We start from the raw sequence: 576716 nt of genomic DNA on the forward strand, positions 1-576716 counted from the left end.
TCTAGTTTACGGTATAGGATTGATGATTATTTTCACAAAAGAAAAGTAGCTACAGAGCTTCTTATAATGGCCAACTTATCAGTTAATGTAGCAGAAACTGATTCTAGATACACAGAAAAAGTATTCTCTCAGAAAGAACCTATGCAGAGGAAGCTGTTTCTAACAGTCAATTCTGTGTATGTGAGAAAAGAGGACGACTGAGTGATGGTGATGCATTCTCAACTGAGAAAAAAAACATTCAACTTCTTTCTCTCTCTCCATCTCTCTCCTTCTTACATTCTCTTTTTTCACACTTTAAAAGGGGGAACAATTTATCATAGCGGTGCAATCCCGACAGCTTCCTGTTTATAATGCCAGACCGTTCCTGCAGCTACCCCTTAAACAACATAGAGACTGGAATCTAAAATAATGCAACAAACATGAATAACAAAGTGCAACATACATGAACATATAATTAAATCGGAAGAAATATAACTTTTTAGATAATATACAGAAATTCATTTGCAGGGATTTCTGAATGCACTTTAATGCTTACTTATTTTTTTATTTTCATTTATGAAAAGAAAAAGGCACAGTATGTAAGTTTTGCCGCTCTATGTCACTTTTTCAAAACAAAGGCGTAGCTTGATGACACAGGGAATGAACGTGGAATTATTGTTTTAAGTTGTAATCATGACTCTTCACCTTCACAGCCGATGGAAAGGAATTGGACAGACTCAGGCAGAAATCATGTTCATGAATGAGCGAATGTAAATTTTACTAATTTGTTAAGAAGCAGTAACACTAAACTCTTGGAGCTTTTATTATGCGTATGCTGTAGTCAGCTGCTTCCGCAGCCGCTATTTTATTGCCGGGGTAATGTAGTGCTTTTACATGGTTTAAACAATCATACTGAACATATGAGTGTGTTGAAAGTTATAACCGTACTCTGTGCGTTCACTTGGTAGCTGGTATGAGAGACTTGTTGCACTTTGCAGTAATCTATATGGATATTAGAATATCATATTAAAGGTGCATTTTGTAAAAAATAAATCAGTAAAATATCCAAAAATCACCAGGCCAGTATTATTAATTTTATTCTGTTGAGTACTTACAATATAAAATAAAATTAAAAAAACTAAAAACCAGGCCATTTTAATTCATAAAATAATACATTTCAACCACTTGGTGTAATTAGCAGATGTTCCATTCGGCATCAAGCATTGTGATCGCGAGTAAAAACATTCACGAGTATAAATACGCAGCTATAATGCATGTAGGTCATTTTGAATCGATATTTCATGTCGATATGCAATGGTTAGACACTTAAAACTGATCATAGTGTTTATATCTTTGTAAGACTGGCCAATCTATAGAACAATGGCAAGGAAAATTAACTTTATTGCACTCTGAGAGCCCCCGCGTGGTCAGGAGAATTACCGTTGTGTTGTGGTGATTCCGTTGTGTTGTGGCTCGTTTCCGTTCTGTTGTGCTTTGTTTCCATTGTGTTGTGGCGATTTTGTTGTGTTGTGGTTTGATTTAGTACAGCTGCACTACTGGGCCACTGTACTAAAGACTGCAGCCAGTACGCATGCGGGATGGGCTCGCACTCACAGCGCTCAACTCGCAGCTGCAGGCGTTTCAAATGCTCAAATGAGTTTCTATGAAAGTTAAGCTTCCAAAGGTATGAACTGAAAATGAATGTATGCTGCGGACGCCTCAGCTCTCATCACGAGAGCTCATTCAGCTCATTCATCACGAAGAATGTAATCTGACTCCTGCTGTGTTTGTGCCATGACACTCGCTCGGCGACTCACTCATTATATTGAACAGACACGTTCAGTATTTAATTGTACTGTCTGTTCTCCAACTAAACTGATTTTATGGAAATGAATGCGGTGGGAAAGTGACAGTTTAACGGTGGCTTTGGGAGTGGCCTCACAGGGCAACGAAGCAAGCGCATTCTGGGAGTTGTCTTTCATCCCCACGAGACAAAAATACATTTTCTGTCCTTTCTCAGTCTAGAAGGCACCAAATTCAAAAATAATTTCACATTCCTACTACATTAATGACCCAGTTTAAGTATAGATTCATCTTCCCAGCGCTGAAGTACCCCATTTAACAATTTTTCTTTTCTCTTTTATAAGTGTGCTTTTAGATCACATCCATAAATGAAAGAAAAAGGCAAAAAAATCATAAACATTCCCATATTATATTTTCATATTAAAACTGTAAAAAAAAAAAAATCATCCCTTTAAAGAAAATTTATTTATTTAATTTTTTTGGTCTTTTTTGTTGTTGTTGACAAAATGTCACCCTTCTTCACTTTTTTTTTTAATTCTTTTAATTTGTTTAATTAAAGGCATAAAGGAATGTTTACGAGTCTAATTCATCTCTTCAATTTTGTGGACTGAAGACATGTTTTGTTTAATTTCCAAACACTAACCCCGCCCTTACGTGCTAGTCATCACGCATGGCCCCGCCCATCCGCGTATGCATCATCGATTCAAACTGGTATCGAAAGCAGAGTGGAGCTTGTGTGGAGTCAGAGCGCAGACTGCACGAAGACAGGAGCTAGACACTGTACAGCACGGCCTTTTTATATTCCGTATGAGCACAACATCTTTATTTGTGAAGATGTGGACGGCTATAGGGAAACTGCTGCTTTTACATATCTTACTCGCTGGGTTTCTGCTGGTGAATGGTAAGTGTCTGTTCCACGCTGACAGTCCGCTGTTATGAATGTAAATGATGCTGTAGAAACACCGGCGCAGCCGCGTGCATCTACTTTCTATGACGAGACATTATTTCATTATAAGTCATGTAAATCAATTTATACAGCTCGTATTTTAAAGAAACGACAGTCTGTTCGAGTGCATGTTGTTCATGTCCTGTCATGTTCGTTTTGGGGTCTGTAAAAAGGAAGCATTTTGTGTATAAAATGCAATTATCGTACTCCATACTTCTAAGTCTAGTAACTTACACAGTTGAAAGTAACGCATACACATTAGCGCAACTTTTTTTCTCATTGAATGTGTCTACAGACAGACTTGGATATATCAATATTGTTTTATGCACACGTTTCTTTTTTTTCGTAGGTCATATATAGTTTGCGATATATTTAACGTTACTGCAACCTGTCATACACGAGCACATCGAGTTTTACTGACAGTATTGTCTGACAGTTGTTAACTGAACTTAGCATAACGCGATTTATGCAAAGACATGTAAAAAAGTCAACTATTGCTACGATATGGCCCCTGTCTTAACTTTTTTGAAGTTTAAAGTTTTCGAAGATTGAGCTGTTTAATCATCCTTTTGTGATATATTACAATATTAAAATTATATATACGTACACATGCAGTCCCCAACATTTTTTTTGACATCCTTGATGTTGGATGGGTTAAAGTCAAGATGTTAATTGGGTGGCAAAAGAAAAACTAAACTGGTTTAACAGTGTCAGTGTTGATCAAAAACGTGATCTCTCTCAAAATTTGCACCCTGCATTTACACACAACTTCTTAATATGACAGGAACTAAACCAGACTGTGAAAGCGGTCAGTTTCAGTGCAGAAATGGCAGATGTATCCCGACTCCATGGAGATGTGATGATGATGATGACTGCTCAGATAACAGCGACGAGGAGAACTGCCGTGAGTAATTTGATCCTCTTTTAAACAGGTGTCTTATATAGCCATGATGCAGGTGTCATCTTTGTTCTTTCTTCAACTGAGGTTTCAAATAAACAGTTTATGATGGCAGTCTGACTACTTGCTCACTAGGTTTTGAAGCCATCGGCATAAACTTGGTGCACTGTTTCTTTGGAAGGACTCCAACTTGTCATGAGTTGTGGCTTTAGGTTCCTCAACACAGGAATTTTTACTTTCCTATGTTATGCTTTGTAAAGTATGACATTACACTGACTGTATACATGAGTGTAGATTACAGAGTTTGTTTTACTGTATCAGTAATAGACAATGCACTTAATGTTTATCTTTTTAAGCTTCTTGTAATCGCACATTATTTTTGTAATTAGTAATAGTTTCATGTGATATTTATAAAATGGACATTTTAACTGGGCATATTTTGAGCATATTAGACACATATATCCAGTTATAAGCTGTAAATGTAAGTAGGACTTTGCAGGAAGGTTGACACAGGCAAGATTGATTTTTTGCAGGACTTGCTAATGAAAGACAAACATAAAAATCGTAATCAGCAAGTCGAATGACTTAATTGAGCTGTAGGCTACAGCAGAGGAGAGAAAGGCGCAACTACCACAAAATGTAATTATTCCAATGTATTGGTCACAGTATTAATTGCAAGTGCAGTAATTATCCTGGTTAGTTGATTTCTATGGTAAGTGGTAGTGGTAAAATGGAGTGTTCTGAGGCGCAGTGAAGAGAATGCCTTTCTGTAGAGTAAAGTGAAAATCGCACAAATCTGCACTGCATTCTGAGAATGTTGATCAAATACAGCAAAACAGTGTTTTAGTCATGTAGGATGTAGGATTATAAAGGTCATACTTCTGTTGCTCTTGTTCCGTATTTATCAGTGGTGCTATGTGCCGCCTGCTAAGCTTTCTCAGCTGTACACAAACTAGTATGTGGGGCAGGAATGGTTGGTTGCATTTATCAAGAAGGAGAAAGAGACGCCGCCACCTTGTTCCCAAAAAGCGTGAGTTTACACAAACAGGGAATCACTTTCTGCACGGGCTCTGCATAGCACACAAAAAAAACGTTTTTTTTATTTTATTTATTAATTTGTTATATAAAACCACCTGATCTGACTTATGTTATTTTAATTTGTTCTAGTTTGATTTAAGAGAAATAATGGAATTATTATGCTCATATTTTTTTGTGACATTGCCTACTATCATTCCCCCAGGTTTAGGTTTGTCACATGCACCTGATGATTTCTTGGCTTTGGTTATGCTTGTTTAAATGGATTCATGCAAAGTTGCCCTATTTCATGTGGTATCTCCAGCAGACAGGGTATCTGTGGGGTTTCTCCCCAGGTAGAAGCGTTCTCTTGGGCTGTCAGCAGTCTGAATGGTCCCCTCTCTCTTCTGGATGTTTTCCCGTGGACTTGGACAGACATTGAATTAGAATAATACCTTAAGGATTGTGCTTTACACTCCCCTCCCAGACACAACCTACTCACGGAATTGGCAGGATTCCTCTTTAGTTGCCCATGGAGACGGTAATAGCAACACTTCACAACACATACTGCTCCCTCTCCTTTTCTTTCTGTGTCTCTTTTTTTCCGTACCAAACTCTAATCACAGAGCTTTGTGTCTGAAGATGAAGTGGGCTCTTCGGTAGAGACTGGCTTAGTGGCTAGAGACTATTTATGCGTCTCAGGATGGCCTCCAGTCTTAGATGAACGTCACATGGACATTTATTTATTACGACATGAATCAATGTTGACGAAATGTTTTGAGTACATTTTATAGCAGTAACTACAAAAATTTTAGCAGGGTAAAAAAACAGACAAGTAATTGAAATTAGTCAAATACAAAACAATTTGGATTTGATAACGATAATAGCCCAAAATGAGTGACTGATGATTGTAACTTGCAAATTTGGAGGTAAAAGATTCTTTGGAGTTTGCTTCTACACAGCAGATTTTTAATTTTATATATATATATATATATATATATATATATATATATATATATATATATATATATATATATATTTATATTTATTTATTTATTTATATATATATATATATATATATATATATATATATATATATATATATATATATATATATATATATATATTTATATATATTTATATATTTATATATTTACTTGCCAATCTATAGAACAATATATTGCCATCAAGGCTGCATTTTAATCAGAAATACTGTAAAAACAGAAATATTGTGAAATATTAAATATTTAAACTTTTTATTTATTCTTGTGACAGCGCAGCACAGAATTTTCTGCAGACATTGATCCAATATTCAGTGTCACGTGAACCTTAATGTGCTGTTTTGGTGTTCAAGAATTATTTATAATAATCAGTGTTTTTAAACCGGGATCGTTTTATTTGGATTCATTGGATTATTTGGATAATAAAAAAATCAATAGAACAAAGCCTTGAAAGTCTTACTTGTATAAAAAACGAGGAAAAAATATTTTGAGAGAGTTGTTTTTCACAATTTTTGATTGTAGATTTAATTTCTTGATGAATTGATTAACTGGAAGACAATTGACATAGGTGACAAAGGTGTTTATTTTCCTTTTACTTTTTGACTTCTACACGTATTGCGTTGGAGTTGCCACTCTAAAACATCACAACAGATTTCATGGCTGTTTTTAAGTAACCTTGTGTTTCGCACCACATACCTTCACGACAAATATAATGAGGGGCAGCTCCATATTTCTCTTGCACATACACAAGCTCACAAAATAATTTATTTTTTCCCAGTCTCTTAAAAAGAGGTCAAATAGGATATTTCGTAGAAGGCCACAGGTCAGAGAAATAATCAGGTATCCCGTCTACCGTGGAATGTTTATTGAATCTGTTGAGATAATGAGCCTAACCGCCTGTATCACATGGCATAGCGTATTTCAGAGACACAAGAGATGCCTGTGGGAGTAATGTCTTATTTTATATTAAATGACCATGCAGGGTTACAACTAACATGGCTTGTCTGTGTTAGTAGGGTTATGTATTACGTGTAGCTATTAGACTGCGATCTTGTATTATGTGTCTGAGTGCACTCCTTTCTTATTCAACACACACACGCACACACACACAAAGTAAAGCAGAGCTAAATGTTTAAGCAAACACTTTCACGTTTCTAGTACAATCATTTCCTGGTGCTGCTATATAAGCATTGCAGCACCTTGAGAGGAGGATCTCATTTGTTTACTTTAGGGTAGGAAGTATTCCTCATGGATATGTAAATGAGCTTTATTGGGAAATATGCCGGTAACAGTCCTCCTATTAACTGTAAGAAAGGAGATTTTCAGCCAGGAATCCATATTTTTATGATGTGTAGTCATGCTGAGTGATTCACTGTGTTCAGACTTGTGTAATTATGGGGCAGATGTCACTGTGCTGCACCCTCCCCCTCACTTTGAGTTTATTTTATTACCTACATTAATGTTTTGCATTTGATTTTACATCCCTTTTCTTGTGAAATGTTCACAGAGTTATTTCTGGGAAAGAGACTACAAACTAAAGTTGTCAATCAACAGGTTTACACTTTTTGAATTTCCACATAAAAAACAACAACAACAACTAAACTAAACAGCTAAAAATTATAATGAACATTCTGTCATCATTTATTTACTCTCATCTCATTCCACGACTTTCTTTCATTGAAAACAGAATGAGAAATTTTGATGATTTTAAATTGGTCAGTCTTTTTCACACACAATGATTACTGCAGCTTCCAGGCTTCAAAACAGATGCAAAAGCATCATCATTATAAAATATCATATATATTTTTTAAAGCAATATGATTTATTTGACTGATAAACAGACCGTTTGTGTGATGAATAATTCATTCTTCACTGATCCTCTCCTATGCTCTGTTAATTGGATCAGTTCAATTCCAGAAGAAATCATTGATTGATTGATTGATTGATTTAAAAAGACAAAGAATGATTCATTCTCGAATTGGGCATTGCTACTTTTCTCATGGACTCTTGAATGCTCCAAGGAGACCTAGTGGGGATGTCAAGTTTTTTTAAGCCAATTACAATTTTTTGTTTGTTCGTCTCACCAAGCTATTGTGGGATGACTTCACAAGACCTTGACAACCAAGTTCTCAGGATATTCTTTATAACTATTTGTGCTCCACAAACAAAAGAGAAACATAGTCATACAGGTTCAGAATGACATAAGGTAGAGTAAATGTCAGAATTTACATTTTTGGGAGACATTTTCTTGAGATCTGTCACAATGCTCCTTCAAATCATGCTGGCAGAGAAATCTTGGTACGGCTTGAAACCATTTACTGCTGTAGTAATCATTGCTTTTTTTATAGCCTGTGGTCTTTTTTGTTTCATCAGAAAACATGCATTGGTGCTTTTGTGAGATGGTTGTGTATGTGACGGTGGGAGGGAAGTTATTGTGAAACAAAGACCCAGGTGACCATGAACGGTGTATGTGCATAATATAAATCCAATTAGTGTCTCTCCGTGTGCTGTGTGTGTGTGTGTGTGTGTGAGAGAGAGAGAGAGAGAGGATATGCCAGATCAGTGGGGTTATTTGAGTTCAAGGGCAAGAAGGTCCTGTTTGTAACACCCCCCCCCCCCCCCCCCCCCGAAAAAAACACTTCAATTTACTAAACAGAGACTTGTTTTTATCCAAGTAGCACTTATGCCAAAATGATGATGTCTTGTTTGAATGTGCGAACATTCATTAGCATGAAGCTTTCCATCTGTGTCCTCTCAAAACTGTCACACTTTCATTTCTCTCATGCATACATACACATTTCTGAAGCTTTAGAGAGCATATATGGGACCTTGTTGACTTTCATTTCCTCTGCAATGCTGAAATATTGTGAATTTATTCATTAGGGAAGTGTAATAGAGCTAAGGAGAGCGATAGAGAATGAAACAACGAGAGACAATGTATGGGTTTTCATCTTCATAATGTGGATTTTGCCTGGATATTGTGGATAAGCTTTTAGGGTGCGTTTCATGAGCTACTTACTGATATGAAATCTTGGGTCTTGGGTTTTTTCTCAGTAAGTGGGGGTGGGGAATGTGACAGACATATAAGGAGAGAAAGAAACCGAATAAAGGGAGAGGTGAACAAAGACACTGCCTCCAGCACACTCAGTAGCCGTTGGTGAAGGGCAGCTGAAGTGGTAATAACACGCTTTTTGTTTCATTTATCTATTTTTTCCCTCACATTGTATTCTTGTTTTAGATGGGTTCCAGGTGGTCTCTGCTTATCAAGGTGTGCGGTGCAATCAGCCACAGGCCAGTGATTTGTTTGGCAGGCCTGTAAAAAGAAGAGAGGGCGTAGAAAGAGGATGCTTCTCACACGAGACTAATGTCGGATTTTGATTTTGTGTATCCTACATGATTGTGGTTTTGCAGTGGACAGAAGCACTGTAGAGAATAGAGTCGTGCAGCGATGATACATTTTTGCAGGTGAACCCAGAAGTTAAAAACCCAATAGGATTTATTATTTTGGATTATTTCGGATTATTGTAGAAAAGCTCTCTGAACATAGTCTCAAAAAGGATGCGTTAAAAACAACACAACTTGTTATTTTCTAGTTAAGGACAACACATACAGTGTGTTATTCTTCTTTTTTTTAAACACAGACAATGTGTTAAAATATTTAACACACTTATGTGTCATAAACCACACATGTTTGTGTCAGATGTGCTTTAATCAGTTTAACAGAATGAATGCAATACAACGCATTTGATTTATTTATTAGGACTTACATTTACATAGACATTTTACATTTACATTTTCATAGACATTTTAAGCATATTTATATCTTTAACTGAAAATCCTGTACCAGTAAGTATGAGATGTCCCTGTTACCTACCTTGAAACATTACCAGAAAGCGGAAGTCTTTTTGTTTTGTCACATTATAATTACTAGCTTGTTTATATATGTATGTGCATATGTATGCATGTATGTGCATATGTATGTATGTATATATATATATATATATATATATATATATATATATATATATATATATATATATATATATATATATATATATATATATATATATATCTACACATATATATATATATATATATATATATACACATATATATACACATATATATACATATGCACATACATGCATACATATGCACATATGTATATATAATATTGTTTGGCATGGTACTGCAAACCACCAAAATCCCAGTTATTATTTGATCAGTCCGTGTGCCTAAGAACATCTAATCCCTGCCAAGATTAGTGGAATATTTCAACATGACTCAGCTTTATTTACATTTATGTTATTCATGCTCTCGTTCGCTTGTCACCTTCCCAATTTTGGCCTGGAATACAATCTGAAGAATATTTCAATACCTATTTTTTTATGAATAAATCATTTGGCTAATACCCATCTGTGCACTGACAGACATTCTCCCAATGTGTGTAAAGTAAACCGGTATCAGTGTTTTGTTTTTGTGTGTGCTTGTGCGTGTGTTGTTCTATGTCTCACAGCTTCAAAGATTATAATTCTGTTGAGTTTGTCTACAACTTGGCTAGAGTTTTCTCATTCTCATTTATTCACACAGGTCCTTAGCTTTCTCCTCAATGTTTTCTGTACTGTGTGTGGAAATTGAGCTGAAACCACAGCAGTGCAGCAGGGAGTGCTATCTGCTCTAAGTAGCTATGATCCTTTGAGATGAGGTTGTTAAACGACTCCCACAGATATGGAGAGTTGGTATATTTTATGGTGCTCTCCTTGCTGAAGTATAGAAAAATATGTTTGAAGATTAGGTATTTTTCTGTGTTTTTATGCTCTTTGAGAGAGAAGGAGAGCGATAACTCTCTTGACCTTACTTAATCTTTCAGTGGTGCTTTGGAACATTCACTAGATTGATTATTACACTCTCACACACATGATCAGATCCTTTTTTTTATCAGGTTGCTTAGACTGTTTGCGATTAGGGCTGCTACAGGGTTTGAAATGCTGACCGAGATCAATGATTCAGTAGTTTTTATCGGCCAGGAACAATTCTATGCTATTTTTAATAAAATACTAAAAACGAAAATACATTTTTGCTACAAGTAAATTTGGGCATCATCTTCAAAATGTACAGTATGGATATTTTTAGATTTCAAAAAGATTTAAGTTTTATTGTTAATTTTTTTAAAGATTAATTTTAAACATTTAAAATAGGGAAAATGAGGATTAACAATGAAATATGCAATATCGAAAATAAAGAAAGAAATAAAGTACGTATAAACATTTCTTTGATAATAATAACCAATATGGCACTGATATATTGTGATGTTGTGCACCCCTATTTGTGATCTGTCAGTGGCTTTAAGTTTTGGGAGGATGTTGTGCATTTCACCAGTCGTTTTTAAATTTCTATGCGCCTACTGAGATTTGTTTGTGTGTGCATGCATGCGTTATATTCAGCCTTGTGTGGCACAGCGTGGCATCTTCTTTAATGTGTTTCCTGATTGTCATTTAGTCGAAGGGGAGCAATTCAACTTCCTCACACGCAAACCACCTAGTTAGAAAACGTGGAACTTGCAGTGGTTTGAATGAGATAAGATGGTGAACTGAGAAACTTGTGAAGAAAATGAAAGATTTTGAGATGCAGAGGAGAAAAGGGGTGGTGAACAATAAAAGGAGGATGTAGAGGTTTTTACTCTTATTTTTTCAAAATTTTAAGTTAAGAATATCAAACAAATCTTTGGATCAGATTTTAATAATTTCCCAGTCAAACAAACTGACTCACAAAAAGGAACCTTATTGTTTTTTTCTTGGAAAAAAAAAATACAAACAAATTTTTTTTTAAATCTTTGCAACATTCACAATGTTGGTTAATTTTATATCACTAGAAAAATAGTAAATATATCATGAGTATTCACAATAACACCTAGCCCCAATGTTTAGCCATTCAGCTTTTGAGGAAGAGAAAGGCCTCATAATACTGTTCAAAGCTTTACCCATCCACCCATTTTCAAAGCCCTCAGTAGCTCCTCAATGTCTCTTTATCTCTTTGACTCTCCAGCACTTCCAGGAGTCTGTGCTCCTATGCTCTCTCTCTCTCTCTCTCTCTCTCTCTCTCTCTCTCTCTCTCTCTCTCTCTCTCTCTCTCTCTCTCTCTCTCTCTCTCTCTCTCTCTCTCTCTCTCTCTCTCTCTCTCTCTCTCTCTCTCTCTCTCTCTCTCTCTCTCTCTTCTTGCCAGCATAGTCTGTGGGACCCATCACCTCCTCTGCTTTTTCTTTATTTTCATTTCTGTGCAAGCGTTCCTCCTGTTTGCAAGCACCCTGACACTTCCCCAATAGCCCTGTCTTCATGCAAGATTAGTGTGAGGCCCCAAGTCTCCAGCACAGGCCACACCAGTAATAATGCGATTTAGAGAGAGAGAGAGTGTGTGAGAGAGTGTGTGAGAGAGTGTGTGAGAGAGTGTGTGAGAGAGCGTGCGGGAGAGCGTGCGGGTGAGTGTAAGTGTGAGTGTGAGTGTGAGTGTGAGTGTGATTGTGAGAGGTAGAGAAGTAGAGAGTTAGTGAGAGAGTGAGTGTGAGAGAGGTAGAGAGTGTGAGTGAGAGAGTGTGAGTGTGAGGTAGAGAGTTAGTGAGAGAGTGAAAAGGTGTGAGAGTGAGAGAGTGTGTGTGTGTGTGTGTGTGTGGGGGGGGTGTGTGTGTGTGTGTGTGTGTGTGTGTGTGTGTGTGTGTGTGAGGCCCCGAGTCTCCAGCACTGGCCACACCAGTAATAATGCGATTTAAAGAGAGCGAGAGAGAATTTGTGTGTGTGTGAGCGAGAGAGTTATTGAGATTGAGAGTGTGTGTGTTTGAATGCATAACAGAGTTTATACTAAAAAAGTTTTGTTTAGTCTTGAATAACACCTGCAAAGAGCATGGTGAAATATGCTTTCAAAAATTAAAGACTAGTTGTTGATCTTGCTAAACTGCAAAGCATGTCCTTTCCTTAAGGTTCTTAAGCTAAGCATACTTCTACAGCTTTACACAAGGATTTCAAACCGAAAAAGTAGGGCTAAACGATATATTGATTGTTCACAGTATATTTGTAATAATTTTATTTGCACCAAAATAAACCTAAGCAACATGGCCATTAAGTTTCCTAAAAACTTAGATTTATAATATAATCTATAACATTGTTCAATATATTGCACAGCTTTCATCATTTGAACAATAGGAAGTAGTTGATTAGTGAATACATTTGTTTGGGCATTACATACTTAAAATTGACAACAGTAGTTATATTAAGAAATGTTTTTTTGTTTGTTTGTTTGTTTGTTTCATTTTGATACACTATCTTTAGATCATTTGATATAAGTGTTTTGTGTATATGTGGACTCTGTCTTTGTTGATATGAGCCTGTACTCATTTATTAGCATCACTTAATCAGCTCAGCTTTGGTTGTGTGTCCCTATTCATTTCTATGATATTTAATGACGTATTGACATTTATGATGTTTTACAAAATAACACATACTAACAACATAAAGGTAAATGATGACAGATTTTTAATTTCTGATTGAACTAGTCCTTTCTAATGAGCTTTGAAAGCAGAGGCCAGGTGGTGCTTAGCTGCTTTAATGAGTGCAGAGCAGTTCTGTCCACTCCAGCCGGACCTTTCAGCACGACAGCAGAACAAACTTCAGAGCTACAGCTAGTAGTGTAGGCTGCCCTGTTTCAGTAATTAGATTACCCTGTCTGATCTTTGCTGAGGTGAGAGCACACTCATATGGCTGCCATGTGGGTTTAAACCAAGCGGCAACCTCCCCCAGTTTCTCTTGAAGCTAATACGGAAGTGACTTAAACTACAATTCATCGACTGGCAGCTTGGGACAGGCTCCAGAAGTGAGCAGAATCTTATTGAGCCCCATGTTAAAATACCCAATTTTACAGCAGGAAAAGACATGTTTACAGCTACACATTGTGGTTTTGGTCTATACGGCTAATTTTGCCCTTTATGACAACTGTGAAGGTGGTGATTTATTTTTTTTATAAATCATTTGTTTAAATTATTAAAGTTCTGCATAATTAAGGGCGTGGTCACTTGAGTGATAGGTTGATAGCTGCTGTTGTCAATACTAGCCGTTTGTCTGCTGTCTGTTAGCTCCACCCACTCCACTTGTTAGCTCCTCTTATCCCATTTTCAGTTATCCTAGAGTTATGCGCGGTGACGTGCTGCCAAGATGGCAACAGCCACACTTTAAGCTTTATAAACGCTCTTCAGAAACCTATGGGTGACTTCACGGACACTGTGTCCATTTTTTTTTTTTTTTTTTTTGCAGTCCATGGTTTAAACTATAGAGAATAGACGAAGGCTGTCAACTGATGAAAATTTATATGGTATAATAATTAATTTATTAAAATATTCACAATGAATCACAAATATCAATATGTGCTGAGAAAAGACCCCAAATGCTTAAAATGCAAAGATTTTTTCTCTATTCAAAGGTCTATTCAAACATATGATAATTCTGTGTATGTTTCAATGTTTTTCACTCACACAAATTGTTTTTAAGATGCTTTCAAATTAAAAGTAGTTAAGTCTTTCCCCACTTTTATACAGTTTTTCCAGTAATCCATGCTTTCACTGTTGTATTATGGGGGTTAGTGTTACAGGTCTTCTGAAATGGTAATGCAACAGCATATAAATCAAAACTCCCTTACGTTACCCACGAAGAGGTATACTTTAGGGATGTCACGGTGAGAATTTTCACACTGGTTTATAAACCTGCAGCAACACTGGTATTGGCAATAACACAGAGTGGCAAGCATTTGAATGCGCGCTCTTTTCACTTTCGCTTTTGAATTTGGAATCACGTGTATTTTGTGTATAGGTCTATCTTTTGTGGGCATCAGGGAGTCGTTATCTATATGCAGGGTATTGAAATCGCCTTTGAATCCACGCTTGGTTTTCACTTCAAATTCACAATCGCATGATGTGTCCAAACCCTATAAAGTCTTTCAAAAAAATAAAACAAAAATAATTTTTATAAATCAAACTACACTGTAAAAAATTTGTGGTGGTTTTTGTTGGTTTAACTTAAAAAAGTAAGTAACCTGGTTGCCTTAAAATTTTGAGTTTACTAAAATTTAAAATTTGAGTTGATACAATGAAGGAAATTAGTTTAATAAATAGAAACTCAAAATATTTTTGTATCTGAACCACATAAAAAATGTGATAAATCATGAAAATAGCACAATTTGGCATGTTTCACTGCGTCATCAGAAATAACACACACATAATTACCCAAAATGCTTACAAAATCGTTTAATAATATTTTAATAAAGGCTGTCGAATCTCATAAAATATTCATTGTATTAACTCAAAATTTTAATTTCAATGAACTCAAAATTTTAAGGCAAGCAGGTAACTTTTTTTCTAAATATTTTTTTACAATATATATATATATATATATATATATATATATATATATATATATATATATATATATATATATATATATATATATATATATAGTTAAATTGATGGTTTTAATATTAACAAATAAAAGCAGGTAGTGAGCGGCCTCAGTATTAATATTTTTTCCATGTTTCATATGCTGCATACCAGAATGCATAACCTCATCTTTCAGCACTTATTTCAGAGCCTGCAGCGGTGTGAATGTTAACAGTGGGGGTTAAATGCTGAGGTCTTAAATAATTGTTCTTTTATTCACCATTTACCATTTGGTTCTTCCGTTTGGCAGAGATATGGACTTAGCAAACGAGCAAGAGATTCTGCTGTAATTAACATTCATCTCTGTTACCCTGATTAACTATTTTCACTTTCTCTGGCACTCATAAATATTAATGATTGCTCAATATCTTCCTGTCAGATACCGAACTGTCTAAGAATTGGGAATTCACTTTGCAAGGACCTATGTTATTCTTCCTCCTTGATTTGTAAGTTGCTAGTAACTTTACCTAGAACTTGTATTGCCCTTTTGGCAGTTCTACTCTGCTACATCATTTTCACAAATAATATCTCTTACTTTATAGTTTCATCAGAAATGAGGAGGAGAAAAAGAAAAGAGCTGTAAGCTTAGGGCATTAAAAAAGAGCCAGCAGACATGGATGGTGTTTGGAAAGCAAATGAAATGGACAGAGGCAAGGCCTTCATCTCCCTGCCGAAATGTGCAGAATGTCTCTTCAGCCTTCTTTGGAAAGTAACACTAATGTTAGAAAATGAGCTTAACAACCCTCCTAAAAGATTCTCTTTCATCTGTCCAGCAGAGGAGACTATAATTGCAGGTTTATCAACCAGATTGATTCACTTCGGCCCCAAGTGAATTTAGTACTCGTTTGGAGGTTGATGAAGCATATGACAGATGAAATTGGCTTCAAATTGGAGCAAACTAAGTAAATACAGATAGGTGATCCTGAAACGGTGTCATTGACAAACAATTTGTATGTGTAATTGGGAAGTTAGTGGACTGGATTGGATAGAAGCCTGATTATATGTAGGAAAAAAAAGAAGGTAATTGTGAGATTTAAATATGAAATAGTCACGTTTTGAGATTTAACTTCATGAGAAATAAAGTTAGAATTGTCACATTATGTAATATAAAGTAGCAATTTCAAGAAAAAGTTGCAGTTGTACAAAATAAAGTTGCATTGCAAGGTATAAAGTCACATCAAGAGAGAAAGCAGTAATTAAAACAAAATCTTGTCACATTGCGCAATTTAAAGAACAAATTGACATCCTTTTGATTTTACCTTTTTTTTGGACATCTAAACACATGAGCCTGTAGATTTAACCAGATGTTTTACTGTGATTTATTGTTGTATCGACCTACTGCTCAGTACTGTCATTGTAGTCAAGGATTAGCACCCTCTGCATCATAAAGAGATGCAGTGGACCCAAAGCGATGCCTGATGGTTAATCCTTTCTTCCTGCAAAACAGGACCAGAAATATAAAGAGACAAAGTTGGCTAATTGAATTAAATGAATGCGGGGTCTTACAAACCATTTATTGAATTACTTACCAGGGAAGCCGTTCTCTTGATGGCTGCTCTGCAATCTCTTTCGTCAATGCTTTCTAATGAGATTGATCCCATTTACTATCTCCACCCAGATGGTAAATACTGAGACTGAGACGTTCGGGTGTTTGCGTTTATGTGAATGCGTGCATGTACATCCGTCAGAGCAAATATAGGATGACTGTGAAGTGTTTTTAAATAGAACAAGAAATGGTTATGAAGACAAATGATGATCTAGCATATAAGTGCCACCACTGATCAGCTGATTTTCAGCATTCAAATAATTTATTTTTACCCAAAAATGAAAATTCTGTCATCCATAACTTACTCTTTCATATCTTCAGTTCTGTTCTAAAGATTAATGATATTCTTATGGGTTTGGGAACACAAGTAATTCAGTAGTAAGTAATTCTGACAGAATTAAACATTTTGGGGTAATCTAGCCCTTAAAATTGTTGCATTCTTAAACCAGTAAGATCACTGTTCACTTTTTGTACCATGAAAAAGAAGAGTGAGAGGGAGGATGGAGAAAGGTAACATTTGTGGGAATGACATTTTCAGGACACGAGAGCTTGAATGAATTTGCTTTGTGAAATCGTGGTCGCGGGTCGGGTCGACTCCTTCTTCTGACATATATTAAACTATCAAAATGTGCCTTTGGGTGGGTGCTTGTGCATCTGTGTGTGATAAATTTGTGCATGTGATTTAACAACCGAAGTGTGAGTCAATTCTTCAGAGAAGAAAAGCCTAAAGTGTTCGAGGGCGAGATAAAGCACATCAGCGACAGTAGCCATGAGACAAAAGTAAATTAGTGAACAGCCCTTTAAGAGAACAATACGATTTGGTTAACAACTTTCCAATTGTTCTCAATGCTGTTCTTAAATGCAGTGACCTTATGGGCAGGAATCCAGACAGCCCTTTATTTCACTACACTGCTTCAATACATCATTGATTGCAGACTGTTGAGAATCAGTCCGTACGGGCCGTGATTGAGAATGTCGCATATAGACTGGCACGAAGCATGGCGGACGGGATGTCCTGTTCATTATCTCACACCTCCTGCCGTGTGTAAACTCAATACATCCCCATTTTGAGCTAGTAGCTAAAGGGTCTTTGGCTGTGGGGAATGGGGAGTATCACACAGAAGTAGTGATGGGTGGTGTGATGGTACAAGGTGTTAATGGTAGAAGTCAACAAACCATTCCTGGAGTCTGCAGGAGAGGTTTGAAAACCCGTTCTGGACTGTGTGTACCTCAGTGTATCCATTGCATGATTTGATAAAAAAACTATTTAAATAAAAATTGTGTTGCATTCGAGAGACCGTTCAGAGAGTTCCTGTCTATGCAGAGCTTTTAAATTCAGTCACCTACAAGTAGAGCTGCTTGATTTAATAATTTAAACCAGAGGCGGACAGAGTACAGTAAAAATACAGATACACCATGCTAAATTTTACTCAAGTACAAATAAAAGTACTACAGTCAGATCTACTTAAGTAAAAGTACTGAAGTACTTATTTTTAAAAGTACTACGAGATCAAGAGTACAAGACTACATTTTCTAAATATTGCATTACTACTGCCACAGTGCTTGCATTTCTGTACAGAAACTTCCTTCATGGAGTTATGAAAATTTTTAATGTTAATACCTTGGATAATTTAAAAGGTAAAAAGATGAAAATAACTTGATTTTACTTTCAATTCCAAGTTGCTTTATTTAACATTTCTCACTTGCCCACAAGGCAATAATAGCACAATGGCAACGCTCTGATCAACCTCTGCTAGAGTTTTTTTTGCACCCACATTTGACTGTGTTAAACCCACCGCATACTCAAGAACGTCACGGGTTGGCACATTCCCGGGATGTACCTGCTGCATCTTCATCCATTGTTTTGTCCATGGTTTCGTCTCTTATCTAAATCGGACCATGGAGTTGACTTTGGCGGAAATCTGAATGTGATTGCTGATAGGCTGTCCCAATCAGTGGCTCCTGCACAGTCCATAACGTTTGAGAGGAAAACAACAAAATAAGGGTTTCTGAGAATCTCTTCCCCCCATCCCCCCCCCCCCCCTTTTTTTTTTTTAGTTTTTTTTTTTAAGAAGAAGAAGTAACGGGTACTTACGGTTATGGATAGAAATATAACGGAGTAAAGGGTACAATATTTGCCTCTCAAATGTACTTGAAAAGTCATGAGTAAAATGATACTCAAGTAAATATACTTCGCAACTGACCATCTCTTATTAAAACATTGCAATCTTGATTCAAACACCCATGCGATCTTATTCTTAAATGACTACGATTCAGCTATGTCTAAGTATGAGCACAATGAACATTCAGATATGCGTTGACACTGCTGCTAGTCAGAGTGAGCAATCATCATGAATATGTTTGGAAAAGCTTTATAAACCACACCGTATCATTATTTTTGTTACAATAATTAAAATGATCACACAAGTAATTTATTACAGAAAACAGTACAGAAAACGTTTATTGTTTGGAAATAAACTGATGTTTACGGTATAGCCTTTTGGGATGTACTCACACTAGGCATGGCTGTCTTTAAACCTATATTTACTTGAGTACATTTAAAGGGGTGATGAATTGAGAAATCAACTTTCCCTTGAGCTTTTGAAATATAAAAGGTCATGATAATATAAGAATATCCTGTAAGTTTCAGAGCTGAAAACATCCTTTTTAGTCAAAGAAAAGCTTTTATAGACACCAGGCCCAGAAAACAATCGCGAGCTTCATCCTTACGTCATCGTGCAACGAAACACACCTCTACAGCACATCTAATCCAGTAGACTCATGTAGCCCACCGACTCATGGAGCTGATCGGCTCGCTAGCCAGCAGTAATAACAATGTTGAAGAAGCAAGATATTGTGGAAGAACACAGTCGCTGCATAAGCTTGCTTCGGATCATAATATTAGGAATGTGTGATACTTCATTTAATTTTAATGAAGTTCCAGCTCACGTGGGGAAGACTTAGCTTCATTTCACTGTGGAATCGTTTGTAAACAAGTCTCATGTGCTGGATTTGCAGACACAATGTTGTGCCTTCTATATTGGATCCAACAGAAATGGTGCCACAAACTTATGTGAGTAAAACGTCTTTTTTATATGTAATAGTAATAGTCCCAGGGCTGTAACAGACGGACTACAAAAAAAACATACGCCTGTCGGCAGAAATTCTTTCTTGATCTGGGTTTGCGCTTATATCGACTGATCGTGCGGGTGCAGGCCATGTAATACAATCGCTGGTGGATGAGAAATAAATCATTGTGTTTGTTTTATAAAGACAAATTGTAATTGTCGCTTTCAAAATAATCTCTCCCTCATGTGAACTGACACTGGGGCTAGATATGACAGCGGAGCTGAAGCTCATTAAATATGCAAATATTCTCCAATCCTAGCCCGTGGGCTTTTCTCTAGTCTCTAGTGCGGCACGCCCTTAAAAACCCAGCGTTCAGGAGACAGCCTCAAAACCAGTGTAGAAAATAGCCTATTACTTATTAGTTATGATGTTTTTTTAATGTAAAAACCACATGAACGTCATTAGTTGAACTCAGACAACAGTATAAAAAGCGTATCGGTGATCACACTAGTCAAATTAACCAAACTTTGGAGGTCAAACGCACCTGGGCACAGTTCAGCTTGCCTAGTGTGACTACAGCACTTCAGAACAACGATTGTATCGAGTACATCATTATTCCACTATGTGGCAAAGGTTAATAATAATAATTTGTCATTTATTTGTCACTGAATCATTAATTCAAGAGATTCATTTAAAAACACTGATTCGTCCAATAATGAATCAAGTGAAGTCTTTGAATAATTCATCCAAACTGATTTGTATTCAAATTATTTATATATTTTTAAATAGACTAAAGCAATTAACATTTGTCAGAACCTCTCTTGTCAGAATTGTGATCGCTAATAAAAAAAAAAAGAACGAAAGAAGATTCTCAATTTATCCAGAATCATGCAGCTTTACCTACAAGATAAGATACTATATATGTTTGATGATATACAAGTTTCTACTCAACTGCAGTATCCAACTACTTCATGCAGTGCATGAACTGTGCTACATTAGGAGTTGCTGTATTGCATTGCTGGCCATTTGCTTAAAGTCTAACTGTGCTCAGTGGTTTCCACCGCTCAAATCAGATGTCTCAGATCACCAACTCTCATTGGAAAGAAATGACTTTAGTTGCTTTGTCTGCAGGTAGCTGTCAGTTGCAATTTTATTAACTTAATGCAGTTATTTTAAATAAGCATAATTATTGTGCACTTCAAATTCCATATATATAAGGTAATTCTAGGTGAATATAAAAATAACATGTTTTTTAGTCTTTTTTACATCAAAAATCCTGTATTTCTGTGTAAGAGTGCATGTTCATGCATGTGTACTGTATATTGCGTGTGTGTTTGTCTGCTGTAAAACTATATTTATACTGTAAACTGTTAATAAGTCCTCTGAGACACTCGCACTAGGGATAGATGGACCGAGGAAGAGATTAGAGAGGCTGTTAAAACACGAGTCTTAAATGGAAGAGTAATGCAAAGATAATTTGATTCACTTTGCTGCACAGTAGTGTCAATATTCAAAGTATGAATATTATAGTGATATTCTGAGCTTGCTCTTTTTCTCTACATTTTGTCTCTTATTCTCGTTGGTTTCCCACAGACAAATCAGTGGCGTTAAACAAATGAGAGAGACGGGGGAAAAAAAAGAACAGAGTGTTAAAGGAGCAAATGTGCAGGAGGAGGGTTGAGAGTGAAAATACATCAGGGTCGCTCGTGGGAGGTGCAGGTGCGTTTTTTGAGGGGAATGTTTTAAGTGTGCTTGTGTTTTCCAGTCAGAGCTATTTTAAACATAGAGAGCTCTCAGGGCGTGTATGATGCTTACTCACGCATCAACATAACACACCTGCTACAGGCAGAGATGAAAGGAGAGGGATGTGAGGAGAGAAGCGTGAAAGGAAGTGACAAGCTGAGGAAGATATGTCTTCTTGGTTATACCTTGCCGTGTTTTTCCTGCCTAATTCCCGCACGAGTTCCTTTTCTTTTCTTCTCTCTTCATCACTTCCTCCCACTCCACCTGGCGTGCATGTCTTTGGTAACCGCTTACGCTGCATTCTGGGGGTAAGGGGCCAAAATTCCAATGCTCCCATCAAGAAAGGGAGCATGTGAGAAAAAAAACAGATTAAATAACGAGAGGAAAAAAGAAAAAGAACTCTTTTCTCTTTGCTGGTGGCGGACTTGGAATGCATGGCTTCTAGTGACCCAGATACACTCTCCCCATCCCACTGTCCACCTGCCAAAGACTGCAAGCTTTAGCCAGTCAAAGCAGAGGAAAAGAGAGGATTTGAGTACTAAAACCAATAGGGTAAACAAGTAAGGGGCATTTTATGGGAAATTTTGTAGTTGATTATTCTAACATCTCTAGAAATAGAAATTAAATGACTAATTAACGTGAATTAATACATGTTAAAAAATAATATGACGCGTGCATTACTGTTCAAAAGTTTAGGTTTAGTACATTTTTTCAAACATTGTCTCATGCTCACCGTGCTGCATTTATTTTATCAAAAGTCTTTGTCAATGATCCTTCAGAAATCAATGTTGAAAAGAGTCGTGCTGCTTAATATTTTTGTTGAAATTTTGTTAAAGGGGGGGTGAAATGCTGTTTCATGCATACTGATCTTTTTACACTGTTAAAGACTTGGAATCCCATACTAAACATAGACAAAGTTTCAAAAGTTAAGGTGGACGTTTGATGGGAGTATTTCTTTGTCAAAAATACTACTTCCGGTTAGTCATAAGTTTCGGCAAGTTTTTTGAGATCATGCGTCCCCTTTGACGTTAATGGGGGCGGAATTTCCTTGTATGGGCCTTACGGACAATTCTACCGGAAGCGCGTGAGAGAGAGAGAGGGAGAGAGCGAAAGTAACAGGCTACGCCCATCAAAGCGCTGGCTTGTAGGATGCTGGACAGGTGATGTGCACAATTACAATGTCACCAAAAAAGTGCGTTTTTGGTTGCCAGACCAAGACAGTCCTGCACAGATTCCCCCAAAACCCTGCGTTAAGGCAACAGTGGATGTAATTTGCTTTTCCGGATCAGCAACTGAGTTGCGCGAATGTTTATATCTGTTCGCTGCATTTCGGTGCCGACTGTTTCATAAACAAGGCCCAGCTTGACGCCGGATTTTCCCGATCGCCTAATGCTGAATGATGGAGCAGTCCCAACGTTAGAACCGCAGGCGGTGAGTGAGACTGCTTCAAATGTCTTTGTTTTTGCCTATACTCATCAAGTAGCCCAAACATGATCACGTATAGTTAATTGATCAATGGAGCATGCGATGTGTAGTGCGTGTACATTTGTTTAGCTGGCCACTATACGTGTAACTTTATGTTTGTGTATTGTAAAAGCACTCCAAACAACAATACACAAAGAGGGGGGAAATATGTTGAACTAAATAAGCACGCTTCTTCATTCAAATGCGCTACTATTCCGTGTCTTTCTATGTAAACACTTAGCCTGCCGTGCAAAACCATGTCTACACAAACCACGCGTAAACACACAAACTCACGTGCACAACTGCACTTCCCACATGTACACCTTCAAAGACAAAAATACGACGATGTAATTCAATTATAAATATGTAAATAACACAAGCCGCTAAGCATATTATATAGTTAGTGTATAACTTGTACCACATACAGACGTCCTGCTCTAGTCGTTTTTGCTGCTGCTCCTGTTCAACTGCAGCCTCTGGGTCTGATTCCGGATCATAGATGTATGGCTGTATCTGATTAAAAGCCATATTTTTATTTTGAATAAAGTTTTTTTCCCGCTGTTAGGGATGACAGCTTTACGACGCACTCGACTCAACACAATAGCAGCAGCGAGCACACGTCATTATTTAGCTCCGCTCACACGACACGCCCCCACCCGCTCGGCTTTTTTCGGAAAGACTCGGAACAGCGCATCTTTCTTATATAATTATAAAAAAAATAAAGACTTTTCGGAGATATGCAGGATGCAATGCTACTCTATAGGTACTCAAGATTGACATGACACTGACTGAAACTGAGTGTTTCACCCCCCCTTTAATTTGTTTGAAGACTTTTTGATGAAAGTTTAAAAGAACAGCATTTATTTAAAATATTTGTACAACAGTGTAGAATAATTTACTCATGATCAGATTAAAGCATCCTCATTCCTTACTTAAATTCAAGCATTTATTTCTTTATTAATTTCTTTCAAAATGCTCAAAGAAACTCATACTTACTCCAAACTTTTGAGCATTTTTTATGTAATATGTATACTGTTACATTTCATTGCCAACAAGCTTCATTGTTTTTTTTTTTTTTAACTATGCATTAATAATAATAATAATAATAATAATAATAATAATAATAAAAAAACAAGGTTTAAATGTCTCACATGTTCTGATTTAGGAAAAAAAGTGGCAAAAGTTTTAACCTGTTAGCAGTGCTGTTGAGAAAATGCACTCTGCCAGCACTTCGGTTGCAGGAACAAAGATAGTGGTTTTTTGCAGCGCTTCAGATTTTCTTTCCACAATAAAAAGTCTCATCTTGGTGGGATTTATGATTCTAACAACAATGAATAAATCAGCAAGTCAAAATGGCTGCATGTGCAAGCATCTCCCATCTCCTTAATATTACACATTCACAGCGCTGCCCGATGAATTTATTTCAGAGATCAATGTGGAAAGCCTTTAGTAGGCAAGGTTTGCGAAGGAAAATCATTTTGCAATGTTTTCCTAATCGCCTAATTAGTTGCAGAATGAGTACTTCTCAATTACTCCTGCATTTCCCTAGTGCATACCCTTGTGAGAAGCTATGGGCCAGACCAGAGAATATAATTTTTTTGTACTTTCTTGTTTGTGTGTTTTCAAATGCCTGGAACATGGAAAAGCCTACTCTCATCTGAACCTTCTGTCTTTCCATCTGTTTGATTTCTGGTGTGTGTGTGTATGTGTGTGCTGTAACCAACATTTCATATTTTACTTCTTTCAGTTAATTATATACAGTTTTAGACATTGATTCCAATTAATTGTGATATCATTGATTATATATGTTTGCTGATTTATAGTGTACTTATTCAGGAGTATTATTTGAATGCCTTTTACCTGAAGTGAGAATAAAAGTTGTTGTTATAGTTTTTATTATTATTATTTTTTATTATTACAGTGCCAACCCCTTTTTATACGTATATATTTTGTATACTTATTTCACTTGATTATATACAATTCAACACATATCTCTTCCCCCGTGGTTCTTCGGCCCTTCTGCTGTTTTATTCCAAGCCCTAAGTCCATTTAAATAAGTGTTTGCTAAATGTAAAAATAAAATGTCAGTATTAATGATAGTGAGCTTTACAGGAAGACTGCTAACTACTAAATGTGGAAATAACCTTTGTCGTTTATTCTTATTTTTTCCCAATATAATTCTCTTGTTTTGTTTTTTTAATGTATTAACTAAGAAACCGACAACTAAATTAAATAATAAAATTGAGTTGAGAAATTGGCCGCATAGTGTGTTTTTGGCCAACTATACTGAGACTTTTTCTCATGCACTGCCCACACAATCACTGCTTCCTTCTTTCCTCACTTGCCCATCTGTCATACTGTGAAGAAGAGACAGAAACATTTAGATTCAGCACACAGTTGGTTTAATCAGCTATTTCCCCACCTCAAGAGACTTGTGTGTGGCATCCTGGGTGATTGGAAAGCTAAGAGTTGTACTCTCATTCATCTCAGGCCTTATTGCCTGCTGCTTTCAGTTGAGAGGCGATGCACTGCCGACCATAGCAAACAAAATGTTGCATAGAATTGCTATTCAGACTCATGCTGTGGGTTTTAAAAGCAAATTATATAAGCATCAGTATAGTTAAAGAACAAGAAATGGAAAAATTAGAGCTGTGCAAGTATATCAATACAGCGCACTACAGTGATTTTTTTTTCTTTATTTTTTGTTTCTTTTCATGATTGTATATCCATATTCCAACCTCTACTATCAAAATATATATATATATATATATATATATATATATATATATATATATATATATATATATATATTTTAAAAGGATTTAAATGCTAACTGCTGTCTACGAAGCTAACAGTTGCCCGTCGAGACACCACACAGATGAAATCGTGGCACTGGAACCTTAGCCAAAACCTGTTGATTCAAGGCAAACCACACTGGATAATACAACAACAAGTTTCCGTCTACCTCAGCTTGTGCAAAGAAGTTAACGGAATTGGTGGTGAATTTCATTTATGTGATCCAAACTTGCAGATGAGATGTCAAAATATCAAATGTCAAAAAATTGTTTACAACATAGTAGAGCTTAGTCAAGACAAGCCACCTTTATTTATATAATGCTTTTTACAAAACAGATTGCTTCAAAGCTTTACAGTTATAACAGAAAAAATAATGCAGCAAATTAGGTTTTGTCTGTACAGCAGCTCTAGAAGAAAATAGGGTAATTCTCCAGCTTAAGTAAGTTCAGTGTTGATTCATTTCAGTTGTTAAAATCATTAGTTATTAATTTAGTTAATTTATCTATTCAGCAGCTCTGGAGAAACAGTGATGTCATCATCCAGCTCAGTTCAGTTATCATGCAGTGGTGTCAATGCAGTCAGATCAAAATATTGTTGAATATTAGCACACGATCTAGTATACAGTTTGCACTTATTTTTTTATTTATAATATACTGACTATTTCAGTTGTTTAAATATTTTGTATGTTTTGTCTACAATCCCCAGCCCTAGTAATACTAGTCTTGAGTTCTTGACAGTCATCCCATAGTTATCAGCGATGCAGGTATACAAACACTGCAAATGTGTAATCTCCTTTGTGTATTTCTGTATTCATATCCATACACACATGCAAAGGCGTGTGTCCAACATGTAATGCCCAGTAATCCCGGTTTTATTGTGATTAGTGGCCAATTACCCATTCATACTCTTGTCTTGTCTTTCTCGGAGGATAGAGAGTATTAGCCGATCATTTGGCTGCTGTTCCTGCTCTGGGTGGAGTCTGTAGACAAGTTAAAGGACAAGACTCTGGGTAGCTGCCCAGTGTTTAATTATTCATAAAAATGAGAAAAATGCAAATAATTAGGCTTCATTCCAGTATAACAGAGTCAGACATCCACTGACATTGATAGGTCAATAACTTGACTCTAATTTGTTGTCCTGTTAATTTATTTAAAAGTAAAATAACAATCATAACAACACCCCCTGCTATAAGCACAAAAGGAACAAAAGGTCACTTTTTATTAATATTTTAAAAGCAGCTAAATGAAAGTAATGTGGGTTGTATGGCTATGTTGTTGAAATGTCATTAGGTTTGCACTTGTCTGCCAGAAGAAGTTGCTTTAATTTTTCCCACTAAAAATTTTCCCCCCACATTTACAAATTTCAGTCTTATTACCAGATCAGTTCCGATGGGTGTCTGTCCAGTTTACATGCATACTCGAGTGGTCTCTACCTACTCCTCACTGGCTCTCTCACTCTTTCACTATGCACACAAACAGAAACTCTCAGACACTCACTGTATGTACTAGGACAGTACTTTCGCATGACAGACAGATACAAGGAACAGCAGATAGAAAAAGCAGACAAACACCAGAGACGGTAGAGAACAAATGGTACATAGACAGACACAGAGAATGTACAAACTAACAACGTTCTGACAGAGTAAACTAACAAAGGGAACAGACAGACATACAGATATAGATAGACAGACATAAACAGATATGCATCATTCCAGCACTTGGCTGATGTATGTGTGAATACTGCCAGACAAAGCGGAGGCTGAACCTGTGGCATCCCCGCTTAGAAGATTGTGTTTGACTCATCCGTGCATGTCACCATAACCAGACACGACAAATAGCCAACCTCCTAAACCACCTCGCCTGTTATCCTCCTTGCTCTGATTTTTTTCTTCCCTCTTTGTCTCTCTCGGTTTGATCACTCACTCATTACGTCGTAATCTTGCAGAGGCTCCTTTGTGCCATCCTTGCCTCATTGTGTTGGATCGATGTCTCACGAACGACTTTATTATGTCTCCTCAGACCCCATGTCATCAACTGAATGAATCTTGAGTTAATGAACGTCCTTACTCCTTAAGGTTCATTTATGTATGCTTTGTGTTTGCATGTGATCAGTGTGACATTGCCAATTTAAAACTAAACTTAAACCCCCTTAAACCCTGACTTTTTTTCAACCTGTCTTCATTATTTCTGTCTTTTGCTCTCTTTGTTCTATATTACCTTCTTGTTCGTTTGACCCATTGCTAATTCTGTCAGTCTGTCTTTTTGTTTCACCAGTCTGTCTTTTTGTCTTTTTTCCTGTTCATGTTATTTTGGCTGCCTGTCGTTTATTTATTCTGTCTGTCTGCCTTGTTTGTTCATCCGATTGTTCACTCTTTCTGTCTCTCTCTCTTGTAAGATGTTTGTGTGTCGTTCATTTATTTTGTCTGCCTTTCATTTGTTTCATTCATTCTTTTTATCCATTGTTTGTTCAGTCTGTCGTTCTGTCTGTGTGTTAGACTGACGTTTGTTTGTTCTGTCTGTCTGCCGTTTATTTGTTTAGTCTATCTGTTTATGTCCATCTATATATCTGTATGTCTGTCTGTTCCCTTTGTTAGTTTGCTCTATCAGAACATTGTTAGTTTGTTCATTCTCTATGTCTGTCTATTTACCATTTGTCCTCTCCGTCTCTGGCGTTTGTCTGCTTTGTCTCTCTGCCGTTCATTGTATCTGTCTGTCATGCAAAAGTACTGTGTCATAGTACATACAGTAAGTGTGTGAGAGTTTCTGTTTGTGTGCATAGTGAAACATCAGCTGAGGAGAGCTGGAATAATTAATTGAGCTTTGCTCGATGAGCGCAGTTAAACACAGTCTTGAAAGCAGGCAGTGGGATGTTGGATGTGTTTTTGACACCAAGATGCTGAGTAGGAAGGGAAGTTGATATTGTGTTCCCCCTCTAGTCCCATTTCTGACAAACCTGTCCTTTGAGACATGTACTGCACAACCCCCCAAATTCCCAAAGTCAGGATGTCCTCATTCATAATGGATGCTCAATGACTCTCTCTGCGTTGGTTGCTGCCGTTGAGGTTCAAGCCTCTGGCTGCAAGTTTGTCGCAGATCATTAGCAGACATTAATAAACTCCATGCCTTCAGCTTGAGCGAAGAAGTGTTAGCACGGTTAGCAAAGCACAGTTTGATGCCAGTTGGGATAGAACCGCTTTTTAGTACCGTTTAGTCCTCACCATTTACTCCCGAGGGCAGCGACTTTCAATTTCATGTTCAGTTATGGCACATTAATAAAGGATAGCTGCTCTGGCATATTTATTTTGCATGACTAAGCAGAGAAAGGATAATGATAATGAAAAAAAAAACTAATGATAGACTAGAGGATGACTTGAGGGTGAGGAATAATTTTCGTACCGTTTTCACTAGGACGTCTATACTGAAATCCACTTATTTGCAGAGCGGTGAATCTGTAGAGGCATTATGGACTATAAGCTTTAATTCTACATATTTTGTAGGGGTGTGACGGGACGGGACACAAGATTGGGTTCATGAGACGAGATGAGATTTTTACATAGTATTCTTTTTTTAAAATCTTTAATGAAATACATGATTAGAAAAATTGTTTGCAGGTGCATTTGAAATGCTTTAACTTGTGTTCTAATTTCTGAGTATGAATTATCATATGCAATAAAAGGCAACAAGTCAAGCACTGCAAAGGTTTTGCCACAAACTTAACTGACTGGCTTCTTTCCTGTATGATTGTCTCTTCAGACCTTAGAACTGCACAGCTTCTTTTGACCTTCTAACTGAACTCCTTTTCACAGATTGATCATAGATATTATGTGCAAACAATAACCATAATCAAAGTACTCAATATTCAAAGTGCAAAAAGAGACCACATTTTTTTTCAAGCATGAGACCGAGCTAAGAGATGGTTAAAACTGGATAGCTTTCATTAGGGGTGTAACGATAAACCTGACTCCTATATTGGTCAGCTAAACAAATTTATTTAAACACACACCATACATTGCATGCTCCATTGATAAATTAACTATACACGATCGTGTTGCTTCCTGATGTTTACTTACGCGACGATATCCAACAACACAGACATTTGAAGCAGTTTTACCCACCGCCTGCTTCCAGAGCAGGACCGTGAACCTTTATCGCTGGGACCGCTCCGTCAAAAACACACTTCTTGTTGATTTCGTAAAGTCCTGACAGCAGTGACCGTGGAGATCCACTTTTGCGACACGACTGAAGCGATGTTGTGACGCTTCCCGTCATTTCTGCGTTCAAATCGGTTCAAATGCAGCGCTGCCTTCCCAGAATGCTCTGCGGGTGCGTTAAAGTCGCTTGGCGTCACCCAAAGGAATAAAGTGGAGTGCGACACAACCGAAGTGTTGCACTTACGAGTGGATCTGCACCTTAAGAGTAGTATTTATGGGCGTGCATTTGCTCTCTCGCTCCCTTCCAGGAGAAGAGCCCGTACGGCCCATACAAGGACCTTCCGCTCTGTCGACGTCAAGCGGACCCATACTCGAAAAAAACTCTCTGAAACTTGTAAAAAACCGGAAGGAGTATTTTGACACAGAAATACTCCATCAAATGTCCAACATTAATTTTTGAAACTTTGTCTATGTTTAGGATGGGAGTCTTTAACAGTGTAAAAAGCTCAGTATGCATGAAACAGCATTTCACCCCCCCTTTAACAAACACATAAATTGTATAAATATGACCAATACTGATGAATAAATAGGCCTTTATAAGTTAAAGCTATTAAATTAAAGTTTTTTTTTCCCACAAAGTAGCCACAACACTCGTTTAAAAAGGAACAAAATAACATAGTGGCATTTTGGGGTTATGGAAACAACAGTTACAATGGAAATACACAATACATCATAAACTGTAAAAGAAAAATTAAAACCGCTCCTGATGAACAGAATGAACATTATACCTGCATGCCTTCCCAGCTAACACACGTTGAACCAGTTACATGATTTATTGGTACTTTACTTTTATTTCATGACTGACAAAATTGATACGCAAAGTTGCTCTTAGTTTCTCTCTGAAGAGAATGCGCTACGTGCGCAGTATAACTGCTGACAGGAGGTTTTCTGAGGTGAGAGAGATTTTATTTAAAACAATTTCGCAACGAGCTACGAAAATGATGATGTTGCTCTAGGGACTTCAAGGTTGCATTTATCTAACCTGGCTAAATGGGGAAACTGGCTTTATTTGTCGGTCGTTATTAGAGGTCGACCGATTCATTGCCAATTAATTTACACCGATAGCTGATTGGTGGAACAATCGGTTATCGGCAAAAATCCATTCCATACCGATAGTGTTTCCGGGTTGCGTCCTTTGCTGGAGCAGCTGAGAATGTGCTGTCATTACACAGTACGAGCGTTGAGAAGGGTCTGCTGGCAACATATAGCACGAGAGCGTAAATAACAACTATCACTGAAGCCGCGTGTTGTTTTTATTAACACGTGAGTCTGCACGCTGACACATCAGATGTTTGTTTAAAACACAGACAGCCAAACGGTATGAATACAGAACACATCAGTACATGTTGCCAAATCATTATAAAGTAATTAATTTGTTGACGAGATGCTACATTAGCAGGGAAAGAACAGCAATGTAACAACTAGTGATGTGAGAAAGCAAACAGTATCGTCATGCAGCCCAAAGAAATATAAATAAATCAGAAACTCATTCGATTTCAATACATATTTTGCTATTTTGATAATAGTCATGTTCTAAAAAAGCAGACTGTTTGGATTTAAATGAAATAATAACACTTTACAATAGTATTCCATTTGTAACATTAAAGCTGCACTGTAATTTTTCGGTCCACTAGAGGGCGCCTATTCAAAACAAAGGCGTAGTTTGATGACGCAAAGTTTGAGTGCAGCATCTCGGGACATGTGGTCTTCACCTTACAGTCATTGTATTGCTCATATTAATACATGCTGTAAAATGTATATTGCATAATGTTTTTAGTTTGTGTGAGCTAGCTAAAAAAGCTAATGCATGCTTGTTAACAAATTGGACTTGTAGTCTGTTACCTATGATATTTACATGCATGTTTCTATGTTATAGATAAAGAAACATTTATGTATAATATTTTAATATTTAAAATATTTTCAATAGAATTTTTTTTCTGTTATAATTTCTCATTTTAATATATTCATATTACTTTCAATTTAGCACATTTTCATGGTTCAGTACAGTTGTTTTTTTAATTTCTTGTAATGAAGTTCAGCACTGTTTTACTTAGTGTTAAGTTTTTTTTTTTTTTTTTTATCCAGTATCCATTTTAAAAACTATCGGTCAATTAATCGGTTATCGGCAAGCACGGTCCAACCTTGGTATCAGTAAAATCCACTATTGTTCGACCTCTAGTGCTGAACGTAAATTTTTAAATATAAGACAATTTTCTGATGCCTCTGTGGCACAACAAATCCTTTCCCAAGGTCCACTGTATGTCACGTGTACGTCTCGAACAGCTCGTTTTGGATGAGCTGATGTAATTAAAGCGACTGTTATCCACATGAATTAAATTGTTTTTATTTCTATAAAAGCAAAACTCTTCACACCCCTAATATTTTTTTTTATATAATTTGAACGAAGTTGAGATGACAAAATTGTGCTTTCTAATGTGTAATTTAGGTCAATTATAAACATTCCTTTTTGTTTCTATGTTTAAAATATGAAGCAGAATGCCAGAATATAACTAAGACTGGTAGCTTTTTGTTCACTACAAACCCATTTAAGTGGTCTGAAGACGTTTGAACAGAAAAGTGAGATTAGTCTTGTCTAAATTATGATCTAATTATTTTTAGTGAATCAAAAAAATTGATGAATTTGGAATCGTGTACTATTCTTACCATTTCTGCCATATTAAAGCCATTCCGTAGTTTGTTTCATGAACTGATGACTGTGATATGAACTGATATGTTTATAATGCTGATAAAACATTAATGATAGATTAAGCTTTGGTAAAAAAAATAAATAATAATAGTATCCTGGTTATATTAGCTTTATTACAATGTAACCCCCCTTTAATCATTGGAAGCAATTACTGAGAAACTGAAACTGTTGTGTTGTCTGCAAACAGTAAATTGACTTCAATTTATGTCCAGTGAGGATCACTTAAATGGGGGTTCTGATGTGTAATATGCTTGGTTCTCTATCTGTGTATCGCCCACTGGGTTTCCATTGTTGTGCCACTGCACTCCAATTTCGCCTGTGAAACCCCAGATTTATGGCCAGGCTTTCTCATTATAGATAACTTATATCTGTAGCTTTGGGTGCTTGTAGAAAAAGGTCACAATCATTTTAGCCAGTTCAACTATAATGTGAAGCTACAACCATCTTATAAATTAGCAGGCTTTGTGCAATTCAGTTCTTTGTGAAACCTAAATAAAAACCTTTTACTTCCTCCTTTAAAAAGCATTTTCTACTGGAAGTGCTTGTGACCAAGATTTCAGGTTTCTGAGTGTCAGATAAATACCTGCCAATGACTCCAGCTAAGCAGGCTTTATTGAGCCACTGCATATTCTGTCCTTATCCTTTGACAATGTATCTATTCACATTGCCCCGGTGTCTTAGAAGTCTTGTGGTTTTTGATGAGGCCTATTTGTTTTTCCAGAAGAGCTACAGCCTTTTGTCACTTGACAGAGGGTGATTATTCAAAGACCGAACCGAAGCAGTGCAGTTCCTACTGCATCCTAATACACACACACACACACACACACACACACACACACACACACACACACACACACACCACCATTAGGTCTTATTAGCTGTGGGCCACAGGACTGCAAAATTATTTGAATCTGTGAAGAATGAGTTACGAAGGAGAGACAGTGTTATTTCAGCGAGCTCTTTGGTACTTATGGTTAGTGTATATATGGGAATGCCAAAGGAAGAAGGACAAGGAAATAACTGCAGATCTACACTGACCAACAGAGTGGATCTTTTAATTAAGTCTGAATCATGTTTGTAGATGCCTCTTCATTAACGGTTTAACGTTTCTCTTTATTAAAGGGCTTGCACAAAGAAACAGCAAAGAAAAAGCAGCTCTAGAGCCTTTTACCTTTGTTGCTAATTTACATGCCAGTGTACACATGGTCAAGTGGAGGCCTTTATACACATTTGGCTAAAGTTCTCTGAGATTCGTACCGTAATCCTGGAAAATGGGGTGCCTTTTTAAGGGTAGTTTGGTTAAACCTATTCACCTCTATTTGAATTTTGACGTTAACAATGCACTCTTAGTAGAAAAGGGGTCAGTAGGGGTCTTTGTAACCAGGAAAAGGGTTCTATATGGAACCTTTTAGGGGTTCCTTCATTATCAATTGTTTTGTTCTTTCAGGATTAAATATTTCATATTATTGACAAACATTTCACTGCATTATTCAGTGTACTCATTGCATTTATGAATGCATGTGAATGATCACACAATTCAATATATGGGGGTTAGAAAATTTATATAATTTTATGTAGTTAATCAATATCACACGAAGAGTGCCATTCCAGTTTTTCTCCTCCAAAATCCAGCATGATTAAAATGTGATATTAAGCTACTACAACAGTTTTTAATACACAATAATTTAATTAAAACTACAAAATGTTGCAGAATAATGTAATATATGAATGAATGATAGCCTAAAGAACCTTTGTGACAAAAATGGTTCTTTCTTTTCACTATAGAACCTTTTTAGCATAAAATGTTCTTTTGAGTTGAGTAAAGAACCGTATGTTTCTATATAGAACCCAAATGAACCCTTTGTTCTTAGAGTGTGCATTTCATTACAGTTTCATATTGAACTGCTTTAAATGAGTTGGTTCACAGCATTTGAGCAAGTCTTTCTGTCCCAGCTTGAACATTATTTTCAACTTTTCAAATTGGTCAAAATGTACATCTTGGTCCTGCTGTAGAATCCAGCAGCGCTATGGGTCATGTATTAGGTTGGCAAACTTTTCTCTAGGGTCATATTGTGTGCTGAGCAGCTTGTTGCAAGTGAATGAGGTTGGCAGCCTGTCAGCTTCCTATGTGCCCCCCAAGCTTCCTTGTGACCTCAGCATCTCCCTTTCCATGGTGTCGCTTCTGTCAAGATTGTATCAGATATGTGGGGGTGTCTAGAGATGGATGGAGAGGCGAAGAGTTTGTTGGATGAGTAGACATCCATTACGGCATGTGGGACTCACAGGAACAGGCTGGAGTGACATTCATGTCACTGTGGAAATGTCATTACATGGGACTTCACCAGCTGTCTCCGTTAGACCCCCCCCAACCAACCGACAGCCAACTGCAGCTGGCATACAACTGTCATTAGAAATATCCAACATCCAATACAGATTAAAAAAAGTAATACACATTATGTTTCTCTTTCAGTTGTGTTTAATGGATTCAATCAAGAATTATCAATGTGTTCCTTGCTTTTGTGACAGTTGCCTGTGTTGTAACTGTAATGTTACTGAACTGTTGTAACCCAGTGACTCTTCCATGATTGGGGTCTTGACAATGCTGTTTTGGTGGAAGCACTGTGTTTTTCAGCTTTAAAATGTATAAATGAACCCCAGAGCTAACTGGACATCCAGCTGGTGAGTTAACATGCTCCAAAGGACACATTATAGGTACAGCAACCTTCTTTCAATGTGCCACCTTAACTGGCAGCTCAGGATCTGTAATGATCTCATCTACAAGCCCTGAATAGATCCATAATGAAAGCTATGCAGATTCTGATGGTATGAGGGAAATACAAAGCAGGTCAAATGAAGTGTCAAACCCATATTCCTTCTCTTTCTGCTCCAATTATGGAAGCGCAGACTGCCGTAATGAGTTATTGCCTATGAAGTGAGGGAAAAGGGAAGGTGGGGGAGGGCTGAGGTGGTGAAGTGTGAATGAAATGTGTTGTTGAACCCCCTCCTTCGCACCATCATATTTGCTTTCTGTTAGATATTTGAAGTGAACCACATACCAAAAGGAAAGGCGAAATGCCGACACGTGACAGATGTTTGTCTGTCGCTCCAGTTCAACAGACAGCTTGCGCAGATAATGCTGGTTTCCCTGATCTGATCCGAAAGCTTACTGCCTGGCTGCATTGGCCAATCCTATTTGCCTTACTTTTCTTGGCCCACAGGTCCTGAAGCCCATCTTCAAGATGTGATCTTCTTAGCTGTCTCAGCTGAGCCCAATACGCCAGCTTTGTCCTTCTGATCCGTGCTCAGGCACATGTTAAACAGGCTTTCCAATCCGTGGTGTGCATCCTTAATGATTGTTGATCTGGATTTTGTTGGAAGCAGACAACCTGAGCCAGATTCCACAGCCACAGCATATTGTATTTAACTCAAGAGCCGCAAAACACAGACTGGTGTTTAATTGATATATAGGAAGTTTATTTTGTGTATACTGCACAACTGTACAATAGTTTATTTAAGAATTCAAATTTTTGTGCTTTCAGTTATAAAGGTCGCTCGTCATTTGTGTTTAATGCATCATCAGGGGCACATGGGCTAGGTAGCTCTTTAGTTTTATCATAATTGGATGAGGGAGAATTAATCAATGTGAATGCTTTGCTTTGTCTTTAGAGTTACTGAGATAAGCAGACTGGTAGCAGATGCCATGCTACCACAAAGCTCTTGAGTTTTAGGGTGGTTACATGACAGCGATATGCTTAAAACAGAGACATTTTTCTTTTGAGTGTTCCGCCTACAGACTAGAGATTGACCAATATGTTTTTTTCTATTGTCAATGTTTCGAGGTCAGGGTCAGCCGGGTGTCGATGTTTAGAGATCAAGGTTAGCCGATGGCCGATATGTGCTGCCGATTTTTAGGGCTGATATCTTGAAGTGTTCCCCTTCATCATTGAACACTGACTTCTTCTTACTGAACCATCTCTCAAATCTTAATTTTTTGCACTGCACGGCAGAATAATTAAATGAGAAACATAGCTATAAATACCATTCCCATTGTATGCAATGCATCTATACACTGTTTAATTTGCATAGTGATGTGTTTTTGGGACAATATGTAATGTAAAAAGACTGAACTAATAAAACTGAATATTTTCATAAGAATCTCATATTTTATAAGAATATTCAATCTGTGTTTGTTGTCAGAGAAATTCACTAAAATATAATGTCCTCTACAGAGGTAAAACCTCTATTCTGGGTCTCAGGAAGATATTTCTGTCTCGTGCAGTGCGTACTTTCTCGTGCGTATTTAGATATCACTTCCGAAACTTAGGGGCTTGCAGTTGGCCGTCGGTTCTTTTAGCAGCATGAAAATCATTAGTTTTATTCAAAGGATTTTATAGATTGAATAGACTCGAGTTACGCATTTGATCGCGTTTAAAGGGCTGATGAATTGAGAAATCAACTTTCTCTTGAGCTTTTGATATATAAAAGTTCATGGTAATGTAAGAATATCCTTTAAGTTTCAGAGCTGAAAACTTCCTCCTTAGTCAAAGAAAAGCTTTTATAGACACCAGGCTCAGCAAACGTGGATTTGCAGGGAATTGCAGCATGACTCCAGTGCGTCACGCACACCATAACCCAGCGTTTTGGAGAGAGCCTCAAAACCAGTGTAGAAAATAGCCTATTACTTATTGGTTGTGATGTTTTTGAATGTAAAAACCACACGAACATCATTAGTTGACCTCGGACAGCAGTATAGAAAAAATAAAACAAGCCAGTTCATGACGCCTTTACGTGATCACAACTATATCTGTGATTGAATACATCACACATTGCTGCAAAACCACGTTGTAAATAGATGCATTTGGCGCTAGAGCTGTGCAATCTATTTCTCCATTTCATTATTACAGTATCAGCTGAGGGTACTTTGGCTTGTGTTTGAGGGTGCTTAGCTCTGTGTCTCCGAGCACGGTGCTGTTTTTGAGCAGGTTAGAGTAGTGTAGCCTTTATTCACACTACAGTGTTTGTGAGAGCTTCTGCCTTCTCCACCCCACGCACAGAGTGAATTTCTCTCTTTTCAGGAAAAATGAAACAAAACTTCTAACATTGGGACTAATATGTTAGCAAGAAAGCTGCTGCTATAGATTTTTACTATAGTCAAACCATATATGCTAACATATAGACTGTATACAGTCCTTAAAGTTAATTGCAAGTAAGCAAACCTTCAACCAGCTGTTCTAGCATTATGCCAGTTCCCAACAGTTCTATGCTATTCGTTTTTTCTTTCACTAAGTGAAGAAACACGTTTACAATATATGATCATAGGACTTTTAAATATCTGAATTTAAGCCTCCATGACTGCTGTTGAGTCTTCCAAAAGTTTTGGTTCGGGGTCCTTAAAATGCGGCAGCAGCACGTTCCATAACATCCATTACATGGGGCTGCCCGCGGATATGCCTGACTTTATTTTGGCGCTACTAAACACTAGAGCTGTCAAAATTGCTCAAAAATGACGTTCGAATATTCCCTTTAAAACAAACACGAATAGTCGAAACTATTCAAACATCGCGTGCGCATTTTTTCAATGACGTGCATTACGTCAATAACAGGACAAATTAATACAAAGAGACCCAACTACTTGAATAGGTTGTCTATTTAAGTTTAAACATATTTGACAACGTATTATTTACACAAGAACAAGTAAATGAATTAATGGCCAAGACCGCAGAGCAGACCTTACTCACTCTCTCTCTCTCTCGCCCTCACCCTCTCTGCGCATAACGGTTTAAATGAACAAACTTTGAGTGCTGATCAAGAGTTTTGTGCAAGCAATTTAAGGTCGCGAGACTCACAGCTCTTGTCCCAAATATAGCAGGCTTCATTCAATGATTTAAACAAATATTATTAATATTAATTGAAGTGTTACAGCATGCTCCGAGCGAGCTGTGCTGTGCTAAACATGGAACTTTTCTTTGACACGAAACAGTAAATAATCAAACCAGTGGAAGCAGTGCATGTATCCTTTATTCATGCAATATCTCTTCAGTCAGTACAGTAGCCTACACTTTAATGTTTCTATTTAACATTAAATCAAATGAGGCATGCTATGCTAACTGTATCTTGCATAGCTTGCATATAACTATCTCGCGACTCAACAATTTTACCTCCTACAAACCAAAATCCAGAGTACTTCCAGACATGGCTTTTTAGATTTTGAAAAAAAAAGAAAAAAAAGTTGGGCGCTGCACTTTCTGCCATTTTCCATGCAAGACGCGTTTACTTTCAGCAGCGACTCCTGTGACCTGTCCCTGAACCCCATACGCGCGCTCACTTTCAAAGCAGAGAGCCACGCCTCTACTACCTCTACTTTTTCCCCGCTTTTTTATTTATTTATTCGAATATTAATTTTCACCTTCAAAATTCGTTTTTTTAAAACTATTCGAATATATATTCGAATTTAGAATATTCTTTGACAGCCCTACTAAACACGGATATCAGCCGGCCGATATGTTGGTCAACCTCTACTACACACAACACCTTTGCCAAAATGATCCCCATTCACACGTTTCCATGTAAATGTCTAAAAACAGCTGTTTTCTGCTGCTAGGCTATTAGATGGCTTTGCAATGCTATAATAATGTGCATGAAGTCATTATTTTCATAGATTAGCTTTTTTGTCTGAATGGATTTGACAATGATTTGCTTCTATTTTGTCAATGTCTAGAGTTTTTGTCAGTTTCTAAAGTTAACCTGTTATCCTGTTAAAAAATAATAACATAACATGCTTATGTTCTAACCTTTAACAGTATTCTTCTTTAATCGAAAAAAGGGGGAGATTAAGTTATGTTTTATTTACTGCGCATGTGTGAAGATCACCTTTCAGGGTGCATCACCTTGCATCCTATGAGAGGCGAGGCAACAGTGTTGAATGTGATGGAGCAATAAAGAGTTATTATTGCCAACAAGAGTTGTTGTTATTGAGTCAAAAGTTTACACAGAGACTTGCACTTTGCATGCATTTTAAAAGTTTGTTTTCAGGCTCCCAAAATGCTGTTGTCATGAAAATCAATGCCCAACACAAAAGTTGAAAACAGTGTCACGTAAATAGCCACTTAGTTTGAAGGGTTAATCATTTATTTTAAATGTAGTTTAGTCATTTCCCAGTTTGTAAGAAAAGTGATAGTTATTGTTTTTGCTTTTATTATGTCTTATTATTAGTCTTATATGGTTTGTTTATGATTAGCCTTAAGTTTAGCTGTTGCAGACAGTTAAATGCACCATGCTATATATATTTTTTTAAACTGTGATAAACAATAATAATAAGTAATGTTTCTTGATCACCAAATCAGCATATTTAAATGATGTCTGAAGGATCATGTGACACTGAAGACTAGAGTAATATCTTTGCCATCACAGGGATATATTACATTTTAAAATATATTAAAGGTGCCCTAGAATGATTTGAACCAATATTTTAAATTGTTCTCTGATATCTAAATAGAAGGTATGTGGCTTATTTAAGGTCAAAAAATGTCCAGATACGGTTTTACAGGTCCATTTACAACCCTAGAAATTGTCCCTAGGATGTCATGCTCTGTTTTTGCCTCATTTGGAAGGGTCGTGAATATTAATGCAGAGTTCTGCTCTGATTGGCTGTTTCACTGCACTGCTACTCAATGACAGCTAACACATCTATACCACCTGTCATGGCAATGATTTTTACAATGATAGCTTCTTAACTTTGAATCACAAACTGGGTAGCGTGTAAATATGTTGTTTACAGTAAATTTATTTAGCCAAACAAAGTAATGTAGAACAGAAGCCACTCAAAATAGTCAGTGTCATGTTTACCACTTTTATGTGTGCTACTTGGAGTTTCCAATACTAGCATCTTGCGTTAGATCTAGACAACACAGTGGATATTACCGTAATGTTGTCTTACTAAGAAACTTTAAATTTAATCAGAAACAGTTTGACAGTCAAGAAGTGGATAAAATCACTATTTACTGCTTGCAGGAATATGATTGGAATCGGCCCTTTCTTCAGTTTTAGACGCTGAGCGAATCCTGCTATATTGCCCCAAGTTAGAAAAACTCTCCGTGGTGAAATGGGCCGAGCAAATGACAAACTTTGAATTAAATTGTTGCGGTATCCGATTGTAAATAAACATCAACCATGACTGTTGACATTTTTTTTATCTGTGGGAAGGCTATGAAAAGTCCTCACATCCCCTGCACAGCCTGGATCATAACATTCATTTCCATGATCTGCCGTTTTCGCTATCCTTGCGTGACGCTTGTTTATCTGCTGAACTCCCGACGGCTGTGCACTGTGCAGTTACGCCTGACAATGAACATTGGCTGACATGCAAATGTTGGGGGTGTACATATTAAGGGTCCCCGCGATTGCGTCACATGTGGCGTTATGTTGAAAATAGCCTGTTTTTCTGTGGTGTTTTTTACAAACAAGATTTACATTTGAAGGAGGAGGCAATAGTGTTTGAGACTCACTGTATTTGATGTCCATGTAATGAACTCTTATTATTTCACTATGGCAAGGTTAATAAAAAAAATTCATTCTAGGGCACCTTTAAAATAGCTATTTCAAATTGTAATAATATTTCACAGTGTTACTCATTGTTCCCTTTTTCTTTCTTGCTGAGCAAAACTTTTATCTTTTGGGAGGTCAGCTGGCCATCTGAGCAAAAACACTTAACTTTTTATTAAACAATTTTCATATTACATATTTTTTACATTTAATTTTTTTTATTGAAACGATGGTAAATACTGGTAAAATATACCAACAGTCACATTTAAAAATAAACATTATTTTATATGACATACCATGACAATAAGATGTAGTTCTCCTTTCCATTTCCATTCTCATTTTACAATTTACAATCTGATCCAGGGGATATCAATGTTTTTTCCTTAGGCCCATCACATAGAGCTGAAAAGACAGCAGTTTCTCCCTGAAGTCGGAAGGGCAAGCGCTGGGCAAAACTGGCTGATGCTAATCCATTATGCTTCATCATTTTTATGTTGCATCAAAGCAACTGCTTCGAAAGAAACTAACAGGCAAGTCTGTCAGCACGCAGCTGAAACGAAAAATCAGGGCCTTGCTAGTGACTATGTTCAGCTTTTTGGCAATCTCCAGATAGAAAAAAAAAACATGTCTTATGTCCAGAACAATATGGCAATCACAGCTGTTTAAATCCAGATTTCAGTTAATAAACGATTATCGTGAAGATATTTTAAATATTTATTTATCTGGATTGTGGAGACCCCAAGCGCTGACTTGGGGGGCCCAAAGCACAACCACACTACTTGTAGAAACACTGCCTGCAAGGCTAGTGGCTCCGACAGTTAGAAGTTATTTAAATAAATTTTATATTTATAATATAAATTTCTTTGTTTATGATTTATACAAGGCATATTTGTTGAGGTAAGACACCCCACATGAATAGGGGAAAAAAACCTATAGATATTACCATGCTTTCCCAGTTTTTTCATTACATTAAGAATCATTATGAGAATTATTAGAAACTTTTCTTAAAATGTGTATTTACATACGCAAATGTGGAATTATCTAATTAAATATGCACTAATATGCAGAATGTTTCAGAACAGAAATCTGAACAATGGATAAAGCCAGGTTCAAAACATTTTATTTCATTTTGTTGACATATTGTAGTTAAAGGGTTTTACAAAGGGGATTTTGGATCTCTTTTTGTCACTCCATAAATCTGCCAATAGTACTGCCAAAATCACCTTTTTTTTGGAATAAAATTTATAAAATCCAACGAATCAAATGAACAAACCCCTCTGTAAAAACCTTCAGAGTATGTAAATGCTGAAGTGGAGATTTCTCAGTGTAGGAGAAAAAATTCATTTTAAGAAAACGGCCTTTAAAGATATTTATTGTAATTGAATTCTACATACGCAAATAGATAAAGTGCAATAAAAGCAACACATGGAAATGTATTTTGGATGTTTTCTTTCTACTAGTTTGAAACAATACTTTATGAAAAGCTCAAATTTGACAGATGCACGAAAAAAGTGTTTTTGCCTGTAGTGTCTCACCTTAAAGGATAACTGCGAAGAAAACAGGATTACATTTTATATACATTTTACATGACATCTTCATGTTATTTTTAGAACCTCCAGTTAAAGCACTTTCAGTTTTATTACAATACAAAAAAGATACAAATAATTTTGAGAGTTACAGATTCAGATAATGGCTCTGCAACACAACCCTATAAATATCTTTGGTAATTATATATTTTTTAAACATCTTATTTTCCGTTAAATCAACCAATGTGACAGAAACATGCAAACATTTTTGTGGATTTCTCTTATTGAGAGAAGAGAAGTGTAGAAATAAAGTGATATAACAATCAAAGAGTCAGTGAAAAACATGCCTCTGCTGTTGTAATCTCCGCTTCACGTGGAATGAGGTGACTGTAGAAAATTACAGTTCTATCGCTCCATTATATTGAAGGATTAGGTTACAAAGTTAGGTGAGCTTGAGCTGCTTACCAGCATAATGTAATCACACACAAACATATCATTTTTTACGTCATTAAATCTGGCCAGATGGCATTTCTGTTCTAGTTTCCGTGGTGCACATATGATTGCACAATTTATATACTTTGCTTGCTACAGCACATTGTTTTTAAAAAAAAATAATTCAATCAAACAGGAACTGCAGTTATTTAAGTGGGGTTTTAACTTATCTTGATTTTATAAAAAATATAAGTACTTGCCTCTTTTATATCTTTGTGCCAACACTGTGCCCTCCAGCTAACACTTTCCATGGTCCTGGGGAGGTTTTAAAAGGTGTAATGATGAGCTTAACTTTTGGGGTTTCTTGGTTCACTTCATCATATCCTTTACTCACTGCATTACTGTGGCTTTAACTTGCTCTTTTTTCCACCTTTTGCTGGCTTTTCTGCTTGTTTTTTGGTCTGTTTACTAGTGGTTGACCTATTTATTTATTTATTTATTTTTTGGCCAATTCGGATCGGGGTGTGCAATACCGTCCTCAATAATACCAGTATACATTTTTACATGATAATAAAAAGTGTAATATCGCATCTCAGCGATGTAGCGTTGCCATGACGTATGGCACATTTACATTTCCCTAGAGCGCACAACAACAACTGTCTGAGAGTAAGAGCAGCATGTCAGCCTCCAATGAGGATTTAGTACCAAAAAATGGAGCTACTTGGTTTCAAGAGGATAGACCTCTTGACAACTGACAAACCATTGACAACTTAAAGCTGTTATTAATGTTATTAATATAATGCAGTGCAATATTTTACCGGAAGGGTAAATTTGACGGTTGTTTTCAGTCAGTTACGGCTTGTTAGATCCAGCATTCTAACTACCTGCTTTGAATCAGACACAGAGATAAAGTAGTGTGTAAGATTACATTTATTTAAATGAATGATCCATAGCATATTTTTGAATTAATTAATTATATATAAATATAATATATATATACATACATGTATAGATATACAGTTCTGTGCAAAAGTCTTAGGCACGTTAGTATTTTCACCCCCCAAACAATATTTTTAAGTCAGTTATTTATATATTTTGCAATAGTGTATCAGTAGGTAATATCAGTTTACATTTTCAAACATTTATTTTGCCATTAATATAGTTATAATCCATTCCAGTGAGATTTTTGTATGCAGAAGGAGTGTCTGACAACAGTTGTTTGATCCACACAGAGATATAATGTCATCGAGTCTGTCTGTGATTACATTAAGAAACTGAAAAAACGAAGACAAAATCCACAAGAACTGCAAAAACATCTCCAAGACGCTTGACTTTTTTTTTTCATTGTCCAATCGAATGAATGGAGAGGCGGTCCTTCCGTTGTGGTGACGGTTACCTTGACTGACAGCACAGCTGATTCTGGGGTTAAAAAAAGCAGCACAGTGCTCTTTTCAAAATTAAAAAAACCTTATCTGAAAAAATGCCAGTGTTTTCAAACCTGAAAAAAATGTGTTCTGTCTGATTGGGTCTTAGACAGAACACGTTTTTGCAGTGAGAGGCGCCTTTTTTAAATAGTGTTCTTTTGGCAGTAAGCGTTATGTGTGCAGTTTATGTTTTAACGTTTATGTTTGCCTAACGTTTTTGTAGGTGGGCTCTGAGTGCATGAAGCTGAAAAAATCTTAAGCTGCTGCTTCCACCTTATGACAACAGATTTACAAATTGAATTAAGTATTCGTGTAATGATAGTAGTTAATTGGAAAAGATTGGAAAATGCTCTTCATTTAGTTTGCACTAATAAATGATGCTTCCTTCCAGCTGCAATCACCAATAAAACTTTGTTCCATATACTTTTTTATCGTAAGAAATGTAATTATCGCAAATATTCTTGAAATATCGTGATATAATTTTAACGCTTTATCGGCCACCCCTGATTTGGATACCTTCATCAATTTGGCTGATGGCTGATATAAAGGCATGCTATTATATTATTTAATTTAAAGATAGTAAAACACATGCATAACATCTGCTAAAATGAATTTAGATTTTATATAATTCTCTGGGCTTCTAAAATAAACATCCTGCTTCACATTGGTCAAATAAAACCTTAAATTAATTTATCAGCCGATGCAAATCATTTAAAAATTGCCAACTATCGGCCAATATATTGGTTTTGGTGATAAAAATTGTCAGACCACAAATTTTTACTGATTCATGCCATACACACTTCCACTCCAAATGTCTCATTGTAACTTGTACTGAACTCACAATATTAATTAAATCTTGAAAAATAGAGAATGTGTTCCATAAACAATGCAGTGGCTGTATTCTCCATAACGTCCTTGAAGCCAAATAACAACTGCTGGTGACATAAATGTAAACGACCAGCGTGGCTCAGTGGGTAGTCTTTGCTGTCAGTCGCAAGAAAATTGATTTCTGTGAGCAACCTGTCAACAGCAGTCCATAGTGTGAAGTTGCAGATGTGCCATTCTGTTCTTTGTTTCTCGGGAACCAATCTTCTTAAAAGAAAATAGGAAGTATGCCTGAAGATTATAATTTAAATGATTTGAATCTGTTTTGACTATCTCATGCCCATTGTAGTTAAGTGCCAAGGGCTGCCTCTTGTCATTTGTCAGTTTCTCTATTGGCAGCAATGTGGAGAATGAGCAACACCTTTAAACCATTCTGCACTTCCACATTTCTGGTTTTTGAGATAGCTGGGAAAAGTATGGCTGTCTGTGAACTCTAGATCTGTGTATGTATTTGAGTGAAGTTGCATAATCGGGTGATATTTGCATGTAGAGATGTACTGTAATGCTGTGAAGGCCTGCTGATTGCAGATTCACTGTTGTTCTCTAACACTCTGATGGCACTCTGGTTTTTACTTTGCTAGTGAGAGCTTTTGTTTGTCAATGTGAAGGGTTTTATTTTTGGTAAATGGCCTAGAGAGGTTTTTTTATTTTAGTTGGAGTGGTGAGTATAAGGTTGACTCTGTGAAGTTCTGTCAAGACATCAGTGCACTTCCTCTTTGCCTCCTGCTATCAAATGTTTGGCGTCTCTCTAAGGTTTCCAGACTACAGTGATGAAAGTTTGCTTTTAAGTTGGCTGCTGTGTGTGAGTGCGTGTGCGTGTTATACGAGATGCATGAGAGTGTACATGTATGAAGATAGGTATTAATGTATTTATTTAGTTATTCCTTTATAAAAATGTAACATGGGTGTATCATGTACTTTAATTCACCTTAATCAAAACTTAAACTACTACATAATTGTGGGAATGATATTGTGTATTTGGGTGATTTTGCAACAGAGAAAACGTATTTTAAAAATGTATGAAAGGTAGAGGTAGAGCACCAATTGATCGGCCAGGGATCGGAATTGGCCGATTTTCTGCATGAATGGCTGATCAGTCTCCCGTGTCTCCGATTTGGAGCCGATCCGTGTTCATGCATGCAAACATGTCATTGGCATGGAAGTTTTTTACTCTGAGCAAAGAAGACACTATTTATGCCATTTGTAAAACTTGACAAACCTAATTAGACCCTTAACTCTATCACTCCATCAGAACATACCCAGTTTGAAGAAGGTAGTAAAGGTAAAATGGCTAAAGCTGGCCAGAGCTCAGAGCCAGCCACAGGTCAGCAGCCTCTCCTATCTTTCCTTGATATAAGCAGCAAAAAGTCCAAAGCATTTGCGAAGAAAATGATGGAATTCATGCCGCTGGGTGACCATCCGAATGCATAAACCATTACTTCATGAGAATTTACCGTTTCATTTGAGAAAACTGTCATTATGAACACAGACACAAGGTATTCACAGCGTCAAAATAAAAGTTTGTTTAAAAAAAAATGAAATTAACAGAATATATTAGGCTAGATTACCTTAGCTATGTCTTTATGTAATAATAATACGTCTCTACTACTACTACTAATAATAATGCCTAGATGGTTGATTATTTTTCACTGGATCTTTTTATAAACAATGTTTACTTTTAAACAGCATACAGCATTTACATGTTATGTATTATTTACTTATAATGATTATCATCATAAATAATACATGTAATACATTTTTTAAATGGTTAAATAAAAAATATATTTAAAAAAAAAGCATTTAGCTGTGGTAATGAAATTGGTACAGACTACCGTAACATTTTTATGGTATTGGTATCGACTACGACTGGAATTTTGGTACCGCGACTTCCCTAGTTGGCAACATTTATTACCCAATTACTGAACTATTATTTGGAGGAGTATTGTACACTTCAGTTTTGTTCATTCATAGGATCTTTTGACTTTTGTAAGGCAAGTAAAAAAGAGAAAAAGGTTGATCTAAATTGTTTTGTTTCATAAAGCAACAGTTTTTTAGTTATTCTTTCCTTGCACAGAAAACTTTTTTTTTTTTGAGAGTGGGAGTGGGAGAAGATCCTGTTGTAATGTTTAATAATTTATTTTATAATAAAAAATAAAATTGTGCTTTGAAGAAAAAGTGGATTTTTGTTTGTATATGCTTTCAATTATTGTTCTTAGAAAGAAAATCGTAATCGGCAAAAATCGGTATCGACCGATCGCACTAACAAAAAATCGGAAATCGGAATCGGACACAAATTGCAATCGGTGCATCTCCAATGAAAGGCTGACAACTATCACATCAAGGATTTCATGTATTATTGGACAGACAGACTACTAACTAATACAGTACGTAATTGTGTGAATTGCATCATAAAGAGTGTGTATAACACTTGGACAATTTTGCAACACAGAAAATGTAAAATGCTGACAACCATTATGTCAAGGATTTCATAATTGGTCAGAAGAATGATTGATTAAATTAGACTCATTGGAAAAATAGAGTTTAGATTAAATTAATTAAAAAATGTAGATTTCGAAAAGTGCTTGATGGGGTGGCAGTCAGGGATGGCTTATCTATCTGCATGTCTACATGAAAAATTGGTACTTGTTATGAAATTATTATATAGAAGCAGTACTCGAATAAACTCAACTTGGGACTACTTAATGCTTTATTGACATGAATTATTGTTGAGAGAAGTCCCGTCCTACATGGAATGTGTAATGAGGAAATTGTATATATATCATGTTAGCAATCCCAGAAAATGCATCAAATATATTGGAAGATCAGTTTCGCTCATATTATTTCAGTTGTTATGTTGAAATTTCTTTTAACAAGCAACAGAAATATTTTTTTTGTTTTAAGTCCAATAGAAAGTGAAGGCTTTGTATTGCAATTCTAAGCGCCACAAGGGAGGTTACACATATTTAAAGAGTAACGTCGTCTGGAGCATTCCATAATTAATATCAGTTATTTGAGGAGCTGCAGGACTAAGGAGACAAATTCTGAACTTGCAATGAAATTAAAATACAAGACCCACCTGATCACACTCTTTCTTTCCGACTGACACAAACTCGGCACACGTTACTGCCTCTTCATATCTCTGTATGGTGTAATAACTTTAAAAGGCCTTGGCAGATTATGTTTTTCTATTTCATGTCTGTCAGAAAGACAGAAAGACCATTTGCACATTTTTCATTTCATCTTACTATAGATAAGCAGCATTAAAGTGATTCACTCACTGTGGAAACATAGGAGTTCCAGCTTGGGTTAAGCAGGAAATTTTGACCCTTGTGACCTTCTGTGCCGTCAGACTTGCTTGGAGAGAAATGCTTGGATAAACAAGATGACTTTCCTTTGCCAGAAGGCTCCTGAGCTGAACAGCCTGGCTGGGCCTCTCGGCACCCTGCATTTGTGTTTGCAGTCCTGACATGGCACATGTGGCCGGGCAGAAGGCATGCTGCTATAGCCAGGAGTGTGAGGAGGCCAGCAGGAGCAAGTGCCAGACTTGTGTGAAGCTTGCAGTTCTCTATGAAGCTGTGACGCAAGTTAGTTTCAACAAATCTGAGAAATCTTAAATCCGTACAGACAAACCATTGCAAAATTGTACACTAAAGTGCAGAATGCTGCTTGGGCAAATTGGAAAAGAAAAAGAAAACAGAAAATTCCTGAAGACAGTTGCGGAGTTCCCAAGTGTTGAAAGGAGGATAATGGATGGAATCTTTTCCATTTCCTGTCATTTGTATCATGTGCTGTGGCTTTATCCTTCATCAAATCCTTGCCATTTTCCTGCAACTTTCAATTAGCACCACATGACTTTGACTGCGTTTAATGGATCCCAGTGGTTTTGAACCCTTCCACCGGACCACCAACCATGTGCTCCCAAAGTCTGTCTCCTCAAAGAGCAGCTCAGTCATTGTTGCTTAGTTACTTTGGCTTAACTACTGGATCCAGGCTGGTTTAAATAAATTACCCACTATTCATACATCAGAGGCAGGGGGATTAACACCCCACTGGAATACAGAAGCTTAGTGGGGGCATAGCAATCCTCAAATATGGACAATCAGAGAGTGTCATGGGTGCAGATTAATGTCAGTTTAAACCAGATGGAAAATATTCTCTGATCTGAAACGTGTTGACGGTCCATCAGGTGCTCATTAGCGATAATGTAGGTTTTGTGAAAGTATGATTATAGTAATTCTGATATCACTATTATTGTACGTTTGTGAAATAGTAGAACCTGTCTGTCTATCTGTATATCCTTCTACCTTTTTTGTGTATATTCTATTGTTGTATTATGTCTATTGTTACATTATATTTATAATTCCACTTTCTATTTATTTTCCTATCTTATATAATTCTATCTATTGTTCTGTCTATCTCAGTTGTTCTACAAATCATTTGGCGTATTTTTTTGCTGTTGTTATTGATGTTAGTTTATTGTAATCTGTCCTTCAAGCGAAATATAATCCTTGATATAGAACATGCATTGCCCCATTTTTGACATTAGTTTCTCTACGTTGTTGCCAGAGATGTCCACCTGCTAAGTACCAGGGGAGATGAAAGGAGACGGGCGGGCTCGTGGGTAGTCTTCATTCCACCGGTGTCACGTTTTTTTTTTGGCAGTGCAGAGATTTGTGCACAGATTGTTCTCCCCCCACCCTCCCCCACCAATGTAATCAGTGAGCAAATGGTAGACACCAGGAATCCCACTCTTGCGGGGCACGCCTCGCCCACCTTTGCCACAAATATGGAGAGAAATAAAATGTGTGCACAAGCAATTTGTTATTGGATGGAGAAACTTGATAACATCTTGCCTGTTCATTTCCTCCTACCTCCCATAGCTGCAGTATGACGCTTATTGTGCGGGCTTTACATTCATGGAACGACTCTGGGTGTTATCATGCATGCGACACTCATCTGCTAAATTAATAAATGTAAATTTGTGTTGAAGCACTATTGTCAAAGACCAAAAATGTATAAGAACTTTCTGCAGATGAGTGCTACGGCTTTTGTTCAGCAAGGCAGCATGCATAAATATCCTCATTAAAAAAGAGAAATTAATTACTTTAGAGTGTTTTTGATATGCGTCTTAATGAGATGACTAAAATGGTGGCAGACACCATTTTTTCTGGTGAAAATGCCACAGATATTTAAAATATAGAGGCATACAATTATTTTTAGCTATATTTATGTTTAATGTTAATTTGGCTAATTGTTCAAATTGAGACTTTATTGCAAATAATAAATGAAGAATTTTAGAATGGACAACACAGTGTTGTTTATATGGACAGCAAGTGCCTCATTTTATTTATTTATTTATTTATTTATTTATTTATTCATAATAAATAAATGACTGAATCAGTGTGGTTATATAAATAGAGCTTTTTTACTTTTTCGTATACAATTTACAAATGTATTAATTTATTAAAAATTAATTATGATTAATATATTATGTATATGTACCTTTTATTAAGATAATTTTTTGCTTTTCCTTCCATTAATAAAATCAAGCAAATATCCCCCCTTAATTAAAAAAAAAAAAAAAAAAAACTGACAATGATCCATTGTGCATGGGGCCAGATATTTCAAAATAGATGACAACACCAGTGAGCTCACAAGAGAAGGTAAAACAATGGCATAGAAGAAGCAATTACAAAGACCATTTCATTGCCATTAATAATACGAATGAGCTGTGTTAAAATGAAATCCACTGACAAGAGACTTGGTAAATCAACTCACCGCCACAAATGGCTTTCTGTCAATATGATTTTTGCCTGCCGGGCGATACAGTTCTGATGATGTAATGAGCAATTATCTTTGAGTAATTGTGCCAGTTATTTCACCATCCAATTTAGCGAAGTAGTTTTGTGTTAGCAGCACTACGGGACAGAGAAGTTGAAACCCATTCATCTACAGTACTTGCTGCTGATAATGCTGCTAGAGTTCATATTTGCGCTATAAGTTCTGACTAATATGCTTAGGAAGCACCCTTGATGTATGTTCTTTTAAGAGGAAAGGAGCAAAAATGGATGCAATAACTGGATTGCTTTTTGATGCTGACATTTAAGTCTCTTTCTAACCTCTCTAGTCTGACTTTGCTGTTGGAAAAAAAATCTACTTTGAACAACCCAGACATTAAAGTGAGTACCATTTTTGTCTGGTTCCTTAAAAGCTCTCAAAGTAATCCCAAAATACGGGTGTTTAAAGCAGTTTAAGGAGCCATATTGATCGACATCCTACAAAATGGACTGGAAGGAACAACTGTGTCTGCAGAAGTCCAGCTTGCCTGATCTCCGCTGAGCGTCTGGGTTTACACAGCCTTGCTTTGGGTGAAATGCTCCAGATCAATAAACCATTAGCACCCAAATGAGCTGGCCTGGGAAACTTGAACCCAGTGTAGTGTGACCTTAGCCCTCTGTGTCATTTGTTAACGTTCTTATCTCCCCGCCTTTTGACGTCCACATGGACAACCTGCATGCGTCTCAAAAGCCGTACCTCTCCCTGGGATGCACCATTGCCTCGAGCTTTGCAAACACGGCAGTGAGTCGTGAAATGAGATTTCAGCACTATCATTGTCTGACTGCTCGGCCTAAAGAACGGCATCTTTCCCCGGTCTTCACATACCGTTTCTAACATCAGAGGGACGGATCAATGAGGTAGAGCCGGGAGTGTCGTAAGGCACCGAAACAGGAGAAATGATGCAATTAAAACGTGCCTCTGAAGGCATGAAACGGGCGATGATTTAACTAAGTGACGCGAAGCACGATTAGCTCAGCTAAACTGTGTTTACATACGTTTGCAGCAAAGCCTTTGATCTGAAGTGCTCTGAAGTAGAACAACCCATAGGAATGATTTAATTTTTACCCCATGGTAAGGGCCTCCGAGGTGGTCTGGGTCAATTGAACTTCCTTTGATTTGACAGTGCAGGCAAATCTTTATCTGAGTTACAAGGATCAGTTTTAGTCCTTGAGCGTTGATTACACTGAATATAAAGGACAGTACTTTAATGTCTGGAATTGGTTCCATTTGTTTGTGATTTTAAATTAATTCATTATTTTCTTTGATTTCTTTATGAGCAAGTAATTTAAAAGCATTTTATGTTTAAATATTCAAACTTGAGGTTACATTTGAGGTACTAATTGGAGCTATAAAGGCATGCTTCATTTTAAAATTGTATTGTGGCAAAAATTGTGATGGTCAAATTTTACTGTGCTGTTTGATTTGATTCATATTTATCTGAAAAAAATAAATAATTAAAAAATATATACATATACACATGAACTATTTGGTTTGGTTTTTGTCGCGGTTTTAGGTTCATGGTTTTGGGACACTTCGGTATTTGCAATGTTCAGGGAAAAATGACTACTGTCAAATAAAAATAAAGAACATAAGAACAAATAATGGAAATATAATACAGAATACAACAGAGCAACGATACTACTAAAATTAACAGCGCTTTTTAGGTTTTCAGGTAGGTTTAACTTTAGTTTTCAGGTACATAAATTGAATAAAGTAATGAAATGTAAAATAACATTGCATATTTATTTAACTGCATAAATTAAAGATTAATCTTTATTAAATTTACAAAAGCTATCCAATCAAGAGCAGTGATTTTTCCATGTCTTTTGCTGTTTAAATAACATTAAAGGGGCCATGAACTGAGAAATCAACTTTCCCTTGAGCTTTTGAAATATAAAAGGTCATGATTATATAAGAATATCTTATAAGTCTCACAGCTGAAAACGTCCTTGTTAGTCAAAGAAAAGCTTTTATAGACACCAGGCCCAGCAAACGCTTGATCTCGTGATGTTCCAACACTTGATGTCAGAATGTGATGAAACACTGCCTCTTCAGAAGAAGATCATAACCTATTTCATCACTGCTTGGTTAGCCCCACCTACCGATTCATGCATTTAACAGGCCTAGTCAAGCTACCAAGCATTAAACATGCCATTGAGGATTACAAAATATTGTGTGGTGCTTGGGCTCAACAGTAATGCAACATGTAGGTAACTGTTCATTTTAATGCCTGATCTGAAATGCAATGATTCATGTTGTCAGATGTTCTTTGTCTATGTGTCAGTAATCAGACCAGTGACTAAAACATCAACTTGCTTTGTTTCTCTAAGGATGAAAATAATCTGTTATTTAACAGTGATTAAATTATATAAAGAAAACGATCGAAGAAATCTTCTTTTGCAATTGTTGGAGCAGCTGAAGCTGTCAATCAAACAGGGAGAGTTTATCATTGACTCTCGTTTTATTCACCGAATCTCTTAACTATATCACGTTTGCACTGTTAGTGAAGATGAAAGCATCGTTAGTGTACAGAAACTGAATTGCGATGATGAGATCCTGTTTTAATGTGCTCAACGTGTGTGATCAGTAACAGTGATCATCATCACTGCAACTAGGGCTGTAGCGATACGCTAATCTCACGATACGATATGATACACGGTATTCAGCTCACGGTACGATACGATTCAATATGTTTCGATATAATTCGATACACTTTCATCATTTTCTGCAAGATTTAAAGGGGGCAGGGTGATTTTGGTGACATCTTGTGAGTGTTCCATTTATTTGGATTGAATTAGTTGAACTGAAAACTAAAAACATCAATTACACAATTATTTCTCAGACTGGACAGAAAAGTCTACAGCTTGCAAATGCTGGATTAAATTAATCAAAGATGTGTTGAGAAAAGTAGTTTAATTTATTGAAACAGTGCAAACTGTAGCTTACAAGCCTTTAAAAATTAAATAAAGTGCAATATTGCAATTAACAATAGAGTTTTGAAAAGTAAAAAAAAAAAATTCTAATGAGTTTTTGTAACTTTTCTAATGTGTCAGGAGTTATGAATATGAAAACCGGTCGTCGGTACCTTTTGATTGTATTTGATTGTAGACTCGCGACAAAACAACATCCCTCAGAGCTTTTAGTTCAAAAGTGTGCAGATGTGGAGAAATATTGATAGATTCTCATATGTTTGAGTTAAATTTCTATACAGATAACTATTATTAATTCAATCTTTATCCAAAATCCGTGGATGCATCATTATTAGCGCTGCATACTGATGTGCTGTGTTTGGAATTCATACTGGCAGTCTGAGGGCGCCCTGTGCACATTCAATCCATATATGACACTCATGAAGAAGAAGAGACAAACCATGTGACATTGAACTCCCGGACATAAACAAAATTAGCTTCCAGAGATCGCTAAGATGCAGAGAGACACGTTTGAAGACAATAAACACACAATTGCGACAATATATGGTTTGTCTGTGTTCTTTATGCCATAGGTGTTTTCTTTTATAATTCAATGCTATTTGACAAAGCTGTTATCATTGTGTATTTTCTGTCAGATTGTTTGGCCCCGAAGTCACATGAGATCACAGAAGGTTATATAAAACACGTGACTTATGAAGTATAAAGTGATATATATAGTAAGTTTGGAATAAAACATGATTTTAACCCTATGGGGTAAACACGGGATTTGAATGGGACTTATCGATTTATAATATATAACATAACATAGTCCTGCTGAAATGTAACTGGAAGCGTAGATTTGAGTGCCCTTTGATCAATGTACCATGTTTCATCAGAAAAGTCTATATATATATTTAAAAAAAAAACGTGATAAGTCAAATGTTTTACAAATACTTAGTCATGTTTTTGATCTTTTTTTTTCCATGTAATTGTCAGACAGCACTGGATAGCAAGTGTTCAACTATGTTTTGGACTCATGTTTTGTGGCCTTTTAGAAAAGATTTGTGTGTTTACAACTGTTACCTCTAATTCCCATTGGACATTTCAGTACTTTAGGTCTTGCTTCAAACATGTAGCTTTTTCCTTCCCCACTGTTTGTCCTTGCCTTGCTGCCACAGTGAATCAGTATCATGTATTTAGAGAGCACCAGTGAGAGAGCAGTGTCCTGTTGCTTTTGTGGGGCTTAGATGCAGGTTGCCGGATCTGCCACCCTGCTGTTTGTCTCACCCAGCTGCCCCTTCACTGCTCCCATCTCCAGAACGATGATAATGAGACTCATGGAGATAACGGCGCATAATCACACTCAGATTCTGGCAGAATTATGTTCTTGCATATTTATGTTTTAAAGGGTTACGGCTAAACTCCCATTAACACAGAAGAACAACATTTTGTGGATAATCTGCATGTTTAAATATGCTTGACACATAGCAGCTTTTTGAGGCGGTCTAGTGACCCATATTAAATGTGCTTTTCATGCTGCAAATCTTTTGCACTTGTGTCCAGGGGTAGAATTTATTCATTCTTGTACATTTCCATTGCATTTCATAAAATTAAGGGGATGGTTTATCCAGAAATAACATCATGATTATTTACTCTCCAAATCCTCATTCTGTATGATGTTGTTTTGTCTATTCGAAATACAAAAAGAACATTTACATTGGTCTTTTCCACATAACGGTATTCACTGTGACCAATGTTCATTTTCTCCAAAAAATATTATTTATAAAATTGTAAAATGTACCTGTGCAAATTATTTTATGATATATTATATGAAGATATTATATAAATCATTTTTAAAGAGTGTGTTCATTTCTAAAGCTGTGTACATTTTTTCTATGTTTGGAAATATGTGCTGAAATCGGGACAAAACGTCATTAGTATATTATTATTATTCTGCATCATTATCATTCTGCATCTACAGATTTTTTTTTAAATCATTATGTACATTTTTGTTGTTTTAACATTTCTTGAGATCAGGCTTATATCAATTTCTTTAGTTTTATTAACATACATACTTTATATATGTGTGAGAAGCAGACTGAAATTTAAGTCTTAAAATAACAATTTGTCCTAATATCAGACTGACTCAAGTTCTCGTTGAGTCAATGACTCTGTCAAAGTGTATCTTGAGTTAACTTACAAGAGTATTTTTTAAATGATGTAATGTCATTATATATGGCATGTGTGTAATACAATTTGTATAATATGTTTGATCCTCTAACAGTTATCATATTGATTCGGAATACATGAATAGAGCGTGAGTCAAGTTACCCATTTTATATATATTTTTATTTTATGGTGCAATATTTTCTTTCTTGGAACTCACATGGACACTATAAACATCTTGTGCATAGAAACTAACTGCACTTTGTTTATAGCAGAAAAAAGAAGTCAAACGGCTTTGGAACGGCGAGTGATTAAATGACATGAACTATTTCTTTCACTTTAAAGCTGCTTGTACTTGTTAAATCAGTTCACCATCAAAATAAATTTGCCGCTTTGATTCCCTGATTTCCCCCCATCTATTCTCTTTGAAAGTGGGTTCTCTTCATACCTGGCAAGTGTGAATAAGTCCATATGGACCAATCCATGGAGTAAACCATTTTAGCCTCAAGGAGAGCTTGCTAATGAGAGAAGAGATTGGCGAACCGTCAATAAATATTAATACTACCGTGAACAAGCTTTGTGCATCATCAAACACTCACTCCAAAGACAAAAACCGGACTGGCATGAATTATACAATAAAAACACCTCTTGAGTTTTTCTAAGAATAACATCTTCAAACGCATTCCCCTTGGGCTATTGTCTCTTTCATATGGGAGATGCTTCGAGGGTGAATGTATATTTTTTGGTTCATGTTTACTTTTGACAATCGCTAAAGATCAAAGAACTTTTGTTTTAGGTTGTAATTGTTAAAGCGAAACTGATCAGAATTTGGAGGTTATAGTATGTAAATAGTTATTCTGTTAAGGTTTGTGAAGAAAGTTCAGCTCATCAGATTCATCTAAGCAGTTTATATAATATTGTCAATGACACTGGTAAGATGCTTTTGTGTAGTGTGTGGAGAAACAGTGACATTGATATCTTCTGAATGAATTTGGGGTGAGAGTGATGCAAGTCAGTGTCACTTGGCCAGGAAAATATTGTGTCCTTGGGCAACCAGCAGTCTGCTTCTTCGTTCCTCAGGTCATTGGATCTCCGCTGGTATTCCCCGAGATAAAGAGCCTTCACTAAACCCAACCAACCCCATCTGGCGCCTACAATCTGCGTCTACAATAATCTCCAAGTGCCTGCATAAGTTCAGAAACAATGAATTTTCTGGGAGCCTTTCGTCTGAGTTTGTTGTCATCTCAAAACTTGCATAGCATTGTTATAATGAGCTTTACATTCAGGATAATTGCATAGAGATGTTTCAGTAATGATAATCTACAAGGAAAGGAGTGTTCCCTTGGGGACTAGGGAGCCAATCATTGCTTGGTGTCTTCTCAGCAGACACATTTGTTTGCATATAATAGGCATTTCACAGGCTTATTGAAAGATAATGAGACAATTTGTCTTGTGGTACAAGAAAAACCTCTCTTTACTGGCCTTACCACCCTATCATTGAGCGAGGACTGCATTGTCATTAATACTTTTCAAAAGAGCCTACCATCAGTTTGTAAACTCTCTATAGGTAGAAATATTAGTTTGTGTGTTGTGCTCAGAAAGTGAACTAGACAGAGAAATTGGATTCAAATTGGAATTTATTTATTTTTTCTTTTTCTTTTTTTTATACACACAGTTTCTGCTCATCTCATGTTAATCTTGAGTACCTTGTGTACCCAAGACCTACTCTTGTGTAGAGTAGTATTGCATCCTTTATATCTCCGAAGAGTCTTTAGGTTTATCATATTTATAAAAGACAGATACACTACCCTTTCTTTCTGAAAACACTCAAGCTCGTGCAGGCGCTCAGTGTGCGGAGCTAAGGAGTTACACACACACACACACACACACACACACACACACACACACACACACACACACACCATGTACATCATGTACATCATGGCACAATCCCTGAATATCACATTATCCCTGGATCACTATACGTTTGTGTTCTTTACATTATATGCACTTGAGCGCCGATTGCCAACAAAACACAGACATTTAATGCAGTTTCACTCACCGCCAGCTGTTTTGATTCCATGACCAGGAACAAACAAATACACTTACAGAACTCCATTGCTGCTACGGGAAAAAAAAAAAAAAACTTTAAAAAGAAAGTGGTTTAAAAAGAAAATGACAGTGCTGCTGATGGCTTCTGTAACCTGAACGAAGTTCATTGATGGACTTATGGGTCCTGCACACTGTGCGATTTTTCAAAATCCTTTGCGAATGTCCCTTGTCAGACTGTACGAACATGATCGCCATGTCACACTGTAAGATCTCAGTTGTCATTAATGTCAGACTGCACGATAGTTAAGGCGCGCTAAAAACGGACGCGCACAAGAAAACTCAGCCGGAGTTTTATATCATCAATGAATGACCCGTTCGGTGACAGTAAGCTGCATTACACGCGGGACTGAAATGCTGGCTACAAAGAAATCTCTAGTACTCGTTTTGGTCATAGTTTGTCTTGAAAAACGGAGATATTTGACTGTCGTCGTAGGAGAAGTCACACTGCAGGATTGTGTGCCAAATCTTCTGACACTGCCAGAATTTCGTCTGAGGTAAAATTTGATCGCAGAGCTCATTAATCGGCTGCCGGTGAACATGTCAAACTGACGACCAAAGACGTCAGATTTTGGCCTAGGATCAGAGGAATCTTTTAGGAATTGCTAAATTTGTCCCAGACGGCCAAATCGCGGCCAAAATCGCACAGTGTGCACCCGGCTTTACTCTAGTTGATTTATGTAAGCACTCATTCGGGAGAAGTGCCCATACAAGGAATTAGGAATCGAATGCTGAAGGAGTGTATTCATTAGTTTTTCGTTTTTTATTTAGCCATATGTTTAGCTTTAGATTCAAACACTTATTTAACAGTGTAAATAAGTCAAAATGCATGAAAAAGTTATCTAACTTAAACAGTTTGGGGTTGTAAGATTCTTTTAAATAATTCTGTTATGCTGTTTTGGAGCTTATTATAAATGTTGAAAACTCTTGTGCTGCTTAATTTGTTCTGTGTAAACAGTGGTGCAGTTTTATTTTTTATTCTTTCTTTCAAAAGAAACGCATTTATTTGACCTCAAACGATTAAAAAGTAGAGTATATTTAAAATGCCTTTAAAATATTATAATACATTATGTGTCTAATAACTTTATTTAAAGTATTATTTAGAAGTGCACTAATCTAAAGGATTATTAGGAACACCATACTAATACTGTGTTCGACCCCCTTTCGCCTTCAGGACTGCCTTAATTCTACATTGCATTGATTCATCAAGGTGCTGAAAGCATTCTTTAGAAATGTTGGGCCATATTGATAGGATAGCATCTTGCAGTTGATGGAGATTTGTGGGTTGCACATCCAGGGCACGAAGCTCCCGTTCCACCACATCCTAAAGATGCTCTATTTGGTTGAGATCTGGTGACTGTGGGGGCCATTTTAGTACAGTAAACTCAATTTGAAATGATTTGAGTTTTGTGACATGGTGCATTATCCTGCTGGAAGTAGCTATCAGAGGATGGGTACATGGGGGTCATAAAGGGATGGACATTGTCAGAAATAATGGTAAGAAACAATGCTCAGGTAGGCCGTGGCATTTAAACGATGCCCAACTGTCACTAAGGGGTCTAAAGTGTGCCAAGAAAACATACACCACCAGCCTTCACAGTGATAATAAGGCATGATGGATCCATGCTCTCATTCTGTTTACGCTAAATTCTGACTCTACCATCTGAATGTCTCAACAGAAATCGAGACTCATCAGACAGGGCAACATTCTTCCATTCTTCAACTGTCCAATTTTGGTGAGCTTGTGCAAATTGTAGCCTCTTTTTCCTATTTGTAGTGGAGATGAGTGGTACCCGGTGGGGTCTTCTGCTGTTGTAGCCCATCCGTCTCAAGGTTGTGTGTGTTGTGGCTTCACAAATGCTTTGCTGCATACCTCGGTTGTAACTGTAACGAGTGGTTATTTCAGTCAAAGTTGCTCTTCTATCAGCTTGAATCAGTCGGCCCATTCTCCTCTGATCTCTAGCATCAACAAGGCATTTTCACCCACAGGTCTGCTGCATACTGGATGTTTTCCCCTTTTCACACCATTCTTTGTAAACCCCAGAAAAGGTTGTGTGTGAAAATCCCAGTAACTGAGCAGATTGTGAAATACTCAGACCTTTCTTTCCCATTCTGACATTCAGTTTGGAGTTCAGGAGACTGTCTTGACCAGGACCACACCCCTAAATGCATTGACGCAACTGCCATGTGATCGGTTGATTAGGTAATTGCATTAATGAGAAATTGAACAGGTGTTCCTAATAATCCTTTAGATGAGTGCATTTTATTAACTTAAACAACAGTTTTGTCGACTTTTGATAGAAATTCACAGGTAAACTAATGACATATACAATGGTAAAAGCTTCACTACTCTGCTGTTGACTTTTCCTGTGTACTCATCACCAGAGGCACTGTGACCAGACTCTGAGTGCTGAATGGGGTTATTGCCTTTAGCACATTGGTGGAATTACCCGTAGCCTGAGTAATGATGTGACGGGCACTGTGAATGCCATGCCAAAGACAAGAGAGGGAGGGAAGGCTGTTAGTTAAGTGAAGGGGAGGTCTTTATGGAGTGTGGGTTTGGTATTTAGACACTGGGAAGCATTAATCTTAGTTTTTGAGCCTATAGTTGTCACCTCTTTCCCTAAAGAGGCCAAAGGAGTCTTACACAATGGTCCCTTGCACAATGTGACTGTGTTTCAATAGGGTGAGCAAGTTCAGAATTGAGCCATGGCTTGTTAATGATAGAGTTTACTTTTATCCAGCAAGCTATATTCCTTTTGAAGTTTCAGTTTATTTGTTTTGTCTGTTCACTTTCTCCTTGCTATCACCTTATCCTTAAACACCATTGGAATTTCCCTTATCTGATTTCTATTTTCTTACTTTACAGCTCTTCCGCTCAACTTTTTCTCAAATATTTACTGATGATGTTTCTACTTTAATGTTTAATGTAGTGCTTTTTAACTATGATTCAAATTCATTTAAGTACATTTATTATTGCGTCATATAAAAACGAATATGACTAAAAGCAGTTTACTAAGGTCAAAAAGTTGTATGTACAGTAAGTCAGGTCTTAATTTAGTAACCAACTTCATTGAGGTCATTAATTAAAGGGTTTAATAGACTGACAACTTGTAAGTTCATGAGTCTTTTAAATAATTAAAAAAGCTCAAAAGAATCAATTCAGACAGCAAGTTCACATAATAAAATGATTTCTTTTTCTGTAATGTTGTAAATGTGACCGTCTGTTTTCTGCACTTCTCAAGTAGTTAGGTTTTCAATCACAGACTCAGAACTTCAAGATAATTCTAGATACTTCTATCTGCTAAAACTCTTCAGGATCTTCAGCCATTCTTGAGTTTTACTCTCCAGTGGTAGAGAAAAACATTCATGGGCTTAACCGATCATGGTCTGATTCTCTAAGCGCAGAAATTCTTCAAGAAAATTAGAGAAAGGGAACATTGTGTCCAGTGCAGGCTTTTAACTTTGGCCGGCATTGGTTGTAAATGTCTCTGTAGTAGAAACTGCCACCACTTCTGTGATCTAGACTTTTCACCGCATTCAGAATTTTTTGTGTATGTTTAATGATTAGAAACTGCTATGCTGGTTAGTTAAACACATTTGTCTCTTAAACTCTTTTATCTGCTCTTTTGTCATTCATTTGCACATTTAAAAAAAAAAAATCATATTGCAGTCACTAGAATGATTTTATTTTATGATTAAACCAATCAAATTATATCAATACACAGGTAGTCAGAAACACCAGGCATGGACTGCACCTAGTTATTGTCTTTTTTCATCTTTTTGCTTTTCATCTTCCGTTTCCTCCCTGCTTTCCCCTCTCCTTCATAACTGACCCTTTCCCTCGCTCCTCTCTGTGTAACAGGCGTGATCCTCTTAGCCACGCACTGGCATAATGTTCACTCTTAAAGCGAATTATCTCCAGAGAGCTTTGGGATTACTCTCTTTCATTAAATCAAAATTCCATTTTTATTCTGCTTTCCCACCCCTCCTCTACACTCCCTCCATACGGATGAGGGTAATACAATTAAGATCCATAAGTTTCAGCCCCAAATAAGGGTCTAGAAAGGAAGGAATTGCTCCACACCTCCCCAAGGGAGGAAAAGCCGTCTGCTCTTTGTTCCAAAGTGGACATTGGGGAGAAAAGCCAATGTTCCCAGCCCCCTCGCCATTCTCCAGTCAGCTCTTTATGTCTGGGTGCAGTTGGGAAGAAAAGAGTGGCCACTTAAGGCCGCCACCTGTTATTACTGCAGTAGTCTGAGTGTTTAACTGCAGTGCACATTACTTTAAGTGAATCTTAATATTCTTTCCTTGGTAGCCAACTGGATATTAATGAATAGGTTCAAAACCTTTGTGTTGTTGTTGTTGTTTGTTTGAAATGCAGGCCTTATTGCTATCCATTTAGTTGACACAATGAGCTTCCCTGGCTGTGATAGCAGCATGAGGCATGCACATACTGGAGCTCAAAGAACACAGTGCACATTTGAGCCATTAGACAGCAGAGGTTTGTGTAATTGAAAAGAAATTAGGCTACTGTGAAGCCCAGTTCATGAGACAGAGAGCGAGAGAAAGACAAAGACGGAGAGTGTTGCTTATATGGAGACCCTCAAAGCACCTGCCTCTTTTGCATTGTAGCTCATTTTAAGGTCAGCAGAAACATGCCCCGACTGCACTGCACTATTTCCACTGAGAAAAAGAATGATGAATCATAATAGCTTTAATCTTATACCACTGTAACCAAAGTCTAGACTGAATGTTTTTTTTCACCTACTAAAAATTTGAATTAAATGAGAGTGAAAGTGAAAATAAAAATGAAAAAAGAAGTGTAGTGTAGATGTTTTTTTGGCTGATCGGTGTATAACAGTCGAAAAATAACAGTTTTGCTTAACTCTATAAATCTTAACTCATCCATCCGATAGCCTATAAAAGTATGAAGGCCCCAACAATGCAAAAAATCAATTTGAGAAGTGCATACAATATTTTTGCACAAGGTTTAGTCTTGGTTTCAGAGAATGAATTTTGAATTTGCTAATATTGTTTTAAGCATAAAACTCATAATCAGTTTATTTAAAAAAAGTAATGCAAGATAAATTATCAAAAACCAAGTCTTGTTTTATTCAGCTAATCTGACGTTACTTTCTTACTAGAATATTTTACTTGAAAGTAATAACTAAATACTGATTACCTTAATTATTTATATATTTGCCATACGATAACAAATACATGACTCATTATTTGATAACTCTTTTAAAATAATTTCACTGGTCTATCACATTTTTGAAATTTGCTTTCTATATAGTTTAAACTCTGTCAATTTATTTGTTATAAATATAAATGTTTCACTCATTCCCTCTCTTGTTCTCTCCAATGTTTATTTTAAAGATAATGTCCCCATGTGCTCATTTCCTTCTATTATCCATGCAATCTTTTATTTCTTACCATTTTGAGTTATACATTTAAATGTCTTTTTTAAAGTCCCTCCCTAACAGATAGGCCTTCCTCAGTGTAACTCAGAATAATTGTTTTTCAGTGACATCCTTTTTCCATTGCAAATTAGTGAGTAGTTTATTTGGCCAGGTACAAAATTCATAGATTAAAATAAATTTGCCTAATATCAGCTCAAAACAGGCCTTTCTCATCATAAAGAACATTCATAATTGGTGTGTTTATTAGGGACACAAAACCTTCTGGATTTGTGGACATGTAAAAATAAAACTGAACCGGATCAAGGTATATTTGTAGGTGCCTTCTATTTGGATGCATTATCAATCGGTTAAGAAAAAGAAAACTTGTGATACAACGGGTGAACATTTAGCAAATGTGCCATTAACATCTTGCTCCACAATCCTTGTTCTTATTCACACCGTGTTGGAGCCAAGCACAGACGCATTGTGTTCCCATCTAGAGGCTGGGAATGAGGCCCAGACTGACAGCATTGTTCAAGAGGGGTCTGCTCGTCTCTGCTGTCTAATTCTCTCCTCTTCCCTTTAATTTTCTCCTTTTCTTCCATAGAGCTTCTCAGTTCCTCTTAATTTCCCTTTTGGTACCTGTTGTTATCGCTCAGTGGGACAGCACTAACTGCTCGGATTATTTACCTCCAAAAAGGGAGATTAATGCAGCTTTAACACAACATTCAATTTACTCTGATCACATTCTTTACAAAGTTTCTGATCATTGCTTTTTTACCTCTAAATATCTTGTAGGTTTAAAGACAAAATACTATGGAAAATGCTAATTTTAATGAAGCAGTTAGTGGTACACATTCATATCACAAGTGGCCTTTTTCCCTCTTCTGAATGCCTCCCCTTTTCTGCACTAACCTTGCTCTGTAAGGCCCACAGAGGGGAAACGGAATTACCTCAAAGGAATACTAATGTTACCATATATAAGAATTCCACATTAAACATTAAAAAGAAGAGTTTGCTATTCTGAATGTTGATGCTGCTGCATGTGCTGGGATACTACAGGACATAGATTAGCATAGGAACCTTGATTAGTGGGTTTTAAAATGGCACAGCTCTCAGTGTTCACCTAAATGTGAAATATGCCTAATGTCAACCTTAAATGCAAAAAATAATGGCCAAATAGTGTGTTTACATGTACAGCAAAACAATGATAGTCAAAAATCAGCTCACGTTTTGGCTGAAACGTTTTTTGATGCAAATCGATAACCAAAGCAATAACTTTTTTTTTCTTAGCTGCCGTTTTCTCAGCCATGTTTGGATTACACCGCTTATTACCTTTCCTTTATAATAGAACATGACCTTATGCAAAGATTTATTGTGCACAAACAGTTTACTGGTGATTGACAGAATTGATCTTTTGATCTCTCACACACACTGTACCATTCAGATGTTTGTAGTTAAGATTTTTCATCTCTTATGCTCACCAAGGTTGCATTTATTTGATTGACATATCAATTTAAAAGCATTATAATAACATTATAATTGTCTTCACTGTCACTTTTGAATTAATCTAATGCATCCTTGCAGAATAAAAGTATTAATTTATTTAAGAACATGCTAATCCCGACTTTTGAACTATAGTAAACATACACCTACCTGGTTGGGTCAAGATGTGTAGGTGGGTAATCATTGTTTTAGATACCAGCTTGGTTACGCTTTATTTCGATAGTCCACTTCTACTATCATTCTACTAACTTTTAAGTAACTTTGCAACTACATGTCAACTAACTGTCATTAGAGTATTAGTAGACTGTCAGTAGACTGGTAGATTATGGTTAGGTGTTAGGGTTCGGGTTAGTAGAATAAGTTGAATTATAGTTGCCAAGTTGCTTATAGTCAGTAGAATGTCTGTAGCGGGACCAACAAAATAAAGTTTTAGTAAATATTAATCAGTTAGTTGACATCAGATATGTATAAAGTACTAGACTTGAGTCACATTTAAAGACTTGAGTAGAAGTTGAAGTCCTCTTTAAGCACCACACTTAAGTAGAAGCACAAAAGTATTGCAACTAGTTTATTTAAAAATGTACTACTCAAGTACTGAAAGTAAAAGTACAAGTATTGTGTTATATAGTTATTAAAGAAAGTAGTAAAACGTTTGAACATCATATTTCATTACCAAAAAGTTTATTTTGACTAATAGTCAAATTTTCTACCATAATTTAATACAATTAACAGCTAGCTAACAACAACTTGCTTTGCACTTTTTCTGTTTTCACCTCACTCCAGTCTAAACTTATTTTTTTAGGTAATTTTTCTACACATTGTCATATAAATAACCAGAAAATACTGTAGTTCATTAAGATTTAATCTTGCTAACCACTCTTACTAAAAACAAATATACCGGTAAGCTTATATTCTTATTTCAAGAGGTGTTCTGAGTAAATTAATTGCTTGTAACGCTTTACAATATGGTTTGATAAGTTAACATTACATTAGGTAATAAATAAGACTAATAACTAGCATGAACTAACCATGATCAATACATTTGCTACTTTATTTATTAATCTTTGTTAATCTTAGTTAATAAAAATACAGCTGTTTATTTTTTTGTATATGTTACTTCACAGTGCGCATTAACTATGTAATAATAATAATAATAATAATAATAATAATAATAATAATAATAATAATAATAATAATATATTTTATTTGTAAAGCCCTTTTCATAGTTAAAAACAATCCCAAAGTGCTACACATGAAACAAATAAAACAAAATTAAAAACCGGAAAGAACACTTAAAAAGTTAGCAAAAAGTAAAAAAATGCTTGTTTAAAAAGAAAGGTTTTTAGTTATTTCTTAAAAGAGTCTATGGCTATGTAAACAAATAGAGAGCAATTTGAGAGCAAGACAGCGCTCGTGTTGTTAGACGGTGAATGCGTGCGCTGTGCGTGAGGCCGAAACGTGCTCTCTCTCGCATATGCGCCCTGACAAGCGCAGCAGTTATTCTATTTTACATCACTCACCGAACAAATTTGGCTTTGGTGGCTAAAAAAAGGCAGAACGGGAGCACGCACAGTCTTCTTGAACCGCTTGAATCGCTCGATGATGTCAGCTTCATCAATCCTGCCGTCTACCGTTCTGGCAGTGGTAATGTGGGTTTGTAATGGAATGATTCATTGCATTTTTATAATTGTAAAAGTAACTATGCAGCACATAATGAAGATATCAGAGTAAAAGTATTAAACTCATCGAAAATATGTACTGAAGTAAAAGTGGAAGTAGGAGAAAAAATAACACAGTAAAGTACAGATACCGCCTTTTAGTACTTAAGTACAGTAGTGAAGTAGTTCTACTTCGTTACTATACATCTCTGGTTGACATGTAATTACTTATAGTTAGTAGAATGTCTAAAGTGGACAAAATTAAAATAAAGTGTTACCAAAAGCTTAAAAAATCTGTTTAGGAATTTTATCTAATCAGACAATTCATATCTGTACTCTGCAGGTAGCTCTATTAACCCTGACTGCGATAGATTGCGTGCAGTCAGCGGGTTATTGGATTGCGGCAAAGTCTGGTCTCTGTTAAGCCCTCTCAGAAGAGCTGTGAGTCCTAGACAGTTGAAATATTAAAGATGGCTCACCAGCTAGGGGCAGCTATTGATCAGAGAGGTTCCCTCCCTATGCTGGACCTTTGATAAATCCTCAGTCCAATTGGGCAGGACTCATGCTGGTCTACAACATCAAAACACCCTTATACTCACTGCCAGAAGATCAAAAGCCTGTGAGGTTGTGGACGCGAATTAATAAGGTTTTACGTGGTTGTGTTCGCATGTGTGCATGAATGTCAGTGCCCTTCAGATTTCTTTGAAGTTATTGTGTTTTTAGCTTGAGAAAATGTGAGATCTCTAAGCAAACGTACTTTGCCCTTATTCATTGGTGTTCAGCCATGAAAACTCTCCACACAATTCCGAAGTCTATGAAGAGATGTCTTTTGTCCCTGTCAAACCCCAGCCTCCACCCTCACCCCACCGTTGGGCTGCGTCCTGCTCCCTGCTCCAGTCATGTCAAAAGGGTTTCCCGCAGCTCACGCTTTCATAGCTCCCTACAGAATAAAACAGGGCAGAACACGTCTCCCTCTGTTCCCTCAGAAAACCGCACACATGGGCCTTTAGAACCTCGGCCCATCAGGAGTTCTCTCACACCACTGCAGACCAGCACCATGTTTACCCCCATGTCAGTCGTCGTGAAACCAAATGAAGGAGAAGTCAGTGGGTGTAGGGAGGTGGGTGACATTGTGACAACCGCGGCGGTCGGGCAGTGGATTCATTTATATTCTAATGGGGGAGTAGCCCTGGATACGCTTAGGTGACTGGAAAACATTCAACGAGAGGAAGTGAGCGGTCTTGGATTTGGTGAGTGCGCTTGTATAACTACGCGGATTGAAATCGCTCTCACAATTGAAGGTAACTCTCGGTTATCCCCGCGGACAAGAGGGGCTGGACTTTTCAAAAAGCAAACATGTATATTTCCCATGGACTTTCTAAGTCTTTGCTTTGTAGACTGGAATGAATTTGCTCACAGGCTCAATGGAAAGCGAGTATGTGCTCTGTGTGAGACGTGCAACAACAGGAAACATGACAGACCTCACATATGTCAATATATTCAATTTAGTTAAATTAAGATTTTTTTCTTTAGCTTTTTGCGATATATTGTTTCAAAGCAGCTTGATTCATAGTTACAATTTACAGAGTATTTTGCTCTTAGCCAGAGATAAGTGTATCAAAGTAATGTCCATATGGCAGTAATATTCATCTATAATAAAGTACATATTATGTGATTAAGTTAACTTCATGTATTCCGTTAAACAGACACACGTGTTAGGGAGTAATTACAACTAATCCTCGTAATTATTAAAATATAAGGATAATAATATTACAATATTAGGATAATATTTGAAATTGTTCATCATCTAAATTTTAAACATTTCCCTTTTCAGCTAATCACTGAAGTAACCCTTTAAATATCAGCATCAGCCGATAAGTACTTTTGTTTGGCCGATGTGATAGCACTGAGAAAGCTGGCTCTGAGAATGGCAGCGCCTGAGCACAGCGCTCTCATTCTCCATCTTCATTAGTTATGGTCTCTGTTTGTCTACATTACTAGATGGAACTGTTAAACAGAGAAAGTAAACTGAAATATATAAATATAAATTAATAATAATAATAGATTTTATAATGCACTTTTCATTCTGAAGAATCTCAAAGTGCAACAAGGGGGGGGGGGAACATTTGCTTTTATATTATTAGTAACAGAAAGGCAAACACTATAATTCTTTCTCATTTACTGTCAGCATTCAGCAAGTACGCATTAATATAATTTAAACAAATCTTAGAACATCTAATGAACATTTCATTTTACAAACCTGGCAGACTTCCAGCTGTTAGATTTTCTGAACTGCGCATTTGTAGCCTACATGATAGCATGTTACTCTGTGCCTGGCGGTCAGTTCAGTTTTACCGGAGAGACACGATCGGCAAGCTTTAAATCCTTGTTTTCAAACTATGCTCCTCTATATTCTGTTGCCCACTGTCATATTCATGTCATTTTCACTGTGCTGTATGTAAAATTAGTCTTTTATATATATTTTCCCAGTGTGCACAAACTTACCAGATTACTAAGTGCCCTGTTGGTTACAGTGTTTACTTCCTTTTATTCAATTTTTTTTATTATTTGTGAAAAATACTGTAATATGATTAAAGAATCAAGAATCAATTAATTGAGAGATTTTAACTATAATAAATATAAAGTGTAGATATACATGTATATCGGCCATAGGCCATAATGCTCTCTAAGATTCCGGCATCAGCCATCAAAAAGTATCGGTCAACCACTACTAAAGAGATGAGTCTTTACTATAGATTTAACAACAGACCAAAATAGTATCAGGAAGGCTATTTAGAGTTTATGGTTTGAAAAAGCTCTACCTTTAGTAGACTTCGATATCATTTTTGGTACTAAGCGCCAGAGTTTTTTCCAGAGATATATCCAGCCATACCGCATGTATGTAATAGATCAGAGCTGTTTATGATACACTGCACATCAAAAAGTGGCTGCTGGGATTACTCTGCTGAAAATAATAAGAGTGTTATATTGAAATGTGAGGTTCACTAGCTCCTATTTCTATTTTCTCTGGAGATTTTGTTTTTCAATAATTTATAAAGATTAAAGTCCTTTTGAGATGTTTAACATTAGATTTACATATTATTTCAGGTTTTAAATCTCATCAATATATTACTATCTTAATGTTGTAGTAAAATGAGTTCAGTATTTAAAAAAATGTTTCCTAGAGCAATTATTTGACAGTATTTCTTACCATATTACATTTTCATAAATGTACAAATATATATTTTTTTAAATGAGTTATGAATACAAATCACATAAACTGAAATGGTCAATTCCCTTGTTCCATTAAGATTTATACAAAATGTTTTATTATGCTCTAGTTTTTTTTTTTTTTTTCTAGGATTCTTTATTCATATGTATAATATATGATTATTTAATTCAGTTTGATGGATTTATACTGTACAATAAAAAGGGCTTAATTTTTGAGTGTATATATTTCAATATTTATAGTAGTTAATATGAATAATAAATAGTGTATATATGTGTGTTACGGCTGTTCAAACGTTTAGATATAGGTGTCGCTGCAGTGGATGTTCAGTGAATCTGGAAAGTATTCACAGCGCTTACTATTTTCACCCTCTCAATTATACAAAAATGCCACACCCCCCCCCCCCCCCCCCCCCAAAAAAAAATCACATGTAAATGTATTTACAGCCTTTGCTCAATTGAAGCACCTTTGGCACCAATTACAGCCTCAGATCGTTTTGAGTATGAAAATGAGTACAATATGAGTACAATCTTGGCACATATTTTTGGGCAGTTTCTCCCATTCTTCTTTGCAGGACCTCTCAAGCTCCATCAGGTTGGATAGGATTTGTTGGTGCACAGCCATTTTCAGATCTCTCTAGAGTTCAGGTTGAAGTCTGGGCTCTGGCTGGGCCACTTAAGGACATTCACAAAGTTGTACATTGCTGCATTCATCTTTCCCATTATCCTGACAAGTTGCCCAGTTCCTGCTGCTGAAAAACCTCTCCACAGCATGATGCTGCCACCACCATACTTCACTATAGGATGTATTGGCCAGGTAATGAGCGGTGCCTGGTTTCCTCCATACATGACAAACAAATCTTTGTTTTATCAGACCAGAATTTTGTTTCTCATGGTCTGAGAGTCCTTAAGCTTTTTGGCACACTCTAGACGGGCTGTCATGTGCCCTCTGACCAGGCCTGAATGTTAGAGTTCTGCAGAGATTGTTGTTCTTCTGGAAGTTCTCCTCTCCCCACAGAGAAACGCTGGAGCTCTGTCAAAGTGACCATCGGTTCTTGGTCACCTCCCTGACTAAGGCCCTTCTCCCCCGATCGCTCGGGAGAGTCCTGGTGGTTCCATACTTCTTCCATTTACGGATGATGAAGGCCACTGTGCTTATTGGGACCTTCAATGCTGCCTAAATTTATCTGCCTCGATATACAATCCTGTTTCGGAAGTCTACAGACAATTCCTTGGACTTGGTTTGTGATCTGATTTGCACTGTTAACTGTGGGACCTTATAAAACAGGTGTTTGCCTTTCCAAATCATGTCCAGTACACTGGACTCCAATCAAGTTGCAGAAACATTTCAAGTATGATCAGTGGGAACAGGATGCATCCAAGCTCAATTTTAAGTCTCATTGAAAAGGCTGTGAATACTCATATATTGTATATGTAATGTTTTTTTTGTTTTTTTAAGAAATACATTTTCAAATATTTCAAACAAACTTATTCCTTTTTTTCATTGTATTGTTTGTAGAATTGAGGAAAAATAATAATGATTTTAATCAGTTTTGGAATATCTATAAGAAAATGTGGAAAAGTGAAGCTCTGTGAATACATTACGTATGCACTGTAGTTCACCTCATTGAAAATTGCTTAAATAAATATAATTCTTTTTTATATTTTAATTCATATTTATCTGGCATCAAAAGTGTGGCAATTACTCTGGATAAAATGTGGCAAAATATCTCATAGATAGACTTATATTGAAGAGGGATCCTATCCTTATTGGGCCAGATTATCAGAGACTTGGGGGTGGATTTTTGGATTTAGGCCAAATCAACAACATAGAAACCAAGAACATCTTAGCAACCACATAGCAACATGCTAATAGCCACACAAAACACCTTAGCAACTGCATAATAATGCCCTGGCGACAACCCAAGCATTGTGTCTGCAGATGTTGGATGTGCAGTCACCACTTGTCTAAATCTCATTTTGAAGGTGCTCAATGTAGGTTGATATTCGACTGATGATCCTAATCCTGATTATAAAGTCATAGTGTTCAAATATTGCAATGTGTTTGGACGTTGTACAGTGTGTTTGAGTGCTTTTAAAGACCTGTCAGTGTGAGATGTGCATGTCATTTTTCACCTTCAGATGTTGATGCATCACACCGATGATTCATGTGATTCAGAGGCATCAACAAAAAGCCATGTCAACCTTGCTTTCTCTCCCCCAACCAATCAAGCAGATTTGTAGCACAACAGAGGAGCTTAGTCATTGTGCATGTCCCTGCCACACAGAGTAATGATTTTCATCAGAGCATGAGAGTTAAAGAGAAATGATTATTGTGGTGGTCGAAAGATCTGTGAAAATCTATACATGTAAAGTCAGAATTCACTAGCAAGGATGCTGAGGAAGGATCTGTCATATATATCTTATGCGTTGTGAATGCTAATGAGTGAAGACAGATGTAGAATTTGAGGAGTGGTTGACTGGAGCACTTACTGTACGTACGCCTGTGTGATTCATTAAAGCCCAGTCCATTAACCCCCTTTGCTATGATGCTGCAGCCATATGCTGCTAATTAGAGCTCTAATGTGAGACTAAATGTCAGTCTGGAGCACTAGTGAGGAGATGATACTTGTGCTTGTCAGATTTGAGTCAGTATTGTTTAGAACAATGAACAGAATAACATTGACCTATGCTGTGGTTGATTAGGTTTTTTTTATAAATGTGATGACTGTGGACTGTATATATTAGGGTTGTCAATTTGTTTTAGGAATTTCCATAATCAATTTTAATTTAAATCAACTTGATGAAAAAAAGATTAACCTAAATGTTACATCTCCAAAACGCATGTGCAGGAATCAGAATACTGCACCATGTGACTAAAAAAATAAGTATTTTGCTCTGTAAAGAAATGTTTTGTGTGCCGTGTTTCAGTTCTTCATTTAGTTCCATTTGTGACTCAATAATAAGGATGGACTGTTGCCCTTTTAGGCTTGTGTGTTGTTACAACATGTTGCATTGGTTGATTTGTATGTTTTTATGCCTTGCAAACTCGTCTTCACTTTTTGCATTTTCTGTGATGTAATAAACATCATGAGCAACACAGTACGTTTTGTGAACTTTAACATTACATTTTTTGGTGTATTGAACAGTGTTTTTGCAAAATATGGTGTATTAAACATCATGTAAAACACATTTCATTAATAATTATTATTATAAAAATAAAAAAATCTTGATCGCACCACTGATGTTGCTAGAATCAAAATCTAAAACAACCAAGCTCAATACATCGAACTTAAAATCTGATTTTGAAAAAAGCCATAAATCACATACATGATCAACATATTGGCCCTCATTTATCAAAAGTGCGTACACCAAATTTCCAGCGTACACCTTGCGTACACCCAAACCCACGGTGACTTTGAGATTTATCAATATGGACGTTGGCGTACGGCACGCTCAAATCCTACGCCAGCTCAGGAAGTGGTGTACGCACGTTTGAGTTAGTGGGAAAATGCGCAGAAAAACAATTCCTAACACAAAACGCACTGACAAGATATGCTATATGACCCACTGTTAAAAACCACAACAACAACATTTAGTGTTTATTTTTGTGCAACATGAACGTCAATGTTTAATTTGTGTGACTTTACCAAAGTGTTTTATTTGTAGGCATATGTATTCCTCCAGTCGCGAGCCTGTGCGCTTTATCTGACGTTTCAGGCCCGTCTGGCCCGGCAGCTGCGCACGGACTGGGACTAAAATAATTCAGAATGACAAAATAATAAAAATGACCTTCTTCTTTTAAATAATAATAAAATCAATAAAAACGACAAATCAACAAGCGTCATTAATAATAATAAAAATAATAATAATAAGAAGAAGAAGAAGAAGAAGAAGAAGAAAAAGAAGAATCTTACAAATTGTCATGTAATTATTAATGTGAATGAATACTCCACATCACATCATCATCACTGTCGTACACCCCAATACATGCCGTGATACGAAATCAAATGCTAATTGTTTCAAAACGTGCTGTAAAATAATGCATTGGGATGGTAATTTCTTATCCAAACAGCTTTAAACTGCTGGGGTGCGCTTCTCAACCCCCACACTATTAACAGCTCGTAATGTTATAACGTATTTCAAACTACTCATATTATTACTCATATGAGCTCGTATTTCAGCTCGTAATTACTCGTAATTTGGGTCCATATTTTGTTTTTGTGGGTGCCTTTATTCCCACTCTTTATACTCTTAAATAAAACAATTTCGTTTTTTTTTTCCACTTCCCTGGTGATCTCGATGGGTGCGTCTCAATCATCTCAATAGTTCAGTAGTCAGAGCACTGATCAGGGAGTCAGCCCATTGACTTATGTCCTAATCAGTGCCCTGACTAGTGGACTAGTGAGATGATAGAGCGCGCCCGATCTCCACGTCGGAGAAGTTTCGCTTCTTTGCCGTCTTCCGTGTGTCCATGGCGTAAAATGAGGGCGTGCGGGAGGCGGAGACTTGAATATATAGGGGCGTGTTATTCTAATGACGATCGTTTTCAGCCGCCGCATTTATCAAGGGCAAGTATTGCGTACACCTGAATTGCAGAGGTGCGCACAGTTTCATAAATCAGGCGGTGAGAAGAGTGTAAGCATAATCTTACGCCAACATATACGCCCGTTTCTACGCAAGATTGATAAATGAGGGCCATTGTGTGCATAAGATGCATAACATGCTGTTACACTTACATACAATCAAAGTACTTCAGGTCCGCTTCAGTTTTTTTTTTTTTTTTTGGGGTGGGGGGGGGGGGGGGTAAATACAGACATGACGTATCAGTCACTGTTTATTTAACAGACTGTCAATGAAATTTTAGTGTATGTTGTCGTTCATAATCCAATGGTGCCTCACCTACATCGAGCCCGCTACATTTTCTTTTCTTTCAAGTCAAGGGTGCACACATCATAGCTATGGCACACATGAATGCATGTCATTGTGAAGTGGATGCTGGTAATCCATTGTTTTCCTGCTGCATTTGCCCTGACATTGGTCAATAGTCGATAAGCTTAATCCCTTAAATTATTAACAACACTTAATTTCTTATTGATTGCGCATTTACATGCTTTGTGTGTGTGCGTGTGTGTGTGTGTGTGTGTGTAGATAGAGGGATGAATAGATGGATTGGTGGGTGATTGGATGTTTCTGGTTAATATAATGAATGAAAAGCATCCACAATCACTACATTCACAGCAGGGACCAGCTCTCCCCCAAAACAAACATCAACACACACACACACTGGCCGGCAATGAGCGATGGTGGGGTCCACCACAATATTGCTGTCGCTGCAGAAAAGCAAGGCTGAGACACAAAGACAAAGGAATGAGAGCGAGAGAGAGAGCGAGAGAGAGAGCGAGAGAGAGAGCGAGAGAGAGAGCGAGAGAGAGAGAGAGAGAGAGAGAGAGAGAGAGAGAGAGAGAGAGAGAGAGAGAGAGCGCTATTATGACACCAGAACCCTCAGATACTGATCATATTAGACCAATTAGTCATAATTTTGTTTGATTTTTAAATTAGTGATTTAGATGTTTTTTTCTTCCATCAAAGAACATGTTTAATTATGATTTTTATATTCATATATTCATGCACCCCCAGTTTAATGATGGAAAACAAAGTTTTGTGTTTTGGGAGGAACAAAGGTTGGATTTTCATTGCATCATGCTCTGTGAATAATCTGTTGTGACGGTAAACCCTCTGTCACAAAGGAAATAGTGTCACAGCATCATTATCACGATCTCTAAGCAAATCAAAGCAGCAGGTTGCTGTTTTTGTGTCTCATTCGCTTGATGTACTGCACCCTCCTTCCTTTCCAACACTCCATTTGGTGGAGGGCTGTTGCGTTTCATCTTTGCCGAGCAGTGGAGGAAATTTGTAATTGAAATGAATTCTTCCATGTCAGCAGGGCAGATTTGCCTACATCTTTTGTCTCAGGGCTTGTCGCTCCCCCACCGGTCCACTAAAGGCGCCCAGACATACATACATACATACATTTGTTTTAATAAAGCAAGAGACAGTCATTGGTTGAGCACACACTGTGATGATAGGGGCACTAAAGCAGATGAAGCAGTGCAGAACTCACACACATCAGAACAAACATGCAAAGGCTTCACACTGAGATCGGATGTAGTTTATCAGCATGTCGTCTCAAGTATTGTATTATAGCTGCCATGTAAACCCCCGTTGAGTGCATCAATCACAAGAAGTTTATAATCATCGTATAAACTTGCGTGTTGTTATTCAACACCCCCCCCCCCCCCACACACACACACACACACACACACATTTTGTCTGAATTTTTTGTTATAAGCTCCATTAAATCAAAATTGAAGTTTTGTGGCCAGTGTGTAGTAGCTTTGAAACTGTATGTATGAGTCTGTAAGGTAGCGTAGTCCTAAAAGTTAAAACTGTTAGCATTAGCAGTACAATTAGCAGGGGTCCGTTTTATATATATATATATATATATATATATATATATATATATATATATATATATATATATATATATATATATATATATATATATATATATATATATATATATATATATATATATATATATATATATATATATATATATATATATATATATAAAATACTGACCCCTGCTAAATGCCTTAAATTGCTCAAAAGTGACAGTATTTCTATTTCAAATATAGGTTGTTATTTGGAAGATATTTAAAAAGGTATTTTTAAAATGTGTTTTTTTTTCTTTCTGTATTTTGATCAAATAAATGCAGGCTTGTTGAGAATTAAGAGATTGTTTCGAGCGAGTATAGATGTGTATGTATGTATATGTATGTATATTTTCATTTATTGTTATTGTGTTTTTTATTTAATATTTTATTTTATTTTTTATTCTATTTTTTGCTTGAAATAAACTTCAATGAAATCAAGAGTGGGAAAAAAATTAAATCTTACCAGACTCAAACTTTGCATATACATTTGGAAAGTTGCATATACATTTACAGCCTTTTTTTCTAGAAATGCCTATGATGTAATGAAAGATAATTACTTATTTTGAAAAGAAACAAGCTACTTGATATGTCTCATCCTAAACTTCATGTTGTATGCTATTCACATGGATATTCATCAATATTTAAGCTATGTGCTGCAGTGCTTGTGTGCCTGACTACTGTACCTGCTTATGTGTCTGATATTACTGTCATAAGCTTCACTTTAGAGTAATGTTTATGACTGTAGAGCAGACCAAAAAAAATTGGTAGAACCAGCACCACCAAAATACTCTGTCCTCGTGTCAAAGATCGTTTGAGCTAGACACTTTAATTGCCACTTTCCCTGTCTACAAAGACAGTACAATCTTTTTGCCTTGGTCTGTTTTTAAATAGGACCCTATGATTTCCGTGATGTTGAAACACATTGATGGAATCAGGTCATTAAAATAATTTTTTTTGCAAGTTTTGGAATAATAAATAAAAAGTAGGGACATGCTAATCAAATCAAAGGGGAATTGGAAGTTTTATTAATTAATTTGTTTACACGATTTTTGATGATAAATTTGTTTAAAATCTTAAAATACAGAATATTAGTCTGACAAGCCAGACCCACATGCAGATGTTGAGTCTGGAAACACCGTGGCAGGGCTTAATCTGAGGGGTGGGATAAACGGTTCTTTCAAATTACATCCTATCGGCAAAACTCAGAATCTTCCTTTTTTAAGAATACTTCAGTACCGTTCGTTGTTCTTTTCTCAAAGAAAAAGCCAATTTGAAAGACCTTGTTTTCAAGTAGCACGCAGAATCGTCTTTTATGTTAATTATAAATGACAAAATGACGAGGAGAAGCGCGTCGGTCAGTGAAGGAGCTCGAATCACAAGTAAGTGTTTTTGAAATACTGTGTATTTGCTGTATTGCTTAGTGTATTAATTACTAGAAGGAAGATACATTTCGATGTTGCAGTTATTTGTTCTATTCATAATTTTATTACGTGAGCTATTTGCAATTGCACTTTAACCACGGCAGTTTGAAGCACTGGCATTTTGTGCTGTACGCAATTGCCAGCTGTTTCGATTTAAGTCATTAGCAGCCTGTTGCGCCGATTAATCTTTGGGATAATAGTAAGGGCGGACTGTATATTTAAAGCCAAGCCGATTAGTTGGTCATTGGGAGAAGCGCGTCGGTCAGTGAAGGAGCTCGAATCGCAAGTAAGTGTTTTAGAAATAAACGAAAAAATAAAAAGAAACCTTCTGAGAGTACTTCGACTCGGCGCAGTAAAAAGTCCTGGCTGAAAAATCCTTCCTCACATCTCCCCCTCCCTCTCTCATTTCTGTCAATAGGGGGGAGGGGGAGGATGTTTCAGCCGGGACTTTAATGTGAGGGAGGATGTTTTAGCCAGGACTTTTTCGAAGTACTCTCAGAAGTGCTATTACGTTCGTTTAACTATTCGTGTAACTGTATTTAAATAGGGTAAACGTGGAGGTATTTGGTCGCTTCTAACTTGATCTCTGTTTGGTACCATAGTGAATAAACTGGGCTTAGTGGGCTAAGCTAAATGCTATCAGAATGTCACTGCACGTCAGAGCGATTAAGTGCACGCACACTGAGATGAGAGACGTATGTATCAACTCGTTTTAGTTAAGGGAATAACAGTAAGAAAATCTATGTTATTTAACTATGTTATTTATGTCTCTTTAATATGAAAAAGCGGTGAAGTATTCCTTTAAGACAACTGTGTGTTGAACTTCAGGATGCGACTCTGAACATTTTGGGGCAGTTTGCGAGATACGAGCAACTCGAAATCGTGAGGCTACCAGCATGAATGGAGTTTGCACATGCATCCCCGTCATTGTGATGTGAATGTGAAGCATTTAATGGGACTTAATATACACTTGATATCTCCAAAAAAGCTAAGTGGAACACATAGCAGAACAAGCTGTAATTTTAGTTTGTGCGTGATACGTAGCGCTCCTGCTTTTAGAGGGCGAGTGGATGGTTTGTTTTTAACAGTGGATTCGGGTGACGTAAGAGCTGACCCACGCTTCTCTATGTACTCTTGTTCTTGTTCCAAGTTACCTTCCTGTCCACTAATGTTTGCCTGAGCTGCAGGCTGAATCTTGAAAATTAAGCCACATAATATTTTTAGGCCTTATTATTATTTGTCTTAGTGTCATTTTGATTTATATTTTGTAGGTTTTGTTTTAAGTTGTACTGTTTACTTTTTTGGAAGTAATTGAAATTTTTTGTACAAATATTTCTATTAATATTTTTTTTTTTTTATTTAGGCATGTGTATTTGTATTTGCATTTTGAATGCAAAATGGCAATTGAATGCACTAAATAGTTTCACAGATGCATGCAATTTCAGCAACAAAAAAAAATTCTAAAAAGGAAACCAATGAGTTGTTCATTTTAAGAGACCTGTCTTATTTTATCTTGTATATTTAGTATTGCTCTTTTAATAAAGGAAAAGCACTTCTTATCCGATTACACAATTAATCGATGGAATAAATGGTAGAACACGCGATTGCTAAAATAATCGATAGCTGCATAATCCTAATTTAATTTCTAAAAGTCACAATTTAGATACTGAAGAGATATTAAGGTTGATGTTAGGTTGTTTGGTCTCACAATTCAGTTGTCGTATAAACTGTGAGGACGAGATCTGCAAGCTAAGAGAGACAAACTGGGACAGAAAGACAAGGTGAATAAAATAGAAGGCTAACTTATTTTGAGTGACTGCTGGAGGTCTAGTGATTTAAATGGAGAAAAGGAATGAGAGGTAGAAGGAGCTAGAGAGGTTGATTGATGTGATTAGAACATTGACCCATCAAGGAGACTGAGACTCTGTGGGTGGGTAGCAAATGTGTTTATATGTTTGTGTGAGGAAAGACATTCACGAAGAGAAAAAGGGAGGAAGGACATCACTGCTCTGGGATGTCCCTCAGCTCTGTGTGTGCATGTAGTCTCTAATAAGGGTGTATGGCCTGTAATTGTTTTTCATTTTAATAAATGACGTTCCACACACCTGCTCCATTACGTGCTTAAACACCTGTTTGGCAGTTTGATCTCACATGTTTAACAGACTTGTGCTGCATCAGTATGTTTCACTGCCAAAACATGGCCACATTATGTCAGGAAAAAGTGACCATCCTTTAAAACTAATTATGCATTTAAAGCCTTTAAAGACACTCATATTTCATGAGTCATACTCATATTTGTGCTAATATGAAATCTGGGGAATTCTGTTTCGAGGATTTAAATGATACACATAAAATGTGTATTACAGAATTTTTGAGCACTATAGCTGGCAGAACAGATTTAGGTAAAATGCTAACTGAACAAGTATTTTCTTCTCAAACCAGTTAAGCACAAACCCTGTGGGGTCGGTCGGTCGGTCTCTCTCTCTCTCTCTCTCTCTCTCTCTCTCTCTCTCTCTCTCTCTCTCTCTCTCTCTCTCTCTCTCTCTCTGCGAGTGCATGCTGGGAGTGAGTGTGGAAGGAGCCGGTTGGCGTGAGTGAAAGTTTTCTCAGTGAGATTTTTGACTTTTCTTTTCAATATTTATTTCTTTTAGTTAGAGAGTATTTGGCTTAGTTTAGTTGTTAGTTGTTCCTGACTACGGTCAGTGAGCGGGGAGAATGGGGTCGGAAGCAGGAGATTTTTCACAGTTAACACTCAAACATGGGTGTAAATGTATGCCTGAGGCCGCGGTGACGGTGGAAGATTGTTTGATAGCCGTGAGCGCGGCGATCGGTGGTGCGAACATTAGATCTGCCTCCCGGATGAACAAAGCCATTGTGTTCTTTCTCAGTGAACGGCAAATGGCAGACGAATTGATTGAAACTGGTTTGGTAATCAAAAACATTTTTGTGCCCGTATTGCCTTTGTCAAGCCCAGCCAAGAAGGTTATTTTATCAAACGTACCGCCGTTCGTTTCAAATGAAAAACTAGAACACATACTCCAGAGGTATGGAAAGATAGTAAGTACTATAAAAATGATTCCTCTTGGTTGTAAAAACCCCGAGATTAAACATGTAATGTCTTTTCGTCGTCAGGTTTTTATGATTCTAAACTCGCAGAGTGATCCGTTAAATCTGTCAGCGAAACTAAGCATCGATGGCAAAGATTACACTGTTTTTATTAGTTCAGAATCAATGAGATGTTTTATTTGTGGTGATTTTGGACACGTCAGGCAAACCTGCCCGAGGCGAGACAGGCCGGCGGGCCTTATCGCGGCTGCAGATGCGGAGAACGCTGCGACGGCTGTGGCGTCAGAACCCCAGCCGAGCGGAGAGATCTCGGCGATAGGTGACATGCCCGAAGGGAGACCGGGGCTGGAGGCCTCTGGAGGTGGCCTGGTGGAGGCTGCTGAGGAGGCGGCCGACCCGAGTCAGGTCCCCGCTGTACCGCAGGCAGAGACGAGCCCGGGTCAGGTGCGCTTGGAGTCCGTGTCTGAAACGGAAATGATTTTCGAGGCAAAACAAACGCAGCCTGATAAAATTGATAACGAGACTGATGATTCATTTAATCAGAGTCAAGATGCCAGTTTTTCTCAAGAACCTGAGGATTTAATGGATGACTCTGACATTGAGCAAGAAGATGCTGAGATAATGGGGAATGACGCGGTGGATTCGGAGCTTGTCTCTGGAGGTAAGACCAAACTTTATTCAGTTCAGCAGATTAACCATTTTCTTGATACTACTAAGGGCCATCGAAAACCTAAAATCGAGTTACATTTTCCGGATGTAAGATTGTTTCTGTTATCTGGTACGATGGCAATGAAAAAAGCTTCCTTGGATGAGCTTGACAAACCCAAACGCTACCGTCTTAAGAAGCTGCTTAGTAATGTTAGAAGTTCTTTGAATTTACAAGTTAAAAAATGAGTATGGCTGGGTTACTTAATAAGTCTTGTGGATTAGTTTTATCTTGTGTTTATCTTATTTCTTTTTTCATGGCACCTTTGAGACTTAGTTCGCTGAACGTTAATGGGTGTCGTGATGCTGTGAAAAGGGCCAGTTTGTTTGATTATATTATGATGAAGAGTGCTGGTGTGGTTTTTCTCCAGGAAACGCACACAGATGAGAATAATCAGATTCAATGGTTGAGTGAATGGAAGGGCCAGGCTATATTGAGTCATGGCTCTAATGTTAGTGCAGGGGTGGCTATACTGCTGACACCTGAATGTAAGGAGCAGCCTGTCAGTGTTGTTGAAGTGATTTCTGGTCGTTTGATGAGAGTTGATGTAACTATTCAGGGTAATCATTTTTCTCTTTTCAATGTATATGCACCCAATATTGGGATGGATCGCGTTGGGTTTTTTGAAAAACTTAAAATTGCTCTAAGTGATGTGTCTCATGATAGGACCATTGTTCTGGCTGGGGATTTTAACTGCACTTTAAATCATACTTTGGACAGAAATCATGAAGAGCCCCATAGTCAATCGGCGGATGTGCTTAGGTTTTTAGTTGTTTACCACAATTTGGTAGATGTTTGGAGAGAAGCATTTCCTCAGGTTAGACAATATACCTGGGTGAAAATAAACTCCAATATGGTATCTGGGGCTAGGCTGGACAGGATATATGTACAAAAAAGCAAGAGAGATCATTTTTATAATAGCTGTATATTTCCTACTGCTCTGTCTGATCACCATTTTCTATCTATTGATGTCACTACTGCAGAGAGCACGTGTAATAAATCTTTTTGGAAATTTAATAATAGATTATTACTAGATCAAAACTTTGTGCACTCTTTCACTTATTTCTGGGAGATCTGGAGAGAGAGGAAAACACAGTTTAAGTCATTGAGCCAGTGGTGGGACATCGGAAAAACTCAAATTAAATTGTTTTGCCAGAGCTATTCTGCTTACAATAAAAGCTTTTTGGAAAAAAAGATGGCACAGCTTGAACAGGAAATACTTCTACTTGACATTGAAGGGGATGTTGTCGATACCACTGAGTCATTGAAACGCAATAAATTTATTTTGCGGAATCTACTGGAGGAAAGAGCCCAGGCGACGCTGATCCGTGCAAGATTTTCTTCTTTCAATAGCATGGATGCTCCTACAACTTTCTTTTTTAACCTTGAGAAGAAGACTGTGGATAAGAAGATTTTAGGCTGTTTGAGGCTTCCAGAGGGGAGAAAAGTTACTGATGGTCATGGGATTATTTCTTACGCACTGTCTTTTTATGAGGATCTTTACAGAGCTGAAACTTGCGATGAGGAGATGGCTGAACTTCTCTTTCAGGATTTACCTCAGCTTTCGGAGGGGGAGAAATCCAAGCTTGATGAACTATTGACTTTTGATGAACTATCGGTTGCTGTTAAAGAACTGTCTTCTGGTAAAACTCCGGGATTGGATGGACTTAATGCAGAATTTTATAAACATCTATGGCCAGTCATTGGAAAGGATTTGTTTGCTGTTTTCAGGGAGAGTTTTGAGAGAGGTACACTTCCACTGAGTCTAAGAAGAGCTGTGGTCACCCTATTACCTAAAAAGGGTGATCTTGAAGACATTAGATGTTGGCGTCCAGTCTCTTTACTTGGAGTTGACTATAAGATACTTTCAAAATCTTTAACCAACAGAATCAAACTCTACATTTCCTCTGTGATTCATCCTGATCAGTCATACTGCATTCCAGGAAGGACTATTTTTGATAATCTTTCTTTGATTCGAGACTTAATTTCTTTTTCTAAGGTGCATAATTTTAACATTGGTTTTGTGTCTTTGGATCAGGAGAAAGCCTTCGATCGGGTTGATCATGGTTTCCTGGTTAAGTGCCTTGAGGCTTTTGGTTTTGGTCCATCGATTATTGCTTATATCAAACTGTTGTATACTGACATATACAGTATGCTGAAAATTAATGGCACTCTTACAAGACCATTCAGTGTAAGCAGAGGCATAAGGCAGGGGTGTGGTCTCTCAGGAATCCTGTATGCCATTGCAATTGAACCACTTTTAGTTGATCTGAGGATCAAGCTGGGTGGCATATCAACAGTGTGTCCGTCAACCTCAGAACTGATAACTGCTAAACTTAGTGCCTATGCTGATGATGTCACTGTTTTTATTAGATCTGCTCAGGATGTTATGAATTTGAGAGAATCTTTGGACATTTATCAGAAAGCATCTTCATCTCGAATTAATTGGCAAAAGTGTGCTTCCTTTCTACTGGGTGAATGGGATAATGTGGGCCCTCCAGTACTTCCTCAGAACTGTTCCTGGAGTCGAGAGGGGTTTAAAGTGCTGGGTGTTTTCCTTGGTTCTGATCAGTTTATTCAGAAAAACTGGGATGGTATTTTTGAAAAAGTTTCTGGACGCTTACAAAGATGGCAATGGATATTGCCTCAACTGTCATATAGGGGAAGAGTGCTCATCATTAACAACTTGGCAGCTTCCATGATGTGGCATCGTCTGAATGTGCTTGATCCACCAAAAGATTTGTTGCAACGCTTGCAGAAGACTTTCGTTGAGTTTTTCTGGGGTGGTTATCATTGGCTTCCCCCTGCAATTCTCTATTTGCCAGTCAATGAAGGGGGCCAAGGATTGATTAATTTGGTAGCTAAGGTTAAGGCATTGAGGTTAAAAACGGTTCAAAACTTGCTCTACCCTGAGGATTTTAAGCCGTGGGTGTCGTTTGGTCTGGCGTTGCTCAGAACTTTTGGGGGATTCGGTCTTGATAGGCATTTGTTTTTAATGTCATCTCTTGATGGAAAATTTTCATCTGATGTAAAATTTTATGCTTCTGTGTTAAACTCCTGGACAGGTTTTAAACTGATTAGGCATGAAGACAATCATTTTGGTCTCGAAGAACCACTGTTTTATAACTCCTTTTTGGGTGATAGTGGTACATCCAATACAGTTGTTAAAAACCTTTTGAAAAAAGGTTTGACAAAAGTTTCAGATGTGATCAATACCTCGTCTAGAAAATGGAGGTCAATGATAGACATTGGGAATCAGCCGGGGTTAGATCAGTAAGGACGATAGAGCGGCTCATAGGTGGGTTGAAAGCAGCCTTTCCCTCCACACTCCGCCTGTTTGCTAACTGCTTTATGTCGGGAGGTCCTTCTAGAGTTTTGTTTCCTAAGGTTTTGGTGTCTCCCAAAGTTGGTTTTGAAAATGATTATGAAGTGAAGCTGCTGAAATTTGATAAATTACAGGAGCTTGATTTCAGGTGGTTGGAAAAAAAGATCTGTACCAGTTGTGTGTCAAAGTAGATCATTTTGAGCAAATTAAGGATAGAGGTGATACAAAATGGAGAGATTTTTTTAACCGTGCCTGTTGCACTTTCTCCTTCTTGGAGGCTTTTTTATAAGGGTCCTCTACCTAAACGGTCTGGAGACCTACAGTGGAGGTTATTACATTGTGTGTTGCCCACCAATTCTCATGTCGCTAAATTTAACTTTGATGTTTCATCATCTTGTATTTTCTGTTCTTTACCAGAATCTGTTTTTCATGTTTTTACTGAATGTTCTAGATTGGTTCCATTATATATGTGTCTAGAAAGAATACTTGGGAATTTGGGTTTTGTTTTTAACAAGACACTGTTTATCTATGGTTGCAAGTATTCTAGAGGGCACAGACAGCAGTGTACTGTAGCAAATTTCGTCATTGGACAAGCCAAATTAGCCATTTGGAAGTCTTGCAGATTAGCTGCTGAAGGGCGAAATATAAATGTGGTTCAGCTATTTACTGCTTTGGTGGAATCCAGAATAAGAGTGGAGCATAGATTTTGTCAAATGACAAAAAACATGCCTGAGTTTGAGTTTAAATGGTGTATAAATGGAGCTTTACTGTCACTTTGTGAGGATGGAGAAGTAATGTTTAATTGGTGAGGTATTTATAGTGGTCATTCTGACTGTGTTTTAATTTAATTAAGTTATCTGTTTTTTGTTTTGGTTTGTTGGTTTGTTTGTTTTTTGTGTTTTGTTTTTTCTCTTTTGAACATTTGCAATGTGATTATGTGTGAGGCATAATGAATGTTCGTTTTTTTTAGACTGTTTTAATAAAGTGTGTAAAAGTCAAAAAGTCTCTCTCTCTCTCTCTCTCTCTCTCTCTCTCTCTCTCTCTCTCTCTCTCTCTCTCTCTCTCTCTCTCTCTCTCTCTCTCTCTCTCTCTCTCTCTCTCTCACTCACTCACTCACTCACTCACTCACTCACTCACTCACTCACTCACTCACTCACTCACTCACTCACTCACTCACTCTCTCTCTCTCTCTCTCTCTCTCTCTCTCTCTCTCTCTCTCTCTCTCTCTCTCTCTCTCTCTCTCACTCTCTCTCTCTCTCTCTCTCTCTCTTTCAAACTTTATAATCATTCAAGATAACATATACAGCAATAATAAAGCAAAACTCACTTTGGCGTGCATATGCGCTGTTTTTCACGCATATGCATACCCCACCCCACCACCCTAATCCTACCCAAAAGTGTGTCATATACACGGCATAAAGTGTGTATCATATGCAGTGCACGCCAAAATGAGTTTTGACGTATGCATTCCACGACATTGCACACTCGTACTATTTATACGCATTTACATATGATCGGGTTGAATCTGTGCTTCATACAGCTCTACACTATTGAAAACTCTACACTAATGTGACCACACCTGAAACCTCTGGTCCAATTGAATTTGTGCCGCTCCATAATATCCCTCTCATACCGCCCACCACTATGTTGTTTCCTCGCATGCATTCTCACCAAAATGTCTTTGTTTCCCATCTAATTACTGAGAGCCCTCAACTGTAATATGGGTTTGCTTTGACAGACCCTGACATGATCTGTTTGATTATATTCAGCTTGCCTCAACGGCAAAAACAACAATGCTCTGTATTTGCAACCATGTGCCTTCGGGCAGTGGAACTGAGGATGACATTGATTATGTTGTTGCCACCGCAACCATCTTTAATCATCGATCAATTACTTTGATTCGATCATAGAAAAATATGAATGTTTGATGACAGAGGGAAATGAAAGGTTGAGAGCAGGAGAAAAATAAGGAAATTATTTTGGGAGTAAAGGAACCAATCTATTGGCCAGTGTAAATATTTTTGTACTAATGGTTACTATGATTATGCTTGATATGCTTCTGTTTGTTTGAGGAGAAGCATGAACAGTTCAGAAATCAATGGAGATAAACAGTGTGGGAGAGAAGAAAAGGCTAGCCGGAGAGAAAAACAAACAAACATAAAACAAGCTAATAGGAACTGCTTCCTTCGTCACCCCTTAATCCCTTTGCATTTTCCATCAATGGGCCTCTTTCTGTTCCTCAGGTCATTAACAGTTGCGATCCATCCTTTGATGGGAATCTAAAAGATTTGACTAATTCTGGTTCTAGCTCTGGTACATTTAAAGACTAAATGTTTGAAAAAAAGATAAGAAATGTCAGAAATGTTGTTCCCAAATGATCAGTTCTCATTTCAGTAGAGCTGGTATTACTAATCAGATTTTTTTTACACATACTTTTAATGTTACACAGATTAAATTCACAAAACACATTTCCCCCTAACTTTAATTAGGTAAAAACAAACTGTAATTAATAAGAAATGAATAGAAGATCATGTTACACAGAAGACTGGAGTATTGACTGCATTAAAAACATTAAAAACCCTAACAATTATTGAGTAAAAAATTGTTTATTGTTGTCAAATATGTGATTGACTGATTCATAAGTGTTTTTATTCAATACAGTTTGTAGATTTAGTTGTGCACAATACTATTTTAGGACTTTAATATTCTGTATACACTGGCGTAAATATACACATCCGAGAGCCAATAACAGACGGAAAGTCAGGAAAATAATTTGGTACAGAAATTGATGTTTTTAAAACTGCGACGGTTCTAAAGTTCAACCCTTTCTTGGTTCCCAACCTTGCTCCAGCATTATATAATGACTATGACATTCTGAACTGCAGCTAAGGACCTTAGTCCAGGTTTGCATAATTCTGCATGGATTAGCTGCATTTAAGAAGTTGGTCCTGGATCAGCAGTTCAGGAAAACTTTTATATCCAGCCAAGTTGCTGACAGCAGCAGTAGCACTACATCTTAGCTCCAACTCCCTAATGCTCTATTCAGTGGGATGCCCCTGCGTCACTTGGTCTTTCAAATGGACCTAGTTTCACACTGCATTTATCTTTTCTCCTCTTTAAGAAGGTAATGTGTGTTTCCAGAACAAACTTCAACCAGACAAAATGCTCAATTTAAGCTCTTCACGTGTGAGAGTTTATTGACTCAGGAGTGTTTAGGTGCGCATGCATTCAAAACTGCCTCCCTCCGTCTTGCCTCTTTCACAGAGATACTCAAATTCCTTGAAGTGTTAAATAAAAAGGCGAGAGAGGTGTCTGATGAAGGCGCTTTCACACGATCTGCATACACGAGCAGCGAAGGCAGATTAGTGTGTGGTATTGAGCTGTGAAGCGTCAGTGTAAAGCTGTGCTCACAGGGCTTTATCTGCTCACTTCCTCAAAGGAGTTCAATTGTGCTCTTTGAAATCCACCTGGGTTTCAGGCTTAATCTTGTTGTTACCTTTGCAGGCTGTTTGCTTATTATTTCTAATTTTATTCCAGCTTCTCTGTTTTCTTTTTTCATCTTTGCACTCCCACAGTAGCAGATACCACAGTTTCTATGTGCAAACACTAGAGGTAGATGGAAAAACTTATAATATTTACATTTTTTTGGGGGGGGGGGGGATTGGTCACCACTCATAGTATGTAAGAAGATGAAATGTACTGTGACATTAGATTGCTAGTCTCGTTAGACATTTGACTCATGGCAAAAAGTCTTGGTATGGTTGCACCAGCTGTTCATAAGTTCAAACTTAAATGGGAGTTTAAAGTCCACACTACAGGCTTAGTAGCTATTAGCTATATTGTAACTGTTTCTGTTTCTTTTTTGGACAAAAAGTGCTGTTGAATGTTTTTAAATGGACGCTTGTAATAGACATTTTACCCTAAGTGTAATGGATTGGATTCATCTCGCAATCACTATTTAAAGGGGTGGTTTACAAACACGATTTCACTTTTCTAACTTTAGCTAGTGTGTAATGTTGTTGTTTGAGCATAAACAACATCTGCAAAGTTACAACGTTTAAAGCAAAGGGAGATATTTGCTTTTAAAGAAATACATTTCTAAGGACTACAGCAAACAGTCAGTAGGGAACTACAGCCTTTTCCTCCAGACTCGCTGACATCAGCAGCTACAATATTTACATAAACCCCTCCTTCGAGAATATTAAATAAGGAGGGCGAGGTCATTTTGCAATGCCGACGAAACGCTGTTATTTTCATCCGGATTGTAGGTCCACTTTGTTCAGCCTTCTTAGGGGAGAGTTAAGGATCAATGGTAAAAATTTAAATCTCACTCTCTGTGCTGCACATTTTCATGGAGGAAATCTCACAGTCATTGCAAGTTCAATGCAGGATTCGCACAATGGCTTAAGTTGTCCTGAAAGATGGAGCAGTTGCAACTTTAAAAACAGAAGCTGTTTATGGGCCATAACCTGTAAGTATGATTTATTTTTCGTCAATGTGTTTTCCTGTAATAGTTTGTATTGTAAATTGTACGTTCTGGCAAGGATGTAAACATATGACAACGCGGTTGGCTCTGCTAACCAGTTTGCTAACCCTTTGACACACGCGATCACATTGAGCCAGAGGTCAAGTACAGTGCACCTCAAGAGGTTATGGCAGAAAGAAGCTATTAGGTTATAAGCTCTTCGTAAAGTATGTCTATATCTATAATATTACATTTACCTTCAATGATCTAATAGCAGCCTTTAAATTTGTGGAATTTGAGTTAAAAAGTTACATTTCATTGTTGTTGTTTTACTTATAAAAAAAAAAAAGTGAATTTCACACAAAATTCTGAAAAAAAACATAAAAAATAAGTTTATATTTGAAATACAATACTTAATTAACAATATGTAATATCAAAATAACTTTCAGTGTTTTAAATTAATCAGGAGAAATAAATACAAATGCAAAGACTTAAGGAATAGACTTAAGTAATTTATTTCATTGATATGCACTGAGCGATACACAGAGCTGTTCTATTTAGATCTGGTTCGTGTTGAAGAGTGGCTTACTAGTTATTTATTCACATAATGTTCTAGCTTTTAAAATGTTAATGAGTGTGAATGTTAACATCATCATATATGTCTAAAGGATTTAAATTGGTCTGGTAAACATGAGCTTGTTGATGCAATACAATCAATCTGCTGTTTTATTCCGATTGTTATGCCTGGTCAGAGACTTCTGTAAATATTTAGTTTATTATTAATCATGTTTTTAGTGTAATGGTGAAAAATATTTAGCGGTGTGTCAAGCCCCCCCCCCCCCCCCCCCCCCCCCCAAAAAAAAAAGACTGACAGACAGACCGACAGACCTAATATTGTATCACCAGGTCATCACTGTTTCACCTAACACAAAATTTAGGATGTAGTCTGTGGCCATCACTTTCCCTTGTGTTTCCTGATATGCCGGTTGCCACTTGATGTTTTATTCTGTGTGTGTGTGTGTTTGAAAGGCATTTTCTCTTTATGCTCTTGTCTCGGTCTTCTCACATCTGCACTCTTTGTTAGTTCATTGACAGCATGTGTACTGACCAATATTACATGCAACCAGCCATCTTTACATAGTACCATATGGAGTGGTGTTTTCCCAATACCCCATTTCCCATATTTCTCTAACACTGTACTTTTTCAATAGATTCCCTTGACACTTTTTCAATAGATTCCCTTGACACTTTATGTTGTTCTCTTTCTCCCTTACCCATGCTCATGTGTAGGAATATAACTGGTCTCAGCATGCAAGAAACCTTCACAATGCTTTTCACCTTTCACAGTTTGTGCCTGCTACATAAGTATAGGCTACTAAACAAGTAGAGTCTCAAACAGTACTGTGACTTCAGTACAACTTACAGAACCAGGCAAACTGTAGTGGGAGGAATTTTACTAGTGTGTCAGTTTTACATTGTTGTGTGTATATTTGTCTTTCTCTTGGCCCTATTTTAACGATCAAAGCGCATGGTCTAAAGTACCCAGTGCAAGTGCACTCAGGCCACATCCGAGTCCACTTTTGCTAGTAAAGCGACTGTTCAAAAAATGTTGGGCATGGCTGGTGCATGATCTAAAAGGGTTGTCCCTAGCCTCTTGCAGTCATTGGGGTGTTTTGGGCTTAACGTGCAATAAACCAATCAGTCTCATCTCCCATTACCTTTAAATGCCAGTTGTGCTTGTATAGTGGCAGATTGCTATTTACATGGCAGAATGACGGAATTTTAATATTTAAATGTGTTTGTGTGCGCTATTGTACTGCGCTATTGACTTTAGACCAGGTTTTTGTTGGCCAATGGCATAGTCATCTAGCCTGACGTAGTCATACTCAATTATAGTCAGAATATGAGTCTGAAACTGCTCCATTGGGCTGTGATTATGGGGCGTTTCAACCAAACCAGGAAAGACCTCAATTGGATAGAGCTAACCAATCAGAGCAACGAAGCGACGCATTGTCAAATGTCAACTTAGTTCAACTGCACTGCGTTGCCAAGTCCGCGTTTTTACTGCAGGTTGTTTTCTATGTCCGCGGGTTGAAGCGACTATTATGTGATATATAGATCCATGAGTGCGAATTTTAGCAGGCAACCTTGCAATAATAACACACATTTTACCCCCCAAACGCCATTTTTCCCACGGAGAACCCCCGAGAAGCTATTGTTTAGGGCTAGTAGTTGACGGGTTTTATTGTAAAAACTTGGCAACCCTGTCTGCACGCACGCTGAAATCAGGCTGGAATACACGATCTTTCCCAGTGTTGAAAAAAATATATATAATTTAATGATCCACAGAGTACTTACCCAACATGATCCTCATTTCTGAGAGAAATTGTGAAGGTGAATGCATACACAAGCAAGCTCTCCGTTTAGGATTGAACAAATATAATCTAAGCCCCTTTGATGACGTGCATGATTACGTTACTGTTGATCATCTGTCCGTCATCGTCTAAAGCCCGTCCTGATGATTTCATTGGTCCGAACAGTTTCTGTTCGGGGATAATTACTCCTCTATGGAGCAAGGCCAGACCGAACTGCCCGACCTAAACATTTTGTGGACAGGGCTAAGTTCGGCTGGCATCCAGGCTAATAGTCATCTTCAGTTGTCTCAAAATAGCAACACGCCAACATTGCGCCTGAGCACACCTCGTTTTCAGACCAGTACAGCCATGGGCAAACAGATGGGCGCGAGTGCTTTTGCTATTTAAACAACATGGCGCAGGACATGAAAATGATAACTGCATTAGGCCAAAAACACTTGCATCGCGTCTGGCGCAACATTGTGGCGAGTGTATGATAGGGCCCTCTGTGTGAAAATAGAGAGGAATGGACAGTCCATACTAGCATAGTATTTTGACACTTAACCCTTTGACACGTACGATCAAACCCGTATGATCATTCTGTGCTGGTCCCTGGTGCGTACGATCATACCGGTGCGATTAGAACGCTCAGTGACCAACTGCCGAATTCAAAATTTAAAATCTGTTTTAGCGCGCTGACTGGCGCTGAGCCAAAGACTGAGTGAATGAAAGACTGACTTCGCTCGGTGTCTTTTAATGTTTATTTTAGGTTTCATACACTTCAAATTATATTACACAACCACAAAAATATCAGCAAACACTAAATATAGTTTGTAACTGCATACTACTATATATAACAGCAAGATATCAGTGTTATAAATGGCCCGTGATAATATTACCGATCAAATAACAATCATTTTCTACCCTTTGACGTGAACGATCAGTCTAGGCTGTTCCCTTACGTAATGTCACATATATCAGGAGAAGTGGGTGATCTTGTGTTATAAATCCAGCTAGCTTAGCCTCCCTGGCACTGTTGTAAACACATAATCGCGGCACAAATGCCCATAACGTTAGCCCGCTATAACATTACATATCAACTAACACAATCATTTACTACCATTTCATGTGTACGATCAGTCTAGGGCTGTTCCCTCATGTAATGTCACATATAATCAGGAGAAGTGGGTGATCTTGTGTCGCAAATCCAGCTGACTGCCTCCCTGGTACTGTTGTAAACACATGACGGCGCCACACCCACAGCTAGTGATAAATTACAGAACATCTATTCTAACTTATATATTTTTAATAAGTACATAAACCATAAGGAGTTAACTTGCATCCATTTAAATTTAGTTAACAAGTTTGAAAATATTTTAATGAAAAATAATAAAATAAAACCTTTCCTGTAGCTCAAACAGTAGAGCATAGTGCTAGCAACGCCAAGGTCATGGGTTCGATTCCCAGGGAAAGCAAAAACTGACAAAAATGTAAAATGTGTACCTTAAAATGCAATTTAAGTCGCTTTGGATAAAAGCGTCTGCCAAATGCATAAATTTAAATGTAAAACATGCATTGCAAGCATTTTTTCCTGCTGACAAGTTATGTCACTGTTACCTCACGCTCACGTTGGTACCCACTGCAGACACAATTTTAATACAATTTACCAGTTTTTAACTACTTCAGAGAAAAAGCAAGACAATTTTTTCAAAAGAAGACAACTGACAAGTGAGGAAATAGAGGAGTTTTTTTTAATTCTGATGAGGAGAATTTTGACAGTGAGGCAGAGAGTGACAGTGATGAAGACCTTCCCCCGAACCTTCAAGCTCGGGATTACTGGAGCACAGACCCCATGCTCTTGACACCATTTTTCGGGTCTTTGTTTTCACAGGACCGATTCCTTCTGCTCCTCTGCTGTCTTCACTGTTCAAACAATGCAACAGCAGTTTTAAATGACCCTCTGAAAAAAATCAGAAATATTTTTACTGCTCTCACCTCCTCCTTTCATCGCATTTTTGTGCCATACCGGGATCTGTGTGTTGATGAATCTCTGATGAAGTGGAAAGGCAGGCTGGCATTTCGTCAGTTCATTCCATCTAAACGGCACAGATTTGGGGTCAAGTTTTTTGTTTTGTGTGATGTGCTCACTGGTTATGTGCAGGACATGATCATTTACTCCAGATCTACCAGTGCCATAAAACACCACCAAGGACTTGGGATTTCTGGGTCTGTTGTAATGACACTACTAGGACCTTACCTCAGAAAGGGTCATGTCCTTTATGTGGATAACTGGTACAGTAGTCCCACACTTTTCCAGAACCTTGTCTCTTGGCACTGGAGCTTGTGGGACTGTGTGTGCAAACCGCAAAGGGATGCCAACATTCGCCTGTAGAATGACAAAGGGTAATGTGGAACTCAAGGAAAATGGATCACAGTTGGCAGTCAAATAGCATGATAAGAGAGACGTCCATGTCCTTACCACTGTCCACCCAACTGGTATGGCAGCCACAGGGAAGCTGGATCACATCACTGGGCAAGCCAAGATGAAGCCAGTCTGTGTGCTGGTGTACAACAAAAAGATGGGAGCAGTTGACAAAGCGGACATGATGACTGGTTTTCTTGAATGCACCAGAAAGTCTACCAAGTGGTACAAAAATATCTTCTTTCACCTACTTGACACAGTTTTACTGAACAGCCACATTGTCTACCGGCAAATTACTGGTAAGATATTTCTATAAATCAAAGAATATAAACAAGATAAAAAAAATTGATCACATTTTCAATTAATGTAAACAAAAGTGTTATAAAGGGTATGCATGGATGTCACTTTCCTGAGTGAGTGGCAAAAGAGCTGCTGCGTGACTGGATTTAATAGGGGAACCGGTGTAAACAACGAGTAAACAAGTTTCAGTTTAAACTAAAGCTTAGACTTGATATAGTGGTGCTTAAAACTTACCAAAGATCCAGTGATCCATGGATATTGACAAGAACATTTCCTGGCATTTTTACATGCCTGATTTTGAAACCAGTAAAATACATAAATCAAATTTGCCTGTGAATGCTTTAAATAAATACAATATACTAAGGGTGTAATGGTAAACATAACTGACGGTTTGGTATGCACCTCGGTTCTGAAGTCACGGTTCGGTACAGCAGGGGAGAGAAAACTAAATATAAAATAGTTTTTTTTTTTTTTTTTTTTTTTTAAACAGTGGTTTACTGAACAGATTGTGTCATTCCATAAATTAATTTAATTATAACTAAAATATTTTAATTCAATTATAACTAAATAAAGAATTAATTAAATTATAACAGGTTTTTTTTAAATCTCTCTTCTAATAGTTTTTATTATTTGCTAATAAGTTATACCACACTCATATAGGCATACATCATGCATGTTACTGGCCATTGTTTAAATCTGCTAGCAATTCAAAATACATCTTTATGGCTGTACAAGATATTATTCAGCACCCTGATGAACATCGCAATGCCGGGTTGGCCTACGTTGTCGTCACGTTCTCTCCATCTGGATGAAGATAAGGAGCAGAGACTGCACAGCGGGTTGTGTTGACAGTGTTTAGTGATTTGGAGAAGAGAAAACTTCAGAATAATGTCACAGAGTTCATTCATGAAGTTGTGTGAACAACGCACAGCATCCGTATATGTCCGCGCACATGCACTTTGGTCAGAGGCAATATTGCGATTAAGGTATAAGATATAAGGTGTTTACATGCCAGCTGACGGTGAGGTCACATGCATACCCTCTATAAACAAATGTACAATAATAAACAGATCACACTGTCACATACTATTCTATCCTCTTCCTTACGCCCTATGGATTTGTTCTACTGTGAGTAGGAAAGGAAATCACTTCCCTGCAATTCAAGACGAACCTGATGAGAGGGCTGCTGGAGAACAGTATATTTATTGTTTTGTTTATAATACTATTTTGATTGTTGTTCATTGCAATTATATTTATAATTTGTTTTGTAATTTTATTAGAAAGTGTATATATGTATAATAGTCTAAACAAAAAAACATTTAGCTTAAATTGAGGAGATTTAATAAAACATGAATGAAATGTGTACATTTTGCAATTTCTTTTTAACAAAAGACATACGTTTTAATTATGCTAAACTTATACAACACATTCTGACTAGCAAAGCAGAGAAAAGGTCATCATGTATGCATTTGACATCATGTAACTTAAACTATATGCAAGCTAATAGTCAGTGAGGCGTGACCATATAGCTTTTCTCTGCTTTGCTAGTGAAATATGAAACTCAGTAACAATATAAACACTAAAACAAATAATATATTCATGTTACGTATCAAGCCAACTGAACCCTAATAACTTTACCGAATGCACGGAGCATATTTGCAATGTGCAAAATGACAAACATGACATTTGAACGTCCACATTTTTGAGTACTGTTCGTTTTACAAGAGAATTTTTTAAATATCTTTATTCATATTTATTGCATGTTTGTAAATAATTATATGTGCTCCAAAATAGGAGGAAAAAAACTAAAATATACTCACCATTTGACACGCGGATGTTGTGAGGGAGATGCAAAATGCCGTGTGCAAGCGAAATTCAAAGCAGTGGGGAAAAAATAGCAACATAAACATGTCAACCATAGTGTGTACACGCTAACAAATAATGTGAAAGGTTTTGAATTAAAAAAATAAAGCAAAACATTCATAGAGCGCTCACCTGCACGCGGTCATCCACCACGAGCGCCATTGTGACTGCGTCACTGCAAAAACTCACGTGTCAAGGTTGATGTGTGTTACCATGGAAATTAGAACGCATGTCATTGCATAATAACGGTCGCAATAAAAAAACTCACGCCAGGCTGCCAGTCTTATTTTTAAGAACGTAGGTGCGAAAGGGTTAAAGGGTAAATTCAGCGATTTAGCATATGGCTTTGTATCAGTAGAAACCCGGGAGTATTTTCAAATGAGTGAATGAAACCATACCAGACTGAACACGCGCTGTGAATGTATGCCGCGGCCGCGTGATGAATGTAATCTGACTCCTGCTGCTTTTGTGTCGTGACTCGTTCAGCTCACACACACGTTATTGAACAGACTGGGTTCAGTTTTTAATTTTAGTGTCTGTTATCTAACTGAACTGATTTTATGAAAATGAACATGGTGGGCAAAATGATCCAGTAATCCAGCGGTGGCTTTGGGAGTGGCCTCGTAGGGCAGCGAAGCAAGTGCATTCTGGGAGTTGTTTTCTTTCATCCCCATGAGAAAATACATTTTCTGTCTCAGTCTAGAATGCACCAAATTCAAAAATAATTTCACATTTCTACTACATTAATGACCCAGTTTAAATACAAAGCTTAATGCTAAATCACTGAAGTAACCCTTTAATATAAAGCTTATAGACTTTAGGAGCAGAGCTGTTTATATTACAAACAAAATCATCAGAGATATATTCCAGATTTTCAATATATTGCTCAGTCTGCATACAAGTGTTGTGCTTGAAGTTACAAGATTTCATCTGTTATGAGAGAGAGAGAGACTGAAACAGACAAGTAAAGAAAGAAATGGAACCCACCAGAAAAAAGGTGATCCACTGAGGCTCCTCTCTTCACAGACTCCATTTACAGTTATGACCTGTCCATGTTTATAGCCCTGCTCAAGATGGCACTGCGATTGCCTGATCCTATAATAGGTGGGCTCTCTTATCTCAAACAAGTACTCAGAACCACATAAACCACAGCCAGTCAATCACGGCACCTTTCAAAATAGCACGCTGCAGAGCTCTAATCTAGTATAACAGATTTATTTCTTTTAGCTGCTTAGACTATTGAATTTTACATCAGAATTAACAAGCATTAGACCAGCGGAGAGAGCGACTAGAACCTTAACGACTACCGCTTCAAAAAAAAACTGTTAAAGTGTTAACCACCTTCAGGCTTTGTTGTGTTACCTCAACGTAAGCAAATAAAGCAATAAAGCGCGTAGCTCATAGTGTTTAAGTAGCTCTTTAGACCATTTGAAGAGATTGAATAACAGTTTCCCATCTGCTCCATTGCTTTTTAAAATTGCTTTGGTTATTCGTCAGTTATCAGAAAACCAATGGTGTCAAGCATTCTGCAAGACTGCAGTCTAACATTCTCTGTGAAGTGTTGGAGGAAATGGTTTGTGAAAATTGAGGGACGCTCACCTTGAGCCGCAGTTGCGTCCTGTGCAGTGCTTGCAGCAGACACAAAGAGGTCACCTACCGCTAACCATCACAGATCAGCAGTCCGTCAGTAATCAGTGTGGTCTCTCGAGCATGGGACCTTGGGAATGTCATGGCTTTGCATGCCTGCGTAGTAAACTCACACACGCATCTCTTTGTTTCTACACACTAATGCGCAGGGGACTTCCTGGAATCGAGTGTGTATTAAAGCACCTGCAGGGAAATAGAGAAAAATAGCATTTGCACAGTGGCAGGCCTGATGTGTATGTATGCGATGTGTAATGATTGTTTTATGTCAGAGATTGTGTGCTAATTGTTTGCGCATCCCTGTGTGAATTATTATTTTATTCTTTTTTTGTATGGCTCACAAATCATGGGATGAATGTACATTCAATCTTTGATTATGTATGTGTGCCTAGTGTGAGAATCTGCATAATGAAGTATTTGCTGCTTATAATACATACCATCTTTTAATCAGCATATCCCATGAGTGGGTGCTTGAAGCTCCCTTCCTGCATTGGCAGTCCTGCAGTAAAATTAGTAAAACCAACTCTTGAGCTTGCCAGAATGCAACATGCCCCCGACCCCAAGTCACACATCAGCTTCCTTCCACCCTCCAAGTCGGCAACATCTGGCAGTTTTGCTGCTGTGGATCATTTTAAGCATATTACAGCGAAGCAATCTATATTGACTGGAAGCAATGGCCTTGAAGTGTGGTATTTCTGAAGTGTGGTATGTATAGTGTATAGCACTAAATGGAACTGCAAAAATAATGTTTTGTGATTTTTAAACATTCCAGCTGCTGCTGTTTTGACAAGTAATATTTAAAAAAAATACTTCATTTATTTCGATTTCTATGAAAGATTTCTCTTCTTAAGAAAATAAATGCATATTTTTATAAGAATGACAAAGCCTGTAAGATTTTTCTTTTGACTTTTATAGGAAGTTAGTTGTAGGAATTTATAGTTTATTTATTTCATTGATTCTCAGAAGGCCTATATTTTGAAAATGTTTTCTACAGTAAAACTAATATAATGTTGTATAATAAACATATTTTGGGTCCCTGTGATTTCAGATGAAAATGTGGAAATCGTGGAATTCATAAAAACGTAATTTACTGTATAATCTGAAATGTCACATAATTTGGCAAAATTTGGATGAATAATCCAGAAGTATAGGACTGTACTTGGAAAATCATGGAATAGTGACCTTTTGAGTTTGATTATTAAATATTTGGTTTGGTTTACCTTAAAATTATGAAAATTATTACTATTGTACAGTGCTCCTCAAAGTAATAATAATAATAATACAGTTTATTAATACATGATTTTTATTAAATGTTACACTTTTTCATGCATGTTTTAATTTAAATAGTAACTTATAGCCTGGGTCTTGCGCAGTAGTGAGTGCGAAGTATACTCCCACTTAATCAAAAAGGTATTTTGTGAAATAAAAAAGTATGCAAATACATGGATTAAAGTTAAAGCTCCAATCTCCTCCTGAAGTTCCCGAAAAATGTCTGTTAGAGTCTCAGTGACTTCATCTCTTAGCTCTGTCAGTCTCAGTTTTCAATCATTACATCACATCCCTGTTTTATAGCATCAAATAACTAACTAAAACTAAACTTATTTAAAGAACGAACACTTGAACTAACATCAGCATGATAAAAACAGCCTTTAATTTGAATATGTCCAATTAGAATGCATGGAGAGAGCAGGCTTTATGACCTATAATGCTTCCAGTCTCCTGGAGCGATCGAGACGCGTCAACTTCAGTTTTCAGGACTCGATGCAGGCTTCATATATATTGGTTCTTGGTATTAGCCAAAATCTCCTCACCTTCAAAAAAAGTTATATTGTAATATTGTATTCAGTCTGAAGGGAATGAAGGGTGTGACAAGGTCAAGCATTGTCCTTGAGATAAGGCTAGCGAAGGATCTTTGGTAATTAAGTGCTGCTCATGGCTCACTAACCACCTCTCTCTGTAGTATTTCGGAGGTGTTTAACCTTTAACATAGTGGCTCTGGTTCCAGAGGAAGATAAGAGGCTGGGGAACATGGCCCCTATGATGTGCCAGTTGGTAAATCTCTTTGCTTGTTTCAGTGCAAGGTAGCTTGGCTGGGGAGATAGGGGGGACTTAGATGAAATCCTCTTGTTCTGATGGGAGGCAAGGGTCTGGGATTTGATTACCGTTGCGGAGAAGAATTTCACATCTCTTTCTTTCTGATCTGCTGCAACTCAGTGACTGTTGGACAATTTTCTGCTCTCTTTTGGTTGGATATAAAATCCAAAGTATATAAAATAAGTATATAAAAATATATACTTTTTGTTATTTTAGTATTTATATATTATTTATTAATATATTGAATTGGCTTCTTTTCAGTTTTTTTTAGTCATTTTTCTATAGTGCTTTTATTTTCTATTTAGCTTTATTTTTTAGTTTTAGCAATCTTTTTTTAAAATAAAAATCATTTGTTTAATTAAACAATTACAAAGCTGTTTTATATTAGATTTTGATGGGTTAATGTACACTATTTAGCTTGTTTTGTAGGTTTGTTTGTATGTTAACATTTGAAAACTTAAGGGAATATGGCCATACTTACGTTGTCAATCACTTTCTTGGCCCAGCTGTGATTTGGTGCACATTTTTCACATTTTTATCAGGATGAAATAACTTGCTCAGCCTCTGAAACAACTTTCATCTCTCATTTTTATCTGATAACACACACATACCACTTTTTCACACATGCCGCTCCTTTCTATTTGTAACCTCCATTTTCTGTGGTCCAATTGGTTGTCCATGGTTTATGGACATTTAGTAAGTATGATGGTCCAGGTGATTGATTTACTGTAGGCATATTGATTGCAAGGGGAAAAAACAGAACCAATATCTGGCATACAAGAATAGTACACCCGCCGAAACCAGACATTATATGTGTTCAATTGATGCACATGATAAAAGCCGAACATGTGTTAAATCATTGTGTCCTCTCTGACTGATAAAGCTCTTATTGGTTTCTCTCCCAGAGAGCTGACAAAACATCATCAATCGCTCTTCCTTCAGGCTTTTTTACCCCTGTTACAAATGTACTGGACTTGAAGCAAAGCAGTCTTTATCCTCATACATAAACAAACGAAAGTAAGGGTTCATAAATTCACAGTGATGTGTACCTGGGCCTTTGTAATTGCTCCCGATGGAGCTGTGTTCAGTTCATTCAAACTCTCTTCCCAATTAAACTATAAACGTGGCAAGAAGAAATGACAGAGACACACAATGTACTTAGCCTCATAGTGTTTGTTGTTTGTTGTTTGAACCAAAAGCATGAGTCTTTTACTGCTCAAGACTTTCTTTATTTTTATTTCTGAACCAGAACGGTTTAATCAGGTGCAAGTCTACAATTGTTTCTCAAGTGATCCAGTTTTGTATTGGTGTCTCCTGCAGACTAGATTTAGTAGTGTGATGGTTTGTTTTATTGTTGTTGAAAAAAAAAAGTAATTTCACCTTCCACATGAAAATGCAGGTGCATCTGAACTGAACTTTAAATTTTGTTTGCACCAAAACCTCTAGTGTCAGTGTATTTGCCCCTGTACTTACTTTCCTCTCTTTTCTTGAACAGCAAAAAAGACATGTGCTACGACAGACTTCGCATGTAAGAATGGGCAGTGTGTCCCGGCTCGATGGAGGTGTGATGGAGAACCAGAGTGTCCAGATGGATCGGATGAAGCAGACTCCACCTGCAGTGAGTACAGGGAGTGTATATGTGTTTGTGCGTGTGTTTAAGATGTTGATTCTAATTATTTTTATCCAAAAATATAAGTATGTGTATACCTATAGGGGAATTTTGATTTGAACGTCAGCATCAACATACTGCTATAATAATTTCAATGCCATAGAAAAAAAAGTATAAAGGAAAAGGTCAGTATGATAAAAAAAAAAGAAAAAAAAGATTTTTATCCAGTTAGGATGCATTCAGTTGATCAAATGTAACATAAAAAATGTCAAATAATGCTTTTCAACTTTCTATTTGTCTATTTCTTTTTACTCAAAATATTAGGCAGCACAACTGTTTTCAACATTGATAATAATAATAATAATAAATGTTTCTTGAGCACCAAATCAGCATACTAGAATTATTGGATCATGTGACACTGAAGCCTGGAGTAATTGCTGCTGAAATTTCTTCCAAAAACATTAAAAATATATATTATTGCGGAACTTTTGAACAGTAGTCTAAGTATAAATATTAACTAATAAATTAGAGCTGTGTTTTGCAGCCTTGAATTATTTCTTAATTTAGCCAGCATTACTTCAATGTTTTCAAGTAATTATTCAAGTAAATACTTAGTAATTACAAACAAAAGAATAAATAAAGAGCATTAAATTGTTTTATTTCCTTGTTAATATTGTTGTTTGATTAATTTCAACAACATAATGGATTAGGGTGGGTCTATTATGGTGCATTTGAACTGCAAGAACCAGTGCATATATCGGATTTTTTTGACACTTTATTTTAAATCAAAATGTTATCTTGATAAAGTAACAGGAAAAGCCACTCTTAAAGTAGTGGCAAATAATTATTCTGCATGCGTTTTAATTTGGAATTCACCCTATAGGTTTCTTCTTTGAAAGAAGGTTTAAATACTCAAATTACTGCATATATCTTTATAATTAGACAGTCTTCTTTGTTGTTGTAAACCTATTTGTCATGCACATAAACCAAAATTATGCTAGTGGAGTTCTGACTTTTATTTGCATACATCCATTTCTTTGTGGAAAACAAAGAAATGGATGTATGCAAAAACAAACTTGTTTTTCTACCAAGGATAGCCTGTGGCTGTTTGGCAATCTTAATAATTGTTATTTTAAGCTGTGGACCGAGCCTTTCTCTCTGGCCATGTGATGTGCCATTGCTGTTGGCTGAATTAGGCTCCAACTTCTGATGGGCAGCAGTAATGCTCATGCCCGTCGGCATATTCACTTACTTGTGTACTAGTATTGATATTGTCCACCCAGATCACGAGCAAATCACATTTTCACACATATTCCTTGTGCTCTGATTCAGTTGTTTGCTCATTACTGAGTCAGGGGGAGTTTCTGGCTCACTTTCCTTTCTTTGCCGATATCCGAAGGAAAGCGGAGCTTCCAGTTCAATGACCGCGAGATCAGATCGAAAACTTGATCTACTCTGATTTACTCTGTGTTTTTTTCTTCTGGCTACAGTATCTTGGCTAGGAGGGGGAGGAGGGAGACAAAGGCTATGTTTGGAATACTTCCGTGCTATATTATATGCTCAAACTGTACAGTAATTACATTTTTTATATGCGTAGAATAGTCAAGTCAACTTTATTCATATAGCGCTTTTTACAATGCCTATTGTGTCAAAGCAGCTTCACAGTGTTAACAGGAAAATAATGCAACATTTAGCTGTATAGCCCTTCTGTTGAAACCGGTGATGTAATCTAGCCCATTTCAAATATTAGTTTTTTAGTTTATATAGTTAATTTAGTTTAGTAATTAAATTTATTTGGATATTTAGATGAAATTTTGAGCAAACTGAGCAAGCCAAGCCAAAGGCGACAGTGGCAAGGAACCAAAACTCCATCAAGTGCATAATGGAGAAAAATAAAACTTGGGAGAAACCAGGCTCAGTCAGGGTGCCAGTTCTCCTCTGGCCAATTAACAAACAGTGTATAATTATTATTCTGGCAACATTCAAATACCTTCAGAACATTACCCCATTGCCAAAATGTTCAGTATGCAACAGTGCAAACTGCGCTCAATTTGTATCCCACAATCTGATGCATTTACTTTGAATTTCCTTTGTGAATTTTATAACCTTTTTAGTTTTTTCAGATTCCCTTAATTTACCTATGACTCTTAAAGGAACTGTATGTAAGAAATGTATTTGAATTAATCATATAATGGCCCTGATAAGTCACTAGACATTGAGAAATCATGTTAATTTCCAAATACTTATATCACTGACAACAGTAGTCCGGCCAGGATATTGTCATTTAAAAGTTGTTGTTGCAGCCCTCAACTGATGTTGATGTTGTCATGTTGTGTTTTGGCCTGAAGCTCCACCCTCCACCTATCTACCAATCACAAAGTCAGCATCTGGGTTGCCAGCTCTGCTCTAGTTACCACAGCTGTAGCTACAAAAATTCCTCAAGCGGCAACCTCCCGCGATTTCTCTTGAAGCCAATACGGAAGTAATGTAAACTGCAATTCCTTAACTGGCCGCTAGAGGCAGGCTCCAGAAGGGAGCAGAATCTCATTGAGCCCCATGTTAAAATTCTCAACTTTACAGCAGAATAAAACATGTTTACAGCCTGGTACAAATTGTGGTTTTTGCCTATACGGCTAATTTTGATCTTAATGACAACTGTGTGGGGGGGGTGAATTTTTTTATAACTCATTTGTTTAACGTTATATAAAGCCTTTAAATTCAGCATAATTAAGGGCGTGGTTACGAGTGGATAGCCATTTATCTGCGTCTATAGTTATTGCGTCACCTCAGCTCCGCGCACATCCCACCTTTTTGCCTTTTTTCTGTTATCTGGGAGTGACACGCGATGACTCGCTCACAAGATGGCAACGCCCAGCTCAACTCTACTTTAAGCTTCAAAACGGCTTATCGAAATCCTATGGGTGACGTCACGGACACTACGTCCATTTTTTTTTTTTTTACAGTCTATGATATTCCTGCTGGATTCTGCAGCCAATCTGGCAACCTCGAGTCAGGTGGGGAGGGGGAGAGCTCTACTCTAATATGAAAGTGACTGCAGTACCAGTTTTGGCCACAATCTTACATTGTCACAATCAAACCACTGCACTTTATACTTTATTATATACTTTTTTGCAATTTGAATAAAAAATAAATAAAAAAAACATTTATTTTTTATATTTTAATATATTTATATGATTATATAATTTTAATATCACCAGACATTTATTAGTTGTTGACCATGACATAATAATAATTATCAACCTTTTAGTATTGGCCAAATTAATCCCTGTCACTTGCATGAAGTGCATGGTCATTTTAGGACCATTGTATAAAACAATGCAACAAATTATTTTAGCATATATTCATTATATTGTTACATCCTTCTGCCTCTGTACTTCAGTATGTTCATATTCTGGATCTCTAAAAATGACGTGGAATGATAATGACAACTGTGCCATAAGGAGATGCAGGTTGTGCTAGTTTCAAAGCTCCCACCCACAGAGACCGTCACCATATGATGGACAGGTATGAAATTCTGTGCATTCCATGACATTTATCTCAAGTATGATGTGGATTCCACCACCAAATTATTTTTTGCAGAAGCTATTTTTGCTTGGTAATGTCCATCCAAATCAGCCTACATGAATGTCTAAATGCTAATCAAATGCATTGAGGTAAAGGAAATCATATAGTTTTGAGACATACACACAAATACATAGATGTATTCCCACTAGTCCAAGGTCGAAGCTTGCAGCTGTATCCAGACACATTTCCCAAATTCCCTTGACTGTATTAGATTGCTTTTCACAATTGCTCCTAGCTTTTTTTTGTGGCCTCTACAGAGGTTCTCCATCTATCAGAGCAAAGTCACACGGAGTCACATGGATCATATAGTTCTTCAGAGCTTCTTTACACAAACCCCTCTTTGTGCCTCGAATAGGTCTAGATTCCCCAACATTAGCCTCTCTCTGGTAATGCAGAGTATAAGTACTGTCATGCCATTACAGCAGACTATCATGTTGTGCTCAACCTGCTAATATTGAGGGAGTAATACTGAAAACGACCTGGGCTCTGTGGTTTCTCAGTATGGGATATCTTGATCAATGGGAACAGCGGGGCGGTCATTATGGTTACATTAAAAAGTAATAAACAGGAGCGTGTGGACATGAGTCAGGTGCTTGTACAAAACTGAATCTGGGATCATATGCTGGCATGATTATGAAAAATGAGATGGGTACCTTACCTTGATTGTGTGGTAATTAATCAGCTTGATGAAGTGTGTGTTGGTGTGTATTCCAAAGGCACATTTACATTGGTGTGTGTGTGTGTGTGTGTGTGTGTGTGTGTGTGTGTGTGTGTGTGTGTGTGTGTGTGTGTGTGTGTGTGTGTGTGTGTGTGTGTGTGTGTGTGTGTGTGTGTGTGTGTGTGTGTGTGTGTGTGTGTGTGTGTGTGTGTGTGCGTGAGAGAGAGAGAAAATTAGGGTTGGATGAAGGGTCATTTCTTGGCCCCTCCAGCTGTTGCAGGACGGATTTGCATATACTGTAGGTCTCTGGTCAAACTGTTTGCCTTTTATTGTTAAACCTTTTTTGTATAGACCTAGACACGGAACATTGTTATAGTGAATTATAAGGCACTTAATTAGGGGTGCTTGCTAAATGTTTTTATTTTATTTTTTATTATTATTAATATTTTTTTATTTAAAGACTACCATTTTAGGCACGGTATGTACAGTAAAATGTATATAACAATGTTTTTGAAAGAAGCCTTTTTGCTCATGAAGGCTTCATTTATATGATGAATTACATTAAAAGCACTTCTATATATTAAAATAATTTATTCCTGGGATAATAAAGCTGAATTTTCAGCAGTCATTACTCCAGTCCTCAGTGTCACATGATACTTAAAAAATCATTCTATGCTGATTTGGACCTCAAGAATCATTACTTACATAGATATTACACATCTCTCTCTCTCTCTCTCTCTCTCTCTCTCTCTCTCGATAATTAATTAATTCAAATAAATGCTTAAATTCATCCATTCAAATTTCTGTGTCTTATTCAAAGCTGGGAGAATGCTAGATCTAACAAGCTGTACCTCACTAAAATAACCATCAGTTTTACCCTTCCGGTCAAAATGTGTGCTGCAAACATCAATAACAGCTCTTTGCCAGAATTTACCACTTAAAGCTAAGGATATAAGCAGAATAATCCAAGGCTAGCTGTGCATTAAACAATTTTAATGCATGACGCGGAGGCAAAGAACCGACCAGCACTCTGCAAAGGTATTGATGTTTGTAGCGAAATTATAGTTATAGATGTCCATTATCCCTTACATATTCAAAACAATTTAATTTCACATTCTGTACTGGATTGTTTGAACCTTTCAGCATTGTTTGAATCCAGAGTAACAAAAACACACCGTCTTAGGCATTAATGATAATAATAATAATAATAATAATAATAATAATAATAATAATAATAATAATAATAATAATAATAATAGATTTTATTTATAACGCACTTTTCATTCCGAAGAATCTCAAAGTGCAACAAAGGGAAAAAATAACAATAAAAATGAATAACAAGCAAAAATATAGAATAATACAAACAATCTACCAACAAATAACAGTTAAAAGCTTTTTTGAACAGAAAACAGAGCTGATGGTGGAAGTCTCTTTTTCTTTTCTTTTTTGCATTGGCACTAAAGTGTAATTGGCCTCCAAGTAAAAAATTAAAATATATATTTAAAGCCCTCTTTTCCAAAAAAGGCACAAGTATAGAAACCGTTTAATGCTTGAAGACCTCTGCTTCTGTCACAATCTCCTCAAGCAAGGTCAGACGATGGCAATATTCTTTCTTTAGTTGCACTCAAAGATGTAATCATGTGTCGCTGTGAATGTGATGTAACCTCCTGTCCTCCATCAGTCTCACATTCTGTATTGACTAATTCAACTAACTTTTTAACCATTACATTGCTATCTTAAAACGTGTCCCTCTCCAGGACTGATCTGAAAAGTTCATAAATCTGATTGTTATTAATTCTTCCCTAGAAATTTGTTGTCCCCCCCCCCAAAAAAAACTGTTGGATTTAAACCAAGGAAAATGAGGTTGACATTGCATTGTGTGCAAGAAAGAGAAACTACAAAAGTGTCTGCATGTAAGCTTCTTAATATCATACATTAGGAAATCCCTAAACATACATAATTTACACATCTTTTGGTTCAGCATAATTCATTTCTAATGTGAATTCTTATAAAACAAGTAATTACTGCATCAGCCATTTAAATTAATGAATGATTGTGTGAAAATGTCTTATGCAGTCACCTAACAAATGCAAAATTAGACTAGTAGCCATCAAAACATTTGTTAAAGGAAGTGTATGTAAGATTGTGGCCAAAACTGGTACTGCAATCACTCTCCCTCCCCCCTGACTCAATAGACTTCAGGATCCAGCAGTAATGTTTGTAGCTGCAGCTGTGGTAACTAGAATAGATCCTGCAACCCGGATGCAGAAACACTACTGACTTTGTGATTGGTAGATAGGTGGAGGGCGGAGCTTCAGGACAAAACACAACATGACAACATCAACATCAGTTGAGGGCTGCAACAACAACTTTTAAATGACAATATCTTGGCCGGACTACTGTTGAGAGTGATATAAGTATTTGAAATTAACATGATTTCTTAATGTCTAGTGACATATCAGTGCCATTTTATGATTAATTGAAATACATTTCTTAGATACAGTTCCTATAATGTACAATATAAAGCTCAGGACTATTAAAAGTTTAGTTCACCAAAAATGAAAATGTGATGTTTATCTGCTAACCCCCAGTGTCTTTGTTTCTTCAGTAGAACACAAATGAAGATTTTTAACTCCAACTGTTGCTGTGTGTAGCTCATATAATAATGTGAATGGGTAACGTTCTATGAGAGCAAAAAAAAAATGCTTAGACAACATGCACAAAGAGCGCTGTGGCTCATGGCGATACACTGATATCTTAAGAAATCGAGCTGTATTTATATCACGCTCTGGATAAGGAATATACGAGCCAGAGTGTGTATTTTAACCTCACCGGAAGTGAAGCACGTTCCAGGCTGTTGGATACTTGAGGTAAAAAAATATATAAATACGGCTCGATTTCTCACACAAACTGATCATTTTGTGTCTTAAGATATCAGTGTGTCGTCATGAACCACAGGGCTCTTTGTGCATGTTGTCTAAGCATGTTTTTTTTTGTTGTTGCTCTCATAGAACGTTACCCATTCACATTATATGACCTACACACAGCAAAGTTTGGAGTTAAAAATCTTCATTTGTGTTCTACTGAAGAAACAAAGACACCTACATGTTGGATGCAATGGGGGTAAGCAGATAAACATCACATTTTCATTTTTGGGTGAACTATCCCTTTAAACTATGCAAAAGATTCTGATTCTTTCAGTTTTAAAGTTTTTTTCTTATCCATTTTTTACTTGTTCTTGATGATTGAATTGGTTTAATCATAGACATCTTTATGATATGACAGAGGTCATTGCTTTTAGCTTTTCAGATTACCTTAATAAATGTAACAACAAATTTCACATTATTAATTAGTCACTTGACTTTGTTGGCCAAAACGCAGCGGTATTCCCATTAAAACCTTGAATGCATATATATATATATATATATATATATATATATATATATATATATATATATATATATATATATATATATATATATATATATATATGCATCAGCAAATTCTACAATGTGTTTATATACTGAGAATTAACTCACTTTATATACGTTTATTTCTGTTATGCGTTAAAAAAAAGTTCTTAGTGGCAGTCTTAGGTTTTTGTCAGTCTTCACTGTTATGTTCGTAATTTGCAAGACTCTATCGGTGTAGCTTTTATATTGATAGGTGAAAACTGACAAGTTTAGCCAGGAGACGACAGGCCTGGGCCTATTATAACCTTGCACAGGAGTTTTCCTACATAATTATTTTAAATATTATGGAGGGATCCAGTCAGATGCACCGGATGGGTTCAATTTCATGCTTCAGGCAGCGGTTCCCTGAAGTAATTTCCCATGTGGCCACACTCCAGGAGCACCACTGCAGCCCAAGAGCAAGCCCTAGTCTCCCGGCCACACGCTCCTTTCCCGGCTGCCAGAGCGAAGGCATCAGCGCAGCCCGATTGCTTCTTAGTCACGCAGTTTGTGCTGGCATTTTAATTTAGCGCCCATCAGTGCTGATTTTTCTCACTATCAGACTGAGCTCAAGCACCAGGAATCAACTGCTGACTACAAAAGGTAAAGCTGTTGAGCCAAGGTTTTTTTTTATTATTATTTTATTATTTTTGTTTATTGAGGACAGGAAACAGTCAGAAAAGGTGAGGCTGGGATCAGAAAGCAGGGGCCAGAATCAGCACTTTTTAATTATGTATTTTAATACGTAAATTATATATGTAGGTTATCAAAATTTAAAAAAAACAGCTTTTAGTTTTGTAAATCGTTTATAATTATACATACAGAAATAATTTTAAAAAATTACTTTTTGATTTTTTTTCGACTGACCAAATGTAGACAAATGTGAATGGGTTTTTACTGACATTTTATATTAACAACTTTTTATTTCACATTTCACAATATGTATGGATCTTATTTAAATATATATATACAAATTATGTATAAAAAATAAAAAATAAATAAAGCTGAATTTAAAATGCACTTTGCTCAGAAATGTGACAGGACAAGTGCCAATTTGGATAGGCTTCAAATATAGTGGAATAAACCAATTTAGCAAACAATTTAGAAAATCGCTTTTTTCTAAAAACAAAGACACAATTACATAATTAGAATAGCTCTTTGAACTCTCTTATATCTTATAATTAACTATCAGCATTGCTATTGTTTGTTTCCCCAGACTGTCAGGCTAATTAGTGTTGAGCAAAACCTAACAAATATTGATGCGTCTCATGAGAGCAGGCCATGTCAAAGTGACATCAACTGGCTAAGAAGCACTCTGAGACTTTAAAGTGTGCTGCTCACACTGTGCAAAGGACTTTTTGGATTGGGTCAAGAAGCTTCACTCCCTGCAAGCACATTTAATTGGCCAACGGCATGGAAACATGGATATTGGGGGTCTAGTACTAATTGCATGGACAGTGCTCAGTGTGCAGGCTTAAGTGCATTTGTGGGTTTAAATGTCTTTGTATGTGTGAATCTTGTAGGGAAAGATCATAAATAATTAAACATGTCACATTTACAAGTTTACAAAAACCAACAGAGGTCAGAAGGAACAGAAGGCTGTCAACAGCCCTTGTAATCTCAAGAGAATAAACATCTGCAGTGTTTGCGTGTTGGACGACATCAGTCTCCACTGGATTGACCAGCATGATGGATGGATAGCGTGTTAAATTGTGCCCCACTGGACACAATCTGCAGAAAACGATCAGTCTTAGACATCTGCTTTAGTAAAAAAAGGCGTTTTGAACATCCTTTGTGTGATTCCATCAATTTTTATTTTTACTCGTAATTAGTGACCCTTGATCTCACCAATTCCCTATTGATCCTCCATCAGGGCCTTCAGCCTAGGTCCAGATCACCATTTCAAGTGTCTTTAGGTCTTAATGACTGTATTACACAGAGTTTTCAATTGAATCAGCACTATGGTGTGGTGTCTGTATTATGTATTGTATGTGCTGGGCCTGAATTCCCCTTTTTTTTATTTGAGAGGGGAGTTGGGGGGGCAACTTTTTTTTAATTACATTGATTTCACCAAAATTTTTGCTTACTCATATTTGTGTAAACGCAAGAGTCTAGTATCGACCCCTGTAGTGATTGTGGCAAGCAGGGCTTTATTTTGAGAGTAAAGTTGTTGAACATTCTCCGGTTCCTCCCTCCTCCTTTCCTGAACAACATACCTTCATACAGTGATGTTAAGCGCATTTTGAGAGTTTTAAAATTACTTTTTTTATAATCTTATTTTATAATTACTTATTTAAATAATATGTTATAGTCTGTGTGGATTAATTTACTCACAACCTACATGTTAATGTAAATAAATGTTTGCTGGAATTTACAGCAATTAAAGTGCGAGACCTACAGGAATGATTATGCGCAATACCTGCATTCCTGCGCCAAAATTCAAGACCTGATGTGGCTAGATTTCGTTGAAAATCTTATACAGAAACTGCTAGGTGGTCTGGAATAATGATGGTGCTGTTTAATAATGACGTAACATTTTTGTTGAATTAATAATCTATGAATACAGTGAGATAAATAAGCATTTGAACACCCTGCTATTTTGCAAGTTCTCCCACTTGAAAATCATGGAGAGGTCTGAATTTGTCATTGTGCATGTCCACTGTGAGAAACATAATCTTTTTATAAAAAAAATCACAATATATGATTTTTAAACGATTTATTTGCATGATACAGCTGCAAATAAGTATTTGAACACATGTCTATCAGCTAGAATTCTTACCCTCAAAGACCTTTTAGTCTGCCTTTAGCCAAAGAGCTGTCCAAAGAGACTAGAGACAAAATTGTATACCTCCACAAGACTGGAAAGGGCTACAGGGAAATTGCCATGCAGCTTGGTGAAAAAAGGTCAACTTTTGGAGCAATCATTAGAAAATTGAAGAAGCTAAACAGGACTGTCAATTCCCTCGGACTGGGGCTCCATGCAAGATTTCACCTCGTGGGGTCTCAGTGATCCTAGTGAGAACTACATGGGAGGAGCTGGTCAATGGCCTGAAAATAGCTGGGACCACCATTTCCAAGGTCACTGTTGGTAATACACTAAGGCCCCGATCACACAGAACGCGTTTTTAAGGTTCGAAAACGCGAGGCGCACTACACTACCTTTTTTGGTAAGCGTTTTTTAATTCAGAAAAGAGCAGTGCGCTGCAGGTTTTTTTTAATGTTTCTAGGCAACCACCGAATCACCTGTACTGTCAGTCAAATCAATGTAACAGTCAACACAACAGAAGGCCCACCTCTCCATTCATTCGATTGGACAAAAGAAAATAAACGCGATGACGTCTGGCGCTTATCCGCTCAGAGTTTACTTTTTTTCAACTTCATGCGCTTTGAGCGCTCCTTCAAAAACACGAGGCGCAGCAAGCGGTTAAAACGCGAGGCGCCCAGGGCGCATAAGCAGCGTGCATAACGCTCTCTGCCAACCGAAATCCATTCAAAAAAGGCGCCTCTCGCTGCAAAAATGCGTTCTGTGTGATCAGGGCCTAAGACGTCATGGTTTGAAATCATGCATGGCATGGAAGGTTTCCCTGCCTAAACCAGCACATTTCCAGACCCGTCTTAAGTTTGCCAATGACCATTCGAATGATCCAGAGGAGTCATGGGAGAAAGTCATGTGGTCAAATGAGACCAAAATAGAACTTTTTGGTCATAATTACACTAAATGTGTTTGGAGGAAGAAGAATGATGAGTACCATCCCAAGAACACCGTCCCTACTGTGAAGCATGGAGGTGGTAGCATCATGATTTGGGGGTGTTTTTCTGCACATGGGACAGGGCGACTGCACTGTGTTAAGAAGAGGATGACCGGGGCCATGTATTTTGGGGAACAACCTCCTTTGCTCAGTTAGAGCATTGAAGATGGGTCTGGGTCTTCCAACATGACAATGACCCGAAGCGCACAGCCAGGATAACCAAGAAGTGGCTCTGTAAGAAGAACTATATATAGGTTCTGGCGTGGCCTACCCAGTCTCAAGACCTAAACCCAATAGAGAATCTTTAGAGGGAGCTCAAACACTGTGTTTCTCAGCGACAGCCTATTTTTTTAGATGATATCTCTCACAGTGGACATGCACCTACGGTGACAATTTCAGACCACTCCATGATTTCTAAGTGTGAGAACTTGCAAAATAGCAGGGTGTTCAAATACTTATTTTCCTCACTGTGTGTGTTTATATATATATGTGTGTATATATATATATATATATATACAGTCCCTGACAAAAGTCTTGTCGCTTGTGTACAAATTGACCTAAAGTGCAGCTGAAATATATTTCTAATCAAGATTTTTTTTTTACAAGAAATGCCTCATTTTAATCCCACCAGCTTTTGTGATAATGTTTCAGTAAAAAACTAAACTTTCAAAAAGTTTTCTAATATTCACAGCTTGGTAAAGCCCATTGAGTCAATTTTTGCAAAGACATAAGTGTTGTCACCTTGTCATATGAGCTTCACCTGTGACTAATAATGGATCAATTAGGTCTCAAGTGTGTATAAAAAGAACCCCAGTACACTAGACCTTCACATCAACTGCAACTAGACCTCTGCAAACATGCCTAAGATTCACCCTGAGCCTAAAGTTTTGATTATCAAGAGGCTGAAGACCAGATCCACTGCTGATGTGGCAGACACCTTCAATGTGTCTCAGCGTCAAGTACAGAGGATAAAAAAAAGATTTGAAGAGACTGGAGACATTTTTGACAAGCCCAGGTCAGGCAGACCCCGCAAGACAACTGCTCGAGAGGACCGTTTGTTGGCTCGAAAATCCAAGGCCAGCCCATTTTCCACTGCAGCAGAGCTCCACGAGACCTGGTCACCTGAAGTCCCTGTGTCAACCAGAACAGTTTGTCGGATTCTGTCTCGAAATGGCCTCCATGGTCGAATCAGTGCCCAGAAGCCAGCACTAAACAAAAGACAATTGAAAAACCGTGTGGCATTTGCCAAGGCCCACAGCCTGCTAAAAGGATGGACGCTGGAAAAGTGGCAGAAGGTGGATTTTTCAGATGAATCTTCTGTTGAATTACACCACAGTCGCCGCAAATATTACAGGAGACCTACTGGAGCCAGAATGGATCCGAGATTCACCCAGAAAACAGTGAAGTTTGGTGGCAGAAAAATCATGGTCTGGGGTTACATCCAGTATGGGGGTGTGCGAGAGATCTGCAGGGTGGAAGGCAACATCAATAGTCTAAAATACCAAGAAATCTTAGCTACCTCTTATTTCCAACCATAAAAGAGGCCAAATTCTGCAGCTGGACGGTACTCCATCGCATAATTCCATCTCCACATCAAAGTTCCTCAAGGCGAAGAAGATCAAGATGCTCCAGGATTGGCCAGCCCAGTCACCAGACATGAACATCATTGAGCATATGTGGGGTAGGATGAAAGAGGACGCATGGAAGACGAAACCAAAGAATATTGATGATCTCTGGGAGGCATGCAAGACTGCTTTCTTAGCTATTCCTGATGACTTCATCAATAAATTGTATGAATCCTTGCCAAACCGCATGGATGCAGTCCTTCAAGCTCATGGAAGTCATACAAGATATTAAATTTGGATCTCACAGCACCACAACTTAATTTGCTGACATATTTTTGTATTTGCAGTAAATTTGTTCAATTTCTGTATAGGCGACAAAACTTTTGTCTTGCCAAAATTTGACCTTTCTGTCTTGATTAAATGATACATATTTTTTCTATGAAAATTATTTATTTCAGTGCATTAAACATCATTTGGGAGGGTTTTAGCTTTTCATATGAGCTATTTCTAACACCAATGAATTAATTAAAAGTCAGGTTAATATCAGGTATTTCTAGAAAATAGATAAGCGACAAGACTTTTGTCAGGGACTGTATATATATATATTATATATATATATATATATATATATATATATATATATATATATATATATATATATATATATATATATATATATATATATATATATATATATATATATATAATTACGTTGTGAGCTCTTGTAAAATTTAATCTTAAAATGAGCTTATAGAAAATTAAAAAGGGAAAATTCTCCTTTTGTGCACCAAAAAGAGAGAAGGGCATATAACATTAGAACAACACCAGGGTGAGTAAATTGAGACTTAATTTTCATTTTGGGTGAACTATGCTAAATGATAGAATCCTATTGACTCCAGTACACACACACACACACACACACAAACACACACACACACACACACATGCAAACACATTTAATATTATTACAAACAACAGCACATTTTTTGAAGACAAGTGAAAAAAATTAACTGAGGACAAGAATAATGTGCTCATCCTTCTTCTCTCCCCCTTGTCTATCTTTTTTTCTTTCTCATTCTTCATCCTTGTCTGTGAAAAAGCAGCAGTGTTGCAGGCAAATTAAAGTGATCAGCCTTTCATAAGAAGCCACTACCTTAATTTATAGTGTACGTCAGTATCAGTGTTGCAGAAGATCCTTCAAGCTGGATGGCTCACCTGAGCTGATAAATGTTCCATAACATATGTAGCAAATTAAAGCTCTTAAAGAAGCAGTCCCTTTAATTACCTCAGCCTTTCTTATGTGTTGAGTCATCCTCTGAGGGTTTAAAAAAGACTGGAAGGAAGTTTAAATTTACCTTTTATTAAGATAACTATAAAATGTGACTATATGTAATTGTGTGTAAACACACTTTTGTCATGTGAGTCACAACCTTATTTATAACTAATAATTAACTGCGTAAGTTAAGATGAAGTGTGTAATTTTCTTTTATATGAAAATACTTTCTCTTCCATTTTTATGTGTATTGTCCTTGAAGAGTATTACAATTGTGGCTCTCTAATAAAACAAATATTGATTAATTGCTAATTAATTCTTTGGTAAAACAAAGATTTGCTCATCTCATGATTTGCCCATCTCATGCTCCACTGTCTACATCCGCGGATCTGCACATCCTAAATCCAAATCCATTGGCGATGCCCCAAATTAGGAATCCTATTTACATGCCCTCTGGCAAAAGACAACAGGGTTCATTTGCTGTGAATTCAATAGCTGTGAATCTTCTATGTGTGGCTCGGGTCATAAAATGCTTTGATGCACGCTGGCCGTCAGAGAGCGAACTGCAGCGTTTGACCTGAACATACAGCCAGAAGTGACACTGACTACAAATATATAGATTGGGGAACTGTCCAGTGGTTATAAAGCCAAGTTGAGCACCAAACATTTGAAGTAAAGCCATTTGACTTTTGAAACTGGCCTGCCACATTAATGATTCATGGGAGTGTAGTATAAATCTCGTGACTGCAAAAGAGAAGAGATTGACTGGTTTTTCATGCATGTGGCTTGAAATCTAGTGCTGCTACATCACAATCAAAAGGTTTTCTTCAAAAATGTCTTTTTCAGTTTGTAAAGCACAAACAATGTGCAACAACAGTTTCACAAGCAGACATTCATTATCATTAAAAGTTGATTGTTGAATGTTTCCTTTTAAATCCAAACATATTTTTGATCTCTCGTATCATTTAAAGTAAAATATTTGAAAATTCTCAAAGAAAAACATTATTTTGGAAAACCCAATTTCAATTTGCATTCAGAAATCCTTTATTTGCTTGTAAGACTGTATTAAATAGTGTTTTTGTCCTCTTGAAGCAATATTTAGTCATGAATTATTGAGCACATCCATAGGGCCCTGTGCTCTTTCCTTTGCTAATTTTCCTCCAGTTTTTTTCCCCTGCTATTTTGATTTCTAATTTCATTTAAATGTGTCGTTTAAATGTCAGCTTGTTCAGAAATGTCCCCCCAGTGCAATAATCCACTGTATTTCCCCTCTCATTGTTAGGATTACCTCCAGTGGGCCAAATCTGTAGAGACCCACTTGAGAGCCAGAGAATGTGTAATTAAAGCAAGACCGAGACCATCGATTTACAGCTTATAGGATTCCTGTCATGTGTTTGCCCTAGACATCAATTTAGGATGTGCTTGTGTGTGCACACAGACAAAGGTGGCCGATCACAACGCGCTGTTTTGTTATATCACTGGCCAGTGTGTGTTAGTAACCTCCAAGTCTGTCCCAGGCACACGCTTTGTTTATATTTTGATATTATTGATATTATTGATATTATTTGATATTATTTACAGATCATTTACAATATACATTTCTTTCTTCTGATGAACACAAAGAAAATATTTTGAAGAATGTCCACCGCATTTCTTTTCCATACTATGGAATTCAAAGGCACCCATTTTTTTGGGTTACCCATATTCTTAAAAATATCTTCTTTTGTGTTCAGCAAAAGAAAGAAATTCATACAAGTTTGGAACAACTTGAGGGTGAGTAAATGAGGACTGAATTTAAATTTTAGGGTGAACTATCCCTTTAAGTGTCTCACCACGGACTAATGAAGCTGTAAATGTGGTTCTGCCTGTGCATGTGTTTTAGCCTGCCATTTGTGCCGGATCAGCACGTCTGCTAACAGCACAGGCGTTATTAGTGGCATGTGACGCACTTCATTTGTCTTGACGCACTCCTGCCCATCCGCCCTGCCCATCCGCTTTCTTTGTTTTTCTGACACATTTTTTTATATAAAGTGCCACGGTTGTACAATGGTACAGTGATGGCATCAGATGGTAATTAGATATGCACTGTAGAAGATTCTTAGGATACTGCTTTTTTGCTGGAGGAGCATCACAATGCTCTCCCAAACGTTAAAGTTAAAACACATTGAGGCAACATCCATTTCAAACTTATATTTTCACCAATGCCAGTACATAAGTCATTTCTACATTGCATTCACTGTACTTGTTTATAGCCCTTCAATATCAACATTGTTGTACATCAACATTGTTTTAGGACATCATTGGGCAGGATGTAAAAAAAAATAATTATTATTATTTAAAAATAAATATATATAATTCAAATAGAAAAACATAGAAAATACCGGGATATATACCCTGTATCGCCATTCAACCAAAAAATACCAAGATATGATTTTTTTTGGCCATAGCCCTGCAATGAACATAAACAACTTAAAAAGCACTAACATGTACCACTTGACTGCTGCAGATTAATTTCAATGCTGATAGTGTTGCCATTGAAAAGCATTAATTCGAGTCACAAGCTGCTCTGAGTATAATGTTTCCATTTCCATCTCTTCCAAAATTACAGTAGTTATGGCGTGAATAGAGTATAAGCTTGTTTTGATTGTTATAATATACAAAGAAACTTTCAACCAGCATAACAAAAAACAATTCTGGAACAAATCACCTACCTTGCCTTTAATATTTTTAGCTTACACTTAAAAAAAAATTGTGAGTGATAATAGTCTTTCTTATTTATTTCAGTGATAAAGTACAATCCAATCATTTCCACCTCTTAGTGAGATATGTGTAGTGTAATATAGTTTCTGATACATTGCTGATTGTATTATATAGCCATCAAAATGTATAAAACCTTCCAGCCAGCTGATTTTCGTGCTGTCATGAGTTTTCTTGTGTTGTCTTCATTTCCATCCCTTCATTCTCCCATATTTCTTCATCTTCCCCCAACGCTCTGTTGATCTCTGTCCGTTTCTATCCATCTCATTCTGATTTGTATCAGATTTATTCCCTTATGGGTTGAGTGGTGAAGTGAAGTGGAGACACAGGGGAGTTTTATAGATATAAATGCCAGCTCTCTCCTTGTGCTGTACAGAGTAGCCGTCTCTTACTGCGGAATATGAAACACTCGCAAAGTCAATTTGCCTTCCATTTTAATCTTTCCCTGCCTGAATGAATGTAGTTGTTGTAATTTTCTATCTCTCATCAATTTATAACTTGTATGTCATTCCAGGTATAATTGATGAGTAATTTAATCATCTGCTCATCTTATCACTTTAGGTTAAAAAAATTAATAATCATAAACTGTTTAGTCAAGTAAAATCGCACACTAATAATTTAAAGCTGTGCAATATACTTGTGTATTAGTATCAGTATTTTTTTAACCAGTTACACTAAGGATCACTGCGCATGACATCGCAAGTCTTTTTCCCCGCACCTAAATTGTATTGAGTGTATTGATTTGGTGTTATTAGCTTAATTGGTGCAAAGCACCATGGAGACATATTACTAGCTTAGCTGTGAGTCCAGACCAGTTTTCAGCATGTTTTAATTATTTTCTGTCATATTGCTCAAATCGTGTTTATAGATTTCTTTCAGTCTGCCACATATATTTCTTTATGTCCATAAGCATGACATGAAATGGTATGCTTTAGGAATGTGTGTTATGGATTGCAGCTCAATATGTGCTAAAATTAGTTTCTTTATTTGTTTTTAGGCTATTTCAATATTAATTTACTGAGTTTTTAATTACAGTATAGGTGCATGATTGTTTGATTATGAATTGATGCATGAAATTTGAAATCCTTATGTTTTATTAATCTTTTTTCATGCTATAAAGTACACTTTAAAAACATTTTGATGTGTTGACTAGCATGACTAACATACGCACATGTCCAGTACTTAATTATAATTTTAACAATTGTGATATTTAATGCTACTAAATTGCAACTTCATCATAACACATATATTTATATACATGACATACAAGTTTGAGAAATAAATTAAGAACAACATTAAGAAATTACATTTAAGTATATTTTAGTTTACCATACATGCGTGTAAACCTCAAAATGTAATAAATACATTGGGCAGTACTCTTTAACCATATTTCAATGACAATATAAATGTTTATTTAAAAAAATACATATAAAGATGTACTTAAGTCCTACTTAAAGTAAGTAAATGTGATGTAATTGCAGTTAACATCCAAGTAAGTGTCAAAAACATTATTCAGTTCACACATTATTCAAGGCACAAGCGAAATTAAAGAACAAACTGATGTGGCGTAATTTCTGAGAAAAATCAGGCCAAAACAAACCTCGTTTGGAGTTCGTTTTGGAAGTTCAAAACAACTTGTCAAAGTGACTTTTCTGAAAAAAGTCCAGTTTGATACGGCTGGTAAACACCTTTGTACTACCATTGGTCCGTGGCGATTACGTAATAAGTAGGTGTGCGTAGTCTTTTTTTTTACTTGCACTATAAAAAAATATTGTTGGTTTAACTTTAAAAAAGTAAGTAACTGTGTTGTCTTAACATTTTGAGTTTACTGAAATTAAAAATTTAAGTGTATACAATGAAGGAAATTGGTTTAATAAATATAAACTCAAACTATTATTGTATCTGAACCACATAAAAAAATTTAATAAATCATGAAAATAGCACAGTTTCACAGTTGCACAAATAGCACGTTTCACTGCATCATCACAAATAAAACACACACACAATTACCAAAATGACAAAAAAATAATAATTTGTTAAACTTAAAAATTTTAAGGCAACCAGGTAACTTATTTTTTAAATAATTTTTTACAGTGTGGAAATCTTTTCCAGTTAATTTCTTCTCGTTAATCTGTCGAATTCAGACACCCGTGAGTAAAAAAAAACAAGAACGAACTGGAGAGCCGCTTTGATGAAAATGAAGTTCTGATAAAGCGAGACACCGACACTTTTAATACAGTAAAGCTGCTTGATTTTAAACAAACTATTGTATAAAGTGCTATATAAATAAATGTGACGTGACTTTACAAGAGTGCCAAATTGCAGAGCTCATGCAAACACGTTGATGCTTTTCTTATGCTTTATTAAAAATGTGTAAATGACGTTCTCAGTAGAGATGTTCGCTAACAGTATATCCCTAGTCAGGTGTTATCAAACTTCGTTTTAGCCCTAAGTGAAGAACGAAAAAGAGTCTTTAACAGGCTTTATTCTTTTGAAGTACATTATTTTCTTTACATTTTTTTTTTTTTTTTTTTTTTAATATGCTCTTTTTCACAAGAATTGCAGTGAATGCCGGGAATATCGACAGTTTGTATGCAACATAAGTGTAGCACCTCCCCTTAGCTCTGTTGAGTCCCTCTTCAAATGTTAAAGAGTCACCAGACAAATTGATTTGCATAGCAATTTCCTGTCAGGTTAGCGCATCAGAATTAATCAGGCTTTCTAATACCATACAAAGCTAAATATGACTGGGAGGTTTCACCATGATAAACTCTTAAGTTTATCCCCCCCTCCTCACCTCTCAGTGAAGGGGCATTAGCAAGGCAGTTAATCAAAATCACATTAGCATATAGTACAGGCACCCTTAGATTAGTAGCCCATCCCCATAGGAGCAACGTGGACAGAATTCAGAAGAGATCCCAGCTTTCCTACTAATGGGATCAACACGTTTGGGTTGTAGATGAATGCAGGTCGAAACTGAGCCAAGCATTATACCCACATAACCACACGCACATTTAATCATCTGCGTCAAGTTGTTAAAGTGCATTTTTGTAGCATAAATCAGAATGGTGCTTCCTTGTTCAGTGGCAAATGTGTCAATAAAGTGGAGAAGTGAATCAATGGAGTAAGACAGTTAAGACCATCCCGATTCCCCACTGTGATTGGTTATTCAGGCTTTGTGTGGATTGAGAGGTTTTACTGACCTCTGTTTAGCCTACCTCTCTGTGTTCTGGTGGCAACTAGCTGTCAATATCAGCATTGACAACACTGATTGTTCTTAGTGGTGTTAAAGGGTTAGTTCACCCAAAAATGTGAAAATTTGTGTCATTAATGACTTACCCTAATGTCGTTCCACACCCGTAAGACCTCCGTTCATCATCAGAACACAGTTTAAGAGATTTTATATTTAGTCTGAGAGCTTATCCAAGTGTATGCACACTTTACTGCCCATGTCCAGAAAGGGAATAAAAACATCATCGAAGTAGTCCATATGTGACATCAGTTAGTTAGTTAGAATCTCTTGAAGCATCAAAAATACATTTTGGTCCAAAAATAACAAAAACTACAACTTTATTCAGCATTGTCTTCTCTTCCTTGTTTGTGTTCAATCCTCATATAAAGATTCAAACGGTTGTGAATTAGCAGATTGATTCATGATTCGGATCGCGTGCCAAACTGCTGAAATCACGAGACACTGGCGATCCGAATTATTGATCGATTCACTGATTCATAACCATTTGAATCTTTATTTGAGGATTGAACACAAACAAGGAAGAGAAGACAATGCTGAATAAAGTTGTAGTTTTTGTTATTTTTGAAACAAATTGTATTTTTGATGCTTCAAGAGATTTTAATGAACTAACTGATGACACATTTGGACTACTTTGATGATGTTTTTATTCCCTTTCTGGACATGGAGAGTAAAGTGTGCCTACACTTAGATAAGCTCTCGGACTAAATATAAAATCTCTTAAACTGTGATCCGAAGATGAACGGAGGTCTTACAGGTGTGGAACGACATTAGGGTGAGTCATTAATTACATAAATTTCATTTTTGGGTGAACTAACCCTTTAAAGGGATAGTTTGCCCAAACATTAAAACATTTTCATTATTTACTCACCCTCATGTTGTTCCAAACCCATTGGACTTTCATTAATATCTAAAACACAAATTAAGATATTATTAATAAAACCCGTAAAAAGAATCCATATGAATCGAGAGGTTTAACGAAGTCGGATAGATAAGCTTTATATGATGAACCGATTTAATTTAGGCACACATATGTACGTTTATATGTGGATGAAATTCTAAATTAGATCTGTTAATTGAAAAATGTTATCTCTTCATAAGACTTGGATTAAACCATTAATATGCATTTGTTTTATGAAGCCTTTATGGCTTTATGTTTTGGTTACCTGGACTTTCAATGGAGGCACAGGAACCTCTCAGGTTTAATTAAAAATATCTTAACCAAAATGGAATGACACGAGAGTGAGTAATTGATGACAGAATTCACATTTCTGGCTGAACTTTTCCGATTTCTAAAAAATATATATATTGTGATTATTTGGTGCTTATTGAAACTGAAGCTGTAGTCCGTAAATTTACATTCCTTTGTATGGTGAAATATAATTCAATTGAAATAAAAACAATAAAAAAGTGATGAGAAAATGCTGGGATTTTGGTTCTCATTGAAACTGAAGCTGTAGTCCCTAAATTGGCATTCCTTTGTATGATGAAATATAATTCAATTGAAATAAAAACACTAAAAAATGAGAAAATGCTGAGATTGTAGTGCATTTTGCTGCTGGCCCTGGCTGTACTGGACAGAGCTATGTCTATGGATCAAAAGGGTTCTCCAGAAAGCTGTCGATAAGCACATCGATAGAGCTGCCTCTGCTTGTTGTTCAGCATGTGAGTGTGCAGCCGTCAGCATTTGTGATAAAGATATATCCATCAAATGTCCTGGAGGCTCATACTCTGATTAAGAATGTCCTTTCCAAGGACTAATAAAACTTCACTTTTTTTTTTATAATGAAATTTCCCAAACTCTTCCCCACCAGCCACAGTATTGATGCAGTGAAGAGAAGTTCAGGCACTGATGTATATGACTGACAGTGTTTGTTAAGTATTTGGCTGACAGTCAGCATTCTGATTCATCCCAAAAGTGTTTAACATAGTTCAGGTAAGCAGGGTTGTTCGCCATTCAGAAGTGGATTTAGATACAAGAACTGAATTTGAATTGATGTTTTTGCAAGTAGGATTCCAAATTGCAAATGTAAGTGGAATTAAAAATTAATTGAAATACACAGAAATTCACAAAGTCATTCAAAAGATTAGGGTCAGTAAGATTCTCTTATGCTCACCACGGCTCATAGATTTTATGCATCCTTGCTGATTATTAGTTTCTTTCTTTCTTTAAAAAAAACACATTCTGACCCCAAAACTTCTAAACGGAATATGTGACTCATCACGGAAACCAGTGACACAAGTCGGCAGCTCTACTTTTGAGCAAAATGAAAAAGAAGTTTTTATATATATATATATATATATATATATATATATATATATATATATATATATATATATATGATTTTCGCTTTTTTTGCAGAATCTGTTGAAATGAGAAGCCTCTCCGTGTTTGAGATAGCAGTATTGCTATATTTAAAAGCGTACATTTTGAGGTTGAAATTGCCTTGTTTTTTCTCTTTGTATTTGCATACTGGATTTTGTTATTGACCTGCCTTCCAAGGGACGCGTGGCTAATTATTTATTCAGCGCTTTGCCCGGCTCTAGAGACGATCTGAACGACGATGAAAGCGGCATAATAAGACTGAATAATATCCCTAATCTACAACTGAGCAAAGATGGAGAAGAGGAAGAATGTATCGGACTGGCGTCAGACGAGTTGGACCATAAGATATCAGAGGCTATATCGATACTAACATTTGATGGGGATAAAGACAGAGAAATGGCTAAAATCCATAAACGTGGCTATAGTGTAGGCGCTAGGCGCATGTCATCAAGTTTTGATGCAAAACGATCGGTGGTTCAAATCCGGCTTTTGCTAAACTCTCTCTACTCCCTTTTCCCATCACATATCAGATCGGAAAGACATTTAATTTCTATAAGAATTAAGAAAATATTAGAAAAGTGTAAATAAAGCATCTAACGTGTTTAATTATATGTGTTTCTCAGTTAGAGAGTTTGGCAAAAAAGCGAACCTCTGATTGATTTGCATCCAAACTTGATGACATGTGCCTTACCCCTACACTATAGCCACGGTTACGGATTTTACCCATTTCTCTGTCTTTAACCCCATCAAACAGATGCACAGTACATCCACAAAGAAGACCCAGACAAACAGAAAGTTGGCCCGAACTACTTTTTTCTTTGGAGGCAACGAGATCTGCAAGAATATTTTCTGTTTCTCATGGGCTGAGTTTCCATAAACACCATAGTTTGTCATTTTGTGTTCATTCTAAGAACACATGCACGTTATCTCATGTTTAAACCTTCCAATATCTACCTATTGTTATTAATTTTAATTTTAATTGTTAGCATCGTATCACTTGCCATAAACCTCCATTGCTATAATGGGCTTTTAGATGGTAATGTTAGCATCTGCTATCCTTTATTATTATAGTATGCAGTCCGATTTTTCCCATTGCATCTGTCCTTATTAGAAGCCATGCAGCTTTACAGGGGGAGCTATACGGGGGTATGGCTTATCTAAATGAGATGTAAAAGAGCCTTATTGTCACTCCCAGCAGGTGTGAACAGGTGAGAAATGCACAATCTTTAGAGGCTGTTTTCTCTCATTTAAACTTTTCTAAATGCCTACATTCAAATGGCCACAACTTCTCCAAATATAATCAGATTCCCATGTGTTACACATCGTTGAAAAGCGTGGAGACTACACTTTCCGAATCTGCGAATAACTCAAAATGCCCCAACCGACTTGTGTCCCCCATGATTGGTCACATATATTGAATATCTCTAATATATTTACCTTGAATGTTGGCTTGAAAGAGTACAATTTGGAAAATAGTTTTAAAAAATTGATATTTATGAACAGAAAGATCTATAGAAAAATAAAATGTTAGACTGAGAGAGAGACGTCACACTTGTTTTTATAACCTTGTTAGTTATGGATGTATCTGGAATAGATAAACCTGTTATTTGGGGGTGTATCCAATTATTTTAAGCCATATAGGCTTATGCAAACGTCTGATGCAGTTAGGTAAATGAGAAAGAAGTAATGGAAGACATTTCAGTGCCCACTTAGACACACATATTATTCTCACCACTCACAGAAACGGCTGAATTTAGTTGACTGTGAAACTCATCACTCGGACGTTATTGACTGAAACTGCCTCCCTAATAATATAATGTGGTTTGTGCAAAGCTAATGATTATTTCTTTGAGCGTACTGATGCGCATCTGAGAAATTTCATTTAGCCAGCTTAGATTAACAATGTTACACCCGAACCAAGAAAATGATTTACATTATTAGGTAAATATGTTAATGTAATCTCATCCGATCCCTGTGGTTCTTCCATAACTTCATTTTCCCAGGAGAAATTGCATTGCCGTCAGGATGAGTTTAACTGTTCACAGAGTACAAGCTTTTTCTTATTTTGTCTTTATAAAGAAATAAACACATTAATTAGTTTTCTGAGACCTCAGCTTTGCTCAGCAAATGAAGCTTGGCGTTAGCTTTATGCATCTCTGCTTTGTTATTGTAGTTTTCCCACTATCAGTCAGCTTACTGTTATTCTTTAAGTTTAGGGCCACAGGCATTGCGCGGTTGTGTGAGAGCGTCTCTATTCGTCAGGGAATGCATCAGTCTGGATTCATCATCTTTTGAGTCTGAGCTGACCTCTGTCTCGTACTGCCTGAGAGGATGTTGAGTTCATCATGGTCTTTCTTACAGATACTTACGGTTTCATCTGCTGACCATTCATGTAACAGAGCAGTGTGGGTGTTGTTCCAATGGCTCATTGAATTAAAGAACAATCAGAGCAAGGTCTTAAGGTAGTTTGTTTGCTGGTGGCAATTATTTTTTATAATTGTATAATTTATGCTGCCAGTGTGCTAAAACTCTTTAAAGATGCCAATCTTCAATCTTTCAGAAATCATTCAAATATGCTGATTTATTGCTCAAGAAACATTTATGTATTATTATCAACAATGTTGAGAACAATTGTTCTGCTTACTATTTTTGAGGAAAGCGTGATACTTTGAATCAAATGCTTTAAAAAAACAGAATTTATTAAAATTATGCATTATAAATGTCACTTTAGATCATTTTAATGCATCCTTGATAAATACAAGTATTTAGAGTTAGACCGTCAGAGTGAGGACAAAGAGAATAAAATGTCCTCAAAAATTATGCCATTTTGGCTAGTCCTCACTTTCTGAGGGCCATATTTTAATGATCTAAGCGCATGGTCTATAGCACACAGTGTAAGTGCACTTTTGCTAGTTTAACGATGGGAAAAATGGTCGGCACGCCTGGCTCATAGTCTAAAAGGGTTGTCCCTAGTTTCTTAATGTGGATGTATTTTAGGCATAACATTCAATAAACCAATCAGTCTCATCTACAATTCTTTTTAAAAACCAGTTGCGCTTGCACTTGGTGGAATATAGACACTCATATACTCACACAATTTTTTTTTTTTTTTACTAAAGTTTATATTAGAGATGCTGTTAAAACAGCTCTGTCTGTCTTAATGCTGTCATAAAGAAGGGCCATAAAACTAGCATAATGACGGTCTTTAGGAAATGTAATGAGCACATTAAAGGGAATTAAAATAATTGCGGTATTCCCAGTATTGCTTTATTTTACATTGGTTTGGTGCCATTACAAAACTGTGAGTATTTGGCTGTGTGAACAAGCGGGAACCTGGGCATCATGTGCAGTGAATGAAAAGTCCTGTGGGCACAGTAGTCTTCGGGGTTAGGGAGGAGAGAGAGGAGATAAGACAGACTGCGTTTCCCAGGAGGCTATGCTATCTCTAGCAGTCAGCCAGACAGTTAGAATGGGTCATTCAGTTTATTCAGACACATGCTGACAAAGCCAAAAACATACACGTTCACACACTCACATAAAAACGCTGTTCAAACAAACCCGCTCTGTTACATACATTTCCCTAGTCGCACACCAACAAGCCTTGCAGTGTTGGGTTAAGTGATCCCTAAATAGGACTTTTTTTTTCTCTGTTAGTCTCAGATCCAATGTGGCTCCCATAGATGAGGACTGGGCCTCAATTTGCAGAGCCACAATGGCCGTGCGCTGATGAAGAGATATCTCAAATGAGATTCACAGCTGTCTTTTTTCCCATTTCTTCAGAGAAGGCTATACAATAGCAGAATCCAGCAAGAGTCATGTCATTCACTCTTATGATTATAGATAGCGTTCAGGCAACAATGGGCTGCAGAAAGATTTGAGGTGTCAGAGAAGGTGAGAAGGTCTTCATAAATCTTCTTTTATACACTGAAAATTACTCAAAAGACTGTGAAGAATGGGAATGAGAGGCTACCAGAATCAGTCTGGCTACTATTGATTGTAGTTGGGTTCCCAGACATGTAGAGATGTATAATTTATGGGAATGCTATGTGAAACCTGATTTTCAGTGGGCTTCGTTTTGGTTAACAATATGGCCAGTGGAAATAAAGGAACAAGAAATTCCATGTAGAAGACATTGGTTTAATTATATATATATATATATATATATATATATATATATATATATATATATATATATATAGCAATATATATATTTTTTTTTAAGTCACGGCTCAAGTAATTTTCAGGATCAGCAAAAAAAGCATTATTAAAGTGAACAGTCATATAACAGACAATAGTTGCAAATGAAGTAATAGTAGTATTCAGGTACAGAAATGTAATTATTAATGTATATAACACTATAGTGTCCACTGTATAAATTAAATACAGATAATTTTTTTTGTTAAAACTGTGTTTGTTGTTTGATTAACATAAATGACAGACAGCAGCTGTCACTTTAAGCAGTCACTTTAAGACCTAATGCACAGGTCCAATATAATGATAAACATCTGATTTCTTTCTAATAAACAGTTTTTGCATACATCTGTGCATGCAGATAACCGTGTGCAAATACCAAACAGAATTCTCTTTCACCTTTTCTTGTGCTTGAATTGTTTAAAATAATAGGTCAAATAAATGTAAATTAAATGTGTAATTGGCAAGACAAAACTTGTGCAAATAAAACTCACTCTATAGTTGTTAAACTACTCAGCAATTAATCCGCAAATTACATGCAAACTGAATTGCGGGGCCTTGTCCGTACGGATCATGGCTCAACTATGATCCGTTACAGACCGATCAGCATCCAGAAGCTAAATTGCTTTTTAACATTTCTTCATATTTCATCAACATTTCTCTCTGTTGCTTCCCCTTATAGGTCGGCAGACGTGTCCACCAGAGAAGTTTGACTGTGGTGGCTCGACAAGCAAGTGTGTGTCGCTGTCATGGCGCTGCGATGGTGAAAGAGACTGTGAAAATGGAGCAGATGAGGAGCAGTGTGCTGCAGGTAGGTCCAGGGAGGCAGAGAGAAATAAAAAGGAAACTGCTAAAAATAGCTCCTGTATGGATAATGCATAGTCAGACTTCAGTGGGCTATGTGTGTGAACTTAATGGAGTGGAGTGTAGATAGTGATGTGTGAGTGAACTACAGAAACACACAGATGTTTGATGTTATCGTAGGTGACAATCTTTTTATTATGTCTTCTTGATATTATAGAATGGATCTTAAAAAAAAGTTTTTTAGTTACAGACCCCCCGACAGTTGGCTCTTGCATTGATAGATTATCACAGTGGGTGGGAGTGAGTGCTGTATGTGTTAGGACTATAAATAAAAAAGCAAAATAGCAATTCTGCTTACACACACACTTTCTCTTTCTTCCTCCTTCTCTCTACACACGCACACACACACACACACACACACACACACACACGCGCGCACACACGCACGCACACAGTTACTAATCTTGCTGCCAAATATATCATGCCAGGTATATCAATTTAATATTAGATTATAAACAAATATTGATTTTGCTTTGCTCTTTGACATGCAACCTATGCAAACATTGATTCTCCAACTACCTCTTTTATCAAGAGATTATGTTTTATACCTTTGACCTTTTAAAGCCCTTCAGGATCTTTATAATTATAACAAACTACTGATGTAGTGTGCTGCAGACTAAATCACATGTTTATTATTATTAGTAGTAGTAGTAGTAGTATAATATTGTCTATATTACTGTCTGTTTTTGCATTACTTCCGCCATGTGATTCTTGTGATATTTGTGATTTGATACTTGTGATTGTTTATGCGTGGTGACTGGCGAGCAGAGTGTGTAGTGCATTCATTATATTAATTGCAACTGAATGTGCTATAATCCTAAAGAGAATATTCTTGAAGATTGTGCATCTCTAAATTAGTTAGACATTAGAGGCTGTCCATATGTTGTTGTTTTATTGTCAGTTCTAATATAAATGTGCCACATCGTAAACCTAAATGTACTGATGAGATCACACTGGTTGAGCATAAAGAGGATGCAAAGAGATTATTGTGTTTTCTGCATTGACCATAATCCATTAATGTCTACAAAATACATTTCACAATTTAATTGCCTTGTTGTGTTCATAATATGTAATTATCCCGCCTTTTATCCAGCCTAGATGCGTGTGCTTTTTATATCTCCAAACAGCTGAGCAATGTCTGTTGTCTTTGTGTCTCTAGGCTTAGGCTTTCTCTTATACTTAATCATGCAATAATGAAATACAGAACACGTCTTTCAACTCTAGCTCGATCTTTTATGGTTTTCCATTTTCGGACTATTAGCACTATGATTAGCACCGTGGCAGCATTTGTTTATCTCTGTGGATTTATAGCTGTGATTTGCGTGTCACATGGCCTTGCGCTGAACTGGAAAATAAGAGCATTAACATCACTGTAATATTTCACTGTCCTGCTGATTATAATTGATTTCCTGCTTGATGTCTGGTCCTGAGACTTCAATTTTTTATTATAGAATAACCTGCAGGACGGCTCCTTTTGATTTATAATTGAAGGTATTGAGACACGGTCTATGAATACATATTACTCTTAATGCTGTACAGCCTATAACTTCTGAAGAATCATGTTCCCACAAAAGTCACATTTCAAATCCTTTTCAAATCAGTCACCTCCACATGAACGAGGAACTTATCAGTGAGGTGTGGCAGACAAGGATTGATTGTAGCATTTTGTGGGTTTTGCTCATTTATTAGAAAACGTGTAGCCTAAACCTAAACCTATATAAAAAAAGTGTATATATATATATATATATATATATATATATATATATATATATATATATATATATATATATATATATATATATATATATATATATATATATATATATATATATATATATATATATATATATATATATATACAGTCTAACCAAAAAATCTTCAGACCAGACACCAGATTTTTACCAGACATTTCTACTAGTGCGTTATAGTTAATTTATGCCAGTGAGGATAGCAAAATAAAGTAAACGGACATATTATACACTCACCCAAAGGAAACATTAGGAACACCTGTTCAATTTCCAATTAATGCAATTATCTTATCAACCAATCACATGACAGTTGCTTCAGGTCCTGGTCAAGACAATCTCCTGAACTCCAAACTGAATGTCAGAATTGGAAAGAAAGGTGATTTAAGCAATTTTGAGCGTGGCATGGTTGTTGGTGCCAGATGGGCCAGTCTGAGTATTTCCCAATCTGCTCAGTTACTGGGATTTTTGAGCACAACCATTTCTAGGGTTTACAAAGAATAGTGTGAAAAAGGAAAAACATCCAGTATGCAGCAGTCCTGTGGGTGAAAATGCCTTGTTGATGCTAGAGGTCAGAGGAGAATGGGCCGACTGATTCAAGATGATAGAAGAGCAACTTTGACTGAAATAACCACTCGTTATAACCGAGGTATGCAGCAAAGCATTTGTGAAGCCACAACACGCACAACCTTACGGCGGATGGGCTACAACAGCAGAAGACCCCACCGGGTACCACTCATCTCCACTACAAATAGGAAAAAGAGGCTACAATTTGCATGAGCAAGAAATGGCCTGGTCTGATGAGTCTCGATTTCTATTGAGACATTCAGATGATAGAGTCAGAATTTGGCGTAAAAATGAGAGCATGGATCCATAATGCATCAGGCTACTTCCAGCAGGATAATGCACCATGTCACAAAGCTCAAATCATTTTCAAATTGGTTTCTTGAACATGAAAAGTTCACTGTACTAAAATGGCCCCCATCACCAGATTACAACCCAATAGAGCATCTTTAGGTTGTGGTGGAACGGGAGCTTCGTGCCCTGGATGTGCATCCCACAAATCTCCATCAACTGCAAGATGCTATCTTATCAATATGGGCCAACATTTCTAAAGCATGCTTTCAGCACGTTGTTGAATCAATGCAATGTAGAATTAAAGCAGTTCTGAAGGCGAAAGGGGGACGAACACAGTATTAGTATGGTATTCCTAATAATCCTTTAGGTGAGGGTATATATTATATAAATTTGCCACTGTGACATCACATATCCTGCAATATCCAAACAAGCTGTTTTTGGAGTTTGATAAAATAAATGGTTTGTATTATAATTTAATATGTATTGATATTATAATTACTATGTATTTATTAATATGTTATAATAATTTTATAATAATGTTAATAATAATTTGTATTATAATTTAATATGTATTGAGAACATTTTAAGCTATGAAACTTGGAGCATGTTTTAATGGTTTAAAGATCTCTTATGTCAAAAGATCAAGGCAAGTTTGATTTCTTGTGACATTTTAAATCTGTACTGTCATGTAATCAATTTAATAGATCTTTGCTGAATAAAAGTTCTATAATAAAAATTCTTACTGACCCTGAGCTTTTGAACTGTAGTGTAAATACAAATATTAAAGTTTAATTAAATAATTTAATTTAATTAATACAGTTTTACGTGATTTATTGTAAATAAATTTATGATTCTAAAACCAAACATTTTTACTATATTTTTAATATCATTGTTACAATGTTATAATAATTCCTGTTCCCTTTCAGTCGGGTGACCATGGTTACATACGTAACCGAGACGTTTAACTTGTTTTTAAAGGAATTGTTGGAAAAAAAGTCCAGACAACATCATGGCATTATGATAATTAATAATTATCGTCTGTATAACAATGTGTAATGGTGAGAATCAACAATTATTAATAGTGTAATGGTGAGAATCAACAATTATTATTATTATCTATTATTATGTACCACTGCACAACAAAAACAACATAATAGATAAAATAGTCAGCAAACAGCAAAACACTTACAGCATAATTTAGTATTGCTGCAGTTGCATGCTGGAAGGTCAGAAATCAGCAGCTTTACACAGAGTTTGTTCAGAAGCATGTATTAGGTTAGTTGGAACAACATTTGGGGAACAGCATTGACGTTTTATAGATTCAAAGTTCTTCGCAGCCCTGTGGGCTGGATAAAATGCAATAGCCTTTTACAGAGTATTATAGTATAATGCTAAAAACATAATACTGTTTTAGTGCTTTCATTTGTTGAAAGGGTCAGCATTGCCCTTTTAATGGCTTTACCACACGCTACACACATGTAAAGCCTTCTGCACCAACAAAGCCCTTTTTCAGTGTGCAAAAGGTTGGAAGATTTACATAAAACATATCTTGGAGTCACAGACATGAATAATATACCTCCTAACATCATATTCCCATTTCTGGAGAAGAAAGGTGGTATTTGCCCTCAAAATCAGCAGGGTTTTTTTTCTCTCTCTCCCTTTCCCCTCTATTACCTTAATCTCCAGATACACTGCGAAGGGAGCTTTTAAGTATAAATTATTGTCAGTAACCTGCATTAAAAATGCACAATCAAAGTACCCTTTGCTCTTGCGGAAGCCATATGAAGAAAGTTTGAAAGGTTTTAATTTCCGAAACTGCATTTAGGCAGAGATGGGCGTCTGCTGAGGGAGAGCTGTGGCGTTTAGCTCATTATGCGGGTGGAGTTCTATGACGCAAAGGGAACAAATTCCTCAAAGCCTCAAGCGTGTGAAGTTAAATTGCTAGTTGCTGAGGTTCTTAATAATAAATGTCCATGTTTGTGTTTATAAGGTACAGCACCGTGTAAACTCAAACGTGTACTCTTTTAGTTTTTACTTTAAATTATACATCCCCAGTTTTGATCTCCAGATTTCAGATTTCCACTTTCAGTTTTCCTTGACCAAACTAACAGCTTGATTGTAGAAGGGACATTTCCATGTGTATGGATTCCTGTAAGTCCATTAGTAAAAATGTACTGATTATGTAATAAAAATAGCTCAAGCTAAAAACAAGAAAAATACACAGCTCTATGCCAGTATAAATTAATGCAGCACAAGTTTCTATCATCAATTTCACAAATTAATGGTTTGACTGAACTGCTATGTTTAAGGTTATTGTTAAAGCACAGGGCTGGGAACGACTATAGTGGAGAGGGACAATCTGGTGTTTAACATGCATCAATTAATTCAAGTCACATCCCTCTTCTTTGATTTGTTAGCTTTGCATCTAAGAGAGGCAGATATATCAAATGAGCTGTCAGTTTCCAAAAGTGCCACTAAATGTTCAGTTCGGTCCTGAACACCAAGTGAAGGATCACCGGATGTGCTTGTCACTCTTGTGAATAGCAGAACTGTGTGCGGACAGAACAAGATTAAGCTCTCAAACAGAACAGTGTCAACGAAATTTATCTGCTGTGTGTACATGGCAATTAAAAATGTATGACTTCCAGTCACTGCAAATGTGTGAAGGTGTCTTTAAGGATTGTCTTTTTTTCTTTTGTTTGTAAGAATAAATAATTTTTATTGGTGACTCTCAGCTCTTTTAATGTCTATTAAATGCTTGAGTGTTTATGTTTTATGATGTAATATGTAATATAATTTGATTGTAATTATCACAGTTAGATTTGTGTCGTGCTGTGGGTGATATTACCCTTGAGAACTTGTGATTCTCTCTTTATCATTCTGTGTTCCCCACCTCTGCCTCTCATTGTACATCCATAGAGATTAATGTACTGCACAGACACCCACTTGATTCCTGCAGACACATCAAAAACTAATGAGGAGAGATACAAAAACAAGCTAATGCAATAAAAAAGAGATTACAATATGGCATTTGTGAAACTCTAGAGTATATAGACTTCTGCTTTGGAAATTTAGCCGTTACTAGAATGAATGTATTTTTTTCTAAATCGATTTTACACATTTCTCCAAATTAAGTTCAATGGTCTCCAAATGATTACAAATTGCCATCCAAATAAATATTTTAATTCATATTGAAGTTGTGGAATTTCTTCATGTCCTAAACTATTTCTCAAGATTTGGACTTAACGAAAGAACGGACGTAAAATGTTGAATCCGCACCTGGAGCTCACTTGACTTGAATATCTCTGCAGGCCCTTTATTGGTTGGAGAAGAGTTACTTTCTTTATCAAAGCTTGTGGTCGAACACTTCTCATCTACAGGAATAAATCCAGAATTGAATGTAGAAATGGATTCCTATTGCCCCTCCTCTTCCTCTACCCAGTGCACACCTTTTCTTTGTCGTCTTACTCTTTTCACCTGGGTCCTCATTATTTTTTCCCCCTGAATATTTACTCATGACCTCTTTTATGAAGAGCAAAATCATGATAGTTCTGTGTGTCATTTGCATTACTTGTGCAGTGTGTATCACTAACCCATTAGATATAAATTGTATTCTTTTTGACAAGATGCTCTATTTGAGTCTATGGTCTGTTGGATCAGTATTTGGAGAAACTTTGTGGGTGGTATTTGGAGAAAATTACAGTACATATTTGAATGCCATCAAGAAAAATGCACATTCTATTTAGGTCATTTATTTCAGTGGTTCCCAAACATCTTGTAGCACGCACCCCTTTCTAATGTTTGATACCTGTCAAGCACCCCCACCACCTTATTTCGGTTAAACATCACATTTTTTAATAGCAATAACTAAATACAAATATTCTCTGTATATAAAAAAAAAATCAACATTTCAGTTGTAATATAATATATATACAGCATAGAGTTAGGGGTTCGGGGCATGCTCCCCTGATACATTTTTTGAATTTTCTGATCTACATATGAGCATTCTAAGATGATATTTGAAAGCCAAAAAAATTATGAGAAATAGCTTTAAAACTAAGTCAGTGGGCAGTAAATTATTTGTCAATTCCTGCTCTCTCCTCATCTCCAACACAACTTATTTTGCCCTGTCTCTTCCCCTCCCAAAGCATTCAACAAAACGTATAAATTGATAAATTTATAGGGGGTTTTTTTATCTGAAGAAAACATATTCATTAATGTTTCTTGTCCTCTCACATTGACAGTATAGTTAATTATCACATTAAATCACATTATAAATTAAACAAAGGTTTATTAGTTTGCCTGATTATTTTTATCGGTAGTTTAACATTTTAATCCTAAAACAGCTGCCAAATATGAAATGCTTAGTTTAGCTACCACACCATACCTGGAGGAGGTCCATATTCCATGAGTAGGAATATAGTTTGGGCCCTTTAAAATATGTGCGTTCCCCTTTGAACTGCCGGTATTTTGTGTGTGTGTGTAGAACTGTGCCGCGATTCACGTAAACAGTGAGAAAAACACGGACTCGAGAGCGCTGTTGTTCAGAAAAGTAACCTGTGTATTAGTTTTAGCCGATTGTAATGTATTTAGTTCAATAAAACACATGTACTGTAAGTGGGGATGGTGTTAATTATTTACCTGAGTGAAAGTGAGCTTGCAGTGAATTGCGCTCGGACTGCAGAGAATGTGAAAAAAACACACTTTTCTTTCGACCTAAAATGAAAAGGCCAGGGCTTTGATGCAGATGTGCTTGTAAAATGAAATGAAAATATGATTTACTATAATTTACTACAGCTTATAATGTGAAATTTGTATTTATCAATAATACTCGGAAATGTGAATTTTATCCAAGTTAGATACGTAAAAGAAAAAAGAAAAAAAGAGACAATATTCTGCCATTACAAACATTCTCTCGCGCACCCCCGGTGGTCAGTCTGCGGACCCCATTTATTATCCATTTATTAGCCTGATGTGGTCATACTCAATTCAAGTCAGAATATGAGTCTGAAACTGCTCCATTGGGCTGTGATTATGGGGCGTTTCAACAGAACCAGGAAAGACCTCAATTGGATAGAGCTACAACCAATCAGAGCAACGATGCGCCGCATTGTCAAATGTCAACAGAGCTCAACTGCACTGTGTTGCCAAGTCCACGTATTTTTCCGCGGGTGGATTTCTATGTCCGCGGGTTGAAGCGACTATTATGTGATATATAGACCCATGAGTGCGAATTTGAGCAGGCAACCTTGCCAAAATAACACATTTTACCCCCCCAAACGTCATTTTTTCCACAGAGAACCCCCCGAGAAGCTATTGATTAGGGCTAGTAGTTGGCGGGTTTTGTTGTAAAAACTTGACAACCCTGTCTGCACGCGTGCTGAAATCAGGCTGGAATATATAATGATACACAGAGTACTTACCCAACATGATCATCATTTCTGAGAGAAATTATGAACGTGAATGCATATACAAACAAGCTCTCCATTTAGAATTTGAGTAAATATAATCAAAGCCCCTTTAATGACGTGCATGATTACGTTACTGTTGATCATCTGTTTGTCATCGTCTAAAGCCCGTCCTGATGTTTTCATTGGTCCGAACAGTTTCTGTTCGGAGATAATTACTCCTCTATGAATCAAGGCCAGACCGAACTGCCCGACCTAAACATTTTGTGGGCGGGGCTAAGTTCGACTGGCATCCAGGCTATCCATTTATAGCATCTCAAAGTATGTTGAGATACTCTGCCATTCAAAATGTTGGGGTCAGTTTTTTGAAAGAAAATAATACTTAAAACTAAATTGATCAAAAGTGACAATAAAGTCGTTTTTTTAACAAAATATATATTTCAAATAAATGCTGTCCTTTTAAACATATTTAAAGTTTTGCTTAATATATGCTTTGCATAAATGTTTCTTGAGCGCCGAATCAACAATAATGATTTCCGAAGGATCATGTGACACTGAAGACTGGAGCAATGATGCTGAAAATTCAGCTTTGCCATCACATAAACTAATTACATTTTAAAATATATTTAAATAGAAAAGAGATGTTTTAAAATGTAATAGGCATATTATTTCACAATATGTTTTGCTGTATCCTACCAAACCCAAAGCAGTGAACACTGTAACAACAACTATTTGACATGCATTTGAAATATATAACTGATTCAGTCATGAAAATCAAACATAAATGTGAAGTTGCATTTGCAACTCACTCAGGGTCAGATAAAGGTCATGTTTGCTGTGTGTAACGCAAGCATGTTTACTATGACAGGTACTCAACTGTAAACTCATTCTCATGTAACTACCTTGGCCACACACCAGAGCATATTCAATGAATTAAGATCGAATGGAAATTGCAGTCAAGCATTAAGGCGTGTAATGTCGATCATTGCCTTGAGATGACTAGGAGAACAGATAAGAGATTCAAGAGGAGCTAGTGAGACCCAGAAGATCTTAATATGTGGGTGGATGGTGGATTTGAATTGCACAGATACAGATAAAAATACTGAGATCTGAGATGGAAGGTAGAAATATATTAAACACCAGAAAAGACAAGCACGTGAAAGAGTCTCTTAGTTTGTGGAGAAAGAGGTTATGTGTGGGAGTATATATACACAGTTTTTTTAGTTTATGTGAATGCTATATCTTTGCTTTTCTTGGTAAGGCTACAAGCAAACAGTATTATGTGTGTCCTCTTTAATATAAAACAGTGTGGGTGTAATAAATTGATTCTCTTTCTTCCAAAACCTAGTGAGCTGTCCTATGTAGGCACCTATGTAGGCAGCATCCCAACAAGGGACTTATTCGGGGTCTTCTATAGCCTGTTTGTGTGCATGCATGCATGTGTGTGTGTTAGGCAATCAAATATTTAGGGTCCGTGAGTAAAAAAAAGTTTTTAAAAGAAGTCTCTTACATTTTCCAGACACTGTTACATTTATTTGTTCCAAATACAGTAAAAATAATACAATTGTGAAAATATGATAATAATTTAAAAAGTCAGTTATCATAACGCGTAATGCGTGATGCTTTCAATCTTGATTCATTATCAATTTATTTGTAGTATATACTGTTGTACATAATAAGGAAAAAATTGTCAAACGTTTCTTGGGTAAAATTATGTGCTCGCATTTATTAATATTCACTTGTATGTGAATATATAAGTATTATTATTCATTAAAAATATTAGGATGCAAGTTATTAACGTATTAAAATGTAATATTTAAAGAAATCTAGTGTTTGATCATATCTAAATATTTATTAGAATGCAAAGACTGCAATACGTTTTTGACCAACTAGATTAGATACATGTATATTTATTAAAGAGCCATAAGTCACCTACTGGGTAATGGCATTACAAATAAACATTATTATTATTTTTCCACAAAATTACTCTAATTTTCCTCTTTGAATTAGAATTCTCTGTTTTAACCTTAATTACTACACTAATTGTAATATAAATAATACAAATATTAGAAGAAAAATATTTTAAAGGGATAGTTCACTTGAAAATTCTGTCATCCTTTACTCAACCTCAAGTTGTTTCAAACCTGTATGAATTTCTTTCTTTAGCTGAACACAAGGGAAGATTTTTTGAAGAATGTCAGTAACCAAACAGTTAACTGGAGCCATTGACTTCCATAGTAGGAAAAACAAATACTCTTGGAAAAAAAGTCAGTGTCTCCAGATAACTGTTTGGTTACTGACATTCTTCAAATATCTTCCCTTGTGTTCAGCTGAAGAAAGAAATTCATACAGGTTTGAAACCTGAGGTTGAGTAAAGGATGACAGAATTTCATTTTAAAGTGAACTATCCCTTTAAGTGGTCATTAATTGACAATAAAATATAATGATAATAATACATTTTATTTATAATCCACTTTATATTTAACAAAATCTCAATGTGCTAAAAATTATTGCACAAATAGTATTTAGTACCAAAAGATCTCCTCAAAATATTCAATGAATATTGAACTAAAATATAGAACATTTATTTAATTGAAAAATAGTTACGATGTATGGTCACATTTGACCATACATTAGTAAGGAATACCTGAGGACTAAATACAAGAATAACATTGTTACAATGTTGCATCTCTATCACTCTCCATTATAAAACAATCCTGTGAATATGGTTGACTTAATAATTAATGCACACTAACTCTATGCTTTACTGTTCACCAAAACTTGCTGCAAACATCTGTATAGTGAAGCTGTTGTGTATCCGCTTAAGTCATTCAAATGCATTGAAACAGCGCTAGAAGTATTGAGCGCTCCATGAGGCATGTGACTGCGCGCCGCCGGGAGACGAGAGCATGTCCAACTCTGCTTTTCAACGCCTCTGGCTTCAACATTATGTCACATTAGCGCCAAAACGATATTTATGTTTGAATTTCACATTAAGCTTAAATAAAATAAAAGCTTAGCTTTGTTTAATATCAAAAGCAGGTTTGGCAATTTGACGTGAGATTAAGTAGGGCGGAGTGAGAGCGTGACACAGAGCCTGAAAGCGTGTCTCACGCCAAATGCATGAGAGTTGGCAACCCTGGTGAGGTATTGTTTTGAAACTTGTGAGAAAACGCCAACTGGAATGATTCGCCCACAGGGCTCGCAAAATATTTTTATCAAACAATCACGCTGATTTATCTCCTATCCACCCACAATTAATTAACTGTGAACCATGCATCACTAACACACACGCACGTGATCAATGCACATCAAGAAAGGAACGTTATTTGACTATGCCCGTTGGCAGCCTGGTAATACGTTTTTGTTAGCCTGTCTGGAAAACACATATCCAAAGGCTGTTGGGATTTTGCGAGCCCTGGCCCATACATGTCCAAGTCTGACCACGAAACACAGCATAATGAACCAACAACACCACAAATAAAAGATTCTCCAGCATGTGACAGTGTGCTAAGTTAAGTTCAGTTAGACACGTACACATAATCAATAGGTATCAAACGATCTGTAACAATGCAATGCTATCACATATAAAACATTTTTAACTCACATTAGTGTGTTGCTTCATTCATTATTTTAATATCATCCTGCCGCAAATCCAGTTTCTTGTTTACAAACGAATCTGTGTTGAAATTAAGGAACGTGAATATGAAGGAGCTGGATATTCATTAAAAATAAAGTTCATCCATGAAACTTATGCGACATGTTTATTGCTTGGAAGTTCGATCGGGTTTAGCTCCACCTATGTTATTTATCTATGACATGCCATACAATAATCGGTAGTGGGACCACATAATCAGGCGTTCATCTTCTTCGCTTAAGGCTGTTTTTCACCACACTCTGACGTCACATGAAGGCACATTCCCAGATCAAGTTTGCTGAGCCAGCTGTCAATAAAAGCTTTTCTTTGACTAATAAGGAAGCTTTCAGCTCTGAAACTTGCAGGATATTCTTATTTTAGCATTACCTTTAATATATCAAAAGCTCAAGGGAAGGTCTATTTCTCAATGTATAACCCCTTTAAATGCAATTTATTCCTCTGATGGCAATGCTGCATGATTAGTTATTACAGTGTCACATGATCCTTCAGAAAACATTCTAATATGCTGATTTGCTGCTCTTTTATTATCAATGTTGAAAACAGTTGTGATGCCTAATAGTTTTTTTCAGGCATCTTTGATGAATATGTAGTTCTAAGAAACTTTATTTAACAATTGAACAACGCTACTGTGACTTTTGATCAATTTAATGCAATCTTAATTTCTTTAAAATCTTACTGACCTCAAACTTTTGAACTGTATTATAAATTCTTTCGCTAAGAAATTTGAACTATTCTATTTAAAACTATCTTTGCATTTTATAATGTATTACTATATTATTGTTGTTATATTATCATTATTTTGTACTCTTAAATATATAATTTAATACATTTTGGACAATTTTCCCCAGAAGCTTGTTGCAGAGCATTTTGGTGTTGCCATGTCTATTTTAGGATGTCTGTGTAGGCAGATTTGCAATAGAGCTTTCTTGCCCCCCTTTTCCCCCTTTTCACCCAGAGAAGGCTTTAGCACTATTTGGGTGCTGTGAAAATTCTCATCACTGCAAAACACAACCTACAACACTGCTGCTGCTGTACCACTGATGAGGGCTTGACTGTAATAATGAAGTATTAAAGTATCTGCTGAAGCATTTCCTCAAGGGAGATTCAGAGGGGCTAGATGCGACACAACTAGAATATCGATTAATCGGATTATGTCAGTATCTTCAGGATTATTAACGGCAGTTCATGTGATTACAGTAAATAATAAATCTGTTTTCATGCATCCATGTAAAATTATAATTATAGCACTGGTGGAAAGTATAAGCTGCACTTTGTTTTAGATATCTTTTTTGTGATGTTGTTCTTGGTGTTATTTTTATTTCCTGGGCGACATCAAAGATAATGAATTCTGAAATTTGCTGTCTGATTCTGTTTATTTCCTGGGTGACATCGAAGATAATGAATTCTGAAATTTGCTGTCTGATTCTGTTTATGTTAGTCTGATACTCTATGATTTCTAGTGACATTTATTAATAAATTGCTTTTTGATAATACAAGAATGAACGTTTGTTCATTTCAAATCTAGGCGCTAATCATTATTACCACAATATGATGGGTTTTATTATGTTATGGAATATTTTATGTGCACAATTGTCTATACAGGGAAGTTTTTGCCCTTTTAGGCTTTATGTGGGTGGGAATATTGGCTGTACTCAGCACACAGTTGCATAGGTCGAGGTGTTTGCACCCGTGTAATTCCAGACATTTTGCTGAACCTTTTCTATCCCCTGACAATAGCCTGATATTTCTCTTTCATCTGCACTGCCATTTGGTAATCCACCCAGAGGTAATGCCCCCCTACCCCTGGTCAACATATAGCCGCAATCCAGAAATTGTGAAAATGTCTTTCCTTTCACCGTAAACACCTGAAGGCTTGGTGCAGAGAGGTTTGTACAGAGCTCTGTGCTCTAAATGAATTTGTAGCACAGAGGGGTCAATCATTTCCAAACTGTATAATAGTTTAGACCATTTCAGCTGCTCTCTCAGTCATTTCTACACTGTAAAAAGGAACTTGCACTTGAGGAGCTATTTCTCTCATGAGTCACATTGGGTTATCTAGCAGATAAAATGACCTTCATTGGTGTCAACCAAATCAGGTTTGATTGAGTCATATTAATTAATTTCTTTGTGTTGAATAAAACTAGTTGATTTAAGGTTAACTCTTAAAGTTTGTAAAAAAAAAAAAAAAAAATGTGTGTGTGTGTGTGATGTTGATTTTGTTTAGTTTTTTTTGCTTTTAGATCATGTACAGACCCACTTAGAAAAAGGTTGGGACACTGTAAAAGGAATTCAATAATTTACTAGATGGTAATAGAATATAGATAACATATCAAATGTTGAAAATGAGACATTTTGGATTAGCATGGCAAATATTGGCTTCTTTTGGATTTCATGAGAGCTACACATTGCAAAAAAGTTGGGACAGGTAGCAATAAGAGGCCTGAAAAGTTAAATCTGCATATAAGGAACAGCTGGAGGACAAATTTGCAACTTATTAGGTCAATTGGCAACATGATTGGGTATAAAAAGAGCCTCTCAGAGTGGAAGTGGCTCTCAGACGTCAAGATGGGCAGAGGATCACCAATTCCTCCAATGCTCCGGCGAACAGTAGTCATCGTCTGCATAATATTATCCAAAGATTCATAGAATCTGGAAAAATCTCTTGCGTAAGGGTCAAGGCCAGAAAACCATACTTGATGCATGTGATCTTCAGGCCCTTAGACGGTACTGCATCACATAATGGAATGCTACTCTAATGGAAATAGCAACATGGGCTCAGGAATACAGAAAACAGTTAGGGAACACAATCCACCGTGCCATTCGCTGTTGCCAGCTAAAACTCTATAGGTCATAAAAGGTCACTCACCCTTGTGAAATAACTGTCCTGAAGAGGCGACTGAATATTAACTTCACGGGTGCTAGTTTTTTTTTAATTATTCTATAAAGTTCTTGGAAAGGTTTTGATTGTAGTAACACTATGAGCTGCACATATTGCTGGCAAAACCCACCCAATCAGCACGAGGACATTAAACTTAAATCTATTAATTCCCTCTATTAAATACCCTTTTGACATTTCCACTTTTTTTTCTAAATAAGTGCCTCTCCAAGATTAAATATTATGGGACAAGGAAGAATGAGTTTTCCCTCACACAAGAAGAGTCCTATTCCAGATTTGCCAAACAAAAGGTTGTATTCCTTCTAACTTGTGGCTGACTAATGAACCACACTAAAAAACTCACAGAATGACTGGCCTGAACTAATTCCCTGTCCTCTTCAATTTCTCCTTTTTGCAAGTATATCCTCTTTCCTTTACACTGTGCCTGCAGGCGCACGCTGTTGTCAGCACTAGGAAAAGCTTCATGAGGGGGATCAAGTCCAAAGCATCACAGTCTTTAGCTGCTTCAGTATGTTTGTGGCATCTCATCCCTTCAGCTCAGTGCATCATGGTTACAGTCTCTCTCTCCCGATGGAGGGTATTCTGTCTCTCTGATACTGCTATAATATCAGAGAGATACTATAGTATTATGGGCTGATGGAGGACAGTGGTGAACGCACCATTAACTCTGTGCTGACTTAGTGCCTCAAGCCATTTGCTGAGCGTAGCAGGAGCCTCAGTGCTAAAGATGCCCCTGGTGGCTTGTTCTCATAGAAATGGGGTGGCCATTTAAATTGAAATATCTCTGGTGAGACTGTTTTGTTCTTCTAGTCTTCTTACGCATTACTTTAAAAGGTGACGTGTGTGATGTTTTATATGAAAATGATTTTTCCTATTCCAGTTTGATGTACAGAGACAAATATAGAGTAAATTATGAGCATTCTTGAGGAGTGTTCACTGAAGTAATTCATTTCCAGTGAGGTTTTAAGATATAGCACAATTGCAAGTGTTACATTGCTTTTATACAACAGTTCAATAAATAATAAGTTACTATTTAGAAATTTAGCTGTATTGCCAGTTGTCTATTTTGTCTATTTCCAAACAAATCTATAACAGAATCAACCATCCTAGTTACATGGGTATTTTGGTTGGCGCTTCTCAGCAACACTCAGTAGTGAATCGGAATAGATCAAGCTTTTTGAACAGATTGATTGAATGAATGATCCTGTGACTCACTTATAAAGAGTTACTTTTTTGTCTCCTGAATTATTCAGTGTTTTTCGACACACTGTGGGAGGATGACTCAATGATTAACTCAAAGATAGTCAACTACTGGTGCATTAATTTAGCCTATAGAAAGAGTCATTCAAAAACCGTGAAATGCTTTTGGAAGTTGGAATGTCCTGCAGTGTGGTGTGCATCAAGTTATTGAAGAGGAATTTAGCTAATTATTTTATAATTGTATATATTTGTTACTGTACAACAGTTAGTTCCTGGTCAAAAAGAGCTATATGTATTTCACATGCACTTTTGCTATATTTATTTCCACTCTGTGTTGTTTGTCTGTGTGTGGTTCAAGGTCACAGAGATCTTGCTAATGTAAAGCCCTATCTACTACCTGTCTGTTGTTGGCCCGGGGAATGCGTATTTGACGCTGGTCGGTGGAATTCAATTGACCTGCTTTGAGCTTTTCGTTTCCCTCTTATAAAATCCATTCACTGTTGTGCATGACCTCTAAAAGAGATAGCATCAAAAATCCACACAGCAGACTTATCAGCAGCCTTTGAATGACGATGTCAGCCTGGCTCAGAGCTGTGTGTGTTTAGGATCCAGAGTATACTCTTCTATGTCTCTGAAACGTTGGGAAAGGTGTATATATATATATATATATATATATATATATATATATATATATATATATATATATATATATACACCTTTCCCAATGTTTCAGAGACATATATGAGTATATTCTGGATCGTAATATATATAATATCTGGATCGTAATATATATATATATATATATATTAGTGGTGGGCCGTTATCGGCGTTAACGTGCTGCGTTAACATGAGACTCTTATTGGGCGATTAAAAAAATAACACCGTTAATCTATTCTCAAAGTTGGTTTGGGACATACCAACGTTGTCTATACCAGTGTTTCCCAACCGGGATGCTGTCTAATGGAAGCAGGCTAAAAGGTGTAAAAGGTGCCGACAGGCACTTGCACCGCGGTTCATCTCACATCTGATGAAGCATCTTTAATATCGGTTGAAACTTGAAAATAATGCTTTATGTATGTTTCTGTCGATGGATACACATGCTGGCTTCTCAGTGATACACTACAACAACAGCGAGAATAAAATAAAAAAAAGTGGGCAAAATGGTCTCTCTTTGTAAACTGTTCAGTGCATGCGAGTGCTGCCGTATGACCGAATATGACCAGTCATTTCGCCGTCATCACCCACTTGGAGAGCTAGAAGGTGCGAGTGAGAGAAGATTTATCTCTGTCCACTCATCCGAGAGCAAATGAGCAAATGTCTCACAGCGCGCAAATATTGAGTAATCTTTCAAGTCTTGCGCTTGAACGGACAAACTCACACAAAAAGTATGTCAACATGTCCATCTTGTATCCAAGCAGACATACTCTGAATATACCTGAACAACCTGAATCTTTTGCTCAATAGTATTTATTTGTGCTGCTGCTGCTAGTATTTAAGTTATTTGTTCTTATTTTCTTTATTTTTATTTGGCAGTAGTCCTTTTTTCCCTGAACATAGTAAATACAGAACCGTACTGAAACCGTGAACCTAAAACCGTGATACAAACCGAATTGTGAGCAATCTGTACCGTTACACCTCTAGTGTAACGTATGTGAGAGGATAGCGCACACATTCTGAAAGCCTTCGGCAGAATTCAGATGAGCCATTTTAATCTAGATTTCAAAAATTTCAAAATGAATCTAGATTAATCTAGATTTAAAAAATATTTTATGCCCACCTCTAATGTATATACAGTTTTACATTTTTGGACAAAAAAGAATTAGTGGTTCTCGCTAGAGGTTGACGGATAGTGGATTTTACAGATTCGATAACTAGCTTGGGCTGTATTTGCCTATAACCGATTAATCAACCGATCGTTTTTAAAATGGTTACTGGATAAAAACAAACATAACACTACAAGGAAAACAGTCCTGAACTTTATTACAAAACAAAAGTACTGAATCATGAAAATGTCCTAAATGAAATAAATATTTAAATAAAAATAAAAATAAAATGAGTTCTACAGAACAAATTGTAAAATCATTTCACCATTAAAATATTACAGGTCAAATGTGTGTTTCTTTTAGACTTGGTAAACTCAACCTGATCTGCTGGCGATTTGATTTCGCCCTCAGTCTGGAAACCTGTACATTCATTTCTACTGCTTCTGTTACACTTTTGCTGGAACCAATCACATACTGGCTTATCCACCTGATGGGTTTAACACAATGACTGATAGAGAAGCAATGGGTCGTTGCCCATTGATCACGCCTCTTGTGGTCTGATTGGTTGAAGGACTATCTTATTGCTTACAGAGTCATTTGAATTATGCTTCTTTATCACTCCTCTTGTGCAGTAGAAAATACAGAGCAGACTTCTCCAACCAATGTTCAATCTTAAATTGAGCTTGGTCTGGAGATAGGTAACACTTTGTAAGTTTTTGGTGTTTTTAGCACCTTAGATACAGTTGTAGGATAATGGTTTGGTGCTGTTTTCATGCCTAAACAACTCTTTATTCTACAAATGGATTGGACACCTTATCAGTGTAGTACTTAGCAAGCATGGCTAATTTATGTTTAGCATAGGTTTGATTATTGTGTGATTTTATACATTCAGTTTACATCTCCTGCAAGTGTATAGAGCCGGATGATTTCATTTTCATTCCAGCTTGCATGTGACAGTACTGTCTGAGATCACTGATGTATGAAAAGCTGTCCATGTTTGTTCTGCTGCTCTTTGAGATGATGTTGTTTCAGGCTGGTGTCTACATCACAGGCTGAGCCCCGTTTTCATTTTCACTCCTGCCCTTCTTCTCCCTTAAGAGAAGAGCAGGGTCAGCCAATCCAATCTCCCACTCCTTAGAGCAAACACAACCTTCCATCCCATGCTCTGTATGTATACACAAGAAAGACTCAATCACTCCCCTTTCTTTTAACAACATGCTAAGTTTTTGTGTCTGTCGTGACCTTGACGTCAGAGAATTGTAGTTGCTAGATAATATCTACATATTTCACTCCTGTGTCAAATTTATAATTCAAGAAGATTTTATTCCAATCCTTAACCTCAGCTATTCGATACTCATTGAAGTCCTTTGAGTATGCAACAGCAGATGCAGAGGTTGCTTTCCTAATGGACTTTGTTGATTCTGTGTGTTTTTTTTTTAGCCAATTAGATGCTTGTTGGCTAATTAGCTTGGCAAAAACACAATTAGTAGCATATCTCATTGAGCATTATTGTAATTGGCTTCAAAAGCAACCAGCGTAGGTGGTGAAATATTATATACGAATCAGTTGAAGTGCAATGAACAACAAGAATGACCTTTCCGTGAGCAGCACAAATAGCATTGATTTCGAGTCCGGCAATACAATTTTGATAATGTCACCATTTTGACGGTGAAAGTGTTTTATGAGCCCCAGCTGCTCTTTGCAGATGGTTTGCATATTTACAGGTTTATCGACGCGAAGTCACAAACAGTCAGGATCGATTGCTCTCCCAATCCCAATTCTCTCAAACACGCTCACACCCGATCACATCCTCATAAGCCTTTTCAAATCCTTTTATAAAACTAGCCTCCGTGAATGTAATACCCATTCACCTTAGAGGTCTTCAGGACGTTATTCCAGTGGGGTGGGTGACCCCATTAAAGAATGGACAGGCGTTTACTACAGCACAGTTAAGCCCATTTAGTGTCTGTCGCCAATGTGGGGCTGAAGTGTGAACCTCAGGTCATCTGCAGCACAGTTGAATCAGTGAGGTCATGGAGCTCATATCAGCACAGAATAGCTCTGAGCTCATGCTCCATTTGCCATACATTTCCAGTGAGCATTACTGTACAATTCAGTCATTTTACTGTAGTGGTACTTCATTGGTTTGGTCACATGGCAGTGTTAAATAGAAATCTCTTTTTTGTCCCATCACTGAATCACAATGAAACGGGTTCCCTTTTTTCAGTTTTGAAATTGAGAATGGCGTAACATGGTATCACAGTTTAAATTGACATTATACGTTCAAGAAACTATAAGGGACTTTTTGGAAAGAAAATAAGATGATGATATTTGTACAACTTCCTGTTTGAATCAGAGCTTTTCTGTTAAAAGAACCTGTATTCTATCCGGTGTCTACTTTGCAATCTGACAACTATGAGCAAGTTCAAGTTCTCTCTCGCTTACGGGTGATCTGAAAACACCAATAAACATAAATAAATAAGCTACATTTCAGCATCTCCATTTGAGATTTTCTGCTTAAATTGTCATTCAGGTGGTCTGTGTTCTGTCAGGACTCATGACTCACGCCGTTTGTGCTGTTTGCGATTGTTTGGCTCATTTCTGTAGCTCACGCAGAAGTGCAGTTATTCAGCAATCATAGCAGAGCTCAACATTATTATTCATGACTATTACAAATAAGGTAATAACAACTCATTTAATTCTAGGGACAAATCCTAAGCATGTAAATTTACATGTAAAACCGTATCTGGAGATTTTTTGCCCTTACTTAAGCCCCATACCTTCTGTGTAGATATCAGAGAGCAATTTAAAATATTGTATCAATGCATTCGATGGCATCTTCAAAGTAATTGTTTTTAAATTCTGTTTAGTATGTATTTGAGATACTTTTTAAGACTTTGTCCTAATATAAAGTACTCTCTTCTTTTTTCCAGATGCCAAGGCTTGCCCTGCTAAAGAGTTCCAGTGCCGTAACCGTCTGTGCGTGGCTCCCACGTTCGTCTGTGATGGAGATGATGACTGTGGCGATGGCAGTGATGAGGAGAAGTGCACAGCGGCCACCGCCAGTACCTGCGGGCCGCACGAGTTCCGCTGCAACGACTCTGAGTGCATCCCGGCGCCGTGGAGCTGCGATGGAGACCCCGACTGCAGAGACAAATCAGACGAATCTATGGAGCGGTGCAGTCGCAGGACGGAGCCTCAAAAGCCCCATTGCCCTGCGGGGGAGTTTCGGTGCAGGAGCGGAGAGTGCATTCACCTTAACTGGAAATGCGACGGGGATGTAGACTGCAAGGACAAGTCTGACGAGGCCAACTGTCGTAAGTGTACAAGAAAATTAAATGTCTTTAATATACTGATCACTCTTATCATTCTCAAGCACATTTTTCCTTAGTTATTTACATTAGAGCGGGTTGCTGCGTGGTGAATGAGTTAATTAATTTAATTAATCAATTTTACCACTTGGCAGCATTACATGACTCCTTAATGTTGCACGCATGCTGTTCTTGCCATTATTTTCATTTTAAATTACTACCACGTCTTAGTAAAGCAGTAAAGCACTTGGTGTACTGTTGTTCATTTAGAATCAGTCCCCTTTTGTCTGTTCATTCTAATCTGTTAACAAACATGCATTGCATGTATACCAACATAAATTAATTTGGTTTGTTGGTTTTTAGCCTTACATTGTCAGTGTACTGATTTTGCTTAAAGGGTAGATAACACAGTTTCTGCCAATCTCATGTTAATTTTGACTAACTATAGAGTAGTTTAGCATCCGTCATATCTCCAAAGACAGATACGCTGTACTGATTCTTTCCGAAAACAGCCAAACTCGTAGAGGCTTTTGCAGAGCTAAAGAGTCACAAAAACACACAATACATCATGACATTATCCCTGGATAACTTTCGACTCATAATACATTCATGTTGTTGATGTTCTATGCGCTTACGCGCCGATTGCCAATAAAACAAAGACATTTGATGCAGTTTCAATCATGACCAGGAACAAACAAACACACTTGCAGAACAAAAAAACAAACAGCATCCTCTGTTGCCTTAATGCTAGGTTCTTTGGGAGGCTGAACAAGGTTATCTTTCCCTCACAACCAAACACACACTTCTTTAGTGACATTATTGATTTCGTGGTCTAAAAGCAAAATGATGGCTTCCGTAACCTGAACGAAGCTCGTTGAGTGACATGCTCTTACTCTCACTGTATTTGATGTGCGCACGCGGCGCACACTCATCCGGGAGAAGTGCCCATACAAAAAAATTCACCTTTTATTAAGTCATACTCAAAAAATCTTTTTAAACTTGTTTGAAACCTGAGTGTGAATAATTTTTTTTGGGTCATATTTAGCATATTTAACAGTGTAAATAAGTCAGAATGCATGAATTAGCATTTATACATTTTTATAAACAATTATAAGAATAATATAATAATGATAATAATAATACAATACCATTTTTCTCTTAATCCTAGCAATTTGATGTAGTATCAACAATGCATTAGAAATTGAAATTATTTGATTTATATCTGTTAAAGGATATTATAATTATAACATTTTAACATATTGACAATTTTAGTACAATGTAATGTTTTAAAAAATAGTCTTAAAAGAGTAACACTGTTTGAACATGCTGCACTGTGTCTATTATATTGAGTCCCAAAGCCTCTTATTGTAATACCTATCCAATGCTTTGCCACAATAATTAAATGTCTTTGAAAAATGTTTGTTAATACATGCAAATAAGCTGTAATTAATTAGCATATCATGTAATTTATCATATTTTTAATTGATGTATAATACAATCGAATCAGAGTCAGTCAGTGCGAATGCTCCTTAATATTATATTTCAAAGATGTGTTTCTCCATGAGGCACCGGGAAACAATCATGTGTTTGTTTGAGCACATGTAATCCTGAACACACAAAACCAACCACTGAAAATTGTTTGTTTTCATGTGCATGCTAATGCAGAGTATGTGCCCAGAGATGTGCACAGTTTGTTCTAGCATGTATTCGTGTGTTTGAGATAATGATGTTCTTTGTCCATGGGTTTATGCCATGTAAGCTACTGTGGTAGCAGCATCGTAATGTGCCCAAGTCTTGTTGGTTGCTAGGCAACAAGTGTGTTTTGAGGTATGGCAGAGTGCTCTTGAGTAAGCACTGCATGCATGTTGCCTCGCTGTAGGATTCCTGTAGAGAATTGTGTGCCCTCCCCCAAATAATTTTTGTTCAGAATGCAGAGCAAACTCAGCAAAGTCATACTTTGGTAATTTTGTATTGCAGGTAATATTACAGATGCATTCATATAGAATTTAACTGATTAACAGTATTGAACTAATATTTTGTGTCTCACTCAAATCCATTTAGTTTTAAGGATGGTTAGATATTTTTACAGAAAAACAGGGCAAACTGTACCCCAAAAGTATTTTTATGTTGTGTATTGTGTTTTTTAAGAATATAACAGCTCAGACTAGTAAGTACGACACAGTGTGCCTTTTTTGGGGGGGTTTTAAACGCACGTAACTGCTCACAACAACATGCACGACAATGTGCTCTCCTGAAATTAATCACAGTGTGGTTCTTTTTCCACAGCCCCTCTATAAAGTACACTGTATGTATATATAAAGGGATTTTAATCTGAAAAATGAAGAACTTTCTTTGCCAAAGAGCACATTTGTCATTCTTTAGTGTGTTCCCTTATGCCCCAAAGTAAGTGACTGATTGTTTTTAATGCTCAGAGCTTTTTTCTTAGGAAACTCTCTTGCAAATATGCTGTTACTTTGAGATCTGACAGGAGGTTAAAGCCAAAACTGTTTGCTCTTTTACCACTAAAGCTCACACACATGCATGTGGGATGGGTGATTTATTATTAAAGTGTGATGGTGAGTGCTTTAGTATGCATGTTTTTATCAGACAACTCATCTCATGGTTTTCCCTTAGTCCTTTACTTTTAAATGTATTTATTTGGCAGATACTTTTAGCCAAAGAGACTTTATTGCTTTACTCCCAAAAAAAGTACTTTTTAATGGAAAGTTATTAAATTACATTTTTCTTTACTTACTTTTACTTTAATCTTTTTTTACTTTTTGTCATCTTGGCTAGGCTTGCATATTTAGTTTTTTTAATAATGTTCTTTAAAAAAAAAAAAGTAAGGACCCTTTCCCACCAAAAGTGAAATGAATAAGCCTCAGGCTGAAGGAAATACAAATTCACTCCTGTACAATAAAGGGAATGATATTCCTAATATTTATTTTGTCTTATAGCTGTGCTGACCTGCCGTCCTGATGAGTTTCAGTGTGGCGATGGCTCCTGCATTCACGGCACTAAACAGTGTAACAAAGTGCACGACTGTCCAGATTTCAGCGACGAGGCTGGCTGCATCAACAAAAGTGAGTATCTTCAACAATCTCCCTTTCACCCTCTCTCTTTTGATTAGCCTCTTCCGGCAACAGCAGTGAAGATGAAAGAGTAGAGTGCACACAATCATGTAGCCCCAATCAAGTTCACATTCACACAAAGCACTACAAGGCCAAACAGATGTACTCCTGACATGATTCCGAGATTTCATGGCACACTTCCCATTGGGGCATCTTCAATCAAATTCACCTCAAAAGATTAATTAATGCCATGGCTATATAGAGTATCTGGTTAGTGATGCATAACATGATTTAAGTAGGACACAGGATCAATCCTTCGCTGAAACAATATTTCTGTCAACTAATCAGTGCCCTGTGATTAGGTTTAGGTATAGGATTAGGCCTAACCTAAGGTTTGTTGGTAGGAAGTTTCTTCCAAGACCAGCAAACTATGTTTATCCAGAAACCTTTCCTGTCTTGATAAGTCATGTTTCAAAGTTCACGCAAAAATGTAAAGTCTTTTATTTCTTTACCCTCATGTCATTCCAAATTGCTTACTTTTTTCTCTAAAACAAAAAGTTATTTAAAGGTGCACTATGTAACTTTTCTGGTGCACTAGGTTGCCTATTCCAAACAAAGGTGTAGTTTGATGATGCCAAGTTTGAGCACAGATTTTTGGCACGTGGTCTTCACCTCATAGCCGGTGGAAAAGAATCAGGATAGGACTCGGCAGAAATCAAGTTCATGGATGCAGTTATGAACGTTACTGTAGTATGAAACAGAGCAGGGCCGAGTGTTGTGGGAGCTGAGCAAGGCCGCTGGAGCGATTGTTAATAAGATGAACACGACACGCCTCGACAGTCATGAGTATGAGACAACATGGGTTTTGAGGTTTTGTTTATCTTATTAGACACATTTGAGTGTGTTGAAAACTTTTATGGTGCTACTCTGTAACTTCACTCAGCTGCTGTGCAACACCTCTGTGAATTCACTCAGCTGCTGTGCAACACTTGTTGCACACTGCAGTAAGCGTAAAGGAAACTGAGGGTAACACAGATATGACGCAGTTAACAATTTTAATCAATTTAATGCTGGGGTTTCTTGGTTAAAATAGCAATTTTCTCACAATTTACAAATAGTTGGAAACATTTAGGATATAGTAAGTACTCAACTAAACAAAATATAACACTGGCTTAGTGATTTTTGGATATTTTACTTAAAAATATTTCATAGTGCACCTTTAACAAAATGTGCTCTGAGCTCTTTCCCATACACTGCTGTACTTTTTTTCAACACGGGTGCATTAAATTAATCAAAATTCCAATTAAGACATTTATAATGTTACACAAGATTTAAGAATAATAAAAATAATAATAAAAAATCATGATTTCCACAAAAATATTTAAAAAAAAACTGCAACTGTTTTTAACACTGATTATAATAAATTATAAAGTAAAAATGATACTTGAGCATATTAGAATTATTTCTCGGGATCATGTGAGACTGAAGACAGTAATGGCTGCTGAATATTCAGCTTTGCCATTTTAGGACTACATACATATTTTAAATACAGTATGTTTAAATATAAAATGTATATTTGTGTATTCCTTTTTCACAATTACAGCTTTATGGTATTTTTGATCAAATAAATGCAGTCTTGAGAACTTAAGAGACTTAAGGACTTAAGATCCAATAAGGACACAAAAGTACTAAATAAGTAGTCCTTGTATGATGTTCTATTATGTTGTTAATTATGGATAACTTTATGGTGCTTTTATGTACTTGTTTTGAGCCTGACAGCCGTTTTGTCACTGCCTATTATCAGTGCATGGAGAGCAATATAAGCATTAATGAGTGTAATTTGAAGAAGTGTTTTGTGTAACTGTGTTCCCATACATCACTGTGTCCTTCACAGCCACCAAATGTGAAGGTCCGCTGAAGTTCATGTGTAAGAGCGGGGAGTGTGTTGATAGCAGCAAAGTGTGCGACAGTATCAAGGACTGCAAGGACTGGTCTGATGAGCCTGTGAAGGAGTGCGGTGAGTTGAGGCACTTTTTAATGAAAACGTTTTTTTTTTTTTTTTTTTTTACTTGTAATATTTCTCAGTTCCAGATTTTGGGACTTTTTTATATGACTTTTATGTAAGTTATGTGATTATATATTGTTTTATTGTGGGAAGACAAAAATGAAATCATAAAATGAAAATGTATGGATATTTCAGAGAAGAAAACATTGCACCCCATATGTGTGTGGCAATGGAAATTGCCAGCAGCCAGGGATCTAGGGCTCGCCTTTTCTTTCCAAGTAGTAACATTGATTTGTATAAGGAAAACTGATCCTAGACCTGCTTGTAGCAGACAGTACGGGCTTATTAGGGGCTTCACTTGATCAAGGGCCAACAATCCACAGAGGGATCATTATGATCAAAGTGTGAGTCTTCCCTCGGGCGCAATCATACATGGAGAACGTGCCTAGCATGCTCTCATACTCTCCAAAGAGAATGCAGGTTCCCATAAATCTCTTTTTCTCTTTTCCTATCTATCATCATCACACTGGGGAAGTGGACTTTTTCTTCAATGATAAGTTGGAGCTGAAAATGCTGTATTGAAGGGAGTGTGTTCTTTTGTAAAAATGCATTCTTCTTTAAAAGAGAGAGTGATTAATAGTAAGAAGTAATAGTGTTGATTTGAAGCATGTGCCTATTTGCAGAAGTAATGGCAGATGGAAACTGCTGTATAATGTTCATTACAACTGCATGCAGCTATTTGTATTTATTTTTATATTTAGCTTTAAAGGTGCCCTAGAACGAGTTGAAACAATATGTTAAATTGTTCTCTGATATCTACATAGAGGGTATGTGGCTTATTTAAGGGCAAAAATTGTCCGGATACAGTTTTACAGGTCCATTTACAACCCTATAAATTGTCCCTAGGATGTAATGCTCTGTTTTTGCCTTATTTGAAAGGGTCATGAATATTAATGTTGAGCTCCGCTCTGATTGGCTTATTTCAGCCGCTCACACAAGTTCAGTTGTTCAGTGAAGCGTCTCATGAGTCCTGACCGTCCTGACAGAACACAGACCGACTAAACGACACTTTAAGCAGAACATCTCAAATGGAGATTGATAAAATGCAGCCTACTTGTTTATTGGTGCTTTCAGATCATCCGCGCCACGCGAGAGACCTTGCGTGCATATGGTTGCCAGATTGTACATGTTTGGGTAAAACACCGGATAGTGTATGTGTTCTTTTCACAGAAAAGCTCTGATTGGGGGATTTAAGCACAAATGCTCTTTCCCTCCGACAAAACCAAAACCAATATACTATCCGGTATTTTAGTTATACATGGTATACATGGAGTTTCCTGTTGTTACTGTACTAGACAATGCGTTCTCTCTAAGAAACTTTCAATTTACTCAGAAATTGTTTAAACAGCTAGTCAATAAGTGTATAAATCACAACTTACCGCTTGCAGGAATATAGTTGCCCCTTTCTCTAGTTTAAGACGCTGAGCGAAGCTTGCTTGAAATGGGCCGAACAAGCAAGAGATTCTGTTGTTTGATTAAATTGATTAAATTGTTGCGGTATCCGATTATAATAAACATCAACCAAGACTGTTGACATTTTTTGTCTGTGGGAAGGGTATGAAAAGTCCTCATATCCCCTGCACAGCCTGGAACATGGCATTTGTGTCCATGAGAGCTGCCGTTTTCGCTATCCTCACGTGACACTTCAGTCCCGATGATTCGGCTCCGTCAGTTCCGCCTGTTTGGACATATGCAAATGTTGGGGGCGTACATATGCATGATCTCCAGTAATTGCGTCACATTTGCCGTTATGTTGAGAAACACTTATTTTTCCGTGGTTTTTTTTTATGCATGAGATTTACATAAGAAGTAGGAGGCAATGGTGTTTGAGACTCACTGTATGTGATGTCCATTTACTGAACTCTTATTATTTCACTATGGCAAGGTTAATTCAATTTTTCATTCTAGGTCACCTTTAATTGTCAAGCAGTGTTATTTTAGTATTTATATAAAATTATAGTTTTGATTAATATTTTAACTTTTGAATGGCTTTTATTATTATTTTTTGAATATTTAATTTTAATTTTAATAAAACATTTATTTCTTACTCTTATTTAAGGTTTAGTATTTTATTTATTTACAGATAGTATTTTTAGAGCTTAAACTTCAAATTTCAGTCAAGGCAATATTTCTAAATTTCATTCAGTTTCCATCTAATATTTGCATTTGATCTTTATTTGAACTGTAATAACCCTGTTACATACATTCTGAAGCATTTATAGTAATACATTTGCCTGGAAGACAATAAAATAAGTGAACAAATCCAAAGACTAAAGGTCTGTTTAGTCCAAGATGAATATCTGGTGTGAAAATTTGGTGCGATAAGCATTTTAATATGAATGAACTGCCATTTAATGCTTTGTTCAAACTGGCAATGTGACAGAATTTTTTTTACGGAGAGTTGTTCTAATATTTTTTCCATCACCCTGCAAAGAAAACAGGCCAACCAAGAGCCGCTGCGCTTATATAAACCGTTCCGTGGTGACGCTCACAAACAGTATTCTGCTGTGCAACAGGCTTAGACAAAAGGCATTTAGCGACAAGAATATCTCTCTTGTGCGTTGTCACCTAGCAACCACCCAGAACACACTAGCAACCACTTAGCAACTACTAAAAATAGTTGTCTGTTTAGCAATGCCCTAACAACCACCCACAATAAACTGTAAAATAGTGGCAGTGAGGTGTACGAGTTAAAACCACCCACATTTGTTTTTCAAAAAATGTAAAAATCGAGTTATTTTGGCAGTTCGGTTTGGTATTGCTAGTGACGTACATATTGCACACTTCACCTTTACAAGAAAATATCTTACTAACTAAAAGTTTCGTTTTTTAACATTTTGCACCTGTATGTTAATGTGATCGATATAGTATTTAGAAAATGCTAGCTTCTTGCTCAACTCTCACCCCCTACCCCTCTCTCTCTCTCTCTCTCTCTCTCTCTATATATATATATATATATATATATATATATATATATATATATATATATATATATATATATATATATATATATATATATATCACCCTGGTTATGTTCACTCTTGTATCCTTCTTTAATGTAAAATACATCTTCTCACAGTGGCTCTTCAGGATGATGTTGATTTCCGTGTGGGTCCCTCCACTCAGATGAGATTAGTCCAGGCACCTGACGCACGACAGACGCCCCCACTTTTGCACACTGGAACGGCTCCAAGTGGGCCACTGCCGTTATGCATGCTAAATCACTAGGACTGGTGCCAGGGATTACGCTCATACCACATTCAATAGTGCATCCTTTACTTGTTATACATGATTCATATATGGCCTGGAGAAAATACTGTTCCTTGCTTGTCGGAGAGAGCGTCGTTTTTTTGAGTGTGTGCTTCTCTTGCTCACTATCCAGGTCTCTGTCCTACCTCCTCTCTCAACCTGTCTCCTTTCATTCTACTTTGTCTTTTCTTTCCCCTTTTTCACTTGAACTTCCTGTGGTGTTCCTGTCCTCCGTCTATCTCCTTCTGTCAGCTGTACCTCAGCATTAGCATCAGCCATTCTGGTCTTTCTCTTCTTTTTTTTCACCTCTCTACCTTTTTTATTCTGTCAGCCTGGTTTATGTGTCTCTTGTGTTATACATGCACACAAGTCACATTAATATCCACAAATAGAATGAATGAATATATTTATTTAGCTAGAAAAAAAATATTATTATTTTTGGCTTTTTAAATTATAGTAAATATTTAATACAAACATTAATAATAGGTTATAATAATAGTTTAAATCAGTGGTTCTCAACCTTTTTTGCCCCATTTGTCCAACCCATTATTCGAAGCCCCCATTTAAGCTATTGTATTTCTGACATTATTATAATAGTGTTTTTATGAACAGAAACTGGGGGTACTATATTAATTAACCATGGTCCATTTTGTGATTCCAGAACGTTCAATACCTGTATAATCTTTAATAAAAACAATAGTTATTGAGAGAGAGAACAAATGTGATTGCGGTATTTTTACAGTACTGTAGTTTAAAGCTGCTATAAAACTTTTTTTGTCTCCAAGATTTACAAAAATTATATAATGAGAATGTACAACATTAATCCATTTTCCAAACCGTGTTTTTGTCTTACCCTGAATAATTATGGTACACTTATAATAAGTGTTTATATCAGGACTATTTCATGCCAGACTGGTAGGTACTTCTGCCGAGGAGGACAGTCTCTGTATGACTCGCCATAGACATAAACAGAGAGAAGTAGCTCCGGCTGCAACTTTCTTTCGCAGTTCATGCAGTTGTTTATTAACCGCTAGAGCGAAAAATGTTGCGAACTGCAGCTTTAATTTAAATACTGTATGTCATCCTGCAGCCCCCTTGGAAGTTGAGAACCACTGGTTTAAATAAACCAATTTTTTGTTTTGTCGCTGTTTATTTTTTAAATAATTAAACACTGTGCTGTCAAGGTTGATTTAATGGCTTTATATACAGTCAGATATTTGCATGTCTCATTATATGTAATTTTACCAAACTCAAGCTCAAATGGAGTTAGAAGGTTTTTGACCAGCAAATTTTGGAGAATTTTGGGCATACAGTATGTCTTGTTCATCATTGGAACGGCCGCATCTGAGGCAGTAAGTGCATTATGTTTTGCATGCAGGAATGTGTTTTTCATAAGTAAGTGCAGTACATCGCATTATGTTTTCATCAACTTACAGATTATAAAGTTTACTGTAGCTATGTGGATGCTTTTTTTGTGTTTTATGGCCAAAATTGTATGTTAGTTGTTAAAAAAAAAAGTGCTACACACAGGCTACTTAAGACCGTATTAGCTATGACTCAATGATAAATGCTAGATTAAGACTCTTCTATGCTCCATAAGTACATAAAACGTTAGCCTTTATATATAGTGTTCCTTGAGTAAAGAAAATTTCTTGATTTTTTTTTTTTTTTTTTCAAAGAACCAGTTCTCTATTACCTTGCAATGCAAACTTAGCCTCACATGGTCATACTCACTTCTAGTCAGAATATGAGTCTGAAACTGCTCCATTGGGCTGTGATTATGGGGCGTGTTTCAACCGAACCAGGAAAGACCTCAACTGGATAGACCTACAACCAATCAGAGCAACGAAGCGACGCATTGTCAAATGTCAACAGAGCTCAACTGCACTGTGTTGCCCACGGTGTTGCCAAGTCCGCGTTTTTTCCGCCGGTTGTTTTCTATGTCCGCGGGTTGAAGCGACTATTATGTGATATATAGACCTATGAGTGCGAATTTTAGCAGGCAACCTTGCCAAAATAACACACATTTTACCCCCCAAATGTCATTTTTCCCCTGGAGAACCCCCCGACAAGCTATTGTTTAGGGCTAGTAGTTGGCGGGTTTTGTTGTAAAAACTTGCGCTGAAATGAAATCAGGCTGGAATACACGATCTTTGCCGGTGTTGTAAAAAAATAACATAATTTAATGATACACAGAGTACTTACCCAACGTGATCATCATTTCTGAGAGAAATTGTGAAGGTGAATACAAGCTCTCCGTTTAGCCCCTTTGATGATGTGCATGATTACGTTACTGTTGCTCAACTGTCCATCATCGTCTAAAGCCCTTCCTGATGATTTCATTGGTCCGAACAGTTTCTGTTCTGGGATTATTACTCCTCTATGGAGCAAGGCCAGACCAAACTGCCTGACCTAAAAATGTTGTGGGCAAGGCTGAGTTCGGCTGGCATCCAGGCTAATGCAATCTAGCAAAGACAATCCAAATTGTGCGCAGCACTTCACGATGGAGGGGGGTGGAGTTATGAGGTTCTACCAAGCGGCAACCTCCCGCGATCTCTCTGGAGCAGAAGTAATGTAAACTGCAATTCCTCAACCGGCTCCAGAAGAGAGCAGAATCTCATTGAGCCCCATGTTAAAATTCCCAACTTTACAGCAGAATAAAACAGCCTGGTACAAAGGCTTTACAGCCTGGTACAAATCGTGGTTTTGGTCTTTACAGCTAATTTTGCCCTTTATGACAGCTGTGAGGGGGGTGAATTTTTCGTTTACATTACATAAAGCCTTAAAGTTCTGCATAATTAAGGGCATGGTTACTTTAAGTGACAGATGGATAGCCTTTTATCCGCCGTTTATAGTCATTGCATCACCGAAGCTCTGCCCACATCCCGCCTCTTTGCCCATTTTCCTTCATGCTGGAGTGACGCGATGACTCGCTGACAAGATTGCAACGGCCAGCTCGTCTCTACTTTGTGCTTCAGAACGGCTTATCGGAATCCTATCGGTGACGTCACGGACACTACGTCCATATTTATTTACAGTCTATGGGTTTTACCAACAGTTTGACGATCTAGTGGAGATATAAAGTTTAGTCAAAGCTCTTTTTTATACTTTTTTATTGGTTAAATATATATATTTTTAATTATATTTGTTGCATTATTGCATTATTATTATTTGCTTGTTTGCTAAATATTTGTTTATTCAGCTTTATTATCATCATTTTTCTACGAGAGATCTGTCAACTGTAATAAATATAAATAAAAACCTGATGTTTAAATGACATTTGTGGACAATTTTTTTAAGTTTCAAGATGAAAAAATTAAGTTAATGTGCAGTAAATCTGGTTGAGTCTTAAACGGGTTAATAAAACAACAGTTAAACTTTCTCGTGGTAATTGTGATCATATTTTGTTGTTTTTATTGGTTCAGTAAGAGCAGACATACTGTAGAGATTAAAAAAAGTGATAAATGTGCATTCTCTCTGTCATCTGTAATGGGAGCCATCACCCAATTCCCAAATGTGTTTGTTGCTCAGAGAAGAGTTATTGACTGTAATAATGGCAAGACCTTTGCCATATTACTCTGTCATTCTTTCGGTTAGATTGCACTTACCTTTATCACTTTCTCATGAAGTCTTCACACAAACCTGATGCTCAACCTAGACAATTAGAAAGAAGAATTCCACCATTAGCTGTTGTCAATGTTGCCATGCATACTTTCAGTCAATTTCTTGCTAGGCATGCTGACCTTTGACACCACCTATATTGTTTTTTTTCTGTCATAGGTCTGAATGAATGTGCCATTAGTAATGGCGGCTGCTCTCACATATGTAAGGACCGTCAGATTGGCTATGAGTGTGAATGCCCCCCGGGCTACAAGCTCCTGGACAAAAAGACTTGTGGAGGTAACATAAATGATATCTTGGATACCAACATTTTGATGCTGTGCAAGACTACATTTTACCCATTTTCCCAAGAGCCCTCTGTTGTGCCTGCATTGTGAACATCTATGATTTGTTTACTATCAGCGTCATCACTTTGAAATTGATAGTAGAGAAATCCCCAGATGGTGTTTGAAAGCATCATTTATCTTGTCTGTGGACACTGCACTACAAAAGCCTCTGTTCTCAGTGTATCTCTGCTCTGTTACTAATGCTTTTCTGATGGTCCTCTCCAGACATAGACGAATGCGAGAACCCAGAAGCCTGCAGTCAAATATGTATCAACCTCAAAGGCGACTACAAATGTGAATGCTACGACGGTTACGAGATGGACCCAGTTACAAAGACATGTAAAGCAGTGGGTAAGACACAAAAGCATCTCCATCCATCACTATTCTGGACCAGAATCCAAAATTAACTTCTTTTTTCCCCGCATACTAATGGTAGGAGAAATTTGACCTACCATCATTTTTTTGTTTATCACATATGAAACAATATTTTGCATTATTTGTTGTGGAATTATTTAAAAGTTGTGAATAATTTGATAATTTCTTCATTTAACTATATTATACCACAACAGTAAATTACTTTCTTTATTGAAATTTTTGAATAATTTTAGGTTTTATATATATATATATATATATATATATATATATATATATATATATATATATATATATATATATATATATATATATATATATATATAAACCTAAAATTATTCAAAAATTTCAATATTTAGAATATGTTTTTATTTAGAATAAAATGGTCTTTTCATTTTAAATGGACAGCAATAAATTTAATCTTATCCTTTCAAAATGGGGAAATAACTTAAAAACATCCAGATTTTTCTTTTGATTACTTCTAAATTGTGTTATTAATAAGTCTCTAAGTCACAACTACTGACAAAACCAATTAAACAAAGCTTGATAATCATTTATTTACAGATGTTCTCAAAGTTATCTTTAATCAGATCTAAGTTTTAGGTTGATGCAGACAGGAAAGAGTAGACTGGACACATGGCTGTTACATAACGTGTGACATACTTAATGTTATTTGGCGCAATAAGCAAAGTAGTCAAACGCACAATATTCCTGCTTCTGTCCGTGTGTTTACTGTTAATCAAACAACAAAAGACAGAGAAAATCACTCACTTCTCATAACTACTCTTAATTTACTTTAATAAGAATAAGTGTATATTTAATTCATACATTAGAATCTATGCATCTATGTTTTATTTTTTACATTTGATTATTGAATTTATGTTAAACAAATCTAATGTAGTTTTACACTTTTTATGTAATACTACAGTAAGAACACTGCTATTCACTTTTTAGAAGAGTTAGAGATGCTTTCTTCTCACAAAAAGAATGTGAAACATGTATGTTGGTTATATAATTTTCAGTTTTTAAATATAATTTAAATGTATTTTACATACTTAAAGCATTATCATAATGAATATATTTGTTATTTAACAAGTTATTGCATATCATATTTTTCTTCAATATTGGTGTGCCAATGCATGCTATGTAATTGTGAGGGTTTTGTGAACGTAATGAAGCGTGCCTTTATTGTCCTTCATTTGCCTGACCAGCCTGTGTAAAACTTCAGTGGATTTCCAGCACTCCCAATAGACTAGATGACAGCTGGAGGAACACTGTCATTAAATGCAATGTGTAAAGCTGGCTTAAAAAACATTCCCTCGGGCTAAACAGTGCACTGAAAACTTAGTGAAGTGATTTCACTCTTCAGAAATTGCATTCTGTTGTTGTGTTCAGGTCAGTTATATCCGTTTAGGTTACAGAACTTACTGATCTTAGTATAAAAATACACAATGCAACATATATATATATATATTGCTGGGGTTTTTCTCTCTCTTATGTGGTTCATGACACTAAAAACAAAAGAATATGATCTTTAGCTGTAATGTGTGTGAGATTTTTTGTCATGATTCGTTTAGACTTTTGTTTGTTCCGTGATATGAAGTGGAAATATTTTGTTCAAGATTACAGATGTAGATTTAAAATAAGAGAATATTTTTCAGTCATACGCTTCAATGATCTGTGTGTTTTAAATCACACTTCACGCTTGGTCTTCATCCTTTTTGGTGTACCCAGAAAAGCTATTAAATAATTTGAATAGCTTGATGTTTTGCCACGGGTATATCTTTCAAAATGTAAAATAACTCTTTTTTTTCTTTTTTTTCTCTTTCTATTTTTCTAACCGCCTGCTCCCTTTCATAAACATATCAGGCAGAGGCACATTAAAGATAAGGGGGAGGTGTGCTTTTATGAGCCGTGTTCCCAGACTTTATTTTTCTGGGTATGACAGACATTTTTTAGACACAATAGGAACTGCAAATATGACCTTTGCGTGGCAATATGGGCTATAATGACTTGTGATATGAATAGAGAGTGCAGAGTGCGTTGAGTGACCCTGTTAGTAGAACGCAAAATGGCCAGACCAATTTCACAGACTTCACATTCAGGTTTTTTATTCTTTTAACTGCAGCCAAAAGCAAACAGAACAAAACAGACAGTGCCTTTCATATGTGATACTGAAGAAATGAGCATCATCGCACTATACTGCATGCAGTATTTTAATTCAATATTCTGTTACATCTGAATTAACATAATCAGTTTGTTTAGATTTGAGGAGACAAATATTATAAATGGAAGGCAAATTCAATGAATTTGCATTAGTCACTCATTATTTGTGTACATATGAGCCACACCAGCAAATGGAGTGCAAATCCCCTTAAAAGGATAATTACCATCACCAAAACATTCTGTCATTTATTATTTATAAATCATTTACTTTCATATTTTCTATATGCGACACTGGATCACAAAACCAGTCATGAGTTTTATATATCATCTGAATAAATAATGCTGGGTACACAACAAAAGATTTTTTACATCTTATGCCTGGCTCACACTACAGGAGTTTTAAAATCCTATCCGATTGTAAAATCTGGTTGCAGCACACACTTCACAAGAATGATTGCAGATTTTCTTCCCTCAAATCTTAAACATGCTCACACTACAAGATTTGAAAATCGAGGAGCATCACACACTACAAAATATTATTACGATTATCGTGCCAGAGGAAGTGCGTCACGTGATCTACGTAGCAGATCTACGAAGCGGGAAAACAAAATGGATAGGCCTACTGTAACATGAAAACTTGCTGTATCAATAATGATAATTTGTTGTGAGAAAAACCAAAAGCGTAAGAATAAACCAGTGTGGATTAGACAAAGGTTGCGGAGACGGGCTCAACATGGATTGTCAGTTCTTCAACGAGAAATGGAAGTAATCATTTTATTGACCTTATTTGATCCTTTTTTGACCTTATTTGATATGTTTGTGACAGAGAATAAAGTGAAGGAAAGTTCAGACGACTGTCGTTTATTGTTTTCTTATTTCTAAGTATTTTAGGCGAACCCTGGAAGAGTGCTAGGTCACACTAGTGCGCTAGAATGTTTACCGTTATAATATTGGCTGCGTTCAAAAGCGATATTGTCACCTGTTACAGTAGATTTGTGCTGTAAAATGAAAAGCAATTGGCGCTATTATGAAGAATTTCTGATACTCCATTTAAACGACAGAAGTCATGGAGATTCTTTGTTCAAAAAAGTGTGAGATTTTGTACAAGAACCCTATTATAAAGCTATATTATATATTATATTGTGTTGTGTTCTGTCACATACTGTCATTATGGGTGTGAGGCCACTCATCTGTTGAGAGTAAATCTGAGACACATTTGACCTTAATGTAAGACTCATTACCCATGTGACATATGACTAAAGGGGTTTTCTGAAATGACTGGCACTTTTTCATGTCTTTTTCCACTCTAGGTGTTTTTCATGTCTCTTTCCAGTCTAGGTCAGTCTAGGTGTTACTCTTGCACATAGCTCATTTTAATACCTTCATGCTTTCACTCCCACCTGTTTTCTGTCACCCCACTTCCTATATATGACTCCAGAAATTGTGGAAACTATGTCACGCTGTGTCTGCTCTGCACACTGGGTGTCAGCCAATAGGATGATGGCTGTCTGCGTTGTGGAACAGCTTATGGAGGAAATCAAATACGTGTTTGGACTGTTGTGTTGTCTCCAGGACTGATGATTTTGTGAGCTGCCGTTGAAAGCAGCTGAGGTGTATTGGATGAAATGGTAGCAAACGTGATACACAATGGAGACATTAAGAGGGAGTCTCAAAGATCCCGCCCACTGGTCCAGAGTTGATGATGTCTGAGAAACAAAGCTCCGTGTGTGAAGCTATGCATCAAAAGCATAAATGATATGATGGCACACCATAAGAGGATGACGGTGGATCCCCAACAACTGTGAAGCAGAAACTAGAGAGTCTTCATCTTATTCTTACGCCCTATGGCTTTGAAAAAAGCTTTAGATTTTTGTAAGGTGATTGGTGTTAAGATTTGTTTTTTTATGTTATAATGCTTTTTTATTTATCCTCCAAAATACTAACATGACAGCAAACTCCTTGCTTAGAACCTCAAGTAGCTACTAACTGATATTAAGAATGGATTATTATTATTTACTTTGTCTACATTTTGACAAAATAATAAAAACAGTACACTACAAAAAATATTGTTATTTAATTTTATTAGCTGTATGCATTAAGAATGTTTGTTTAAATAATAAAAATAATATATTTTATATAATACTATTATTAACAAAAGTATGCATAATGCAAAATCAGCTTTTGCTTGCATACATTATTACATTACAAAAAGTAGGAATTTTGTGGGGCAAAATTATATTATTATTCCTTGATGTATTATTATTCCCATGCTTGCTTGCTAGTTGCTATCCCCTACTTTCTTATTCTCATAAGAGGTCATCATACTATAAAAATATCATGCAAGTTTCAGAAACGTCAATGAAACTCAAACCTTTTATTGAAACCAAGCCCAGAGAATGACTCTTTTGGGAATGTGCCTACTCGTAGATGAAAGACCGACTCTGCAGAAGGTGATCAATACCTACTTCTGCATCAGTACCACTGAAGCCCCGCCCACTGATTCACGCATGACAAGTAGTAGGTAAATAACATGTGATGCTAACACTAGATCAACCAACTAAGCTGTAAACTGGGATTTGAAGAGTGCAAAATATGTTTTGTAAGCTTTGGAAAAATATATGTGCTTATTTGCAGAGATACTAAAAATTAAAAACAATGCCGTTCCTTCTATATTGGATCCAACAGAAACAATGCAACACACTTTTGCACAAAACATTTTACTATGTGTCACTGTTGCTTTGTTACAGATTGTTTTATATGTACTGATTATGTGTACTTGTCTAACCAAAATCCCCAGTAACCAGTGATTTCTGATATGTATTGATTAATGCACAGTCAGATGTTTTTTGTCTAAAAATTGTTTATCACTGTGTCAGTACATCAAACCAGTGACTAAATGTTCAACTTTACATAATTCGTTACCAGTTCTCCAGTGAAAATCACGTTCTGGATGGGTAAAATATTTTTTGCAGGGTTCCCTGCTAAAATTCACATTCCTGGGGCTAAATATCACATAACTGGGCTCGCATCAACCCAAAGACATGAAAAATAACCCGCGGCAACAGTTTTAAAGTAGACCAATTCCGTGAGAAAACCGCGGATTTAACAACACTGAGAGTTCCACATGTAATACTTAGCTAGTTCATATGCAAAGATGTTAGGCAATCGCAGCAGTTGGTGTTTACACTGGAGTCTCACGCCCCTAAAATAGATTGTTCAAACCAGAGAGCTCAAATAATGCTAGGAAGAATGCCCTTTATCTCTAAATTATGACACTTTTCGATGTAAAAATCATACTAACATAAGTGGCACCCAAGGAAACAAAACAATTTTATAATTCAGTCCATGACCCTTTTAATTTAATTGGATAAAAATGGTAAATGTTGTAATTTACATACTTAGTTCACAGCATGTAGTTTATCCTTTGTTTCAAGTATTAGAATAAGTCCTTTGTAATACATGATCAAGGTAGTTGAAGAGTTCATGCCCTTTAGCTTAAAAACCCTTTAGTCAGCAGTGTATCACCTTTAGAGTGAAGAGGCGTAAAGCATATACAGTATGGCCATGTGAGAAAGTGCTGATTTATCAGTTTCTCTAAAGAAGCTGTCATGACACCAAAGATGGTCAGCATGCTGCTTTATGTAAATGTGATGCAGCTCTGCTAAAGCTGAAAGGGGCATTGCTCTCTTTCTCTCTTCTCTTACTCACATTCTCTCTTTCTGAGCTTGATCATTCCTGCAGATGGGTAAGAATGATTGAATCCTGATTCTTGTTGAAAATGAAAATATTTGCTGATGATACAGTGGTCCATTATGGCTTTCTGAAGAGCAGCAGGAAAGGTTCTCTTTGAGAATAAAAACACAACCTGGACAGGCTTTCCATCCACCTGTCCAACTCACAAGCACCGCTCAGCTCCTCAGAAAAAACTGTATTTGGTTCAGACTAGATTTGGTATGAAAGAGTGAGTGATAGGGTGGTAAAGGAATGAGAGAGGAGGAAAATAACAGAGACAAGCGATCTCATCCATCAGCTCCATCATCCATCTGACCACACAGCACCTGCTGCACATTATGCTCACTCACTTTCTCTCTTTTTGTCTATTTCATGCCCTGTTATTCCCTGTTTTTACACTCTTTCTGTCTTTCTTTTATCTGTAAAACTTGACCAAAAGGCATCCCTGGATCATACAGTCCTGTGAAAGAAAATTGTTTGCTGATAGTACAGTAAAAAAAAAATCTCTGTGACTATCCCAAACCTGAAAAGTATTTTCAAGCTGTAAACAGAGATAAACAATCTAATCTAATCTAATGTCGGCATATTATTTAATCTACTGAGATGTAACACTGAAGACTGGAACATTTATAAAATGTAATATTTTACAATATTACTATTTTTACTGCATTTTTTTATTAAATAAATTCAGCCTTGGTAAGCATAAGGGAATTTAAAAAACAAAAATAAAATTACAGATCCTAAACAGTGATTATTATATTATTATTTTATTATTTTAAAGTACTTTTTTGGGGGGGATTTTGGTCTTTTAGAATGTAGATATTCTTAATTGAACTCTTTTTTTTAACTACCATTGACAGTTACTGTTTAAAAAAAAATCACAATTAATATTAAATAACTTTTAATTAAAAAAAATAAGAATTAAAAGACTAGACTAAACAAACTTAAAGAGTTTAAGAATCGTGAGAAAAAATGCGTTATATCCTCTACAGTAATACTGATCGTGAGATGTCTGGATGCGTTGAGCTTATTAGAGATGAAAAGCTGAATGAAAGTATAATAGAGGGCACAGGAAGGGTACAATGAGGTTTAGGAGAACATATTTTTCCTCAGGAACTCTTTTGAGACGTGAGCGTTGACAGGATGAAAATGAATTACATCCATATCAAGGAAGGTGGAGGGGATCATGTGACTCAAAAAAGGGAGGGTGCCCTTGCTGCTACATAGAGGATAAACGAATAGGGTCAGTGATATTCTGTGTCGGCATGACTGAGCACCAAACTACAGTGACTAAGCTGCCCAGCAGTACACACACGTGCTCAATCGGCATACACACCACAGTGCAGGTAATTACCTGGAAACGCTCACAACCTCTTCCACCACATCAATAACCCAGAAACCTGAATCACATGGTCTGCAGGTGCACTGCAAATTAACACACATCATTCATGGGTAGATTACATTTTAGCGCAAGTCTACTCTGCAAATGAGCATTAAAAATTCAAATCAATTCTTTTACACATGGGCGCAGTTATGAGAGTCATGTGGTTGTATTTTTGCTGTCCATAAGTTTGTTTCTAATTAATTGACCGTATGAGTGCAAATAACACGTATAGAGGTCAGGAAGAGACTCTGAAAGTTTATACTGTTTGGACCCACTTTATATTAGGTGGCCTTAACTACTGTGTACTAACATTGTAATTGATAATTTGATACAATGCACTTATTGTGTACATACATGTTTTCACATTGTACTTACGTTTAAAAAAATACCTGCATGTAATTACATATGTAATTCATTTCTGTAGTTACATTCGTAACTACACAGTTGCACTTCCCTTATACCCAACCCTACCCTTAAACTGACCCACACCACCACACCTGTCCCTAACTCTACCCGTATCCCACCTCAATATCAGCAAAGGTGTTTTGCAATACAATTTGAACACAGTGAGTACATTGTACTTATTTTTTAATGTAAGTACGTAGTACTTAAGGCCACCTAATATAAAGTGGGGCTTACTGTATTTTAAATAAGTCAGGAATGCTTTTTATATTTTATTTTTTTCACTTGTTGAATGTTGTGGAAAGTATTCTGTGTGTGAATGCGTAGGTTTATGTGTACTTTGGTTTTGCTATGTTTATGAAAAAAATCTTGTGAAAAAAAAAAAAGTTTGAGTTCTATTGAAATCTCTCGACCTTGCAGAATTTGGTGTCTTAAATCTATCATATGGGGGATGTGTGAAGTTTGTGACTTATGATCTCTTCTCAAACTCTAGTGGAGACACTAGTAAAAGTCTGTTTTTCTAGGTCAATTGAAACATGAGATCCCGTTTGTGACTTCTGTTTGCCTTTTTCTATTTGCTGTTGTTTATATTCTCAAAATAGCCTATCTATGTTTGGTTTATCAGCTCAATCATCTGTTAGGATGATCCCAAGATAACAAATGAGCTGATGAAACTTTTTCTGTTTTGCTCATAGGTAAGAGCCCATGTCTTATGTTTACTAACCGGCATGAGATCCGGCGCATAGACCTGGTGAAGAAGGACTATACACAGGTAGTGCCGACCCTAAAGAACGCTGTGGCCCTAGATGTGGACGTTACCACCAACAAGATGTACTGGTGTGACCTCTACCATCGCAAGATCTTCAGGTATGCCCAATGTTACACGCCTATACAATGTTTAGTGCACATCATGTTTCCTCCTCCTAACTTGGCAGCTGTTTAATCTTCATTCAAAAAGGATAATTTGCAATTAGTGTTCAGTGCTCAGGTAGGAGGAGATGGTGCAGTGCTGAAGCCCTCTTTTGAGAACCTCTTCCCGCCTCCTCTCAGCTGGCTGATATTTAAATACATGAGAACAGATGCCATAGACTTGCTGGAGATTTTCTCACAGTTACCAGCATCATGGATTGAAAGATGTGCAGGAAATTGCTTGCATGCTTATTTTAATGCAGACTTTTTCTTGGGTTTCATTGGTCTTGTGCTGAAAATGTAAGGACACATAGCATCAATGTGCCCCAATAATTCGGGGGCGGGTTGCTTGAATTGTGGGTTCATTAGCCTATTATTCTTCTGTGATCATATTGTCTGCCAGCTGTTTGCTCTCGTGATGAATGAAATCTGACTCCTGCTGCGTTTGTGCTGTGACTCTTATTCAGCTCATGCTGTATTAGTCAGACATGTTCAGTTTTTTATTGTTTTCTAACTGAACTAAATTATTATGAAAATAAAAATGGTGGGGTCGGTACCACGGTGCACAAGTGATTTAACTGGTGGGAGTGGCCTCGTAGGGCAGTGAAGCAAGTGCATTCTGGGAGTTGTTGTCTTTCATCTATATGAGCTAAAAATACATTTTCTGTCTTTTCTTAGTCTAGAAGGCACCAACTTCTAAAATAATTTCACATTTCTACTACATAAATGAACCAATTTATATACATTCATATTTCCAGCAATGAAGTATCCCTTTAACCGTTTAAATAAGTCAGAAGGCATGAAATAGACCCCGCCTTGGTGAGCAGAAGAGACTTTCAAAAATATTACAGACTTGTATATTGTATCACATCCATAACAAAACACTCTCAAGCATTTCTGTCCTGATGGAAGGATATTCTAATTCCTTATGGGAGGTCTTAAATAAGCTCTACCAACCATTTAACAAAGTCATCTTATCAGTCAGACAGCAGCCTGTCACACAGCCTGCCTGTGCTACAAGAGCAGCTGAAAAAAATTACCAGCGTTTGTCCTTTTCTGTCCCAGTGTGCATGCTGGCCTGTCATGCTTGAATCTACGCCTCACTTTCTGAAACACTCTGAGTCACATCAGCCTTTAGGACCATCTCTAAATCATTTCAACCGCACCATATGCTTCCCATAATTTACCTCCCACAATAAGGTGTCCCATTACTCATCCCCTTTCCCCTCAGGAGGGCTTGTGTTAGGACGGCGTAAGACAGTTCATTATCACTTTATAAACCTCTCAGAAGAGCACTCAGATGAATGGAAATACTTCCGCTTGTCTGCAAGGAGTTTAATTTATGTCCCTGGTGGAGAGTTGCATGAATTTGTGCTTAATGTAGATACAACAGTGTAGATGTCAGTTGACAGCTGAAACCTCAAATGAAGCATATACTTCTTAAGGGTCATTGTTGCAATCCACGGTAAATATTATTTGATACCAACATCTATCTGTTTTGAAGGTTGTGTGGTTATTGAGCTCACCACTATTGTCGGTAGAGAGTTAAATAATGAGTCTTGGTTCACCTGCATGAGAGCTCAAAAAGACTCTTTTTATGATTCAGCTTAAAGGTTGGTAGACTAATGTTTTTATTGCTTCGATTAACTCCAACTAACATCTTTGGGTTAATGATGCAAGACTTGTACTGTAATTAAGATGTCAGAGGGAACCCAAAACCAGCTAATTAAACAGACAGATTGTTTCTCTTGTTGATCGAGAACATCATTGTTTTATCCTTGCATGAAAACAAAAACACCCTGTGGGTTGCACTTTGATAGATGGTTTGACTCTCTGTCACTTATTACTGAGTATGATCAACAAGACATTTTGTTGATATTTTGGTTATTGCTGTTAGTTAGTGTTTGTTGAGTATTACATGACTTACATTGAAATATTACAAAAATCTGAATGGCTGTGATTGTGACAGCATTCTTTTTACATACATTTCTGTAGAAGTTTTGTGTTGTAGTCTGTTATAGTACTTTTCATAATGTTGCTGTTGAATTTGGTCCATAGCTGAGCGTAATTGTGTGTGTGTGTGTGTGTGTGTGTGTGTGTGTGTGTGTGTGTGTGTGTGTGTGTGTGTGTGTGTGTGTGTGTGTGTGTGTGTGTGTGTGTGTGTGTGTGTGTGTGTGTGTGTGTGTGTGTGTGTGTGTGTGTGTGTGTGTGTGTGTGTGTGTGTGTGTGTGTGTGTGTGTGTGTATATATATATATATTTATATATATATATAAACACAGATACCATTTAAAAGCTGATAAACTCTTGGGTTTAGGGGCAGAGGCAGTGTAAGGGGATAGAAAATACAGTTGTACAGTATAAAAACCATTACGCCTATGGAATGTCCCCATATGTCACAAAAAACAAACGTGTGTGTATATGTGTGTATATATATATATATATATATATATATATATATATATATATATATATATATATATATATATATATATATATATATATATATATATATATATATATATATAAACACAGATGGCATTTAAAAGCTCATAAATATACAGCGTTCCACATCACTTTGGTGTCACCTGGGTCATTTGAATATACACTGTAAAAAATTATATGTTCAATAAGTTATGACAACATATGTTTTTACATTGTTTTAACTCATCAAAATAAGTTATACAAGATGTAACTAATTTTTTAAAGTCAGTTTAACATAATTTAAGTTGAAATAACTTAAACATTCAAGTCTATTGTACTGCAAAAGTTAAAAATTTGCCTTTTTTTTACAGTGTAGTGTATATGAGCTTTCAAATGACCCAGGTGACACCAAAGTGATGCGGAATGCTTTCTCAAGAGTGCTGCATCATATCAGATCAGTCACATCACATTTCACCATGCTTCAAAGGGCAATCATATCTAGTTCACTGTAAATCACTGTAGCTCCCATATACAGGAAAAAGATCACAAGAGTCAGCCATTTTGTCCTACAATTGTTCTTTGAGAAACATGCAGATGTTGCTTCACTTTGCTGCCTGTGTGTATGTAAACAACAGCTGTGAGCGCAAGCTATTTGTGTTGTGCTTATTCACCATGAATCTGTTGGAATGCGTTGGAATACCTTGTAAATGTTTGTGAATAGACAGATACATAACATCTGCTTAAAATGCTGTGAATGTAGATTAACAGTGTGTTTGTTCATCTTCAGCGCATATATCAACAAAGCCAGCGACACTTCTCAACAGATCACGCTCATAGACACTGCGCTACATTCCCCAGAGGGCTTAGCAATGGACTGGGTTCATAAGAACATCTACTGGACCGACTCTGGACACAAAACTATCTCTGTCGCGACCGCCGATGGCAAGAAGAGGAAGGTGTTGATCGACACAGATCTTGGTGAACCACGCGCCGTCGCCGTTGATCCAAGACAAGGGTAACAATATAATGTTTATTATGTAAAAAAAACATCATAAATTTGGAACTCGAAAATGTGAATGACATCAGGCATCAGACTTTTCAAACCCTCTGTTGCATTAAATAATCATTATGTATAATGAATAATGTAGTGTGTGCATGATCTTTGTCAACACCCCAAGATTTTCTTTAAGCCTTGCCAAAGGTTTCTTCACTTCGTATGTATAATTTTTTCTTTTCCTGCCGTTCATCATGATGAATCTTTTCCCTCAGGGCTCTTTTCACCGTATTACAGAAGTAGAAAAGCATGAAAAACATGCAAATGAGTCTCATGCTGGTCAGCATACCAACTAATTGTTGCCTGTGGGTAAAGTGCCCACTTCACTCTTATAGGGCCGGAGCTATATACAGACTCTTTTTAATGAGCATACACTCATCTCTTCATCCTGATTTTTGACAGATGATGAGCCATCGGAGCTCCCTAATTTTACACTCAACTATCTTTTTTGTTTGATAACATGAAGCTTTTGTGGCTCCAATCCAGGAAATGCGTTAGAAAGCTCCTCTGTTATTTCTTTTATTTTTTTTGTAGAATTGTAAAGCCGTTATTCACAAAATTTCACATATCCCCTGGTCTTTTGGCATATTGAAATACTTTCACTTTCCAATAAGAATGGTAAACCACTGTTTTACACATTTTAATGTTTCAATTCTTTCTGCAGTATTCCACAGATTTCCCTCTAGCTCTGAAAGTGTGGGGAAAATTGCTTTTTCAAACTTCAAAATAAAGCCTTAAAATGTTATAAATTGCACAAAATTGGTATTGAAATTAGACTAATTAGAAATGTAAAAAAAAAAAAAAAAATCAACTTTTGATTTAATCTTGAAAAACCTGGATATAGTTGCTTCTTCCCAAATGAAGCCATACTATGATGAAAGGTTTTAATAAAGATGCTCCCTATGCTCAAGGAGTACACATTTCAGACATGGAGGTTGGAAGCCAGTCTTATAGATTAGGTAGCCTAATTTTATGTATTTAAATTAATAAAATCTTATAACTCCATGGGCATTTATAATTTTTCTGGTTTCAAAAATATTTGATTATGTAGAAGTTAGCTTAATAAATCATTATCCTTAATACTTATCCAGTAAATCACACACAAATGGAAGTCATGGGGCCTTTGAATAATGTTGGTTTTGAATATTGTCGACTAATGAGTGTCACTGGATTCGCAAGGGTTAAGAACCACTTGTCTAGATCTAGCCGTAATTGTGATATTTTTGTTTTGACACCTCCCCAGGTTCATGTACTGGTCGGATTGGGGAGCACAGGCCAAAATCGAGAAAGCTGGAATGAACGGGGTCGATCGACAGGTTTTGGTTTCAGAGAGGATCGAGTGGCCCAATGGGATTGCGCTCGGTAAAACCTTTTGAAAGTTTTGCAATTCAGTTCCTCCATTCAAAACAAATGTATTCTTCAAATATAGTCAAAGTAGACAAATACACACTAGAGAATAGCAGGAAAGACAACACAACATAAAAGAGAAACAGCAGAAAGCTAAACAAAGCATACCATACCAAAAAGCAAGACATGAGAGAGCTGCGTTTGCCATCACTACAAAACATCAGCCAAAATACCAGAGGACAAGGAGAAAAACATTAGAATTGAAAAAGACCAAACAAACACAGAGGTAGAAGGCAGAAGGAGAAGAAAGAGTGTTAATAATGAAGAGCAGCCTCCTGTGGCCAACAGGGCTTTAAATCATTCACCTTCATTGTTTCTCATAAATCACCCGTCAGTTTGGGAAAAACTAAATGGAATTGCTCAAGCAACGATGTCAATACCGCCATCATTTTCCTGACTCGCCTAACATAAAAGCCATTTGAAAAAGCAGTTATGGATAGAAAAAAAATATTGATAAAAAAGGTTGAATTGAGAATTGCTATGTCTGTATTGAAACAAAATACCTATTTAATGGGAAAAGAGCAAGTAACCAAAACTGTAAGATTTTTTTTTTATTAATTGTGCTTTCAATTGTGTCTTTTATTTCTTTTCAGACTGGCTTTAGGAATATGAAATATGAAAGGAATATGAACTGAAATATGACTTATCCCATCGCATACTATTACCTACTAGTCTGTTTCATTTGACCACTAAAGGTCACAGTACACTACTGTAGTGTACATACACAGTACACTACTTATAAAAGTTTTTTCATCTTCCAGATCTATCTAGTAGACGACTCTACTGGGTAGATTCCAAGCTTCATCTGATTTCCAGTGTGGACCTGAATGGAGACAACCGTAGAGTTTTGCTGTCCTCCATGGATCATCTGGGACATCCCTTCGCCCTGACTCTTTTTGAGGCAAGCAAATTTGTCAAATAGTCCTGACTTACTCATTCATGAAGGCACAGATGGAGCTGCATTGACAAAAACAGGCCTTGAGATGTTTCTAAGCTCAGTTTGGCTTCACATAAACAAATGTTTTAAACAAGATTGGAGAACAAGGGTCTCACTGTGAGACAGCACTGGCCAAGAGATGTATGGCTGTGGATGACTGGCGCTAGCCAAAGACACAAACCAAGTTAAAAAGCCTTAAGCACCTGAAGGCAGGACCCGGCCCAAGTAATAGATAGCCTAATGTCCTTCATCAGGCCAGTCAATGAGCCTGCTCAAATAAGAGGGCAACCCGAGGCCAACCACTAGAAAAGGGAAACAATGTATTGTTGTTTTCTTCATTCTTTTATTTTTGTTTAGGGCACATGAGAAATAACCGCTATGTTACTGCAATAACCTTGAGGCTGATCCTGAAGTTCTCCACTTGGCTCTCGAAGTTGCAAAACAGTAATTGACAACTGTAGCCAATAACTTCCCCCTTACTTTTTGGGCTTCTTGTAGATGTACTAAAGGAGTTTGGGGATCTTTCTGTATGAAACAGTCATGCAGTCTTCAGTGCAGGAATCATTTCCAATAAGCTCATTCTTCTGGTTCATTATTTTTAATTGTATAATTTCTCATTCCTCCCAGCTCAAATTACTAAAATTTATTTTCTACACATTTCCTTTTGGTAGTTGAAAGCTTAAAAAAAGTAATCACAAAGCATTAAATGGATAGTTCACCCAAAAATGTTCCAAACCTATATGATTTTTTTTTCTTCTGCTTATCACAAAAGAAGATATTTTGAAGAATGTCTGTTACCAAATAGTTGATGGGCATTGTATTTTTTTCCCTACTATGGAAGTCAACGGGGTCCATCAACTGTCTGGTTACTGACATTCTTTAAAATGTCCTTTGTGTTCAGCAGAAGAGAGAAATGCATACAAGGGGTGAGTAAATGATGATAGATTTTTTCATTTTGGTCTAACTATCCCTTTAAGTAATGAAAATTGAAATGACTAAATGTTGGATTTTTCGCCAGGATTTCCTTTTTTACCATTTACTCACTTTCATATGTTTCAAACCCATATGGCATTCAATATTCAGAGAAACACTCACTACAACTTGTGCCCTATTTTCCACATCTTCAGGGGACATATATAGCTTTGTGTGAGAAATAATAAGAAACAGAACATTAATAAAAAATAATAACATTAATAATATTATAATATATTTCAATAATATTATTTATTTAATATTACTTTATTTTATTATAATAAATATACAAAACCATTTAAAAGTTGTGGCCAGTAAGACTTTAAAGACTTAAAATACTACTTTCAAAAACATAACATCTTGCAAATGCTAAACTTGAACAGTAGTGTGTTTATTTATTTGGCATGTATTTATTTAAATAATATTTATATAATAGCAAATGAAAGTGAGAGTGTGATTTGAGAAGACAGTTCTGAACATCACATGTTGACTTCCAACACAGCAGACATCAAATTGCAAATGCACATAAGAAATTTACTCCATTTTCCAGTCACCTTTTCAGGCGATGTGTGACCTTTATATTGCCCTGTCTCATAAAATAGACCAATATCTCTACACCAGGTTTCACATTATTTCATTGGTTAGTGGGCAGCACTGAAAATGTCAAGACCAATCCTATCCCACAGGGATAGTTGCTTCTTCCCAAATGAAGTAATACTATGATGAAAGGTTTTAATAAAGATGCTCCCTATGCTCAAGGAGTACAAATTTCAGACATGGAGGTTGGAAGCCAGCCTTATAGATTAAAGCTGTTATCTAGATCAGATATGGTGGCCTTGTGGCCCAAGCATTAGATGAAGGCTGCAATGCGGCAGAATTTGAATGCTGTCTAGTGCAGGTTAAGGAGTCCTACTGATCAGCTGCCACCAGCAGAAGCACCTGACGGAGCTCCACTGGGATCCAGCAGTCTGACCTTTCCAAAAAAGCACGGCTCTGTAAACATCCTCTAATACTCAGAGCCAGCCGCTCGCTTGGACATGCTCAGTCCGCTCGGTCTTCTTTTTTGCGTCCTCCCCTCATTTTCTTTTGTCACCCCAAGAACACTCTGTCCCGCACTTCCTCATCCATTTCCGCATCCTTTTGTAAAGGAGATGAATCTCGGGTTGTCATAGTAACAGCCCATCTCACCATGCACATTCACAATATTTCTGTAGCAGCTGATAAGGACTGATCAGTGGAGGGAGGCAGACGGAGAAGCGGGGAGAACGTTGAAAGTGGTATTGTCAGAGTCGAGCGTGTGCTTTCCGTCTCCATGTAGGTTTAGATACAAAGGTGAGATAGAGCTGCGAGCTTTAATTAGTCTGATGAAAAGACACAGGAGCCTTCATTGTCATCTTCCTCCCTTTCTCTCCTTTTTGGTGTATTGCATACGTGAATACATGAACTACCAAATAACACACCTGCTTTTGATTTATTCGATCCAAGTGTCTTTTGTGATATAAGTAATTAATATTCACTCTAAGAAAAATACTGTTTTCTCCCAAAATGCTATTGATTTTCGATGAATCACAGGTGTCAATCATAATTTAATACTTTTAAATAAAAAAATTATAGTCTGCAAACTTGCTGCACTAGGTGAGATGTGACAAAGGAGAATAATACATTTTTAAATACTTCATACATTTCAGTGTTTGGGGTCAGTAAGACCTTTTTTTTTTTAACTCAACTTTTATTCAGCAAGGATGCACAACATTTACCACTACAATAAAATCAAATACAAATGACATTAAAATGTATATAAAAGTAAATGCTGTTCTTTTGAATTGTATATATTCGTTAAAGAATCCTGAATAAAATGTTCTCGGTTTCCAAAAATATTAAGCGGTACAATTGTTTTCAAAATTGATGGTAATAGGAACTTTTTCTTTTGCACCAAATCAGAATATTAAACATTTCTGAAGCATCATGTGACACTAAGTAATGGCTGCTAAAATTCAGCCTTGCCATCAGGAATAAATTACATTTAAAAAAATATTCAAAGAGAAAAAGTTATTTTAAATAGTAATAATATTTCTAAACATTACAATTTTATTTAAAGAAAGAAATGTCTTGATTGGCATTAGAGACTTCTTTCAAAAACATTACAAAATGTTACTGGACCCCAAACTAACATGCCACTTTTGCATTTATTCTTCTGGCCACACTTTTATCCTAAGCAACTTGTATTCAAGATATACATATTATCATTTCAAGGATTCTTTTGGAATCAAACCCATGACCTTGTCATTGCTAGTCTGAACTAGAGTTTGAACTAGTGAACTGCAATAGCCCCTGCTTGTGCGGAATTCATATTCTGTATGTTTCTACAGGACCGGGTTTACTGGACGGATTTGGAGGATGAGGCCATCTATAGTGTGAATCGACTGACAGGGCATGATGTGGCAATGCTGGCTCAGCATCTCAACAACCCGCTGGATGTGGTGGTTTTCCATGAGCTCCGGCAGCCTAAAGGTGAGAAATAAGTGTAATGCAGGTAGTTGCCAACTGACTTTACATCAGCATGTGTGTAGACTGAACAGTGGTGGATGTAGCTGTTAACTTAAATAGCTTAGTTTTTCTAATTAAAAAAACGTTTTCTGTTCTATTTATATCTAACAGTTAGTGGTTCATTTCATGAGCGTCGGAAGCAAAAAAAAAATGTGTGTGGGTCCAAAAAAAAAGATTTTTTTTACTGAAGTAGTTTTACATTTACATTAAGTACAAATATACTTCGTTGTTTACTAAACATCTGGTTGGGCCATCGGGAAGGCATTTATTTTCAATAAAAATTGAAAAGTGGGAAAAAGTGGATTTTTCATGCTACTACCTTAAATTACATATAGTTTGATATTGACTATTATTTATTTATTATTATTATTGACTATTAACTGTTAATATGATTATTATGGTAACACTTTATTATGGGGAACACATTCACTATTAACTATGCCTTTTGCGTCAATAAACTCCTAATTTACTGCCTATTAATAGTTAGTAAGGTAGTTTTTATAGCATTTAAGTTTAGGTATTGGGTAGGATTAAGGGATGTAGAATAAGGTCATGCAGAATAAGGCAATAATATGTGCTTTATAAGTACTAATAAATAGCCAATATCCTAGTAATATGCATGCTAATAAGCAACTAGTTAATAGTTAATAACTGAACTTTAAAATAAAATGCTACCATTATTATTTATAATTCATATTTTAGTATAGGGAATAATAGGCACAGATACACCGCCATCAAAAAACAACAAAAAAATGTATATATATATATATATATATATATATATATATATATATATATATATATATATATATATATATATATATATATATATATATATATATATATATATATATATATATATATATATATATTGAATTTCTCTGATGAATAGAAAGTACAAAAGAAACGCATTTGTTTAATATTTGAAATATTTGATAACAATGTAAAAATGTCTTTACTGTCACTTGAATGCTTCCTAGCTTTAATACAAGTATTATTTTCTTTAAAAAAAAATCTTACTGACCCTAAACTTTCAAACAGTATTTTATCTTTTAGTCTGTTTTATCTATTGAGCTCAATAGTCAGTGATAGATGTTTTAATGCATTAAAGGACTCACTCATATCATAAGGACTCAAATTGTTCTTGATCTTTTGAGATAAAAGACTTGAAACACTGAAAACTTAACTTTCTCCCCCAAAAAAATAAAAGATTAAACTAAGCTGCAAAAACTCAGTGTTGTTGCTCATTTCACATGTGAGGAGGCCATTTCAGGTACAGTTGCAAAAAACGCTGCTTAATTCTGCTAATGCCTCTCAGAAGCTAATATAAATAATGCTTGAGCTGTATTATTTTCACAGTGTCACCTTTTTAGCATTGTTATAATGATGAGAGGCAAATCTTTGCCGACTCCGTTGTTTCCCCCAGTAATAGTGGTCCTATCGTTGAATAGCATATTTATGGTGAATTGTTATTCTAGAGACAGGCAGAGAAAATGAAAGAGGCTGTGTGAGTGTTTGTGTGTGCAGTTTTGGATTCTTTGTTTTCATCCTTTTATCACAAACAGACCACATGCAGCATGCCAGCAGAAGAACCAATTTACAGCCTTCTCACATTAATAAATGAGAAGTGCTATTTAAATCTAAATCAAGGAATTAAACGTGTTGCTCTGAAAATGCAAACCAAAGCAGGAAAACACTTATGCTGAACGAGAAATGATGAGAATGGAATCCAACTGCTTTTTGTATCTCTAGTGCCTCTAAGTGAAATATTAATCAGCTATGCATCCCTGCAAAACATGATTTTGTCTCTTTCTTAAGGAAGCAATAGACATGAAATATTATTGAATAAAAGAGCTTTCTGAGCAGTGTTTCTAGAGATAAACAAACTTTCATATGGATGCGGTGTTTATTTGCTTTTTTTTATGTTTTTGAGTCTCTTATGTTCATCAAGACTGCATTTATTTGATATTTTTTTTTTAATTATATATATAATTCCTTCAGTTAGGTGCGTTCACGCCATGTCATAATTTTGAGATTATGATTTGTAAGTGTTCACGTCTTCATAAAACTCGTATTTACAACTTGTAGAGAGCTCTGACTTATACCACATGACCGCTATACCACCTGACTGCTGCAGATTCATATTGGCATTCATAGTGTTACATTATTAACGCATTATTATGAGTATGTGATCTGCTCAAAGTAGAATCATCTCATAATTATAGTAATTACGACATGGCGTGAACAATAAGCAATTCTAACATGCTTATTTGATTTGGTCACATTGTTTATTATCATCAATGTTGACAACTTATTTTTACATAACAATGTTGATTGTTATATATATAAAATGACTTTCAGTGTTTTGTCACTGTCAATGTGTATGAATCTTAATGGTTCTAATGCTCGTATTTTAATCTCTGTGCTAATATATACTACTATTCAACCATTACTGAGGTTAAAACATCAGAATATAAAATAAAATGTCCCTCTGTAGCTCCAGACACATGCAACATGGGGAGTTTGCCCAATGGAGGCTGTGAGTACCTGTGCCTCAGAGCTCCTCAGATCACAGATCACTCGCCCAAGTACACGTGTGCCTGTCCCGACAGCATGGAACTGGGCCCGGACATGCGTCGCTGTGTGACAGGTAACAAAATACAGAGTCATAGGTCAAATGTACACTATTTATACTGTTATCACATCATCTGATTCATGATTGTGAATATATTTTGAGAGTTGAATGTTGTGATTTAGACAGACTGAAGAGATTACAGAAAGTTTAATCACTCTGACTCTTCCATCACATCTATTTCGTTTGGTGTAGTCAAACCCAAAACAACAACTGCTGCAAGTACAACCACTACAACAACAGTACCAGAACCTTCTACTACGGTGACTTCTACAACCACCGCTCCAACTACAAGCAGCAGTACACCTACAACCATCAGTACAATCTCTACAACTACACCTATAACTACAGTAACAAGTACATCCACCACCAGCCCCAGCACATCCGCTCATTCCAGGACACATCGTTCGACCACCACACACTCCACGGACACTTCAACAACTGTGACCACTCAGCCCAGCACTACAGCGCCATGGAAACAGCCTAGCTCCACTCAGACGACAGCAGATCACAGACAGACATCTACAACCATTGCCCACGGCAACAGCATACAAGGGGCCAATGCCAATCTCTCTCATCGAGGTGAGTTTGAGCTTCTGTTTTCTTTTATGAGTCAGTGACATGATGCTCTTTTTGTCTGTATCCATTATTTTATTCAAAATTACAAATAACCTAACCTCTACAATGATGAGCATGCTTCTCATTTGTATGCATAAAATGTGAAATTACATCGTAGAGAGAAACCTTTTGAAACATTAGCATAAATGTCATTGACCCTATACTGTTGTATAAAACAAATATCACATGAACATGTTGTTGTATTGAATTTCAGCACTGTTGATATTCAGCTGAAGACATGAGGTGTATATTAATGCTCTCATACAGTACTTGTATAGTAATCCTCAGAGTCTGTGAAAGTTAATGTCTGGTGAAATTTGCTTGCCGGGCATCGCTGGGCCACTTGAGGGTGATAGATGTGGCAGCAGGGTCCCAGTGTGTGTCTGCGCTGAATTAGAGCAGCCAGTGAAGAGAGAGGAGCAGCCAGCCCTGACTGATGAACATTGCCCTCAGCCTTGTTCCTCTCCACAGTCAGTGTTTCACTCTCAGCTCCCACAGTCACTGGGCTACGTGTGGGGACGCTCAGGTACACGGCCACCTGGACGCAGCAGGGAAAAAGCATTAGTGACTTCAGTAATAGGATCTACATCCATGAAAACCCTTCAAGTTTGTTGTCTGTCAAGCCAAGAAATATAGAAAAACAACCATTTTAGTTGCCTTTTCACCCCCAGCCCACAGTCAAAGAACAGAAGTGGCCATTCTTGATGGTGACCATAAATTTGGGTTCTTGAATATTTTATGACTACCAGCATATTAGACGGCAGAAGTGGTGAAACTATCCATTAGATAAAACCTGTAAATTGCTACACTGAGGATAGTGATGAATTATGCCAGCACTCTTTCTGCCTTTTATGGCTGCTTGCTTTTAGAGACAAAGGATCCGATTTTAGCGATCTGGGCGCATGGTCTGAAGCGCAGGTGCACTTAAGGCGTGTCCGAATTCACTTTGGCTAGTTTAACTATGGAAAAAATGGTTGGCATGCCAGGCGCATGGTCCAAAAGGGTTGTACCTAGTCTCTTAATCACTCATGGGTGTGTTTTGGGTGCAACGTACAATAAACCAGAGTCTCATCTCCAATTCCCTTCAAAAGCCAGTTGCACTTGCATCATAGAGGAAATCTTTTAATTTTCAAAGTTTAGAAATATTTGTGTGCTGCTGCGCATCACTCTGTGTGTAATAAGCAGAGTGTACGCTTGTTATACATCCACCTAAAGGTGCATATTACTACGGTGCACTTTAAATAGCACAACAAACACTGCGCTATTGACTTTAGACCTGGTTTATGGTGGTCAGTGGTGCAGTCGTTTTGTATAACGCCCATGGCCAAACAGATGGGGGGGTGCTTTGACTATTTAAACAACATGGCGCTGGACATGAAAATGATAACTGCGTCGGGCTGAAACTAGCAAAAACACTTGCGTCGCACCTGCCGTCGCATTGCGCTGGTTGTATGATAGGGCCCAAAGATTTACCTGTAGATATAGAGAGAATTCTCCAAATAGGACAAAAAAATGCTTACACTTCTACGTCAACAAGAGGTCTTTTTTAAAGAAGAAATAACACTTTTATTCAGCAAGCATGCATTAATTTATAAAAAATTAAGACATTTCCACATTTCAATATTAAGCAGAATAACCATTTTCAACATTGATTACATTATATTTTTACATTTTCCTGAGCACCAAATCATTTTTTAATGAGTCTCAAAATTCAGCTTTGCCATCATATAAATATATTACTTTTTAAAATATATTAAAATAGAAATACCATTTTTATTGTGTTTTTGTTCAAATAAATGCAGCTTTGGTGAGCTTAAGAGATTTTAAAAACATTAGTTTTTTTATCTTACCAACCCCAAACTTATGAACAGCTGTGAATGTAGCTGCAAACATTAATTTAAGTGGCAAACACACCCGCTGAATGTACCTGTCATAAATTTGTGAAATACATCACATCTTGTGCAAAATGATCATCAAACCACGGGTTGTAAATGTGTGACATGTGTTAGCAGTATTCACTGCTCATAATGGAGTTTGTCAGGATCAGCTGTTACAGGTGAGTTGCTTATACTAAAAGCATTTCCACATTAATGAGCTTGTCTGTGGGTTTGGAGACACTGCCTCATCTTTTCAAAGACATAGAGCTTTGAATAATCCTTGTGTGGATTTGATTAATTGTTTAGTATGAAGGTAAATTCGATGCTCTTTTAATGGAAACACAAAAAAATCCACTTAAACAGGAGCAATACACAACACAGAAGCAGATGATTCAAATGAAGTGTTGCCATAGAAACCCAGATGTCATCGGTATCACATAAATATCATGCTCACTGTAGCTTTAAGAGGATCCCATTACTAACCATATGTTTTCTTCATTACCTTTCCCTTTATTTGCAATCATTACTGTATACACTGCATTTCTTTTGTTTTGTCCCCTTTTTTACCCCTCAGGCTGTGTTGTCTGTATCTGTATGCCAGTGATGAACCATCTAGTCCTCTTAATCTCTCGGCTCAGACTCCATTATCAGACACTAATTATGCTGTAGCTAATGGAGGGGCATGTGCTAATAGTGAGACCGAGGTGGGATTTATTTGGTGGAAACCTTAGGAGGGGAAGCAACTGCGTGAAGCAAAGTGGTATATTAATTGCCTTTCTTCATATTTCTCTTTCTTTCTGCTTTCTCTCTCTATTATAGCTGGCAGTGAAAATGACCACTTCCTCCTTGGTAGCAATATAACTGTTGCGGTTCTGGGTATTGTCATTCCAATAGGTGAGTTTTGAAGTGAACCAAGCATTTTATCCTGCATTTTGAATTAAGCCTTGTTCGCCCAGTAGATGAACAGCTTTTGCCCTTCAGCTTTATGTGCACTACTTGCTTTAGAGACACTTATGGTGGTCTTAACTAGCCATTTATAAACATTTAACTTCATTTTCTAGGTTAAATACAACTTAAGTGCTATCGGCAGCACAACAATTACTCTAGAAAATAATTTATACTCACTGGAGTTTGTTAAAACAAAGAAAAATGTGTACAGTATAGCTCTTAAAAAAGTTACTTGATGTTACAGCAGCGTGACAACACCATTTTTTTCACTTTGCAAGCACATGAATCATGAATCATCAATAAAACAAAACTTTTATCTTAATAATAAATACTTATTCTAAGACTACTTGGAATAAACTAGTAAAAGCTTTTTATGGTCACATTACAACAAAGTGGTCATTTTAGTCTGTCGATTCTTATTCTGGCATGGTAAACCATGTAGAAGAGACAAATTGTTAGCCTGGGAAAACCCAGACAACTTCCGGCAAATTTATATTCAGTTACGACTGAGAATGGTCTGCTTTTGACCAGGCTAACGTTGCTCTTGAAACTACTCTTAGCAAGTTTAGACCTTTAGATATTAATTATTTGTATGAATTTGAATAGCTTTTTATTGATTGAATTAAATGACAGTGGAATATATTTTATGAAACCTTTTTCTTTGTTACTTTTAACATTTTAAAATGTTTGATGCAGTAAAAAAAAGACAGTCACTTGGTGTCATTACAAATATTTAAATAAATAAATAATCTTTTTCAACTTTCCTAAAAAGGATCCACCTGAATATTAAACAAAAATATTTTTTTAGTAATCAAGTCCATTTTATGCAAGGAAAGTGAACTTTTCAAACATTGCTTTCATATTATTTAGATATTATCTGAAATACATTGGTGGCCAAAATTAACAGAACACCTGACAGATCGGAAAATCTTGACAATTGTTTTCCTCCAAAACATGATTTCATTTCATAATGTTGCCTTCTGCAACTAAAGCCAAAGGCTTTCGTTTGAATGTACAATAGATCTGTCTTTTGTAGAACTCATCCTAAATGTGCTCGATTGGGTTGAGCTGCTAAATGAGATGCTAAGTGTTCTAATAATTTTGTCTACTACTTTATAAAGTCTAAATTGTCCTTTTGAGTTGATGAGGACTAATTTGATTCTGGTTCTGTGTTTCTGGTTAAGTGCTGTATAAATAATTGTCACATGCGTACAATAATTTTGCACATGTGAGGCTGATAAATGCTTCACACTAGTCCTAAATGTGGTTATATTTCTGCAATACTGTGACAGTTCCATATCACAGTGCTTTACATATTCACCCCACAGACTTTTTGTAAGAGCCTTACTGTACATTATTCCATCCACAAATGTAAAGCTTAGATTGTATTTAAAATGAATGGGTTTATTTAATAACAGCAACAGCGTGTTTTAACAAAATATTGTGCATATTATGAAATTAGTGCTTTATAAATGGTTATTTTTGCTCCTACAAAGAAAAGTGTCACTCATGCATTTTGATTTTGAGATCATTTTCTCAGTTAGTTTCTATACATCGTCCTTTTGACTGTTTGAATGAACAAAACAGTATATGTGTATATAAAGTACAGTATATATCAAATCTCCGTCAAAAGGACCTGATGGGCTTCATTGATTGTCTGAGCTGTGTCTGACGAGTGGCTTAGTGGGATTGAAATGACCTTGTCTGTGCTCTCATATTCAACTGAAAGACGCTAAGTGAAATACCTTTCCTCTAAAAACCATTTTACTAGATCGTTGTAATTACGGTCCCTCTATGTCCACCCCTCTTATCTTAAAATTGTAACGTCTTTCTAAATGCTTTCTTGTAGTTTGAAAAAGAAAATCAATGTAATTCATAGACAGAATGCAATCTAAGTGTTTATAGCCAGACAATAGAACCTTAGTGATGGAGGAAAACACATCATGAGGAGGTCTCTGCGGCCGCCCAGACAAAAGAACAATTAGGGAGAACTTCCAGGGGACCAGAGCAACCACGGCTGATCTTTTAAATTAGGGAAGGGTTAGCCAGCAGTAAAGCCACACATGGTTATCAATTCACCCTGAATAGCAATGCGCTCCCCCCAACTATTCGCATGTAAGCGTGTGTGCGCATACACACAGTCCAATTCGATTTCTCCTGGTCCCCTTAGACCTCTGCTTTCTTAATGAGCAGCATGTGAGAAACCCCTTCACATATTCCACTAAGCCACTGTGTGTGTGTGTGTGTGTGTGTGTGTGTGTGTGTGTGTGTGTGTGTGTGTGTGTGTGTGTGTGTGTGTGTGTGTGTGTGTGTGTGTGTGTGTGTGTGTGTGTGTGTGTGTGTGTGTGTGTGTGTGTGTGTGTGTGTGTGTGTGTGTGTGTGTGTGTGTGTGTGTGTGTGTGTGTGTGTGTGTGTGTGTGAGTGAGTGAGTGAGTGAGTGAGTGAGTGAGTGAGTGAGTGAGTGAGTGAGTGAGTGAGTGAGTGAGTGAGTGAGTGAGTGAGTGAGTGAGTGAGTGAGTGAGTGAGTGAGTGAGTGAGTGAGTGAGTGAGTGAGTGAGTGAGTGAGTGAGTGAGTGAGTGAGTGAGTGAGTGAGTGAGTGAGTGAGTGAGTGAGTGAGTGAGTGAGTGAGTGAGTGAGTGAGTGAGTGAGTGAGTGAGTGGGAAAGGTAAATCTTTGGCAGCCTTAGTTCAAATATACATATCTCCTATTTTTAAAGTAGCTTTTTAAGTACTTATTTTAGTAGTGATGTGATCAGGCTTCTTAAATTATGCATACTATAACTAATCCTGGCTCAATCTAAGCCTTTTCTCTTAAACTGGAACAATAATGCTGGAAACTATATGTTTTTTAAAGGAACCTGTGATAGAACATTCAAAATAATATAATTTACTTGAAATAGAAAGCTTTTTTAACAGTATAAATGTCTTATGTCACCTTATTGATACCACACATTGTTTGCAATTTTTTTAATCGTACAGTATGTGAAACCGTATGCATTCTTAAAGGGGGGGTGAAACACTCAGTTTCAGTCAATCTCATGTCAATCTTGAGTACCTATAGAGTAGTGTTGCATCCTTCATATCTCCTAAAAGTCTTTAGTTTTATTATATTTATAAAAGAAATATGGGCTGTACCGAGTCTTTCCGGAAAAAAATGAGCGCCTGGAGGCGTATCGTGTGGGCGGAGCTAAAGAGTGACGAGCGCGCAAAGCGATGACGTCCTCAAGTGTGGAGGAACCCCATAGCTATCGAGCTCAGCTAATAGAGATAATGATCCAGGCTGAAATAAATTGAACAGAATAAACAGCAGAAGCAGGACGTCCATCTCTGTGGTATGTAATGTATTTAGTGGCCTGTCAACATTTGTGTGTGTTTACTCGCAGTTTATGAGGACATGATGCAGTTTATGGACTATTGTATGCGACTAAACCTTAGCAGTAGCAAGCAAAATGGTTTTGCACGTCAGACTAGTGTAATGTTATACAAACAATGGAGTCCGTTAGCGCATTTGAATGACGAAGCACGCGGTTGTGTCGTTTACTGATGTTTACTCACGCGACAACAGCATAGACATTTGAAGCAGTTTTACTCACCGGCTGCTTCCAAAGCAGGACCGAACCTTTATCGCTGGGACCGCCCCGTCAAAAACACACTTCTTTGGTACGATTTGGTGAAGTCCTGACAGCAGTGACTTGCTGTGCTGAAGCGTTGAAGTCGCTTGATGTCACAGATAGGAATAAAGCGGAGCGCGGCGGGAGGGTATGGGCGTGCATTTCCTCTCTCGCTCTAGTCACGCGTTCCGTACGGGCTCTTCCGCGCACCCTACCCGGAGAAGAGCCCGTACGGCCCATACAAGGACCTTCCGCTCAAGTAACGTCAAGCCGAGCCATACTCGAAAAAAACTCTCCGAAACTTGTGAGAAACCGGAAGAAGTATGTTTGACACAGAAATACTTCATCAAATGTCCAACATTAGTTTTTGAAACTTTGTCTATGTTTAGGATGGGAATCCAAGTCTTTAACCGTGTAAAAAGCTCAGTATGCCTGAAACAGCATTTCACCCCCCCCCCCCCCCCCCCCCTTTAATTATTGCCACATAACCTCATTGCATTGGGTTTATTCAGTTATTATAGAAAATAAAATAACAACTCAATTTAATTGATTTAGTTTATAGTAATACAAAATTTTTACAAAAAGTTACAAAAACAGCAAACCCCATCGAAAACGAACAAATTCAGCTTGACTTTTTGAGATGAAGCACACCAACTCTTTCTTCACTGTCTATTTATTTAAAAAAAATAAAAATAGAGTTTAATAAGAGTATAAGAGTTTCGGTGTATTTTAATAAATCCATTTGAACCTGGTCTGCCATGATGCACCTTAAAGGGATAGTTCACCCAAAAATGAAATTTTGACGTTGATCTGCTTTACACCCAGGGCATTTAAGATTTTGAACTCCAACTGTTTCTCATATAATGCATGTCAATGGCTCTAATTAGACCCCATTGACATGCACTATAAGAGCAACAGTTGGAGTTAAAAATCTTAATTTGTGTACTACTGAAGAAACAAACACACCTACATCTTGGATGCCCTGGGGGTAAGCAGATGAACATCAAAATTTCATTTTGGGGTGAACTATCCCTTTAAGGTTCGAGTGTGTGAGCTTGTGTATATATGTGTGTGTCATTATGCGCTGCTCTGTGTCCCTTGGCTGTGTTAACGCCCCCGCCATATGTGTTGGCTGTGTGTTAAACGCATGCAGTTCCTATCCTTGCCACAGTGGTCATCGGCCTGATGTGTACCGGAGGCTACCTGGTGTGGCGCAACTGGAGGAGGCGGAACACCAAGAGCATGAACTTCGATAACCCCGTTTACCGCAAGACTACGGAGGACGATGACGACGAAATCCACATCGGCCGCAGCGAACAGATCGGCCACGTCTACCCACCAGTGAGTGGCAGTGCCAGACAGCCATACCTAGCACTGCCACTGGGGGGCGGTATCCCAGACCCGGCAGCTCATTGGTACTCAGGGGCACCTATGCTGTCCAGTGCAAAGTGAAGAAAGGGAGGAAGGCAATAGTGATAAAAACGACAAGACAGAAATCCCTAAGAGAGGGCATTATGCTGACTCGTTCCTCAATCATATTTATACTCATAATTCACCACACATTTTCATTCAAGTATATGTTTAATTAATTAGTGTAGGCTGCGTTCTAAATCACATGCTCTCCACGAAGGCATTCTACTACACTTTTTTTTAAATAAGTAATGACTTCATGACCATTAAAAATACCTTTTGTATAATATGAATGTGTGTATTATGAATTTAATCTGGACATACTACATTCACCATGTTGTCATTAGTACGTGACCTACCAGCGTCAGTTGCTTTGCTTCACTGCCATTCACAAATCCTCTCGCATGGCCTTTTGATGCACAGCATCTCTAAGGAAGTATAAGGTCATCTAGGAACTTTTCGCTACCGTTTTATGAATACTGCAATTTCGGGCATACTACTTTTTCATATACTGTTTTTTGCCTGCTGTATAGTAGGGAAGTATGCGATTTCGGATGCAGCCATAGTCTTGGGTTTTTTCGTGTTGTGTTTGTGTGTGTAAAGCTTTAAATGCTTTCCATGTTCGAAAAGCTTTGAAATTGTGCTCTCCCATTATCCCATATATATTTTTTTTTATTAATTCAGTATATCTGTTTTTGGGATGAGCAATGAGCACCTTAAATGACTGGACAATCGTTTTAATATTTTATTATTTATTTGTTTAGGTGGATTGCTGTATATTTATTTGGGTGATGAACTGATTTATTCATATATTCACGTAATTGTCAGCCTGGGCTGAAGTAGTAAACAGTTAGTCAGATGGAGGGATTATAATGTGTTTTGAGCTTCCTGTGCTACAGTCGGCATGTCAAGCACAAGCAGAGATAAAGACATCAGTCGTGCGGCGGCATTGAGGCGGGTCGCCCCAGTGGCATAACAGGATTCTCTCCAGCGCCCCACACGTCACACTCTTCACAGTGTGTGTGTGGGGGGATCTACATATCAGATGTTTCTCCTGCTCCATGGGCCTTCTCATTGTTTTCTATGTATTTATTTCTCTCCCTCTTTCCCTCAAAACGTGTAACTGTTTTTTATCTGCTCTCTGCAGCGCGTGGCGCTCAGTCCTGACGATGACGGATTCCCCTGAGGGCGATTCTCGCTCTTGCTCTCCCCTTCTTCATCCCCGAATCCATGCGCCCTTTAGTCCTCCATCTCTCCTTCCATCGAGGAGACCGCACGAGACAACGCAGCGAGGCGCAAAGAGCCAAAAGGACACAAGAGCACTTGCTCTCCACAGCCGAGAGCTACAAACTGGGTTTGTCTTCTCATAGTGTCTTTTTCAGCCCATAAACCCTCAGTCGGGCAATAATCACTAGTTCTACAATTAAACTACTACCATCATTCCTGCTCTTTGTCCGTAGTAGTAGGCAATGCTGTTTAATGATGACTAACCTCATAGCTCATCATGTCAGTAGTCGCTAACACACTGTGGCTCTCCTGCTGCGCTCGTGCTGTAGATTTATTTTATTTAGAAATAGTTGTATTACTGGTTAAACTAAACTGTGGCCATCACAGGGCAAAACCCATTGGAGAGAACTGTGGACAATACAACTTGTCAGCATGGGGGATGTATAGAAGTCAAATATGAAATAGGATGGAGATGGGATGAGGAAAATTCCTATTTGCAGACATTTTAAACAAAAAATCCGCTATGCAGCTGTTATGCATTCACGTAATCTTGCAAACAAGTAAAATGTCCTGTCCTCCTAATACTTCCAATGCCATGACTGCTGTTCGTTCACGTCTTCCATGGTCACTCGAAATTCAGATTGGACCCTTCCGAAAGATCCGCAACCACTATCTGGAGATGAACTTTGAGAGGCAATATACATTTCCATACTTATTTCACCAGCACTGGGTCTTCCTTGTTTTTTTTTTTTTTTTTTTAAGTTTTTAAGACCAACTAAAATCTTCCTGCCCAGGCACATTTATATCCCCCAAAAATTCAGCTCAGGACATCAGTTTTTCTAAAAGATTACCATCTATTTCTACAATCTGTGTGGTTTATCACAAACACATTAATAGATACGGTAGGCAGGGTTTGATAATGGCTAAAATGCTGTTTGTTCATATCTACAGTCTAGATCTCTCCCTCTCAGACATGCAAAAACACGCACGCACACTCTTTCTCCCGAACACAACGTGTCTTTTCCGCCCCTACATTCGTCACGCCTCGGGTAAAACTCTTTAGCATTTAGCATGCTGACAACAAGACACCGCCTGCCATATTGGGTGGCTTAATGCTGTGATAGATTAGAGTCGTAGATCAAAGCTTTGCTCCTCCGAACAGTCATCTGTTCAGCGCATGGCACAGGAAATGAGGAGTGCCTGAATATAGGCTTCCTGTACAAACGCTCTCCATGTGATGAATGAGCGTTTGGTTATTTCTGTATCACTGTCAGAGGGACACTGACTGATTGGACAGATATTTAGAAAGAACAGGTTTTGATCCACCTGAATATGGCTGGTGATATAAACTTCAAACCAGCCACAGTGTTTTCAGCTGGTTCTAGGTAGGCTAGTCAATTTTAAATGTTAAATGTAAAGGGGATTGAAGGATTTAGAGCATTAGTTATTCACCTTTTTCACTCCAAGGCCCTCTAATATAGACTGCAGAAAATGTCAGTTTAATGTTGTTATTTTTTTTAGCATTTTAATTAAGAACTTTAATAAATTTAAATTTGAGCCATTTTAAGGCTTAAATTAGGGCCCCACTGGAAGTTTGCACACTTGTGGGCCCCCTGACCCCTGGTTAAGAACCACAGTTTTAGAGAAACCATCAAGGCCAGCTAAAAACCTTAGGCTGGATTATGGCTTGGCATATGACAGTGTGTCTGTATGACGTTACATCACATCATTTTAAAGAATTAGTCATGTGAGTTGCCCTTAATTGGAGTCCCGTTGGGTACGTTGGGTATTTTTGCTGTGGGTGGTCTTGCATCTGGAGTGGTTCTTTGTTCCTGCCACCTTTGCTCCTCTCTGCTGTGATGAGGCATCTTATGTGCAGCACTTGTAAAACATCCCTCCGCATTTCAAAGAATCCTCCATTAAGTCACTGTTGTTTTTCCATTAGGAATAGAGAGAGTGTGGGAGTTTCGTTGCTCAGGCTTTTGTCTGTGAGGATTAAAGAACTGCAGTTTCTTGTTCGTTCTCTGAATGCAGCGGACTGTCAGATTGGCTTGAGATGTCTTTATTAAAGACGCGATTTGGAGATAACAGGCCTGATATCAATATTATAGTTCATTTGATGAATCTTCATTCATCAGTTATCATATCAAACAGAAGGGTTTTGATACAGTATGTTATGACTAATAAATAGATTTTATAGATTTAAGTGATAACATTTTTGATTACTTTGAAATACATCAGTTCTGAAAATGTGGAACTTTAGTTTTTGATTCTAAAATCTCAGACTAGCAATACAGGGTAAACAAACTGCTTCATGTGCTTTTTCAGACTGTCTTGTCATAAATTATTGTTTGATCATTATCAGTTTGGTCTCTTCGGATGCACCGTGCTAAAAAACGAAAAGCTTAAACCAGCCTAATCTAGTTTGCTGGTCTTATTAGCTCTGGATGGCTTGCTGGTTTTAGAGGCACTTACCACATGGTTTAGACTGGAAGACAAGCTTGTCGATCAGATGAACTAACTGGACACCAGGCTAGGGGTATGAGGAATGACAGCATTAACTGGTTTTAGATGGATTTTGGACCTTTATCAGTTAAGACTGGAAGACAAGCTTAATGTCGACAAACTGGACATCAGGATGGGAGACCAATATAGACCAGGAAAAACAGCCTAAATTGGTTTTATATGGGTTGTGAGCACATTTCAGCTGGTAAGGTTAAGAGACCAACTGAAACCAGTAAAAAAAAAAAAAAAAAAAGGGGTTTAAAGGGTTTTTGGCACTTATCAGTTGATCAGACTGGGAGACCAGCTTGCTGACCAGCTAAACCAACTGAAAACCAGCATGGCCAGACTGGAAGAACAGTTAAGACTAGCAAATAAGCTAAGACCGCTTTAAATCGTTTTTTTTTTTTTCTGATGGGGCATCATGCTTGTTTCTTTTTCCCGACCCCAACGCCATCGTTGTATCAGGTGCTGCTCTAGAGATAGCTCAAAAAAAAAGAAGTTTATTTTGTTTGTTTTTTTAATGAGAAACTTTGTTACATTCGAGCTCTCTAGCTTTCAAGGTTTCTACAAAGTGATCTCTTAGCGTTTTATAATTTCGAATGTGTGGGACACATTTTCGAAACATACATGCACGGCGTGGTCACAGAAGGTTCTAGAACAGGCTTTTAGACCCTTTGGATTTTCTGCCTCTTTGTAGATAACAAGCAGTACTTTGTGAACGTTGTCCATCTTTCTTACTCTATGCATACGTAACGGCGAGTCCTGCCTTCCTATAGCACTGCAGGGGCTCGCCACGCTGCTCCTTCACCCCACTCCACTGTGACTAACATTCGTGATGTCTGTAACTCCTCTTCATCGCCGTCTACCTGTCATTCCCATCAGCCCAACAAGTAGGACATTGCTTTCGAAAGGGCTACCATTCTTTTCCAATGGACAATACACTGGGAACCTCTCCTGGAACAGTGCTCTTTAGTTTGGTGGACTTGTAGAGCTGAACCGCCGACTCTAAATGGACGAATCGGGTCCTGCACACACCCATGGTAACATTCCTGTCTGTTCTCTTTGTAACCTGTAAAAAAAATTACCTCCATTTTGGTTTCCCCCTATGAGATCATGTTGACATGATGTATATTACTTGAAGAACTGTTCCTTTTTTTTTTTTTTGCAAGGTTTGTAGGTGTTACATTTCAGGAGAGGGGGAAGGAGGGCCTGTTATTACTGTCATTTGAGGAAACGTGTGTCCCGGTCATTCCATAGCTGTTTGGAGACATTTTGTACGCTGTTTGTTGCACAAACTTTTTCAAGAAGCCTTCTGCACTGTGTAAATGGTTACATAGGATGGGGGAAGGGTGACCGTTGCAGTCCAATGAGTCTGAATCATGATTTGTAAATATGTTTTCATACAGCGAAACTTTTGATAAGGTTTTAAACATTTCTTGTAAAAAGATGTGTATATTAGTCTCCTGGACGAAGAAGAGTGTAGACCATACATGGATTTATTTGTACACAAGAGCACTGGATTTCTTTACTACTTGATTGTAACTAAAACTTAATAATCTGCCAAAGTGTTTTCATTTTTTTTTTTTTCTTCGTTTTTTCTTCTTGGTCTGATTTTTATTTTTGCTTTTTAACCGTAAACATTGCAGAAATAGTGTTTAATTTGTGTTTGTACATTTATTTAATAGATAAATTAAATTGTAATTCTATTTAATAGGTTACACTGAGTGGTGAAAGAGAAGGTTAGTTTAATTTATTGGTGCCTTGTTTTTGTTCATGTATATTTTCCAATAATGTCTTGTTTTGTTTGCTTTTCTCGTGTTTGTGTCAGTGGGTTGGAGGCGGTGGGAGTAGAGCGGGGGTTTTAACGTTAGCAAAACTATACTTACATGGAATATCTGTACTGTATGCCAAAATGGTCTCACTCACGTTTCTATGAAATTCAAGTTGTTGATAAATATCTATATATTGATATATTAAATTGTTAAAAATCTTTTGTCGCTCTTTGTCTCCTTGCCATTCTTCAGCATTTTTAATTTGCTACATTAAAACAGCTCTCAGTTGTTTGTGGTATTGATCAAATGGTTTAGAGTTTTGTTCCCTGCTTAAATTCCCCCTTTCCTCATGATTCTTGTCAGTATGTCGACATGCCTGGCTCCCCAGAGGAGGTGGTGGCTCTGTGCCTGGTAATGGAAAGAGGAACTCCCCCCGCCAGGTGTCACACTGTGATTTTGCTAATGTCTGCGGTGAGTATTAGCCTCCAGGGAGACTTCAATAAAATGGGGAAACTGCCTGAACTCCCAGTGGCTGCCCCTGACAGTGGGCACATTTAATAGATGGAATTTTTGCACAGTTGTCATGATGTTAAACAAATAGTCATCCAAAAAATATTTTAAAGAATGCTACACAAAATAGTTTAAAGGGTTAGTTAACCCAAAAATGAAAATTCTGTCAATAATTACTCGTTCGACATCCGTAAGACCTCCGTTCATCTTCGGAACACAGTTTAAGATATTTTATATTTAGTCCGAGAACGTATCTAAGTATATGCACACTATACTCTCCATGTCCAGAAAGGGAATAAAAACATCATCAAAGTAGTCCATATGTGACATCAGTTAGTTAGTTAGAATCTCTTGAAGCATCGAAAATACATTTTGGTTCAAAAATAACAAAAACTGTCTTTATTCAGCATTGTCTTCTTTTCCGCATTTGTTTTCAAACCGCAAACAAAGATTTGAACGGTTATGAATCAGCGTATTGATTCATGATTCGGATTGCCTGTCAAACTGCTGAAATCACGTGACATTGACGATCCGAATCATGAATCAATACGCTGATTCATAACCGTTCAAATCTTTGTTTGCGGATAAAAATAAAAATAGACATACTGTGAGCTCTGATGCACATTATTTTTTAAATAATTTTTAAGAGTAGAATTCCTGAAGAAAACTACCGTAGCCTACCCAGAAGTGTGTGTGCGTGCTTGCGCTTTGATCTCCAAAATGTATTCAGACAACTTCAACATTTTCTCACATTTATCACAGTTTATTCACTATAGTTTACAAAATTAAATTGAGTTAAATGGTGTCAGAACAAATTCATCTTGATAATGTCAGATTATTCTGATAGAAAGGTATGTAATGGATTACAATCAACCAATTTAAGTACACAATTCAAATAATACCTATTTACGTCAGCCAATGACCAAGCAGTGCTTCATTTTGTTTAGTCTGTGGCGTAAAAGGTCACATTAGCAAAAGAATGTGGGTTATGTTGATGGAAGTTAGCCTATTTTAACTAAGTAATATCAATTGCGCCGCTGCACCCATGGTACGGCAGCAAATTACGCAGGAATGAGAGTATAGTTATTGAAACTCTTTGGTCCTTTTTGAGCGAGATACTAACGGTCTAATCACATTCAATGATCTATGATAAGCTATGCTAAGCGCTACCGTCAGACTCAGAGATCGGCTGAATTGATTTGAAAAGGGTAAAACTCAATTGTTTAAACTCTAGGGGAGTTGGAAAATTATCCTATTTTCAAAAAAGTGCAGTGTTCCTTTAAGCAAAACATACTCAGGTCAAAGGTCCCAAAATTGTATAAATTTACTGGTTGTCCACTGTATGAAGAATTTTTGTGTATAATCACAGTAAATAAAGTTCAATCATATCATTCACAATGCTTCATTGCAGTTCTTTCCCTAGTAAAGCAGTTAAATACCTTATAATATCTTGTGCCTTTTGTCTTTTTTTTTTTGGTCCAGTTTTCAAATAAGAGTTTATAATGTATAATCACCTCATAGCTGTTGGTTTGGCTCATGGCTTTAAATTTTAAAATCCCTATGGGAAAAATGAATGGCAAAAATACTTTCGGAAAGCAAGGCTGCTGAAAAAGTGGACAGGTACCTGTGTAAGACCTGATGATATTGAGGAATGCGGCTGTTTTAAGCAGTTGCAGTTATTAGCGGCAGCTAACAATGGTTTGCGCAATGAAAATAATCTCATCTATCCAAGCAATTATTCATATAGGGGCCCAACAGTTGTGTGAGCACCCTGGTTCATCTCTATTTAACTAAACGTATTTATCATTCTCTTTGTTTGTTCGGTTACTTTGCCCATTGTAGCGGGCTCCAAAAACAGTCCTCAAAGAGAATTGAATCTTGTTGTGAAATATGCATTTCTTTAATCCCGAATCGCTGCTGTCCCTCAAGAAATGAAAAGGATATTTTCACAAGTACAGTTATTTCTCTTTTTTCACAGCTTTATTTTAGCACGGCGGATGACATTTAGCACTCCCTCCTACTGTGCAAACATCCAATTATTATGCAGCCGGTCCAACTGAGGCAAAGGGAGCCGAGTCTGTCTGGGTGAAAGAGGGGACAGAGTATTCGCTAAAAGCTATTAAGCCTTAATTACTGCTAAAAATTAATTCTTGTACCAGGGAGTGCATTGTTCAGAAATAAACAAGGATCTGGAGAAAGGGCATGGAAAGCATGGAGGTAATACTGATTAGGATGGGGAAATGAGTAGTTGATTTTGGGATTAAACCCAATATGCTGCTGTTCCTGGTTCCCTCCTTCCTGCTCTTTTGTTAAAGGGATAGTGCACCCAAAAAAAATGAACTTACCTCTGTCATTCCGAACCTGCATGATTTACTTCAGCGAACACAAAAGGAATAAAAATGTTATATGAATGCATGGGGCTTTCAAGATTTAAACCTGACTTAATTTGGACAGACATTTAAAGTTGGCATATAATGAAAATGTATCGGTTTATTTTAAAAATGCATGTTAAAGATTTAAGAGCAAGATCACCAGCAGCAATATCAACCTGTAAACCAAGACTGGTTTCTCACTGAAGCTAAGCAAGACTGAGCCTGGTCAGTACCTGGATGGGGGACCGGGAAAACCAGGCTGCTTTTGGAAGAGGTTTTAGTGAGGCCAGTAGGGGGTGCTCACCCTGTGGTCTGTTTGGGTCCTAACACCCCAGTATAGTGATGGGGATCTTGGCCAAACATGCCTGTTGTCCTCTGTCCATCATCATGGCCTCCTTATAATTCCCATATTAATTGGCTTCATCACTCTGTCTCCTCTTCACCAATAAGCTAGTGTGTGTGGTGGGCGTTCTGGCACAATATTGCTGTCACATCATCCAGATGGATGCTGCACACGTGGTGGTGGTGGTTATGGAGATCTCTCCCCTCTCCCGATCTTCAAATTTGTTCCTCGTGGGAATTGCATTCAAAACCCATACTTTCATGTTGTTGTTTTTATTTTTAGTATTATTATTTGATGAAAAGTTAAAGCTAATGTTCCCATCCTTTATGCCTGTATAGTAAAATATTCATATTTTCAGTTCAAAAAAAGGGTAGCCTAATGATAAAAGAATTTTCATCTACTCCTTTATTTGATTTTGCCTTTTCAGCTCATCATTATGCAGGTGTAATAAATAAATCAGTATACTTTAGCTGTAGGCTACTTCTCTAATTTAAAGAGCATAACTTTTCTCATCTCATCGTCTATTGTCTCGAAATGCTTCCGCTGTCGATGCTTCGCGTCTCATCTTTTAGAAGTGTGGCGGCTCTTCTGTTTTCTTGTTCCAGTGCGAAGGAACCAGCAGCTGAGGGATCTCCAACAATGTTCCCCAGAGAGTCTCAACCAGACACGTCTGAGCAAAGCTGCAATGTTTTTTGTGAAGCCAAACGGTAAACTGTGTTTAGTATTCCAGGAACATTATCGGTCTAGTCATGCACTTATGCGCGCTTATGCTCAGCCTCTGTTCTGCTCGATTGATGGAGGCCGAGGCCTTCTTCAACCGCACAACTTGACATCATTGGTTTCCTCATGTGGCTCGCTCGAGACGACAAAAAAAAAACAGGTGAATGGGAAAAAAAAGGGGGGGGGGGGATAAATGAAAACAATTTAATCTAGAATGCAAGTCTACTCTAAAATAAAATAAAAAATTAAATACATTTTTTAAAAACGTTTTTGGAGGACATCTGAATGTCTTAATCGTTTGTTATTCCCCTTTGGAACAATATGAGGCGAGTAAAATATTATTACCTATTTATTTTTCATATCTTATGATGGTAATGGTTGCATGGTCTTTTATTTTGTTTCCAGTTATAAGAGCAACACTGACACCTGCTGTACAGTCGTGTGAGAATACAGTCAAACAAAAGGCCCACCTTACATGACTGTATTCTCATATGAGGTGTCAGCCTGACCAAATCAAACGTTTACAGTTTTTTTTTTTTTTTTTTTGATTCCTTACGTACTAAAATTAAAAGTAGTACGTTATTAGCAAAACCTTACACTCAAGAAGCAAAACATCAGCCCATATTTTCACAACTATAAGCACATTGTCAACCTCGTAAAACTCTACACAGTGATTTGCAAAACACTAAACACTTAAAATACATTACGCACAAAAATCTATCATGAAGTCACTTCCTTGCAATACCAGCACCATCCAACCAGTTGGTTCAACACAGTCATCAGGTGCGCAAACACAGGTTTGCTTAATTGTAGACACACCAATCAGGTGTATAAGCACTATAAAAAGCAGCAGGTGAGTTCATCAGTCTTCAAGCACAATGGAAAGAGTCAGAGAAAGAGTAAGACGAGGTGGAACTGTGAGCAGATGGAGGTCAAGCCGTTTCTTTCTAAGGTGTCTTGATAATGACAAAATTGCCTGCGCTGTGGATAAAAATCTCTGGCCAGATCCAGCTAGGCGAAGAGACGAGGTCTTTTTTTTTTGTACAGTAAACTTGCAGTACAATACATAGTGACATTTTGTTACAGTATTATGAATGTCCATGTCAACATTTTGGGTGTGTTGAGAAATAAATGAGTTTCTTCAGTCTGCAACATTGGTCTTGTGTAAAGTTCGGTGGATTTACATTATATGTGTACTTTGTTAATTGTAGCCTACTCTAATCATAGGGAAGTAGAAGTGATAAAAGTGTTTTAGGTTTATCGCAGCAGTGTAACTCATGCAAACAGAGTATAGTAATGTAAAATGTGTGTTTCATATGGTAACAAAGTGTTTTTTAAACAGAAGTGTATAGTTTTCACAAGTGTTTAATTATGCAAAGGATCTGTATTGTTTTGCTAATTACGTGTAGCGTTTTGAAAATGGGCCCTGTTTTGAAAATCGGGTAAAATAAATTGTAAAAGAACATTTATGTGCTGGTGTAAACATAGTTAGACCTTATGAAAGAAACAAGAAAATATGGAAACTACTTAAAGCTATGAATGAGTTTTTAGTTTAAATTCAGCATACACTCCACTCAGGTAAAATGTGGGAAGGCAATGAGGTGACAAAATCAGATTCACTTCAGTAATCACACAAGACAACATGGATTTGGGTAAATAGTCTGAGTTTAATGAATGAGTGGTTCACTAATTGAAACTGACAACTATTTGACACACCCTATAATGTTTCTGTACTTAGTTTCCTGAGCTATGCAGACACAGATGACAACCAATTTATGCAAACTGTAGATTCCATTTTCCTTTACCATTTTTGACAGGACTAATCAAGGTCCTAGAAAAAAAATGTTATCATAAGGATGGGTTGACATTCTCACAGTGAGAAAATGAATAAATAGCACCATTCATTTCTGCCCTGCCTTTTGGATTCAACGCTACTTAATCCAGCCTATACAAATATACTCTGTATACTGGTCTCATGCATCACCAATATCTAATTAAAAAAAATAAATAGCTATCAAATACAAAAATAAGACAATATTTCATATAAAGAGGAAATATCTTCTGAAAATGCTTTTTTAAGACCAGCATCAACTATTTGGTCAAATAGGAAATTCAGAAATGAAAAGAATGGAATGTTACAGTTGGATTATTCAAAATGTCCCAAATACAAAATGTGTATTTCATAATTTTAGATTTGGAATATTTACAGTTGTTCTTCATATAAAAGCAAGAGGGCTTCTCCAGTGTGCATTTAAAGCTAGAACAATGTTATGCACACCAAAAGACAGAAGTTTCACAATAAAATACAGTCAGCTGTCAGACATTTCTTTTAAACAACCTGGCGCAAGCATGAGAACATTGATAATCTATATTAATAAATAGTGCTACAGAGTTGACGGTGGTAGAGTGACGGTCTGATATGACAGTCAACCATGTGTGTTTATATGAACTGAGCTCAGCGGCAGTAATAAGAGGACATAAATGTGCTTCATTTGCATCCCTGAAATTCACACACACACATTCCGGCTACCTTCATACTAAAAACAGAGTCTGTGTCCCTGCATCAAGCCCCCATCTGAGGTCAGGAGTTCTGTGCCTACAGTTCAGTCTTTCTTTTCTGGGCTTTTGCTGGCGATTCAGACGGTGTCTGCTTCATTGTGGGGCTCTGTGTCAGTCCTAAACCTTTTCAGAGGTCGTTCAGAGCGTTCATCTTCCTCCTGTTTGACTGTGATCTCCATGATTTGTGTGCTTGGGCTGCTGGTGTCAGGGTTAGAGTGGGATGGTGTGTTTGCAGTGGAAATATCTGGACACATGACAGAGCCGTTTGTCTGAAATGTCTCATCTCTGACGCAGAGAAGGTCCTTGTAGGAATGGTTCCCTACACCTGTGAAATCAAAAAGGCATTTCATATTATTAAATACAAATAGGCTAATTATTTTGGCTGTACTGCTCAGTCGCACAAAACCAATGCATAGATGGTCCCCCAAGCATACTAAGAGCAGAACAAACAAACAATGAGATATGAGATTTTATTTATATACTTATGTAAGGGCTGTCATTTTTTTGAAAAATCTAATTCAAACAGATATCAAATATCAAGCAATGTATTTGAATATCTACGAGCAACACTAATCTATCAACTTGATCTGGATCAAGTGCGGCTCTTTTATTGACAATAGCCACGTTTACATACGCATTTTTGTCATTCTGATTAAAATCATTCCGATTGAATGATTCAGTGGACTGTTTACAGGAGCTGACTTTCAAACAAAATCATCACAGTTTGTCTGCCACATGTCGACGCTGTCCTCTCCAGCAGCTGGAATGTGTTCACTGTTGCCAGAGCCACTCTCAACGACCACCAGGACTTATACAGTTTTATAAAAGCTATTTATATGTTGTAAAGTGTAATAATCATCTCAGAAAAATAAATTCTTCTGTCAGGCGCAGCTGAAGTAAAAAGTTCCTGGGACAAACGCTTTCAAGATTAGATGAAGATAATGTTGGAATAATGACAGACTAACTTCTTACTAAATAAAAAGTTTACCCCTCAGAAAAATGTACCTTCTTCTCGATAACATTATAGCCTGTTGTGAGCACGGCGCGCGCTGTATATCAGGGGCCTATTGCACAAAACTAGGATAAGGGATTAAGCCGGGATATCTTTGTGATCCTGGCTCAATTTATCCTCTAATATACAGTTACCTTTCGTTATCGTTATCGTTCTAGGTGTGAGTGTGGCTTCAAGGTATGTTTACATGACAGCGGTGTACTACATTTTGCATACACATGACAAGATCACCAAGGTATCCCGGCTTAATCCCTTATCCTTGTTTTGTGCAATAGGCCCCAGGTCACATAAGTTATGCACACTCAAAAGTAATCAGGTCAGGTCGTTTACATTGTGAATTTTTTTTTTTTTTGGTTTGGGCATTTTTTCCCGATTGTGGTGTTTATATGGAGCATTTTCATTCGGATTGGACTTTTAAACCGAGCACAGTGCTTCATGTAAACACACCTGATGTTCCCCGCGGTGAAGAACACTCATTCTGAGCCCACACACGTGCCTGGCAAACTACCTTATTTTTAATGGGTACTTTACCATCTACGGTGTAGAACTCAAAATGTTTCCTGACACTACTTTTAAGATGGTTTGGGGTCGTAATTGTCCGCTCAGTCTGGCTGTTCTAAGAGTTATCTTCCATTTTCAAAACAGACTGGCTATTATATGCTTGATTTGGTCATGGACCTACACTACAATACATTTAGAGCGCCCTCTATTGGATGAGATGGCACACAATAAAATAAAAAACAAACGGTCTAATCATCAACTGTAAAAATGAGCTACATGGCAGTTTTAGTCATTACATGTTGCATGTACTTACTAAAGTAGTAGAACTGTAAATTACAAGCAACTATACCTAAACCAAACGCTAACCATAGTAAGTACATGTTGTTAATTAATATTACTTAGTACAATTACACTTTTACAAGGGTACCTTAAAATGAATTACAAACTGGAGGGGGAAAAAATGACATTTTTAACATTGACAATAGTAAGAAAAGTTATACAAGTAACCAAAATTTAGCAAATTGGAATGATTTCTGAATGATCATGTGACACTGAAAAGTCTGGTGAGCCTGACCGTTTTGAGCGTTGGAGTCACTCTCTGGCTCTGATGGGTGTTTGCTGTCATCTGAAGTGGTGGGAGGTGGAAACGAAGATCCACTGGACTCAGAGCTCTCCCTCTCATCCAAAATACGCTCCATATAATCCCTGTAATGCCAAACAAACACCAGGCAGGATATGACCTTACACAGCATCTGATTCTATGCACACAGAGTTTAATTAGAGGACTTGTGACCTTTAATGTGTCATGGTACTGACGACTGACTTACAAGACACCCGGACGAAGGCTGTATTTTCTTTTCCCAAGCTTGGTTTGCTGTGCAAAGAAATCATAACGCTCAGATTTCTTCCACATGTAATAAAAGGCCACACATTCCCCTACAGATCTAGTTCTCACCTGGAAAATTTTAATTAAGTAACAATCACCTATGTGAACAATAAAAACAAAACAAACAAAAAAAATCACTAAATTATTTACTAATTGAACAGTAAAAACTGTAGAACAGTAGTCATTTTCCATCCATGAAAATAGAAAAGAGGTGAGGATGTGACTAAACACTAACCTTATTTGCTTGTACTGAGCTGAAATCTTTCCCGTAAGCTTTCAGTCCTTGTTCAAAACCTCGGCACTCCTCTTCTGTCCAAACTGACATTTCCTCTGAGGGAGAGAGATATTTGAGTTCAGGTGACACATTCAGGGACTGTTGACTTGTTACCACTGTTATAAGAAAACAATTCAAGCGATCGCGCTGGAGCCTCACATGCACACAGATAAATGATCAGTTCTAGCGTTGCTAGATTATGATAATTAGGGATGCTCTTTTTTATGGACAAGATAAGGGATATTAGGTCAAATATATCTTCCTCCTCTTATTCTTATGATCCATTTGAACCTGTAACGATGCCTGCTTTACAAGATATTGTAGGCCAGTTTAAACCTTTTGGATTCCGATAAAATTCCGATTCAACCTTCAGATTTTTTAAACAAATTTTTGAGGTCATTGGACCTACTGTTCAAAAGATTATGAACAACTGCCTTGAAATGGCAACGGTACCAGATGACATGAAGCTTGCCATGGTCCACACACTTCTCAAAAAGACAAAATTAGAACAGACAGTTCTGTCAAATTTTAGGCCAGTCTCAAATTTTTCTTTTAGGTCAAAAACGAGCATTCTGAAGATTTTTTTTGTTTTGTTTTTTGAAGTTTTGCAATCAGGTTTTATTAAATACCATTTCACAGAAACAGCTCTGGTAAAAGTTTCCCCTCAAGCTTCTATTTTATTCTGTTCTTTGAACAGGTGATCCTTGTTTTTATCTCAAGTTTTGACTATTATAATTCCCTATATACACAGTATTAACCAAGCATCTCTGAATACAGCTGCTAGGCTCCTCACTGGTGTGCATAAAGGTGAGCACATTACTCCAGTTCTGAAATTGGAATCTGCATTGGCTCCGAATTCACTATAGAATAGATTTTAATGTATTGTTGCTGGTTTTTAAATCCTTAAATGGATCAGCTCTGTAATATATTTCCAATATATTATCCATTCACAATAGGTCATCCAACTAGAGACTGTAATATATATATATATATATATATATATATATATATATATATATATATATATATATAGTTAGTTAGTTAGTTGCACACACAAATACTCACCTTTAGCAGGTTTCACATTAAATTTCAATCTTCTTAAAGCTTCTTCTGCATCAAAGTTGCATTTAAACAATTCATAAAGAGCCTGAAATATGATCAAATAAATTGCTGTCATGTTACAATATGATGTCAAAAGGCATAAGCAATATGATTTAAGGGAATATGTGCCTGGATGGTGACCTGCCTGTTCATTGTCTTTGACGTGAGATCCTTCAGGAATGGCATGGACACCAGCCTCTTCTCCGCTTCGTTTAGAGGCCTCGGCTAAAAACTCTACAACCTTATCCTCTGGAAGTAACTCTGGATTCCACAAAAGCTGATCGTCATTCTCATAAACTAAAATAGAATTTAGGAGACAAGAAATTATATATATATATTATATATATAATATTATATCATATTCATATTATATATCATATTATATATATACATCATACTATATATATATATATATATATATATATATATATATATATATATATATATATATATATTAAACGTATACACAGAACATCTAAATCAGTATATCCTTCAGTTCTGTTACCTTTTTCATTGTCCTCATATTCACACAGGCCAACGGGAGTCTCAGCTTGATACATTGAACCAACCATTATCTCCTATGAATGACAGAGGGGAAAAAGACAAATGTCTAAAATCCATTTAAACAAGAAAAAAAGTTGAGAGAAAATCATCTAGACTCTACCTTTTTCCAATCTTCAGATAGAATATAATCGTCATCTTCAGATTCTTCCTCATAGCCTATAAATAACAAAGTGAATCAACAGGATCTAGTTAGACCACGAGTCCAATCCTTCTCCAGTAGGGCCACTGTCCTGCAAAGTTCAGCTCCAACCCCAATTAAACACACCTGGACAGCTAATCAGGGTCTTACTGGGCATACTAGGAACCTCCAGGCAGGTGTGTTGAGGCAAGTCTGAGCAAAACTCTGCAGAACAGTGTGGTCAGACTGATTTAGACTCTGAATCTGTAACACCACCTGCTGGTTCTATGAAGAACAAGTGAATAAATAACTGTGTATGTGTACATTTCTTACATTTTAAATAATTTATAACGAACAATACATGATACTTGGTTTTCATCCATTACCTTACTGATTCTTCAACAATCATTCTAATATGATTTATTGCTTTGTGAACATTTCTGATATTTAATGTTGAAAACAGTTGTTAAATAGTTTTGTGGAACCATTGATACATTTTTGTAATACTATCCGCTGGTTTCAAAGACAAGACTTAAGCTAGTCCCAGACTAAAATGCATGTTTGAGCAGTTTTATCAAAAAACAACTTCCCCTTAAAACATGTCAGCACTATTGTTTTGCACCAGTAATTTTAAAAAAGCGAATTCAATGTCCTAATTCAACTAAAGCCCTATTTGCACAGGATTAGTATTATCTAGGGACCTCTGGTGATTTGTAATAATTGCAGAGAATGTCTGTGATCTTTATGCAAATTGGCCATGTCTGTAATTTGTAAAGTAAAAATTCCCCTGCAAATTACCTACCATATTTCGCCAAACACAGAGGTACTGTGATGATAGTAGTCTCGCACGAATCGGCATCTCTGTGATTTGGCCAGGATTAGGTGGATCGTATATCATTTTTGCACGTATTTTTTAACTTCCTGTCCGCATTTCTATCTTTATCTTTGATGAAGAATGGAGGAGGCATTTATAATGCACACCGTTATAAGTTCCCATGCAGGCACATGGATTATACTTTCACTTCTGAAGTACCAATACCAATTTGGGAGCAAATTGCTTGAATGGTGTGTTTAATATTAACATTAATACTAATCTTAACGAAAAACATAACAGAACAGTACAATGACAAGCTCATTTAAATGGGCGCTTTGACATTTAGCTTTGAAACTGAATCAGCTTGTTTAACTGATGTAAAGGCCTGGGTGTCCCTACATTTTCTTCACCTCAATGAAGGCAAAAGTGAGATTATAGTAGTGAATCATATTGTCAGCTTCTCACTCGTGATAAATAAAATCTGACTCCTGCCGCTGGTCTGTGCTCAGTTCAGTTTTTAATTGTAGCGTCTGTTCACTAACTGAACAAAATTATGTTTATTAATATGAAATAATCAAAACGATATCGATGACTCTTTATGATTTCATATAGCTATATCTATAATGAAAAAACACTTACAAGTCTTGACATCATATCCGGGAGAAGTCAAGAAATTCGAGTAAAATTTGCTTATCCCGTGCAAATGTGCCACACAAAACTCATATGTGGGGGGTCCCTAGATCAGTGGTTCTCAAACCTCTCCTGGAGTACCACCAGCCCTGCACATTTTGTATGTCTCCCAATATCTGACACACCTATTTAAGGTCTTGCAGTCTCTACTAATGAGCTCATGAGTTGAATCAGGTGTGTTAGATGAGGGAGACATACAAACTGTGCAGGGCTGGTGGTACTCCAGTGCTGCGTTCCACTCCACTTTAAGACACGCACTTGCAAACTTCCCAAAGCACTTCCCCTTGGGGGAATCCCTGCCGCCATTTTGAAGTGCGTTCCACTTCGTCAGGGCCGGCTCTAGCTCTTTGGTTGCCCTAGGCGAAAGGGAGTTTTACGCCCCCCACCCCTCCCCACTCACTTTTATCGTCTCTATTCTAATTCAGCACGTCTGTTTTCCTAGGCCTACCCCTAACCGAGAAGCACTTATTACACGTTCGACACTTTATTTCCACTTTTCAAACATTTTCTCACTTTTTATTGAAAATAAATGCCTTTCCGATCTGGTATGGGATGGGAAAAGGTAATAGAGCGAGTGTGGCAAAAGCCAGGATCGAACCTCTGAGCGATCTGCATCAAATCTTGATGCCATGCGTCTTACCACTACACTACAGCCACTGTAAAGAATTTGGTGAACACAACATATTTGGGTTTAATGTAAATAATATGACATCTATCGTTAGTCTCTCCAGTAAAAAAAAATAAATGAGAGGCTGTATTTATTTCCTTCCGACGCCCACGTAGAGATGAGCGTTTGTACTTTTCATTAATAACATGCATACGTTATCCATATTCAACTGGACTTTTGATATTTAAATGACATCCATGTAGGTTATTGTAGATAATTGTCAGTGAAGTTATGTTTGCAATACATATAGTAATTATGTAGAAAACTAGCAAGTGATAGCTTAGTGACAATATTAATAATATTTATAAAATAAATATTAGTTGATAAGATTGATACTAAGTAATTTTATTTTGTTTGACAACTTATTGGCTGAGATAAGAAGACTAACCTCTATACTGGGCTTTCTTTCGATTTTCTTCTTTTCTTTTTTTCCGTCCCTGTGCTGTGCATCCGCGGGTTTAGACGCCTCATTTTTGATGAACGAGCAAGATGAGCACTTGCCTGACCTAACGCCTGAACTAATAATCAATAATCACCATCAATTCAATCTAATAATCAGGTTGATAAGTAATTAAACGTGTGGCTGAGGGATCGCCCTATGATGATCATGTTTAATGAACATTATGTTGTATTTCGCTTGTTCCGATTATATGCTTAATGGGAAGTAATGGGCGGCACTAGAGCGCGCTCGCGCCCCTAACACAATTGTCGCCCTAGGCAACCGCCTAGCTCGCCTATAGCAAACGCCGGCCCTGCACTTCGTGAAGTGGACAAGGGAAGTTTGTATGGACAGACCCTTGCTCCCTCGATTTTGACCGAGTGAGCGAGTCTACTTCATATGTACACTTCAGGCAGCTTCATATACCACAATGCAACGCGATTGTGACGTCACCACATATCACGTTTAATTTACCCCACCACAAACAACTATAACTATTTTTAAAAACATTTAAAACAACCCAAACACATCCATATACATATAGAATGCTGCATTAAACAATTTCATAAAGGTAAAAAATAAATAATATATCAACTCCATAGTGGATTCCAAGTGATCAAGGGCTTAGGGCGTTCCAGTTCAGTCCATTTGCAAAGTTTCCGCCAGTAGTGAGCACTCATGCAACGTAGGCATGACGCACATCCGAGTGAACGAGACGGAGGGAAGTTTGCGAGTGAAGGGCATGATAAAAACGAACTGGAACGCAGCACAGGACAGGTTTGAGAACCACTGCCCTAGATAATACTAATCCTGTGCAAATAGGGCTTAAGACTTAATCTAAATGCTGTCTGTGAAACCAGGCCTATAAATGTCTCTAAACGGTCACAAATCCACAGTGAGAAACTTTATGGTAGTGTGTGTATGTATGGCAAACCCTAATGATATTTACTTGTATGATACATTTCTTTTTAGAAATTATTAATTTTATATTTTAGAAAACTGAATAGGGGCAATAGTCTGGAAACATGCTTTTGTTCCATACTCCTTTTTTTCGCCATACTTATCCAGACCTGGAAATATCAAATTCCATAGTTTTTCGAACGGCATAGGAACCCTGTTTGTACTATCTATATCTAAAACCTCTCTACAAAAATGTATAACACGACAGCTTATACTTCAGCATGCTATTTCATTTATTGTATAAAATGAGCTTTTTATATGCAATATAATGTGTAATATTTTTATAATCATACCTGCAAAGTAATTGGATCGCCGAGGGTAAAGAAGTTGAGCTGTCCTGTGAGACACACTGCTAGAGGGAGGGTCATCACTGGACAACTGCACATCCTCATCCTCTTGATCAGAAAGCTCCCGTCTCTCTTCCTCCTGACATCCATAGCAATGAATAAATTTACATTTATTCACACACAAAAAAAACATACTGACTACATTAGCTGTTTTTCAGATAGATCTTTACTTTAAGTTTACTGTGGCTGCTGCTGCAAGTATTATCTGAAGAATCCTCCTGTTGAACATCTTCGTCTGGAGACCCACCAGTGCTGTAGCCATATAATTTCAGAAGCTCCTCAATGGGCATCTCACCCTCCTACAAAACCATGGTTAAATTATGAATTGAGACCTATGAAGGTCCTATGATGGTTATTTTAGTATGGAAATATATAACAGGCGGCCCATACTCGGGTTAGGTCATCAATTTCAGAACTGAAGTTGGTCTCTTCCTCCAGCTTTTCCTCCTCTTCCAGCGTCCGCTCATCATCAAAGTCATGTACGAGCATGTCTGCTGAAGGATCAAAGTCCCTGTCCTCATCCTGCACCACTGGATCTGCTCCTGTTTTAATCACAGACATTTGTTTTATTAATTAATATATGCTTATCTATTATATATTAATACAATATATGTATGCGCTATACTACAAACTATATAATGTATATAATAATACATAAATTCACTATATCAAAAGTATACATATTGATATTATATAATATTACACATTAATATTAACGTGGGCTGTGATGCAGCCTATATGAATTTTATTATTGCTAGTAAAAAATAAAACAATGAAATCTTTACCTTCCGAAACAGAACCACTTAGGGAGGGCTAAAAAAAGAGAATACGATAACAATACTTTAATATATTTAGTAAACCTTTAAGGAAGAAAAAAAAACATAAGAGAACAAATGGTATGCCCTCATTATGAAATATTCTCTACGGCCAGAAGCAAAGCTGCTAAATCACATATTTTACTTGTGTAAAAGAAGCGGAGTCAAAAGAACAGGGTATACTTTGTTATAAGTGATTAATTAGTGTTCGTTTTCCTTAATAAAACCACAGAGGGAAAAAACTGGACGTGAGTTTTGGCGCACAGGCAACAAGTTAGCGGCTAGCTGCTAACACATTCAAATTGGGCGCCTTAACATGTTTGCTAACTATTCAGGGCTACATGTTACATTAAAAAAAAACCTGTCATTGTTGAAACGTTTAAAATTTTAAAATAAAGTTACATTTATTAAAAGGTTGTGTGGCCTGCTTAGGTGCGTTATTTAATATAATTTGATATAATGTTTCTCCTACCTCCGCCATAGTTGTTGTTGGGTCTGTGAAGTGTGAAGCCAGCAATAGTAAATGTCAACACGAAAGTGAGCAGAGCTCCACTATTGTTAAGTGTACAAAATAAAAGTCCTGTCACGAGCCAGACATTGCGCACAGTTGACAAGCAGCATAGGAATGGGTAGGCTGAGAGGATAGGATATGAGAATACTCTTCTTTCTTTTACTTTATATGAGAATACTATGTATCAGCTTACTAAATTAACTTATTTTGTTATTCAAACATAGCCCTAAAATAAAATAGTTCCTAATGTAATATATATATATATATATATATATATATATATATATATATATATATATATATATATATATATATATATATATATATATATATATATATATATATATATATATATAAAATCAAGTACTAGCTTTTGAGAATCCGCATATTAGAGCTGTAGCTACTTTCAACTTTTAAAGATGTGGTCAGATTATTTTTCCTCATGAAAAAAAATGTTTCACCCTTAAAATAAGTCATTTTTGAGGGGAAATAGGTTCAAAAGTATGTATTCTTTGTTTTTTATGTTTTAATATTTGCTTATGTTTTACCACTGAAATATTTTATTTTACATGGAGGGGCCTGTACCATGATGGTAGTTTAACAAACTCAGGGTTACAGTTTCAAGTTGACAAAACCAAACCAATCTATTCAGGCTTTGTTGGTACCATGATGCTGATCATAAGCTTTCTCTGTCAACTCAGGCTTTGATCCTGAGTTTAGAAGTTTAGTTGTGACATCAGTAGTGAACAGCCAATCAGACTGTGGATCAGTGGAACTGAGATTCACTTCTCAGGAGAGAAGCAGTGATATTCATTTCTCTCTTCTGCAGATTATTACATGATTGAGAATATTAAGAATTTAAACAAAGTTACACAGAAAAAAGAAAAGAGCTGTCTATGAAAAAGGACAATTTAAAGAAAAAATCATATTATACGTCAATGTAAATAAAAGAACATAACCTGCCCCAGAACAGGTATAGCTGTGGAGCGTAAGTTACTATGGCAATGAACAGCTAAAAGACAACCCACTTTAATGGTACCTTAAACCCAGGATTGGCACAAACTAAGTTTAAACAAATCTGGCAAGCCAGCTAAACCACCTACATGGTACAGGCCCCAGGTCATATTGTGGGTGTTTCTTTCTTGAAATCCCATAAGAAGCCAGTTTGAAGAATGAAAAACTGGAAGACAATTGGCATTTTCAAACCATTGGCTCGCTTATGAATTTATGTTTTTAGAACAGCAGGTTTTAAATCATCAGTTGGAGATAATAGGCTTTCTTTAAAATAAATTACTCTTACCTCAGCCATGAGTCCTCACCCCCACCCATATCTGAAGCGGTTTTATTAGTATTTATTAGACAATTCATGTGATTTTATGTAATAAAGTAATTTAACTGTATGGAAAATATTACAATTTATTGCAAAATTCAATGAGAATTTACAATTGAAAAAAGCATGAGGACAAATTCTTTGAGTTGAGGTTTAATTTTAAATGTTATACACTTCCCATTTCTCATTGATACATTCACTGAGAATTTTCAAACATGAATTTGACAGGAGTTTCTTGAACAAAACTGTATAAAACCATGGAAAGAAATGATTGATGAAAAGAGCACAAAGTTGAACACAAAATATATCTACAGCAACAATATCTTTCAAGACATCGTTGGATAAAAATAAAGTGCAAAAATGCACTTTATCCATAAATTTTGTATCTCAAAGCATGGACAAACAAGGTATGCAAAAAGTGGATACATGATTGAGAATAGACATTCATCCAGTAACCACAGAATACATTAGGTTTTCAAGATGTATAGCACAAAATAAACTGTTGAAAACCTTATCAGATGGTCAAAAATGCCAACACGATGTATGAGAAATTCTTAACAGATCAAAATACTGAAATGTAACTTGTATTACAATGTTCTTGCAAAAACTAATACACATTTTAAATCACTGACAACTGAGAAAAGCTGTAAACTGTTAAAGTGCAATTACTACACCATTTGCCTTTATAAACAACCATGATTCCATCAGTATACAGCTAATGGAATTACTGCATCCCATTCCCAAATACAAAAAAATACAAAAGCAGTTATAAGAATTTCTCCAGTTAAACACTATAACACAGACAATGCTTAGCAAAATATTTCTCTTCTTTAAAGCTTATCAAGAGACTCTGAAGTTGCACACATGTTCCTTATTTTACACACTCTAACACCTGAATTTTTCATGTATCATTCAGGTTTTGAAGGAAAATCGTTTTTGAAGGTTTAGAAAACTCGACAGGGTACCAGAAACATCAAATAACTACTTAAACAACATAAAATAACTCCCTTTTCACAGGATAATATTTTACTCAATAATAAAACCCAATTTAGAATCCTAACAATAAAACAATGTCATAAAAATAAATAGCCTAAAACACATCTTTACAAGTACTCTTCAATAGGCAATACAACAGGTGTTTCAACAATAAGTACAGTAATCATTCCCATTGTATGGCAAGTGTCCAACATGTCAGGGAAAGCAGTTTATTCTATTAATTTGAAATAGTCAACACTTCTTCACAGAAGTGAAGATTAGCAGGCAAATATTAACGCTGGAACAATATTCTAGTATGTTTGAAGCTCTTTTATTTGAGACAATGTCCTGCCTGCACCTGCTGTAGCTTTTACAGTCAATATATTCTTTATATCACACAAAAACAAATCGTAGGAGTGACTTCTGCCTACTTGCTCTTGCAGGAAATACAAAAACTTACAGACACATCTTTGCACATCATAAATGAGCGTTCAACCACTGGTCATACAGCCACTTTCCCTTTGACTTCTAGTTTGTTTGCATTTTCGTTCTGTTTGGTGCTCTGCTCTTCTGTGAAGGTAATATAGGAATACACCAGACTGCCAGCAATACTGAAAAGACAAGTACAGATCATTAGCGTCACAATAAATCCATGCATCCCATCGGTTTCCTTTTGGGAAATGCTCACTTCATACCTGATGTTTAGACCAATAAAGTTAGTCCATGAGAAAATGTAATCCCCACCAAACACCATTCCAATATACGTCACTAATATATTCTGCAGAGATAGAAAAGTCATAATATAGTGACAGCAGGACAAACGGTCTTGGTATGTTTAAGAAACATTCTTACCTTTAGGCAGCCGACAATGGTAGTAGTTAGCGCAGAATTATACTGAGTGCAAAGTACGGTCGAGTACATTAAAATGAACCTGCAAATGAAGAAACAAGATAGAATGAATGAATGTTGTTGAATAATGAATGCCTAAAATCATTAACCTAAAGGTGCAGTCACGCTGGCAAAATGTTGCTGTCAAAAAGGTCAATTGTCAGTAGCATAGCGATATATAAAACACAGCAAATGCTTTCAAAGCAGTTTTGTTGATCAGTGCATGAATTGTGTGACTAACTTGAACATGAGCTGAATGTGCGTGGGAAACTTTGTTTTCACAGGAAACCAGAAACGTGCAAATTTCCATTGAAATGACCAACACATTTTTTTAAAACAATTGTAAATGTGGCCGCACCTTAGTTCTTAATTTTATTATGCAAGAATAAACTATGCACACAAAAAACATCAACATGTCTAAGCTTATTTTGAATTTATTGTTTGTCAATCTATTAAAATATAAACTATATTGCTAAAAGTATTGGGACACTCTTCCAAATCATTGAATTCAGGTGTTCCAATCAAGCACCTACGCATCTCTCAGGAGCGCAGTACATTTAAGCAAGGTACAGTGATAGGTTGCCACCTGTGCAAGCAATATGTCCCGTCGTGAACTTTCCTCACTACTAAATATTCCACGTTCAGCTTAGAGGTATTATAACAAAGTGAAAGCAATTGGGATCAACAGCAACTCCCAGCCACATTATATCACAGAGAATCAGGGTCAATGCTGCTGAGACCAGTGCACAGAAGTCCAAACTTCATGTGGGCTTCAGATTAGCTCAAGGACAGTGCGTAGAGAGCTTCATAGTATGGGTTTCCATGGCCAAGCAGTTGCATTCAAGCCTTACATTACGTTGGATGCAGTGGTGTAAAGCACGCCCCCAATGGACTCAGAGGAGAGCAGAGTGCTTCTCTGTCTGGCAATCCGATGGATGAGTCTGGGTTTGGCGGTTGCCAGAATAACACTACTTGCCTGACTGCATTGTGCCAAGGGAAAAGTTTGGTGGAGGGGGATTATGGTTTGGGGTTGTTTTTTAGGGGTTGGGCTTGGCTAGTCTGGTCTTACCAGACTATTGTACATTTCATTTGTACATAGAGTTTGGCCACTCTCCATTGACAAGGGTTTATTTCCACGAAGGCGGGCACTCTGTTAAGGTTTAACACTATTGGTTCTGCCCTGAGCCACTCTGGATCTGCCATAACCAATCACTAACGTTTGGTTGTGACGTATGTCATGCACCCTTCGCCTGTTTCACACAAATCTGACAACATAAATGTGCACTTGTGCATGCCACCTCAGTGATAAAATCATGGGATAAAACCTAAAACTCGTGCATTCGGATTGTGATTTAGTCACGCCACGGTGGAGGGGAGAGTTTTGTGATCGGGAACGCGCCACTCACGTGGTCCGTAACATGATTATATGCTGTAAATAAAATGTCATATGCTTGGTATTATAATAAATGCTGCTATAAATAACAGACCAATTCAAGGTGACCCACAGCATCATGGCCACCAACAAACCCCAGCAAAGATTGTTATTGCTCCGGCTGTAACTTCTGGATATTCGGCAGCGGTGCCACAACGGAATGAATGGTTTCGTACACATCTTTTTCCGCTGCCATTACTGAACTACAACTCAAACTTGAGCATGACATCAACGTCATCGTTCTCAGCCACTCCCTCTGTTCACTCATTGGACCGGTAAAAATTTGTTCGGAGAAAACCTAAGAAAACACAGCAGTCCCAGACGTAGTACTGAAGGAAAATGAAAATTCAGCAGAAGTACGTAGGAGGGCAGAGCCAGGCTAGGGCTTGGCCCCTTAATTCCAGTGAAATGAACTCTTAATGCTTGAGCATACCAAGACATTTTGGACAATTTCATTCTCCCAACATTGTGGGAACATTTTGGGGATGGCCCCTTCCTGTTCCATCATGACTGCACACCAGTGCACAAAGAAAGGTCCATAAAGAGATGGATGAGCGAGTTTGGTGTGGAGGAACTTTACTCGCCCTATGGATTAAAAATGGGATGTCATTAAATTTCATGTCATGTAAAGGGAGAAGAAAATAAACTTTTGGCAATATAGTGTATATAATCAGGGGGCTCTAATTACTTCTGAAATTAATAAAATAGTTTTCCTCAGCACTTCATCAACAAACTTACATCTGTGTAAAGACAGCCACCTGTTGCCCACTGGTGTTTGCATTTCTATAAATGATGGGGTTTCATTTTTTGCCGATTTTTCATTTGCTGAATTGTGTTGAAAATTACTGACAATCATTTTTCTTTAGCAATTACAGAATTGAATTAGAGTTATGTCAAACTGAATAAACAGCATTGAACATATTTAAATAAAATGCATTAAAGCATTAACTTTGACAGCCCCAGAATTAACCAAATACAAAGTTATTTCAACTTACCCCATTATACAAGAAAGAATAAATTGACCTATGAAAAGCGCATCTGACCAGCCTTCATAATCAAAAGCCTAAGGCGGAAAAAAAAAGACATTTAGTGATACATGAAAGAATGTCACACTATAAAAACAAACAGAGTAAAGTACCTTAGTTAATCATTGCATTTCACAGAAACGTTTGTAAGGAAATATGTAGGTCAAGATCTTGTATGGTAAAATGCCACACATACAACAAAGACAACTTTCTACATTAACCACATTTTTGTATTCAGATGGTGGGTGAAAAACAACAAATCTACTCAACCCATCTAAAAACAAGTGAAGAACTCACCTAAAAACAATATACCTAAAGAATAACTTCATAAGCTACTACATTCAATCTGATAGTTACGCTGACCGGTATAATGGCGGCTTTGTGCATGAGACACACTGCCTCCTGTCCTCTCTCCTTCCTGAAGCAGTGCCTGCCAAATAAACTTGGGCCTCCCTGTTAACAAACTGAGCTAAATAAAATGAGGCATTCATGGAGCAGGGCCCTGTCATCCTAACCTCCCAAACAACTGAGCCTTGTGCTCACACTGCTTATTCAAAAAGCACACTTTTTGACTCACACTTTAAGAAACTGCAGTTATTTCTTCAGCATACAGACAGGAACAGACATGCTGAAATTTATCGCAGTCAGCTATGATTTCAAAATAATTTATGACAACCATGCACAGCCATTCCAAACGGCTAATGGTGTGTGTTCCATGGCAATGTGAGCTCACTGCAGCTGAGCAGATGGTGTGTTTTTGGTTGCCAGATCATCTACGGTTATGAGGTCTTGTTGAGAGATGGAGTTTTAGGAGAGACTAGAGTCCTGGGGTTATTTAAGATCTGGTATGTAGAAACAATATATATAACTTAGCATGACCAAACTACCTATGTGTGCAACTTAGAAACATTTCATTAATGGGCCATTATCCATGAAACCTATCGTTAGAGAAACTTACATATGGTAAAAAAAATGTTTTAAAAGTGAATGGAAGGAAGGAGCAGAATAGCCAAACATTTCAAAGACAAACATAAAACACACAGCAAAAAACTAAAAGAGATAAATGATAAGTACATTATTAAAATTAAAATGCTGCCTTAAATTTTAGTGCACGTCTTTAGTTTAGTGTAGACTAGTGATACATGGATCGTGGTTATATCGGAGGCCAAGTAATAAAAACAAAAATAACTTTGCAATTTATTGCAAGTGGGTCATGGGAGGATGAGATAAATTGTTAATGCGTTGATTTTAAAAAGGCACCTAACTCAATTTACGTAAAACAATTTTTAAAAAAGAGCCGTAGTTTTCAACTACAACAGGGAATTCCAATCAAGGAAAAATATGCCTAGAGCAGCTTGTAGTGGTCATTATATAAAACACAAATAAAATAAAAAAACTACATGAGATATTGCTTAAAGGTGCACTATGTAACTTTTCCGTCCGCTAGAGGTCGCCTAATCGAAAACAAAGGCGTAAGTGGTGACACCGAGACTGAGCCTTCACCTCACAGCCGATGAAAAAGAACTGCGAAAGGACTCGGACAGAAATCAAGTTCATGGTTGCGGTTATTAACATGTACTGTAGTGTGAAGCAGAGCAGGACTGAGTGTTGTGGGGGCTGAGCAAGGTCGCTGGAGCGATTGTTATAAGTTAAAATAAGTTATACATTTTTATTGTAGATTGTAGATAGATTGATATAAATAAATTGAACACAACAAATTGAGTGTGTTGAAAATGATGTTATGACGTTACTTTGAGTGTTTGCTCAGCATAAAACCAGAAACTAAGGGTAACGCATCTGACGCAATTGACAGGCAACTCCCGCACACATCCCGGTTCATTGGTTAAAATATACATATTCTCGTGATTTACTAATAGTTGGAAACATTCGGAAACATTTTTTTTTTACATGCACCTTTAACTTAACAGCTTAAACTAGAAATGAGCACAAGCTATGATAAAAGTGTTTTCCAACATAATGATGGAAACATTAACACGGTCATTTTCCTGGACCGTTCCCACCTGGTGGAATGACCTGCCGATCTCAATTCGTGCTGCCGAGTCTGTAGCCATTTTTAAAAAACATCTTAAGACACATCTTTTCCAATTGCACTTGACCAATACAGAATAGCACTTACTGATCATCACAGCAACGACCAAAAAGCGCACACTCCTGGATCATATCTACGTCTCTCATCCGGATTTGTGCCTTCAGGCGGGTATGTTACATAGCTATCAAAATCCAGTGTTCTGTATTTTGCGTACGTGAGTTTTTGTTGTAGATGGCTATTACTGCGCGTTTAGCTAGAATGCCATACAAAACCAACCCATTGGGCCACTGAATCTGCATTAACGACAACAGTTGGGGCAACAGCCTTAGTCCTAATGGGTTTTGTTATCATCGCTATCAAAATCCAGTGTTTTTTGTATTTTGCGTACGTAAACGAGTTTCTACAACAAGTTTTTGTTGTAGAAAAAAAAAAAAAATGTGTAGTGTTAATTAATTGAGACTTCTTACAGCTATTATAGGTTGTTGGCCTTGTTTGTTTCGTTGCTTTTATTGCTCTCCCCTTTTTTGTAAGTCGCTTTGGATAAAAGCGTCTGCTAAATGATTAAATGTAATGTAAACATGTTTAAAGCTTATTTTTTTGGTGAGGCACTAATGTTCAGGCTCTCATTAAGTTGTGGGATCCATTTGTTTAAAGGGATAGTTCACCAAAAAATAAAAATATTTTAATTAATCATTTGCCTACATGTCATTCATCTTCTGAATACAAACGAGCGACATGAGAATAATTAATGAAAGAACTTTCATGTTTGGGTGAACTAACCCTTTAAGTACCAATGGAGGCAAAACAGATCAGAGAGAAATTTCAAAAAGAGAATTAAAAACAAAACAGAAGGAAGGAAAGAAAGAAAGAAAAAATACTGTGTGGGAGTGTTTTAGTTAAATAATTAACCAGAACCAATCAATTGCTGGGTATGTGAAATGTTACAGCTGTGAAGCGCTGTATATAATAATAAACTAATAAATAAAGCTTATATCCAGCCTTTGCTTGGGCTGAACACATTTATTTCTTGTGTGCGTGTTCAGGGGACTTACCATGTCTATATCTCCTGTGACATGAGCTAAAAGTAGAGTTGGAAGTATCATAAATAAAGCATTGTAATAGAGCAGGCCATACTTCCCCAGCTCCTATAAAACAGAAAGACAACAAGAAAAAAACAAGAGATAGGCAAATCAAGCACAGCAATGTCATGTCACGATTCCCTCTTCTCTCGCACACTATACTCTATCTGCTCTTTTGCCCAAAGAGAACCAAGATGGTATGCAATTTGCTGTAGAGAGCCACAGGTCTCTTTTTAGGAACTGAGCATAAGCTTTAACAGGTTGTAAAATCTGGACTTCTTGTTCAACTTCTCAGTGCTCTAGATAAATCTTACTATGTAGTCCACATTCTTCAACGAAAACTTTAACAGTCATAAAGCTACTAGCTGTTTATGTGGAGGCCTCAAATAGAAGACACATGACTTCTTTTTTCAGTTCAGTCAGTCAGTGGGGTAATGCAATAAACACCACTCAGGTTGCCAAGCACTCTGTTTCCAGAAATTCAAGCATAGACATAGTCTGTGCTTGAAACGCTTAGAACATGCATGTGTGAACTTTTGCTCGGATTGGGCACTGCAAAAAAATGAAGATGAGAAAACACTGAAAAAACAATGAAGTAAAACAATAATTCTCTACAGGTTTAAAACTCCAAATGGGTTGCTGGTCTTTTCCAATAGAATTGCAATTAGGACAGCAAGATAAATGGGTTTATTAACTCTTAAAAGGAGGACAAAATGCTTCTTTATTCCTGTGTTACATGGAGGACATCAAATTAGGCAGATGCCGGGACGTACCCTTATCAAGTAATTATTTCATGACATTAAAAACATAATTGGCAACTCAGAAAATGTAGGGAGTAAAATCAAGATCATTCAGATATCGCAATGTTTGCGGAGTTGCTTAATTTTGTGCAAGCACAACGAAGCAATATTTCTCAATTGACGACTACACAGAACAGCTGCTGCTTAAGGGAGCACTCGAGGTCTGAGAAATCTTGATCATGAATGTGCCTTTCTTACCTTAGAGTCAAGTTTCTGTTTCACAAAAGCTCCATTGGCAGCAGTTAAGACATCGTTCATTAAAATGAACATGTACCCTTGCAGGTCAAAAGCCAGGTCAGCACTGCACAAAAAAAATAAAAGCACTCAAAGACTTGGAAAAAAGAGAGATATTATTAAATGTGCACAGACTTGGTTGCAGTCCTTCCCTTAATACTTGATAATAGTAATGTATAATTAACTTCTGTGTTGTGACGGTTTTTGCAAACATTAACTTCCCTCTGTAAAGCAGTAAATAATAGGCATGTACGTATAGGGAAAAGGAACCAAGATAAGGCTGAATTTTATTGGTTAAACAATGCATCACTGTGGAAAGAAAAATAAAAAAAGTTACCTTGCAGCTACAAAGGCCCCGAGAATCATAGAAAATACTGTCAGCTGAACTGGCCGAGAGAATTTCTTCCTGTAATAAGGGACATAATTAGTGATATTTTGATCATTAAAATGAATGTTAATTAATTAGATGTAAGCTATCAGAAACATTTCCATAGTAAATAGAGAACTTTTACTTACTTTAACAAGAAACCCTCCGCCAGCATTGTAAAGAGAATAGAAAACCTCCTCAATACAGTAAACATTGGGAGACTGAAGGAAGAAAAAAATAATTCATTATGTATAACACACAAAAACATTATGTTATATTTATGTAATATTTAAAGCTGTATCATACTTAAGCCTTTTTGTTCCAAAGAGTCCCGTTATTTGATTTCCTACATATAGAAGAGGTAGCGGAAACGTCTGCAATTACAAGAAGCTAGATATTGAACAAACATACCAAAAGCAAGATGTGAACAGCACTTATAAAGCAGCACCGTCTTGCAGTCCCGTGTGGGGGATCTTGTCCCAGACTTGCACAGTTGTCCTAGAATAAACACGTGTTCTTTGCAACAAGCAGAAGTTTAATGATCTAGCACTCCTCACCCTTTTTGGTATAGTACCATCAAATTCAGGGAAAGTGATCACCCGGAGGGCCTTTCCCACTCGTAACACAACAACTGTTGTCAGCATCTGCAAAGTAAAGTCACACTGTGTAAATGCCGCACTGCTCTGTTAATGTGGCAAGTGAGAAAAACTTTAATCTGAAAAAGGGAAACTCACCTGCCCAATGCCAACACATATTGAAGAGGGGAACCTGTTCGGAAAGACAGCTTTTTTAGCAAACGCTGAATGAACAGAGGTTTGCATTTTTGAAATGCAAAAGTAACATTACTACTAACTGATTGCTATTATAAAAATTAAACGTCATATGCAATGTAGCTGTGAACTATTTGTTGTGACATTCTCCACCAATGACTTACTTTAGTTCTTAACAATTCTTTATCGATTACATGCTTATTCTACAATTTATATAATTTCTACACCTTCTTTCAACTTAAATTAAACAAAAAAACACAGACAAAATCTGTAAAAATCAACCTTATAAATTGTTCTAACAAAATGTCGTGATTAAAGCATGATTTCATCAAGTACATGTTCTTGAATCAACATTTTGGTTGCTCAACATTCCAATCAACAAATTAGATTTGAGTGACAAGTTTAAAATGTCAAGTTTATGTCCTGGGTCTTCCAGCTTTAAGTGCTAACGTACATCAGTCTTATCATTTCTCTCTGATATTCTGGTAAAGTTACAGGGGTAGGGATAGGGTTTTCGATCAGGAATGTTGTACAAAGATAAACAAATTAGGAATGTTGAACAAAGATGAACAAATTAGGAATGTTGTACAAAGATAAACAAATTATGTTGATCCAGGAACATGTCTTACTTGGCAAAATCACAGCGAATGTACTTAATACTAAGGGATTCTATTAAGTTACATGTCTAAAATAACGGTATTAACTCGATGTCCCTAAAGGAATAGCAATAACGTTGCACTTTTTGTGCAAAAACCCTTGTCTCACACTGGATGTTCAAATAAGAAAACTGCGTCCTTCCATATCAGACTGCAGAAAAAAAACTCAGTAGCCAACTATCCCAAGAATTCTGCATCTACAATAGTCAAGCACTTTGAGTATAACTATTAAAGTCCTCTTACCTGTAATTAGTCAGGACGCTCTTGTTCACTACAACTATAAGGAAAGAGCTGATTCCATAAAAAACCGCGGCTGAAAGTTTGAAGAGTACCGTTAACGTTTGGTCCGCCATCCCTGCCGCTTCATTCCTTAACTCACATTGCTTCATTCTGAACGCAGCGCCTTTCTTCCTCCCCACGTTGACGAATCTGAATTTCCGCCATGTTTACAGAGATACGTATGCTGTGACGACATATCTAATTTACATTTTAAAGAGGGGTGCTCTCTGTCGCCACCCTGCGGCAGATGACTGACTGCAAGCTATTTACAGAATATGTGGATTATGGACGATGAACATGATAGTGAATTAGAATTTTAGAGAGATTTGCTATGTGGGATAAATTTATCTTAAATTCTTTGACATGTTTCTTATTCAGCAATTCAACACAGACCATTAACACAACAAAATAGATGTATTTTTTTGCATAAGCACAAAATGTATTCAGACTTTAGGCCTATAATAACATAACATAACTGCTGTTTAACCACATACTACTATCAAACTAATATTAAAAAAATAAACATTGTGTTTTAAATAATTTGGCAATTTCTAGCACAAAATAACCTGTCTGAAGCTGTTTTTCATACAAAAGACATTCCGATAAAATTAAAGTAAAAAAAAGTCTTGGGATTGGCACCACAATAAATAAAAGAACCCAGTGGTCAAGTTTATTGTCTACCACAATCTACAACCATTAATTGTTCAATGTAGGAATTGTACTTTGTTATAAGCTATGGCTTAGCGTGCATTATGTTTTTAACATTTAGCCTATCCAGAGACAATTTTTTATTTAATTTTATTTATTTATTACATGCATCCAAAAAAGATGTCTAAAACAATAATATATGCAGTATAGACCATGTTGCTCTCTGGATTGTTGGCCTTTCGGTTTTGACCTTCTGCCTGTTATTTGGATTATAATTTTGGATTTCCATTATGAAGCTGTGTTTGGATCCTCAGCATTGTGTCTTGAAGTAGTAACACCCACATCCTGTTAAATGACTTTTATTTATTTATGTGGCCCAGATCTGGATAGCACTCTGAAAACTGTGACTGTTTTATGTGGCCCAGGTCTGGCCCAGCCATTTTAAAACAGATCTGGCTGAAAGTCGGCTTGGTCCACGGACCAGATACGGCTCAGAAACTTGCAGTTCAACCAATTATTTAGGGGGGTTATTATTAAATTAGCAAAAAAACTTTAATATAAACATTTATTAACAACACACTTTTTAAATCACACAATAACAAGTGATTTACTGTATAATAAAAGAAAAAACATGCAGTCAGCTAGTGGGTCGGCTATACCGACTCTCTAATATCTGAATGTACTCCTTACGAACTTTGTTAATAAAACTTAATGTTAAGTTGCAATTAATTATTTAACACTTTATACAAATTAGCTTTACAGTTCTCATCAGGAAAATAATGATCAGCAATCTAAACAAAGTTCAATTCTGCTGTTAAGCGCTAAAAAGACAATAGTGTTTTTATTCAGTGCAGTCAGATCAATAATATTGCTGAATATTAAGTGTCCCCTAAGCAAGCCAGAGGCGAAAGTGGCAAGGAACCCAAACATGTGCAGATGACTTGACTATTCGCATGGTCTTTACTGAGGGTCTGGGCCGATGGCTGTCATATTGATGAGGTCTTCATATGCGGTTTGTCTAGATGTCACTCAGGGCTGTTGTGGTTGTCTTAGGGTGTGGGTCCATCTTTTGGTCTGGATACGGACCAGATCTGGCTTACTACAGTAGCCTTGAGATAAGAATGAGACAGACAGACTAAAATTAGAATAGTAACAAGTACATTGGGTGTTATGGAAAGTGTTTCTGGTTCCAGTTGATCTTTGTATGCAGCCTAACAATCCTTTAAGGGATTTAAATTATACAAATATTATAGAGCCACCTCTCCATGGTCCACTCAACCTCCATTTCAACATCATTATTTAGCCAAATAAATGAATAGATATTGTAAGGTCATTATTAAATCTTAAGCATTACATGTTTTGAAGTTTGGTGTCAGATTACAAAGGTGATATTGATCATATTGTATGGTGCTTTCAATTTTCATTTCCTTTATATTGTCCGGAATATCATTCCATATTATGACCTCAGAAATGAACAACTTTAAAACATTTCTGCAAAGAAGAGGGGAAATATTCATAAATCAAGATGTGTCTGATAGACTCCTATCCAAACTAAGTGCTGTAATAACATCAATGGGTTTATGGGGTTTCAACTAAGTCAGGGGTGTGCACACTTATGCAGTTAGCGAGCAAACATTCTGATAATTTATCTTTGTTGCAAATTATGTTCAAAAGATCATCTTAACTAACTTCATTTGTTTTTAATGGACTAACACCCATTTCACAAACCAACACAAAGAATGCTCATTATTAGATGTGCTGACAAGGCAAACAACAAAAAAAGATGCAGTTGAAATGTCATTGTGCTGAAGCTTAACGACGACCAGGGGCGTAGTTTGGTTTTTTTTTATATCCAAATCCATCAAATTACAAATCCCCCCCCCACCCCCCTCCCTAAAATAAAAATAAAAATAAAATAAATAAATAAAAATATTTCAACGTGTAAATCACAGTAGATCAAAAGAAAAATGTGTATAATTCATTTGATTGAAACGATAATTTTGTTCCTAATCAAATATGAGTGTGTCATAATAAATCGGACAAAAAACAAAAAAAAACTCCCCCTCCATTGAACCGATTGGTAACGCCCAATGAGTCGCACTTTCACCAAAACAAGGCGAGTGGTGTTTAATTGGGAGAGCAAACGTTAGCGTCAAGAAAGAAGAGAAGTGCTGCACAGCGGACTATATTTAATTGCTGGTGGGATGCAAAAATAAATAAAGCATCTACTGAGAATGATGAGGTATGAGAATATTGTGTAATATACGTTAAGTACACATCACATATAGCTAGCTAATCCATCGCAATTTATTTAGCTATAACTATATCAGTATAACAAGTTACCAAAGCAGCCGTCTGTTTTGCTAGTTCATTTTTCAATAGTGTCTGTAATTATCAATGACAAAAGTATTCACATCGGTGTTTGTTTTCTTCCTAAATTAATCTGACTTTTGAAGGAATTGGATGAATGAACGATTTAACATTACGTGGCTCACTCATTTAAAAAGTGAATCGCTGCCGCCTACTGGCGGTTTCACTTAATTTCTTTCTTTTTATAATCTCTACTATGTTAGAATTTTATGAATAATTATACACAAATTTCATAACATTATCAGGTGTATAATCTCATAACATGTTTTTAACACGTTTTTGTAACAGATAACTTTGTAAAGTTAGGCTGGATAGATAGATAGATAGATAGATAGATAGATAGATAGATAGATAGATAGATAGATAGATAGATAGAAAGATAGATAGATAGATAGATAGATAGATAGATAGATAGATAGATATAATAACAATACACATAAAAAATATAGATGATAGAATTGATAAAAGATAAAAAGAGCAACTTTGACTGAAAACCACTCGTTACAACTGAGGTATGCAGCAAAACCTTTGTGAAGCCACAACACACACAACCTTGAGGCGGATGGGCTACAACAGCAGAAGACCCCACTGGGTACCACTCATCTCAATAGGAAAAAGAGGCTACAATTTGCACAAGCTCACCAAAATTGTACAGTTGAAGACTGAAAAATGTTGCCTGGTCTGATGAGTCTCGATTTCTGTTGAGACATTCAGATAAAAATAAAATAACAGGCAGCATACCAACGTTCAAACCCCCCAATGTTCAAACCAAATCTGTGCCCTTGCGATCAACATTTATTGATATCATTTATTAAGTAGACCATCTCATTGTCTAGACTGAGGATCAGAATAAGACACTTTCTAACAATGTGGAGCAACATTCACCTGCTTGTAACTTCAGAAAATACCTCCTTTTACCTTTTCAGTCATTTCATTTCTAAAAACTCTGGAAAGTTTTTTGTTTTTGTTGTGATATATGTTTTTTGGTAATCTGTATGGTGAAGTAGATGATGCAGGAATATCTCCATCCATTCCTCTTCCATCCCGCTCTTAAGGGGTTCCTGTTACCAAAACCAGACCTGTCTGTGATTGGCTATAATGATCAACGCAACAAAAACATATTGGAAGTAGTAACTTTAAATGTAATTGGAGTAAATATAAAAATAATACTATTATAAACACTTTTAGTTTAGACTTATTTTAGGTTTTGCATACCCTGCCGTGGATTTGACCACTACATATTAACAAAAAAAAAAAAAAATGAAAGGCACAATTTCATTAAATTCAGTAATTAACAGCCCACATTAAGATCACCAATGAGATATTTTAAACAGGTCAAAGTTAGTTATCTAGATGTTAACCGTTTAAAGAAGAAGTTGCTGACTATTTTTCTGAAAAACAAATCAAGGTCAAATAACCACATGTTGCGCACGCTTGATGTTTTTGATACAAAATGAGGACAGATATATGATAAAGTTGCTTTTTAAAATCTTTCTCGACTTCTTCACTTTATTATTAATTTGAATGTGATCTTTGATAAATCATCCATCTATTAATGTGCATATTATATGAATCTTTCTCAAAAAGATCTTAAAGTATAACAGAGGGCCTTTAAAAAGAGATGACTCTTGAGATAAAAATCATTACATAGGTCAGCAATTGGCCAATCAAATGCTTTGATGTGACGAAGGTTATGAGTAATTGTTGCGAATGGCTCTTGTTGCCAAATCTCTGAGTAACACAAACAAGAATGCCTCCTCTCTTTTTATGCATCACTCTTTGTTATTTAGGTAAATTTAAGTTTAACATACAACATAATTAGTTATCTTAATATTTATTCATTTCCATTCTCCTTTTTTATTTATTTAAGACTTGTGGTCTCTCTTTTCTTGTGGTTATATGTGCTAGTTTCACACAAACTGTAATTGTGGTCTGGCACTAACCTCATTGTTTTCTTTTGTTCATTTTTTATTTTCCACAGTTAACAGCATGGCAGTCGTTCCCCACTGTTATGAAGAGTTTAATATATTTATTGTTTATTATTATAAGCACCTCCTCTTTTATTTAATCTGCTGTTATTTAGTGCATTCTTTGAATTACTCTGTATCTCAAATTCTCCTTATCTGTGTCATTGGGTTTTCCCCTGAAACACTTTGAAGACGAAGATGGAAACTTAAGTGTGAAGAGATCAAAAATCTGGGCCAGGCAGGAAGGCTGTTCTGTGGTGTCGTTTTCACACGCTAAGCACATGTAAAAGGGAACGTGTGAGGACGACATGGGTTAGTCTGTCTTGTTTCGATGTTTCAGAGCCTCGTATGTCTGTCTTTAGTACGTCCAGGTTTTTGATATCAACAGAGCTAGTTTGTGTGTAAAATTCAAGTTTAAAGACCATAGGTTTTTGTGAAAAGTATTACTGAATTAATTTGTATTGTTTTCACTTTCCATATGTGACTTGATGTTATGTGAAGCTGCCAGCCCTTTTGAGCAAATTAATATATATGATGGCAACCGCAGAGGAGCCCAAATGTAGGAGATATCACTGTTCTGCGTGCACTAGGAAAGGTTAGTCTTTTTCTACATTACGACAAATGACATATCTTTTGCCTTTATATCATATCTTTCTTTGATGTGTTTTTCCCCTTTAATGCATGACTTTAAAGGTATGGTTACTGTAATATCAGCCTATTTTAGTTTATGTTTAAACTAAATTTAGATAGCAGTTAATGATCAGTGCTGACTAAAAATGTGGCTTAATAAGCGGGACGCCTAACTGTTGAAACATGCTCAGAGTTTCAGAACAGGCATAAATACCACAAATCTAGGTCATTGGCCCAAAAAGTCTGAGAAAACAAGGTTGACATACAAAAGATTAGGCTTGTAACATTAAGTATCGCTGATGAGAAGAGAACGCTGACTATTTTGCAAGCGTATCAATGGTAACCTTCTAATTTGGTGGTTTTTTTTACGCCTTTGATATTTACATGTGTGCATTATGACCTCTTTTATGTGACATCTGAGGGTATGCAAGGTAACCTATTTTTTCTGATTATATGCTGGTGTGCTTCAGAGAAGGCAGGAGAAGAAACGTAAGGACTAGGCATGGAGTGTAGGAAAAAATATTTGACTCAATATTCACTGATAATCACAGAGACCCAGAAAGGCAGCGAATGGATTTTTTCATCAGAGTCTGGCAGGTGGTCTTTTTACTCCTCCTCAGTGGAAAATTCTGTGGTGAGTTAAGTTATTGCGATTGTTATTCATTTGAAGCTGCTTTTCAAGTTCCATGATCAAGCTTAATACTGTTTTCTCTCTCTCTCTGCTTAGATTGCTACAGAATCAGATGTGTTGGAAAGTTAATAGTAGACTCAGATGTCATTCACATGGGCTCCAACTTGACTGTAGTATGCCAGTCAGACACTGAGCACTGTGGCAGGCACTTTGCCATAGACTACAATGGACAGACCATTTTCGAAGCAGTTAATTGCTCTGTAATAAAAACACAAATAGTCATCAATCAGCCCAAATCTTCACTACTCTGCAAGATGAAGGAGGGAGACAAATGGCATAGTGTTTGCGGCATAGATCTCAAAGCTGGCTGTAAGTTCATGTTCGTTTGTATTCACACACCAATTATTATTACATTAATATGTCCATTAACTAATTTCATTTAATATGACTGAATCAACCCTACTAAATGATAGTACATCAATGCAAATTATTTTTAAGGGTTTATGAATCAAAGTTTGGGCATGTCTAATTAATTGAATATGCATTAATAGAGTATATTAATGTAATAATTTGTTTTTGGTTTTAGTTTATTTGCACAAGTATAAAATATACACAATAAAAACAAACAAAATACAACCCACATAACTGTGCAGGGAGAGGCAAAAAACCCAAAGGGCATTAAAGCCTCTACCTAAACAACAAAATTAAAACTAAATTATAAATACATAATTATATATATTATATATAACAAGTTAATTACAGCATAATAATAATATACAAAAAAGTACAAAAAATATCAATAAACAAAGACACAATTAAAACAAAAAACAATTACAAAACAGCAATAAAATGCTTCTTTATAGATTTTTTGAAACATTTTAAAGAACATTTTTCTGCTAGATAAGAGAAACCATTCCATAATTTAATACCCCTATATCGTATAGAAGTGAGAATTTTAGGAAGATGAAAATCTGACCATTGACGAGTTAAATGACTGTGAACCACTTGAATATATCTTATAAATAAAAACACAAATTTGAGAAATGTTGATATCATAAACAGTAAGAATCTGAAGTTTCTGAAATAGAGAAACAGATGAAGTATATGTTTATATTTGGTCTGCTTGCAATCCTAACCAAACGTTTTTGAAGGATATACATTTTTTGAAGAGTAATAGGAAAAGTACTCGCCCAAACTATATTGCAATATGAAAGATACGGATAAATTAAACTATAGTAAAGAGTAAGAAGACACTCTGCAGTAACAAGATGTCTATTCCTCCTTATTATACCAGTAGATTTATGTATTTTTCTGCTTATGTAGTCAGCTTGTTCCCTCCAACTCAGATTCTCAACAACAAAAACTCCCACCATTTTTGCACTTGAGACACCTCAGTAGACTCAAATATCATCTTTTTTCGAAATTCCTTTGGGTATATTTTTTTACCACTAATTTTTTTTTTAAATTTAAAGATAATTTATTTAAATCAAACCAATTAGCATAAGCGATTAGACCATCATTTGCAATCTTTATCAATAAATTAAAATTTGAGTGAGAGAGAACTAAGGTTGTGTCATCTGCAAACATTACTGGAGTAAGAATATTTGAAACATTTGATAAATCATTTATATAAATAAGAAATAATAAGGGTCCAAGGATGGACCCCTGAGGATAATAATATAACCACATAATAGTCTTGCTGTACTAGAATAGCAACCCTTAAAACAAACTGTCTTCTATTTGAGATGTAATTGTTCAACCATTTATGTGTAGTATCATGAAAACCATATTTTCCAATAAAATATAATGATTAACTGTATCAAAAGCTTTTGACAAGTCTAAAAAAAAAAATACAAGTAAATTCATGATTTTCAAGTGCAAGAGTAACATTGTCAATCAGGTGAAGCAAAGCCATATAAGTAGAGTGGTCTTTGCAAAATCCATGCTGATGTTTATAAAGAACAGAATTATAATCTAAATGAAAGAGAATTTGTTTATATAACATTTTTTCAACATTTTTTGAAAAACATGGCAAAGTAGATATCGGTCTATAATTGCTAATAGATTGAGGATCATCTGCTTTAAACAGAGGAATAACTTTGTCTTATATCTTCTGGTGCAATCTGTTTTCAAAGAAAGAGAAAAAATATAAAGAAGTGGCTGTAATATTGAACATTTCACCAGTTTGACAAGATATACAGAAATATTATTATGACCAGCTGAAGATATTTTTAATCGATCAATAATTTAAATTATTTCGTCCATCTCAGGTGGCTTAAAAAAAATAGGGAAATTTCCTGATATATAATCCAAGGGTTCACCATTACTAATATGAATATTAGTTGCTAATGAATGACCAACATTAACACACAAAAAAAAATCATAACATTTTTGAGCTATGTCAAATGGATAAAATAACACCATCCACAAAAAGGTAGCTTTGAAGTAATCTTCTCTTTTTGCAGCAAATGATTTATTACTTTCCATGTGGTTTAAAGATCATTTGAACACCTCTTAAATTTTTTACTAAAGTATTGCTTTTTTACAGATCTAATAGAATGATTTGATAGAATGATAATAGAATGATAATACTGTTATATTGCTAATTGTATCTACCCTACTTGTTTTTCTTAGGTTCAAAATTATAGATTTATAGGTTTGTTGTGACAATTTCCCAGTTTTTGATTGCAAATATAATACATTTTCTGCTTTAGACCCTCCAGGCAAACCGAAATTCAGCTGTGTCACACACCAACATTCAGAGTTTGTTAACTGCTCTTTGACGGTCACAACTGAGACATATTTATTTACAAACTTCAGTGTGACATTTCAGTAAGTATGTCTATAACATCGAGACTCATATTAGTCTTATTAGAGACTCATATTTATCAAACATATTAGCCTTTCTTCTGCTTTATCTTTTTTTATCTTTCTCCCATGCATAGCAACAGTACATCTAAGTTTCGCCAGTATGAGATGGACAAGGACCATCATCTATCTATTCCACGGTCTCTGTTTGATGAGCGCTTAACATACACAGTCCATGTAAGAGGCCAAAATGCATTAGGAGAGTCTCACTATAATTTCCCTTTCTCGATTTGGGACTTTGGTAAGAGACAAAACTACACACACTTACTCATTTCTGAAACACTTTTTGATCATATCATGATACACCCATATATCATGATATATCATACCAAATGTGCATGGATTTGTCTAGCCTAAATCATGTTGATTTTATGACATTGTTTTTGCTCAGTGATTCCAAGCACTCCAGAGATAACACAAGCCGTGTTTGAAAATGGTGTTCTTTCTCCTACAATATACTGGAATGGCTCAGAAGATGTACTGAAACCAAGTCTGAGGTTCAGAAGGGCGCATAATAACCAGGACTGGGTGAGAGAGGCTGACCCCTTAAAAAGGATTTGAGAAAATGTGTACTGGTTTAAAGCATGTTGAAAAATGTTGCTCTTGTGTTTGATCAGGCCCTGGGAAGAGTAACGGAGCTCCTAGCTGGATGCATTTTGATGCAGGAAACCTTAAAACCACTGATGCCCTATCAGTTTGAGCTGAGAGTGTGTGTTAACAGCTCAACAAACTGCAGCATGTGGAGTCATCCCTTCAATATAACCAGTCCTGGAAAAGGTATTGCCTTAACATTTTTTGAGCATGAAGAGCAAGCGCAAATCCTGGCAACAGCAGGTCGCAGCGCCACTTCCGGTGGCATCAGCAGCTGTCACGGATTTCTTCTGGCAGATGCCAGAGTTTGTGGCAGGTGCCATGGTCTTTCTCGGAGTTTGTCGCTGTTTGTCAGCTGCCAATGGCAATAGTAATACGCATGCGCGCAAAACACAGTTAATAACTATTTGCTTGTATATGACTATATTAGCTGTTTATTAGAACTCATATAGCACATAATGCCTTATTTTGAGTGATCATATTCTACATCTTAACCTATGCCTGAACAGTAATTAGAAGTTTGAGGCAGAAGTCAATAGTTAATAGTGAGAATTAGACCCAAAACTAAAGTGATACACAAACACATTTATAGGCCTACATTCTATAAATAAGTATTATATACATATACATATAGCCTACTATATATATTACCATTCAAAAGTTTGGGGTTAGTAAGAATTTTTAATGTTTTAAAAGAAGTATCTTCCAATCACCAAGCCTGCATTGATTTAATTAAAAATACAAACAAAAGCAGTAATATTGTGAAATATTATTCCAATTTAAAACAGCTGTTTTCTATGTCAATATACAGTAAATTGTAATGTATTCCTGTGATCAAAGCTCAATTTTTTAGCATCATTACTTCACTCTTGAGTGTCACATGATCTTTCAGAAATCAAAGAAGTCTAATCAAGTTAGGGTTTTTTTTGTTTGTATTTTTATACTATTCCAGATTGAAGGTGCACTATGTAGTATTTTTGCAGTAAAATATCCAAAAACCACTAGGCCAGTCTTATATATTTTGTTCATTTGAGTACCTACAATATCCCAAACTGTTTCCAACTATTTGTAAATTGTGAAAAAAATTGCTATTTTAACTAAGAACCGGGACGTTTCAGCATAGCATCTGAGGAAGTCGCCTGTCAATTTAGTCATATCTGCGCTACCCTCAGTTTTATTCTCTTAGCAGTGTGAACAAGTCACAGCAGCGCCGAGCGAACGCACAAAGTAACGTCATAACATAATTTTAAACACACTTAAATGTATCTAATATGATAAACAAAGCTGCTTTACCTTAATCATAACCGGAAACGCGGAAATACTGCAGGCGCCTGGCGACTGTGTCCCGTCATAATAAAAGTCCCGGTGCTCGCGAGCCGTGTGTGTGTAACAATCGCTCCAGCGGTCTTGCTCAGCTCCTCAACACTCGGTCCTGCTCTGCTTCATACTACAGTAACGTTAATAACCGCATGCATGAACGTGATTTCTGCCTGAGTCCTATTTTCCACCGGCTGTGAGGTCTTCACCACATGTCCCAAGATGCTGCGCTCAAATTAGGCGTCATCAAACTATGCCTTTGTTTTGAATAGGCGCCCTCCAGTGGACGGAAAGTTGCATAGTGCACCTTTAATAACAAAAGGCAGAAAAAATAGAAACAATATACTGTTCTTTTTAACTTTACCAGCGGGTGTCGCTGTTGGACAAAGTTACTTTATGAAAACCATTGTGACTTAAATGTTTCAATAAAAATGTCTATTGATATATTTTAACTCTAGAATTATGCTTTATATATATATGTATTAATATTTCACAATATTACTGTTTTTGTTTGTATTTTTAATCAAATAAATGTAGGTTTGGTGAGCGGATTACTTCTTTTAAAACATAAAAAAAAACGTACTGACCCCAAACTTTTGAACGTGTGTGTGTGTGTGTGTGTGTGTGTGTGTGTGTATTTTTTTTTTTGCAGTCTATGGTTTTGATACATTTTTTTTTGTCCTAGCACCCTCACACAAACTTGATGTGTGGCGAGTCATCAACAGGGCCAGTACGCATGGACTTCAGCATGTCACAGTGTTGTGGAAGGTAACAGCACCACCTACTGGACAGAGAAATCATAACTTTAAATTATTACGGTTGTTAACATCAAAGGAAAATGGACAACATACTATTGTTCAACAGTGTGGGTTTAGTTCGAAAAGTTTTTAATGGTCACCAAGGCTGCATTTATGTGATCAAAATACAGTAAAATCACTAATATTGTAAAGTATTATTACAATTTAAAATAACAATTTTCTATTTTTCAATTTTAATATATTTAAAATGTAATTTAATTATGTGAATGTAAAGCTGTGTTTTTGCATCATTTCTCCAATCTTCAGGGTCACATAATCCTTCATAAATCATTCTAATATGCTTATTTGCTGCTCATGAGACATTTCTTATTATTTTCAGAAAAACAATATTGAAAATGTTTGTGATGCTTTATATATATATATATATATATACACCTTGATATTTGTTCATGATTCTTTGAAGAATAGAAAGAACAACATTTATTTAATGCATGCTTCATTTCTTTAAAGAAAAATATTACTGACCCCAAACTTTTGAATGATAGTGTACAATAAAGCAACTTAAATATTAACCATCTTATGAAAATTTGACCTTACGTACAAATGAGTTTTCATGGTCATTGTCACATATTTTTTTTTTAGAGATTAGTAACCTAGAAATCTTAATTTTAATCTTAATTAAAAAATGATAATAATCAGATTCCTGAAATGGAGTTTATTTTCATTCTAAAGTATATTTTGTATCCCAGGTTTGCAATGTGGTCTCAGAGGTTTAGCATCCACTGTATATTCTGTAATGAAAATAATTTGCAGATTATTCACAGATGCCATTCTCAGAAGTAGCTTTCATCTAAATAATCTTTTAAATATATATTCTTTGAAGAGCTGAATAGATTGTTGACATTACAAAGGTCATTAAAATATTGTATTGTTTCAGCGAGCAGTCTGGTTTGATCTAACTAGCGATTAGTTGATCTAACCTTCTCTACATTCTTTATTAAACTATTTAGTCTTTTGGCATTTCCTACCATTAACAGCGTCAAAGATGACTTCAGCCAGTGCATTTTCTCTAAAAAAGTCCTGTATATGTATAGTGATCTTTCACTGTTCAACTCTTATCAAATCAAATCATGTGGAACTATTTTTATATAATTCTAAATAATCAACTCCTGCTCATCAATAAATATGTGATCCTCTCAAAAATTACACAGCTAAAAACCTCCAATAACCACAATCCCATCGACACATCAGTGTCGGCTTTCCATTTCAAAGCAGTGAAGTGTAGCTATTAGCATAGATGTTAGAGTTAACTTAGAATTGGTCAAATTACCTTATGAACACACCTCTGGGTCTATTGGAAAAACAATTCCATTAATTTGGGACTGTAAACTGTTGCATATTCTATACCACATCTAAAGCAAAGGGGTGAAATAAAGACCAGAGAACTTTGAACAAACATTCAATTACTGTTACTGGAAGAATGTTTGCTTATAACTTTAAAAGAACCTAAACAGAATGTTCCCTGTTAGCTGAGTATTATTAGTCTTTACACTGTATTCCAGGACTTCTGAAGACATGCAAAACCTTTATGTGAGGAAAAGACTAAAGTTTCGATTTTCTGTCCCACTTGAGAATGGCTGCAGTCAGTGAGTTTATGAAACAGATCAGTCCAGTTTATGAATGAATCATAAAGTCCAATTTGTGAACCACATCAGAAAGTTCATTGAAAGAACTGACTAAAAAAATTATCTGTAATTTCATAGATAAAAATGTCACAGGTCTTTGCCCTCAACATGAACTCACTTGCTGACTATTTATTTCTCCTGCATCTTCCAGCACTACAAACCAGAAAATTACAGTGGAGATTTGTTATATTACAAGTTATCTTATATAGAAGAAGGCAAAATCCATGAACTGAACTGCTCAGCTCATGTCACCCATCAGACACTTCAGCTGAGCGTGACAGAAGTTAACATCAGTGCTGTGACATCAGCTGGGTCCTCTCCACCCACACCTGTGAGTTTGATACGCACAGGTGAGAAACAGATTATTTATTTATTGAAACTTGTAGGACACAGAAAGTGTTAGCACCCTTAACCTCATCTTAATGAGAGTCATCCATTTGCGAGATGTCTACGGAATCTTTGTTTGCATGAAAGTCTACATTATTCTTTTGTGTGTGTGTGTGTCACAGGTAAACCAGCTCCCATGATAAGATATTTAGTTCCAGCAGCAGGGGGCAGTGTGCTTCTGTCATGGGACTTGTCTCATTACACTGAGGAAGTGGAGGACATTCTGGGTTTTGTTATACAGTGGCAACAAAGCCTAGTGCACTTAGAATGGAAGAATGAATGGAAGAGATTAGGAAAAGACTATAATTTTACATGGCTTCATGGTAAGAAAGATGTTTTCATACAATCCAGTTCTATTGATCTTAATAATACCTAAGGGTTGAAATCATTTAAAAGGGTTTGAAAATAAAACAGTATGATATTTTATGTAGATTGATGTAGTTCATATAATGATGTCCATCATCTACGTTTCATTATAAATGTTGAACTTGCAGGTCTGGAAGCCGGTGTCTTGTATAACATCTCATTATATGCCGAAGAAGCTATTGGAGTTTCAGATCCTGCATTTGTTCAGGTTTATGCAAGGGAAGAGAGTAAGTTCATGATTACTTGCATATTTGCAATTTATCTTAATTACAATTTAAAATAACTGTTTTCTATTTTTAATATATGTGTTGTTTTTAGACCCAAACTTGCTTTGGTAGCCAGGCTCAAAAAGTTCCTTTGAAAATCCAGACATTAATTACTCACCCTCATGACGTCCCAAACTCGTAAAACCTTCATTCATCTTCAGAACACAACTTAATATATGTTTGATAAAATCCGAGAGCTCTCTGACCCTAGGCTAATTTGATGAAACTACCACTTTAATGTCCCAGAAAGGAAGGAAAGTGATCGTTAAAATAATCCATGTCATGTGACTCAAGTGTTTCAATCTTAATTTTATGAAGCGACAAGAAATAAAAATAACATCTTTATTCAACCATCTCTTCTCATTTGTTCCAGTCTACTACTACGCTATTGACGTAGTAAATAATGCACTTTCGAAGAGTTACTTTTTTTTGGCGCCGAAAATGTATTCTTGTTGCTTCATAAAATTAAGGTTGAAACACTAGAGTCATATGGACTATTTTAAAAATGTCTTTCCTACCTTTCTGTGACTTGAAAGTGGTGATTATATTGCTGTGTATGGTGGGGTGGGGTGAATATCTTAATTTGTGTTACGAAGATGAACGAAGGTCTTATGGAACGACATGTCGTATTTACAAAAAAATATTTTGGGGTGATCTCACCCTTTAAACTTGAGCTACAGTTTTGTTTTGTTCTTTGGTGAATAGAAAATTCAAAATAATTGCTTGTAACATTTGACATTTGTCACTTACTGCATCCTTGTTGAATAAAATTATGAATTTCTTTCTTTTTTCCCCTCTTTTTTTTTAAACAGACCCCAAACTTTTGAACGGTAGTGCACATAAAACATTTACATTACTGTTCATGTTACACTTCATAGGATATAAGTGTGGATAGGGTGTAGATTTAAAAAATATTACACATTTGATTAACAATATTACAATTATTTATAGTAATAGGCCTATAGTAATATAAGTACTACTTACTAATATTTTTCAAAACGTTCGTCTAAACATTTTCTTACAAAAAACAAGAAAAAGGAAAAAACAAAAAGGATAACAATAATCTCTTCTTTCACTAAATTGCCACAAGAGGGCAGTGACAGAGAGTTTATCAAAAGTCTTTTCATAAAGTTTTTGGGGCGGGTTGTGAATAAAGATATTTAAAGAGTTTATATTAATTGTTTAACATTTTCCTACTCAGTGATTGAAGAGCCAATATATCCTCTTCTGTTTCTTTTTCAGAGCCTCTAGCCGGTCCAGATTTATCAGTTACCACTGTAGGGGAAAGGCAGATTTTGATACAATGGGACGAGCTCGACCAAGAAAAACAAAGGGGATTTATCACAAACTACACCATTTACTTCCAGAGACATGGAGACAAGAGATTTATTCAGAACCGTAAGTAAAACAGTTTTTGTGAGTGTGTTGGGTTGTGGTTTATGCCTGTAAGTGCTTGATGGGAGGAGTCACATGGTTTGTACACAGAGAATCTTTAGTTTTTTTCTTTAACATAAAAACAATGTTTTTCCCCCCACAACACTTTAGGTGTCTTTAACCTCACCCCACAAGTGATGCAGTGCACCTTCATGCATTTAGTACAGTGGAAAGACTCTACCTGTCTTTGGTTTGAGACTCATCACAATCACACCCACAGTTTGACATCAGGGTTTTCCACCATTTACTGAAAATATTCACATCCTCTTCCAGTAACCCCACTCCCCTACACTTGTACATTGCAAGTCTAAAACAAATGTGGTTCGCAGAGTGTATTCTCAGCTAGTACCGCAAAACATTTAGTGTAAATAAGTGTAAAATGGAGTTTGGAAGCAACTAACATGGTAACCACTTTTAAAAGGTTTCAGTTTTTTGCTGATCTACTAGCCTTACCAGCTAAAAAAATGTCCGTTCTAAAACCAACTAAGAGACCAGCTGGACCAGGCCGGTTTAAGCTGTTTTTTTTCAACAGGGATATTATTTACTGATTTTAAATCATACACTGACTCAACAAAATATGAAGCTGAAGACCAGCTGGCTGGCTGACAAGCATAAACCAGCTAAAACCATTTTAAATCAGCTAAGAACAGCAAACCAGCTTAGACTGATGTAAGTAGTTTTTTTCTGCAGGATATGCACTACTTTTAAAAAATTTGGAGTCATAATATTTGTTTTATTCTCTAATGCTCACCAAGGCTGCATTTATTTGTTCAGAAATACAGGAAAAAATGTATTGTATTATATTTTAATATGATTATATATATATTATATATCATATCATATTAAGCAGATGGCAAAGTTGAATTTTCAGCATCATTACTTCTTCAGTGTGATGATCCTTTAGAAATCATTTTAATATGATACATTTTTCAGGATTATTTAATGACTAGAACGTTTAAAAGAACAGCATTTATTTGAAATAGACTTTTAAATAAAATCTTACTGACCCAAACTTATAACACTAAACTCTATGGTGGGTTAAAAGCAACCCAAGTTGGGCTGAAAAGGGACACACCCAGGTTGTTTTAACCCAGCTGTTGGGTTAAATGTTTCCTTAAAACTACTCAATCGCTGGGTTTAAAGCGACCGGATCCAGATGACTTAGACTTGATCCACAGCAGTTTGTTGTTATCTATAGTAGTGTTGAGTTAATATTTTAGTTTTGCAAGAGAAAAGAAAATGTATAGGTGATGGAAAAAAGTTGTCATTCTCAAAGGGACAGGCCCATATGTCAGATTTAACTGAAACTGAAAACTATTAATTGATTGGCCTTACATGCTTAGGACTGTGGCAGATATTCAGTTTCTAAATGTATATATATGTAAAAATAAAATACTTGTGGTGAACAAAATTATTAGAGAGTAAATTGCGGTTTAGGCTTTCATTCCTGCTGCGGATCACTGTTGATACATATTGACTAGAGTCACTAGAGTCTTCTATGTCATTTGTGTGTCTTTTTAGAGCTACAGCTCTGGCTAGTGCGAATGAGAACTAGTAGCTATTCTTAACATGTGGCTTTTGACATGACAGGAAGTAGAGACAACAGCGGAAAGCATGTGGCTATGTGCAAATGTTTCTGTCTTCAGTTTAAGCTTTTCTAACCAATCTGTTAAACAGACATCAGTATCTAAAACATGTCTGTTATGATCCTGTGGTGTAACTATGATGTCAAAAAATGCAGAAAAGATAAAAATGTGAATAACGGCTTCCTCTCAGTGTTAAATATCTCCACCCTGATGAACAGTTACAGGAGCATTCTAACTTTCATGTTTCATTCTACAGATTTACTCTTAGACCCTTTGACCTGGAAATTATGAAACCTGGTTCAAAGAGAAACTGTCTGTCAGCTGTCAGTCTGAACAGAGAGTGATGCAAATGATTGTTTAATATTATTTTCTCCTTTTCATCTCCTCATGTTTTGTGTGTTGCTCTGCTTGCAGAAAATGTGCCTTACGTATTTCCTAGACGTTTGAGTTGGGAGCTGCAGGGCCCACATGAATGTTTCGATATTCTGGTCTCTGCCTGGAATTCTGCGGGTGAAGGGCCCAAAGGAAAACCTGCCACCTGTTGTTGTCCCAGCAAACTATCATATCAACCCAGTTCAGACAAGGCAACAGGTGCATTCTCTTATGAAATAGATGAGAAAGGTCAAGGATCTTTAAAACCAAGCATTGTACTTTAGTTAACTTAGCACCTTTGCTAACATTCTGGCAATGTTCTCTCAAAGTGACAAACAAAAGCTTTCACCTTAAATCACATTAGTTTGACCACAATCAATTATAAACTTTATAAACCAGAGGCGATTTTTAAATACAGTATTTGACGAAAAGATGTAAAGAGATGATATTGCTATATTGAAATATTAAAAGGCTGTCATCATTATTTACTCATATTCATGTCGTTTTCCGGGGTGGCTTTCTTTTGTCTGTGGGAAAAAAACGTTTTTAAGAAATATTTTGTTTAAAGATATTTTATTTTTGTCTAGTCAAAGTTACTGAGATCCAAATCAACACCCATTGACTTTCTTTGGATGAACAAAAAACCCTAAAACATTCTGCAAAACTTTTTTTGTTTTCGAAAAGAAAGCCATACTATTGCTTTAAGAGAATCAGCATGAGGTTCTGTGCATGTTTTGACTACAGTATTACTCATTGTGTAGGGTATGGGTAAGGGCGCCATATCGTGCAGACACTGAATAATACTGATAATACTGATCCATATACACAAAGTATGCACTTATAACATGATTTCAAAGATATTCGAAAAGTTAATGCAGAGTTGTTCCAACAAAACCATTTCATGTTATTGTGTACTTTCCAGGTGGAATGATAGCTGGATTTTGTTTGGCTGCTGGTGTTCCTATAGTGATCCTGGCCAACTTGATGTACCTGAAATGTGTGCGGCAAAGGTGACTTGCTGAACTGGGGGGTTTCGATGTTACTAAGCATCTGTACTTTCATTTGTGCAAGTAGTTTCACAATGTGGCTCTTGCTTGCAGTCTTTCATAAAGTTATAGTCATAGTCAAGTGTGAGTGTAATGACATTGTATAAGTGGAGACTTCAGAGCAAATTGTTGTGATGTGAAAATGATGGCCATTTTATTTAAAATAAGCTATAATGTATTGAATGATGCATTGAATGTTGATGATATGGAGAAGTTAGGTGTGTGTGCGTGCGTGCATGCGTTTTTTTTGTGTATAACTGTTATTTTTATTTCTCAAAAAATCTCTTTACAGAATGATGAAAATGTGCATGTCCATGGGAGTCTCTTGGATTTTTGAAAATTTACCGAAATTCGATAACAGCAATGCTATAAAACTACTAAAGGTAATAATGTTTATTTATACAATGTCATTTTAGTTAAATGCTACAATCAACATGCAGTAGTAGGGGTTTGGAGGCATTGGGCCTCATTCATGAAACACGAGCAGAACGTATTTGTGTGTAAATCGTTCGGAAAGCCGCTCTGACGTTAATTTTCGGATTTATGAAATGTTCGTAATTTCAAAATGTTAGGTTGTACAAAAGAAATTTACACCTGCTCCCTACCACGTGTAAATGGTGCGTAAAACATTTGAACATTCTGTGTTCTAATTTAGGCAAACTGATGACATTGCATTTTGACTAATGCACTATGTAGGGGAGGCCTACCATAATAATATTTCAAGAGTTGATTTGCCCCATCTTTTGTTTGTACTGTTTAAAGGAAGTGTATGTAAGATTGTGGCCAAAACTGGTACTGCGATCACTATCCCCTCTCCCCCTTCTCCCTGACTCGAGGTTGCCAGATAGGCTGCAGGATCCAGCATAAACGTTTGTAGCTGCAGCTGTGGTAACTAGAGCAGAGCTGGCAACCCGGATGCTGAAACACTACTGACTTCATGATTGGTCGATAGGTGGAGGGTGGCGCTTCAGGCCAAAACACAACATGTCAACATCAGTTGAGGGCTGCAACAACAACTTTTAAATGACAATATCCTGGCCGACTACTGTTGTCAGTGATATAAGTATTTGAAATTAACGTGATTTCTCAATGTCTAGTGACATATCAGGGCCATTTTATGACTAATTGAAATACATTTCTTACATACTGTTCCTTTAACGTTGGGCAATAGGCCGCAAATTAAACAAATTTTTTGGTCTTCTGATGGTGTCATTCATCTCAAAGAGAAAAAAATACATCAGGTCACTGAACCTTAACATACAGCTAAAAATCCATAGGCATTGATTTTATTGGCAAAAAACAGCATTCACAAATCAATTGGATGATCATGATGAGAAGGGAACTAGTTTGGCATAAGGCAGATGATCTATGGCAGGTGAACTATTATGCCCATTTTTACAAATTGTAAATTAAGTCTCAGTTGTCCCCAAAAGGTGTCTGTGAAGTTTCAGCTTAAAATACCTCAGATCATTTATAAATCCATGTTTTAAATACCCATTTCTGACTACAGTCAAGAACAGGCTATTTTCGTGTGTGTGCCTTTAAATGCAAATGAGCTGCTGCAACACCCCTCTCCACACAGTTCCTGCTTCAATTGGATTCTCTGCCAAATACTAATAAGACATCTGCTTGGTTTTGTTTATATTATATCGTGATCTCTCTCACAGATAGCAGTTCTTTTTTCATCATTAAAGTTTATTTTTCCACGAGTTTTAAAGCTATATTAGTTTAAACTTATAATGGATCGTTTTCTGAGCGCACTTATTGATGGACAACTGGTTGTCAGATGTCAAGTCTTGTGAGTAACTTATCGTTTAAACTGTCAAATACACACAACTGTCTTGCTCACCATTGTCGCTTACAAAAACAAAATAGCTGCGGTGTGGGTCGAAATGTCCAAGAGGCGGAAATATTATAATAAGATAAACTTCCTACATCAGAAGGGGAGAGAAATCTGAGTGGCTAGTTTTTTTAAGTGCTTGCAGAGAATTTTTGCACCTCTGTTTTTGTGTTTATTTAAAATAAGACAAATCTGATATTATTTTAATCTTATATCTAATATTTATCATTTGAGATCGTTCTTTACTGATTCAACCTGCAGAAGGAACGAGTCCCGGTTAATATCCCAGTTGCACAGGTGGGGTATGTTGTAACACTGCGTTACAATGAGCCCCTATTAGGAATATGCTATTATATTCTATACTTTTATGAATTGAGAAACCATGAGAAAAGGGTGAATAATGACATTGTCAATGTTCAGAAATGAATAATTATGTATTATGTTATGCTGTATGGCTGTATTTAGCGATATGTTTGTTGTCAAACTCAAAAAATTTGTATTATTATTAAAAAAGGCCATTATTTTATTTTTAAAAGTTCATAATTGTATTTTACTGACAAAATTTTAAGCTGTCATCTGGTCATGTTACAATGGGGCATGTTGTCACATTTCACTTCTATTCTTTCTGGGTTAATCAAGAAAAAGTATACACTGTATTAATGAAAAATATCAACATAATTGTACTAGATGTGTGTTGAAATGATTATGATTGTGGGAAAAATGTACAGGAAATATATACTCTGAGCCCCAAGTGGATTTACACAAATTGAGGCAAAGCCTTAGGTTGTGCCCCGCTCTCCTAGCCTGACAAGCCAGACCCACATCAAGATGTTTGGTCTGGAAACTCACCATAGACAGGGCTCAATCCGAGGGGCGGGATAAACGGTTGTCTTTCAGACTCCCTCTGCACGCGATAGGATAGCGCTACACCAACCAGAGCAACGAAGGTGAAACAGAGCTTGTTGATAGATTAAACATTCACCGTATCCGGTCGGCTAAACTCCGAACACATCTTTTTAAGAATGACTTCAGTGCCGTTCTTTGTTCTTTTCTCAGAGAAAAGCTTAACTCCAAGTCTTCGAGAGTCGCGGTCAAAGCTGATTCGAAAGACCGCCGCCGTTCGCCCGTTTCTGTGTTTACTAGAAGCACGCAAACACAACTCGGCCGTCGTCATTATGGCCCCGCCTGCCGACTCTATACACGACGTGATTGGCCCGTCCAGATTGTGAGGAATACAGCTCAGAAGGGTATTGAGAGTTCCTAGACGACACTTGCAAAAATGATTACTGTCCATCATTGACTGGGAGGAGCGGTCGTGCGCAGTCCTACATCACCGGACTAATTTGCCTAATCTTTACGGTACTTTAGACCATGGTGGAAACAGGTCTAATGGAAAAAAAAGTTCCTGGTACAAATTGTTCTGGCTAATTTCAGTGGAAGCGGAACTTAAAACTATCATTGACATGATGCACTTTTGTAAAGGTAAACATTGGAATACCTCTTACAAAGCCCCTGCATTAGTTCAGGCAGGCCACATAGTCAAGCTCCACCATCAGCTGATTGGAAAAATTCCAACCCCACCCATATCAGCTGAACCAATTCCCATATCCTCAATTGGCAACTCTCAAACTCTCAAACTCCCACCTCCTCCCCAGCTCCTACTTAACTGTTGCTGCGTCCCAATTCGCCTACTTATACTACGTCCTAAAAGTATGTACTCTTTTTGTGAAGAAAAAGTATATACTTTTGAGTGTGTAGCAGAAAAGTATGCAAGCTTCGGGACATACTACGCCATCTTTAACAGACTCTGTTGCTTAGTTACGTGCATCCCGTCACCGTTTAACTGCCCTGTCAATCATCGTCAGATTCGTCACAGTTCAAATCCTCCACATTCAGTTTAATCTCCTACCGTATCGGAGAGAAATGTAGCCGCACGTTGATCTGCCATGTGTGGGTCTTTAATGCAGAGACTCTCCTCTATCGCGATGAGTTGTGGGCAATATCAGCCGTTAGAGTGCACATCGATCCATACTTTGAATTCTGACCGGAAATACTAACCATCCGGGTATCTTTGGAATACTTTTTTCAGCATACTACGATTTGGGACATACTAATTCTATTTTTGAATACTATTTAGTATGGATAGTATGCGAATTGGGACGTAGGGTGTGTTTAACTTAATCAATGTCAATTGTGTCATTGATGCATGCTCTGTTCTAAATGGGGGATTTATGATGCCTTCCTAGTTTGGAAATTTGGGAGGTTGTCCAGAAGCTGCTGTTCCCTGTCTTGGCTTTTCATGGAGCTCACGAAAAGGATGGGGAATTTAGAAAAGAGCCATATCGCCAAATGTAAATTTATGCAAAACACGCAATAAAAAGTTAACTTAAAGTTTGTCTATGGTGTTTTTGACTCAAGTGGACCTGTCTAAAACTTGATTATACTCAATAAAGTGCATTACAATTATGATACGAAATTGCACATGTTAAAATGTTATTGGACAGTGTCTTCTTCATACTGCAACTCCATACTTACCAATACCTTTTATTTCTTCTTAGGATGACAGCTATGGCCCTTGGGGACCTCTTCCTGGAGACAGCGATCCTCCATTAACTCCCATTGAGGAAGTCAATCCGTCTTGGGAGAGGCAAGACTCCTATCCAACAGTTCTTCACGCCACAGAAACGCCCACGACAGACCTGTTTTGCATTGATTCTCCTTATAAACCTCAGTTAATGATCGCTTCACAAAGAAATGAAGAAGTCTTTGAGACTACAGAGGAAGAGTTAAAGGAAGAGGACCAGTTCCCTTTGTTGGTGTCTCCATCACATCATGACTTCAGTTGGGATTTAACCTGTATTCCCGTTAAACATGGGCATCTTAATAGCTTCTTAGCCATGGATGGAGCACTCGGATCCTTGGGCATTCTTGAAGGCCTCCTCTCTCCCCCTAAGATAGCTTTCAATAAGGATGGTAGGGAGGAAGAGAATGAGAGGACTGTGGAAACAGGAGATGTAGAGCAGTGCACCTTCATAAGTCCAACTGTACTACCAAATGACCTGGAGAGCTGCTTCAGAGGGCCTCAAGGGCTTTGCCATAGTTTTTTCATTCCAGAAGAGGTTTAGACAATCTTGTGAGCATGTTTTTAAGAAATATCTTGCGGGCAAAAGTACCTCTGAACTGAATATCCAGCGTGGATGTAATTCTACGGTAATCACAAGCATATTCAAGCACTTGTATGAGACAAATCTTGTACATAAAGCATTACGTTTTTTAAAAATTATTTTACAGAGATGATACTCTATTTTCTGTATATTGTTTGCATTTCATCAAATGTGTGGCTTTAGTTAAATGCATATGAATCATTTTGTGAATGCACACACTCTGATCATATCAATTTAATCATAAAGTAACTTCTCCTTGAATACTGTTTTGATTCAAATGAAAAGACACACAGCTGTCAAATTGCACTTTTTTTGCCTATATGTTCTCTTCTTTTTTATTCTGAATGTCACTTATGGTCAAAACATCAAGAAACCCTTTGAAAAAAAAGTATTTTTTAAAAGACACTGTACTTGCAGATAAATAAAATATTGAAATAAAGCCACTCTAGTGTACATAAAAAGGGTAAACTATCATGATTATGTTTTTAGTGCACATGATTAAGTGCACTTTGTAATAATGTCAGGTTAAAAGTTTGATATACTTAAAGCAGGGGTCCCCAATCTCGGTCCTGGAGGGCCACTGTCCTGCAGAGTTTAGCTCTAACCCCAATCGTTTTCAGGTGTGTTTGATTGGGGTTGGAGCTAAACTGTGCAGGACAGTGGCCCTCCAGGACCGAGATTGGGGACCCCTGACTTAAAGAGATAGTGATAGTGTTTTGTCATCATTTACTCGCCCTCAAGTTGTTCCAAACCGGCATGACTTTATTCTGTTGAAAACAAAAGAAGATATTTAAAGAATGTCTGTAAAAAAATAAAAATAACAAAAAGTAGGGAAAAAATGCTATGGAAGTCAATGGCTACTGTCAACTGTCATTATTGGGTGAACTATAATATATTTCTGATAGTTCACCCAAAAATGAGGGGGGTTAATAAAGGCCTTCTGAAGCAAAGTGATGGGTTTGTGTAAGAAAAATATCCATGTTTAAAACTTTATACAGAAAAAATATCGTTATTCAATTTGCAAAGAAAGTTACATATTTGGTATATGGATATTTTTCAAAAAAAAAAAAAAAAAAAAAAAAAACGATTCACTTCAGAAGGCCTTTATTAACCCCTTTATTAACTGCTGCCATGTGGATTACTTTTATAATGGGTGCACTTTTTTATAACTCTGATTGTATTCGTCTGAAAGAAGAATGTCATATAGGATGGCTTGAGGGAGTAAATAATGGGCTAATTTTCATATTTGGGTGAACTATCCCTTTAAGTCCTACTTAAGTGGGCCAAAGAAGCACTCTTAAGTTCAGCTACTGCATTAGATTAAGTATGAATTGAAATAGTAATACATTTTCTGGTAACAATTTACAATAAGGTCTTATTTGTTAACATGAACTAACAATGACCAATATACATTTGCTGCAGTATTTATTAATCGTCATCAATGTTAGTTAATAAAAAACTGTTCATTTTTTGTTCATGTTAGTTCACAGTGCATTAACTGATGTTAACAAATACGTATTTAAATAATTTATTAATAAATGTTAAAACTAACATTAAGATGAATAAATGCTGTAGATGTGCGGTTCATTATTCGTTCATGTTAACTACGGTAAATGCAACTAGCATGTAATTAAGTGTCCAGAAATATTACATTCAGTTCACACTTAATACTATTTTACAGTAAATAATTTCAATAATAAGATTATTAAAAGTATGTTAAATGTTTACTTTATTTAAGGGAAGTTTAGATGAAAGGCAAGTGATTCGTTCAATACATTTGTGAAAACGTGAAAGGAAAATGTAATCGTCTATAAGGCGAACGAAAGGATGAGAGACTAGCAACCATTGCATTCACAAGATAAGCTGTCTCCAAAATGTTATGGTGTTAAGATGTTTTTTGTATGTGGCATTCAGCTCATGTTGAGCTCACAAAGGACTATCTGATTCTCGGTTGGCCGTCTAATAGTTTTTAGTAGAAAAGCATGCATGACATACTAAAGGAACTAATGAAATTAATGTAGGCTACCACAACTGCAGGTGTTTCAAAGCTCATTGAGCAGGAACCGCACCTTTATATTTCTGTGCTAGTTTACTGGAATGATGTTAAGTTTGAAGTTTACACTTCAATCTGTACTCCAGAGATGTTTGTTCTTCTTTTTTTTTACAACTTGAAAAATATATATAGGCTATATATATGCAGTTAACGTCCAGCGGAATTACACGATTCAAATTTATATTCTGGTGGAAATGTAACTTCTACTTCTTATAATCTTTATCACAATCATATATAGCTAATAGGCTAGATAGAAAGTATGCAGCGTTTGACATATATAACCTTGTTAACCTGATATGTTATTTATACCATTAGCCAGTGGGTCTCAAGAGGTTCATTTTGGTTACAAGTTACACTAGGCTACTAACCAGAGACACCTGCACCACAAAGCTGTTTTTGAAACTTTGTGAGAAAGTTCTCGTGCCACCCTTTAGAATACAGTTCAACATCTCACACGTGAGGAGACGTCATCAGCTCATGCGCAGCACATCTTTGCACGAACATTCCACTACTGTAAAACTGTACGACACCTTTCAAGATGATGTATGGGAACTTTTAAGGGGTGGGCAGTCTGGACTTTACAAAAGCACCTATTTTGTCCCTTATGATTCATTGATTTTATGAATTATTGTTCTCCTTAGTTTAGTTTATGTTATTGTATTGTTTTCGGTATGCAATATTTGGTTTGGCTGGTCTGTTGATCAAGCCGTTTGAATCTGACCTGGGCTGCGTTTCCCAAAAGCTATTCGTAGATCACCACCACCAACTTGGCTTACGATGCTTTTGGGAAAATGTTGCGATACGATAATGTTATTTGCAAATGTTGATGTTAAATCCACTATTGTTTTTGAATTGTTCTTTATCTAACGCAATTACATCAATTACATTGATATAGAGCTAAATGAGATACACACACTACATTTACATATGCACACACAGGATTCATAAATCCATGCACAGATAAATGAAGAGTTATCCCTTACATTACATTTTCAAAGGGAAAAGGGATTAAATTACAGTAATACATTTATATGCTTTACACCCAACACTTAAGCTTTGAAGCAATGGGAGTCCAAATACCTGGTTTGTGTATTATAGATTGCAAGACTTTGTTTTTAAGTCATTCCTGTTGTGCAGGAACACGTCCCCATTATATGCCCTGCTAATAGATAGAATATTAAACTTACCATTTTTAAATATATGGAAATCTCCTTAGATTTCTATGTTTTTTATTTCACAATTAAAGGGTTAGTTCACCCAAAAATGAAATTTATGTCATTAATGACTCACCCTAATGTTGTTCCACACCCGTAAGAGCTTTATATTTAGTCTGAGAGCGTATCATGTATGCACACTTCCATGTCCAGAAAGGAAATAAATACATCATCAAAGTAGTCCATATGTGACATCAGTTAGTTCATTAGAATCTCTTAAAGCATTGAAAATACATCCTGGTCCAAAAATAACAAAAACTATGTCTTCTCTTCTGCGTTTGTTTTCAAACCTCAAATAAAGATTCAAACGGTCATGAATCAGCATTATTGATTCATGATTTGGATCGCCAATGTAATGTGATTTCAGCAGTTTGGCAGTTTGACACGTGATCCACTGTGTTCCAAAGATGAACCGAGGCGTGGAACAACATTAGGGTGAGTCATTAATGACATAAATTTTATTTTTGGGTGAACTAACCCTTTAAGTGAACATGGGGAAACTGTAAAAAATTTAACAACTTGTAGTTCTTGTTGGTACAAACAACTGGCATATTATTTTCTTCAGTTTTCTTCCTCTAATTGACATGTTTGGTAACACTTTATTTTGCAGTGTCCTCGTTACATATGTTACATTTTCTAACCATAGTAATAACAGTAAATTATGCAAAATTACATGCAACTAACCCTCAACCCAACCCGAATCCTACCCTAACCCTACACTATTTTTGTTTGTAACTTTCACTGTTGTTAGCTGCACTCAAATCATCCTTGTTCACATTTTTTTAAACTTAAATTTAGTGAGTTGTTTCTACTAAAATGAGTATTGACAGCTTAATAAGTGTTTGTTCAGTCAACTTAATATTTCTAAGTGAAACTATCAAACTAGACAGTGGATCTTTCCGGCATGATTTGCAAGGGACTGCATTAGGAGAGTAAATTTAGGAATTAAAGTGTTATTTTATCTTTTTAGTAAAGGGAAATATCTTGTTAGTTTATGTTAGTGTTTAATGTTCAGTTATGAACAACCAATGTTGATATTGCAAATAACAAAAACAAACACAACCTGCCTTAGCACTCCTGGAGTTCTCTCCAGCGCTGTAGAGCTACTTATTTTGAATAATGATGTGCACTGAGCGATCTCTTCTCCCCATCATTAGTAGACACACCCCTTACTGGTGATTGGCTTCAAGTTTGTTTCGGTACCCGGCCCAAGACACTTTTAGAAGCATTTTTGAAATAACACTTACCCCAGATTTAATAGTTTTCCACTTGCACTTGTAAATAGTTAAAGGTGGGGTAAGTGCTTTCTGGTAACCGTTGTTGATATTTTAAATCACCAAAACAAACACGCCCTTACCCCCAAAAGGGTCTCTGCCCTATTTTGATAGCTCCACCCCACACATACGTGACCCAGGCAACGACAATGGCAGAATCTGTGCGTTACTTATCCAGGTCGAATATTCTGAAAAAGTCACCCCTTCCATCACAAAAACACAAAGTGTTCTCAGGAACAACTTGAGCACAACAGTAAAACTAACGACATATTACAATTATGACCAGATTAGAGTTATATCGATCACAAAAACACAAACTGTTCTAATGACAACTCGATAGTAGCTACAAGAGGAGGACAGTCCAGCTAATTACAGTTATGACCGGATTAGGGTTATATAGATCATGAAAAGAGGAAACAAACATATATTAGGAGTATAATATCTTACTTGTCTGACACATATTGTGAGCTGACGCTTGAAACAGACAGTGAGGAGATTTAGATGCTCTATACGGTGTGGAAATGAACGGGTCTTTATCATCGCTGAAGTGAGCCACAATATGATCACAAATGGACAAACAAGCGAATATGCTAGCTGCCAGGTCGTTCTGAAAAACGAAATCTTCATCTCCATAAAGCTTTTCAGCAGATGGAAGCATGAAGTGCTCCAAAATCTCCTGATAGCTAGCTGCATTGACCCTGCCCTTGATAAAACACAGTGGACCAACACCAGCAGCTGACATGGCACCCCAGACCATCACTGACTGTGGGTACTTGACACTGGACTTCAGGCATTTTGGCATTTCCTTCTCCCCAGTCTTCCTCCAGACTCTGGCATCTTGATTTCCGAATGGCATGCAAAATTTGAGCAGCAGTCCAGTTCTGCTTCTCTGTAGCCCAGGTCAGGCACTTCTGCCACTGTTTCTGGTTCAAAAGTGGCCCATTTCCTGCACACGCCTGTGCACGGTGGCTCTGGATGTTTCTACTCCAGACTCAGTCCACTGCTTCTGCAGGTTCCCCAAGGTCTGGGGTCGGTCCTTCTCCACTATCTTCCTCAAGGTCCGGTCACCTCTTCTCTTTGTGCAGCGTTTTTTGCCACACTTGATACAGCACTCTATTGAACAGCCTATTCGTTCATGAATGTCTTTCTGTGTCTTACCCTCTCACATGAGGGTGTCAATGATGGCCTTCTGGACAGGATCGGGTCGACAGTCTTACCCATGATTGCGGTTTTGAGTAATGAACCAGGCTGGGAGTTTTTAAAAGCCTCAGGAATCTTTTGCAGGTGTTTAGAGTTAATTAGTTGATTCAGATGATTAGGTTAATAGCTCATATAGAGAACCTTTTCATGATATGCTAATTTTTTTTAGATAGGATTTTTGGGTTTTCATGAGCTGTATGCCAAAATCATCAGTATTAAAACAATAAAAGACCTGAAATATTTCAGTTGGTGTGCAATGAATCTAAAATATATGATGGTTTAATTTTTATCAATACATTATGGGAAATAATGAACTCTTATCACAATATGCTATTTTTTTTAGAAGGACCTGTATAGTTTTTAAAGATCACAAAATGCACTAAGCTTATTATAGCCTAACATATCGTTATGTTTACAGTATCATTTTTACTTTAAATGACATACATGACTAAAAACATTCATGACTAATATATACTAACCTAATCCTAAAGTATAAGATTGCAGGAGGTTATTGATGTCACGAGCGCTCTACTCATTCGAGCACACGCAAATCAAACAAGACATGCAGCGCGCGCATGTTCTCAGTTCTTCAAGAGGAGAGAGAGAGAGGAGATGCGCTTGATGGCTCTACCGCCACATTAAAAAGCCACAATCAGCACAAATGACCAAACCGAACATTTTTTTCCCCCATGGGTTGGGGTAAGTATACAGTCATGTTATATACCACCAAATCTTTAAAAGCATTCTGGTCTTCAGCTTTTAAAAATTACGCGAAATTGACACGACGCGACAAACGCTCTGCCATTATAATTAATAGGCGTAGGCTACTACGCCATACACTGCTAAACTTTAGATATCGCCGTTTGTTGTAGTACTTTTCCACATGTCTAAATGGTTCAAGATTGAGTTGAATTTCTTAATAAGGAAGTAAAATGGAAAGGCAACGCTTAAACTTTCGTGAATGGTTGTCAACAGAGGGTCTTGTGAGTTTGTGTGATCTTCAGCACTGAGCTCGATGTCGTCTGAATGTACGTGGTCGCTCCTCGTCATGTTGTGCTTCGTCCTGGCTGCAGGTGCACATGGAGGTATGACATAAATATTTATTTATTTATTTTATGCACCAGGATTTGATTTCTATCCAAACTAACTTTTCTTCGTTATTTTAAGGTCTTTGAAACTTTTTAAAGCCCTGTCATTTATTTTTTGCTACTTTTCAAAAAGCATGAAAACTTTTAACAGGCCTATTTAATATACGATTAGCCACAGCAAGACTAAACCATTTTATTGCAAAATTGCTAGGCCTATTTCTACCATAAAATGCTGTTAAAATAGAAGTAGCCTACATCATTTGATGATGTGTTGAAAACGATCATGACTTTCAGAGGAAGTTGACAAAATTCTGTGGTACTGCATGACTGTTGGATATTGTTAACAGTTCACATGCAGGGCCAAAAATGCTTTTAAACAAAAAGTAGCCTACATAATTTGATGATGTGGTGGAAATGTTTATGACTTTTAGAGGAAATTAGCAGAATGCATGTGTATTGACTGTTGGATATTGTTATTAGTGCATAGGGCCAAAACTGCCTATAGTTTAAAAACACCCATACATCATATTATATTTGATTTAAATTTCAAAATGTAATATTTAGAACTACTGAATTAAAATGTATAGTTACTTTTTCATAGTTTTATTAGTAACACTTTACAATAAGGTCTCATTTGTTAATGCTAGTTAATAAAAATCCAAAAATCGAATTTCTTGTTTTGAAAATCGATTGTTCATGTTAGTTCATAGTGCATTAACTGATGTTAACAAATACAACATTGGCTTTGAATAATATATTAAATCATTTTAATAAAAGTTAATTTAAGTTTATTAAATGCTGTAGAAGTATTGTTCATAGTTTATATTAAACTAAAGTTGTTAACTAATGAAACATATTGTAAAGTGTAACTGTGTTATTTTCTATTAGTATTCCTTATTTTGAATTATTTTGTATCTTATTTTCAGTAATTGTTCTGTGACAATATTAAAACCTAAGGACAGAGGCGGACAGTAGTGAAGTATTTTTTTACTTTCTCTCAAGTACATGTACTTTATCGCTGTTTTTCTTTGAAAAACCTTTACTTCATATCATTCCAAAGCATAATATTGTACTTTTTGCTGCACTATGTTTCAAACTGAATATAATTTAATTCTAATTACATAAAAAATTTAGTAGGCTACTTTCTTACTTTCACTCAAGTAAAAACTTGTATATGTGAAACGTGGAGAAAAAAGTACGACATTATGCTTTGGAATGTAGTGAAGTAAACGTTTTCCAAAGGAAAACAGTGATAAAGTATATACTTGAAAAATGTACTTGAGAACGTAAAAATTCTTCACTATTGTCCGCTACTGCCTGAGGATAATCACTAGAATTATGGTGGGAAAAATCTTACAATTAAAGAATTAACTATCAATAAACCCATAACTAATCTGAATATTGATTGGTAAGGATGAATATCTGGTTATGACCCTGGTTACAAACATTATCCTGTGCTATTCTGTGATGATCATTTTTTGTTGTAACCTTTGTTTTTCTGCATCTTACAGGAACTGTGTGCACTGTAAGGTCAAGCATAGGCAAAGAAGTCCTCTTAGGTTCCAATTTCACAATCTCCTGCATCTTCAACAAGAAATGCACCAAACAAATTTTTCAGGATAATGAACAAATTACAATAAGGGATAAACAATTCCCCAATTCAAGTGAGGTATCTGTGTATGTCCAGAATTTAACAAAGTTTACTATCTTCGCCTGCAAGTGTAAGGATAACCCAGAGCCATGTGGAATTGACATCACTCCAGGATGTAAGCTTTTACCTTTCTTTATTTATATACTGTAAAGTCTTTTTTTCAGGGTTCCCACACACATGAACAGTCTAGATGCATTTTCCAAGTTACTCTGAGCTCTGAAATCATCTAGAAACTGCTCTTTGTGAAACCAATCTTTAAGAATTTTATCCTAATCTCAAAAATCTGGGAGGTTCATTTGTTCAGAAGTGTTACGTTATAACACACAATAAAAACACTTGAGTTGTTTTACCTAATCTTAATGAATTATGGCCAAAGAGATAAACAAATGCTTGTGAAGAGTTCAAATGAATAACTGAAACACAATTAGTGTAGAATAGAAATGTGCAGTATTTCATACTTGGAAGTGAAATCTCATGCAATGACACAGTCATGTGCTTCTTTTTCAGACCCTCCAGATATTCCACAAAACCTGACCTGCATTCAAAAAATGAAATTTGGCAATGTCAGTTGCACTTGGACAACAGGAAGGGATACCAAAACCCTGACCACATGCCAGTTACGGTTAGTAAAGAGTCGAATCATCTTTTCAAGAAAGATCTTTGAGTGTATAGCTCATATGACATACTCAAAGCAGAAACACAAGTAAAAGTCTAATTATTATTATTATTATCATTATTTATGTCATGATGTTTTCTCTGTCACTTTTCAGGGTTCGAGGTGACCCGCAACTCGGCTATAAGAGTGTTATGAACTCAACAGGATTTTGTTGGGCCACATTCCCTATCAAAGACTCAAAAATGTCACAGCTTATCGTGTCACTCAATGTCTCTAATAGCCTGGGTTCAAAAACCTCAGGTCCCCACACCTTCACCCTCAGCAATATAGGTAAGGAAATTCCCAAACTCATAACTTTAATGATTAAAACAGTGAAGCAGCTTAAATGCTTTTAGGATGCGTTATGCTTTATATATATGACCGAATTGATCATTTAGTCATTGTTGCATACAAGAGTGCAGTCTGTTTACTTTTCATTTCAATGTAACCTGCATTTTTTCATCCTTAAAAATCATACGACAAGCAGTTTTTCTGTCCACAATGAAAGCATAAATACTACGTGATCCAAAAAGTCAAAGCTAGTCAGTACAGTGTGTGGATTTCTGTTTGCGTGCTTACAACACATTAACAATTTCCCAACCATTTTCGTTGTTCACAATTTCTACCTGATAAAATATTTTAGAACTTGGTATAACTATAAAATTCATATTAATGTAAAATGTTTAAAAATGCTCATGTTATTATGATTTTATTAATGTGGATTAATTTTTAAATCTAGATCACACTTTTAAAATTATTCTCCTTTGTATCATCCAAGTTTGGAAATGGCTGAGGGGTTGAAATAAAATAAAAAATTAGCTGATTAATTTAAAAAAAAAATCAAAGACATCTTGAGACCCCCTTGGAAATTTGCTGAGGTTCCCGTGTGGGCTGACAACAACTGCACTAAAGAATGTAAAACTGGAACAAATACTTGTATATTCATGATTTCTGTGAAGCTTCTCCAGACTTTTCATTATTTTACTTGTAACATTTACATCACATAATATCAGATGTTTCTCCATGAAAAAAAAACTAAGGACAGGTAAATTACTAGCTATTTATGAATTTAAACTCATATTAACGTGGAAGACATTTAATTGTATTGCTTGTCATTTTATGATGTTGTGGGTTGGGGGATTCCAAAGAATCAAAAAATTGGGTCAGTTTTACAGAGTTGGCTGTTTTTACACCAACCGACTAGTTGACGTCATTATTACAGACAAATACAGCAAAAGATCTTATCATGAATTTTATTTAAAAACATAAATAATTGTTTTGCATTTCAGTTGTAGAATACTGTAAACTGAAAAAGATGCATTGCTTCTGTTTATGTACAGTAAAACCCTCAGTGCCTAAGATCAGCCATGTGGCCTGCTCCTCCCGATGGTGCCAGCTACACACAGACAATCACAGCATGGACTTGGTTGAAGTCCAATATATAGCAGTTAATGGGACCTGGAAAACACTCCAGGTAAAACGTCTGATTCTAAAATATTTTCTTGTTCAAAATCTTTGGTTATGATCAAACCAGAGTGGTATTCAGAATCAAGCCACTTCTTGCAAGCCACTTCTGCTCTTCTGTCTTGGTAAAGCTGATAAAGAAAAATGCAGAGTTGCAAAGAGTTGATTGATGAGACAGACAAAACCCACAAAACCTCACAAATAGTTTGGTCGCCAAAACCACAAGCCCTCTATGATGACTCAAAACTGGAATAAGAAATGTCAAAAAAAAAAAAAAAATCAATCCTTATCATTAGGAAACTGAACCACTGACGGTTGCTCTTCCCACAGTGTTTGCCTTTATGTATCTTTACTCTATTAAATGTTTCATTAGTATTAAATGTACAGTACAGCCAGTGTGGAAAGAATACAAAATATTTTCCTTATAATGAAGAAAAATATATCCTTGGTGCTCCAGAGATGGACTGGTTGATTCTAAACCTAAAGATGCTTCCCACAAGTAAAAGTGCTTCTGGCATTTGAGTGCTTAAATGTATAGTTCAAACAAAACAAAAAAATGTCATCCCCATCATAATCCCCCCTCCACCAAACTTAACACTTGACACAATGCAGTCAGGGAAAGTACTGTTTACCTGGTAACTGCCAAATCCAGACAGAATCTTCTCCAGTGTGCTTTATACCATTGAATTTTACGATTTGAATTGCACTTGGTAATATAAGGCTTGGATGCAGCTGCATGGCCAAGGAAACCCATACCATGAAGAGCTCTACACACTGTTCTTGAGCTAATCTGAAGGCCACACAAAGTTATGAGGTCTCTCTATAACTACTAACTCTGCAGAAAGTGGCGACTTCTGCACACTGCCTTAGCATGCGCTGACCCCACTCTGTGAATTTACGTGGCTGTTGTTGTTGCCTTGTTACTTGATTTTATACACCTATACACTCAGATGCTTTATTAGATTGAGATCTGGGAAATTTGGAGGTCAAGTCAACACCTTAAACTCATTATTGTGCTCCTCTAACCATTCCATTCCAACCGAACCATTTTTGCTTTGTGGCAGGGCGCATTATCCTGCTGAAAGAGGCCACAGCCACCAGGGAATACCGTTTACATGAAAAGGTGTAGATGGTAACCAACAATGCTTAGGTAGGTGGTACGTGTCAAAGTAACATCCACATGGATGGCAGGACCCAAGGTTTCCCAGCAGAACATTGCCCAAAGCACCACAATGCCTCTGCCGACTTGCCTTCTTTCCATAGTGCATCCTGGTGCCATGTGTTCCCCAGATAAGTGACACACACGCACCCGACCATCCATGTGATGTAAAAGAAAATGTGATTCATCAGACCAGGCTGCTTTCTTTCATTGCACCGTGGCCCAGCTCTGATGCTCACTTTTGTTGGTAGACAGGGGTCAGCATGGCCTCTCTGACTGGTCTATGGCTATGTAGCACCATACGCAACAAACTGTGATGCGTTGTGTATTCTGACAACTTTCTATCAGAACCAGCATTAACTTCTTGAGCAATCTGAGCTACAGTAGCTCGTCTGATTGATCTGACCACATGGCCAGCCTTCACTACCCATATGCATCAGTGAGCCTTGGCCACCCACGACCCTGTCACAGTTAACCACTGTTCCTTCCTTGGACCGCTTTTGAAAGATACTGACCTCTGCAGACCGAGAATAACCCATAAGAGCTGCAGTTTTAGAGATGCTTCAACCCAGATGTCTAGTCATCACAATTTGGCCCTTATTAAACTCCTTCAAATCCTTACACTTGCCCATTTTTCCTGCTCCTAACACATCCATTTTGAGGACAAAATGTTCACTTGCTGCCTAATATATCCCACCCACTAACAGGTGCCATGATGAAGAGATAATCAGTGTTATTCATTTCACTTGTCAGTGGTCATAATGTTATGTCTGATCGGTGTATATATATATATATATATATATATATATATATATATATATATATATATATATATATATATATATATATATATATATATATATATATATATATATATATATATATATATATATATATATATATGTAACCCCTCCTGTTCGAACCGCCCGCTCCAAGCAGGACTCATACCCGGGTCTGCGGCATGAGAGTTGGACAACCTCTCTGCAACCTGTTGCATCAGTCGCTAGAGTGTCTCTTGTGGTCAGAGGGGTAAAGGTTTACTCGCACAGTGACAACTAGCTGGCCTCTGTTACATATATTAAGGCTGTCAAAATTAACACGTTAACGCAAATTACTTTTAATGACACTCATTTTATTAAGGCGCAATTAACACAGCATGCATTTTCAGCTTGATCCGTGGCCTAGCCCGTATTTGGAGAAATTGAGATAAGCAATAGAAGTAAAGGATACAGCAGCTAACATTAATAGGGAAAGAAAAGGGTTAACATTAACATTACTATTCTGTAACAAGTGCAGTTATAGCTTACATAAGCTACCATATTTTCTGTTTAACTTTTATTAGACTCCAGGTTGAAAGAAAAGTGTGTTTTTACACTGAGCACATTCTCTACAGTCCGAGCGCAATGCGCGAATACACTTCAAGCTCAGGCTCGCTCATATCTGTCTAATAGATCACAATATTTTAAAAAAATTCTGTATTTTTGATCAAATAAATGCAGGCTTGATGAGCAGAAGAAACTTCTTTCAAAAACATTACAAATAGAATTGTAATGTGGCCTGTACTATATATATATAATACTCACCTAAAGGATTATTAGGAACACCTGTTCAATTTCTCATTAATGCAATTATCTATTCATCCATTCACATGGAACTTGCTTCAAGGCATTTACGGGTGTGGTCCTGGTCAAGACAATCTCCTTAACTCCAAACTGAATGTCAGAATGGGAAAGAAAGGTGATTTAAGAAATTTTGAGCGTGGCATGGTTGTTGGTGCCAGACAGGCCGGTCTGAGTATTTCCCGCTCTGCTCAGTTACTGGGATTTTAACGCAAAAACCATTTCAAGGGATTACAAAGAATGGTGTGAAAAGGGAAAAACATCCAGTATGCGGCAGTCCTGTGGGTGAAAATGCCTTGTTGATGCTAGAGGTCAGAGGAGAATGGGCCAACTGATAGAAATAGAAACTACAAATAGAAAAAAGAGGCTACAATTTGCACAAGCTCACCAAAATTGGACAGTTGAAGACAGGAAAAATGTTGCCTGGTGTGATGAGTCTCGATTACTGTTGAGACATTCAGATGATAGAGTCAGAATTTGGCGTAAACAGAATGAGAACATGGATTCATCATGCCCTGTTACCACTGTGCAGGCTGGTGGTGGTGGTGTAATGGTGTGGGGGATGTTTTCTTGGCACACTTTAGGCCCCTTAGTGACAATTGGGCATCGTTTAAATGCCACAGCCTACCTGAGCATTGTTTCTGATCATGTCCATCCCTTTATGACCACCATGTACCCATCCTCTGAAGGCTACTTCCAGCAGGATAATGCACCACAAAGCTTGAATCATTTCAAATTGGTTTCTTGAACATCGTGATGACTTCACTGTACTAAAATGGCCCCCACAGTCACCAGATCTCAACCCAATAGAGCATCTTTGGGATGTGATGGAACGGGAGCTTCGTGCCCTGGATGTACATCCCACAAATCTCCATCAACTGCAAGATGCTATCCTATCAATATGGGCCAACATTTCTAAAGAATGCTTTCAGCACCTTGATGAATCAAATTAATGCCACGTAGAATTAAGGCTGTTCTCAAGGCAAAAGGGGGTCAAACACAGTATTAGCATGGTGTTCCTAATAATCCTTTAGGTGAGTGCATAATATATATAATAAAATTAAGCAGCACAATTGCTTCAAAACTGTACTTTAGTTTTTATGGAAAACAAAAGCTATTTTTTTTTATCTCCTTTTGTGTTTCACAAAAGTAGGTCATATATAAATTATGACAATGTTTTGGGAAGAGCATTTCATTTAAATACAATCTACATAGGAATGGCAAAGAAGCATTTAAACATTCTTAGCCAAATTCAAACCTATTGAAAAGTAAACAAGAGAGATCTTCACTGTTACAACTGGTGAGATAAGAAAACATCATATTGTGCTGTTTCCGCAGATTAATGCCAAGAGGATTTTAAACATATCTGAACTGCAGCCTGCTATCATGTACAAGTTCCATATCAGGAGGAAAATAAACCTTACAGTAGGTTTGTGGAGTGACTGGAGTAAAGAAATGGAAGAAAAAACCAAAGAGGAAGGTATTAATTACATTTCTAGTTATTGTGTATTATCTTGTGAAGTATTGTGTAATTATCTCTTAAAGTCGACGGAAAGTGTAAGACGGATTAAATGAATGTAGGTTGTTACGTGTTTTCAGAAAGAGTGCTTGATGGTGTTAGATAAGTTTACTATACTGACATAGGATAGTCACACCTCTATGTCAGCACGCCTTGGGCCTCATTTATAAAACGTGTGAATGCACAGGTTTGATCTTAGAGTGTGCATACACTGAAATCCACGGCAAAGTTCAGTTCATATTAAAAAAAAGAAGGTCTTTTATGTGGAAAACTGCTTACCACCATGTCAGGGTCTGAGCAGATGTACACACTTTTCCCTGTGGCGGGGTTTCCCTGAGTCGGAATACTGCGGGTATTTGGAAATCTAAAAGCAGCAGCAATAATAATTATAGTATAATAATAATAATTATTATTATTATCCTGATAATAGTTAGTGTCCCTAATAATAGTTATTTATCCTGACAGATAAATCTACTCTAATTAAATTCTCTGCATTTATTTGATCCAAAATATAGTAAACGCTGTATTATTGTGAAATAATTTTAAACCATTTAATTTACAATTTAACTGTTTTCTATTTGAATATATGTTAAAATGTAATTTATTTCTGTGATGTAAAGCTGAAATTTATGTATCATTACTCTAGTCTTCAGTGTCACGTGATCCTTCAGAAATCATTCTAAAATGATGATTTGATGCTCAACAAGCATTTATTATTATCAATGTTGAAAACAGTGTAAAAAAATGTCATGATTATTTAATTAATAGGAAGTTCAAAAGACCATATCTGAAATATAAAGCATTAAATGTCTATATCACTTGATCAATTTAATGAATGTACAATGTTGCAAAAGCTTTATATTTCAGATAAATACTGTTCTTTTGAACTTTCTAGTCATCAAAGATTCCTAAAAAATAAATAAATGCAGCCTAGATGAGAAGATGCTTCATTAAAAATATAACAAAAAGCTTACTGTCCAAAAACATATATATATATATATATATATATATATATATATATATATATATATATATATATATATATATATATATATATATATATATATATATATATATATATATATATATATATTAACACATTAACAAAAACGGAAAAAATTATAGGCTTTTTATTGTGACTGTATACAAATAAAAATAAACCAGCAGTTTCTCTTTTTTCTTAACTCAGTTTTGACTGATATTTAGCATACCTTAACCATGCCACAATTAAAAAAAATATATATATATTAATAATAATAATAATAATAATAATTTAAAAAAAACTGTACAAATTAATACATTCAAAGAATACCTTATAGGCTATTTGTTCAAAATAAAACATATAACCTATTAGCATAATTATACAGCATCAAAGTTCAATTATTTAGCAGGACCCCTTTTGCGAAAGAGTGTTTTTTTGTGTGTGGAAATGTTCATTTTTCTGAATCACATGTACATACATTTAAAAAATTATCTTACATCAAATAGGACAGTTTCTACGAAACATTTTATAAATGAGGTCCCAGGTGTTTAAAATAATGGGGGGAAAAACAGATGAAGCAAACTTGAGTGGTGTCAAATTGAAGTAACTTTTGATACCCTTTGAGTGTTACTGGATGTATAGGAGAAGTGATTACAGAAAATACTTTCAATTTTAATGGGAAGTACTGACTTCTGGTGAAACTTAAAAAACAATAAATGTCATAGTATTTTAATCTTCAACAGTTAACTCAATTTGCATGCCTGTAAAAAAAACACACGACATATTTTAACAACTCTCTCTCTCTCTCTCTCTCTCTCTCTCTCTCTCTCTCTCTCTCTCTCTCTCTCTCTCTCTCTCTCTCTCTCTCTCTCTCTCTCTCTCTCTCTCTCTCTCTCTCTCTCTCTCTCTCTCTCTCTCTCTCTCCTCTCTCTCTCTCTCTCTCTCTCTCTCTCTCTCTCTCTCTCTCTCTCTCTCTCTCTCTCTCTCTCTCTCTCTCTCTCTCTAGCTCCTGACAAGATGCTTGACGTCTGGTACCTCCAAGAACCAGAACGCTCACAATCTGAAAACAAATGTTTCCGCATATTTTGGAAGGTACGTTACCTTCACCAACCAGATTTAGTCTTTTTTTTGTTTTTTGTTTTTAGGGGTGCATAATCTATGGACAGGTCATTACACAACCCCCTCCCCCTGCCTATTTTTTACACAGGCCCTTAAAGGTCAAACCACCACAAACAAGTGATCGCTTGCTTAGTGTGAATTGCATCTTCCCAAACACACTGTTACTCTGAAACCAAAAGTTAGCTGACAGTCAGTTTCAGTTTACAAAAAAATGAGTAGAAGCTTAGAGGAAATGATGGATTTGAGAATTCTCAGTAATGTTCGTGCCTCACCTATGATGGCTGACTTAGTCACATGTTTTTTTGTTAGAACAATGCATTTAGAAATATTAAACTGCATAGGAAAAACATGTCTTATGTATTTACATTTTCATTATATTTTAGGAACTGAATATATCAGATGCTAAGGGGAAGATTCAGAGGTATGATATAAGCATCGTGACAAAGAGGAACTCAATCGTATATCCACCCAGCAGAAATATGAGCATTTGCTGCTCTCACTGTTCTGTGTCAGTGTCTGCAGTTAACTCAATGGGTCAATCTCCTCACAAAATTATTAATCTGCGTTCTCCAGGTAAGCCTTTTTTAACAAAGTTAATGTGAGAAACTGTGGTTTTGCAAATAACTCTTTACTCTGCCTGATGAGGAAAAGATGCTAAACATGTAGTCAATATAACAGAGTTAAGCCATGTTTATTGTGTTCACAGTCCATTCAGGTTTCCTGCAACAGCCACAACTATCGAATAATCATAGCGTTGACCTCTCCTGGCAGAAACCTGATATTGCAGACCATACAAGTGAGTATGTGGTACATTGGTACCCAGTTGGAGACATTGAGGGGATTCAGTGGATTCGAGTGCAGGGTACCACAGCTAAAATTACAGGCAAGTTTCATTGGATTTTCTTCAATTTTCTTTTTTCAAGAGAAAGAAAAACATTTTATCTCATCACTTTTTATTCTGCTGTCTGTCCAGGTCTCCAGCCCCTTAAATGCTATTATAGTGCAGTTACCGTCCTGAGCTCACCTGATCTCATTATGTCATCCATTAGAAGAATCGCCACATCGGAGTCAGGTTGGTGGATTAATGCTCATTCTGCAATCCATAAATCTCCATCAATGAGGATTAAATCCATAAGATACGTAGATAGATAGATAGATACATACATGCATACATACTCTCCTGATCATAATTCACAGCTCCAGACCAGGGTCCAGCTCCTGAACCAGTCTGGAAGAAGACTGAGAGCATGCAGGTGAAATGGTCTGAAATCCCTGAAAAGAATATAAGAGGCTGTTTGAAAAATTACACCATCTACTTAATCGACAAGTTGAAGGGACATATTAAGAATTACAGTAAGGCACAGATTACCTTACGTTTAATTTACCAGATATTTACTGTTGGCTCTCAGATGCTTATTTTTACATTTATTTTATTAACCCTCTAGTCCTCTTTGTTTAGGGGTCACACTTGGCTACCTTGCAGTCAAAAGTGACTGAAGCCTTGAAAAGTAATTTTACCCCCTGGAATACCAATGTAATACATTTTTGTTAAAGTCCCAGTGAATCGGAAGTTGCAAGTGAGTTTTTTTCAGTGCTGTGATGTATTTCTAAGTGAAAGGGAACACTGAATAGAGGACAGGGTTTGACTTCAGCTCGCCTCCTCTCCATCTCGCGCTCATAGCAGACTAACGGTTGAAGGGGTTAAGCATTTTCAAACCTAAGCTTTCAAACTGCCGTCATCTGAGAAGGAACGCCGTTTCCAGACTGGAAGCTACTTTTCAGATTTTGATTAAAGATTACCGCGACAAACTATTTTTTTCTCTGTATTAACTTGCACTGATTAATTGTTCACCCTAAGACCTTTAATATCTGCTAACAAAATAAGTAGGGTAAATTTTTATTTCATGAGGACTTTCATTAATATATCGCAACAGCTATAAAATATTGATTAGCTATTTTCCCCATAGAAAAGAAAATGCAGTATTCCATGTTAAATATATATATTGTGGGGGGAGGTGTGGATGTGCCTATTTTGCACTTGTGACATTCTACAGTATCATCCCTTCATTGTTGTGGAATTTTATTCTGCACAGTGGCTGAATCTGAGTTTTCCTATTTATTTATTTTCAATTTCTCATTCATTTCCTGTCTGTCAGTTTTGACTGCAAAGTTGCCAAGTGTGATTTTTTTTTTCCCCCTCTCGACCCTTTAACATATCCAAATCATGTCCATGTTTTTTTGTTCACATAGCTAATGTGACACAAATCATATGAAAAAAAAAATGTTTGTTATTTTTTACCAAAGGGGACGAGGGACTGCTAATTGCTTGAGATGTTCAGCAATATTAGTGCTTTTTAATGGGAGCTTTCTGATGCCTAAATTTGATTGTAGGTGTGGACTATCCAAAGAGACAGTTTATTATAAGTAAGCTGTCACCAGGACAGTGTTACAATCTGTGGGTTACTGCCTGGACAGATGCCGGGGAGGGACCCAGAGGAAGTGATCTCCCATTCTGCACACCATCAGACAGTATGTATTTGTGCAGATCAGAACACTGAAAACCTATATACACTAAATGAAAGCACTAAAAATGGAAAACTCAACAATCTTTCTTTTAAATTGCTTTTGTGGAAAAAAATATGTCTTTCAGTTATTTGATAAGTGACCTGTGTCATCCTCTTGCAGTTGAGAACCTACTGTCCATTGTAATCTTGGCTGGTGGAGCAGTTCTTTTGGCCTGCCTATTCCTCCTGTGCATCTGTCAGTTCTCCACTGTACAGAAAAGGTAAGAAACAGCACAATGTTCTAAATCCATACAGAAAAGACTTAATACAATTATTATTTAAAACACTGCCATGTCTGTTCTGCTTGATAGATTCTTAAATTGTTGCCAGTGTCTGCTGCCTGCGGTTATTCCAGATCCAGCAAACAGTAAATGTGCAAAGACGTATACTGATGACCAGGTAAATGTATGTAGATGCCGACACATGCTGTATTTTCAAAACTAGAGCACTACTTAATGGGACAGCATTTATGGGCATGTTTTAACAACCAAGTCAAATGTATTTCACCTAAAACATTTAAATGATCAAAATCATTATATGAGTAAATGATCATTAATGATTTAAAGGTGTTCCCCAACATTTCTGTCAGTCAAACCCCTTTTAAGTTAATATTTTAATAATTTAACCCATTTGCATGTTCATGATTCTCTAATGTTGGTTAATGGTCACATGACATGCAAGTAAACATAAAATATAATTTTTGTTTTTTGTAAGAATTGCTTAGTAATCATGTCATCTTTGTCAGAACTTTATGAGTTGTTGTCTTCAGCTCTACAGCCAATTGAAAAGAATCTGACGGGACTCAGGCAGAAATCATATTCATGGATGCGCTAATGTATTCAAGAATTATTAATGTTACTGTAGTATGAAGCAGGGTGGGGCTGAAAGCCACTGGAGCGGAACGAGGCAGCTGGAGCGATTGCTAATGATAGACAATTGTGACACACGGCTCGAGAGCAGTGGAGCTTTTATATTACATATGTGTGCCTAAATTAAATCGGTTCATGATGTTATGTTATCAAGCCATAGACCACTTCTGCTTTTTCTGCTCATGTGTATGTGGGGTAAACATAGACTGTAAAAAAATAAGGACGTAGTGTCCGTGACGTCACCCACAGGATTCCGATAAGCCGCTCTGAAGCTTAAAGTAGGGGAGAGCTGGGCGTTGCCATCTTGCGAGCGAGTCATCGCGTGTCACTCCCGTATAACAGAAAATGGGCAAAAAGGCGGGATGTGCGCAGAGCTTAGGTGACGCAATGACTATAGACGGCGGATAAATGGCTATACACCTGTAACCACGCCCTTAATTATGCAGAACTTTAAGGCTTTATATAATGTAAACAAATGAGTTATAAAAAAAATTCACCCCCTCACAGTTGTCATGTAGGTCAAAATTAGCTTATAGGCCAAAACCACAATTTGTACCAGGCTGTAAACATGTTTTTTTTCTGCTGTAAAGTTGAGAATTTTAACATGGGGCTCAATGAGATTCTACTCCCTTCTTGAGCCTGTCCCTAGTGGCCAGTTGAGGAGTTGCAGTTTACATTACTTCCGTATTGGCTTCAAGAGATCGAGAGGTTGCCGCTTGGGGGTAACACAGTGCTGTTTTATCATATTAGATACATTTGAGTATTGAAAGTTATAATGCTACTAGGTGGCTACTATGAGACACCTGTTGCACACTGGATTAAGCTAGATCAATATTAGGCATGGCAAAACATGGTACTCGATGTAAATCAAGAAAACGAGATTTAAACAAGGACTAACCTTATTGAGCTATATAACAATGATTAGTTTCTATCAATGAATGTATCAAAACCAGTTGCTCACCTGTCTAATAAAACGCATAATTAAAGCGTCGTTGGTGTTTCCATGGTTTCAACAAAATATAACCGGATATCGAAGTATGATATCATTGATAGGCGGTGCATGGACACAATCTGCATGCTGGTTAAAATTGCTTATTTATCTGGATTTAAACAATCTTGGTAAACAATTGAGATAATCTAAGTACACAAACAAAACATTGGGTGAATTCAGGGTGATTGGGACACTTTTTTCAATTTATCTCAATGGCAAAAAGGGTCCCAATCACCCTGAAGTCACCCAATAACATGTTCTAGTGTCTTTTTGGAGATTATTTTAATACAAAAATCTTTCACATTGTGCCTTTTTTGAGTCTGCGCACATGCTCATACAGTATGATTTGTTTACTGCTATTGTTTAATTTACTACTTTTGTGGCTTTAGATCTGAATAGTCCTGGGTCACTATAGGATTTTTGTATGGAAAAGCATTCTCATTTTGTGTCCCAGAGAAGAAAGCTTTGAATGACTTAAAGATGAATGAATTATAATTATTCTTCCAAACATAGAAAAAAAAAAGTTATGCTTAAATATGGAATTGTTGAATGATGTAAACCTACAAAAGTAATGAATTAATCAATCCCCACCTGTTCCTCTTCCTGTCTCCACATAGGGTGAAATGACATTCTATATTCACAAATTTGACTCCAGCATGAGTGAGGAGCCTGAAAATGTAGTGGTGGAGGAAGTTCCAGCTTATCCCAGCTTCAACTGCACCTACATCAAAAGCTTATCTCAGGAGTCCAGTGCCTCTGACTCCACCCAGATCACCAGGACCACAGACTACACAGAGGACTACATCTCCACTCACGGTGCAATAAGTGGAGGAGAGGAGGAAGAGGACGAGGAAGAAGGGACGGGTTTGGATGAATTTGAATTCTTCCCAAGCACTCACAGCCCTTTCCTGGAACCGCTGGTTTTACCTGGAGGAAAGTTGACACTGGATGTAGTAAAAATAGACTGCAGTGAATTTCTGGATTGCACGTGATCCTCTACAGGCATTAAAATTTGACCAGACTGTGACTGTGTACTATGGATAACTTTTATCTTTAAATGTTATTATGAATCCCAGCCACACTCGTGAGCAGCTCACGCTTATGCTGTAATGGAAGTAGCAACAGTTCTTCTTTACATCCATATTGTGACACAGCCGAGTGAAAAAAGATGGACCGGGACTTAGTTATATCTCTCTGTTGTTCATTGGATGGAGGCAGATCTGAAAGCGGGCGTACAGTCGAAGCGGAACAAAAGATTGGAATAGTCTGGCATACAAGAGAGAGATTTGGTGTTTTTGCCGGAAGATCAGTGTTATATTCTAATAAAAAACAAAAAGAAAATGGATGAGTAGTTCACAATAAGATCAATAACATGCATTTTGAGAATAGATTTTCATTTGTATTTCACTTGGATGGTTGTGTTCAAGAAATGTGGCAGTGTAGGCCTCATGGAATGTGACAGAAGGTTGACACAAAAGCGATGTTGACTTCATATTCTCCTCAGCACACATGCTCTGCCTTAGGTGAAATGCAGATGACTGATAACAGCCTATCGAGAGTATGAATTCTTAATGAATGTAAGTTGGAAAGGTTTTAGGACATATCCTACACTCATTCTTTCCACTAAAACACTCAGCAGCTGTTCAACACTAACCATTTACTTTAACTTTTCAACTGTTTCACAAAACAGTAACCAAGAAAATATTGCACACGCATCAATGTCGCAGACAGTACTAATATTTACAACTTTACTCTAATGCAATGTTTGTCCAGTTACACAAATTCATTTGTAGTCATCACATCAGTTTTTCTGTCCTCATGCAATGTTTTTAATTACATGTAAACCTTTTAATGTCAAAGCATCAAAGACAAATAAATGTCCTTTTTTTTTTTAAATAAACCTGTGTGGTTGTCATGTTACTGTCACGTTAACTATAACATGACATGGCAAATATGTTTGTGGAGAGACAGACTTGAAAACAGGATTTTGGTGTAAAGACAAGACCTTTCACCAGTTCCTGTGTACTGCAAAACTATACATGACCTAGATTTCTACCTTTTCTAAAGTTGAACTTGGCCATAATAGCAAATCTCCACAAGCTAAACAATGGGAGCGTTAGCCTGAGCAATAGAATATTACTTGCCTAATGCTTTTGACTAAACAAACCAATAAATCTGCCTGCAATACAGGAGGCTGCAGCTGCATATTAGGACCATAGACATAATATACGTAGACTCCCCATAGACTTACGCTGGAGCGGAGGTATCAGCGCGGCGCCATCTTGGATGGGCCCCCAATGCGCCGCCCCCCGCATGTTTATTTCTACTGAGGAAGATTGTATTCTCAACTACAATGATCATAACTCCCCGAGTTTTTGGCGGATTTTCACACAGTTTGGTTTGTTACAAACTGCAGAGACTTAGTTATGATACAGGACGCTGTCACACATTAACGAGCTTTAAATAAGACATATGGTAGACTATGACATATTGATAAATGTATAAATGAATGAATTATATATTTTAATAAAGAAACAAGTTTGATTGTTCATTTGAATTTCTCTCTCTCTCACACACACACACACACACACACACACACACACACACACACACACACACACACACACACACACACACACACACACACACACACACACACACACACACACACACACACACACACACACACACACACACACACACACACACACACACACACACACACACACACACACACACACACACACACACACACACACACACACACACACACTTTTACTTAAACCATTTTTTAAAGGCCTAAAGTAAACGTTATAATTCCAGGTCATTCCAGCATCTTACATTACCCTGTCAGGCTTGCAACTGGGACTGGGGAGCTAAAATCCTTTAAAAAGAACCGTTTTGCACAGCTTCTTGCGTGTCTGCTTGCACTCTGTAACTCCAGGGTAGTTAATTTTGCGATGTGGTGCAGCCTTACTTTGTGAAATACAGACACCTGACACAAGCATGAAATGATAATGATGTATAAATTGAACAATAACCTAAATTATTGTTCAATCTTACTTGTGAAATGTAATCCCATGCGATCTGGTATCAATATTGCGTTATTGCAACCGTAAACTGCACAAAATACGGGCATAATTGCTCGCTCTCCGTTGACTCTATGCTAGCGTTGAGTGGAGAGACCCAACCAATATGGCGGCGACGCTGGATCACGCTGCAGCACGTCATGAGGCGTCTACGTATATTATGTCTATGATTAGGACCGCCGCAGTTTCAAGACTGAATTTCTAGGATCTTGTTTTTTTTGGGAGTGTGACAGCGCCATCTAGACAACTGTAGTCTGTACTCAAACAGAGGAAACCTGATTCAACTGTTTACACTTTATTTTCAACATAGCAAGTACGGCCATTTTAAACTTATTATCTTTAAATTTGTTTAAATATTTCAACAGTGTTATCAACGGGAAGGTTTAGGCTAGGGGTTGGTTAGGACAATACAAATAACTAAATCATTGCTATAGGATCCAAGAACTGCAGTCCTGAAAATGCAGCCTCCAGGTTTGCAGGCAGAAGCTGTGAACATTTGCAAAGTTAAAACCAACTCCTAAAGAAAATTAACCAAGAAAAGGAAACACCAAGCATCTGATTTTTAGACCTCAGTCATTGACCTTATTGTTCATTTTTATTCATACATTAATATGTGAACAAACAATACATTATCTACATAAATAAATCTACATTATTTATTTCAACATTTACTAAGAATTTAAAAAAAATCTTTCATCAGTACATCATGTACTAATGTAAGTAAACATCAAACAATTGCATGTTTAACTACCAATAAAACAAATAAATGCTGTAAAATAGAAATTGCCGTTAGTCCATGTTAGCTAATTAACAGACACACTTTATATTAGGTGGCCTTAACTAGGCCTATATACTTACATTTAAATTAGATACATGCATACATGTTTTAACACTGTATTTACGTTTTGAAAAATACAGTAATACGTTACATACACTCACCTAAAGGATTATTAGGAACACCTGTTCAATTTCTCATTAATGCAATTAGCTAATCAACCAATCACATGGAAGTTGCTTCAATGCATTTAGGGATGTGGTCCTGGTAAAGACAATATCTTGAACTCCAAATTTAATGTCAGAATGGGAAAGAAAGGTGATTTGAGAAATTTTGAGCATGGCATGGTTGTTGGTGCCAGACGGGCCGGTCTGAGTATTTCCCAATCTGCTCAGTTACTGGGATTTTCACGCACAACAATTTCAAGGGTTTACAAAGAATGGTGTGAAAAGGGAAATACATCTATTATGCAGCAGTCCTGTGGGCGAAAATGCCTTGTTGATGCTAGAGGTCAGAGGAGAATGGGCCAACTGATTCAAGCTGATAGAAGAACAACTTCAACTGAAATAACCACTCGTCACAACCGAGGTATGTAGCAAAGCATTTGTGAAGCCACAACACACACAACCTTAAGGCGGATGGGCTACAACAGCAAAAGACCCCACCGGGTACCACTCATCTCCACTACAAATAGGAAAAAGAGGCTACAATTTGCACAAGCTCACCAAAATTGGACAGTTGAAGACTGGAAAAATGTTGCCTGGTCTGATGAGTCTCAATTTCTGTTGAGACATTCAGATGATAGAGTCAGAATTTAGCATAAACAGAATGAGAACATGGATCCAGCATGCCTTGTTACCACTGTACAGGCTGGTGGTGGTGGTGTAATGGTGTGGGGGATGTTTTCTTGCCACACTTTAGTCCCCTTAGTGCCAATTGGGCATTGTTTAAATGCCACAGCGTACCTGAGCATTGTTTCTGACCATGTCCATCCCTTTATGACCACCATGTACCCATCCTCTGATGGCTACTTCCAGCAGGATAATGCACCATGTCACAAATTAAGAATTTGAATTCTTTTAATTTGGTTTCTTGAACATGACAATGAGTTCACTGTACTAAAATGACCCCACAGTCACCAGATTTCAACCCAATAGAGCATTGCTGGGATGTGGTGGAACGGGAGCTTCGTGCCCTGGGTGTCCATTCCACAAATCTCCATCAACTGCATGATGCTATCCTATCAATATGGGCCAACATTTCTAAACAATGTTTTCAGCACCTTGTTGAATCAATGTCATGTAGAATTAAGGCAGTTCTGAAGGCGAAAGGGGGTCAAACACATTATTAGTATGGTGTTCCTAATAAGCCTTTTAGTGTAAAGAATAAGGTCTTGTCTTTACACTAGGTTGTGACATTAGGTTGACACTTCCCTTACACCTAACCCTACCCTTAAACTTACCCATACCACACACCGGTCCCTAACTTTACACGCATCTCATCTCAAAATCAGCCGAAGTGTACAGCAATACAATATGAACACAAGTACATTGTACTTTTTTTTATAAGTACACAGTAGTTGTATTAGCATTATTAGGCCACCTAATATAAATTGGGACTGCAATAATGAATGTTAATAGAACATTTTATAAGGTTTTACTATATTTCAATGCAAAATTCAATCTGAAACCACTTCAACAAACACGATAGCATTGAAGATGCTTATTCATATTAAAATACAGCTAATAACAGGACCAGCAGTTTTTTCCTTTTCTTTTTTAGAACTACATTTGTAAACTTAAATAGGGAGACCGTTCTGCATAAACGAACAAACATATCAGACAACACATCAGAATCAATTTCATCTTTAAAGGTAAAGGCCACACAACAACAATGTATGAATCGACCATCTTTTAATTATTGACAGAGGTCTAATAGCAGGGTTGGAATTCACACATAGCACTCAGCTGTTCCAGACTGAACAGGATGGTGTTTCTTTCAGACCAATTATGCAGTAGAGCTGTTGTAAAGCAATGGGGCAGAGAAAAAGTCATTTCTAAAAGGATTTATCCATAACCTGGCTCACATTTTTCAGTAAACAGGAGTGGGGTGCATAAACTTGCTTGTTGTATTTACACTAGAACTTTGCGTAATGAGTATGAGACTATCCTGAGTTACCAGTCAATGGTATCAAAAGACACCATTTCAAACTTTACAGTGGTCATTCAATAAAGACACTTTTTGTGGAGAGTGCAATTGAATCATCTGAATTACATCTTAACATTAAAGTATCAATCATAAATTGTACATTTAATCGAAATGATTGCAGATGCTGTTTAAGGCCCGCTTTCAGGGAATTGAGGTGTTAATTAACATAATGACCAGAACCACAATGCACTTTAACTTCCCACAGAAATGCAGGAACCTTTAAAAAATTAAGACTAACTTGTAGATCTTATCTCTGAAAAGGGCCGACCTGTTTTCGAGGCATTTGTGTGTAAAAAGCAAGCAAGCTACGGGACACCTTACGATAAATTGGTGGGCTCTTCACACCTATTTTTGGAAATGCATATTTTCAAGCAGCAGTACAAAAAGTATCCATGAACAACGCATAATTGCTGAAAAAAACTAACAAAAAATAAAAGAAATACTGTATGAAAACATCCCTGCTACCTTATTTCTAAATACAAAACCTCAACCAATAATTTGCTTCAGAATAGCAAGAAGTCCGTCCTTTGTTTTTTTGTGTTTTTTTGTGTTTTTTATTTTCAATTTTTTTTTTCTAAAAGGGTAAAATTCAGTCCTCAGGGGTGAATGGCATGGATGACAGTCTTCCATCATTTCATCTGCTGAAGGATCCATTTGCATGCAAGCCTCGTAGACAAGGAGCTGTGTTCCTCCTGGGCGAGCCGGGCGGCATCTGGGCAGCTTAAGCCAGGGCTGGGAAAGCCTCTGGGTCGTCCACATTAGGGACAGACACTCCACCAGCCTAAAATAAGCAGAAACAGGAAAAACAGGCCATTTGAGTACAAATTCAGGTTATGGGTAATCTCTGAGGTCATTTAAAAATACATAGATTTTACATGGTAATGTTTTGCAACTCTAATGAACATCTGTTTTATCAGATAAAAAAAATCTGTTTTGTCAGATTGGTCCTTTATTTTTATTCGCTGTACCTTGTCGGGCCTGCGTTCACGAGGTGGTCTGGTAGCAGGGGCTCCACGGCCTCCTCTGCCACCTCGTGGTCCTCCACGACCACGCCCTGGGCGGCCTAGATCTCCAAAGTTAATCTCCAGCTGGGATGTAATGTCATTAGCTGGCCTGCGGAAGTGGTGATCCCCAGCGGCATCATCAGCAGAGGCCTGCAGGATAGAAAGTAAACATGTACACTAAATAAAACAGCCCTTTTCCATGAATCTAAGATTATAGGCCAACATACAACAAACTATTCATAGTCATTTGTCAAATGGGATATAAAAAAGAAAAAGAAACAAAGACATTGAATGTGATAAAATGGTGTCTCAATAAAACAGCCTGAACACACACACCAGTAATCTATAAGTGGACTGCACGCAGCCACGTGAAGTTATTTTTTTGTGGATTATTGTGCCTAAAAGTCAATTACACACAGCGTGTCTTGGTGGGTATTTGGGCAAACAGTCAGTTTTAGAACATAAATAGTTGAGAAAGAAAACGCATGTTGTGTAACAGTTCTTCTCAAGCCTGTCCTGGGGACATCCCACCAATGCACATTTTGAATGTTTCCATCAAACACACTTAATTCAAGTCTTGTATTTCTATTAATAGGCTAATGAGTTGAAGCAGGTGTGTTAGATGAAGGACACATACAAAATATACAGTGTGTGTTGGGGGTGGTGGTAATTTTAGTTTGAGAAGAATTAATCTGCATTTCATTTTTACATTGAAGACTATCCAGTACAATTTTCATTTAATTTCTGTAGTATTCCTTACCCAAATAATACTTTTAGAACCGACCTGAAAACCTTAAAGGGACCCATTACTCCCCTTTTCACAAGATATAATACAAGTCTCTAGTACCCCCAAAAGGGTGTCTGTAAAGTTTCAGCTGAAAATTTCCCACAGATTATTTATTATAGCTTGTCAAATTTGCCCTATTTGGGTGTGAGCAAAGACACACCGTCCTTGTGTCCGTTTAAATGAGGTGTCCTCAGTGACTCAAATGCCGAGAGCCTATGGAGACAAACATGGGCGGGGCTTCGCCCCTACTCTTACTATAGGGTTACGCTTGCGTAAGAGTAGGGGGAAATCTGGAACCGCTCATTTGGAGAGACTGTTGATTTATGGTGATAGTAAAAATCCAACCCACTTTCTTTTTTTTATAGTTAAAGGCTTGTTGCTTACACACCTGTTCAAACACCTTATACAAGTTCATTTTACATAAGAGGTTATGGCTAGGGGTGTGCAATATATATCGTCTGCAATAACATCGTAATTGTTGTTTTAACAATGTGCGATCTGACATTATCGAGTATATCCCTCACACACACACTCAATGTGTGTGTGCGTACACTACGTGATGTCTTGAAGATTAGACTAGAGCGGGTGCACGCTTTCACTGCATGTATTAATAAATATCACCGGCAGAATCCAGATATCAGCATGATAATAAATGTGATATTGATTTTATATAAGTGACTTACATTTTTGAGACCATATTGCCCATCTTTACTCTATTTCGCCAACGAGAATAGTACAAAACAAAGTCACAGCACTGTAATCAGGTCTCTGAGCAACACGACATGTTTTCTTTACTGAATGAATCAGCTTTTTGAACAAATCATTTGAATCAGTGATTCAGTGAATACGGTTAATAGTCAAAAGATTTGTTCCTGAATGAATCGGTTGAATATAAATGACTCGCTCATTAACAGTGACTTACTGCCGCCTAGTGGCGGTTTTAGTTTCACATTTACCCTAAACCCTCACGATCTTCCTGAGTCCGCACTTTCACAACAATGCTGCTTTGACTGCCGGGAAGAAGTCCGCTGTGTAACCCGCACCGGTGCGGGCTCGGCAGAAGTGCGCATCGAGGGCGCATTACGGCCGCAAAGGGGGCGCTCACGAGCACCCTTCTGAGAACTAAAATGACAAATGTGACAACCTGCAGTCTCATGGACTTGACGGACATGCACACGCAGCGACCATTGTAAGTCCACAAGACCGAAAGTGAACATGAAGTGTGCCTTTTGGGACAGGGCCCTAATCTACAGCCATGTTTATTTTATTTGTCGTTTTAGTCTATTGTATTTGTGCTATCGTTTGCAATTTGTTTAAACTTAAATTCAGCACGAAACAAACAAGAACAGACACTATTTATTCTATTCTAAACATTTAGATCAAACGGTGTTGTTTTACTTACATCCTCAGCCTTGGACTTGTGCAGAACGTATCCTTTCTTCCAATCGGTTCCCTCATTGGCTTTACGAATGTTGAATTCCACTTTGGCTCTCTCTTTATCCTGTTGGGCTTTCCATTCATCCAGAGTCATTTCCTTAGGGCCTTCTTCTTTAACCTCCTCAGCCTCATTCTCCCTGTAAAAACATCACAACCAAATTTGAGCTAAATATTTTGTATTCAATTAGTCTATTAACCAAATGAGAAGTACATTGCCCTTTTAGTAACGGTTAACATGTTATGGTTTAAAAGTATACCACTTTTTGTTTAATTATAGGCAGCAACATAGTTGCAAATGGTGCCAGCAGCAAATATAAGGTAACGACTCAGCGATGCACTCTAATTCAGAGCTGAAGTGTTCTGAGTGTTCTACACACTTGTTCTCTGAGTCAGCAGGTGGATGCTCCTCTCCTTCAGGGGTGTCCTCGGTAACATTTGATTGGTCAAGCTCACTGTAAAGGGAAACAGAAATGTATCCAATTTCACAAGTCTAATATAATGAGCCAAAACACCCTCACTGACCAGTCTGTGAATCAAATTCATCTGCGTTTTCAAGATCTTGGCAGATAAAGCGTCTGTTGCTCCACTGACCTCAACTCATCCTTAACAGTGCCCCAGTTATGAGATCCACTCCCTCCACGTTTTTCCTCTGCTCTCAGGCTGCTGAAACAAAAATTAACACTTAGCTTTGATATGTCACACACGGGCTGCATTACCATCGGAGCCAGTGTGTGGATGCAAATGACTTACGATCGGTCGCTGCCGCTGTGTCTGTCAAACTCCCGTTTGCCGCGCGAGTCAAAGCCGTCAGTCCTGCCAACACCTCTGCCCCGGCCCCCACGCCCTCCTCTGGCACCTCCACGACCCCGGAACGGCCTGTCACTGACAGACCTGAGGATTAGAGATAATGTAGCGGTTAGATGTCATCTGCTAAATTGATTACATTTTTTGGATTCTAGTACACAATTAATGAATCAGTAGGGCGGAGACTTTGTTCTATGCATTGATTGTTAATTAGATGTTGAGATGTAGGCATTGCACACAAAAGCTTGCAGGGGTAGAGTTTAAACAGACTAAAGGATTGGAGAAGTCCTGTATACATCATCAGAACGTCCTGTGTACTTCACAGAAATACAGGGGTTACATTTTGTTTAAAGATTAGTTAAAAATAATATATATTAAAAATAGATTTGTTGACAACAAGATCTATAATATGCATTTAAAAATGCATTAAATCATGCTGACTTTATCAGAGATAAAAAAAGAAAAAAATACAAATGTGCATTAAGGATCAACTATGTATTACCCCATCAAAAAAGGTCAATTGACTCACTTGTCCACCGAGAACTCTCCACCCTCAGCAGGTTTTTCATCTGCGGGTTTGTCAAAACGTCGTTCACGTGGTGGCCTCCTCTCAGGCCTTCTGTCAGCTGGTGGACGACCCTCCCCCTGACCTCCCTGCTGCTGCTGCTGGGGTCCTGATCCTGGCTGACCCGGCTGCTCCGGTCGCCGGCCCATTTTTCTCATGCCTTCAAAATAGAAAAACATTCAACCAAACACCACCAACAAATTTCACAAAAAACAATGGTGAAACTGGAATAAAGAGGGGAAAAGGTGATCCTTTTAATGTGAATCATTAAGTTACACTTCCTTTTAAGGTGTCTGTTACAATGTAATTATATATTTAAGTACTGAGTAATATTAACTGGTTAGGGTAGGATTAGGGTTTGGTTGAGGGTTAGTTGCATGCAATTATGCATAATATACTGTTATTACTATGCTAAGTACATGTAGCAAGGACACTGTAAAATAAAAAGCTACCTCATTTTAAAACGTGCCTTAATGTGTACACTAAAAATAACACTTAAAGGAATATATCCCCTCAAAGGTCATAATTTAATTTACCTACCCCTTCCTTGTTTGAGACTAGTTTTACTCATCTTTAGAGTAACTCAAAAAGTACTAATTTTGCTTTTCAAGAAAAATAAAAAGATTGCTATGTAAATAATAACTGCAACGTTTGGCTGAACTCTTCAAATAATTATGGCCAATAGCAAAATAGACTGAAAAAACGTAAATTAAATATTTCTTAAATTCAATTTAAATTAAAATGTTAATTTTTAGGAAGTCTGTTTTTCAATACTTCGTGTTTAAACAGTTTTTCTTCCAAATCAGTCAGTCATCAAAATAATGGTTTGCGCCTCTTGTGATTGACTGATCCCACCCTCCACCTACCGAAATAGACGCTCAGCTCAACAGCTGATCACGCGCCCGCCGTCCCGCCCGCGCACGCACCTGTTCACGAGCCCGCTGCCTCCTCATCCAGATCAAACAAGGCCACTGACACCCGAAAAAAAACCTTTGACAACCCTACCTTTAAAACCGCTCAACCTGCCGCAAGTTTAAAGCACGTAACGAAGGTTTAAAGAACGACTTTAGGCAAATAACAATGGGAGGGTTTTCAATGGGAGTGTCATTTCGGAGAGGACGGACTCTGTTGCCTCAAACACGAGGTTTGAGCTGCAACGCTCGAGCGCTGATAAAATGCCATGTGATAACGGACTGTGCATTCGGAAACTTTAAATAGGCAATTATTTAGTACTGAATGTGAGAGGTGTAACGTTATGTGGAGTCAAATGCACAAATATAGCAGACATTAAATAAACAGACTGATGGTTATCTTTAGGCCTGAACCTCATGAAGGATCTTGAAGGATAGAAAATAATTAAGTAGCAACAGGTTCTACTAACGTTACATGCGTTACTTAGAAAGTGCTAAAAAGGATTTTCGCTGAAAGAGCTGGAAGTTTTTGAGGTGTCGGTCAGTTCATAAACAATGGAGTTGTGCGCGACCTCATGGGCTTAGTAGCGCCTTTTGCAGACTGCTCACTTAGGAAATGTAACCAAATAACGACTTTAATACAAGCGATATTTACCTTCTTTCTTGAGAGGAACAGGAGCTTGTGTCTCTTCCTTCTTATCGGGAATCGGGACTTTTCTGGCTTTCTGTGTCTCCTTTTTGAGCTGCTTTGCAGCCTGCGCGGCGGTCTTGGCGGCACCAGGAGTGGTCGCGTCCTTCTTCTTTTCTGCCTGCTTTAAGACCTCAAACGGATCGTCTTCATCATCAAATAGCTGGTCGAACCGATTGGTTACGACACAGCCGAAACCTTCTTGCAAATGTCCGGGCATGATGGCCCCCTTTCAGCAGGATTCTCCTCCGATTCTACGGGGCTTGTGCGAGCGCTTCGCTGCTAGATGCCACAAGATGGCTGGAAAAGACTCATGCTTCTCTTCCGGCGCGAAAGACATCCGGGACTCTTACCGCACAGCACTATGGGACATGTAGTCTCATAACTTACCAAGAACAAAAACAACATGGGAGCCAACAAGATAATTGCTACATTAAATAAGTGATTTTTGTATTGTCATTATACCAAAACCAAGAGAAACAATCTGGTAATTATTCGTATTGTATTATGTTAACAATGCATTTTTCTAACCATTAGGCTAAGGATAGCCTATACAACTTTATGGTTTCACAAACAAAGCATAACCTCCTGGGTGCCACTGTCCACACACTGTTCACGTTATATTTTAGTGAATTTCTCTGACACTATACATGTCACACTTTTAAGTCTAGATGTCCCGTAAAGAGCACATTCAGGGCTTTTCAAAGTTACCATTTGTTTTGAGGTTTCATCAGGGCAACAACTTCTCAATGATCAAATTTAGCATATGATAATATTTTGTAATTATCATTTAAATCTGACAAATTTTCCAATTGTTTGTCATTAATCAACATCTTGAAAAAATGTTATGGGGTTTAATCAAGACTTTCTGTCACAAAACAATCGTTGATTTCATCTTCCATAGAGGAATGTTTATCAGGCTTTAAAATAAATTAAATCAAAATATTAAAAATCTAAAATATTAAATATATAAAAATGTTGCAACTATTATTACTCATTATTTTACTTTCATTACATGTTGCTCCAAGAACACATTAATATGCAAATAGTTATAGTGTACATTGCATTGGATAGGAAAACCCATGTATGCTGTACCCAGATATTGCATTAAGTAAAATGGTATATCAATTCATTCCGTTATATCTTTCATAGTTGAGAATCATCTTTAAACAAAGTTTGGTAAAATGTATTTCATGTATTTCTTTTATACAGTTGTTTTATACAACTAAATCCATGGTGTCCACTTATGAGGACATAGCATAACAATAAAATATATTTTTTTCCCCCAGAAAAATTTATTAAAATGAAAATTCAAAAAAACTTTTTCCCTGAGCCCCAGGCTAAGCTGCTTGGAGGATCAGTTGCGCACAGTCCTACATCACCGGACTAATTTGCCTAATCTTCACGGTACTTTAGTCCACGGTGGAAATGCAGACAGTAGCAGGTCTGGGAGGAAAAAGGTTCCTGTAAAAAAGTTCCTGGTACAAATTGTTCCGGGTAATTTTGCTGGAAATGGGGCTTAACATGCATGTTTGAGCTGATTTAACTGAAAGCAACTTGCACTGCACTTAAAATATTTTGCAATCGTTTTGTGCTAACCAGTAATGTTTTATTTCTAATGCGTGTTTATAAAAGCTACTTTAGATGTCCTTTAATAAAACCAGGGCCAAATCCTGGCTTAATCTAAGTGCTGTCTGTGAAACCAGACCAAGTGTATAAATCTGATGAGAAACATTTTCCAATTCCATTGTTTCACAAATACATTTTACACAATAACCTATATATTGTTCCAAAACAGCTTTGTACATTTGTCTTTTTTATTTCTTACTGTCAAAACTATGCCTGACAATAAATTGTATCGGAAAACATTTTTACACTGTTATTCAGTTTTACACAGAACCCCTTCCCCCATGTGACTGAGGTAGGTCATGACCCATGACTGGAGAACAAGTCTTCTAAACAGTTCGAAATAGTTTTGGACTACTGGAGTAAACCCATCAAAGTAACCATTCAGCAGTCTTTGTGACAAAGTGACATGTCACAAGGTAATTATTATCTCTGGCAGTTTATTTATAGACTTAGAATAATGGGTGAATAATTTAGGATAGTTGGAGAGGTCATTGATTTGTTTAGGTGTATTTATATTAGAAGGTCCTGTGATTTTATTGTTTATTTCAAATTACAGGCTATACATTTTATTGTCCCAGACTTTTAATCTTAAAGAATAAAAAATTATTCAGTCACTTATGTCCTTCCAAAACTGACAAGCTTTTTACACAAGTCATATAGGTTGAGTAAATGAGGACCCGGTGAACTAAACTATGAAAGTACATTAGAAAAATTGTGAAAATATATGTTTTTTCAATTGAGGCATCATTTCCACAAGACCCTTTTCACATTTCCAGGTTTCTCAGAAGCAGAAGTCGCCATTGTTGGATAAATAAGAGACTACATTAAATATAATTTGTGTGTGTGTGTTCCCATTTTCTTAATAGCAAAAGAAAAACTCTTAAAAAAAGAAAAAAATAGAGAAAGATGTCAACAGTGTCAACTAGTTTCCTGTAATTTGACTGAAAGGTAATAATTAAATGTATAATGCTATAAATGTAGGCCTACACAGTAAAAAATAAATATCATCATAGTCTGTGAAAAAGCATCAGCGCCTGATGTGTAAGGGAAAAAAAATCAAGGTGAAAGTATTTATGAGTAGAATGCTTTCTAGTGCAGCATTTCAACCGAACTGTGTGCATTTACTTACTTTAGCTATCAAACTATAGCAAGACAAATAAAGAATCAGTGATTCAAATAAATACAAAAAAATGACCAAAAATGTCTAATACAATCACCATATTTATTTCTACAATAGGCCTACATTAATTGAGCCTAAAATAGCAATCTCTTCTGGGCTGGCAGTGATGTCTTATAGGCATTGTATAAATGAAATACTACTGAAAAGTGTGTTTTTCATCTTTTTAATTGGTTCCACAGGACCAAACGAGTCCCATTTCGTTAAAATGAATAATGGAAATATGCCATCTGGTCCCATTAAAACATGTAATTTTAAAGAATATATTGATAAAGAAATCTTTGTTGCAAAGTGCTAAACACTGCATGTATTGTCACAATAAGGCAGATGCAGAGTGATGCCTATAAGAGCGCAGGTACACTGATTCATGGACATTCGGCTAAATCACATCACCTCTAAGTTTGTTACCATTCTTCCGCGCACAACAAGGATGACGGATGTGGTGACGGAGGCGATTATCGAGTCTTATGCGCTCATGTTTTTGGTGATGTCAGCGTTTTTTCTGTACTTTTGTGGCATGGTCTGGGCATTCTGCAACCCTAAACTCAGTGGTTTCGCTGAAGAAACAGAGTGCGACACGAGCAGTTTTTCACAAGTCCCTCTGCAACAAATATTCGCAGCTCCCGAGGATGTGGAAACAATACATTCAACACACGTCATCTGACCAGCTCTGAATGTCTGGATCATTCGAGTTACATCGCTTCGTGCTTTATTGTGGATACGTATTCTTAAGTTTAAAGAAAACCACAACCTTTGCTCCAGTCTCATAAGTTTTTTCTTTTTCCATTTACCTGAACATGCACGCGTACTATGCCAGAGAACTTCAGCTTCAACATAGAGGTAAGATTGACGAGCCAGTTTCGTATTAACAGTTTGTGATAATAATAATATCTAAACCTAATATTTGCAAAAACACATCAATTTGGTTATAGCATGATTGTTTCTTTATTAACACAGGGAAGTGCTTCTCTGATCTTCGTCTCCATGGCAACCCATCAATACCTGCACCCTTTCACCTAGAGAATTACAATCATTACTTTCTGATGTAGGTTTATTTAATGATGTGTAGTTAAATAAATAGTTTCAAGTGCACTTCAACTATTACTTTGTTGTATTTGCGTTGTTGCACTTAAGAGTGTGAACAAACAAAAAAATGTTGTATAAAAAAGGCTTAGTTGGAAATATCAGTGTATAGGCTGAATGACATGAACCCAGGGAATCAAATCTCTAACAGTGTCAGAGTAAAGTTAAACTGACATATGAAGATACACTAAACAGTTAATATTTTGCCAGGCAAATTATTATACATAAAAATGTACACATATAGTTCCACACATACACAATTATTCACTAGAAATAGATGACAGAAACTATAATTTTATACTAAATATATATATATATATATATATATATATATATATATATATATATATATATATATATATATATATATATATATATATATATATATATATATATATATATATATATGTATATTCTCTTATTAAAACATTTTGGAAGAAGGAGTCAGAGATAGCCAACTGTCCACAGTATTTACAATGGTAAAAACCATGAATACACTGCAACAAACCTAATGCAAATAGCACAATAACTATTCATAATTAGTAGCTCAAAAAGTAAAGCATGGTGCTATAGCAACCCCAAAATCATAGGTTTGATTCCCAAGGAAAGCAATAACTGATAAAATGTGTATCTTGAATGTCACTTTTTGGATATAAGCATTTGCCAAATGTATTAATGTAAGTACTTGTTTGTAAGTACAATAAAAAAGTGAAAAATGCTAGACTTCCACAATCATTTCATTCAGAGTTTTGATCTTCATGAAATACAAATATTTAAAAAGTAATTGTCCATAGAGATTTAAATTTTGTGGGGATATAATGCATGAGGGTTTTTTTTCTCCATATTTTACATTCAGATTTTTGCTTTGATATCTAGATCCTCATCTCTCAGTTTCTTCCGCACTGTATCCTCAAGTTCCAATAACTTCACATAGAGGGCTTCTGAAATATTTTCATCAATATCCATCTAAAAATAAAAGAAAAACTACTGACATTACAGTTGGATTATGTAGGACGGTATGAGCAATGAATGTACATAAAAGTCCAACTATTTCTTAGCAGAACCAACCAAATCACATAAAGAATATAAACCAAATAAGACTATAATTTTCTATATAAAACTACATTTTAAAAGAATTACAATTCTGTGACTAAAATAGGCATAAAAATAGATGAGTGAGGAGGAAACCCGACTGTCAGGTCTGACCTTGTGTGGCTGGGTGTAATTGTTTCCAAGCCCAGAGGTCAAACTGTGGTATTTGGCCATTGGGTCCAGTGACTCAGGTTTCTGCATGAACAGCCAAAACTGTGTAATAAAAAACAATAGATGAAATCTGAGACCAGGAGGAATCTGAGGGCAAGTCATTTCTCCAACTGAGAGAATATATATATTTTTTCCATTCCAAGTACTATGGAACATTTATTGTTAATTTATTGTTTATTTATTGAATTCAGTAGTTCTATAAAGTAATGCAATATACACTCACCGGCCACTATATTAAGTACACCTTGCTAGTACCAGGTTGGACTACCTTTTGCCTTCAGAACTGCCTTAATTCTTCATGTATTAGATTTTAAACTGTGCCAAGAAAATAACCCCCACATCCTTACACCACCAGCAGTCTGGGGCCATTGATACAAGGCAGGATGGATTCATGCTTTCATGATGTTTATGCCAAATTCTGACCCTACCATCTGAACGCAGTAGAAATCAAGACCAGGCAACATTTTCCAATTTTCTATTGTTCAGTTTTTGTGAGCCTGTGTGAATTGTAGCCTCAGTTTCCTGCTCTTAGCTGACAGGAGTGTCACCTGGTATGTTCTTCTGCTGCTGTACCCATCAGCTTCAAGATTTGATATGTGGTGTGATATGTGTAATCCTTGGTTGTAACGAGTGGTTATTTGAGTTACTGTTGCCTTTCTATCAGCTCGAACCAGTCTGGCCATTCTCTTCTGGCATCAACAAGGCATTTTCGCCCACAGCAAGACGCTCACTGGATATTTTCTGTAAACCGTAGAGATGGTAAAGCATGAAATCCCAGTAGATCAGCAGTTTCTGAAATACTCAGACCAGCTTGTCTGGCACCAACAACCATACCATGTCAAAGTCAACTTTCTTCCCCATTCTGATGCTCAGCTTGAACTTCAGCAAATAATCTTGACCATGTCTAAATGCATTGAGTTTCTGCCATATGATTGGCAGATTAGATATTTACATTATTGAGCATTTGAACAGGTGTACCAATTAAAGTGGCCAGTGAGTGTATTAATTATTCAGTGTTTAACTTGATGATGCTTGAACCATTTCAAAATATTTCAAAAAACATACCAAAGCTTCTGCTCCATTGTAAGGTGAGAGGGTAAATGTGTTGGTGAATATTCTTATCTGATAAGACAGGTCAAGACATCACATTGTTAAATTTGTGAATGACTTTCCTATTATCGAGTTAATATACAAGAATTAAAGTAAATTGGGGACCTACAAGCCACATTATTGGCATGATGAGGGTCCAGAAGAATGATGGTAGAATGCCATAGGTGAGGTTAGTCATGACCAGACCAGGACAGATCACTGATGAGTACAAACCCTGAGAACAGAGTAGTATTATTAATAATTCACAACTAATACAATAATAAATGATTATGGTATATTTTGATAATGGTACTGTATTTAATGGCATGCAAATGTTTGCAAGTTTTGGAGTGTGGCTATCAAGTTCTGCAGGGAATTAGAAACTTACACGGCTATTGTAGCGGCGGTTTAGGGCAAAGCTAAGTAGATCAGATGCATATTTCGAGGAGCTGTAAGGCTCATGGCCTTTCTGATGCTGCATGTCATCTAGGCTAAAAGCCGATCGCTGAGCATTACTGGAAGATGTCCAGATCACTAGAGAATTGTGGTCCATCTGACACAATAAGGTCTCCAGTTCCCTCACCTATCACAGGAGGAAAAAATACAGCTGGATCAGGGAATGTCATTTCTGCTTCAGTTCTGCATGCTAAACACATAATTATAAAAACACTGATTGTTTCTGTCTTCCATTGAATGGCCATACTGGTAATGCTGCACCACACTATCACTATTAGGCGAGCCAAAAGTTGACAAGCAAAACGAGTGTAGTCACTTAACACAGTCAAGTCACCTTTATTTATATGTCGTTTTTACAATGCCAATTATTTTAAAGCAGCTTCACAGCAACACAAACACACCCTTAGAACAAAATGGCTGACAAATGAAACATGATTATATTAATAAATGTATTTTATGTCATGGTATTTTGTAATGTTTTTGAAAAAAAGAGTCTCCTATAGTTACCACGGCTGCTTTTAATTCATCCAAAAATACAGTAAACAATAATATGAAATATAATTTCAATTGTATTGTTGAATTGTACTGTATACTGTATATTTTAGTTTTTGTTTTGTTTATGCATTTCTTATTTAACCATTTATACTAATATATATATGCCAAAAGTTTGGACACATTACTATTTGTAATGTTTTTGAAAGAAGTTTCTTCTGCTGATCAAGCTCGCATTTATTTAATCAAAAATAAAGATTTTTTTTAAAAAATATTGTGATATATTATTACAATTTAAAATACTTGGTTTTCAATTTATAATATTTTAAATTATCATTTTTTTCTGTAATGCAAAGCTGAATTTTCAGGATCCTAACTCCAGTCTTCAGTGTCACGTGTGACATCCAGTCTATCACATGAACGTTCAGAAATCATTCTAATATTCTGATTTATTATGAGTGTTGGAAATAGTTCTGCTGCCTTATATATTTAATGAATAAGAGCTTCAAAATAACTGCCTTTATTCAAAATAAAAACATTTTCAAATAATATAAATCTCTTTTTCTATCCATTTCTATCAATTTAACACATCCTTGATGAATACAATTATTGATTTATTTCAAAAAAAGAAAGAAAAAAACTACTGACCCCAAATTACTGACCAGTAGTGTATATTGTTGTCACAAAAGATTTCTATTTTTAAAATATTTATAATCAAAGTATTATAAAAAAAAGTATCACAGGTTATGAAAAGATATTAAGCAGCAGAACTGTTTCCCACTTTGAAAATGAAACATCGTATTAGAATGAGTTCTGAAGGATCATGTGACTGAAGACTGGAGATATGATACTAAAAATTCAGCTTTGCATCACAGAAATAAATTATACTTTAAAGTATAATAAATTGAAAACCAATTATTTTAAATTGTAATAATATATCACAATATTACATTTTTTTCCTGTATTTTTGATCAAATAAATGCAGGCTTGATGAGTAGAAGAAACTTCTTTCAAAAACATTACAAATAGTAATGTGTTTAAACTTTTGGCCTGTACTGTATATATATATATATATATATATATATATATATATATATATATATATATATATATATATATATATATATATATATATATATATATATATATATATATATATATATATATATATATATATATATATATATACACACACATACATATTATTTTGATTTTAATAATTAAAAAGAGAATGTGTGTATGTGAGAGAGAAGCAGAGGGCAACTTGACTAGAAACACAAGCCTCATTTGATCCCCCTCACTCTGTGCTGTCCCAGCAGAAAATCGATACGTCTTGTCTAGCCTTCGAGGACACGGAGTGCCATATCTACTGCAACTTTAATGTCTGAGCTACTTGAGCCACAATAACTCCACTGTATAGAGAAATCATGGGGAGTGAACGCTGCTGCTCTGACTTCCAGTGCTGATGACCAGATGCCTTAGTTCAAATGAATGAGCTCTTCAATTTACATCAGCAACAATTCACAAGAAAGCAAAGGGCTGCAATTTGAAGACTCAAAATAACTTCATCTCTAGAGACGTTCGGATGAATTATTGATAAGGCAGCTGCCAGGAAACAGGTTGTTGACAAGAGTGAAATAAATGCTGTGGCATCCATTGATGATCTTTTTGAGGCAGATGATTTGTTTGAAAGAAACACTGTTCTACCACAGCCACATTTTTTGGCTCGTTTGTCTCCGTTTGTTTTTGTGTGTGGTCACTGAAATACCCCCTCTAGTTCTTATCCATCAACTTACCAGAAGGAAATGACCAAAAAGATTAGTGGCAAACACCTCCTGCAAACCAATGGGTGTGACCTTATCTTCCTGGGTCAGAATACCTTCGGCCGTGGCAAACATGTGAACCACATTTCTGATGGGTAGATAAAAGCAATTATAATCAAAGACTTCTGCTATAGTCAACGTAATATACTGTAATAAAACACAGCACACTGTCTATGAAATCACCATATACTATAACCTATACTATAGAATACAGTACTAACTATGTATCAATTAATGTTTTAAAATGTATAATACTGAATCAATGATAGAGGCATTACATTACAAGCAATTGTTTGGCTAATCTAGAATTACATGCATAAAATATTTGCATAGCACATTTGCATAGTATGCACAGTTTGTATACTGTGTTGTATTCTTTTCAAGTGTAGTAAATTATATGATTAGGGGTGTAATGTTGGGGTAAAAACATTTTAAAATGATATAAAAAACTATACACAACTGTTCAAAAGTTGGTAACATTTTTTAAAAAATTATTCAAAGGGCTGTATTTATTTGATAAAAAATACAGCAAAACAGTTATATTGTGAAACATTATTATTACATATTAATAATAACTTTTTTTAAGTAAATATAAAATTGCTGAAGTAACATTTCTTAATATTGTCAGTGACAGTTGTGCTGCTTTGATTATTATTTTTGTGGAAACGGTGATACTTTCCCCCCCAGGATTTTCTCTAATGAATAGAAAGTTCAAAAGAACAGCATTTATTTGAAAAGTCTTTATTGTGACTTTTGATTTACTTTAATTGATTCCATCTTTGCTGAATACAAGTATTCATTTCTTTCTGAGCTCAAACCATTGAACAGTTTATATAGAAAGAAATACTGTACCTAGAAAACAGGCCTTTATAAAAGGCTTTGTGATCTACCCTGGGATTAGGCATGATTCCGGCATTGAGATACAGATAGTCCAATCTGTTGTACCTGTATAAAAAAAAAAAAAAAAAAAAGTTAAATAATGTTTTACTATAAGTTTATCAAACTGGGGTTTTAAATGCACTTTACTGGTCATATCATAGTATAAATTTGTGCAATGGCTCAAAGGGGTTTGAAAAGAACTGTTCATTACATATGAATGCATTTTATTAAGTCTGGCATGGATAGTAGAGTATTGAAAGTTGTATAATAACACACAAAAATGTGATTTGTACATCATTCATGGAACATTTAAAAAAAGAAGAAAGAACATGTTCATAACATAATAAGCTGAGTTCATGCTTACTGACTGTTGCAAATTAGATTTAAAGGAACAGTTCAGCCAAAAATGAAAATTCTGTCATCATTTCCTCACCCTCATGTTGTTCCAAAGCCAACACAAAAGAAGATATTCTGAACAATGTCGATAACCAAACAGTTGATGGACCCCATTGACCTCTATTGACTATTTATTTTCCCTACTATGGAAGTCAGTGGGGTTTATCAACTGTTTAATTCCCCATATTTTTCTAAATATCTTATTTTGTGTTCAGCAGAATTCATATAAGTTTGGAACAACTTGAGAGTGAGTAAATTTCACTCTTGAGAGTTAGAATTTGTGGGTAAACTATCCATTTAAAGGGTTAATTCACCAAAAATGAAAATTCTGCCATTAATTACTTACCCTCATGTCGTTCGACACTCGTAAGACCTTTATCGGAACACAAATTAAGATATTTTTGTTGAAATCTGATGGCTCAGAAAGGCCTCAATTGGCAGCAATGACATTTCCTCTCTCAAGACCCATAAAAGGCACTAAAGACGTCGTCAAAAAGTCCATTTCACTACAGCAATTCTACAAAAATGTTATGAAGCGACGAGAATAGTTTTGGTGCGCAAAAAAAACAACTAAATAACAACTTAGTGATGGGCCGATTTCAAAACACCGTTTCGTAAAGCTTTCGGAGCTTAATAAAACAGTGTATCTATCGAATCAGCGGTTCAGATCACCAAAGTCTTCGATGCTTCAGGAAGCGGTGTTTTGAAATTGGCCCATCGCTATACAAGTCGTTATTTAGTTGTTGTTTTTTTGCGCACAAAAACTATTCTCTTTGCTTCATAAAATTATTGTAGAACCACTGTAGTGAGATGGGCTTTGTAACGATGTCTTTAGGGCCTTTTACGGGTCTTGAAAGAGGAAATGTCATTACTGCCAATGGAGGCCTTTCTAAGCCATCGGATTTTAACAAAAATATCTTAATTTGTGTTCCGAAGATGAACGGAGGTCTTACGGGTGTTGAATGAAATAAGGGCAAGTAATTAATGACAGAATTTTGGGTGAACTAACCCTTTAAGAGGTCAGACTAAAATTGTAGTCTGTTCCTCATACAAAACCAAATAGCAATAAAAGACTTGGAATATAGCGGATGAGCCATACAGATTCCTTTTATGATGCTTTTAAGAGCTTGACAGCCCCGGTCACTATGCTTAAAAGCATACCATATAAGCATAACAGCATGACGTCCATCTCAATTAGAGTGTATTTTGGTAAACCAGGACTGGGATTTCTTACTTTTGCTTGAACTCCTCAGCAGCCCTGACCACTGAGCGCATGTCGCCCACATCTAAGTGCAGCAGAGAAACTTGAGCTTGAGGGTGAGATACTAGAAGAGCCTTTCGGGCCGCTTCAGCTCTCTGCATGTTCCTGCAGGCCAGACAGAGCTGCAGCTGGGCATCCTGGCTTAGTAGACGCTCACACAGGGCAAGGCCAATGCCACTGGACACATGCACGCAAACAGGGTTATATATGCAGTGCACATTGACTGACTTACAGAGTAAACTAGAGATGCATTGTGCAATATGTTTCTCAACTACTTGCTATATGAGCACACATAATTATGCAGAAAAATACATTTTAATCAAATTAATCCTGGAGTATAAAGTATTAATCAAGGTATTGGCTAGTAAGCTAAGCCAATACCTAAAGTACATTATTTATCCTTGAGTATGTCTTTTGACAAAAACATAATTGAAAAATAACCAAAAGTTTACATCACTACAATGACAACAGAATAATGTTTAAAGCAGCGTTTTCTAACTATTATAAGGTACAACAGTGATGTAAAACTACAAAGAAAACAATAAAATACACCGAGTTTCGTTACCTGTTCGCACCGGTTACCAATACTACTTTCTTCATCCTACCTTTACATTCATACAATATATGATGTGTGATACTGTACTATCCCCTCTCCGTTTCTAACGTGGTATTTCGCCGGGGTCTGTGTACGGATGGAGTTTGCACCGTTTGCACAGCCGCCATGGTGTGATTGGCGGTCACAGTTTGATCGGCCAATCAACTGTTTCCTTTCCGTGACGTGACATCAACTCTGACCAATCAAGCCCTAGCCACTGTCAGACCAGGCTATCGTCGGAAAACAAAAGTTAGGTGATACCAGAACATTGTTAGAATTGGTGTAAAATTAAATTTATTTAATAAAAAGAACGTTTTAAAAGCAGACAATGAGTACACAACCGTCAAATTCACATTTAATCACTGTGAAAGTATGACATATCTGTGCTTTTATAATTACAACATGTTTAGAGATTCATCAATTTATATCTTATGTACAATTTTCTAACACAGGCCTACATGTAAATAGGTTATTAGTGGGAGGAAAAAAGACTGCTATTAAAAGAATACAGCACAAAGCTTAGAGATACAAATAGGGCATCAAATTATTAAAGCATTATAGAAAGAATATGCAGGACAACAAATAATCCAGTTTCCCATGTGATAAGATATTACCAATGTATGGAATATATATTTAAATTTTCTCCTCACAAAGACGAGTTTATAAAGTGGAATGTTGAATATTTTCCAGGTTTCTGTAAACAAACTCAAAGTCTCAAAAAAGCCTAAAGTGTTTTATGTTTACAGTATGAAGAAAGAAAGTTGCTGAGAAAAGAATTGAATTGAAAAGAATTGAGTGCAGAATTAAAGCATATCTATAATGCAACTTCATCAGTCATGTCAAGAATGTTCAAATTAATCTATACACGCAGATAGAATTTCAAAACCACAACCGAAACACTTGACCCAAAAAGGTGCACATTTTCAATATTATAGTCATACACAATGACCATACAAAAATGATTTACAAGTATACAAGTTAATTACAAAGCAGATTTCTGAGTGTCCCATTTGCACTTTTCACATGCGAAAACATATCACAACTTACTGTAAACCATCATAGTGCATCGGTTCAATACAAATCCAGTATTTATCCAACAGTTTAGCAATTCAGCACCACCTAGAATATACTCTAACATTAAAGAAAGACAAACAGCTTTAAAATAAGCTTATTTTCACCTTTTCTACAGATGAACAAACTGGTGGTGATAATAAATGTACTTACTGCCCCATTTGGCCAACTTTGATAATAGATTAACACATAGGACAAATATAGCTAAAGAAAAAAAAATGTAATTAGTATTAAGTAATTTTACTATATCAGATTTCATCCAACTTCATGCAAATATTTTAACAGATTTCTGTAAAATGATTATGGCTATTTAGCTCATTTTGCTCTAATTTCTGTTTCTTGATACAAAAGTTGTTTTGAGCAAAGAAAAAAAAATGAAATGGGCTTAAATAATCACCATTATCACCATAACAAGCAAAACACTTATGTAAAGCACTACACTTAAATATAAACATATATAGGTAGTCGTGGATAACTATAAATTGTACATTAACATACATTTTAATCAAATTTTTCTGATTTTAAATCGTAAATTCTATGACAACCAGATAAACTTTTTGTTACTCCACTTGGTTGAAAGTGGCCTTTGCAGTTTACTACAGAGAAAAAAATAAAATGTAAAATAACAAAATACTTTAGCATTTTCAATAAATGAGATGAACATGTACACAAATGTCAAGCGACATCAAGATAAAACCAAAGTTGAATCTGAATGTCAATTAATTAATCTTATTTACATTCAAGCTGTCTTCGGCTTCAAAATACTGAAAACAACATTAAATTGGAAATAATAAAAGGGCCGCTAATAGCCAATACCTTGTTTTAATTCATTGCCTCTTTCTATTCAGAAATAGATATTTTACAGATATTTCAGTTATAATAAAGTTATTTGGAAAAAAATAAACAGTGTGTAAAATCCAATTCTTCTAAAATTAAAGGTGCCTAAATTCATTGCTACATTTTCTTTGGCCTAGTGCTGCCCAGGTATTGTTTGCCAACTTAGTTAAGGGGCGTAAAGTTCAATCGTACAATATCAGTTTGCCTTTGCACACTCACAGTGAACATAGCTACAGAAAAATGATAAACTTTCTGATCGAACTTCCTATATATGGGAATGTATAAGTGCGTATTGCGGTGTATAGTTGGCTGGAGTCCTGTGGGCGAACTGAAATGTCTCTGGGAGTGCCGAGTTTGGCATTTAAGTGGACACTACGGCTTGCACTCCAGTAGTGTGTGATGAATCTCCTGGAAAGATGGACGTTCTTTGGTATTCCTGTGCCAGCAGCTCAACATGAGCTTGTAGACAGGGTCTGGACACATTAGCGGCTGGGGCAGGTATATCTGAGGATTAAAAAAAACCTCAGAACTATTAGACGTGGCATGGATTAACAGGATCAATTTAATCAGATATCACCTCTTCATTATAGCAAATTAAAGTCTTAGTTCACCCAATAATAAATATTCTGTAATCATTTATCCACCCTCGTCCTTCAAACTCATAAGACTTTGGTTACTCTTTAAATTACAAATGAGGATATTTTTAATAAATCCAGTGAGGTTTCTGTCCCTCGACTCCCTCCACTGTAAGGTAGATAACCAAAAGTCAGGCCTTGTAAAGCAAATTAATTTGAATTGAGTGGTTAAATTCCACTCTTGGCTTGTAAAGAGATATGATCGTGTATGTCACAGTTCATATCTCTTGACAAGACTTGGATTAAACTTCTGAATCATATGGATTAATTTTACAATAGCTTTATGACCTTTTTGGATCTTCTAAGATTTGGTTATTTGAGAGGGACAGGAACATCTCAGGTTTTATTAAAAATATCATACTTTTTTTTAAACTTGTTTTGAAGCTTAACCAAAGTCTTATGTGTTTTGAACTAGGCCTGTCACAATCATAATAATTTATTGTCATAAAAATAATTGTAATCAATCTGTGTGCCTTTGGCCTAATCCACACATTACGCAGGTAGTTTTTCCTCCTCTGCTAAAATATTTTTGCCCCCATGAAAATGCAAAAACAAGCTATAAAGCGCTGTCAGGACAGGAGCATGCCAAACCAACAGGTGGCAATATAACCAACCACAAAGCCATGTTGGCCAATCAGATCAGAAGCCCGAAAAAAAGGTTATTGCCGGTTCCGATTTTATATATAAAATCGGAACCGATATATCGGTTCCGATAACCGATAAATCGGAACTCCAATATATATATATTGTAAAATGTAAAAAAAAAAAATATATATATATATATCGATCAGGCTACTAATCAGTAATCGCAGCAGGCCTATTTGGAATGACATGAAGATGAGTAAATGACAGAATTTTTTATTTTTGTAAGAACTGTCCCTTGAAGCATCCTTGTACCTGTCTCCTCTGATCCCGAAAGAACTCCCCTGTGTTTTCGATGACCTGCTCGTCTGAAAGCTGTGAGTAGGGTTGCTCTTTGCAGAAGGTAAGCATCTCCCAAAGGGTCACGCCAAAAGCCCACACATCACTGGATGTGGTGAACTTCCCCTGTAAACGACAAAAATGTGTCACTTCTATAGACATATAATCTGTTTTTACCTATATGAAAAAAGTCACTAGAAATGTATTTGCAGCCAGAAGATACAATATTTATTTCTTTTGTCAAGGTTGTGCGTGTGTGTCTGACCAGAAGAATGCTCTCCCAGGACATCCAGCGGATGGGCAGTACCGCTCTGCCCTGGATACGGTAGTAGTCTCCACTATACAGGTTCCTACTCATTCCGAAGTCTGCAATCTTGATGGTGTAGTTCTTCCCTACTAGACAGTTGCGGGTGGCCAAGTCCCGATGTACAAAGTTGAGTGAAGATAGGTACTTCATTCCTGAAGCTATCTGTGTGGCCATGTGGTGTAGGTTACTGTAGCTGAGACAGTTAAAACAGCAATCCTTTACCGTGTGTTTCAGAACACTGCCAGTTTCTTTAGCAACCAGTGTCATGACAAATCCTGTCCCACTGTGAAATCATGTATGCTTAGGACCCCAGAGCGATTCTATTTGCTGAAATAACTTTTCATGGGTAATCTGTTCAGAGCCTGATTACAAACCTTACAAAATCACATTTAGATTTTTGTTGTTTAAATTGTGTTTAAATAGTCTTTTATGTCTTGCAAACTATGTTTCATATACTAGTAGTATATAACTGAAGCTATAAGTTATGAAATCAAGCATATCTCGTTCTTAATGTTTTTTTTTTTAGTTCACGTACGTTCTAGAATAGCATACAGCTACCTGATTAGCTTAGTTTATACATCACAGTTAGATTTACCCTAAACAGCTTTTGATTGCGCTAACAGCTTTTGATCAGGCATTTAAAACAGTTATCACGTTTGGTCCTATAAGCAGACACGATTTCACAGGGGGACAGGATTTATCATGACAGCGGAGCAACAGCTGCAGTGACACGATAACTTTACTAATCAACGATTGGATCTTTCATTTAGAAGGTGGGATAATGTGTTCATTTTTCATTAGGATTTAAAGTCACAGTACTACTTCCAATTGCCATTTCTATATTTAATTTGAAAAAATGTGGTATCAACCTGACTGTTGGAGCGTTGCTGAGGAGAGCGATCATGCCCTCAGGCTCATGGCGAGACAGGAACTGATTAAGGTCTCCGTTCTCCATGTATTCGGTGATCATACACAGAGGGTCAGAGCTCATACACACTGCCAGCAGCCTGATGATGTTGGGGTCTTTCAATCGTGACATGATCTTTATCTCCTTCAAGAAATCATTCCTGTAAGGTATTGGGAAAAAGCGCTATTGTAATCTGGCAGAGGAATAAAAAATAATCTCTCATAAAACTAACAACAGAATATGGATTTGAAACAACATGACAGCATTGTCATTTTTGTGTGCTATTTTTTTTATATTTTGCTCATGATATTGAAGGTTGTTTAAGCACTGTTATGGCTTTGGTAATTTGTTTTTCATAAGCATTCGATGTTCATTAGGATGCAGTGTCAGTGTTTTGCTTTAATTTATGAAAGTCATGATTGTGACATTTGGGCATGCAAACCTTGCGTTTTTATTTGCATCCGCTCGAAGCATCTTAACAGCAACAAGAACTGTTTGGTTTTCAATGACATCGAAGGAGAAGTCCTCATCCATGAAATCTGGCATGCCTTCTGCTTCACACAAATGCACCTGGGAACACAACAGCAAAAACCAACCGTTTAGTTTATTTAGATATCATGATTTTGTAATTTTGTATGATTCAAAAAAAAGAAGAAACTTTTATATAACAAGCACACGTTAAAATAAGCAGCGGTGACAGTAAAGACATTATTTTACAGAATGTCTCTATTTCAAATAAATACTTTTGAACTTTATATTCATCAAATAATCTTGAAAATAAAACAAAATAAAAATAATATACATAAAAATCTAGATCACCAAAACGGCCTATTAGAATGATTTCTATAGGATCATGTGAGACTGAAGACTGCTGAAAATTCAGCTTTGCCATCGCAGGAATTCATTGCATTTAAAAACTTTAGAACAATAATGTACCATAAAATCACATGATAAAGAATAGAACATGAAGTTATTTCATAAATTGAGCTGTAAAATCAAAAAATAATATAAAATTAGCATTATCTTTCATACATTCTTTCACAAATATACAGAACTGACCTCTCCAAACTGCCCCTCTCCCAGCTTTTCTTTAAAGGTAAGCAGTTTGCGAGGAAATTCCTCCACAGCGACATCCTTCCCTGACAGCAGGTCCATGGTGAGGGCGGGCACGGCGTAGGTGTTTCCTCCAGTCACACCCTGCAGGTTGACTATGTCTGCCTCAGCATAATGTGGGACACCCTCTTGCACACTGACTGGAGGAGACTTGGAAGCTGTACTCGTTGAGGCTGCAGAAAAATACATATGTATATATGCTATTGCCCCCTCTTATATATTCCAAACCTCCCTTCTGGAACTCACCGGTATCCTCAGATGTTTGCGAAAACTCTGGCAGTTTACGGACCAGACGGGAGGGCTCTTGGTAGTCGGGTCCCAGAGGAAAGATGCGCTCATAGGTGGAGTTGGACTCCTGCTCGCTGGGCACTGAGGAGGGGCTGTTGTTGTTGTTATAGGTGAACGTCTCACTCTGTATTGACAGACTAGCAGTTAGTTCATCATCCAGCATCCTCCGAGACACCTGGAACGAAGAATGTTTAGTGATGAATGCTAAAAAAAGTTATTGACTAGTTTAAAGTATTATGCATCTATGAAATCACATTCACAATCCAATGACGCATACCGTTTTTTATTCATATAAACACTGCAAAAGAGCATCACATTGTTTCAAGGACCAAGTTAAAATGACAGTTTTTCATAATCATCATCCTTGTTTAATGCATTAAAGTCTGGTGTAGAATGGGAGTGTGTATGCCAGAAGTTCACGTGGAAAAATTCTGAGACAAAAGACATCATTTCAAATGTATTGTACACGTAATAATTATAATTATTCAATTATAATATTAATCATAATATTAATACTGCTCAAACGTTTGGGCTCTGTAATGTTTTTTTAAAGGTCTTTTTTGCTCACCAAGGCTACATTTATTTGATCAAAAATACAGTAAAGCAATAATATTGTGAAATATCACAATTTCCCCATAGACCACTTTTCTATTTTAATATATATTTTTTAGTGTGATGGCAAAGGTACATTTTCAGCGGCCATTCTGTGTCACATGAGCCTTCAGAAATCTTAATATGCTGGTACTAAAAAAATATATTTATAATAATTGTTTTAAGTTTTTTGAAAGTTTTCAGGATTCTTTGATGAATAGAAAGCTTAAAATAACATTTATGTGAAATATCAATATTTAGTATTCAATGTAATGTGTCCTTGCTGAATAAAAGCACTGATTTCTGAAAAAAATCTTAAATGACTACAAACTTTTAAAAGGTAGCATAGGTCATTTTAGTCTATTTAAATCACAAAGGTATGTAAGCTTCTGCCTGTGACAAATTCTGAATACATAAATCAATCTACATGGTTTAAATATGAAATAATATGTTTCAATTCTATCTCACCTTCTCAAGCATCTTTTGCCACACTTGTCTCCATAGTATAATGACAATAATGGCCACTAGGATGAAGATGATGGCGACCAAGCAGCCAATCAGGATTCGAGTGTTGCTGTCATCTAATTTGTGGGTGGGGTTGTCCTCTAAGAAAGAGGCACAGAGAAATATAACCTGTAAAGTGTAAACCTATAAAGTGTCATTGAGCTATGGAAAGTGTCTATATGAATTAAACTTATATTATTATTGATGACAAGATGAATGAAGTTTATTAAAGTGGCACAGAAACCAGGGACATGCATGTAGGGGGTGGCCCAGTGGCTAGAGTCACTTTCCTTCTGCCCTCATCAGCTGAGGTGCCTCTCTAGGCCAGATGCACCTAGCCTGGCTCCACCCTGGGTACTCCAGTACTCCGTCTGGGAATGCAGCATATTTTCTGTTTTTCTCCAGTCAAATTTTAACCGTACCAATTATCGAACAGAGGTAGTGGCTGAGAACGATGATGTCGATGTCGTGCGCTAGTTTGAGATGACATAGGTCACGACCAAACCGTAGCGATTGGCTATGGCAGATCCAGAGTGGCTCTAGGCAGATCCAATAGTTTTAAACTTCAACAGAGTACCTGCCTTCAAGGAAGTTAATGCTTGTCATTGGAGAGTGGCCAGGCTCTCTTTACAAATGAAATGTATGAGAGTCTAGTAGGACCAGGCTAAGATGCACCCCAATCACCAGCTAAACATGATTTTGTCCGAGCGATCTCCCCTCAGTGCCCTTTTTTTGTTTGGGCCACCGCCCCTCAAAATGGCTGTGCATGTCCGTGAGAGAAACTGCTGGTTCTCAACATATGACTGAATCAGGAGCAGTGGGGAATCTGACCTGGATCTTTGGTGGTGGGGGGACCGGGCTTGGGGGGAGCAAGAGTTGTGTTGTACATGGCTGTATCTGAAATCAGGGTATTAAAACAGTCATTTACACAATAACTGCCATTATGAAACTATTTTGAACAGGGCCGATGTCTTTGCATTATCATTTACTAACCTGACTGAAAGGTGATTTCACTGAACATCATCCAGATGTCAGAAAAGTAGTACTGGCACTTAATAGCACTGGCCATGTGATTGTAGAGCGAGACGGTGACGAAGCGGGAACTGGGGTTGACATCATCCATCACAGGGCTGAATGATATAGGTGTGGCCTCCCAGTCCGACTCTGAGCGGAAGTAACACACCACCTTCTGAAAGGTCTTTACCCTTCGGGAGAACATGTTGTTGCAGTGCACCTGAATCAATTGGGATTAAAAGGAAGAGAGAAGGAATACAAAAGCATTATAATGGGTATAATTTAGGAAGAGTTGGGTAATTTAAACCTTTAATCCTTACAATAATCTTAATTATATTTAAGTTTCAGCAATTACATAGTTTGCACATTTAACAACACCCTTGTATGCTTGCTTTCCTAGAAAGTTCTAGAATGAGTGGTGTAGGACATAAAAGACTTTTTACCTTCATGGTGGTGAAGTTGCGTGTGCGGTCAAACTCAAACATGATCTCAACATAACCATTGGGAAAGCTCTCATTGGTCCAGCCGACATAGTCATAACCAGGCCATACGTTGTACACGTGACTGTGTGTGAAGTCATCGAGACCACACATGCCATCCGTCAGTTGTCCAAGTCCTTCTGTCATACTACAAGGGAGAAAAAGAACTCAAATACTAAACAATGAAAGTGCAAAAATGACATGATATTGTAATGCATGTATAATAATAGTAATACACATACTATAACTGCACATATTATGATCTGCACATTTTCTATAGCATTTAAAAAAGGTACAAAACACAACTGCCAGTTGATGAGGATGAGGTATCATGGGATGAGGAAGATGAGGTCTTAGTGACAATCCGGGAGGGAGAGAGTGAGGGTGAGATTGAAGATGGAGATGAGGATGAAGATGGATGAAGATGTTTAATAAATATGTTTTTTTTTTTCTACATGAAACGTCAAATGTTTCAATGTGTCCATTGTGGTACAACAAACTTTAAAAAAAAGGAAAAACACCAGACATATTTTTTTCCTCATTGCGTACCTCATTGCGTTTTTCCTCATTGCCTGTGTGTGTGTGTGTGTGTGTGTGTGTATATATATACACACACGCACTCACACACACAGACACAGACACAGACACAGACACACAGACACACACACACACACACACACACACACACACACACACACACACACACACACACACACACACACACACACACACACACACACACACACACACACACACACACACACACACACACACACACACACACACACACACACACACATACACACACACACACACACACACACACACACACACACACACACACACACACACACAATTTCTCAGTTTGGAGTCAGTAAATCAATAAAAAAAAATTCAGCAGGGATGCATTTAACTTTATCAAATTTTAATTTTGTCATCAAATGAATAAAATTACATTTTAAAATAGCCTATATTAAAATATGTAAGTATATGTTGCTACTTTTTTGTTGCATTAATTAAATATATAGCTAATAATTAATAAAATGAATAATAGAAAATTATAATTACTAATTGGGGATGACTCATTATTATGCATTTTATTGCCCTAAAAATAAAATTGTGTTTCAGTATATTATGCGCTGTTTAGGCAAGGCAACTGAAAGTGCTTTACATAAGAAATAAGAATACCATGTGTAAGAATTAAAAATAGCAACAAGGATAATTAAAACAGTTGTAGAGATATATATAAAAAAAAAAAAAATGGTGATAAATAGATCCCTATTTGACTGATTCTCTAAATTCGGGTACCCCTATCTGAGATGGAAGAGAGGTTCGCAATGTCTTCTGGACCTTACAAGTCGGTCCAATCAGGGTCCAAAACAGGCTCCTGTAGGGGACGTTACCTTTGCCCTTTCTTGAGTCCGCTTCTTTGCACTCTCTGCTACCGTTTTATCATTACCAAGCAGGTTTATATGATTTCACCACTAGATGGCGGCATTATTATTAACCTTAAACTTAATTTTTCCCAACAATGAATGGCACTTGTCGCTCCTATGATAGTTTAATGACTCAGAATGTGTGGATTTCTACTTTGCAGTTTCCTGCCAGCTCTACACACAGACACACACACACACACACACACACACACACACACACACACACACACACACACACACACACACACACACACACACACACACACACACACACACACACACACACACACACACACACAGTCATGGAAGGTATTGTTCAGGGAGCAATGAGTCAATTTCTCCTGTGAACATTGTGAAACCACTGTGACTCTCTCTGGTCCTGGCGCCTTGTCGTCATAGCAACCAAGCAATAACAGACCGGCTGTCCTTATTATGTAATTGATTTGGGATAAAAAATTTCTTCAGGTACAGTTCAAACCATACTGACTCTGAATCAGTCTTCAGCAAAGATATATTGGCATTTAGTCATAGTAGGTTTAACTTTGTATAGCATATATTGTACATAAATATTGTATGTCAAAGCTAAACTTTACTATACACATTTGGTGTATGCTGTATCTTCCTCATTTATCATCAAGCTTATGAAAAGTCTACTGACCTGTAACTCATGGCTCCATCGTACACAGAGTCATTGAGATAAATATACTGTCCATTGAGAGTCATCTGCTGGCCAAGTGGAGAATTATATGAAACCAAGCCATCTAGAAACAGCCACAGGAGAACATAGTCAACTCCTTTTTTTTCCTTTTTTTTTGTCAGGTTCCCATAATAGAAATGTTCAAGGAGGTTCTGTGCTATCTGTGACAATATAACTTGAAGTCAACAGCTACAGTCAACCATTTAATTACCAACATTCTTTAAAATATATATTTTTGTGTTCAACAGAAGAAAGAAACTCATACAGGTTTGGAAACACTTGAGGGCGAGTAAGTTGACAACATTTTTAGGTGAACTATCCCTTTAAATTCAACACTAGTCAGACTTACCCAGCCACTCACAGCCATACAGTTCCACACGCATGCAAACGTTCATTGAGTGATCGATGACGGGCATGAAGCGGACAAAACGTGCAATGATGGGTGGCTCCAAGTCCTTCAGCACAATGTCATATGCATTCCTGTTCCCCTCAATCACCTTCACAACAACAACAAAAAACTTACATTTTAGATTTTCCAGTTACATTCTATAGTGACAAACATCAACACATGGCCAAGATGTAAATGGATTTGTTGTTTTATTAACATAATTTTAGAGGTGAACTGCCCCTTTAAGGACAAGTGTTCACGACCTGCTCGCATCTCATATAGAGACACACGCAGATTTTACTTTCACTTTAGACATAACTGACTGTGTTTAACCATGTGTGTATTTAACAGTACTAGCGCAGTAAGACTACTTAATCCAGTAATCGCGTGTGTTTGACAGGCTTTTATTTTCACGTGCTCAGCTCATGGAAAACAGTGCATAAGCACGCAAATTAAATGTTTAACTGGCAAGGCTTTAAAGCGCATGCAAATAATAAACTTTCGTGATTGTGAATAACTATGTTCCGTGAGTATAATTTTCTGACATCAGCATTTCAAGCGTGGCTAAACACCCCCTAACTTTAGTGTATATGATTGGATATTTTCTCATATCAGCGCGTAGACTCACAGGCACATTCAAACAGAGCCGAAATTAACTGAGAGAAATATTTCACACAGAGAGAAATAAAATTAATAAATTAAATGCAAAACCGATGCAATTCACAAGCGTGTATTGAACCGTGAATGCCGTACAGAATGGTTCAAAATTATATTGAGAATTGTGGCATCCCTATTGTTTAACATTTAATGAAATAATTATGAGCATTAATAGATAGCTGGTCCTCTCCAACAGTTGCACTTCTGGGACAGCTTTGCTCTCATTCAGACACAAATGTAGCCTATCAGTGAGGTCAGGCACAAATGTTAGGCGACAGGGCCTGGCTCGCAGCTGACACTCCAATTAATCCCAGAAGTGTTACATTTGGTTCAGGTCTCTGCACTAGATCCAGAAAACCTTTTCTTAATGGGCTTCGCTGTTTAAAGTGGCACTGGAATAGGAAAGTTATATCCCATCCTAAAAAAAAGTTGTCTACGGAGATTGCATGGGTGTACAGTATGCTTGAATTTATGCACCTGTTAGTGTAGCAGAAAACATCAATCATGTTGAGTGGTGCCCACATACTTTTGGCCATGTACAGTGCATCTGGAAAGTATTTACAGTGCTTCAATTTTTCCACATTTGATGTTACAGCCTTCATACACCAGAATTCCTTTCTTTATTTTTAATTCTACAAATTATGACAATGTTAAAAGAAATGTCTTTGAAATCTTAGCAAATGTATTTATTTTTAAAAGAAGAAAAAAAGAGAAAGAAATCACGTAAGTATTCACAGCCTTTGCTTGTTGAAGCACCTTTGGCACCAATTACAGCCTCAAGTCTTTTAAGTGTGATGCTACATGCTTGGCACACATATTTTTGGCCAGTTTCTCCTATTCTTCTTTGCAGGTTGGATGGGGAGCGTCAGTGCACAGCCATTTTCAGATCTCTCCAGAGATGTTCAATCAGGTTTAAGTCTGGACTCTGCCTGGGCCACTCAAGGACATTCACAGAGTTGTCTCATAGCCAGTCCTTTATCATCTTGGCTGTGTGTTTAGGGTCATTGTCCTGTTGGAAGATGAACCTTCGCCCCAGTCTAAGGTCCAGATTGCTCTGGAGCATGTGTTAATTAAGGATGTCTCTATACATTGCTGTATTTATCTTTTTCTGATCTTGACTAGTCTCCCTGTTCCTACCGCTGAAAAACATCCCCACAGCATGATGCTGCCACCACCATTCTTTTGTAGGGATGTATTGGCCAAGTGATGAGCGGTGCCTGATTTCCACCAGGCATGATGCTTGCCATTCAGGCCAAAGAGTTCAATCCTTTTTTTTTATCAGACCAGAATATTTTGTTTCTCATGGTCTGAGAGTCCTTCAGGTGCCTTTTGGCAAACTTCTGGTGGTCTGTCATGTGCCTTTTACTGAGGAGTGGCCACTTTACCATACAGGCCTGATTGGTGGAGTGCTGCAGAGATGGTTGTTTTTCTGCAAAGTTCTCCTCTCTCCACAGAGAAACGGAGCTCTATCAGAGTGACCATCAGTTTCTTGGTCACCTCCCCGCAGAGCCGGCCCAGCCACTAAGCGACCCTTGCAATTGCAAAGGGCCCCGTGGCCTGCAGAGGGCCCCCTAGAGAGCGCACGCACCTCGCCTCATCTGTTTGGGGAGGTGTTTATTATACTCGAAGCGCAGACTGGGTGCAGGCGTGATGAGACGTCATGCTCGGCCAGATTCGCCTCGAGCTTCTTCGGTTGCGGAGCCGCACGCAAAGTTACAAAAATTGACGTGCACACCGCCAAGCGAAATTGGGTCTCGCGCACTCCTCGTTGACGCAATTTTTGCCGCGCTCGTGCGGACGCGTCAAGTATAAACAAGGCTTAAAGCTACACTGAAGTTGGCCGTTTGATAAATGCAAGTTAATTCTTCAGTTCAATATTTGTGTCTAAAAAAGGCACATAAGTTCCTGTAGAGATAGCAATACACATTCTCCTTCTTTTTTTTTTGCCAAATAAATGAAAGCATGTCATCAATGTCTTTCTCTTGCTGTATCAAAATCTCACCTAGCTTTCCTCAGACATGGTCAAGTTCAGTTTGTGCATGATTACATGATATAACAATTGTGTTAATACTGTATCCTGAATTGTGGATAAGTAAGCTATATATCATATTATGCTGAAGTAAATTTCTGGAGTGTTAACAAGTAAAAGCAAAAACAACAACAACAACCGTACAGAACTTAAAAACCGTGACCCTAAAGCCGTGATACGAACCGAACCGTGGCTTTTGTGAACCGTGCCACCCCTAATGTGAACCTAAAGCAGTTTTCATCAATTTTATTTATTGCTTTTGGTATTTATTCAAGTGTATTTATTTGTTAACAGACTGAGAGTCCATTGCTTTTCTTGTTTTTTGGTTGTTTTGTTAATTTATTGTGGATATTTAAAATGTTTTCCGTATCAGAGTCTTTAGAGATAAAAGTTTATTGATCTTTAAAAAAGGTGTACCTGCATTATTATGCCATTATCATTATTTTAGATGAAAATGGGTTTAGAACGAAAAATCGTATCATTTATCGCAATAATTTCTTGACCAATTTCTTGTCCAGCAAAATTTGTTATGGTGTGCTGTTTTTGCCTTTTAAACTCTGGTGTCAATTAAAAATGTTTCTTTGATGGTCAGTGAAAATCACTTTATCAGTCTTTTTATTCAGCAAGTTCATCCGTGTGTGTTCATTGCACTGCACTGCCATTCAGCTCAGTGGTATCATAATTTTCCTGTTAGACATCAAACATGGAACTCAACTCAAGAACTCAAGGTCTTTTATTGACGTTCTGTACATGCTACCACATACAAACGAAATACGTACTCAGGACCAGCAGCGTAAAAAAAAGATAATTATCATACAGTAGGCTACATAGAATAATTAAAACATAATTTAATAGACTACAAAATTTTAAAGTAACATAGTTATATGTACAGTATAGTTAATAGTATTGCTTTTCTTTAGGCCTTACTTAAAACGGTCAAGGGCCTCCAACCAAATTTTGCTTAGGGCCCCCAAAGGTCTAGGGCCGGCTCTGCCTCCCCGACTAAGGCCCTTCTCCCTCAATCGCTTCGTTTGGCCAGGCAGCCAGCTCTAGGAAGAGTCATGGCGGTTCCAAACTCTTCATTTATGGATGATTGAGGCCGCTGTGCTCATTGGGACCTTTTTTCTGTACCCTTTCCCAGATCTGCGCCTGATATAATCATGTCTCGGAGATCTACAGATAATTCCTTGGACTTCATGGCTTGGTTTGTGCTCTGACATGCACTGTTAAATGTGGGACCTTATAAATTTGCAAATATTTCAAACAAACTTCTTACAAGTTGTCATTATGGAGTAATGTTTGAACAATTGAGTAAAAAAAATATGAATTTAATAAATTTTGGAATAACTCTTAACATAAAAAAATGTGGAAAAAATGAAGCTTTGCGGATGCACTGTAGTTTTTGACCACTACATCAAAATTACTGATATATTTTGAGAGTCCTTCAGGTACTCTACATTACATTCTGCTGTGACTTGCTTATTATGCATCCATTCAGCTTACAAAATAAATGTACCTGAATAAAATAGCATAAATAACAATCACAATAATTATTAATAATAAGATATTCATAACATTAATAATATAATATATTTAACATTAATATAAATAATATTACTCCAGTCTTCAGTGTCACATGATCCTTAACAAATCACAAGAAACTTTATTTTTTATTTTTTTTTATCAATGATAAAAAATCTTTTTTTGTGCAGATTTTTGCAGAGCCATGACATATATTTCAGGATTCTTGCAAATAACAGAAAATTCAAAACAAAAGCATTTATTAGAAATGTTAACAATATATTTTGTAACATTATGATGCCTAGTGAGTATAATATAGTATTATTATAAATATAATATAATATTATAATATTAAATTATAAATAAAAAATATAATATAATATTATTATATTATTATAATTAGAAATGTGTGATAGTGTTGAAATAAAACTATAATTAATAAATTAATGAAATAATATATGCATTCAAATTAAATAATAAAATGAAAATAATAAAATGAATGAATTAAAAAAAAAAAAAACATTACAATATTCCTAAATGTTGTTAGTTACAAAATTGGTCAATTTCAATATTCTTCTTGTAGGCGTTTCCTTCTATTGAAAATATCAAATTAATAGCAATATGTAATCAGTTGAGTAAGATGATGCATGTGAAGCAGGATGTTAAGTTCTTTATTATAGCACAGAGAACAGTATATCAGTACGTACCTCTTTGCCCTGCCTGTTGCGCCAGGAGATCCAGCGGCTGCCATCGCGGCTATATTTGATCTTGTATGTCTGGGCAAACTCATTACCCATTCCCCCTGCGTGACGTCCCTGAGTGCCCACCAGAGTAATGAAGTGCAGAGAACGGAGGTCAATCTGCAGGAACTCGTTCATATTATCAGGTTCTCCTGCTATCTCAGGGCACCACGCACCATCTCCTTCCTCACAGTCCAGCCTAAGACACAAAGAAAAATACACTTAAACATCTGTTTCTGTAACAGCAATCTCTTTGGGTGGACTGCATAATAAATTAGTCTAAAATGGATTGTGTTGGGAACACTTAAAATCAGTGAAAATGCTGAAGCAATATATGGAGAAAGCATAATTACATCATTTTAGTGAGGCTAAGAGGAGGCCACCCACAGTTCCCCAGATGTGGTTTGCTAGATAACCTGAACTATAACTCATGGAAAACGTGTGTGTGTGTGTGTTCATACCTGCCATACTTTGCTGCTGTGGAGTCAGACCACTGACTGGAAGCTGAGATGTCTTCATCTAAGATCTGGCCTCTAGACATTCCCAACGGGGACCGACACACACCTGTAAAAATGTAGTTAGTGTTTATATGCCCACCGACGTTTATATGCAAATAACACCATAAAGTCCCACCCATCTTGCAGATATGAATCTACATGACTCATAAGCATGCAGATAATACTTAATATTCACACATAACTTATATACATCATTTTTTTATTCCTATTTCAGTGGCTTCCCTTTAGAGATCACTAAAATGTAAACATTTTTAGCAGCTTATTTTTCTTTGTGTTCACAAACAGCAAGTAAAACATCGAAATTATCTTATTTTATTTTGAATCTACAATATTTGGTAACTGGATGATTGGTGATTGGAAAAAAAATACCACTAAAAAATTGGACAAACAAGGTTGTAATTTGTAAACATGCTTAACAAAATGTACTGATTTATTGGTCAGTTTGCCATGTGAGAAGGTATGGGTCTTTAAGAACCCCTGTGTAAAGAGAAAAATGTAGGGCTTTAGACCACCACCCACTGATGAATGGTACAATTTATTAGAAACATTATTATATATTTTGATTGCAAAATCACATAATCCTGTCAGGGCAAGAGAGGATACATAAACTCTCTTAATCTCTCATAATATCTCTCTCTTTGAGTGTCTGTGTGAATATCCGGACATGCAAAAAAAAAAAAAAAAAAGTGTATAAAGGACACTCCTATTCCAAGTGGCCCCTCCATCTCAACAAAATAGGCTTTGTGATCATGCCAGCAAAAGCAAGGATAGTGGTAAAGGACTTTTTGTTTCTCTTTTCATTTTTTTTTCTCTTTCTCTCTCTCCTCCAAGTGTTTGTTTAAAAGTCAAGATGGGGGAAACCTCAGAGGCTTGGTTTTGGCAATGACAAGCTGATATAATCCAAAACGAGCCGAATCCCCCAACAAAAAGCTCTTCCAGATGTAACAGAAAGGCATCCTCCTCCCCCATCACATCTCTCTCTCTCTCTCTCTCTCTCTCTCTCTCTCTCTCTCTCTCTCTCTCTCTCTCTCTCTCTCTCTCTCTCTCTCTCTCTCTCTCTCTCTCTCTCGTTAACACACAGGCAAATACTTGGGCAATATAGAGAATACTATTAAAACATTCACAATGATTTTTCAGAGAATATCAAATTATCAATATTTCATATGACAATGTCAATTTTACAATAAATTATATTTAATATTTTATGTATATATGTTACTTAGCAACAGTGAAAGATGCTTTAAACCCTCTGATTAGGAAAAATAATTTTTTATTGAACTTAATCAAAAATAAATCTAAAAATACATTTATAAATATATTTATATAAATAAATGTTATTTTTTATTTTAATATATATTTATAATATACAGTAAATTGAAATATATATATATATATATATATATATATATATATATATATATATATATATATATATATATATATATATATATATATATATATATATGTATATATATATATATATATATATATATATATATTTACTTTTATTTGTAATTTTTTTTCCAAATTTCATAAATCAAATCACACGCACGCACGCACGCACGCACGCACACACACTTTTTTTAATTATTGTTTTATTGATATTACAACATGTATAATAGAAATAATATTTATTTAATAAATAAATAATTTTAGCTGTATCATTCAGCTCAAACATTCAAACACAAAAAAGAGAAAGTGCTTTTGTAGAGTTTTCATAGCTTTGTGAACGCAGGCAAAGCAGTGCTAGACAACTGACACGAGAGTGCCACATAGATAAAATGTCTTTCAAATGCAGTACTGTTCGGCTGCAGACTCGGGGTTTAATATATATATGCACACACACATATAAATATATACATATATATATATATATACACACATTATATATATATATATATATATATATATATATATATATATATATATATATACACACACACACACACACACACACACACACACACACACACACACACACACACACACACACACACACACACACACACACACACACACACACACACACACACACACACACATATATATATATATATATATACATAAGACGGTGTATTCTTAAGGATGAAATCAACAAATTTATTGTGATTTATAACAATTAATAGCTTTTTTAAAGAATTTGCAAGGAGAGTTTGTTCAGTTCATACATTCACCGCACTGTGTATACTATTTACTCTCCGTTTTTCTACTCTCCAAGAGTGGATGGTTATAGCCTCAGTATCAGATGAAGTAAACATTCAGTTACTGAGTCTAAAAATATTCCTCACTTCAGAAAGGTGGAAAAATACTATGTTGTGTGAAGAAAATGTGGCTTTTGGTGTTTCCTCTCTCTCTTTCTCTTATGGGCCACTCTGGACATGTGCAGTAATTCATTGGTCCGAGTGGCGCTTATTTCCCCCTCTTGCCAACTGTTTTTTCCATCTTTAATCCTCGTGAATGGCACATTTGTTCCACCATGTTTGCTGTCTAACTGCAGGGTCCAAAACTTTGCGCGCACACACACACGCACACACACACACACACACACACACACACACACACACACACACACACACACACACACACACACACACACACACACACACACACACACACACACACTCACTCACTCACTCACTCACTCACTCACTCACTCACTCACTCACTCACTCACTCACACGCTTAATCACGTGTAAACTACTAGAGGAGGTACTTACATTTTTCCTTTTCTTTCTTTTTTACAGTAGAAAAAAGTAAGAGTCTATAACTCAAAGTGGAAAAAAAGCAGAGAGTAGGATGGTATAACTACAGTCTTTGGGAATTTTAAACAGAGGAAAGTTGGCAAAGGAGATCTGATACTGTAGCTACTGAGCTACACACTTTTCCAGAAGTAGGAAAAAATGCGGCTTTATTTCCAGCGGAAATATGAAGGAGCAAAACTGATATTTAAAGAGGTTACAGCATCTCTCTCCTGGAAAGTACGGAAATTCACCACCTTTGTGGAAAGCAACAATTTGTCTGAAACACTGTCATTAACTTCTGTCACTAACACTAAGGTCAACTAGCTGAATACCAAAACCATCATCAAACTGTAAATGTGAGAGAGACTGCCGCCGGGATTTATGAGCTGCAGAAACAAATATCTGAAAAACACACAGAGCCTTGGAGCAAAAACAGAAAAAAGAAAAAGTAAGAAATAGAAGCTGTTTCAATATACTTTCCTGTTGTCAAAATGTCTGGTATGTACAAGCCACAGACTCCAGTCTGATTGTTGAATCCATTGTAAACAATCATGCTTGCGCTCCTGCTACATTCAATAATAAACTCAAAGCAAGGTCACATCCTCACACAGAGCTCACACGTAGTTCAATGAGGTTTGAGTGATGGACTCTATCCCGTTATATTTCACCACTCCTTTAGCATGGCGTTCTTTCCTTTCTAACCACCAGCCTGTAAAAAAACCTAAACAGAAGATTTTTTAAGTGTCTGTGATGAGAAGTAATAATATTAAGCAGCAGTTACGGGATACCAAGATATATCACTACGGCAGTGTTTCAAGGTACTGTAGTGTATTGATCCAAACTGTAAAGCACAGAATAAAAAAAAGAGAACACAAAAAAAAAAAACATTTTAAATCTGTATTTTCAATATGAAGGGCACAGGAGGACCATTTACACAAAAACTTTTCATGCATCTAATGAGACTTTCTTGAGTCTAATATCTCAAGATCACGGGTGCGTGTCACTTCTTATTGGTGCATCTTTGTTTCCTTCCCTCGCGTCTCAGCTCCACCTCCATATGATCCAACAAAAGGATATGCCTTCATGCTCATGAGGCTTCCTTGCTCTTCATTCCTTGCCTCCTCGTGGTGCAATTAGAGAAAAGAGGGTATGCACTGACGTCACTTTCCCACAGGAACACGCCACCTCAGCCGGACTGAGTAGTAATAAGAGCTGCTGCATAACTGGATTTAACGGGGAAAACTGCCAAAACGCGAGTAAAACAAACGCTTTTCGGTTTAAACTAAAGTTTGGATTCCATATAGTGTTCCTTACAACCTACCTAACATCCAGTGATCCAGGGATATTGAAATGCAGCTAGGAATACATTGAGAAAAGTTGCCTGTGGCTGTGAATGCTTTCTATAAATACAATATATAGGTCTAAATCAGGGTGATCACTTAAATCAATGGTATATATATATATATTTCCCTCGCGCGGATGAGCTGAAAACACCAAAAAACAAGTAGGCTGCATTTTAGCTATCTCCATTTGAGATGTTCTGCTTAAAGTGTCATTCAGTTCGTATGTGTTCTGTCAGGACGGTCAGGACTCACAAGTCGCTTTGCTGAACAACTGAACTAGCCTAGAAATCTAGACGCACACCCTAGCGGCAGCAAATCTAATCTGCCCGCGAGTGTCGTTTAGCAACTCTCAATTCATTCTGAGCTGTAAACGCCAAACTCACGAGTTGCGAGTGCGCGTGCTTCTAGTAAACACAGAAACTGGCCAATGGCGGTCTTTCTAATCAGCTTTGACCACGACTCTGGAAGACTTGGAGTTAAGCTTTTCTCTGAGAAAAGAACGGCACTGAAGTCATTCTTAAGAAGGGAAGAGGTGTTCGGAGTTTTGCCGACCGGATATGTCGAAAGTTTAATCTGTCAACAAGCTCTGCTTCACCTTCGTTGCCCTGGTTGGTTGTAGCGATGTCCAATTGCGTGCAGAGGGAGTTTGAAAGACAACCGTTTATCCCGCCCCTCGGATTGAGCCCTGTCAATGGTGAGTTTCTAGACCAAACATCTTGATGTGGGTCTGGCTTGTCAGGCTATAGCTGAACTGCTGTGAGCTGCTGAAATAAGCCAACCAGAGCAGAGCTCAACATTAATATTCATGACTCTTCCAAATGCAAAAACAGAGCATTACATCCTAGGGACAATTTATAGGGTTGTAAATGGACCTGTAAAACTGTATCTGGACAATATTTGCCCTTAAATAAGCCACATACCCTCTATGTAGATGTCGGAGAACAATTTAACATATTAAATTGTTATAAAAACATCCAATCCTGCAGAATATAAGATGGTAAGTATTTAAAGGTGTCAGGAACTACTTTTTTTATGCTGTTGTCTGAGGTCAACTAATGATGTTTGTTTGGTTTTTACATTCAAAAACTAATAAGTAATAGGCTACACTGGTTTTGAGGCTCTCTCTTGAACGCTGGGTTTTGGATTTGAACGCCCACGGCTAGGATTGGAGAAGATTTGCATATTTACTAAGCTCTCTTTTCAGTTCACATGAGGGTTTTGAAAGTGGCCGAAATAATTCTCTGACGGGGCTCAGTCTCAACTTATTTATTAAACAAACACAATGATTTATCTCTCATCCATCCGTGATTGATTCATTTTTTTATTACTTGGCCCACCCGATCGGTGGATAAGCGCGAACCACACACACACTCTTCAAACACAACAGAGATCAAGAGATCACTATTTAAGATTCAACGACCTGGGAGTCTGATCTTGTAATGGACTGTTCTGTTAGACAAGTCACATACTCATAAACAATACGATCTGTAACAATGCAATAACTACTATCGCATATAAAAAAACATGTTTTACTCACATAAGTGTGATGCACATTCCTGTCATATCCAATATAGAAGGCACAGCATTGTGTTTTAATCTCAATATGTCTGAAAATCCAGTGTCGACCTGTCTTGTTTACAAATGAATATCGAAAATCTTCGGCGTGTTTATTGCTCGGTAACGCAATCAGTTTAGCTCCATGAGTTGGTGGGTTTCACCCTTCTAATACATTAATTTGATTAGTCATTGATTTGAGAGCCTCGTTTTCTGGGCCTGGTGTCTATAAAAGCTTTTCTTTTTCTTAACAAGGAAGTTTTCAGCTCTAAAACTTACAGGATAATCTAAATTCAGATGTGTTTTGTGTGTTTTTCGTGGCATTCGCAAAATGCTGCCACTCAGTCTTTTTGCCACTCAGTGGATGTATCCACAGTCCCTCGAGCCGACGGTGATGTCACGTGCATACCCATTATTAAGATGTCCGGGTCAGGACTCATGGGGTGGGTCTCAATCAGCTGATCAGGGAATCAGTCAGTGTGCTGCCTGATCAGTGCCCTGACTACTGATAGGGAGTTGATTGAGACGCACCCACAGGCTTGAGGACATAGGAGAGAGGAAATGAGGAAGTATCAATTTGAGAATCAATATGTCAATAGGCAACGCAGGACCAATAAGTTCAAACCTAATAGCCTATTATAAACAGATTTCCTTAAACAAAAGTTAGTCCACATAAGTCTGCACGTTAAGGTATTGTTGTTCGGTACCACAGCAACCATTTGCGTTTCCAGGTTTGAGTGCACTTCTTGTATATGAAAAGTAGGTATCTTTATTCATGATGGGTGGCAAAATCGCAAGAAAAGCTTGATGTGTACTGACAACTATACATTATTTAACCGTATTTTCTTATGGTTAGTATGTTGATATAGCAACTGTTCTGGTGTAAAGTGAATTTCCTTTATAATGTGTCTCCATTAATCCAATATAAAATGTCATACTGTTTTGAATAATGTTCCTCATAACCGGTGGAATAATAAGCCTAAGCAAGCTTAATTGCTATACTAGTTTGACATGACAGAAGAAAACGTGTAATTTTTCAAATCCTCCCTCACCTTGCTCATCTTTGAGTGGACATTGAACCCGCTGTGAGCGCCACAGAGAAAACCAACGCATACAAAACCTGAAAGTAAAATTAAATTATTTTGTTTGGCTGCAGATATACACTTTTCAAAATAATATATTAATTTCAAGAGAGAACGAAAGGAAGGAATGCAGGAAAGATGGGCGTAAGGAATGAATGAATGAATGAATGAATGAATGAATGAATGAATGAATGAATGAATGAATGAATGAATGAATAATCAAGAAAATTATATAGCAACTATAATGCATTGCATACAATTGTTGTACTCGTGTATTGTTTTATTATTCTCAATGAAGTATTCTCAATGATTCTTCTTCTTAATACATTTATGTCTTATGTATAAATGCTTAAATAATGTATGTAAATGATTTAAATATTGTAAAGGGTTTTTTCACATTATATGAGAATAAGATTTATTTTTTACCTTAATTGTCATGTAAATAATGTCACAAATTAAAATTTTAGGCCTGGATTCCTAGACAGGGCTTAAATGAAGCCAGGATTAGGCATTAGTTCAATTAGGGCATTTAAGTGGCTTTTATAAACCTGCGTTAGAAAAAACAAAAAACGAACAACATCACTGGTGTGCTTCTTGGGACAAAACAATGATACTAGCATATGTTAAGATATGTCAGCTCAAAAATGTATTTAAGTCTGGGATAAGCTTAAGCCTTGTCTGTAAAACAGGGGGTTAATGTATCCAATAAGCATATTTTTCCTTATGCAAATTTTTTTCCTCCAAAATTCTGGGATGAAAATACTTGGCAGAGCCACTCATGGCTCCTTCACCCACTTCTGATACTTTCAACCCGGAAAGTAACAATCCAGAGCATTCGGTTAGCAACAGAACAGCTGAGTGTAATTCTGTTATTTTTACTTGTACCACAAGCCAACGCTTTTAAACAATTCAGACTCCATTTACATAGACCACACGGAAGGATTTTTAACAAAGCATTTTACATATTCTATGCTTACTTTGAAACAAGCCAAACATTACTTTGTAGTTTAAACAAGCAAAGCGACAATTAAACAATGCACAATATGGCTTTAAAATAAACCAGAACTTTATGCATTTCTTGCCTTTTTAATTGGCATGCTACTGAACCAAGAACTACACAAATGTATGTTTTAAAACACAATGCATTTTCAATGTTACGCTTTAATGTCATGTCTGCATTCATTTTTTTCCCCCAAATATGGAACTGCAACAGACACAGGATCAGAGGAAGGAAGCAATGTTACCTTAGGTAACAAACTCATCTGCTTAATAAAGAAACACATCCAAATATAGTACTAAAGCACAATGTGGTTTAAATCCTGGGGGGATCCCAGAAGAAACTGTCTCTAGCCATGGTGGTATTAGCTGCTTTCCAGACTTATGCTTTAGTCTCTACTGTACGGCTGCTCACCATGAGCTGGCTTCTGGTTTCCTTGTAAAATATAATTGAGCCTCACATTGACATCACACTTTCCTCCCCACAAACCACCCATGCTAGAAAGAAAAAGCAAAAGTTGAAAGACGCAGACAAAAGAGAAGAAGCCATGAGAACCAGAATGGAATCTGGGCATCTTCCAGACCTTATTCAAACCTCAATATTAGACCGAACAACAACTACAACTAACAGTGCAAGGCTGCAAGTTTCAAACCTAGTCAAAAATAGCATTACAATTTCAGCAAACTGATTTCAGAACATCTTAAATTCAAGATTTTGACCACATGCTGTTAGTGGTACCACAACAACTGATTTCCATAGCTAAATTTCAAATAAGTTTATGTTAACCAATGTCTACACTACTGTAGCTGTTTAATTAATATAATATTGTAGACTAGTAGTTAAAATTTGGGCTTGAGTTCCTACAAACTCTAAAATGTATAAGTTATCATCATTTTACTGTTGAGTAAGTCGCTTTGGATAAAATGATCAGCTAAATGACTAAAGCCAGGTTTCCAGGGAAATTACCTGGAACAATTTGTCCCAAGAACTTTTTTCCCAGGAACTTTTATCCTCCAGACCGTTTTCTGTCTGCATTTCTATCACGCTCTAAAGTCCCGTGAAGATTAAGCGAATTAGTCTAGTGACGCAGGACTGCACGTGACTTTCCAGTTCCCGTTGGATTTTGTCCGCCTGAGCCTCGTCGCCAGTCCATCGGTCGTATTTTTTTTAACTCCACTGTTGATTTCGAATAGCAAACATCTCTTACTGCATGGACCACAACAGACTTATTACCAGAATCTAAAATGGTGTTTGAAATGAAATGATGTGTGGAGTCAACCAATCAAAATTGATGTGTGAAATCAATCAGCATGTTCAGTGCCCAGGTTCCATCTCTGAAAGTTCCTGAACTTCCTGGAACTTCATTTAGACACTCCTCCCTGCGGTCGAAACACACCGAGTACCACACCAAAAATCTCTAGTTTCTAGGGAAAGTTCCGGTGTTGGAAACGTGGCTTAAATCATACATTTTACATCTTTTAATCTCATTTTATACAATGAAAAAACATAACTACCTGGATTTACTTGAGACTTGACAGCTCCTGATAGGTAAAGGAGAATAAGGAGCGGAAAGAGCATCTTCCAAAGTTGCTTCATCTCAGGCGGAGATGGGACTATCATTCCTGGAGAATGAGACACACGGTTAGAAAAAACTCATGACTTCATTTCACCACAGACATCCAGGAACTGCTCTAACATGGTTTCTCTTGAATAAAACTCAACTAAGAGAGGAATCTAATGTACCTTAACAGCCATTGAGCAAATTTCACCCTCATGAAAGCATTTGTTTTTGATATTCCAAACTGGTATGACTTTCTTTCTTCGGTGTAACACAAAAGAAGATATTATGAAAAAAACAACACGTTTTATGTCTTTTTTTATGCATACATTAAGAAGCCAAAGCCAAAACATTCTTCAGATATTCTTCATATCTTCCTTAGTGTTACACTGAAGAAAGAAAGTCATTCAAGTTTGAAATGGCAATATAGTGCTTTTCAACAGCATGATTATGCTGCCCAAATGCTCATGTCAGTGGCTGGTTTTTATACTTTCATTCAGTTTTTATTCTCCCAATTACAAAAAGGCACTGAGCCATGACACAAGTTTAATGTGGAAACAGGTTGTTGTTATTTTGAGGCAATGGTTTTTAATTTGGTCAATAAAGATGCAATAATTGCCTGCAGAGCATAATGGAATTTCCATATATTCATTATACTGATGTGAGAACAGAAAGAACTGTTGGGAAAACTTCACAAGGCATTGTGGCTAGAGTTTAAAAAAAATTACAAAGAGAAAATACTTGCTCTCTGGGTTTACTTCAAGTACTGACCATCAAAACTTTTATGAAGGTCTGCTTTGTACATATAATTTTGAGCAAACACAGACACACAATAAAACTAGCCAGCACATCTTAACATTCATAGTTACACAAATTCAGTATGCAGCTGCTTCTGTTTAAAGCATGCTAAAACAAAAACAGAAGATTGCAAAATCTTCTTATTTTGTTTCTTTGTCTTGTAAAAACGTTGCAAAACTGCAAGGTATACTTGATATATGTATGTTCAGATATTAATAATAAATATGTAAAGTATAAGGTCAAATCAGAGTTGATTATCTTTTTGAAAAATAAATGAATGTGCACTTGTGATGCACTTTTTGGATTTTTTTTTCTGGATTTTTATGAGGAAATTATAAAAAAATGACATACGTTTATTTAAGTGGAATTAAAGTTTGGGTAATTTAATTTAATTTAAATCTAATTCAATAATACATTGAAATGTAATTGAATTGTAACGGAACACATTTCATGTAATAACAATTGCATGCAATTCATGCAATGCCCAAAAACATTACATTCAGTTTGTAATTAAAGGAATAGTTCACCCAAAAATAACAATTCTGTCCTTTATCCTCATGTCATTCCTGAATAAAAGCCTAAATTCAGTGTTCATCTTTTAAAGCACTCGAGTTTCTTCAGAAAATGTAGACCAAACTGCTCAATGCATATGGATTAGTTTTACGATCTCTTTATGAAACATCAATGTGCATATGCTGTCAATGGAGAGACAGGAAGCAGTCTCATTTTATTAAAAAGATCTTCATTTGTGTTCCAAAGTCTTAAGGGTTTGAAAAGACATGAGGGTAAATAATTAATGACAGAATTTTGATTTTTGCGTGAACTAACACTTTAAGTATATTCTTTTAAAATATATTTTTTTATTTCTTTTTAAATTCTATTTATTTAAAAGTACTCTTTTTTACAAATATGCTAAAGTGTACTTCTTTTTCACAAAGGAGCTTCTAATAGTTAAAAAAGCAACTACTAATAGTACATATTTATGTATTTGTTACAGGTTGCTATGTAGATGGTCTACAGAGATGCACAGTGTTACCAACTCTTGTGAGACAAATAAGCAACTGTGGATTCAAAAACAAGCCCAAAACAAGTCCATTATTATTATTATTATTTATTATCATCAATATCATTTATGAATAAATTATAAATAAATGAGCATGCAATATATTAAACTAAAAACTCTTGGAGTTTGACAAGCAAAAACAGATTTGATTTTCCAAAAATCTTCAAATTGCAATAAAGGCCACACAATATCCTCCGATCAGCTGTGAATAGAATAGGTTTGGAGATGGAAAAAGAGAAAAAGGGACGTGATGGTAACCCATAGCCAATTATGGTAACCCATAGTCGGAGTTGCACATATTGAGCAGTCGTGAACACACTGCAAACTGTGAAAAAGATAAGCCCTGCAATCTCAATGTGCATTCTGCCCTAACAAGTATTCAAAATTATTAATATCACATACTATTCAGGATTAATAATAAGCACTTTTTTACAGTCTATGATTGGGACTATACAGTAAATTGGGACACAGGCAAGAACTAAGGGAGTGCTGCAATATAGCCACATATTTATAATAAAATAAATTCAAAACTATACTGTTATTATTAGTATACTTGTACTTGTATACTTTTTACAATAGCCTGTAATTATAGTTATACATTAGGAAAATATTTTTGAAATTAAATGAGGTGCCTCTTTTCCCTGTTTCCTCTCCATCTCTGTACATCTCTACTAACTATCATTTCGTGCATTTCTAACATCACATGCCTGCACGTTGAACGTGATTTTTCTTCAGTGAGGGGGAGAAGGAGGCGGGATGCATGAGGACGAATTACTACAGCATGTTGCATTGAATGGATTAGCTGTGAGAAGAAAAAGTATCAGGCAATGTATTGGACAAACCAGTGACCATAAATGTAAAGAAACGAAGTTGCTTATCATATTTTCCTAACAATCAACCACATTTTTTAAAAATACCCCAAAAAACGCGGCATTTTTTAACACAACTTGCCAAAAAAAGAAGCCCAAAGTCGCGTGTTATACGCAGACAAGTTCAAGTTCAAGAGTTTTATTTGTCACATACACAGTTATACAGAATACAACCGGCAGTGAAATGTAAACAGGTCCGCTCCATGGACAGCAAATAACAATTAACAAAAAAAGCACAATAAATTATAAAATAGGAATAGGATAAAATAGGAATAGGATAAGGTGCTATATATATTCATATGTAGAATTATGAATAAATCAAGTAAAAGAAATAAGAGATGTGGAATAAAATAAGTGAGATAGTAAACTGGAGACTATAAAAATAAATACGTGGATAACAGAAGTGCAGGAGTGTAATGTGCAAACAGCATTATAATGAGTAGTTACATGGAACACAAGAATAAAGTGCAGTGCAATATCAGTATGTGAGTTTGTTAATACTGAGTGAGGTGAAGTCACATGTAGTTAAGTGACAGCGTTCAGGAGTCTGATGGCCTGTGGGAAGAAACTCCTCCTGAGTCTCTCAGTTTTGGCCATCAGGCTACGGAAGCGCTTACCAGAAGGCAGCCGGGTGAAGTGGGGGTTGGCCGGGTGATTAATGTCCTTGATGATTTTTGTAGCTCTGCCTCTGCATCGTTTGATGTAGATGTCCTGCAGAGACGGGAGAGCTGACCCTGAGATGCGCTCGGACAAGCGCACCACTCTTTGCAGGGCTTTGCAGTCGTGACTGGTGCTGTTACCATACCACGCTGTGATGCACTGAGTCAGTAAACTTTCTATTGCCCCTGAATAGAAAGTTTTCAGGATAGCTGGTGAGACCCGGAATTTCCTCAGCTGGCGCAGGTGGTACAGTCTTTGCCTGGCCTTTTTCACCTGAGACTGGATATGTGCAGTCCAGGTCAGGTCCTCGGAGATGTTCACACCCAGGTATTTGAAGCTGCTCATATACTCCCTTTATAAAGACTTGGGAACTATGTGCACAATGCTGGGAGACAATTAAAAATATGCCTAAAGAACAACAGGAACATAAACTCTACGCATGACACATAATGTTAACACCGGACAAGGAACTAAAAAAAAACTCAAGGATTAGTTCACTTCAAAATGAAAATTTCCTGAAAATGTATTTACCCCCATTTCATGTTAATGTCTTTCTTTCTTCAGTCGAAAAGAAATTACGTGTTTTCAGGAAATCATTCCTGGATTTTTCTCCATATAATGTACTTCCATGGCAACCAACGGGTTAAAGGTCTAAATCAGTTCAGTTTCAAAAGGGTTTTAAAGGGCTTCAGAGGCTCTGCACGATCCTAGTTGAAGAATAGGGTTTTATCTAGTGAAACCTGTCATTGAAAATATATTTTTAAAATGTATATACTTTAAATGCACAACTTCTGTGTTGTTCTTCCTCACGGCGTATAACGGCATCACATTGGAAATGTCACGGCCATGACATACGTTGAAGTAGAGACACAGCACCGAAAAACTCCATCTCATGTTCTCCCCTAACTTTAAAATTGTCCGACGTCGTTGTCTTACCTTTATTTTTATAAAGGGAGTTTGATTTAGTCATGTTCGTATTAACACTGGCTTGGTACTTCCATGTCTAGTGCGTGACCTTTTTCCGGTGTGATGACACCATACGCCGTGAAGAAAAACAGCACAAAGTTGCGCATTTGAGGATAAAAAGTACATAAATGTTTTTTTTTTTTTTTATGGCCAATGGTTTCACTAGATAAGACCCTATTTCCCGGCTGTGATCATGCAGAGCCCTCTGAAGCCAATCAAAGCCCTTTGAAACTGCATTGATTGCAGTTTGTAAATTGTAAATTTGCATTGTAAATTTTCTTTTTTGAAGTGAACTAATCCTTTAAATGCACGAGGAAGATAATCAACAGAACAGGGAACAGGCGTGTAACTCAATTAGAAAACTAGAACACACCAAACTTAGGGTATGTTTGTCAAGTCACAGACAAAGGAAAATGGTGCGAGGACTCATGTGCAGGAGAATGATTATTTATTTACAAAAACAAAACATAAACTCAAAACAACAACCCACGAGGGGGAAAAACACATAATAGAATAATAAAAATACAAACTTAAACAAACCAACAGAGATCACGGGGAACCAGGAGACGGAGACAATACATACAAGGATCCAACACAGACTGACAAACACAAGGAGCTTATAAGGGGAAGAAATCAAGAGGGAACAGGTGGGAGAAATCAACACTAATCAGATAACAAGGGGGAGGGATCAGACAATGACAGGAGCACATGCTAGACATGACAAAACCCACATGGGCACACAAGACAGGACAGGCATGTGACAATGTTTACATGACAACAATATACTAGAAACAGAAAGGTTTTAGCTTCGCGTTTTCCGCATACAGGCCACAACACAGTACCTGTTCACACGAATCCACAAAAATGACTGAAAACGCTGTATTATGCTGCCAGGCCAGTAGTTGGCGATGTCACAAAAGAAAAACTATGTTACCCTTGTTTGCATTTTTGTAGTTTACACAGAGACAATAATGGTATTCTTTTAAAAACCTTGCACTTTTAAACCAGTTTTCAAAAATGTGCATTTTCAGACGAATGTCCAAAACACATAAAAGGTTTTCCAGTTTTTGTTAAAAAAATGACATGTAAACAGCTCCTAAAACCAAACATAACCCTTACAGTATTTTATATTTACAAATATAACATGCCATAGCATAAATTAACCAATACTTAGCATATAGCATAAATAGCTAGTTTCTGTAAGGCTGCTGCCAAGAGGTCTGGACTGAGAAACAAAGAACTCTCCTAAGAATTAACATTTAAACACTCTCCTGCGACACCATACCGATACACTCACCTCACCCTCACACTCTGCATATTACCACCTGTATTTGCCTTTTTCCTCCTCTAGAAAGACAAAAGACTATATATCATTTACTTCAATATTTTAATTAATCATTTGATACAATGCACTTATGCACTTACATTAATGTTTTTACATTGTACTTACATTTTAAAAAATACCTGTATGTAATTACATCTGTAACTAATTTCTGTAGTTATATTTGTTATTACACAGTTGCCACTTCCCTTACACCTAACCCTACCCTTAAACTTACCCACCCCACCACACCTGTCCCCGCTATCACTTTCCCACCTCAATATCAGCAAAAGTTTTTTGCAATAGAATTTGAACGCAATAAGTACATTGTACTTATTTTTAAATGTAAGTACATAGTTGTTAAAGGTGGGGTAAGTGCTATCTGGTAACCGTTGTTGGTATTTCAAATCACCAAAACAAACACGCCCCTACCCCCAAAAGGGTCTCGCCCCTATTTTGATAGCTCCACCCCACACATACATAAACACAGAGGCATCAACGGCTATGGCAGAATCTCTGTGTATCTAATCCAGGTCGAATATTCAATGAAAAAGTCATCCTTTCTATCACAAAAACACAAACCGTTCTTGTGAACAACTCGATAGTACACGAGCAAGACAGTCCAACTAACGAACATATTACAATTATGACAAGATTAGAGGTACAGCAATCACAAAAACACACACAAACCGTTCTCATGAACAACTCGATAGTACACAAGCACACAGTCCAGCTAATGACACATTACAATTATGACAAGATTAGAGTCATAGCGATCACAAAATCACAAACTGTTCTCATGAACAACTCTATAGCACAAGTTGACAGTCCAACTAATGACATATTACAATTATGACAAGATTAGAGATAGCGATCAAACTGTTCTCATGAACAACTCTATAGAACACAAGCACAACAGTCCAGCTAACAACATATTACAATTATGACTGGATAAGGGTTATATAGATCATGAAAAGAGGAAACAAACATATATTAGGAGTATAGTATCTTATTTGTCGGAGACATTGTGTGAGCTGATGCTTGAAGCACACAGTGAGGGGATTTAGATGCTCCATATGGCGTGGAAATAAACGGGTCTTTATCATCGCTGAAGTGAGCGACAATATGATCGCAAATGGACTAACAAGCGAACATGACACACGAGCATGGTCAAGCAGCATATATTAGGCTTGTTCTCGGCTAATGTGTCCGTCATGTGTGACTCGTGTGTTTTGAATAATGACGTGCACAGAGCGAGAGTGAGCGCTCTTCTCACCATCAATAGTGCTGCTGATTGGCTGCAAGTTTGTTATTCCACTCGGCCCGTGTCCTTTTTCTAAAACGATTTTGAAATAAGACTTACCCCACCTTTAAGGCCATCTAATATAAAGGGCCACTATATGTGTTTACTATCATTTGAAATGTCTCAGTGTGTCTGGTAAAGTGGTCTCATTCTCCCAGCTATAATACAACCCTCCAAGAAGTTTTAATAAGTTAAGAAAATATTGTGTGCCACTAAGAAGGTGACCTCCCACAGATCTATAATACAGGATGCTTTCTGTATGTAAATGTATGCCCCCCTTCACAGATGTTGAGAACCCATTCAAACACAAAATCGGATTGATCTAATTATAATCACAGTAACCGCATTTGGTTTAACCGATTGAATTATCTAGGTATTTAAAGGAATGTTGCAAGAGATAAGGGCTTGATACTGTATTCAGGTCAGCCCATAATGCTGGATGTCTTAACCCATGCAGTATTATGTAAGTCAGGTATATATTTCATTCTTTACTTCAGAGTATTTGATGTTATTACCTTTGAATTGATTATGTAATTGCCATTATATATTTACCTAACTGTTAATAAATTGTTACACTTTGATTGATTCTGACTTGTTCTGGAATTATTCAGGTTGTGAATGGGTATAATTTCAATAAAGGGTTAAACAGAATAATTGAATGTGTGATTAAACTATTAAATATGAATAACCAATTGGCATTCTAACCTAAATCCGAAATTATGATTAAATAGAGTCAGATAAAGAATATTTGGAATTAAATCCTTTATGCCCAACTGAAAACATAGAATGCGCAGCGACCTTCACCCGCCATCGTTAGCCTCCATTGGGACATTTAGTAGGGCTTACATTTCTCTAAGAAAAGCTTTCAGCTTATTTGAGCAAATCGAGAACTCCTGCATGGTATGTTAAACAGGATAGTGCATTTGCAATGCATTGGCTGAGCATTAATGCCTGCATGTGTCTACTTGCAGAGTATGTTTCTGGCCTTGCCATCACAAGAAAACAAAAAACTGACCAGGGGATGTGGACTGTCTGACTGTGGGTCAGACGTTACCTCAGAGAGCATGTTAGTGCCAGTATGAATGACCAGTTTAGTCAAAATGTCACTTTCCCCTTAACTGATCTATGAAATAAAACTGGATGATTATTACACAACATGTATGTTCTCAAACACCAGGGAACAACATAACTGCTTATGACAAATGATTAAGGGAATATGTCAAGATTCAGCAAAACTCAATATTACAAGTCAATCAACTATATTTAGTTTTATAAAGACTAAAACTAAGCTTGCGTTAATTATAATGGAGAAATGCTGGATTGTAAACAAGCGCAGGATTACTCACTGGTTTTGACTGGTCATGACTGTCCTTGTTCTATGAAAGTCTCAACACATGATTCCTATTGGGTTATGTAACATGAAGAGACACAAAGACAATCATCATAAACTTTCCCTCATTTACATCCCCCACCCCAAAAAAGTTACTTTTCATATAATTACAAAGAATAGTAACACATATTTTTTATATTTCAAATAACTAACTAAAAAAGCTGGTTCATATGACTTTATTCCTCATAGCGTCCAATAGTTGTCTTCGGCTCCCTCTCTCAAAGATGAAAATAAATGTGCCCAGGAAGTCATTACTTAGAGCAGCAGCAACTGTGGCTGAATGGTCCGATTTGCATAGTTTTTAGCACAGTTTACACACAGATTGGTAATGTTGCTTGCGTTGGTGCTGTTGCAGCCCTTTAAAATCAATCTTGTAAAACCATAACATGCTAAATTGTAAAAGCAAAAACTAGAAAACCATATTTTTTTTCAGTAACTATATCTCGTTGTGTCTCTAGAAACTAAACATACATTTTGTTATTGAAAAAGCAATATGCATATTTATCAAAGTTATATACGGTAAGTTCAGCTTAAATTTTAAGGCTGGAACAAAAGTGACTTTGGATCTCTGCTGGATTGCTTCAGAAGCCAAGAAAAGTCTTCATCATCAGCCAAACAAAACTCTACTCACAGGATTGGAGTAGGAGTGCCCTATATACGATCATGTGTGATAAGGCATTTCTGCCTCATTTAAAGTTGAGCATTTCAAAACTAGTTTTAAAAGATCGCCAAAAGGCCTCATAGACTCAACATACAAAATAACCTGTTGTCTGAGGTCAACTAATGACATTTGTGTGTTTTTTACATTCAGAAACATCATAACTAATAAGTAATAGGCTATTTTCTACACTGGTTTTGAGGCTCTCTCTTGAACGCTGGGTTTTGATGGGCGTGACGCACTGGAGACTTGGAAGTAAACGCCCACAGCTAGGATTGGATAAGATTTGCATATTTAATGAGCTTCAGCTCCTGTCATATCTATGCCCCTGTCAGTTCCGTTCACATGAAGGAGGGATTGTTTTGAAAGCAGCAATCGGAATGATTCAAGTACGCCTTTATTAAAAAAAAACAAAGATTTATTTCTCATCCACCCGCATTTGATTGGACTATTATTTTTGTATAACTTGGCCCGCACGATCGTTCGATATAAGCGCGAACCGTGCTTACGTGCTGAAACTTACAGGGTATTCTTATATTACCATGAACTTTTATATATCAAAAGCTCAAGGGAAAGTTGATTTCTCAATTCATCACCCCTTTAAAGGGTTACTTCAGCGATTAGCATATGGCTTTGTATCAGTAGAAACCCTGGAGTATATCCAAATAAATGTGCTTTCCCCCCTCATATCCTCATAGACAAGAGATTTAAGCATTTTATTTCTGGAAAAATTCCTCCTATGATGCAAATTGACGATATTTGCCTCATAGTAGGAATGTTTGGCCAAAGGCTAAAGACTACAGCCAGCAGAGGGAGCCATTTCTGCATGTTTTGAACCTGCGCATGGGGGATGGGAGATTACACTCAGAGCTCAGCTCACAGCTACAGGCATTCATTTAAACGGAGTGGTGAGCAATGTAAGTCTTTAAACTTCTCAAATTAATTTCTATGAAAGTTAAGCTTGCAAAGGCATGAACTGAAACGCGCCAGACTGGACTCACTCATTATATTGAACAGACACGTTCAGTTTTTAATTGTAGTGTCTTCTCTAACTCAGTCACAGTAATGAAGTTGGTGGTGTTGGGAATGGCCTCACAGGGCAGCGAAGCATTCTGGGAATTGTAGTCTTTCAACCCCATGAGACAAAAATACATTTTTCGGTCTTTTCTCAGTCTAGAAGACACCAAATTCAAAAATAATTTCACATTTCTACAACATTGATATACAGATTCATCTTCCCAGCGCTGAAGTACCCCTTTAAATATTCACTAAGAAGAGGAACTCTGTAAGAGTATGATAAAGTTTAATGTGACTTTAGCATGATGACTAAGGCAATTAGTTTTGCCCTTTATGTAAATTACAGAGTGGCTTTAAAGTATTTGGACACATCTGCCACACTAGAATGCATGCATTTAATTGCATTTCATTAAAGGGTTAGTTCACCCCAAAATTCCGTCAATAATTACATACCCTAATGTCGTTCGACACCTGTAAGACCTCTCCGTTCATCTTCAAAACACAAATCAAGATTTCTCAAAAAGGCTTTTATTGACACCAATGTAATTTCCTCTCACAGGACCCATAAAAGGTACTAAAGAAGTCGTCAAAAAGTCAGAGTGGCTCTACAATAATTTTATGAAGCAACGAAAATAGTTTTTTGCGCCAAAAAACAACAACAACTAAATAACGGCATATATAGTGATGGGCCGATTTCAAAACAAAGATTCAAGCGGTTATGAATCAGTGTATTGATTTAGAATTCACCGCCTTACGTATAGAACTTACAAAGAAAGTGTAACGCCTCTTGCAGTTCAAAATGCTTACACTACATCCTACTTTCTATGTCCTATACTTTGTGTTAGTTACGCTTTTCCGTAAGTTAAATATGGAAAGGCGGTCAGGAGGATGCTAGATATTTTACTTTACAATGTTTTAAATAGGGATGTTTTTTCAGTATATACAGTCATATCCAATGGCTTGAGGGTGAGTAAATTAAAAAGTAATTTTCACTTTTGGGTGAACTATACCTTTAAGGCATATTTACACAAAGGACGATAACTATAATGATAAATATATAGATATAAAAATGTAAAAGAATAGCAGAGTCCACACCACAACTATAATGATAAAGGCACAAACACACAATTTAACGTTTTTTTTTAGCTGATAAATGACAATAAAAACATTGATAGCCGGCCAATCAGTATCCATTCTGCTCAAGCTCGAGCATTTTAAGTGGTAGGCGACATAGCTATTTTAGTTATCATTCTTGGTGTGAACGGGCCTTTACTGTGTTGCTGAGTATTTATGTTGATTTGCAAGCATTCTGATAAATGTTGCTTAATAACCACATTGCTTGGTGGAAAAATTATTATTTGGTAATAAACTAAATTATTGCAATTTTGGTGTGTATTTTATGAAATACTGTTGCCATCATAGATATGGTGTCTGCACAATATCTATTGTATTATGTATTTAGATGTTACTCTAAAAGCGTGGTTTAAATCAGTGTTATTTGCACTGCTATTAATTCATTGCAAAGGAAACTTCAAATAAGTAGAAATTAGATTTTACTGGCCAATTTATTTTCTTTTAACTTGAGTTTGCTTAATTGCTTAATCCATTTGTGTAAAAAGTGTAGAAAGTGTAGAAAAAAGTGTAAGGCCTCTCACAGTTCAAAACGCTTACACTACATCTTACTTCCTACGTCCTATACTTTGCGCCAGTTACGCTTTTCCGTTTTAAGTTGAATATGGAATATGAAAGGTGGTCAGGCAGAAGCTAGATATTTTACTTTATAATGTGTTAAATATGGAATGCGTGGTTAATTTCAGTGTTAGAGTAAAAAGTATTGCAAAGTAAATTTCAAATAAGGAGAAATGACCTTTTACAGGTCAAGTTATTTTCTTTGTTCATTTTACTTGAGTTTGGTTACTTCCATATGTTAAATTTACTTTAAAAATCTGCATGCAAACTTTTTAAAATTACATTTGTCTTTTTTTCCCTCAGTGTATAACAACTTAAACCATATAGTTTACAGCGTGTTCACTTTACACCCATACTTTTTGGGGTTTCTGCTTTAATCAAACAAAATATCTAGTGGCTTAAAAACAAAACAAAACAACAAAAGAACTGCATAACAATCAATGACGAATGAATCAATGACTGGATTGTTGTTGCGAGGCTTCGAGAGCTCAATAATGAGAAACAACTTCCTCAGTTCTTCCTTTTTAATGGTGTCTCTTATAAATGTGCTTGGTCTCCCCAGGGACAACCCTATTTGGTTAACACGTGTGACTCTGCAAACCTCTCTCTGAACTCCCAAGCAGAGTGGATACCACACAGGGGAAAGCACAGTCATGACCTGGGTTACAAGGACCCTCAATTACTCGCTGCAGTGCATACCGGGGTTACGGCGCAGTGGGGAGAGGATTCTTTGGTGTGTTATCCTGCCAGCATTTCCCAAAGTCACATTCCCAAGTTCAAAATACTTTTAACAGTTCATTAACAGTCAATTGAATACATATCTTTTAAGGTAGTAAGTTAATGCAAGTGCAAATACAATTTTATATTCTTTAGGTATATTGTATTCAGGTAAACATTTGAAAATGGATGACACGGATGGATGATAAAGGTGTTATTTGTATCAAAATGCAGTATTACGTAATGGTCTGTGAACAGAAAATCTTTCACGGTTTATTACTCTGAGAAGTACTTCAAAGGGTATTCCAGTAGTAAAACATGCAGTAGCTTAGGTGAGGTCTCCTGGTTTATGAACTTCATGCTAAAACAGCCTATTTCAGGCAGAGTGTGAACAGAGCAGGCGATCTAGGTCACAGTGAGACTGTAGTAAACATATGGAATTACTGGACCGTTGCCTCTGAAGCATTCATATGTGCTCCACACATTTACAGCATAATATATGATTAAAGGAACTGTGGTGTTTGAAATTGGTACCAGCCCTATGAGGCCATTCCTCAAATGTTTCATGGTGTTCACAACGAGGGATTCTGCAAGGAGGCAGATGAGAGTAATAGAAGGGAACACGGGCAGACAGAGCTCAACGGGGGAAGTAATAAGAGATTTGTCTCAAAAACCAGTCAGCTAGTGGTGTACTGCATTATGAAGCTGTCATGACCTAATCACATAAATTGAGAAGACAAAGTAGGCGACCACTTCAGAATATGGATGGTTTTTAAAATTTCAGACATTGCAGACTTTCAGACAGACTCTGGCACATTATATTTAGCAACTGTTAAAGTTTCTCATTTGTGGCATCCAAGAATATTGGAATGTTTAAAATCATTTTACCAGCGACTCTAAGGAATTATAAAAGAAAGCTCATGCTGCAGCTTTCTAAATCACCTGCCATGCTTCATACTTCCTGCTTCAAAGAAAACATTATTACTTTTATAGTTCGCATTAAAAGTATAGTCACTTTAACCACATCACGCATACTGTTCAAAGGTTTGGAGTACAGAACAACTTATATCTATATCTAAATATTATATATATATATATATATATATATATATATATATATATATATATATATATATATATATATATATATATATATATATATATATATATATATATATATATAAACCTTTTTTTTCTTTTTTTTTACGGAGCCTGAAAAAAATATCAAGCTTTCCACAAAAACATTAAGCAGTACAGTTGTTTTCAACGAAATGTTTATTGAGCACCAAATCTGCATAATTGGAAGGACCATGTGACACTGAAGACTTGAGTAATGGCTGCTGAAAATACAGCTTTGCCATTCAAGGAATAAAGGGTATTAGAAGGATAACCTTTATATTTATATTTAATTTATATTATTTTTTAATATATTAAAATAGAAAATATTAATTTTTTTATTGTGTTTAAATGGTATACTATTTACCTTTAATTATTGTATTTAATCAAGTAAATTCAGGGGTCAGCATAATCTTTTTTTTTTTTTTTTTAACATTGATAAGTCTTACTGATGCCAAACCTTTGAATGGTAGTGTGCTCTCACTGAAGGGGTTTGGACCAATAACTGCTAGCCCTGAATTTCAGCCCCTGTGCCTTAGAAACAAAAGCATTGGAAAAGGGAAATGGAATCAAAACACAACATTGGGTTTGTGTCTCCCACGCATGAGCCTCTGTCTCTCTGTGAAAGCACATCTGCCACACCAAAATAAAGAAGATACATCATTATTTGTTCCCTTTCATATTTATTTTGGTGTTTTAATGCGAGGAATATTCCACATTGCAACATGGAATTTTGGAGAAAAAAAAAACACTTTTGCCATCCTACATAAACTGATGATACTAACTCTCATAGCAAAGGGAGATTAGTGTTAAAGGAACTTTTACGTTCTGTTTGCTTCAGACTAAGATGCTGGCATAAAATGTATTAATCTCTATAAGCTTATATTTATAACTTTAGGATTAGAATAAATCAAATAGACATATTTCTGCTGGTAAACATTTTACAATAAGGTCTCATTTAGCATGACAATGAGCAATACATTTGTTACATTATTAATCTTTGTTGACATTTGTTAATAAAAAATACAGTTGTTAATTGTTTGTTCATACTAGTTTAAAGTGCATTAACTACTAGTAAACAAACATTTGATTTTAATATGACATTTGATTTTAATAATGTATTAATAAATGTTAACAATAACAAAGATTAATAAATGCTGTAGAAGTTTTGTTCAATCTTAGTTCATGGTAACAAAATTAGTTAATTAATGTTAACAAACAAAACCTTATTGTGATTACAATAAATGTTACCCATATGGCAATTGAACTGTTGGAATAGCATGGTGCCCTGAAATGACAAGGTCAAATATTTATTGCCAGGTTGCAATAAAGTGTCTGCCATATGAATAAGTGTAAATGAATAATAGTCGTCCTAAATATCATCAGAATTTTCACTATGCTGGAACAGGAAAAAATATTGCAGCATAAAATATCAAATTTTTGAAAAAGAAAACCACATTAAAATGCTTTAAATAACTAAAGTATTTAAAGTACAAGAGTATTTGAGTAGTAGTTGAGCATTTGAATAGTTTCACAGAACGTTGCAATATAACAAGATTATTAATTACCTATAGAGATAAATAATTAAACGTTTTAATGAACAAATTTGATGGGCTCAAATTTGCAAAGAGCAGCAAGTATTGTCATTATAAATATTTATTTCAAATATGATTAAAGGTACGTTCACACCAAAACAATAGCTATAAAGATAACCATAACGATAACTATATTAACGTCCACAACTTTTAAGATCGTAAGTTAATTCAACTGCAACAATTTTATATTTTATAATATATTGTATTTAAATAGAATTGTATATCGTTCAATCCAGTAAAGCAGGTAAACATTTGATAATGGTAACACTCTGTTTATTCTAAGCATGCGCAACAGGTTGTCTGCTGCTTTAAATGCTTGAGCTCTTTAATCAATCCTGATTGGCTGTCAATTGGCTGTTTTTATGCTTTGTTCTAGCCTGACAAGCCAGACCCACATCAAGATGGTCTGGAAACTCACCATTGACAGGGCTCAATCCGAGGGGCGGATAAACGGTTGTCTTTCAAACTCCCTCTGCACGCGATAGGATAGCGCTACAACCAACCAGAGCAACGAAGGTGAAGCGGAGCTCATTGATAGAGTAAACATTCACCGTATCCGGTTGGCAAAACTCTGAACACATCTTCCCTTTTTAAGAATAACATCAGTGCCGTTCTTTGTTCTTTTCTCAGAGAAAAGCTTAACTCCAAGTCTTCCAAAGTTGCGGCCAAAGCTGATTCGAAAGACCGCCGTTTGCCAGTTTTGTTAAGCCCCGCCCACCGTCTCTATACACGATGTGATTGGCCCGACCAGAGTTTGCCGTTTACAGCTCAGAAATGTATTGAGAGTTGTGGCAGATTAGATTTGCTGCAGCTATGGTGCTTCTAGGCTAGCTTTGTTCATCAGCTGGAAAAAATCTTTCTAAAAGCACGTTTACACCAACAACACCAAGAAGTGGCGTGCGGTGTTGTTTTAAAATAATGAGGCAAAGTCCTATAAATACATCAAGTTAGTATACATTTATTCCAAAATAATAACTAAAGGCAGTAACAATTTAAACAATATATATTATTTGAGAACTATGTTTACCTTTTCTTTTTAATAGCCAACTTATTTTCGGACCTTTTATTTCTCCAGACTGATTGCTCACTAAAAACCCTCAAAGTCGTCATGTTTTCAGGCCATTAGATGTTGAGGTGCCATGAAGCAGTGATATTAGTGTGGCTGAGTTGTATACTTTTTAAATAGTCTTCCCATTAAAGCCATCATTGTCTTCAAAATATTATTGTATCTGAACCACATAAAAAACTTGATAAATCATGATAATAGTACAATTTGGCATGTTTCACTGCGTGATCACAAATAAAACACACACAATTACCCAATATGATTACGAAACCTTTTAATGAATAAAGGATGTCGATTATCAGATTTTCATTGTATTAACATTTTTTTATTTTTATTTCAATGAACTAAATTGTAAGGCAACCAGGTAACTCGTTTTTAAATAATTTTTTACAGTGCAGTGGATTATATCGTTCTGTTTATTCTAAGCTTGTTGCGGTTGTTATCGTCCGCTGGATTGTGATTGGCTGTCAGCGTGTTTATCATTCATCAGCTGGAATATTTTTTTCTAAAAGTTATTCCAATAATGATGTTTCTCTGTGCCATTATCATCCAAGTTGTAGGTTGATTCTGCTATTCTTTTATATTTCAAATTTTTAGAACTATTTTTATCTTTATCGTTATCATTATAGTTATTATAGTTGATGTGAAACGGGCCTTAATTGTAAAGATTATTGTGCTAAACTTCTCTGAAATATTGCTCTATCATTATAGTTAAAAAGTAAAGTATTTTAAACATTTTAGAATATGTAAATTTTGTCCCAAAGAGCAACAATCCCAGACATTGATAAACTGACTTTCAGAAACTACTGATGAGAAAATGTAATTCCAGAAAAATCACACTAAACACCTTTTATATGATAACAGTATTTAAAGAAAAAGCATCAGTGATTTGAAGGAATTTATTAAACATAACACCTCAGCACAGAGCGCCAATAGTGCACAAAAAGGCCGTGCCCCTCGTGAGACCTCTTAGTGTAAATATAGTAGGGATTTAGCTGATTCCAAACCACAATACTGGCTCTTCAGTGCAACCTGGCAAACCGAGTCAATTACACATCACACATGGTCTTCTAAGCACTTTAGTCAACATGATTCACATGCAATAGATCGCTTCTAAAGTAAAACGTAGCCTCGCACAGAGCCTGGTTACCTCATAAACAGCATGAGGCCCATATCAGGAAAAAGGAAATGGAAGTCAAAAATAGTGTCAGTGATTTTGCAATGAGGACACAGTGTGCTCTTTGAATATAAATGCATAGTGGGGCTCACATCAACGTATTGCAACAAATAAGCAAAAACTAGTACATTTTTACAGCTACATTTTACAGGTAAATATTTTCTTAATGTGCTCTGAAACCCCCAGCAATGAAGAGTAAATCGCATTAACTTTATGCACTTTTTCTCCTGTGCCACATCAAGGATACTAAAGTCATGAATAGTAATAATGTTTAAAGAAGGAGTCTTTTTCAGGTTAGGGACTTTTTGGTGGACAGAGACTAGTAGAAATGTAAGATATCGGCCTCCAAATCGGTATCAGCTATATTGGGACACTCCTCCAAATCATTGAATTTAGGTGTTCCAATCACTTCCATGACCACAGGTGTATAAAATCAAGCACCTAGGCATGCAGACGGTTTCTACAAACATTTGAGAAAGAATGGGTCACTCTCTGGAGCTCAGTGAATTCATTCACTTAAAGTGATAGGTTAGGCCACCTGTGCAATAAGTCCATTCATGAAATTTCCTCACTTCTAAATATTCCACAGTCAACTGTTAGTGGTATTATAACCAAATGGAAGAAATTGGGGACAACAACAACTCAACCATGAATGGTTGGCCACATAAATTCACGAGCATGCTGAGGGGCACAAGTGCACAGAAGTATACTTCTGCAGAGTCAATAGCTACAGAACTCCAAACTTTGTGTGGCCTTCAGATTAGTTCAAGAACAGTGCATAGAGAGCTTCATGGAATTGGTTTACATGGCAGAGCAGCTGCATCCAAGCCTTACATCACCAAGTGTAATGCAAAGTGTCGGATGCAGTGGTGTAAAGCACACCGCCACTGGATTCTAGAGCAGTGGAGACATGTTCTCTGGAGTGACAAATTACACTTCTCTGTCTGGCAATCCGATGGACGAATCTGGGTTTGGCGGTTTCCAGGAAAACAGTACTTGCCTGACTGCATTGTACCAAGTGTAAAGTTTGGTGGATGGGGGATTATGGTATTGAGTTGTTTTTCAGAGGGTTGGGCTTGGCCCCTTATTCCAGTGAAAGAAACTCTTAAAGCTTCAGCATACCAAGACATTTTGGATAGTTTTATGCTCCCAACTTTATGGGAACAGTGTGGGGATGGTCCTTTCCACATGATTGTGCACCAGTACACAAAGGAAGGTCCAGAAAGACATGGATGAGCGAGTTTGATGTCAAGGAACTTGACTGGCCTACACAGAGGCCTTCTTGTCCAACATCAGTGCCTGACCTCACAAGTGAGCTTCTAGACAAATGGTCAGAAATTCCCATAAACACACTCCTAAACCTTGTGGAAAACCTTCCCAGAAGAGTTGAAGCTGCAATGGGTGGGCCAACTCCATATTAAACCCTACGAATGGGATTGGGATTGTCATTAAAGTTTGTGTGCATGTAAAGGCAGACGTCCTAAAATTTTTGGCAATATAGTGTATATTTATTTTGAATGTTATCGTTATCAGTCTGATTAGAAAATGTGGATTTATATTGGTTACGGACTTTCCAATATAAAGAATTATCGGTTATTATCAGTATCAGCCAAAATATTAATATCGGTGCAGCGCTAACAGAGACTGAAAAGGACGAATATAGAGTAGTATCATATAACGTAATTACACAGTTTATATGATACTTGCATTAAATTGTCTTAAAAATAATTATATTAATAATATAATAGTTTATAGGTTTAATAGTCTCCATGTAAGCTTTGTTCTTGACATAAACAAATCCTAGCTCTAACTTTAACCAGTTTTTCATTATAAAATATAGCAGATAAGCTAATGACAGCCTCATATAGATTGGAAGACAGATAGGTCATATATTATCTAAAGGCCTCAATTAAATATATCATCACACATCAGTGTCGAAATCTGGTTTCAATTTGTGGCCCTTTAAACGAGAGCTTTCCCAGATCTGGGATTGGTACTTAACCAACCAAATAACCAGAAAATGACAGTGAAGGGCTTTTGAAACGGCACCTATGAAGACGAGTATATACACTTTCGGTTACGCTTTAGAGCCTCCCTTCGCTGCTCACTGTAAATAACTGTCAAGATTTTAATAATATACTTAAAAATAATGGTAGTGGAAATTTCCTGCAGCGATGTAAGCATTCATACCACTTTAGAGCATTCATTCCAAACATTTTTATAATAGTTTATGTCTTTGTCATATAGTGTCTCTGTAATTCAGCTCTCAAATTAGCACAGCAACATTTTATTTGGCATTGAGAATACTGTTGGAGTAAATGGATCTCATTTGCAGACTGATATTCACACGCCTGTGAATTAAGGTATGAAGAGAGAGAGCATGTGTTTTTCATTTAAAACCTCTTTCATTCCTCCCTAAAGCAATGGTCATAGCATTGCAGATATTTCACCTTAATGGAAATGCATAAATCCAAATCAAATGGCAGTTCCAGCTAAATTAGAGCCAAGTGATGGCAAAAACAGATGCAAGTGCAACAACACAAGTTTCAGAATCATGAGGTTTTGTGATGAGTAAATGTTTTTATCTAACCCAAAGCACAGGTGACTGAAAACGTAATTTTGACAAAACTGTAACTGCATAGTGACGCTATTAGATAATTAAAAGGATCAAAGGTCACTAATAGTACAAAACAAAATCTGCTAAAATTAGATTGTAATTTTTTATTTAATATTTAAGAATATTTGTTATGGAAAAAACAAACATCAAAAACATTTGTAAAGGGTCTTTGTGAGACAGAGCTCTGCGGCTTCGCACAATAATATATGCAATTTAAAATGAATGAAAATGAAATAAGCAGTTAGAATTCTTAAGTTAAAGTTGAAAAATTATGATCAGATTTTAAAGTGCTTTTTACCATGTAAAGCTATAGTCCAATAATTTGAATGAAGCTGTTTTCTGGTGAACTTCATTTGTGCACCTGCACAAAACACACTGGAATGTAACATACACTCTCCTGAGCTTTCAGACTTAAATTACACCTAACAATGCCAGTGGAAAAGGAAACTTTTTGAAAGGCAACAGTCAGTATATGAAGTGTTACATGAATCATACATGACTCAAAGCAAGCAGTAGGCGCTATCTTACTGAAACTTCAAAGTACATATGTTTCCAAAAGAGCGATTTGCATATTACACACTCTCATCCAGAACATAACTGCTAATCAAGTTTTAAATTTAAATACTGCAGACAAAATAAATAATAACGTACTCGGTTACTTTCGTAACCTCGGTTCCCTGAGAGAGAGGAACGAGTATTACGTATGGGAAAAACTCCTTTTCTCGAGAATGTGAAGCAAAACTTTTAATAAAGGTATCTATGTAAAGCGCAGTGAGCTGCACGGCCATAGCCCAGCGCGAGGAGCGCTCTGATTGGCCGGGCTGCGGCAACTGCAGGAACCTATGGTGAGGCGGCTGAGAGGAACGAACCAATGGGGGGCGTTCCAGAAGCCCGCCGAAAAAGGTGCTTATATTTGCATACAGGAGGCTATATAAGACCCTAATTCGCCATAGGTGTCAGGTTTTAAGATCGACTGAAGCGATACCTGAGAAGCAAAAACACGGCACGGAACGTAATACTCGTTCCTCTCTCTCAGGGAACCGAGGTTACGAAAGTAACCGAGTACGTTCCCTTTCGAGAGAGGTTCCTCGTATTACGTATGGGAACACAATGTAAAGCGCCGTGTGTGCTGACTGACCCAGTATACCCAAAGCACATGTTATAAACCCCCGAGACACCGACAGAGGCGGCTTATAAGGGGAATGAAGAACCGGAAGAGTCGGTTCGTTTGAACAGCTGATCGGACATAGTCGGATCTTATGATGAATGAATAGTGCTTAAGGACTAATGTGTACAGGCCAAAATGTAAGGCAATCTGTTTGCCAGGGTCAAGATAGAGCCTAGATGGAGAGAAGCCCTGCTTGTAGAGCTGGAACCTCCAACTTGTAGAATCTGATAAAAGTGGACGGAGAGGCCCAGCCTGCCGCCGCACAGATATCTTCCAAAGAAATGTCACACGACCAAGCCCAAGATGAGGCCATGCCTCTAGAGGAGTGGGCTTAAATGCCTGTAGGACAGGTTAGGTCCTGGACCTATATGCTAGTGGGACTGCATCCACTATCCAGTGTGAGAGACTGTTTCATGACAGCACAAACTTTAGTGCGGCCAACGAAGCAATGAAGAGCTGATCCGACTGCCTGAAGGGGGCGGAGCGCTCTAGATACAATCTCAATGCTCTGACTGGGCAGAATAGGTTTGCGTCTTATTCTCTCTGAGACGCGGGTTAAGCAGTGCAAAGACCTGCATACTGAAGGGGTTGATAGCACTTTCAGCATAAAACCATGCCTCGGTTTGAGCACAACCTTGAAGTTGCTGGACCCAAACTCAAGACAGGAAGGGCTCACGGAGAGTGCAGGTAAGCCACCCACTCGGTTAACCGAGGCCACAGCCAGCAGAAAAACGGTTTTGAGTGATATGTGCTTCAAGCTCGTGTTCTGAAGTGGTTAGGAGGGGGAACCCTTCACGGCCTCCAAAACCATGGCGAGGTCCCAAATAGGGACCGAGGTAGGGGCAAGGCGAGCTGAATCTCCTGGCCCCTTTAAGAAAACACACAATAAGATCACTTTTCCCTAGTGAATGTGCCGCGATAGGAGCGTGGCTAGCTGCTATGGCGGAGACACACACCCCGAGTATGGAGGGGGGACGACCCGCATCCATTAGCTCTTAGAGAAAGCGAGCGGTTCCGCCAGTTCGCATGAGTGTGCGTCGATGTTTCGCGTAGCACATTGGTTAGAAAACCACTGACCACTTCAAGCAGAGCTGCCAGATAGCAGGGGCTCTAGCTTCCGAAATAGTGTTCATAACTTGTCAGAGAGGTTCCGGGATACCGTTGATGGGCCATACGTGGAGGGCCCACAGCTCGGGATTGGGATGCCAGACCTTCCCTTTCATTGGCAGAATAGGCATGGGGCTGTGTCTGACAGCTGAAACAGTATGGAGAACCATGTGCGGTTCTTCCAAAGTGGGGCTATTAAAAAGCACAGGCTGCAGCTGGATCGCGATCGGAGGGAACATATAGAGGGAGTCTGGGCCAACATGGGCCAGGGCATCCCTGCGTTTGCAGAAAAAATATTGGGCAGCGTGTGCTGTGCAAGCTGAATTGTTTGCGGGTAAAGGGACCATCCCCCTGGGGACATGGGTCCTCTGGATAACATGTCCGGACCCTGATTCAGAATACCTGGCACGTAAGCCGCCCTTAGGGAGCTCAGATTGTGCTCTGCCCATAAAAGGAGATGCTTAGCCATGCAGTGAACAGAGTCTGATCTCGGCTGCCCTAGCGATTTTATGTACATTATCAAGACGTGGTGGTTCTTATGCCGTAAGTCTTGAGTCTATGACAATGACTGTACTGATAAGCCTGCCCCTCGAAGGCGAATCTCAAGAATGGCCTGTAGTGGGGGTGGGGGGTTATCGTAACGTGAAGTATGCGTTTTTCAGATCTATTGAGAAAACCCAATCCCCGGGGCGAATGTGCGCGAGGATTTGTTTCACCGTCAGCACCTTGAAACGAGCGTGTCATAAGTGCTTTGTTCAGATGCCTGGAAAATGGGCCTGAGACCGCCACCCATTTTCGGCATGAGGAATTAGCGACAGTAAAAACCTGACTCGCTAGCGTCGGGTGTACTGTTTTCGCCGCTCTCTCCTTTAACAGTCTCAATGCCTCAGCGAGAAGCACGTGACTGACACTGCTTCTTACAGAGGGCTCGACCACGGCTTGAATCGCGGGGTCTGCGAGCAAAACTGTAGCGAGAACCTCATTTTATATGTTCAACACCCAATATTATATACCAGGAATGGCCTGCCAGGCCTGGGCTCGTAAAGCCAGGGGTTGAATTAGATTCGGGGGCTGGCCGCTTAGTAATAGGGGCCTGTTAGCCGGGTTGCTTGTGCTGTAACACTGCTTGTAACACTGTGGGGATAGTGTTAGTTTTGGCGGTGCAGGCTTTGCAGTGGGCGCACGCCTCACATTTATATTGTGTGTGCGAGAGTGAACTTTGTGAAAAGTGCTTGGGTGCAGGAGTGCAGACTGTAAAGTGGGCACATTTCCTACATAGAAAGCTCTTTTGTATGTAGTGTAAACCATGTGCAGTGGCGCACAACCTACGTAGAATACCCACGGTGCAAACCAGTGAGCAAATCCACAGGGGTAAACGCACACAGCATTAGTGTGCAGACGAGCGTGTTTAACACAGGCTAGTTGACTGCAATATTTCATCTCCAGTCACTTAACTTAAGGGAACTGGGAGAATGTAAGTGCGGGTGGTATGTGAGCCATTCCACAATGCCGTTATGCTCTAGTCTAGACTGAAAGCGCGCATGCAGACAAGCGTGTTTGACCACAGGCTAGTTGACTTTATATGGTGTAATCCGGCCGCGGCGGGATTTATTTGTGATTTTGTGAGGCTGAATTAACAGTGCTTATGTAGGGGTGCACACTGTGTAGTGGACACTTTGTCTACAGTGTAAAAACCTTTCCAGCCGCCTGAATAAAGGGGACTGGAAGTGATAGAGTGAAAAAAGGGCTTAGCTTGGCAGGCATTTTCCGACGCCCTTATGCTCTGACAGTGAGCGCGTGCTATGACGTAAGCCGCGCTCTAGTCAGCAACGCGCTGTGGAAGGGGCGCGCGCTATCATGACAAGGCAGCCATTACAACTTCCTTGGCAGTAAGCGCGCGCTGCAGCGACATTGTTCTTGACATACCCAACAGCCCGAGCTCGCTCGTCTAACTTACTCTAGTATTCTCTGTCCGCAGCGCTTCAGCACGGCGGCGGTAGAATGAGCACGGCGAGAGCTTCGGCTCGAGTTTGTTTATTCACTCTATTATTCTCTGTCCGCGGCGATAGAGCGACAGGACGAGAGAATTGGAAGCGTGAGGAAAAACTCTGTCCGCGGCGCTTCTAGCACGGCGAGAGCTTCGGCTCGAGTTAGTTTATTCACTCTATTATTCTCTGTCCGCGGCGATAGAGCGACAGGACGAGAGAATTGGAAGCGTGAGGAAAAACTCTGTCCGCGGCCCTTCTAGCACGGCGAGAGCTTCGGCTCGAGTTTGTTTATTCACTCTAGTATTCTCTGTCCGCGGCGATAGAGCGACAGGACGAGAGAATTGGAAGCGTGAGGTAAAACTGTCCGCGGCGCTTCTAGCACGGCGAGAGCTTCGGCTCGAGTTTGTTTATTCACTCTAGTATTCTCTGTCCGCGGCGATAGAGCGACAGGACGAGAGAATTGGAAGCGTGAGGTAAAACTCTGTCCGCGGCGCTTCTAGCACGGCGAGAGCTTCGGCTCGAGTTTGTTTATTCACTCTAGTATTCTCTGTCCGCGGCGATAGAGCGACAGGACGAGAGAATTGGAAGCGTGAGGTAAAACTCTGTCCGCGGCGCTTCTAGCACGGCGAGAGCTTCAGCTCGAGTTTGTTTATTCACTCTAGCATTCTCCGTCCGCGGCGATAGAGCGACAGGACGAGAGAATTGGAAGCGTGAGGTAAAACTCTGTCCGCGGCGCTTCTAGCACGGCGAGAGCTTCGGCTCGAGTTTGTTTATTCACTCTATTATTCTCTGTCCGCGGCGATAGAGCGACAGGACGAGAGAATTGGAAGCGTGAGGTAAAACTCTGTCCGCGGCGCTTCTAGCACGGCGAGAGCTTCGGCTCGAGTTTGTTTATTCACTCTATTATTCTCTGTCCGCGGCGATAGAGCGACAGGACGAGAGAATTGGAAGCGTGAGGTAAAACTCTGTCCGCGGCGCTTCTAGCACGGCGAGAGCTTCGGCTCGAGTTTGTTTATTCACTCTAGTATTCTCTGTCCGCGGCGATAGAGCGACAGGACGAGAGAATTGGAAGCGTGAGGTAAAACTCTGTCCGCGGGGCTTCTAGCACGGCGAGAGCTTCGGCTCGAGTTTGTTTATTCACTCTAGTATTCTCTGTCCGCGGCGATAGAGCGACAGGACGAGAGAATTGGAAGCGTGAGGTAAAACTCTGTCCGCGGCGCTTCTAGCACGGCGAGAGCTTCGGCTCGAGTTCGCCTATTCACTCTAGTATTCTCTGTCCGCGGCTGTAGCGCGACGGAATGAGAGAAGAGTGGGAACAACTCTGTGGCAGCGGCGGAAGAAGAGCCGCGGCGGCGGCAGAGTGAAGAGAGCTTCGGCTTGAGTGTGCTCATGTCCTCTAACATTCTCTCTTTCCGCGGCGCTATTCAGCGCGACGGGACGAGAGCAGAGGGAGAGTGAGAAGAGCTCCGTCTTTCCGCGGCGCTTAACGACGCGGCGGAACGAGAGAGTCCTCGAGTAGAACAAGCCTGTAAGCTCTAGAAGTGGCGTTGCAGCGGCAACACAAACACATATAACACTCAACATAGACACAGTTTAAAGGATATATAACGCCGGATGGCGTAGCTGGAACGGCAGAGAAGGCGGAGAGGGAGTCCGTCGTCCTCAGCTGCAGGTTCCGCTGGTGCCTTTTCAACGGCGGTGCTTCTTCCGGAGACCAGCGAAGGTATCGCTGAAGGAGATAAAATCTGACACCTATGGCGAATTAGGGTCTTATATAGCCTCCTGTATGCAAATATAAGCACCTTTTTCGGCGGGCTTCTGGAACGCCCCCCATTGGTTCGTTCCTCTCAGCCGCCTCACCATAGGTTCCTGCAGTTGCCGCAGCCCGGCCAATCAGAGCGCTCCTCGCGCTGGGCTATGGCCGTGCAGCTCACTGCGCTTTACATAGATACCTTTATTAAAAGTTTTGCTTCACATTCTCGAGAAAAGGAGTTTTTCCCATACGTAATACGAGGAACCTCTCTCGAAAGGGAACTATACACACACACGCACAATATTGCCAAAAGTATTGGGACATCCCTCCAGATCATTGAATTCAGATGTTAAAGTCAAGCACCTAGGCATTCTTCTACAAACATTTGTGAAAGAATGGGTCGCTCTCAGGAACTCAGTGAATTGAATTCAAGTGTGGTACTGTGATAGGTTTCCTCACTGTTAAATATTCCACAATCAACTGTTAGTGGTATTATAACAAAGAGGAAGCAATTGCGAACAACAACAACTTAACCCAAAGTGGTGGGCCATGTAAAATCACAGAGTGGGGACAACGCATGCTGAGGTGCACAGTACAAAGAAGTCACTAACTTTCTGCAGAGTCAATAGCTGCAGACCTCTAAACTTTGTGTAGTCTTCAGTTTAGCTCAAGAATGGTGTGTAGAGAGCTTCATGGAATTGGTTTACATGGCCGACCAGCTACATCCAAGCCTTACATCACCAAGTGCAATGCAAAGCATCAGATGCAGTAGTGTAAAGCACACCACCACTGGACTCCTTGTGGAAAGCCTCCCAGAAGAGTTGAAACTGTTAATAACTGCAAAGGGTGGACCAACTCCATATTAAATCCTACAGATTAAGAATGTGATGTCATTAAAGTTCATGTGCTGGTAAAGGCAGGTGTATCAAAACTTTTGACAGTATAGTATATATATATATATATATATATATATATATATACACACACACACACACACACACACACACACACACACACACACACACACACACACACACACACACACACACACACACACACACACACACACACCTAAAGGATTATTAGGAACACAATTCACATTAATGCAATTATCCAATCAACCAATCACATGGCAGTTGCTTCAATATATTTAGGGGTGTGGTCCTGGTCAAGACAATCTCCTGAACTCCAAACTGAATGTCAGAATTGGAAAGAAAGGTGATTTAAGCAATTTTGAGCGTGGCATGGTTGCTGGTGCCAGATGGGCTGGTCTGAGTATTTCACAATCAGCTCAGTTACTGGGATTTTCTCACGCACAACCATTTCTAGGGTTTGTAAAGAATGTTGTGAAAAGGGAAAAACATCCAGTATGCGGCAGTCCTGTGGGCGAAAATGCCTTGTTGATGCTAGAGGTCAGAGGAGAATGGGCCTACTGATTCAAGATGATAGAAGAACAACTTTGACTGAAATAACCACTCGTTACAACCGAAGTATGCAGCAAAGCATTTGTGAAGCCACAACACGCACAACCTTACGGCGGATGGGCTACAACAGCAGAAGACCCCACCGGGTACCACTCATCTCTACTACAAATAGGAAAAAGAGGCTACAATTTGAAGACTGGAAAAATGTTAGTGTAAACAGAATAAGAACATGCATCCATCATGCCTTGTTACCACTGTGCAGGCTGGTGGTGGTGGTGTAATGGTGTGGGGGATGTTTTCTTGGCACACTTTAGGCCCCTTAGTGCCAACTGGGCATTGTTTAAATGCCACGGCCTACCTGAGCATTGTTTCTGACCATGTCCATCCCTTTATGACCACCATGTACACATCCTCTGATGGCTACTTCCAGTATGATAATGCACCATGTCACAAAGCTTGAATCATTTAAAATAGGTTTCTTGAACATGACAATGAGTTCACTGTACTAAAATGGCCCCCACAGTCACCAGATCTTAACCCAATAGAGCATCCTTAGGATGTGATGGAACGGGAGCTTCGTGCCCTGGATGTGCATCCCACAAATCTCCATCAACTGTAAGATGCTATCCTATCAATATGGGCCAACATTTCTAAAGAAAGCTTTCAGCACCTTGTTGAATCAATGCCACGTAGAATTAATAGAATTAAGGCAGTTCTGAAGGCGAAAGGGGGTCAAACACAGTATTAGTATGGTGTTCCTAATAATCCTTTAGGTGAGTATAAGGTGTATTGTGATTGGTTGATTGGATAATTGCGAGTATAAGGTGCCATGTGATTGGTTGATTGGATAATTGCATTAATGTGAAATTGGATAATTGCATTAATGTGAATTGTGTTCCTAATAATCCTTTAGGTGTGTGTGTGTGTGTGTGTGTGTGTGTGTGTGTGTGTATATATATATATATATATATATATATATATATATATATATATATATATATATATATATATGCTACAGATTACAAGTCACCCTTTTTAAAATGTGACAAGTAGTGTAAATATTTCAATTACTTTATTACAGTAATGTAACTGATTATATTTGATTACTTTTAAAAATTAACAAAATAACATTTTCAAACACACAATTCTAGTTCATTATACTGTAGTAAAATATGTTTTTTTTCTTACTGATATACAAAAAATACCACTATGTGTATTTAAAGGGAAAACATTATACCATATAAGACCTAATATTGTTTTCTCTCTAACAGAAGCAAGAATAGATTCTAGTTTCATGCTCACTAAAAATCCAAACCCCAAATCCCTCGGTGTAGCTCTCATGATGTCATAACATGGTATGGTATTGTTTTTTTTTTTAAGTAAATAAATAAAGTTATAATCCACTATATTCTGACTCAATATGTCTGACCAATTGTTATGTAGTTAAATAGCTCTATTTTGCATTGTATAGTATTTTAATAGTTAGCAAACATATTTTGCACTGATCTGTTATATTTGCGCCCTTTTACAATTTTTGGATGAAGCAATTTTTTTCCAGCACTGGAACTTTCGGGTGTAGACTGAAACTTTTTTCTGGAATGTTGATTGATGTGATTTGTAGAAGTGACAACTGCCTTGTTGTCCAGGACAAATATCTAAACATTCTTAAAACTCTTACATTTACTTAAGAATGAAAATTACTCAATATCTTAATGATAAAAAAAGAAAAAATATCTAACAGTGGGATCAGAAAAAAAACCTAATTCAAAGGCAAAACAAGATTATTTATCTTACTCCATTGACATGTTTTTGTTTTAAGCATAAACTCACTTAATTTGGATAGGATACATTTGCATAATACTTTTTTTGCAGTGTACCTAGACTGAGATGTAATGATGTTTTTTTTAAAAGCACAAACGAAATAATACATTACTCCAGCTCCAGCAAAATGTAAAGTTAAGCTGAACTTCAGCTAATGGTTTCATTGTTCTAAAGTAAAATAGTAAAATTTGATATACAAGTACATGACTTAAGAATTATTATGATAGCTTCACAATGCAAGCATCACAACAAAATGACTACAGGCCTGGCTTAAATGTTGCATATTTGCATAAATGTTAGTGTTATAAAATAGGTACCAGCGCGTCTCTCTGGGCAGTCTCCTTATCCACTAAGGAAGACCCTATGTCATGAAGGGTTTCTATTACTCATTACCCTGATCTGAAGCACTGAGATAAATTGCACATAAACAATCATAATGGCTTGGAAATCTTTTCCCACCCTTTAATTAGGCTATTGGTAGAAATGTAAATGTATTAAAGCAATATTATTTCAAATGTTTAACTGTAATAAGTGCACTGTCAGAAAAAAAAGGTACAGTGCTGTCACTGGGGCAGTACCCTAAAGTACAAAATGAAAAGGTACATCTTTGTACCTTACCCATAAATGTAACATATTAGTACCTCAAAGGTACATATCAGTACTTTAAATGTGCAAAATAGTACCTTAAAGGTACATAGTAGTACTTTAAAGGTAGGCTACATAGTAACTTTTCAGTTTTGTACCTTAGGGTACTGCCCCAGTGACAGCAATGTACCTTTTTTTCTTACTGTGTGTACTGTATATTCTGACACATCTACCAGCCTCATTAAAGCCTTTTTGTTATCAGAACAAAACATTAAAAATATAGCACACAACAGCTTTGACTGCAAATAAAGCTCCAGCGTCTTTGTACATAACAGAAATTTAGCTGACCATTCGCAGTTCAGATGAATCATATGTTGAGGTCTTGGAAAGGTCATAATTGTGTAATGCCGGTAGTGATTTCATGTATCACGACCTACGCAAACAAGGTTAATTTGCAAAGTGGGAGAATATGCAGTGACCCAAAAGTGTTTGGAAACTTAAATCACAATTAAAAATGTCAAAACAAAGGATCCTTTCTCACCAAGTTGTCTCAAGGTATTTTTTTTAGAGGATGACGTTAAATCAATTTCCCTCAATTTCACTCAGGTGTCTTAGCAAAGTAACCACGGGTGAAATTCATAATATGATGATTATACTAATACTATTAAACTGCATGTTTTATCATTTAAAAACATACTTTTTTTTGCGGACCATTTAGCTTGAAGGGTGTGCTTATTAAAATATCAAAAACTATTAATAAAAGTGTTGAAGTGTTTAGCCTACTGTCCAGTCTACATACGTTTTAGGGCCACTGCACTTTATTCATACCTCACGTAAACTTAAAGAGTTTTTATAATACAAATATTGCATTCTTAATATGACAAGACTACAAACAAACTTATTTATACAAGGCTGTATACAAGGAAAGAAAAGAAAGTCATGAGGGACAACAATAATTTCCAAGCAGAATCAAATATTTTGAGTAGGCTACACTTATGTGAAATTTAACAAGCAACATGAGCATAAACATGTATAATGGCTACCTTGTTTAAAGAAAAAAAGAAAGAAAGCAAATTCAGAACAGCTGGTTTGCAAAAGTTCACTAGATCAAGTTGCTCTGCTATCCGCTATTTTAGTCTGCCATGCAAACAGTGGCTGTCCGATGCAAGCTTTAACACAAAGACAACGGTAGCCTACTGATAGACATCAAAACATCTAAAAACCACCACAATCAATCATATACGCTCTCTCATATTATTATTATTAGCGAATTACCGAAATTATTTACATTAAATAATAAAAGAAAAAAGAGAAAAATACAGACATAATGCAAACTTACTGCTGAGGATTCTTTTTTTCAAACCATTTGTCCCGGGCTTTCCTAATTCCAAGTAGCCTAATAGATAGAAACAAGTATTTTTCTTTCTCTCCGAAGTTCTCTTCAGGTCTCACATTCAGGCACAGTAAGCTGATGTAAGACACTGCTGTGAGGGAGAGAGAGAGAGAGAGAGAGAGAGAGAGAGAGAGAGAGAGAGAGAGAGAGAGAGAGAGAGAGAGAGAGAGAGAGAGAGAGAGAGCGCGTCAAAAACCTAACATTCTGAGGATTCTTGGATAAATGCCAAAGTCCCAGAATTCTGCCATAAAGAAGGATTCAATTTAGTCAGATTCCCTTGACCAATCATAGAATATTTTCTTGAATATTATTTATAGGCTAGGCTATTAGGCAAAAGACAAAAAACAATTAACAGAATTCGGGTGAAGTGACGAGAACATCGAGTAGGCTAGATTATAACGCCTTTCAAAGCGTTTTGAGTTTATGTTCATATATGATCACTTTCCACTGCCATGTCTCATTTAAATGTATTAATTTAAATGTATTGAAAAAGAGCAAATGTTTCTTTCTCCATGTTTTGTTTGCATTTATTTTCCTGTAGGCCTATAAAAACAATTCATTAATGAATGGAGAAGTATGGGTATACTAGTTGTAACTCTGAAAGTATTTATCAATTGAACGTCACATAGTAAGATATTGTAAATACCCATATCTTTTTTTTTCTTTTTTTTCAACTATAAAAAAATAAGGGGTGGGGTGGGGCGCGCGAGTGGCTTGTGAATTTAGTTAGCCTTCCCCTTTAAATTTCTCTTCCACCTCTATAGAGGAAAATCAATCTGCAAGATAATGAGAAAAGCAGTACCATTTTTTCTTTCTTTTTTTCACCATTAGCTTTGGCTAGGGACAGGTTATTCAATAATAATTTATAGATGGAAAACTGATACAGAACTACTGTTATAAAAGAAAATGTGTGCAATAAGAATTCAAAGCGTCACTGATCTAAAGAGAAACAATTCTTTTTACTGACGTGGCCTTGTTTGATTACAAAAGAAAATATTTACCACAAGAAAAAATCTAAAATGGCCAGAGTTACTTGCCATTATCCAACGACAGCACTAACCTTTTTACTAGGTAGATGTTCTTCCTCAAGGGCAGGAAAGTGACAGGATACGAAGAGGATCCAATTTAAGTCACATATTTTATCCCAAACAAAGTTTGTACGAGCGGACTAGATGTATACCCAATAGGCCTTTCGTTTCAAACGTCCTCTTGATTTAAACACGGCACCTTAGCAGGAAATCATTCTCTAATTTTCCAGTCTCAAGCTTTGCTGGATGCTTATAATGGATTGAGAACGATGCATCTAGGTCAAGGCATTTTTCTAATCATTTTTTTAACCGAGAGATTAAGTACATATTTTCATTTCTCTATTGGGAAAACAATGAGATTTAACACATCCTTCAAAAGACAAATATGCCTATTTATACTAATCACAGCTTAAATCAAGGATGCATTTGTCTCGAAAGTTGCAGCAATATGGGCATTTCCATTTTCTCAAATTACATGCAATGCTACGCTCCAATTTTCATGCATCTTGTAAACCAAGATTAATGAGAAATAAAGACAACAAACAAATGCATCTTTTATCATGAAAAAATATTTTATACATGGACGTGCACAAACTATAGATGGTGCAGATTAAGGCTAATCTGAAAATGAGAGAAGTGCTAAAGATTGCAAGTGAGATATACAGACTGTAAAATAAAAGAGAGAGAAGAGTAGGCGTCTCAGTGCACCCTTTCTAAAGTACTCTCAGTAGCTGCAAGATACTAATCAGAACATCTACCATAAACCCTGTACTGGAAAGTCTGATGCAATGTCACATTCTCACTCACTTTTTCTGCTCAAAAAAACATACCTGTAAAAAAAAACAGACATCTATTGTTTTGTGTAGTTTTTACATACATCTATATTTTGTAAAATAAAAAAATAATAATAATCTTAGCAGGGTTCATTAATAAAGCCTATAGTATATACCATTCTGTATCATTTGATGTAATGTTTTACATCCATTTATAAATTAAACAGCTAAATTCATAAGTTCCAATTCAAGACAAAAGCACTACACATTTATATAAAAAATAAGTCTTGGCAAAATAAATAATTTGATCATAAAATGGTTTGATTGTGATTATCCTTCTTTTTCCCTGTTTCTTCAATTCATTAAACAAAAATTTCACAGTTTCCTCCACCCTGGCAGGAAGTGAGATGAACATAATAAAGATAGTCTTCATTTTGGTTTCAAGTGCAGCAGCCGGCTTTATGTTCACAGGCCGTTCTTCACGAGTTCATGGACGCCACTCTCATCGATGACCAGATTGGGCTGGAAAGCTTGTCCGTTCACAAGATGCTCCAACCCCTTGGAATCAAGAGACTATTAATAAGCAAGTAGAGTCAATGGGCTAAAACAAAATTCCCCTTTCAACTATACCATATATTAGGTAACGTTACTTAAAACTCAGACTAGATCTTTATGACTCTTACCTCACCACCATATGACACAAGAGGAGAGATCTCACATTTGATTGGCAGGTCTGTTCCATCCTTCAGGCTGTAGGCAGAGCACCAAAATCTGTTAGCGATTTTTATCTGTATGATCATGCCAGATTATACATTAATCATGTCACATATGATATTAAATGATTGTAGATAATCAGACATTTCATATCAATAAAAAAAAAAAAAAACTTCCCATTAAAAAAAGATTCACCCATTAATAAGTTTAGACGACCACAATCACTTTTTCCTAAACGCAACCATTTTTAATATATTTAAATATTCATACTACAAACTCTGCCATTTTCTATGATTGTGCAGAAAAAGAAAACTTGATTATAAGCACCTACACCAGATTATTTGTTATTATGTTCAGCATGCCTGATGCTCATTTCCCAGCATGCATATTATTCTGCCCATTAGTAGCTGCCTTTTGGGTCAGAGCCAATTCAAAGATGCCAACCTTTTTTACTACAGCCTGCCTGGGATTGGACATCATCTCCCACTGAGCTCTAACAGCTACACGGAATCTACTAAGAGCGAAGCCCCATCACCATGCATTACATACGACAGTGAGAATAGTTACTTCTGGCTGACTTCAGGAGTGACTGTCCCTGCTGGTCCATGTCTAGAAATGTTACACAGGAAATATAGTGTGGTTACACTATAACTGAAGATCAATGGGAGTGAAACTGAACACAGGTAGGAAGGAAATGTATGCAAAAATAAAAGATTGGAGACAATCTAGGTTTAAGTAAAATATAAAAAATAATCCATAGGCCTGCATCCATACGGATAAGAGCATTGTGAGGATTCTTCAGAAATTCTCATTTTGTGTTCCATGGGGGAAAAAATGACAACATAGAGGTTTAGAACAACACTGAGGTGGGAAAACAGTGAACACTGATAGAATTTTCATTCCTGAGTGTTTGTCTCACCTGGGTATAGCGGGTATACGGGTTCCATTCTCATCAACGAAATGCCCTCCTGCATTTAATATCCAGCGGTGATGTAGGGACATGAGGGAGTGACGGGCTGTAGTGGGGTTGTCCTTCCCATCCTGACTGTCAGCGTTCTTCAACGGCGAAAACTCATCTTCTCTCAGAACTTCATATACCACAAACTTTCTGCCATACACAAAAAAAGTTTCAAGTTGTAACTTACTGACCATGCCAGATGCAATACATATTGTACACATTTTGTTTACATTCTTTTTTAAAGATATTAACAATTTCCAATCATTTACAGCTTTCATGTGACATCGCATCCTTACAGGAAGGCCCATCTGGAGTGACTTGCCTCCAGAGTGGTGCAGGGATGACATTGAAACCTGGAAAATTCGCTAAGGGTTCCCTAGAGATTTTTCTATGAGGTTTTTCTATTTAGGAGTAAAATAAAGCATGTAGTAAACATAACTTAATGACACTTTGACGTTTTGATCTACAATATAAACGGCACACACTCAAACCCCAAAATGTCGTGATCTATTCACTAAAGTAACTTAAATTAGCATTTTCAATATGACTGTGTGTAGCCTAATTTATGTTGTAGAACAAAACAAAATATCGTCAAGTTAAGATTTTCACAGTCTTTATTTTTCACATTAAAAAAAATAAATAAATCATAAAACCCCACAGGAAAATCACTGCATATTAGTCTTCTGGGTTTTGAAGTAATTCCTCCACCACTCTATTTTAAAGGTGTATCTAAGGTATAGAGGTTTATAAAAATAAAAAAAAGGTCAATTTTTATTTTATATACATATATATACATATATATACATATATATATATATACATATATATATATATATATATATATATATATATATATACACACACACATTTGAAAATTAAGCTAGTTCACTAGATATCATTTTAACTGCTGCAGCATGCCAAAAAGATGCAATAAAAAATCTTTTTTATATGATTAGCTTAATTATAGTCTTTACGAGATTTTTGAGGCTCTCTGGAACTTCAGATCTCATAATAGAGTCAGAGCAGCGGTGTCACTGAAAAGAGTTGCTTTGACATTTTGATAGCTACTTTCGTGTTTTAAAGGAAAATCAAAAACAACGGACAGCACACTGTCAACACAGATATTCAATACGTTTTACATAAAATGCACAATCAATTTATTTGACTTAGCCATTTTACTGAAACGTGGATAAAAAGGACCATTTCAGCCAATAGCACAGAGGAATGGACAAAGTCCTGGCACTAACTTGGCAAACTGGAATATGTCGAAGACAAATTTTTCCATCTTAATTCCATTGGGTTTGTCAGGTTTGATTAGCTGTCCTTGTGTGTTCACGTAGGGAATTTTTTTCTGTGCCACATGGTGCTGCAAATGTGGCTCATGAGTCCTAAAAGAAAAATATAGAGATATAAAGATAGAGGGATGGGCGGGCAGATAATAACAGAAAAGTGAAGCATGTTCTTTCAGTTAAAATTTCATAAAAATGACAATAAGAGAACACGTCTGGCAAAGTCATCTGTGTTTAAAACACCAGACACTCAAAAACTGCAGATGTTCCTCCTTTCTGACTTTACCTCATTCTCTGTGCACATTAAAGTCAGATCCATCCTGCCTAGTATTTACAAGATGGCAAAGCTCATTGGAAATAGCTCATAGAAATAGCTCTACTGTTTAATGTGTTTCGGAGATCATTGCCTAGCGACAAAATATCATCAAACGGCTCCAAAATATGTGATTCATAAATGAATAATCAAAAATTGACCAACATACTTTGCCAAAAAAAAAAAAAAAAAAGATTTAAAAATTACAGTGACATTGACTAACCTCACAATCTCTTTGAGGAATGTGAGAGTGAAGAAGTGATTAGCTATGTTGGCGGCATTAAACATAAGTCTGCCATCGGTGCTTCGCTTCTCTGCCGTTGCCAAGGTAATCTCGCTGTACTCCACAACTTGATACTGCCCATTCACCTTACAGACCACGCCCACCGCCTCTGTTGGATTGGTCTTCTCCACAACCTGCCAATCAGAAGTAGACGGATATGTGACTTCAGCACAACATTGACGCATTTCATGTTTTCAATATCAGTGTATTTAATAATGTCCTACACGTGTAATTCACGCATTTTTTTATTTTACAATTAGATCATCTAGCACTCACATAAAGTACATCTTTAGAAACTAATTATTGAATTACTGTTAAATGCAATTTAAATGCACATTTTAAAAATAAATATCCATTTTTCATAGTTTCTTGGTGCTGCTTACATTTTTAGTGTTTTTAATTTTGTAATAGAAATAAAAAGTTTACAATTTTAATATCAGCCATTTATCAGCAATAACATGAATATATAAAGGACCTACACTAATGTTCAAAAGCTTGGGGTAAGTAAGATTTCTTTAAAAAAAAACTTTCATTCAGCAAGGATGTATTCAATTGAACAAAGTTGACAGTCATTTTTTTTCCATTGTAACAATTTTTATTTTATTTTAAATAAATGCGGTTCTCCTGAACTTTCTATAAATCAAAGAATACTGAAAAAAGTATTATGGTTTTTACAAAAATATTATCTCATGTTTTTTAACTGTTAGAAATAATAATAGGATATGATTTATACATGATCAAATATGAACTTTTGAAACGTAATGTACATTATAATGCCTAAATTCAAATTTTTAATATTGTCCGTTCATCATATAATTTATCATCGTTTATACCGGCCCTATATGACAAAAGTTAAATCACTTTAGAGCGAATACACAAGAGAACAAAAAAATTCACTGCAACAAACTCTTGTTAAATGTTTACTTTTGATTTTGTTTGCATTTCTCAGCTGTCATAAAGATTGTTAACTGATAACAATTTGTCATAATTTAAGTAATAAAACCAAGTCTAAAACAACTGGTTAAAGATGTCTTTTTTACATTTAAATGAAGTTGAAAATATTAAGTTGAAAAGTTTAAATTAATTCAAATGAATAAATGAATGAAGCTGAAAAGGCAAATTTATCAATACTGAAATGTCAAGTACTAAACTAGCGGCAGTGTTTGAATGGCCCACACACTCCTGTGTGCTGTGTTTGCCTGAGGTCTGTGTTAAATTACAGAAAACGCAAAAGCAGAAAACCCTTTCCATTCATCGGAGTAACAAATTACAAACTTCTCAGTTGATGAAGGGTTAGCATTCGGGGGAGGCTTCAAGCTAAAGCCACTTTAAGTGCATGCTTCAGAAATTATGAGGGGTGGGTGGGTCCAATTTTTCTTACCATCGTCCCTCTGTCACGCAGGAACAGTTTAATTACTAGCAGCTTCGGAAAGCTCAGTATTCAAAACCAGCTGTTGAGTATTTATGTCTGAACCAAATATCACATGCAGATACTTTCACGAATCGCATGTTGTAATCTAATTATTCAGTTTGAGGCAGAATCAAATGGCGCTTTCAAGGCATTTTGTTCACATGGTGAAATACAAAACTGAAACAAAAAAATATGTTCAGACATAAAACAAGCACTTTAATGAAAATTAGACATTACATGACTAACTGGTCACACAAGTAAAACTTGGCAAGTTTCATTCTTGTGTTAAAGGATACTCCTCATGAACACACCTACTGTGAAGTCTCAGTCCTTTCATATGTAACGGAGTTGAATGATTATTAAAAAAATGTTTATTCCTGATAATGTAAATGGAAAGTGTATAAACACTAAACCTGTATGATAAAAATGCCTGCTAGGTTCAGCTTAGCTATTTTGGTTTCCATAGCATCATAACCGCTACAATACGTCAAAGACTGTGGTTACACTGAGAATAATTAATTGGTATTCTGCATCACCAAGCTGGTTATATAAGAGTTTTAAAGGCAATTTAGCTCCTGACTGGAGACCATTTAAAATGTCCAGAATAACCACTGTTACTTGTAAAAGTATGTTCCCCTTCTTGATGTTGTGTACGAAGATTGCGAAAGCACATGAGAACATGTTACCTGAAACTACATTATAAGGAAACACACTTCATTGCTATAGAATGTGCGGCTAAGCCCAGGGCCCCATCAAAACATTCCTAACATATAAACATCATTAAACAACAAGGTAAACAATTAGATGATAATAGTTTGCTACTTAAAGGTGCCATAGATTTGAAAAAAATATTTTAAACTGTTCTCTGATATCTAAATAGAGGGTATGTGGGTTATTTAAGGTCAAAAAATGTCCAGATACGGTTTTACAGGTCCATTTACAACCCAAGAAATTGTCCCTAGGATGTCATGCTCTGTTTTTGCCTCATTTGGAAGGGTTGTGAATATTAATGCAGAGTTCTGCTCTGATTGGCTGTTTCACTGCACTGCTACTCGATGACAGCTAACACATCTATACCACCCGTCATGGCAATGATAGCTTCTTAACTTTCGATCACGAACTGAACTGGGTAGCGTGTAAATGTTGTTTACAGTCAATTTATTTAGCCAAACAAAGTAATGTAGAACAGAAGCCACTCAAAATAGTCAGTGTCATGTTTACCACTCACCCGCTGCAAAATAATAATACCTCAGTTCTTAAAAATGTATGTTTATTTAACAAATTGACTAAGCCTTGTCAAATGACTATTGTTTAAAGAAGGTGACGTTAGTTACACAGATCGAGTGAGCAATCTGTAAGCAACTAAACAGTAGTAGTAAACATAGTTATCTTTTGAGTTGTGTTAATGATGAAATATAGGCTAATTTAGATTTCAATCCGTCAAAAGGGATCAATATGCGTATCTACTGTTGTATTTTATGACAACACTTGCAGGAAATAATATTAACCTTTGTCATTTGACAAACTTTTATGTGTGCTACTTGAAGTTTCCAATTGTTATTTTACTAGCATCTTGCGTTGAATCTAGACAACATAGGGTATATTATTGATCGTAATGTTGTCTTACTAATAAACTTTCAATTTAATCAGAAATGAGTTTGACAGCCAAGAAGTGGATAAAATCACTACTTCCTGCTTGCAGGAATATGGTTGGAATCGGCCCTTTCTTCAGTTTTAGACGCTGAGTGAATCCTGCTATATTGCCCCAGGTTAGAAAAACTCTCCGTGGTGAAATGGGCCAAGCAAATGACAAACTTTGAATTAAATTGTTATGGTATCCGATTGTAAATAAACATCAACAATGACTGTTGACATTTTTTATCTGTGGGAAGGCTATGAAAAGTCCTCACATCCTCTGCACAGCCTGGATCATAACATTCATTTCCATGATCTGCCGTTTTCGCTCTCCTTGCGTGACGCTTGTTTGTCTGCTGAACTCCTGACAGCTGTGCACTGTGCAGTTACGCCTGACAATGAACATTCGCTGACATGCAAATGCTGGGGGCGTACATATTAAGGATCCAAAAAATTGCGTTACATGTGACGTTATGTTGAAAATAGCCTGTTTTTCTGTGGTGTTTTTACAAACAAGATTTACATATGAAGGAGGAGGCAATAGTGTTTGAGACTCACTGTATTTGATGTCCATGTACTGAACTCTTATTATTTCACTATGGCAAGGTTAATTAAATGTTAATTCTAGGGCACCTTTAAAATGCAATTTCATACAATGCAATTTCATGACTTTCACTACTACTTTGTCCAAAAAGTCCCTCAAAAAAACAAAAAAACTGATGTTTAGATAAAGATTACTAATAACTGTACTAAACTAAGCAAAGTCATTCCAATGTGTAATACATTTTTTTTTTTTTTTAAACTGCACATAAACTAACGTTAAAAGGTTTGGGGTGTGTACAAAATGTTAAAGTTTGTAATTATTTATTAGATTCAAAATATAGAAAAACAAACAAACAAAACAGTAATTTTATGAAATATTACTACAAGATACAAAACAAAAGTTACAGCCATTACTCCAGTCTTCAGTGTCCCGTGATCTTTCAGAAATCATTCAATTATGCTGATTTGGTTCTCAAGAAATGTTATGTATTTATGCCAAACAGTTATTTTGCATTTTTTAATAATCATGAGAAATTTTTGATAAACAGAAAGTTCAAAAGAGCATTTATTATATTATATTATATATATATATAAAAGTATTATATAAGTATAATAATATTAGTGTAAAATCCCTGTATTTGCTGTTTTTTCTAAGCAGATGTGCCATCTAGTGGACTAGCAAAATAACGTGTCATTGCACTTTATAATTGGGGGTGGGGGTGGGGGGTTGTGGAGAAGCAGATAAAGCAATATATTCCCAATATATACACAAATAAAGATAAAAACTAAATAATAACACACCAAGTATAATACAAATTTGTATTAGTATCGTATGTGCATAATGTTTTCTACATTACGCATAGAAGAGAAAATACTTATTAAGGGCAGGGCTAGGTATGTTACTTACCTTTGCACCACAGTCTGCTCCTTTAAGTGTACAGAAACCAATGAAAGCAGGATCAGCCACTTTAACAAGAATGTTGTCTACGCAGTAGACGTGGATGTAGGAGATTCCTCTTGTCTCCATGTCCTTCACAATGTTCTGAGTCCCCAGAGCTCTGTACAGCCCCCCGTTCCCATCTGAATATGGGGATTCAGAGAAAACATACAAGTGCTGAACATTCACAGTATTTCTAATTTTTCTGAGACTAAGCAAGCCAAGCTGTTTGATCATGATTTCACTTTGTAAGATCACTGTAACGCTAATTAACATGGAGTTTGTTTGGGAAATTTCTAATAGTTTCATTTCTAATTGTTTTTTGATTTATGAGCAAAATAAGGTTAAAGAATCTTTACTATTTACAGACATACCTCATATGTAAATAAAGTTGCTTTAAAGATGCAGTGTGTAGTATTTATGAGTATTTATTTCAAGTGTGTTAAAAGTTATAATCTGTGTCATTATAATAAGAATGTTATAATCACAGTCATAATCTGTGCGTTCGCTCAGTGGCTACTATGAGACACTTGTTGCACACTGCAGTAAGCTAAATTGATATTAGGCATGGTAAAACATGTTACTCGTGGAAAATCATGAAAACAAGATTTAGAAAACAAGACTAACTGTGTTGAGTTATAGAACAATGATTAGTTTTCTGTTGATAAATGCATCCAAAGGATTTGGATAATGTAAGTACACAAGTCAACAAAATATATAACACTGTTCAAGTGGTTTTTGGATATTTAAAAAAAATACATATTGTGCCTTTAAGTTGTCAACAAGAGTTGCTAATCTTGCTTTTAAAAACGTACCTGGTGCCATGGCCAATTTGCTTTTGCCCTCTAGAATAATTTTCCCATTAAAGTCTACAGCGGGAAGCATGCCTTGCTGAAAGAAAAACACATTCTCTTCCTTCAGGCCGAAGTAGTTGTGCTGTATGAAGAAGTTTTTGGTCATGTCCATTGTTCTGCCACTTGTCATAATGTACCTGATGTATCAAAACATTGACCATGTCATTGCTTAAAGTATAAACACACCACTGTACATAACAAAAGTTTGTTTTTGAAAGAAGTCTCTTATGCTCACCAAGTCTGCATTTATTTGATTAAAAATAAAAAAGCATAGTAAAATACAGTAAAAAGAAGTAACAAAATAGACATTTAAGATAATAAAAGTAAGAATTAAAGAGTTCTCAATGTGCTGTGTTTCCGTGACTGTCCAAAGCACACAAATGTGAGTTTTTGAATAGTGGTCTGTTGTTAAGTGGCTAGCTGTTGCTTACTGTACAAGTTTGGCACCACAATTTGGGGGGTGGGGGGTTTGTGCAACGTTTTTTTTCTTGTTGCATTTTTCAAGTACAGGCAACACCATTGTCAAAAAGATCCCAGTTCACACAGATACATGAAAACGACTAAAAAAACTAATGCACGCCAGGCCAGTAATTGCCGATTGAAAGAACACGTGATGATTTTATGAGCTAATTTTTCCTGTCTAAAATTAAAGCATGATGTTAGTTAATTGCATGATTTATATTTTCTTTAACAGTAGATTTCTGAATACTTGGTCACAGTCACCTCTAAATCATAATGTATAAAGTTAAACACGACTTTTCTCTAAAGCTGCTTCGAAATAATATTTATTGTGAAAAGCAATAAATACAATACAAGCTATACAAACAAATGTGAATTGAATAGTTACAAAAGATCTGCACTCTTAAACATTTAAGCTCAAGCAGGAGACAATGCAAATGTTTCAGAGACATAGGTCTTCTTAGCACCTAATTAGCTAGGAGAGCGTGTTGAGTACTTTGATTGGAAAAAAGATATCTATGAACCTTGTGGTTGTGGTATTTTTTAATTTTTTAAAGTATGATGGCATAAGCATGTTTTTAATTAAATATGGTACATTTTGGATACTAAAATAATGGTAATACTGAGGTGTTCTTTAAAGTATATCGGAATATAATTATGGCGATCATACAGTGATAAAGTATTTTAATCTGGCTATAAATAATGAGCTAAAATTAGAGCTGATCATTAGGCCATTATGCATATATGTGTTGTGTCAGAGGTCAATTCTGCTGGTTAGAGACTGGCTCTAAAATTCTTTTTCTTTTGAAGTCTGACCTAGTTCCTCAGGAAGACATGCTGGTCTCATGTCAGACCAATTTCACACTGACTAAACCATGCAATTGCATTCATAGCGGGGAGGTCACTTGCATTACGGTAAAAGGGCAGAAACGTTCTCAAGAAAGATCAAAACAAGTCTACTATTCCAAGTAATTAGATTCAACAATTGTTAACTCAAATGACTTCCCTGTGAAGTAGATTTTTTAATTATCCACACCTTTTCCTGTAAGTGCACTGTACCTGAATAAGCTTTATTGTATAATCTCACCATGGAATGCAGCACTTCCTTGTGTGTTGCTTTTCAGCAAGCTGTTCCAGTCTTTGGATGCGTTCCGCCTGGATCTGAAAGAGGGTTTTGTGGGAAGGGAGGCCAACATCATACATGCCTTTTGGATATGATACACCCAACCGTGTCCCTTGACCTCCAGCCAACAGAAGAACCGCAACTTTGTTCTCCGATATACAGCGCAGGCCTGTGTGGAATGATGGGAGGTTCAGTCACTTCTTTAGAAAATAGTTGTTATATTATGTCATACTATTCATGTATAAAGTTCCTGTTGCCATCACATATAAAATATGATGCATTAATGACTTATACAAATTAAAATAACCAAACTATGGCGAGAATAGAGATGGATGTTTATGTAGATGACAGATATATAAAAAGTCTGGCTTCTTGAGCAATAGTTTGCTTTTCATTATTTGTAGATAACAGGGGTGATTATCCTAGACTTTTATGAGGCCCACTTTATCTTACATAAATTACTTTTATGCTTGATGTTACTTCACCCACACACAGCCTTGAATATGCTAAAATATGGATTTCATGTGAATTAAAAACATAATTAATAAAAACTATTTTTATTGAATTAAATGTATGTATGTGTATATGCAACAATACAGTTAGTCCACGGTTCAATACATACCTAGGTTTTTAGGTTCGTTTTTTTTAGTATTCTATTTTTAGGCGACAGGAACAGAAAAGGGTTAAGGAGAAAATGTTTTTATTGCAATACTTTCTTTATTGCACTTAAAAGACTTAAAACCCCTTACTTTAAACTTTACTTAAAAAACCCGTGTACACATTCCCAGTGTATTGTATAAGATAAAATAAATATATATAAAGATTTACAGTGGCAGCTCAGAGATGTACAGTAGCATTTAAGTATGAATTTGAATGAATAAATGTAGGCTAAAATTAAAACTACATATCCTTCAATATACAACATTGATTAAAAGCTACTGTATTAAAGTTTTTTTTTTTAATTAAAATAATTTTAGAGGTGAACTGTCCCTTTAAGGACAGCGTGTTCACTATAGGCTGCTCTGCTGTCAATTGAAGACCTGCTCACATCTCATAGAGGCACGCAATTTTACTTTCACTTTAGACATAACCGACTATAAACTGTGTTTATATGTTAATCTTGTGTGTATTTGACAGTGTTAGTGCAGTAAGACTGTCGAGTAATCACGTGTGTTTGACAGACGTTTAGTGGGCGGGCTCAATGCAAAACAGTGCGCAAGCGAATGAAATGTTTAACCGGCAAGGTTTTAAAAGGCTAACACCCCCTACCTTTAGTGCATATGATTGGATATTTGCTCATATCAGTGCGTAGACTCACAGGCACAAGCAGAGCCGAAATAAACTGAGAGAAATAACGTAGAGAAATGAAAATAATTAATTAAATGCGAAACCGAAAAAAATGCAAATCACAATATTGAACTGTGAATACCGTACCGAATATATATATATATATATATATATATATATATATATATATATATATATATATATATATATATATATATATATATATATATACACACACACACATTATAATATGTGCCTAATATTATTAGGGATGCCACAATACTCAATATAATATTGAACCGTTTTTTTTTTTTTTTTTTTTATGTGAATAGGACAAAAAAGATGTGGAACAAAAAAGGTGCTTGGGTGTCATATTATGTGGTCTGATTAAAGAGGTGATTCTGAATGAGCTCAACACGACTTCAGCAAAGACATTACGTCAGTTCTAACCAGAACCAGATGTTTTAACCCATTTTGGAGCATCCTCCCAAAAATTAAGTACTGGGACAAAATGTTTATTATTCAAACTTCTTGTTACAGATGGGCTTGACACTGACAGAAATCGCCCATCTCTCAATGGTCATGATTTCTCTGGGGTCCAAATGTTTGGGGAGGACATTGCATCAGTCCTTGTGTTTTGTTGTGCAATATTTCTTAGCAACATTTGTTTCTGCTCAACAAAGACTAACAAAAAATCCTATCACATTTGGATTATATTAAATAAAAACATAACCTGCTTTGATCTCGTAAGTGTTTAAAAAGGCCTCCTGTACAAATTCTGATGGAAAAAATGGTGTATGCTCTCCAGGCCTGACAAAGCTAGAATGTTGTGCTCAGGTTTGGGGAATTTGTCATCTGTCCAGGCTGGAAAACTAACTGGCAAAATATCTGAACTCACCCTTTTCTTCCCATTCTTTAAGACATTCATGATCCCGTGTTACACTCCCCAAATCTTCCCGGGGCACCGGTTCCATCCTGGTGTCCACTTTCTCCTGAGAGCTCTGTCCAGATGTTTTCATGGCAGTTTTAAAGAAGCTATTTATCTCCATGAAGTTCATGCTCTCCAGATCAACTCTCATCTCAGCTTGATCCTCAGGGCTCAGCTGATCCCAAAACTGGAGGACATGAGACTGTCCGGCTTCAACAAGTTTCTCAGCTATTTTGCTGGTGTCCATGGTCTCTCCGTTAGATCTGGACGAGTCAGTGATGGAACAGAGGCAGAAGCAAAGTGACACTGATTATCTAAGAATCTCTAAACATCCTGGCAGATCCACCCATTTATCACACCCATAAATTGATAACCACTCTGTGTACGTGCCCAACCAAATAAACTCAAGATAGGCTAAGCCTAAGGTCAGGTGTGATCTTTACCTTTACTCAAAGATCAACATAATATTTGATTGGCAGAAACACAAGTAATAACATTTTTGTTCATCTGAAAGGCTACTGAACATATTTAAGTCTGATAAAACACTGACATCACCCTGATTAACACACCTTTAACACATTAATAGTTTACATTTAACGATTTAACACCTGCTCCAAAAATTCATAATCCAATTTTTGTTTACATACAACAAGGTATCAATTTGTCATAGCCATTTATCAAAAGAAAGATATAGTATTCAGATGCAACAGACTGTAATAATTATCTGCCCCATGTTTGCCCTCAATCACAAATCAAAGAGTTGCGTGGAATGCCACAAATATAGCCTGCACCGCCTCCTTGACAACACAGCTCTCTGCCGAGCCAAACCTTGCGAAATGTTTTACGATGGTAAATTTAACATCATACTATTCTTACCTTTGGAGCAGAAGCTGGTCATTCAATACTTCCTTCTCAGTTTAGTAGTATGACTAAAGACAGGGCAACATCTGAGCACCGCCTTCCTTCACTGCCTGGGATGAGATCCTCCTCCGATATCCGTCAGACTGACGTGGCAGGACACACACGGAAACACCAGTCAAATGAAACGCGCTATTTTTCCCCCACCCATACTCCTGTCTCTATACAGCCTGTGAATGGACAGGCGAGTTGTCAATCATAGTTGTATCCAATAGTGAGACAAAGATTCGGGTCAAGGGCGGGACTTACAATGCAACTGATTTTTTTTTTTTTTTTTTTTTTTTTTTTTTTATCGTTTATTTGATCGTTTTATCAACTTTATTAATTTAATCTATTTATATCGGTTCATATATTTGCCAAAAGCCCTAGCGGTAATAATTAATTAACCTACGTTTTTAGTTAAGAATTATCATTTTGGAAAGCCACATTTAACAATAATAAATTATGTATTTATTTAAATGGATTTAATATCATAGAAACATTCAAACTTTAACTAAGATAATTAGAGGGATTTTATTTTTTTAAGTAAAAATATCCATAACAATAGTTTTTGTTTAATTTTTTACTTAATTATTTTTGTTTCAGTTTCGTTTTTTTAAATTGCTTTAAATCACATAAATTACATTATAAAATAATAGATTGTATTAATAAAGAGATAAACTCTTTAATAAACTAGAAAAAGCACTTGGGTGCGTTTTGTAGATATATTTAAATATATGGCTTTAAATTTACATTTGCGCGAATGCAGTGGCGAAACAGAGTCGTCATTTCCGGTATCATGGCCACCAAAACATTGGCAAGATTTTCTCAGTCCAAAACTAGGTTTCATGGATCCGCTGAATCTTTGAGGCGTCACCTCGGCTTTTCAGATCTTTAAGGTCTGACTATGGTGCGGCAGATCGCACCAATTTGTGCGTTTGCGTTATAATATGGCATTTAAGTCCTTGTTCGTCACCAGTTGGTAGTTAGCTGTAAACTTTGGCTTGCGGACAAGCACTATGCAAAGATAATTTTAGGGGGAATAGTTTCTGTGAAGGGCAACTAATGAAGCAAACACTACTTATTATGAACCTGATAGTATCTAACTCATATTATCATTGATATTACTCATGGCTAGCAGTTCTGGCTCCAAAGCAAAAATGTCCAGTCCAAATGTCAGCACACCGGCGATGACGGTGAGTCCGGGGGCCGTGGATCAGAAGACGTGCCCGGTGTTTTTTGAGATTTACGGAAAGGTCTGGAACGTGCAGGCTCGTCTGGGTCAGGGCGTCTCGGCCTCGGTGTACCGGGTGAGCTCCGGCAGGGCGAGTTCCGCGGTGAAGGAGTTTCAGGCGGACGCGCAGGGTGGTGATTACGGGTACCTCAAGGAAAGCTCTGTGCTGGAGAAGATTCAGGGACATAAAAATATAGGTAACCACGTATAGGGATCAAGACTAGTTAAAAAAACTAAACAGATTTAAACCAGTGGTTATCAACCAGGGGGGGCAGCTTTACAATTACTTACATTGCTATTATTATTAACACAATCTTAAGAAGAAAAAAAAAAACATAAAACTGATATCATATTTTATTTTATTGCAACAGCAGTACCAGAAGTACATAATCAGCTTAAAGGGATATTTCGGTAAAAAAAAAAAAAAAAAAAAAAAAATTCTTCATTGACTGACTCACCCTCAAGTTGTTCCAAACCTACTGAAATTTTCTTGGTTATAAACATTCTTCCTATTTTCCTTTGTGTTCAGTAGAATAAAGACATGTATACAGGCAATTCAAATTTTGGGGTGAACTATCCCTTTAAATATGAATCCTTCCAAATATTGTCATGGACAAAGGGTAAAGTGGAGTCAAAAGGTTGGGAACCACTGATTTAAACAGCTGTGTTTACCACTATATTGGTATTAATTATGCTCTATGATAATTTTCCCTTATGTTCAGTTATTTGTAGAAAACTACTGTGTTATTCCCCTCCATTATACAAAAGTAAAAACTTGAAGTAACATTACAGTATTTGAGCCCTTTTAAAACCATGATTGTTTTACACATTGTAGTATTGACTTCATTAAAACATTTTTATTTATACATTTTACATTCGTATTTTTACATTTTACACACATACACATTTTATTTGTCTGTGTTTGCTAGAACATTGACCATAGTGATCATGACTCCTGGAGATCCAAATGTTATTTTACAGCATAAATCCTAACATTAACACTGGTATTTTCTCTGTCGTCTCTCTAGTGACGCTGTTTGGAATGTTCACTAATAACAGCCCATTCGGTGTGGCCACTCACTGCCTGTTGTTGGAGCTTTTGGATGCGAGTGTGTCAGAATTGCTGGTCAGGGCGAGTAATCAGGGACACTCCATGTGGTTGATTCAGCACTGTGCCCGTGATGTTTTGGAGGCACTTAGTTTCCTGCACAGAGAAGGCTATGTACATGCTGACCTCAAGCCCCGCAATATCCTCTGGAGTGCTGATGACGAGTGCTTTAAGCTCATTGACTTCGGGCTTAGCTTTAAAGAGGGACACCAGGTGAGGAGTTGAAATGGTTGGCATGAGACACCTCATCATTTACTGTCAGAATACATTCACATGCACAAGCAAACACTAATGTTCAAACGTTTGGTGTCTGTAAGATTTTTGTAATATTTAAAAAAAAAAGTCTTCTTAAAAAAAAAATCTTATGCTCACTAAGGCTGCATTTATTTGATCACGAATACAGTAAAGCAGTAATACTGTGAAAGATTATTACAATTTAAAATAACTTTGTAAATGTTTGTCTCTCTGGAGATGTGTATTTTAATGACAATATACTGTCGCTTTAGAATTTCAACTCTTATTAAGTCAAAGCTGAATTTTCAGCTGCCATTACTCCAGTCTTTAGTGTCACATGACATGATCCTTCAGAATAATATTCTGATTCGGTGCTCAATTAAAACATGTTAAAAATGGCATGGTGCCTAATATTTTTTTGGAAACTGCTAAAAAAAATTTTTTTGCAGAGTCTGCAAATTGCCACGAGATACGACGTTAAATTACTTCATGTCTCAAAGCAAATAACATTACAGTACTAATGCATGTAAAAAACTTACAGAGCTCTGACCTGTACCTCCTGACTGCTGAAGATTCATTTTGCCATTGATAGTGTTGCCATAGGAACATAAATCTGAAGTCTGAAGATGTGAACAGCTCTCGGTAGAAGGTCACAGGTTGCCATCTCATAATTATGGATGTGACATAGCAACTGAATGCAATGATTGGGCAAACATTTTTTGGTCCTGAGACTTCCACATCATATATATTACAACGTGTGTATATATATATATATATATATATATATATATATATATATATATATATATATATATATATATATATATATATATATATATATATATATATAATTTCAATTCTATGCAAGCATTAAAAAAACAAGATCTAGCCACAATCATAAGATGTATATATATACATTGTGTATATATATATATATATATATATATATATATATATATATATATATATATATATATATATATATATATATATGATAAGACTTAATAAAAAATAAAAAAGTCAATGAATAATATGACAAAAAAAACTGACCATTTATGAAAGTATATACCGTGTAGTACATCTCAAGATTTCAACTTTTGTGATAATCTCAATAAGTTCCAACCAAAATTGTATTGTCCTTCTGGTTGCATCTGTGGTATAAATGGGCAATTTCCAGCAAATAGGACACGAGGATTAATTTCTTTAAAAAAAGAACAACATCTTACTGACTACAATTTTTTGAATGGTAGCTTAGTATTAATGTGCCTTATTATTAGATATAGGTTGGGAATGAGCCTCAGGGTTTTTTGTCTGTTCCTTACAGGATGTGAAGTACATCCAGACGGATGGATACCGGGCACCTGAAGCCGAGCTGCAGAACTCACTGGCCCAGGCAGGTCTGGAGAGCGACTCTGGTTGCACAGCTGCTGTGGACATGTGGAGTCTGGGCATCGTTCTTCTGGAGATGTTCTCAGGAATCAAACTGAAAGAAACTGTGAAGTCTCAGGAATGGAAGGTCAGCAGATACGCGAGCAGCTGGACTCTACCTTGAATGTTTGCTTTCAACATTTTCTCTCCGTATACTGTGCCTCGTGTTATTTGACCTGCTGTTCTTGCTAAGATGGGATTTTGTTGTGTCTCTACAGGATAACAGTTCTGCAATAGTAGACCATATCTTTTCAAGCAATGCTTTGGTTTACCCGGCTATCCCAGTCTATCATTTGAGGGATCTGATCAAAAGGTAGGAAGTAAACTAAGCAGTTTAATAGTGTGTTCTTTAAACATTACTAAAGTAAGTACGATGTGTCTTTACATTCCCAGTATGCTTTACAATGATCCGAAACTCAGAAGCACAGCTGAGGCAGCACTGATCAACCCTTTCTTCAGCATTCCCTTTGGTTTGTATCACTCAGCATCTACAAGCATTGTCTACATTGGGTGGTGTTTGTGTGAATGAGAGACTGCTTTGGGTTTCAGCACCTCATATCGAAGATTTGGTTCTTCTGCCTACACCTGTCCTGAGACTACTAAATGTTATAGATGACAGTCACCTGTTTAATGAGGATGAGTATGAGGGTAAGTCTTTGTCTCTACATTTTCTTTATTTTATATATATATATATATATATATATATATATATATATATATATATATATATATATATATATATATATATATATATATATATATATATATATATTTATATATATTTATATATATATATATATATATATATATATATATATTTTTTTTTATCAGATCTGAGTCACATTTAATTCTTGGCTTTCTTAGATATAATAGAGGACATGAAAGAAGAATGTCAGAAGTATGGCACAGTTGTATCCTTATTGATCCCAAAGGAAAATCCTGGAAAGGGACAGGTGAGGAAATATCAAAAGGGGATATACATAATTGTAGATATTTTCTTTTACTAATAAATTAATTGTATAGACACTATTTACAGTAGTGGGCAAAAGTGATGTCCAGAGGTGGTATTTATTAACACTTGTTGTTTTATTTGAGAAAATTGTTTAGCAAAAAAAAAATTAAAAAGTCAAACTACAGCTACAGGTTTATTTCACTAAGCAAAAAACACATATTAAAGCATGTATTGACTACAACATAATTGGTTATTAATATTTAGTTGGTTCTCTCGTGTTTTTGCTTGTTCATAATTTCTTTGTATGACAGCCTGTCCAAAAATTATATCCACACAATTTGACGTTTCATTGCGTTATCAGAAATGAATCATTTGACTTGGAAAAAAGAAAACTACGGAATATGATTACAAAATATTTTATGTATTTTTTATAATATTTTAACAAAGTGTGAAGATGTAAATTTTCCTGGGCATCACCTTTGACCACTACTATGTACTGTGTGTAAGTATGTGCAATAGAATGACTTTGTTTTTTATTATTTTGCACCACTCAATTATATATAATTCTAAATATATTAATATCATTCAATAAAAACAAATCTGAAATGTATCATATTACTATAATTTTGCTGTGATAAAAAATAATTTTGCTGCACATTTTAGAGTGGCTTTTTATTGTGACCAGCCTAAAGCACACCTGTGCAATAATCGTGCTGTCTAATCAGCATCGTGATATGCCACACCTGTGAGGTGGATGGATTATCTTGGCAAAGGAGAAGTGCTCACTAACACAGTTTTGACAGATTTGTAAACAATATCTGAGAAAATAGGCCTTTTGTGTATTTAGAAATAGTCTTAGATATTTGTGTTCAGAATTTGAAGTAGGAAGATGTACATCCTATTACAATAATGATGTTAGCAAATAAATCATAAAATGCACTGGCAACCGAGGCAAGACCGAGTAGTAAACATTTGGTTGAGACAAGACCAAGACCTTCAAAAAATTAAGACCGGTCTGGAGTACAACAGAAGTATAGTGTGCTAGATGACGTCCAGTTTTGAAGAGTCATCTTTCATCTTGTCTTGGCAGGTGTTTGTGGAGTATGCAAATGCTGGAGACTCCAAAGAAGCCCAAAGACTGCTGACAGGCCGTACGTTTGATGGCAAGTTTGTGGTCGCTACGTTTTATCCACTGAGTGCCTATAAGAGAGGTTACTTATACCAAACTGTGCAGTAAAGCTGCACAAACATCTCCACACAAAACGTGTAAAATACCTTACAGTCGTGACTGCATTTAAGCTCATGTTGTGTGTGTCAATATATTGTGCTATCTTTAATATTTAATTGTGTCACTAAGATCAAAATTGTGAATACAGGCACACATGCAATTATCTTGGGGAAAACAAGGAGAAACGTTTTAGTGCCTGCTTCCTACTTTTTTACAAAATCACACCATAATAAGGCAATTGTATTTACTGTGTGGTAGCTGGTTGCCAGACATTCAATAATTATGCTTCCATACATTGTCTTTTTTATTACTTACGATTTATTTGCAGTGGCATTGATGCTCTGCTTTGGTTTACACTGCCTTCTAAACAGATCACTTTAGAGACTAGGTTTACATGCTCTTTGAATGTCTACAATTCCAAAATGTGCAGATTGTGTGGCCTGTTTTCTTCCGTTGTTAGTTTTAGTGGTGATATGTTGGTATTTCCAGTAATTATGCACATATTTATAAACTACTGGCAAAATACACTGGCCTGCATGCACTGTGCCGTGGTTAACAGTTATGTTCGACTTGACCATGAAAGCTGTTTAACCGCATTTAAACCGAAGATAGAAATCCATCAGCATCTGCCGAGAGAGCACAAAAAAACGACTTTTGCTGTAGATCATTCTTAAGTGACTTTTCTTTGCTTATTCAGGGTTGACTGGAATGAGACTCCATGTCTAACACAAAAGCCACAATCTGTGTCTCTTCCAAAATGTTTGTCAAAACCTCTCTGGAGATGTTTATTGAACCATATACTGTTGTTTTAGAAGGTCAAACTTGAACTTCCGTTGAAAATATCCATGTTAAAATGAGTGATATGATATATTAAACAAAAAATACCTTCAGAGCACACATTTGAGAATATTCAGGAGCAAAACTTATCTACTCTACCTTCCTTAAGATGGACTGCCCTAACACATGGATGAATTATGCTGTTATTTTAACACTCAAAAGCCACAGCTGTTAAAACTTACTATCTAATACACAGTAACACAAATTGTGTAGCACACCATTAAATAGTAGTTTGGAAAGACTCTTGTTAATGTTGAAATGCTTTATACAAACATGTTAAAGTCAATTGTTTCAGCTATTTGACTACAACGATAGTGAGTGATTTTGAAGTCATTATTTAACAAACATTTATTTCAAGTTTTCCGGTTGTGATAGGTATAGTGTTCCTGGTGTCATTGTACTTTTCAGTCAGTTAGTCTGTGGTTGCATGATATGTGAAGTCATTAATATTACAATAGAGCTTTCGGACACATGAGAAGTTGTAAGTTAGATGTTCCTCATTTACTATTTACATTTAATATTGTCTAAAAGGTTTTTTTTCTTCTTTTTTTTCTTTGATGTTTCTTGATATTCAAACTGCAATACTACGGAGCCCTGCAAATGACAAGTGAAAAAAAAAAGTATATCGTGGCCACAAATTAACAATTCATTCACATGACTTACTAATACATCAGCACATACACTATAATCTATAGTTCCTTCATTTTACTAAATCTTGATTATGTTGTAATAATTCATTCCCTTTTAGGTAAAGGGTTAGTTCACCCAAAAACTCGCCCTCGTGTCGTTCCCAACCTGTAAGACCTTCGTTCATCTTCGGAAACACAAATTAAGATATTTTTGATAAAATCCGAAAGCTCCATAGACAGCAATTTAATTAACACTTTCAAGGCTCAGAAAGGTAGGAAAGACGTCATTAAAATAGTACATGTGACTCCAGTGGTTGACCTTCATTTTATGACGCGACAAGAATACTTTATTTTACATTTAACAGTCTTTTCTCTGTAACTCTCTTACGCTATTCACTTTGTTTGGCTATTAGCAAAGTACAACGCTAACTAGAGTTGTGGTGCTTGAGTGAACCGTATAGAGTAGCGGTTTTCAAACCTCACTGCACATTTTGTGTGTCTTCCTCATCTAACACATCTGATTCAACTCATAAGCTCATTATTAGAGGCTGCAAGACCTAAAGTGGCTGTGTCAGACATGGGAGACATACAAAATGTGCAGGGCTGGGGCTGGTATAGAGACTGGCACAGAGGAGAAGAGATATATAAAATATATTTAATAATTAAATAAAGTCGTTATTTTTGCGTGCAAAGAGTATTCTCGTTGCTTTATAAAATTAAGGTTGAACCACTGGAGTCACATGGACTATTTTAACGATGTCTTTACAACATTTCTGGGCCTTGAACGTTGCAGTAATCTTGCAGTCTATGGAGGGGTCAGAAAGCTGTCAGATTTAATCAAAAATATCTAAATTTGTGTTTTGAAGATGAACGAAGGTCTTACGGGTTGGGAACAACATGAAGGTAATTCATGTGAGAATTGTCATTTTTGGATGAAATAACCCTTAAATCAAAACAAGGGAACTAATTAGTTCATCATGGCCATAATTTACTAAAAGGAGGCTACTAATATAAATAAGTTGTGGATAATATGTGAGCTCTAATAGTTTACGTGCACAAGACAATGTGAGGAAAGAACAAGGCTGATTTTCAATTTGCTGATGTTAAAAAGAATTTAAGGGGTAAACGTAAAACATTATCCATATATATATTTTTTACTTTCTAGGTAGGTTGTAGATTAAATGGCAGTGTGGCCAATAGTTATTCTTTTTATTAATTTAATTTTCCTTTTTTTGATGGGAATGTTTAAACATTAATGTAGGGAAAGTGCGCTTTGGTTGAACTGAGATGCATGAGTGTGTCATTCCAGATCTGTGCAGTTTACTGAAATTCTGATTCTGAGCTTTGAAGAAATTGTGAGTGATCTCTATTTTATACACTTCTATACATCTCTCTCTCTCTCTGACTTTGATGGTGATGACATTTGAGAGAGTAATAGAGATGGTGAGCTGGAGATCTTTAGTATTCTGCTCATATGAATCTGAATTTCTGCCACTGGAAATTCAAACTGGCTCTTGTTTAGAAAGATTGAGTTAGTAAAACATTTGAGCTTTTCTGTGTTGAAATTCTTAGGCATTGGGATACAAATTATACGCGTTACATGTCTGGATAAACCTCCCAAATACAAAGAGAGACAGTATATATGAGCTGAATGAAGTAGACGTGGCTGATTTACAATAAAAAGACTATTTCCTCGTTTTATTCCTCTTCCTGTTTGAGCCAGAGTACACAGTGAGCAAATAATTGACTTTTAGAGGTTTAATAATTCTTTCTAGTCTTTGTTGCTAAGTTACTCAAAATCAAGAATTGATTATACTAATTACAATGGCAAATTTATATTATGATGAAAAAGTTGGTTATGATGAAACAGATTGGAAGTTATTATTTTTGTTTTGTGTATATGAGGTCTAATGTGAGTCTAGAAAACTTGCTCATGCTTCAAAACATTATTGAGAAAGTGACTCTTATTTTAATAGATGAGAAATGTAAGTTTGAAAAGAAAGATTCCAGTTTAAATGTGAATTCTTAAAAGGGTGATAAAAGATTAATATCAAATTTATAGATTAGTGAACTTTAGATGCGAGAATAGCAATAGTCAGTTAAGTATATCTTATGCTTATGAGCCATCCAAACTTTGGACGATCCAAAATAAAAGTTGATATCAGGATGAAGGCCTACTTTTTTCTAAGCAATATCATCAAAGCTACTCAAATAGAGCCCCGAGGCCCCTTCTAACACTTTTTAGAAAGCAGAGAGATTTCTTTCCATTACTAACTTATGTATAGAAGAGATGAGTGTGTGTCAGGGATCATTTCATGCTGCCTTATTTTTTTGTGTGTGCTGTAATAATGTCAGAGTAAGTGAACGCTAGACTGTGAGGAAAGTGCCAAAATTGTTCCGAAGCCTTTTTTTCCATCCCACCAGCAGTCCTGGAGAAATACTTAACACTGCAGGGAAGCCATATGTTGAAATGCACGCAAATGCCTTTAGATGTGTCCAGAAACATTCAAATGTGTTCCAGTTGGATACCAGAGATCATATGAATAGTAAAGCACAGTGCTGAAGTTTGCCTGCTTTTGTTTGTGTAGTGAGTAATGGGCCTCCCCAAGAGAAAACACTGCAGGGTGTAACCACAGATAGACGTGGGAGTCAAACGCTCTTTAGGTCTTAATAACTGGAGGTTGGAGCTCTAAATGGTCACTTGGAATTGTGAGAGATATTTTTGAGTTTGTTACAAGAATGGAGATACTGAAATGCTGATCAGGAAGGGAGAAAATGCTTGCCAAACGTCCTTGTCATCTACCTTCATATTTATGAAGATAACTTCCTTTGTAACCCTCTTTAAAAATATATTGGCTGAATCTGCTGCTTTATTGGTTTCAACATTGCAATAAAGAAGTCATATATATCACACGTATCTCATGCACATGACCTTTGAGGGAAAAGACCAAGATCTTACCTTACAGTAAAGTCATTTAATGAGTGTGAACTTTAAGAGCAGCGTAGGTTGACATGAATCATGTGTAGATATTAAGATATATGGGTTATAGTTCAGAGACTGAATATGAACAAGATTGGGCAGCTTTTTTGTGCTGCATTGGGCTTTGTTACAGGATCAGAGGTATATAGATGATGCTTGAAATCATTTGTTAATCCAAAAGCTGAGTAAACAGGCAACTGAACTAAGTTTTGTGTGGAATCTACTGTGTGTAGTGAAGTCATGCTTAATTGGAAACGGAGTGTACTTGCGTATAGTATGGTCAAAATGTTTGCAGAAACAGTGTTTACAGTCCATTTGTAGTACATTATAGAGGGAAAAGTGCAGGGTTTATAGCACTAAAGCAAGCAGTGAGGATAATTATGTCTCTGAATGTTATATGCAGATTCTATGCACAATGCTTTTCTTTAAAATGTACTTTTCATATTGAAGCTTTGCCAATGATTTCTTTGTTACTGAAAATATGGATTTTCAACAGCTAAAATTCCTTCCAAATTATTCAAAAGTTGAATATTCTTTGATAAATGAAATGCAGATACATAATAATTGAATTATAAATCAGAGGTGTGGTAGCCTGCATTACCATTATTGTTCTCCATGTAAGACAATCATGTGTTCCTGTATAAACGTCCTCATTTCCCTAGTCGTCTTATGCCCGGGGCAGAGATGTGATTGGACTGAACTTAAGATCATTCTTTGTGAAGCTCTGCCTTAAAGTCCACTTAATATGTAGCAGGGGAAATAAACCTAAACTTGAATTTGAACGCTACAAAAGAAAAAGAAAAATGATCTTGAATCTAGCATTGAGTGCAAGGATGAGTGTTTTATGTATTTGAGAAGAAAGATGTTGATGTTTTTTGTAAAATGTAATTTGATTAGACGATCGTGCACTGAGAATCATGGGAGACTGGTTGAAGAGCTCTGGAGGGAATGAATCATTTTCATGTTTCTCTCAATAAAATGTTAATATCTGTCTCATTGTCTGGTGTCTTTATTCCAATGGCTTTTGTGTGATCCAACTTCATGATGGCTGCTTCTTGATTGAATTGTTGTTTTTTATTCAAATCAAATGCTCTACTAATTGAATGAAAATTGTATTAGGAAGCTCACATACACCCTTGAAGAAAGTGTTCCTGACCATTAGATGGCAGCACTACCTTTCAGACTGTTAAAGTGTTTTGCAGCTTTTACTGTGTAGGGCCAGATACCATTACTGTGGTGTTAGAAAGTTGGGTAACACTTTATTTTACAGTGTCCTTGTTACACGTACATGTACTTAGTATAGTAATAATAGTAAATTATGTATAATTACATGCAATCCTAACTCTAAGTACATGTTATTAATTCATATTATTCAGTACTTAAATATATAATTTCAATGTAATAATGACACCTTAAAGTAAAGTGTAAAGTGAAAGTTTGCTTTTGGATTTTTGCACATCATACCTGTAAAAAAAGTATAATGAACAGTATTGAATTTTAATATCAGCCATGGCTATATAAAGAATCTACACTAATGTTCAAAAGTCTGGTGCAAGTAAGATTTAATTTGTGTGTGTGTGTGTGTAATATATATATATATATATATATATATATATATATATATATATATATATATATATATATATATATATGCAATAACTTGAACAAAGGTGACAGTAAGTTCTTGGTACAAATTATATTTTAAATAAATGCTGTAATTTTTTACATTCTATTTATCAAAGAATCCTGGGGGGAAAAGTATCACAGTTTCCACTAAAATATTATGTGGCACAACTGGTTTCAACATTGATAATATTTAAACATTTCTGCAGCACCAAATCACCATATTAGAATGATTTATAGATAGAAATCCAATTATACAATAGATTTCAAAGACCCCCACTGTACATCTGTATTGTCAGTTTCCCGCGGCTCTCTATAGCTCCACGTCCCTGCCAGTTTAAAGGTTCAGCGATTTACTGCAGTTTAATAAAAGAGGCCTTGAACAGGGCTCTCATTGAGGTAGGCAGTTTCCCAACATTGTCAACTGAATGAATTACAAAAGGGGAGCTGTTTTAATGAGGGGGTATTAATTAGTGCAGGAGAGCTTGTTCACATTCAGGCAAAGTGAAAGATATGTGGTGTTGAAAAACAATGTTTACCTGCGCTGCAGTCTTTTCCACTTGAATTTGCGGCATATCCATGCATGGCTGCACAATCCTGTTTCAGAATATGTATGGCAGAATGACAGAGGAGTCCGGAGGATGTTGTGGTTTAGAATCGCTGCCTTCCCCAGTGTTTATCCCCATACTGAAGATATGCACATGCTTCTACAAAGCACCTGCGATGTTTCGCACAATTAGCATGTTCCCTTGAGTTCTGCACTAGAACACAAGCAAACATGCTTACGCCAACACACTAAATTATAGCCTGTTTCCTGACAACATGCTTTGCTTGAAACACAGCAGGGAAAAAGCTGTACAACACTTGGCTGTATTTCTCTGAGTGGATGGATTTATGTTATTTTAAAAGAAGGAATATCCAATTTAAAAATCCTACCATAGTGCAGAATTTCTCAATCCTGCTCTTGAAGTCCAAGCCTATACATTTTTTGTGGTATTTGCTAAGGCAAGTATCAATATTTTATAGTTATGGTTTAAGATTTCAATAAACTCCTAGCCTTTGTTGTATTTTCTGCACACTCATATTGCACTGTGATTGCACCATATACATATACTGGTGCAAAATGAGTGTGCATATATAGGTCCTTCTCAAAAAATTAGATATGTGATAAAAGTTCATTATTTTCCATAATGTAATTATAAAAATTAAACTTTCATATATTTTAGATTCATTGCACACCAACTGAAATATTTCAGGTCTTTTATTGTTTTAATACTGAAGATTTTGGCATACAGCTCATGAAAACCAAAAATTCCTATCTCAAAAAATTAGCATATTTCATCTGACCAAGAAAAGAAAAGTGGAACAAGTGGTTTTGGCACTGTGAGCAGGTGCCAGGTCGTGCTGAAAAACGAAATCTTCATCTCGATAAAGCTTTTCAGCAGATGGAAGCATGAAGTGCTCCAAAATCTCTTGATAGCTATAGCTGCATTGACCCTGCCCTTGATAAAACACAGTGGACCAACACCAGCAGCTGACATGGCACCCCAGACCATCACTGACTGTGGGTACTTGACACTGGACTTCAGGCATTTTGGCATTTCCTTCTCCCCAGTCTTCCTCCAGAATCTGGCACCATGATTTCCGAATGACATGCAAAATTTGCTTTCATCTGAAAAAAGTACTTTGCACCACTGAGCAACAGTTCAGTTCTGCTTCTCTGTAGCCCAAAGTGGCTTGACCTGGGGAATGCAGCACCTGTAGCCCATTTCCTGCACACGCCTGTGCACGGTGACTCTGGATGTTTCGACTCCAGACTCAGTCCACTGCTTCCGCAGGTCCCCCAAGGTCTGGAATCGGCCCTTCTCCACAATCTTCCTCAGGGTCCGGTCACCTCTTCTCGTTGTGCAGCGTTTGTTGCCACACTTTTTCCTTCCCACAGACTTCCCGCTGATGTGCCTTGATACAGCACTCTGGGAACAGCCTATTCATTCAGAAATTTCTTTCTGTGTCTTACCCTCTCGCTTGAGGGTGTCAATGATGGCCTTCTGGACAGCAGTCAGGTCGGCAGTCTTACCCATGACTGCGGTTTTGAGTAATGAACCAGGCTGGGAGTTTTTAAAAGCCTCAGGAATCTTTTGCAGGTGTTTAGAGTTAATTAGTTGATTCAGATGATTAGGTTAATAGCTTGTTTAGAGAACCTTTTCATGATATGCTAATTTTTTGAGATAGGAATTTTGGGTTTTAATGAGCTGTATGCCAAAATCATCAGTATTAAAACAATAAAACTCTTGAAGTATTTTAGTTGGCGTGCAATGAATCTAAAATATATAAAAGTTTAATTTTTATCATTAGATTATGGAAAATAATGAACTTTTATCACATATGCTAATTTTTTGAGAAGGACCTGTATATGGTGCGATATGAGTGTGCAGAAGATCATACATCAATCAGGCATAACATTATGACCTAATATTGAGTTGGTCCCCCAGCCTTGACCCATCAAGGCATGGACTCCACTAGACCCTTGACGATGTGCTGTGGTATCTGGCACCAAGATGTCAGCAGATCCCTGAAGTCCTGTAAGTTGCTAGGTGGGGCCTCCACTGATCAGACTTGGAATGTTCAGCTCCTCCCACAGATGGTCGATTGGATTGACATCTGGGGAGCCAAGTTAACGCCACAAACTCGTGCTCCTCAAACCTTTCCTGAACCATTTTTGCTTTGTGGCAGGGTGCATTATCCTGCTGAAAGAGGCCACAGCCACAATGGAAATACCGTTTCCATGAAAATGTTTACATGGTCTGCAACAAGGTGGTAGGGAGTGTGTGTCAAAGTAACATCCACATGGATGACAGGACCCAAGGTTTCGCAGCAGAATATTACCCAAAAGCATCACATTGCCTCTGCCGGCTTGCCTTCTTCCCATATTGCATCCTGGGGCCCCATGTAAGCGACACACAAGCACCCGACCATCCATGTGATGTAAAAGAAAACGATTCATTAGACCAGGCCACCTTCTACTATTGCCCCGTTGTCCAGTTCTGATGCTCAAATGCTCACAGGTGTCAACATGGGCACCCTGTGATTGGTCATCGGCTATGCAGCCTCATACGCAACAAATTGTGATGCACTGTCTATCAGACACCTTTCTATCAGAACCAGCATTAGGGGACACTCAGTTTCAGTCAATCTCACGTCAATCTTGAGTACCTATAGAGTAGTATTGCATCCTTCATATCTCCGAAAAGTTTTTAGTTTTAGTATATTTATAAAAGAAAGATAGGCTGTACCGAGTCTTTCTGGGGGAAAAAACGAGCGGCTGGAGGCGTATCGTGTGGGCGGAGCTAAAGAATGATGAGCGCCCAGGTACAGCACGAGAGATTCTGAAAGCTGTGACATCGTCATGTGTGGAAAAGAAAACGTTACCCTAAATAAACCATGGCTATCAATCAGATTCAACTAATACATATATGATCCAGAATCAGATCCAGAGGATGAAATAAATTGAACAGGAGAAACAGCAGCAGCAGGACGTCCGTCTCCATAGTATGGACTGTATTTAGTGGCTTGTCAACATTTGTGTGCGTTTACTCGTGGTATATGATGACATGATTTGGTTTATGGACTATTGTATGCGACTAAACATTAGCAGTAGCAAGCAAAACAGTTTTGCACGTCAGATAGTGTATAAAAAAAACAATGGAGTAACGTTAGCGCATTTGAATGACGAAGTGTGCTTTGTGAGAATGTCCCCTAGCCTAGTTTTATGTTTGAGTGGTTTTACAATAAACAAACTGACACCTATATTGGTCAGATAAACAAATGTATTTAAACACACACCATAGCTTGCATGCTCCATTGATAAATTAACTATACACGATCGTGTTGCTTCCTGATGTTTACTTACACGATGATATCCAACAACACAGACATTTGAAGCATTTTACTCACCGCCTGCTTCCAAAGCACGTCCGTGAACCTTTAACGCTGGGACCGCTCTGTCAAAAACACACTTCTTGTTGATTTCGTGAAGTTCTGTGACAGCAGAGACCGTGGAGATGCACTTTTGCGCCGCGACTGAAGTGTGATGTTGTGACGCTTCCTGTCATTTCTGCGTTCATATCGATTCAAATGCAGCGTTGTCTTCCCGGAATGCTGTGCGGGCGCATTTAAGTCGCTTGATGACACCCATGGGAATAAAGTGGTGCGTGGCGCAAAAGAAGTGTTGCAGGGATGAGTGGATCTGCACCTGAGAGCAGTGTTTATGGGCGTGCATTTGCTCTCTTGCCTTAGTCACGCGCGCACGCACCCTTCTGGGAGAAGAGCCCGTACGGCCCATACAAGGACCTTCCGCTCTGTCGACGTCAAGCCAACCCATACTCTGAAAAAACTCTCCGAAACTTGTGAGAAACCGGAAGGAGTATTTTTGACACAGAAACGTCCAACTTAGTGTTTGAAACTTTGTCCATGTTCAGGATGGGAATCCAAGTCTTTAACAGTGTAAAAAGCTCAGTATGCATGAAACAGCATTTCACCCCCCCTTTAACTTCTTGAGCAATTTGAGCTACAGTAGCTCATCTGTTTGATCGGACCACACAGTCAGCCTTCGCTCCCCGCATGCATCAATGAGCCTTGGCCACCCATGACCCTGTCGTCGCTTAACCACTGTTCCTTGCTTGGACCATTTTTGATAGATACTGACCACTGCAGGCCGAGAACACCACACAAGAGCTGCAGTTTTAGAGATGCTCTGACCTAGTCGTCTAGTCATCACAACTTGGCCTTTAGCAAACTCGTTCAAATCCTTACACTTGCCCATTTTTCCTGCTTCTAACACATGAACTTTGAGAACAAAATGTTCACTTGCTGCCTAATATATCCCACCCACTAACAGGTACCGTGATGAAGAGATAATCAGTGTTATTCACTCATAATGTTTTGCCTGTATATGTACACCTTTTCTTTGTCATTTTGCCACAGTTTTGCATAGTTTTATATTATACAATTCAGAAAGACAAAGAGTACAGAAGAAAATGTGTATTAAATGTTAGGTAACACTTTATTTTAAGGTTCAGTTATTAACTATATGAACTAGTTGCTTATTAGCTTATTAGTACTAATAAAGCACATATTAATGCCTTATTCTGCATAACCTTATTCTACATCCCTTAATCCGACCCAATGCCTAAACTTAAATGCTACAAAAACTACCTTATCTTACTATTAATAAGCGAATTAGGAGTTTATTGAGGCAAAAGTCGTAGTTAATAGTGGATGTGTTTCCCATACTAAAGTGTTACCAATGTTATTATACATTTAAAGAAAACTGTACAGAACAAACTAATTTCAGTGTCATAGTGACAAACCAATGTCATAGTGCTTTTTTGTTTTTAGTACCACTTGTACTACCTACCCTGAGAGACCTATGGCCTATCTTACAATTTAGAACTGGACCCAAGCCTGAATGAAATATTGGGGCTTCATGCTTTACCACACTTGACTGAACAGCAAAAATGTAAAACATTGCCTCTGGTTATTGTGTATGGAATTGTAAACTGCTGGGACTACAGAGCACAGGTTTGAGGCAGCCAGAAGAACAGATTACTTTGCTGTTGTATTACCTTGGGCATTTCTTACTAATGCCTGCTATTTTCACTGTGTTGACAACTTTGAATAGGTTAAAAATAGAGCAGACACCCTCTTTCTCTTCCTTTGACTCTCTCACCTTCTCACTCAGACGTTGCCTGACCATACAAACCCTGAGGAATTCTATATTCCCCAAGAGATAAAAACAGGAACCTACTGGGGGAAAAGCTTTTTACTGAAAATACTGCTCCTTATCTGAAACAAACATACACACATATGCTGTGTGACGATCTGTAAGTCAGATAAATGATAACTCAGTGGACTGAAGCTGACTCATGCAGTCTCATTGTGTTCTCTTCTTCCACTCGGAGGTCAGGATATCACTGATGGGAATCTATGTGAGACCCACACATCAATGATTGTTGTGATTATAGGCCACAGGAAAAGATTGCCATACCCACATGGTCAGGAGTCTTATGCATTATAGTACACTGCATTCAATAATGGCTGATTGTTATCAACATCGCTGTCTCCAGATCTCAGGTACATTTATCAAACTGTCCATCAGTTCCCAGTCCTGACATTCTTCCCTATTTCTAGCAAGAAGTTCCAGTCAGTGATCTGAACTGTGCATCTTAAGTTTAAAGGGATACCGTACAAATAGTGAATATTGTCATTCTGTCATTTACCCATCCTCATGTTGTTCCCGCATGACTTTCTTTCTGCACACAGTAATGTATTGGTCATTTTTTCATATAGTCACAACAAATTGGGACTGTAGTTTCTCAAAATGGGTTTCCTCATTTTTTACGATACCTTAAAAAATTGAGGAAACCTTTTGCCTTAAAACAATTAGGCCTAAGTAAATAAACTTCATGCCTTTAAACTAAATAAGTTATGTGGAATTGTCAAGTTATAAATCACTTTTTATAGTGTACTTTTAATGTGCTTTTTCATGCTTTTTGGATCTTAAAAGCTTTTCAGTTGTGTACAACAACAACAAACCCCCCAAAGAATTCTTCTAAATTTCTCCTTAGGCTTCGTTATTGAGGTTTATTGTTCACTGGATGATTCATGCCGCAAGAAACATTTATTTTCACATTGCTTTTTATGCAAGTGGTAATTTTTGATTTTCAAAAAGGCTTTTGCTCAGGATGGCTGCAGAAAGGCACAGCAGTGACTTCCTGTCACCATAGTAACACAATAACAAACTGAACTCTGTTCTTCATTATTGTGCCTGCAGAGTCTCTTTACACAAACAGCATTCTGGGTCTTCTCTTGGCAAACAGATGAACGGGAGCTGGAATGTAAACAGGAGACAGATTTGTGAAAACACAGCGTGTCATCTTTATTTAGCACCCTACCGGTGACATGATTATTTTTCTACATTGCACAGTAATAACCCTCCTGGTTACAAACTGGGCATCTAGCTGAGTATTGTTATTGAATAAAGAGTCATGCAGGCTGAAGGCTCCGAAGGACATCTGGGGAAATGAACCAGGGGTACAACAAATACTACAGTGGGATTGGAGGTACTTTGGAGTTTCTAGTTTAAAAAAAACAAATGTTGATAATGTTTTGGACATACTTGGGGGCCAGACAGTATAGTTACTATGGTATGGATTTATGGTAATTAATCTATAAAACATTTAGTATAAATACAAATTAACAAAACTGCTAGCTAACAAACAAAATGTCTGTAATTTGGCCGATATTTCATTACTCCATGTCTACATTAATAATATAATACAATTGTATCCAATATTTATGCCACAATACCATGGTTACAGTTAGTGTCAATCATAATGAGAGATACAACATCTTTTAATCTGAATTCTTTTTTTCTTTTTTCTTTTTACTTTTGATTTATTATTTATTTTATTATTTCAGTAGGTTATTTTAGGATTTACTTGGCAGTTGTAGTATACATGTGCTTGAACATGGATACCATGTTGAGTACTGCTTTTGGCTATTTTTAACAACTGCTATTATTTGGTAACTAATAGGGTTCTTTGGGCACCTGCATAGCTTTTCAAGCTGATGTCTGCTGTTTTTTTTAAATTAATATTATTATTTATGAAATGTTCTAGTAAATGCAACTATGGACAAACCCAACCTTTGGTTTAACTTTTCTTTTTTTATTACAGTTTTAAACCCAACGGTTGGGTTTGGCCATTTGACCCAAACATGAAACAAGCCAGCATTTATTAGAGTATTTCAAATCAAAATCTATTCCTAATTGTATATTCTTAGAAGCAAGCCGAGATAGCATGTAGTAATTGGCTTGAGCTTGGCAGCCCCACAGCGCCTGCGGCTCAGACTCGCCATCAGCATGTATCCTAATAATGATGTTTTATTAACAAAGGTAGGGAGCGGCACGTTCAAAAGATCTATCCAAACAATTCATCATCAGCAATTACCACATCTTTCCTATCAGCATGAGAGGAAGCCGACACACAGTCGACACACTGACATTCCTTGTCAGTTTTCAGCATCCCTCCACCACCCCCGACTCCTCACTCCTCACTGGCTTGTTCCTATACAGGGGGAGTATTCTGGGTTCGGGCCAAACAGAGCTCGGAGCCCTCTCCTCAGACAGCACGCCAAATATGCATACAGTTTATTTTATCAGACTTATTTGTAAGTATAAACCCTTCAGCCCGCAGCTCGCTCTTGCACATGTATCTTTGTTACAACAGTAAAGCATTGGGCCAATGCATGTTCAAGATAATAGGTTACTGGGATGCTCTGTGTTATAAACATCATTCATAAATGATGAAAATACTTTACCTTCAGCATGAGAATGAAAACCATCTTATATAGAAAAGACTGATCTTTACATGATGTTTAAGGAGGTTTAGATAGAAACTTCACAGTCTGTGAGTATATTCATTCACTCCTGATAGACTCTATAGCAGTAGAATGCTCATTAATAAGCACCAACTTTTAAGTACCAAGTAAAAGTATGAGCAGATATACTCAAATTATTCATCTTTGGGGTCACTTTTAGAAAACCGGGTCTGTTGTACATCAGCCTCATAATTCATCATTTCGCTGTTCTAAATGCTCCCTATCAATAGATGTTGCTAAGCTTTAATGAACAAGAAAAACAAAACAGTATTTTATATTTGCCTGTGCATTATCTTGTATTTGCTCTGGCTAAGAGAGAGGGACGCAGTAGAGAAATTTACATGATCAAATACAGTAAGTATTCATTGCTCATGTCTGTGGGCATGTGAAATTGAGTTAGGTTAAGGTTATGACACACTACCTCTGTTTTTAGAATGAAATTGAGAATAGAGAAGATTTTAAACCAGTTTCTGTTTTTTTGTAAATATTATTATCGCAAACTTGCAGACTTAAAGTTGTACCCAAAAACTTTCATAATGCACTCAGCCATGTGTTGTTTTTAAGCGTTTTATTTTATTCCACACAACATGTTGGGAATGTTAGGGTTTAAACAACATTGATTATCAGTGAAGAAAACAAAAACAAACCAAAAAACCAAAAAACAAAAAAACATTTAAAATACTTGTGTTCCAAAAAAATGCATTTTTGTGTAAACTGTCCCATTAAAGATTTTTAGTCTTTAAATGTGAATTTGGCTAAAGACATATGGTGCACGGTTGGAAGATGGTCCCAAGGTTTAGGTAAAGAAAGGGAAAGCAAAAAAGCCATTAAGGCCACACTTTATATTAGGTGGCCTTAACTACTATGTACTTACATTAAAAAACAAGTACAATGTACTTATTGTGTTCATATTGTATTGCAGAACACTTTTGCTGATATTGAGGTGGGATATGGGTAGCGTTAGGCACATGTGTGGTGGTGTGGGTAAGTTTAAGTGTAGGGTCAGGTGTAAGGGATGTGTCAAAAGTGTAATTACAAATGTAACTACTAGGGGTGAATCCCCGAATAGTCGAAGATTCGATGCATCGATATGCGGTGCTGAATCCGACCTCCGATCTCACGGTCGAATCTTCGCAGGTGTTAAGCAGGCGCGGCGCAGAGCTTCATGTCCGGTGGGCAACCCCTTTAAGGGCGCTGGGCCGCACCTTTAAAATGTGAACACATTCAATGAGTGTGCACACCCTTTCACCCTGTGCTACAAGATCGAGCAGCTCTTCTGTCAGAAGTTGATTCAAAATCGAGCTTGCGCGTATATAATGTGCGCGTCTGGTGTGCGATCCTGAGACACGGCGCTGATCTTCGTGTGCGGTTTGCCTTTAGGCACAGTCGGCTTTGGAACATTCGACTATCGGTCGACCATAGAAAGATTTGACAAATCTGATTCGAATGTGTAAATCCTTAGTCGAGGATACCCCTAGTAACTACATTAAATTAATTACAGATGTAATTAAATGCAGGTATTTTTAAAAATGTAAGTACAATGCAAAAATATTTACGTACACAATAAGTGCATTGTATCAAATGATTAATTACAATGTTAGTACGGAGTAGTTAAGGCCACCTAATATAAAGTGGGTCCGCTGTTAATGTATCTAACATGGTAATGTAATAGTGTAAAGAAAGGGAGCTGCAGCAGGTTATACTGTATATACACACACTAAACAAATAAATATACAGGGTAGAATAGAATAAAAATATTGCTTCTGGGGTTGTCTGAGAATATTGGACTGATTTCATATTTTCTGGATTTGGTGGTTGATGTCTGGTACTGCATTTTGAACAAGCTACAGCTTATTTATGGAAATACTGGGGCATCCGGCCAAAAGTACATTACAATAATCAAGTCTTGAACTTTTCTGCATCTCAAATAGAAAGATTATTTATATTTATGAGGTGAGGAAAATGCTGTTATGAATTAGAAAGATTAGAAGGGGAAAATTATCTCAAATATAAAATAATAATTGTCAAATGAAGAAGAAGCAGAGGTTATCCTCATGTAAATGAAATGTCCTTTGTTAACAATATTCATTGATTCATCCATGCTCGTATGCATTCAACTGTGTAAATGATTTTGGGTCACAGATTTCATTTTGAATTAATATTCAACACTATTAAGAATAAATCATTCATCCATTGCAATTAGTAAGTTATGCTTATCAAAGTAGGCCAACATGAGATTTTAGGCCACCTTATCAGGAAGGTCATTGTCATGTAAATTCAGAACGGTCATATTAGCATACGCAGACTGCAGACTATTGCTTCAGAGTCACCATGAAATCAAACTGGACAATTCTTATCTGATGAAATATTGGAGTGTTTATAATAAACAATTTATCCGTGCACATCATTCATTTTATTTTTTATTCATGTGCCTTTAATCTTTAATCAAAATAGCTTCCCCTCTTGCAGTAAAATTTCTTCGCTTCTCTGATGATGTTTTTGGTGCGAGGGCAGGACCAATCTGTCACTCAAATGAGATAACAGCACTAGCTAACCACAACCATCCAATCAATTCCCACTGGACAAAATGAAGTCCCGCCTTACATTTTTTCTTGTTGGAGAAGCTGCTTCACTCAGATATGTTTGAATCATTATTACATATTTGGGTCTTTAGCGACCCGGATCTATATCTAACACATATGGCTCTCTACCTGTCACGATAATATAAAACTCTCCTGATGTTAGAGTAGCAATTACAGAAGAATAAAATAAGAGCAAATTTTTTTTATTTTTTGGAGCTTGAAGGTGTTCAGTCTGAGCAGATGTTATATATCACCATCATCATTGTCCTTGTCAGAGCTCATTTCCCAGCATCTGGCTCATATTCACAATCTCAACCATATTCTCAAAACTATAATTTTCAACTTCTTCAACATTTTGATATTTAGCAATATTTTGATTGCTGACAGCTTCTTCGCCAGATCCACCGCTTTAAAGCATACTTTCTAAGTACATATTATAACTTATTATGATTTGATTATATACTTATACTCTGTATTATGTATAGAAATGGGGGATGTTGAACAGACGGTTTGTTTCAGACAGTTTTATATAAAACTTTTAAAAAAGTCCAGTACAAACATTACTGCCACTCATCAATGGCAACTGTCACAGTTGCTAGGCGACAAGAACATTTCTCTGTAGGCTAGACCGTCCCAATTACCAACGCTCGTTCCGACCTTAGTGGCCCTCGAAGGTGTGGCCTTGAAGTCTACGTCCTTTGAAGGATCAAGTCTCTGAATTGGGACGCAGCTTTCGTCACAATAGGATAGAAAAGGGTAAAAAACATCTATGCTAGTTATACACTGTGCCTGCAGTTTTTTCTGTTTCTTCTGATGCGGACCTGTATGTTCCAAGATGCAATGATACAAGAATTTGTTTCATCATCAAGAATCTGATATGCTTGTTAGAAGACAAACAGAGATGGAATCTGTTCTCTGTATTGCCAAAAGCAAGTGTGGTAAGTGTGCAACAGGAAGCACTCGATTTGGATGTAAAGATGGAAGCGGAACAATGCCGGCAGAACTGCCAGAAGCTCCAGGTGAGGGATATATTCATTCCTGATCGGAGTTTCGCTGTTGGAAAACTTTTTTCTCACCTAACAAAATCTTCTCTTTTAGCCAACATAGCAATTAATTGTGGTCATTTTGACTCCTTTTTTTGTATCCCATTTACAATAACATGAAATACAAAACTTTCTTAGTCAAAAAAATATACAAAAGGAACTGTTATTATGCACATAAAGATAGTTTCACAACATCTCAACCACCTCGTTGGATTTTTTATTTCTTTAATGAGGAACAAATGACAAAATATTCAAGTATTGTTTATCATAAACTAACTATCTATACTGGAATAATAATACAATGGGAGAAAACACCCCCCACTCTACCCCAGTAAAATATTAGAAGCTTAGTAGCAATTTATAAACATTGTATAAGGGATCCTACAAGCCTGTTTAACGGGAGAATGTTTTAGGATACAGAGAGTGAAATACTCAAGGGTAAACAGGACTGTAAAAGAGCAGAGAAATGTGCAAGGACACCAAATGTATTCTGACAATGCATGCTTCACATCCTTAAAGAAATCCAGCACTAAATTAAAGCATCCCTTCTTCCTCCTCCTGCCACATGATACATCCAATCTGAAAAATGTCTCAATTGATCTAAATCTCAACATCAGCAATTCTTTGTAGTGAGAGTTTTTCTGAAATAACTTTATATACACAACTGTTCAAAAGTTTGGGGTTGATAAGTTTTTTTTTTAAAGACATCTCTTACTCAACAAGGCTACAAACATTTATAGTCCTTCTCAAAAAAATAGCATATTGTGATAAAGTTGATTATTTTCCATAATGTAATGATAAAAATTTAACTTTCATATATTTTAGATTCATTGCACACCAACTGAAATATTTCAGGTCTTTTATTGTTTCAATACTGATGATTTTGGCATACAGCTCATGAAAACCCAAAATTCCTATCTAAAAAAAATAGCATATTTCATCCAGCAATAAAAGTGTTTTTAATACAAAAAAAGTCAACCTTCAAATAATTATGTTCAGTTATGCACTCAATACTTGGTCGGGAATCCTTTTGCAGAAATGACTGCTTCAGTGCGGCGTGGCATGGAGGCGATCAGCCTGTGGCACTGCTGAGGTGTTATGGAGGCCCCAGGATGCTTCGATAGCGGCCTTAAGCTCATCCAGAGTGTTGGGTCTTGTGTCTCTCCACTTTCTCTTCACAATATCCCACAGATTCCTCAATGGGGTTCAGCTCAGGAGAGTTGGCAGGCCAAATGAGCACAGCAATACCATGGTCAGTAAACCATTTACCAGTGGTTTTGGCCCTTTGAGCAGGTGCCAGGTCGTGTTGAAAAATGAAATCTTCATCTCCATAAAGCTTTTCAGCAGATGGAAGCATGAAGTGCTCCAAAATCTCCAGATAGCTAGCAGCATTGACCCTGACCTTGATAAAACACAGTGGACCAACACCAGCAGCTGACATGGCACCCCAGACCACCACTGACTGTGGGTACTTGACACTGGACTTAAGGCATTTTGGCATTTCCTTCTCCCCAGTCTTCCTCCAGACTCTGGCACCTTGATTTCCGAATGACATGCAAAATTTACTTTCATCCAAAAAAAGTACTTTGGACCACTGAGCAACAGTCCAGTGCTACTTCTCTGTAGCCCAAAGTGGCTTAACGTGGGGAATGCGGCACCTGTAGCCCATTTCCTGCACACGCCTGTGCACGGTGACTCTGGATGTTTCTACTCCAGACTCAGTCCACTGCCTCCGCAGGTCCCCCAAGGTCTGGAATCGGTCCTTCTCCACAATCTTCCTCAGGGTCCGGTCACCTCTTCTCGTTGTGCAGTGTTTTTTGCCACACTTTTTTCTTCCCACAGACTTCCCACTGAGGTGCCTTGATATAGAACTCTGGGAACAGCCTATTCGTTCAGAAATTTCTTTCTGTGTCTTACCCTCTCGCTTGAGGGTGTCAATGATGGCTTTCTGGACAGGGTCGGTTCGGCAGTCTTACCCATGATCGGCAGTCTTACCCATGGTTTCCAGGCTGGGAGTTTTTAAAGGCCTCAGGAATCTTTTGCAGGTGTTTAGAGTTAATTAGTTGATTCAGATGATTAGGTTAATAACTCGTTTAGAGAACCTTTTCATGATATGCTAATTTTTTGAGATGGGTTTTCATGAGCTGTATGCCAAAATCATCAGTAAAAGACCTGAAATATTTAAGTTGGTGTGCAATGAATCCAAAATATATGAAAGTTTAATTTTTATCATTACATTATGGAAAATAATGAACTTTTATCACAATAAGCTAATTTTTTTGAGAAGGACCTATATATAATGTACACTGTAAAAAAATATTCAGGTCTCCAATTGAAAATGTTCTAATGACCTAGAACTAGATGTTCTAATGGGATCTAATGATCACATCAAAATTTTTAATTTAGCCGAATTGACTTTCTTTAAATTAAATTGCATCAATTCACAGAATTTAAATTCAGTCAACTGAAATATTTAGATATAATCAGCCACTAGAAAATTTTCAATTGAAGCAATTTATTTATTTATTTTTACAGTGTAAGGCTGAATAAATCAAATGCAATATAATGCCTTTTGCCTGAATTACATTTCATTGTGCACTGAATCATAAGCACATTTAGGTAAAAGTAACATCAGTAACAATCACGATGACGAACAGAACTGCACGGAAGTCTTTGGAGCAAAGCAAAGTATCTGGGCTGATGTAACAACCATGGGATTAATTCTAACTCCACACCAAACCCCAAAAATATATACTGACAAATAATTCAATTCCAAAACTGATTTCAGTTCCCCAGTGCCATCCCACATGGCAAGACCCTTTATTCAGTGTAGTAGCTGCCTTCATGCTTAAAGCAGTCAGTCTAAACCGGATGTGGCAGGGCAGTGATCAATATGGACACAAGGTTATGCTTAAAGAAAATAAACAGTGAAACACATATGACTACAATAGAAAGTGAAACTAGATATATAATACTCATGGGTTACTCTTAGATCAACTAGAACATTACACTTCTACTATTCAGGGACAGGCATTAATGTGGTTTAGATACCAATCAGGCTGTTGCCATTTTGTCTATTTGAATGGGGAAAAATCTAAGATAACATCAGTACATGGAGTGCCTCAAAGATCTGTGTTAGTCCCTCTGTTATTTTCAATATAGATGCTGGCACTTGGTAATTAAAAGAAAATATGGAATTAGTTCTCATGGTTATGCCAAAGGTATTACTTATTAGACCAAAAATCTGTACACAGAATCTCTTAGTATACATTTTACATCTAAAAAAGATGTACTTTACTGCATTTACTGTACTTTACTGTTATATTAGACAGCAACTTGACTTTTTGAAAATGATACAAAAACAGTCTTCTTCCACCTCAGAAACATGTTAGTTTGGTTACAGTAATGCATTACTAGCTGGTTGTCCTGCATCGTCAATAACTTCAGTTGGTACAAAATGCAGCAGCTAAAGTTCTTATTATTGCAGCAGTTTTACTTTTAAGCTCTGTATTGATTACAAGATATTGATACTGACCCCTAAATGGTTCAGCTCTTGTGTAATTTACTGATCTTCTATCGCCCTACTATCCATCACGCTCTTTAAGGTCACAAAACTCTGGACTTTTAGTAGTACCTAAATGCACTAAAGAAGGGAGAGTCTAAACTCTGGAATAACCTCCGTGATGATATTCAGGCTCAGACTCACTCTCTCCATTTAAATCTAGATTAAAGGCACCTAAAGATCTCCTTAGCCAAGCATTCATATATAGCATATTAATAGCATGAATAGCATATTCATAACCTTGTACTCCAGTCTTTAGATCAAATGCACATGATTATCTTTGCTTGAAACATTATGAACAGCATATGCGCTAATTATTTTCCCTCCGCTTTTGTGTTTGTATTGTCTGACGCAACACATGTGAAGAGATGACGCCAACCGCTGCGAGGACTTCAAATGACGCCAACTCTGATTAGACACCACTGCCAAGTTTTCTATATACAGTATTGTAATCATTATGTTCACAACTTTGTCAACTCCTTAATTGAACACATGATGTTAGCTAACTGAATGATTTGTATCATCTTAGAACTGGACATATGGACATTACTTGCACACAGTCACCTCTTACAGTTTTTTTTTTTTTTTACAATTGGTATGACAATTTTGTCAATACTCTTAACGCACTAACACACCTACAACACACAATTGGCAAAATGTTTAATTTTATGCTCAAAATCACACATTTTAAACTAAACTCCAACATTAATTTTCAAAATACAATAATACACTAGCACAATACACTGTCTACCAAAACACTGCAAACGTGTTTCAAAATCAAATATCTTTTCAAAACACTAACATGTTCTCTTCCAACAGCGACATTTAATCAATCATAACACAATGTCATAAAAAACACTAACATCAGATGGAATTACAGAAACTGTAAAACTGCATTATTGAAAAGCAATCACCATGTTGACTCTGTTCTGCATTTAGGAGCTTTCCTTTGCCTCCTGATGAGGTAGATATTGAATCTTTAGATAGACAAAATACAGTTACATATTAGAGTCCAGAGGCATAAAGTCACTGTAATACATGGTAAAAGTAGTTACACTTTGCAGTTAGAGAAGCCCTTAAACAATATCCTACCTTTTGGTTTCTGTAAAATTCTGGATAATGGATGCCACTGTGTCCCCGGCTGAGATCTGGCTGTACTCGTTCACCAGCCTCTCTGTATGATAGCCTATGGTTTATGACATGGTCTATGACAGTAGCTCTTATTTCATCAGTTACCCTAATTCTGACCCTTCTTTGAGCACCACCATGCATTCTAACTCCTCAATCTCTACCTTGTCCTCGTCCCAATCCTTTCTTTTGTCATTGTACTCATCTTCCTCTCCGTCATGCAGGCATTTTTCTTACTTTCTTTGTGTTCACGCCTGTGTTTACTATGGTAATGTGAATGAAAGAACATCAACACCTGAACAATTCCTTGAAGAAAATCAGCTTTGATTCACATATTTGCAAACCTTCAATCAGCTGTTTCTCAGTAACAATTGGATAAAATACAAGGGATATATTTGTGTTTCAATTCACAATATTAACAGCTGTCTATCTTAACTTTAGCCTATAAGGTTAGGTTTAGAACAAGGTGTTATCTGTTCTGACATAAAGTGTTAAAGCATTGGTAAATTTAGCAGTAAAAATCCATTGTTTTGGTCTTGGTTGAGCTTGTTTGTAAAAGAAGTTCAAGCATTTTATATTTGGGTTAACCATATGCATTTTGTGTCAAAGCAACAATAAATGTGTTATTTGTATAGCCCACACAGACAGATGTTGTGCTAACTGTGTTAAGAGTTTAGGAAATTTGTTAAAGGTATTGACAAAATTGTCAAAGGAATTGTAAAAAAAAAAAAAACTGTAAAACAGATCACTCAAAATTGTAATGTAGAAACATGTTTTTTTTTAAAAGCTGCTTTAAAATTATATGTATTGTGAAAAGAAATATACAAATAAATGTCAGTTGAGATTGTCAGTTTCTGTTAATCCCACATAGACTGGGTAAACCCAGCCAGATCTGCCGGCGATTCGATTTCTTCCAGGAGCTCAGGCTGGAAACCTGTACATACTTTTATCCTGCTTCTGTTCCATATTTGTGTAGCCTGACGTGGTCATACTCAATTCTAGTCAGAATATGAGTCTGAAACTGCTCCATTGGGCTGTGATTATGGGGCGTGTTTCAACCCAACCAGGAAAGACCTCAATTGGATGGACCTACAACCAATTAGAGCAATGAAGCTTTTTTCCACGGGTTGTTTTCCATGTCTGCTTGTTGAAGCGACTATTATGTGATATATAGACCCACGAATGCCAACACACATTTTACCCCCCAAACGGCATTTTTTTTCCGGAGAAGCCCCACGAGAAGCTATTGTTTTGGGCTAGTAGTTGGCAGGTTTTGTTGTATAAACTTGGCAACCCTGTCTGCATGCGCGCTGGAATAAACAATCTTTGCCGGTGTTGTAAAAAAAAGAAAGAATTTAATGATACGCAGAGTACTTACCCAACATGATCATCATTTCAGAGAGAAATAGTGCAGGTGAATGCATATACAAACAAGCTCTCCGTTTAGGATTTGAACAAATATAATCCAAGCCCCTTTGATGATGTACATGATTACATTACTGTTGATCATCTGTCCGTTATCGTCTAAAGCCCGCCCTGATGATTTCATTGGTCTGAACAGTTTCTGTTTGGGCATAATCACTCCTCTATTGATCGAGTCCAGACCGAACTGCCCGAGCTCAAATGTTGTGGGCGGGACGGAGTTCGGCTGGCATCCAGGCTAATATTTGCGGGAACTAATCACAAACTGGCTTATCCATCTGGTGCGCTGGCAAGAAATGATGGGTCGTTGGTCTGATTGGTTGAAGGGCTATTCAGTTGGGTACAGTCATTTGAACTTTGCCCGTTGATCACGCCTCTTGTGCAGTAAAAAAATACAGAGCAGACTCTCCAGACCAATGTTCATTCTTAAAAGATTGAGCTTGGTCTGGTGATAGCCAGACAAATCCCATCCACAATAAGGACGAACTATTAAGGGTATTTACTACGATAATGATGTACTAAAAACCTTTTTTTTCCTTTGTGTTTTTCACATAATATGTGCATGATGTCACCGTTTTCACAAAGGCAGCGATAGTAGCATATTTTCTTAGCTATAAATGCTTTTTACACTAAGTGCAAATATCTGTAGATGCGCTATCTACTAAGTGAAATAGCATACCAAGTGAAAATAGTGATATATTCTATTAACACCATGTAAAAGTAGCAGTTCTTTACAATATGTGTAATTAGCCTCTATTTATACTTTATTTTTTATTTTACATACTATTTGCACCTTAGTAATGTTGTACATTAACAGGGTGCAATAATAACATAGAAATGTAAATAATTATTAAAATTATTAAATGGATGCCGAAAGCCCTCCCTACATCTACCCCTACCCAATAAATACTTGTATTATTATTAAACATTTCGTTAGGCAATTTATTTCCACTTTTAGGACATTTTCTTAATTTGTACTGAACGTAAATGCCTTTCCAATGTGATATGTGATAGAAAAAGGGAGAAGGGCGAGCTCAGCAAAAAGCGGATTCGAACCTGGGCCAATCGCGTCAAAAACTTGGACCTCAATCCTTACACTCTACTGACTACACCACTGGGGATGTTGAAATACTTGCATCAATTTCTAAATATTGTTTGGCCCAACCAGGCATTTTTAGGCTAAGCTAGTGCAAATAGCACTTGTAAACAAGACACACTATTTGCACTTGATGTGAATAGACACTCCTTTTCAAGCATACACCTTTTTTGTAGTTTACACATAGACAATAAAGGTATTACTTTAAAAAACTTGCACTTTGAAACCCATTTAAAACAAAAACAAAAAACTTTTCATTCCCCTAAAACACCTTTGTCGATGAAAAGTCAAAAAACACAAAAAGGTTTCCCTTTTTAATTGCAAACAGTGTTGTGTAAACGCCCCCCAAGATTTGAACAAGAGTTCAATTTAAAAAAGTCAAAGCAAATATCAATAAAATGATACTAAATTACTGCTGCAAGAAACAAAGTCTGTAGCAATGAATCCAATTGATTTCTTTTTGAAGTCCTGTCACCATACTAATATTGCAGGAGGACAAGTTAAATTTTTTTCATTGTTTATATAGTACCCCCCCCCCCTATCAAAACATTAAATTATATCATTTTTATACTGTCATAGAGGAATAGCCCTTTTTTGCGTTTTGTCAGTTGTTATTTGCCGTTTTTAAACATTTTTGTTGGTAATTTGGAGTCCTGTTTTCATACTCAACGCTTGAATATTTCTGGCCGTGCACCTGGTCGGCAGGGTGGATTGAAATGTATGGTTTTGTCTGGATTTAGGGTGATGGTAGCCTCATGGTTGAGAATCAGCGCTGATAAACAAAAGCTTGCTGGTTTAGTCTCATCATGTATCAGTCAGTGCAGTCATCACAGTCCTGCTTTATTGCAGTTACATTTATTACAAACCCTGTAAATTCTCTCCTATAAATTGCCTTGAATGAAAAATAACCCATTTCCTGAAAACAACGGCACCCAAACCCCATGAATAGACAGTTTGTATAATGGGAAATCACTTTAATATACCCAGCTTCTCAAAATACATTTCAGTGCATTCATAAACCCTTCATATACATGCGTTTTTCCTTCAACATTCTTTTTTCTTCATTCAAACAAACCGTGACAATGATGCGACCATTTTGATTTAAAATTAAAATACAAAAATCACCACAGAAAAATTAGTAATAACATTCCCGCCATGTTAAAGAATCTTCTCAACTCTAAACAACGTTTAAAAAGCTAAAACAATAAGATAAATATACTTTTATTTCATTCATTGATTCAGCTGTTGTTTTGCCAGCACTTATACACAGAAGTTATAAAGGCATTTCATAAAATACTTTGACTTCATATCTGATGATCCAGTAACACAGTACAAGTGGTCCATATTAATTCAACTCATCACCTGCAAATTAACTTGCTAAGTTTTCATTTTAGTGTTTAAACTTTTATGAGTCATTACGCATGATTGCTACACTCTAAAAAATGCTGGGTTAAAAACAACCCAAGTTGGGTTGAAAATGCACCGACCCAACAATTGGGTTGTTTTAACCCAATGGTTGAGTTGTTCTTACCCAGCAATTGGGTTGTCTTAAGCAACATTTAACCCAACCACTGGGTTAAAACAACTCAACCACTGGGTTAAAACAACTCAACCACTGGGTTAAAACAACTCAACCATTGGGTTAAAACAACTCAATTGTTGGGTCGGTGCATTTTCAACCCAACTTGGGTTGTTTTTAACCCAGCATTTTTTAGAGTGTAGCCTGACAAGCCAGACCCACATCAAGAAGTTTGGTCTGGAAACTCACCATTGACAGGGCTCAATCCGAGGGGTGGGATAAACGGTTGTCTTTCAACCTCCCTCTGCACGCGATAGGATAGCGCTACACCAACCAGAGCAACGACGGTGAAGCGGAGCTCGTTGATAGATTAAACATTCGCCGTATCCAGTCGGCAAAACTCCGAACTTATCTTCCCTTTTTAAGAATGACTTCAGTGCCGTTCTTTTCTCAGAGAAAAGCTTAACTCCAAGTCTTCCAGAGTCACAGTCAGAGCTGATTCGAAAGACCGCCGTTCGCCAGTTTCTGTGTTTACTAGAAGCACGCAAACACAACTCGGCCCTGTCGTCATTATGGTCCTGCCCACCGACTCTAAACACGATGTGATTGGCCCGGCAAGAGTTTGCCGTTTACAGCAAGAGAGTATTGAGAGTTGCTAGACGACACTCGCGGGCAGATTAGATTTGCTGCCGCTAGGGTGCGTCTAGATTTCTAGGCTACATGATTGCACATATGGTATGACAATAGTGTAACCAAAACATGGTACGGAAAGACATTCATAAAGCGCATGGAGATTAATGAGGATACATGACAACTTGAAACTTTAGCATAACAGCTATTTTATGCCAAGATGTCGACATCTCAGTACATCTGTACATACATGCAGGCTGACAGTGTATCTCTATAAATAACAGGAGCGTAAATAGCGCCATTGTTAGGAACGGAACAGCCCAAAATCTCTCCAGAGGAGCAATTGTGTGGGATAAAGAACAGGCCTGAGAGAATGTCATGGGAGTCGGGCTGTCTACACAAACAAGACGACGAGGATCGAGATTAGTGTTGAGTTATGGCATTCCAGGGAATTTCAGAAGCCTTCTGCATACCTTCATGTTGACTGAGCCTCATTACCGACATTCCTAGAGCCATCAGCACCTTGACGATTAACGCTATGATGCTGTTTACAAAGGTAGGATTCCTAGACTTTCTCTAGACGTTGCAAATTCAGATCTAGAGGTCACATAGTGTCAAAAATATGCTAATGTTCATAATGCTTTACAGATTGACCCAAGGTCATGTGATTATGACATTGATCACAGAGATGTGGTCATAAAACACAACACTGGCATCTATAAAGCCAAGCTTATAAAATTTATACGAAGCAAAAAAACAAACAAACAAAAAAAACATATATAAGACTTGAAATGCTGCCCACTTAGAAAACGGCAAAGACAGCTTTGGAGGTATTACAGTAACACTGCAAAAAATGATATTCTTGAGTATTTTTATATTAGTAATAGTATTTTTCCAGTAAAAATATCTAAAAATCCTTCAAAGAAGATTAATGTACATACTTTTTTTTTGACAAAACACTGCATAAGACTTAAGAATGGACATGGACTTTGAACTTAAGAATGGATTTTTTTTAACGAAGTCTCTCTGCTCATCATGGCTGCATTTATTGAACAAAAACAGAGAAACAAACAGTAATATTGTTAATCTTAACATATTTTAAAAACGTGATTTAATTATGTGATGGCAAAGCTATAGATTCAGCATCAGTCTTCAGTGTCACATGATCCTTCAGAAATAATTCTAATATGCTGATTTTGTGCTCAAGAAACATTTAGTATTTTCAATGTAGAAAACAGCTGCTTAAAATATTTAAATATTTACTTAAATTATAATTTTTTAATTCTTTGAAGTTCAAAAGGACAGCATTTATATGAAATAGAAATACATTGTAACATTATAAATGTTTTGTTTATACTGAACAAATCAGCCATGTGCCGTAAGAAATACAACATAAACTAATATTCAAGATATAAAAAGTCGTCTTAATATCTTATGCAGTGTTACTTTTCAAGTAAGTTCATCTGTAAAATCTACTGGAATATTTGACTGGAAAAAAAATCAAGGAATATTTTTTTGCAGTGTAGTATTGACTTTGGTTTCTGTTAATTGATTCATCATGTTTTTTTGATTACAGGTTCACAAACACTTTAAAATGCAATCTCTCAAAGAATTATGGCGCTATGATTTAAAAAAACAATAATGATTTTCATCATTTGAATAATTTCATCTAAGTACAATCAGTGGTACTTTGCTATAAAGGCAAAATATGAAATGCAGAATGAAAGCAGTCTAAATGACTGACTCAAGCCCCTTTGTCCTCTCTTTTATCATTGTGGAAGCCTGAAGAATCAATGATCTTGAGGGGCAAAAGCCTGTTATTCAAACGACAGCAGGTCAGGGTGGGATTCTTCGTTCTCCAAGTTGAGGGATCGGTAATCCACAGTGCCGTTCCCCAACGACTCCCCCTCAGTGACGCTGATACGGCAGCCTCCTTTCCCTGGACACGGGGTGGAAGCCATTCTAGTTTCCGAGTTGGCCAGTTTCTTTGGGTCCAGATTGTCCTTGTGAATGAGATCTGGAACAGAAAGCAGCAGCTGTGACTGATCGACATCCTCCGAATTTTTCTCATCCGTCACCACAGCTGTGGGCTCGTTTTTCAGTTCTAATCCGGGCTTCTCCTCCATCTGGCTGTCGACGCAGTCGCCAGGTTCTGAAGGTTTCTCGAGGCCGGGCTCTTCGAGGCTCGGTTCAGGCTGAGGCTCGGCTTTATCTTTGGAGATCTTGTCAGGTGAGGAGACGAAGGAGGATTCCGGGGAGGCTACCACGGGGTCAGAGGATATCATCATGTCCTGGGTGGTCTTCAGGGCACGTGGGAGACGCTTTTTACTGGTGGGAGGTGGGGGATCTAGCCGAGGGAAGGAGTCCAGGGAAATGTGACTGTGAGAGAAATAAAAAGCAAAGACAATGTGATCATGAGAATGACAATGAAAGATCAGAGCAAATATGCGGCGAGTTCTCTCACATGGTGGTCTGAAATGATACTACCAAAAAACAGATTTGTAAGACTATATCCTCTCCCTCTGTAATACAAGAGTACACTTCATTTGAATGAATCTTATTAAAGGTACATTTAATAGCACATATCAAGCCTACAGGGGTAAGGAGGAAAGCACGCAGCAATACGGTCTTACTGATGAATTCAGATCAGAAGATCATTTTTGGGAAGGATAAAAAGATGAGAAGACAGCTGGACAACTCATGCTTTGCCGCCTTTACTTAGAATACTTTTGGGAAGTTGACAGCTGACGTTATACTCCATGTAAAACAATTAAGCATTTTTGTTTGCATATTTTGCAAGATATTTTTTTTTGTTGCAGTTTTGCAAAATTGCATTTTGCTCATTCTTTTATAATAATTATACAAGATGTTTTAATAAAATGTATTAAAAATAGAAGGCAAAAAACTGACAAAATTTACACGTACATTGTTTTTAATGTTCCATAATATAGACACTACGAATTAAAAGTATTGGGTCAGCAAGATTTATTTTGTCTGAAAGAAACAACACTTTTCAATAATGCATTACATTAATCAAAAAGTGACTTAGACTTACACGGTTACAAAAATTATATTTCAAATAAATCCAAACTGTACAAGCAGTTAAGCAGTACAAGCATACAATCTGTTTTCAGCATTGATAATAAGAAATGTTTATGGATTAATGATGCTGAAAATTCTGCTTTGCCATCACAGGAATAAATTACACTTTAAAATATATTCAAATAAAAAAAAATTAATTTTAATCATAATAGTATTTCGTTTTTACTGTATTTTTCCGATTATTTGGGGAGCAGATGTTCTTTCAAAGAACAAAAACAACATGTACTCTTTTATAAAGAACTTTTATAAACTTTTAAATTATATAAAATATATTTGTTGATATATTATAACATGATGTTTACCAAAAAAGCTCCATGGACAAGAACATTAGATGCAATGATGTCATGGTCTCCTCACATTCATTTAGTTAAATTATTGCCTATGTAAATGTGAACTGTGTTGAAAAAAAAAATATCATAGAAGAAAATGAATTCTAATCATTATGCATGTTTTTCTGTTTGCTATGCCTGACTACGCTCTGCTATGCTCTGTTAAAATCTACAGAGGGAGGCACATTGACCAGCACTCAGGACCTTAGAGGTCACCGTCCACCTAAATGTGGGTTTCATGGCCCCAGAGGTCAGGGTACATCTAATTTTGAGGGTCCAAGTATCAAAATGAAAGACCCATGGGGTATGTGTGGAAAATGACAGGAGGAGTGCAGAGATGCTGACCTTGGAAAGGCTTTAAAAGGGAACTCAATAGTTTAGTCTGCAGTTATCACACTGCAGACATTCAGGATGGCTGTATGACAGTGACTCTATTCTTGCAAGAAAATAAATCTTTATAAAGACAATTGGCAAAGGTTTGTCACTTATTCAGTGATGCAACAGAGTTAATTTTTGCCACAACAGAACTCATTGTATATCTCCCATGATAACTGCACAATTCCCTCAATATTGGCATATCTATGCAATAATAACCTTACTAGAGATAAGAAGTTGGTTTTCTTGTAAATGCATCCTTTCATTTATTATTTTATGACAGTGAAATTTGAACTTGGTCTGTCGAAGATATGAAGATATGATTGTTGATGAGAATCAAAGTCCGTTTTAACATACAAGTTATGTCTGTAGCATGAACGGTGAAGAATGGCTAACATTAAAAGTAGGCGCTGCGTAATATCATTAAGCCGCTGCACCCATGGTACGGCAGCAAAGTTCCCTGATTATTACGCAGGAATGAGAATATAGTTCCTAGCCATATCGGTTTCGAAAAATCACAATTTACATTTTCCATCAGTCTTAGTACACAATGTGCCTATACACACCACAACATGTAAAATGGAAAATGTTTGTGTTATTTTGTCACTTATTTAGCAGTAGGCTAGATGAAGCTGTTTACCTCCAGTCTTTGTGCTAAGCGAGGCTAGCGATAAGTGCATCTGCGTCAGAGAGAGTAATGGCACACACAGAGATAAAAAAAAATGGTATGTATGGACTTAACTAACTCAGGGGGATACGGTGAATCAGCTAAAGTTCCAAAAATCGCTATTTTCCTTTAAAACACTAACTCCAAGTATGAGAACTAGTAATGTTTTTCAACCATTGTCTTAGAAAGCACTACAATTAAGAACATAAATGCACTATTTCCATAAAAGGTACAAGCAGGTATAATAAAAAAAAGCTGGAAGGAACTAGATGTTACACAACTGGTAAGATTTCAGCCAATTAAACCAAACCCTTGACACAAGTCAAAGTTTGCCTGATGCAACACACAGACATGCACCACATAGACACATGCACATTCCCTTGAAGGCTGCTGATAATAATGGTGGATACAGTTGCTGTGCATGAAAAGCCTTTTATTTTCCTCAAAGTGATGTCAAATCTCAACATTAGCATAATGTTCTCATAATATGAGTGTTCAAAAACATTTCTCCTGTATTCACATTTACTGCTGAGTGATATGTGAACTGCCATAGAAAATTATTATCGGCCATCTGCCACAATGAATGATGATATCGATAAATATATTAGTGCCATCAATCAATTGAAGAAAAAATAAAAATAAAAATTAAATCATATTTTTCTCTATTATAATTTTTTCCCCTCAATTTCTGGGATAAATTTGCAAGTCGGCCACTCTTGGATGCTGCATTAAATATTTTAATGCGTTAAACAGAACATAATCACAGATTAATGCTTATTTTTGTCAGCCCTAATATGTACTTTATATGTGTATGTTTAGGGGTGTAATGTAAACAATAATATTCTGATTAAGATGTGCGATATAGAGTTAGTTTTAGGATTTATAAAGTATAAATAACCCAAAAATGTAAATTCTGTGATCATGTGGCTTAAAATGTCACGATAGTATCATATCATGAGATCTGATCAGTATTGCGATATGTATCAAAACACGGCATAAGTGTATCATTACACAACCCTAATATAAATATGCAATAGGTGCGAGAGGCTGTGCTGTAATGGCTTCACCAATGAAGGTCCCTATTTTAGCCATCTGAGCGCATGGTTTGAAGCGCATGGTGCAGGTCCGAATCCACTTTTGCTAGTTTAACGACGAAAGAAATGGCATGCCAGGTGCATGGTCTAAAAGGGTTGTACCTAGTCTCATAATGAGTCATGTGTGTGTTTTTGTAACCTGGAATTAACCAATCTCACCAGTCTCATATACCATTCCCTGTAAAAGCCAGTTGCGCTTGCACCATGGAGATTTCACTAGTTGCAAGGAGGAATTTGCAGCGGAAAGACTGAACGCATCTCCAGAGGAATCCTTTTATTTTTAATATTTAAAAACGCTGCCGTGTCCCTGTAATAAGCAGAGTGTACCTGATTGTGGACCTGCCCATATGAGCATATTACTAACGCACACTTTAAATAACACTCATTCCTAATATTAGGATCAGAAGGAAGCTTATGCAGCGACTGTGTTCTTCCACCACCAGGAATAGCGCAATATCTTAATCTTCCTCGGCATGTTTATTGTTGTCGTCTGTGGGTGAGGCTACTGGATTAGACGTGCTGCAGAGGCGTTGTTTCGTAGCGCCATGACGTAAGAATGAAGCACAGGACCGTTTGCTGAGTCTGGTGTCTATAAAAGCTTTTCTTTGACTAAGAAGGAAGTTTTCAGCTCTGAAACTTACAGGATATTCTTACATTACCATGAACTTTTATATATCAAAAGCTCAAAAGAAAGTTGATTTCTCAATTCATAACCCCTTTAAACAACGTGGCACCGGACGTGAAAATAACTGCGCCAGGCTGGAAGCAGCAAAAAAAACCTTCCGTCGTATTCCGTGGGTGTATGATAGGGCCTGAAGGGCACATTAATAATTTAACAATGCAGATTCCTAGCAATTTTAATCTAACTATGAAGTCAATTGAATTTAAATGTATTGTGGTCATTGCTGTTTTCAGCTGTGAGTGTGATCTTTACCTGTTTTTTGCTGTATTGTGGCCAATCTCAGTTAGGCTGGACCACACTGGCTCCACGTTCTTATTCACCTCTGTGACTCCAATGTCTCCGAAGCTGTTGGGATCTTTTCGGCGGAGCAAGTCGTTTACCTTCGCACCCATGGCTTTGCCCAAGTTCAGGGCGTTTTTTAGGTGCTGGCTGCCACCTGTCTTTGATCCTGCCAGGGCAGATGTGTCTGTGGAGCCTGTTGGACTGACAGCGCTGCTTCCTGGACGAAAGTTCAGCTTCGGCTGTTCCGCAGCATTGCAGTTCTCAAACATGCTTTGGTCCACTGAATAAAAAAATAAAATAAAATAAATGTTTTCAGACAAAGTGAGGCACTGGGGACTTTTACTGTATTTAAATGAAAATTTAAAGGTGAGCTTTATCTCAGGAGCTGTTGTACAGACTTAAATGCATGACACATTTTCACACACATTCTAAATGCTACAAGGGGAGGTTTTGAGGTTTCTCATTTTGAGGTTTGCAAAAAATTACAGTGTTATTCAATTATGAGCATTAGGTGATAGCAAATGTAAATGTTAAAACATGCACAATATCAGGTACATCACCAATAGCAACAGATACAAATAATAATAATAATAATAATAATAATAATAATAATAAAAACTTTAAACAATATGATACCAATATATTGTGCATTTCTTCTTTCATGCAGTGGTGATTAAGCATTCTATACATCAAATGTTGAACAATGTACAAAAATTCATGCAAAAATAAGTAAATAATGACCAAAATGACACCTACATAGGCATAAAATGCTCATCAGGGAAATAAAAGTATTTATCAGGTAACAACAGGTCATTTCTTACCTCAGAACCATTATTTCATGTTTGCATTCAAAGTGACAAAGAAAGCATTATTTATGATTTGCATCTACACAGATATTCTTTAAAAAAACTGTGTATTATTGCTCAAACACTTTAAAACACTAAAAAACATTCACATCACAATATAAAAAAATAAACTTTTACCTTTTAAAAGGTGACCGAAGAGAGGTAGACCGACAGTGATAAAGATGGAATGACAGAAACAGCAATTTGCCAACAAGAGTGGCCCTGACTATTCCATTTCAAATTCAGCTTCAATTTAGGCCATTCAAAGCAGTTTACAATAAAAGCTGTACATTCGGCTGGCTCTAATCAAATGTGATTTCAAGAAACTCTTGATGGCATTTGATGTGGCATAGTTATTTCCAGCTTGTTAATCTCAAACAGTTTCAACACTTGCTCATGGAGTACGAATTCTCATTAGCTGGTGACAGTCTCTCGTTGACGACAAACACGGGCCACATACGAGACTAGAGAGGCTTTGAGACACAAATATTTGACAAAGGGAAGTTATTTTGATGCTGACAATGTCTTGGCTCTGTAGGCAAGGCAAACAGATGAATGAGGGAAATGTGTGTGCCAAAAACAGCATGTTGTTGTCATGGTAATCAGGAAAAAAAATTGAAAACAAAAAAAGTGCACAACTTGCCATTTGTGAAGGGTCTGCCTTCCTTTTCCAGGCAAGCCGCTGGGTAGCAAGATAAGTTTAAATAACTCACAGGATTGACTTTTCAAAACGTCATCTGCATTAAAGGCATCATGAACTGGCTTTTTTATTTTTGGCTTTTTTATGTTTGAGAACAACTTATGACATTTGCATGGTTTTTACATTCAAAACATGTATAAACTAATATAACATGTATAAAACATTTATAACATATCAAAACATCATAACTAATAAGTAATAGGCTATGTTCTACACTGTTTTTGAGGCTCTCTCTTGAACGCTGGGTTTTGATGGGCGCGCCGCACTGGAGACTTGGAAGTAAACGCCCACAGCCAGGATTGGAGACGATTTGCATATTTAAAGAGCTTCAACTCACTTCAGTTCACATGAAGGAGGGATTGTTTTGAAAGCGGCAACTGGAATAATTCCCTGACAGGGGTCAGTCTCAAAATATATTTATCAAACAAACACAATGATTTATATCTCATCCACCCGTGATTGATTTATTTTTGTTATTACTTGGCCCGCCCGATTGGTGGATATAAGAGTGAACCGCACGCACGCACGCACGCACGCACGCACGCACGCACGGACTTCAAACACAACGCAGAACAAGAAATGAATGTTATTTCACTATTTAAGATCCACTGGCCTCCTGACATGCTTACATTTGGTAGCCTGTCTAGAAAACACAGCCCCGGGGACGTTGGGCTTTTGGAGTCTGATCCTGAATCACAATGAACCAACAAATAAGGGATTCTCCAGCCTGTGACAGCATGCTAAGGTATGTTCTTTTAGGCACGTACACAATCCATACGATCTATAACAATGCAATATTGGAACCAATACTATCACACAAATAAAAAAATAAAATAAGTTTTACTCACATAAGTGTGTTGCACCATTCCTGTCATATCCAATATATAAGGGACAGCATTGTGTTTTAATCTCAAAATGTCTGCAAATCCAGTGTTGACCTGTGTGTTGTTTACAAACGATTATCTTGCTATCTTCGGCGTGTTTATTGCTAGTTTAGCTCCATGAGTCGGTGGGTGGGGCTACAGAAGCAGGCGTACACATTTATCTGTAGAGGTGGTGTTTCTCCCTTCTAATACGTCATTGATTTGAGAGCCTCGTTTTCTGGGCCTGGTGTCTATAAAAGCTTTTCTTTTACTAACAACAACGTTTTCAGCTCTGAAACTTACAGGGTATTCTTATATTACCATGACCTGTTATATACCAAAGGCTCAAGGAAAAGTTGATTTCTCAATTCATCACCCCTTTAAAGGGTGTTCACCCAAAAACTGTCATTAATTACTCACCCTCATGTCGTTCCAAACCCGTAAGACCTTCGTTTATCTTCGGAAGACAAATTAAGATATTTTTAATGAAATCCGAGAGCTCTCCGACCCCTCCATAGACAGCAATTTAATTAACACTTTCAAGGTCCAGAAAGTTAGGAAAGACTTTGTTAAAATAGTACGTGAGACGAATAAGCAGTTTACATTGCAAAAACAGTGCAGCTCCGACATCACATGCACGAGTTGTGGTGCTCACGTAAACAGCATAGTAGACCGGCACAGGCTAGAATCAAAGTGTTGAATAAAGTCGTTATTTTTGTTTGTTTTTGCACACAAAAAGAACACTTATTGCTTCATAAATTTAAGGTTGAACCACTGAAGTCACATGGACTGTTTTAACAATGTCTTTCCTATCTTTCTGGGCCTTGAAAATGGTGATATTGCTGTCTATGGAAAGGTCAGAGAGCTCTCAGATTTCATCAAAAATATCTTAATTTGTCTTCCAAAGATGAACAAAGGTCATACAGGGTTGGAACGACACAAGGGCGAGTAATTAATGACTAATTGGGTGAACTAACCCTTTAATTTTACTCTGTGGCTTAAATAAGCACAACATGCTGCTATAATGAGCTCTGGAGAGAAATAGGCAGGAGAAAAGTAGCCACTTGTCTGTGGTATCATGTGATTGTATTATTGCACATATTGATCTGCAGTAGCCATCCAACATCTGAAGGAGATCGTTTACAATGCACTTCAATCACCGACATGTTATTTCAACTGGTTATGTTACAATACCCAGACTAGTTCTACTATGCTTGTGTAGGAGCAGCCTCAGGCGGCCCACAGTTCCTTCGCTGACAGCCTCATGCATATTGCACAAAAAACTGCAACACATATGAAAATCGATTCGATTTTCTGATTGCAAAGCAACTCTAAAGAAGCAAAATCATGTTTAAAAAGTCTTTTTTTGTGCCATATCATCTGGTATCATCCATTTCAATATAATCTATCCCTATGAAGCACATAAAACAAAGCAATCTGTTAGAGCTGAAGGTCTTACCTCTCTGGTAGGTCCTACAGGGTGTCATGGAGAGGTGAAGTGTCTAAGTCTTATAATCTAGCTACTGGGGTTCCCCAGGGCTCAGTCCTTGGACCACTTCTCTTCTCCATCTACATGTCATCATTAGGTTCTGTCATTCAGAAACACGGCTTCTCCTATCACTGCTATGCAGATGACACTCAACTCTACTTCTCATTTCAACCAGATGATCCTACAGTCAGTGTTCGTATCGCTGCCTGTCTGACAGACATTTCTGACTGGATGAAAGAGCATCATCTTAAACTCAATCTTGCAAAGACAGAATTACTTGTTTTCTCAACCAACCCAGCACTTCATCAAAATTTCTCCATTCAGCTTGGTTCATCGACCATAACTCCATCAAGGACAGCAAGAAACCTTGGAGTTGTGATTGATGACCAGTTAAACTTCACTGACCACATTACTGCAACAGCCCGGTCCTGCAGATTTGCTTTATACAACATTAGAAAGATTAGACCCTTCCTATCAGAACAGGCTGCACAACTCCTGGTTCAAGCTCTTGTTCTCTCCAGACTGGATTATTGTAATGCTCTTCTGGCTGGGCTTCCAGCATGCACTATCAAACCCTTGCAGCTGATCCAGAATGCAGCGGCGAGAGTGGTCTTTAATGAGCCGAAGAGAGCGCATGTTACGCCTCTCTTCATCAAACTGCACTGGTTGCCAATGGCTGCTCGCATCAAATTCAAGGCACTAGTTATCGCCTACAAAACAACCTCTGGCTCGGCACCAATATACCTAAATTCACTTGCTCAGACTTACACACCCTCCAGAAGCTTGCGTTCTGCGAACGAGCGGCGCCTCGTGGTTCCATCCCAAAGAGGCATGAAATCGCTCTCACGGACATTTTCCTGGACCGTTCCTACCTGGTGGAATGACCTGCCGATCTCAATTCGTGCTGCCGAGTCTGTAGCCATTCTTAAAAAACATCTTAAGACACATCTTTTCCATTTGCACTTGACCAATACAGAATAGCACTTACTGATCACCACAGCAACGACCAAAAGCGTACACTCCGGGATCATATCTACGTCTCTCATCCGGATTTGCGCCTTCAGGCGGGTATGTTACATAGTAATCATAACTATCAGAATCCAGTGTTCTGTATATTGCGTACGTGAGTTTTTGTTGTAGATGGCTATTGCTGCGCGTTTAGCTAGAATACAAAACCAACCCATTGGGCCACTGAATCTGCATTAACGACAACAGCTGGGGCAACAGCCTTAGTCCTAATGGGTTGTAGCTATCTTAGCTATCAAAATCCAGTGTTCGGCACTGTGCGGACGTGAGTTTTTGTTGTAGATGTCTGTCTTTAAAAAAAAAAAAAAAAAAAAAAAAAAAAAAAAAATTGTGTATTGTGCTAATTAATTGAGATTTCTTACAGCTCTTACAGGTTTTTGGCCTTGTCTGTTCCGTTGCTTCTATTACTCTCCCCTTTTTTGTAAGTCGCTTTGGATAAAAGCGTCTGCTAAATGATTAAATGTAAATGTAAATGTAGCTGTTCGATTAATCGTATTTGATTTTGGCTTTCAATGATTACAAAAACAAGATAATTCACGTAAAACAATTATTGTGCCGCATTCCTCCCTGAAAACCCATGCGCATTCTGCCCCATCTTGGTAGCCTGGATGCCAGCCGAATTTAGCCCCGCCCAAAATTTTATTATCGGGCAGTTTGGTCTGGCCTCGCTCCATAGAGGAGTAATTATCCCCGAACAGAAATTTTTCGGACCAATGAAATCATCAGGGCGGGCTTTAGACGATGACGGACAGATGATCAACAGTAACGTAATCATGCACGTCATGAAAGGGGCTTAGATTATATTTGTTTGAATCCTAAACGGAGAGCTTGCTTGTGTATGCATTCACCATCACAATTTCTCTCAGAAATGATGATCATGTTGGGTAAGTACTCTGTGTGTCATTAAATTATTGTATTTTTTTACAACACCGGCAAAGATCGTGTATTCCAGCCTGATTCCAGCACGCATGCAAACAGGGTTGCCAAGTTTTTACAACATGGCAACATGGGAAAAATGCCGTTTGGGGGGTAAAATGTGTGTTATTTTGGCATGGTTGCCTGCTAAAATTCGCACTCACATAATAGTCGCTTCAACTCGCGGACATAGAAAACAACCCGGGGAGAAAACGCGGACTTGGCAACAATGCCCTTGAACTCTGTTGACATTTGACAATGCGTCGCTTCGTTGATCTGATTGGTTGTAGGTCCATCCAATTGAGGTCTTTCCTGGTTCAGTTGAAACACGCCCCATAATCACAGCCCAATGGAGCAGTTTCAGACTCATATTCTGACTAGAATTGAGTGTGACCACGTCAGGCTACCATCTTGGAGCAAGCACACATGAAGCAAAGTATACTCTGGGCTTCAGATACTCCTCTAAACGGTCAAATATGTCAACTTGCCGTTTTGGCAAGTATCTTCTTAAACAAAGCCGGTTATGTCTTAAGTAATTGTAAACACTGAGAAAGAGCCCGCGTGTTACTATATTGGGTCTGTGCGTTAGCTCTTAAAGTGACAGCAGCCCAATAAATCTGCTGCATTCATTACTGTTAATCAAACAACAAAAGAAAGATAAAATCACTAACTGCTCTTAATAAAGTATAGATTATTCTATATTTAATGTATACAGCAGTGTTATTTTACATTTGATTACGTTATTCAATTTTTGTTGTAGAATATTAATTATCTGAATACCACTGTTAGTACATCTTTCTGAAAAACCTAAGGCACTATTTATTTATTTTTTGCATTTTTGCTCTGTTTTTTTTGTGGTATTGTTTGTAATTAGTTTCTTTGTTCTTATTCTATAGCTGACAGTTGTCTTCTGTGACTGTTTTGAGGACTTTTACTACATGAATTAACCTAGTATTGGTTTATGCTGAAGTATTGATAATTATGCTTCAGACATTTATAATGACTTATATCATGTAATAATATCACCCACCAATAATAAATTAAGTAAGAGTTAAATAAGCAATTTCAATATTGAGCAAAACAATCATATGATTTTTACCATAACTGAGTAGCCCTACAATCTGTGGTTTTCTCATCCTAAATGTGTAATTCTTGGCCAGAATAAGTGCAAACTGGATAAAACTTTATAACGTAAATCAAAAGTACAGGTCTGTGAAACTAGATTATGAGTGAGAAAGACGTATAACAAATAATCAGCTTTCGAGATTTACAGTGATCATCGGATTTGAACCTTCTCCACAGGACTGGGAATTCTCTGTAGCTCGAGGCAGCAGTTTAAAATTCCTCAGTGAGACTTCACCACAGCAGCAATTGCTAGGAGGGTGTCTGACACACTGCTATTTTGGGCTGGTTTACGAGCCCCTGATGTGTCCCAGCAGGAAACCTCTGGACCAAAGGGTGTCCAGCCCACACATACACACGTTGCATGGTACAGCGTTCCCACTCTGTTTGAACAATGAATTTCAATTATATATCCAATTGTTCCAAGTTTAGTGCATAGTGATTTCAAAAATTATTTTACCACAAGGACTGCATTTACGTTTATACATATATACATATATATATATATATATATATATATATATATATACACATATATATACATATATATATATATATATACATATATACACATATACTGTATCTAAATTTGCAGGATATATTTCATATACATTATTCATTTTATTGAGTTGTTTAAAATTTATTTATTATTTATTATTAGTTACATTTAAAAATATATATATTTTCCAGGCCTGAAGACATATTCATAGGTTTTCCCCTATAGGAGGGACCACTGATGATCAAGACCCCTAATATTTATGAACCGTACAAAATTAACCAAACTGAAAAGAGACTTTATGATGCACTACATCATTTAATAAAGAATCAAAAATGAACTGATGAACAAAAATCAAATATAGACCCTAAGCCGAAACACTACCATCCCCAACACAACTGGACAATAACAATGAATAAATAAAGAATTTTAACCCATTATCTCCAACTTGTTTGACCTAGCAGATGTTCAGGTCAGCAGAAGATGGGTCAAACATTAATATTTAATTTGAACCCCCATTCTATCATGAATCTTTAAACACATGGGCATGGGGGGATGGAAAAAAACAGTTAGCCCTAGGTAACACATGATGAGAGGGTCATGGTGGAGTAACTCGGAATGCATTTGCAACATTTGACTCCCGGTTATCAAATCCATCATTAACACAAACGAGGTGGAGAACTATAATGGCACAGCGGTCCAGAATAAAAGCATTAATCTCAGGACTCCTAAATGGAAAAGGGCAGAGAACTCCACAAGTAAACTGCACTGTTAGGACTATCCATTACCTTTATCTCTGTTGAACAGCACTGCTGGCTGACTAGTCTCCTTGGTACTGTAGATATACTGTAGCGCATATAAAGCTAGAAAGGAAATAAATGAATAAAACCTCAAAAGAGCAACAAAAAGATGGCATGGAAACCCTCCTGGTCAATAGCCATTTGTATGTTAAGTAGTGTGCTGCAGGCTACACCAGCAATTTCAAAAAATACATCGGCAAAAAATAGATTAAAAAAAACAAAACAATAAATATCAAACTATGTCAGAACTTGGTTTAAATTAAGGGGGAGACCAAAAACAGCACTGAACACATAAAAAATAGATGTTAGGACGCTATTATTGCCATGTTCTAATACTGGAGACAAAAACATAACTCCCAACATAATGGGAGACAATGCCCCAATTTTCGTTCGACTTCAAGATCTCAGATCAATAATTAATCAAAGGCTCTGCGCCACATCAGTGTCAAGCAGGAACATGAATGCAATGCCACTGTCTGCAAGTTTATCACCGTTGAAGATATCCGAGATAATGATAGCTCATCCAACTTGATCGATGCTCATGTGTCTTTGAATAAATCACTGGAACCAGATTGAACTAAAGGAGCGTAACTGTGAGCGTAACTGTGCATTCTGGGAAATAGAGCTAATTAGTTTTTTTTAAAGGGCAATTTTAATTTCATGGTGTGTCACCTTTCTGGGGCACAACGGAGTTCAAATTAACTGCACTGGAGTTCACTTTATAACATGAAGGATTTTTTCTCTCTCTAGTCAAGTACAACGACATCCAAAACAGATCAGTGACCTGGACTTCACAATTCACATCTCATTGAGTATCCTTATTGGTCTTAATATCTAATTTTGTGATCCAGAAAGGAACCGAAAGAGTTTACAGTCTCTACAATAGATGGAGCTGAACACTTTAAACTAAAGTACCTTGCCAACTACAGAGCGAGCATGCTGGCGCAGGCTTGAGCTTCTAATTCAGAGGCACCGGAGTTTCAAACAGCTTCTCTCAGAAGCAGCAGCTGTACTAAAATGAGATGTGATATTGTTATGCAATTTCAATTACGCCGCAGGGAGAGAGATCAATCCGACAGCCGCCCGTTTCCCCGAGCGTGCAAAGATGAGACAGCAACGCTCCAGAGCATCCGTTAAATTACACAGCGATTCAGGTGCTGTTTCTCGCCCTCGCTGGTTGTGTGAGCTCTACACGTTTTAGTGGTTATTTCTATTTCTTGAAGCAGCTGTGCTTGCATATGGCATCGGAAGTGGGTGAGTGCCAGCGATTCTTGGAGTCGCAGGATTGAACCTCAGCTTAACTAGGAAAGTCAATCAACTGTAATATTCATCATGGATATAGGCCTGTGTGTAACAAAGTGTGCACTTAGAGATTGCTGTTAAAGTGTTGCCAATTTGTGTAGCCATCTTTAAAAGCTAAAGAAACACCTTGATCCAATAATTCAACTTGATGCACGTCACTGAAAATTCACTGACAATGACTCTCACACTGAATGAACAGTCACGCAGCGGCACTGCAAAGCTCTTAGAAATGACAGAACTCATAAATGGCTTTAAAATGAGTCATATACTTTGAAAACCTGCAGTAAGCTACAGGAAGGACAAGTGACAGTTTATTATTCGTGACACCAAAGGCTGTTTAGCGTGGAATAATTATTGGCATTTTCCCCCCTTAAGATTAACAGTGGCTAGGATTCAAGGACAACATCAACGGCAAAATAAATCATTTTAAATAATTAGCAATGTTTCCTCAGGCACCAGCATCAAATAAAAAGATTAAGAATGCTTGTGTAAAAGCACTGCCAAAATGTTCATCTTTTGAGTTGTTTTTCACAGCGGTTCTATGGAGTTGCTAGGGCTTTGTGGGCAGTTCTAAGCAAATTACTTTTGAAATCAAAAGAACTCATGGCCAAGGTTCTATAAATGTACTTGCACAAACTTCAAAGTGAACGCATTCCCCCGTTTTCCTTTATCAAGGCCATAAACTGATCGACACTAGATTTTTGCAGTTTTCCCTTAATTTCTCCCGGCATATAAACACATGCCTTATTACTTTACCGATGCTATATTTAACCATATGGAATACTAGAAATCAGATACAGAAATGCTCAGGTTTTGACCTCACTACTGGAAAATAGCTTGATTTATTAATAAAGTCTCATAAACAGAGCTTACTTGTGATGCAGGGCTATCTGTTTACACACTCTTAGAAAAAAGGGTTCATTGGGGTTCTATATAGAACCATAGGGTTCTTTACTCAACTCCAAAGAACCTTTTATGCTAAAGAGGTTCTATAAAGACAAGAACCCTTTTTGTCACAAATGTTCTTTAGGCTATTATTCATTCATTCATTCATTCATTCATTCATTCATTCATTCATTCATTCATATATTACACTATTCTGCAACATTTTGTAGTTGTAATTAAATTATTGTTTATTAAAAAACTGTTGTAGTAACTTAATATAACATTTTAATCATGCTGATTTTTGGAGGACAAAAACTGGAATGGCACTCTTCGTGTGATATTGATTAACTACATAAAATTAGATAAATATATACATTTTCTAACCCCCATATCTTGAATTTTGTGATCATTCACATGCATTCATAAATGCATTTGAGTACACTGAATAATACAGTGAAATGTTTGTGAAAAAATATGAAATATTTAAAGGTCCACTGAAATCAAAATTTAAGTTTTTTTTTAGCTTTTAGTATGACTGTGTTAGCCTTAAAGTTATGAATAAGCTGGTATGTTCCAAAACTATGACAAAATTTGCATTTAGGAGATATAAGCATTCAAAATGTACAGTCTCCCACTTCCGTTAAAACGAATCTCAGATTTTGGTGACATCATTGCGGACTTCACTTACTCGTCAAATCTTCTGTCCAATCAAAATGCTCTCTAGAATCTAAAGCCCGCCCCCTACACTGCCGAAGCTAAGGCTGAAATCGGTCAGTTGGTCACACATTTACAAATTTCTACATGGTGAAAGGCACATAGCACACTATATATGTGATAGGAAACGATTCAGTGTAAATATGCTTTCATTTGAGGCGAATAAAGTCTGTTTTCACTTTAGTTTCACGCACCGCAGCCGCGCACACACCTCAACGGCTCAGGTCTAAATTTACACTACAGACATGAGAGCGCAGCTCAGATCATAATGCGCGAGTCGGCACAGAGAACAAACATATCGACCCATTTGAATTCTGCACAGAATGCTGCATTTCAAAGCGATATGGAGGAGATTATGATGGTAAACAGTTAGAGAAAACTGGCTTTACCAAACAGAGAAAGGTCCGCTCTTGCGCTCTAGTCAAACTGAATATTAAAGAAACGCTATTGGCTGTTTCAAAAAAGGGGAGGAGCTGCTAACAGCTGAAGCCGTTTCAGGGGAAATTACGTCAACACATTGAATAATGCGACGCGTTTCAAGGCACTTCAGTGGGCCTTTAATCCGGAAAGGACAAAACAAATGATAATGAATAAACCCCTAAAAGGTTCCAAATAGAACCTTTTCCTGGTTACTATCAAGAACCTTTTAGGGATTTCAAATACATAATGCTGATAGAACATTTTAAGTTTCTATATAGAACCTTTTCTTTCTAAGAGTGCATGTAAACCGGGACAACTGGTTATTTCAAGAACCTGATCTTTGGGAGTTTTCAATGAAACCGAAGTAGCGCCATATTTCATATTGTGACATACATTTTTAGAACATAGTATTGAAAAAAACTAGGGTGGGAATTAAAAATCAGTTCTATCATATGATTTAATGATTTAATGGAGGAAGATCAGCTGAATATGCACTTGCAGTCAATTGTAAAAAAAAAAAGTTTAAGTGGTCTAAATGATTGGAAGTTATGACTAAGTGTGCCATACAAGTCCTGAAAAGTGAAGCCAAAACATTTTGATCTCCCCTAGGTGGCTAGATGTAGTATAGGTCATAAACCCTGCCCACTCCAGGTAATCTAACAAGCGAGACAAGCGTTAAATCAAAGATGGTATCTGTCATTTTAGGTAGTTTTCTCCTCAAAAAGCTGCTTGATTGGAGTTCTCAATCATGCCTGTAACAAAAACTTTGGGATGAATTATGCACGAAACAATACTTATTTTGACTAGCTCAAATCCCTGCATATAGCAGTAACAGTGATGCTTGAGCCGTAAGCAAACACCACTAAAACAAATGTACTGTGTCCTTGAATGAGGGGAAAAAATCTGAAAAAAAAAAAACAACAACAACACAAAGTGTCTTTTCAGACAATGACACGTTTCCCTGTGGAGGATTTAGACCACAGCTCACAGCTGGGTCTTGGCTTCCAGACCTGCTGCAAGACAACACGACTGGTCATGAATCCCTCATTAGAGATGCAGCGAACAATCTGTGGGAAGATTTTGTTACAAGCCTAAGGGAGACTTAAAGATGATAAATATGTAATTTTAGTTTTGTGTAAAGAAAAAAAAATGTCTTTAGTATAAATGAAAGGGGAAAAAAACAGACATTTAAGACTAACCAACAACAGAAATGCTTACAAAGTCCTGTATGTGTGGGAAGACTTGCTTACCACCCTATTATTACCAAGCTAATCGTGTGCACTTGTCTGGCTCTAAATGACACTGGGCACACAGAGAGAAACAGAGAGGGAGAGAGAGAGAGAAAGAGATAAAGAGAGGGAAAACACAAGAAAATATAAACAGAGAGGTTAAAGTGGCGAGTAGTTTATCAGAGAGGTACAGGTAAGACATTGAAATAACACTTTTTAAAAGCACAGAAGAAACCGAATGCAAGAAAGCAAAACGTACAAAAATTCATATGTGAAGCAGTCAGACACGACAAGCTCTTCTGAGTATGAAAATAATGTAGGTGGGTTGTGAAAATTCTGACACACTAATTGGGGTTCTTGTTGGTAAAGATCTGACCGGTTTAGACGCCTCGTTACCCTTAGGGTATAATTAGCTTAGTGTCCTCAGTCCACAGTCATTCAATTAAGAGTCTGTTCTGTCGTGCATGCTAAAACAGATGTTGCTGGGTAATTGTCTTCATTCTGAGCACTTCTGATGAAAGGTAATCTAAGTGGCATACATGCCTAATACAGCCCAGAAACAAACCTGCAACTGTACAACTGATGTTATAGATACAACAATCACAGGCTAATGTATATAGTTGGCTTTAAATTTCATTTCATATAGATGTACAGTATCTTGTAGAAAACAATTACTTATTTGTGAACAACAAGCAATTGCTTTGTGGACTCTAAAGGAGCGTTAACACAGCGGCTTGCAACGACAAGTGCTGGGAATGGAAAGTGGGTGTGTTCAGGGATGCAACAATGTTTATAGCTTTATGCAAATGAGTATCAATGTGATGTGCAGCTACTAATAAAAGGGAAAATGTTTGACATGATCCCCCTCCTGTGAGCGATTGAATTTTACATGTATTTAAATATAAAACATTTAAATAGTATTCTTTATTTATATGAATTGTTAATTGCTAATACATGACATTAATGTTGAAATGTTAAACATTTATATTAATAAAATACGGTGGATTAAACCATATAAATTAAACCACAACAAAACGAAATCACCACAACACAACGGAATTAAACTACAACACAAAGAATTTGCCACAACACAGCGGAAATGCTGCTGACCACGAGGGGGCTCTCGGAGTGCAATAAAGTTAGTTTTCCTTGCCATTGTTCTATAGATTGGCCAGTTTTACAAAGATATAAACACTACAACCCGTTAAGTGTGTAACCATTGTATATCAACATGAAATATCAATTCAAAATCCACTATGAAGTGGTCAAAATCATGTCTGACCCCACTCCATGTCTTCAGACATATTGCACATCTTATGATACGGTAGCTATCTTATCCTGCTTACTTTTCATAGTAAATGTATGAAATAAAAAATATATATTATAGGCTAATATTTAAACCTTTGAAATAAAATTTTCACTCTATTATGTAATTAGGTAATTATGTATTAACCCTCTCGGTCCGACGAAGGCGCGGGCTGATTATTTTGCATTCACCCTACTCCAAACGCTTCATTAAAAAAAAGAAGAAAAAATAAAGTTTATTAAATGCTTTTAAAAGGATTTCTAAATTCGGTTCATATTTCCAACAAACGAAATTCCAAGCCAAAATAATGTAAAAACAAACAAAAAACATGCAAATTCAAACATTTCACACTTAGCAGTGGCTACCTACAACCCAGGGGCACGGTAATTAATTAAATGTTATAAATAAATATGTACACGGCCTAATAATAATAATGATAATAATAAACATACACACAATTTATAATAAATAAACTCAAATATTCTACCACACTATACCATAAATGAAGGAGTAGGCTATTTTAAGTTGTTACGCTGCTATAGGTCTACGGGGAAAATCCAAATTTCACAGTCTATTCATCATCAAACTGAAAATACAATCAAAAAAACAGAAAAAGTTATTTGGCTAAAGTTATACTGTTTCGTTTCGTTTTAGGCTGGCCTAATTTGTTTAGGTTTCACAATAAAAATAGTTTGAAGGCTAATGAATGGCATAATTTATGTTTGTTTTACAACTATATTTTTTATTCTTGTTGTGAATTTCGTTACATTTTAAGGACTTGTTGTGGAAACAGCCTAAAATAGCTACATGTTGCTAATGTTTGCAAACATTTAGATTTTACCAGTATTTTTAATAAAATGGGAATGACAGTGCGATTTACCTGGGTTTATTTGTCTTACCCAGCGCATATACTCGGGTGCAACTCAGTGTTAAAAAGGCACATATGCTTTATAAATTCTCTAATGTGATAAAATGCATATTTTGTACACATCATACAACACGTCCTTATTAGGAGAAATGTCGTTTTAACGAGAAAATGTTTTCACGACATTATTGAGTGAAAAAAATATGTATTACCTTGCGGTTTAGGGCTTCCGTAATAATGCATGTAGGTGGGTTTGAATTGATATTTCATGTCGATATACAATGGTTACACACTTAAAACTGATCGTAGTGTTTATATATTTGTAAGACTGGCCAATCTATAGAACAATGGCAAGGAAAACGAACTTTATTGCACTCAGAGAGCCTCCTCGTGGTCGGGAGCATTTCCGTTGTGTTGTGGCTTGTTTTCGTTGTGTTGTGGCTTGTTTTTGTTGTGTTGTGGCTTGTTTTCGTTGTGTTGTGGCTTGTTTTCGTTGTGTTGTGGTGATTCCGTTGTGTTGTGGCTTGTTTTCGTTGTGTTGTGGCTTGTTTTCGTTGTGTTGTGGCTTGTTTTCGTTGTGTTGTGGCTTGTTTTCGTTGTGTTGTGGCTTGTTTTCGTTGTGTTGTGGCCAGTGATGCCAGTAACGCGTTACATAGTAACGCGTTACTCTAATCTGACTACTTTTTTCCAGTAACGAGTAATCTAACGCGTTACTATTTCCAAACCAGTAATCAGATTAAAGTTACTTTTCCAAGTCACTGTGAGTTACTATTTTAGTAATTTTCCTTAGTAAAAACCGACAGCTTATCAAAATTCTCAGCCCGAGTCCGGCTGGAGCCAGTGTTTTCTATTTATTTTATTTTTTTACATTGTTGCAGCCATTAAAATAATTCAGTTTTGTTTTTAATGTCAAAGTAGTTATTTTTCGTTTCGTTTTTTTATTAACCTAATTAAGAAAAATGTTCAGAGCAATTTTTTGTTTGTTAAATTAAAGTTTATATAGGCAAGACAATTCAAGAGTTGGTTTGAGAGACTAGGCTATATGCGGTTAACTCACTGGGTTGTCACATAAAAAAATTTAAACTTTAATTTAACAAACAAAAAATTGCTCTAAACATTTTTCGAAAAGAACTTAATAAAGAAACGAAACGAAATATAACTACTTTGACATTAAAAACAAAGTAGGCTAGTTATTATACCACCACAAAGGCATTTTTGACGAGCTGAGGCAGGCTGATAGATTAGCCTACTGCTCGCAACGGCGCTCAAAAAAAACGAAACGGGCTACACAATCTAAAGAAAAACAAAAAAGTACATGCAGGTTGTCTTATAGCCTACCTTACACTTCAGCAAAATTAATATAAATCCGATCTTCAATTCCCACGGTATGCTCATTTAACGGAGTTCACATTAAAGCAAAAGATTCCAGCATTTTATTCAGCAACCCATTTCAAATTCAAAGATCGCAATATGAGAGAGAGAGTGACCTAAGCACTGGTAAGATCATTAGTCTCATTAATTTATATTGAAGATGATTGTGTTTTGTGTGACTTATTTTAAAGTTTCATTTACGGCCATATGCGTTGGCTTGCTTTACTCATCTGCAGCGATGTTTCAGTATAGCACCGTCATATCTATCTGACTACAACATAACACGCTCTCACACATTTATTTTTTAATTATTTGCCAGGAGTAAAATTTACACATGTGGTTTAAACAACCAATACATTTACATTTGTCCGGTTTAGTTTGAAATGCTTTCATGCACCTTCTGAATTGGTTTGTTTGAGTGATCGGAATTAAATACGTCTCGAAAGACTCTCGGAAGGCATTAAGCCTACTCCTGGTCATTTCGCAATCAGATAGATACCTGGTCAGAGAAAATGAACGAAGGAACCAGTTGTAAAAAGGCCATAACTCGAGCAGCTGCACTGAAGAAACGGACTCTTTAACCGTGCGCGAGCCATATCTTGACAGTGGCGCAAGCTATCATGGTCTCATGTTGTTTCCACCAGCACATCTCATTGTTCATTTTAATTATTAAAATAAATATAAAACGAAGCAGAAGCCTGAAAAAAGGGGCGTAAAAAAGTCGGGGCCGTCAGGCTCGGGCATAAATGCAATAAAGTGTGTTGCCAAAAACGGTTGTCATTTCTATTTTGAGGCGGCAGGGGTGTTGTCGGCAACTGCTGAATGTAACTAATAAAGTAACTTGTAATCTAACTTAGTTACTTTTAAAATCAAGTAATCTGTAAAGTAACTAAGTTACTTTTTAAAGGAGTAATCAGTAATCAGATTACTTTTTCAAAGTAACTGTGGCAACACTGGTTGTGGCTTGTTTTCGTTGTGTTGTGGCTTGTTTTCGTTGTGTTGTGGCGATTCCGTTGTGTTGTGGCTTGTTTTCGTTGTGTTGTGGCTTGTTTTCGTTGTGTTGTGGCTTGTTTTTGTTGTGTTGTGGCTTGTTTTCGTTGTGTTGTGGCTTGTTTTCGTTGTGTTGTGGCGTGTTTTCGTTGTGTTGTGGCGATTCAGTTGTGTTGTGGCTTGTTTTCGTTGTGTTGTGGCGTGTTTTCGTTGTGTTGTGGCGTGTTTTCGTTGTGTTGTGGCTTGTTTTTCGTTGTGTTGTGTTTTCGTTGTGTTGTGGCGTGTTTTCGTTGTGTTGTGGTGATTTCGTTGAGTTGTGGCGTGTTTTCGTTGTGTTGTGGTGATTTTGTTGTGTTGTGGCGATTCCGTTGTGTTGTGGCTTGTTTTCGTTGTGTTGTGGCTTGTTTCGTTGTGTTGTGGTGATTTCGTTGAGTTGTGGTGATTCCGTTGTGTTGTGGCTTGTTTCGTTGTGTTGTGGTGATTCCGTTGTGTTGTGGCTTGTTTTCGTTGTGTTGTGGCTTGTTTTCGTTGTGTTGTGGTGATTCCGTTGTGTTGTGGCTTGTTTTCGTTGTGTTGTGGTGATTTCGTTGTGTTGTGGCTTGTTTTCGTTGTGTTGTGGTGATTCCGTTGTGTTGTGGCTTGTTTTCGTTGTGTTGTGGCGATTCCGTTGTGTTGTGGTGATTCCGTTGTGTTGTGGCTTGTTTTCGTTGTGTTGTGGTGATTTCGTTGTGTTGTGGCTTGTTTTCGTTGTGTTGTGGCTTGTTTTCGTTGTGTTGTGGCTTGTTTTCGTTGTGTTGTGGCGATTCCGTTGTGTTGTGGCTTGTTTTCGTTGTGTTGTGGCTTGTTTTCATTGTGTTGTGGCTTGTTTTCGTTGTGTTGTGGCTTGTTTTCGTTGTGTTGTGGCTTGTTTTCGTTGTGTTGTGGCGTGTTTTCGTTGTGTTGTGGCGATTCAGTTGTGTTGTGGCTTGATTTCGTTGAGTTGTGGTGATTCCGTTGTGTTGTGGCTTGTTTCGTTGTGTTGTGGTGATTTTGTTGTGTTGTGGCTTGTTTTCGTTGTGTTGTGGTGATTCCGTTGTGTTGTGGCTTGTTTTCGTTGTGTTGTGGTGATTTCGTTGTGTTGTGGCTTGTTTTCGTTGTGTTGTGGTGATTCCGTTGTGTTGTGGCTTGTTTTCGTTGTGTTGTGGTGATTTCGTTGTGTTGTGGCTTGTTTTCGTTGTGTTGTGGCTTGTTTTCGTTGTGTTGTGGCTTGTTTTCGTTGTGTTGTGGCTTGTTTTCGTTGTGTTGTGGCGATTCCGTTGTGTTGTGGCTTGTTTTCGTTGTGTTGTGGCTTGTTTTCGTTGTGTTGTGGCTTGTTTTCGTTGTGTTGTGGCTTGTTTTTGTTGTGTTGTGGCTTGTTTTCGTTGTGTTGTGGCTTGTTTTCGTTGTGTTGTGGCGTGTTTTCGTTGTGTTGTGGCGATTCAGTTGTGTTGTGGCTTGTTTTCGTTGTGTTGTGGCGTGTTTTCGTTGTGTTGTGGCGTGTTTTCGTTGTGTTGTGGCTTGTTTTCGTTGTGTTGTGGCTTGTTTTTCGTTGTGTTGTGGCGTGTTTTCGTTGTGTTGTGGCGTGTTTTCGTTGTGTTGTGGTGATTTCGTTGAGTTGTGGCGTGTTTTCGTTGTGTTGTGGTGATTTTGTTGTGTTGTGGCGATTCCGTTGTGTTGTGGCTTGTTTTCGTTGTGTTGTGGCTTGTTTCGTTGTGTTGTGGTGATTTCGTTGTGTTGTGGCTTGATTTCGTTGAGTTGTGGTGATTCCGTTGTGTTGTGGCTTGTTTCGTTGTGTTGTGGTGATTTCGTTGTGTTGTGGCTTGTTTTCGTTGTGTTGTGGTGATTCCGTTGTGTTGTGGCTTGTTTTCGTTGTGTTGTGGTGATTTCGTTGTGTTGTGGCTTGTTTTCGTTGTGTTGTGGTGATTCCGTTGTGTTGTGGCTTGTTTTCGTTGTGTTGTGGCGATTCCGTTGTGTTGTGGTGATTCCGTTGTGTTGTGGCTTGTTTTCGTTGTGTTGTGGTGATTTCGTTGTGTTGTGGCTTGTTTTCGTTGTGTTGTGGTGATTCCGTTGTGTTGTGGCTTGTTTTTCGTTGTGTTGTGGCGATTCCGTTGTGTTGTGGCGATTCCGTTGTGTTGTGGCGATTCCGTTGTGTTGTGGCTTGATTTCGTTGAGTTGTGGTGATTTCGTTGAGTTGTGGCGATTCCGTTGTGTTGTGGCTTGTTTTCGTTGTGTTGTGGCGATTCCTTTGTGTTGTGGTGATTCCGTTGTGTTGTGGCGATTCCGTTGTGTTGTGGCGATTCCGTTGTGTTGTGGCGATTCCGTTGAGTTGTGGTGATTTCGTTGAGTTATGGCGATTCCGTTGTGTTGTGGCTTGTTTTCGTTGTGTTGTGGCGATTCCTTTGTGTTGTGGTGATTCCGTTGTGTTGTGGCGATTCCGTTGTGTTGTGGCGATTCCGTTGAGTTGTGGTGATTTCGTTGAGTTATGGCGATTCCGTTGTGTTGTGGCTTGTTTTCGTTGTGTTGTGGCGATTCCTTTGTGTTGTGGTGATTCCGTTGTGTTGTGGCAATTCCGTTGTGTTGTGGCTTGTTTTCGTTGTGTTGTGGCGATTTCGTTTGTGTTGTGGTGATTTTGTTGTGTTGTGGCGATTTCATTGTGTTGTGGCTTGTTTCCGTTGTGTTGTGGCGATTTCGTTGTATTGTGGTTTAATTTAGTACGGCTGCACAACTGAGCCACCGTATAATAATGCTGAAAATAATGATGCTTAATGAATTAATGTTATTACTCGGCTCTTTGGAATACTTGATTCTGATTATCGCAGAATAAACCCCTTCAGGTTAATGTAAGACCCCTGCACTTTGTGTCGGCTTCCTGGTCACTCAGTCAGGGTTTAATCTGTGATAACAACCAGCTGGATGTACACAGAATGTCACCTTATAGTGACAGTCAAATTAGAGTGAATCTTAAATTCCCCAGCCAGCAATACATCCCACTTGTGATCAAAAGTTATGATCAGTTGCACCAGCAATACTGACGTCTTCGGAAGTAGGGGCGGCCATTATGACCAACAATACTGCCACCAGAATTGCTGATTGTGTGAACGTCCTATTAGAGATACAGGAATCTGACATCTAATATGTGTCCCTAAACTTCAAAATGGAGACAACAGCATTTGCTACGCTTTGGAACAGTTTCCTTTTCAATATATTACATAAAAGGTAACAAACAAAACAGCCACCAAATGGTTAAAGTCACCCTGGTCTCCCAGAATTTTCAGCAGTACAAACAGCAGTAGATGGTTTAACAATTCTGACATTGATCGACTTGAACCGTTTAAGCAGAGCATCAAGCAGTGTTTTTTAAGCTGTGTGCACAAAATCACATTAAACAGCAATTTCGTCCTCCAAGCAGTCAGAGGGGCAGTGTTTGTTAAGCACATTGAGCAGACGCAGGGAGCTCTCGTCCTGCTGTCCCCAGCTTTCATCGCTTTCATCTGTATTTGACTCGTACTCGGAAGCAATTCCCGACTCGCGGAACTTTAGCAGCTCAAGGCTACCCAGAAGCTCGTCCCGTGATGTGGGCGAGACACCTTGGGATGACGTGTCGGGGCTCTCCTCCTGTTGGGGTGGTCCAGGGAGAAAGCGGAAACACTCAAACTTGATCAAGCACTGGTCCCTACCTATTGGACTGCCCAGCGGCAAGGAGAGCGGTGTCCCATCGTTGAGTGGAGGAAGGATGCCGTCCTCTGGTCTCGGCGTGGTAGGGTCGCATAGGACTGGGGGTACGTTCGCACGGAAGGTGATTTCAAGGAGACTGTCTTGAGATCCCACTGTTGAGAGAAAGGAAGAAATTGAAGGCATTTTCATCCTGAGAGCAGTTCACATGAATTTTAAAATAATGCTCCAAAATAACTTTAAAGCAAACAGAAATGTATAAAAGCAAAAAGATGATAATACATACAATTCATAAATACAAAAATAAAGCAAAATACTACTTTTGAAAAGATTGGTGGCAGTAGGTATTCAGAAAGTACACATTCAATTGATCAAAAGTATCAGTTTTTTTTTTTTTAAATAAATGGCATTCTTTTGAACTTTCTATTAATTAAAAGACAATATATGTTTAATACTACAGTACAACTGTTTTCGACTGTGATAAGATATTATTTACATTACATTTACATTTAATCATTTAGCAGACGCTTTTATCCAAAGCGACTTACAAAAAAGGGGAGAGTAATAGAAGCAACGAAACAGACAAGGCCAACAACCTGTAAGAGCTGTAAGAAATCTCAATTAATTAGCACAGTACACTTTTTTTTTTAGACATCTACAACAAAAACTCACGTACGCAAAATGCCGAACACTGGATTTTGATATTATATAATACTTGAGCAGCAAATCAGCCTAAACAGCATATTAGAGTGATTGCTGAAGGATCACGTGACACTGAAGCCTGGAGTAATGATAGTAAATTTAGCTCTGCCACCACAGGAATAAATTACATTTGAAAATAAATTAAAATAGAAAGCAATATTGCTTAATATATTTTTTATCAAATAGAGGCAGCTTTGGTGATCATAAGAGATTTTGGTAACACTTTACAATAAGGCCTTATTTGTTAGCTTATGTATTAACGAACATGAACTAACCCTGACCAAGCCATTTGTTACAGTATTATTCTTTTTTGTTAACGTTAGTTCATAAAGAACGTGTTTATTATTTGTTCATGTTAGTTCACAGTATATTGACTAATGTTAACAAATACAACATTTGATTTTAATAATGGATTAGTAAATGTTGACAAAGAAGATTCATAAATGCTGTAGAAGTGCAGTTCATGTCAACCAAACTAATGTTAACTATTGTAATGTTATTGTAAAGCATTACCAATCTTACCGACCCCAGACCGGTGGGCTGCTTGAACCCTGTCTAGTTGACCAATTAAAGGGGTCATATAATGGTACTTTTACAAGTTGATTGTATGGAAATGTGTACTGGCAGTGCCTGTATACAACCATCCTATAATGCTAAAAATCCATCCAAAAGTGTTTTTTTTAATCTCCTTTTATGTTTCCCCGTCTCAAATCGAGCCGTTCGGCCGTGTGATGTCACACGCTGGAGCAGAATGGCGTCTAAGCGATTGTGGTGTTCTGTTCTTGGGTGTAATAATGAACACAGCAGTCATTCTGATATTCCTAAATCCAAACCGCTGAAGGCGCAGTGGCTGAGTTTTGTTTTCGTCGATGCTTTTATGTTTGCGCGAACCGTGAAGCATTTCTCACCAGACTGCTTTATAATCGAGGGTCAGTATGAAGCAGGCTTTGCTAAGAAGCTGCTCCTGTATAAATGATTCAGATCTGTACAAGCTCTTCCGGTTCCTGCTAAATCTCCAGAAGAAGTGAGTGTAGTTTGAGACGCTTGCACGCTTCACAATGAATGCAGCTAAAGTTTACAGGGTAAGTTAAATTACGGCATGCTTTCTATGTATGACGTTCTCAATATAATTCATAATCCTACGCTATAATGAACAACACGTTATGGTTGTGTTATTACAAACTGTGTACGCTGGTTTTAAAGTTAACGTGGATGTGGTAAGTAAACCCTAAGCTTAATTATGTAGATGGTTTAAAACGGTGTCTGTTACTGTAAAAAAATGTGTTTTTTGTTGTTACAATGCATAGATAACGTTAAGCATCACTGACAAACCAACATTAACAGATTTTTTTTAAAATTGGCATTAGGTGTAACATTAATCAGTAAACACATAGCATTTGCGCTAACATTACCCTGCCAGTACATAAAGATAGATCAAAGTGACATTACAATAACCAACCATTAAGAAACGTCCTGTTTAGCCTTAAATGTTGAATTTTGTTGAAAGCTGTCGTCTTGTCCCGGGTCCGACTCCGGTTCAAATGAATTGAGTTGACAGATCATTTTTACGGTCCGTGATCTGTCCTCAGAGATTCACGTTTCGCCTGTACTGTTGTCAAGGGCAACACCTCCTGCCGCCCCACAGAACAGAGGGGCGGGCTCATTTATCATTTAAAGCCATACACACTGAAATGGCTTGGTGAAAACAGAGCTGTTTTTGACCAGGTAAAATACTAATACTAATTGGAATTTTTAATTAAAGTATATTACAAAGTTTTCATTTAGACACAAAAGAATCATATTACCTTGTATGAATGACACATTCTTGCATTCCAACAGATTGGGCTTAAACATAGCTGACAGTAAGTGGCTTACTGACCAACTAGATAACCAATCAATATGACATTCTTATGGTTAAAAATGTTAATGAACTACTTCAGAGTTGCTTATACCTTTTCAAGCTACTTTTTCATAACGGTTCTATTTTAGTTCCCTAAAACTGATGTTCAATCATTTCATTATTTCCTCTCTGTCAAAGTCATGCCTTCCCTCATTTTAAATAACGCTTTATAATTCCAGTTCTAGTCCACTTTTTCTTACTTCTGCTCCAGCAGGTTAATAATAACAGTGCTCTTACCCATGCAACACATCCTCACTTGCCCTCTCTGAATATATCTAATATGTTTCAGCAGCTTTCTTTCACTCTCGTTGTCTTTTCCCCCAGACCCTCCACTTTGCCTTTTAACTTCTCTCCCATCATTGTACACGCATTCCCCACAGGGGTTAATTTCAGGCTTATTTTAAAGAAGTTTGTCCGAGGACACTCACATAGACCAGCACCACCTCAAGACGTGCTGTCTTTAATATTAGCTTGCATGATAAAGAGCTCCCATCCTTGACTGTGCCAACTTTCACGCTGTAGGAGACGGCTGTAAACGACTGTCAAATCTCTTCTCACATCATCTTTAATGATGACACCATATACTGCTCTGAAGTGAAGGTTAGAAGCTAACAGTCTCATTCACCGGGTGTTTTAGTTCTCTTTAAAATAATAATAATAGTGATAATTTTGTGTGTGTGTGCAAATAAAGAGGTCTGTAGATATTGCATTGTTATTTAAAGTCCTCATGAAAGCAAAATCGATCTTATTTACTTTGTTAGTACATATTACAGGTCTTAGGGTGAAAAAAAAATCAGTGTAAGTAAATACACAGAAAAAAATTGCATTGCCGTGGTAATCTTTAATCAAAATCTGAAAAGTTACTTCCGGTCTGGAAACGGTGTTCCTTCTCGGCTGATGTCAGTTTGACGGCTTGCGGTTTAAAATGCGTAACCACTCCCCTCTACCGTTCGTCTGCTATGAGCGCGAGACGGAGAGGAGGAGCGCTGAGGTAAAACTCTGCCCTCTGTTCAATATTCCGTTTCACTTGGAAATACGTCACAGCACTGAAGAAAACTCACTCGCTACTTTCAGTTCACTGGGACTTTAATATAACATTTCAAATGTATGGACTAATTTAAAATACATGATTTATGGTCTTCATTAAAACAAACTCAAAAAACATCTTTCAGTATTTAGCATGAGACCACCTAGTAGTGCAGCATGACGGTAAAATGTAATGCCGGATAAAGGTCATGACTTTTGGGAGTTGGGATAGCGTGTATAATTTATTTTTAATTTCTAATTTATGTACCATGTTTTTGGCAATAGTCTATATTCCACACACCTATTTATTTGCAGGTGTGCTGGGTGTCACTGGGGGGTTAAATTTAAGTTATGTAACGAAGACTAAGGTATCAGGAAACTTTAACCCCCTCGGTGCACCAGCGCGATCAACTCACTTTTTTTCTTATCAGTGCCAAAGAAACTCAAATAACTGCATTTTTTAATTATTCAGGCAAGTGTTATACATCATTATAATCTGTTAAGTTTCTTTTTGTGTGTGTGTGTACAGTCACAATAAAAACAAATTGTGCTTTTTGTAATAAATCCAACAGGGAATTTGGGAGAACACAACCACATTAAGTGGCTATTTACTCAAAACTAAAACTTCAGTTTAAACTAAAAATGTTACATCTTTTATCCGTTTTGGCCGTTCATTTACATGATAACGGGTGCCTGAATATGCAAATGGATTTCAAAGTGCAAGTTTTTGAAAAACAGTCTCCATGTAAACAACATAAATGCAAATCTGTGAAAACGAGGACGTCATGCGCATGTGAACTACATGTTCAGTCTATAGTGTTTCATCGCCATCTAATGCGTTTTAGTCGTTTTGACAATGGTGTCGCCTGTAAGCGGAAAACAAAAAGGAAAAACTTCTCTGTTTTAAGCATAATGTCGTCATGTACCCTAAACCCTAAATCACAGACAAAACAGGACAAAGGATTGAACCAAATACGGAGTATAAATACCGAAACTAATGAGGGAATTAATAAGCTAATTTATTAACAACAGGTGTGCTGAATGAAGATGACTAGAAAAATAGAAACAGAAACAAACACAAAACATACTCCTGACACTAGGCTAATTTTTTTTGCTAGCATGAAGATAAAGACATTATAACAGAAATACAATACTGTTGTATTCTATGCATGGATGCATTGTGCAGCCTGAGGCTGTGAGAAGTGATTTGTGAATATTCACATGACTTCTTTCTATTTAATAATCTAACCCCGTATTCCGTTTTCATTACATTTATTTTCTCTTCAATCAATAGATAAACTATAGTTAATAACCATCTAATAAAGATGTTTTAATAGATGCAGAATGTCAACAAAATATGTTTTACTCAAACAGATTCCTGCTTATTCTTTCATCATGAGCATTAAACAGGACGCAATTAATTAGTCGCAAAACACTGCTGAACACAGGAAATCATACTCACTAGAGCCATGTCCCGCCAGCTTGAGCTCCAGCTCCTGAACCTGTTTGACCAGGAGAGAAATATGCTGCAGTAGGTCCTTATTCTGCAAAAGCAGCTGGTGAACTCGAGCCTGGGCCTCGATCCTTGCTGCAGCTTCTGCTGAAAGCTGATCCTTCAGCAGATGAACCTGAGGGACACATAACGATAGTACGCATGCTTAAGTACACAGACAAGCAGACACTAGCAAGTACCAGCAACCAAAAATACAGAGGCAGTTTATTTGCTGTATATCTTAATCTTCCCTGCTATGAAATACTCAAACTCCGTTTACTTTTCAACATCAGCAAAACTCAAACTTAAAAGCATTATTCAAATTTAAAGCTTTACTTTAAAAGATTAAAAGGAGGAAAAGTTTTAGGTTTTTCATTTGATTAAACTTTTAAGCCATTACTTCATAAATCATTTCAGAATGAGCCTTGATTTAACTTTGGGAGAATATGTCTGAACACTGGATCCGGTCTGGGCTGAACTTTTTTTTTTTTTTAAATCTTTGTTATTCTAAGAATTTCAAAGTCATTCCTGAAATGATTAAATACATTTAAGGTCATTTATATTTGAGGTTGTTTATATCCAAACATCTCGAAAAGCTCTTTATCTAATCCGTTATTTCATGCAAGTTATGCCTTTCTATTCCATTTTTTTAAGTGTTTATACTGAACTTTTATGATAATCTTTGTGAAGTGTTACTATGAAGGTCATTTTGTTTACTGTGTGGGTAGCTGCCATTCATGCAAATTAAAGAGCGCTTTCATTCAAAAAACGTCTTTAACACCACATCAGGAAAGACCTTTTAGCTCGGTTCATCATTACTCTGAAGAGCAACAGCTGAAGGGCAAATCCCTGATATGTCAAATCTCTTATCATATGCACTTTAATGATGATAAAGCTGGTATTAGATTCTAACCTCCAGTATATGTCATCTATACAATAATAATAATAGCAACAACACTGAGTATTTCACATATTAGGCTGTGATGTACCATTTTTACTGGGAATAAGGTAGTAATTCTAGATTTTTTGATATTCATTTTCCAGTTAATCTATCCAGTTAGCTAATTTATTGTATTAAATCAGTCATATTTAACAATTCAGGTTTTTGCATAAATAAATGAATTACATATCACAGCTGTTTTTTCTTTTCTTTTTTTTTCACGAAATACCCTCAGTACTACATTTTCACAAGTGTTTGGTCAAGCAACTATTAAATTAAATCAACCTAGATAAAGGAATTATCTGTAATAGCCTAACAAACAGGCTCCATTCTCATAAGTACCAGAAATAGACACAAAAGGCAGTCCCTCCATGTAATGAAATACTGCTAGGTACGTCCTGCTAATAACAAACGGTGCCAGCTATAAAAGGTATCCAAAGTGATTATGATGCACTTCAGTGTCCTTCATATGTCCTAAGATTATATCTAGCGATAGAAGGGCGAATACATTTCTACCCGTGTCTTGTCTTGAGCACTGTCTAAGTGTCTGTTTGCTCTTAAAGCCCTTGTGGCCACCCTCCGAGAGGTCCAGGGTGATTTATGACCCAGCTTAAACAGCGTGCATGCTTGTGCTGCCTGCCCTTAAGAACAATACTCAAGACAAAGCCAATGAGCCGTCAAGATCAGGCCAGCAGGGAGTAGCGTAAAAAATTAAGGGGGTGGGGGGAAATCACCATACTGGAAATGTGGACTGAAAGCTTAGTTTAGGTTGAGCTGTTTGCCATCAGTTCTTCAGTGCACATGCTTGTATGAGTGTGTGTGTGTGTGTGTGTGTGTGTGTGTGTTTTCTGACAAAGAGATATTGTCTTTGGGAAAAGAGCTGCCTACCATGACAAAAGATGTTGTTTTCAAAAGGATATAGGATGTAAATGTATATCAGCCTCATATTTCATACTGTCATAGTTTTATATCTCACTCTGAGTGGGGCGCATTCATCAGCCAAGGCAAGTCAGGGTGAATTTTGGAGCCCAAAGATTTTGATGATGACCATTTTCATAAAAGCATAAAAAAAGTTAGCCTAGAAATCTAGACGCACCCTAGCGGCAGCAAATCTAATCTGCCCGCGAGTGTCGTCTAGCAACTCTCAATACCCTTCTGAGCTGTATTCGCCTAACTCTTGCCGGGCCAATCACATCGTGTATAGAGTCGGTGGGCGGGGCCATAATGACGACGGCCGAGTTGCGTTTGCGTGCTTCTAGTAAACACAGGAACTGGCGAACAGCGGTCTTTCGAATCATCTTTAACCACGACTCTGGAAGACTTGGAGTTAAGCTTTTCTCAAAAAAAAAAGAACAAAGAACGGCACTGAAGTCATTCTTAAGAAGGGAAGAGGTGTTCGGAGTTTTGCCGACCGGATACGGCGAATGTTTAATCTATCAACGAGCTCTGTTTCACCTTCGTTGCTCTGGTTGGTGTAGCGCTATCCTATCGCGTGCAGAGGGAGTTTGAAAGACAACCGTTTATCCCGCCCCTCGGATTGAGCCCTGTCAATGGTGAGTTTCCAGACCAAACTTCTTGATGTGGGTCTGGCTTGTCAGGCTATAAAAAAGTAGCATTTCTTCAGTATTTTATTAATGTAAACGACAAAAGCAGCAATAAAGAATTGTTTACCGTTAAATGCATTTCCATCGCAATCAGTTATTCTTTGTTTAATTGTCTACTAATCAAGTCTACTAATTAAGGAATTCAAAGTTCAGCGTACAATTACTGTACATCTGGAAAATGAAAGGGCGAGAACAGTAATATCTCTGACTATATGATGGAAATGATTGACAAAAATAGCTGGCATTAATATTAGCGTATAGTGAGAGAAATAGCAGAGGTTTACAAAGAGTAAATGCAGGAAGTTGAGTCTCTTTCAACATCAAGGACATGAATTTCAACAATTTAACCAGGAATGTTTCAGTTTTCAATCAGCCTGTGACATTATGAAAGCAGAAATTTAGCGTCTAGTCAGATCTAACGTCTAAGGTGAAGTCCAATTAGGCATGTGCTGGTGTCAGTTGTTCATATCCTGATCAATCCTCAAGCTAAAATGTTACGGTATTACAGTGATATATTGCATTTTCGTTGAAACAAACTTAATTGTTCTTAAAAGACAAGAATTTTTAAACCACAAATTGGCCACCCAAAAAAGGTACAACCTAAAATATTAAACTAAACAAACTGTTAAATGGACACTACAGTTAAATCACATCAAATTACACCAAATTGAGCGCTAACTGTGCCGGAGCATGGAACAGCTGTGCACTACTGTCATCATTACGAGAGCAAACTATTACCATTTGGATACACTTTAGGTTTCTAACATGCCTGGTTTTCACCCTACTGACGAACATGAATTGTAGTGTGAGTAAAGCTGCATATTCCTCCATCGAAGTCAGCTGCCTCCGTAATAATATTCTAATACGTGCAGTGCAATCAAGTGAAAGAAGCATTTTTCTTCCTGTTGTCTTCAAAACCAAAAATTGCATCATGAATGACATAAACGTTCTCCGGCTCGGTACGTTAAGTGCAATGTGAGTGCAGGTCAGTGTGGAGTGGAGAGGGGCAATTGTGCTCGGGCCACGGTACAAGGCAACCGGGCCTGGTGTGAGAACCCTAAAACAAAGCAACCAAAAGCTCATTTCCAAGTTCATAGGTAAGTAGAGTTAAAGGTTTGCTAGCTTTATTTCACATACACTATTTAACACTTTCTTTAACACAGCTTTCTGAAGACAAATTTAATAACACAACAATGCCACTAAATGATTCACTTTCACCGACATAACCTAGAGACTTCTAAAAAAGGTCATTTGTGTGATTCATGTTCTAACAATCCATTTAAATCACACACATTTAAAGTGAATACTTCCATGACCATAGTAATTTCAAAACACAAAGGTAATCTTTTTTTCTACCACGGCAATGCAATCATTACAAGGTTCTTATAAGACTATTTATTCCATTGTTGCTGACCTCAAACTGCAGCAAATAGTTAAATCAAATATTTCAGTGCTGATTTTCCCTCAGTTGGCCCATTGAAAGCTACAAGGCGGCAGTGGAAACCAATCAGTGCTGAAGTACGACGAGCTCTCCATAAACCCTTTGTATAAATCTAATTTTTCTACACACACAAAACACTCGAGCAACCATAATAAGGCGTCCATTTGAGAGAAATCACATTTGACTCTGCATACACAACTAGAACTCATTCACTCAGATTCAAAATATATTTAGCCAGAATTGCCCTTATAAAGCATCTGGAATGTAAAGATGTGTAAAACTGATGTGCTGGAGATCTGACTTAGGCATCACTTTTCTGGACGTGACAGGAGCCAAATGTTTTTGACTCTGTCTAAAAGGAGAATATTCCATTAGAATATGATTAAAAGAAACAAAACGCACAAAACCCTGCCTCCGCAAATAACCCGCTCCACCACTACCACTAATCCTGACCTCAGAAAGGCAAATATCGTTTCATCTGCAGATAATTTTCCCTAAGGATGAGGGCCGCTGCAAAACAAATGGAGAAATAAATTAATAAGCGACGACTGACTTGCGTGCCCCGCTTTGATAACATGCTTCAAAGTGTCTCTTTTCTTCAATGACTGAAGACATCACAGCAGCCAGAGCAAAGCCACAGCTTGTTTCTCTTTGAGCGTGTTGTGTTGCAAATCAGGGTCTGCTTTGCGGTGGCTTTGCTTATCAGAGTTCTGACAGGACGGACATCCATGACTATCCTACACCTCAAGGCACCATGGAGCCATGATCGTTCATCAAAGATGTGGGTCAAAAGAGCGTGGAACGAAATTCCACCCTGTGAGCCCCTTCTTAGACCTGTAAAGAGTGGAGTGTCTTCCATGCAAAACAACAACAACAAAACCCCTCCTCATAAAAACACTTTAAGAGAGAGCATACCCTCTAGCTGAGCATTATGCTTATGAAAAGAAACTGCTTTCTCCTCTTGCCAAACACTTGGTGTAGAACTATGGCTAAACAAGCAAACCGCAGGTTCTCAAAGGCTGAATAAATAAACCAGTCTAGTGCCGGAGAGAATGAAAACCATTAAGACACACAAGACTGCAGGTTTTTTGTGCACTCCAACCCTTTCACAATCATTTACTGTGATTCACATTGAGACAGCTGTAGTTGTTAAAAAAAGACTTTCAGAGGTACAGAGGTATACACTTCACACCACAATTAAGACAGCCATTAAATTATTTCATATTTCCAGAATATATTAAACAAATAGCTCAGTTATCTAAAAAGGATCCAGTAGAGGTCAAATACATCAAATTCATCAGTGTAGGAACATTTTACCCTTTCCTGCTCATAAATTACTGGAGTTTTACTGAATTAGTTGAGCAAACAAAACATTTAGACTCACCTGACCCATAATACAACAGCACAATGCACAATTTGCATAATGCACAATGTGCATTAATAAAATCGTCCTCAAAAGAACACTACATGTAATTACATTGGCAAATGAGATGAGCTAGCAGTGCTTTTTGAACCTCTCAACAAACACCCCGCAAATATTAATGCATAAAATATATAAATAAAGTAAACTCTACAGTTCAAGAGTTTGTGTTCTGTCAGATTTTTGTTTTAGAGGAATTAAATGAATTATATTATTAAGCAAGGATGCATATAGACAACATTTTTTACAGGGATGAACAGAAATCAGTCACCGGAAACTATCGGCTGAAAAAATCCGGAAAAGCAAAGTCCGCTCAAATAACATGCTGACAAGACCATTTCTATGTAGTAGTATACTTGTTTCTGTTTGCTACCCTCTCATTATCTGTTCCACTCTCTTTACATTCATTGATAAATAACAGCTTTGTAGGACTAACATTATTTAAATAATTGCTCAAAAATGTAATCTGTTAAATCTGTTGCATAGATCTGAATAAAGAATAACATACTGATATTTAATATTAATATATTTTCAGTCCAATTTTAATGTTACTTTCAATAAAAGTGTGATTATTTTATTTTATTGGCTTGTTGAATTCATGCATTTCATTAAAAAGTAAAATATAAATACAATTATACTTTTTTTTTTTTTTTTAATAAAATAAACATTTTTGGTTTTGGCCCAGAATTTTCATTTCGGTGTATCCCTGTTACAAAAGTTTTCTGTTTTTAAATAAATGTACATGAATAAAATAATCCTGAGTATCATGGTTGCCACCAACATATTAAGCTACACAACTGTTTTCAACATTGGTGATGATAATAAATGTTTCTTGAGCACCAAAGCAGCATATTAGAATAATTTCTGAACGATCATGTGACACTGAAGCCTGGAGTAATGATGCTGAAAATACAGCTTTGCCATGACAAGAGAAATTAATATATCATATATTAATATTATTTTACATACTAATTAAAATTAAGTTATTTTAAATTGTAATATTTCACAATTTTAAATTATATATGTACTGGATGTTGATCAAATAAATGCAGACTTTCAGAGGATACGAGACTTTTTTCAAAAGCATAAAAAAATCATCCTAACCACAAACTTTTGAACAAAAGTAATGTGTATTTATGTGTACACAATGTGTATTTACACATGGTAATGTACAAACATACTTGATACTATGTGAAAAAAGTACACAACAATAACCACAATAGCTCTCAGCTCAGGTCTAATGAATCCCACTACAACTCTATAAAGTTTTGATTTAAAGAGCAGTAACTCCATCTTACCTGGGCCACAGCCACATGTGTCTGTTGCTGCTGCTGAGTGAGCTGCTGCTGGAGCAGCTGGAGCTGGTGATGCACAGACAGGGGAGTGCTGGCCGGGAGCTGACTGCCTGAAGGAAGCAGCAACTTAGGTGAAGCCAGCAGGATGTTGGGCTCCTCAGAGGGCTGGAGAAAAAGAGAGAGAACAGTAGTTTTGTCAAGAGCCTTAATTAATCTGCATGTTCGCCTCAAAGAGTAAAAAAGAAGAAGAATAAGGAACAACGTGGAAGAAGCAGAAAAAGTAGAAAATGCATTAAAAACAGACAATAGAGAACAGGCAAAGGCCTTTAACAATGAGCAAAATAACAATAAAAGCTGGTTTAGAAGTCATTAGTGCACAACAAACTCCATTTTAGTCCCTGTGCTTCATGCGGGTGTTAACTTAAAAACAACTGCATGCTTGCCTGTGGTCAAAGATGTCTCTTTGCCTGCCCCTACTGAGGCTCTGATATTAATTACAGAAGCGCCTGCAGTCTGTGTAGCTGTGCAAACAAACAGAGCTCCGAGGGATGGGAGGCAGTCAACTGTGACAAATTGTTAGTTTTACCCTACACGGCCAACTTATTTATACCCCGACCGGGATGAAAATATGGTAATGCCAGCTGTCAGATATTGACCTCCCACGTACAGAATGAGGGACTGAGTATGAAAGCCTCAGCAGCGTCCAGATGTAAGACTTATTTTGGCTGAGACTGATGTGCTGCAAAGAGCCCTTTGAAATATCCTGGCATCGCCTGGCGCTGAATCACTAAACGAGGGGCTAGACGCACCAAACCAGAGCTCAGCCGTTTGAAACTCGAGCATTTACTAGATGTACAACTGCTGTGAACACCCTAAAGCATGCATTTTTAAGAATCATGTTTTTATTAAAAGGTAAAAACACTCTCCTATCCCAGTTTAATCTGCAGGGACAATGACAAGAATGCTGTCCATAAGCTGATTCTGGCATGCTTCACGATACTGCTTCTGGAAAAGTCCGACAGCAAACCATTGAAAGGTAGAGTAGGAGTACCTGTTTGTCCAAACAATGGAAGACAGAGCAGTTCAGAAAGTTAAGTATCGGATGTTTATTCTAAATATACGATCACGATTTTTTTTATTTTTTATTATATACTCTTATAGGCTACTCTTGTCATTAGAAAAAAAAATCTTAAGCTAATTTCTAAATATACACTACTATTCATAAATTTGGTGTTGGTAAGATAGTAAGATAGTAAAACAGTAACATTGTAAGATTTTTTTAATTGTAATATTGTACAATGTAATTCATTCCTAAGATGATAAAGCTGCATTTTTTCATCTCCAGTCTTCTAGCCTAGAAATCTAGACGCACCCTAGCGGCAGCAAATTTAATTTGCCCGCGAGTGTCGTCTAGGAACTCTCAATACCCGTCTGAGCTGTATTCCTCACAATCTGGACGGGCCAATCACGTCGTGTATAGAGTCGGCGGGCGGGGCCATAATGACGACGGCCGAGTTGCGTTTGCGTGCTTCTAGTAAACACAGAAACTGGCGAACGGCGGCGGTCTTTCGAATCAGCTTTGACCGCGACTCTGGAAGACTTGGAGTTAAGCTTTTCTCTGAGAAAAGAACAAAGAACGGCACTGAAGTCATTCTTAAAAGGGGAAGATGTGTTCGGAGTTTAGCCGACCGGATACAGTGAATGTTTAATCTATCAACAAGCTCTGTTTCACCTTCGTTGCTCTGGTTGGTGTAGCGCTATCCTATCGCGTGCAGAGGGAGTTTGAAAGACAACCGTTTATCCCGCCCCTCGGATTGAGCCCTGTCAATGGTGAGTTTCCAGACCAAACATCTTGATGTGGGTCTGGCTTGTCAGGCTACCAGTCTTCAGTGTCACATGATCATTCAGAAACCATTCTAATATGCTGATTTGGTGCTCAAGAAACATTTCTTATTATTACTAATGTTGAAAACAGTTTAATATTATGCGAATGATTCATATTTTTGTGGGAACTTTCCACAAAAAAGTGGAACTTTCCTCAGGATTCTATAATTTTGAAATAGATTTTTATGCAATTATGCATAGAAATCAGTTATTTGAATTTCTAATAGTATTATACACTACTGTTCAAATTTTTGGGGGTCAGGCTTATATTCTGACAACCGATGTATTAATTATTTTAATAAGAAACAATTAAACATAAATGCAGCCTGAACTGTATGCATATAGCTGGCAAGTCTGTGAAGACATCTATTAATCTATCTATCTATTAATCACATGTAGTCTATATATGAACACATGTAGGCTTATATGAAACTGGTTTTAACCTAATTGAGAATGGCACAAGCAGCTTTTTTAAAATACAAATTGTATAAAATTATTAGTGAACAAAGCCTGTTATGTATTTTTGCTGGCTCTAAACCTTTAAACAATTCTTGATCAATGGCAAATTAAAATAACTCAATTTCCTTATACTATCAGAAAACCATCCATTAAAGGGATTTTTACTTTGGGGGATTCATTTGATGCCAAACAAGATTGCGAGCAGTATATTGGACAAGATGTTCACCTCAGCTTCTCATATTTTTCATTGTTCAGGTCGGCTGCATGAGGATTTCCTTCTGTGTGTGTGTTTGTTTACTGACGGCTGTTTATTTGGGCAGTGCAGCAGAATGGCACATTGTAAACAACACCTGCTCTCACAGTGAATCTACCTCAGTCGGAGAGACCGGTGACATCCACTAAAATCAGAGCTTGAAAAAAATCAGCATAGTGCGTCTGGGGAAAATATTCTGTGAATATTACTGCTCATCTTCTGATGTCAACTGAAAAATTTAAGATAAACATGACTCCGCTGATAAAATATTTGCTACTTTTGTGCAGTGCAAGTTTGAAGTCATTCAGCTTCTTATCATTGAGCTTAAATCACAGATGAAATCATTTGTCGGGAACAGAGTGTCTGGACTGAGCACTGAAAAAAAAAAAAAAAAAATGTGACCACAAGAAGAAGTATGGATGGGCTTAATGAATATTTTCTTGATGAATTAGCACATTCTTAATGAATGATTCATTAAAGAATATATTTGACACACTTAACCGCTTCTTCACAGCTCAACAAACGCTGCAGAAACAGATCCGTTAAGTGTGAGAGTTCTTAAGACATGAGACAAAACAAGCGATAGAAAAGATGAAATAAAGGATCCTGCTTTCTTGCTGTAACTCAGTGTGTCAACAGTCAGACACAAATATAATGTGGGGCCGTGCAAAATAGTTATAAATCTTGCATATTTAGCATTCAACTAGAATTAAGAATAAAACGATAGGTCTAAAACAAATGTTTAGCTAGCACACCACAGGAAACACGCACACGGTGCGTGTGCGTGTTTCCTGTGGTGTACTAGCTAAACATTAAACAACTAGCTTGGATCAGTCGGACGTAGTGGTGTACAAGAGGTAAAAATGATATAAATACTGTTCGTTTTCTCACACAAACCGCTCGTTTCGTGTCTTAGGCCATCAGTGTGTACTTACGATGGGAGATTGTTTAATTTGGACTTCTCTGTGTATGCTCTTTGAGGTGGTGACCATAGACCTGCATTAAGTGAGGCACAGACAAGAACGGTTTGACCTAAAATGATCAAAATTGAAACTACTGGGGAAACAAATACTCCTACATCTCAGATGCCCATGAGGTAAGCTAAAACATATCAAAATTTAATTTCAAAGTGAACTATCCCTTTAATGGGGGTCTGGCTTGTCAGGCTAGAAATGGGTGGGTGCGGAATAGAACCTGGCGGGAGCGGAAAAAATTCGTCCCGCACAGAACTCTAATCTAAATCGGTTTACATCACAAAGGTTTTTATTACCATGCCATTCCGACAGAAAACAAGACATAGGCCATATGACAGCAACAATGTTTATTACTGTTCTAATTTGACATTTCATTTATGCAAAGCTTAAGCTTTTACTGCTTAGCAAGCACCAGCAGTTCTTCTGAAAATGCAAATGCAGTTGATCTATGGTGGATTTTGGAATATTTCCATCACTCCACAGGGAATAATTACACTATCATCTGTTCTGAAATCTGTATTTTAGTGTGTTTGGGTGTGCAACAGAAAACACAATGCAGAACAGACTTTGGTAATAGGTTGAAGAAAATACATCTGTTAAAAGGTATCAAGGGAAGGGCTGTTAATTTGAGTGCTTTCAATTAACTGCTGCAGAAAAAAAACAATTAGCTTCATCTGTGATTATGTAATGGATGTGTAATCAACAGCAGCTACTAAAAGTGTCTACTTTAGTGACAAGTGTCATCAGGATCCATGAAAACATGAGGTTTTGGTCTCGGTCAAATATGGACATATAGTGGCAGAAAATGGTCAGTGAGGAGGAATAAGGAAATGTATGGCATGCTGCATAAATTTAACTCCCTAAAGGCCGTTACACAAGGGATTCTTTGCAAAGCAGCAAATCGCTGCACATGCTCCCTTGTTTCTGTGTTTGGTTTCCGTGTTATGGTTAGGGGTGGACGTTGCCCAGAAGATTCCCTTATGATGACTTTTAAAAGCAATACAATGACAACCGATGGTTGTGCTAATTTCAAACGTCTACAAAATAAGATAAAAATATTTAATCACTAATTGCTCTAAAGAATTTTTTTTTTTTTTAAATAAGCAGCAGAATCTAGCAGTGATTAAAAAAAATTGAGCAATTTATAGCGTACACTATTACGGCTATTAGAGTACAAATTATCCCATATTTCATTGTATTATAAAATGTCTGTGGAATATGGTGGACGGCTATCTTATAGTTAAGCCATTATTACGCTGGTTTCACACTGCACGCGTAAGCAGGGCGTAAGCAGCGCGTATTTTTTTCGGCGCTCATGTTAACAGATGAGTGCATTCACACCGGCAGCAGAGGCAGCGCAGCGGCGCGTAGCAGGAGCAGAGCAGAAGCGTCAGTGTCGCGATCGTTTCGGCACCGGGTCTATTTTTGACGCGCTGCTCACGATGAATTAAAGCCACAGTACATTGTTCTGATCAAAATTAACCTGGTTAACATGAAAAATATAACATTTAACCATGAAATAATTTAGTGAAGTGTTCCGTGTGTGGGATGGGAATTTTCCCAAAATATTGTATTTGAATATTTGGGCTCATAAAAATGGAATATTCGAATATTCGTTTAATTTAAATGAGGTATTTTGAGATTTTAATTTTTTTTTAAATTTTAAATTTAAAAAACAAACAAAACAAGTTTATGATTAGGCAATGTACACAACACGCTTACGTTATAGCTTAAGTCGGTAGAGTCGGTATAAGTTATGGTTGTCGTTGTCCTGTTTGTATTGTTTCTCATTTTCATGTTGAGAGAAACAATAATATTATTGGATGATGATATATCGGATAAGAAAACGCAGAGACAAAGATAACGGTTAAGTGAAGTTCAAGTGAAGCACTTTGTGTTTTCTGTTCTTAAACCCCTTGACGAAACTTAAAGCAAGCATTTGTCTCGAGAACATTGTTGCTATCATAATTTATCTTGCCCTCACTCGGGGTACAGATGCGCTTACCCGCACTCGTGAACGCAGTGATGGACTCTTTCCTCATTCCACTGGTGTTTGGATTTCATGATTCTCGTTGTTCTGGTGATATTATGATAACTCATTTTCATTAACTGAGTTTATCAAAAGTAACTACATTTTGTAAGATAATTTTCAATTGCCATAGTAATTCCAAACATCGCGAGGCAGACGATGACTGTGATCAAATACACTCAACTTATTAACCCGCTCCACCGCACAACCAGTGGGTTAAGTTATAACTGCGAGATTTAGCGGGAGGGATCTCTCATTGATTCACTGCATTTACAGCCAGCAAATCAACGCAGTAAAATTCGAATAGTATTTTTAGCTTTCGAATATTAATTACAGATAGAATATTCGTGCACACCCCTATTATACTTCACTAACTGTAAGAAACTCTTGACTCAAAGAGGTTTAGATTTATATGTCATACAGACTTTGTGTTGTATTGCCAGACTTTTGACAACCAGCATAACTCATGTCTTTTCCACTTTTTTTCTCTCTGCACAAGAACTTCCAACCTAGACATTTCTGTTCATCCACATATAATAAGTACAACATTTTTTTCACAAATACACTACTGTTTAAAAGTTTGGAGTTGGTGACATTTCTTAAAATGTCTTCAGCGTCACATGATCCTTTAGAAATCATTTCTAATATGCTGATTTTGGTGGTCAAGAAGCACCAATATTTTTTTGCGGACATCATGATACTTATGAGGGTTTGTACAGGAAGTTAAAAAGCAGTATTTATTTAAAATATAAATCTTTTGTAGCAATGTAAGAAGTATTGATCCGAATATAAGCCAATGTTTTTTTTCTTAGAAATGCATCTGAAAAGAAAAATGGGTTTGTCTTCTATTCAGGGTCTAAACTTTTACATGCCAATAATAAAAGTTCAAAATAAATATTTTCATTACTACTGGAGCTGACAGTCTGCTATGTTTCAGATTTCAAATAATAAACAGTGAGCAGAAACTATGCAAAAGTGGTAGCCCTTCCGGCACACTCGTGTCCGAATTCAACTCATTTTCATTTATTCTTTCAAGCTGAATATATTAGTGGAGTAATGTAGGGAATAATGAATGAGGGAACAGGGGGTGATTTCAAACACAGCAAGTCTTAAAGGGATAGTTCACCCAAAAATGAAATTTTATGTTTATCTGCTTACCCCCAGGTCATCCAATATGTACGTGTGTTTGTTTAGTAAATAGAAGACAAATTAAGATTTTTAACTCCAACCGTTGCTCCGATAATGCATGCCAATGGGGTCTAATTCTAATTATTTGTGTTCTACTGAAGCAAAAAACAACACACCTACATATTGGATGTCCTGCAGGTAAGCAGATAAACATAAAAATTTCATTTTTGGGTAAACTATCCCTTTAAAGGGTTAGTAACTGTTAGTTCACCCTATTAACCCCTAGAGCAGTGTGGATATATTTTATGATGGATAGATGCAATTTTATGGACTTCAAAACAGATCAGCCGTTCACTGCCATTATAAAGCTTGGAAGAGCCAGGACATTTTTTAATATAACTCTGATTGAATTCCTCTGAAAGAAGAATGTACACATATACACATATACAGACATATACACCTAGGATGACTTGAGGGGGAGTAAATTGTGGGCTAATTTTCACTTTTGGGGGAACTATCCCTTTAAAAGCGGAAACAGCCAAAGAAAAGCTTACCGTCTAAAAGAGAGTGGCTCATGTTTGCGTGATTCACTGAAAGGACCAAACATTCCCCATATGTGATTTAAAAACGTAAGATTAGATTTTAAATCTACAATAAGATTTCACTTCTACATTAATGACATTTTGGTAGGATACATGGTTTTCACTATGAGATACACAGCCTAATTGTTATTTAATTCAAATGGGCAACAGGTTATGCCAAATAGTATTTATTTTTCAAAGTAATTGTTAGTACATTTTCGAGCATTTACTATACTTTCAATACAAAAACATAATATGAAAATTATGCAGTATGAAAATTCTCTTACAATCAGGGTTGTCTTATATTTGGAACAAAACAGAAAGTTTAATCGATTTAGTGTATCACTGATGAATAAAATATTAATATTAAAAGTAATAAAATATTTGACGGAATTGAATATTTGGGTATAAGTAATTAGTGGATTTAAAAATAAAAGTGTGCAGATTAGCTCTAATTACTTTATACTCAAAAGTTCTGCACTCTAAAATGGTAAAACTGTGAGGAGGTGAGCAGTCAAATTGCAAAAGATGATTTTGAGCAGGCTCTTGCAATTTTATTTTGTACAATATGCATCAGATGGTCAGTGAACAAGCCATAAGTAGGTTAAGACACCTACTAGTCTAAAGACATCAGAGGAAAATTGCCAGAAAACTGTTTAAAAATGAATATTGACTTCACAAAGGAGATAAGCTGACTGTCATCCTGAGCAGCAATTTCTTGGAAAAATGTTGAATCCTGCTAAACATCAAATAAACGTCTTATCTAGCACGCAAAACTAAGAAAAAAAAATATGTGTCGAGATCTCTGATAGTCCAGGATGGATGTTCTGTACTTGAAAGCAAAGCATTTAAAAGTGGATTAGATTTAACATGTTAATCCACCGCTGCCTGAGAACGTCTACACATATTGCATGAGAAAGAAAATATGCTGAGTATTACAACGCAAGCCTTTCTCAAGCACACGGTTAATATGCTGGTCTTTTTGATAATTGGCAAAACAATCCAGGAGTCTAACACAGTGCTGCATATTCATTATACAAGTAACAAACTTAAAGACCTGAATGTAAAGCAGGGCCTTTTTTTTCTTTTTTTTTAATACATTGTTTGATATTCCAGTCAGACATGAAACGACACACTGAAACTCAGCAGCATGTGAAATACAGCAAGCTTGGGAGCAAACCGCTATAACTCATGTCTGTAGACTAGACACATTGCCTCTCCTGAACCTGTGCAATATGTCGACCGTTCTGAATCTGAAGTGTTAGTTGTGCCCTAGTGGAGAGCGCTGAGCCCTTGAGGGTAACCGAGGGTAAAAGAGCAATGTTCAGCTCACAGCTGGGCTGAGTGAGATTCGCTAGCGGCCACACAAATGCACTCATTGCTTTTCTGCTCATGGGCTTTCTGCTAGGCAGATTGCTGCCTCCTGTTTATTGACTTTTTTTTTCTTCATGAGACGTCCTTGACAGTGTCAGAGAGGTATAGATGGTGACTATAGAGGAATAGATTCTGCCCTTAAATAAAAAATAGATCAATACAATTAGGATTAATAATATTAATTCATTAATAATTTTGTTCAATAAAAGTGTCTCTTGTGTGAATGCCTTTCTCTGCCACTCTTATTGTTCAAAAACTCCCAACCCAACCACAAGGACATCATTTCCCTCTTAAAGGCACAATATGTAAGTTTCGCAGCTTTAGGTCGCTTATTCAAAACAAAGGCGTAGCTTGATGATGCAGTGAACGAGCGTGGAATAATGGCAGTTGTAGTAGTCTTGACTCTTCCCCTACACAGCGGATTTAAAGGGGGGGGGGGGGGGGGTGAAATGCTGTTTCATGCATACTGTGCTTTTTACACTGTTAAACACTTGGATTCCCATCCTAAACATAGACAAATTTTCAAAAACTAATGTTGGACGTTTGATGGAGTATTTCTGTGTCAAAAATACTCCTTACGGTTTCTCACAAGTTTCGGACAGTTTTTTTCGAGTATGGGTCGGCTTGACGTCGATAGAGCGGAAGGTCCTTGTATGGGCCGTACGGGCTCTTCTCCCGGTAAGGTGCGCGCACGCGTGACTAGAGCGAGAGAGGAAATGCATGCCCATAAACACTCTCTCAAGCTGCAGATCCACTTGTCCCTGAACACTTATGACGCGCCTCACTCCCACTCCACTTTATTCCTATGGGTGACATCAAGCGACTTCAGCGCTTCAGCACAGCATTCCCGGAAGGCAGCGCTGCATTTGAACCGATTTGAACGCAGAAATGACGGGAAGCTTCACAACATTGCGGATTTCCACGGTCACTGCTGTCACAGGCCTTCACCAAATCATACCAAAGAAGTGTGTTTTTGACGGAGCGGTCCCAGCGATAAAGGTTCGGTCCTGCTTTGGAAGCAGCCGGTGAGTAAAACTGCTTCAAATGTCTGTGCTGTTGGCTCGTCGCCTGAGTAAACATCAGTAAACGACACAATCGCGTGCTTTGTCATTCAAATGTGCTAAAGGTTAACGTTACTCCATTGTTGTTCTATGTATAACGTTAAACTATTTTGACGTGCAAAACCGCTTTGCTTGCTACTGCTAAGGTCTAGTCGCATACAATAGTCCATAAACCAAATCATGTCCTCATAAACTGCGAGTAAAGACACACAAATGTTGACAGGTCACTAAATACAGTACATACCACAGAGACGGACGTCCTGATGTTGCTGTTTCTCCTGTTCAATTTATTTCAGCCTGATTCTGGATCACGTATTAGCTGAATCTGATTGATAGCATACATGGGTTTCTCCACGCTTGAGGACGTCACCGCTTTGGGTGTGCTCGTCATTCTTTAGCTCCGCCCACACGATACGCCTCCAGGCGCTCGGTTTTTTCCGGAAAGACTCGGTACAGCCTATATTTCTTTTATAAATATAATAAAACTAAAGACTTTTCGGAGATATGAAGGATGCAATACTACTCTACAGATTGACATGAGATTGACTGAAACTGAGTGTTTCACCCCCCCTTTAAAGGAATCCGAAGGACTCGGGCAGAAATCGTGTTCAAGAATAAGCGAATGTATTAAAGTTTTTTATTATTGTTACTGCGGCATAAAGCAGGATGCGTGAGAGCCCTTGGGAACGAATGCTAATGAGAGATCTGAGCTTTTATTATGGTTATGCTGGAGTTGGCCGCTTCCACTCTTTTCAATGCGTATGTGAGGTAACGCAATCATACTTAAATATATTTGAAAGTTATGTTATAACATTACTCAGCGTTCGCTTGGGGGCCGGTATGAAAGACTTGTTGCACTTTGCAGTAATCTAGATCGATATTAGAATATAATTAATAAAAACAGGATGACTAAATGATATGCAATTCATTTTAAAGTATATTGAATAATGGAAACAGCTCTCTCTGATTTTGCTATGTTAGCCACTTGACAAAATAGTGTTGTGAGTAGGGCTGCACGTTTTCAAGTTTTTCATTAACCGTTAACCGAGGCCCTTAGCGGTTAATACTCGGTTAACCATAGTGTGCGTCAGGGTTATTTTTAGCTTATTAATTTGACGACCACCATCTCCGTAGTGAACGCGCCTATAGAGAGAAATGCACATCATGGATTACACAATCAGAGAGTAGCCTATTTCTTTTCGTTTTAAATTGTTAAAAGACATTTCAAGTTTCTTAAGATCTATTTCATGTCTGCGAGGCGTACGCTGAGTTTCGTTAAATTAGGATGAGATGCGCTCCAGTTCACGAGCAATGCGAGTGGCCGCCTGCACGATTAGAGCATGTAACGTTAGTAAAATATGCAGCCGAGAATGATTCACACACAGACACAGCGTTTGACTCTCCCAGCAGAGAGTTCAAGCATCTGTGGACTCGTCCCTTCAGCTCTGGCCATCTTGCTTTCAGTCCGCGATCAGCTTTTTTGTTTTCTTCATCACAGTTAAAGTAACGTCTGCTTTTCTCTAGTCATTCACAAGTTTCTCACTTCAAACTTTCTTTCTTCTGATCCGTTATGCACAGCGCGCGCGGCTCGCGCTCTGCCCTAATGCGACTTTTAGTCCAGTGTGACTTATGTTATTTTCCTCTTCATGACGCATATTTTGACTGATGCGACTCATACTCCGGAGCAACTTATAGCCTGAAAAATGCGGTAAGCACTGCATTGCAATACTTGCATTTCGCCCCGTCACTCTCATTTTTAAAGTGCTCCCACGCTTTCTTTGCCCGCTTAGAAAGCTGGTCATGACTTCTTCTTGTGGATACTACCCTAACCCTATGGATACTACAAATGTCTGGGAGCGCTCTGGCGGTCTATAGGGGTGCAAACATATATTACAACTAAATTCAAGGCACGTCATTGACGCCACTTAACCGAGCAAAATGTTTCACTCGGTTACGCAATTTTTAACGGTTAATCGGTCAATCGGTTAACCATGGACACCCCTAGTTGTGAGGCATGATAAAAACGTTACTCGCGGTAAATCAAGAAAACAAACGATTTCGCGGTAAATCAAGAAAACAAACATTTCAAACAATACGACTAACCATTGAACTGTATAACAATGATTTGTTCTCTGTTGATAAATGTATATCCAAACACTTGCTGGCCTGTCTAATAAAATACATACTATATTAAAGGGTGTTTGGTGTTTTCTACAGAAATCAAGGGTAGCGCGGATACGACACATTGATAGGCAACACAAGGACACAATTCCCCAGTGTCAAACAGTATTTAACACTGGGTAAAATGGCTTATATCTCTAGATTCAAACATTGTTAGAAACTATTGTGATAATGTGAGTAAATATATAACATTGTTCTAGTGTTTGTTGGATATTTTAATCTAAAAATCTTACATATTGTGCCTTTAAACCCAGCTATAAGCAGGAGGATTAAAAATTTAGATGGTTAAAAACAAAATAAACATGTAGAAAGGGTTTGGACCGCTCTTGTGGGATTAAACATGAAGGGTGGTTAAGTGAAATGCAAGCATAAACACTTAACTTCCTGAGTCAGCGCTACTTGACACGAAGAACAATAACTACTAAATACTAAATCTATTGCCTACAGCAAAATGTGACGCAGACGAGAGCTTCAAATGTGGCATTATATACCAATGCTGTGATATAAAACTATTCAAACCATGATTTTATTCCTACTGCATTCCAACCGAGTCTTCCGACCTCATTAATAAGAAAAATCAAGGAGTGCAGCCTTTCAAGCTAAAGGGATCTTGAGGCTTTATGACTGGAGTAGCCCTGAGGACAGGGACATGACATTGGGGATTGGAATACAATGCTGAAAGATCTTAACAGCAAATACATTCAGGATGTAAGTGAGCACTGTTACCTTTCTGCCCGACATGACAGACTCTACACAAAAATGTCTGAAGAGTCACAAGAGAAAACACTGTGCATTGTTATAGTTATGACAGTAAAAGTTGCCTGAGGCTACCGGCACACCCTAGACAATAATACAGCTTAAAAAGATCAGACAAAACTAGTGGGCCTTTTAAAACGCAGTCCACATGTATTTCCTCCATTGACATGTCAGGATTTATAGAGTATAGTACAATGACCAGACACATCAAACCATCTCAAATAACGGCTTTTGAAAGCAAGTTTATAAAGGATACTTTTCACTGTGGTGGTTTATTCAGAACCTTGGGAAATATAGGTTAGCATTAAATATCATGTGCTGGGATGGTTGTCAGACACCGTCTGAAGGAGAATCGCAAGAGGTCTAAGCTGTTAAATAGCTAACTAACAAGCACTAAAGATGATTAAGTACCACTATAAAGCTGTTGGCTTTTATTGTCTTCCACGCATTCAAACTAATGTTAAATGTCACTGTAACACATTAGCATATGGATAAAAGTGAATGAACTAATCATGCGTTGAATAATCGTGCATCCTTTTGAAATGCGATCTAAATTTATGACTGAATGAATTATAAAGACAAAAGGGCTTTGTTATAATGTCTGAAAGATCATTGAGAGTAAAATGTCAAAGCTTTATCAGCATTTAGCCTACGCATCGGAGCATGGCAAGTTACTCTGTTGAAATGTATTTGTAGTTTGCTATTTTTAAGCATCCATTGTTACCTAGCAGGGACGATTCAATATCAGTTTTGGTGCAGAAGGTGCAAAGGCTGCTCTCTGTATGCATAATCTCCTTTTCAATTTCATTCTTCAGTAAAGGTGCTGGAGACAAAGGGCCTTACTGCTTTTCTGTTTCATGTATGACACTATATGACATTGGTATGCAATATTGTTTGCCAAGTTTTTCAAATATACAATCATACAACATCATATTGAAAAACAAACTGCACAACTCTTATTATTCGACAAGATTTGCGTTGAATGAAAAAGTGAAGAATAAAAAGTGTCTAATTTTTCTAGGCTGGATGTGAGTTGATCGCTCAAGAGCTCAAGCAAAGCAAACATCAAGGTGATAAAACTGAACTGACAGCAGAGACTCTTGAAGCAGAAAGCTTTTTCTCTTCAGAGTCTGTTCTTTTAAGTCTCCTCTCAGCAGCAATGAAATGCATGTGTTTAAAATGAAAACAAACAAAAAGATGCGCTTTACTAGATTTAATTTACTGAAACCATCCTTGTTCACATTACTTAAACTCATGTAACTACATTAACTTAAATTAATTGAGTTGTTCTCACTAAAAATGAGTATTGTCAGCTTTACTTAAGTGTTTGTTCAATCAACTTAACATTGCTGAGTGAAACTCACAAATTAATGTTGACAACTAACTGGGCAGAGGATCTGTAGTTCCCAGCATGCTTTGCAAGGAGCTGCATTAGGAGAGTAAATTTAGGGATTAAAGTGTCATTTTAAAGGAAAAGATTTTATAATGTTCAGTTATGTTGGACATACAAAGGATTTTCTGTAATGTTTTTTTAATTGTGTGGTTACCATTATGCAGAAAAGTGGTGCCTGTGTTTAGGCTGTTATCACTCATATACATTATTATACGACTGAATTCTTACTCTCAATTAAATGTGTTTATTCAATAATTTTTTTGAGTGCATGTTGCAGTGTAAATAGTTAATTTAATAAGGTAAACTAAGTTAACAAATGTGTTCACCTTACGTAATAAACTTGTATAAATTGAACATAACATTAAGTAAACTGCACATATGAATATCATGTAACAGTGACAAATTCAAATCATTTGTATTTACCAGGGGTGTAATGATACACAAATCTGACAGTTCGGTATGTACCTTTGTTTTAAAGTTACAATTCGGAACGATTTCTGTACAGTAGTTTTACAAAATTGCTTTATATTTATTTTTATTCAACATTGGTTTATTGATTTTTTTTTTCCAGTTTTCAGAATTCAGTTATTTATTCTTAGATATAATAATCAGCACTCAAAAGCTTCACAAAAGGCAGTTGTTGCATTAACTTTTAAATCTAATTATCCACATTTTTTTTTTTTATGAATTTCCCCCCCTCCAATCCAATGTTGAAAAATAATCATTTATACCCTACACGGCTGTCAAATAGCGACGGATTTATTTAAACATACATTAAACAAACAAGACATCACTAGAAGGTTCAGTAGAATCTAATAAATATATATAGGCTAATACAGTGCATATATTAGCGAAAGAGTTTCTCTGGTGAACTAACACAGCTGTGGACACTGAATGACTCCTGAGGTACGATGCTACGGGACATTGCAAGCTGTTTTGTCTTTCCACAGTTGAAACACCGCTTGAGCGATTACACGACGTGATACATTTCAGTAAGTTGTAATGTATTCTAAACATAACTTGAGATATTAATTCATGTTTATTCTTTAGGAAAAGATGATCGTGTTAACTCACGGCCTGCGCTGCCGATTGAACTGATGCGCCTATACTGTGATCAGTCATGTCACACTAAAGAGCATATCTGTTACAGCATATCTGTCTTTTATAAATGATATATTTAAAGACTGTGATATGAAGGATGCAACACTATACCCTCTATAGGTACTCAAAATTAATATGAGATTGGCTTTAACATAGCTGCTCTGAATCGTCTAACGTACCATCTAACCAATAGTCTAGTCCAAACAGCAATGCATTGGGGAGGATTTTCTGAAATTGAGCACTAGGGCAAAAGTAAGCTGCCTCACAGGTACATGGGTTGAACTCAGCTCATCATGAATTATCCAGAGGAACTGACATTACTTTGAAACATATTCTGGCTTTTGGGCACCATCTAGCATTTCAGACCTGAGGGCTCTTGAGAGTGCATCTTTGCATCAGCATTGCCCAAAATCCCATTTCCCAAACACCTTTTACAAGAACAGCCTGATCTGGATGGACACTACTTCTCTAAAATGAAGAAACAGAGCTGTATTTACACACAGGGCTATGTTTACCCACTTTCGGTCTGTGATGTCCAGCTCCTCAGGGTCTGGCTGCTTTTAGAGTTATTCTACCAGCATACAGGAGATTCATATGCCCACTGCCCAGTAACTAAAGGGAACTAATTCCTGGCAGGAACCTGGCAGTCTGCTTGCCTGGCAGAGTTAGTCTGATAAGATCACAGCTACACAGTAGCCTCATTTGATATGTGAAATTCCCACAGAGCTGGGCTGCCTGCCACAGAGTTTCCGGACTGTGGTACTGAGGTCTGACATTGGGTGAGATTCAGAATTGTTGAGGAGGACTAATTGCTTTCATTAGTTATTCAGTGACCGTTTTGTGCAGAAACCCTCTAAAGCACACTGCGGTCTCTTATAAAATGGGATGCAGCCACTTCTGCACACCAAAAGTCCCTTGCCCATTCATCATCTAAGCTCAGAGAGGAACACCATAGTAACTCTAAACTTCTCATTTTATTAGAAAGCATCTGACAGTTTCCTATAAACAATATGGTGGGGTGAAACTGAGATTTGCAGCTCTAATTAACTGTCTGCAGGAAAGGAAACACAATAAACATGGTCATTTGTTCTACATTGCATACTAAATAAGCAAACGCACAGACGCACGCAGACACCTTTGGAGAATTTATTTTGAACTGATGTAAAGTCAACTGTTCCATATTTAATTACCATAAAATATAGTTTTAATTTAGTAATGTAACACAAAATGGGTTGTAAAATAAAATAACTAAAATAAAATAGAATGAAATGAAACCCCCAAATCCATTTCTGTAAAAATCAAAAGCTAACTTTTTAATTTAAGTTTAAATTGAACCGAGAAGCACATGTCAGACTTTTTAGGGTGTCATTTATTTCCCCTTGCCTTCTTATAATTATGTGACACGGTCCTGTTCAAAATGTGGATTAAAAATGCATCTAAAAATGATAAGGTCACATTCATCAGTGAAAACACAAGCCAAAATAATCTTTGTGTGTATGAATTTCATTTCCTAAGGGACAAATAAATCATGATTCTGCTCACTAACCAATATCCATTGATTTAGACCTGGGGTGCATGACTTCAATATAGACCAAGAGCTTTTCAGCAAGCTATTACAAACATTCCCTCATAGATGACTTACTAATCAATTCTACAAATAGGTCTCCAACCATGAATCAAGGAAAGGTTCTCTTCAAAGCCTGCACTGTGATTTGAAAACATTGTTAAATCTACTGAGGGAGAAATGTATAGTCTAATAATTGGCAAGGCTTACTCCACTATGAGCTTATGTTCATAAATGGGAGACACAAAAGGCTCATGGTGTCGGCAGAATGACAGGGAGAAGCTTTCTGCTCCATAAGCACAACTGACTGCAGGCTTCTTGTACAACTCTGACACTTGTACCAGCCCTAAAAAACAGCATGAACTCCTACACAACCAGTCCAGTTCCGCTCCACATGTCCTAGAGGATGGCATGAGTATCCCTGTACTGCAGCGTACAAGAAACTGATCTGCTTATGTAGGAGTATGACAGCATGCTCTCAGAGGCTTTATTCATGAAGACATTTGCCGAAATGCTAAATTTAAATAGGTTTTCTACAAGTGCCAAGTGTACACATATGATTCCGTTATAAAAATGACATTTCTTTGAAAACCAGAGACAAGAATTATTCTGCAGTGCCCAAAAAAATCAGGCATTTACAAGACTTTCTTCAGTTAAGTGACAGTGTTTGGAACTGACTGCATTTACTTGGACTGTCCTATTTATACAACAGCAGACAGATATGGATCACCTGTATGATCAAGCAGCCACATTAAATGACTCGAAAAATGTCTGTAAGCGTGACAGTTTCAGATTTCAATGGTAAATATTACATATCAAGGGATCTTGTTTACTCAGCCAAAGACTATAGATATAGAAAGACTGTTCACTCCTATTATTTACGAATGGGAGAAACTGCAATGCAAAATATGTCAGAAAACTTTCCGTCTTCTAGGTAAAAGAGCCAATCGCTGATTGATAAAGTTACTATGTCACTGCAGCTGCTGTTAGAAGCTCCGGTTCCCATAGAAACCTGAGACTCGCGCTTAGGACTGCACATGCGCACTTTAATCGAATTGCGAGTTCGCCAAGCAGTTTTTGAGATGTCAGAATTCATATAGTTTATATACACTCACATAAAGAATTATTAGGAACACCTGTTCAATTTCTCATTAAAGCAATGATCTAATCAACTAATCACATGGCAGTTGCTTCAATGCATTTATGGGTGTGGTCCTGGTCAAGACAATTTCCTGAACTCCAAACTGAATGTCAGAATGGGAAGGAAAGGTGATTTAAGAAATTTTGAACATGGCATGGTTGTTGGTACCAGATGGGCCGGTCTGAGTATTTCGCAATCTGCTTAGTTACTGGGATTTTCACACACAGCCATTTCTAGGGTTTGAAATTTCAGGGGTGTGAAAAGCGAAAAAACATCCAGTATGCGGCAGTCCTGTGGGTGAAAATGCCTTGTTGATGCTAGAAGTCAGAGGAGAATGGGCCGACTGATTCAAGCTGATAGAAGAACAACTTTGACTGAAATATCCACTCGTTACAACGGAGGTATGCAAAAAAGCATTTGTGAAGCCACAACATGCACAAAGGATTGAGGTGGATGGGAAACAAGAGTCCATCAACTGCAAGATGCTATCCTATCAATATGGGCCTACATTTCTAACGAATGCTTTCAGCACCTTGTTGAGTCAATGCCACGTAGAATTCAGGCAGTTCTGAAGGCAAAACAGGGTCAAACACAGTTTTAGTATGGTGTTCCAAATAATCATTAAGGTGAGTACAGATAGGACTTGGTCTTGGATGTCCAAAATAGATGCCCTGAGGTGTTGCAAATAGGGCCGCAGAGTGAACAGACTTTCCTTGAAAGGGATTTTGATATAGCACATATAATCCAAACTTGTGAGTACATTTATTGCAGACACAACCAGATTTTTTAAGTTTTTAATCGAGTTGTAAAACACTACAATTTTGTCCGATAACATGTCGGACAAAAATGGCTGGTAAGTCATAAAAGGGTGATATTATAAATCCACATTATAATAACTATTTTGTCTAAAATTAAAATAGAAAAAGAAAAGAATTACAAAACAAAAAACAAACCCAGTCTATTTAAAAAGCAATTACTTTTGATTTAGGCATCACAACATTGTGTACAGATTTACAAAACATTGCACTTATGTTATTATTAAATTATTCGTAAAAAAAAGGAGTATTAGATGATAATAGCAAAGGTATTGAAAGTAAATAAAAAAATAAAAATGTATACCCAAAATCAACCGAAATATATCCAATATCAACTGATACAGTAACTTTACTCAGTTTTAACTTTATCAATTTACCAGAAACATATTTTGTGCATCTCTAAAATAAACCTAAGGAACAAACAGGGCAAGCATATTCTTCTTTAGTAAATGTAGCTAGCCTGGATGCCAGCCGAACTTAGCCCCGTCCACAACATTTGAGCTCGTGCAGTTCGGTCTGGACTTGATCCAGGAGTAATTATGCCCAAACAGAAACAGTTTGGACCAATGAAAATGTTAGGGCGGGCTTTAGACGATGATGGACAGATGATCAACAGTAACGTAATCATCCATGTCATCAAAAGCGCTTGGGTTGAATTTGTTCTAATCCTAAATGGAGAACTTGTTACTATATGCATTCACCTTCACTATTTCTCTCAGAAATGATCATGTTGGTAAGTACTCTGTGTATCCTTAAATATATATATTTTTTTAAACTCCAGCTAAGATTGTTTATTTCAGCGTGTGTGCAGACAGGGTTGCTAAGTTTTTACAACAAAACCCATCAACTACTGGCTCAATACAATAGCTTCTCTGGGGGGGTTCTCCGGAAAAAAAAGGCATTTGGGGGGTAAAATGTGTGTTCTTTTGGCAAGGTTACCTGCTAAAATTCGCATTCCTGGGTCTATATATCACATAATAATGCTTTAACCTCAACATGGAAACCATGTTTTGAACATGGAAAACAACCTGCGGGAAAACCGCAGACTTGGCAACACATTGCAGTTGAGATCTGTTGACATTTGACAACTAAAGTTATGCGTCACTCCCCTGCTCTGATTGGTTGGAAACTGACTTCCATAGTCAATGGTGTCCATCAACTGTTTGGTTATCAACATGCTTTAAAAGATCTTCTTTTGTGTTCAGCAGAAGAACAAGTTTGAAAAAACTTGAGGGCCAATAAATGATTACATACTACTGTATGACGACCAAAAGAAAGTAATGAGTATATGGAACAGAGTCTTTAAAAAAGAAGAAGTTAAAAATCATTATGGTTTGTTTATTAGTATTTGACTAGTATTTCATTTTAAGAGTCATGCTAAAGGACGGTTTATCTAGGGGCCTTGCTTTTGTTAACCACACTGACCTCACACATTACACTACCGCCACGCCTCATTGGCGTTTCATATTGAATTGCAAAATTTCCATTTGGGTCAAAAACTTTTTGTAACCAAACTAAACAAGGACACAGTGAACCTCCGAGGCTGGCATGGGAGCTTTCTCTGGCGCAGAGTAAAAGTTTCTGACTGGCTTATAAATCATGAAACAATCATCAGAGACAACCCAACTATTTCTGACATTGTAATTTCCTGAGGAAAGGAATGTCTTATCAGTCTCAGACATGATTCCAGCCTCATCGCCCCAGACACTGATGCAACAAACCCACAAAATTATGCCTGAGCGGAAAGATAAACAGACTTCAGCGAGGTAGAACAAATAAGCTTTATGGACAACAGAAAACCTGCATTCAACACAACGAATGCTCATGCTGCTATTTTTAGGCAGACTCAAAACCTCAGTCCAACTCTATTAGAATGCATGTTATTTAGATGATCCCGATGGTGAAACTTATCAATGGAGATAATTTCAATGCAATGATGACAATCCAGATCCAAAAATACTCCAGTACCTTGTTTGTCACCTTCATCTCATCCACACTAAACTGTCATTACCATAATAATTCTCTTGAAGAATGTCTCAGCTAGTCAGGGTCACAGTATCATTACATAATCCTTTGCAGCACAGCTGTTTTCACACTACAAGATTATGTTAATAGGCTTATAGCTGCATCTGGACCCCAGGCTGAACACAGCCGTGAGCGTAAAACAAACCTAATCTGCAAAACAATGTGCATTGAACAACATTCCCTCGATTACTCGAGTTAATTGGAAGATACAGTGCAAGGGATGTGTGCATAAAAGCTAATATAACAAACTACTTTGAGAGCCTGACATTATGGAAAATTGTGGTTAATTATTGATATGATTTGAATAATTAAGTAGGCAAGCGAGCTGCAGCTGGATACCTTTTTGTCCTTGGTGACATCTTCCTCTTTCTTGGCCGCATCCAGGTCAGTGACTCCACGATTGAACTCGTCCATTGTGCTGTCGGGGAGGGGAAGCTCTTCTGCATCAATGTCTGTCTCATCTGTAGCCGGCTTTTCGGCCCCTGTGAGCTCCCGCCCTTTAGAAAAGAAACAATTTATCTTGTTAAATATGAATTACCAAACTAGAAATCATGCATAGAGGGATTAAAGAAAAAGCTCACTGAAAAAAACTTAAGCATGAGCCTTACTTTTGTTAGGTTTATGCCATGCAGCCAAAAAACAGTTCTCATTTTAATTTAGTTTAACTTGATGTACTAAACTAAAGCAACAAAATGAATACAGCTAATGAAAATAAACTATTTAAGGAACCGTATGTAAGGAATTTATTTCAATTAATCATAAAATGGCCCTGATATGTCACAAGACTTTAAGAAATCATGTTCATTTCAAATACTTATATCACTGACAACAGTAATCCGGCCAGGATATTGTCATTTAAAAGTTGATGTTGCAGCCCTCAACTGATGTTGATGTTGACATTTTGTGTTTTGGCCTGAAACTCCGCCCTCCACCTATCGACCCTCACAAAGTCAGTAGTGTTTCTGCATCCCGGTTGCCAGATCTGCTCTAGTTACCACAGCTGCAGATCTACAAACATTCCTGCTGGATCCTGCAGATCCTGGCAACCTCGAGTCAAGGGGGAGGGAGAGAGGGGAAAGTGATTGCAGTACCAGTTTTGCCCACAATCTTACATACACTTTCTTTAAAGATGCAGTATGTAATATTGACAGTTAGTGGTTGAAATAGTACTGCGGGCCAAATTTAAAATATTGGAGAGAGTTGTTTCCCGCCCCCTCTTCCTCAGACTCTAAACTCACGTGGGTAGCCAGACTGAGGACGCGCAACAGCAGCAGATTTTTAGATGGATGCCGATACTTTTTCAGTCGGGTAGCTTCCATGGCAGCAATACTCTGTGTTTTCCGCTAACTGGCAACATGTGATGTTGCAATAATATTGTCTAAACTGGCAGCGTGCGAATACGCACAGACGAAACAAAAACAGACATTCTGACAAAGAACGCACATTTCAAAGAAGAATAAATGGCTGTAGCATTGTTTTTCTGAGAAATGAGTATGCCAGTTTAGCAGTTTTTTTCCCAAATTTCTGCAGGCATGACACTTTTTATGCTTTAGTAGAGTCAAAACATACAGAACCTTAAAAATGTACAAAAGTAAAATAAAAACTGACATAAAATGTTAATAAAAAATAGAATGGTATCTCAATGATACTAATATAACACTGGTTTGAAGGGAACAAAGTTCTGCTGTCAGTGAAAATATTAGATTTTTTGCACAAACTGCCTTTATCCACACACAGGTAAAATAGATATTCTGACTAAACACTGATGTTTCCTGAGTAAACTGTGGATCCCCTGTGGGAGAGATTGTGTTACTGATATGGGGCCCCATGCATGTTCCGACCACACCTTCACTCAGTCTGTACAGCAGATCGGTATTTCTGGAAATGGGTAGTTGACCTGACATGTCAAGCAGTGACAGCCGTGCTAAAACGATTTTGAACAACATTCTTGTGTAATTATATTTTAAGCATTTCATTTTCATTACATTATTTGAGAGGCTAAAGTGAATATTTCTAATTTTAAGAATGTATTTGTCAAACAGTAGGACTGATTAAATTGCACAGGAATTTTTTTTTATCAATACATATGGGTAATCTAATAAATATGTGTAATTTATACATGGTAAAAAGATCAATGACATCATTACGCAATCCCCACAATTTACATTTAAAATGCAAATTGTGGGGATTATGGCTATTTTAGGGTGACAATTTGACCCAGATCATAAACTGTGTATTGTATTACTGAACATAACACGAGTTATAAAAGGAAAACTGAGGTCAGAGGCATTTACCCCACACTCAACTACATGTAATGGGACACAGACCCTTACAGACTCTCTACGGGCTAAAAAGGCAATTCTGGACCAGAAAAAGATCACTCCTATAATAAACAAAGTTATTTACAACACACATTCCGTTGACAAATCCCATTCCTATGCACAGTATATTGCACATCGCCTCAAGATAATATATTCCCCCCATCTGTCTAACATAAAATATAACTAATATCATGTAGTGTATTGCTATGAATTTGATCTATTAAATATTTAAACAACTAATAACCACATAGAGAGCTGCAATCTCTAGAAAAAAATTGGAAAAACAAATGTGTTTGCTATGAACAGCTGCCAAAAAGTTCTCTTGGTCAAAAAATTAATATGTTCAAAAGTTTTTACAACTTTTAAGACTAGAAAATGTTCAATTGGAGACGTGATTTTTTTTTTTACAGTGTAAAGTGCCCGTTCACTTTTTCCCATGTGCGTTATTGAGGTCTTCCTGTCCTAACACTGGGCCAGCAGTGGAGCTGTTAAACATTGCGAGTCCCATCCCTGTGACACCGCAGCGTGTTGGGGCTGGGGAATCCTGCACAGATTAGAAAGAGTGTGTGGGTGAGCTGGATCTCATCTGCATTTGAAAGGAAAACCTGTCCAGAGGGAGCTGTGGGAGGATGCTCAGCATGAACCTGTGGCCCTTGCACCGTGAGATCTGCCCCCCAGACGCAAGCAATCAGAGGTGCTGTTCCAGCCTGCCTATCAAAGCCTCGGCACACAAAGGCTTCCTCAAACTCACTGCGGTGGATTGCACCAAAACACCTTGAATAACTGCATGGACTTTCCCTTCGCTAAATCAAAGTGTGTCACAGATCAACAGAAACATCACTCCATGTTCAAGGGGCACAATCAGACAATTAGAGGGAGTCTGGAGAATAAAAACCTGACGTGGAAGAGGAGTACACTAACTAACACAAGAGGATACCATTCATTACAGTACCTGGTACTCCAGAATCTGTGCATGTCTTGTCAGTGTCACCGTCTTCCTGGCCATCTGCGTTCTGCTGGGTGTGCTGAAGGCTAAGCTTATGACAGACCTCAAAAGCCTGACCCACTGTTCGCACTATCCGCATGGCTTGGCTCTACAGAGAAATGAAGGTGAGCTTAGTATTAATATGTACTGTCTGAAATCCAAGTTCTGGGCTGAAACAAAAGTCAAAACCACAAATGCTTTCATTTTACCATACAGAATTAATAATACAAGGACTTTCTATATATTTATATTTAAATATTTTTTAAATACAGCATTTTCACTATTGGATGACCAATTCATCAAAAAAAAGGAAGGATCGAAGAAAAACAGACAGATTGAAGAAAGACAGACAGAGACAGATAGATTTTTTAACTGAGTTAAGGCCCTTTCACACCAGACACGTAACGAAAAAGCGAAGCGAATAAGTGAATATTTTGCATGCGGATATTTAGTGTCAAAACCATTAACATCAGCCGTGACACGATTTTGCGACGTTTTTAAGAGCTCCAACATTTAAAAAACATTTGCGGCGATAGCTAAAAAAAAACTGAGACTTCATCATTCAGTGAAGACGAGCATTTCATTTTATTTAAAGGACTGAAAAGAAGGTTTTGGGTGAACCCAGTCTTAAAGAACAGAGTCAGTATGCTAATCTTGTACAGGAGCTAAAACTTTACCATGGCCAGTTCTGCACTTACTTTCCAAAGTTTATGGGACAATTTGAGGAGCTCCTACAGTAGCAGCGCATCTGATGAGACAAACACACACTTCAGGGAATCAATCGATCCGGAGCAGCTGTTTTCAGTTGAGTCACAGTGTAAACATTTAAGTGCCACAGACGTACTGATGGAAACGCGTTCACTTTCCACAATCAAGGAAACGAGGTACAAAAAAAAAAACATTTTATAAAAGGTTAAGTTATTGCTGTCTGTAAACACAGCTGCAGCTGTATAGCTTTAACGAAAACTACAGCTGTAATTTAATGAGAAATGCCATAACAAACATTAACAAAGGTTAATGTTGATTGAATAGCTCGTGACATCAACTGGACATTTCATCACCTTTGTTTCCTTGTCTGTGATTGGTTAAAGCGGTCGCCCCTAGAGTAAAAAAATTCGGCATCGAAACAATAAAAATAAATGTTATGTTCGCCACACCACATTCACGTTCAGTGTGGAAGCACTCATTTATCATTACTATTATTTGCGCGTCAAAATCGCGTCCAGTGTGAAAGGGCCTTTAAGCTGATGATACACAGGGCAACTTTTTAAGCAATGTTGCTGAAAGATGTTGCTTGGGCACTTTCCCATTGAGAAAGGGCAACACATTTCTATCTGGATATCCAAAGAGAAATTTGTTGCCCATTCCCAATGGGAAAACATCTTTTAGAAACTTTGCTCAAAAAGTTGCCCCATGTATCATCTGCTTTAGAGTCAAAATCTGATAATGGGGGCATCATCAGGGTAAACAAAAGATGAAAGTCTGAAGTCTGTTTAGTCAGGGAACAAAAACAAAGGGACTCAAACAAAAGGGGAATTATTTAATATGACTTATACTCATTTAAATAATCGTGACAGCGTTTGATTCCCAATCCCACGCTTTTAATTTCAGATGGTATGCTTGTAGCCAGAAAATGTGGAAAACCAGAATGCTGCCAATCGTACAAGCAGACAATCAAAAGACACTTTTTAAAACAACTCAAATTTGTTATAAATAAATAGAAATGCTTGAAAATGTCTAAATGTGCATCAGGCGATTTAAAATACAATAGTTTGTCCCAAAAGCAATGTGGGAACCATCAAATAAAAGAGGTATGGTACTAATGTTTAATTCAATTTGTGTCACCAATAAACTATGGCATACAGAATGTGAACAGGCACATTTATTTGGTAAAAGTAATCTTAAGCACCTCCATCTCTATCGGATAGTATGGTTTCATTACGACTAGCTAAACTACTGTATAACTAAAGAGTAGCAGAATCCATACCGCAACTATAACAAAAATGGCACAGATCAACAAAATGGTTGGAATCACTTTCAGAATGCCTTTTTCTCCCTGGCTAATCAGAAATCCATCCTTCTTTAAAGAGCATTTAAAGCGGCAGACGACTTAACTGCAGCACATGCTTATAATAAGCAGAACATTTTTTGGTTTAGATGTTAAATGAGTTTGTGTTATCTTTATAATTAACGTTTTTGGTGTGAACGGGCTTACGCCCCTATTATGAGTGCCACTTTGTCTAACTTGCTAGTGTCCATTTAAACACTGGATCAGTCTGCAGACTCAATGAGACTTTCTCAAAAACCGACAATTCCATATTTTGATGGATGATCGCGAGACAACATTATTCCGACTACAGTGTTTGAATCTGCAGACAGTAAAAGGTGAAATGATCAGTGCAGATCTATCCTCAGTTTATTGAGAGCACACTGGAGCAGTTGATGTACAATTACCCAGAAAAGCTCTGAATGGCTTGGTCTGTAATGAACAGTGAAGCTGGGGAGAAATGGGCCAGACAGGGCTTTCAACTTAAATGAGCATCATCTTTCTAAAGAATCTTTGTTAAATAAAGAATACTTCTTTCTTGATTGCCTTTCGCCACAGCCAAACTTCTGCTCTATAAATCAATAGCCATTGTGGAAATCCCACATTTTTTTATGACGAAAGAAACACGGGTAATATTGAGGCCATGTGTCAGGCTTTCGTAATAATAGTCTTCTACGCTTTACAGTCTTTGTTTTTACAGGGTGCTCATTCTCAATGCTATTTGAAATTTCACATCCATTCCAAAGAAGAATGAGGAATGAAACAAAAAGTCAGTTTAAAGATGACTGGAAAGTTGTATTCCGCTTAGTGTCTCTTATGTCTCTCACAGCATTTTATGTGACATGCCTGTTCAAGACTTACAAAACAAACAATGCATAGACAAGTTTCAGTATAAAAAAATGATGTTAAGTTGCACAAACCATCTTATAGGTGCAGTTTGTAGTATTTATGAGGCTCTTTTAACAGAAATGCAATATAATATACATACAGTGGTGGCCAAATGTTTTGGCACCCCTGGTAAATATCATCAAATATGGCTGTAAAAAATAAATCAGCATTGTTTATCCTTTTGATCTTCTATTTAAAAAAACAAACAAAAACAAAAAAACAAAAAAATCTAACCTTTCATTGAAGTAAAAGAATTGAAAATGGGAGGTAAATCACATTATGAAATAAATACTTTTTTCCCCCAAAACACAGCCACAACTATTGGCACCCCTAAACAATTTTATGAGTAAAATATCTCTGAAGAATATTCCCATTAATATTTCTTTGTTTAGCACACCAGGGTGACAAAGAACATGAAATTGTCCAGCTATGATGTCTTATTCCACAGAAGTATAAATATAAGGAAGCACAAAGGCTGTATCCCCTTAATCATCATCACCATTAGTAAAACCAAAGAATATAGTTCTGATGTGCAGCACAAGATTGTTGAGCTTTACAAAATTAGAAAATGGCTGGAAGAAAATAGCTAAAGCATTGAAAATCACATTTTCCATCATCAGGGCAATAATTAAGAAGTTCCAATCAACTAAAGATGTTAAAAATCTGGCTAAAAAAGGATGCATGCCTATGCTGTCTTAATACACGGCGAGGAGGAATGTTTGAGTGCACAAAGACTCTCCAAGGATCACAGATGGAGAATCTCAGAGATTAGTTGTATCTTGGGGTCAGAAAGCCTTACAAATAAATAAAATTAAAAATTAAACAACCACTACATCACCACGTGTTTTTTTGTGAGGAATTCAAGAAAAAAACTTCCTCGCTCGTCCAGAAACTCCAGCATATTCAGTTGTCAGACACAACTGGAAATTCAAAACGACTGGTTCTGTGGTCCGATGAAATTATAAAAAGAGCTTTTGGGGAGCAAATCTACCAGATGGGTTTGGTGCAAACAGGGATTTAAAAAAAAATACCCCATGCCCACTGCTAAAAATACCGCTGGATCTTTTATGTCGTGAGCCTATTTTTTTTGCTGGAGGTCCTGGACATCTTGTTCAGATACATGGTGTCATGGATTCTAGCAAATACCAACAGATAAAACGACCTCTGTTGGAAATCTTATAATGGGCCGTGGTTGGATCTTCCATCAGGACAATGATAAAAAAACAAACATCAAATTCAACACAGAAATGTGTCACTCGGCAAAAAAATGAAGCTTCTGCCATGACAGTCCTAGTTCCCTGACATGAACCCTAGAGAATGAGTGGGGTAAACTGAAGAGAAGCAGCACCAAAATTGATCTGGGAATCTGAAGGATCTGGAGAGATTCAGTATGGAGGAATGGTCTCTGATCTCTAGTCAGGTGTTCTCCAAACTCAGAGCTGTTATCTTGGCAAAAGGAGGTTGCAAAAAGTATTTAATAAAAGGGTGCCAATAATTGTGGCCAACGTGTTTTGAAGAAAAGCATTTATTTTTATAATGCGATTTACCCCCCACTTTCAATTCTTTTACTTCAATGAAAGGTTAGATTTTTGTGAAGTTTTTAAAATAAAAGATCAAAAAGATAAATAATGCAGATGTATTTTTTACAGCCATATTTGATGATACTTACCGCACATCCTGATTCTGCCGAGTTAGACGAGTTCCTGGGTCAACAAGGGAGGTTCTTAAGGTAAAATGGATCAACCAATCAGATTACTCATGTGACGTCACATCATCTGCCAGCTTGCGCGCCACTTTTTGAATTTATCCCTTTGACATCGCCTTCATTTCACCGAGGTAAGAGCATTTTATTTACTCTGTATATGCATTATTAATTTCAATTTCATGATGGATTAATTTGCAACGTGAACATTTGCTAAACTGCTCAAATAAGGTGCAAATCACGGAACCCCTCTCCCATCGGGCAGGCGCTCGGATCCGGTCACTCTGTGGTGTTTCCCCCGCGATCGCGCATCGGATCCGGTCACTCTGTGTGGTGTTTCCCCCGCGATCGCGCATCGGATCCGGTCACTCTGTGTGGTGTTTCCCCCGCGATCGCGCATCCGATCCGGTCACTCTGTGGTGTTTCCCCCGCTATCGCGTATCGGATCCGGTCACTCTGTGTGGTGTTTCCCCCGCGATCGCGCATCCGATCCGGTCACTCTGTGGTGTTTCCCCCGCTATCGCGTATCGGATCCGGTCACTCTGTGTGGTGTTTCCCCCGCGATCGCGTATCGGATCCGGTCACTCTGTGTGGTGTTTCCCCCGCGATCGCGCATCCGATCCGGTCACTCTGTGGTGTTTCCCCCGCTATCGCGTATCGGATCCGGTCACTCTCTGTGGTGTTTCCCCCGCGATCGCGCATCGGATCCGGTCACTCTGTGGTGTTTCCCCCGCGATCGCGCATCCGATCCGGTCACTCTGTGGTGTTTACCCCGCGATCGCGCATTGGATCTTTTCCGATTATTTATATCACCTTTTTTATGTATTCGTTTAACAGACCTTATACTGACCCTTTTGTAAAAGAGAAGCTTAACACTTTCGCGGATGGATTATTATTATATTAATAATAATAGCCTAATAATAATAATGAAATATATCGTGTGGACCCAGGGACATCATATTCTTATGTTGATCCAGGGACTTCATTCATTATAGCTCATCTAATATAAGACAAACATTAATTAATCACTGTATTTAAATAATAATAATAATAACCTAATAATAATACAAATAATAGCCTAATAATAATAATAATAATAATAATGAAATATTTCGTGTGGACCCAGGGACATCATATTCTAATGTTGATCCAGGGACTTCATTCATTATAGCTCATTTTAAATTAAGACAAACATTAATTCATCACTGTATTTAAATAATAATAATAATAATAATAATAATAATAATAATAGCATAATAATAATAATAACCTAATAATAATAATAACCTAATAATAATAATAGTAATAATAATAACCTAATAATAATAATAATAATAGCCTAATAATAATAATAATAATAACCTAATAATAATACAAATAATAGCCTAATAATAATAATAATAATAATAATAATGAAATATATCGTGTGGACCCAGGGACATCATATTCTTATGTTGATCCAGGGACTTCATTCATTATAGCTCATCTAATATAAGACAAACATTAATTCATCACTGTATTTAAATAATAATAATAATAACCTAATAATAATAATAATAATATTAATAATAATAATGAAATATATCGTGTGGACCCAGAGACATCATATTCTTATGTTGATCCAGGGACTTCATTCATTATAGCTCATCTAATATAAGACAAACATTAATTAATCACTGTATTTAAATAATAATAATAATAATAATAACCTAATAATAATGCAAATAATAGCCTAATAATAATAATAATAATAATGAAATATATCGTGTGGACCCAGGGACATCATATTCTTATGTTGATCCAGGGACTTCATTCATTATAGCTCATCTAATATAAGACAAACATTAATTAATCACTGTATTTAAATAATAATAATAATAATAATAATAATAATAATAATAACCTAATAATAATACAAATAATAGCCTAATAATAATAATAATAATAATGAAATATATCGTGTGGACCCAGGGACATCATATTCTTATGTTGATCCAGGGACTTCATTCATTATAGCTCATCTAATATAAGACAAACATTAATTCATCACTGTATTTAAATAATAATAACCTAATAATAATAATAATAATAATAATAATAATAATGAAATATATCGTGTGGACCCAGGGACATCATATTCTTATGTTGATCCAGGGACTTCATTCATTATAGCTCATCTAATATAAGACAAACATTAATTAATCACTGTATTTAAATAATAATAATAATAATAACCTAATAATAATACAAATAATAGCCTAATAATAATAATAACCTAATAATAATACAAATAATAACCTAATAATAATAATAATAACCTAATAATGATAATAATAATAATGAAATATATCGTGTGGACCCAGGGACATCATATTCTTATGTTGATCCAGGGACTTCATTCATTATAGCTCATCTAATATAAGACAAACATTAATTAATCACTGTATTTAAATAATAATAATCTAATAATAATAATAACCTAATAATAATACAAATAACAGCCTAATAATAATAATAACCTAATAATGATAATAATAATATTAATAATAATAATGAAATATATCGTGTGGACCCAGGGACATCATATTCTTATGTTGATCCAGGGACTTCATTCATTATAGCTCATCTAATATAAGACAAACATTAATTCATCACTGTATTTAAATAATAATAATAATAACCTAATAATAATAATAATAATAATAATAATAATAATGAAATATATCGTGTGGACCCAGGGACATCATATTCTTATGTTGATCCAGGGACTTCATTCATTATAGCTCATCTAATATAAGACAAACATTAATTAATCACTGTATTTAAATAATAATAATAATAATAACCTAATAATAATACAAATAATAGCCTAATAATAATAATAACCTAATAATAATACAAATAATAACCTAATAATAATAATAATAACCTAATAATGATAATAATAATAATGAAATATATCGTGTGGACCCAGGGACATCATATTCTTATGTTGATCCAGGGACTTCATTCATTATAGCTCATCTAATATAAGACAAACATTAATTAATCACTGTATTTAAATAATAATAATCTAATAATAATAATAACCTAATAATAATACAAATAACAGCCTAATAATAATAATAACCTAATAATGATAATAATAATATTAATAATAATAATGAAATATATCGTGTGGACCCAGGGACATCATATTCTTATGTTGATCCAGGGACTTCATTCATTATAGCTCATCTAATATAAGACAAACATTAATTAATCACTGTATTTAAATAATAATAATAATAACCTAATAATAATAATAATAATATTAATAATAATAATGAAATATATCGTGCGGACCCAGAGACATCATATTCTTATGTTGATCCAGGGACTTCATTCATTATAGCTCATCTAATATAAGACAAACATTAATTAATCACTGTATTTAAATAATAATAATAATAACCTAATAATAATAATAATAATATTAATAATAATAATGAAATATATCGTGTGGACCCAGGGACATCATATTCTTATGTTGATCCAGGGACTTCATTCATTATAGCTCATCTAATTTAAGACAAACATTAATTAATCACTGTATTTAAATAATAATAATAATAACCTAATAATAATAATAATAATATTAATAATAATAATGAAATATATCGTGTTGACCCAGGGACATCATATTCTTATGTTGATCCAGGGACTTCATTCATTATAGTTCATTTAAATAATAACTATAATAATATAGCCTAATAATATGAATTGCCTAATAATAATAATGAAATATATATTGTGACCTTTAGGGACATCACATTCTTATGTTAATCCAGGGACGTAAAATTAACTATTCAATTTTGCTTCCTTAATTGTACTTTAACTATTTATATAACTATTTTATATAAAATATTAATATGTATATTTTTCCATTTCTGTTAAAATAGCATCAAGATTTTAAATCAACAGCTGAGCAATTCCTCAAGAGGTTTGAAGATTTCCCAGCTCTTTGCTCATACTTCAAGTATTACTGGCTGGAAATAGGACACACATGGTCTGACTTTGTATGGTGCTATAACCATGCTGACTCCGATACAAACAATCTTCTTTAAAGGTAATATTTGAAATTAAACTTATGCAACTTCAGTTAATGAAAATTAATGTAATACAATCATAATGCATTTGGAACGTATTTATATAAAAAATTAGACACTATCATATTAAACATGTATTGTGTTGTTTTTCTTTGCTTGTCCAATTAGATTTTCCCATCACCTCAAATATCAATTTTTGGGTGGCATGAGGAACCGCAGACTAGATGATCTTATCAGCATTCTCATCAAGAAGACAGTTGGATACTTCCTGGTCATTCATGATTTGCAGGCAGTTGGAAGAATGAAAAAGGCCTCTTTGAAGTCAGGAGAAATACTTAAGTCAGCTTGCAGATTGGTGGAAAAAGGTTGCATTAATCTTATATCCCATGCATACCTTTATGAAGTTCCATCAGAACAAACCCCTGGTCTAAAGATTGTCTTATTTTTGTATTATTTATTTATTTACTGTATATATTTACATGTATTGTTTCAAAACAAATCTGAAAAAAAAAAAAAGAATTACATCTTTAATTGTAAATTGAACGTTTAACATTACTCTGCTGTCTGAATGTGTTCTCTAACAGTGATATGTTGTATATTTAAATCAATTAACTGTAACATCACTTAATTAAACTAAGATGACAATGTTTGTAACAATTTAACATTAATTTGATATTGTGCTCACTGGCTCAGTGTACATCTACTTAAACTGACTGATTAAAAATTAGATGACAACATCTACAACTTGTGGTCCAAATGTATGGGTCAGCAGACTAAAAGGTGGCTCCTCCCCCAGTTTTTCTCTCAGTAAGGTCTGGAGACTGCAGAGTGTATTTCTGTAAATATAAATGGACAGATTTGTAAGCAAGAAGCAAGTAAAAATAAAAATAAAATCCAGATGTGGAAGAAACTTTCTTGGCAATTTGCTTAATTAATGTTTGTCTTATATTAGATGCAGGGGTGGTAAGTAATCAAGTAAAAATACTTTGATACTTTACTTAAGTATTTTTTTCGGGGATCTGTACTTTACTTGAGTATATTTTATTTGCATCTACTTTTACTCTTACTCCACTACAATATTAAAGGCAAAGTTTACTTTTTACTCCTATACATTTCCCCATGCCCGCTCCAAGTATTAAGTATTTATTACACTTGATTTCCAAACCGGTCTGGTCAGTCATGGATGATCCAGTCGGGTATAGACTTGGAAAAGCTGACAAGTCAGGTTTGCCACACTAACGTTAGCTCAGGGTTTCCCCACCTTTTTTTTTTTGCGGCACACAATTTACTATGAAAACATCGGTAACATTTTACAATACAGGTGCACTATTATAATTCATGCCTAACTAATGCACAGATAATCATGAGTTAATGTATTACTAATGAAGAACTAAACCATTTATTAATGATTACTGCATCAGCAACTAATGAACATTCTCTATGATTAATAGATTAAGTAATATATGAATTGCTATTAATTAAATATGACATCATTAATTCCCTAATAACATATTACATTAACTAATAATGTAAATTCATGTATTCAAAGCCATGCATTCCGACTCTCAGTTGTCTGCTTAATTAATCATTAATCATAACAATTGGCAAAATTATAGTATGACTTTACTTGTTGAGGCACATGACTATAAACTAATTGTTACGTAAAATGTCATTGTGGTTATGGATTTGAATTAATTTTGAATTAGGTAATAGTATCTTGCTCCTCATCTGTTTTATGGAGCTAATGTTATGGTCTATTTTAAGTTTAACCCCTATACTGCGTTAAGGTGCTTCATTGTCTCCTATTAATTGCAAATCTAACAAATTCTTAATTGCAGTATCTAATCTTATCATTTGTTCAATTAAAGCATTGCATATCAGTCTGAAAAGATTTTATCTGCTTATTGATATTTACAGTTAATTTGAATGTACTTTTTACTTTCGGTACTTGAGTACGTTTTAAATCGGATACTTTTGTACTTTTACTCAAGTGATGTTTGAATGGAGGACTTTCTACTTTTACTGGAGTATTTTTTTATTTAGGTATATATACTTTCACTCGAGTATAACTTTTGAGTACTTTTACCACCTCTGAGATGAGCTATAATGAATGAAGTCCCTGGATCAACATAAGAATATGATGTCCCTGGGTCAACACAATATATTTCATTATTATTATTAATATTATTATTATTATTAGGCTATTATTATTATTATTTAAATACAGTGATTAATTAATGTTTGTCTTATATTAGATGAGCTATAATGAATGAAGTCCCTGGATCAACATAAGAATATGATGTCCCTGGGTCAACACAATATATTTCATTATTATTATTAATATTATTATTATTATTAGGCTATTATTATTATTATTTAAATACAGTGATTAATTAATGTTTGTCTTATATTAGATGAGCTATAATGAATGAAGTCCCTGGATCAACATAAGAATATGATGTCCCTGGGTCCACACGATATATTTCATTATTATTATTATTATTATTATTATTATTATTATTAGGCTATTATTTGTATTATTATTAGGTTATTATTATTATTTAAATACAGTGATTTATTAATGTTTGTCTTATTTTAGATGAGCTATAATGAATGAAGTCCCTGGATCAACATAAGAATATGATGTCCCTGGGTCAACACAATATATTTCATTATTATTATTATTATTATTAGGCTATTATTTGTATTATTATTAGGTTATTATTATTATTATTATTTAAATACAGTGATTAATTAATGTTTGTCTTATATTAGATGAGCTATAATGAATGAAGTCCCTGGATCAACATAAGAATATGATGTCCCTGGGTCCACACGATATATTTCATTATTATTATTATTATTATTAGGCTATTATTTGTATTATTATTAGGTTATTATTATTATTATTATTATTTAAATACAGTGATTAATTAATGTTTGTCTTATATTAGATGAGCTATAATGAATGAAGTCCCTGGATCAACATAAGAATATGATGTCCCTGGGTCCACACGATATATTTCATTATTTTTATTATTATTATTATTATTATTATTATTAGGCTATTATTATTATTAGGCTGTTATTTGTATTATTATTAGGTTATTATTATTATTATTTAAATACAGTGATTAATTAATGTTTGTCTTATATTAGATGAGCTAAAATGAATGAAGTCCCTGGATCAACATAAGAATATGATGTCCCTGGGTCCACACGATATATTTCATTATTATTATTAATATTATTATTATTATTATTAGGTTATTATTATTATTATTTAAATACAGTGATTAATTAATGTTTGTCTTATATTAGATGAGCTATAATGAATGAAGTCCCTGGATCAACATAAGAATATGATGTCCCTGGGTCCACACGATATATTTCATTACTATTATTAATATTATTATTATCATTATTTGGTTATTATTATTATTATTATTATTATTATTAGGCTATTATTTGTATTATTATTAGGTAATTATTATTATTATTAGGCTATTATTTGTATTATTATTAGGTTATTATTATTATTTAAATACAGTGATTAATTAATGTTTGTCTTATATTAGATGAGCTATAATGAATGAAGTCCCTAGGTCAACATAAGAATATGATGTCCCTGGGTCCACACGATATATTTCATTATTATTAATAATATTATTATTATTAGGTTATTATTATTATTATTAGGTTATTATTATTATTATTATTATTATTATTATTATTATTAGGCTATTATTATTATTATTATTATGATTATTAGGTTATTATTATTATGATTATTAGGTTATTATTATTATTATTATTATTATTATTAGGTTATTATTATTACTATTATTATTATTATTATTATGCTATTATTATTATGATTATTAGGTTATTATTATTATTATTATTATTATTATGCTATTATTATTTTTATTATTATTATTATTATTATTTAAATACAGTGATGAATTAATGTTTGTCTTATTTTAGATGAGCTATAATGAATGAAGTCCCTGGATCAACATAAGAATATGATGTCCCTGCGTCCACACGATATATTTCATTATTATTATTATTAGGCTATTATTTGCATTATTATTAGGTTATTATTATTATTATTATTATTATTATTATTATTTAAATACAGTGATTAATTAATGTTTGTCTTATATTAGATGAGCTATAATGAATGAAGTCCCTGGATCAACATAAGAATATGATGTCCCTGGGTCCACACGATATATTTCATTATTATTATTATTATTATTAGGCTATTATTTGCATTATTATTAGGTTATTATTATTATTATTATTTAAATACAGTGATTAATTAATGTTTGTCTTATATTAGATGAGCTATAATGAATGAAGTCCCTGGATCAACATAAGAATATGATGTCCCTGGGTCCACACGATATATTTCATTACTATTATTAGGCTATTATTATTAATATAATAATAATCCATCCGCGAAAGTGTTAAGCTTCTATTTTACAAAAGGGTCAGTATAAGGTCTGTTAAACGAATACATAAAAAAGGTGATATAAATAATCGGAAAAGATCCAATGCGCGATCGCGGGGTAAACACCACAGAGTGACCGGATCGGATGCGCGATCGCGGGGGAAACACCACAGAGTGACCGGATCCGATGCGCGATCGCGGGGGAAACACCACACAGAGTGACCGGATCCGATGCGCGATCGCGGGGGAAACACCACACAGAGTGACCGGATCCGATGCGCGATCGCGGGGGAAACACCACACAGAGTGACCGGATCCGATACGCGATAGCGGGGGAAACACCACAGAGTGACCGGATCGGATGCGCGATCGCGGGGGAAACACCACACAGAGTGACCGGATCCGATGCGCGATCGCGGGGGAAACACCACAGAGTGACCGGATCCGAGCGCCTGCCCGATGGGAGAGGGGTTCCGTGATTTGCACCTTATTTGAGCAGTTTAGCAAATGTTCACGTTGCAAATTAATCCATCATGAAATTGAAATTAATAATACATATACAGAGTAAATAAAATGCTCTTACCTCGGTGAAATGAAGGCGATGTCAAAGGGATAAATTCAAAAAGTGGCGCGCAAGCTGGCAGATGATGTGACGTCACATGAGTAATCTGATTGGTTGATCCATTTTACCTTAAGCACCTCCCTTGTTGTCCCAGGAACTCGTCTAACTCGGCAGAATCAGGATGTGCATACTTACCAGGGGTGCCAACAATTATGACCACCACATGTTTTCAGTGGTGTATAAAGACCTTCCAAAATGAACTATTATTTTTTTATTACCTTAGAATGAGCCATACACTGCAGGTGTATCATCCCTCACATCTCAAATGTGAGGGAGGATGTTTCAGGCGGGACTTTTCACTGCGCCGAGTCGAAGTACTCTCAGAAGTGCTATTCCGCCATACATTATAGTTCTCCTTTTCAATCCGCTTAGAAAAGCACCACGTTTTATTTTATGTCACCATACGAGGTCATTCAAATATTCATGTAACTGTATTTAAATAGGGAAAACGTGGAGGTGTTTGGTCGCTTCTAACTCGATCTCTGTTTGGTACCATAGTGAATGAACTTGGCTTAGTGGGCTAAGCTAAATGCTATCAGATCGTCACCGCGCGTCAGAGCGATTAAGTGCACGCACTCAGACGAGAGAGGTATGTATCAACTCGTCTTAGTTAAATGAATAACATAGTTTAATATGAAAAAGAGGTGAGGTATCCCTTTAATTATGCAGAATTTTATGGCTTTATATAATGTAAATGAAAAATTCACCCCCCTCACAGTTGTCATGAAAGGCAATTAGCTGTATAGACCAAAACCACAATTAGTACCAATTTGTAAATATGTTTTTTTTCTGCTGTAAAGTTGGGAATTTTAACATGGGGATAAATGAGATTCTGCTCCCTTCTGGAGCCTGTCCCTAGTGGCCAGTCAATGAATTGCAGTTTAAGTCACATCTGTATTGGCTTCAACTGAAACTGGGAGGTTGCCTCTTGGTAATTATGCATAATTTAGTTATTACTATAGTAACTACATGTAACAATGACACTCTAAAAGGGTGTTACCATATCCATATATGGTGAAAACTGAATTTTATACAGGTAATGTTACTGTTACAGAATGTCAACTATATGGTGTTTACAAAAAAAATATATGGTGAAAACCAATTTATTTTCAGAAGTCACTGACTGACACATTGTATTTTCTTTAAAATTATTCATTGAATTTATTTTAGCATTTTTAGCATTATTTCACATAATAAGAGACGGTTCTAAGTTGTATAATTTACAGGCACCGATATGCCATCCCGCAACACCTGAAACATTGTCATTATTTTTTAAGGTGAATTTGGCAACCACAGCTGCTGTTGTTTTTACTGTACATTTAACAGTGCATTTTGTACAGTGCACAAGAGAGGGGAAAAAACAACAACTACCGCAAACAACGTGGTGATCAGTCATACTGTATTTGTCTGTTACAATAAGCATTTTCCTTATATATACACTTGACATCTTTGCTTACACTTCTCACTGAGTTCTTGTATATAGAAACTTCTGTGATAATGTGGTGTGATATTGTGGCAACTTGCCCCTTAGCATGAAATCCTCTATATATTTATAATGTGTGTAGGCACCAGCACTGGAGGAAAACAAAAATTTCCTCTCTAACAAAACATTATATTGATTCTTGTGATATTGTAGATTAATTGCAAATATTAAAAATAAATATTTAAACCAGTCAAGCAGAGAAAAACAGATTTAGCTGTCAAATCCTTCTTAGAAGTGGTGGGCGTCTAAACAGTTATTTAGCTTTTGAATTTGCCTCTGATTCAAATCCAGTGTGGAAGCTTGAAAGGGATCAGAATTCGACAGCTTTAAGAACTAAAACGAAGCCCTGTCAGTATATCATTTACATGCTCTGCTGCTGAATCATTGTACTGCTCTGGATGCTAAACTCAGTGAGAAGAAAAATATAGCTATTCTGAAAAGTGCACTTCCGTTTCATGGCCAAGGGCTGCTGTTCCCTTTTTTCTGATGGGTTTCTTCAGCTATATGCCCTGAAGTAAAATAAGTGTGCTGAAGAGGGAAGGAACTGAACTGACAGTAGCTTTCATTCTCTTGGAGCCTTAATGACAAGATTCCATTGTCCAAAGAACACCATCAGCACTCAATGTCCTGACTAGAAGACACGATTAAGAGAGGCCTACCTTTTTCTTTGATTTAAAGACATTACACCGAAACACATTGCTCTGTCCATCTCTCGCTATGTAACTGAAGATCTTCAAATCTTGAGAGTCGTGCGATACGTAGAATATCCTGTAAAAAAAAAAAAAAAGGAATTCAGGAACACACTAAACCTTGCGTAAGAACTCAACAACCACAAAAATGAATGAGGCAATTACACTTAATTAAAAATAAAATGTAAATCACTGCCATTATTTACAGTCCAACTGGTAAAGTACTTGACCAGATTACAAAGACAGTAGATTCAAGTGGAGCAAATAGAGTCAAAAGGAGACATATTAACAGGGACATTTCCGGGACAGTTTTTTGACATTTTCAAAAGCAGTTTTTTTTGTCTTGTTATACTTTGGTTCAAAACACAGCTGCAGCGCATAGCACTTTTATCAAGAATCCATTAATGTTATGTGGAAAGGACATTTATGAATGTAGGGCATCTAAACAAGAATGATGTTAGTAGTGTAGCAAACAAAGCAGCAACAACACGAATCACAGATGCATGTTATTCTATTGTAATTGAGTGCATTTACCCCAAAGCAAATAGGACTTGTAGCAAAAAACAAGTAGCAATGCAGGGCAGAGTGTAAATTGCTAAATCAACCAAAAGATAAATAATTGACCATGCAAATCTGGATTTATTTTCTCCACAAGAGAGAAAAAAGGGTTTTTCTTCAGAGCTTCATAAAGTGACAATGCAGCTGTCACAAGGAACTGAGGAAAATCTTCAGCAGAAAACTCGGAATGCTTCGTCGCAGATGAATAAAACACATCCACTGCAACTTCTTTCTGTGCAAGATGACATGACACATTTACCAAGAAAAAGCGAGGTGGTTTGGTGCATGCCGACACTATATGTGGTGGTATACCTTGCATTGTGCTATTCACTGAATAAACCCTGACAGACAAGGGAGACAAGACACACACACACACTCACACACACACTCACACACCAAACACACACCAAACACACACCAAACACACACCAAACAAACAAACTCAGATTGCTTCAGCAGGTTTGTCAGAGAGCGAATAAATTGAAGCAGGAAGCAGAGACGACTTTACAGCACTCAAATCATCACACTATGGATTTGAAAGAAAGCTAATAGTCCCTTGAAACACTTCATTCTATCTAACTGCAAAAACAACAACAACAACAACAACAAAAATAACGACACAAAAAAACACTTATAGTCCAATTGACCAAAGATTTAGAGCTGGGAAAAGAAAACTAGAACTCATAGGAATCTGCAAAAACATAAGACAGATTGGAAGGTCATGCAACATATACAATATCTGTAAAAAGGGTTTCTGCAGGTTTTATGAAGGTAAATGTTATAATGCTCTTTTTAAGACCAATTTAATAAAATGTAAGGTATAAATTGAAGGGAACATAACACATCAATATGCAAATTCAACCCAAGAACTCTTTAGTGACGTGGATGATTACGTTGCGTTATCTCAATCAACGTATAAAGGCCCCGCCCCTGACAATTTGATTGATCCAAACTGATTCGGTCTGGCATAATTACAACACAACGGATCAAGTCCAGACATTTCTCAGAAAAATCAAGACTTAATTTCTTAATATTGCATGTCAAGTAAATGCATCTTGATTTAAGGATGTTTAGATATTTGTACTGGAAATCAAAAATCCACCAAAAGTCTTTGGAACGACATCAGGGCGAGTAAAATAATTTTCATTTTTGGGTGAACTCTCTAAGTGTAAAGAGCTACTTTTGATTTATTCATCCAAAATTTGAGATATTCAGTGACTGTCTGCATTTTTCAGTAAATAGTTGTTTTATTAATGTATTCTGCAATTCCATCCATGTTGTCTGCACTATTTCAATGCCATGATAATATTGAATCAACCCCAATTTAAAATAATGTTTAAGCCCTTAAATTGTGGAAGGTCAAATTAGTACCTTTGGAAACCCCGGTAAAGCGGTGCAGATGTTGCATAAGAAAAATGATGCACACTTCTAAGTATATATACATACCTTGCTCTGTGTGGTATTTTGAATTATCTGAAATGGATTATATAATTTATGCATTTTACTTTGTCTACCTAACTTTGACAAAAGAATGCGTTTAGTTTCAAAATTGACCTTTAAAACATAATTCTCATGGGAATGATGAAAAAACACAGATGTGTGACAAAAACATCCGCTGGATGCTTGTGCACATAGTTCTGCGGACAAAACATAAGAATGTGTAAGAGGGCCTCCAAGTTCTCCAAACAAACACACATACAGATGTTTTAATGTAAGGTTTAGCTTATTACTTAATGACAAATAAACTGAATATGGAAAATGGCATAGTTAGTTATTAGTTAGAATGGCATATTATTGTGCTAACTTGGCTAACACTAGGTCCTTGTTACATAGTAATAACAGTAAATTATGCATAATTACATGCAACTAACCATAAACCAAATCCTAATCCTACCCTAACCCTATAGTAAGAACATGTTACTAATCAATATTCCTCAGTACTTAAATATATAATTACACTGAAACAATGAAAACTATGAAACCTTAAAATAAAGTGTAACCAAGCACTACTGCAGGAAAATTACACACAGAATATGTATTCATTATCGGGGGTAATTTCATCATTATTGATATTAATATAAATTTCCCAATTATCTGCAAAAATATCAGCTATGATATGCATCCCACACCTCTAATTATCTGAGACATTACGATATTGATCTCTCACAACTGAAGAGCAAGCGCAGATTGACCTTTTGTGATAAAAGCCTGTCAGTGAGTAACCTTGTTTCAAAAGCCTTACAAATGTCACGTACCACTGTTGAATTGGCTTGGTAAATATTTATTTTCCATATAGTCTTCCTTCGGACCAGTGCTGACTTGATATGGATCCAAAACACACTACTGAGAATAACAGCATGTTACATGTCAGAGCTTGGCTTGCTGATACATGCAGTGACTCTAAAGGGATCGGATAAACCCTGTAAAAAAGATGTACTAGACAACGATTATCTGAATTATATTAACCCACCGGTCCATTCAGGGATACATCGAATGCAGAGTCCCGGACAGATGGGAGAAGAGAAACTCCGCTCATTAATTGAATTCTCTTTGCTGTTGACACTTAAGGGAGACATGCTGCATCAGCGATTTGCACAGATGACACATGCTGTTTAAGAGCTTTTCCCTCCCGCCACTTTAATTTATCAAATCTGAAAGCAAAATGAGGAGCTGAAATATCTGCTGAGTATATGTAACACACACTTCTTCACTCATCAAAATAGAATGAGTGTTTTTTACTACACAACCCTGTAGCCTTATTTTATAGAATATAATGAGAATATGATACTTTCCAGAAGCTCATCTTTGATAAGAGTAATGGCATTACTGTATTACAGGTACGTGCACATTTAATAAAGTTCTGTGACTAGAGCCCAACCAATATTTTTGGGGGCCAATGCAGATACCAATATATGGGAGTAAAAAAAGTCTGCTATCGATATATATCGGCTGAAATCCTTTATGTGTAGATTATAGTACAGAACCAGTCAAAAGTTTGGACAAATTTTGACTGTAATACGTAATATACATACATTATACATAAATATAACAGTAGCATAGAAATTAAAAAAAAAAAAAAAAATTCTCATGAAGTCTAAACTAGATTTGCAGGTAGGCTACATAAATAATAATCAAATGTAAAATATCACTTAGTCTTCACTGTACAAATATAGATTGACCCTTATTAAATTTATTCAGTCAAGTGATTTTTTTGTTTGTTTTTAATTTATTTTATCTAGTCTTTTATGAGAAAATGGAGGGCACTATCACACATTTTCTGAACGAGTACTAAATCTCCTGATCAAAACACAAGTGGAGAAGCAGAAACAGCAGATGCATATGTAAAATAACACAATTACCAAAATTAAACGCTGCCGGTGATGGCAAGTTTCCTGTTTGCAATCACTTAATACATAAATTACTTATGGTTTACTATCATACTCAAGACAGACAATTTTGACATAATTTTATGTGAATATTCTCACTGTGAGATGTGGGCGCTCGTTCATATTGGTGGCATATCTGCGGCATATACGGCGATGCAATATATCTACAACAGCCTCACGTCAGCCGATAAAATCTGCAGACCGATAAATTTGCGCATTACTTCGTTTGGTACACTAAGGTGTGCGTCAATATTATTACAGTTACTTAGTATTAAACGTTGCCGTGAAACTTATCCTGCACAGTTTATGCTACAGACATGAATGATACCTCAACTTATTGGAAGACAAAACTAAAACATAATACATGTGGATTAAAAAGTAGATTCAAGTAATATTATAGGAATCAGAATATCAAAATAGGCTACATTTAGACTGTCATATCCGATCAAATTTAGCAAGTCTGAACAGCCAAAAAACACAAGAAATGGGATTTTCACAAATGCATTTCAAGCTACATTCATATTATGGAAAACTGTTACAGTCTGATCGCTCTGATTGGAATTTGCATGGTTTGTGTGACTTTCTCACGCCACGTCAAGCGAAAACATCAGATGTTGGTATAGGAAACATGCTAAAGGAAGCTGCAGAAACAAGGTTGTGTTGTTGCAAAGTGCCAGTCGAGCAGAAAATGACAATATAATGGAGACATGTTTTAAACTGGCGGAAATGGCAACATGCAATAACAATGTCATACTTTAAATAAGACAACATCTGTATTGTAAACCCCTCTATGTTGCGGCAGTTGTCCAACGCAACATCATTGCCATAGAAACCAAAGCAGATATTCTGTAAAACTAAAGAGCTGCATGGAAACACAAATCGTATCTGAAGAGTTGCGGTACATAGTGCGGACATCAATTCTAGATCAGATCCCAATCGGATGCGCAAATAATCGAATTTGGACTGACCGTACGAACGTAGCCTATAGACTTGGGGTGGGCTACCAAGCAATCACCCAGAACATCTTAGAAACTATCATGCAATGCCATAAGCATCCTTAAAACTAACAAACCAACAAAAGCAGTTTAGAAATATCATGGCAACCACCTTAAAACACCAGTAGGCCTATATAAAAAAAAAACAGAATACCCTAGAAATGCCCTGACAACCAACGCCACCGCTTTTAGTTTAAAAGGCTTACTTATTATCCTTACCAATAAAAATGATGTATGTTACCATCATATTGTGTATTGAAGTCTCTGAGTTGTAGATATGGAGTCTACATGATATCTATATTGTATTATTTACTGTTTCTATGTAAAGCATGCACTTTCAAAGCATGTTTTAATTCAACATTATATTATTTGAGTAAAAAGTTAACTTTGTTAAATGTACTTAAGTAGATTTTACTTAATTCTATAGACTGCCTGTGATATTAAACAAAAGAAATATAACTAAGAGCTATTTACTTAATTACTTTATGAATATATAAAAGGGTTTGTTCACCCAAAAATTAAAATTCTGTCATTAATTACACACCCTCATGTCCATCATCCAAACGCGCAAGACCTTTGTTCATCTTCGGAATACAAATTAAGATTTTTTTTGACGAAATCCGAGAGCTCTCTGACCTTTTCATAGACAGCAATAAAATGAACACAATTTCTCCTCGTCTGCATGTGCAGTGGTGCTCATGTGAACAGCATCGTCCAATGGTAAGCCAGTGTTCTGGCGTAGCTCTGAGAAAACAATGCAGCGCTTCCGGGTTATATCAATGTCAAAAACGTATGAGACTGACACAGACGATAAGAAATTTATGAATGAAGTTGGTATTTATGTTTGTTATTTGCCAGAACTGAATTTTTTGGGGGGTGAAATAACCTTTTAAGTTCAATAGTAAGTCGATTTTACTTGATAATAACATGTAAGTTGTACAGAGCAGTAAAATGTACACGCTAAAAATGTGCAAATTGTTACAAAGATTAGTCAAGTATTTTTTTATACATTTTTCTGTATGTGTGACATCAATCAATCAATCAATCAACTTTATTTATATAGCGCTTTTACAATCACGATTGTGTCAAAGCAGCTTCACAGTGTCAAACAGGGTAATATTGCGACAAAATTAGATTTGGCTGTACAGCCGTACTGGAGAAAACAGTGATGTTATCAGCTTATTTTAATTTATCATATAGCGACAATGTTGGCAGATCAGTATTATAGTTTATAGAATTAAATAAGACCTAATTCATATATTTTATTTGTATAATAAGTTGAATAACTTTAATCATATTTTAGTGTCCCCAACTGAGCAAGCCAAGCCAAAGGCGACAGTGGCAAGGAACCAAAACTCCATCGGGGCATGATGGAGAAAAATAAACCTTGGGAGAAACCAGACTCAGTCGGGGTGCCAGTTCTCCTCTGGCCTATTAACACACCGTGTAAGATTATTATTCTGGCAACCTTACAGGTCGGAAATCATATTAGATCGGATTATTCAAAATTTTCAGGGTATCACGGAAGAGACAGATTTATTTAGGATGGGGCGTCAATTACACAAGAGTATGAATACATGAAAGATCGGAATTATTGCGCCGAAGACGGGTTTTGAGCATGTCGTGCCAGTGAGGCAAATTCGGAGGAGACACCGATGGACACGGCTCAGCAGACACTCCAGGATGCGTTGGTCATGTCCAGGCAGGTCCACCATCCGATCCGGACAGGGCCCAGATCCGGGATAAACCTCGGGATAAACAGAGAGACTAACATTAGCGTAGATGTCACTCTTTTTATGATGTAACGAGTACATCAGGTGTTATGGGAAGTGTTCCCGGTTCCGGCTGACCTAGTTAATGCAGCCTAACAATCAGTCAATTGAATTGAATAATGAAAGTTAAAAATGTTCTATGTGTATGCCATAGTAAAGAGATGTGTTTTTAGTCTAGATTTAAACTGACAGAGTGTGTCTGCTTCCCGAACAATGCTAGGAAGACTATTCCACAATTTAGGAGCTAAATAGGAAAATGATCGACCGCCTGCAGTTGATTTAGATATTCTAGGTATTATCAACTGGCCAGAGTTTTGAGACCGCAGTAGACGTGATGGGGTATAATGCGTTAAGAGCTCGCTTAAGTACCGGGGAGCTAAACTATTTAGTGCTTTGTAAGTAATAAGCAAGATTTTAAAATGTATGCGATGTTTAATAGGGAGCCAGTGCAGTGTTGACAGAACTGGACTAATATGATCATACTTCCTGGTTCTAGTAAGAACTCTAGCTGCTGCATTTTGGACTAGCTGGAGTTTGTTTATTAAGCGAGCAGGGCAACCACCCAGTAGAGCATTACAATAATCTAGCCTTGAGCTCATGAACGCATGTACTAACTGTTCAGCATTTTGCATTGAAAGCATGTGCCGTAATTTAGATATATTTTTAAGATGATAGAATGCGGTTTTACAGATGCTAGAAACGTGGCTTTCAAATGAAAGATTGGTATCAAAGAGCACACCCAGGTTCCTCACTGACGACGAGGGCTTGACAGAGCACTCATCAAGTGTTAGACAGTATTCTCGGTTACTACTTGTGGAGCTTTTCTGTCCAATAATTAAAAATTCAGTTTTATCTGAATTAAGTTGCAGAAAATTACTATTCATCCAATTTTTTATATCAGCTATGCATTCTGTTAATCTTGTGAATTGGTAGGTTTCATCCGGGCGTGAGGAAATATAGAGCTGAGTATCGTCAGCATAACAATGAAAACTAACGCCATGTTTCCTAATGATATCTCCCAGTGGTAGCATATACAGGGTGAAAAGCAGCGGTCCTAACACTGAGCCTTGCGGTACTCCATACTGAACTTGTGATCGGTGTGACATCTCTTCATTTACTGCTACAAACTGATAACGGTCAGATAAGTACGATTTAAACCATGCCAAAGCAGTTCCACTAACGCCAACATAATTTTCGAGTCTATTCAGAAGAATATTGTGATCGATAGTATCGAATGCAGCGCTAAGATCGAGTAACACTAATAGAGAGATACAACCACGATCAGATGATAAGAGTAAATCATTTGTAACTCTAATTAGAGCAGTCTCAGTGCTATGATACGGTCTAAATCCTGACTGGAAATCCTCACATATACCATTTCTTTCTAAAAAAGAACATAATTGTGAAGACACGGCCTTTTCTAGTATTTTTGATAGAAACGGTAGATTCGAGATTGGCCTGTAATTGACTAATTCTTTAGGATCAAGTTGTGTTTTTTTAATAAGTGGTTTAATTATAGCCAACTTAAAAGTTTTCGGTACATATCCTAATGTCAAAGATGAATTAATGATATTAAGCAGAGGATCTATGACCTCTGGAAGTATCTCTTTTAATAGCCTAGTCGGTATAGGGTCAAGCATACATGTTGTTGATTTTGATGATTTTACAAGTTTAGCCAGTTCTTCTCCTCCTATAGCAGTGAATGAGTGTAATTTTTCCTCAGTGACCCTACAATGCTCTGTCTGAAGTGATACTGTAATAGACGGCTGCATGGTTATAATTTTATTCCTAATATTATCAATCTTACTAGTAAAGAAGTTCATAAAGTCATTACTGCTGTGTTGTTTACAAACATCAGAAGCTGAAGCTTTATTTTTTGATAATTTAGCCACTGTATCGAATAAATACTTAGGGTTGTGTTTGTTTTCTTCTAAAAGAGTTGAGAAATAAGCAGATCTAGCAGTTTTTATGGCCTTTCTGTATGCAATCATGCTCTCTTTCCACAAATTGCGAAAAACCTCTAGTTTTGTTTTCTTCCAGCTGCGCTCCATTTTTCTGGCTGCTGTTTTAAGGGCCCGAGTGTGCTCGTTGTACCACGGCGTTAGATTATTTGCTTTAATCTTCTTTAAGCGCCGGGGAGCAACTATGTCTAAAGTGCTAGTAAGGATAGAGTCCATAGTTTCGGTTGCAGCATCAAGTTCCTCTTGGCTATCTGTAATGCTGAGGAGATGGAACTGATGAGGAAGATTATGTACAAAGCAATCTTTAGTCGCAGCGGTTATCGTCCTGCCATATTTGAAGCGAGGGGATGGCTTTGCAGCCTTAGGTAAATTAAGTATACATGATATTAGGTAATGATCTGAGATGTCATCGCTCTGCTGCAGAATTTTAACAGTATCAACATTTATTCCATGTGACATTATTAGATCTAAAGTATGATTAAGGCGATGAGTGGGTCCCGATACGTGTTGTCTAACTCCAATAGAGTTTAGAATGTCTCTAAATGCCAATCCCAATGCGTCTTTTTCATTGTCTACGTGGATATTAAAATCCCCAACAATTAGTACTTTATCTACAGCTAATACTAACTCCGATACAAAACCAGCAAATTCTTTGATAAAGTCTGTATTGTGCCCTGGTGGCCTGTATACAGTAGCCAACACAAATGTCAGACGGGATTTATCATTTACACTACACAACGTTACATAAAGCACCAAAACTTCAAAGGAATTATATTTGAAACTAGACTTCTGAGTAATACTGAAAATATTATTATAAATTACAGCCACACCTCCCCCTTTACCTTTCAGACGTGGCTCATGTTTGTAACAATAATCTCGGGGGGTGCACTCATTTAAAGTAATGTAATCATCAGGTTTTAGCCAGGTTTCTGTCAAACACAGCACATCTAAGTTATGATCTATAATCATATCATTGACAACAAGCGTTTTTGGCGAAAGGGATCGAATATTCAGCAACCCAAGCTTTATCAATTGTTCATCCGTATTATATCTGTTGTTTATTTGTTGGACATCAATTAAATTTTTACTGTTGAATGGTTTTGATGGTTTTTTGTATTTACTAATTCGGGGAACAGACACAGTCTCTATGTGATAATATCTAGGTGAAAGAGTCTCTATGTGCTGGGATTTAGCTGACTTTGGTGACGTGAGACAGCTAGCAGACGGTTGGTTTAGCCAGTTTGTCTGCTTCCTGACCTGGGCCCCAGTGAGTCAAGGTTTAGCTCTAAGACTATGTGCCAAATTACTAGAGAGAAGAGCAGCACCAGCCCAGGAGGGATGAATGCCGTCCATCTTCAACAGGTCAGGTCTGCCCCAAAAACTTTTCCAATTGTCTATGAACCCTATGTTATTTTGCAGACACCACTTAGACAACCAGCCATTGAGTGATGATAATCTGCTAACTATTTCATCACTCCTTTTCGCGGGGAGAGGTCCAGAGAAATATACGGCTTTTGACATCGTACTTGCGAGATTACACACCTCTTTAATGTTAATTTTGGTGATCTCCGACTGGCGAAGTCGAACATCATTAGTGCCAACGTGAATAATAATCTTAGAGAATTTACGATTAGCTTTAGCCAGCACTTTTAAATTTGCTTTGATGTCAGGCGCTCTGGCTCCCGGTAAACATGTGACTATGGTGGCTGGTGTCTCTATTTTCACATTCCGTGTAATAGAATCGCCAATAACTAGGGCACTTTCAACAGGATCCTCAGTGGGTGCGTCACTGAGTGGGGAGAACCTGTTTGATGTTCTAATCGGAACGGAAGAGCGGTTTTTTGATCCGCGACTATGCTTTCTCATCGTCACCCAGCCCTGCTGCGCGGGCTCAGCCGGAACCAAACAATGAGTGTTCACTAAGCTAGTCGCATCCAAAGCAGTATCTAAAGCTGTTACATTCTCACTACTCTCACATAAAGCTTGGATGCGTGTCTCTAAATCTGAAATCTTCTCCGTCAGCCTGATTAATTCCTTACATTTATCACATGTGAAGCCCTGTTCGCCAACGGAGATAGATATGCTAAACATGTAGCATGCAGTGCAAGTGACAATGACAGGAGAAGAAGACATGGCTTACCGTATTTGTTGATGAATCCAAAACTTACCACAGTTGTCTGATGGAGTCTTTTTAATAATCCAACTCACCACAGTTGTCTATAGAACTCAGAAAACAGGAGACCTGGATGCTGGGATGGAAAGCTACCAGGCTAGCGAAAAGCTAACGTGTGGTAGTGATTTAGATTAAAAGCTAGTAATGTCAAATGTAATGGTAATTACATAATGTCAAATGTTATAGTAATTACACAACATGTATGTGTAATTACTATAACAATTCTTCATAATGTTCATCCATTCGGCATGTATTCAAGTCATAACTTTGCTCTATACCATCATTTCCCACTGCCCCTCTGGTGAATTTTTTAATACATTTCTACACAGGAAAGTGCAGTCATGAGGACTGTATGGATGAGCCATGATTTCCTCTGCACTTTACAACAAATGAGAGATCTGAATTATTTATACCGCTTATTATATTCCTGTTAATAATAGCAGGCCAGTTCTCCTGCTCCTGAAGCAAAGTTTGGGCTCTGGGTGACACTAAAATACACCCCAGTGTCACCATTGCTCTTCAGAATGGAGGCAACAGCAGGCACTCACACCTTCAGAGCTGACATGACCCCAATCCCATCAGAGAGTCCCCATACACACACGATTCAGTCTCTTCAGCTTGCAATCAAACACACTCACAGAAGCTGTCAAATGCCTCCTGGGGTTGCTGCTCCTTGTTTAGCAGGCTATTGGACAGCAAAGTCATTGTAATCACTTAACTACACTCAAATTATATAGTCACTCAAGTGTTATCTTCATTGAAATGATTTAGGATGCAACTATTTATTTTATCCGTCATACTCAACTAGATCAAAAACAATTCAAGAGGGCCACTGGACCCCAATCGTTTACGGCTTCATGTCTGGCAGATAAAAATAAATATTGTCCTGACATGTCAGCTGCCTCATCCAATGAGTCAGGGGATTTCATGGGCATGTTGTCAAGTTCAAGCGGCAAATTTCACTGAAGATGATTAATGTGTTTTGATTGGGCTTTCATGCGATTTTGCATTTGCCGAGGACACGCAGACAAACAGGATTTTTAACTGCACATTAATACTATTACCATTAGCAGCAAACCAAATGTGTTGCTAAAAGGCTTTGCAAAGAACAAACACTTCTAAAGCACCTTCTACAGAAGCTTATTGGCTGTCGCTTTAATTTCCATAAAGTATTTGCATTTCCCCCATAGCTACAGAAATAAAAAATGTCACGTGTCATTTCCTTTTGAGCAAGCTGTGTGTCCTTTGTCATCCAAATGGATTAATTTCTTAAAGGTTTTCTCCAGTTAATATGTTAGGTACACACTTAATATTACAGTATTTCTAAGTGAATTGTAACCATGTTCATGCAAATACAAAGTGCATGTTGGGTCTACTGCCTAATTCCTATGATTGCACAAAAAGAGCTCATTAATGTTAAATTGCTCACTTTGGCATGATTGTAGTATATTAGAACACTAATGGCATCTCTTGAATGATTCCTATGTAGTATGAATATATTGAACATGAATATTCAAGTAGTAATGTTCAAAAAGTCCTATCCAATCCGAATTTATGAAGGACCATGTGATAAGTTTTTTCACAGAGATTTAAGTACATTTTACATTAAGTAAACTCTGCTTAACTAAGGTAAGTAAAATTAACAAAGAAAAAGTCTTTTTACCTTGGCCAGTAAAAGTTTAAATAATTTCTACGTAGCTGAAGTTTCATTTGCAATAGTTTTTACTCAAAGAATATAACACCGAATTAAACCACACTTTTAAAGTGTATACTTTACTTAAAAGCATCAAAGTAAATATTACAATAGATATTGTGTACTGTTGAGTACTTATTTTACTAGAACTTATTTTACTAATTTTATAAAAGTTGATATTTACGCTTTAATTTCTACAAGCTTAATAAAGAATTCAATCGTGTTTTTTTTTTTTTATTCTTGCCTGAACTAACTTTTTTTGTGTAGAAATTAGAGAATTGTTTACAGTAGTATTTACTTCAACACAGAATAATTGTAATGATGCTGAAAATTCAGCTTTGCCATTTAAAAATGTATAACAGGAAGTGTTATTTGAAATCAATAATAACTAAGAATAATTCTACTGTACATAATTCAATTTTGTTTACTCCTTTACACACATTTATAGGATTTTATCTGACTTCAAACTTTTGAACGGGAGAAATGTATTTCGAATAATATATTTTTCTTTAATTGCACTCCCGAACCCGACAGCACCCTCAAATAACACAAATCTGAGCCAAATCTGGAACCATGGGGTCCCGTCATGGATAATGTAGCAGACCTCTGTTATACATGTGTAAATAAAAGATATGAATGAGGAAATAAAATGGTAGTGACAGGAAAAAATTGGCTAGAAATCTAGAAACGGAAGAAGCTGTGTGCCAAGATGTGGGCTTATGTTGAAAATCAGCGTGCTGCTGCTGGCATTTGGAAAACTGAGTAATACACCAACTATCCTTAAATGCAATCAACTTAATAACTAACAAACACAATATTTAAATACATAATGTTTCGTTAAACAAAAGCTCACAAATTTACTACTGGCAAACATCACATTTATTTTCTTACTAAGCTATTTACAAGTGCTGTCAAACAGATGTGAGGATTTAAGCCTAGATTCTGACTAGGCTGTTTTACAGAGAAACGGGAGAAAGTAAAACAAAGAAAGGGAGAAAGGCGTTCTTGACAGTGAATGAGGGAAAGAGGTCTTGCGCTGACACAGCCATTTAAACTTTTCATTAGGAAAGCATAACAATAATGCAAGCCGTTCAAGCACTCTGCTCTAAACACACTAGCTGACTTGAAAAAAGGTGTTTTTTTTTTTTTTTGAGTTTGCAGTTATCGCAAGTTCTGACACATTCCGATGCAGGCAACGGGAGTTCAGGTCCGACTTGCGTCATTTCCTGATCCCGCTCCTATTCTTGTCAACATTTCCTGTTCTCTATCTGCTGTCCTTAGACATTTAAACATGGAGAAAAGGCCCTTTTACTGTATATGTTTCATTTTAAAACTATTGAAAGATAATAAATAAATAAAACCTGTTGACTGCTATTCACTGCATAGCCCTGCATTCAACATTCAGCAATTCAATAATGCCATAGGCACACATACATTCGTTCACACACACATACACGATGCTGGGAGGGAATAGGGTGAGCAGATGGCCACGATAAAACGTCAGGACAGGTCAGAGACGTGCATTGCATTGCATGTGCCCCAACACAGTGGGTGACCTCAGTTTAAATCCGTTCGTGAACAAAAACCTTTACTTCAGTCACATCAGACCAGTTGAACATAAACTTTATCTTATGTTGCTAATGAAATCCTGAACTTATAAGTTTTAAGATTTATAATGCCTAAGAACTGCCAAAACAAATGTGTTTATAAGATTTCCAAAAGAGCATGTTTGTTGTAATAAATTATTAGATAATTTATGTACATGCTGATATTTTAATGCACTGTACATCTGTAATGTGTGCAATTACTCACACGCACACCAGATATTTTCAACTTCCTTCTCAATACTGTGATGGAAGCAACAGATGTACAGTGGAGCATGTGAATGAGAAAAAGTGGGCTAGAATGAGAAGAAAAAAAAAATCACATTGTCTGATTTTTAAAGAATTTATTTGCAAATTATGGTGTAAAATAAGTATTTGGTCAATAACAAAAGTTAATTTCAATACTTTGTTATATACCCTTTGTTGGCAATGACAGAGGTCAAATGTTTTCTGTAAGTCGCCACAAGGTTTTTACACACTGTTGCTGGTAACATAGATGTTCAACTCCCTCCAAATATTTACTCCTTTAAGCCACTACTTCGTTGCCTGGGTGTGTTTGGGATCATTTTAATGCTGATAGACCCAGCCACGTTTCATCTTCAATGCTCTTGCTGATGAAACAAGGTTTTACACAGTACATGGCCCCATTCATTCTTTCCTTTACACAGATGAGTTGTCCTGGTCCCTTTGCAGAAAAACAGCCCCAAAGCATGATGTTTCCACCCACCCCCATGCTTCACAGTAGGCATGGTGCAACTCAGCATTCTTTCATCTCCAAACATGACAAGTTGATTTTTTACCAAAAAGCTATCTTTTGACTTTCAATAGACAGACAAAAAATTATTATATTAAAAATATCTACTTGACAGTATATGCAGCGTTTATCAAGAGGTCTGTTTACTGTAGAGTAATGAGAAATAGCCAAAAACTCACAGCACCATAAAACTGCCCATAAGAGGTGTGTAGAGTAGACTTCAGGAAGAATTATTTTAAAAAGCCCACCAAAAAAAAAGAGACAAAAACTGTGAGCTAAAACCACTGTTTTAATGGGAACCAATTTGCTCACGTGACCTTTCTCAATGCCAAGTGACTGAAATGTTTGCACTTAAAACAGTGGTTTGATCTAGGAATGTCTTTCCTCATTGAAAAGAGTGTGCGGGCTCTTTTAAATAATTTCCACTGTAGAGTACAAACACACATAAGCAGCCTTAAACATCTATTATTTAAGAGGAATAGATACGTTTTTAAGTAATAACTTCTGTATTTCCTTTAACAGCTTTGACAGACTCTGAATGGATGCATCTGGTACACAGTGACGGGGCAGTAAAGAGAGAAAGGCGAGAGGAATCTCAATCTCAGTGTCGTAAGCTGCCAAGCGGGTCAATAATTAAGAGCCATCCGTCTATTGCTCTGAGCTCCCGCTGACATGTCTAATGAGACCTCTCTCTGGTCTCTCCGCTCTTGGAAATCTGCAAGCACACACAACTGTCTCCTTCATAAGACAAATGTCGTCACCCACTTCAAGCATCTCAATGAAAATTCTGTCATCATTTACTCACCCTCAATTTGATGGACCCCATTGACTTCCATAGTATTTTTTTCTTCTTCCCCATAGTATGGAAGTCAATGGAGCTCCTCAATGTTTGGTTAGCCATCTTCTTCAACATCTCTTCTTTTGTGTACAGCAGAAGAAAGAAATTCATACAGATTTGGAACAACCTGAGGGTGAGTAAATGATGCCAATGTTCATTTTCGGGTAGCCTGTTTTTCCAAAGTTCAACATGCACTTCATCTAATTCACCAACGTCAAAATATGGCAGGCATGTACTGTACAAGCAGCGCAGTTAAACTACATCAAGGTTGACAAGGATCAAACTTGTGGAGTATTGGAACGTTTTATTTAAACGCAACCCGTAGTCTTCAAACAGCCTAGTCTCTTACACGTATGTTCTGGAGGTGTATGCTGGGTTCTCAGGGATGCCCTCCACAAAAAAAGTTATAGTTCACGACTTTTCAAACCTCCTGTAATTGAGTTTAACACTAAATAGAGGAAAATAGACGAGCCTCTGTCTATGCAATAAGCCTTGCTGACGGCATATCTGCCTCCGCTTCTGCTTTATCAACAGCCATTCAAAGCATTCCGACAGTAATCACCCACAAACAGATGACGTGCGCTGCACACTTCATCAGCCACACACCTCACACCCCGCATGGCCTCGGGTGGCTCATTTAGAAGACCAATGTGGTGGGCCTTTTATGTATTCATGGAATAACGGATGCAGCGCTACAAGCTAAATGTGCTGTGCGATGAGGTTTACACATATGGCAGCACGGGTACAGAGCTAAAGAAAATGTGTCCGCCTGACACCTAAATTGATAGCATTCATCTGTGACTTTCCACAAGGAAAACATAATAACAAAAGCAATTTAGGCCTTTTCTTTCATGATTAGCCAGCAGGACATTTCCAAAAAAAAAAAAAAAAGCAAGCTTTCTTAGTAAGGAATAACAAGCATGCCAAAATAGAGCAATATGGAATGGATCATATACAACTTTGAATAAAAAGACACATTTTTATTAGCAATAAAATTCCTAAATGTGTTGCAGCGCTAAAGCCAGGTAACTTGCTTCAATGCTAAGAGAAGCATTGCGTGGCAAAATCTACCGGTATGCCATCCAGCATCAATTCCATTCAGCCAGTGCGTCAGCAGTTTTCCTGTTGGCCTTCCCTTGTCCACTCTGCTGATGAAAATGTCTACTGAATAAGTTCAGATTTTTGAGGAACACCAAGGTCATCCCGCAAGAGACATCTGCAATTCAATAATGCCATTCCCTACATTTTTTGTGAGAAAAACTAGCCAATAAAAGGATCCTTGCCATCTAGTAAGTCTTTAAAAAATTAATAAATAAATAAAATACAGATAATAATGCAAATAATAGTTCTGTTCAACAGGGGAAAATAAAAGTAGAGCTACATGAATATGGATAAATTTAAAATCACAATTCCCCCCCCATATTTTTCGGTTTTATTTTATAACCTAAAGAGAACCTTACCAGAACGTTCCCTGCAGGTTATTTTTTTTAGATTTTATTCTTTATTATGTGGGGTTCGTTGCTGTGCGGCTCTTTCTTGTGTCAGAAAGTTGCGCACTCACATAATTTAAAAAATAACAGTCATTTAGTTTTTACCGACTGACTGACATTAGTTTATCAAACTTTATCGAATAGTAAGTTATAATGAATAAATACACAAGTGTAAATAGTATCATTTCAGAGAGATTTTACACGCAATCGAAGACAACATAAGTTAACTGAGATTTTGTTTACTGACCAAAAGAGAGAAGTTGGCTACTTCCCATCAAGTGGTAAGATATTAATGAAATATTATCAGTTAAAGTAATATTTATTCTTTTTTTTAATGTCTGTAAATAAAATTCATATTTTAAAACCATATTTTATTGTTGAATTCATTGTTATTTGGCACCTGGTTGAAACCTGGTTGTGCAGTGTCAGTGACAGTCCTACATTTTATGAAACTTACATTAATGCATTACATTCAATCTCATTTAATTCTCCATATGAAGGTTTATGTGCTAGAAATATTTATATTGATTAAACAAGTTCAAAACAAGACATGGTTTGTAGTACTATAGGCTGATCATGTCCATTGATCCGTCTTCCATGCCGCTTAACGCGACGCGAATGCTGGGCGATTACTGACCAACAGCAGGGTAAATGAATGAAGTAAAGATGTTAGGGGGACGTTCTGGGAATGTTCTGAGAATGTTCTTGGAAGGTTAGGGCATCGTTCTCCAAACTAACAGGGAATATTCTATTTACGTAAAGAAAACTTTCCTGGCTAACCAATAGAGAATGTTAGGACATCTGTCCTGGTAACGTTCTGGGAACTAGAAACTAACGTTCCCAGAATGTTCTGGGAACCGAAAATTGTTATCTGGGTTACTCAGTCCCATCTCATCTAAGACGTTTTACATTTTCAGGAAATTTTCATTTTGAAGTGAACTAATCCTTCTTAAAGGACTGCAGCAGTCTACTTAAAATGTTTTTTTTAATTTTTTATCTGAATTAATCTGACTGAAACATCTTTTGGATTGACGGTCGAACAGAAAACATTTGCCCCCGTTGTAAGGCATTTGTATTGCAATTAGACCACAATTTGCAATATTTTGAAAATAAAATAATATTAATGAGTCTTTGGAAGATCGTCTCAAACTTTATTCAAATTAATCATTTCAGATGTGTTAGAACATTTTCAGACTTGAGCATAGTTACGCTAGTTATTTACCGTATTTACCATTTAATTGTACATCTGATCTAGTCTGAGGAAATAAGCAAAGAAAGGCCAGATACAGAGCTGCTGTGTGGTGTTAGCACATGATCCTCCTCATCAAAGTAGCCGGTGTAACGTTAATCCACATCTTGTAGCCGAGTGTTGTTCGTTGCTTGGATTTTAACGAAAAGGAAAATTTTTAATTGCTTAAAACAGATGCGATAGCTGATTCGAACGAGTGATGTTCCACTGCGGCATCCATCTTTGTAATGTACAAAATCAAAATCATCTTGTAAAGGCCACCCCAGCGTTTCTGATTGGTGCCACGATTTTGACAGATTAGAAATGGGCTGGAATGGGGTCTTTGCGCCAGACTTCTTGCAGAGTAAAGGGGTTTTACTCTGGTTTTCCCAGGCTACAAATTTGCAGTACTTTAAACTTTGACAGTTTGTAAAAGTTTGCAATTTCAGCCTGCCAAAACACATTGTGTAAATGAACGGCAAAAACACATAAGTTATGTTTTTAATTCAAAATGGTGTTGTGTAAATGGCCCCTCTAAGTCTTGAAAAACAGACACTTAAAAATAAAGATGTAAAAACTCATCGCCAACCTCTTCCAATAAATTTCAACATAACGTTGTTAATTATAAGTAGTACTATGTTTGTAACATTGACTATTACAACTGTTATCCTGTATATAAAAACAGTACTAACAAGAAACAAAAAACACATTTTAAAGGATAAAATTCCCCCCAAAGCTAACCAAACTCTGACATTCATGTCTTTTATTGAAATCCTAAAATGACAAAGTAATGCAAAGTTACTTAGGGACAAACGTCTATACTTTTCTAGTTAGAGAAAGTTTGAGGAGAGGCAGGAATCATTGAAGGAAATGATTAAATGATCAACTTTCAGATGGAGACAAGTCAAAACTTTAATAAGATACAGACAACTAGACCCTTGTGTCAGTATGGAAAAGATTTCCCGGAGGGCTTACAATCTTTCTCGCGCACTTAACTGATAAAGGGTAGCTGGATTTAGAAAAAAAAAAAATCTTGGGAAGTGAACTAAATAAAAGAAGGCTTTTGGGAAATGTACATTGCTGACTCTTAAAATGCTCATGCTGGGTTATGCATCTCTGTACAGAACTCAAATTGAAAGCTACCCACAGTTCCTGCCAGGTTGCAGACACTTTGTACTTTGTGTACACTTACATCTGTACAACTTATACTACCAAAACAGGAAACTGAATGTCAGTCTATAGACAGAGCTGACAGACAGACACTTTTATAATATTATATGAATTATATTATAAATAATTGTATAAATAGTATTAATGTAACATTTATTAAGCCTAATATACTGTATAATATACATATTAGGCTTAAACTCTGAGTGAGATGAACAACATTTAGGTTATCACAATTTTGTATGACAACTTATCATCAGTACAAAAATTCATGATTGTGATAGATCTATAAGCCAACAATTCTTCTAAGCTGGTTATTAAAGCAATAATCGACTTGAGGCAATGTATTACATTTCACCATGGTTAAAGGTAGCACAACATGAAAGAATCAATGTAACGCAGTATTGAATAGCTTATTGCTTATATAACCAACAAACGTTTAATGAATATATAATTGATAACTGTATATACTGTATAGTATCATAAATGTTTTTACTTGAGCAATTTAATAAGTACTTGCTACATTTATGAACGGTACTAGAAATAAACAAGTGGAAAACACTTTTACATAATAACATCAAAAGAAACATGCAAAAGCTGCTCCTTCAGCAAAGTAAAAATGCAAATAAAGAAGAAAAACAATGGAATTTGGATCTCTTTGAACTAAAGTTACAGTTGCATTGACAAACTAATGCACTGCACTGACTGACTAGGGAGATCAAAGGTTTCAGTGGTTGTAAGTGTAGGAAACAATTTGGATAATACAACTTATCAGGGTGTGTTCAGAACAGCATTTAACAGCAATGCCATATGCATGCAGTCCATGGTACTAAAAAGGAAATAACATTAAAGGAACATGCCGACTTTTTGGGACTTAAGCTCATTCACCGTATCCCCCAGAGTTAGTCAAGTCCACACACACCATTTTTATCTCTGTGTGTGCCACGCAGACATACTCATCGCTAGCCTAGCTTAGCACAAAGACTGGAGGTAAACAGCTTCATCTAGCCTACTGCTCAATAAGTGACAAAATAACATCATTTTCATGTTGTGATGTGTAGTTACATTGTTTACTATGAAAAGTTGGGATTTTCTACACCGATATGGCTAGAAACTACACTCCTAGAAGAAAAGGTTCTATTGGCGCTATGTAGTTTGAACCCCTAAAAGGTTCACTGCAAAAAAATGCTTTTCTTACTTAGTATTTTTGTCTTGTTTTCAGTCCAAACATCTAAAAATTTAAATTAAAACAAGAAGTATTTACTAGACAAGCAAAAGTAATTGTCTTATTTTGGGGGAATATAACCATAAATATAAAGAGTTTTTGCTAAGATAAGAATTTTTTTTGTTTTGTTGCAGTGTTCTATATAGAACCCTTTTTAAGTGCCAAAAGGGTTCTTTCTTGTCATTATAGAACCCTTTTAGCATAAAATGGTCTTTTGAGTATACTCAACTATACTTCTATATATAACCTTTTAAGGGTTTCAAATACGTAGCGCCAATATAACCTTTTCTTCTAAGAGTGTACACTCTCATTCCTGCGTAATAATCAGGGAACTTTGCTGCCGTACCATGGGTGCAGCGCCTGAAAATACTTCCATCAACATAACCAATGTGACAACCTGCTTGCACAGAGAGTATGCTGGGAACTATTTCAGGCACTGCGTAATATCATTAAGCCGCTGCACCCATGGTACGGAAGCAAAGTTCCCTGATTATTACGCAGGAATGAGAGTATAGTTCCTCGCCATATTCGGTCTAGAAAATCGCAACTTTTCATTTTCCGATGGCCTTAGTACACCATATAACTTTACACATCATAACATGTAAATTGGAAAATGTTGGTGTTATTTTGTCACTTATTAAGCAGTAGGCTAGATGGAGCTGTTTACCTCCAGTCTTTGTGCTATGCTAGGCTAGTAGTGAGTGTGTCAGACTTATGGCATGCACGAGATAAAAATGTTATGTATAGACTAATCTTACTCTGGGGGATCCAGTGAATAAGCTTAAGTCCCAAAAAGTTGGTGTGTTCTTTTAAATGCAGTGTGATAGGAAAAGTTGCTTTATTACTACATATACACTAAAATCACTGCCACTACCCCATAACCTGGTCTTCACACCCTTTCCCTACTGACTCACATTGGGCAAAAAAGTCTTTATGATACAGTCAGATATCCTTGTCTGAACTTTTGTGTACACAGCGATCAGATCACAAGCACTAAGAACAGCTTTAAACTGGGTCCAAATGGATCTGATAATTGAAACCACAAAGATGTTAACAGAAATGCCCAGAATTTGCAGCAAAGCCGTCCTGATGAATGTCAGGCTTGACTGCTTGCTCACCTGTCAATCAACCAATGTCCTTAAAGGCCCTCCCTTCAAAACCTGATCACAAGTGATTGCATTTGAGAGTCGTGTAATCGATTGTCTGTCTGACAACTGTCATCAGATGATAACGGACATTGATAATTGGTGAACTTGGAACTGAACGAAAACATTGAAAAATGACTTAAATCGGGGTAATGTGCATTAAATTAAGTAAACAATAAAGTGAAACTACATCACCTAAGTAACACTTACTGAAGGAATACAATGAAAAGTCTCTGCTTTGTAGCAGTCAAGCAGTAGAGGTATAATTTACATAAGATTTTCTCCAACCCCCCCTCATCCAATTATGGTCCACAGCTACAGCATGAGAATGAGAAGCTAATAAAATGGGTATTATGAAGGCATGAGATGGCATTTACAATGAGATCTTTTTAAATTTTCATGGTCTGTTTTAGCTGAAGATACATTGAGAGAATCTCAGGAATAAGCTACTTTGGAGCTCTACATTCTGAAACGGCTGGCTTAAAGCATGAACCAAATGCAGGCCTCAATGGGGTGTGAATACAGATGATTTGTGGCGAGTGTGTTCGTTTTAAGACTGTGAGGGTTGTTCCAAGGCTGTTCAACAAAGTGTTAGGAAAATTGGATTTTATTCTCCAAAATTCTACCACACAGATGAGCGAAAAAATGTTTAACAATTAAAACTAGGTGTTTTGATCAATGGCATGTACTTGTATACTGTCAATACACATTACTATTCTCATTAACTTTCAAAAATAACGAAAAATAAAATGAATACTTTTATTAAGCAAGAATGCATTAAATGTTTAAAAGTTACGGTAAAGACATTCATAATGGTAAAAAAACACTTCTAATAAATAAAACTCTTGCTATGCACTTGCAATGCTTTTTTTATTCTTTCTTTTTAAAGAATCCTTTAAAATAAATAAATCACATTTTCACAACAATATTGAATAAAACAATTGTTTTTAACATTGATAATAATGTTTCCAAATCACCATATTAGAATGATTTCTGAAGGAACATGTGACACTGACGACTAGAGTAATGATGCTGAACCATCACAGGAATAAAAGTTAACTGTATCGTTAAATATATTAAAACAGAAAACACTTACCATTTTACTGGTAGCTCACTGTAAGAATAATTGTTGGGTATATGTCACAGTGTACTTTATTTTGCGATCCTCACTTGGAAAAATGAACTATAGTGTCATACACCCACTAGTAAAAAATTATTTCTGGTGTGTGGTGTCTGAACGATTTTTGGCTTGACTGTAACTGAAAAAAACTAAACAAAAAAACAACACTGGTCAGAATGTCTTTTTATATTAAAGGAGCACATCTATAAGTCAAGTCAAGTCAACTTTATTTATATAACGCTTTTACAATGACGATTGCTTCAAAGCAGCTTCACGGGTGTTAAACAGGAAGAAATGCATATAGGACTCTATATGCTGTATGAGAACCTTGACATCACATATAGTCCTGTCATTCTACAGTAAGGTAAGCCAAATGTTACATTTGAATTCAACTCATCAATGCAATAGAAATATAAAACTTGCCATTGAGCAATCAGCTGCCCATGCAGCCTTGCGGGGTTTGATATACAAACGGTGAATGGAGTCCCTGTGTTGTTCAGATCAGATAAAAGTCTATTTTATAATTAAGATGGGTGCCCTGATTCACATGCTGGTCTATTCTTTCAGAAGGCAATCAGCCACACACACTATATGGATTAGGCGTACATTTCAATGAGGTAGACTCAAACACATTGATCAGACCCTGTAGGTACAAAACCCACGCATTATTTATCATCCTTTTCCGCCTAGTACACATTGTAACGTATTCCACCTCTTGCTGGGAATGTGTAAAGTATTTCACAGATGATAGTGGAGAAGGGAATGTGAGGGTCTGGATAAATTATCGCATCTATACTGCCAAACACCTCCCAAAAACATCGTTTTACACAAAATGAGAGAGTACGAGCAATCTGCAGTACGAGAGAGATTCATTTGAGAGTAAAAGTCACAAGCCTGCCAATTCTGGAAAACTTGCATAAACATGAAGATGCCAGTATGTGAGGTATCCATCATCATCATGATCGAGTTAGTTTTAATCATGGAGTCGTGTATTATCGGCTGCTTGCGGTGGATACACCAGCACTAATGGGAGTGTATTCATAAAAACACCACTAATGGTTTGTGTGTCCTCAACACACAAACAAACGGAAACAAACACACATGCTCACGCACATACCCTTGAGCAAGGACGACCGAGAAAGCTTTTCATATTCTAATGGGGACGCTGCGCTCACATGTTGCCTGGGAGATGAAGCATTCTGGGGCTTTTGCAGCAGTGCTGATGTAGATGTTGGCTACTGCTTTGGACCGATCCCAACACTGTGATTCGGGAATGATGAAATGCTGATGAATAAAATGATTGCATGCCATATTATTCAAAACTAACGGATTTCTAACATCTGCTCAGTAGTAAGCAGACTTTTCAGTACTAAAGTATACTTATTATGGGTTTGTTTCATCACCTATGAACCAAATGAATGCTACCCTGATGTGGTCATGCTCAATTCTAGTCAGAATATGAGTCTGAAACTGCTCCATTGGGCTGTGATTATGGGGTGTGTTTCAACAGAACCAGGAAACACCTCAATTGGATAGACCTACAACCAATCAGAGCAACGAAGCGACGCATTGTCAAATGTCAACTTAGTTCAACTGCACTGTGTTGCCAACTCCACGTTTTTTCCACTGGTGGTTTTCTATGTCCGCGGGTTGAAGCGACTATTATGTGATGTATAGACCCATGAGTGCGAATTTTAGCAGGCAACCTTGCCAAAATAACACAAATTTTACCCCCCAAACGCCATTTCCCCCCGGAGAACCCCCCGAGAAGCTATTGTTTAGGGCTAGTAGTTGGCGGGTTTTGTTGTAAAAACTTGGGAACCCTGTCTGCACGTGCGCTGGAATCAGGCTGGAATACACGATCTTTGCCGGTGTTGTAAAAAAATAAAATAATTTAATGATCCACAGAGTACTTACCCAACATGATCATCATTTCTGAGAGAAATTGTGAAGGTGAATGCATATACAAACAAGCTCTCCGTTTAGGATTCGAACAAATATAATTCAAGTCCCTTTGATGACGTGCATGATTACGTTACTGTTGATCATCTGTCCGTCATCGTCTAAAGCCCGCCCTGATGATTTCATTGGTCCGAACTGTTTCTGTTCGGGGATAATTACTCCTCTATGGAGCAAGGCCAGACCGAACTGCCCGACCTAAAAATTTTGTGGCCGGGGCTAAGTTTGGCTGGCATCCAGGCTATATGAATGCAGCAGTATAAAGTATATTGAAGTTGCACTTCAAGAAGCTGCTATGCACCGATGGTAAATACAAAATTTAGCTCAGTTTTACCACATGAAAAGTTAAGAATGAAAAAATGCATATCCTTGAAGTTGCTGAATATGTATATATTCTAAACGATAAAAGTCTGACAAAGAAAAGCATGTTGAAGAGGCTTTCTTGTAGCTTACGAAGTCATGAGTTTGATTCCCATTAAATGCATGAGCATTATAAAATGAAATTCAATGCAAGTTTTTTTGGTAAAACATTTGCCAAATATACAGACATGTAATAAAATGTACCAATGTATTATTGCAATATCAGTAATTGCATTTTATGGAAGTTGCAATTTAACATTTGCATTTAGTGGAGCTATGTGCAAAGACTACTGGTTGTCTTACTAATCCCATGGGCAAGGGAATGCTCAATTCCTACCGAACTACTGAAAAGGAGGAGGCAAATGTATAAAGTTGAAATACAATGGACCAAACATTACCTTTGAAATGTTTGGGGTAGACGACTTTTTAAAAATATTTTTGAAAGTCGTCTCTTATGGTCACAAAGGCTGCATTTATTTGATAAATAAATACAGTAAAGACACTAAATGATTGTATGACAATACAGTAAAGATCCGAACATTATAAAGAGTGTTCTTTGATCGCTCTCTGTAGTTTAATCATTTAAATAACAGATTTGTTTTATGCTACTAACAGAAACGATGTGAAGATGATCGTTTTAGTCACTGGCTTGTTTCACTGATGCATCAAGACGGCCAGCGGCGGGACTGACAGTTTTAAACCATTTAGAAAGAAAGTCTGTGTGAACTTGAATGATTAGCTACACATCAGAACTCACTGATCCCAGATCAGGCCTTAATGAACACTGTTACTCACTGTTTATGGAAGTGCTGTCGATTTACATATGGTAAAGCCTGTGCTGTTGACATCACAACTGATAAACTGAATCCATTCTCTGGGCGGGCAAAGCAGAGGATGGGGAGGTAACCTCTCCTGGTAAGACGTCATAACAGGAGAATTCAAGATCAGCTCATCTGGGCTCATTTTCTCAAAGGCAGAGAAAGACAGCTACAACTCTGTTTACGCCGATCAAAATTTCTAACCACTTGGGGAATATATTCAGGCTAGGGGAACTCGTATTAATGTAGAAAAACCTCATAAAATTAAAAGTTCATGCCATGCGACCTTTAAATGACAAAATTGTCAGAAAAGTTTAAAATGGAAATATTCACTACCAAAAAGCTTAAATCTACATACTCAAACAAACACAAAAACTCAAAATTCTTTGTGGCTATGAAAATCGTCTTTCTTTAATAGCCCATATTTCCATAGCTGCTTATGAATCATCAATATTTTCTCATATTGCTCCCGACCTAAAAGACAGACGCATGAAAGAATCCTTGCAAAATGATTTTTTTTAGTAATCTGTTCATCTTTGCCCTTTACAGACACACCAACCCGACCGCATTTCACTGAACGCCCTTGAGTAACACGGATCAACTGAATCCTAGATAAAATACTCATATTCCAGGGGGCTGCTATTGTGGATACAAAGGAAAGACTGCATCTCGGCAATGAGGTCAAAGGGCTATGAACCAGGAGGGTTTGTCATCTTTCTGCTTTAAGCCTTAGAAGACTGTCCTGTGGTTACCACTGGTAGATGTTTTTTGTGACAATGCAGTTGTTCCCTGCCAGCTCTGGATCATCCTGACGCTTAGTATCAGGGCGTAAGTGCAAGTGAAGATTAATACTGATGACATAGTGCGGTAGTCCTCCCATTTTTCATTAAGTCTGTCAGCGACTGGTAAATTGGGTCCTGCATCCTCCTCAGCAAGGCTTGGAGGAACACAGACGGTGGCTGTGTGTGAAATGGCTGTAAGGAAACAATGACCTTGTCTGCAGAACTGCATGACAGTCACCACAAAGTTTTGCTGCTTTCTTTTGACTAATCCAGAGTTTTGAACTCTAAACCACATCTTATTATCCTGGACTTGACAGACACTGTCGGCAAACAGCACACACACTGATCAGCTCCACAAAATCCACTTAGATTCTCCTTGAGAAACTTTAAAATATATTACTATAAGGCTACGTTCAATAGACTGCCATACAATGCACATTGATTTTCCCAATCCGCATAATCAAAAGACTAATCTGGTGTTAATAGAGACTCCCACTGCCTAATTACTTAAATGAAATCGAGAGCAATTAAATCCCTCTGTCTCATTTATTAAATTGTTCTGGTCAGTAACTGAGGCCTTTTCACAATCCTATGAAGCAGAGAGTCACATTCTGTAAGTCGCTCCAACTACGCGTGCCATTTGAGCTTTTATTTGACTCCATTTATCATCATCATCTGAAATGAAGCACACTAACTGTGTTTGACATTTGAGAGCCAGTCAAAGCAAGTTTCATCATGTGAAGAAATACCAATGGTAACTACAGACTTTAAGGAAGACACATCTGTGCAATGTTAATTAAATGGATGAATTGAATGAGAACAAAACATTAACAGCAAAAGCACATTGGCTGCATTCACACAGCAGCAACAAAACAAAACAAAATAATAGTAATAAAGTTATAATAGTAAATAAAGTTTTTTGTTTTTGGTCTTTTTAGGCATGCTTAAACAATTTAGTAATGAAAGAGAGTGACAAGAACATTTTGTAACTGGAGAGACTGAATTATATTAACAGTAAATCACAATCAATTTCAGTGAGAGAGCTTGGCTTGTGGGCTATGTCTAGACTAGAGTTATAGCTTTCAACCTTTTTAAAATCAAGATGGGGAAAACAACTTTGTTAATGTAAAAAGATCTGTCTGACAGAATCCACAATAAAGAATATAGGCATTACTCTCAAGTTAGAGAAGTTCACTGATAGCTTAGAAATCTAGACGCACCCTAGCGGCAGCAAATCTAATCTGCCCGCGAGTGTCGTCTAGCAACTCTCAATACCCTTTTGAGCTGTAATTGGCTAACTATTGTCGGCCCAATCACATCGTGTATAGAGTCGGTGGGCGGGGCCATAATGACGACGGCAGAGTTTGCGTTCTTCTAGTAAACACAGAAACAGTAGTACATAACGGTTCTTTAGTGTATAAAATGGCTAGAAAAAATGTTTTGTAAAGACCCTTACACAAAAAGGTTCTTTGGGAAACCAGAAATAGTTCTTCTATGGCATCACTGTGAAACCCCATTTTTGGTTCTTCCTGGCACCTTTATTTTTAAGGGTGTACCGGTATTATGTTTTTTTTATTTATATTCTCCTTTATGCAGTGTGTAATATAGGCGTTTGTGAACGTAATGTAAACATTCTGCAAAGTTGTAAAGTTCAAAGTGCAAGATAAAATTATTGTCCCCTAAAAGAAAGAATCAACTCTAAACCGCACATACAAATAACTTTTTGTTTGAATCTTAGTTCTATGTCACTAGAAATGATATAGCAGTGGCTATTTGCAAAAAGTGCAAATAACGATAAATGCTATACACATTGTGTAAATTGCAACTAGATTCTATTTAAACTCAGTGAAAATAACATTTTCTTAGCGATAGTCAGATGATATTTACACTAAGTGCAAATAGCTGTAGATGCTATTTACTAAGTATAAATAGTGATAAATTCTATTTACACCATATAAAAGTACAGTTCTTGGCAATGTGTAAATAGTAATTACATGTAATTTATACTTTATTTTGACAGATACATAGGCTAGTATTTGCACCTCAGTATAGTTGTACAGTAACAGGATGCAATAATTGTATAAATTAAATATATTTTTAAAATAATTTAAACATTTCGTTAGGCACTTTATTTGCACATTTAGAACATTTTCTTAATGTTTGTTTAAAGTAAATGCCTTTCTGATGTGATTTGTGATCAGTTACAGGTGTGCGATAGTAATTGAGTACTAAATGACGTAACAATCCAAAAGATGATAGATAGATAGATAGATAGATAGATAGATAGATAGATAGATAGATAGATAGATAGATAGATAGATAGATAGATAGATAGATAGATAGATAGATAGATAGATATGCGCTACTTTTATATTGTTTTTAATGTAAACGTCACCCTAGACAGTTAGACTGTTGCGTTCGTAACTCTTCCACACTTTTGCAGAGTATCACGCATGACACAGCTTTATAAACTCGCCATTCAAGTTAAAATAACTTTTAAAAACCACATCTCTCGACCTGCATCTCGCGTTTTTAACCGCAAAAATGCGTCCTGTATGAATGTCCCTAAACTGATTAAAAGATAAACAGTGCATTCTTATTTCAGTGCTATTATTTAAACAGTTTGCCTCGTACATTCAGTTCACAGCATCAACAGCAAGCCAAAGGGGGCAAGGTTTCTACTGAACTATGCATTTTGTATTTTAAACACTATTTACTAAGCACGTTTTAAACACTATTTACTAAGCACGTAAATATGTCCGCTCATTTTCGTTTAGTGTGACTGCCGCTGCTTTTCTGCAGTAGCCTATAACGTGCCGTAACTTTTAGTTAATAACGGATAAAATACTGCAACTTACTACAAATCTGGTGTTATTTTTGTCATTGTTTGGGGCATTCTACAGCCCTTCATTAAAACTTTCAACACAGACCCCACCTCAGATTGTTTTAATCAATGCACAAATCGTAAAAAACAGATTAACACAATCAGTTCCTAAATTCTGACTGGGTGGGCAAGGCATGTCTAGAACCGGTCCCGGCTGTAAGTGGTAGACCAGTATCAACAGACTGGGCCATCTGACCAACCAGAGCAGAGTAGCTTGCGGAAAAAAGGGGAGAGCGATTCCGTAGAGTCATTTGAGAATCACTGAACAATGTGGTGATGTGCAATGTATAATGAGAAAATGACAGTGTGTTTTGAACTTTAATGCATGTAAATCTGTTGTAGGAGACCTCCAAAACAAAAATAGGAGCCTTTAAAATAGCATAATAGGTGCACGGTAAACACAGCCATTATGATTGTGAAGGTGATATATTTAGGAGCACAGTTGTCCTTTCTCACCGAAAGAAAGGAGGGCTGACAAGGCATTACTCACTTACTCTCAGGACTGACAGATACATTGGTCAAGTGCTGGATGCAGTTAAAATAAAAGAGATATTTTATGAAGCGCCGCACCTGTATATTGGGTCTTGCATCACCATCATCTTGCTTTCATCCCAGGTCCATTCTTTTTTCTGCAGGAAATCAAAGTGATCATTTCAGTACACCACACGGCAGGCTTTGATATATGATAATATATCCAAGGCAGAAACTTACTCTATCAATCTCATTTAGGTTCCAGCTCTAAATTAAACCAAGAGATAAAGCACCGGTTGAAATCAATACTTTATGTTTAAATGAACAGCACAAGGCAACTTAAGATACAGAAATGTCAGGGACTGACTGTACCCAACCCATTAACTTTGAGCTAAGCATCTTACTGAAGGACAAAACCATCCCGGAAACCAAATAAAGGCTAAGTGTTTTGCTGAAGGGTGAACACAGAGCAGGACTGTGGTGCGTATTATTCTCGTCTGATCTCAAAGCCTCAAGGATCAAACCCTTAGTCTTTAAGCTTAAAGCAGCTTGAAGCTTATAGCTGTCATCCCCATCTAAATTATGACATGCAGTTATTGTTGCAAAAAAAGGAGGTAGAATCGAAACAATCCACACATAATAGAGTTGCCTCTAGATATGCTATGTAATATGTTCATATTGGAAGTTAACACTGAATAAATTTCTACTAAACAGCCCATGAATAAATTTCTACTTAACAGCCCAATAACACAATTTACATAGAACATTATTTCATTCATAAAAAAGAATTACAGAGCATTGCAAAGTCTCTCTATGGTCTCGAACATCACAAGTATTGCAAACAATGTACTTTGTATAGCAAAAATATTTGTCTGTAATAACATAATTACAGATGTTACATTTATAGCATTTATGTTTTGTTGTTTAAGTGTCACTACACCACTGTGTAAGAATAAATAATTAAAATTAACAAATTAATATGTCAAATATAAATGGAAAAAAAATAGATGAAAAATTTATCAATAAATACATTTTAAAAATTGAACGAATTAATGCATATAGCCTGGTTATGAATATAACCAATTATGCATATTATAAGTAATAAATAAACAGAAGCTTACCTTTTTCTTTTTACGCAGTGCTACCTTCACCCCATCTACGGACACGATGATGTTGACTTTCTTCTTTTTAATATTCTTCACTTTAAATTCATACTGTAAAATGGAGAGGAGAGATAGAGATCATTATGGGAGGAAATATCAATACAGAGTAATTTATTTTCCACCCTTCCAGGACACCCAAGGATACTTATAGTAAATCAATTCAATCGGACTCAGTCTTTAAATAGAAATAACGTGGTCTATCCCAAACATCAATAACTTCACCCTTTTTTATTGGCATATATGTCCTTGTAGTAAACGAGCTCAAATGCCATTAACATTTCGACAATTGAAATGCAGGACTGGAACTTTTAAATGAGCCAAGTGCTTATCAACAGTGTGGAAATCAGAAAAAGAACAGCAAAGCCTTTGAAGTGCATCTGGGTTGAATAGAGTTCTCTAGTAAATGGGTTTCTCTATGGCTCCTCAGCTCTGAGTTAACTGTGATGTAGCGTGTGCAGCGCTCTTCCACTATTCAGAGGCATTAGCCTGCTTAGAGATGTATGGGTGTGGGTGTCAGTACAAACAAATATGAGCAACTTACACAAGTAAACAAGAGTCTCTGTAGGGACAGTATGAAGAGCAGCAATGTTCTCATTTTTCATTCCTACACATGTGCAGTATGCAAATATACACACAATATTGGTTAAGATGATTGGGGAAAGTTGAATTATAGTTTAATTATGATGTCAATGTCAAGCCTAAAATCCTTCAAAGCTACAAGCCATTTTACACCATCAAGAAAAAAAGTATACCAGAGTAGTCCCCTAGCTACTCTGCATCTTGTTTATGCACTACCAAGGCTAATGTTAGATGATGAGAAGTAAATGAGGAGAAAGTTTGCTTTCTGGCTTTCAGACATTCAAGGAAAAGTGGATTCTATAACCCATTTTTGAGCTGTTTTGACAAACCACAATTTGGTCCTGCCACTCAAGATCACACATATGAACTGTTTAAACCAGGATGTGAAATTCAGTGTTAAACATGATCTAATATAATCAAAGATATGTAAATATCAATGCATTATAAATAAACCCCATGCATATTAAAATAATAATGATGATAAAAACTAAATCTTTTAATAAATGATGCAAATGAGACTTTGAATCGCTTGTAGTTTGAAATTAAACTTCTTACATGTCACCGTTTATGCAAGGTTTAAAATAATAGATGCAACTTTAATATCTCTGCTCACATGCTCTCAGACCTTCGCAAACTCGTACATTGTGACAATGTTAATTTAAATGCAATTTAAAATGTAATTATAACAGCAACATGATAGAAACAATATTATAATTTTTCAATACAGCATGCATATTGACTATGAAATGATTCATGAAAACAAATAGCAATAGAGAGAAAATATTAGCAGTAAACAAGTAGCTGCTGCTGGGGGTGTGGGGGGTGAAGGTTTTCAAAGTTACTGTGGTTCTTTCCCTCTTACCTAATGGTCTTTATTATACAAAGGACAAAACTAAAAACATTGCAAATAAGCTGTCAAGGCCACCACGTGCATCTAGGCATTACTAAGCAGGTGACGACACGCGTTTACCGCTCTTTTCCATTTCTTTTCCATTTCTAGCCCCTCTCCACTGTAGTGCCTTCCTGTTTGTCTCATTTTAATTCAGTTTCTTTCAGCCACCTGGATCCCATTTTACGTTTCTCAGCAGGTGCTGAGTGGAATTTCATCTAGTATTGACACACTTGGGTCAAAAAAGACAGACACTGCTGTCTGTGATTAAACCACAACTCCACCTAAAACAAGTTCTGCTATTCAACTAACTTTTTTGTGTGTGTACTAGTAATTATATGTTGTGTACACGGAAATAAGCACCATGGGCAAAATCTGTACGCCAACATTAAAAATCTGAACGAATTTGAGACCTGTGCTCTCAAAGTCAAAACAATGAGGAGCTTTGAGCTTATCTTGAATTCCTCTCTGAGCTGAACCTTCAAGGTCACAGCAAAGTTCAAACAACCAGACCAGCAAACTAACTGTGCTTTCAGCTTGATTTCAGAGTCAAAGCTTAATGCTTTACAAGGCAAAATCTATTAAAATCTATATCATACATAATGGGATAAAACATTATTTATCCGGCACAGAATTGCTGATAAACCCGCAGGAAAGACGAGAAGCATGGAGACCCAAACTATGTACTAAAAATAAACAAATCCTATAGAGATATGCAAAAACAATCATAGCACCACCAGCTTAGTCTTATGAACATGACCTATGAACCGGTTCTTTTAATAAATTGTTTAAAAATGATCCGTTTGATTAATCCATCAGTCCAAAACTATTTTTTTTAAACAACTCTAATTCACTTGCTCAGCTGACAATTATGATTACTCATCAAAATGAAGCTGATTATGACATGTATTCACAGTTATGTAGCAGATACAGCTTTTCAATCAATTGTGATTATTTTTTAGGGTTGCATAGAGGTGGAAACTTTTGGGGAATTTTGGAAATATTCAAATTTGGTTACTTAACAGGAAGTTATTAAAAGCATTTATTCAAAATATAAATATCTTTAACAATGTCTACTATCACTTCTTATCAATTTAACACATTATTGCTGAACAAAAGTAATAAGTAATGAGTAATAATTTCTTTCAAAAAAAAAAGAAGAAAAAAAGATTGACCCTACACTTTTTACACTTGTATGTTGTTACAAAAGATTTATATTTTAAATAAATGCCATTTTTTAAAAAACTTTATATTTGTCAAAGAATGCTGAAAAGAATGCTGAAAAAAGTAAGCAAATAAAACCTTTTTTATTATAATATTATTAATTCACAATATTACTGTTTTGACTATTTTGATGAAATGTGTGTGTTATGGTGGAATGCAGATTGCATGCAGGGGGTGTTTCCTCAATAATCCTGCAGGAAGAGTGTGATTGAGGAATATACAGTTGATAGAAATTCAACTGAAAGTGCATTTAATCCAAGGTTAAGCTGCAATATTTATTCCCAACTACATTTAAATTCCCTGTTATAGGCTAACCTGCCATTTTGCAAATTCCCAATTTATTCCCATTAATTCCCATGGAAGGTTTCCAGCCTTAAAAATTCCTGGAATTTTGCAGCCCTACTTTTTAGACATCATTCACAAAGGAATCAGACAAATTTGTAAACCACCTTTTTAAAGAACTTTAAAAAAAAATCACTTACAAATAGGCCATCACTCCAGCGTGTGAGCAAATTTTACTACATCTATTACAATATCTAGCAAATATTTTAGGAGCAAAACATTTATAAATGACGCAAAACACAAGTTTAAAATGTCCTGTTATTGACAACTATTCCAGTGACTGTGGGTCTGGGAACATTGATATACAGCACTGTCTTTCATTTGATATATTACTGACCCTCAAAAATATGAACAGTGGTTCATACACTGGTCTGGATTTTGGACTGAACAGATACGACAACTCCTTTAATAAATAGTCTCACAATACTGAACTGCTGGACAGGTTATGTCCAATTCATCTGCTCCAAAAACAACCACTTTACTTTATACGGCAGGCACCAAATCTGCCAATTCCACCAGAACCCTGAAGTCATGCGGAGTCTGCTATAAAATTAGGGGATAATAATTGCTATTATCCATTATAAACTTCATAGAGAGCAAGGACGATATTGCTCAGCTATAATAACACAAAGGTAACAGAAGCAGCCATTCATTTGATCTACAGCACACCTTTAAAATGTCATGCTCGTTTTGCTCATTGGAACAGCATTCACAATCCTACGTCGGTTGACTTTGAGAAATGGCATCTTTCAACAGTGTGACATTCGCACGCTGTTGAGGCTAGATTAGGATTTTGGAAACCCTCCTGGGAGCAGGAGATTCAGTGCATTACATCACTCTATGCCAGCAATCCTGGGACACTCATGACAGCTACATGCCACGCTGGGGCAATGACTTTCTACTTAATCTGATGCTTTCGTTCTATCTTAACATGTAAGATTATAGGTTGATTATTGAACCACCCAGAGAGGTAGGGTGATCCATCATATATGACATCCTCCATTACTGACGGTACTTTATTTTGTCTCGTCTCAAGACAACATTACTTACACAGCAGACTTGGGTAAAAATAAAAATAAGGCTGCATTAACCAATCAATACAATTTGATCATGAAAAATTCTATAATGAATACATTTCATAATCGATTAGTTGGGTTTTTGCACTACACATGCAAACCATCTCGAGAAAGCTATCTATTGACATTTCCAATAATCTCATTGGCAGTTTAACCTCTCAACCTGCATTCATAAATCATAAATAATAGCTTCACTCAAACCAATAAGCAATTACCACAGTTTTTTATTTGGACAACTTGCACAGAAATTAATTCAGCTCATGTTTCATGAAAGGGCAAAAATCTACAGTTGAAGGACTCATATTTACCGCATGATTAGTTTGATCCCATTCACAAAACTGATTGAAGTCGATTCTTTTAATGAACTGGTCAAAATGACACACAAACTCAGGTGTTACTGGTCCAATAAATCCTGCACTGAATCTGTCAGAGCAGTTTCTGAAACAACATCCGACTCAGAAATAATTACTTTCAGTTCAAATGTACTTAAGTTCAGACAAACTTGCTGCCTTTTTGGTAAAACATCACAAAAAATATAACAAGCAATGAATAACATAAGGACTGTGTAGGGATGCAACAATACAGTTAGACCATAGTTCAATACATACCTCGGTTTTTAACCACAGTTTTCGGTTCAGTTCGGTTTTTTGCTATTTTATTCTTAGGTGATAGGAACAGAAATAGGTTAAGAAGATTTTTTTTATTGTAATACTTTCTTTATTTTACTTAAAAGACTTGAAAAGACCTTACCGAAACTTAACTTAAAAAAAAAAAAAAAAAAAAAAAAAAAACTTACACATTCCTGGTGTATTGTATAATATCAAATACATATGTAAAGATTTACAGTGGCAGCTCAGAGCTGTACATTAGCATTTAAGTATGAAAATTAATGAGTAAATGTAGGCTAAAATTAAAACTACAGTCTTCAATATGCAATATACATTGATTGACAGTTATTTTTCTCCTTGTTTTACGTTGTTTTATTTACATAATTTTAGAGGTGAACTTCTCTTTAAGGACAAGTGTTCACTAGGCTGCGCTGCTGTCAATACAAGACCTGCTCACATCTCATATACAGACACATGCAATTTTACTTTCACTTTAGACATAACCAACTGTGTTTATATATGTTAACCTTGTGTGTATTTGACAGTATTAGCGCAGTAAGACTACTTAGTCCAGTAATCACGTGTGTTTGACAGGAACGCACGCTCAGCGCATGTAAAACGCAAATTAAATGTTTAACCGGCAAGGCTTTAAAACGTGGCTTAACACCCACTAACTTTAGTGAATATGATTGGATATTTGCTCATATCAGTGCGTAGACTCACAGGCACACTCAAACAGAGAAGAAAAAAACAGAGAAATATTTCAAACGAAGAGAAATAATTAATTAAATGCAAAACCAGAAAAAAGCAAAAAACAAAAACGCAATTCACATGTGCAATGCGCATATTGAACCGTGAATGCCATACTGAACGGTTCAATTGAGAATTGTGGCATCCCTAGTGTGTGTGTGTGTGTGTGTGTATGCATGTATATATATGTGTGTGTATGTATGTATATAATATAATATATATATATATATATATATATATATATATATATATATATATATATATATATATATATATATATATATATATATATAAAAATCGTTTGTGGATTATCCAATAAAAATATAAGTATGCTTGTTAGTTGTAGCCATATTGAATGTCAAGGATAATAATTTGTGTTTAGTGCTTTGACATCAAACATATAATCATTCTAACAGATGTTCAGTGATGTTACAGACGCCTAAACTGAGCTACTGTTAAGATTAAGGCCAAACCAGACCGTTGGCTACATTATAACATTTCCACCAAGGGCATTCTGACAGTTCTTTGAAGAAAAGAATAGAAATCAATGTGATCTGTACTTTCCAGGGTAAAAGAAGTCACGGCATTATGTCTCATGGCTCTTTTACCACACCTCTTTTGATAGAGTTTTGCATTTGAGGCGGCAAGTGAGTCACAGGGCCATCCGTTTCTACAGTCCTCGAACAGCACAATGGGACAGACAATGTGTCAGCATTAATCATCAGACATGGAGGATCTTGGTGACAGTTTCTGCAGCTTATCAAAAAGTAGAGGTTCAAGACGAAAAAAAGGTCTCTGACCAGACAGTTCTTGCCGGAGAGAAGCACATCTGTCTTGCAAGTTTACACAAAATGAAAATCATGAATCTCATCTGAAATCAATATCCAGACGATATATGGCAACTATATTTCACTGCCACAGCTGAGGAACATTTTTTTACTTTTAAAATTAGTCTTTTTTCCCATGATATGAAAAGACAAAGACACACTCTGAAACAACATTAAGATTTGTTCAGTGTCCATGGCTACACAAGATACTATCAAGGATGGCGTTCCCATAGCAACCTATAAAGATATCCTCATGGAGTCCAGAAGGAAAACAAATTGATGAATTGATAAGTTCTGATAAAATGACTGGCAATTCATTTTGAAATATTACTCCAGAATAACCAAACTAAAGTCTAGCATTAACTTCCAGCGAGATTTGGGTTGATTTCATCTGTATGGATTGGCTTCATTGCTTTTGGTTTAGGGTGGTTGCTAGGGTATTGTGGATGATTGCTAGGTGGCTGTTTACTGGCTCAACTCATGCTCACCAGTCTCTATGGCCCTGTTTACATCTGGTATTAAGATGAGTATTAGTCGATCGAATGGAGACGACTGGTTTAATCTGTCTCTTTTGTCCACTTAGAAATGGTGAGAGAACACTGGCTGCGTCCAAAATCAAGTACTATGTGAGCAGCTACTACATTTGAATTTAAAAAAAACTTTACGACCGTTAAAAAGTAAGTTCTATATAGTATGAATGAATGAATGTAGTATGATTGTAATCCGGATGCACACTTCAGAATCTCGCTGGAAGTAGTAGGTCATCCAGGTACTTTTCGCCTACTGTTTTTCGAATACTATGAATTCAGACACTACTCTATTGGCGTACTGTTTTTCACATACTATATAGTAGAGAAGTATTCGATTTCGGACGCAGCTACTGTGTTTGGTACGTTTTCATCTTTAAACCAAACTTGATTCTTCAGCTGGCAAAGTATAAACCGTGTAGCGCACATCCTATAATGTTTTTGCAGTCAGTATAGGAGGAGAGTAGGTGGTCTTTTGTGGTTGTTGAAATGTATTCAACCACATGAGCGTATACAATACGGAAGCAATCCGGTCAAATATGTTTGACTACCTCCGGAAGTAGGGGTGTGTGATATCATCGGCGATAATATTGTAACTTGTTTTAACGATGTGGGATCTGACATTAAGTAGCATGCATACACTATGTGTAGTCTAGTAGGTTAGACAAGGGCACATGCGCATTTAGTGCACTCTTTCACTGCACAATATAATTATTAAAATACTAAAATCTCCCCAAAATTCAAGATAAGTTAGCCAAAAATGCCCCTGTATGTCTTTTATATTTCTAGCATTTAATATAGGTAATCAATATCGCACAAAGAGTGCCGTTTTTCTTTTCAAACTATTATAAACTTCTTCTGTAAATTAAGAAGTTAATATTAAGTTACTTTATTCAGTTTAATTTTAAACACCATATTGTCTGTTTTTGCTCTATTTCACCAACGAAAAAAAAAATATATATATATATATATAAATAATATTATATATATATATATATATATATATATATATATATATATATATAGATATTATATTTAATCAAATATTTATATGCAATTAAAATGCGATTAATTTCGATTAAGTAATTACAAAGCCTCTAATTAATTAGATTAATTTTTTTAATCAAATCCCGGCCCTTTATTTCATATATATATATATATATATATATATATATATATATATATATATATATATATATTTATTGATTCTGTAGTTATATTCTCATCAGTGTTCTGTCAGCTTTAACATAGGCCTAATTAAATCTGCATATTTGTGATATTCACCCCAGGGCGTTATTTAATTTTATAAAGGCCATTTTTTAAAATCTTATTAAATGTATGCATCATCTTTCATGTTCAATTCTTACATTTGATTAATAAATTCAGTTATAACAGTAAAGACACTATAGGCTGTTATCAATAAAATGAAATAATTTAAACTGCAAAAAAACAACAACAACAAAAACAAACAGCTGCAATAAATAATGTTATAAGATTGATGTTCTAAATAAAACATGCAATCATACTTTTAAACATAACCGCCAATACGGGGCAGCAAGAGATCGTCTTCATAAGTGAGTTATTGAATCATTGAGAGGGGATATTCAAATGACTCATTCAAAACGCTGAATAATTTAGTAACAAAACACCGCGCTGAGTGTTGCTTTCTTTTGGAATTATTTTCGTCGGTGAAATCATGGGTGAAATGGAACAAAAAAGGTTGTTTGGATCTAAAAATGTAAGTAACTATTAATTAGGCTACTTGTTTATGGAACTAGGCTACACCATTCAAGCTACACAATTCACGATTGCAAAGTTGACTTGTTATTATTAACAATATCATAAATCATAAATATTAACAACTACAAAAAACTCAGTTTTACCCCAGTATGTTTCTTCTGCGAGTTTATATTGCTACTCACTTTTTGATTTCTCCACGAATGTCTCTCACAAAGAGACAGGCAGTGCCAGCCTCAATGCGGCAGAGATACACTCCATTATCAATCACTGTTTGAAAACGTTGAGATATCCTTTTTTTGGCAATATCACACACTGGAAGTGGTTGAAAGTGGACTAGCTCAAAACATTTTAGATCATGTTTTATACACCAGTACGTTTACACAAAAATGCATCTTAATACCAGGTAAAAAAGGGCCTATGATACTTACATAAAAAAATAAACGCAAGACTAAAAAAAAAAAAAAAAAACTTTTAACCATGAAACCAAAAAGAAGACTCATCTACTTTCCTCTGAAAAAGGGGTAAAGGGGCACAGTGACACAATGACTCTGAACATTATAACAAGACTGGCTGTGAAGAGCCTCTTAGTATAAAAGCCCACTGGGGAAAACAGCCTCTTCACATTCATATTTCTCTCTTTTCCGCTCTCTCAACACTGTCAGAGAAGATGACGCTGCCTTGAAACACAGCCATAACTTACAGGTAAAAGTAAGCTTCATTATAGAAGCAATAGCAGGATGACCTATAAAAACATAAGAGCATTTCTCAAACTGTTGCCGGGCATAAAACACCTCACTCTCATTTCATCTGGCACATTTCACCACTCTAAGCAAATGCTGTTTAAGAAGTAATCCAAAACAACTAAGATGAAAAAGGGGCTGAGAGCAAAGCGCCAAATGTAATCAAAGAAATCAATCTGGCCTAGCTATTAAGTTACTGCGTTAATATGTAAAAGTCTAGAGGGTTATTAAGTATTAAAATTATCTTCGTGCCACATTCTGGAATGAACATAAAGCTGGACTTCAATTTAAAGGTGCCCTAGAATGAGTTGAAACAATATTTTAAATTGTTCTCTGACATAGAGGGTATGTGACTTATTTAAGGGTTAAAATTGTCCAGAAACAGGTCCATTTACAACCCCAGAAATTAGGATGTAGGATGCAATGCTCTGTTTTTGCCTTATTTGGGAGGGTCATGAATATTAATGTAGAGTTTGGCTCTGATTGGCTGTTTCACTGTGATTTTACAATGATAGCTTCTTCACTTTGAATCACAAACTCTAAACAGTGAACTGGGTAACGTTATAGCGCACAAATATGTTGTTTGTACTGTACAGTAGCCTACTTTTTTTTTTTTTTTTTTTACAAATTGACAATGCCTTGTCAAATTACTACCGTTTCAACTTAAGTGGTGGAGATGACCCAGGCAAGGATCAAGTGAGCGATCTGTAAGCAACCAAAATAACAATAGTTAGCTCATGAGTTGTGTGTTGTTGACAAAAATAGCCTACAGGCTAAATTATAATTCTATCCGACAAAAGGGATTGCCATATGTATCTATGGTTGTATTTTGTAGATTTGTACGACAACCCTGGCAGGAAATAATATTAACTTTGACATTTGTCAAACTGATGTCTACTACGTGGAGTTTCCTATTGTTCCTGTAACATCTTGCGGTGGACAGGGGGTATTATCGTTAATGTCTCACTAAGAAACTTCCAGTTTAATCTGAAATTGTTTAGCGAGTCAGTAAGTGGATAAAATCACTACTTACTGCTCACGGGGATATAGTTTGAATTGCCGCTTCTCCAGTATCAGACGCTGAGTGAAGCCTGCTATTGTCCAGGTAAGAAAAACACTCCGTGGTGAAATGGGCCGAGCAAACGAACAATTGTTGCAGTATCCGGTTATAGATAAACTTTCCTGTTGAGTTTTTTTCAATGGCAAGGGTATGAAAAGTCCCCACATCCCCTGCACAGTCTGGAACATAACATCTATTTCCATGATCTGCCATTTTCGCTATCCTTGCATGAAGCATGCGCTGCAGTATACAAATGTTGGGGGCGTACATATTAATGATCCCCGGCCATTGTGTCATAGATGCCTTTATGTCGAGAATCACCTGTTTTTCTGTGGTGTTTTTTCACAAAGAAGATTTACTGGAGGAAAGGAGGAAATAATGTTGTTTGAGACTCACTGTATGTGATGTCCATGTACTGAACTCTTGTTATTCAACTATGCCATGGTTAATTCAATTTTTCATTCTAGGGCACCTTTAAAGCTGAAAGGGAGTAATTTCTCACAACACGCATTACCAAATTAAATGCCGCAAGTAATATCCAAACAGCTTTCTCCAACACCATTCTGCATCACTAAAGCCCCTCTCACACTGCACGTCGGACCCGCAATATTCCCGGAACATTGCCGGGTCGCCTTCTGTGTGAAAGCAACCACGTCCCGGGATTGATTACTGAATTCGACCCGGGTCGGGGACCTAGTAATATTGCGGGATTCGACCCGGGACGTGCGCTGTGTGAACAAAAGCCGAAACTAATGCCGCAACGGATGTGACGTCGTTATCGCGCGACTCCTAGAGCTTGTTTTTTATCAGAAACATCCAGTTGCATGAGCAACCCAGCAAGCTTTTCTTCCAGCGTACGCGGTCTCATTTACTCTCCGGAAAGAAGTCAATATAGAAAAACATGAAGTAATTTGAGCATTTAGCATAAACAACAATGCCGCTAGTTACTGGTCAACAGCCATGTTTACAAAGCAATGAAAACACTTCTGTTTTGCCTTTCCTTATTCTTTGGCGCCAATCCTTTTCGAGTCGTACATTATACGTCACATGTCACGTGTCAACTCGATCCGGGACCGTTACGGGTTGTGTGTGAAAAGTGCACATATTACGGTATTTCGCTGACAGTGTGAATGGACCAATTCTTGCGATCCGAGAACAAATGCCGGGTCGCATTATCCGTGTATTTGCCGGAATCGCAGTGTGAAAGGGGCTTTATTGGTCAAGCAAACAGATAATCCCTGCCCTAAACTCACACCATTGGTCAAGCCAATGTTGCCGTGTTGAAATGCTCAAACAAACAAATGTAATGTAATGCAATGCAATCTATTTGGTTGAAATGGGGAAAAAGAAGAAGAAAAGAATGCAATGTAACATTTTTGGATGGCTGGAATAATGTGTTTAGAGCTTATCTGATTACCTGTTTTGACCATGTCAGTGTCTATTTCATGTAAGCAGTGTGAACACACTTCGCTGACTGTGACCAAAAAGGACACTAAAGTGGCAATACATCATAAAAATAGTTCAGCTGAAATTGAGGCATCATGTGCAAATAAACTAAAGTGAATTGGACTTTGTTTGAGGGACTGTGCAATTCTTTGTGCTGGAAAAATGAATCATAGGGTGGTGTGCTTTAAGTGAGGATTGAAGTATACAGCTTGATCTCTGTTTTTTAAATGATAACATTTAAGATAACTAACAATAGCCACGTTTTCATTCACTGTTTCCACAGTATCGACAAAGTGAACAGGAATAAAAATGAGATTGCCAAATGTGCTGTCTCCAGCCTGTTTCCATCCAATTGGCTGTTTACTGATAAAATTATGTGCTTAATGACATTATCCCTAAAAAAAACCCCCGTAATTGTTGCATTAGACTTTTTGTTTTGTTGTATCACTTATAATATATATTTCGATTCCCAAATATTTGTAAAATGCAGAGAGTAATGAGACGATTTAAATTTACTGCTCACTATTTTCAAGAATAAAACTATACCATTACTACACCATATACCATTACTAAATTAGGAAAAATTAATCAGAAGATCAAAGTGAAGTGGGACAGCTTGTCTGACAGGACTGCATGTAACTACATTTGTGACGAATGGGTTTGTTCACAGGGCAGTTAATTTGTCCTGTATGCAAAATTTTAGGATCCCAAAAAAAAAAGAAAAATGATTAGTACAGTAAAATGTTCGGTCAATCGATATGGCCGAGAATGCATGTAGCTATTCAAATCATTTAAACCAAGTTATTTGTTCTGGTTTCAGAGTTCGATAACTTCAAAATCAATCAAAAACATCAAATTGTCTCTTTTTCTTCATATACAGAGCCAGCTGTAATTTAAACTTTATATTTGTGTAACACCACAAACGTAGACACTTCTGTCATGTGACAACACATTTATTTGTGTTAAAGCCCCTTTTCTCAACAAAGTGTTTCCAAACTGGTTTTCGTGACTTTTGAAGCATCAACAGATAATGCATACACTTAAGTTAAACGAGAAAAGATTTTCAAGGTGTTGATAAATGAAAAAAAAAAATCTGAAAATTGTCATTTCCATCAGCTATATTGGTTAAACATTAACAACAAAAAAAAAAAGTCTTTGTATGGAAGCCTGGTTATTGATGGCTGTCATCGCTGAAAAAAAAAAAGTCTGCCAAGCCTCTCAAGACACCTGTGAGGGAAAAAAGTTGAATATATGTGGCTTAAAAACAGCTAGAGGAAGAACCGCAGCCCTCATACCCCTTCCTTTCCGAGGAAAACTCTGAGAAACAGTCTCTGACAGGTATGGCGAGATGATATTTAACTGCAGTGCTGTGAATCACTACTTCTCTGAGAAAAACAAGATGAATCTCCCAAGACCACAAGAAATGAAGTGACTGTATAATGAGCTATGACTGAATCAAGTTCACCACTATTTTATCACACTGAATAAGAAAAAATATTCATGACACAAGAAACGGTGTAGAGGAAAACTAGTAGAAATGCACATTATACTCTGTACTATAAGAGTTATTCTCAATTTTCTCAAAGGTGACCAATGTAGGATAATGCTTTATTTTAATGTTTTTATTTTTATTTTATTTTAAGGAATACTTCACCTAAAAATGAATTACTCACTCATATATTGTTCCAAACCCCAAAAGACTTTCATTCATCTTTGCAAAACAAAGGCAGATATTTTTAATGAAACCTGACACTTCACTTCCTCCAGTGAATATCCATTTCACCATTTCCTTGACAATTTTATATGAACATTGATCAACGCACATAGATACAGCAATGGCAATAGCATGAAAATAATTTCCAGCATTTTAGTAGGACTGGCTATTGACACAAATTTCATGATATGATTTGGATTTATAAGCTTACAATTACATTCAATTTTGATTTCAATTTATTTTGTTTCAAGATAAATAAGTAGCATAGACTTTAAAAAAAAAATATGGACGTAGTGTCCATGAAGTCACCCATAGGCTTCTGAAGGTTTTTTTATAAGTTTTGAAGTGTTAAGTAGAGACGAGCTGGCCGTTGACATCTTGGCAGCGCGTCATTATACGCATCACTCCCAGACAACAGAAAATGGGCAAAGAGGCGGGATGTGGGTGGAACTGATATGAAGTGATGACTAACAGACAGCAGACAAATGGCTTTCCACCTGTCACACACAAGTGACCACACCCTTAATTATGCAGAACTTTAAGGCTTTATATAATATAAACGATTGAGTAATGAACAATTGTACCCTCCTCACAGTTGTCATGAAGGGCAAAATTCGATATATAGGCCAAAACCACAATTTGTACCAGGCTATAAACATGTTTTTTTCTGCTGTAAAGTTGAATTTTAACATGGGGCTCAATGAGATTCTGCTCCCTTCTGGAGCCTGTCTAGCGGACAGTCGATGAATTGCAGTTTAAGTTACTTTCGTAATGGCTTCAACAGAACTGGGGAAGGTTGCCGCTTGATTAATAGGGGTAATGTATCAGGCACAGTACATAGAACATTTTCTCAAAGAAAAACAATCTCTCTTAGCTAATGCTGCAAACTAGGTATTACTAACTGATGTAATACCTACATTCAAATTACACATAAGCAAGCTTTTATAATAATAATTTTATAACAACTTTTTCATTATGTTTCTACTTGTTTTTCAAAATTTAAACATTTAAAGGGATAGTTCACCCAAAATTGGAAATTGCCCCATGATTTACTCACCCTCGAGCCATCCTAGGTGTACATGACATTCTCCTTTCAGGTGAATATAATCTGAGTTATGTTAAAAAATGTCCTGGCTAATCAAAGCATTATAATGGCAGTGAATGGCAGCCCAAAACTTGAAGCCCAAAAAAAGTGCATCCATCCATTATAAACATAATCCTGCCATTATAATGCTTGGATTAGCCAGGACATTATTACATTTAATACAACTCCCGGTTGTATTTGTCTGAAATAATAATACACCTAGGATGGCTTGAGGGTGAGTAAATCATGGGCTAGTTTTCTTTTTTGGGTAATTTATCCCTTTAAATGTGGGCTGTCATAAAAACATCACAGACTTATTCAAACATTAAATATTGAAGAACAGGTCATGTACAAAAATACAATTAATATGTATAGTGCATATATTAAGCAAACTGTTCCTCTCTCTAGTTCAATGTTCTTGTCGACTAACAAGTTTGTGTTGATTTATGGTGATTTTATGTAACATTGAGACATTGTTTACAAGCCGTTTTATTGAAATAATCTTCATCAAGAACTCATTGAAAGATTCCATGAGATTCAGCCAAGTTGTGCATGTTCATTCATGTTTATTTTGTGCTGAAACTAGAAGTAGAGCCAAAATAGATCAGTTCACATGAGCTCTGCGCTGCTGCTTTGCTTGAACTGATGTGCTATGGTATTTATTGTTAGAATTAAAAAAATATTAATTCAAGAAAGTTGTGCAAGTTTCCTGCAATAGTGGAGGCCCGGATTTCACATATTTTTGAAAATCCAGCATTTAGTTCCTTTCAATTTTAGATCCTGGTAAGCACTCTGTCTCAGTTGTAAACACGACAGCGTTCTTCCACGAGGGAGTTTGGGAAGCAGAGGGATTTCTCCTTGTGTGGGAGTCGTAATGCACGCCAGATTTTGACCAGGGTTATGCAGAACAAACACAATCTTGCTCTAGGCATAATCTCTTAAATGCTTTCTCCCTTAAAAGTTATGAAATCTTACACTTTTCCTCTGACCTTGCTCTCACATCTGCTATCTATATAAACAGAATGGCAATCATCTTCCCTTCTGATGGCCCTCTCAGCTGAATGAGTTTCTCATTTTGAGCTGCTATGAATATATAGTGTCTTCAATTTCCACTGTAAGAGAGATGAAGTGTTATTTGGGAGATGGAACAGATACGGCTCTATTGTTATGCATTTTAAAATTGCTATGTAATAAAGCATAACTTCTGTAAAGTGCCCACTTTTAGCTTTACACCCCATAATCTAGCAACACATTTCTTGCTAAATGTTAGTCTTCCTGATTTTACGGTACAATAAATGTCATATTTAAAAAAATTATGTGTGGAGATTATTTATCAATATATCATCATCATCATCATCATCATCATCATCATCATCATCATCATCATCATCATCATCATCATCAAAATCCTAACATTCTTAATTGAGACTAATACAGACTGGACAACATATTAATGTCTCAAATTAAACTTGCAGCCTTGTAAGTACATGAGGTAAGTAAATGTTTTTCCTATGTGCTTGTCAAATTTTGAAATATTGGTATTGTGACAATGTCTGTATGGTTGCTGAGTGGTAAAAGGCAGGATAAATAAATCTATCCTTTGGCACAAAGGCTGTGAGTGTCTCCACTACCATTATTACTTTGTAGTCTGGATGGCTATTGGCAATCTGCTTACATGCAATTCATAAAACGTTAGCGAGGCCCCTTCAACACTACAGCGCCACATTTCTGCTGTGAAATCAAATCCAACACTTAAAACCACGAAAACCACAGGGATCTGCTATGGGAATGAAAATGATGACCACAGCATTCCCCGTCCCTCTGGGTTCAGAGAGAAGCTGCCGGTTTTATTATTGAAGCTGACCGGCCTCATTCTCAAGCTTATCTCTCTTAAAGAGAGCTAGCATAAGGGTTTCAGAGGAAACACAATGAAGGCAGGACAAAATCCTTGATGAAATCTCTTTTGGCTGCTAAAATCCAAAAGACGCCCTGATCAAACAGACAATAAAAATAATCAATATGCCATTACACAGACACAGACACAGACACAGACACAGACACAGACACAGACACAGACACAGACACAGACACAGACACAGACACAGACACAGACACAGACACAGACACAGACACAGACACAGACACAGACACACACACAGACACACACACACACACACACACACACACACACACAGACACACACACACACACACACACACACACACACACACACACACACACACACACACACACACACACACACACACACACACACACACACACACACACACACACACACACACACACACAGTTTGAGTTTATCAGTCATTGTTTATAATGTTAACACCTGAATTAAATGACATAGAAAGTCCAAAAAAAAACATGACAGAAGCTGTGCCAATTGCTGCTGAATGACTGAAGAGTATCCTAAAAAGAAATGTTTTTATTCATCATTTATTCATCAATAAATGGAACAAAGCCAAACATCTAAAAGCAGACTGTATTAGATGTATTAGAGTTTTTTGGTCAAAACGTTTTATCTAAAGACACTTTGATTGATTGATTTTTTTTTCACATAGCACTCTTGGCTATGTGAGCCGACATCAAATGCTATCATTTAGAATGGATGGAGAGCAATTTCTGATAAAGTGCCTTGTTAAATATTTTAGCAAAAAAAGTTTGCAACAGACATCTAAAAGAGTTAAAATAAGAATTAATTAAATATTTTTCCCCCTCTTCTACATGCAATATAAACAGATGAAAGAGTATCTAACATTCAAGGGCATCGTCATGTGGTTTGGCAATGTTTTTACATGGCAGACTACAAAAATTCAAATAATTTAAGGTGATGCTTTGAATATCAAATTTTGCAATTTCACAATGCAAATAGATTGCACAGTTGCTACAAATGGGAGAAATGCTGTGGTGCTATTCTTATTAATTACAGCCCCAAGTCTGAAGTAAACAAAATAAACAAAAGTGCAATGAAGTTGTGACCAGTTGTTGCTTAATCATCTTTAGTAAAAAAATTAAATTAACAAAAAAAGGCGAGCTAATGAATATTTATCCAAAGATCTTGGTTAATAACAGGACAATAATAGCAGACAGGAAACCTAATCAGAAACACACATATCATTTGTTTGTAATTAAGAAGGAGCCTAACCTCCAATTACTCATACTCCACTCGGATACAGATGTAAGAGAAATAGAAGGATGTAAAAGCCTCAATCACAGATGAATACATCCAAGTTGCGTATGCATGCATGCAGAAAAGAGCTCAGGTGTGTATGCAGTTGAATTTGTTCTCTATCTACAGCAGAAGCATCAAAGCTGCATGTATGCCATCATAGAATGTGCAGTAACACGATCAGCTGTAAGCTCGATGACTCCAGCAACAGGAAAATTGGGAAGTAACCATCACATTTTCAACCGAAACCCAACTGCAAATACTATTAGAAACAAAAAGACGATTTAAAGGGACATTTTTTTTTCTCAGTCATTATTTACTCATCCTTATGGCAGTCCAAACCAATAAGAACCAGTCAGAAGAAATTATATTTTGAACATATGATACATTCATTCAAGAATTTTCTTTCAAGATTGTGTCTTGTCACAAGTCTTTGATTGATGTATTTTTTGATGCATATAAATATATTGGCTATGTGGACTTTCAATTCAATTCATGCTGTCCACAGAATAAAATTTTTGAGTTTGGAATGACAATGCATAAAATGGCAATTGAAATAGTGTGAACTATAATGTATACTATGTTTATACCAGAAACATCACAAGCTACACTGTAAAAAAAAAGCAGGTCTTCAATTGAAAATGTTCTAGTGACTGATCACATCAAAACATTTTAGTTGGCCAAATTGAATTTCTGTGAATTAAATTGCATCAATTCCCAGAAATACCATTTGGCCAACTGAAAAATGTAGATGTGGTCAGTCAATAGAACATTTTCAATTGGAGACATTGTTTTTGTTTTTTTGTGTGTGTTTTTTTTACAGTGTAGTTGTAATGCAATGGTAAGAGGCTTTTATATCAAATACTTTTTTTTAAAGCTACACGGTGTGATATTTTCCCCCATCTAGCGGTGAACCATCCAGTGAATAATAGTTTCTCTTCCTCTCCATTCTGATTTCGTTTAACTCCTACGGTGGCTGATTTAGTCCAAGATTAACATGGCAATCCCCCTCTTCACATTCAACACGGTGCCATCGAGTGTTAAAACGCAAAAGGCGAAGCTTGAATTTACGGATGTGTCCCTCTTTTACTAATGTACTTTCAAGATGGAGGGGCAACATGGCGACCAGCATTGAAAACCCCTCACCCGCATGTATTTTCAATGGCATATTATAAACTTACGAGAATACTTTATTACTTGAAAGAAGTAAATATACATCCAGGGCTCACTTGAAAAAGAGACTACTGTCTCAATGTGACTACCCTGGTAAAACAAAGGAGAAATAAAATAAAAAAAATTAATGAGCACATATATTTTTGAAATAACTAAGTGTTTTTAGCTAAGAATAAACTAAAAAAGTTACACAGTGTAGCTTTAAGAAAGACAAGTAAGACTAGTAGGCTCACAATAAATGTACTCTATTTATAAAAATTGTATCAGTAACTAAATATTTATTTACAAAAGACAGAGACTACTGATACCAAACAATAAATAAAAAGGGTTCTAAATATTAGCCTAAGTTGAATAAATGTAAGTTGACAATCATTGACGAATCAATACTAACATTTAAACATTGGTTCCAGGCGTAATTTGCGGGTGGGACATGTCCTCACCATTTATTCCCAGGGTCGATTATGTCCCCAGGCAAAACATTTTTAAACATCTCGCTGCACAGATGTACCTAATGTAATGTATCCAGTTGACATCTGTGTGTTGCGGTTTCTGAAATCATGCTGAGTGTTTGATGCCACTGTTATCAGTACATATTTGATCAGGGCTGGACTGGGGCTAAAATTCGGCTCTGGCATACCCAGAACATCCGGCCCATGAGTTCCCTGTGAATGTTTTTGCTGGGGTTGGGGCCTTAAACTGGCGTATATAAATAAAACTAGGACAAGGACAAATAATGATAGATATTATCGAATTTGCTGCAAATGCAGATAAACTTAATATTGCTTTTTTTTGTCACACAGAAATGCAATTGACAGTAAAGCACTGATGATTTTGAGCTAGTATCCAGTAAAGTAAATTTACTTCTTTTAAATGCTGTCATCACTTACTCACTCGTGTCGTTCCAAACCTCTATGACTTCTGTGAAACACAAAATAAGATGTTTTGAAGAATGTTGCAACAAAGCCATTTGGGTTAGGCTACCATTTGAATATAGTATGAACAAAAAAACAGACTCAAATTATTTTATTTTATGCTACACAGCAAATTCACACAAATTGATTTATTCATTTAGGTCTGGAATGACATTAGGGTGAGTAAATGATCCCATTTTTGGGTTGAACAATAATATTTTTTAAGAGTTAACACATCATTTAAGCAAGACACTGATATCTATCTTTCATGAGGCTATTCAATTTCATTAAATCTATTAAAAAAAGTTAATACAACTTTTAAAGAGGGGAAAAAAAGCTGTGTCCTGAATTCATGGGATCCAGACTTTAAAACTGTTTTATAGACTATAGTTAAACTGTAGGCCAGTTTCATTTAAAGCAGCACTAGGTAACTTTTCAACCTTCATAATATATTTTTTAAGACTCTTGTGATGATAAATCGACTTACAATAGGTTGAATGACACGTCTGCCATAGCCTGATGGGGTCTGTATCGTTTTTAATCGTACTTTTAAACTTCGGGTTTCGGGTAGTAACCCGAGAACAAAAAGAACTACAAAATTCGACTGCTTTACGGCATATACGTCACTTCCACCAACACACACACTTCCTTATATTCAGACGTGCGAGCACAACTTTGTTCGTCGGATAATATAGTCATGTCCGAAGCAGCATAGACACATAAGAAAGAAAATGTTTTGTTGGAGGAAAGCAATAAGAGGAAACGAAAAAGTGATGGGATTAAAGGCAGGACTAGGATCAAAATGTGACCAGGGTTTGCTCGTCGGCGTGAGCTGGAGGAGGCGTGCCCGACCGATGCTGTCCTGCTTGTTACGGTGATTACCGACCACTCAAACACTGAACTGAAGTATCATATAGATTCTGTAAAACGGTAACCAATAGACTACTATAATGACGCTGGCTTGTAAACGTGAGCATCGTGATTATTTGGCGTTTGAAAAAAATAAAAGCCATGAAATTATATTCATATGACATGCTGAAGCATATGCCACTGACTGTAACGTTACCTGGGATGAAGACATTTCACACGCGCCGCCAGAAGAACTCGAAATCCTCTTGCAGTGTTCAGGGGAACTGTTAGTGCTGCACCATGTGCTGCACCGATCCGCAGCGCCACTTTTATGAAGTTATTTGGCCGGCACCGCACCACTGTATATATTTTTACAACCCGCCGCGCACCCGCGACCATTAAATAGACATACGGGGTCCGCGGGTTATGAGACGAGCCACGCATCACTAGTTCAGGGCTATCAGGGTTGTCATGTCAACAAATGCACGCGCGATGGCATCCCCTGTTGTAGGATTACAGCGCTTACGACAGTAGTTGAGGACATTATTTTTTCCAAACTGTAGGGGGACCCCGAGAGCAAAAGTAGCCAAGTGGGGCTTTAAATGTAAGATCATGGTAGTCACAGGGTAAAAAACATAGACTGTAAAAACCTTATATGGCTATATGGTTTCTAAAACTATATAAAACATATATAATAAACTATTATATTTGTAAGTAAAAAAAAAAAAAAGGTTCACCTGTAGAAAATACGAAAACAGCCTCTATAAAAGTGATTTATATTCTGCAATATTAATTTAAGTAATATAGCAACATTTTAAATAAATGTTTCTTCCAAAACACCATATTTCTTCGCTGTTAGCTGCAATGTAAATTGTGGTTCTGCTAAAGTGAAACGTTTGTGTGTATTGCCGTTTTCCACTTAACCTCGTCATGAATACATGCTCGCGGCTGTTTTCAGCTGATTCACCACAGAACCTGTAATGTTTCCATATCATACGACTGTATTCATTTCGGAGTCAAAGTGCCGTATAGAGCAGCATTTAAACACAGTGTACGTTCGTCAGCGGCTGCGGCTGCGCTGTGCGGATATTCACCTTTTGCAGTTCCATGCGCTCAAATAGCCTAGGCTACTAATAAATAAATAAATAGAAAAAAGCGCCTAATATGGAGGGGAGGTCTCTCTCGCTTCGGCTTGTCAATTCAGAAGACAAACCAATGGGCCGCTGTCGCTGCATATTGTCAGTGGTACCAAAAAAACAAAAAACACTACCGGCCCCAAAGTGCGTCGGCCCACCGGGCAAATGCCAGGTATGCCAGATTACCAGTCCAGCCCTGTATTTGATATAGCAGTGTATAGCAACTCCCCTCCACACTCTCCCGTCACGCCCCTGATCGGCTCACTTAACTGGACCTTGTTGTATTGACTTTAGAACAACAAACTTTTATTGTCAACCCCCCAGAGGCCGGCCATAAACCCCTTTGAGAAGCTACCGATTGACAAAGACATTCCCCAGCGGCGTTACACAGCCACCCAGTCCTCCTCATCTCCCTCTCCCCTAAACGGAGCTCTGATACAGCACAACAGACGAAGCATGAAGATATGCAAGCCTTTGAATGGAAGGCATGTAATTGGAGCGCATTTCAATGCCCCCGATGCTGTGAGTGAGTAAATGTATCAAAGAAGTCAGCGGGCAGGATCTACCCGGCTGCAAAGGGATGAAGCAGCCCTCTTGACACTTAAGAGCCACGGCTATCTGAAAGTTAATATGCACATTTTATGAGGCTCAGTGCTCTGCTCAATTTACTTTGAAAGGCACTGTAACAGTCGATAAGCAAAAGTCTTTATACCAAATTAAGTTTCAATGATACCGATTCTAAACATGTGGCGGTAACACGTGAGAAGCTTTAATTGGAAATCGAATATTGTAAAACGCTATTCAAGATCAAGAGACTTCACCATGACTCTGGAATGTGAAAGTATTTCGTGCGGTTGAATAAAGGCCCTTTCAGTGGAAGCCACTCAGATTCACTGAACAAATGCTCTACTTAAATGTTATGATGTTTCTCTCTGTTGAGAGTTGATCAAAAGAGGCTCGAGCCGTTCCACACGGTTCTCTGTAACTCCTACTGTTATTCTACAGACTTTTGTAAGGTTTCCATGGTTACTCCCCATTTCCCATTATAATCATCTAGATTTCAATACCTCCTGAACCCTGTAGTCACAAAATATCAAACACAGAGAAACCTTTATAAAGTATCTTTATATTTTTGTCTTCACATGAATTAAATATACACTGATACATAATAATGCTACAAAGTTTATTTAGCCAAGAGCACCGAGTGATTTATTTATTTTGTTGTTTGACAGACAGCGACAGGTTTACTGTATTAGCCGCCTGTCACTTTAAGAGCTGATCCTATTGACACGCATTCAGTTTCTTTCCCTGACTGATATCGTTGACTTAAAGCATAACTGACTGGGTTTACATGAATACTCATCAATACAGCTGTTTTGACATAACTGTGTGCAATCACAATGTTGAAGTAGCCTATTAAAATCATTCAGATATGCATATTGCGATTTGTACATTTGCGATATTTCGATATATTGCACAGCCCTAGTCTTCATATATGGTAACTACAGTACACTGAAAAAACAAATATAAGAGAAAAGTAGTTGAAGAAGAACATGCTTCCATGCCTTATCATTTAAAAGTCAGTTAAAAGAGAAAATAGTTTCTCTTTATAGTTTAAATGAAAATGAAATAGTTTAAAGGGAAAATAATGTATGGGACTACTCTTCCACCAAGTAAAATGAACCACAAAGCCTTAAATTATTTTTTATAAATAATCTTCTCTCTACTATTCAAATTAAGTATAAGTAAAAATAACTATTAGACAATGGCAATGTTGTCAGCAGCTCTATGCACTTTTTTTAAAGCAAGATTCTATTCTGTGGCATTTCCTTCCTAATAATGATGGCCGTCTCATTATAACAATGGGCTCTCTCGTTTCAAATACAACCGTCTTGCGTCCCTGTTTTTGATTGTATTGATGATAAGAGAGGACTTCACTATTAATACTACTTTAATATTGTAGTGATCATCTAGCGTGGAACGATGGTTTTGTATGCTGTACGAAAAGGATTTATAAATGGGTAAGATTTAAAACCTTTATCTCAATTCAATATGCCCCGTAATTATTTATGTGGTGTAATAAGTGCACCATGACTATACATTATAATCCCTTAAATATCACCCTGATTGTATGGACTTTTTAACAAAATCTTTAGTACCTTTTATGGGTCTTGAGAGAGGAAATGACATTGGTGTCAATGAAGGCCTTTCTGAGCCATCTGATTTCTACAAAAATATCTTCCATTTGTGTTGCGAAGATGAACGGAGGTCTTACGGGTGTCAAACACACATGAGGGTAAGTAATTAATGACAGAAGTTTATTTTTTTTTTAAAGTTCTGCACGCTCTTTCCTATTATGGCAGTGGATAGCATCCATGGTAAAACAATAAAAAATTATACAAAAGTATGACACAATGATACAGTGAGATGCCTGCCAAATATGGAATGTGCCCAGGAGATATACTATGAGGTTTTGGGCGAAATAAACTATAACACACGGCGTTGCTGTAATGACTCTAACAAACCATCATGCACAATTGTCATGACAACCGGTACACAATATTCACTTCAGGAGGTTTTATTATTAGTATTGAATTATTTCTTATCATATACCTTATAGAAAAGATGAGTGGCGTTTTTTTCCTTTTAGCCTGATTTCTCAAAATGTTGCGTCTGTTTATCTTGGGTGCCATGACAACGGTCTGTGAGCATGAGCGCAGCGCTGACGGCTCGTACTAGTCATTACAGGAACGCGCACAGAGTAATGGCTGAGCTCAGTGTTTTGACTGAATAATAGTTTATTTCTCACAAAACCTTATAGTATATCTCCTGGACACTTTCCATATATGGCATAGGTCTCACTGTATCATTGCGTCATACTTTTGTATAATTGTTGTATTGTTTTACCTTGGTCGACTCGCCATCCACTGCCATAATAGGAAGAAGCGCTTGCAGATTTTTTTTTTTTTTTTCTATTACTGCTTTTGAGGTCCAAAAGGCATAGAAGGACATAGGGCATTGAATCAACAGCAGGGTGAGTAAAATATGGCTTTAATTTCATTTCAGGGTGAACTATCCCTTTAAATTTCCATCAGGGCCAAAATATGACCACGCCTCAGATTTGGTCCTTTTAGAAGGCTGGATAAATCTCTCGAGTGCTGTCACTGCCTTCCGCCATATCACGTTTTCAAAATTGTGATAATCAAACATTGTTTAAATGATAATTGGAAATTGAAGAAGAAAAAAAAAAGTGTGCAAACAAATGTTATAATATGCCACGCATGGTTTAGGTCACAAAATCCCAACACAAATTTGACAGATTTCTAAACATTCAATATTCAATATTCTTTTCCTGGCTAGTTTACTCTGGACATGCTCCGGTATATGCTGTAAACTCCATAAAGACCTAAGCGACCATTCAGTTCAAACCCTTTGGACTGCAAACATTTTCAGCAGGAGTTGGAAATCATCTGTTAAAGACCACTTTAACAGATGATTTCCAACTCCTGCTGAAAATGATTCCCAACTCCTGCAAGGCTTCTTTTTTCAAGCTCTTTTCAAGCAGTACTTCGAACGAAGAGCAAGAGATAATGACAACCAAAAAAAGATCTATGGCCTTATCAAGTATAGAAGTAATATAAAACGTATAAAACTTGCTTTAATTGGGTAAATGACATCCTAGTTCTGAGGGCCAATTTTTTTTTAGATTGTAGTTCGATGTGTTTGAAGTTTGTAATAAAATAACTATCCAGCTTAATCCTCACTGAAGGAAAGTTCAAAGACGACAGAAGCTGAAATCACAGCAAAGAGATTTCATAGTCTGATTATGGTCTTTTTTTGCAAAGGCCCCTGCTTATTTAAGCTTATTTGTTAGCCAGAGAGAAAACACTGCCCTCAGATACCCATTTTCCACTGATATGGTTCCAGGCCGTCCTAGAATCTTTCTTTATCGTTCTTGGTGTGAGTGTGCCTTCAGGGTACGTTTACACGACAGCGGCATACTAAATTTCACATACAGATGACACGATCACCAAGATATCCTGGCTTAATCCCTTATCCTAGTTTTGTGCAATAGGCCCCAATTTTGTTCAGGTAAACAATACATAAGCTTTACGTCAGAGATCGGAAGTGGACTCTCCCGAGAAACATTTATGCCACAATAAGGGAAAAGAGATAAAATATTTTAGGCCTTCCAAAAATGAAACATGTAATTTTATCAACCCGAATTGCATAGCTCTGAAACCTATAAAGGCCTTCGAAACAAAGCCTTGTTTTCACAGAAATTACCCTGAACAATATTTGTCCCAGGAACTTTTTTCCCACCAGAACGGTTGCTGTCTGCATTTCCATCATGCCCTAAAGTACCGTGAAGGTTAGTCCGGTGACGTAGGACTGCGCTCAACTATCCAGTTCCCACTGAATTTAACAACTATCCAGTTCCCCGTCCTCCACATATAAGTGTAATAAAACCTGAACCTTGTCATCAGTCCATTTGTAATATTTTTTAAAACTCCACTGTTGATTCAAATGGCAAACATCTCTTACTGCATGCACTGCAACAGACTTTAAAAAAATGGTGTTTGAAATAAAATGCTTCATAGAGTCAACCAATCAAAATCCTACGTGAACTCAACCGATCAGCATGTTCAAGTCCCACCTCCTAAATTTTCTGAACTTTGAAAAGGTAGTTGCCTCGTGAGCAGAGACTTTCTGAGGGGGACATTTCTACCCGGAACATCATTTAGACCATAGTCCCTGCAGCTAAAACACACCAAGTACCACCCCAAAATACCTACCCTGTGTCCCAATTCACTACTATCCATATTAGTATTCGAAAATAGAATTAGTATGTCCCAAATCGTAGTATGTTGAAAAGAGTATTCCAAAGATACCCGGATGGTTTACTATTTCCTGTCAGAATTCGAAGTACGGATCAATGTACACTCTAGGGCTGGGCGATAAATCGATTTTATGGATTAATTCGAGTTTTTAGTTTACGACGATTTTTGTGAATGAAAATCGGTTTTCTCTTTCAAATCCGCCGACGCTCCCCTCTGGGCTCCCGTAATGGCTCAGCCCTCCCCGCGCGCGTTTGCCACAGAGGTACACAAACAACAAGGATCGCGTCTAACAACATACAGTGTCATTCGTAATTGCTTCAGTTTTTCACAGAACAATTAACAATACCCCGCTGCAAAGTGTGTTTGAAGTCTGAACGGAACCGCAGGCGCTACTCATTTAAAGCTGCGCTGACATGAACGCAGCGCGAGCTCACACACGGGCCAATCTCGTGACAGACACGATAGGCTACACAGCGCTGGTGATCCAGTGAGAGACCGTTTAAATTCACCACAGAATTAATACCATCGCTACTGTGATCTAGTGGAAGCGGTCGGGGCAGAATTCTGTTATAAACCACAGATATCAGCTCTAACAGAGCTGAGCGAAGGTCAGGGGTTTCAGTCACAAAACACCAACATTTACCACGATTGTACTGTAGTAAAACCACATGGATTTAATGTTGTTGTTGTTGTCATTATTTATCTCAGGATTCGTACAACCTTTTGAGATTGAAATTCAAGCACTTTCCAATGGTTTTCAAGAGCTTCACACTTATTTCCAGCACTTCAAAGCTCTAGATATCCGACTGTAATGTTATTTTTAATGTGATGGTTTGTAAAACTAAAAGTTTAAAGGGGTCTTGTGAAAGAAATAGTCGAATGTTTTTTTTTAGTTTTTTTTTTTTAAATGTGTAATCCATTTTGTACAGGGTATCCGCGGGGTCTTGAAAAGTATTAAAAGGTGATAAATCAATTTTGGGAAAATTAAGACCCTTATAAAGTATTAAAAAGTCTTATCACGGCTTTATAAAGTCTTAAATTTTGAAAGTATTTTGTTCAAGCTTTGTCAAAAGAGTTTGACTCCAAAAAGTATTTATGAATATATTTATTTTCATCCCCATACGTATTTAAAAACAACCGGGCGCTCAGTCTGAGATCGGCTCGGAGCGCGCGCGCCAGGGATGGAAATTAGCACCGCCACCAGCCAAATGCGGCTGATTTTGAGTTGTGGCGGGTAAACTCGAAATCAATGCTCTTGATTGAATAGCTTTTGTAAGTTTAATAAGGATTAATCTTTCATTTAAACAGTTAAATATGCAGTTATTTTATATTTGATTACTTTATTCTGCAGGCCAGTAGGCATGTGCATTATTATTTAATGTACACATGAGTGAGGTCGTGTTAAACATTTTAGTTTGAATTTAATTTTTCGGTTTTCGGCTTTGGTTTCTTCTTTTTTGGTTTCGGTCAAGAATTTTGATTTCGGTGCATCCCATTCTAAAAATGTTCTGCTCGGTATGTTGTCAACATGCTTCAAAGATGCCATAACGAATAGTTTCATTGTTGGGACTAAAAACCATAAAACTGGAAGCCATTGTAGAGCTTGTAGTATTAATTTTCACCTTAATAAGGAGGTCTTAAAATATTTTGAGAAGGTCTTTAAAAAGTCTTAAAAAGGTATTGAAATTAACTTCAGGATTCCTGCATATACTCTGTTGTAGCATTTTTATTTAAAAAAAGATATTAAATGCCCACCACTATAACCAGCAGAAGAGCACTTATTGATTTATTAGCGATTTCCACTCCCTAATGTATGGAGAAAAGTACGAAGTCACAGTCTCAGGAAAAACTAAACTTTTCTTCAAATTGTGACTAAATTACAGTAAAGTAAGGAGCTCCTTTAATAATCACTGAAGCTGTCGGTCAGTTCAGTGTGAGACTAAAACAATGCTAATCTATATTTAATAAGAGCATTACATTTAAATTTTCCCTATACTTTTTTTGCACATTACTGTTATTAATAAAAGTTAATTTTATCTGCATATCAATTCATAAACCTTTGATATGTATACTGTATATTGCAAAATATATGGTGCCCATTTATACTGTGGAATAGTCCGGGTTATTCACATGCGGAAAGTTTTGCACCCCAGGTGACACTTCTACCAAGCTGCAAATATTTAATTTTACCTAAACAAAATAAAGTTAAAACTTGTTTTGAACAATTTCTTTGTCATCTGCAGATTGATTTTAAGTAGGAAGGGGAAAAAAATCGTTTTAAATCGTAAATCGAATTTTTGGTGAAAAAAATCAGGGATTTTTTTTTGGGCCATATCGCCCAGCCCTAGTACACTCTAACGGCTGATATTGCCCACAAGCCATTGAGAGTTGGACGAGGATTTGATTAGAACTACAAACACGGATAAAAAGCGCTAAAAAAATACAAACATGATGGATGAGTAGAGAAGTTTAGATAAAGGGGGTTTAATAGACCAACTATCCTGACAAAAATATATTTATTCAGTGTTGTCCACATTATATTTCACCTAATGACACATTTGGCCATTAACTTTTAAATTCATCATTATATTTAAACTGCAAACACATGAGGAGAGTCTCTCCGTTAAAGACCCAAACATGGCAGATCAACGTGCGGCTACATTTATCTCCGATACGGTAGGAGATTAAACTGAATGTGGAGGATTTGAACTGTGACGAATCTGACGATGATTGACAGGGCAGTTAAACGGTGACGGGATGCACGTAACTAAGCGACAGAGTCCGTTAAAGATGGCGAAGTAGTATGTCGCGAAGATTGCATACTTTTCTGCTATACACTCAAAAGTATATACTTTTTCTTCACAAAAAAGAGTACATACTTTTAGGACGTAGTATATGTAAGCAAATTGGGACGCAGCACTAGCTTCTGGGGAAATTTCCTGCATGGGAAACGTGGCTATTAGTTTCAAATACGACATCAGTGTGGTTTTCAAAATTGTGTAAAGATGTGTTTCACTTTTTTTATCATCATATCAAATCAAGTATGAGGAAAGTGTAAATGATTACAAGTAAATGGGGCTATTGGTGCAGAAAGCGTATGCCAATGGGAGAATATGAAGGCATTAATCACAGCGATGGTTGAAAGCCATAGGTCACATTGCCATTCTCCCCAATTAACTTAAGATCAATGTTAAACACCAAGCCCATCATTGTAATAATTGTGGTCTCAGCACAGCAGGACATTACACTGGAAAGTTATTGTGGCTTTCATTGGTGCAGCTAATCAATTAGCATTTGAGGGATACCAGAAGGCGCGTGTAGGGCTGCATCGGCCATTGCCATAAAAGAGCATATGAGACTTGTGCTCTGCTTTCAAAAATTATCTTCTCTGCAAGCTTATGGGAGGAAAATAAATACACAGCACGAACACACAGCAAATTACAAGAATGAGACCAAGTGTAACAGAGAATTACTATTTCAGATTACGCCAAAATAAAAACTAATTCACTCACCCATAATTTATTCCAATTGCACATTTTCTTTCTTCTTTTTAACACATTGGAGAGATTAGGTATAATGTCCAAGTTTAAGTAGATGGTGATTATACTCCAATAAAGACAAAAAGTAGGCCAGATGTGTGCTATGAACGCTCATATTTGAAAGAAATTAATATTTTTTAATAATACTTTTACACCCTTCAGTAAGGATGCATGGAATTGATTAAAAGTGACAGTACATGTTTGCACTGTTACAAAAAAAGTTGAAATAAGTTCTATAGAACTGTCTATTCATCAAAGAATCCCAAAGAAACCAATGCTTTCAAAAATTATTAAGCAGCACAACTGTTTTCTACACTGAGTAAGAAATGTGTCCTGAGCACCCAATCAGCATATTAGAATTATTTCTGAAGGATCATGCACTGAAGGACTGGAGTAACTGCTGAAAATGCAGCTTTGCCATCACAGTATTAATTAAATTTATACAAATGTAATTATATATAAAATAAAATAAAAATCTTAAAATTGCATGAAGGGGGTAAATGATGATAATATTTTCATTTTGGACTGATTTTCATTTAAGGCTGCGCAAATGAGACCAATTACTGGCTAACCACTGGCCCTCAGAGTGTCACAGAACTGAGGAGCGTCTCATCATTAAAATGTATAGGTCGCGTTATTTCCTGAACTGGCAGAGGTGCCTGTAATTTTCTTGCCTACTGAGACGCTTAAATGCAGACACATGCCCTGAGGGGTCAGCAAGGCTGTCTACCTTTCCAGATGACATGCAATAAGTTCTGGCAGGGCAGTAATCCCTCATTTCAACCAATTACTCTGAGAGGGCAAATTGTTTCAGCTTCAGTGAGCAATGTACTTGGTACAGTCTCAGTACATAACTGGGGAGAAAGACACAGCCTTTAGACTTTACAGGAAAGCAAAGTTATGGATACAGATGAACGTGAATAAGAGGTTAAAAAATAGAAGTGATATCTCTATAACTGCAAAAGGTAACTATCAACTTCATAATCTTTTGTACACCAACCAAACCACTTCCTTGTGCCTGGTATTTCACATAGGTGTGGTCCTTATTACCGTAAATGGTACTTAAGTTACTATTGTTGGTGTAACTATACACAAGCAAAGCGTGGACCAAACGTGGATCCCCTTCCTTCCTTCCTGATAGGCCTGATGTTTTGGCCAAAGCACTGATACAATCAACCCACTGCTGTAGGTACATGTACACACCATCCCTCATCTCAGTGAGGTTTGTCTCATTGTTCTTTAACTTCCTTTCTCCCGTCAAGTTTTCCTGCCATGGCTCCATACCCCAGCCCTCCACGAGTGCTGTATGCGCATATGGTTTGGGGGTTGGGCAGTGTTTTCAAGTTACTGTTTCATGCCACCCAGTATGTGATAAATCACAGAGCATCTGCCAATGTCATTACCTGCTCAAACACAAAGGGTGTCCATGCTACTATTCTGGCTTCACTGGATGTCCAAGTTTATTATTTAAGGCTAATTCAAATTATATTTTTTGTATTAAATGTGAATTCATTTTAAAGGGATAGTTCACACCCCCCTACACACACACACACACACACACACACACACACACACACACACACACACACACACACACACACACACACACACAATGTAATGAAGGTACAAAAACTGAATGACGAACAGGAGATTATTTCAAACCAAATTATCTATAATTAATACTTAAAAGTACTTATGGCAAGTTATAATATCTGAAAGCATAAGAGGATTTAAGGCTTATCTACTCCAGGACAAAGAATAGGGCACATTAATATGAACTTATGCATATCAAAAGTTAGACACAACTTACAGATGACTTATAACAAAGTACTGTCTGAGTGATTTAATTGAATGAATTGGACCAGATCAAAATGGCTACTTTAAATAATATAAAATATTGTTTGTTATACTTTTGTGTCTGTCTGTCTGTCTATACAGTGCCTTGTGAAAGTATTCGGCCCCTTTGAACTTTGCGACCTTTTGCCACATTTCAGGCCTCAAACATAAAGATTTAAAACTATAATTTTTGTGAAGAATCAACAAGTGGGACACAATCATGAAGTGGAATGAAATATATTGGATATTTCAAACTTTTTTTAACAAATCAAAAACTAAAAAATTGGGCGTGCAAAATTATTCGGCCTCTTCACTTTCAGTGCAGCAAACTCTCTCCAGAAGTTCAGTGAGGATCTCTGAATGATCCAATAGCTGTGTCTCATTTCGTTAAATTTTCAAAGGCTGCGTCCTCCGGAGGACACGTCCTGTGTAGGATGCAGTATACGGAGTGTCCTCAAATCAGAATTAAACGAGATGTCCTTCGTAGGACACACAGGCAGGAAGTATGATGTTGCTATGCCAACAAGTTCAGCCTCGTTGCGCTCTCACGCCAGTTACATGAATTAAAATTATTTATAACTTGAAAATGACTATGAAATGTTTCTTGTCTTGACAGCAATGTACTGTTCTAAACGTTTAAAATGCACTAAACAGTTGTAATCCTGTTTCCCAAAACTATCTGTTTGAGGTAATAGAGCTTAAAAAAAAAAGAAAAGAAAAAAAGCTTGAACTACTTATTTTAAACACCACACCTACGCTCACATGTATATCTGGCAGTGGTGCCGTTTTTTCATATAATATAAAAAAAAATGACGGTTGTTAACGGAGACACAAAGAAGGCGTGAAGCCGTAAAGGCTACAACTCATGCACACTCCAAATTCCTGTGAAAGAAGGGCGCATTCGAAGGTCGCATTTGGAGTGTCCTACTCATTTTTTTAAAATGAGACGGCCTTATGACGTATGCACCCTTCGAATGCGACCTCTGGAGGACGCTTCCTTCTGAAATGAGACACAGCTTATGTTGACCTAAATGACTAATGATGATAAATAGAATCCACCTGTGTGTAATCAAGTCTCCGTATAAATGCACCTGCACTGTGATAGTCTCAGAGGTCCGTTTAAAGCGCAGAGAGCATCATGAAGAACAAGGAACACACCAGGCAGGTCTGAGATACTGTTGTGGAGAAGTTTAAAGCCGGATTTGGATACAAAAAGATTTCCCAAGCTTTAAACATCCCAAGGAGCGCTGTGCAAGTGATAATATTGAAATGGAAGGAGTATCAGACCACTGCAAATCTACCAAGACCGGGCCGTCCCTCTAAACTTTCAGCTCATACAAGGAGAAGACTGATCAGAGATGCAGCCAAGAGGCCCATGATCACTCTGGATGAACTGTAGAGATCTACAGCTGAGGTGGGAGACTCTGTCCATAGGACAACAATCAGTCGTATACTGCACAAATCTGGCCTTTATGGAAGAGTGACAAGAAGAAAGCATTTCTTAAAGATAGCCATAAAAAGTGTTGTTTAAAGTTTGCCACAAGCCACCTGGGAGACACACTAAACATGTGGAAGAAGGTGCTCTGGTCAGATGAAACCAAAATTGAACTTTTTGGCAATGATGCAAAACGTTATGTTTGGCATAAAAGCAACACAGCTCATCATCCTGAACACACCATCCCCATTGTCAAACATGGTGGTGGCAGCATCAAGGTTTGGGCCTGCTTTTCTTCAGCAGGGAAGATGGTTAAAATTGATGGGAAGATGGATGGAGCAAAATACAGGACCATTCTGGAAGAAAAGCTGATGGAGTCTGCAAAAGACCTGAGACTGGGACGGAGATTTGTCTTCCAACAAGACAATGATCCAAAACATAAAGCAAAATCTACAATGGAATGGTTCAAAAATAAACATATCCAGGTGTTAGAATGGCCAAGTCAAAGTCCAGACCTGAATCCAATCGAGAATCTGTGGAAAGAACTGAAAACTGCTGTTCACAAACGCTCTCCATCCAACCTCACTGAGCTCGAGCTGTTCTGCAAGGAGGAATGAGCAAAAATGTCGGTCTCTTGATGTGCAAAACTGGTAGACATATACCACAAATGATTTACAGCTGTAATCACAGCAAAAGGTGGTGCTACAAAGTATTAACTTAAGGGGGCCGAATAATTTTGCACACCCAATTTTTCAGTTTTTGATTTGTTAAAAAAAGTTTGAAATATCCAATAAATTTCGTTCCACTTCATGATTGTGTCCCACTTGTTATTGATTCTTCACAAAAATTAGTTTTATATCTTTATGTTTGAAGCCTGAAATGTGGCAAAAGGTCGCAAAGTTCAAGGGGGCCGAATACTTTTGCAAGGAACTGTATATTCTTTCTGTGTTTGATGTTTCTATTTTGTGTTTTAGTCTATTATTCTTATTTTTGATGACTTTACTATTGCAGAAAAATCAGTGCATTGACACTGATGGTCTTAAACATGCAAGATTATGATTTAGTACTATAACAGATGCTTTCAACCCTTGGTTAAATTAAAGGTGCAATAGGTGACCTGGGAAATACTAACTTTAGCCTGCTATCCATTAAAGCATACAATCCTTTCAAATCGCTGTACAAAGAACACCTCCTCCAAAACACATGAACCCGCACAGACCAGACGCAAGAGGACCAGAGACAACATTATTGGAAACGCATGCTATCATTTCATTCGGGCCGAATGCAATGACTGAACGTACATTTTATATTCTTACGCCTTCCACTAGATCACTTAACATAGTGATTGTTATCAGGATACAAGGAGACTTTTTTTTAACCAGCATAACAAAAATGTTTCTGTAGAGAATCACCTTTTGCACTTTTAAAAAAAAAAAAGTTAATTTACCCAACTTGGTTGAATACAACTAGCCCAACAGCTCTTCTCCATAAGTCTACTTCAGCAAACTGCATGTCAGCCACAGCACTGCATAATAAAATTAGCAATTATCCATAATGGGTATCGCTATTCAGATGATGAACAGCCATCAAATGAATTGCCTCAGTTTAACAATTACACATTAAAAGCTTCAATCTACTCATATAAAAACAGCAAAACGAGGACATGAAAAAAAAGAGGTAACCATGACAGACAGACAGAGAGAGAAAAGCAATAAACAGAGGGAACGGTCTGTTCCACCTTTCCATAGTACTTGTGTTACATAGAACAATTTTTTACAAAATTATTTTTTTTTTTTTTAATCATCCGCATGTTTTCATGTTGTCATATTTTGTGTGGACATGCAGTCTGAGAGACCTCTTATTTACTGTGTTGGTGTCATGTTTTGTGTGTTTTGTTTGTTTCTACGTGCCGTTTGCTTTGATGTATATAATGTCTTAACTCCGCCTATGTGCCTTGACTGTTCATGTCCTGACTAGCTAATGGTCAGGTTTAGTTGGTACGGTAGTTTTGTTTTATTTTATTATTAATAAAGAAGCCCATTAAAGCCCTGTAACTGTAGCAAACACTTAAATGTATGTAAGATTATGGCCAAAACTGGTACTGCAGGTGTATCCCCTCTCCCCCTCCCCCCTGACTCGAGGTTGCCAGACAGGCTGCAGGATCCAGCAGAAACGTGTGTAGCTGCAGCTGTGGTAACTAGAGCAGATCTGGCAAATCGGATGCAGGAACACTACTGACTTCGTGATTGGTAGATAGGTGGAGGGGTGGAGCTTCAACATCAGGCTGCAACATCAACTTTTTAAAATGACAATATCCTGTCCGGACTACTGCTGTCAGTGACATAAGTATTTGAAATTGACATGATTTCTTAAGGTCTAGTGACATATCAGGGCCATTTTATGAATTTTTTCATTGAAATACATTTCTTACATTTTGTTCCTTTAAGGCATAGAGGGATCTTTGCCATTTCGAGGGAAGAAATGACAGAATAACCTCTGCTCTCACACCAATTGTGAACAATCCAGACTTTCCTCCAGGCAGATGTGATGGGAGGTTTACATTTTGGGTGAACCAAGGAATTAATCAGCTTACAGACTTGTTTGATGAAGAAGGAGTTGATACGGCGGTATGTAAGCAGAACTTGTTCCATTTTTTACAGATTAGAAACTATATATTCTGAAAGATACCTTGTTCTGCAATTACAGAAGTCAATCTCCTATAAACGTACTATTTCAGACACCTGGAAAGAAGTCAGTGAGCCTGTTATACAAGATTCTCAATGCTACATCTTAGGGAAATGTAGTTCTTGTTTGGGAGAGAGGACTTTTTAGGGAGAGAGGACTTTTTATTTGTATTAGTGAAGAAGAATGAGGAAGTATTTGTAAATATACTAAATTTATTTCAGTAGGTAATTTCAAAATGTACAGTTCAAAATTGTACATGCATATTTCATTAAACCAGACACACATCATTCTCTCTCACCTATATGCCTTAAGTGCAAAACACAAATTGGTACACTCACTCATTGTCTTTGGTCATGTAATCAGATACAGATATATTAAATGAGTAATATCTTTAATAAGGAGTATATACAGTTGGTATACTGTTTTTATTTTATTTTTGATCTGCCTGATAAAGCTTTCATTTCACCAAAATAAATAAGACTATAATATTCTTAAATTTGTAGCTAGGAAAAACATTTTACTGAGGTGTATAACTGACAAGACTCCAATTATATCAGGTTGAGACACAATTTAGATGGAACTAATACTGCTGCAATATTAAACTTGTCTTGAATGGTCAGACCAGTTTTATAGTGTCTGGAAGCTCTACATCAACAATCTAGGGACCAAATTGTCAACTATTTTGCTGAAAGGTTTGTGAGTACTTAATGGTTTTGAAATTGTAATGTGCATTGTCCCCTTTAATTGGCCTAGCTTAAATGTGCTCATTATTACTTGTGCAAAGGTTTTATTTTTTTCCTTCTTAATGGTGGTTTACTTTTTTTTTTTTTTTTTTGTGCTCTTATAATGTTGGAAAATGTTCAATAAATACATTAAAAATAAAAACTATGTACTTAAGTCCTTGCCTCATCCTTCCTTTACAAAACCTGACACTAACATGCACATATCTACTTCAAATTAAGCTACGGCCAAAACAAACAAACAAACAAACACTCATGAATCACACACACACACACACACACACACACACACACACACACACACACACACACACACACACACACAAACACACACACACACACACACGGTAAATGTGGTAAGAAAGTTCATGTGAAAAACTAAATTACTATGCAAACATTCTCTATTCCACTCTCTAACAGTAGGTGGCACTTATGGAACAGCAGAGACAACCGTTTCCATAGTAACGGCTGTACACAAAGCAGCTCTGTGCTAATAAACACTACTTTATTAGGCATTAAGACTAGATAAAAAGAAAATGGCATTTTCTATATAATAAATCCAGCGCAAATCTTTTTTTTCTGGAAAATCACTGCATTTCTGAACTTGTTCTTCTATATTTATTTCTTTGACTCTTTCCGATGACATGCCACGGTTTGATCTGCCACAATGATGTGAAAAATCATCTGACAGCGACAAAAGGTCAGTCCTATAGGAATATATTTTTTATATGAATAATATAAAACGATGAACATCATAAAACTTAATTTGATTCAAAGTGCAAAAATCAGTGTAAAGTTCTGAACATGTTCTTGTTTGTTTCTTGCATGAATCTTTCCATCTACATGCCATGGTTTGAGCCGTCATAATAGTAAGTGCTGTAAGAAACATCATGACGGCAATAAAAGGAAAGCAATTTAAATGTTTTGTATATGAATACATCAAAATTACAGTAATAATTCTACATGCTAAAATTACCATATTTCTGATCATGTTCTTCTATTTATTTATTTCCATCTATCGTTACACAACATGGTTTGATCTGCCATAATAATGTAAGATAGATCATCTGACAAAAGGAAAATAAAATTGTCAATGAAAAAAAAAACTATTAGCTTGTTTTAAAGTGCAAAATCCCTGCATTTCTGAACATGTTCTTCATTTTTGTTCCTTAGTACCACTTTTTATCTACATGACATGGTTTGAGCCATCGCCATAGCAAACATAGTAAACATAATCATGTGACAACATCAAAAACCAGTCTCAACTTGCATTAAAGTGCGAGCCGTCGCAGTGATCAGCAGAAGTAGCTTGAGCTGTAGTTAATGGTAATTGATTCATTTCATACTTGATCAGTAGTTTTGTATCGCTTTTGATCTTGTGGGTTTCACTAGGAAGAACAAGAGATCTGTCTAAAAAAAAAAGAAAATATTAAAAGATTCTCTAAATCATGGTCTTTGTTTCTGCATGACTCATTCAATCTGCATGCCACCGTTTGAGCCGTCACAATGTTAAACCTGGTAGGAAAGATCATGTGACGGTAAAAAAGGCAAGTACAATCTGCAAATAAATTGCTTGTTTTAAGGTGAAGCACAAATCATTGCATTTCTGATTGTGTTCTTCACAGTTTGATCTTTTTATCTACATGCCATGGTTTGAGCATTCACAGTGGTACACGTGGCAAGAAACATCATGTGACTGCAGTACAAGGCAAGTTAAACCCCAATCAACAGCCTCTATTAACTTGTTAAAGTGTAGCATTCTCTTATTTTGGAAAATCATTGTCTTTCTGATAATGTGGTTTCTTTGCATGAATCTATCCATCAGCATGCCATGGTTTGAGCCGTCACAATGGTAAATGTGGTAAGAAAGTTCATGTGGAATACTAAACTTGTATGTAAACATTCTCTAGTCCACTTTCTAACAGTAGGTGGCACTTATGGAACAGCAGAAATAGAACCGTTTCCATGGTAACGGCTGAACACAAAGCAGCTGCTTTTATAAATGGAGGTAAAATAAAATGGCATCAAAACTTTCTATTTTTGTTAATCCAAACATCGTTCTCTTCAATTAATTCAGCACAAATCTTTTATTCTGGAAAAATCACTGCATTTCTGAACATGTTCTTCTGGTGTTTGTCCTTTGCATGTCTCTTTCCAGCAATAGGCTATGACATGGTTTGAGTAGTAGCAATGGCAAACAAGATCAATTATCAAAAACCTGTATCAACTTGTGTTAGTGCAGCATAGATTTTATTCTGGAAAATCACTGTATATATCTGAACATGTTCTTTCTTTCTCTGAATGACTCTTTCCATCTTCATGCCACAGTTTGAGCCGACCCAGTAATAAGCAGAAGTCACTTGAGCTGCAGTTAATGAAAATTGATTCATTTCATACTTGAACATTCTGCCACTTTTATACTTGAACAGTGGTTTTGTAACAATTTTGATCTTGTGTGTTTCAATAGGAAGAACAAGAGATCTCTCTAAAATTTGCCCTTTTTAATAAAAAAAGAAAATATTCTCTAAATCATGTTCTTTGTTTCTTTCTTTGCATGACTCATTCCCTTCACATGCCACCATTTGAGCCTTCACAATTTTACACATGGCAAGAAACCATGCCACACCAATAAAAGGCAAGTTGTACATGAACACAATCAAAAACCTGGAAAATCGCTCTATTTCTAATAATGTTCTCTCTTTGCATGAATCTTTCCATCTACATGCCACGGTTTGAGCTGTCAATGGTAAATGTGAGGGCAAGAAAAGGTAAATCCAATCTGAATGTTTTGTTTAGGAATATGCTATTCAACTTTTATTAACTATTTCTGAACATTACTGTTGTTTTCCGGTAAAAAAATACTATGTGACAACATTAAAAACCTGTATTCACTTGTGCTGTATCAAAAGTGCAACATAAATCTTTTATTATAGAACATCTCTGTGCAGTACATCCGTGCAGTGTGTGTATATATACACAGTTTGATCTGCCACAATGATGTGAACATAAATCATCTGACAGCAGCAAAAGGTCAGTCCTATCTGAATGTTTTGTATATGGATAACATAAAAGTTAGTTTTAAAGTCCAAAATCACTGAAATTCTGAACATATTCTTTCTTTGCATGAATATTTTCATCTGCATGCCACGGTTTGAGCTGTCACAATTGTACACCTAGTAAGAAAGCATTTGACAGCAAGGGCCTATTGCACAAAACTAGGATAAGGGATTAAGCTGGGATATCTTTGTGATCCTGGCTCAGTTTATCCTAATATACAGTTATATTTCGTTATCGTTCTTGGTGAGTGTGTGCCTTCAGGATATGTATAAATGACAGGGGCGTACTAAATTTCACATCCAGATGACAAGATCACCAAGATATCCCGGCTTAACCCCTTATCCTAGTTTTGTGCAATAGGCCCCCAAAAAGGCAAATCTGAATGGTTTGTATATTACGAATACATCAAAATACAAGTTATTTCTGTATTTAACACGCAAAACCGCATTTCTGAACTAGTTCTCCTTTCCTTTCTTTGCATACATTTTTAAACTTGAGCTGCCATAATGGTAAATCTGATAAGAAAGAGCATGATGAGAGTATATTTACTAGCATGAAATTTTTCCTTGTTGGTCCGTCATTTATTTTATTATTCTGTCGTCTTTAGTGAATGAATAAACTAGTTCTGAGCAGTGGCATTGTTTACTCATTTTTGTTTATGCTACTTTATCTTTCCTTTGTAAATTACTTCATTAGACCCGTCGCATGGTTTGAGCCATCGCAATGACAAACATGGTTAAAAAAAAACATGTGACAACATCAAAAACCTGTATCAACCCCCCTTGACATGTTCTCTTTCTTTCTCTGAATGTTTTTTTTCCCATCTTCATGCCATGGTTTGAGCTGACACAATGGTAAGCAGAAGTAGCTTGAGCTGCAGTTAATGGTAATTGATTTTTCACATTCTGCCACTTTTATACTTAAGCAGTAGTTCTGCATAACCTTTGCTCTTGTGTTTTACTAGAAAGAACAAGATATCCGTCTACTCATTAAAGTATTTCTTTCTTATACAGTATCACTGTATTTCTGAACGTTCTTCTCAGTTTCTTTCTTTGCATGACTTTTCCAATAGTGAAAATGGAAGTTGGTTCGGAGAATAATGAAAGATAACACATGGGGCCATAGTAGGGACTCCAGCTGTGATGTGGAGAAAAGACTCAGAGAATAGGAAAAACTAATGCATTTGCTTAAGTATACTATTTTAAAAGCAAGTGCAAATAATTTGCCTCCCCAGAGACAGCCTGACATGACGGGTCTGGAAAGACTTTATACAGAAGACAATGTGCACTGGTATGATTGTGTTCACATATTGACTACTGGCTCATTACTTCAGCAGCATAAAGAAGGCTTTCCTCTGATTTAATGACAGCATGTCACGACTTAGTGCACTATGACGTGTAATTAATTTTAATACAAAAAGAACACTTGGCAAAAATCCACATACACATCTAGCAAATTTCTGATAATGTAATAAATTAACATCCATCAAATGAAGAATGGCAATTTATTTGCCTTTTACAAATAATGCATATTAATGCAGTATGCCTTCCAACATTGACTATGCTGTTGTTGCCTATGAAGGTGGCCAAAGCTGGACTGTAAAACCACCGGCTTTGAAAGCAGCTATTTTTAGCTTTCTGATTTTGAGAAGCAGCACCAAGGGGCTGAGAAAATTCAAGTCGTTGTGAGTTGATGATTTGTAACCGCTGGCCCACTGACCATTCACAATTTTCCAATTGCTCAATAATTCCCTTTTTTTTCCATGACCAACAACTACGCTAATTAACCAATCAATAACCGTTAACTAGAAGATTGTTATGTATATAAATACGGCTATTAAAATATTTGAAAATATTTAACTTGAATAATAATTAACAGATTAATAAAAACATTTGCGACAAGTAATATATTGAGATTCCACAAACAAGTTCACGGTAAGGAAACCGTGATGGCAGAAAGCAGAATCTTGTCGGTCAAAAGGACAATGTTTTGATTTTATTGCAAGAACACAGATAAAAGAAAACCCTTCAGTTTTAAATGATGTCTTAATCCTGACCATAAATGATCAGCGAACTTCCAGGGGGGGCACATTATGACTTATGTAAATTAATAAATTGTAGAGATGCACCAATCCAACCGCCAGAGACCGAAATTGGACGATTTTCCTTATTATCGGCCAGTCTCTCGTCTTTCCGATTCAGAGCAGTTTTTTTGTTGCCAGTGACATGGGCAATTCTTGCTCTCTTCTCTTCGACAGCAAAGTGACACACACACACCTCCTTTCACATCTCATTGACTCGGATTAAATAGTGCTTGTATTGTGCACAATTTTAGTCATTCCCGGTTTCGCGCTCACACCAAAAGCTGCTCTTCAGTCTCAAACAGCATGTGTCACGCAAGTACCAAAATCAGTGGCTTACTGCGCTTCCAATACATGCATACGTATCGCAAAATGCTCGTCTTGGCGAGTATTCAGTTAAAGACAGTCAGTGTGTTTAACTGTATACTTTACGTTAATATATGTTGTGTAACAGCATTTTGAATCCATGCATAAACTCTTAAAGGGACAGCAGTCTATTCCTGCTGCTGATTGTTATGTTAATCAAAGAACAAAAGACAAAGAAAATCACTCTCTGCTCTTGACTGAATGTTTTATAACTTTAATTGTAAGTATTAATCTGTATTGATTTTTTAAAAATAATTACAGCAGGAATGAGAAATACCTCAGTCTTTATAATGATTATATAACTGTTAATATAACTGCTGATATTTTTTCTATCAATCTTAAAATGGCATCTCTAACGTCTTGATGAGGCAACCCATGTCTTTGATCAGAAACCAAAAGACTGCTCGAGCTATAAATATTCAAATAAACACAACAAGACAGTAAATCACCCCAGGCTATGACATGGATTAAATGCAACACTAAAGAGAGCTGTAAAGAGAAAGGGAGAGCGAAGCATCACAGTCTAAAGGCATTCACAGTGACTGAACCACTCAAAAATATAAAGTATTCATTGGGCATATTTAATGTTGAAAGATTTTCATGCAAAATGTAAAAACCGAGTTTGGATAAACTCATTTTACTATTAAAATAAAAAAGCCACAGATCAATAGATGTGGTGTTTATTGATGGATTACAGTGGGTGCTATGCCGGGGGCCATTAAACTTGAATTAACTGCATCAAGTGGGTGTTTTCTTGATTTTGTTTTTAATTTATCATCAAGTGATTTCTTAGCATCAAGGACATTATTAATCACACTAACCTTGGCTTTAAAATAAAATTCAATATGCAACAGAACCTGTTGCTGGATTTATCTCCGAGATGCTTAATGACTTTTTTACCCTCAGAAAAAGAAAAAAAAGAAAGAAAATCACATGGAATGAGTTATACCTCTGAGCCACTGGAGACGTTAATTAAAAAGGAGGATCAAATTAGGCCAGAATATAATTTTTTTTACAAGGAAAGGTCTCAGAAAGGAAGTGTATTTAAAAAAAAAAAAAAAAAAAACACCACACACAAAAGACATTAAGATGAAATTTTGCCCTGTGCTTGATGGGGGTGAAAACAATCCGTATAACAGATCGCAAGGCAAAGACACTCCAAGGAGAAAGGAGGAGAGTTATGAGTCAATTTACTGTTCTCCGTTACTATGGTTAAGAAGGGGACGTGCTCGAGTATCCTATGGCTTTGTTGTTCTGACGCTAGTCAATGTTGCACAGAGGATGTTCAGTTCTTGAGGGGATAGAGAGCTTTTCTAAATCCAAAGAGGCTCTTTGGAAACAAAAGGAGGCACATCAACAGAATGGATACTGGCCGAAAGTCTTTCTAACGGGCAGATTTTGTATGGCACTGTCAAATGTCATCCAGTTTAAGTTAGATTAACAAAAGTGAATATTAATGAAGACCTCCATGTTTACCCATTTTGATTGAAAGCTAGAAAAATGGGCAAATAGCCTACAGTCCTGTTGTCAGAATAACATAAATAATAGTCAGAATAACATAAAATAAAAATTCACTAGGAATGCACTGATCATGTTTTTTTTATGGCTTATTCTTTTGGCTGACTTTACAAGCAAATAGGCCGATTCCAATATACCAATTGCCAGAAACCATTTCTTTCCCTTCATTCCTTTAAGCATATATATATATTATATATATATATATATATATATATATATATATATATATATATATATATATATATATATATATATATATATATATAGCTGTATTAAAGAACTTCTAAACTGACCTTAAACAAAAACTAGTAGCGATTTAAAATTAGAGTCAACCACTGCATTTAAATCACGATCCAAACAAAGATGCTATACACATGTAACAAGAGCAGTTGTTTATTTAAATTATACTTTCAAGATTTAAAGCAAAAACAGAAAGGTCTAACTTTAGGCCGTGTCCACCAAAGCGTTTTTAGCCAGCTGAAAACGCCTCGCTGTGAGCGCTTGAGAGCGTTTTGACAGGCAGCGCTTTTTCTCCTCATTTGAGACTTACTTGTTGTTAAGATACGGAAAAACCGTGAAATTAGAAAGACCTACACAGGTAGTTTGTTCCTGTATTAATTCTATATAAAATTGCAGATACAATGTAAAGTATTTGCTCTGGCATTTGTTTTAAATAATTTTGTTCCGTTATTATTGCTTGTTGTCATCTGATGACGACACGCAGAATGTGGCGGTTGGTCTGTGTTGCGTTTGTCCCGCCCCTCCTCCACTGTGATTGGACGGCTGGGTGAAAAGTGACAGTGATGAGCGCTGCGTTTTACTCAAAGTTGAACATTCAACAACTCTTGGCGACCAGTAAAAAATGGGAGCGCTCAACGCCTCGGTGCACTCCAGGCGTTCTAAAAACGCGGCGCTCTCATTGAAAACGTCAGCCAACAGCGTGAAAAACCACTTTGGTGGACACATGGCCTTAGGTTTGTGAAATTTTACTACATACATGCACGAAACAAAAACAGCAGACTGATTTTTTTTTTATTCACTACTGAAAATAAGGCAGTGTTTTTACTCCAAACACATGATTGGCAACGGGCTGTTTTTTGTTTTATTTTGGCCGATGTCTGTTCTGGACTTGCACTGGTCACCTGGCACCTCTGGCTTCACTTTTTGAGGCCATATCTCAACATCCAATAAAAAGCAGATGCATAGATAGAACCAACTCCCTGCCTAACATTTTTTCTCTTCCGATAATCTACACTCAGATGTATCATGTCACAATACAGAACAAAAGATCTGTTGCTACCTCTGTTTCATTGCAACTTTAAACTCAAACAAAGTTACACCGAACAAACAGGAACAGTTAAACTAAACTATTAAGCATCTCATCCAAATGGGTTTGATGAAGGGGGACAGAGGATAACCAATAAGGATCATTGGATCACACTTTTCAAGACCTTTCAGCTTTCATCCAACATAACTAAAGGACAACATAAAAAAATCTATTCTTAAAAGCTGTCCTGTCCCAAATGTTGCCCCTAGCCCCTCTTCCTAACCCTTGTAGATAATCTATAGAAATCTGTAGAATGTATGAAAAAAATAATTTTTTAAACATACTGTTACTGTTGTTTCATACTGAAAAGGGGAGCTACGGTATTCAAATTCAGATGCAGGGAATGTCTTTAAAAGCATGCTGCCATATGAACATAAGGCAATTAATTTTTCAGACAGGGTTCAGCTGGGACTGGTATCGACCAGTTACAACAGTGAATCACAATAAGGAAAGAACACCCAATTTTAGCTTGAATCCATTAAGAAAATTCCTAAAAATTATATTCAGTAACTATAAAGTAAGTTGTCAACATTTCCACTTCCACAGTGTTTACCTTGGAACATACTCTGCAAGAACAAAGAAATTTGTTCATTTTCTTGATGGGGCAAGAACAAGAACAAAGTTCGTTCTGGCCAGTGCATTCCATACTTCACGAGAATAGCAGGTGCCGATCATCTGTGTTTCTCCGCATTAACCATGCCCACGTTAAATGTGTGACCAATCACACAATAGTTTTCAGACACCTGCAAGAAAAAAGTTCTGCTCAGGCGATGTGTCAAGAACAAGCTGCCGTTATTTTGATCTCGCAGCCCTAGGAGCGAGAACTTTTTTCTCTGTTCTTGCGGAGTATGTTGCAGCCTTAAGAGGAGAGACCTTTATATAAAGGAATTTATTCACGACATCACTTAATCAGTCAGCTAATCAATGTGCCGTTTTTAAGTTCGCTATGGCTTGTAAACACCTTTGTACTACCATTGGTCAGTGCAGATTCTTTCACATTAAAATCTTGTCCGGTTCATTTCTCCTGTTTAGTTCGTTAAGGTCAGACCTCACGTCCGTAAGTGAAAATGTAAACACACTGGAGAGCTGCTTTATAGTAGAAAATTAAGTTTTACTTCTGATAAAATGAGGCACTAGCCCTATTCGGTTGGTAATTGTTTCTCATAGGGTCGTAAGGTATTTTCATCATTTATAGGGGCTAGTCTGTGATTAACCCGAGTATAAATCCTTGGCCGAATTACCTACTGTTTTTTGACAGACACCAAGGTCGTGTGGTAATTTAATTGCCGAACCCACATCTTTGAGCTTTCAAGAAGAGATCCCTTTAAAATTCACTGTTTATACCTTTTGACCACTGTGGCGCACCGTACGGTTGAGCTTCGCTGTAATTTAAATGCATTTTAAAGATCTAGCCTACACTTTTATTACTGAAATGCTGGAAAGCATTTACAAGCACAATATATTTCAACAGTAAACAGAGAAAGAGCAGAAAAGCATGTAAACATTCAAAATGGGCCGTCATTACGGCAGCAATTAGGTTAAAATAACCAAGCAGCTTTTTGTTTACCTCATGTAAATAAGAGGCTGTATGAAGTCATTTCTGCTCGTTTCCACATTTTTAACATAACATCCTTTATTTTGAGATAAAATGCGATACAAAAATCTTTCATATTTAAAATTTAGGGTGCTTTCACATCTCTAGTTCGGTTCATTTGGTCCGAACCAAGGGCAAACAATTATACATTGTTGCATTTTTCAGATTTTTTGGTTGCTTTTCACACCACACTGATTGCTTTGGTCCGAATCAGTTGAAACGAACCAAAACGCAGGCACGTGACAACATCCACATCACTCATTGGCCATGGCGTATTTCCTAAACTGCTTTTCGATTGGTCAGAATTTACGTGTGGGAAAATTCCAACAGAAGAGGCAAAGCCAGCAAACTATAATAAGGAGACGACTACGCGGGCCAGTTTTGTCCCTGGCCATAATCTACTACACGGTGTGTATTTACCACAGTATGCAAACAAAACATTTCTATAATGAAGCGCGGATGCGACATGAAAACAACGTTCTAATGCACTGCAGACGGCGAGCGCGCATCACTCGTCACTTCAAGCGGAGGCGTGCATTAATTATTAACTCTTGACATGCTTCCATCTTCCGAAAATATTGCCAACGATCTATCAGGTAATAATATCATGCACACAATGTCAGCGCAGCTAACTACGGCAGCTGGTTCAGTCCAAAAATGATCAGTACTTTTGCAGTTGGTTCTGTTTGAGGTCGGATCACGTTCTCACCACAAACAAACCGCTCCAGAGTTCGTTTGAAATCGTACCGAGACCACCTCTTCAAGGAGGTCTCGGTACGCTTGTTTGGTCCGCTTTTGGTGCGCACCCGAGTGCGATTGCTGCTTTCAGACCTGACCAAACGAACCGCACCAAAGAGGGAAACGAACTCTAGTACGATTCAACCGAACTAAATGAGGCAGGTGTGAAAGCACCCTAAATAAATAAAACAAATTATTAAGATATTTATAAGTTTACTCTTTTTATACCAAGGCAAACATATGACATTTTATTTAAAACAGACAATCATGCCAATGACGTGAGCAGGGTGTTTCCAGGTTCGTAGGATCACAAAACTCGCTCACTCAGTTATCACTCAGGCGTCATGCAAATTTATTTTTCCGGATGTCTACATGAGAAACAATTACCATTCGAATAGAGCTACTGACAGTTTTTCATGTTTAATATGGTAAAGCTGTTTGATTTTAAGCAATATATTCAATAAAGTGCTATATAAATAAACGTGATGTGACTGGATTACCCAATTGCAGAACTCAAGCAAACATCCACGTTGCTATGATCAGATGATTTTTTTATGCTTTATTAAAATGCTTGCCGTTTTCTCAAAATTGTTGTGTGTTTATTTTGTTATTGAGGCGAGGCGTTCAGCACATATTACATATATACATCTATACGCCACTAACAGCAGTGTATATAACCGAATAAAGCATGACAACAGGCTATAAACATTTCAGACTCCAGCTCATTATACAGGGTAAATTTAATCTGGGTGTGGTGAAAATGACCAATGATTACAGCTTTTAATTCCCCAATGGACTATAAATCACCTCTTCCTACACAAAGAGTGCCTGCATTTTTTATTATTCTTTTTTTTTAAACATAGCTATTGTCCACAATGTCTGAGGCACTGACCTCCCCTTAATATTTCCACTCCTACATTATCTGTTTAAAGTTGAACCAATATATTCACCGGATCTCTTCAACTCAAGTTCCTTTATCAGAGTGATAGCAAAGATATCAAAGGCAGATAAAACGGAAATTATTTCCAACAGCCATTAAAATGCTGTCCTTTCATTTATAGACACCATATGCAATCCTACAAACTGTAATACCACTGAACCGAAAGCACTGAAACATGTACTATTTTTGCACTATTCTCTTTACATGAATTTTTCACATTGGTAATTTTAATCTAAAGTTGCAAACAGAAATAAAGCATTCTGTAGAGTTTACATGTACTCCTTGGACTATTGGAAATGTCCTCTGGTGGAACATATTTTTATATGCCAATGCCGTATTTTTGTTAATGTACACAACAACACTACAGCAACAAACATATAACAATAAAAAATAGACAGTAACAATACAAATAAGCTGCTTACCAAATAAATTATGGTGAATGGGACTTGAACTCAAACATGAAACATTTATTTTGTCAACATTATTGCGTAAAAATGTCCCTCAAAAGGAAATCTATTCAACATTCCCCATAATCTGAAAAGAAAAACATGTTATGTTTGGTCTGGTAAGTAATTATGACTCACAATATTCTGCAGGGCAACAACAGTTGCAGTAACTAACTACAAATTAAGTAATCAACAATTCGGCTTGTGAAGAAAAGGAAAAGTGTGTTAAAATGTATATGAAATCCATTAGAAACATTTTTCAGATTCACTGATAAAGGCACAATATGTTTGCCTAAAAAAATCTAGACGCACCCCAGCTGCAGCAAATCTAATCTGCCCGCGAGTGTCGTCTAGCAACTCTCAATACCCTTCTGAGCTGTAATCCCCTAACTCTTGTCGGGCCAATCACATCGTGTATAGAGTCGGTGGGCGGGGCCATAATGACGACGGCCGAGTTGCGTTTGCATGCTTCTAGTAAACACAGAAACTGGCCAACGGTGGTCTTTCGAATCAGCTTTGACCGCGACTCTGGAAGACTTGGAGTTAAGCTTTTCTCTGAGAAAAGAACAAAGAACGGCACTGAAGTCATTCTTAAAAAGGGAAGATGTGTTCGGAGTTTTGCCGACCGGATAGGGCAAATGTTTAATCTATCAACTAGCTCCGTTTCATCTTTGTTGCTCTGGTTGGTGTAGCTCTATCCTATCGCGTGCAGAGGGAGTTTGAAAGACAACCGTTTATCCCACCTCTCGGATTGAGCCCTGTCTATGGTGAGTTTCCAGACCAAACATCTTGATGTGGGTCTGGCTTGTCAGGCTAACAATATGTAAGATTTTCAAAATAGAACAATGTAATTTTGTTGACTTGTGTGCTTACATTTTTCCAAATGTTTCCAAGAATACCTAAATCCAGAGAAATAAGCTATTTTAACCAACACACTCTGTGTGTCTGTCACCTATAAATTACATCATACCCACGTTACCCTGGAAACAAACAGAAAAAAACGCTTTAATATTCTGTTTCATTAGACAGGTGAGCAACTGTTTGGATACATTCAATGATAGAAAACAAATCAGTTATATAGCTCAACAGAGTTAGTCTTATTGTTTAAATCTCGTTTTTGTGCTTTACAGCGAATACCATGTTTTAACATGCCTACACTGTAAAAAAAAATATTTAGAAATAAACCTGGTTGCCTTAAAATTGAGTTCATTGAAATTAAAATTGAGTTAATACAATGAAAAAATTGAGATTCGACAACCTTTATTAAAATATTATAAAAATATTTTGTAATCATATTGGGTAATTGTATGTTTTTTTTTGTTTCTGATGAAGCAGTGAAACATGCCAAATAGTGCTATTTTCATGAATTATTAAATATTTTATGTGGTTCAGATACAATAATATTTCCATTTCTATTGAGTGAGTTTCTATTTATTAAACAAATTTCCTTCATTATATCAACTCAAATTTTTAATTTCAATAAACTAAAAATTAAGGCAACCAGGTTAATTAAGTTAAACCAACAATTGTTTCAAGCAAACGCACAGAGAAGCATTATAACATAACTTTCAACACACTCAAATATTGTATCTAATATAATAAAACATTATACGCATGACCGGAAAAAGCGGAAGTTATCGTCTCCCGCATAATAAAAGCTCTGCAAAATCAAGGCGTCATCAAGCTGCGCCTTTGTTTTGAATAAGCCATCTCTAGCGGCAAAAAAATTACATGTTACTATGTGGTGTCTTTTTATCGGGCAGTCTACTGCAAGCTGAATAAAATGCTGTCACAGCTTAAACTTAAAAGTATTTTACCACTAGGGTGATTGTGTGTAACTTTTGTGTTAGCCCGATATTTCCCTCCTGTAAAGCATGGTTGTCCCTTAGCCAGCAGACCACTGCAGGGGGTCCAGTGCACTGAAAAGGTTAATAGGATCATTTGCACCTGGTGTCTGCTTCCATGCTGGAAACCAGGATGTTGCAAAAACAAACAAAAAAAGCCTTTCAATTGTTACATTCAAACCAGTAATTGAACTATACTGGTTGAGATGCAATTAGCAGCGAGTATTATATATATATATATATATATATATATATATATATATATATATATATATATATATATATATATATATATATATATATATATATATATATATATATATATACATATATGTGTGTGTGTGTGTGTGTGTGTGATTTAAGTAACTTACCCAACACTCAGGAGAAGGAAATTAAAGTTATTAATTCCACTTTAGTAACTTTTTAGGTGACATTTTTTTATTTGAATTTTCTTAATTAAGAACATTACAGACATTAATAAATATATAAAGAAAGAAAGAAAAATGAAAAGTAAAAAGTTTTCACAAAGGTTTCACATGTATATAATGACATACAGATGCAAAAGCCTCTAAATCCATCTGAAGTTTTTCTTTAAAATAAGGATCTTTGTCAGGCTTCCATGTATAAATTTCTACCTAAGTTGATGATGTTGCAGGATTTCAAAAAAGTATGCTTAGTGAAGTGAACTTTACCAGATATCACCTACTGAGTGCAGGAAGGAATGAACACTACTTGGGGACCCCGGTTACCGAACATTTAGGTACATGTGAGGTTTTTAATTTTGTACTAATCAAATGACCAAGAATGTGTTGAAACCAAATATAACAAATATAAAGCAACGTGTAGGATTACTGTCTTGCCACAGGAAGCCAGTGCATTCTCGTCACCCGTGATTGGTGGGCGCCAAAACTGGCCCTTTAAGTGCTTTACTCAAAGACCCCCACTTCAAAGAGCCCTTCTCTGTTTAGTCACATGAAAATCCACAAAATCTGTGATAGCCAAGGGCGACGTGACTTACAGGACTGGTGTACGTTTATGAAAGCAACTTTGACAGGACTATCAATATCCCATCCTTTCATTTTGTAAGCAATTTGCTCATTGATCTGTCCTGCTTTTGTATGTTGATTGCTGCTCGAGGCATGAAGACCACCCGTGCGGAATAGAGGCTAAGTCACGTCGAAACGCTTTATTGGAATATTGCAAATGCGGCAGTTCGATAGGCCCACATATAAATACTGACATTAGTCAACTTTGCAAGCTAAACCGACTTTAGGAAGCAGTAAAAGTAAACCGGTGCCATAAAAACTCACCCTTATTCGCCTCATGGCCGCAACAATCTCCACACGGCTATTGGGTCGAGCCACATCCAGACTACCGATATACTGGAAATCAAAACCAATGAGATGAAATCTATTAGATCTCCTGTCGACAAGTTCAACTAACGTTAGATGTGATATCAGGATTCACGCGCTTGGTTAAACTGGCACAGAATGTAAACAAGTGGCAACAACAAAGACAAACAACTTTGGGACTGGAAACAGGATTTGAAACAGGATGTAGCCTAAATAAAATATTCGTCTGAAAAACAAAAAACAAAAACATCTTCATGTCAAAAGAAACTTACCTTTGCTTCGAAGTTAATCCCATGTTGGAACGCTTCCTCGTTATGTAAAGGAATCCGCAGATCGTGTCCATCATCGACTAAATTGTATTTTGTTTTGGCAGGCATGGTGACTGTTTTTACGTCCTTCTCCAGAGTTGAAAAAGCAAACAGCTCGAGGGGAGTCGGAACTCAGTCTAACTCTTGCAATCCATGCCTTTTTATTAGCCCGAGGTCACTCTTGTTTCTCATGCGTGCTCGCTTTTGACAGAGCAACTTTTGTAGAAATCACTATCTTCAATCAGACGTCGCCGAAGTGGCTTCCCAAGGTGTACGTTTGAATGGTCTGCTCACTTGCTCCCATTCAAGCTGGCAGCCCTAAGCTTTAGCTGGTGTATAGTGCCAAAATCCTGCTTCCTGGGCTTGTCCGTTTCCCAACAACTTCACGCCAGCGCCATAACCGAGCCCACACATCCTTTTCGAAGGGATTGTTGCGAGGGCAGAGCGCCATTGGTTGAAAGGGGGAATTCCACCTGCTTTCATTGGAACACGGCTTCAGGTTTGGAGGAGGAGGGAAAAACACACCGCTTCGTATTCAACACCAACACTGGTGTTCAAAGGAGAGCGGAGTCTGGCACCTAGTGGCTGAGTTCGGCACATTGTCTGTGGATATAGTTGAGACGAGATGGCAAAATGTTGCTTCTCCAGAGGATTTGAAATAGGCTATATTAGTAGCCCCAAAAGTGAAAATTATGTCATTATTTAAATATTTTCTTGTTTAGCAGAAGAAATGAAGTCATGCAGGTATGGAACAACTTAAGAGGGTTGGTAAGGACAGATTTTTCATTTTTTGACCCTATCAAGACCCCATGGATCAACTGTGTGGTTACCTAACATTCTTCAAAAAAAAAAAAAAAAAAAAAAAAAAAACATACAAAGTAGGCCTAAATGATGACAGAACGTTTGAGTAAACTATTTAACTATTTAAAAATTCTTCAAAAAAAAAAAAATTAAAAATAAAAATAAAACATACAAAGTAGGCCTAAATGATGACAGAACGTTTGAGTAAATTTAAATAAGCAATATTACTTTTCGACATAACTGCAGCTAAACCTCTTTTAAAGAGTTCAAACCTTTGTATTTCTTCAACTTCTACACTTTTATTTACATTTCTTCATTTAAAAAAAATAAATTTGTTGACAGTTTTTTTTCCACTGTCCCTTGCATCCCTGTTTGATGGGGTGACACTCAGTTTCAGTCAATCTCATGTCAATCTTGAGTACCTGAAGAGTAGTATTGCATCCTTCATATCTCCTTAGTTTTATTATATTTATAAAAGAAATATGCTGTACCGGAAAAAAACGAGCGGCTGGAGGCGTGTGGGCGGAGCTAAGGAATGACACAAAGCGGTGACGTCCTCAAGCCTGGAGAAACTCTTGGCTATCGATCAGATTCAACTAATACAGATATGATCCAGAATCAAATCTGAGGCTGAAATAAATTGAACAGGAGAAACAGCAACAGCAGGACGTCCGTCTCTGTGGTATGTACTGTATTTAGTGGCCTGTCAACTTTTGTGTGTGTTTACTCGCAGTTTATGAGGACATGATTTGGTTTATGGACTATTGTATGCGACTAAACCTTAGCAGTAGCGGTTTTGCACATCAGAGTGGTTGCGTCCGAAATCGCGTACTTCCATACTATATAGTATGCGAAAAACAGTACGCGAGCAGAGTAGTATGTCCGAATTCATAGAATTCGAAAAACAGTATGCGAAAAGTACCCGGATGGCATACTACTTCCGGCGAGATTATGAAGTGCGCATACGATGGACACTTTACTATCCCATGATGCCACAGGAGAGAGGAGCTGGCGTTATATTTGAAAATGGCGGAAAACGGAGATGCAGCTGTTTTCAAGTGTAAGTACTTTATAAACAACTTTTTGTTTATTTGTGGTTAAATTGTATTTGTTTAACATCATATAAGTAAACGACTGTCTTGTTAGAAGTTTATATGATGTAAAGTAAGGGTTTCCTTTTCCAGCCAATTCAGAAAAATTATAGTTTTATCATTAGTAGACTAATGTAAATCAGCTACCGATAGCACTGTTTTCACAAAACAAAGACGTTCGTTGTTTAGCAGTTTAATGAGATAATTACACAACTTCAGTAAATTAAAACGATGTATTTCTCCTTTACCAGTGTTGATATTATCAAAATGTTGTTGGTTACACAGCAAACTGCTGTTAACAAGTTTAAGTTACCTCAGCTTGTCCATGTACGTTACCGTTAGCATTAATAGACTGACCATGGCTCATCACATGTTAATCTCTGTGTTGATTTTGCAGGGGCTGATGAACACACCCACCCGTGTTTTAACCAAGAAGTGAGAGAAAGAAAAGATTCCTTCGGCTACTAGAAATAATTGCTAAACAATGATGTTAATAAAGAAATCAAATGATACAGTGTCTCCTTTCATTTGTTTGTAAATTCACCGTCATGCTGTTTAGCAAGTTATATTACAAAACACTTAATTCCTAGGGCTTTATAGTAGCTAGATTGTCAGTGGTAAATTGCTAATATATGGCCTTGAGTATTTTTTTTTAAAGCGTTCTGTATGTGTTGCTGGTTTTTGAAACAAGCTAATTGCACGTTTATCTGAAAAATATGCTGTCTAACTCTGAATACGAGTGCTGCACTATAGAGAAAAACACACTCCAGACACCATTAAAATGTATTTGCTTTATTTTTGTGTATTTAACTTTCAAATGGATACGTAGGATACAAAGCTTAAAATAAAATCACATAATTTTGCCGTACATAGCGTAAAACACCACCAAAAGGAAAGGTATTAAAATGTTTTTTATTATAGTGTCATCACGAGGAAAGAAGTTTAACTTAAGCAGCTTCGGTAAGTAACTTTCACAGGTTTCAAAAAGATCTAAAAGGACTTTGATAACTAGTAATCTCATTTATAGGGCATCACTTTAAAATAGTTCAATAACGGTAAAGTTATGTTTCTTTTAAAACGTGTACAAGATGAAGACTTTACGATCTCGGTAATTTTTGGATTTACTCTTGAAGTAAATAATTTGTAAAACATGAAGCTCAAATATGTGATATGTAACTATAATTTCAAATGTTTGGCACACAAATTCACACTCAGCTTAAGCCATTGTGCCAGTGGTTGGTGGGTGTCGCCTCTAGGGACCACTGTAGTTCCATTAATAGAGACACGTGTCGGTACACGATCCGTTCCACCTGCACGATCCGTTCTACGCATGCGTAGTAGACTCTTTAGAAAATGCGCATGCGCAAATGAAAATACTGTTTTGCAACGATTTACGACACTGCACGATCTGTTCCACGCATGCGCATATTTATACCACGAGACTTTCATTCACTCACAGCAAAAGAAAAGAGAAGCGTCTGGCTGCAGACTATGGGCGATTTTTTTTTAAAATGTTTATTATTATTGTTGTTAATTACAAAGTATGACTATGGGCGAGTGGAGCATGTATGATTATGAGCTCGGTGGGAGGGTTTGGGGTCAAATCATTGAAAATCATAAAATCATTGGCCAGAGGTTACCATCTTGTCATCATGTGCCTTGGAGATATTGGCTGATTGGACTGCTGTCAAGTTTAATACCACTGCCCCCCGCAAATCATCCACTCAGCAACAACTCGGCAACAAAGTAAGCCTATTTCCAGAGGTGAGTAACTTTTTATTTTTGCACAAACTGTTTAAATATTATAACTAACTTCACGACTAAAAAAGAAATCTAATAAAAATAAAGTGATAAGGCCTAGATGACACTGACAACAGAGGTTACATTGATTACATGATTTTATAAAGTTGTGAAGAAATGACAGTAGCAAGTAATATTTTCTGACAGGATTTGGTGTCAGAGAAGGGTTTCTGACAGAAATTTGTTTTTTTAAAGTAATTGTTCACCTTATTTCATATTGCATACATGATTTTTATAAAGTTGTGAAGAAATGACAGTAGCATGTAATATTTTCTGACAGGATTTGGTGTCAGAGAAGGGTTTCTGACAGAAAAAAAATATTTTTTCTTATAGAATGAAAATGGAGTTCAGAGGAAAAACAGAGAAGTTTGCCCTTTACGATGCCGTTCAGCGATATTTGGTTTACGGGCTAGTGGATGCGGCGTTGAAGAAGAAGGTCTCACGCATGGCTAAAAATTTTGCTATAAGAGGTAAGTGAGTGGAGACGGGTAGCAGCAGCTAGGAGTAATGGGCGGAATAGTAATTTTAGGAATATCTATTTTAAAGTCAGTCCAAAATGAAATAGAAAAAGGGCAATACAAAAAATAAATGTTTAATATCTTCTAGTGATGTGTTACAAAAAGTGCATTCATTTTGTAAAAACATTGTTTGTCTATCACAGAAAGTCATTATTTTTCTCTTTAACAGTATGCCCTCTGCATCTGTACGGGTGCCATGTTTCACTTTTTGGATGTAAGTTGTAGTTCATGTAATGTATGTATCCAAGAATGTTAAAAAACAAACAATGCAAGACTCCAATATTACATGTATATTACAGACTGACACACCATCTATTCGGAAGTGGTGGTGTCTCCAGATCCTGGAGAAATTCTCGATCGCAAGGTAGGACACATTTCAAGCACTAAAACATTGCTTGCAATGTCTGCTTTACAATTGTGCTGCATTAACAGTACCATACTTTTAAATAGGCATGGGCAGAACTTAGGGCAGCGCTTTGCCTTCTGGACAGAGGAGGCAGAACAACTGATGGCAGGCACCCTACCACCTATTTACAGCCTTTATCGACCCCAAATAGTCAAGGTATGGCCAAACTAACCAGACAACCATTTCCACGTATGCATTCTATATAGGTAGGTCTCCAAAAATTAGAATATTTTGGAAAAGTGTGTGAATTACTGAATTAAATGTAAAACTTGAAACGGATACATTATATAGATGTATACAACATGCTACATCATGTGATATATTCAAAAATAGAAGATCGTAACAAACAGTCAAATGGATTTATAATTTAATTAAATTACTTATTTAAAAACCAAATATAACCTGTAATACAACACGAACCCCGCCTCAGATCTGTTATACAGAATGTGTGGACGCACTTCCAAGAACAACGTGCTGAAGCGTCACCTCAACCCAATTAATTCAAAACGATTTATTAAAATATTGTTTTCATTAATGTTATGTAATGTGACAGTCCCGATCATAGTTATTATTAGTCGTGCGTTGCTGTTTGAACTGCGCGAGCTGAAGCGGATGCGCTGAATTAACATCGTTAAGTTAGGCAAGGTAAGGCACTGAATCTCTTTGTTAGCGCATTATTTAACTAAACAAAAAGCTTCCTATATGAGATTAATCAGATTTATATAAAGTTAACAAAATATTACAAATTATATCTACACAAAATTTTGCGAATGCACAAGTGAACTTGAATTGAGTTGCTGATATTCATCTTCAGAATGGGAGACGCGCTCTTCCTGGAACAACGCAGTCCCAATCATAGTTATTAGTCGTGCGTTGCTGTTTGAACTGCGCGAGCTGAAGTGGATGCGCTGAATCAACACTGGTAGGTTACACTGAAACTCTTTGCTAGCGCGTTATTTAACTCAACAAAAAGCTTCCTATATGAGATTAATCATTTATATAAAGTTAACAAAATATTACAAATTATATATCTTCACAAAATGATGCGAATGGACAAGTGAACTTGAATTGAGTTGCTGATATTCATATTCAGAATGGGAGACGCGTGGTGTTCACACGCTCTAGGCGCTCTGAACACGGCACCTAAACCCAATGACTTTACAACCATTTATTAAAATAGTGTGCACATTTCTGTAATGTAATATGACTGTCCCAATCATAGTTTTTATGCATTGCTCTGTATGCGCTAAAGCCGAAGCACTGAATGAAAACCGGTAGCCATCACTGACTGAAGCCATTTGTTAGTGCGTTTTATTTCGCTGAAAGAAACGCATCCTATATGATTGATCACATATATAACGTCACAAAATAAATGTAATATTATAACTTACTTCAGCACAATCTGATGCGAATGCACAAGTGCACTTGAACTAAGTTACATGCGCGAGTCAGAATGCGTGGATCATGTTGTGCATGCGCTCTTCCTGGATCAACGCAATAAAACACACGGCAAATAAACCCAAATAATTAACGATCACAATGTTTTATTACAATAGTGTTCTCATTAATGTTGTGTAATATGACAGTCCCAATCAGTCATTATTAGTGCTGTTGGAGCTGCACACTGAAGCTGATCACCGCCATGCTTTTACTACCGCTCACCTCTAACGTTAATTATTAACCAAATGCATCCTTATGAGATAAATCAGCTAAATCACATCACATAAATCACAAAATAAACACAATATTACAACTTACATTTGCACAAAACAAAAGGCTGCGAATGCACATGCAAACTTGCAGTGATGAAGGTGTAACTCCAGCAGTAAAACTCGGGCACGCTCGCATCATTTTTCCTCCCGTTTCCTCACGCACGCGCATGACCCTGCTTAATCGATGATCGATAAGTCTTATCGATCAAATGTCTTATCGACAATTAATCGGTCATCGATTAATCGTTGACATCTTTAGACTGAAGCGATATTGTGTAGCTTCCCGTCATTTCTGCGTTCAAATCGGTTCAAATGCAGCGCTGCCTTCCCGGAATGCTGTGCTGAAGCGTTGAAGTCGCTTGATGTCACCCATAGGAATAAAGTGGAGCGCAGCGCGGACTATAACCGACATAAGTGTTCACGGACGACTGGATCTGCAGCTGAGAGTGTTTACGTGCATGCATTTCCTCTCTCGCTCTAGTCGCGCGCGCACCCTACCGGGAGAAGTTCTATTAACGTCAAGTCGACCCATACTCGAAAAAAACTCTCAGAAACTTGTGAGAAAATGGAAGGAGTATTTTTGACACAGAAATACTCCATCAAACGTCCAACATTAGTTTTTGAAACTTTGTCTAAGTTTAGGATGGGAATCCAAGTCTTTAAAGGTGTAAAAAGCTCAGTAGCCTATGCATGAAACAGCATTTCACCCCATCCAATCCAACTGATTATAATCATTACCGGCACCTGTGGTGTTCTCGCAGTTTGACTTTTCAGCTACATAGGCAAATGTATTTATTTATTTAGCTTTATATTATTTATGCATCATTGTGAAAACTGAATAAAGATTTTAATAATTGAACATGAGACATTAGAGAACATTATTATTATTATTATTATTATTATTATTATTATTATTATTATTATTATTATTATTATTATTTTATAAAGGTTGTTAGAAATTGATTTGAATTCAATTTAATCTTATTGCTGGCTGTCCATGCCCCCCATTTGTCTAAAGGTTAACCACAATCAAAATTAAAAAGTTGAGTAGAATTGTAAATACTGAAAAAAAGAACTCAACCTTCTGACCTGAACGGTTTGATTCTGAGTCATTCCGATGTCATTTGGCCCATCAAAACAGTGTAGAGGAGTCTCTGCTTGTCATACAAAGTCACAAGTGGATTGGTAGCAGACGCTGCCCTTCAGATGGTAACAATGCATTATGTTCTCTATTGGCTCTGTCACCTCTGAACACTGAACAACTGCAAACAGATGGGCAGACATGGCAAAAGAAACTGTAAATAATGTTAATGTTCCAACCCGGGTCCAAAAGCCATCAATTTTATGAAGCCCAGTCCAGTCACCTTGAAGAGTCTGGAAAGGTTGCTGTTGAAAGTCTCCTCTTTGTTCTGAATGGCTAACACACTGCAGTTCTGCTTTCATCAGTCTTTATTTTTAATGGACTGCTTTTCACCGATTGTTTGTTGCAAAGTTGAATGCAGTCTAGTTACTAATTGGGTTTACATTTATGTGCTTATATAAGCACAAGTGAGGCCAGAAAAGCTATTTCAATAGATTGAACACACTTTCGAATGACATTTAACCAATTGATACATTAGAATGACATCAATATTGTATGTAGTATAAGTGGGCTTATTCATTGATGCACTAACATGAAGTGATCCTTTTGATGCTGGTCTTTTATTAATATGATTTTATTATGTTCCTTGATAATATTTATTTCTTAATATGATGGTGCTTATAATTATTGTAAAATTGTTTCTCTCGTTCTATCTAACTCCAGTTCATGACTTGCTTTCCTGAAACCTCAGCATTGCAGTTAGTTTCCCTTCTCCAAAGCTGAGAGGAAAAGCCTTCAAGGAAAAGTTTTTTATTTTATTTAGATATGACACCTAACACTTTATGCCGGGGATGTTCCCCAATATCACAGCTAAATGCATAGGCTATTATGTCCATTAACAAAACCCACAGCATGCTTCTAATGCTGCAGTATTATTTAGTAAGCAAAAAAGTAACATTTAAATCCTCTCAAACATAGTTTAGAGTTTAAAGTAGGTTTCTTTCTTTAAAGCCCCACTTGGCTACTTTTGCTCTCGGGGTCCCCCTACAGTTTGGAAAAAATTATGTCCTCAACTACTGTCGTAAGCTGTCATCCTACAACAGGGGATGCCATCGCGCGTGCATTTGTTGACATGACAACCCTGATAGCCCTGAACTAGTCTCGTCTCATAACCCGCGGACCCCGTATGTCTATTTAATGGTCGCGGGTGCGCGGCGTGTTGTAAAAATATATACAGTGGTGCGGTGCGGGCCAAATAACTTCAAGCGTCCCGCGGGTCGGTGCGGTCGGTGCAGCACTAACAGTTCCCCTGAGAACTGCAAGAGGAGTTCTTCTGGCGTCGCGTGTGAAATGTCTTCATCCCAGGTAACGTTACAGTCAGTGGCAGATGCTTCAGCATGTCATATGAATATAATTTCATGGGTTTTGTTTTTTTTAAACGCCAAATAATCACGATGCTCACGTTTACAAGCCAGCGTCATTATAGTAGTCTATTGGTTACCATTTTACAGAATCTATATGATACTTCAGTAAGTTCAATGTTTGAGTGGTAGCTCACCGTAACAAGCAGGACAGCATCGGTCGGGCACGCCTCCTTCAGCTCACGCCAACGAGCAAACCCTGGTCACATTTTGATCCTCGTCCTGCCTTTAATCCCATCATTTTTTCATTTCCTCTTATTGCTTTCCTCCAACAAAACCTTTTCTTTCGTATTTGTCTCTGCTGCTTCGGACATGACTATATTATCCGACGAACAAAGTTGGGCTCGCACGTCCGAATGTAAGGAAGTGTGTGTGTTGGTGGAAGTGACGTATATGCCGTAAAGCAGTTGAATTTTGTAGTTCTTTTCTTTTTCTCGGGTTACTACCCGAAACCCGCAGTTTAAAAGTACGATTAAAAACGATACAGACCCCATCAGGCAATGGCAGACGTGTCATTCAACCTATTGTAAGTAGATTTATCATCACAAGAGTCTTAAAAAATATATTATGAAGGTTGAAAAGTTACCTAGTGCTGCTTTAAAAAAGAAAAAAAATGTTTGACTGCTTAAGATAAGTGGGGGAAAGTTGAAAACCGTGTTGGTGTTAGAAAGTAACCGCTGGGGAGAAACTGACACATTTCCTGTACAGCATTATCTTCAGCTCTGTTTATTTAATAAAAGACTGAGGTTGTGAGGAGCACTAGGAAGTGACATTCTGAGCTGGCACATGTTCGGTATCTCTCATGGAAATACAAATATTTGTTTTTTTGTGAGGTAGTGCATGGAAGTTATTAAGTAGCTAGCGAATACAAGACTGTATTAAAGTACAACACGATGAAAAAAAAGGTACAAAAGTTGTCACTGGGGTGGTACCTTTTCAAAAGGTACACTTTTGTACCTAAAGAGTGCATATTAGTCACTCAAAGGTATTGGTTCCAAAAGTGTACATTTTAGTACCTAAATGGTATTAGAACCTCTGTGAAGGGTAATGTCCCAGTTACTGCTTCTGTAAAAAAAAATCTGAAAGTGTAGCTAGATTATAGCAGAATACATTTCTGAATACATTTGCTATTTCACCCTCTCCTGGTAGTTTCTGGGAAGTACAACTCAGTGTACAACTAATGGGCTGATTTGATGTGGGTTGTGCTAAGTGAGCACAGGTTACTGCAATGATTATTAATAATAATAATAGTAATAATAATAATAATAATAATAATAATAATAATAACAATAACACTGGCAGCATCCGAAATCACATAATTCCCTGGGCAACGTAGTAAACTCTCAATAGGTCAATCCAAAACAAATGTTTGGGCTGTCGAAGGAGCCTTCGAATTGATGCAATCAACTTTCAAATGTGGCCTTCGAAGGATGCCTCTAAATTGGGACGCATAAAAGGCGTCATATCAGCCATGCAATTGTCTGTGACTTCTCTTATAAAAGAGAATATATTTTTATTTATTATTATTTATTTAGTTAGTTATACATTTTTTTTGTAAACTCTAAAAATAGATGAATCCAAAACAAATGGTCTCCTCAACCGCCACCAATGTGCAGCATCCACCTTGACTGGAGGATTCGATGGAGGCCCAGTGTTGCCAAGTCTGCCGTTTTCCCGCAGAATTGGGCTACTTTAACAGTTGATGCAGGCTGTTTTTCATGTCCGTGGGTTGAAGTAACTACAATTATTTTATATGTAGTGCCGGAAATACTAATTTTAGGAGGGAACCCTGGCAAAAAACATATATTTTTTACCTTTCGGAATGCATTTTTTGACCAGGGAACCGCTAAAAACGCGATTGAACTTGTTTTGGGCTAGTTTTGAGTTGCAATTGGGCGGGTTTTGTTGTGAAAACCTGGCAACCCTGCAACCCTGCGGCAGCCATATTGCGCCCGAACCACTACCACATACCAGCTGATTTACTAGCCTATGGGCTCCTTCCCTGCATACCACAGCGTTAGCAGGCATTACATGTCATGCATTTTTTTGCTTACCTTGCAGGCTTGCCTTTAATAGTCATTGGGTTTAGTAATCCTGGGCTATGTCCAAAATGGAATCCAGCGCACTTGTTGCCTGGCTGCCTTAAAGGCAATGACTCTGCAGGCAGCATTTACGCATGAAGGTACCGCATGAAACTGATTTCAGGCAGACTTCTGATTACGGTTTAATGATCTACAGCAAAACAGAGCGAGCTTTGGTGATAACTAGCAAATATTTAATAGTAATTTGTCACTAGAAATTACATCAGAAGTGGAAAATGTTGGTCAGAAACATAATTTGCCACACAAACTGACCAGCAACTGCTTTCATACTAATCTTAATCTTTATTTTTCTATCTAAACTGTCACAGAATGGAAATCACAAGATCGTGGGATATAAAAGGCAGCGAAGGATACAGCCCTGAAGACATGTTCAGGTGTGTTTGATCAGGGTTGGAATTAAACTCCATCCTTAGTGGTT

The 576716-nt window shown here is 36.8% G+C and overlaps 13 protein-coding genes and 1 long non-coding RNA gene across 34 annotated transcripts; 4 read left to right on the forward strand and 10 right to left on the reverse strand.

Annotated features, from left to right (window-relative positions):
* The first annotated feature begins 2518 nt into the window (after positions 1–2518).
* Positions 2519–198007, forward strand: lrp8 (low density lipoprotein receptor-related protein 8, apolipoprotein e receptor). 4 transcript variants are annotated; one of them, XM_067459880.1, is made up of 19 exons: positions 2519–2683; positions 3513–3632; positions 101931–102053; positions 129533–129661; positions 150176–150559; positions 153511–153636; positions 155519–155641; positions 162719–162838; positions 163111–163236; positions 171637–171808; positions 175060–175287; positions 176570–176688; positions 177495–177634; positions 181012–181153; positions 183687–183839; positions 184017–184403; positions 187136–187210; positions 192029–192216; positions 193433–198007. In XM_067459880.1, exons 1-19 carry the CDS (start codon positions 2590–2592, stop codon positions 193469–193471), a joined length of 2988 nt encoding a protein of 995 aa, XP_067315981.1. In that variant the 5' UTR covers positions 2519–2589; the 3' UTR covers positions 193472–198007. The 4 variants fall into 4 exon arrangements, with proteins under 4 accessions (XP_067315981.1, XP_067315982.1, XP_067315979.1 ...); XM_067459881.1 differs by having other exon boundaries at positions 192047–192216; XM_067459878.1 differs by having other exon boundaries at positions 192029–198007.
* LOC137094321 (uncharacterized) lies at positions 93846–96980 on the reverse strand. Of its 7 annotated transcripts, none has more exons than XR_010908641.1 (7): positions 96830–96980; positions 95922–96639; positions 94786–94844; positions 94592–94673; positions 94370–94498; positions 94139–94208; positions 93846–94035 (listed from the first exon to the last, which is right to left on the reverse strand). It is a non-coding gene; the product is annotated as an uncharacterized lncRNA (long non-coding RNA). The 7 variants fall into 7 exon arrangements; XR_010908644.1 differs by having other exon boundaries at positions 96473–96639; positions 96830–96979; XR_010908642.1 differs by lacking the exon at positions 95922–96639 and having other exon boundaries at positions 94786–94830; positions 96830–96958.
* A 5854-nt stretch (positions 198008–203861) lies between the features above and the next one.
* On the reverse strand, positions 203862–214029 carry mier1a (mesoderm induction early response 1a, transcriptional regulator). Of its 2 annotated transcripts, none has more exons than XM_067459884.1 (13): positions 213954–214029; positions 213452–213479; positions 213057–213208; positions 212837–212965; positions 212613–212745; positions 208732–208787; positions 208573–208645; positions 208213–208364; positions 208032–208113; positions 206928–207022; positions 206634–206680; positions 206381–206511; positions 203862–204618 (listed from the first exon to the last, which is right to left on the reverse strand). In XM_067459884.1, exons 1-13 carry the CDS (start codon positions 213960–213962, stop codon positions 204371–204373), a joined length of 1335 nt encoding a protein of 444 aa, XP_067315985.1. In that variant the 5' UTR covers positions 213963–214029; the 3' UTR covers positions 203862–204370. The 2 variants fall into 2 exon arrangements, with proteins under 2 accessions (XP_067315985.1, XP_067315983.1); XM_067459882.1 differs by having other exon boundaries at positions 206634–206761.
* Positions 214030–215430: 1401 nt separating this feature from the next.
* slc35d1a (solute carrier family 35 member D1a) lies at positions 215431–226051 on the reverse strand. The gene is made up of 12 exons (XM_067459885.1): positions 225842–226051; positions 224907–224940; positions 224730–224816; positions 224479–224546; positions 224322–224393; positions 224143–224211; positions 223770–223872; positions 222745–222837; positions 219613–219680; positions 217150–217228; positions 216993–217075; positions 215431–216908 (listed from the first exon to the last, which is right to left on the reverse strand). The coding sequence occupies exons 1-12, from the start codon at positions 225985–225987 to the stop codon at positions 216800–216802; spliced, it is 1011 nt and encodes a 336-aa protein (XP_067315986.1). The 5' UTR covers positions 225988–226051; the 3' UTR covers positions 215431–216799.
* A 2568-nt stretch (positions 226052–228619) lies between these two features.
* On the forward strand, positions 228620–250240 carry il23r (interleukin 23 receptor). 6 transcript variants are annotated; one of them, XM_067459886.1, is made up of 18 exons: positions 228620–228767; positions 231055–231174; positions 231364–231457; positions 231963–232126; positions 232220–232492; positions 234838–234955; positions 235069–235232; positions 235383–235519; positions 235609–235768; positions 237585–237667; positions 239494–239692; positions 239852–240052; positions 240224–240322; positions 241604–241759; positions 243796–243972; positions 244676–244763; positions 245092–245182; positions 249198–250240. In XM_067459886.1, exons 4-18 carry the CDS (start codon positions 232063–232065, stop codon positions 249762–249764), a joined length of 2577 nt encoding a protein of 858 aa, XP_067315987.1. In that variant the 5' UTR covers positions 228620–228767; positions 231055–231174; positions 231364–231457; positions 231963–232062; the 3' UTR covers positions 249765–250240. The 6 variants fall into 6 exon arrangements, with proteins under 6 accessions (XP_067315987.1, XP_067315992.1, XP_067315991.1 ...); XM_067459891.1 differs by having other exon boundaries at positions 239602–239692; XM_067459890.1 differs by having other exon boundaries at positions 232044–232126.
* A 5874-nt stretch (positions 250241–256114) lies between these two features.
* il12rb2 (interleukin 12 receptor, beta 2a) lies at positions 256115–273118 on the forward strand. The gene is made up of 16 exons (XM_067459892.1): positions 256115–256243; positions 256520–256629; positions 258144–258398; positions 258791–258905; positions 259054–259229; positions 260279–260412; positions 264519–264660; positions 266688–266773; positions 267184–267373; positions 267507–267683; positions 267774–267872; positions 267998–268153; positions 269192–269329; positions 269486–269585; positions 269676–269763; positions 271842–273118. The coding sequence occupies exons 2-16, from the start codon at positions 256560–256562 to the stop codon at positions 272214–272216; spliced, it is 2301 nt and encodes a 766-aa protein (XP_067315993.1). The 5' UTR covers positions 256115–256243; positions 256520–256559; the 3' UTR covers positions 272217–273118.
* Positions 273119–276984: 3866 nt separating this feature from the next.
* serbp1a (SERPINE1 mRNA binding protein 1a) lies at positions 276985–283819 on the reverse strand. Of its 2 annotated transcripts, none has more exons than XM_067459895.1 (8): positions 283460–283819; positions 281858–282053; positions 281275–281415; positions 281116–281184; positions 280902–280976; positions 280490–280661; positions 278265–278450; positions 276985–278077 (listed from the first exon to the last, which is right to left on the reverse strand). In XM_067459895.1, the coding sequence occupies exons 1-8, from the start codon at positions 283710–283712 to the stop codon at positions 278018–278020; spliced, it is 1152 nt and encodes a 383-aa protein (XP_067315996.1). In that variant the 5' UTR covers positions 283713–283819; the 3' UTR covers positions 276985–278017. The 2 variants fall into 2 exon arrangements, with proteins under 2 accessions (XP_067315996.1, XP_067315995.1); XM_067459894.1 differs by having other exon boundaries at positions 281116–281187.
* Positions 283820–287797: 3978 nt separating this feature from the next.
* On the reverse strand, positions 287798–295756 carry hsd17b7 (hydroxysteroid (17-beta) dehydrogenase 7). The gene is made up of 9 exons (XM_067458436.1): positions 295606–295756; positions 295014–295217; positions 293357–293449; positions 292478–292592; positions 290122–290316; positions 289864–289968; positions 289710–289766; positions 288588–288686; positions 287798–288347 (listed from the first exon to the last, which is right to left on the reverse strand). Exons 1-9 carry the CDS (start codon positions 295638–295640, stop codon positions 288234–288236), a joined length of 1017 nt encoding a protein of 338 aa, XP_067314537.1. The 5' UTR covers positions 295641–295756; the 3' UTR covers positions 287798–288233.
* Positions 295757–295923: 167 nt separating this feature from the next.
* ddr2a (discoidin domain receptor tyrosine kinase 2a) lies at positions 295924–353993 on the reverse strand. 3 transcript variants are annotated; one of them, XM_067458438.1, is made up of 18 exons: positions 353885–353993; positions 352771–352915; positions 321520–321627; positions 312232–312334; positions 311738–311969; positions 306785–306932; positions 306397–306499; positions 304267–304450; positions 303803–304043; positions 303641–303706; positions 302774–302886; positions 301673–301889; positions 301373–301599; positions 300756–300883; positions 300276–300473; positions 299365–299599; positions 299076–299225; positions 295924–298047 (listed from the first exon to the last, which is right to left on the reverse strand). In XM_067458438.1, exons 3-18 carry the CDS (start codon positions 321623–321625, stop codon positions 297916–297918), a joined length of 2583 nt encoding a protein of 860 aa, XP_067314539.1. In that variant the 5' UTR covers positions 321626–321627; positions 352771–352915; positions 353885–353993; the 3' UTR covers positions 295924–297915. The 3 variants fall into 3 exon arrangements, with proteins under 3 accessions (XP_067314539.1, XP_067314540.1, XP_067314538.1); XM_067458439.1 differs by having other exon boundaries at positions 301673–301838; positions 302774–302910; XM_067458437.1 differs by having other exon boundaries at positions 302774–302910.
* A 416-nt stretch (positions 353994–354409) lies between these two features.
* uap1 (UDP-N-acetylglucosamine pyrophosphorylase 1) lies at positions 354410–368397 on the reverse strand. 2 transcript variants are annotated; one of them, XM_067459896.1, is made up of 11 exons: positions 368236–368397; positions 367330–367622; positions 365109–365313; positions 363524–363699; positions 362679–362851; positions 358123–358316; positions 357545–357685; positions 356259–356447; positions 355907–355948; positions 355309–355375; positions 354410–355183 (listed from the first exon to the last, which is right to left on the reverse strand). In XM_067459896.1, exons 2-11 carry the CDS (start codon positions 367604–367606, stop codon positions 355091–355093), a joined length of 1557 nt encoding a protein of 518 aa, XP_067315997.1. In that variant the 5' UTR covers positions 367607–367622; positions 368236–368397; the 3' UTR covers positions 354410–355090. The 2 variants fall into 2 exon arrangements, with proteins under 2 accessions (XP_067315997.1, XP_067315998.1); XM_067459897.1 differs by lacking the exon at positions 355907–355948 and having other exon boundaries at positions 354411–355183.
* A 617-nt stretch (positions 368398–369014) lies between these two features.
* Positions 369015–379877, forward strand: uhmk1 (U2AF homology motif (UHM) kinase 1). The gene is made up of 8 exons (XM_067459898.1): positions 369015–369687; positions 370519–370811; positions 372157–372348; positions 372479–372573; positions 372654–372730; positions 372810–372908; positions 373125–373213; positions 374303–379877. The coding sequence occupies exons 1-8, from the start codon at positions 369387–369389 to the stop codon at positions 374447–374449; spliced, it is 1293 nt and encodes a 430-aa protein (XP_067315999.1). The 5' UTR covers positions 369015–369386; the 3' UTR covers positions 374450–379877.
* A 21610-nt stretch (positions 379878–401487) lies between these two features.
* On the reverse strand, positions 401488–410530 carry c12h1orf226 (chromosome 12 C1orf226 homolog). The gene is made up of 3 exons (XM_067459901.1): positions 409283–410530; positions 408432–408741; positions 401488–404309 (listed from the first exon to the last, which is right to left on the reverse strand). The coding sequence occupies exons 2-3, from the start codon at positions 408728–408730 to the stop codon at positions 403748–403750; spliced, it is 861 nt and encodes a 286-aa protein (XP_067316002.1). The 5' UTR covers positions 408731–408741; positions 409283–410530; the 3' UTR covers positions 401488–403747.
* A 10492-nt stretch (positions 410531–421022) lies between these two features.
* LOC137093367 (GATA zinc finger domain-containing protein 14-like) lies at positions 421023–428485 on the reverse strand. The gene is made up of 3 exons (XM_067458182.1): positions 426563–428485; positions 426043–426182; positions 421023–421051 (listed from the first exon to the last, which is right to left on the reverse strand). Exons 1-3 carry the CDS (start codon positions 428467–428469, stop codon positions 421023–421025), a joined length of 2076 nt encoding a protein of 691 aa, XP_067314283.1. The 5' UTR covers positions 428470–428485.
* Positions 428486–429187: 702 nt separating this feature from the next.
* Positions 429188–565839, reverse strand: nos1apa (nitric oxide synthase 1 (neuronal) adaptor protein a). Of its 2 annotated transcripts, XM_067459899.1 has the most exons (11): positions 565331–565839; positions 565017–565088; positions 512817–512909; positions 511936–511962; positions 511795–511853; positions 481283–481391; positions 465302–465443; positions 462368–462525; positions 441313–441474; positions 434580–434745; positions 429188–429644 (listed from the first exon to the last, which is right to left on the reverse strand). In XM_067459899.1, exons 1-11 carry the CDS (start codon positions 565433–565435, stop codon positions 429199–429201), a joined length of 1539 nt encoding a protein of 512 aa, XP_067316000.1. In that variant the 5' UTR covers positions 565436–565839; the 3' UTR covers positions 429188–429198. The 2 variants fall into 2 exon arrangements, with proteins under 2 accessions (XP_067316000.1, XP_067316001.1); XM_067459900.1 differs by lacking the exon at positions 511936–511962.
* Positions 565840–576716: the final 10877 nt, after the last annotated feature.

Source organism: Pseudorasbora parva, chromosome 12 (genome assembly GCF_024679245.1).
Source record: "Pseudorasbora parva isolate DD20220531a chromosome 12, ASM2467924v1, whole genome shotgun sequence".
In the NCBI taxonomy this organism is placed as follows: Eukaryota; Metazoa; Chordata; class Actinopteri; order Cypriniformes; family Gobionidae; genus Pseudorasbora; species Pseudorasbora parva.

What these genes read in the sequence shown, in the direction of transcription:
- il23r (XM_067459886.1), top strand. Translation starts at nt 232,063, where the DNA reads ATGGATTTTTTCATCAGAGTCTGGCAGGTGGTCTTTTTACTCCTCCTC. An exon ending in CCTCAGTGGAAAATTCTGTG is followed by an intron (nt 232,127 to 232,219) that starts GTGAGTTAAGTT and finishes CTCTCTGCTTAG; the next exon opens with ATTGCTACAGAATCAGATGT. An exon ending in ATGCTATAAAACTACTAAAG is followed by an intron (nt 245,183 to 249,197) that starts GTAATAATGTTT and finishes ATTTCTTCTTAG; the next exon opens with GATGACAGCTATGGCCCTTG.
- LOC137093367 (XM_067458182.1), bottom strand. Translation starts at nt 428,469, where the DNA reads ATGAAATCGCCACAACACAACAAAATCACCACAACACAAACGAAATCG. An exon ending in CAAGCCACAACACAACGAAA is followed by an intron (nt 426,183 to 426,562) that starts ACAAGCCACAAC and finishes ACACAACGAAAA; the next exon opens with CAAGCCACAACACAACGGAA. An exon ending in CACAACACAACGAAAAACAA is followed by an intron (nt 421,052 to 426,042) that starts GCCACAACACAA and finishes GTTGTCTTGCAG; the next exon opens with CAGGTCTGGAAGCCAAGACC.
- slc35d1a (XM_067459885.1), bottom strand. Translation starts at nt 225,987, where the DNA reads ATGAAGCAATGTGAGTTAAGGAATGAAGCGGCAGGGATGGCGGACCAA. An exon ending in TATGTGTTGGCATTGGGCAG is followed by an intron (nt 224,817 to 224,906) that starts GTGAGTTTCCCT and finishes TTTACTTTGCAG; the next exon opens with ATGCTGACAACAGTTGTTGT. An exon ending in TTTATTGGTCTAAACATCAG is followed by an intron (nt 216,909 to 216,992) that starts GTATGAAGTGAG and finishes TTGTCTTTTCAG; the next exon opens with TATTGCTGGCAGTCTGGTGT.
- nos1apa (XM_067459899.1), bottom strand. Translation starts at nt 565,435, where the DNA reads ATGCCTGCCAAAACAAAATACAATTTAGTCGATGATGGACACGATCTG. An exon ending in GGATTAACTTCGAAGCAAAG is followed by an intron (nt 565,089 to 565,330) that starts GTAAGTTTCTTT and finishes TTTGATTTCCAG; the next exon opens with TATATCGGTAGTCTGGATGT. An exon ending in CACTGCGTAAAAAGAAAAAG is followed by an intron (nt 511,963 to 512,816) that starts GTAAGCTTCTGT and finishes GGTTTAATTTAG; the next exon opens with AGCTGGAACCTAAATGAGAT.
- uhmk1 (XM_067459898.1), top strand. Translation starts at nt 369,387, where the DNA reads ATGGCTAGCAGTTCTGGCTCCAAAGCAAAAATGTCCAGTCCAAATGTC. An exon ending in TTGAGGGATCTGATCAAAAG is followed by an intron (nt 372,574 to 372,653) that starts GTAGGAAGTAAA and finishes TTACATTCCCAG; the next exon opens with TATGCTTTACAATGATCCGA. An exon ending in AAAATCCTGGAAAGGGACAG is followed by an intron (nt 373,214 to 374,302) that starts GTGAGGAAATAT and finishes TTGTCTTGGCAG; the next exon opens with GTGTTTGTGGAGTATGCAAA.
- uap1 (XM_067459896.1), bottom strand. Translation starts at nt 367,606, where the DNA reads ATGGACACCAGCAAAATAGCTGAGAAACTTGTTGAAGCCGGACAGTCT. An exon ending in CGTATACCCGCTATACCCAG is followed by an intron (nt 355,949 to 356,258) that starts GTGAGACAAACA and finishes TAACATTTCTAG; the next exon opens with ACATGGACCAGCAGGGACAG. An exon ending in ACTCCTGAAGTCAGCCAGAA is followed by an intron (nt 355,376 to 355,906) that starts GTAACTATTCTC and finishes CTCTGCCTACAG; the next exon opens with CCTGAAGGATGGAACAGACC.
- il12rb2 (XM_067459892.1), top strand. Translation starts at nt 256,560, where the DNA reads ATGTCGTCTGAATGTACGTGGTCGCTCCTCGTCATGTTGTGCTTCGTC. An exon ending in AGAAAAAACCAAAGAGGAAG is followed by an intron (nt 264,661 to 266,687) that starts GTATTAATTACA and finishes CTCTCTCTCTAG; the next exon opens with CTCCTGACAAGATGCTTGAC. An exon ending in ATTCTGCACACCATCAGACA is followed by an intron (nt 269,330 to 269,485) that starts GTATGTATTTGT and finishes ATCCTCTTGCAG; the next exon opens with TTGAGAACCTACTGTCCATT.
- ddr2a (XM_067458437.1), bottom strand. Translation starts at nt 321,625, where the DNA reads ATGATAGTCCCATCTCCGCCTGAGATGAAGCAACTTTGGAAGATGCTC. An exon ending in GGCAAAAGATGCTTGAGAAG is followed by an intron (nt 301,890 to 302,773) that starts GTGAGATAGAAT and finishes TCTTCGTTCCAG; the next exon opens with GTGTCTCGGAGGATGCTGGA. An exon ending in GAGAGGGGCAGTTTGGAGAG is followed by an intron (nt 300,884 to 301,372) that starts GTCAGTTCTGTA and finishes TTGTGTTCCCAG; the next exon opens with GTGCATTTGTGTGAAGCAGA.
- c12h1orf226 (XM_067459901.1), bottom strand. Translation starts at nt 408,730, where the DNA reads ATGTTTGAGAACTGCAATGCTGCGGAACAGCCGAAGCTGAACTTTCGT. An exon ending in CACAATACAGCAAAAAACAG is followed by an intron (nt 404,310 to 408,431) that starts GTAAAGATCACA and finishes TTTCTCTCACAG; the next exon opens with TCACATTTCCCTGGACTCCT.
- hsd17b7 (XM_067458436.1), bottom strand. Translation starts at nt 295,640, where the DNA reads ATGAAGAAAGTAGTATTGGTAACCGGTGCGAACAG. An exon ending in TTGGTAACCGGTGCGAACAG is followed by an intron (nt 295,218 to 295,605) that starts GTAACGAAACTC and finishes GCATGTGTCCAG; the next exon opens with TGGCATTGGCCTTGCCCTGT. An exon ending in GCTGAGGAGTTCAAGCAAAA is followed by an intron (nt 293,450 to 295,013) that starts GTAAGAAATCCC and finishes TTTTTTATACAG; the next exon opens with GTACAACAGATTGGACTATC.
- mier1a (XM_067459882.1), bottom strand. An exon ending in AAGTGGTTCTGTTTCGGAAG is followed by an intron (nt 213,209 to 213,451) that starts GTAAAGATTTCA and finishes TGATTAAAACAG; the next exon opens with GAGCAGATCCAGTGGTGCAG. An exon ending in GCGATCCAATTACTTTGCAG is followed by an intron (nt 208,788 to 212,612) that starts GTATGATTATAA and finishes TGTTATTTATAG; the next exon opens with GCTATGAGGAAGAATCTGAA.
- lrp8 (XM_067459878.1), top strand. Translation starts at nt 2,590, where the DNA reads ATGAGCACAACATCTTTATTTGTGAAGATGTGGACGGCTATAGGGAAA. An exon ending in TGGGTTTCTGCTGGTGAATG is followed by an intron (nt 2,684 to 3,512) that starts GTAAGTGTCTGT and finishes TTAATATGACAG; the next exon opens with GAACTAAACCAGACTGTGAA. An exon ending in GTCTGACGAGGCCAACTGTC is followed by an intron (nt 150,560 to 153,510) that starts GTAAGTGTACAA and finishes TTTGTCTTATAG; the next exon opens with CTGTGCTGACCTGCCGTCCT.
- serbp1a (XM_067459894.1), bottom strand. Translation starts at nt 283,712, where the DNA reads ATGCCCGGACATTTGCAAGAAGGTTTCGGCTGTGTCGTAACCAATCGG. An exon ending in ACAAGTCCAAGGCTGAGGAT is followed by an intron (nt 278,451 to 280,489) that starts GTAAGTAAAACA and finishes TCTATCCTGCAG; the next exon opens with GCCTCTGCTGATGATGCCGC. An exon ending in GTGAACGCAGGCCCGACAAG is followed by an intron (nt 278,078 to 278,264) that starts GTACAGCGAATA and finishes TGCTTATTTTAG; the next exon opens with GCTGGTGGAGTGTCTGTCCC.